Source organism: Emys orbicularis, chromosome 4 (genome assembly GCF_028017835.1).
Source record: "Emys orbicularis isolate rEmyOrb1 chromosome 4, rEmyOrb1.hap1, whole genome shotgun sequence".
In the NCBI taxonomy this organism is placed as follows: domain Eukaryota; kingdom Metazoa; phylum Chordata; order Testudines; family Emydidae; genus Emys; species Emys orbicularis.
In genome coordinates, this window is record NC_088686.1 from 99,494,132 (window position 1) to 100,070,847 (window position 576,716).

Here is a 576,716-nt window from a genome sequence, read left to right on the forward strand (position 1 = left end):
GAATTAGGCTAGGTGTGGATGGAAATCGACGGTAATAGCTCCGGGAGCTATCCCACAGTGCACCACTCTGTTGACGCTCTGGACAGCACTTCGAGCTCGGATGCTCTGACCAGCCACACAGGAAAAGCCCCGGGAAAATTTGAATTCCTTTTCCTGTCTGGGCAGTTTGAATCTCATTTTCTGTTTGGACAGCGTGGAGAGCTCAGCAGCACTGGCAACGATGCAGAGCTCTCCAGCAGAGATGGCCGTGCAATCTAATAGAAAGAGGGCCCCAGCATGGACTGATCGGGAAGTCTTGGATCTCATCGCTGTGTGGGGCGATGAGTCCGTGCTTTCAGAGCTGCGCTCCAAAAGAAGAAATGCAAAGATCTACGAGAAGATCTCTAAAGCCATGGCAGAGAGAGGATACAGCCGGGATGCAACGCAGTGCCGCGTAAAAATCAAGGAGCTGAGACAAGGCTACCAAAAAACCAAAGAGGCAAACCGACGCTCCGGATCCCAGCCCCACACATCACGTTTCTACGAGGCACTGCATTCCATCCTAGGTGCGGCCACCACCACTACCCCACCAGTGACCGTGGACTCCGAGGATGGGATATTGTCCACGGCCGGTTCCTCGTCGGAAATGTTAGCGGACGAGGAAGATGAGGAAGGAGATGAGGAGGACGAGGCAGTCGACAGCGCTTGCACCGCTGATTTCCCCGACAGCCAGGAGCTCTTCATCACCCTTACCGAGATCCCCTACCAACCGTCCACAGCCGTTACCCCGGACACCGAATCAGGGGAAGGATCAAGCAGTGAGTGCTTTAAACATCTAAACATGTAATTTTAACATAACTGGAATATTTATATTGTTAAGAATGGGCTTTTCATTCACTCAGTTAAACATAGAAACTTTTATTTATAACAAAACAGGAATATTAACTGTATTGGCAATTTGGTGTTCATGATTTATTTGGCTTAGTCAACTATTTAGTCCTAACTATGTATAAAAAATCAAATAATGTCCGGATATTCATGATTAGGCCACCACAGGACGCTCCACTCTGTAGTCCCTTATACTGCACTTAAACGAAAAGACGGTCAATGTGCCCGGGAATTGACAGAGAGTCCTCCTGGGATAGCTCAGCATAGCTCTCCTGGAGGTACCGCTCAAGCATGCGCATCAGGTTCCGTGGCAGGGCGATCTTGTTCGGTCCACCGTGGTAACACACGTTCCCACGCCATGAGTCCATTAAGTAGTCCGGGATCATGGCACGGCACAGCATGGTGGCATACGGCCCTGGCCTCTGCATGGTCTCCCGAAGCATTCTTCCCCTCTCGCTCTCCGAGATCCTCATTAGAGTTATATCGCACATGACGCCCTGCTTTAAATTAGGGAGGGGAATGTTAGTATTGGGACTGCTTTACAGCCACGCGGTGGAGGCGGCAGAGGGGCAGCATACAGTGATCTTTCCCGGGGACAGCCGCGAGGTGGTGGGACAGGGGCAGAGCTCATGCTTCCCTGATTGCTGCCAGCAAAGAGTGGCCTTGCATTCAGTGCGAAAGGAGCCCAGTGCTACTATTACATTTTTAAGCTGACACAAGTCTACGGCTTACCATGTTTTCCTGCAACAAAAGTAGAGGTGTCCTGCCACGCTTCTCTGATCGCAACTGCAAGACCCCAGGCACTGAAGGCGAGGGCCGAAAATTCGACCTTGTCCTGAGTGCGCATGTGAAAGGTGCAGTGCATGGTGTTGTTCACAGAGAAAGACTATGTTCTTTGTTAGCCACTTCATTTATCTGTCTCAGGAATTCACTCCCTTTTTCCCATTCCCACAGACACATCTGCGACTGTCTCCCAACCCAGCCTGGCATCACACTCCCAGAGGCTAGCGCAGATTAGGAGAAGGAAGAAGAAGACGCGTGAAGACATGTTTTATGAACTTATGGACTGCTCACGAGAGCAGGCAGCCCAGACGACACAGTGGAGGGAGAACTTGTCACAAATGCACAGAGCAGTCATGGAACGGGAGGAGAGGTGGCGCCAGGAGGACCAGCAGGCTACTCAAACCCTGCTTGGACTAATGAGGGAGCAAACGGAGACGCTCCGGCGCCTAGTGGATGTTCTGCAAGACCGGAGGCAGGAGGACAGAGCCCTGCTGCTGTCTATCTCTAACCGCCCTCCCCCGCCACCAAGTCCCACACCCCCCTCACCAAAAGTCCAAAGAAGGAGGGGCGGCAAGGGCCGTTAAAACTTTCAGTCAGCCCCTGCACACTGCTGCAGCAATGTAAGGCTCTCATTCCACAAAGTTTGAAAAGTCCTTTCCTACCCATCTCACAGAAGCCCACGTCCAAGTTTCCTCCCCCCCCTTTTCATGTGCGGTTCATAATAAAACATCTGTTTCTGTTAAGTACTGTTTCCGAGAGTGTCTTTTAGAGGGGATACTGTCTGAAGGGGGGGGAAGGGGTTTGTTACTTGGACAGGACAGTCACCTTTAGCAGGCTACAGAGGCGGGGGCAGGTCCAGCATCAGGACACATACACAGTGCAGTCACCAGTTACCCTGGTCAGTCTGGGAGGCGGTTTTCATGTTCTGGGGTGCGAGGGGGTTGATCTGTGACTTTGTGGCGGGGGAGGGCAGTTAGAGATCTTATGCCGCGGTCCTTATCCTGGATCACAGAGCCACGCAGCAGGGGGTCTGTTACCCTCCGCCCCCTGCCAGAAAGTCACTTGGCCGACACATACACGCAGTCCCGCCCAGGACTGCTGGCAGGCTCCGTTGAAACAACCAATCCAGCACTGCGGAGCCTGTCAGTCCCGGAGTTTAGAAGCATCATTTGCATCAGAACACTAAACCCGCCCCCCGCCACAGTCTGCGTCCCCGGTTTAAAACATTCCCGCGAAAACAGTAAGAAAGAGAACCTTGTTCATTGACAAAACGGAACAGATTTTATTTGTTGGGAAGGTGGTGAAGGGGGTATGTAACTTGGAAGGATAGTCAACAGTAACTGGGTAAAGAAACGGGGGCAGGTTCAGCATCTGTGTCCACAAAGTAAACAGTCACTGGAGACCCTGCTCAGTCAGGAACCTGGCTTTCAAAGCCTCCCTGATGCACAGCGCGTCCCGCTGGGATCTTCTAATCGCCCGGCTGTCTGGCTGGGCGTACTCAGAAGCCAGGCTATTTGCCTCAACCTCCCACCCCGCCATAAAGGTCTCCCCCTTGCTCTCACACAGATTGTGGAGCACACAGCAAGCAGCTATCACAATGGGGAGATTGGTCTCGCTGAGATCACAGCGAGTGAGTAAGCTTCTCCATCTCCCCTTGAGACGGCCAAAAGCACACTCCACCACCATTCTGCACTTGCTGAGCCGGTAGTTGAAGAGTTCTTTCCCTGAGTCCAGTGCGCCAGTGTAGGGCTTCATGAGCCAGGGCATGAGCGGGTATGCAGGGTCCCCGAGGATGACTGTAGGCATCTCCACATCCCCAACAGTTACTTTGTGGTCCGGGAAGTAAAGACCTTCCTGCAGCCGTCTAAACAGACCAGAGTTCCTGAAAACCCGAGCGTCATGAACCTTGCCAGGCCATCCAACGTTGATATTAGTAAAACGTCCCCGATGGTCCACCAGTGCTTGCAGCACCATGGAAAAGTATCCCTTTCTGTTTATGTACTGGCTGGCCTGGTGGTCCGGTCCCAGGATAGGGATGTGAGTCCCGTCTATAGCCCCACCGCAGTTTGGGAATCCCATCTCGGCAAAGCCATCTATGATGAGCTCCACGTTTCCCAGGGTCACTACCTTTGATAGCAGTAGCTTGACGATTGCCTTGGCTACTTGCATGACAGCAACCCCCACGGTAGACTTGCCCACACCAAAGTGGTTAGCGACGGACTGGTAGCTGTCTGGCGTTGCAAGCTTCCAGAGAGCTATGGCCACTCGCTTCTGGACAGTCAGGGCTGCCCGCATCCAGGTGTCCTTTCGCTTCAGGGCAGGGGACAGCAACTCACACAGTTCGAGGAAAGTCCCCTTCCGCATGCGAAAGTTGCGCAGCCACTGGGATTCATCCCAGACCTGCAGCACTATGCGGTCCCACCAGTCCGTGCTTGTTTCACGGGCCCAGAATCGCCGTTCAACAGTATCCACAAGACCCAGTGACAGCGAGATGTCCTGGGCGCTGGGTCTCATGTTTTCTGAGAGGTCGGAGCTAGTGTCCGACTTCATGCCGTCACGGTGGTGCCGTAGCCTCCTCTCCTGATTTATCTGCAGCTGCCTCTGGTAAAGGTGGATGAGAAGCTGCGATGCGTTGAGAACTGCCACAACTGCAGCGATGGTCGACTTCGTAATATCGATTCCACATAGTCGAATTAACTAAAATCGAAGTACTCTCGTAGTGTAGACATACCCTTTGATACCTTCCCTTCTGTCTCTTATTTTCTTATCAAAATACAGAGTTAACGTTTGCATCTTGCTTGCTTTTGTGAAAAGTGTTGGCAGAACAAAGCTTTCTATGCCAGACCAGCCTTTGGCTTCTCAGACGCTGGAAGGTGGAATTGCCATTTCTTCTTCATACCTATGTATATGAGGGTTGCTTTAAAATCAAGTTGGAATAAAACTTACTAACTATACTTTCCCTCATCCTGGAGGCAATTTGGTTTATAAATGGCATCAATCAGTTAAGTTTTCATTTACCTGAGACAGACTTGAGGGTTTGACCACATCTAACAATAACAAAAATGATCTTTTTCATCAGTTGATTTTTAATCTGAACTGATTGTTGTATATTTTCTTGTTTGTTTTTCATTTAAATTACTGCTTTGTTTATTTAAGTGATGGTCAACGTATCTGGTGCAATAATGTAATATTTTAGAAAGCTCTCATCAGCAACCCAAACAATGTAAAGTCCACAGTACAGTGGAATTATACATTGTAATGGTGCCATTGATGACCATGGAGCTGTCAACCTCCAGAGTGAAAGCTGTGCCTGCAGGAGACAGAACTTGCTCAGTAACTGGCCTGTGACCCTGGAACTCACAGTGGAATGACCATGAATCTCAGCACCTAGAGAGCAAAATGCAAAACTCATTTACTCAGAATAATCCTCCTGCAATTATACCAACAATATAAAATACACAACATGAGTCAGTGAAGTCTAAACATCCTAAGTCCAGTCCCTGCAAACTGGCAGGAAGGAACAGAAAGCAAGGCCAAGACCGATAAAGAGATCTTTACGTGAACGCTTTATAATGTTGTGAGGCATTAAGGTTGCATAGTCAGGAGCACTCCTTAAGAACCTAGACAGAGAGGAAGGAAGCCATAAAGACACCGCAAGATACAAAGAAACATTCTTCTTAAGATCAATAGGTAGAGGAAATCACATGGAAAACTGGGTTAAGAGAGTGAGCCAAGATTTTCAAAAGCAGGGCCGGCTCCAGGCACTAGCGAAGGAAGCAGGTGCCTGGGGCAGCCAATAGAAAGGGGTGGCACTCCGTCCGTTGTTGGGGCGGCAGGTCTGGGTCGGCAGCGGTGGCACTTCAGCGGCAGCTCAATTGGTATGCTTCGGCGGCGGGTCCTTCACTCCCTGTCTTTTTCTTCGGCGGCACTTCAGCGGCAGCTCGATCGGGTTTTATTATTTTTTTTCTCCCCCACAGCTTGGGGTGGCAAAAAAGCTGGAGCCGGCCCTGTTCAAAAGTAACTATTTTTGGGTGCCTCAGATTTTGGTTTCTCAACTTGAGATCTTTTTAAGAAGGCCTCTTACTTAGAGGGCAGGTGCCCTCTGAAAATCAGGCCCATTGAAGGCATCTCAGGTTGGGTACCCAAAAATGGAGGCACCTGGAATCACTATGGGCTGTTATGATTACAAAAAGAGACTGAAACAAAGACCATTAACATGTCCTTTGAATAATGACAGGTTATGTTTCTTACAAAGAACCAGACTTTGAAACCTTTACTCACATTGAGGAGTAGCTATTCACTCAAGATTAACTTCAATTGGACTAGTTGTAAGAGTAACTGCTCACCCATGTGCAAGTGCACAGTGCAGAATATACTGCAGCCTGAAAATAGTAACTAGGTCTGTACATATAAGCAACAAATAACACAGCATAGAAGAGATCATTTGAAAGATCAAAAGATTTGAGACAGAACAAGTTTCTGGAAGGACATATGGGCAAGCTAAAAATAGGCTTGAAATAGATGCATAAGATTGGCAAACATTCAGAGATGGAAAATAGCATATGGAATGACAAAATACTAACACAGAATTTATAGCAACTGTATAAAAGGTGTCTAATGCCTTATGAAGGCTTGATCTGGCAGTGACTGAGAGAAAGCCATACACGCATGTACCCCTGTTAGTTGCACACCTACTTTTGCAGATAAGATTCGATTATAAATTTTAAAGCTGGTCCCTGCTAGCTCAGCTCCCTTTCCTTTGCGTGTAGTATGGTTTTTTAAAAATTGGTTTAAGTGCATTTCAAGACAGAAAATGGCATCTAGGAGGCAAAGATGTTCCAGTTTGCCTTGCTGTCCTCCAGTTTTATACTTGCTACACTTCATGAAGTTCCGTGCATGGTCCTGATTTTCAGTGAAAGTTTGGTACCTTCTGTTTTTTAAACTCTCAGGCTGAGATGGATCCTATGAGCACTAAGCACCCAAATCCATTGAATGCCTATGGGATTTAGGTGCCTAACTCTCTTTGACTCCTTTGAAAATCCCAGCATGGAGCTGTAAGATCCAGTTTTACTGTGTTGGTCCTCTGCTGAGTTTCTGTAACCTCCAGTTTACTCTGATCTGGACAGTGCTTATCTATTGACAGGAAGCCCTAATTTCAGTTTTGACTATTCAGCAGAGCAATGTGGCATCTAATATAAATATATCTTTTAAAATAATTGTTTTGAAGTTGGGGGTCAGATGATAGAAGGAAGAGGAACAAGAAAGGAAGGAGGAGAAACAGGGCATTTGAAAAAGCAGCCATTGGGAGGAACTGATACAACCAAGAACAGGTATGTCACATTCCGGGAAGCAGACAACAATTGGTACATGTTTATACAAACCAGGAATCACAATATCAAAATCTAAAGTTATTCAGGGAGTGTCTCGTAATCCCATTTCACTGAGTTTAGGCTATGATAAATGGAAGATGGTGTCTCACACTACAGTTTTTCTCACTCATTTTCTATCTCAGTGTGGTCCTATCTCTCCAGAATATAAAATACAGTGTTTCTTACTGAGTGCCTTTGGAAATTTGTATCATCTTTTCAAACAAAGGGACCGATTGTGGTTCTGGGGGGGAAAGTGGGAAAAAAATCTATTCAAACTTGATAAAGTTGAAAGCTGTACATTTGTAAAATTGATAGGGTTCTATCTAAAATCCTGAATGAAATAGACGTAATGATGATAAAGTGATAGTTATTAAGTTTTCCACTGAAACCTAGTCAGATAGAAACAATCACATTTTTGCAGAAAGGGTGGAGATGTCGTTGACCAACACACTTTTCAGTACTGGTTGCTTGAAGGTCTGTATTGCCACTAATAAGATTTATCATTCATCAAAGTGCACCATTTAAAAAAAAACCCAAAAAAACGGCTGGTGGAAACACTTCTCAAATCCTGTCCTCTGTTTACACCCTCCCCCATCACTTCAGTCTTGAATTTCTGGTAATAGATGTCAGATGTTAATGGACTTCCTTTCCTTTACAACACACAGTCAACCTGTGGAACTCCTTGCCAGAGGATGTTGTGAAGGCCAAGAATATAACAGGGTTCAAAAAAGAACGAGATAAATTCATGGAGGATAGGTCCATCAATGGCTATTAGCCAGGATGGGCAGGGATGGTGTCCCTAGCCTCAGTTTTGCCAGAAGCTGGAGAGGGGCGACAGAGGATGGATCATTTGATGATTACCTGTTCTGTTCACTCCCTCTGATGCACTTGGCACTGGCCACTGTCGGAAGACAGGATACTGGGCTACATGGACCTTTGGTCTGACCCACTACGGCCGTTCTTATGTTCAGAATACTTTCAGAGAGAAAATGCTACATAAGTGGTGGATATATTTGCTAGGACATGAAAATATATTTCAGCAGCAAGGATGCCTGTGTCTTATTATTAATATAACAAAAACACCTAAAGACCCCCAATTCATATCAGTGCCCATTATACAAACACATAGTAAGAGAAAGTCCCTGCCACAAAGATCTTATGACAAGAGAAATAAAATAGAGGCGCAGAAAGATGAAGAGACTTGCCCAAGGTCACACAGCAGGTCAGTGGCAGAGCTGGAAATAGAAACCAGATCTCGAGTCCTAAATTACAGGTCATGCTGCCTCTTCACTTAATTTAATCACAGGGTGGGATTTTCACAAGCACCTACATGACCTAGGCACACAAATTCCATTGAAAGTCAATGGACTTGTGCTTGTAAACGACTACGGTGCTTTTTAACCCCCCCTCCTTTTAATCTTATCACTTAATCTCTCTGTGCCTCTCTTCTGAAACGAGGATGATAATATTTCCTTTCTTCCACTTCTCCCACCCTTTTTAGTTTTTTCCATATAGGTGGTAAGCTCTTTGGGGCAAGGATTTAGGGCTTGCCTACACTACAAGGGCAACAGCAGCAGTACAGCGGTTGCACTCTAATGCCTGTAGAGTAGACGCAATTTACAGTGACAGAAGGGGTTTTTCCATTGCTGCAGGAACTCTGCTTCCCCAAGCAACAGTAACTAGGTTGACGGAAGCATTCTTCCACTAGTCTAGCTGCATCTACACCAGAGTTTAGGTCAGCATAGCAACATCGATCTAAATGTTTAGTGTAGACCAGGCCTTACTACATGTTTTATACAGTGCTAGCCAAAATGGAGTCCCAAACTTGGTGCTACTGTACTATAAATAAAGAATAACGGTAATAATTACTACCAACTGCAAAATGTTATACACTTTGAAACCTGTGGCTTTATATCATATCAACAAAAAAAGAAAGGTTCATTGGGCAAGAGACTTAAAAAACAAACAAACCCACACCAAAATATTACTATACACACGAATGCAGGTGGTTTTTCTGAACATCTTTGTGCATTACAGTGAGGAACATATGTCTGACCCACTCCTGCACTATCAAAGTTACTGGGAGTTTTAACATTGACTTCCACAAGTGCAGGAGTGGGCAGGAAATGGTTGTTTGCAGCTGAGAAGTTCAGTTTTGGTAGCAAGAGAGTGTTCCCACAGGTTTGTTGGTCACAGTTTATACTAAAGTTCCATTTCTAAGTAGATTATAAAGGGTTAATAAATGATTAATGGATGTTTTACTAAATGGTTAAGCACTTGTTATAGAGTCCAACATGTTAATAGGTTGCTTATAGCCGTGGTTTATAACCACCTATAACACTTTCTATATGCTCATAACTATCCATAACAGATATTACTCACATCTGTAATATGCTTGTAAAGTCTATTGCTCATTTACTAATGCTTTATAAATAGAACCTTAATTTAATTATTTCTTTATACATGTCACTCCTCCCCTTAATGGGATGGTTTCAGGTGAGTTTTACTTTGATTTGTTGAGTTATTTGAATTTAGAAGTCAAGAGGCCAGATTGTGGGGTTAATCTAAAATGCATGGAATGTAGGTTGGGGCACTTCTGTGCGCTTATGCATGCATACATGCATGCAAAGGTCAGAGCAAGTCTAGATGACATGGTGGTTAAAACTTCATTGGCCTATCTGTACTGGTGCTCTCAGAATTGTTACTATACATGGAGCTGAAATAGTGGGCAATATGAAGAAAAATGCTGAGGTAGGCAGAATCTACATCATGGACCACATAGTGCAGTAGATTTACATGATAGAAGCCACAGCAATCTTTTGGGTTAATGATCTGCATTTTATAAAGGTTGAAAATGTGTATTGACTAGGTAGGTTGGTCTGTCTTGCAAACTTTCATGAATTACTGTGATGAGATTTCTTTCTCAACCAAAAAAAACCCCCCAAAAAGAAACATACATTATAGTTTTCACCTCTAGATACCTGGGTTCAAATCCTATTTTATTTCCCAATGAGTTTGGTGGTGACATTCTAGTGACTGATGGACTTTCTCTTAATTAATTAGCCTCTTAGAGTTGGTAGGACAACTCCCACCTTTTCATGTTCTCTGTATATGTATATATATCTCCTTACTATATGTTCCATTCTGTGCATCCGATGAAGTGGTCTGTAGCCCACGAAAGCTTATGCTCAAATAAATTTGTTAGTCTCTAAGGTGCCACAAGTACTCCTGTTCTTTTTGATGGACTTTAGTTTACTTCACAACACCACAGAAACAATTTTTTATAGTTTTACCCCAAATAGCAGGCAGGCTTTTGCTTCAGAAGCTTGGAATCAACCAGGATAATACTTTTCAGTATTGAGCTGGATTGGCAGAATTTAGCACAACACCTATTCACACTGTTACTTTGTTGTCTCTGATAAGTATGCTTAGCTGCTACTGAGCCCTACTGAGCATTAGGCATTTCTACTAATAGGAGGAGAGATACTTATGTTTGGTGGAGATAGCTGCTGCCTCTCTCCCACTTTTATAAGCACCATAAAATTTTCACAGCTTAAAAAAAAAAGCAGTTAAGACAAAACCCTCCACATTTAACTGTGTTGCAGAATTGGAACACACACTGACCGGAGCCAGATCTTTCAGGGTTCAAAGCTCACTCACATGGGTTTGGGTAGTGAGTACTGTTACCTACTGTGCTTTCTGCAATTTCAAGCGCAAACAGGATAACTCTGTTCTCAGATGTGTGGTGCATGAATAAAAAGCACAATAACAGATTTATTTTATGTATACTGCTTACTGCATATTTGAGATTACAGTATGATGCAGAACATCTGTAACTTCTTGCTTTTGTTGGTTGACAACCTTAATGGTATTGAAATCTTTTTAGCATGTTCATAACTGCCTCGCTATTCCGAACCTGAGTCATACTAAGCTTTAATTTTTCACTTGAGTATCAAAGAAAATGACCCAGCAAAAGGTAGCTTTTTAGTACAAATGTCCTTATTTAACACTAATGGGGCAAATTCATTCCTGATGTAACTTCATTGAAACCAATGGAATTAGGCTTGGTGAATTTGGCCTGTTACATATTTCTGATCCATTTGTGGTTTGAGATGGAGAAGAAAGAAGGGAAGTCACACAAAGAACTTGACATTGTGGACTGAGCTAAACGGTGACATTTTTATATAGGTCCCAATCCTGAATTCCTTATGCCTGCATGCAGTCCCATTTCAGTCAATAGTGCTCTGCATGGATGCAGGGGTCTGCCAGCATGAATCCAGGTGCAGCATCTAAGCCACTGTTAGCAAATGATAATGCAGCTCACAAAAAAAAACAGAAGAGAAAAAGGGGAAGTATATTCTCAGGGTGGAAAATTGACTATCTGGATCCAGGGAACCAATAGTTTACAGGCACAACGGGAATTTCTCTGGCTTCACCCCAGAAAACAGATCAACGAGTTTCTAGATGGGCAGATATGTTGGGAGTACCGAGGAATCCCAGACTTGTTTTTTGTCTCAAACAGCTTATTGGCCTCGGCACAATGGGAGCAGAAAAAAATGCAGCTCACTCCTGAGAAAAATCAGAAAGTTTTGCTAAGTTGCACGCTGGGACCTAGCGTGCTCATCTTATCTCAGGGAGAAAAAAGCTCCTAACAAGCCCTGCACTCATCTCTAGACTAACAAACGCGGAGGCAGTGTGGAGGAGAAATTGCCTGTTTCTCGCCCAAACGGCTGTAGCACTGTGGGGGCCCCGAGACACCCCTCCGTATGACTCTGTGTATGTGTGAGAGAGAAGCAGGTGGGCCCCTGGTATAACTCCGCCCCTGCTAGGTCCCTGTTGGTCATAGGGTGATATTAACAAACTCTCCTCCATAGCTGGTTCTTCATTGGAGGGAAGATCTGTCAATCTGAGGCCGTGCAAGCCCGCCTCTCCTGCAAGCTCTTTGCAAAATCTGATTCGGGAGCTGTGGCTGATTGCAATGGGAAGCAGCGTTGGGGAGAACAAAGTTTGCAACACTTGGGCACTTGACTACTCGCTTCCTTCATGCCTATGGGAACGACCGATTCCTAAACAGAACAGCCAGCCGGGCAACTGACACTACTGATGACTTGCTGCTGTTGCAAAGTTTCCGCTATTTTAATGTATTAAAATCCAGGATCCTAAATAACCAGTCCTCCCAGCCCGCTCCCCCTTCTAGGTAGGCGAGAGAGATTTTTATTCTGTGGACTAGCAAACTTCCTGCATGGAAATTTACTGACTTGAGTGGTCTCCGTTTTGGGCTAAGGGGGAGGGAAGGATTTTTTTTTTATCGCACTTTAATTTTATTTCTCTGGATCACAGGATTTTTGGAGCTATATGGAGGGATCTCAGGATGGTTTGCACCAGGAAAACCAAAACTTTAGTGTCCACTTGCGTGATCTTGAGTGGAATGACTAACATCATCTGCCTGCTCTACGTGGGCTGGGTCACCAACTACATTGCCAGTGTCTATGTGAAAGTGCAGGAGCCGATCTCAGAGAAAAAGTTAGAGGAAGACAAAGGGGACACTTTAAGGATTATAGAAAGGCTGGATCACTTGGAAAATGTCATCAAGCAGCACATACAAGGTACCACCTTCCTCCCCTCTTGCTTTCCCTCACTCCCAGCCCGCTCCTCTCCGGGTCCTTCCTTTGCAGCCTTCCCCATCCCTTCCTATTGCATTTTATGTGTTGTGCGGGTGGCAGATTCCGGCTGCCATCGGGGGAGAGATGCCTGCAGCAGCCCAGAAGAATCGGAGGCTTTGTTCAGACTCTTGTGCCGGCAGAAGTTGCCAGCAGCCTCCTCTCGGCTGCCTGGTGAGTGCCGGGGAGCGCAGCGTGCTAGCTGGAGCAGGCGGCGGCGTGGCTGGGATCAGGCTGGTTGCAGCGCTTTGCAGCCCCGGCCGCCCGGCTACGAAGCTTGCTGAGTGGCGACCCTCCCTTGGGGATGATTCCTAGCGGGGCTGACGAGTCTGGGTGAGCCAAGGGCTCCCGGGGGCTGGTTTGTTGACGAAGCCGGCCCCTGCGCTCGGAGAGCTGGTGATCGAGCTGCTAACATTGCTGCCGGCTGCCCCGGAGCCTGGGGGAAAGGCTCCTGCCATGGCTTCCTTAGCGCGGGGCTCTTGTTGGCGTGGCAAAGCCGAGCAGCGGGCAGGAGAATGGGTGTCGGGATGGGGCGAGCTTTGCGGTCCCGTAGCATCTGCTGTGCCAGCGGCGACATCTCCCACGGGGGTTAGGCTGTGTATGTGTTGCAGTAATAAACCTGATCGTCGATGTCTGCAGGAACTCGCCGGGGAAGGAGCGAGGAGGCTCTTGCAGTCTGTGATCAACCCTTATTATTTATTTGTTGTGAATCTTCCCCCGCGCGGGCTGCTCTGAACAGAACGTTGTCACGGGGCTGCGTGTGGGTCTGTGCTCGCGGGTTCCCCGTCGGCTGCTGTGGGAGCCAGCTGGGATTATAGTCGTGTAATGTCTCTTTGATTCGATCTCCGGCCCGGGCCAGGGCGGGTGGGGGCTGTGACATGGTTTCATGGGTAAATTACCAGGCAGTGCTTGAGATCTTGCATTACTTTGTGTATATGTGATCTGTAAGTAATGGCTCCCGCATTATTCTCCTCATCCGTGTGGGAACAAACAGCTACCCTCCTCCCCCATTTATGATTTGTGTATCTCTTTAAATATCCGGCAGGGAGGGGTAAATAAGATCTCTTGCAAGGTGCTGGAGTGGAGCCCTCTTGTATTTCTGTAGCGGCAGCACTGAGGCGTCAGGTCCCAACGTTAGTCTCCTTAGTCTTGTCTATCTACACATGCACAGAGCAAAGCATCTGGTAAATGAGCTCTGCTGCTTTTTCCACCACCGGTGCACAAATCTATTTTGCTTCCAAGTAGTTTTGACCTACAGGACTTGTATGCTGGAAATGTAAACAAACATCATAATAGTTAGGAAAGATGATTAACCACATGGGTGCTTGAGTTCATAATGTGTAGAGGGATTCTCAAGTTTGATCGGGATACTTTAAAGCCCTACTATTTCATGCTGACTTCTGGGTGTACATGTACTATAACATTTTTGAAGAGACAGTATTTTTTTTAAACTCTTGAGTTTGCACTTGTCTCCTTTTCTCAGCAGCATTGTCTTTAACCTGGATAATTTAGTAAAACACAATTTCCTTTGAGAAGGATGAGTGAGGTCAGTTCCTGCCAGCTCTGACTTTCATGCATTCCTCCGGTTTATCTGGATCCCTAAAATTAATTTTTGAAGAGAAATATATTCTTGTCTGAGTGGCAATGGAGTGCGCTACGGGAGCTTTCCATACTAAGGCAGGGTTTTTCAAAAGCACCGTTGAGAGTTAGGTGCCTGAATGTCATGTGAGTTGGATGCCTAACTCCCTTGGACTTCTTTGAAAATACTAGTCTAAATGCCTAATTATCTGTAGAGGTAGTTTTCTTCAAAATATTTTAAAGGAAATATTAGTCTTTTAGATCTGTATCTGCTTGCTAGCTTGGTAACTTGTTCTTTGTCTATGATAGTGAAAGGTACAATAAAATGACCTTTTAAAGGGAGAGGATGAGAGGGATTGTATATGATCTAACGATGTTACTTTCTTTCATAAGCATTTTTGGTTTTTCATTTCCTTAAACACCATTTTAAGAAAACTGAAATCTGCTTCTTTTTTAAAAGTAACCAGGTCCACGGTTTGATAAATGCTAACATTTATTTAAAAAACAGCTAAAATCAAATTTATAGAGATTTGCATTGCTCTTCCTAATGAAGCCAGTTGTTCGGTTAGCAAATCAATAGAACATCACTATCCCTAAATGGGAGTTCAAGTCCAAACCATAGTGATTAGGTTCACAAGGGTGGCTGCTACTGAAGATACAAAATAAATCTTTTTTTTAAATATTTTTTTTGCTCAGTTCTGTGACAATTGGGGATACATCTTTTTTTCCCCATTGACTTCATTGGGCTTTGGTCAGCCTCTGGATCAGCATCAACAAATGATAAATTTGGAATTTATTTCTCTGTATAGGACAGATCATCCTCCATAATGGCTTAAAGTTATCTGTAGTTTGCCACTGAGCTTTTTTTCACTACTTTTGTCTATTGGAGAATATTCTTATGGAAGCTCTGAGTGTCTCCGCTGTTTTTACAAATGTTGACAAGACATGGAATTAGCAAGGGCAATAGAATCCCATTCTTTAGGGTCGTCTCCAGTTGCCAGGAAAGCGATAATGGAAATATATTTTCCACAAGGGAGTTGCCCTGATATTTTATTTTAATTTGTTTCCTGATTGAATGATTTAGTTAGATGGTGCCTGGGAATTCCTTGGGAATATAAATTGCAGCCTTGTAATATTTTACCAAGTAGATTGGAAACAAGAGGGTGGGTGCTTTCAAAGAAAAATAATGTCTTTGAAATAAAGATAGCGTAATAAGCAAATCATTAGTCTGGAGACATTTTGTTTCAATGAGAGAGAGAAAGGGGAGGGGGGAGTTAGATTTAATATTGTGAGAAGGTAAATACTGGGCGAGATCCTGCACTGGTCAAAAATTGAATGAATGGGTCAAATGTGAAAGACAGATATTCACTTACCATGTGGACTTGTTCACCATCAGCCAACACAGCTGTGTATCTACAGTTCTCCAGCAAGTGTTCAGGAGCAACTGCTTGTTATCAACATGGTGGTTATGCACTTTTTTGTTTGGGCTCTAGGAGGTGGTATAAGGATGTCTACCCTGAGTTATATCCGCTCTGCCCACACCACAGGCACATTTTTGCCCAGTATGCAATGATGCAAATTTGGGGTACACAGCAAGCTCACAGCTGACCTGCTTCTACATGGAAAGTTGTACAGATGCATACTCCCATTTCTGCACCTGTGATGTGTAAAAGCCTTTTTGCTCCTGTTCCCATAACGGGCAGCCTGATGGAGGATTGGTCATGTGTGGCTTTGCTGGAGAGACAGAAATGGCACTTTTGTGAGAGGCAGCATGATGTAGGGATTTGAGCTTGAGGCTGCAGGCCATGAACCCCTGGGCTGTATTCCCAGTTCTGCCACTGACTTGTTGACTATCCTTGGGCAAGTCACTTCACCTTTCTGTTGTCTCTGTAAAATGGGACGTACTCACCTACTTTATCTACAGCAGTAGGTCATAAGGATTAAGTAGTTAATGATTGTGTAGCATTTTGAAAAATGTAAAGTGCTAAGTATTATTATTGTCATTATTTCTGCAGTAGAAGGCATATATTGTATACTAGGCTACCCACACTAAGAAGTGTAATTTCCACTTCCTTTACAGTTTGCAGACAAAATAGCATATTGTTTTTTGAGAAAATTTGTGTGTATGTGAAAATGAGGAAGCGACCAGATGGATAGTTTTATGCATAATGCAATCTTTTTTATGGTTAAGAAATGAATGTGGCAAATGTATTTTTTTGTGCCTTGAGCTTTATTACGGGACAATATCCTTTAAAGGGCTAAGGTTAATGAGTATTGTAATGAATACTGTATTAAAAGAAATGTTAGTGGTTCCAGTCTAGAGTTTGCAATTGAAATCAAATGTCTCAATTTACATGAAGACAGTTCATTCTCCCAAGTCTACAAGAAATCTACTACTACCCAAAAAATAATAATCTAATTTTATTAAACTCGGTACAAGAGCAACTTCACAGCACATCGCTCATCTTAATAATGCCTCATCCATTTCCTCTGGCACTAAAAAAGAACTCGCCTAAGTTGCATGCAAACTAAGAAAATCATCTGAGCTGATCTGTTGTTACAATATAAATATCAGATGGGCTGCGATGACAAGAGAAACAGCACTAACAATAATAGTGTTTTCTCCAGTCTACTTTTAAACGTCTTAGATGATGGAGAGCCTAACGTTTCCTTTGGAAAGCTATTCTACAGTCACACAGATCTCACCCAGAACTCTCTTGTGCTTTTTTGCTTTCTGCCCTGACCTGTTTATGCAGTGGCATTTTGTGTTGTTCAAACCTTCCCAACTTCTGTCCCAGAGGTGGCTGCATTTCCGTGTCAAATGAAAAGATCCTTGAATGTAGGAGGTATGAAATGTGCAGTGAAACTTAAAAAAGAAAATGGACAGTGGCAGCTGTGGAATGTGATTCTGGTTTCAAATCTATTTACCAGCCGGTAATTACTCAACCACCTACATGATACTAGGAGGTCAATCCTAGGTGCTTGCATGCTGCTGCATCTGACATTGGTTTCCAACTGCCTCCTCTCTTCTGGAGATGCCATGTTGTGAAGCAGCCGTCACTGTTGTAGACGTAACTCTGATGGAAATATGTTGAGGACAAAGTGGATATGGTGAGTTTCTGACCTGCTTTCTGGAATGAATTACTCCATTCTCTGTGTCTATCCCCCCCCCTTTTATTTTTTTATTTTAAATATATATAGAAGCTGTGAGTCAGCTTCTTCTTTAGGACGTGTGCTGTGCCTAAACTCTGGTGCAGCTAAGTATCCTTTGCAATACATTTTAGCTGAATGGAAACCTCTAGACCATTCCATAAAACCAGGATCACAGGATCTGAAATAATTCTCAGCACCATCATCAAATCCCTCTTAGTTAATTCCCTCAAGCACAAAAGCTACTAACTGTATTTATCACAGTAATTATTCCACTGAAAGTCAAATCAAGGATAAATCTGGGACAAGAAGTACATGTTCTGTTACAAAAGGCCCTATATGTGTAGTCTTTATTCAAGTAAAGTAGCCTGAAGTCAAAGGGACTAATTGTGTGAGGAAGAGCTACTACGGTGTGTTAAGGCTTTGCAGGATAAGTCCCATTAGTTTTCTCATTATTTTTTTCCCCTTAGTCTATGACTGCCTTGCTCGTTCTCGGGTAGTGCATGTCAGTGGAGATTTGTGTGAGTTCAGCTATCATATTTCCCATGCTTTGAAGTGAAAAAGTGGGTGGTATAAAAAAACCCTATTCAAGTGGCTTGAGCTAGAGGAGTGCAGCTCACTAGTATCTGTGTACTCACCAACATCACTATAAGCCCAATATATTCAAGGGACAATATGCAGAAGAGTTAAGAATAAGAAAATTCACTAGGCCTATAAATGCAACTTTATTTTCATTAATCTAAACTTTCTTTATGCTTGTAACATTATCTGTCACCTCCTACTACAGCTGATCCTTCTGCCATGGATTTGTTTTGCAGTGGCTGGAACACAATGACCCAAACTGGACATTTCCTGTTTAGCTTTATTAAAGTACCGTAACTATCTTGGATCCAGGCTTATTACTGCAGATAAGACATTGCCTTTTGTATTATTATTATTATTTATTTATTTGATTTGCTTTTGACAGAACCTGGTTCTCTGATTATTTTAGTTGAAGTAGGTCAGTTCACTGGTAAGGAATTTGCAATGACAATGCTAGTAGAGCAGGAATTCTTTTTTCTAGTTTAAATTACTGAATTTTCTAAAAGTTTTGATGGTAAAAACTTCTTCAGCTAGTTATGTGCGGAAAGGTGTGATTTGTATAGAGCATCCTTTCAGTAGCTGGAAAGGCCACTGCTGTTTGTTGATGGGGAAATGAAATAGACAAAGAATTTGTTGTGAGCTTTTTCTTCAACATCTTTATTTATAGCTCTTAGGGTGAGTTGCAGTATTTGTCTCATTCTTTTGCTACAGGCCACATGTTCAAATCCTGAGACTTCACTGGTTTGTATTGCACAGATTATTGGATTTTGATAGAAAGTGCATGGTTTTTGAATGGGTCTGACAGCGAGTGATGTTGTTGGAAAGACACCAAAATAAACATAAAAAGAACTTACTATGGTAATATACATAAGTGTACTACCCTTGAAGAAAACATGGTTAAACACAACAGTATTATTAAATATTTTGCTAAATGCTTTTCAGTTACATAATAATCTTCATTACAGGCATGTTCAGTTACAAAATGAAATCAATAATAGTCTTTAAAAGGAGCATTTAATGGTCTTCCTGGATCCATGAAGTGTTTGGGAGCAACCAGACTGCATTTTGTTTTTGCCAGAGCTTTTTTCCAAAGTGTGTGTGTATGTGTGTGTGTGTGTGTGTGTGTGCGTGTGTGCACATAGTAAACACATGATGGCTGGATGATGCCTGCTGTATGTTTAGATTGGAGTCCAAGGATGGTCCAGAAAGTTTGAGATAGTAGTTAAACAAGAAATTTGAAATCAGATTAGGATTCTCTCAATCAAACTAACCTATTACTGTTTATGAACCAGATTAGAAAAAAAAAGTAAAGTTAGAGTTAATTTAAACAAACCTTACTTTAACTCCTTAGGGTGAATGCTTTTGGAAGGCACACTTTGTAATGAGGCTGGAAAACTGTTACCATCTCAGAATACTACTCCTTTCCCCCTGATGATATTTATGTTGTAGAGCCCATAATTGCTGAGTACTGGACAACTTCAGGAATTTTTTTTTTTTTTTTAATTAGGGAAGCAGAGGATGGTGGAATAATTACTGCTATTCTTTAAAGTGTCACATCACTCTGCAAAGAGAAACCTGATTCACTCTTGAAAATTCCTCCAATCAAAAACCAAAGGCAGCCTGACAGTAGTGTTCACAAGCTCTGAATGTATACTCAGCTTGGGTAGTAATGACTGGTTATCTTGATGTACGAACAGTAGTTTGAGTTATTTGGAAACAGCAGAAAGAAACTTCATTGGTGTGTGGTCCTATGGTTAGGGTGGAAGATGAGCCAGGAGAACTGGGGTTCTATTCTTGACTCTGCCTCTGTCTCAGTGTATTTGTCTTGGCCAAGTTTCTGAACCGCTCTGTGCCTCAGTTTCCCCTTCTGTGAAATGGGAAACAACATGCGTACCCACCTTTAGGAAATCATCTGAAATCCTTGAATAAAAGGTGCCGTGGAAGTGCAAAGTATCATTACGGAGAGACTAGAGTACTTATGAGCATCCCTGACATATGCATAGGACAGAAGTGAGAATATGCCATTTCTTCAGTAATCAGAAAACAAAAATGGTGGGATGACATAACAGGCAGAAAAACAGAGATGTGACAGGCAAGCCTCCAACACTATCGTATCTGAGGACCTCACGCTGCTTAGTGTATTTATCTTTACAACACCCTGGGGGGTGGGGTAACTGAGGCACAGAGAGACTAAGGGCAAAATTTTCAGAATGATTTAGGTAATTAGGCTCTTAAATCCCATTGACTCATCACTCAGACTTGGCTCCTAAGGGCTAGATTCACAAAGGTATTTAGGTGCCTAAAGATGCAGCCAGACACTCTCATGGTATGAATACACAGCCCATGGCAGCGAGTCTCAGAACCCCACTCGACAGACTCAGGCTCACGGGACTTGTGCTACTATGCTAAAAATAGCTAAGTAGCTGTTACGGCTCGGGCTGGACCTCGGGCTCTGAAGCCTAGGGATAGGGCTGGGCTTCAGAGCTGTAACATTTACACAGCTATTTTTAGCTCAGTAGCATGAGCCTGAGGTTGTCTGCCTGAGCTCTGAGACTTGCTGCCACTTGCTGTGTAGACCGACGTCCCCTCAGTGGGATTTACAAAGCGCCTAGGAAGGTTAGACACCGCTCCCGTTGAGAGTCCATGGTAATTAGATGTCTAATTCAGATTTGTAAATCTCACTAGATGTGTGTTTGCATCTTTAGGCACCTAAATACCTCTGTAAATTTGGCCCAAAGTACCTCAGTCAATTAAAAAAATTTCCCTAGGTCTCTGGCCCAAGGCCACACAAGTCAGTTTGTGGTAGTGCAGGGAATTGAACCCAGATCTTGCAAGTCCTACGCTTTTGCCCTAACCATGGGGCCATCCTTCTGATATCGGAGAGTAGTTTTATGTCACCGTAGCACAGATAAAAAGGAGCATAAAACAATATACCCAGTACACATTCAGTCATTCCTAAACCAACATTGCCGCATTATTGCAAACTCTACAGAGCAGGTATCTACTTTAGAGAAGAGGGTTCCTGCAGGCTAAGCTTGATGTTGACATATATTTTTGCATAGTAGTGTTGGGGGAGTGAGAACACCCCAAAGGAACATTCAGAGTCATAGTTAGCCAGGGCTGAAGGAGTTTATTCTCTCTAAACATGAGTTTAGCGTTCCTGGAAGTTAAGAATATTCACCTCCTCTGCAACAGATTAGACAGGATTTGAACCTACAAGCACTTATTCCCACAGCACATTTCACTACACCGGAAGTATGGAGACTGAAGGCCACTTTGTATCTGCAGGACTGTTGGAGGGAGCCCATTTAGGGCTGAGAGGATAACTTTGTTGCCTACCCTTTGCACCCTTAGCCTCTCTGCTGTGACTGCTAAGAGAAGGGATATGTTTTCTGCTGCGGACACTTGCTCAGCAGAAGGGTCTGTCATCAAGATTATACTAAGAAAAGTTACATAAACTGCATCCTGATAGTATAATCCAGCATTGCCCATGACAGTGCTGAAAGGTAAATAGCAGAGTCCCCCGAGGCAGTGGTTCTCAACCTTTCCAGACTACTGTACCCCTTTCAGGAGTCTGATTTGTCTTGCATATCCCAAGTTGCACCTCACTCAAAAACTACTTGATCACAAAATCAGACATAAAAAGACAAAAGTGTCACAGCACACTATTACTGAAGAATTACCTACTTTCCAATTTTTACCATATAATTCTAAAATAAATCTATTGGAATATAAATATTGTACTTACATTTCAGTGTATAGTATATACAGTAATATAAACAAGTCATTGTATGAAATTTTAGTTTGTACCGACTTCGCAAGCGCTTTTTATATAGCCTATTGTAAAACTAGGCAAATATCTAGATGAATTTATGTACCCCTGAAAGACCTCTGTGTACCCCCAGGGTACAGGTACCCCTGGTTGAGAACCACTGCCCCAAAGACCTGGGACCAGTGCTGCTCAACATATTCATAAATGAGAGAGGGGGTAAACAATGAGGTGGCAAAGTTAGCAGACGATACAAAATTACTCAAGATATTTAAGTCCAAAGAAGACTGCAAAGAGTTACCAGGGGATCTCACAAAACTGGGTGATTGGAAAACAAAATGGCAGATGAAATTCAGTGTTGATAAGTGCAAAGCAATGCACATTAGAAAACCATAATGCCAACTATACATACAAAATGATGGGGTCTTAATTAGCTGTTACCACTCAAGAAAGAGATCTTGGAGTCATCGTGGTTAGTTCTTTGAAAACAGCGGCAGTCAAAAAAGCTAACAATATTAGGACCCATTAGGAAAGGGATAGATAATAAGACAGAAAATATCATAATGCCACTACATAAATTCATGGTACTCCTACCTGTTGAATACTACATGCAGTTCTGGTTGCCCCATCTCAAAAAAGATGTATTAGAATTGGAAAAAGTACAGAGAAAGCAACAAAAATGATTAATGGTATGTAGCAGCTTCCATACGAGGAGAGATTAAAAAGACTGGGACTGTTCACCTTAGAAAAGTGATGACTAAGGGAGGATATAATAGATGTCTATAAAATTATAAATGTTGTGGAAAAGTGAATAAGAAAGTGTTGTTTACCCTTGCATTTAACACAAGAACCAGGGGTCACCCAATGAAATTCATAGGCATCCTGTTTAAAACAAACATAAGGAAGTACTTTTTCATACAATGTGTAATCAGCCTGTGGAATTCATTGCCAGGGGTGTTGAGAAGGCCAAAACTATAACAGGATTCAAATAAGAATTGGATACATTCATGGAGGCGAGGTCCATCAATGGCTTTTAGCCAAGTTGGTAAGGGGTGCAACCTCATGTTCTGGGTGTGTCTAAACCTCTTGCTGTCGGAAATTAGGACTAGCTGACAGGGGAGGGATCGCTTGATAATTGCCCTGTTTTGGTCGTTCCCTCTGAAGCATGTGGCATTGGTCACTGTTGGAAGACAGGATACTGGGCTAGATGAACCATTGGTCTGACCCAATATGGCCGTTCTCATGCATGCCAGTGAGAGGATACCTAAAGAAAACATGGTGATACATAAAAAATCATGGGCCAGATCTTTACCCTGGTGTGGCAGTCACAAAGACAACTTAATTGGCACCCCAAATATTTTCCCATCATGGTTGACACTGGACCAGTGGAGTGGCTTTTTTACCAGCCTTTGGGGCAGTGGCTGTGGTTGAGAGAAAGAGGGCTTAGCCAGGAAGCTGCTATTAGTAGCTGGTGCAATTTAGAGTAGCCTTGAGGCTGTGTTAAATTGTGCCTTAAAACTAGCCCAGAGATTGAGGAATGGTTGCATAAAGGTCATTTACACCTGCGTTATGTGCAATGTGGCTAGAGCCTGGGATTTTGCTTCAGTTCTGGAATACAAGCCCTGGAGATGTTAATAGGTGAACTATTTCTCTGAACTCATACATCAGACCTAATTCTTTAATTTGCCTTTTAAAGACATTAAAATCTCCAATTGATCTCTACACTGGTGTCTTGACCTATCCAAAGCACCATTAAAGTGAAGACTGACTTTCTGGAAGTTTTGTGTGTGTATTTCTGCATCCTCTAACGCACTAACCCTAGTCACTATCCCCTTCATTTGCCTCTCAAACTATCTAGTTTAAAGTTCATCTCTCTTTCACCTACTTGTATCGAAATCCTCATCCAGCCTCCTTTCAGCTCTTTAGATAAAGCACGTAGTGGGTTTGTACTGAGGTCAGTGGTATACTTGTCTGAGGAGGAGTTCGCCATTTTTGTCTGTGCTCTGCTTGGCATTTGTAGTGTAATAACATCTCATTTTCATTTTCCTAGTAGATTTCCTCTCCTGACCTGGCATTCTGTAACAATTAGTGCGCTGAGATGCTTTTTTTTGTCATGTTTTGGGTTTTCTGAGGCCAAGCTAGAAGCTGATTGTGGCCATTGCAGTTCTCCAGCACCACCTCTGGTTAAAGTTTGAAGATGAGTGAAATAGGGAAAAACGTACACTAGTTTTGATAGGGAGATGGGAGCTCCACTTTGCCATTTGGGAGCATCCCTTTTAAATCAAAATAAAAATGTATCTTCCCAAAACAGTGGCGGTTCCCTGCTCTTCCCCTTTCTCTACTGCAACTTTGTTTTTGTTGTTTGTTATTTGATTTACAGTGGCAGCTGCAGGCCCCAAATGAGATCAGGCCCCCATTTTAGTGGGCATTGTACAAATATATAGCAAGAGACAGTCCCTGCCCCGAAGGACTTACAGTCAAAACAGACACGAGACAGAGGGCTGGAGGGGAAACAGAGACACAGAGGTCAGCAGCAGAGCTAAGGAATATAGGAATTGCCAGAGTGGATAAGAGCTGTGGTCCACCTAGTCCAGTATGCTGTCTCTGACAGTGGCCAGCACCAATGAACTGCAATATATTAGTGGATAGAATGCAGTAAATTACCTGGACCCAGTTCTCTGGTGGATTCATGTTCCTTTGACGCTTTTCATCCCAGATGCTTCAGAGGAGGGTGTAAGAACTCTACAGTAGGTAGATGTGGGATAATCTGCCCCCCACATTAGGTCGCATCCTGATCTTTAGTACTTGGAGACTGGCTTAAACCCTGAAGCATGAGGTTTATTATCCCTTCAAAATGTTAATCATTAATAACAAATCTGGATATGCTTGCTAGCCATTTAAATGTCTGATTCCTTTTTAAATCTTACTAAAATGTTTGGTCTCAGTGACATCCTGTGGCATTGAGGTTCACTGTCTAATTTTGCATTGTGTGAAAAATTACTTCCTTTCATTTTGAATTTGCCACCTTTTAATTTTGTTCACTGTGCCTTTGTTATGAAGCAGGGAGAACAGAAGCATCCAATCTACCTTTGCTAGACCATTCATTATTTTATATACTTTTGTCATGTCCCCTCTTCTTAATCTCTTTTCTAAAATAAACAATATCAGTCTCTTCAATCTCTTCATATATGAACTTTTCCAGGCCCCTGGTCATCCTTGTAGCCCTTCTCTGACCCCCTCTAATTGTGCAATATACTTTCTGGGATGGGGTGACCAGAACTGAACACTAGTCTAGATGAGATTGAATCATTTATTGATATATGATTATAACTCATATTTCTTTAGCACATAGGAGCCCTAGTTGTAGACCAGGACCCCATCGTGTTAGGTGCTGTACAAACACAGAACAAAAAGACAGACCCTGCTCCAGGGACTTACAATCTAATTATGAGACAAGAGACAACAGATGGAGAGTACAAGAAAATGCCGATCATGCTGACGAACATTGTCTCAGTGGTTAGTATAATATTTTTCCATATTATTCTCTATTTCATTCCTTATGCGTCTGTGGTCTCATGCCTTCCTGTGCATCCCCGTATAGAATCATTGACGTGTAGGATTTAAGAGACCTCGAGAGGTCATCTAGTCCAGTCCCCTGCACTCAAGGCAGGACTACGTAATAACTAGTGTATTCCTGACAGGTGTTTGTCTAACAACCTCCTCTGATGGAGATTCTACAATGTCCCTGGGCAATTTGTTCCAGTGCTTAACTACCCTGACAGTTAGGAAGTTTTTCTTAATGTCCAACCTACTCCACCCTTGCTGCAATTTAAGCCCATTGCTTCTTGTCCTACGGGTCAACGAGTACAATTTTTCTCCCTCCTCCTTGTAACAACCTTTTATTGTACTTGAAAACTGTTATCATGTTCCCCCCTCAGGCTTCTCTTCTCCTGACTAAAGAAACCCAATTTTTAAATCTTTTTTTATGGGTCATGTTTTCTAGACCTTTAATCATTTTTTGTTGGTCTCCTCTGGACTTTCTCCAGTTTGTCCACATCTTTCCTGAAATGTGGTGCCCAGAACTAGATACAATACTCCAGTTGAGGCCTTATCAGCATGCAGTAGAGTGGAAGAATTACTTCTTGTCTTGCTTACAGCACTCCTGCTAATACATCCCAGATTGATGTTTGCTTTTATTTGCAACAGTGTTACACCATTGACTCTCATTTAGTTTGCAATCCACTGTGACTCCCAGATCCCTTTCTGCAGTACTCCTTCCTTGGCAGTCACTTCCCATTTTGTATGTGTGCAACTGATTGTTCTTTCCTAAGTGGAGTACTTTGCATTTGTCTTTACTGAATTTGATCCTGTTTACTTCAGACCATTTTTCCAGTTTGTCCAGATCATTTTGAATTTTAATCCTGTCCTCCAAAGTACTTGCAACCCCTCCCAGCTTGGTATTGTCTGCCAATGTTCCAAGTGTACTCTCTATGCCATTATCTAAACCATTTATGAAGATATTGAACAGAACTGGATCCAGGATCGATCCCTGTGGGGCCCCACTTGATATGCCCTTCCAGCCTGACTGTGAACCACCGATGATTACTCTCTGGGAATGGTTTTCCGACCAGTTATGCACTCACCTTGTAGTTCCATTTAGTATGTATTTCCCCCATCTGCCACTTCCCCCCATCCACCAGGCTTGTTACCCTGTCAGAGAAGGCTATTAAGTCAATTTGACATGATTTATTTTGACAAATCCATGCGGTTATTTATCACCTTATTATCTTGTAGGTGTTCTCAAATTGATTGATTGATTGCTCCATTATGTTTCTGGGTACTTAGGTTAAACTGACTGGTCTGTAATCCCCAGGTTGTCCTTATTCCCTTTTTTATAGATTTGGCACTATATTTGTCCTCTTTCAGTCCTCTGGAATCTGTCCCATCTTCCATGAGTTTTTGAAGATAATCACTAACGGCTCAGATATCTCCTTAGTCAGCTCCTTGAGTAGTCTAGATTATGGCATGGCATGATGCAGCAGTGGCTGGCTGTTTCCTTCCTGTTTTGGTCTACCATTCCACCTAGCCTCCAACGCCTTCTGGGGTGAGGAGACTTAGCCCTCTGATTAGGTCACATAAAGGCTCGCTCCCAGGGGCCTTTCTGAGTCCAATTACTTCTAGTCCCTGGCAGCACTCCCCAGGTCCCGCCACAGATTGCTGGCTGGGAGCAGACCTGCAGGGCCCCTTGCCTGTAGTGAGGGCTGAAGATCTTCTTTTCCTCTCCATCAGGCACCAGCTGAGCTGAGCTCTCCTTTCTCAAAGCTGGATACCTCTTTTCAGGAGTCGTGGGACGGGGCTGATTGGGCCCCCAGCAGCCCATTAACCCTTTCCTGACTCACGTTAGGTGCTGCCGTCATGGAGTGTACAAATCCCACATCTTGTTTGCTTTTTGACTAGTGCAGTGCGTTGAGCAGAAGTCTTCATTGAGCTGTCTACAGTGACACCCAGGTCCCTTTCCTGAGCTGATACAGTTAATTTATATGTCTACAGTGTCCTCGCCACTGGACCATGCTGCCTGTCTCTTTGAAATAAAACCTTCTGCAAGTGTGTGAGAAAAGTCTTACCTTTAGGTTCCAGAGGTGCAGCCACTGGGGGAATAAGTAGGACAAAATGTTGGGTGGGGGAAGTGCCTCACTTATTTTTTGCCATTTGTTTATATTTCACCCTAAATGGATCTGAACCATTAGTGCAGTTACACTCCTGGCCATCTCCCCCCCCCCAAAAACAAACAAACAAACAAACAAAAACCCCAAACAAACCCCAAAACCATTTTCTGCATGTGGTCGCATCCCTTGGGTTTTCCTCTTACAAAAGCTGTCGCTGGTGATTACAAAAGGAAAGAAAGGAGAAGCGAGATGGGCAGGCTTTGCAATTATTTTCTATAGCATCATGATCACTGATAGATTAACAATCATTGTAAGTTTGACATCCTGGGAGATAAGTATAGTTTTTGTTCTGAGAGCAGAGCTACAGTACCATTCTACTATACTGTAATCAGATTCCAACTAGAAACCTGCTTTATGAATCATCAGACTAAAGCATGCATTACCTGAGCCCAGCTTCATGGTGGATTCACATTCCTTTGAAGCTTTTGATCCCTGCACCGAGTTATGACTTGCCATAGGCTTTGAGAGAATGCTTGGCACGCCCTGCATGAAAAACGGTGTCAGATAAGCTCCTCCAGTACCGCAGACTCAGTGAGTCGGTAACCATATGTTATGGAGTGACATGGCTGTAAAATTCAGGTTCCGAGAACTACCCTTTTCAGGATGATCTGTATTCAGAATTAACAGGTCTCACAGATGAGAGCACAGTATAGCCGCCAATTCCCTTTGTTCTACCTGCTTTTTTGCAGGGATTCTTGTAATTTTACTGTCTGGGCTTCATAAGATCACACAGAGAAAGAACAACATTTCTTATGCTAACAGTCATACTTTCAGCTGTTCATGTGAGGTATGGATAGCTAAACCTATTATTATACTGTAATTCATATGGTCTTTCGGATTTGAAAATGTGACCACTAAAGCAACTATGGGAAAAAAAGCTGGGGGAGTGGGTGGAGGAGAAATAGAAGGAAGCTGAAGGCTCCATGAATATAATATGCTACATGAATATTTTACGTCCTTTTAATGAATATGAAACTATTGTTATCACCGCTAAGGAATGAAAAGAGGCAATAAACTGCCTCTGATTTTCATTCTGGAAGCCTTTCTTTTGCCGGTGCTTTCAAAAGCAGCTTTATACTTTTAATGGATTTGACAAAATATTTACTTGCATTAATTAGAATAACATCTTCTACCTCATCTATCAAGCATGCAAGACTCAAACCCAGTTGATCTAGTTTAATATACACATCTTTCAAAGAACAGAGCAGGAAGGATATCAAAACAGATTATCTAATCTGAAACATGTGTATAGCCTCTAATGAAATCATAAATATTCAGTGTGTGTACAGTCAGAAATTATTAAACAGATATGTAAAGTCAGAAATTATTAAACAGATATGTGTATTCGCACCAAAGCTGTCTCCCGCTCTGTCCTCTCCAGCTGCTATCATCCTGTCATCTTCCCAGCTCCTTCTGGTCGTGGAACAGGCAATATCATCAATGTCATTTGTGACTTTTCAACATGATGTCAGCAGTAAAGCATTATGAGGTCAGTAAATTGAGAGGTAATAGAATGAGACAGAGCGCTTTAAAGCTTGTGTTTAAAAAAATACTATTTTTTCCTGGACTGGAATCTAGGTAATTTTAGAACGAAGTTTGAAACTGTTAAATGCAAAGGGCCAACCTTGGAAGTAGTTGTGAAGTGGTGTAAGTTCTATGGGGTGTGTGAGAGTCTAGCTGAATCTAAGGAAGACGGGCTCTGAAAGAGGTCGAGCAGGAAAAACCGTTAGCATAATTGTATCAGAAGGTGTAAGTTAAGGTAGAGACCTGGTCTATACCTAGTTTTTGTGCTAGTATAGCTATTTTGGTTAGGGGGTATGTTTTTTGTTTTGTTTTAAAGTGGTATAATTATACTGGTACCACCCCTTATATGGGTGCAGTTACAGTGGAATAAACATCTGTATACCACTTCCCCTACAGGAATAGCTATACAGCGGGTCCCCAGTATACATTGGGGTTGTGTTCTTGAAAAGGGCCACGGATAACCAAAATGAATTATACCAGGGACCCACTGGTACAGCAGTGGTGTAGGCAGGAGGGGACACTTGGGTGGGCCTCGGGTGGATGGGCAATGACGGGGGGCGGAGGGGTAGGAGCGATCTGGAGGTCTCTTCCCCCCCCCCCCCTCCAGCCAGCCTTGGGGAGGGGGGGAATAGACGCTCTGGCTAGGGGCTCCTGGAAAAATGTGCGCCCCCGCCCCCCACCCACTCCGCCCCCTACCTGGCGCTTGGGGCTTGCCCCGCTCCACCAGGCGCTCCAGCCAGGGAGCGGGGTCAGGGCGCAGAGTGGCGCTCCTGCCGGGGAGCGGGCTTGGGGGCTTGAAAGCCCCTGTGTCCCAATCCCGCTCCCCAGCTGGAGCGCCGGGTGGGCGGTGTGGGGCAAGTGCTGGGGCGGGAGCAGAGCTTGGACTGGGGGGGCGTGGGCCTGGATGTTAAGTGGGTGGGCCGCAGCCCACCTGTGGCTACCCATATCTGTCGCATATCCGTCCCTCATCAATAGGGGAACGTGTTCTGATTCATGTCGGTCCACATATCCGTCATTTGAAACTGACAGTACAGTACTGCAAACAATGGATATGCGGATCGGGACCGATGTGAATTGGAACACGTTCCCCTATTGATGAGCGACGGATATGCGAAACAACGGATAAGAGGGTGACGTATACTGGAGACCCCCTGTACTGGCAAAAAGCACTTTTATACTATACCACTATAACTTCATCCACACTAGGAAGGTTGTAGCGCTCTCACTATAGCAGGATAGTTAAAGTGGTGTGACTTTTTTGTGTGTAGAGAAGCCCTTACATACACACCCTTCCTCACAAGGCCCTCCCAGTGCCACATAAGGGCTGTGCTGGGGGTGGGCAGGGGAAGGTGGGTGTAATGGCCGTGCAGGGGGTGCATGTGTACTCTCTTCAATAAAGGGTTTCTATGTTGGCCCCAGACAGGCTGGTGTGGGAGGGCAAAAGAAGAGCCATCGGATTGCATTTATGTAGATCCAATGTTAGTTTGTCTATTGCAATCAAACTGCTACACGTTGGCTTTCAAATTGCATTAAGATCTGTTAACAACAACATCTAAGCAGGGACTGGTTCAAAGAGTTTTGGAGCATATTTATATGTTAGCCCACAATGGTAGCAACAAGAAAGGAAGCTTATAGCCTGGGAATGTAGATGATAATAAATTGCCTAGACTGTCACAGAATCAGGTCTTCAGACAGCTGGGAGAATTGTTAGTGCCATCTGTAGTGATTGAGTAACTAACTGAAGGCTAGAGTGGTCCCTGCCTGCTTTCATCTGCAACATGTGGAAACCTGATTCAGAGTGAGTGGCTGTGGTGAAAGTAAGAAACATAGAAGACCAGGGAGTGGGAAGGTCACATTTTCCATGTTTGATTCTGAGAATTAAGCAGGGATATAAAGTTTTTTGTGGTACAGGTCTTAATAGTAAAGTGCTTATCATCCAGCACTGGCCCTCTTGTCATAATTAAAGAAGTTACTGTTTGGGGACAATAATTGTTAAACCCATGAAAGACCAAAAATCTTGCTCGTTATCATGATGCCTGAAAAAGACATAAAAGGAAAGTTAATGCATCAAACAATTCCCCGGCTTCTTGCAATAACAACTTGTCAATATGTTTTTGTCTGCTTGACAATACGTAGGAAATGCTTTTGATTTTTGTAAAATTACATATAATTTCTCAACATTTTTCTTCATTGTATTGATTAAAGCTTTTCTGCCTCACCCAGAGTCATTAAATCACAAACCATCTGCTAAAAACAGATTGGCAACATTTCTAGCAATTAACATTTTAAAAAATCCCAAATTTGAGTCTTAATATATTCCAAAGATTGTTCCTATTTGCGTTCAAAGATGAAGAGGGGAACAAAAGCTTCTGACTCATTCCTGCAAAAGCTGGAACCATGGACTCTCAGTAACGTGTAAAATAGCAGTATTGCCTCTGTCACCTAGAAAAGAATGACTAAGGGAAAAACAGGCAGGTAACAGAGGACACATTGTAGGAGCTTCATTGCAAACTCTGCCACTCTTTGCCAGACATTGACCATGCTCCAGTTGATGTCAGTGAGAGCGTTTCTGCTGATCAACTGAAGTATATGAGCAAGTGTGAAAAATCCACACCCCTGAGTGACGTAGTTAGGCTGATACCCCCTGGTATAGACAGCACTGTATGTCGTGGGAGAGCTTCTCCCATCATCATAGCTTCTGCCTCTCGCAAAGGTGGATTAGCTACTCCAATGGGAGAAGCTTTTCCGTCTGTGCAGTAGCATCTTCGCTAAAGTGTTACAGCAGCCAGTACAGCTGCACCGCTGAAGCGCTGTATGTGTAGATAACCCCTAAGTGTTATTTCTGAGTGCCACTGCATATAGGGGTTGATGGTGCTGTAGCTGTTCATTGTGCAAATGAGCTGTTTGGTTTTATATGGAATTTGTTGAATGCCCCTGTCAGTTAACGCTATGGGCCTAATTCCCCTCTCATTCTTTGGGCTGTATTCTTCTCTGGTGTAAATCAGGAATAACTCAGTTGAAGCTCTTGGATTTACATAGCAGTGAGAGAAGAATCATACCCCATTAGTGGAGGAGTTTCTGTTTACTTTCTTTCCTCAACAAGAAACAAAAAGCTGTGGTCCAGTGCTTTTAAATTTGAGACTTGAGAAAGCCATTAGACTCTACACATTTCCTTTTCTTCTGAAAGATGATCAGTATTCATTCTGAGAAGGGTCATGGGATTATTGACTTCATAAACTTGCTTTTTTAAAAACCCCAGACACTCTCATGTATTGGGTCAAATTTGACTACAGTTTATTTCAAACTTGATGAAATTGATCTTTGCTTCTTCCACCTTGGGCTGAATTGGTCCTTGTAGATAAATTGCTTGAATGAGCCCTGCCTGTTGGAGGATAATTGAGTGAGCTTGGGGAATTTTGCCTGTTCCAGGTGTCTGGGAGTTAGGAGAAAATAACATCTGTTCTCATCAAATGGCAGAGTGGCAAATTACAAATTACAAGTCACTCTTAATAAATTCTGGAGCAGGAATGTTGAATATAGAGTAGTACAGGCATGTCAAAATGAAACCTGTTCTACAAAAGATGCTCATTTTACCAGTTTAAATGTAGTACAGCTGAATTGCTAGGTTCTGGCTCATTATTGTGTCACTTACTGTGACATCCACCATGTTCACAGTTTCTCTTTGTGGCCAAATCTCTTGGTTTGCAGTGATCATGGTAGCCATATACAACACCAAAGAGGGGCTTGGCCAGCTACGTGCCTAAGCATAGGTTTCAGGCACAGGTGGAGGGCAGAGGCATGCTGCAGAGTATTTGCCTTTGCCTGGTAATCCATTTGTTGATACAGTGCTCTTCTTGGTGTCTGTGATGCCTCCATTATCTTGTGTATATGAGGGCATGCTGTTTCTTCCCTTATGCTGTATCTTGAATCCCGCTCTACTACATGTAAAAACATTACAATAAGGAATATTAAATAGACAAATGCGGTGAAGGATTTTCCTTCTTGTGAGCTTGTGCTCATTGCTGCTTTACATCCCTTACACATTATTCATCAGCAAACATCCTCCTTTGGGAGCAGCGGACAAGGACAGGTTGAATCCTAATAGCATAGGGATGAATACTGCTTCCACACAGTCTCTTCCTGTCATTGGTACTCCTGTTGCTGTCTTAAAAGACGAAAGTTGCTACCTGTATGTCATACTGCACAATCTGGATCTTAGCCCCAAAACAATCACTGTTTATGGAAACAGCTACTTGACTCAGCAGGCATGTTCACTAAACAGTTTCTCATGTGGGGAAAAGGGGAGGGAGGCTGTGCAGTTTAAACCCCAAAACACTTGCAGTGCTGGTGGTATTGGAGGCAACAGCCTTCTGCATATACAGGGCCAGATGTTGGTCTCACTTTTGTCCACATAAATTTGGAGTAGCTCACTAAAACTTCAGATAAGTTATTTCACATTTATGCCAGCGTAACTTGAGATCAGAATCTGGCCTGATGACTCAAACTGATCTCATGAGGCCAGGTCATCAGCTGGTGTAAATCAGCTTAGCTCGGTGGACTCCAATGGAGCTTTGCCCGTTTACACCGCCTGATGATCTGGCCCGTAACTTACACCATTATCATCAACACTTTTTCAGTGTATACTGGTTAACATAGGTTACTTTAAAGTTTTTCCTCTACAGTAAGAATAAGATCAACTTTCCTGTGGGGGGTGTGTGTGTGTGTGTGTGTGTGTGTGTGTGACAAATATTCCAAAAACCTGGGCACAGCCTGGTTGTCCAACTTGCTCATGCTCTCTCCTGGACTGGAAAATGTTATTCTCCCAGGGCGAAAGTCACCCCTAGGCAGACGGCCAGCATGACATCTATGCACCAGTTAAGTCCCATTTTAACCCTGTTTTGAGCCCTGAAGGTGGGACTTAATTGGTGCATAGAATTTGTGCTGGCCCTTGCACAATGATGAACGTCATCCTTTCTGAAGAGCTGAAACTGTAACCAGTGCCTGGGATTTTGGCAATACAAGTACTAGTGTTTTTATTTCGTACTATTGCTTTTGATTTGCATTTGAGTCAATATCTCTTTGCTGCCCTTCATTATCCAGTTATCCTTTGTTAAAAAAAAAAAATCACCCCATTCTGATAGATTAAAGAAGCACTCTCATCAAGTGATAAAGGCGGTATGAATGTGTAGCTAAATCATTTTACCCTATCTATCGTCTGTCTGATCTTGTTATCTAAAGCATTAATAAGGCGCCCATCACTGTGATGTCTAGTCTAAAAAAAAATCTACAGTAAATTCTAGATCAGTTTTTGTCTTGGTGATATATGTAAGCTTTCCATTCATTTGCATATTTGGGTTTTTCCACATTTTTTTTCAAAACTTTTATCCCCCTAAACTCACTAAACCTTATTTTCCTTTGTTGTGTTCAGACACCTTTTTTAAAAAAATAATGCAACTGAATCTCCCTGAATCAGGTTATATTAGTAATTATTTTCTCTATCTCTTATTACTGTACAGTTTTGGGGTACGATTCTCCATTGTTCTGTCCTTAGAGAGTCACCTCCCCCCCCCCGACTGACAAAAGTGCCGGTGTGGACAGCACTATGTCAACGGCTGCTCCTTTGGGGTGGTTTAATTGTGCCAACGGGAGAGCTCTCTCCAACCTGCAAAGAATGGCTACACAGGAGATGCCACTGTAAGGTGCATAGTGTAGATGTCGCCTAAGTCATGTTTGAAAGTATGACTTATGCCTAAGTGACTTAGGAGCCTGTTTGAAAATGTTACTCTTAATGTATTGCTGACATTCCCATTCAAACAGGATAGATACCAAAGTTTTACACCATTCACCGCCACCATCTATCTTTAAAACTGCCCCTTTCTTCTAAAGCTCATTTTAATTCTAGAATGAATAAAGGAACAGTAAACAAAATAGCAGATTTAATCATGTAGGTGCTTCTCCCAAGTGACTATAGAATCGTGGAGTCTTTGTTAGGGTTCAGAGTTCTCCAGCTATTCAGCTTAACAGGGACTAGCATCCTAACTGTGGTTTGCACAAGAACAATTGGTTTGGCTTGGCTTGGCTTGGACTGCTTTGCTGTAGAAAGTATCATTGTGATAGACCAGGAAAAATGTCCCTGTTGCACAAGATGGATTTTTTTGGTCAATAGAGTTGCAGGTTATCCACAGTACAGTTAGTATCTGCGCAGTCATACTGTGTGCTTCTTCACTCTGCCTCAGCAGCTACCTGAGCTGTGAGTCAGATGAAAGTGATTCAGTCTCCATGGCAGCTCAGTGCTGTTCTCCTCTGGAGCAGAGACTGACAGTGATGCTAAATATAACTTGTTGCTCTTCTGGGTCCAAATTCATACCTGGTGCTAGCAGAATGTCAGACTTTAATGGAATTGCCATTGGTTTCAGTGGAGTTGGACCTGGTCTGCATTTAGCCCATAGTGTGGAAACCACCAAACTGGGATTGCTCTTGAATCTAGATGTAATGTTTGTCCCAGAATTGAAAGTTCTGCAACAAATGTATTGCTTACACAACTCAATTATTCCTACAAAAAATACTGTACACAAAGGCCAGATCCTCAGCTGGTGTAAATCAGTGTGGCTCTGATGAAATCCGTGGAGTCAGGATCTGGCCTTGATACACTCTACTATACTGGGTTAGTTATGTAATGGCCCATAACATTTCTGCTTTTTTGTGATTATCCATGAACAGCATTGTGTACTAGTCAGTTACTTAGAAGTAGATGCACTACTTAACACTTACCAGTATGAAAAAAGTCTGATGCAGATTCCTGTGAATTTTTGAGACGCTCGTGTACTTCACAAAAAATCCTGTAGAACTAATATTTGTAACAAGTAGCTGCTGCTGCTCTGTGATTCTAATGCAGTGTTTAGGAAGAGCAAATAATTCTTAGTAGAACTTACTCTGCTTAGGACAAGACACTTACTCATGTTCGTTTTACTTAATCATGCCCCAAAGACCTTTCACTGAATGAGCCTCTCAGAAAGGATTCCTGTCTAGAAGGGAGACAAGATTAATTTTCCTAATAAAACTAGAACACCAGGCGTTTGGTATGCAGGCAAAAAAGCGCTGCAGTGCAGTTGAACTGAATTCTGATCACAGGTGGCCCCCAAAATGAGACACATCAGAGTTAGTAGAATTATTATTTATTAATAGGCCCAAATATGTATCTTACTATATAACCTGCCTCCAAATTCTGTTTAGAAGGGCAATTGTTCCTGGTTATCCACTCACTTCTCTTCTAAGGTCCTCCATGGAAATATGGTTTCTCTGTTAAACCCATTAACGTTAATCCATCACTCAAAAGACAGGCACCAGTAATGGAGGAAACCAAAATAAAATGAAACTTCTATGATAAATCTATAAAAAAGCAATACCAAAATCTTCAAGAGAAACTGCTAGTGTGATCTCACAATCCTATTCAAGACCCTAATCACAGGTAACATTACGGGATGTAGCAGTTGTTGTGTTCCATCATCAGTGTGAGTGGAGGAATTGAACATTAAACATAGTCCTCCACCCCAGTAAATCAGTCTTCTGAAATGCCTGCTGTTTTATTTGCAAGGATGGGGCATAAAAATGTGATGAGGTACGGATGGAGAATGGAAGTATCTGAGAAGACATGGGGCAAAGCGCTATTATCCTGCTCCATGCTGTATCCACACTCCACACACTCTGAAAACAGCAAGCACTGGAGAAGGATTTGCTTCTGGCTGGGTATCTGGCATAATAACTGTCAGTTGGATGTGCCTTATCAGAATTAACTGTACACAACCAGATTATTTTTCAGCAGGAAGCAGGGAGAGAATATCTGGATCTAAGGATTTTGGAGAATAAACTACACACACCAGTGTGCTGCTTTTTCTGTAGTCTCTGGATTCAGGAGTGAACAATAGGTTCTAATTAGAGCTAAGTGAAAATTGGAATTTAGTTCTGGCACTCTCAATTCAAATGAAATATTTTGATATTTTCTGATTGAAATACTGAATTTTGGTGCGTTGAACTGACACAAAACATTTCATTTTGAGTCAGCGCAAGATTAAATTGCATCTCTATGGTGCCATGTTGCCTCATGAGAGTTTCAGTTCAGGTGCCTCATTCCTGTATTCTTCCCTGTGGGCTGGGCTCCCTGGCCGGACTACACCTCCCATGATGTAGTCTCCTTCTAACCTGAACTGTATGGTGCACCATGGGGGAGACACCACTACAGATAGCTCACAGGTGAAGTAGTCTGGCCACTGAGCCCAACCAATAGGGAAGAATTGGGGGTATTAGGCATCTGAACTACATCGCCCATGATCCACCTGTAGTCATGTGTCTCTGTATGGCGCACTGAGGTTCAGGTTAAAGAGAGACTACATCATGGGAGATGTAGTCCAGTCAGGGAGCCTGGCCCATATGAGAGAATGGGGGCATGAGACTCCTGAATTAAAGCTTCTGTGAGGCAATGTATCACAGAGGGAAATGTGGTTTAATATTCAACTGACTTGAAACAAAAGTTTTGGGTCAGTGCAACAAATCAAAAGATTTCAATTATTTTTCTCCAGTGGACAATCAAAAAATTTCAAACTACATTTTCTGTTGAAAAATCACTTTTGATGGGAAAATTTCTGACCAGTGTTACCTAATGATGATGCACCTTCCTAATCGGGTAGAACATGCATCTTTGAACAATATGAATCAAATGATGAAGCTTGTAGAAAAAATGTGCACCACAACCCATTTCCCAGTTAATAATTCTATTCCCAAGGCTCTTGTGATAGAGAGAAAAAAGGAAAATATGGTATCCAACTTCCTTTCCTTTTTGGTGTTCTCGCCCTCTGTTGTTGTTGTCTTCAAACTCCACTGTGTTGGTATGCTGTCATTGAAATCAATGTCAGCATTCCTGTTGGAATGGCTGTGGGAGCAGGACTGGACTCAGCATGAGCTATGGTTAGTGAGGAATTCTCAGCAAAGGTAAAAAAAGGTGTCTATTTGCTCCTGGGCAATTATTGCCTTAAAACTGAAGATCTTGGTTCTCTGACATGTTACCCCAGTCTTATGCTGGTGTGACGTCAGTGGCTCCAGTGGAATCATGCTGGAATCAAATTGGTGTAGAGGAAGCAGGCCTGAAATCTCTAGTGCTCCTCCAGGTGTGTGTATGTGTATTGTTTGGGGGTGAACTGTTGAGTCTCTGGTATGGTAGCTAAAAAGCTGAGAATGAAAAGGCACATTAATAAGATGTATGTGGAAACTCCAAGAAACAACATGTGAATGGTTATCCATGCTTCAGAGCCATGACAAAATTCATGACTGGATGCAGTGGATGTGAGAACCTCAGTAGAAATAGATCTTTGTTGAAATCTCCTGGTGTGTTCAGTGGCCTACATAGTATTTTATAAAGCAAGTTGCTTTGCCCTAGAAATGTCAGGGCCTGTTATGCCTTCTTTTGAAAGGGGAGAACAATTTATTCCCATCCTTCGTGAATGTCTCTTTGTGGTGCACAGGGTCCCAAGTTGAGGTCCTGGCAAAGCTTAGGATCCAAGACAGTTATGATAGATAAAAGCTTTAGCATCTGTGCTCATGAACGGTCACCTCTTTCCTCCCTTACATCCCTCTGAGGATATTTCCTTTTGTCCGAGCACGTCCTATTCTGCTGCATGGCAACATTTTCCAGCTGAGGACAGAATTCCTAAATCAGACAGCAGAGTCCTCCATAATAGTTCACACCCTTCTCCCTCAGAACTGAGAGAGTCTCTTCTGTAATGTTCCCAACTTCTCCTAGCCTGTGAGACAAAAGAACATGCTTGGGAATTACACTGGACCGCCTGCAAGCCAAGCCAGTGTGTTACCATTACGTCACTGGGCAGCCACAACCTTGTATTCTCAGTAGAGTATGACAATTCTTAACTTTAAGGCCAGTTTTGTAGGATGTAGAAATATATTGATAGATGTACCTTACACTTCACCTGGGTTTACAACTCTGCCTAGTCAAAAAAGATTTTCCACATTTCAGGCTGAACCTCAATGGTATTTAGAACAGGAATATTACTGATAGCAGATCTGTCGATTCTAGGAAAGGTGAGTGTCTGTCACTTAGTGTCTTCAAGTAGCTGAGGTCTGCTACCTTTCATGTATTAGAGATACATGGTTAACCACCTCCATTACAGATTCCATACATTCAAAGGCCAGAAGGGCCCATTTTGATCATTTAGTCTGACCTGCCGTATCACACAGGCCATAGAACTTCCCCAAAATAATTCCTAGAGCAGATCTTTTAGAAAAAACATTGAATCTTGATTTTAAAATGGTCAGTGATGGAGAATCCATCACAACCCTTGGTAAATTGTTCCAATGGCTAGTTACTCTCACCATTAGATAATCATGGAGTGGTTCTACCAGCGGATAGGAGTGACTTCCTCCCCTCCATCCCCCCACACACTTCATGCTGGCCCAGGTGACATGTTTTGGCTTACAGAGCTCATTAACAGCCCTAAGCAAATACTTCAGTGTTTACTGTTCTAGAAAGAGGCCTGTCAGATCCAATTAGTCCTTTAAATGTATATAGTAAATTGTATTTGTATACTCTGTAATCAGAAGATGCATATTCCAAACAGAATGTTTCTGTGAAACAAAGCACAGGAACTCCATTGTGTTTGGGAACCTTTTACACAGAGCATTAAATATAAATAGGTTTGTGGAATTGCTAAAAGAGCATCAGTAGGGGGGGAAAGGTGCTTCTCATGGTTTTTAAAGTAGTGTTGTCTTTTGTTTTGTCTTTGCTGTGATAATGGAAACTCTGTTGTTTTTCATTAGGAGCCTTGTCCTCACTAGTCCAGATTTATGCCCTTCTCATTTTGTATCAAAACATAAAGTCCTTATTCAGGCAAAATGCTTATTGAACGGGACTTGCCTACGTATGGACTGTGAGAGTGCACATCAGAATTGGGCCCTTAGCAATTTCTTTTCACCACAGGAGATTGAGTGGAGGGTGAATCTGTTTCTCTCACTCTGCTCTGAGTAAGAAGTACTTCCTTACACTACTTAGACAGTAAAAAAGCAGTCAGGATTTGCTGGTAAGGTGGTGCGCTGAGATAAACTTCTGCTGCTAATGGCATTATGGCACAAAATGTTTCTTTTTAAGATGAACCTAGTGATAATTTTTATTCCAGTCTCTTGGATATGCATGTTACTTCTGCTTGCTTGTCCCGCCAAGGCTGATCTGGAGCTAGTGCCAGCATGTCCAATTTAGAAAGAAATGTGGAAAGTCTGACGTTGTCAGCGAGGAAACTCTGACAGTCTCACAACTGCTTGTATTGAAAATTCAGCAACTTTGCATTGCATCTGCATGGTCTCAGATGACAAGCTCAGTATGTTATTTCTGGAGTTGGTCAGCTTTATTGACAACTACCAGCTGTTATAAATGTGATTGCTACTTTGACAGCTATGCTGTTTTGAAAAATATATAATTTATGTAATTTGATAACGTTTGCTGTGTTTTAGCTCTGTGCAGTGGGTAAGTTAGATAAACTGTTGGGTATTTGCTCACACAAAAGCTGCAACATCATTGTAAAGTCTACACTGATATTAATTAAGAATTCTAGGAGCATTGTAATTGGGGGAAGAATTGTTGTTCTTTAGGGTAAGTTGCCATTTATTACATTAAGGTCCACTTTGCTGAGAGGTCCTTGCAAATTGTCAGCTGAAAGGCCACCTTTTTCCTTTGAAATGACTCAGATGCTTTAAAAATAGATCACTCAAAAGCATATAACCTTGGGATTGGGGAGCAAGACAGGCAATTATTATTGTAGTTAAGAGTATTTTATCAAGGGGTGTGAACAAGAGTCCTTTATTGTGATCAGCTAGTCACTGAAACTGCTTACTCAGGGTTGCATGTATAACTTGTAGCAGAGCGATGTCACCACTTACTCCATTAATGTCTTGCTTCAGCAAAGCATGTAGGCACGTGCTTAATGGACTAAGTTCCTGGAGCACATTTTCCTTCTAAATGGATGCTTCAAGCTAGTGACTTCGTTGCTCACGTTATTGCATGCCATGAGCAACAAGCCAAATTCAATGGTCTCAGCTTCTTTGTTCTACAGGTTACATCAGTAATGCTTCTGTACTGTTGAGAGCAAGTGCACCAAATGAAAGCAGTCTAGCCCCTGAGTTCCACTGTGTTTGGGCACTCAGGGAATTAATGAATGGGCATCACTGGAAGGGAAATTAATTAGTAGTACTGCTCATCCTGTACAGTCATTTATCCCTCTCCACACAGAGTCTCTCACTTCTGGATACTCAAGTATAGGCAGCCAGCATCTGTGTGTTTGATTTCCTAACCGAGGAAATGTATGCTTCACTAGATTAACCTCCTGTCACTCTCAATTCCTTACAGAAAATGAAAAGGAAGATTATAAATGAACTATTGCAGCTTCACTTATAACAACTTTGGAAGCAGCAAAAAGACGGTGTGGCCTGGAATGAAGGGCTTCTGGAGCAATAGCCTGAGAACTCGAGTCAACAAATGTTGTAAATGGATTCTGGTGAAATCTTTAGGCAGAGTTTTGCTGTCATAACCATTGAGGAAAAACAAGAGGCATGGAGGCATGGGGAAAAAAATACATTCTTTCCTCTGGTCATCTCTGCAGTCATGCCAAAACCATTCTGTGCTCATCTCCTGATGTGGCAGCAACATCTGCTTTATTGTAATGTAGTTGAACCCTCCGCATATGAGAGACAAAATGTCACACGCTGGCGATTTCATGGCTGCCAAGAACTTTAGTCACCATTCCAGTTAATTGTTTTCAGCCATAGAGGCTATGATGGCTTTGTTTCCACCCAATTAGGTGTGTGGTGTACGTTTCAGATCTTATGCCAAATACAGGAAGGTCTGCTGCCCTTGGGAGTTGACCTGATTGTGTTTCCAGGCTCTGTGCACTATTGATTTCTCATGCACTATTAATTTCTCCTGCTCAGAGCAAATAATTCTCATCAGAGAACACCTCTACAGGTAGAGGGCTACTCGCTCCAGAGAGAAGGGGATTTGCGTTCTCAGTTTGGGAAGGGTTCTATAACTTTTTAAGAGAAATTAGAAGCTACTGTGTTCAAATTCAGCAGCTGCATTCCTTTCCGTTCTTTCATGAAATCCCCAAACATGGTAGGACAGCCTACTTGCTGTAGCCTTCCTGAGTATGAGCTGGTTTTGGAGCATCACTGGAGGCTTTCCAAATCAGCAATCCTTCTTCTTATGTCTCCTGTCTATTTCTGAGCTTATCAGAAGTGTTTGCCCTTTCACAGTAGAGAGGGCCAAAGAAAATATAGATATTCAAGAGGAATCAGATTCTGTCACCCTTTCTCACACTAAATAATACCTTATTCTTCAAGTAATCCCAATGAAATCAGTAGAGCTACTTGCTCAGAAAGGTACAACCCAACACAAATAAGAGTAACAAAATCTGGCCCTTTATTTATTTTAATAGAAATTCCTTCTTCCTGGCTATGTTTAGTCCTACTTAAGCTCTCCCACTGGAATAGATTACAAAGCAACCTTGCTTAAGCTCTTTTCTGCTTTTAATGCTGCCCCGAGAAGATCAAGATTGGATTGCTATAGTTTTCTCCCATATCAATTCATAGTTCTTTCCTTGACTATTTTTCTTGGTCTGGCCTTTGGGCTTTTAATCTTGTTAAAATTTTCTTCATTATTTTGTTTTTCAAGAATGAGAGAATTAGGTGGCTTTACTTGCATGTGTCAATGTATCAACAATGCACTATGTTTCCCTCCCTTTTGCAAGGTTTCAAGTCAACAAGATAAGACTGAAGGTATATAATAACTTATTTTGAGAAAACTGCATTAATTCCCTCATCAAAATTTCTAAGGTAAATTCCAAAACCACTTTTTTGGGTGAAATTGCTGTTATGAAAAAGTTTATTAAGACTGTATATTTTTTATTTCATTGGTGTATTTGCTTATGCAGAAAAAAAACCCCACCCCTTCCAAAGGGCGGGAAGGGGGGAAGAGGGAAAGCAATGAGGCAACAGCATTTATTTGTACACTATGCAGAAAAGCACAGTGCTGCTTTTTGATACTGGAATCTTGCTTTCTTCACAGTAAAACCACCCAACTCTTTTCAGGCAATAACTGGGAAGTTGTCCTTTTTTTGCTTGCAAGGTTTGTAAGTCCATCACAATATTTGCAAAGGCCACAGCGCTTATTATAATGTGCACTCAAGCTGCAGTTTACTTTCAGTAAAAAGTTTCCCTGTTTTGACAGAAGTCTGAGAATTGGTCCAGTTGTTCTTAGCTTGGGAGATGTTTGATGAAGTAGTTTCTGGGCAAGATGACACATACATTTTCTAGTTTCATAGCTTTCCTGTATTAGCTTCATTATGACATCTTGTTGTCCGAGGCAGGTGTTGACTAAGAACTCCAATCAAGACAAGGGATGTGTTTCTGCATTCCCCTGTCATATTGCCTTGTACAGTGAGAAGAGTGAGTGAGATTCTGTGCAGGACATCAGTTTTCCTAAAAAGTCTTGGTTAATGTGCAAAAAGTATCCATGGGGGTGAAATTCACCTTTGTGCAGAGAGTCACCACTCATGTCTTAATATAAGGCTTCAGTTGGAATTAGGGTACGTCTTCACTACCCGCCGGATTGGCGGGTAGCAATCGATCTATCGGGGATCGATTTATTGTGTCTCGTCTAAACACAATAAATCGATCCCCGAATGCTCTCCCTGTCGACTCCGGAACTCCACCAGGGCGAGAGGTGGAAGCGGAGTCGACAGGAGAGCCGCGGCCATCGATCCCGTGCCGTGAGGATGGGAGGTAAGTCGATCTAAGATACGTCGACTTCAGCTACGCTATTCTCATAGCTGAAGTTGCGTATCTTAGATCGATTTCTCCCCCCCCCCCCCAGTGTAGACCAGCCCTAGGTGATGCACAGGTCTTTTGCTGGTCCTCTGCATAGGGGTGAATGTCATCAAGAGTGAATAAACTATATAGTTTGATTTGTTGGTCTTCCCTTGAAGGCTAGGGGATTTAAAAGATAAGGAAAATGATGGACCCTCCAGTGAAAGATGGATTATCCTAACAAATGCATGTCACTTCTTTTTTTTTAGAAGCTTAATTTTTAAAGGATATGCATACTAAAATGTCACATGCTAACGATCGCTCTAACATGTTTTGGCCACTGGTTACAATTAGTTTGGGTCTCACAAATCTTTTAGCTATTCTACTTTGGTTTAAAATAACTGAACTTCCTGCACAGTAACGTTGGCATTGTTTGATTCTAAACGTAACGCTTTGGAGGAATTCTCCCTAGGCATGACCAGTCTTTCTTTTGTAAGACTGAAACCAGCAGAACAATGTTTGAAGTAGGTACTTTTAAAGTGAGACTTCCAAAGATGGAATGAGCGTTCCAAGTGAGCTCTACTACTCAACTAACTGCTCTACTTACCTTTCTTCCTGCTCAGAGATGATGGGAATGCCAGTTCTTTATTCAGTGTAGCATCTGGAAGGGAAAAGAATGCACATCTGTTTACATATTTTGCTTGTAAGTCCTAAGCAGCATAATTTCCGTCCATTTTCTGCGTCATTCCTTCCATGTGAGTGCTATGGACAGTGAATGTCTACGGAGCCTAATCCATTGTAGTCAATAGGGACAGTTTACATGAATAAAGACAATCTTGCCCTCAATCCCAGTCCTTAACTTTAATTATGAAAAGGGCCTAAGGGAGTTAGGCACCCAATTCCACTGAACTTCAAAATCTCAGCCAGTGGCAAAGTCTTCATTGACTTCAGGTTCAGGCTGTAAATTATGTATCAGTCAAGACTTCAGGACCAGGCTCTATATTACATATTAGATAGGAATGTAATTACTTACTGAGTTTCTTTGTAAATTAATTCTATGAATTATACCATATAGCTGTACATGAACTTTTGTTTATTACATGTATAGAGATTAGTTATCCGCTGGAAACACAGGGAAATCTTATACCTTATTGAAATTCTAGGGGGAAACGTCTTTAGAATGTCAGACATTTATCCTTGCTTGAAATAGTAACTTGCAGGGAGGTACATTTTGATATATTCTCTTTGCAGAATCTAAAAATATATTAACACAATGACTCTAGTGCTTTAGTTACATCTCCTCTAATCCACTATTTTACCAGTAATTAATTATATCATTGTAATGAGCTTTGGAGTTGAGATACTTAGACTGCTTAAATAAACGCTTCTTAAACATTAGATTTATGATGTTTTGTGCACATTTGTAGTAATTCACCGATTCGGGACAAGACAATAATACATAAGACAGTGTGAACCAAGTAAGGAAGCAAAATGCTTCCATAACGATTGGCGTTAGTAACTTGTATATTATCAGTCTATAGAACTAAAGCAAATGATTTTTTTGCCATTTGGGAATGTTGAGCAACAAGCCATTATGAGCACAAAAAAGCAATTTATACTAATGCTTCAGTTGTAGCCTTTCCTTCAGGCTGCTGGCTCCATCGGGTATTGGAATATTAAATTGGCTTCATTTACTTTGTGCAGATTTCAATGCAGTCTCACAGAAATGATGCACACTATACATACCATTGGTGCTTGCTGGGTCCTGCATTTTTATTTGAATCCGGGAAGCGTCTCGGTATTGCTTGGTATGTGGAATTTAGATATTTGAGTGTGATGTCTTGCTCTTGGGATTGTGCTTTGCAATCTAAAACAGCTTTCACGTGAAGCAATAACACCTTGACTTTCCACAACCTCATGTTAGAGGGAAGATTGAAAGCAGCTCAGTGGCAGAATATCAAAAGTATCACAATAAAGGGTTAGGGTCACAGCGTAGTGCTAGAGAGATACAAGCCTGGGGTTAAGTTACTGGTCTACTTCAGAAAGAGCAATTAATGCTATAGGGAATTAATAAATGACTAGGAGGCTTCCTATTCTTGAAAGTAAATGTAGAGCATCTGACAGGTGCTGGGTTGACCAGCCGAGGAGGTTGAAGTTCTCCATTTATGCACGTTTCAGATACAAAGTGGAGAGCAGCATTGTAAGTTGCTTTACCCCATATTGTGTACTCTGTGGTTTGCTGCAGTTAGGGCCCAATCCTACTTGCCCCATTATGCTCGTAATTCCATTTAGCCTGATTTTCCATTACCTTGCACCTTCTGTAGTCATTTACACCTGTGCAGAATGAGTACTCGGAATAGTAGCCTTTTGCACCCGCACAAGTGACCACACAAAGTACAAGGCATTGTGGAATCAGGTTCCTTGACTTACAGGTGAGTAAGACAAGCAGGGTTTGGCCATTAGAGGCACCAGGATGCAATTTAAGTGGCTGCCGTTGCTCGTGTTCTATCCTGGATGGAGAACAAGAAAGCTGTATAATCTGAAAACAATTTAATTGAACTTCAGTCTTCAGGGCTACCAATCTGGTGCCTTTCACAAGCACTAATTACTTACTTTTTTAAAAGTGAAAGAGAAACCATTCAATTGTTGCTGGTCAGGAGGAACCCGTAATGCAAAGATTAGGGGATTTAAGGATCTTGAAGGCTTTATCGTAATTTCCAAAACATGTGTTAAGACAATATCTGGGACAAAGAGTTTGAAGTATGAACTGTTTCTGTAGAGACTCAGCCAATGTCAGATAATTGTACTTCTCAGCATAGTTTCTTTTTTCATTTATTTAAATATCAGCATTACTCTTTGGGAATCAAAAGGGCAAATGCTGTTTAACCCAGTACCATATGCTAATATTTTCTTTTTTAAAGGGGGGAAAACAGATGAAAAGGTTAATGTGCAAGAAAGATCAGCTAAAAATAGGCAATAGGCTCCCAATAAAATATTTTAAAATTCCTTTGCCTGCAGCACTCTCTTGAGATAAAGTGAAAAATAAGTTTTCATCTATACTGCTGGGAATACTTTATGCCGGAGTAGGTACATAGGAATCCTACATAAGTAGGACGGTCCATCGGCCTGCCTAATCATCTGGGTTTTTATATTGCACTCATGATTACAATAGTTCATAAGGGCCTCAAACTGGTCACAGCCCCATTGTGCTAGGGACTGGACAAACCTATAGTAAATGACGGTCCTGCCTTCAAGAAATTTACAGTCTGAGAGACAGGAGGAAGGACGGTCCCAGTAGTTAGGGTGCTAGCCTAGGACTCAGAGGCGGGTTCGGTTTCCTGCTTTGCCATTTACTTGGCAAGACTTTCTGTGCTTCATTTCCCCCTTCTGTAAAGTGGGAATAATAGCCCTGCCCTGCCTCACAACGATACTGTGAGGATAAATACACTCAAGAGTGAGGTGCTCAGATACTAGGGTACCCCTCCTGCAGCTGTAGTAAGTGTCTACACTACAGTGCTACAACGGCGTAGCTGCACCTATGTCATTGTAGTGTAGATGTACCCTATGTGCTTTACATGTTTGTTATATTTTATAGTTTATATCTTACATTTCTTCACCCCAAAGCTCCTCCCCTTCCACTTTTTTAATTTCAGCTAACTTTGATTGAAATTTCTTTCAGACTACTTACCTTAGTAATTGGCAAGCTTCAGGGGCAGAGAGTGAAACAAGCCACACTTTTACACAGTCCTGGGTTAGGTGGGCACGTACTTGGAAGCATCTGAGCAAGTTGGGGCTGGTGGGTTGCATGCACTTAACTATGGCCCTGGACCTGCAAAGGCTTATACATATGCTTGCCTTAACACACTGTGACTAGTCACATTGACATCAAGGGGGCAACTCACAGTACATAAACCTTTGCAGGATCAGGGCCTGTGTGTCCAAGAAAGCCCCAGCTTGAATGTGTGCATACACTGCAATAGCATGGATATAGAATGGAGACTTGGAATATCAATGTTTAGTAATCTTCTAAAAAGTACAAGCTATGGTCTTCTCTTCTATTTGTTAGGCACAAGATACTAACTAGGAATGGTTGAACTGTGAGCGAAACTGAAAATTTAATGTGCTAATCCATAAACCGATTTTTAAAAATATTTTTGGATATTATGGACTAAACAAAGTGAATTCCACTGAATTCAAAGTCCTTTGTAAGTATTATATTTGGCCCAGACACAACTAATTGACCAGAGCTTGCCAAAATGAAGCTAAAGGGTTTGTGAGCATGTAGTCCTTGACATCATTATCATAAACTCTGAAGTTGCTACCCAAGGCCCTTTCCACCCAGAACTAGTGCTAAAAGTTTCTATTGCCACAAACATCAAGATAAATACTATACAAGGTATGAATTTAATATGAAGAATTTACTTGGTGATCTTCATGGATGGGAAAGCGAAGGATATTAAAGCAAATCACTAACCTGACTTGTGGAACAAGTGTGATCTATTTGTCTTCCAGAGGCTATTGAACTATAACTAACCACATGGATTTGTTCAATTTGAAAAGGAACCTAAGTTGCATCAAAATAATGAACTGTTGCTTATTTACAGATTAATGGAATCAGTGGGACACAATGGAGCTTTGCTACACCAGTTGAGGATCCTAATCCAGTTAGACTGAAACATGATGGCTAGAGCCAAAATTTGCCTATCCAGTTCCCACTGGAGCCTGGTTTGGGCTGCTTGGTCTGAAACACAGGAGATTTAACAGGTTCTTTTGAAGACCAATTCTGATGTTCAAAAGGAATGGTCAAATGGACCCGTTTAAAAGAAAATTCTTTGACCTGTCTGGGCAGAAGAAATGCAGACTTTCCTGAGCAGCTCCATGAGGAAGAAAGACCTTAATAGATGTTCAGGGAGGAAATGGCTTATTCCGTTTCCTAAGTGTACACTCATAGAAGTAGAAACTGCATCTACCTATGTATTTGTACATCACTTAGCACAATCAGCGCCAAGCATGACTGGGGCCTCCGGGCAGGGTTGTGATATAAATAATTTGTGGGAGGAGATCTGTTTCCCACCCACAGTTGGTGTTTTCCTGTGTAAATCCTGTAGCACTGCCATGCTTTGATGCTCTGAAATTTAAGACCACAAACAGCCACTGTTTATTTCCCAGCAGGAAATTTGCAGGTGCATAGGGCTTTCCAGGAGTTCGCTGTGACAAAGAGTTTTACTAGTGCAGGTCATTAAAGTTGCTAACTAAAATGAAAGACAGTACAAAGATTCATTGGAAAGACTTACAAAAAGCTTTCCCCTCTGACCTTATTGAATCTCTCTCCTCAGACAGACAGTGACCGATGTACTGACCTTGTCTCAGGAGATTTTCAGTAGATTAATGTCTCCACCTTGTCATTTTTTCCCTCCTTCTCCTCTCATCCCTCAGCATCCCCTTCAGTCTCACTTCCTAACAGCAAGTGCACAAAGATATTCATGAATGATAAGCCCTTGAGATTTTTGTCATATTGAGGCCCAAGCAACGATAAGTTATGGGTCTCAAGTCTACAGAAAGTATAATGAATGCCACTTATGGATAAAGAAGAGAAACAGCTGTGGGTGAACCAGTGGCTTCCTTTATTTACTATCCTCCTGATTTCTGGGTGTTGACAGTCACCTCACCTTTGCAGTATTTGGCTTAGGTAATTGTAAAATGCTAACCTGTAACACCTGCCATTTCCTGACACCTGACTTAATTAAACAGCCAGCATTCGTCCATAGGAGGAGGCGCGTCCTTGAGGAGATGTGCTTTATTTTCATATTGCAGCTTTGACAGACTGAAAAATGAAAATCCAGCCCAAACACAATGGGCCCTGGCAGGAAGCTGCTTCTCAGAGGAAATCAATCCAGGCCTGGTGTAATGGAGGTGTTAATATTTTTATGGTATTGATTATTAATAAAGTCAGGGAAGTAAAAGGATAATTACAGTTTGTTTTCATTGGGGATTCAGATTGTTTGTTTGCAAAATGTCACCCCTGGCCTTATTAGCATGTTAGCACTATACCTCTGACAGCTAAGAATGTATCTGCACAAAAATAAAACTTGGGATTTCAATCATGCTCATGATAAAATAAATGCTGCCAGTCTGTCTGTCTATCTTAGGTATTTATAGAGAGCCAATCACTGTAGTGTCCAGGCACAGTAGTGTCTAGGTTTAATATATAAACCTTAGGTTATTATCCAATAACTGCTAAGATGGCTTTGTAATGGAAATATCAAGCTGCTGTCCATTGAATCCCCTCCCCATTCCTTTGTTTGAACAATGTCTGTTAAGGGCCTGATCTTGTGAATTCTCTGAGTAGGGAACTGCTATTGGCTTTAGTAGGAGTTTTGCAACTGTGCAAATTGCAGGATTGGGTTCTTTGTAAGATCTTAGGTCAAAGAACTTGTGTTTATCCCTCTTGTATAGATAAGTTGAAACCGAAAGAAAACCTGAGTGCAAAACACCTTGTACACATTATATCAAAAATCAATAACGCTGATGTTGTTTGAGAAAAGATTAAAATTTTGGTGACTTTCCGCTGTGAGCTCTTCCTGCTGAGTTTGGGATTATCTTTCTTATTCTTTGTACAGGACCTAACTCAGCGGGGCCCAAATCCTGATTGGGGCTGCTAAGCACTATTGTAATACCAATAATCAGAATAATACTAACAAGAAAGTGCTCCCGTGATGTGCCGTGAAACATTTCTGTGGGGGAGAATAAGGCTGTATCAATTACTGTGGGAACTAAGAAAAACGTACCCTGTAAAGCATCGGTATGGTCTCCTGGCTAATGGACAGGATTGGGAGTTAGGAAATCTGGGTTCTGTATTTCTCTGCAATGGGTTTGTTCTGTGACCTGGGGTGAGTGACTTAAATTTGTGCTTCAGTTTCCCATTTATAAAATGGAGACCATAATAGTTACCTATGTGAGAAGGTTGTTCTGAAGCTTAATTTGTTAGTGTTTGTGAAGGTCTCAAGATGGCAAGCTCTGTAGAAATGTAAAGAATTATAGAGTAAGTAGGAAAGTTTTTGAATTCACAGAACAAGTGTTTCATTTGGACCAGAGCTTTCATTCAACATCAGGCCAAGTCAGGAAGTAATTTTAGTGGCTCAGAGGGGGAAAGCATCCTGCTTCTTATCCACTTCCTTTACCCACTGCTGTAAGGGATTTCAAACTGACCAGTGAACAATAGATCATAAGGCACAGGAAAAAGTAGGGTCTGTGAAGATTTAATCCTGGTAATGTAACAATTTATAGTAAGACTAGTGAACAGATAATGCTGAAGCACCGTGAAAAGTGGTGGACAGCAGAGTCTAGCTACTTAAGCAAATTACTTGTAATAGAAGCAGGGATTTTATAACCGTTTTTTGAAGGGAAAACAAAAACAAAAAACAAAAACTGTCTACTGAACCTAATATGCATCTGTCAGATAGCAGCATTAGACTTGCACCTTTTTTATCCATCAGAGACCCAGTTGTAAGCACACAGAAGGGAATTTGCAGTCATTCAAGTACAGTGTAACTGCTGCACCTACCAATCAGTAATTAGCGTACTGTAGTTCTGTCCCCCAGTGTGCTGCATGTCTAGCTGGTTCCCTATGTTCAGGACTATCAAAAGTACAGCACAGGAGAGTGCTATACATCAGAGATGCCTCAGCTGTACCTTCTACTCACTGTTTGTTTCCTCAGACAACAGCACTACCTTCCGTTTGGGGTTCCTAGAATGCTAGTTTGCCTGGCCTTTGCTAATCTAGAGCCTTGTTAGAGTTTCTCCAGTTCTGAAGCCTTTTCCTTCTATCAGTGGTCTTTTCTTGCCATCCCCTTCAACTCTTTTTTGTTCATGTTCTGCAGCATGTCCTTTAGCTTCTGCTCTTTCCTTGTCTAGGTTGTCTACAGTGTGGGGCTATTGTCTGCATCTTTGTTTCAGCATCTCCATCTTGAAAGCAAGGGTCTTCATCTCCTTATGCTTTTCCTTGCACATGAGGCTCATATTCATTTATGTCATCTATGTTAGCGAAGTGCTTTGAGATCTGCAAAAGGGTGGCAGAAGTGCTCAGTGTGATTATTTTCTGTTTATGGTATGTTGAGAGTAGTGAGCATTGCTGGCTGATGTGATTTGGTTGTGTAAAGCAGAGAATCCTTCCCGCTCCTATATAACACATTGGAGTTACGCTACCTTACCTGGCATCTGTGGCTAATTATTGCAGATAATTAAAGAGAAGTGTACAGCAGAATTTCCCTTGAGGATCTCTAGCTGATTCTCTCTACTCCTGAACCTCTTACCCCAGTGCATCCAGCTCCATCTCAGAGTCCCCTTTTTAAATCCCCCTACCTCTGACCATCTCACGATGTGAATTATTTGTACATATCCCTCCTCTACAGTCAGTGAAACACTTTAACAAAATGTTTAGGGAATGACATTGTTAAATCTGAGAAGCATATGGTAAAATATAGTGAACAATGAAACAAGTAAAACTGTGTCACCTATGCTGTGCAGCATTTGTGTGTGAAATTTCTCTTTAATTTGTACAGTTTGGTGCTGAAAGCTTTAAATCCTTTTTGAGGCATTCCTGGTTTGAGTGTGTGTGGGTGGAAAGTCAACACGCTAAACCTTGTAACTTTCCACAAGGACAAAAGCAGCTCTTAAAGTTACAGTCTCTAAAACATTGCAACCTAAAACCATCAGACTTTTATTATACTTTTAATAAATGCTGGCTGCAGCTGCCAATGCTGCCATGGCCTCAGCAAATTTAATTGGGGTGGGGACCCACTGTGGGGAGGTGTTAGTTCTAACAGTCTGTTTCTGAACTTCTGTGTCCTGAAGTTTGAGGAGAAAATTAATCACATGAGTGGTGTTGCCATCAGCCTCCGAAACTGTTTCTGCCATTCCAGCAGAAGGAAAGGTGCCAGATTCTGCAGGAAAAGGGAAAGAAAACCAGGAAAAAATGAAATAATATAGATAAAAATACTTTCACAGCCAGGGTCTTCCACGCAGAGCCTGATACCGTTCTTGTGTGAAAGCCAGGAATGATCAGAACGCTGCTAGCTTTTACAGACTCGCATATCTATAGAAATGTGTCCTTAACTCCACTTCAATTTAAAAAAAAGAACATTGTGTAATTTGACAGTATCCTGTCATCTAGTTTTTAAAAAAAGACCCCACAAGTTTCTTGCCTTCGTTCATATCAACACTGTAAAAAACCACCATTCTTGCTGTTGCTCTTGGTTCCCATTGGACAATGGGCGGAGGGGTGGGAGGCTGAGTCAATTTCTCTTTCTAGTAATTTTTGTAATCTGTGTTCCCTTTCTGGTTCTCATGAACTAACACACTGCTGCAGTACCTTGGTTGCAGAACATTTCCAAAACGTGCTTCGTTGCATTATTTAAGAGAAGAGCGCATAACCATTCTTGGTAGGGATTGACTTCACCAGAATTACGTGTCAAACAGGATTGGGCCCTAGGTTTTGCAAATCCTTTTACAATGAACAAAATTGAAAATCTGGTCTTTGAGGGGCAGAAGAAGGTTAGCTTCGTGACCCACCACTGACCTAATTTGGGAGTTGCATGAATTAGGGTCAGATTGTTGCCTGGCTGTCATGGCCACACAGTTGGTTAAGGTGCCCTCATTTTCTGGCACCAGCTACATAGATCTCAGGGAGGAGATCAACTTCCACAGGGCTGCTCCGTCCTCCCCAGTACCCCTGCGACTGGCCAGGGTAAGCTGTCTTGGGCTCGTGGGGCTAAAAATGCAGTGTAGACATTTGGGCTCCGGCAGGAGCCTGGACTCTTGGACTCTGCAACTGGGAGAAGGTCTCGGAGCTCGGGCTCCAATCCAAGTCCGAACGTCTGCACGGCAATTTTATTAGGATTGCCATCTGTCTAATCACACAAACCCAAACACCCTTCCCCCTTCCCCTGCCCTGCCCCTTCCCCAAGGCCCCGCCCTGCTCACTCCATTCCCTCCCTCTCTGTTGCTTGCTCTCCCCCACCCTCACAATTTCACCGGGCTGGGGCAGGGGGTAGGGGTGCAGGCTCTGGGCTGGGGCCAAGGGGTTTGGAGTGTGTGTGGGGGCTCCAGGCTGAGCCTGGGGCAGGGGTTGGGGTGTGGGAGGGGTTGCGGGGTGCAAGCTCTGGGAGGGGGCTCAGAGGTTGGGGTGTGGGAGGAGGTGAGGGGTGTGGGCTCTAGAAGGGAGTTTGGGTGTTGGAGGGGGCTCAGAGCTAGGGCAGAGGGTTGTAGGGCAGGAGGTTGAGGTGCAGGAGGGGGTGGGGGCTCTGGGAGGGAGTTTGGGTGCTGGAGGGGGCTACGGGATAGGGCAGAGGGTTGGGGGCAGGAGGTTGGGGTACAGGAGGGGGTCAGGGCTCTGGGAGGGAGTTTGGGTACAGGTGGGAGCTCAGGGCTGGGGTTAAGGGTGCAGGCTGCAGTCGGTCAGCACGTGCCTCGGGCAGCTCCCAGTTGGTGGCACAGGGGGGCTAAGGCAGGCTCCCTGCCTGCGCTGGCCCCGTGCTGCTCCCTGCGGCCCCTGGGGGCATTGTGGGGGTCTCTACCCGCTGCCCGTGCCCCGAGTGCCAACTCCGCAGCTCGGAGCCTGCCTTAGCCCCGCTAAGCTGTCCACTGGGAACTGCCCGAGGTAAGCGGGGGCAGGGGGCTCCATGCGCTCCCCCCTCTGTGCGCCGCTTCCGGAAGTGATCAGCATGCCTCTGTCACCCGGGACGGGGGCAGCACAGGCGGCTCCGCGTGCTGCCCCTGCCCTCAGGCACCACCCCTACAGCTCCCATTGGCCACAGTTCCCGGCCAATGGGAACTGTGGAGTCGGCGCATGGGGCATGGGCAGTGCACGGAGACCCCTGTGCCCACCGCCCAGGGACATGCTGGCTGCTTCCGGGAGCGGCGCGGGGCCAGGGCAAGCAGGGCGCCTGCCTTAGCTGCGCAGTGCTGCCGGACTTTTAGTGGGCTAAAATCTCCCAGTTTAGCTTCAGTAGCCTGCGGGAGATGGCACCTGATTCTGGGAGACTCCGGTCGAAACCGGGAGGGTTGGAAACCCTAAATTTTATAGTCCTGCAGTGTGAGTCCTGCAGTGTGAGCCCTAGCCAGCCGTGGGTGTTTTATTGCAGTGTAGACATACCCTCATTGCACTGAAACTACACCCCATAAAGCTAACAAGTCTTCACTATGGAGGAAAGAGCTTTTTATTTTTAAAGGTCAGCAGATGTGTTCTGTGATCTTGTGGGTCAGAGTCTACATTTTAATTAGTGCAAATTGTGCTATGAATCAGAAGTATAATTGTCTCATGGATTCACAGGATCTCTGCTATGTTCCAGCTTTTAAACTGTCTCTTGGAGGAACCCCTTCAGTATGCCAGACCCCTCCCAGGGTTCCCACTCTTCCTTAAGGGTAGGCCACAGGGCCTCAATGCCTCCAACACTGAGCTGCTAAGCTCCAGCACTTCTGCTTCATACGGTGAGCTCTGCCCAGGCAGTCCCAACTGAGAGAGACTCCTGGTCAGAGACTTACACTTCTGAGGGACCATCGTATCTCCTCGAGTATTTGCAGTGACACCAGGCAGCCTTTTCAAAACAGTAGATTTATTAGTCAACTGGAACAGAGCATCGGGAAGGCCTTAGGTTAGCATAGAGAAATAAAGGTTAAAACATAGTCTATTGTGGCCAAGCCAGCATTCCACCCAGCGGAACTGCTGTGGAATCCATTTTGGTGCATCACCTGTCTCCCTGTCACATCCAGGTGAGAGCTGTTGAGCTGTTCCAAAAGCCAACTTTTATTCACAGCCTACCGACCTGGCTGAGTCCACGTGAGAGTGGACAGGAAAATTTAGATTTGCTGATGTTTTCTTGGGTTTTTTTTTTCCTTGGGAGAATCAGAAGGAAATATTTTATTTTGGGTTGAGTTGACCCAAATTTAAACTTTTGGATTTGTTGCACTTAAACTGAAATATGTTGTTTTGCATCATCAACACTAATCTTTGTCTGCCTGAGAGGTAACTTATGGGAGTTGCAGTATGGGGGCCTCATGCCCCCATTGTCCTCTGTGGGCTGGGCTCCCTGTTTGGAATGCAACACCCATAATGCACCACTGTCTTCCTGCTGGTTGAACTGCTGCAGTGCATTATGGGAATCACATAATTGTGGTATAAATGTATCAATATTTCTAATTTGATTTTTGTGTATGGAATTTTCTGATCTGTGAAAGATTTTGATATTTTTGTCTCCATTTGGGATGAAAACAAATGTTGAAATATCAGAACTTCCCATGGGATGGACATTTGTTCTCCCTCCCCGCCCTCCCAGTTCAGCTCCGAACTTACCTAGTGCCATACATCTTCAGAGCACTTTACAAACCTAACTCATCCTTTACTCCTGGGGGAATTCTGCGCCAAAAAATGTAAAGCTCTGCAAAATTCTGCATATTTTATTTGTCAAAATAATACAATATAATCATACCAGTTTCAATTATTTTGGTAATTTATTTAAACTACAATACAGAAAAAAGTCACAATAACTATTCAACGTTTCCTAAACATGTGAAAGTTAAATTACAAACACTTGGGCCTGGTCTACACTACGACTTTAATTCGGATTTAGCTGCTTTAATTCGAATTAACGCTTGACCCGTCCACACAACGAAGCCATTTAATTCGAATTAAGGAGCCCTTTAATTCGATTTCTGTACTCCTCCTCGACGAGAGGAGTAGCGTCAAAATCGGTATTGTTAATCCGAATTAAGGTTAGTGTGGCCGCAATTCGATGTTATTGGCAATTCAATGTTATTGGCTACCCACAATGCAACGCTCTGGAAATCGATGCTACTACGGTAGCTTGGACGCACACCACCGAATTAATGGTGCCTAGTGTGGCCGAATACATTCGAATTTATAAAATCGGTTTCCTAAATTCGAATTATATAAATTCGGATTAATCCCGTAGTGTAGACATACCCTTGGTAACCAATATCCTGCATTCCAGTTACAATCCTGGCTGGCTAGTTTGGGAAGTGCTTGGTTCTGATTGTCCTGATGTTTTATTGACTGCCTGATAAACATTTTATTTGCCCACAAAATCTTTATTTTTTTTAAATGGGTAAGTAAAATTAGATTCTCAGCTGCAATCTAACCCCATTGTGCTACTCTGGCAAAGGAAAAAAGCAAGAAATCACATAGATCTTCCTAGCTGAGGATTCCCTTCCTGCCATTTACAATAAGGCTCCTTTACACCACTCTGGCAATGTAAAGGAGCCTGAAAACTTTTACACGTTTTATGCTCCTGGCAGAATTGACTAAGAATGGGAACAATTAACTAGGAACATTACAACTATGCAGGCAAGCTGCTAGACTTCTGTTCTGCCTCAGGAGACAGAGTCTGCCTCATGCCTATCTCCAAAACCCCCAAAGCCCTACCCCTCCACACCAGTCAAGTGAGAGGGGCAGAGTTTCTCTCCCTGTTTGCAGGCATGTATGCCTAGCCCCGGCCCTGACAATGATTAACATCTCCCCACACACACATGCCCAGTCCCCCCCGCTCCCCGTGGTGATTTACATCTTTGCCGGCTGCACCGGGCGCTCGAACAAATGCACCCGATCTGCCGGGAAGGGATGCGTGTCCCCCGCAGATTTCTTTGATTCCCCATTTTTCTGTGGGGGAAGCAAAGAAATCTGTGGACAATATGAATTTTGTGCCCACGCAGTGGTGCAGAATTCCCCCAGGAGTAATCCTTACACTCCTGTGAAGCTCCTAGGTGGTGTTATCCTTGTTTCCATTTCTAAAAGTTGTTAGAAAACCAGCTCAAGATCAAGGAAGTAGTTGTTGTCAGAGCCAGAGAAGAGCTCCTGAGTATAGCTGGCTGATACTAGGAATTTCTTATTTCCAGGAAATTTTATCACTTAAAGTTCTGGTTTAGCTCTGATGTGGAACAAAACCAAAATTCCAAAACTTTCATTTTGGAAACACCAGCACATGGTGTTTCCAAAACCAAATAGGCTCCCTGAGAGCTGGGCAGCTGCTGACCAAAATCCTCATGATAGGCTTGTCCTGGAGTTATGGACCTTGGAAATTCAGCTGGTAGGAAATTTTTTCCAACAAAGAAGAGTTTCATCGGAAAATGCCAGTTCGTCAACCCATGAAATCTCTTGTGAAAGCATGTCGGCTTTGACGTACTTTTGCTGAACCACAGGCAAATTTCCAACAGACCCAAGGCTTCTGGTTCTCTGCCTCTGGGCTGCTGGAGAGCCCTGACACATGGACTGCCACGGGGCTGGGGATCCCAGGTTTTTAGGGTCGGTGGCTTTGAGGCAACACCGCCATATGAACTGTCTGAGGACAAGAGACTTTGGGCTTCCAGGGTCTGTGTCTCCGGGACAGAGCCAGGAGCTGACCCCCAGTTAAGAGTTGGGGCTTTCAGGACAGCCAGGCTCTTGGTTCCACAACAGGGAGTCTCGAAATGCTGGAGGCCCTAGCGTGGCAAGGCTGCTTGGGAGTCACAGACCCTGGACGCCAGGGCTCTCCGGCCATGTGTAGCTGTGTAGACAGTACTTTGAAGCTGTGGCTTGGGCTGGAGCTTGGACTCAGAGCCCTAAGGCAGGGCTGCCTCAGATCCAGGACCTTGGAAGATCTGTTGTCCAGACCCTGGGGCAGTCTGCATGGAAATTTTGTTGTATCTTAAATGTGTCCGTGAAACACCTTGATTTGACAAATTGGAGTGCCATCAGAAAATTCCTTACCAGTTCTCCTCATGAGATCCTGGCTCCCAAATCTCTTCACTCCACTGAGATCTCACTGACAATATGTAGTTCTTGCTGCCAGAGGGATGAAAAGGTTACATACAAAGAGCTCTCAGACAATAACAGAGGTCTGGAGTAAAACTTTAAAATGTTGTTTGGTTGGATCAAAGGAGATGACATCTTGTCACGTACTCATTAGTTAAGAACTGTATGTGCTAAAGTGTGCAAAAATTGGAAAGACTTAATGGGCTTGCATATAATTACCCGTTGGTTTCACAGATTCGAATGTTTTTTAAAAAAAAGTTGTTGGTATCATTTGGTGAAATATAGTAGAGTACCATCTCCCTTGTAAGGGCACAGCTTGTTAGAAAAGTGCCTGTTAAATTAGCAAAATTTCTGATACTTGCAAATGAGCACATTCATGGGCTAATGAGAGAACCTTGGTCCTGAATTGCTGAATACTGGCTGCTCTGATCCATGATCTCTGTACTCTTCCCAATCCTCTTTTTTATTTTTATTTTTTGGACTCGGATGTGAATTTCAATCATTATGAAACATTTTCTCGACGCTCAGTCACAGCACTCATGGGGATGACTGGGAAATAAAACCTTCAGTATTAAAAAAAGATAGCCGCTCTTGAAATTAAATATTAAAAGCTGCATTAATAAAACAATAAAATAATATTGTAAGTAGAAACTTAATGAAATCTAAGGAAAGAACAGTTTAAGAATCAACAACCATTGTGCAGCCTGTGAAGAGCTCAAGTAATTGAAAGTAAAGAAAAATTATATAAATTCCACTTATTAAATAAGGTAGTGATTGTAATATTAATGAAAATAGTAGAGTAAATCATGCTTGGTTCTAAGTAATTTATTATTCATTTATGCAGAAGTGAATCATAACATAGTTCTCCAAAATAAACTGAAACGCTGAGCTCATTAGTATAAGAAGAGCTTGTTAGATTTTTAACCTGAAGCTTTCCTGTTGGAGTGCCGATCTGTTTACAGTTTACCCTTCCATACTGTCAACAGGGGGAGATAAAAGCAAGATTAGCATATGAGAGACAGCCACTTGGACCTTTCTTGCAAATCTATTTCTGTCTTCACCTGGAAAAACACTTCAGTTCACTGATGGGTTGTACCTGTGAAGACAGTGAGGTCAGCTTGCTGCTTTCATTTTAGTTTGATCTCTCTGATGAACGTGTGTTGAGTGGTTGGTATCTTTTTGAAAGAGGTATTTAGAATTACCAACAACAAGTAATGGTGGCGTACAGTCTCTGCTCTCTGGCCACAATAGGGCTATCTGAATGGAGGCAGGCAGATGTGCGCAGTGCATAGAAAATGTAGGATGTGTTTATATGCCAGCACTCTTGACAGTTCAACTCATGCTGATTTGGAGGCTCCTAAACTAGTTTCCTAATCTCTCCTAATTCTTCCAGCTTGGCTTTTTCCTCCATCTTTCCAGTTGGGGCAACCAATTCCACTGTATGCTATAGAGCCTAGTCTGGACTCCATGATTTATCTTCACCATTTTTTGCTGTTTCTGATAGTGAGTTTGTATCTAGTAGTCACTTGTGTGTGTAGGGTCATTATTGTGTCCCATCCAAATCTCTTTGAAGCCCACTGAATGAAATGGGAGTCTTTCCCTTGAGTTCATTTGGATCAGGCCCATAGTAGCTAGATTTTACCACTAAACGTAGTTCTTCATCTGTTGGTAAAAGGAAAATGGTTTATTTCAGTTCTTTGGTGAAAGTGCTTAATCTGTTGCCTATGGTTTAATAATATTGTTTACCCACAGATCAGATTTATATGCACACTGTCCACCCTGGTGGAGAGGCAGGTCTTTCGGATGAGATGGACATTTTTCAGATCAGATACAAAACCACCATTTATGTTGGGGTGAGTATTTGCCCTGGCAAATAGTCCTATTGAAACTGATGGAATTACTTGCCTAAGAAAGTGCTCACCAGCATGTGATAAGGGGGAGACAGTTAATCCCTAAAGGATCCATGAAACACGTTGTAAGAATTAGGGTGTCAACCCCAACTTTCTGGCTGAATTCTTACTGGGATAATTATATTCTACCTGCATAGATCTCATCCCCAGCAGTTTCAGTTGCAAAAGTGGCTAGATTTCAGTGATGAGTGAGGTGATTGCTGTGTATCATTAAGACATCAGAGTGAGTTTCTATATTTTTTTGATCTTTCAAGACAAAAGGTGGTAAATCAAATGTTAGATGCTATCAATATTTTAGATTTATGAATCTTTAATGAAGATGACCGATGAGGCAAGCATTGTCTTTAAAAGTTTCCTCATCTGCATACAAGGTTTGTGTAAATTCAGCACAATTTCTCTTACTGTAGGTTTTCAGTTTTTCGTTAAACAGTAGTATCTGGGAGAATGAGAAACCTGTGGTATTTAACCTGTCACTGGGTATAAACAGATGTGTCTGTTGGGTATAAACAGATGTGTCTGTAAGGTTGGCTTCTGTAGAAGTTCATACATTTCATGCGAAGGGTCAGTGCAGACAGTTTTTAAAATCTTGGCAGCTTTCCATTACACAACAACTACACATCCACCAAAAAAAAAACAAAAAAACCCCCCACACGCCTCAGACAATGTCAATAAATTTAGGAAAGAAAAGCACCCTCAAAGCAGGATTGCTTGAATGGTTACAGGAAAAACCCTGACAGAGGTGTTTCTGTCCTTGTTCCTGTTAAGTGACTCCTAAAAGACTCAGGTATTGAATATGTAATCCCGTGTACTGTCAGATTGACTGAAGGGACTACTTGGAAAGCTTGGGTAACCTGTTTCACTTCTGGGGTGGCAAAGACTCTTTGGCTTTTGGCAGCAGCAAAGCCAGCTGCGTTATGTCATGCAGCAGAATAATTAGTAGAAAATGCAAATGAGCTCTGTGCATGGAAACTGTTAAATGAATAAACATCTAGCTCCTTAAAAGTGATGTTGAAAACTCAGACAATGTGGAATTGTGTTGTCTCTTAGAGCGGCACTGTCAACTTTAAATCTAATCAATTTATAAGTAAGTTCAGGTAAGACACCTGCCCTTTGACCTGTTTTAGGGACTTCTATGGTCCCCGTTACCACAGTATCCAAGTGCCTCACAGTGCTTAATATAGTTATTCTTACAACACCCCTCTGAAGAGGGATGTGCTATTAGCCCTATTTTACTGATGCGGGAAGTGACACAAATGAAGTAACTTGCCCAGGGTCACATAGGAAGTCTTATGCTAGAGCTGGGAATTGAAGCCAGACTTTCTGATTTTGAGGCTAGCACCCTAATCAGTGAACCGTTCTTCCTTTTTCTGAGCTGCTTGCTCTGGTGGTGGTTTTACCATTGTACTGAAGTGTGCCTTTCTTTCCATTTTGGAAAGCACCCTGCCTTTTTCTGAGCACTGTTGAAGTAGTAACATTTCACACACTCCCAGGAAATGATTAAAACTGGAACATCTTTGAAGAAAATAGCTTCTATTGTCTTTCCTTCAAACACCCAACATCTCTCAAACGTTCTAAAGATATACTGTTGTGCAGCAATGTGTGTAAAGCACATATTTCCACCTGAGATGAGAAATGGTCTCCAGTGAATTTAACAGTGCGAGTTCTTCTGAACTACAATGTTGTGGAACTTCTGCAAATGATTAAAAAACAGTTTTCTATTGTGCAACATAGGTCACTTCTCACTTCAGTTTTCTAATTAATAATTTCGTTCTTTATTTGCAATATGTGGCAGTGAATCTCCACTGATCCAGTACATTGGTCTATTACCATCCTATAATGTGACTCTGTGAGTGAGAAAACAACCTGAAAGTGAAGCAAATTAATAACTGAATGACCAGACTTCTGCTCAAACAAGCTAAACTGCCTCCATATTATGTAAATATTTCCATAGCAACCTATTGTATATTAGTCCTGGCATTGGTAAATGTGTTTTGGATCTGTTTAATGTCATGTCTTAATAGTGCAGTCGTTTGGCTGCTATGACCGAGCTGTGGAAAGCATCTTTAGCAATAGCACAGTGATATTTGCACGTATAGGCATCTGGTTAGGAGTTTATATGATGTGTGTGTTAAACTGTCAACCATTAATGATCAGATTAACCCTGTCTTCTAAAATATTAAACAGATCTTAAAATATAAAAAAAATTTCACTACCATCCACCCTTCTTTCTGATATATTATGTACCAGTGTTTTAAAATCTGTACAGCAGAAGGTATCTCTGTGCTGCAATTAGAAACCCACGGCTGGCCCATGTCAGCTGACTCGGACTTGCGGGTCTTGGGCTAAGAGTCTGTTTAACTGCAGTGTAGATGTTCTGGCTTGGGCTGCAACTGAGCTCTGGGACCTTCCCACCTTGTAGGGTTCTAGAGTCCAGACTCCAGCCTGAACGTGTACACAGCAATTAAACAGCCCCTTAGCCCAGGCCCTGTGACCCCGAGTCAGATGGCACAGGCTAGCCCCAGGTGTCTAATTGCAGGTAGACTCCCCCTTAGATGCTAAGTGGCCTCTGCTCCCATTCAACGTAAATCACTTTCTCAGGGCACTGCGAAAAACAAACAAAACAATGATAGTGTGCTAGGTAGTTTGGAGTACAAATAGAAAGACATGCCCTGAAGAGTTTGCAGTCTAAGGCCTGGTCTGCACTAGGAGGTTATGTTGATATTAGCAGCGTTAAATCGAATTAACCCTGCACCCGTCCACACAACGAAGCTATTTAGTTCGACATAGAGGTCTCTTTAATTCGATTTCTGTACTTCTCCCCGACGAGGGAAGTAGTGCTAAATTCGACATGGCCATGTCGAATTGGGGTAGGTGTGGATGGAATTCGACGCTAATAGCTCCGGGAGCTATCCCACAGTGCACCACTCTGTTGACGCTCTGGACAGCAGTCCGAGCTCGGATGCTCTGACCAGCCACACAGGAAAAGCCCCGGGAAAATTTGAATTCCTTTTCCTGTCTGGCCAGTTTGAATCTCATTTCCTGTTTGGACATTGTGGCGAGCTCAGCAGCACTGGCAACGATGCAGAGCTCTCCAGCAGAGGTGACCATGCAATCTCAGAATAGAAAGAGGGCCCCAGCATGGACTGATCAGGAAGTCTTGGATCTGATCGCTGTGTGGGGCGATGAGTCCGTGCTTTCGGAGCTGCGCTCCAAGAAACGGAATGCGAAGATCTACGAGAAGATCTCAAAAGCCATGACGGAGAGAGGATACAGCCGGGATTCAACGCAGTGCCGCGTGAAAATCAAGGACCTGAGACAAGGCTACCAGAAGACCAAAGAGTCAAACGGGCGCTCCGGATCTCAGCCCCAGACATGCCGTTTCTATGAGGCACTGCATTCCATTCTAGGTGCGGCCGCCACCACTACCCCACCACTGACGGTGGACTCTGAGGATGGGATATTGTCGACGGCCGCTTCCTCGGAGATGTTAGCGGACGGGGAAGATGAGGAAGGAGATGAGGAGGACGAGGCAGTTGACAGCGCTTACAACGCTGATTTCCCCGACAGCCAGGATCTCTTCATCACCCTGACGGAGATCCCCTACCAACCCTCCCCAGGCGTTAACCCGGACCCTGAATCAGGGGAAGGATCAGTCGGTAAGTGTTTTAAACATGTAAACATTTATTTTTAACAGAACAGGAATATTAACAATGGGTTTTTCATGATTAGTTTGCCCTAGGAGCTCTACTTTTTAGTCCTTGCCAGTGCAGCTACTGGAAAATAAGGTCTATATGTCCGGGGATAGAGCTGAAATCCTCATGGGACATCTCCGGGAAGCTCTCCTGGAGGTAATTGGAAAGCCTTTGCATGAGGTTCCTGGGGAGAGCGGCCTTATTGCATCCTCCGTGGTAGGAAACTTTTCCGCGCCAGGCTATCATCAAGTACTCTGGGATCATTGCCTCGCAGAGCATGGCGGCATACGGCCCTGGTTTTTGCTGGCTTTCACGCAGCGTGCGGTCTTTCTCTGTCTCCGAAATCCTCATCAGAGTGATGTCGCTCATGGTGACCTGCTTTGAATTAGGGGAATGTTAGTATTGGGGCTGCTTGCCTGTTCCTTTACATAACTGTAACTGGCGGTTTACAGCCACGCGGTGGAGGCGGGAGAGGGGCAGCACACAGGGATCTTTCCCGGGGACAGCCACGAGGGGGTGGGACAGGGGCAGAGTTCATGCTTGCCGGATTGCCGGCAGCAGGAACTGGCCAACGCTAGGAGCATTGCTTTGAACGTGAAAGGAGGGCACTGCTATAAATTAAGTTTTAAACAGCCAAAAGTCTACGGCTTACCATGTCAGCCTGCTACCCGAATTCCGCTGTCCTGCCCCGCTTGTCTGATCTCCACTGCAAGACCCCAGGCAGTGAATGCGAAGGCCAAAAATTCGACCTTGTCCTGAGTGTGCATGTGATAGGTGCTGTGCATGGTCTTCTTCACAGAGAAAGACTATGTTCATTGTTGACAAAACTGTATCTTTCTGAGGAATTCACTCCCTTTTTCCCATCCCACAGCTGCGAATGTCTTCTGACCTACCCCGGCATCCCCCTCCCAGAGGCTGGTGCAGATTAGGCGGAGAAAGAAAAGGACACGGGACGACATGTTCTCAGAACTTATGGGCTGCTCCCGAGCCGAGGCGGACCAGCAGACCCAGTGGAGGGAGAACATGTCGCAATACCAGCAAGCACACAGCGAACGGGAGGAGAGGTGGCGGCAGGAAGACCAGCAGGCAACTCAAACGCTGCTTGCACTAATGAGGGAGCAAACGGACACGCTCCAGCGCCTTGTGGATGTTCTGCAGGACCGGAGGCAGGAGGACAGAGCCCCTCTGCAGTCTATCTCTAACCGCCCTCCCCCGCCACAAAGTCCCATACCCCCCTCACCCAAAGTCCCAAGAAGGAGGGGCGGCAGGGGCCGTGAAAACTGTCACTCCACCCCTGCAGACTGCTCAAGTACCAGACGGCTCTCATTCCCAAAGTTTTGATAAGTCCTTTCCTTCACTCCAAAAGCACCTCACCCAAGCCCCCGTCCCAGTGTCATCACCTGTGTAGTTGTTAATAAAAAATACGTTTCTGTTAATTACTGTTTCCGTCAGGTTCTTTTAGAGGAGAGTGTCTTTGAAGGGGGGGAAGGAGGTTGGTAATTGGAGAGGACAGTCACCTTTTCCAGGGTACAGACACGGGCGCAGGTTCAGCAGAAGGTGACACACACATTGCAGTCACTAGGCACCCTGGTCAGTCTGGGAGGTGGTTTTCATGTTCTGTGTGTGGGGGGGGGGTTTGTGACTTTGTGGCGGGGGAGGGCGGTTAGAGATCTTATGCAGCGGTCCTTAGCCTGGATCACAGAGCCACACAGCAGGGGATCTGTAACCGTCCTCCCCCGCCACAAAGTCACATAGCCCCCACACACAGAGTCCCGAAAAGGAGGGGTGGCAGGCTCCGTTGAAACAACTAGTCCACCGCTGCGGACCGCTCTAGGAGCAGGAGCCTGTCATTCCTCGAGTTTAGAAGCGTCCTTTCCATCACTACACCAGCTCCCCACCACAGTCTGCGTCCCAGTTTCAACACTTTACCGCGAAATCCGTAATAAAGAAAACGGTGTTAATTAACAAAGTTCCATTTATTTTATTTTTAAACGTGTGTTGGAAGGGGGTGAATGGGGTATGTAACTGCAGAGGATAGTCAACATTAAGTGGGTAAAGAAATGGGGGCAGGTTCAGCTTCTCTTTAAACAAAATAGTCACTGGTCACCCTGCTCACTGAGGAACCTAGCTTTCAAAGCCTCCCGGATGCACAGCGCGTCCCGCTGGGCTCTTCTAATCGCCCGGCTGTCTGGCTGGGCGTAATCAGCAGCCAGGCGATTTGCCTCAACCTCCCACCCCGCCATAAAGGTCTCCCCCTTGCTCTCACAGAGATTGTAGAGCACACAGCAAGCTGCAATAACAATGGGGATATTGGTTTCGCTGAGATCAGAGCGAGTCAGTAAGCTTCTCCATCTCCCCTTGAGACGTCCAAAAGCACACTCCCCCACCATTCTGCACTTGCTCAGCCGGTAGTTGAAGAGTTCTTTTTCAGTGTCCAGGGCACCTGTATAGGGCTTCATGAGCCAGGGCATTAGCGGGTAGGCTGGGTCCCCGAGGATCACTATAGGCATCTCCACATCCCCAAGAGTTATTTTGTGGTCCGGGAAGTAAATACCTTCCTGCAGCCGTCTAAACAGACCTGAGTTCCTGAAAACACGAGCGTCATGAACCTTGCCCGGCCATCCGACGTTGATGTTTGTAAAACGTCCCCTATGGTCCACCAGTGCTTGCAGCACCATTGAAAAGTAGCCCTTTCGGTTAATGTACTGGCTGGCCTGGTGGGCCGGTCCCAGGATAGGGATGTGAGTTCCATCTATAGCCCCACCGCAGTTTGGGAATCCCATCGCGGCGAAGCCATCTATGATGACCTGCACGTTTCCAAGGGTCACTACCTTTGACAGCAGTAGCTCAACGATTGCGTTGGCTACTTGCATCACAGCAACCCCCACGGTAGATTTGCCCACGCCAAAGTGGTTCGCGACTGACCGGTAGCTGTCTGGCGTTGCAAGCTTCCAGAGGGCTATGGCCACTCGCTTCTGGACAGTCAGGGCTGCTCGCATCCGGGTGTCCTTGCGCTTCAGGGCAGGGGACAGCAACTCACAAAGTTCCAGGAAAGTTCCCTTACGCATCCTAAAGTTTCGCAGCCACTGTGATTCATCCCAGACCTGCAGCACTATGCGGTCCCACCAGTCCGTGCTTGTTTCCCGGGCCCAGAATTGCCGTTCCACAGCATCAACATGACCCATTGCCACCATGATGTTCACGGCGCGGGGTCCCGTGCTTTGTGATAGGTCTGTGCCCCTCTCAGACTTAATGTCCTCACCACGCTGCCGTAGCCTCCTCGCCCGATTTCTCAGCATCCGACTCTGAAAAAGGTGGATGATAAGGTGCGAGGTGTTGACAACGGCCATAACTGCAGCGATGGTCGCAGCGGGCTCCATGCTCGCAGTGCTGTGGTGTCCGCGCTGTCACTCACCAGAAAAGCGCGCGAAGTGATTTCCCGCCGGCGCTTTCAGGGAGGGAGGGCGGGAGTGACGGTTTAATGACGACAGTTACCCAAAACCACCCTCGACACATTTTTTGCCCCAGCAGGCATTGGGGGCTTGACCCAGAATTCCAATGGGCAACGGGGACTGCGGGAACTGTGGGATAGCTGCCCACAGTGCACCGCTTCCAATGTCGACGCTTGCCCCGTTAGTGTGGACTCACAAAGTCGAATTACTGTCCTTCGTGTGGATACACATGTTCGACTTTGTAATATCGGTTCCACAAATTCGATTTAAGTAAAATCGAACTACTCTCGTAGTGTAGACATACCCTAAGGCCCCTACCCTGCAACCTGAGCCACGGGGGCAAACCCTCTCTTCAATATGAAGCCTCATTGACTTCAACTGGACACTGGACACTGAGCAGGTATAAGGGACTGCCCACAAGGATCAGATTGAAGGTTTGGGGCCTCGTTTTGAATGCAATTCAACGATTGCGACTAACAAACAGTAGAGACGGATTAGAGTGAGGAAGGACGGGGTTACAACAACCATGCCAGAGGGTGCCCATGGTGTGGTATGGGGAGAAATTACTGGTTGAGCTAGATGTAATTTTTATGTATTTATTTATTGATTTGCCTTTTTGTGGGTGTCAGAAGAAATGAGGCTCAACTCCCTGAATGGGGACAAAGGGTTCTTAGCACCTTGCAGTGCTGTGCACAGTGCCTTGCAGGATTGGGCCCCCATTTAATAACATTGGAGGTTGTTTTTTTTATTTTGTTTTCCACACTTTATTGTTGCACAAGACTCAGGTGTTTGAAATCGATATGGAATCAAGTACGTGTGACATGCATCCTTATTATCGCTCCTTTGACATCAGTCGAGTGACACCAGGGATAAATTTGGTGCTGTTTGGCCTGTGAAAGCCATGGTAGTTGCCCCTTGCATCTGTACTGCTCACCTTTTGTTTCATGTATGTTTGACTAGCATTTATCTATCAATATGATTGATAAACCAGGATACATGCATTGTTGAGGACATGATTTCTAGATGCTAGTTGTGCTGTTCATGCAGGTCAGTAACTCTTCACTGACTACTGGATACAGTTCTAGGTATGATTTGGGTTGCCTGATCTTGCTGGGAGTCAAACTGAGATTGGGGAAGGCAGCAGTCTGTACTTGTCAGATTCTTCATGTGGCTGGTTTGTGAGCTCCAGGTCAAGTCAGCTGCTCCTAGCCCTGTTGGGGATTGGAGTCCAGGGGCATCTTTGAAGAGCTGTCAGTTTAACTGGCAGATGTTTATGCTGCTGGGCCACTATCTGTGTGAAACGCCGAATTCCAGTTTAAATAGCTATGACATCAACAAACCCTTGGGCTAAATATTCGGCGAGTAAATTAAAATAGCATGTTCATTCAAGGCTGCATTATCACAAACGAAAATATAGCCTCTGGAAAGTAGCAGTTTGTTCAGTTTATGGGATCATGCTGTTAACAATCAAGAAGCACCTAGTGGAGGCTCCTTTGAGTTCTAGTTAACCCTCACTTTGGTGTTCATCTAGCATTTATTCAGGAAAGCTTCTGCCACGGAGACCTTGAGATCCTGTTAGAGGTCAAGGTTCTTTGACTTCCATTTACATCACAGGGAGTCAAAGGAGCTCAGTATCTCAGAGGACTGGGCCTTCCCAGAGTTGCTGAAGTTAGACTTAGGTAAGAAAAATCAGGTTCTTCTAGGCTGGAGGGAAATTTTCTTTCCCTAGTTCTCATTGCCCGTGAGTTATTGGGAGATAGGTAAGTGTCTTGAAGGGTCTGCTTGGATTTATTTAGCAGCAGAAGAAGACTTGCCTTAATAAAAATGTTTGATACCTTTAAATCAGGGTCCATGATAGCTAAAGCCAGATTGTATACAATGCTCATTGTACCCACATTACTTTATGGTTGCAAAACAGGTGAACTGACAATGCTCCAGATGCTGTCATTTGAAATGAGGTGCCTGCATCGTAGCCTAGGTGTTGCAAGGCTAGATAGACTAACAAATGATGATACCTGTAGAAGACTGAAATTGCAGTGTGTGACCTACAATAACCAAAAGGCACCAGCTGCAATGGTTTGGCCATGATGCTAGAATGACCCCATACAGACTGCCTAAAATTGTTATCTGTGAAAAAGTGCACGAGACAGGCCATTGACATCCAAGGAGATCGTGGTATAATGCAGTATATAAAACCATCCAGGCAACTCCCTAATGGTTGAATGGCGGCTCTAAACAGACATGGATAGAATCTGCTCATAACTTTGGCCCTGTCCAACCTTGGCATTGGATAAAGGAGATGAAAGATGATTAATTTGCGTCTGATCATCTGTGTCTTTTACCAGTAATGAAACTGTGTCTGCCTGGAATTATAGGGTTTGGGGATTTTTTTTTTTTTTTTGGATCAGTTGAAAACAAGTACAGACATATTTAAAATGGAAACCCAGAACTGTATTCTTCAGAGGGTAATTTTATTCATAGTGCCTTGAGCACATTATTTTTTTGTGTTGGTACTATCTTCACCTACTTATTGTAAGCTGGTGCGTGTGCTTTAAACTGCAGTTTCCAAAGACAGGGACAGTGTTTCTGGGGTGTACACAATGTCAGATAATATTCTTGCTTGCTTTTCAGATTTAGCAGTTGAATTTGATCCCCTTATAAAAGACCATCAAGACTTGGCTTGTCTTTGCACTGAGTCACTGTATAGACCAAGGCTTTGATGTACTTTAGCATAACAATTTTGGTCCATTACTCATCCTGAACATCAGGCCTTCCACTTAACTGAACCCAAAGCTTTTTAAGATTCAAAAAAGCTTTGACAAGGGGCCTCCTACCTCCCCTTACTCTCTCTTCACCTTCATGACCTACTAATATTCCCCTAGCACTCCTGACAAGGGTGGGGTTACCTGCTGAAACATAGAGCCAATCCCACTCTCTCTCCTCTGTTTTCTGAAGATCCATGTGGATCCAACAGGTCAACCAAGAAGGATGGTCCAGTGGCTAGGGTGCTAGACTGGGAGTGGGGAAATCCAGGTTCAATTCTCTGCTGTGCTACGGATTTCTTGGGTGACTTTGGACAAGTCCCTTGGTTTCTCTTTGCCTCAGCTCCCCAGCTGTAAATTCCCTAACTCACAGGGGTGTTGTGAAGATAAATACCCCAATGATCGTAAAGTGCTTAGATACTGTGGTAATGGGGGTCACAGAAGTACCTAAGATAGATATCTGCTGGCTCCTGAAATGCTGAAACACTCAAATCGTGCCCTCTCTGCTGTCAACTGCATCCTCTGTAGCAGATTATGCCTTTCCAACCACAGAAGCCCTAACGCAGCAGAAGACTTCCTTGGCTCTCTCAAGGCAGAGTCTAGATTCATCTTGGGACTGAGTGCTAGAAACTCTAGATTTCTAATCATGCATGTGACCATGTGACGCTGGGCAAATCACTTAACCATTTTGTGACTCAGTTTCCCTCATTCCCCAAAAGAGGACAGTATTAATGACTGAATTCACACAGGTGGCGTGAAATGATTAGCTTGTGTTTGTACAGAGATTTAGGCATATGTTTGGGCCTATCACTGTTTTACAGTAACCTTATTGCTTCATTTTTACTTCGCATTCTCTCCTTTTGTAACAATCTCATTTGCCTTATTTGCAACTGCTCTGCTTTGAGCCAATGGTTTTAACAACTTACTTACTTGAACCCCCATGTCCTCTACCTTATGAGAAGTGTCTTATGTTTCCCAGACAAAAATAATGATGTGGGGTGTAGTGACTAAATAGAAAATTGATGTAGCTAGCATGTGACAGGTGAATCTTTGTAGTTATTAACAGCTTATGCTATGGCCAATAATGACGAGCAAGAGTGGTGATCCATTTATAATTATAAATGTATCAGACGTGAGAATTGGAAAGCGCCTTTTATGTAGAGTACCAGAATTCTCAAGAGATTCATCACAAATGTGCTAATGCATTTTGTGAGAGTAAATGCATTCCCAGAGCAAATTCAGGACTTAAAATAAGGGACACACCAGGCAGCTTTGAGTGCCTGACAGCTATTCAAACGCAACAGAAACTTAAAAGAAAAGGCAATTGCTGTGAGAATTTCTGTGTTCTGACCAGGACTGTCTGTTAGTTATTATCTGCTTTATCTGTAGATTGTCTACACATATTCATCTATCTCTAGCTTATGAAAATACTGCTCATTAATAGGGATGTCGTTAAGCCACAGAACTTCAATATAGATTTCAAATGACCCGAAATTCGGGATGTTTTAGTTCAGCCCATTATAACCAATATTCTGATTCTGCAGCTATGGATGTTGCCACAGAACCCACTTCTTGCTAAAGAGTTGTGCTCCAGAATATCATTTTTCATTAAAAAAAAAAAAATGAAGGCTTGTGGCTCGAAGAAGCCCTTTGAAAACAAATGCAACAGATACGATAGTGTTTCTGGGGAGCAGTGTGAGGTGTCTGCTGGTCTTTGATCTCAGTGGGCTTTCAAGTGAATATGTGGGGACAACATAATTGACTTTAAAATCAGTTATTTTGCAGAAGCAGCTGTGCTAGTTTGTATAATTTAATTTGCTATTTAATTCATTGACCTCCCCTCCCCCATTTTAGAAATTTTAACTCAAATCACAGCAGAATTTCCTATTCGGGCAACCAGATCTCCACCAGGTTCCTGGATTCTGTGGCAGAATTTAGATCCCCTTACCATGGAACACAAAGTCTTGATTAGAGGACAGCTGCCATGTCTCAGTGTCATGCTGTCTTGGACAGTAAATGGTTAATAGGGAAACTGGCTACTCCCTCAGCTTGGGCTGATTGGTAGTCTCACAACTGCGGCAAGGATAAAAGGGCTGCAGATCAGAAGGGTAGGGTGGTTGCTAGGGAGGTTGAGAAGCTATTGAGAATAGGAGCCATCAGCAACAAACTGGTGAGAAACCACTCAACCAGATCCTGTGGAAGAGAGGACCACAGGTGTATAGCTCTAAGGGTATGTCTACACTGCGAAATTAGGTCGAATTTATAGAAGCCGGTTTTATAGAAATCGGTTGTATACAGCCGATTGTGTGTGTCCCCACATAAAATGCTCTAAGTGCTCTAGTCGGCGGACCGCGTCCACAGTACCAAGGCTAACGTCGACTTCCGGAGCGTTGCACTGTGGGTAGCTATCCCACAGTTCCCGCAGTCTCCACCGCCCATTGGAATTCTGGGTTGAGATCCCAATGCCCGAATGATGCAAAACAGTGTCGCGGGGGGTTCTGGGTACATGTCGTCAGGCCCCTCCCCCTCCGTCAGAGCAACGGCAGACAATCGATTCGCGCCTTTTTACCTGGGTTACCTGTGCAGACAACATACCACGGCAAGCATGGAGCCCGCTCAGCTCAGCTCACCGTCACCATATGTCTTCTGGGTGCTGGCAGACGTGGGACTGCATTGCTACACAGCAGCAGCAGCTAACTGCCTTTTGGCGGTAGACGGTGCAGCATGACTGGTAGCCGTGGGGCTGGCAGCCGTAGGGCTGCATTGCACCAGCCTCTTGCCTTTTGGTAGAAGATGGTATATTACGATTGGTATCCATCGTCATCGTACTGCAGTGGCTGTCGATCATGAGCACCTGGGCAGACATGCTCAGTCCTATTGAACTGTCTTGACGATGATGGCTATCAGTCGTAGTATGCTATTTTCTGCCAAGCGCCCAGTATTTTCTGCTAAGCACCCAGGAGAGGCCGAGGGCGATCTGGGTGCTGGCAGACGTGGGGCTGGCAGACGTGGGGCTGCATTGCTACACAGCAGCAGCCCCTTGCCTTTTGGTAGAAGATGGTATATTACGACTGGTATCCATCGTCATCATACTGCAGTGGCTATCAGTCATGCTGCACCGTCGGCTGCCAGCTTAAGATGTAAAAAATAGATTTGTTCTGTATTCATTAGCTTCCCCCTCCCTCCGTGAAATCAACGGCCTGCTAAACCCAGGGTTTTGAGTTCAATCTTTGGGGGTGGGGGGGGTGCATTCTGTGTGACAGTTGTTTGTGTTTCTCCCTGATGCACAGCCACCTTTGTTGATTTTAATTCCCTGTACCTGTACGCCATGTCGTCACTCGCCCCTCCCTCCCTCCCTCCTTCCCCTGGTCCGTCAGATACTAGTTTCGCGCCTTTTTTCAGACCAGGCGCCATAGCTAGCACTGGGATCATGGAGCCCGCTCAGATCACCGCGGCAATTATGAGCACTATGAACACCACGCGCATTGTCCTGGATTATATGCAGAGCCAGGACTTGCCAGAGCAAAACTAGGACCAGCCGAGGAGGCGATTGCAGCGCGGCGACGAGAGTGATGAGGAAATTGACATGGACATAGACCTCTCACAAGGCACAGGCCCCAGCAATGTGGAAATCATGGTGTTACTGGGGCAGGTTCATGCCGTGGAACGCCGATTCTGGGCCCGGGAAACAAGCACAGACTGGTGGGACTGCATCGTGCTGCAGGTGTGGGACGATTCCCAGTGGCTGCGAAACTTTCGCATGCGTAAGGGCACTTTCATGGAACTTTGTGACTTGCTTTCCCCTGCCCTGAAGCGCCAGAATACCAGGATGAGAGCAGCCCTCACAGTTGAGAAGCGAGTGGCGATAGCCCTGTGGAAGCTTGTAACGCCAGACAGCTACCGGTCAGTCGGGAATCAATTTGGAGTGGGCAAATCTACTGTGGGGGCTGCTGTGATCCAAGTTGCCAGGGCAATCAAAGACCTGGTGATATCAAGGGTAGTGACTCTGGGAAACGTGCAGGCCATAGTGGATGGCTTTGCTGCAATGGGATTCCCAAACTGTGGTGGGGCCATAGACTGAACCCATATCCCTATCTTGGCACCGGAGCACCAAGCCACCGAGTACATAAACCGCAAGGGGTACTTTTCAATGCTGCTGCAAGCCCTGGTGGATCACAAGGGACGTTTCACCAACATCAACGTGGGATGGCCGGGAAAGGTACATGATGCTCGCGTCTTCAGGCACTCTGCTCTGTTTCGAAAGCTGGAGGAAGGGACTTTCTTCCCGGACCAGAAAGTAGCCGTTGGGGATGTTGAAATGCCTATCTTGATCCTTGGGGACCCAGCCTACCCCTTTATGCCATGGCTCATGAAGCCGTACACAGGCAGCCTGGACAGGAGTCAGGACCTGTTCAACTATAGGCTGAGCAAGTGCCGAATGGTGGTGGAATGTGCATTTGGACGTTTAAAAGCGCGCTGGCGCAGCTTACTGACTCGCTCAGACCTCAGCGAAAAGAATATCCCCATTGTTATTGCTGCTTGCTGTGCGCTCCACAATATCTGTGAGAGTAAGGGGGAGACATTTATGGCGGGGTGGGAGGTTGAGGCAAATCGCCTGGCCGCTGATTACGCGCAGCCAGACACCAGGGCGGTTAGAGGAGCACAGCAGGGCGCGGTGCACATCAGAGAAGCTTTGAAAACGAGTTTTGTGACTGGCTAGGCTACGGTGTGAAACTTCTGTTTGTTACTCCTTGATGAACCCTCCGCCCCCCCCCACCCGGTTCACTCTACTTCCCTGTAAGCCAACCACCCCACCCTCCCCTCCCCCCCTTCGAGCACCGCTTGCAGAGGCAATAAAGTCATTGTTACTTCACATTCATGCATTCTTTATTAATCCATCACACAACTAGGGGGATAATTGCCAAGGTAGCCCGGGATGGGTGGGGGAGGAGGGAAGGAAAAGGACACACTGCAGTTTAAAACTTTAACTCTTATTGAAGGCCAGCCTTCTGATGCTAGGGCAATCATCTGGGGTGGAGTGACTGGGTGGCCGGAGGCCCCCCCACCGTGTTCTTGGGCATCTGGGTGAGGAGGCTATGGAACTTGGGGAGGAGGGCTGTTGGTTACACAGGGGCTGTAGCGGCGGTCTCTGCTCCTGCTGCCTTTCCTGCAGCTCAACCATACGCTGGAGCATATCAGTTTGATGCTCCAGCAGCCGGAGCATCGACGCTTGCCTTCTGTCTGCAAGCTGACGCCACCTATCATCTTCAGCCCGCAACTTGCTCTGTTCATCCCGCGATTCAGCCCGCCACCTCTCCTCTCATTCATATTGTGCTTTTCTGTAGTCTGACATTGACTGCCTCCACGCATTCCGCTGTGCTCTGTCAGCGTGGGAGGACATCTGGAGTTCCGTGAACATATCATCCCGCGTCCTCCGTTTTCTCTTTCTAATCTTCACTAGCCTCTGTGAAGGAGAAACATTTGCAGCTGGTGGAGGAGAAGGGAGAGGTGGTTAAAAAAGACACATTTTAGAGAACAATGGGTACACTCTTTCACGTTAAATTTTGCTGTTCACATTACACAGCACATGTGCTTTCATTACAAGGTCGCATTTTTCCTCTTATATTGAGGGCCTGCCGGTTTGGTGTGAGAGATCACTCACGCAGTGCCAGGCACCGATTTCGGCTTGCAGGCAGCCATGGTAAGACACAGTCTTTTGGCTTTTTTAACCTTCTTAACATGTGGGAATGGTTTCAAACAGTAGCGCTCTCAATTCCCATACCAAGCACCCGTTGGGTTGGCCATTTAAAATGGGTTTGCAATGTAAAAGGAGGGGCTGCGGTTTCCGGGTTAACATGCAGCACATACCCAACTAACTCCCCTCCCCCCCACACCCAATTCTCTGGGATGATCACTTCACCGCTCCCCCCCACCGCGTGGCTAACAGCAGGGAATATTTCTGTTCAGCAGAGCAGGAACGGGCACCTCTGAATGTCCCCTTAATAAAATCGCCCCATTTCAACCAGGTGACTGTGAATGATATCACTCTCCTGAGGATAACAAAGAGCGATAAGGAATGGATGTTGTCTGCATGCCAGCAAACACCGGGACCATACGCTGCCATGCTTTGTTATGCAATGATTCCAGACTACGTGCTACTGGCCTGGCGTGGTAAAGTGTCCTACCATGGCGGACGGGATAAGGCAGCCCTCCCCAGAAACCTTTTGCAAAGGCTTTGGGAGTACATGAAGGAGAGTTTTCTGGAGATGTCCCTGGAGGATTTCCACTCGATCCCCATACACGTTAACAGACTTTTCCAGTAGCTGTACTGGCCGCGATTGCCAGGGCAAATTAATCATTAATCATTAAACACGCTTGCTTTTAAACCATGTGTAATATTTACAAAGGTACACTCACCAGAGGTCCCTTGTGCGCCCTCAGGGGATGGGAGCACGCCTTGGGTGAGTTCGGGGGTTACTGGTTCCAGGTCCAGGGTGATAAACATATCCTGGCTGTTGGGGAAACCGGTTTCTCCACTTCCTTGCTGCTGTGAGCTATCTACATTATCTCCATCCTCATCTTCCTCGTACCCCGAACCCGCTTCCCTCTGTGTTTCTCCAGTGAGGGAGTCATAGCACACGGTTGGGGTAGTGGTGGCTGCACCCCCTAGAATGGCATGCAGCTCCGCGTAGAAGCGGCATGTTTGCGGCTCTGCTCCGGACCTTCCGTTTGCTTCTCTGGCTTTGTGGTAGGCTTGCCTTAGCTCCTTAATTTTCACGCGGCACTGCTGTGCGTCCCTGTTATGGCCTCTGTCCTTCATGGCCTTGGAGACCTTTTCTAATATTTTGCCATTTCGTTTACTGCTACGGAGTTCAGCTAGCACTGATTCATCTCCCCATATGGCGAGCAGATCCCGTACCTCCCGTTCTGTCCATGCTGGAGCTCTTTTGCGATCCTGGGACTCCATCATGGTTACCTGTGCTGATGAGCTCTGCGTGGTCACCTGTGCTCTCCACGCTGAGCAAACAGGAAATGAAATTCAAACGTTCGCGGGGCTTTTCCTGTCTACCTGGTCAGTGCGTCTGAGTTGAGAGTGCTGTCCAGAGCGGTCACAATGAAGCACTGTGGGATAGCTCCCGGAGGCCAATAACGTCGAATTCCGTCCACACTACCCCAATTCCAACCCCCTAAGGCCGATTTTATCGCTAATCGCTTCGTCGGAGGTGGAGTAAAGAAACCGGTTTAAAGGGCCCTTTAAGTCAAAAGAAAGGGCTTCGTCGTGTGAACATGTCCAGGCTTAATTCGATTTAACGCTGCTAAAGTCGACCTAAACTCATAGTGTAGACCAGGCCTAAGTAACAGCCTGCAAGAGAGACATGGTAGGAAGCAGGCCCGGGAAAGAATAGCGTTAGGAGATATTGGTGCCAACCACTTTATGCAGGGTCCCTGGCCTGGAACCCCGAGGAGTGTGTGGGCCTGGGTTTCCCTACCAAAGTCGTGTGTGTGTGTGTGGGGGGATTATTGAGGCCTTGAACAAGTGAGCCATACTCAAAGAGGCTTTAGACTGTAAGCCCCTCATGTAAAGTGACTGGCCTCCTGGGGTATTGGACTCTTAACACCCTGAGAAGGGAAAGGACTACCGATGACCTGGCCAGAGGACTGAGCTTGTTACAAAGAATCAACAAGCTGACTAGATGTTGATTGATCCACCAAAGAAGGAGGGAAACTGAGGCAGAGTAGCTGTGTTGCTTGGTTTTCCTGCAAGAGGATTCCAGAGGCTGAAGACAACAACCAACACTCAGTCAAGACCTAGGTTTGTATTTTAGACATTAGCAAACTTGACCTTGTTTGGATCAGCCTATCTTTATTCAGGGAGGGGCAGATCTTTGGGAGATTCATTACAGAAGTTATAGTCTCTACTGTATCTGTAGGTCAGGGAGAATGGAGGCTGCCAGATCATACTGAACTGTGGGTGTTAAGGGTCCAAAAGAAAATACATTTGTTTAGTTGCACCCCTCCAGAGGTGTTCAAATGGCTTAAAGCTGAAACACCGGTCAGGCTGTCTGAAGTGACTCACAAACATGGGTGCCAACCTATGGGCAGACTGTCAAGAAGCAGGGCACAAACCCCAAGCTGGCTCTATGTTCTATAATTGGATTTCACCGGTCACCTAACAAGTATGAACTCTACAAGTGCTATAATAGCTTTACTGTGCAGTCACAGACTGTCCCTTGGGCACTCTGGTCTATCTTGCCACCCAGGCAAACTTGCCTTTGTGATAGATAGTCCTTTACACCAGAAAATCACAACAATGTTCAGGTTACTCCCAGTCCCAAAGAACCAGTCACTTACCTCAGGTCAATTGCATGCCCAGATAGTTCACCAAAGACAATGCTTGCAACCAATCCTCAAAAAAACGAAAGATTCATTAAATAAGAAAAAGAAACAAGAAAGTTATTTGCACGGTTAAAGCAGGTAAACACACAAATGAGTTAATCTTAGTTTTCAAAGGTTAATAGAAGCTGCCATAATAAGTAAGCACTATATGTCCTTTAGAGCTAATCCAAGCTAAGCAGCTTGGGGATCCCTTGCTTATGCTTAGAAATATTGCTCTCTCTGAATCCCAAGCAGCATAGTGAGAACAATTTCTCTTTAACAGAAATTTTTATTCCCTTCCTTCAGCATTCAAGCTGTGACTGGATTAGGGCTTGTATACGTATCCTTTTCAATCAACAGTCTTTTGTTCACTGATGTTCCGCTGTAGTTTGACTGGTGTCTATGGGCCTTCTTTTGTTGGGGAGGAGACAACACTGCTTGTGATAAACTAGTATTTCACACTTGGTAATGCTTCTCCCCTGACTCAGGGGGTTTACAATCTTAGCAAATATTTTTCTAGTTAACAGAGTAAACACTTAAATATTATCTTATAACATGGGATATGGATATTATAAGTAAGGATAATACATGCAGCATCCAACAAGCATTTCATAAAGTCTAAACACTTTCTTATAACTCTAATATCTATTTTAACAATTGTGACAAAGTTCCTCCTCTATCTTGGTGGGTCCTGCGCTTATTGGCGGATTTTCTTGCCTCAGAGATTCACCATGTGGGTTGGGGAACAGCCCAGAGACCTTCCCCTCTGGGAGAACCCAAAGTCCAGGTCAATTGGGAGGTTTGGGGGGAACCTGGGCCCACCCTCTACTCCGGGTTCCAGCCCAGGGCCCTGTGGACTGCAGCTGTCTATAGTGCCTCCTGTAACAGCTTCATGACAGCTACAACTCCCTGGGCTACTTCCCCATGGCCACCTCCAAACACCTTCCTTAGTCTCACCACAGGACCTTCCTCCTGGTGTCTGATAACGCTTGTGCTCCTCAGTCCTCCAGCAGCACACCCTCTCACTCTCAGCTCCTTGCGCCTCTTGCTCCCAGCTCCTCACACTCCCACTGCAAACTGAAGTGAGCTCCTTTTTAAAACCCAGGTGCCCTGATTAGCCTGCCTTAATTGATTCTAGCAGCTTCTTCTTAATTGGCTCCAGGTGTCCTAATTAGCCTGCCTGCCTTAACTGGTTCTAGCAGGTTCCTGGTTACTCTAGTGCAGCCCCTTCTCTGGTCACTCAGGGAACAGAAAACTACTCATCCAGTGACCAGTATATTTGCCCTCTACCAGACTCCTGTACCCCACTGGTCTGGGTCTGTCACACAATATAACACACAGGCAAGCCAGACTGGCTTCCAGCTATGCATTTGTCAGTGACGAGTGAAGCCCAGTGGCGTTGGCATGAGGTGGCACCTGGCCTTCCAGTGTCACAATACCACTGTTTCTCTTTTGTTGGTGCTTTTTTTGTAATTAGCCTGATTAAAAACCCTTTATTTGAATTTAAGATAAATGGTCAATTGCTTAATCTTCGATAGCAACTGAAACTAAAAACTCTTCCAAGTCCCATTTCGTAACCATACCATTCCAGGCCACAGTGAAGATGAACTGCCCCAGGACAAATCTGAAAATTAAGGGGCAATTTTCACCGTGAAGTTAGTGGCAATAGCTTCTTTTTAATTCTTGATATCTCTGCATGAACCCAAACTTCACTGCACTTCTGTGCCTTTTTGGAACCTGTGCCCGCAATGTGGGCATGTTTGACCTCCATTGTCTTAGTTCCTTACTAAGGCTAGGAGCTATGGTCATACAGGCAGAAAATAAATCTTTTCAGAGTATCGATAAAGTGTCTCTTGTAACTGTGCTAACTGAACCAGGAGAGGAAGCTGTCATCCTCTGTGTTCTAGTTTATGGAACTATATCCCAAATCCCAGCCTTCACAGTCTGACTTGTATATTACCCAGCATTGATTCCTTCTGAACTTTGCTACATTCTGCAATACTTGATATGACTGAATCTGGTTTTTTTTAGGGCTGTTGATTAATCGCGGTTAACTCACGTGATTAACTCAAAAAATTAATCTTGATTAATCACAGGTTTAATCACACTCAAACAATAGAATACTAATTAAAATTTATTAAATATTTTGGATGTTTTTCTAAATTTTCGAATATATTGATTTCAATTACAAAATAGAATACAAAGTGTGCAGTGCTTACTCTATATTATTTTTATTACAAATATTTACACTGTAAAAATGATAAAAAAAATACTTTTCACTTCACCTCATACATGTACCATAGTGCAATCTCTTTATCGTTAAAGCACAACTTATAAATGTAGATTTTGTTTTTTTGTTACATAACTGCACTCAAAAACAAAACAGTGTAAAACTTCAGAGCCTACAAGTCCACTCAGTCCTGCTTCTTGTTCAGCCAATCCCTAAGAGAAACAAGTCTGTTTACATTTATGGGAGATAATGCTGCCTGCTTCTTATTTACAATGTCACCTGAAAGCGAGAACAGACTTTGCATGGCACTTTTGTAGCCAGCATTGCAAGATATTTACGTGCCAGTTATGCTAAACATTCGTATGCCCCTTCATGCTTTAATCACCATTCCAGAGGACATGCTTCCATGATGATGATGCTCATTAAAAAAATTTGTTAATTAAATTTGTGACTGAACTCCTTGGGGGAGAATTGTATGTCTCCTGTTCTGTGTTTTACTGGCATTCTGCCATATATTTCATGTTACAGCAGTCTTGTATGATGACCCAGCATGTTTTTGTTTTAAGGCCACTTTCACTGCAGATTTGATAAAATGCAAAAAAGGTACCAATGTGAGATTTCTAAAGATAGCTACAGCACTTGACCCAAGTGCATTCCAAAATCTGAGAGGGACGAGGTGTTGAGCAAGCTTTCAGAAGTCTTAAAAGAGCAATACTCCGATGTGGAAACTACAGAATCCAAACCACCAAAAAAAAGAAAATCAGCCTTCTGTTGGTGGCATCTGACCCAGATGATGAAAATGAACATGCGTCGGTCCGCACTGCTTTGGATTGTTATCGAGCAGAACCCATCATCAGCATGGACGCATGTCCACTGGAATGCTGGTTGAAGCATGAAGGGGCTTATGAATCTTTAGCGCATCTGGCATGTAAATATCTTGCAACGCCGGATACAACAGTGCCATGCAAACGCCTGTTCTCACTTTCAGGTGACATTGTAAACAAGAAGCGGGCAGCATTATCTCCTGCAAATGTAAACAAAATTGTTTGTCTGAGCGATTGGCTGAACAAGAAGTAGGACTGAGTGGACTCGTAGGCTCTAAGTTTTACATTGTTTTGTTTTTGAGTGGAATTATTTTTTGTACCTTTGTAAGTTCAACTTTTATGATAAAGAGATTGCACTATTTCCTTTATTTTTACAGTACAAATATTTATAATAGAAATTGAGCACTGTACACTTTGTATTCTGTGTTGTAATCGAAATCAATATATTTGAAAATGTGGAAAAATATCCAAAATATTTATATAAATGCTATTCTATTGTTTAACAGCACTATTAATAGCGATAAATTTTTTTAATCGCTTGACAGCCCTGGTTTTTTTTAAACCCACTTTTACCAGTTTAGTTCCACCCCTGCTTTAGAATTGTTCAGTACCATTTCCACATAGAAGCGTTTACTGAGAGAGAAGGGTAAAAGGACATAATCATATCTATCTTGTCCTGTTGAAGTATTTACAGTTAGGGATAGAATGAGGTGCTACTAAACAAATCAGTGCTAAAACTGATCTAGGTCATTTTATAAATCGCTGGCATAGAAGAAGGATCATACAGCATCACTAATGTATAAAGGGGAGATTGTAGCACCCCGACTCAGTTTGAATAGTACCTTATACTTCAAACGTTCCCACTAAAATCAGTGGGACTACTTGTGGAGTAAGGTATTACTCAGCACAAGTAAGGGAGGAAAAACCTAGCCCTACCAAAATGGGGTCCAGAGAGAATGACTGATGACTAATCCAGTTAAAGTACAGGAATGTATGGTAGCAAGGAATAGATAGAAAAGGAGTGTGTGTATGCGTGTACACAAGGCCATTGAAGTAAATGGAAAGACTTGTACTGAATTTGAAAAGCTTTGAATCAGGCCTTTATTGTATTCTACAGTGCCAGTTCTTCCAGAAACCCACCGAGAAGGACATGATGTAGGGCAGGGGTCCCCAATGCGGTGCCCATTGGTGCCATGGCGCCCGCCAGGGCGTCTAAGTGCGTCCGCGTACTGGCCGGCAGACGAGCATCCGCCGAAATGCCGCCGACAAGCAGCGTCATCCAGAGGCGTCGCTGCCTCTGGATGACGCTGCTTGTCGGCGGCGTTTCGGCGGCGACGCCTATTGACGTTGCCGCTTGTCGGCAGCATTTCGGCGGATGCTCGTTTGCTGCCACGGTCCTCCATGGCTCGTTGTCTGGCGCCCGCCAGACAAAAAAGGTTGGGGACCACTGATGTAGGGAATATCAGTTAAACATCCAACACCCTTAGCTCAGTGCTTCAAACAGCAGAACATGGGAAATTATCTTAGTACCATGTAAGGTATGTCCACACTTTGAGTTGGGGGTCTGATTCCCAGCTCAAGGAGAGATACTTGTGCTAGTTCTCATTCATCTAGGGTGACCAGATGTCCTGATTTTATAGGGGGAATCCTGATTTTTGGGTCTTTTTCTTATATAGTCTCCTATTACCCTCCCACCCCCTGTCCTGATTTTTCACACTTGCTGTCTGGTCACCCTACATCCAGCTAATGCACTAAAACTAGAGTGTAGTTGGGGCAGTTTGAGCAGTTAGCTGCCCTGCGTATGTACCTGTCTGAGATGCTAGATGCACATTTGGAGAGGCTGGCCACTTGCGCCACGGCAGCTACACTCTCTCCGTTTTTTAGTGTTAGCTTTAGCTTGGAATCACACTCCCAGCTGGAAGGGTAGACATTGCCATAGGAACAAATGAGGCTGTGATTGGAACGTTGTGCTCAGGATTGGTCGCCTTATTGTAATAGAGGATGGCAAAGGAGAACAAAACTTTTAATTTTTTTCAATGTTGAAAGCAACTCGGCTCTTTTCTTAATAAATAAATAAATAAAAGCAGATGAAAATGGGACCTCACTGAGAGATCCTTTATTCTAAGGGGAATAGAGGGCAGAGATGTTGCAAAGCAATTTGTGCTAGTGTCAAACACGAGAACTGAGAAGTGTGAAATGAAACTAAGGAAAGATTGGGAATTGAATCAGAATTTCTTTAGCTAGGCAAGCCAGTAATATGGACAGTTACAAAATATTGTCTTTTAAAAGAGAGAGGCACAGGTACAGATATTTGGGCAAGTGGGGGATAAAATATCTAATTCTCAGGATGGAAGTGGGGAGGGAGGGGAACAGGGACGTGCCCCTGTCTGCTGCTGGACCAAGTACAATGTTTATGTCTACTGCATTGCACTGGTACTTGGAAAGCATCAGTGATGAACCATAAAGCAGTAGGATGGTTTAAGAGAGCAGTTTGGATGCTTCAGTTTGTTTGCCCCTTTCCAAGAGTAAGGGGACACGTGATCAGATAAAGTCAGCAAACTTAAAAGAGATAAAAGGAAATAATTTTATTGTTACATTTTATGACTTATGGAACTCGGAGACTTCCTTGAATGCAGGCCTCAGGCCTAGTAGCTCCTGACTGAACTCCGCTCTCAGAGCTGTTTTTCAGTTCATAGGAAGCCCTGATTCTGTTCCAAAAGCGCCAGTTTAATACCATGTTTTCAGGCAGCCCAAATTATTTGAGTGCTGATGAGGTCAGTTGCAAACAGTTTCATGGGGGAAAAAAAAAAGGAAAACGGTTTCCCGGGTTTCAGAATGGAACCATTTTCTTTTTTTTTTAAAGCTTGAAATGTTGTTTTCCCTCTACTTTCCTTTCCCCATTTTGGCAACGAGTGCAATAAATGTCCTGTTTGGGTTTTTTTCCCTCACTGTTTTTGAAATTTACTCAACTTTTAAAAAATTAGATTGAAGAAAGGAAAAATGAGAAAATGGTAACCCCTCCCAGACCCCAGACGTTATTGTATTGCTCTCAGTGGCTAAAATGAACAAAGGGGATAGAAATAAACATCCAAAATTTTGATATTTCAAACTTTTGTTTTAAAAAAACAAAATGAAAACTTCAGTATGAAAAGAAACAAATTTAAATTTATTTTCAAAGTTTCCCATGGAGAGGGGGGTGGGGAAGTTTAATAAAAGGTGGTATTTTGCTATAAAAATTTTAGTTTTAGACAAAATGAAAAATTTGGGCCAGCTCTACTAGTTAGCTCAGGCTTAATCTTGAAGTAAACCATTGTTTTGCCTGAGTACTGACTTCAAGCTTCAGTTCTAGGTCCATTATAACCAATTTATACAGAATATCCTGTAATAACATCCAACCATACTAATGAGAGCTGTGAAATATCTAAATAGCCCTATGCTATTTAACATTTTTATTAATGACCTGAAAGGTATCAGTAGTCACAACTGAGGGTTGTAATAAGACTGCTATTAAATTTACCAAATAAAACTGGTGTGTGCTCAGTAAAACTATAAGCGGCTTTTTTTTAACGTTCATATTCTGTCTTTGCAAACTGGTAATGAACTCATATTTAGCTGTATTTGTTGTTTTTCAGTTATTGAGGGTAGAAAAGGTTAATTGGAAATGTCAAGTTGTTTTTTCCCTTTTACAGTTTGTGATGAAAATCTTTATAGATGTGACAAGTGGGAGCTTGCGTGTTTTTTTTTTTTTTTAAGATCAGTGTCTGTAATATACATACCATGCCACATGATGATTTATGATTAAAAGCATCTAGGAGAATCATAGGGTCACATCAATTTTTTTTTTCTTTTTGAGCAAAATTCAAGTTGGGAGTTCCATGTAAGAACCAGTATCAAGATATCACCTATAGAAACTGAGATGATAAAAAGATCTACTGGGCACCTTGAACAGGTTACTGTTTAGTTATGTTTTAGTGTTGTCAAATTATGGTGTCAGCAAAATATTTGGGAATTCATAGCACTAATCTATAATGAAGGACAAATATTCTTTGTCACGACACATAATGTTCCATTAAGAAGTTTCCCCTAGCGTTATTTTCTTTCATTCCATGCTAAAATGACTATCTTGGATTTTGAGCTATGAAAAGGGTGGTGTGTGCATAATTCCGACAACTTCACAGTCAATATCCAGTCTGTGGTTTAAACCCAGTCAGTCTTTGACAGCCTGGTCAATTCTTGATTTCAGTGTCATTGGACACTGACAGCAACATGTTTGAATTATAATACAAGCCTGCTACTGAACTACATAAACTTGATAGTCTCTCCCCATTGTCCTGACCCTGAGGGTAGAGAAGCTTGGATGTGGAAATCACTTTGCAGTTGTTCACACCACTGGTCTAATGTGATAGTGCAAAAATGTTCCTGAGCTTTCTTTGTCTCTCAATCATTGGACTTAATGTTTGTTTTTCTCTCTTCCTTGGATCTGGCAAGTATGATCTTGTTGCATCGTGATTTGCACCATTGGAGGAGTGTGGTGTGTAGATGATTGGGGGGGGGGGGAGGGAAAGAGAGCCCCTGTGAATACAGGGAATCATTGTTGAATGGGTGTGTTTTTAGTGGCATTCCCCAGGGATTGGTTCTTGGCCCTATGCTATTTAACATTTTTATTAATGACCTGAAAGGAAACAAAACCTCACTGATAAAATTTGCAGATGTCCCCAAAATTGGGGGAGTGATAATGAGGAGGACAGGTCACTGATGCAGAGCAATCTGAATTGTTTGTTAAGATGAGCTCAAGCAAAGAATATATATTTTAATATAGCTAAATGTAAATATATACATCTCAGAACAAAGAACGTAGGCCATGCTTCCAGAATGGGGGACTCTATCCTGAAAATCAGTGACTGTGAAACAGATTTGAGGCTTAAGGTGGATAATCAGATGAACATAAGCTCCCAGTGCAATGCTAGGGCTAAAACGGTTAATGCAGTCTTTGCAAGGGTGAGCAGTAGACTCTTGAGTAAGAGTAGAGAGTCCATTTGGCACTGCTGTAACTGCTGCTGGAATACTGGCAGGACTGGCTCTAGGCACCAGCAAAGCAAGCATGTGCTTGGGGCGGCACAATTCCAGGGGCGGCATTCCGGCCAATTTTTTTTTTTTTTTTTTTGCTTGGGCAGTTGCGCTCTCAGAGCTTGGGGCGGCAAATTTTTTGCTTGGGGCGGCAAAAAACCTAGAGCCGGCCCTGAATACTGAGTACATTTCTGATGTCCATAACTGAAGTAGGATGTCAATAAATTGGAGAGGGTTCAAAAAAGAGTCCCAAGAATGATTAGAAGATTAGAAAAAATGTCTTATAGTGATAGACTCAAAGAACTCAATCTGTTAAAAAAGAGAAGGTTGAGAGGTGACTTGATCACAGTCTAGAAGTACCTTCATGAGGAACAAATGTTGAATAATGGACTCTTCAGTTTAGCAGAGAAAAGTAGAACATGATCCTATGGCTGGAAGTTGAAGATAGTCAGACTGGGAACTAAGGTGTAAATTTGTAACAGTGAGAATAATTAACCATTGGAACAATTTACCAAGAGTTGTGGTGGATTCTCTACCAATGACCACTTTCAAATTAAGATTGGATCTATCTAAAAGATCTGCTCTAGGAATTATTTCGGGGAAATTCTATGGCCTGCATAATACAGGAGCTCCTACTCTAGGATTACAGTGGTCTTTTCTGGCCTGGGAATCTGGGAAGGTAGAGATGGCTAGACCCTTATGAGAAGGTATGACATTATGTAAAGCCTTAGTGTTCTGTCTCCATCTTCTGGCTGGGAGAAGCTATAATATATATGTACAAAATCTCAAAGAAAAAGGAGAGGTAAGGAAACCGGTATTGTAGTCACCCCTCCCCCCCCAGTTAATATTTTTGAATAACAAAAGTGTCTGCTTAAGGGCAGACTGTGTGAACATAAGCAAAGTCTCAAATTTACCTTCCTCCAACCTAAAAATTCTGAATTTTGAAACGGAAGTTGTTGACACTGTTAGCTATACTTCCTTCATATAGTTAACATTTTGCTTCTGGCTCTCATTTTGTGGCCTGAGTCTTAGGACTGAGGCAGGTACTCCCCAGTGCTTAGAGCATGTAATGAGAATTAGAATTTATGGGTTCTGTTCCTAACTCTGCCACTGATTTGGCCTGAGATTCCCAACAGGGCACTTAATCTGTGAAGCTGCAAAATGGGTATATAATCCCTATTGTTTCTCACAGGAATGTAACTAATTAAAATGTTTGTAAAGTGCTTTGTGCTACTCCAAAAAATCTACATTAAATGCCAGGTATCTTCTTTATTATTACACTGGGTATATTTTTGTCAGTAGTTTGACTCTGGAATGCTATGAACTCCGAGAAACTAGCTGTGTAGCAGAAGCTGCTGTGCACATTACAGGGAAAGTACAACTTAGTTATTAGACGTTCCATTGTGTATCATTAGGATAAAGCCTGTTGCAATCTGCCCAATAGAGCACGGGGGAAGTGGAAATCATGGGTCCAAAATATGACTAACGTGAGAAAAAATTTACTTGTTGAAGGCCTACATGTGGTGAACCATACTACTTTGCTAATCAGTATGGATTCAGCTCCCTGCTGCAGTGGTTTTCTGGTACACTGACTGGATCCTTCATTGCTCGGATGCCTGCACTACTGAATTAGACAGTGGACAGATGGTGCCTATTGTGTTTTCCCCTAGGCAGACAAGACAAGCTGTACTGTCAGCTAAACTTCCCCAGACGTTTTAGGCAAGTTACTGCTCAGTAAACATGAAGGTGCAAATTTCGTAGCTGTTCACCAGTCCTGGCAGGCCATATTCACTTCAGGCATTCATCCCAAGCTTTCACCACCATCATGTATGCACCCTTGAAAATGTTTTGCCGAAGGCTTCAGAAATAAATTTCAGCCACCGATTTTGCAGCCTTGAAAGCAGAGCTGTCTCTCTCCCCATATGCAGATGGAAACTGGGGAGAAAAAAAAATAAGCACCCCGTACAAATTTTGCTTTGGTCACCTACTTAAATCATGGGTGACATTTTAAAATAGGTGAGGGATGGTTTTATTCCAGAAATACTATAGGAGTTCAGGATTTGAATGTTTGTATTAAAGCGAACAGCACACTACATTTTTATTAAATAATTTTCTTCATCTGAAGAATCACACAAAGGGCTACACTGGACCAGGGAGGTACAGACCCAAGAAAGGCAGACCTTTGGGAGGCACAATGGCATTCTGACCTTCACAGGTGTGCAGGAGAGCATGCTATTGCTACAGTTCCTCAGGGGTACTTTCTCTTGCTCCCCTGCCCCATTGCAGTGGCTGGCACCCTGGAGGGGGTGCTAGCAGGGAGCAGGTCTTGTCTTTGGCATACAACTGTGTCCAGCTTCTGCACGGGATCCAAGAGGAGTTAGCTTTTTGTGCCCTTTCCAGATCAGGATGAGCACAGCCTGATGCAGAATGATTTACTGTGAGAGACAGAGCCCTCTCCTGGACCTACAAGTATATTGAGTCCATTATTCCTTTAAGGCAGCGGTTCTCAAACTGGGGTCGGGACCCCAAAGTGGGTCAGGACCCTGTTTTAATGGGGTTGCAAAGGCTGTCTTAGACTTGCTGGGGCCTAGGGCTGAAGCCTGAGCCCCACCACCCAGGGCCAAAGCCAAAGCCTGAGGGCTTCAGCCCTGAGTGGCAGGGCTCAGGTTACAGGCCACCTGCCTGGGGCTGAAGCCCTTGGGCTTTGGCCCCCCCCAGGGGTGGTGGGGCTTGGGATTTGGCTTTGGCCCTCCACCCGGGATGGCAGGGCTCGGGCGGGCTCAGGATTCCATCCCCACTCCTGAGGTTATGTAGTAATTTTTGTGGGCAGAAGGGGGTTGTGGTGCAATGAAGAACCCCTGCTTTAAGGGACTAATGTGCACACACCTTGTTACCCAGCCACTTCAACTTGAACACACTGGATTAGATAACACAAGTTTATTAACTACAAAGAAAGACTTTAAGTGAGTACAAGTAATGAGGGATAAAAGTCAGAAATGGTTACAAGAAAATTAAAGCTAAAACACTTACTGGTGCCTAATTTAACAAACTATATTAGATTCAAAGCAAGGTTTTCTCACCACATGCTCTCAGCAGTTTTACTGACCAAACTATTTAGGTGAGGACTGCTCCCCCAGAGGCCAAGGACTGCTTCCTTTGTCTGTTCAGGCACAGTGAATGCGATGGGCAGGGAGATTGAGAGAGAGGGTTGCCTTGGGGTGTTTGTCCCTCCTTTTTATAGTTTCACTCCCACTTTTGAAAAACATTTTCAGCTGAGACCCAGGAGACAGTCTCGATGAGGAAGGCTATTCTCTGCTGTTCTTTTTTAACCTGTTTTGAACTTCCTTTGTTTTCCCTCCTTGATGACTCCGTTTACTGCTTAAATTCAAATTAAGGCAAGCAAACATTCCTTCTTTTGTTTAGGACAGACCTGACTTCTGCCTGGGCAGGTCAGTGGGGTTTGGAACATGTGTTGTTAACATCATACAGGGGAATCTTATAACTTCACATACAATGTTGCCCTGCATTTTATCCTGACAATACTGACCAGCAAATTACTAGTTTTCAAATGATACCTTACAAGGCATATTTTGTACAAAGATTATTACAATAGTGGGTGGGGTGTGAATATAGGGGTGTATTCTGTCACAAATGCACAGGAAGATTTGGGGGTATTCCAATAGAAGGCATTCCCCAGGGGGAAAAAACCATTCATGCTCACTCTTTCAGCTTTGGCATCAAATGTGAATGGGGAGGAAGATGGCTTTGTGTTAAGTCACTGAACTGGGACCCAAGGATTGTGGGTTCAATTCCCTGCTCTATCACAGACTTTTATGTGACTTCATCTCCATTCCCCATCTGTAAAATGGGGATAATAGCACTTCCCTGCTTCACAAAGGTGTTGTGAGGATACATTTATTAAGGTTTGTGAGGCGCTCAGATACTTCTCTGTTGGAGACTATATGCCTATCTAGATAGAAGATATAGCACAAATCAGGGACTTGGAGACGAGTGAAACCCAGAAACTGTATAAAATGTCAACAATAACAGGCAGCTACTCCTCTGTGATTAAGGGAACACTTTTAGGGCCAAATTCAGTGCACATAGGTGTAAATACCCTCAATCTAATGGAGTCGCACCAGTGTACATCAGGACTTAATTTCCCCACCATTCTGGGGGATTTGAGTAGATTAAGAAAGCCAGAATTGGTATTAAATTCCATTTCCTCCACAACCTTCAATGTAAGGAAGGAGAGAGATTGTCTCCAGTATAATTGTCAGAGCACAGTCATTGTTTCTTCATCAACTCTCAGCATAGCAACAAAAATAATAATTAAAATAAGGTAACAGTATTTTATCCATCCGTGTTCTCAGAGTTATTAAATGTAGGGTGTGTTACTATCTTGAATTCTGAACATTTTATAATGGAATCCAAGATTGGCAACAGAAAGAATCCTTTTATTTCCAAAGACTGCCATATGTGAACAGTCATGAAATAATATGACAATACAATGATGACACTGAGTACGTGGTGAGCTGTCTGTAAACTGACTTTTGTCCTTGCCTGCTCATCTTCACTGGGGACAAAACCCATTGTCCTCTTTTCCCTTTAATAATTGGGTCCTGAGTCTGTTTCAAAAGATGTCAAAATTTAAAGCACTTAAAAGAAAAAAACAACCAACCATGAAACCCAGCGTTAACAAGCTGTCAAGAAATCATATGACATTAAAGGGAAACAAGAGTACTATGTGTGAGATTGGGCCTATTATCTGTCAGTGATAGACTCTGGACACTAGAAAAATTCAGTGGACTCCAACTGAAATCACACCTCATGGAGTATGGTGATTCTGCTTGTAGCATTTCTCTAGTTTATAACACACTCATCACTGTGGTATCTCGGTACCTTTGGTAACCTCTTAAATGTATAGTGTAAAATTTCCTCTGCGAGACTTTTAAATCAAAGTGATCAACATTTTATTCAGATTCAATAGCACGGATAATGGACAATAAAAAAATACATATCACTTAATTCTTTTGACTCCAGTAACAGGTGAAATGTCTAATCCACCAGTTGTCATTTTGTTTTGTTCTTCAGCTCAAAGGGCCTTGCCTCACAGTAACTCCAATCCCCCTTTTCTACAGATCTGACCTTTTCTTTTCCATGTCTTGTTTCCAGAGACTCTCTTGATTGGAATGTACTTTTAAATATTAGATCTTTCATCCTGCAGCTATTGCCAGCAGTGACAGCTGAGGACAGCATGCAAACAAGGTGACTCATCTCAGTGTGGCTTTCTTGATCTTCATTGATGTTAAATAAATACTGTCTCCCAGTATTGGCTTATTGGCTGCTGATACAGATTTCCCCTCCCCCCCCCCCCCCCCGCCCCAATGCCTGAAATGTTCTATAAAGAGTTATAGGAGTCAAGAATGAAGGTAAGCAGTACCAATGTAGCCAATGGCTATATAGAATGCGTCAGAAAATATATTCTAATAGACATTTGTCTCTAGTGGTTTGATTTTTACCTTCTGCTGTTTCTACATATTTTATTTATTCAATTCTTTTCATATCAATCTCTTTCTGGAAGAAATAATGAAAATACATTTGCCAGAAAGAAGCCTAGCTAGAAACCTTAACAGGCTCTTTACTCCCCTTGTGAATTTCACTGGAATGAGATTTCACTGCAGGTGAAGAGATAACCTTGTATATGTCTTAAAAAAAATTTCCCTTGGGAGAGCACAAGCTCTTACAGAGGCATGCACACAGAATTTGACTGAGATTTGTTTGCTTAATGCACTTTTACATATCTCATATAAGTGTAAATTAAATTTGACAAGGGATAGCAAGGCAGCTAAATTCAGAAGCCATGTGATTGAGAAGGGAATGGTGTCTGGAGGAAAGTGCTGGTGACATTCTTTAGTTTGCTGTGGGCTGTTAATAACATGCACAGTCATACCTTCCGAGAGGAAACGTGAAAGCTTCATTGCATTGAATGTTTAATTCTGGGGCTGATAGGTTGCAGTGTAGGCTTTGGCATTCAGAGATTCTGTCTTATTGGATTCAGTGCAGTGTTGTGTTCTCCTCTGATCCCAGGTACTAGGAAGTTGGTTTTTATTAAGTACAAGGAGATGGTGAGAGGAGACGATGCTAACTTTTATTCTGTAGGTATCTGAGCTTGAGGAGAGTGGGAATCACAGTTTCAAAGTGCTTTTTCCATCCTTAGAAAAACAGACTTTGCCAGGACATAATGATCCCTAGGATCCCAAATGAGGTAAATGAAAAACTGAATATGGTGATATTGGTTATAGTCATGTAAGATACATTTTGAGCACTGCAGAGTAAGCGTCAGCTCCACAGTGAAAACCATAATTTCTTCCTACTATGGTAAGTCCCTCTTCTCTGCTTAACCTGTGGTAGGACGTTGTGGAAAATAGTTATAGATGGTTGAAATAACGTATGTTTGAGGAGTAAAGAACTAATTTAGACCCTAATCCAGCAAAGCACTTAAACGAGTGGGTCTCAAACTTTTTTACTGGCGACCCCTTTCACACAGCAAGCCTCTGAGTGCGATCCCCCTAATAAATTAAACACACTTTTTAATATATTTAACACCATTATAAATGCTGGAGGCAAGCAGGGTTTGGGGTGGAGGCTGACAGCTCGCGACCGCCCATGTAATAACCTTGTGACCCCCTGAGGGGTCCCGACCCCCAGTTTGAAAACCCCTGATTTAAGCCCATGCTTAACTTTAAGAACCAGTAGTCCTACTGCAGTCAACAGGACTACTCGCATGCTAATGTGCATAAGTGCTTTTCTGGAATGGGGCCTAAGAGAGTGATTGCAAACAGCAGGAATGTTGCTAAGCACCGCTGGTTACTGACTTTTATTTATACAGTAAACTCTCTGGGGCACAGGTGTTATCCTTGTATAAATCTTTAAAGAGCCATGCACACCTAATTAAATTGACACCAATATCAGTGATCACTTTTGAAAATTTTGGGCTGTATTAATACTACATAATTATAATTTTGCTACCTTGAAATCCGTGATCTTGCTTCTAATGAACTTGGTCCTGAGAATACACTGTGCATGGGGCTAAGAGGTACTGTAAGCCAGTGGTTCTCAACCAGAGGTACACAGAGGTCTTCCAGGGGGTAAATACATCAACTCATCTAAATAGTTGCCTAGTTTTACAACAGGCTACATAAAAAGCACTAGCGAAGTCAGTACAAACTAAAATTTCATGCAATGACTTTTATTTATGCTGCTCTATATACTATATGCTGAAATTTAAGTACAATATTTTATATTCCAATTGATTTATTTTATAATTATATGGTAAATGAGCAAGTAAGCAATGTTTCAGTACTAGTGTGCTGTGACACTTTTGTATTTTTATGTCTGATTTTGTAAGCAAGTAGTCTTTAAGTGAGGTGAAACTTGGGCTACACACCACAAATCAGACTCCTGAAAGGGGTTCAGTAGTCTGGAAAGACTGAGAGCCGCTGCCGTAAGCGAAATAGTATAATTCTGTAGGAAAGCATTTAATTCTTTGTAGGTTTCTTATGATAGTGGAGGTATGTAACTGTTCCTTATGCAAGAATTGTTGCCTTGTGCATTTTTAAGACTTGCAGTTCTGCCCCCCTTAGGATGCAAAAAGCCTCATACTTGATCAAACAAGATGGTCTGATTTACGTTCATAGCTTAATTGTTTCTTTTAAAGGAATTATGGCTTAAATGTACACATTTAGGCCCCAATCCTGACTATTCACATGCATAAAATTCTGAGCTTATGTGTAAGGTGCTGAGCATTCTTCTGTGTAGGCAGAGGGGAAACAAGAACAACATGTTGGAATGGGGCTTCAGAGCACCGATGTGCAGCATGCTCCAGGGCCGCCCAGAAGATTCAGGGGGCCTGGAGTCTTCGGCGGCGGGTCCCGGAGCGGAAGGACCCCCCGTCGCCGAATTGCTGCCGAAGACCTGGAGCAGAAGAAGCTCCGGGGGCCCAGGCCCCGCGAGAGTTTTCCAGGGCCTCCGGAGCGAGTGAAGGACCCCGCTCCAGGTGCCCCGAAAACTCTCGTGGGGGCCCCTGCGGGGCCCGGGGCAAATTGCCCCACTTGCCCCACCCCCCCGGGCGGCCCTGGCATGCTCTTAGCTCTCAAACCTTTTGAAGCTTCTTAACCCAACTATTGCACATCTCAGACATTGTTCCTGTCACTGGAGGAGTAATCTTAATGGAGGTGGCAGGGATGTGGGTTCAAAATGAAGATGATTTGCAGTGCTAATTGTGCATCTGGGGAAACTTAGCTGAGAGAGAGACAGGCCAAATATTCATAAGCACATATACTAAATTATGCATTTAATTTTTGCCTGTAGGCAAAATAAGTTGTGATCATGTACAAGTGTTTGTGCTTACAAATAAAGGTTTGTGTGTGTGTGCAATTGCATGGGCATAAATTGGGCATGTAGTAAAGAACACTGTGCAATTTAGCACATGACCTCTTCAAAGTTTGGCCACCATGTCAGCTAGGTTTAGTATTATAAAAATAAAAATGTTTTTTAAATTAAAAATGTCCATTTATGTTTTTTTTTTAATGTCTAGATTTAAAAAACATCTCTGCAGTGCAGCGAACACAGACATGACAGTACTGTGCTTGTTAGCTGAGGAGCGGAATGTGAAACTGAGTGAGGACGAAAAAAAGCTGCTCTGTTTTTAACGCTGCAAGGTGCAAGGAATGAAAAACGTAACTAGCTTCATGCGTTGGGAGAAGTGAGTTAGACTTGTTTCCAGTTAGAATCAGCTCAAGTGCTATTAGGAAGAGAGGTAGGGTAGAGTTTGCTGTTTTTATGTGGCCAGTATCCCATTACCATGCTAAGGTGATTCCTGATGAATTCTTACATGAAGATATGGCAGAATGGTCCTAAAGCATCTTAATTTGAATGAAACTTCATGATGGTGATGCCCTTCTACTTCAAGAGCTTAATCAAGTCTGATGGATAATTATATTTCAGAGAGTTACTCCAAAATTTATCATCTTGGGTCCTTTTGGGGCAACTAGGTTGCCCCATGTCACATGTTAACAGTATGTGGGTCAACATAGTTAGCTCAAAACAGCTTCTTTTCTTTCAACTTCTCCAGCTTGTTGCACTGCTAACACAGATCAGAGAAACTTCCTCCTTGTTATCCAGACCCCTTCCTTCTCTAAATGGCTGGAAGGAGAAAGTCTTTATGAAGTCAAATGACTGTAATAAAAGGTCTGATGTGATTTCAAGATGAGACATTTTCTCTTTTCTAAAGCTACCACGTATAGGTACATTTAGTCACCCTTTCCTGCTGTTCCACTGTCAGTGAAATGGCAGCCATAGTATTTTAGTAAGTAAAAAGTCAGCCAAAAATAATGATTCCACTAAACCAGTGGTTCTCAACTCGTGGGCTGCTTGCGGCCCAATCAGCACACAGCTACTGCCCATGTGACATCCTCAGGGCCATACAGGTTGTGTGTGTGTGTGTGTGTGTGTGTGTGTATATATATATTGTGTGGATGCAGCCCACATAACACACACAGAGCTGCATATGTGGCCCACAATGGTAAATAGGTTGAGAAGCACTGCTCTAAACAAAGGCAGCTTATTAGAGGAAGTACCTTCTAAAAAAAAAAATCCCAGTTTCCCCACACTGCTATGTAGTGATGTAGGACTCACCCCTGCGGCGCCTCCTGCTGGTCGCTTCTGGGAATTAGCTCATTCAGCCTCCAGAGCGCCCTCTGCAGGCCAGTGTCCCCTGCTGCTTGACCCCCCGTGTCCCTCCTGGACCCCGGTGCCCCATTATCTGGGGTGCTGCCCCCTGACAGTAACCCCTTTCTCTCAGGGTTACTCCCCAGGGAACCCCCACCCACCATCCCCACCTCGCCTCAGTATAAGGCCAGTCATCGTCTAGCCCCCGCGCCCAGGGGCAGACTGCAGTATAAGCCACTCATCACCGGCAAGGTTGGGTTTGGACCTGCTGCCTTTGCCTACCCCGGGCGGCCCTCTGCAACCCCCAGTACCCGTTGGCCTTCTGCTAGGCCGCAGCCTGGGGCTCCCCGGCTCTTCTGCCTTTCCCCAGCCCTGCTCCACTCAGGTCCCTGCAGCCAGGTCCATCTCCCTCTACAGCTAGAGAGAGACTGATGAGCTCCTGGCTTTTATAGGGCCAGCTGGGTCTGTTTGGGGCATGGCCACAGCTGAGGTTGCCTCCCCAATCAGCCCAGCCTAAGGCTCCCAGCCCCAGGCTCCCAGCCCCAGCCCTCTCCAAGGGCTGGCTTTTAACCCTTTTCAGGCCAGGAGCGGGTGACCACCCCACTACAGCTACTACCCTGGTTATATAACATCTAAAGAAATAGAGTGGCCATGTTGATAAAAAGTGGGTTGAGGCATACAGAGATGTTACCAAGTATATACTAGAAGAGTTGAGCACTTGTAGGGTGCTTAAAACCTCATGCAAGGTGCTCCGTGCTCTCAGCTTCCATTAAACCCAATAGAAATTGAGGTTGTTGAGCCTCTTGCAGGATCAAGCCCTCACTAAGTCAATAGGACTTGTGCCCAAGAGGGATTGAGTGGGGACACCAGCATTTTATTTAAACAGTACCACTGAACATACTAAAATACAACAGAAACAAAGGGCCAGATTGTAGCCTGGATTACAACACCCACATGGTGTAGCAAGAGGGAGCGAGAATCTCCTTTATACCCCTACTTGGGCTACTCAGACCTTGCCTGGGTGTGGAGGAATATGTGAACATAGTACCTGCTAACTCCCTCCCCAGAGCATGAGGGTGGGGAGTGATGGGGAATGGAAGGGGCCTTGGCTGCACACAGGGGCTTCACTTCAGAAAAAATTGGATGTGATGGGGGAGTTGGCAGGATATAATATAATCATATATAATGTTCTATATGCTGACAAGTTGGGGGATGGTGCAAAAAGTGGAAGACATAATGGAGCGTATAGACCTATGACAAGTCTTGGGGGGGGGGCAAACCAAGGTCTGCGGGGTCAACTACCCCCCCTTGCTCCATAGCAAATAATGACCCTGGTTCAGGGGTGGGAAAGCTACAGCCCGTGGACTGTTTTAAGCTAACCCGTGAACTCCTGCTGAGGAGCGGGGTCTGGGGCTTGCCCTGCTCCAGCTGGGGTGCCGGATCGGGGGCTGCACCATGCGGCTCCCGGAAGCAGCTGTATGGTCCCGCTCCGGCGCTCTAGCAGGGCCAGGGGCCACTCCACGCGTAGGAGCCAGAGAAGGGACATGCCACTGCTTCCAGAATCCGCTTGAGGTAAGCGCAGCTCGGGGCCTGCACCCCTGAGCCTCTCCCCATGCCTCAACCCCCTTCCCCAAGCCCTGATCCCCCTCCTGCTCTGCAGATCCCTCGATCCCAGCCCGGAGCACCCTCCTGCACCCCAAACCTCTCATCCCCAGCCTCACCCCAGAGCCCGCAACCCCAGCCGAAGCCTACACCCCAAACTCCTCATCCCCAGCCCCACCCCAGAGCCCTCACCCCCTCCTGCACCCCAATCCCAATTTTGTGAGCATTCATGGCCCGCCATACAATTTCTATTCCCCAATGTGGCCTTCAGGCCAAAGAGTTTGCCCAACCCTGCCTGGTTCCACTCTCTCTGTTTGCTGGCTAGTGAATCTGAGGAGGTGCAGAGGGCTGGGGGGTGACTTGCTGCTGAGATAGTATAGGTCACAAGAATGTGTGCTGGTGTTGTGAGTTCTATATGTATTTATAGCATATTTTAATCTCTCCCCCCTCTCTTGTAGTTGTGTGTCTTCCTGTTACCCATGGCCATATTCGGGCCTCAGGTGCAAGCATAGCGTTACCACACATTTAAAAGATACAGAACACTCTATGCATCTGAAGAAGTGAGCTGTAGCCCACAAAAGCTTATGCTGAAATAAATTTGTTAGTCTCTAAGGTGCCACAAGTACTCCTGTTCTTTTTTTTAGAACAAAGTGGTTCACTTGCATGTAATTTTTTAAAACCAGATCTCAGATTCAAGACCCCCAGTGATAACATTGGAATAAATAATACCTCTTCCTCTCCCATCTACACACTTTTTTCTTCTCTCATTTAAAAAATTATCTGGATTTTATTTGACGCCTAGCAAGCCCTTTCTTGAAACAAGGGAATATTTGTGTTGGCTCTGGAAAGAGACAGCAGCCTGTATGAAGCACAAGGCAGACCTGATGCTCTGGCCAACTTTCTAATTGCTGAGAAGTTGGTCATTGTCTTTTCTGTATACTTTGCTCTTACGCTGAATGTGTGTAGGTAGGACTGATATATAATATGGCTACATGTAAGTGGTTGTCTAAAACCATCATGGTTTTAGTGGATTAGGGTTATTGCCTGCAGTTTATGGTGAACATCAGCATTCAAGAAGGGTTGTGATGGTTCCCTGACTACAACTGTCATTGTGCATCAGTGCTTTTTATGGAAATATTGCTCACTGTTTGATTCCCTGTGATTGTCTCCTGCTGTTGTTGGGAGTGTCCACCACTTAAAAACTCACTACCACATTTGAATAAAACGAGTACATTTGATTTCTTTGTGTGTACTGAGACTGCACTGTGTAGCATGCCTAATGCCACTGTTTTTCATTCAGATAGTCCATTTAAATGCTGTGTTTCACTAATTTTCTTTTAGTAGAATAACACTGAAAGAAATCGTGTTTCATCTGAAAATAATTGCATCTTTATAATATAGAGCCCTGAAAAATACTACCTTTGAATGGAGCTGTATATGTTTTGATAGTGTACAAGTATGTTATGTTTTAAAGACAGAAAAACTGGCCTAAACTTGCTAAATTTTCATTCTAGAGTGTGATTTCTCTGGGTCAAGGACTGTCTTTGTGTCTTGGTTCAGTGCTTTAGTATAGATACTATGACAACAGCAATAATAATATTTAGTAGAGTGACTAGTGATTTTTGAGCCTTGACGCACTTTTTAACATGCGTGTATCTCAATTGAGTGTCCAACTTGAGACGCATTAAGAAGGCCTGATTTTCAGAGAATGGTGCTCAGCACTTTCTGGAAAATCAGACTTAACCTGGACATCCAAACTGAGACACCCAAAATCAGTAATCACTTTTGAAAATGTATCCAGGCAAGAATGGCACACTTTCATTCTGGTGACCAATATCTGTCTCTTTATACTTTTTTTTTTTAAATTAAAAGCAGTAATAAAGGAAACCAAGCAAGGGAAGGCCTATATTACCATTAACTGTTTATTTTATGTATACTAAGACCATTATTAAACTAATCTTAAACACCAAGAAGTAAGTGGCTCATGTGCTGTGATCAGGAAGGGATTTTCCCTGTAATGAGCAGTAGTGTCCAATTAGTAGCTGCATTATATGGAGTTATTTTCCTTGCTCTTTCTTCTGAAGCATCAAGCATTGGCTGCTGCCAGAATCAGGATACTGTTCTAGAAAGGCCAGTGGTCTGCTGGGACACCATTAGACTCACTGGGGCTCTGCAGAAACTAAGGAGTGGTCCCCCAACCCACTGAAGCTGAAGCCCGAGTGCCACCACCTGGGGCTGAAGTCCAAGCTGCCTGGCATCGCTGCTCACCCTCCCCCCAAATGCTCTTCCATGCCCCCTGGGGACTGGGGCGGGGGGAGAGGGAGGGCAGGCCCACAGTTTGAAAACCCTCTGCTTTAGTGTGGATTGTTTCCACTTTTGGAGATTAAATTACTGTATTGGAGATTAAATTACTGTAATGCTCACATTACATTTACCCCCAGTGACTTTGTAGATATGATGGAACTTAGCTTCGCGGAGCCCCCTGTGGCCCCAGGCAACTGCCCTGCTTGCTACTCCCTAATGCCAGCCCTGGTGGCCTGTTTCTTCACTTCGTGTTTTGTTCAAGAAGCAAACAGGGCCGGCTCTAGGTTTTTTGCCGCCCCAAGCTCCGAGAGTGCAACTGCCCAAGCAAAAAAAAAAAAAAAAAAAAAAGGATGGCCGGAATGCCACCCCTGGAATTGTGCCTGGTCTTGGTAGCAAATCAGGCAATGACCAATTGAGATGGTGGCAGGCTATTCTCTGGTGTTAATGACATAGTGCTGTAAATGTACATAGCACCTTCCCAAAGAAATGACAATGTATTAATACAAAGGGGCCCAGGTTCTGTTTAGGGCACCTGGGTATGTTGTAAAGCAAATACATAAGGTGAGGTCCCTCATGCAAACAGCTTACAATCCAACACAGACAAGACCAAAATGAGATGCATGGAGCTACCACAAGAGAGGATTTGGAGGTGCTTAAGGAACAAAGCATCAAAGGTAAAACTAGCTGTCAACAGTTTCCCTACCTCCAACATCCAGCATCCCTGACACTGTAGAAAATCCAGTCATTATTCAGGATGGCCCCATGCTTGCTTCAGGTGACCAGCTCCTAATAATTTTAAAGCTTGTAAGTGGATTGCTGTTGATTGAAAACATTGATTGTGAGCATCTGTATTCGCCCCAGCAGTACTGATCAGAATGAAGTTGATGCTCTCCTATAAATTGAAGATATTGCAGGCAGGTAGAGAATCCTCTTTCCAGCCTGTGAGTAACAGCAGCACAATATCATCTCAAATGGGAACACTTTGAATGTAAATGTCCTGTCATTATGCATTATGTTGGTATGCAGCATGATGCCCTAGTCACTAGGAATTCATCCGCTGTTCCCCTGGATGTCACACATGCTGCTGGATGTGTTCGGCTGTAATTTATCCCTTATTAATGAACACTAACATTAAAGTGTGTTTCCTATTAAATTTGGCAGTGAAGGCATAAAAAGTAGCACTGAAATTACACTGTGGAGCGGAGCACAGAGAAAGCAGAATAGGAATTCGATTTTGGTGTCAACTGTTGATCAAGTGATGGCATAACACTTGATGTCTACATTCGGAACTGCTACCACAATTGTAATAGCACTACGGGGGTGTTCAAATGAAGGCATTACAATGATACAAAAGGCAACTTGTGTGCACTTACTGACTCACCCTTATAGGCTCTGGCTGGTGGAAACAAATGGTGACCTTTTGGCTTTGCACATCCAGCCATGTCCATTTTGCTTGGTTTTGCGACGAGATCTGTAGAGGCTGGGACAATGTGTTGGGGGGCACTGTCCATTTCTTTTGTGTGTTGGTTTCTTACTGTAGGGTTGATTATTTTTAAACTGGTAACATTTTGCACATTTGCTGTATTGGGCATATGTAACCTGACTCTTGAAAACCAAAGTCAAAACCAAAACCACTCCTTCAAATAAGTTACACACAGCTGCCCCTAACTCACCATGTGCAAAATGCTCGAGAAAACTCCTGGGCATAGTAATGTCTCTTAAATATCAGCCACATTAGAGTCTGTCATAATAGTAAGTTGTCATCTGGGTATCCTAAAAAAAGAAGACCAGAGACAAGGCAATAACAAATGCTAGGTTGCTGGCACTGATTTTTAAGGGACGATATAACTATTGGCCACTGTCAGAAGACAGGATACTGGGCTAGATGGATCTTTGGTCTGACCCAGTATGGCCGTTCTTATGGACTTTGCTATCAGCTACCACTATAAAAATTAGCAGATATTGGAGAGAACGGAGGAAAAACAAAAATGGGAACGCATTGCTGATCATCTGCTAAAATATAATCTTGATTTGAGTAAATAGGAGTCCTTTGTACACAGCCAGTCTCTTTCATTAGCAGCCTGATTCCCTTTTGAGTCCTGGTCTAAAAAGAGAGAGGGGAAAATGCACTACAAATATTGGAACTATTTGTGTCTGAGGAATCTAACTGTGCAGAACAGTATGCAGATGGATTCCTATTAAAAAATAGACCTAATTCCTGGGGTTTTCATGTTAGCAGAATCAATTAAGTGGCAGTAATTTCCCATAGCTAATATCTTTCGATGGTGTAAAAGGAGTAAGTTTACAGAACAAAATGGAGCAGAGATGCCTGGCTGCTTGGTTAGGATGGCTTCTGCTTGTGAAGCCCCCTAAAAACAGAAATTCTACAACCCATGTTCCACAAGGAGTTTAATTCAGCATGTCTTCTGACCTACCTGCAATGACAGGCTTCTGTGGATTCCCTGCTGGATTTTAAAGCTGCTTTCCGTGGCTGAAGAGCTGTAGTACTTCTACCTGCTGTCTGCGGGGCCTTTGGGGTGAAACTCTGGTTGGGCACAGCTGTCGCTGTGAGTGTAAACTGCACCACTCCTCTGCACCTACTAGTTTGAACCAAACCCTTCTTGTTAACGTACCTGCATTATTTGTTGCATAACTCAGGAATTCTTCTTTCATTGAACAAATGAGCAATGATACTCATTAGCACTCATGCCGCTTATCCTGGTTGCTCTGTGGTCATTCAACTCAAGTTGTGCTCTGAGTCCTTTGTTGTTTCTGATGGCAGTTGTGAGCTGATCAGTGACACTTACAGTTCTGCTCTGAGAGAAAGGTGGCCTTGGGCTGTAGATTCTATTTACAGCTCCCATATGAGAGGAACAAGTTCTGCTTTGGACATACCTTGACAATTGCTGAATGGCAGAGAGAGAAGGCTCTTTGATTGCAATGCTCTGCAGAGGGTAGGGCTTAGTTTAATTGATGAAGAACTTAATTACTATGGTAATGATGGAAAGTCAGACCAAAGAAGAAAGGGCCCGATAAAGGAAACCTGCTGAACACTTGATGGTGTGTTGACCGTTTTGGTTTGCAGCCTTGACACAAATAATGAACCTTCATCCAAAGATACCCTGAGCTGAATGTACCTTCAGATACTCATGAAGTATATCTACAGAGTTAATATAGATGCCCATATAACAAAGCACAACCATGATTTTCTCCTCACCTCTGTTTCCCCATTCATTTTAGGATCCAATAAAAATGCTCTCTTATTTTTAAAATGTTCTCTATCCTACTTCATTCATGCACCTTGTCTCTCCCTGTTGCTCTAATACCAGCTTAGCTTCTATGGCCATCTCACTTGGCGATGTGATAGCTGCCTTCTGTGCAGCTCCTGTTTTCTGAAGCTGCTTTCCTGTATCTCCGTTGTTGCTCAGATCTTAGCAGCAAACATGACTCTACTTTTAGGCCTGTACATACACTTAAATCTCTCTCTCACTTTACTAGTTTTATGGTTTCATGTTGTAATTGCTCTTTGAACTCCAGGGTTTTGAGTGTGCAGTTTGCATGCAAGACACAAAATGAGACACTCATCCTGCAGTTTACAACAGGGGCTCCACGTGGCTACAGAAGGCCACCTGCATACTGTAAATTGCAGGATTGTGGCCTAAACTTGTATTATAATACATTAAAACAGTTGCTGCAAACAGTATGCACATTTCTAGTCTTGAGGAAAACCCTGACCGTGGGCAAGATCCTGAGCCAGATCAAGATCCAGAGCCTGTCGGCCAAATTATGGTCCAACTAAATTGGAAATCTCAGTTGGGACCATGACATGGAACCTTAATTCCCACCTGCAAATAAATACCATTGGGCAGCAGAAGCTGCAGCTGCTCAGTGCCTCTCATAGTTTTTAGGTCAATCTGGGTAGTGGGATTTCATGCCGTGCAGTCAAAACCTACTGATTTTTAGTTAAGTTTGCGCAAAAAAGTGTGAAAGATTTAGCAGTTTGTTAAAATAATTAGACTTTGATCCAGTTGTGAAATTAACAAAGAAGCACTGCCTCAAAGTCTTTTTGTTTAGGGCTACTATGTCTTTGGAGCATAGCCCTGTTTGTGATGAGGCTCAGGTAAGGATTGTGATCCCTGGTGTGGCTGGGGAGTAAACGGGGTGTACTGACTTTTGGGGTGCTCTTCACCCTGCACTTTTTGTCCCTAAGTTTCTCTGTGGGGCTCTGTTTTCCAAAGGAGGTTTGGAAAATGGCTTGTGTAGAGAAACTGGACAAGTTGAACTCCCAAGTGTATGTGAGTCAAGATTGAAGGAAACTGGCTATGGGATAAGTGGCAAACTGATGGTAAGGTCATCTGTAAGTTCATCTTTCTGTTGTGTTTCATTGGAAAGAAGGCCTCAGGATGAATGAGAGGAAAGTCCTGCAGACAGACAGGCTGGTGCAGCAGAGGTGCTATAGTTCCTTTCAATTAGCCCATGGGAAGAAGTCCCAGACATCGTTCCCAGACCAAGGAGGCAAGAATTCCTTAAGACTTTGTGGCCTGACTTTTTCTTCCAGTTCTGCTGGCTTGCTGCTCATCATGCCTCTGAGATCTGACCTAATGAGCAACATAACGACCAGATCTGTGGCTGCCAGGGAATAGCTGAGGGATGGCTTTCTGTACTACTGCCCTCAGGCAATATGCTAAGTAGCATGTGTCCTGCTGGGCAGTATCCTGTTCAAACAGTGTTACCCTTTTATAGTTCAAGCTCTGCTTGTTTCGACATGTAGAAAGTTATCAGAAACCAATTCATTGAATTAGGCAGCATGTCTGGCAGTTAGGTCCAATGGCCAGTGGATGGTAATTAGCAGAATAACCCATATGCATTTAGCAACTTTGTATGGTAAAGGGCATGTCACTGTGAAATGCTTCAGGACTCTGTCCTCTATCAGTTGCTTACATCAGTGATCTGAGGACCTCTGGGTGCCCACAGACTATGCCTAAGATTTCCAAAGGGCTCTGCACCTCCATTTGAAATTTTTTAGGGGTCTGCAAATGAAAAAAGATTGCAAACTGCTGGCCTACATTATGGCTTGTATTAAGATTGATGTTAAAGTGAGTGACATAAACTAAGAAATAAATAAACATCAGCTCAGGCAAAAGAAAAACAAAAATACAATTACTGAGGGCCAATAGGGTATTGCCCTGTTTTTTAAAATGACATTGTTTGTAGTGTGGGCCCCTGGAATGTGACGTCTGCTATTCTTTGCATGCTACACGGAGCTCAGCTGGGTTATTCCTCATTCTTGGTCTGACATATGAGGTCAATCTGTGTTAAGTGCAGTGGCAATCATTTGTCTCCCTAAATAGCCATGCACAATAAGAACGAACTCTATGAGGGCGGGTAATGCCAAACAAGAGGAGATATCTGGTCAGGCTCTGCAAAACTGTGAAAACGTTATGACTTTGATCAGTTATGCTAACTCAAGGCCACCACTTCTGGCTGTGCAGGACCTTAATGACCTCTGAATACTGCAAAGACTTTGTGTAAATAATGTGGGAAGGTTAAAGCTTTCCTAAGTGGTGGGGGGGCGGGGAGTGAACTCCCTCTTGTTGGCTGTGTGAGCTCTGGGTTGACTGGAGAAAAGGTGTGCTTGATGCTAATTTCATTTTAAGGTACATTTCAAGTGGGGATGTTATTCACCACAAATAAGTAGGGTGAGTAAATAAGGGAAAATACCCGCTCATTAGAGCAAATTCCCGAGCTTGGCTCATTAGCATGACTCCTGGTGACACTGCTTGTATGAAATACAATTTACAGCTTGTTAAATCCATTAAATCTCACAGAAAAGATACAATTATAAATTTAGAAACTGATAGCAAAATTAGAAAGCAGTTAAAAAAATCTTGTTGTTGCCAGAGTGACCACGATACGCTATTTCTTCTCTTCTACTCACTTTAAAAGTGACTTGCAAAAGGAAGAAAAATGGGTCTTCCTTTTATTCCCCTTCATTTTGTGTGTGCGTGCACATTTTCTGATTGTGTTTTATATTGGAAATGCTAGGAACCCCGTTCTTCCCTGTTCTTGTTGGAGGACTCCTTGGAGGACCAGAAAACTGAGTGGGCCGTGTCTTGGTCTTCAGTTGACAGAAGTGAGCTGTTTGAATCTTCCACAAAGAGTGTTTTTCTCCTAACTGTCACTGCCTGTTGTGTTAACTACAACAAAAGGCCTTACTCTGGGGTACTGCTGACCTGTACACAGCACAGGCCAGGGATGTATGTGTACAAAGTTGGATTAAACCTCACCTTTGCACTCACTGATCTTGGCGCTGACACAGGACAGGGCTGGTTTCCCTGTGCATCGAGTTAGAACTGGCCTCGGGCGGCTCTAACCTACACCTCAATGTGCCAAACCTGCAGTGGAGGGATTGGTGTGGTGCAGGTAGGAATCCTGGCCACAACCCTTTGCTTTGCTGCACCAGCCCCAGGAATGCTGACTGGCAAAAGAGCTGCCATTCTGTCTCTCTTGGACTAGAGGCTCACCCTTACAATGGGATGACCCTCCTTCCAATAGTTATGGCAGTGGTATGGCCAGGTTCCACACGTGGTGCAGCGACAGGAAACCACATTGCTCCTGAGACTGGCCCAAAGGATTTTAAACAGTAGGACCCATAAACTCTTTGGGACAGGGAAAGTATTTTTGTTCTGTTAGTACAGCACGTAGCACAATGAGCCTTGACTTATGACTGGGGTCCCCTAGGCACTACCCTTATACCAATAATAGTAATGTGACTAAGTCTGTCTATCCAATCGAAGGTGCCCATTACGTGGCACCTGAACTCATTTTCTAGCTTTCTTCAGATACAGAAGGTTGATATCTTAAGGCTTTCATTGTTTGCTTCTCTCTCTCTCTCTCTCTCTCTCTCTCTCTCTCTGGATAATTGAGTTTAATATTTCTGACTGCACATCACATTTTTCTCTTTTTGAGTTTCCTTTGTGCTAGATTGTGAGAGAGTGCAAGGGATGGAACATCAGATGGCTTTACACCCTCTCTGAACGGGAGGCTAAAAATGGTTTGGAGCTGTTTTTCTGACATTTGGTGCATGTGTCCCCAGTAGCTAGCAGCTGGGAATGGGAGCCAGCAACCCAACGACAACTTGTTACTGATTAAAACTGAAGATGCTTGAACACAAATCAAACATCTCTGCAGTGTGATTCATTATTTTCAGCAGGTTAACTGAAAATGACACGCCTGGGTTTTCAGCTTTTGAGTTACCATTCTTAGCTTGGACTTATAACCTTGTGTCTCTCTTGCAGTCAGTTATATGTACCAGTGACGTGTTAGAATGATATTGGCACAGCTGGTACGGGTTAGAGAGGAAAGAAAAGACATTTTGTTTGACCTTTTGGCTCTGGTTTTGAATACCATTTCTCTAAATCTAATCACCGTGTACATGAAAGTTTCCTGTTTCCAGAGTGGCTGCTGTGATCTGTTTAAATGTAAGCAGAGGACAAAGACTTTTATTCCCTTTGACTTGATTTATATGTCAAAGCTACAGAGAGGCTGACAATCTTGCCTGTTTTCATTAAGTCAAAAGCTGTAGAAGAAGATATTGCTGTAATTATTGTGGGCATTATTTGATAGGCTATAAAACAGTATTTTATCTCATCATCTAGAAAGATAGACTGTTTCCCATCTTTCATTTCCTTACCTGTCTCTCCATTTTGGTAGTAAATTTTCCTTCCTCCAGCGAATGCTTGACCAACTTTCTGAGTTGGTGAGTTCCAATAGTCAAGTTTAGTTTCTTGTTAAATACATTTGCCTCCGAGACATTAGATGGAGGGGGAACTGAATGAATCTCAGTGCTTGGAGTGGGTTCTCTTTAGTTTTTGTGGCCCATCCTAGTGTTTTACTTGGAGTTCTTTGAATGAAACAAGTAGGCATCCCCACAGGCTGGCTTTGGGCTTGTGTATGCAAGGACACTCCAAAATTAATCCGAATTACCTAAAGATGTGAATTTCAAGTGGATTAGTTAAACTGCATTTCAGAGTAGCAGCCGTGTTAGTCTGTATCCGCAAAAATAACAGGAGTACTTGTGGCACTGTGACGGGTTGGATCACAGAAACCCCCTTGGGAGCCGCCACCCAATGTGCAAAGACTACCCCTGCTTCTGTTTTCCCTGCCAGCTCAGGATTCCAGCACCCCGTCTTGCTGAGCCAGACACTCCAGTCTGCTCTAACAAAGACTCAGGGTCTGAATCACTAGTCCCAAAGCTGCAAGTTTACCCGAAACCAGCTCACAGGAGTGTGCTTGTCTTTAGCACTTAGATGCCCAACTCCCAATGGGGTCTAAACCCAGATAAATCCGTTTTACCCTGCATAAAGTTTATGCAGGGCAAACTCATAAATTGTTCGCCCTCTATAACACTGATAGAGAGATATGCACAGTTGTTTGCTCCCCCAGGTATTAATACATACTCTGAGTAAATTACTAAATAAAAAGTGATTTTATTAAATACAGACAGTAGGATTTAAGTGGTTCAAAGTAGTAACAGACAGAACAAAGTAAGTCACAAGCAAAATAAAATAAAATGCGCAAATCTATGCCTAATCAAACTAAATACAGATAATCTCACCCTCAGAGATGCTTCAGTAAGTTTTTCTCAGACTGGACACCTTCCAGGCCTGGGCACAATTCTTTCCCCTGGTACAGCTTTTGTTCCAGCTTAGGTGTTATCTAGGGGATTCTCCATGATGGCTCCTCTCCCTCTCTCTTCTCTTCCACCCCTTTATATATCTTTTGCATAAGGCGGGAACCCTTTGTCCCTCTGGGTTTCCACCCCCCCTCACTGGAAAAGCACCAGGTTAAAGATGGATTCCAGTTCAGGTGACATGATCACATGTCACTGCAAGACTTCATTACTCACTTGCCAGCACACACATATACAGGGAGACTCAGAGGTAAACAGCCATCTGCAGACAATGGGAGTCATCAAGATTCCAAACCATCATTAATGGCCCACACTTTACATAATTACAATAGGCCCTCAGAGTTACATTTTATATTTCTAGTTTTAGATACAAGAGTGGTACATTTCTACAAATAGGATGATCACACTCAGTAGATTATGAGCTTTGTAATGATACCTTACAAGAGACCTTTTGCACAAAGCATATCCCATTTGCATTATAGTTACTTATTATTAATTTTTTTATAAAACTATCCCAGTTACATTATATTCACTTATTATCATGTTTTTATAAAACCATGTAGACTGCACAACGTCACACCCTCCTCCTGAACTTACTGCCAGAGACTTGGACACTGACCATGGCGGAGGCAGTATACCTAAAATTCGTTTTTGGGCTCCCCTATGGGGCAGACACTCCTGTGTCCCCCAAAAGGGAAAGAGACCCTGATCCAGCTGTAGGCTCACAGCTACCAGCTATGAGGGACCTTTCGCTGGCCAGCAAAATCCCCCCCCTTTCACTCAGGTTGGGTTTGCTTCCAGCTAGAGTCCTTGGGGTTTGTTCCCACCGCAGCAGTCACCAGGACCCCAACTTCCAACTCCAGGATACATGTCTCTGTGCGCCTCTTCCACTCCATTACAGCCAGGTTATGCTTCTGGGTCTTAATTGCTTTGTCTCTTAAGTCCAGGTTGGTGGGCAGCCTTTTCTTTTTCCAGGTCAGCCTTTTCCCAGGCAAATTGTATATCAATTTCCATTTGTCTTCCCTTGAGACCATCACTTGATGAGCTGGGATACCACAGAGAACACCCTCCTGCCAGAACAGGCACCCCTCCCCTCCTGTCTTGCTAGGTTAGACACTCCAGTCAGCTTCAGCACAGACAGAGGTTGGGCCACACCCATCTGCAGTTCACTGAAACTGAGATGCACTTAGCTTAGGGGCTTCTTAGTTAACAGAGACATTCCCAGCGCCCATTGTTCAGTCTTTCTGGGCAATTTCCACCTTGTGTAGTTTTAGCTTCTTTTGATCTTCATTCTTACTTATTTTGCTTCCTTTTCTGTCCCTACTTCCCTTTCCCACAAGTACTCCTGTTATTTAAACTGCATTAAACCCCTGGGTGGGCACTCTCTCATTCAGAATTCAAGTGGCCTTAATTTAGTTTAGTTTAATTCACTTTGGAAAGCGAATTAAACTAAGGGTACGTCTACACTTACCGGAGGGTCCGGCGGCAGGCAATCGATGTTCTGGGATCGATTTATCGCGTCTGGTTTAGACGCGATAAATCGATCCCGGATCGATCCCGGAAGTGCTCGCCGTCGACGTCGGTACTCCAGCTCGGCGAGAGGAGTACGCGGCATCGACGGGGGAGCCTGCCTGCTGCGTCTGGACCCGCGGTAAGTTCGGACTAAGGTACTTCGAATTCAGCTACGTTATTAACGTAGCTGAATTTGCGTACCTTAGTCCGAAGTGGGGGCTTAGTGGGGACCAGGCCTAAGGGTCTGTCTGCTCTTGGAGGTAGGTGGGTGATTCATGCGGCTCTGTGTAGGTGGGTATTTTGGAGCCTCAGCTGCACACCTGGGTCCTAAGGACAGAAAGAGAGAGTGGGTGCAGGCTGGCAAATCCTCTCTAGGGTCTCTGTCTCTGTCTGTCTGTCTCTCTCTGTCTTTTTTTTTTTTTTAAACTACCTTTTAATGAAAGACTCTTCCTGAGTGGTTGGGGTCACAGAACCAGCTCATTTAAAGGGATGCTGTCAGACAGGTTAGGCCCCAATTTATGTTTTGTTTAATAAAGAGACAAAAATTGCTTCCTTTTTAAAGCTCTAAGGTGCCGCTAATAGGGCCGCCGGAAGCACTGGTTGAATTTCCACATCATAACACAATCTTAAAGTCTCTCCACACATTTATTATTTGCAAAGGGTTCCGCTGCATTGATCTCTGGGTTTTTTTTGTTTTTTTGTTTTTAAGACAAGGCCAAGATTTTCCAAAACCGATTGCCTACCGTTAGTCTCCTAAATACATATTTAGGCATCTAAATAAGTGACCTGACTTTCAAAAAGACAACTTTCATTGACCTCCATTTGAGGTCTATCATCTCTTGATGCTACAATTAATTTAGTTAATGATACATATGATGCTTTTATCTTCTCCTTACTCAAACCTCTTTTAGACAAGCTAAATATATCTGCTTCTTTTCATGAACCAAATCAAACTCTGTAATCATTTTGTTACATTTCTTTGTATTCCTCACCAACATACGGACGTTTTTCTAGTATTGAGGTGCCCAGATCTGAGCACAGAATTCCAGGGATGGTTTTACCAGTACAGGTACTGTACTTTCCTTATTTTTGCCCCCTTGCAAATCTTAGATGACTGACTCCTCTGGCTCTGCAAAATTGTATTAAAGCACTTTTAGAAAGCCTGGCTTACGCTGTAAAACAGCAGCACATGAGTATGAGTGGATGCATTGTAATCATTATCACTTTGTGCTGTGTGGTCTGTCTAGTCCACGTATGGTACAGTCTTAACAGTTTTATGGCGATCCCTAAATGGTACTCATTTTATTTTTATTTTAAAAATTGTGTCAAAGTGCTAATGCTTTTCTTTGCTTCTGTCCTTCTTTTCTTAAAAATCTGTTGCTTACATAGGCTCACATTCAGCAAGGCACGTAAGCACATGCTTAACTTTAAGCTTCTTGAAGCCAATGTGGTTTCTTATATGCTTAAAGTTAGTTATATCCTTAAATACTTTGCTAAATTGGAACCCCTATCAACAGCACAGTACAGGAAAGGTGTCTGTCAATGCTGTGATGGAGGAAAAGGTCAAAGGACATAACCTAATTTCACTCCTGTTAAAGGGACATTGCCTAGTAGTGGTGGGTCTTTAAAATGAACCTCCATTAATTGCTGTCTTTATGATTAAATGTACTTACAGATGGAAATTCTGCCATTATGTATTCTCATGCAACACCACTGAAATTAACATGGTTGCACAGCAAATGGTGGCAGAATTTGTCCCTTTGTGTTAAATTGAGAGTTGGTATATGTGCAACTTAGCTGATTTAAATGGAGTTTTCAACTTCTTATACAAGATCAGAATTTGGTCGATGGTGCTTGTGGCGTTTCCTTTTGTAACTGACATAGAACCTGGTCTATTTAGTAAATCTTATGGAATTCAGATATTTTGGTTTAAGTCAAGTACCACAACAAGAGTTAAATCCTTCTCTCACTTGCATCATCACACACACTGAGTAGAATCCTTAAGGCAAATGCCATCAAATGGGCAATCTCCCAAGGTACATTGAATTTTAAGGACTAATAACCTTGGCTATTTCCCCTTAAATGGAATGACATCAGGCTGTGATTCATTCCATTAATGTGAAGTGAGCTTGGGTGCATGCAGGGAGGAAACTATAAAAATGGAAGTGATCAATTGATTTTTCTACCTTGAAAGCAACTTGGATGATAAAAACACCAAAGGCTTTAGTAGATTTTTATTGATATTAATTGTTAGTTCACAAAACACAACACATGGAAGGACCAATAATAGTCTAAGCTCTCTATGGATAGCCATAGCCAACTATCCAGCCCACATTTATCACAATGGTATTTGAGCACCTTCCAAAATTAAATAGTAAACATTAGTTAGTATCCTCATTTATACTATTGAATATTTATAGTATTTACAGATTTAAAAAGTCCACTGGTGTTTTATGACGCTAGGCACCAAATACTAAATTAACTCCTGAAGTTACCAGCACCACAGTCTAGAAGAAGCCATGAGGTTTCCATTATATACGCTGTCTTTTGTGATTTATTTTAGGCACTGATTGATGCAGGAACCCTGCTAATCCTTTTTGCTGTTGATCAGAGTGGGGGTGAGATTTCAATGGGAGCAGAGTTTAGTCAATGGTGAGTGCTTTTTTGATGAGCAAACCACATAAAACCAGAAGCTGTGTTTTCATGCTTGGTAGACCATAGCTGAAGTCTGTTTTTTGTCTTCACTGTGTATTGAACTCCCAGACTGTCCAGACTCGCTACCATTTTGGATATGGGAATTAAAAGGCATCTGTGTTGTCATCGGATGTTTGGCTGCATGTGTTCCCTCTGTGTGCTGTCCCAGCTCTGCACAGGTAGCTGGTACAGCAGACCTTGAGCAGACAGCCCAATGACCACAAGATCCGTTAAGGTACAGAGGCACCCGGCCAGGTTTATTGCCGATAAAGCACGGTCCTAGTATCCCATAGACTCTACAGGACCACTAACACATGTATGCCTGTAACAATGGACCAGTTCATGAACGGTGGGACTTTCCGTTCCCCACTAGGCAAGACAAAGACACCCCCTCTAAGATATCTCTTTATACACCAGTACAAACAAGTTACAAATTGCCCCTCTGATGTGTCCAGGTGCCACTCATTACCTTGTACACGTTGGTTCGATCAAAACATCTCTATCCATCATGCCGTCATTTTGATCTTATCTTTTAAGATGGGTCAGCATGTTCCTATTATCTTTGGGGAATGTGTTTGTATTGAGGTGTTTTGGTATCATCCTTCTGGAATGTGTGTTCTTGTGCCTAGCACTTCTTAGAAATGTGTGTTTTTGCACTATCAGCCCTATTCTTGCCAGATTCTGTGAGCAGGCCCTGCCTCTAGCTTACAGCCTGACTTGGCTTGACTTTGACTCACCGGCGTGGCGCCTCCTACTGGTCATCCTGGGAATGAGCTCTTCCAGCCCAGAGTGCTCTCTGCAGGCCGGTGTCTCGCCTGCCGCTGGCCCCTGTGTCCCTCCCGGACCCCGGTGCCCCTCTACATCAGGGTTCTGCCCCCAGCAGTAACCCACAATCTGGGTCTCTCCCCACCCCCCTTCCCCACCTTGCCTTAGTGGCTACTGCCAGTCACCATCTAGCCTCTGCTCACTGGGGCAGACTGGAGTCTGTAAACCACAACTCATCAGCAAGGGGGTTAGGACCTGTTGCCTTTGCCTATCTCTGGGCTGCCCTTCTGCAGCCCCAGTACCTTTTTTTGGCCTTTTAACTAGGCCTGCATCGTGGGTTTTGCTAGGCTGGAGCTCCCCAGCTCCCTCTGCCCTTCCCCAGCACTGCTGCACCCTAGGTACCCTTCTCAGCTCCCAGACAGTCAGGTCCTTCTCTCTCAAAAAGCTAGAGAGAGAGACTCTCTTCTAGTCTCTGGCCCTCAGCCCTCTTATAGAGCCAGCTGTGGCCTGATTGGGGCGTGGCCCCACCTGTGACTGCTTCCCTCAATCAGCCTAGATTTTCCCCACCCCAGCCCTCTCCCAGGGCTTTTTTAAGCCCTTCAGGGCATGAGCGGGGTGACCACCCGGCTACAGCCTCATACCAGGCCTCTGATACAAGGGCTTATGTTTCAGGCCCTCTTCCTACTACATCTTTTGGCCAGTCCATATAACATCCCAAACTTGTATGTGGCTGCTGAAAAGAATCTCACTTTATTTTTGAGACACCCTGTTACATGTGATTAATCGCGGTGCAAGTTCCCCAGACACTTCCTATAGAAAAGGAAAAGCTACTGGAAGGGAAGTATTTATCAAGAAGTTTCAGGGAGCTCATTTTCTTCCACAACACAGAGGAACTTCGGGTAAAATCAACATTTAAAGGGCAGCCTTGCATTTTAAGGGGCAGGTGTAATTTGTATCTGCAGTTACATTTGTAAACACAGCATTTAAGAAACGTCAGGAAGCTGGAGAAGAGCTCGCTATCACTGCTTGTCTGCTAACAAAACAAGGAGAGAAGTATGCCAGAGGAGCAATATTATGAATTAGTGAGAGTGTTTCTTCATTGGGTATCATTTAAAAACAACACTTTTTGCCCCATAATTTTACTTTACTTTGAATTCCTCATACTTAGAGTGGGAATTGTGGCAATTACAATGGTATGTTTGTTTATTATGTAGGGAGTAACTATTGCTTGTTCTCATGGGCTGTGTGAGAAGTGTGTGTGTGTGTGTGTGGGGGGGGGACAGGGGAGAGGAGGTGCGTGTACATAGGTCCAGTCTCACAAGAAAGCTGTGCTTGTGAGATTTTCAGCCCAGTTTGGCATGTTCAGGAGGTTAGGATAGATCAGGTAGCCTCCTGGGTGTATGAACTGGACCAGATTGAACCAAGAAGTGACTCAATACAGTATTAAGGCATCTCTGCTATGTGCAGAGTTTTGGCCAGTAGCATATTTTAACAACCAGGAATTATACCCAACTTTTAGGAACTGTTGCTGTTGCAGCACTATTCCAGGGGTGACTCTAAAGCAAGTACTAATATCTTTGCCTATGTGCCTTAAGAAGCTTTAGTTCCTTCTCACAGGCAGGGGAAGGCATCATTTATGAGCTATAGTGGCAGGAGTCAGGATTAACAATTGGAAAGCTCCTCTGATAACAAAGAGACTCAGCAATTGGTTTCTGAAATCTTTTTGAACTGGGAGATAATAGTTTGTTTTTCTTTGTAGTTGTGTATATGCCACTGAGCAAAAATCCAGAACAAAGAGGCTACTTGATTCTCATTTAGCATGCCATGGAATGGGAGAAGAGTATAGTGGATAAGAAGGTCAGTAGCTACTATGTTGTTTCTTTTCTACTTCGATTACTTCTGTCTGATCCTTCTCCCATTGAGGATCAAGACTTATTCATTGTTCTGTTACTATTGTATACCATTCTTATCAGGGATGTTTGTAAAACATACTTTATACTGTACGCTTTAGACACACACAATGAAAAATGCAGGAAAACTTTTTCTGGGTATGTTGTATTTTATATATAAGCCTTTTTTGTAGAGCAAAGAAATAGTTACAGGAACATTTTTTCCAAGATAATCAGAATAATGAGCAGTTCTTGTGAAACTGCCAAACACAGAAATAGGCTTTGGAAGATTTAACCGTTTATGGTTAGAGAGTTCCAAGTGGTTTGTGTCACTCTACCCTAGGTATTTTTCACTAACAATAAAAAATGAACATAATGAACAAAGATGACATATGCCATGTTTTCTGCAAGAGCCACCTCTTAAGGGCAGAATCATTTGTGGTAGTGACGCTGGTCTGTGGTTGCCTTCAGTCTTGTATTGAACAATTTTGTACCACAGAATCCTGAGACTGGGGGATCACTGATAGTCCCATGTTCCATAATCAATTAAGCCTTTTCATCTGCAAATGTTTTAACTGCTGCAGCAGTCTGCAATGATCACTTCTAACACTGTAATAATAATGAAGAGCTGCATTTGGCCTTTTAAATACGGAGAAGATAGGATGAATTTGTAGGTTGTTTAGTAACTGTGGACTGGGTAACTTGTTCTAAACTTCAGCTCTTTCCTCGCAGGACTCAAGTATCTTTTTCTAGACTATCTATAATGTATGCATACTCTAGCAGAATTGGTAAAGTGCTATAAAGTGGTAACTCCATGTTTTAAATAACCTCTTCACTCACCTTTTTAAACAGAAAGAGCACACACAACATTTCAGCTGAAAGTCACAATATGCAGACGTCGTGTAAGCACAGAGACAGACATTTGTGAAGTCTGTGTTCCTGACTCTTCAGCTCTGATACACTGCTTCCTTCTGTGATCTTGGGGAAGTCATGTAACCTGTCTGGGTTAGTCTTCCCATTCATTATTATTTATTTGTGAATCCATAAATAAAGATAATGGAGCTTGCTTACTTAAGACATAGGGAGGAATTATATGGTGTGGGTTATGCTGAGAAAAGTGACCTTATAAAAATGGCACCATGGCGTTCCCTATATCTTGTGTCTCAGTGACTTCCAGATCAAATATGTCTAGTTTAGAAGGACAAACGTAGATTTATTGTAATGGTCAGTGCTGTGGACTTCCAGGGATCTATCAGTCTGGGTTCTTTCTGGCTTACACATCACCTATAGTAAATGTACTATAATCAGAATTTAGTTAACAGGTCTGATGATGATGCATCAGCCAGAATAGAAGGCAGTTCAGCTCCCTCTCCAATGCTTGCATTGGTTTTGAATTGCTAACAGGAGTAAAAGGTGATGAGAGTCTGAATAGACACAGAGAACAGGTCTGTTGAATTAAGAGGGTGCCACTTCCACATCAAGATCCTTCAAAGTAGAACTACAATATAAGGACTAACTTTGTCCAGTTTTGTAATGTGCTGTTTCAGTGTTATGTATATCATAGGCCCCAGTCCTGAAAACACTTACACTTGTTCTGGAAAACTTGCCTTTTAGCGAGAGACTCAAGAATAAGGTGCACATGGGGACTGGATAACAATATGAATGTAAGGATTCTCTATCACTTGCAGCCATTAAGTCAAGACTGGATATCTTTTTAAAAGATAAGCTATAGCTCAAACAGAAGTTATGAACTTGATGTAGAAATTACTGGTGGAGATTCTGGGTGTGTTATGCAGGAGATCAAACTCATGATGATCGCTAAATCTAGGGCCTGGTCCCCACTAAGCCCCCACTTCGGACTAAGGTACGCAAATTCAGCTACGTTAATAACGTAGCTGAATTCGAAGTACCTTAGTCCGAACTTACCGCGGGTCCAGACGCGGCAGGCAGGCTCCCCCGTCGATGCCGCGTACTCCTCTCGCCGAGCTGGAGTACCGGCGTCGACGGCGAGCACTTCCGGGATCGATCCGGGATCGATTTATCGCGTCTAAACCAGACGCGATAAATCGATCCCAGAACATCGATTGCCTGCCGCCGGACCCTCCGGTAAGTGTAGACGTACCCTAGGATTCTGTGGGCTTAACTTTACATGCCTGGGTAGACCCATTCAGGTCAAGGGGGCTACTTGTTCTTAACTTTATGCATGCCGTATAATTGTGTGCAAAGTTGAGGCCTTTGGGTGGACAGAATGAAATAGAATATGACTTTAGGTGTTAATGTTAAAACAGTTTAATAGACTAAAGACATTGCTTTTGCTTTTCTCTTACAATAAGAAAACTAGACAAATTGCTACATGTGGTGAATTTAAAATTTGCTTAGTCATCAAAATGGTTCTAGAGTTGTTACTCCTTTAGGCCATAATATTCTTTAAAAGCCAATAGTTTATAAAAGAAAAGCCCTTTAAGCACATTACAGAAGATATAATGTGTATTGAGATGCAAGTCATTGCATCCAGCTGCACATCTTTGTTTTTTCTTTATTGAGCAAAATTAAGCTGGGCTGGAAAGGATGTTAATTATTCGGTGATAGTCTTATTGTCAGGGATCTGAGACTTCGAAAATGAATGTTCATCCAGTCAGAGCAGCAGCAGCAGCTGTTGACAGCACGTCTGAAGTACAATCTTCCAGATCATTTTACTTAGAAACAGATGAATGTATCCCTTTTGCGATATATGCAGGAGATGGAACTTAAAGTAAAAATGAGAATGGAAAACAGAGGCAGCATTGTCTAGAGATGAGAGGGGGGACTTGGGAGCCTATTCTGCCACTGATTTACTGTGTGACCTTGTACAAATCACTTCACCCCCCATTTCTCCATCTGTAAAATTTGAATAATATTTCTGAACTTTTAAAATGCTGGGCTCTTCAGTGTTACATAGGGGCTTTTCTACATGGTGTGTTAGTACTCACCAGCTACAGCGTAAACTCCAGTGCACACCAGTGTGTCACTCAGGTACATACACAACCACTATGGCTTACCTCCTCACACAGGGATTGTTTGTGCTGTGGATACTGTGCCAGCCCTCTCTGCAACTGCAGCCAGGAAGGCAGTCTGGTGCTTCAGGTTTTAATTGTTACCCATTGCAGTACAAGACATTTCAGGGGAATGTGAGGATTATAAGCGCTGATGTGATTAATAACTTGACAAAGACCAGCATCATTAGAAAGTAAGGTTGTGGAATATAATTTTCAGACTTCTCTTTGGTTATTTTATTTTCCTAGGTTTGCTTTTCCATGACCTGCATCTTCTTATCTCTGTTATTGGGGGTAGCAACTGCTATGTTTTCCTTATAGCAGGAAGTTCTGGGCTTACTGGAGGGAGGCATGGATAGAGAGAAAAGCAAGCAGAAGTGGATAACAGACTATGAAGATAAAGTAGGAAGATTCTCTCCCACCCCTGAATCTTTGAAACCGTTGTAGTATTTATGTGAGTTTTGTTCTGTCTTCTTGCTGCATTCCTCCATGTACGTGGAATGTAGAGGTGACACCCCAGGAAAGACAGAGTGTATTAATTGGCTTCATGAACATAAATATAAATTGGACGGTAAGGATCATTAACCAGGTAGTTATGATACCTTTAAACATTTAATTTCCTTTTAACCATTTCCTTTCCATTCTGCACTGTTTAACTGGAGAATTGAACACACTCTCTTTGAGCATAGAGAATTCCAGACAAACGCAAAATCTGTTGCTGAAGTCACATTTATATAGGATAGCCAGGTGAGTGCCGTCTGAGAAATCAGCTTCCCATGAGATGCATAGGTAGAAGCAACAGAAGTAGATCATCAAGCTGTAAGGCACACAGTTAAGCAGCTCAGCCATTCTTATTTCTAGGCTGCCCCAGCTTTTCAAGACTTCCTTTGATTTCAAAGAGCACTGAATCAGACTCTTCGTGTCTGGAAACTAAATGAAAGCATGGCTTTCTTTGGAATCCTGCTGCACACTTCTCAATTCATCACCCAGGTTTATTTGAAACAATCATGATTTCTGCTCTTAGGCCAGGTGTGTAATATCCTACTTAAAGTCCACAAGTGTTAACTTTGTTGCGGCATTTCCCCCATACACCTCCTGCGCTCCTCCATTGGAGCGTCTCTGGACAAGTGATGTCAATTCAATTCTACTTCTCTCCAACTAGACAACTGTGGTCTTTGTGCTGATGTTTCTTCCCGCACAGAGCATATATTGATTTGTGGAGATTCGCTACATAAGTTGCACATGGTCAAATTGGTCTTTGGTCAAAGCACAATTGGCAGCCAGAAACTTCATGAAGTGTCTGTAATGGCTTGCTAGTCACCATAAACTGTACTGCCTGCCCTTTCTGACACACACCCTCCGAACTTCTGCTGGTTTCCGTTTAGATCTCCATCCAAAAAAGGAAATGGAATGGTGTGCTTGGGTACTCCAGATCAATCTGCCACCTTGACTGCACAGAAAGGCAATCAGTATGCAATGAGTCAAGGAGCAGATTCTTTTCGGGGATTACTAGATTGCCTTGTATCCATTTAAGCTGCTTTTTTGACGAGGTGTTCCTATAAATTATTGATTTTTAGACAAAGTACAACCTTAGCCTCTACCCAAGGTTGTACAGAACCTCAGTCTGTTTTGTATTCTAATTCAGTTATCTCTCACTGCAGAACAGAGGAAAGTAGCACTCTCTTTATAACAATCTTGTTCTTGCTCCATTGCAGAGGGCTTGAGAAATGATGGTTGGGGAGATGAAATGTAACACTATATAGAATGGCAAGCTTTAGCTCTTTGTTTTTTCACAAAGACACCAGTCAAGCCACAGCACTGGAGTATGTTCAGGAACTGCTGGCTTAATTTTATAACACAGATCTCCCACTTGCCATTGGTAATAACAACTACATTAAAAAAGTAGAGCACTAAATAGCTAGAAATAACTAGCCCAGTGACTGTCAGCTGGTGTCAATTAGCTTAGTTCCATTGATATAAAAGTATTGATGCCAGTGGAGCTATGCCAATTTACATCAGCTGCAGATCTGACTCAGTGACTTTTACCACAGCCCATTTATGTAAAATATTTATCAGACTCCTGGGCATGGAGGTTCTATAAATATTAATTTAAGAAAGACATCTAGGGAACTCTAAGTGACTGTAAAGGTTTAGGAAATCGTCTCTGTAAACTCTGTACTGTTCCTTCACCCTTAGTATCTTCATTCAGAAATGTGGGGGTTTCTGCTCCTCTCCTGCTCCTGAAAGGTGGCAGTACAAACAATACCATGACCTGAAGATTTTTTTATCAACTCATGCAACTACTCTGTAATGTCCCTTTTCCTCCAGTTCTCTTTCCTGTTCCAGCAGTTTGTGTTTATTTCATTGCTCTCCTGTTAAAGGCAGCAAAACAATTTGGAGAAGTGTCATAGGGTCCACTCGCCACAGCAATGCCTCTTACTGGCCATCATGGGGATTAGCTCTGCCAGCTGGTGCACCCGCTCCTCGTGGTGCCTCTCCTGTCATCATCTCCACCTACAGACCTACCTCAGTCCAAGTACCGCGGAATCCTCTTCATGACTGTGCCCTCTGGCTGTGTCACCATTTGTATTTCCCCACTTCCAGGGTTTGGTATCTGTCAATCGTCCAGCCATTTCCCCAGTGGTGAGTGGGAGGGACCTGGGCTCGCCACTACTCTGAGTCCTGACCGAGGAACCCTGTAGATAGCAGCCTCTTGCTGTGACTCTTTAATGTCTCCCCCAATCTTGCTTCAATTCCCTGGGCCACTTCCCCGTGGCCCCAGCACCTTTTCCCCCCTCTACTCAGGGCATTCAGCCAGCCAGGATCTCCTTCTTGCCCCCCAATCCCTGCCAGCACTGCTCTGTCCCAGGTACTACTCTTCCTGCAGCCTGCTAGGAACACAGTCCTCATTCCTTGGGCTCCCTGTAGCAACTAAGGCCATGTTTACACTACCACTTATGTCGGCAAAACATTTATCGCTTAGGGGTGCGAAAAAAACATGCCCCTGAGTGACATAAGTTTCAGCAGCATAAGTGGTAGTGTGCACAGTGCTGTGTCAGCTGGAGAGCGTCTCTCGCCGACATAGCTACCACCTCTCGTGGAGGTGGTTTTATTATGTCAGCGGGAGAGCTCTCTCCTGTCGGCATAGAGCAGGTACACGAGCGACCTTACAGTGGCGCAGCTGCATCGGTGCTGTAAGCTCGTTAGTGCAGACCTCGCCTGATTGTCTCTGGCCCTGCAGCTCCTTTTATGTGAGCCCACTGGGCCCTGATTGGCTGCTCTGTGCAGCCTCCCTTCAGTTGACTGATTCCTGTGCAGCATCCCTACGGTGCTTGGAGGATTCACCTCCACTGCTCCTTTCTGGAACAGGGCATGGCAGGCCTATGAGGCCTCTATTAACCCTCTCCTTTCTGGTGTGGGGGTGAACACTCCATCACAAGAGGCCCTTGACCAAGGCTTAAATACATGCCAGACAACATTCAAATATTCCCTTGTACCTAGATTTTCCCTACCAAAAACTCAGAGTGTGCTCTTTGTTGCTACACCTTTTTTTTTTGGAGGCCCAGAAATACATGTTATGCCCCTCACGCATAGTTAAAAAAAAAAAAAAAATCACAGGAAAGCCGACATGGTTCTTGAGATGCTTTCTGGCTGGGGATCGTTTCTGTTCTTTGTAAAAGTATTGGCCTCCATCACCTCAGGCAAATGGAGCCCTCAGAGCAGATACTATATGGAGTCTCACAAGCTTGTCTGTATTCCCCAGAAAGATACCATCCCCATCCCCAAAGAAAAGCAGATCAAGTCCATTGTTTCTCCTCTGCTGGACAAAGGGGTAATTAAATCAGTGCCCAGTTCAATGAGATGTCAAAGTGTTTGTTCAATTTACTCCAGAGACTTCAAGAATTCAAGTGGAATTGACCTATCCTGGATTCAAAACATGTAAATCCATTTGAAACCAAGATGCATTTAAAATAGAAAAGTTTAAAATCTTCCCATTCCAGTTGCTGGATGACATTGACGCTGTGTTTCCTTCAATGATCGTGCCTCTTGCAGCCGTTCAGGCACAGTATCCTGAGGGCTCACAGCAATAATGGTGGAAGTCACAGCAGCTCTGTGAAGAGAAAGCATTGCCATCACACCCACCCTCACTTACCACAACCTCCTCCAGGCTCCCCAGCTTCCCTAATCACTGATCATAGAGGATTCCAGGATGAATTTTTGTATCTTAGGGTTTTTGTCTTTGTAATTTTATATTTAATTGCTGCCAAAAATGCCTAAAACCAGGGATTGGCACTTTAATATACATAAAAATAAATCAGTTGTCAGCTTCAGGGAAAATCACCAAAGTAGCCCCTGCTCCAGGGCTGTAACTATCCTGAGAGCCTCACGAAGTGACCACCTCCTTAGCGTCTCTTTATTTTGGAACAAAGGTGAAAAAATGTAACCCAAGCAGAGAGTAATCCCATAAACTGGTTTATGAATAACCTGTCTTCATTGTACCTGTTCACCTTCCCATGTCAGCTCTCACTTCCTGTATCTTCTTGTTAGGTTTCTCCTCAGATTTACTCCCCTTTTCGCCCACCCCACAAACATCTTCCCTGGTTATGAGAACTATTGTTTCAATGGTACAACTATGGGCAGGGCCCCATCCTGAATTCCTTGCAACACCCATACCTCCCAGTGAGAGGTCAGCAGGAGTTTTGCATGTGTGAGAAATGCAGAATCAGGCACTGATCATGCATGCTACTGTCTTCATCTCCAGTGCTTTACAGGACTGGGCTCTTAAATCCCCAAACCAATCTGAGTTTGGCAGAGTCTTTTTCAGAGAATCCTGGATCAGACCCTTTCAGAAAAACACAACTGATTTAGTGCTCGTCTTATTTAAAGTTAAGCACTTTGAAAGAGCAGTATACAGTGCTAATTGCTTTAGTGTGAGTGTTTAATATACTTCTATTGAAGTGGGATGGAAATCCCCATGAACACATACTTTAGGCAAGATTTCCAGGATAGTTACTAGGAAGTACAGCAGTTGTCCTTGGGAAACGTACTCTCTTCTATTCCTCCGCCCCCATTCTTGCTATCTCACTGAGCACTTGTGAAGCAGTCCCTCTCTCTCTCAGAAGGCAGAAGAGTCAATGTTTGTCATCTTATTCACAGCCAGAGTTGTTGATAGGAAGTGAGGTAGTTCATATCTTTTTCTCTTCCTTACCACTGAGGGGTAGATTCTGATCTCCGTTACACTGGTGGAAAATCTGGAGTAATTCAAGTGACATCAACAGTTACTCTGGATAAATACTAGTGTTAGGGAGCCAGATTGTAATGTGATATTAATTATGGGCACATTACATGTTTATTCTGAATCCCAGTCCCCTTCTATGACAGGAGTAATGAAGGATGGAAGTGCTGATGAGATGGTGGATTTAAAAGCAATTGCTATTCCATTTTCCCGCCTTTTTGTCTGTTTTCCCAAACCTGGATTTTTGTGACCGCTCAGTAGGCTTTGAAAGGAAACTTCTCAAGAACTAGTTCTCCTGCTTCTGTTCTAGGGGGTTGATATGTTTGAGGTACCTTTCATGATAACAGCAGGTTAATGCTTAAGACTCAAGATCAGATTGAACGTGTTCCGTGTCAGTTTCAGATCCATCCTCACCTTGTCACACAGACCTTAGTCTGAAGACATTAACTAGTTGGCACGGCAGCCAGATTTCGGTCTTCCTGGGGAGAAGACAGATTCATATCTCAATCATGAAAAGTAAAGCCAGTTTGGAGACTCTCAGCTTTCCTTTTGGAAAAGCAAATTTCCAGCTCTTTTCTTTGCAGAGATCGCTGTGAACATGCAAACCCATTATCCATTTAACGTGACTTGTTCTGTCTACACTAGGTGCAAAGTCCTGTTTAAAACTGCGAGTTAAAAAGTGTTAGACAACCTATTAAAAATGACTATTTACAACCTGTATACACCAGTAAACCCAATTACTTCGTGCTAAGGATAAAGCAATCCAAAGGTGCTGTTAAGATACCTGATCTTGAAACTGTACTAAGACTGAAAAACCTATAATGAGGTAAAGAATTCCCACTTCTGCAACATACAGAATTACTTAAATATATTTATTTCTCAGAAGACAATAAAATAAAGTGAAGGGCCTTCAAAAGAAAGGGCTCTTGGGTTTATTTTGACTAGCAGCGTGCACTTAGCCAGGCTTGACTTCAGTTTGCCTAATGCAGCATGCTGCGAACTCCGCGCTTCCTGGCCTGGTCTGACACTTCCACACTTGCCTGTTTTTTGGAAGGGATTTTTCAAGGAGGTATTTTCAAACTTCTAACCCCAGCTTGGCGCACTCTGCCACCCTTAACTTACTGAAAAAGGATGAGAGTCAAATAGGACTTACAAGCCCCATGGGAGAGCTAACAACTTTACCATTCATTCTAACTGGTTTTTGTTGTCCCTTTCTTCCCCACAGCTTTGTTCGTGTGCTGTCTACTTAGGGCCAAATTGTGGCCTGATGTGCACAGCTATGCAAGGGAGTAAAATGGTGTAATGCTCCCTCCCTCTTTTGGGTAGCACAGGAAGAGGGGAGGAACCTCTATGTAAATACACTGACAAGCTGGGGAAAGTGTGTGTCATCAGGCTAGATCTGGTACAGGGTGTCTCCCCCTCAGAGCAAGGGTGAATCTGAATCACAGTCAGACATCTGGGGCTGCCCCTGACTTGGGGCTCATGGTAACACAACAACTTAGGCTATACAGTCTTTGGGAGAGGATCCCTGTTCCCATCTGTAGCACGGCACAGACTCACCCCTGCGGCGCCTCCTGCTGGTCGTCTCTGGGAATTAGCTCTTCAACCCAGGAGCGCCCTCTGCAGGCCGGTGATCCGCTTGCCATTGGCCTCCCGTGTTCCTCCCAGGACCCCGGTGCCCTTATCTCAGGGTTCTGCCTCCTGCAGTACCCCACAGTCTTACTGAGTTTCCCCACCCCAGGGGAACCCCCACTCTCTATCCCCACGTCGCCTCAGTCGTGGCTATTGCCAGTCTCTGTTTAGCCCCCCGCGCCCTGGGGCGGATTGCAGTCTATCAGCCGATCATCACAGGCAATAAGGGGTTTGGACTGGCTGCCTTTACCCACCCTCCGGCTGCCCCTCTGCAAGCCCAATACCTAGGTGGGCTAGAACTAGGCCCTGCAGCCTGGAGAGTTGCTGGCTTAGGGCTTCCCAGCTCCTAAGGCCTTTCCCCAGCCCTGCCTTCTCTAGGTCCCCTGGGTGAGTTCCCAAGCAGCCAGGCCTGTCTCCCTCTCCAGTCAGAGAGAGACTGCTGCTTCTGGCTTCCCAGGCCTTCTTATAAGGCCCAGTTCCTTAGTTTGGGGCATGGCCCCAGCTGCAGCCACTTCCCCCAATCAGCCAGGGTTTTACCTTGCCCAGCCCCAGCCCTCTGCAGGGCTTTTCGAACCCCTCCATGGCCGGAGCGGGTGCTCACCCCGCTACACCATCTCTGTCTGAGACACTCAGCACATGGTGACACTGTAGAATATTAAATCAGTTCATCCCTACCACACAGGATGGGCTTGAGACTATCACTCAGTGCAGCACTTCATCTTATTAGAGCACAACCCCCTTGCAAGTGCTGCTGCCTCCTGCGCAAAATTTTGCAGAACTTCATCAATGCTTCCAGGGAGGCAACTATAACCATGGCCCTTAGTCGTCCGTTCCACTGCCCCACTGGAAACACACACACACAGCTCAAAAACATGTACTGTTGTAAAATGACTCGGACATGGTATTTGTATGAGCCTCAGATGAACAATTCAGGGCTATAATGGATACCATACACTTCCAGGTGACACCGAAGGTTGAAGAGCAGGGATACTGGTACAGTAAAAAAATAAAAATAAAAAAATTAAAGATTTGTTTTACCCCATGAATACAATGCAATTTAGGAGCCATTTTAGCATGTCAGAGACCCAGATGACTATTGACAGCCCTTCAATATACTCCCTTTTTGTTCTCAAAGAAGAAATCTGCTCTATTCTTTACATAGTGAATAACTATTGTTATGACTGCTGCTGCCTTTTCTGCTGCTGGAGTCCCATTCCTAGGCCTGATCTACACTATGACTTTAATTCGGATTTAGCAGCGTTAAATCGAATTAACCCTGCACCCGTCCACACAACGAAGCCATTTATTTCGAAATAAAGGGCTCTTAAAATCGATTTCTGTACTCCACCCCGACGAGCGGAGTAGTGCCAAAATCGATATTGTCATTTCGAATTAGGGTTAGTGTGGCCGCAATTCGATGGTATTGGCCTCCGGGAACTATCCCACAGTGCACCATTGGACAGCAATCTGAACTCGGATGCACGGGCCAGGTAGACAGGAAAAGCCCCGCGAACATTTGAATTTTATTTCCTGTTTGCCCAGCGTGGATAGCACAGGTGACCACAGATAGCTCATCAGCACAGGTAACCATGCAGGCCGATAATCGAAAAAGAGCATCAGCATGGACCATACGGGAGGTACTGGATCTGATCGCTATATGGGGAGAGGATTCAGTGCTAGCAGAACTTCGTTCGAAAAGACGAAATGCCAAAACTTTTGAAAAAATCTCCAAGGGCATGATGGAGAGAGGCCACAATAGGGACTCAGATCAGTACGGCGTGAAAGTCAAGGAGCTCAGACAAGCCTATCAAAAAACAAAGGAGGCAAACGGTCGCTCCAGGTCAGAGCCGCGGACATGCCGCTTCTACGCCGAGCTGCATGCAGTTCTAGGGGGGGCCGCCACCACTACCCCACCTCTGACCGTTGATTCCGAGGTGGGGGTAATCTCATCAGCTACACCTGAGGATTCTGCGGACGGGGAAGAGGAGGAGGAGGAGGACGAGCTTGCAGAGAGCACCCAGCACTCCGTTCTCCCCAACAGCCAGGATCTTTTTCTCAGCCTGACTGAAGTACCCTCCCAACCCTGTATCCAAGACCATGACCCCATGGAAGGGACCTCAGGTGAGTTTACCTTTTAAAATATAAAACTTGTTTTAAAAGCAAGCGTTTTTTAATGATTACTTTGCCCTGAGGACTTGGGATGCATTCGCGGCCAGTACAGCTACTGGAAAAGTCTGTTAACGTGTCTGGGGATGGAGCGGAAATCCTCCAGAGACATCTCCATGAAGCTCTCCTGGAGGTACTCCAAAAGCCTTGCCACAAGGTTTCTGGGCAGTGCAGCCTTATTTCGTCCTCCATGGTAGGACACTTGACCACGCCATGCTTGCAGCAAGTAATCTGGTATCATTGCATGACAAAGCCTGGCAGCGTATGGTCCCGGTGTTTGCTGGCATTCAAGCAACATCCGTTCTTTATCTCGCTGTGTAATCCTCAGGAGAGTGATATCGCTCATGGTAACCTGGTTGAAATACGGGAATTTAATTAAGGGGACAGAGGTGGCCGTTCCTACTGGGCTGTTTGCCTGTGGCTGAAAAGAAATCCTTCCCTGCAGTTAGCCAAGCGCGGGGTGGTGGGGGGGATGATTGGCCCTGAGCTTTTCGCGTTTGGCTAGCAGGGATCTTCCCTGATACCAGCCACGCGGTGGGGGGAGGGAATAAAGCGATCATCCAGAGAATTGGATGGGGGGGGGGGTTAGTTTGTTTTCTGCTGCTGAAGGTTAACAGGAAAACCGCAGCACTCAACGGGCTTTGCTTGGTATGTGGGAAAGGAGGGCGCAGAAGCTGAAAGACAATGGCTTACCATGGCCGCATGCAAGCCGAGTTCTGTTGCCCGGACCTGCGTCTGTGATCTCTAGCAGCAAAGCCACAGGCACTCAATATTAAGAGGCAAAATGCAACCTTGCACAGAAATCACATGTGCTATGTAATGTGAATAGTGTTGGTCACCGTGAAAGAGTATAAGCATTGTTCTGCAAAATGTATCTTTTTAAAAATTTCTCTCCTTTTTTCCCTCCCTCCAGCAGCTGCAAATTTTTCAAGCCTCCCTCCTCCGTCCCGAAGGCTATCCCAGATAAGGCGTCGGAAAAAGAAGACGCGAGACAAGATGTTCGCGGAAATCATGGAATCCACCCGCAGTGAAAGAGCTCATCTGAATGAGTGGAAGGACACGGTTTCAAAGTATAGGAAAGAAGCCAGTGAATGTGAGGACAGGAGGGACCAACGTGAGGACAGGAGGGACCAACGTGAGGAGAGGAGAGACGCTCGAGATGAGAGGTGGCGGCAGGAAGATCAGAGGAGGCAGGATGCAACGCTGGGGCTGCTGCGTGAGCAAACAGACATGCTCCGGCGTCTGGTGGAGCTTCAGGAACGGCAGCAGGATAACAGAGTGCCGCTACAGCCCCTGTATAACTCCCCTCCCCCCTCACCATGTTCCATAGCCTCCTCACCCAGACGTGTAAGAACGCGGGGGGGGGGAGGCTCCGTACGCCCTCCCATTCCACCCCAGTGGACAGCCCAAGCAAAAGGCTGTCATTTTTTTAACCTTTTTTTAGTAGCCTTTTCCTTCCTGCCGATCCTCCTCCCAAACCCCACCCGGGTTCTCTCCCTCTTTTTATAATCAATTAATAAAGAATAAATGATTTTTAAATGATAGTGACTTTATTTCCTTTGAAAGCAAGCTGGGGGAAGGGGGAGGGTGGGTTCCTTACAAAGAGAGAGTCAATAAAGGGGGCAGGTTTTCATCAAGGAGAAACAAACAGAAATTTCACACTGTAGCCTGGCCAGTCATGAAACTGGTTTTCAAAGCTTCTCTGATGCGCAGCGCTTCCTGGTGTGCTCTTCTAATCGCCCTGGTGTCTGGCTGCGCGTAATCAGCAGCCAGGCAATTTGCCTCAGCCTCCCACCCCGCCATAAAGGTCTCCCCCTTACTTTCACAGAGATTGTGGAGCACACAGCAAGCAGCAATAACAATGGGGATATTGGTTTGGCTGAGGTCTGAGCGAGTCAGTAACGATCGCCAGCGACCTTTTAAACAGCCAAATGCACATTCTACCACCATTCTGCACTTGCTCAGCCTGTAGTTGAACAGCTCCTGACTCCTGTCCAGGCTGCCTGTGTATGGCTTCATGAGCCATGGCATTAAGGGGTAGGCTGGGTCCCCAAGAATAACTATTGGCATTTCAACATCCCCAACGGTTATTTTCTGGTCCGGGAAGTAAGTCCCTTGCTGCAGCCGTTTAAACAGATTAGTGTTCCTGAAGACGCGAGCGTCATGAACCCTTCCCGGCCAGCCCACATTGATGTTGGTGAAACGTCCCTTGTGATCCACAAGTGCTTGCAGCACCATTGAAAAGTACCCCTTGCGGTTTATGTACTGGGTACCCTGGTGCTCCGGTGCCAAGATAGGGATATGGGTTCCATCTATCGCCCCACCACAGTTAGGGAAAGCCATCCACTATGACCTGCACATTTCCAAGAGTCACTACCTTTCGTAGCAGCAGCTCAGTGATTGCTTTGGCTACTTGCATCACAGCAGCCCCCACAGTAGATTTGCCCACTCCAAATTGATTCCCGACTGACCGGTAGCTGTCTGGCATTGCAAGCTTCCACAGGGCTATTGCCACTCGCTTCTCAACTGTGAGGGCTGCTCTCATCTTGGTATTCTGGCGCTTCAGGGCAGGGGAAAGCAAGTCACAAAGTTCCATGAAAGTGCCCTTATGCATGCGAAAGTTTCGCAGCCACTGGGAATCATCCCACACCTGCAACACTATGCGGTCCCACCAGTCTGTGCTTGTTTCCCGGGCCCAGAATCGGCGTTCCACAGATAGAACCTGCCCCATTAACAACATGATCTCCAAAGCACCGGGGCCCGCGGTTTGAGAGAATTCTGTGTCCGTGTCCATGTCCTCATCACTCTTGTCGCTGCGCTGCCGTCGCCGCCTCCTCCTCTCCTCGTTTTTCTGGTCCTGGCTCAGCATAAACTGCACGAGAACGCGCGAGGTGTTTACAATGTTCATGACTGCTGTCTTGAGCTGAGCGGACTCCATGCTTGCCGTGGTATGGAGTCTGCAGTGTTCACCCAGGAAAAAAGGCGCGAAATGTCTGCTGTTGCTTTCATGGAGGGAGGGGTGAGGCTGTACCCAGAATCACCTGCGACAATGTTTTTTGCCCCATCAGGCACTGGGATCTCAACCCAGAATTCCAATGGGCGGGGGAGACTGCGGGAACTATGGGATAGCTATGGGATAACTACCCACAGTGCAACGCTCCAGAAATCGACACTAGCCCCGGTACATGGACGCACACCGCCGAATTAATGTGCTTAGTGTGGCCGCATACATTCGACTTTATACAATCTGTTTCCAAAATTCGAATTATATAAATTTGGATTAATCCCGTAGTGTAGACATACCCCTAGAGAACCGATGAAAACTGAATCACTCAAGATCTGGTATCCATTGGTACAGGTACATAGTGACTGAACAAACTGTCTAGCTCCAGCTGGTGATATGAGTTTTTGCACTTTTCATTTGCCATATTTATCAGAGATGCCCAAGAGAGGGTGTAAGGTGGTCCTCCCCACTGTCACCCTATTGCCTTTCCGTTCCTTGGCATTCTGTTTTCATTTCTGATGGAGAATGACTCCCATTAGCGGAGGCAGTAATTCACTCAGTGTAAGATTTACTTACAGTACAGCTGTGCTGCTTTGATGATACCATCTGCCTTCAGTGGAAAGGAGCCAGCTCCCTGCAGCCAATGCACTGCAGGAGTAGCTTTTCTTAAGACATCCCAACTCTCAAGCCTAGAGTGTGTACACATCATAAAACATGGAGTAAAGTAAACTAGTGAGCTTTTGGAAATCAAGGTCTATATCTACAGTCTGTCATTCTAAAATCTGGATAATTGCATCTAACTGTGGGAGACGCACCAGTTGCAACCAGGCTGGGCAGCTTTAATTCCCCCCCTCTTTGATTAACTACCTAATTTGGCTTTGTAGGGTACAGACAACAAGTCTATCTGGGATTAGCTAGAATAGCATAATTACTAATCTCTCTCTAAATATATCACATTCTTAATTGCAGCAGGTCTTAATTCATATTTGATGGATATTTTCTTGTATTTTTGGTTAACCAAAATGCCATGGGAATGAACATTTTTTTGTGAATTTTGGTGTGAATTTTAGATCTCTGGCCTTTTGTTTTTCTGCCTATGTCAGATTTGTATTACCGGTGCTGTAAAACAAATATATCACACTGGCAGTGCCCTAGACCTTAGTAACCAGATTTGTACAACGTGGGCAAAGTTTTGCTGTTTGTTTACCATTTTCTGGGCAAGGTGAAGCTAATTAACTGAGAACACTTGCTGATTAACTCAGCAGTTTGCCTTATACTGTGATGCGCCACTCAGTAGCAGAGAAATTTTCTTATTACAACCCCATAGTCAATGCCAGTTGGGATCATGCACTATATCTGCTGCAGTGGACATGTTACGAGAGCTATTGATTATTATTATTACTTGTTTTATAGTAGTATGTAGGGGCCCCAAATGGGCCCACGGAGCTCACAATCTAAGCAATGAGAGGAATGAGAAAAGAGGTACACCTCTACCCTGATATAATGCGACCCGATATAACATGAATTCGGATATAACACGGTAAAGCAGCGCTCGGGGGGGGAGGGGGCCTGTGTGCTCCGGCGGATCAAAGCAAGTTCGATATAATGCGGTTTCACCTATAACACGGTAAGGTTTTTTGGCTCCCGAGAACAGTGTTATATGGTGGTAGAGGTGTATCTGGAGTTTAACTGACACCTTACAAAAATAGTTGACTAACAAATGAGAACATAAGCATTGCTGATGACTATGTTAGTGAATGCATCTCCTGTCCGGTGAATGTAGTATTTAAAAAAAAAACTTGAGTAGTCAGACCTGCCCCTCCATGGATAGCTCTCTTGAAATGTGAAAATATTAAAAAATATATATTCAGTTTTTAAGGTGTTCAGTGAAAACTCCTGCCTGTGTTACCGGTTTCATTCTTCATACTCTACTCAAGTCCTAATTTAGTTTACCCAAGATGATCCCTAATTGGGTACCATCAATTACAGTAGAGTTGTTGTGCTGGGTATGTTTACAGTAGATTTGTATGACGAGTAGGAAGCAACAAAAACTCTGCTGAACAAAAATCCTGCTTAATTGCAAAAACACAAGGGACAAAATACTGTTTTTCATGCACAAAATGATGTGCAGCGTCAGCACATTGGCAGCAGTAGCGAATGAGTTATTTAAAATATACATGCTAGTAATAGAGAATAAACTAAGATGTGACATTTGAGCTTCAGAGCTGCTCTTAGATGAAAAAAAAAAAAATAACCACAACATGATGCTTTACAGCTGAAGCATTAGATCCTAATAAGCAAAGTGAGTACAAAATATCTGGAAGAATAAATAAATAGGTCCTCAGGTAACTTTTAAACTGCTAAAAGTATTTGGCTAGCAATACAGTGCATTGTAATAACACAATAGTTACATTATAGTCAACTCCATAGTCAAAGCGTGCAAATAAATGTGTGCTTTATCAGTGGCAGCATTTTATCATTGAACTTAAGTGAGGTGAACAGGAAACTTCCAAAGCCAAATGAGAGTTATGTAATACTAATGTGAGATAGACATTGCATTCTAAACAATGCAGAGACTATTTTGGAAAGTGTTTGGTTTATTGCAAGAAAGGAAATGTATTGAGACCTCCAGGATAGAAGATTCCTTACCCCAGATTTTGGATCGTCTGTGCACAGTGTGTTTACTTGGACTAGGGTGACCAGATGAGAGGAAGAAAATATTGGGACGGGGGGGAGGGGGTCGCACCAAAAAAAAAAAAAAAAAAAAAAAAAGCTGAGGAAGAAAATATCGGGACGGGGGTGAGGGGGGCGCAAAAAATCTCAAACGGCTCTTCTGAGTACCCTCAAGCGGAGCCTGCTGCCCTCCCCTGCCAAATGTCCTAGCCCAGGAGTAGCAAACCTCCCCCTGGGCTGCACAGCTGGAGGTTCTTCGGGGCCACAGGCACTGGCTGGATGCCCAGTTTCCTTCGGCCTCCCCTGCACGTGTCCTAGCAGCTTGGCCCGAGGCCTCTCTCCGTTCTGCCTTCGCCGGCTCAGCCCAGTGCCTGGCCCTCAGGCAGCCCGACGGACCTGTCCCTGCTGCGAAGCGGACACGTGGTTCCCACAGGGCTTCTCCGGGTTCCACCCCCCAGAGCTCCCCGCGATTCACCGCCCCGGGGCTCTGCCGCGGCCTAACGCCCTGGGGAGCCAATGACGTTACCGCGGGGCTCTGCTAGGGCCCTGCGCCGTGCCCGGGAGCCGCCAGAGCCCAGCCGGCCCCGCAGCCCCCCCATGGCACGCAAGGCTCTTGGCAAAGTCCTACGAGTGGGGTGGGGGAACTGGCAGCTCCCCACCGGCCACGACGTCACTTCTGGCCGAGCGGCCAGTAGTAACCCCTTCCGGATCCGGTGGGGGAGGCTGGCTCGTGCCGGCTGAGCAGGAGAGAGGGGGGGAAAAAGAAAGCCGAGTACTGCCGGCGAAGCAAATATCGGGACAAAGTGCGTCCCGACCAAAGATCGGTTGGGACGCGGGACAAACACTTAAATATCGGGACGGTCCCGATTTTATCGGGACGACTGGTCACCCTAACTTGGACATTATAGGAGAGGGCAGGACAGCATTTGGAGCGCAGGATGTATAAATGGAAATGAATTCCATCGGAGAACATGCTCCTTGGGAAGTCAGGCTAATTACTCTACAGATACCAATATCTCTGATTTTGCAGAGGTAATTTAGTGCTTAGTAGTACCACTATTTAGTGCTGTCATTTGTCAATAGGACCATGCAGCTAGGATTATTTGCTCTAAGTCTTATACAGAGTGTCATCTGCATGTAGCATTTGAAAATTTACACCTTATCAATATTGCTCAGGATATGATAATGTAGGGGACATTGCCTGAGAGGAAAATATCATTTTAATTAAACCACCCTAAAGCTTCTATTTAATATATTAAAGTTGGCATTGCTTCTCAGCAAATTCTCCATGGTCATGAGAAATGTTCTGCTTGACCGCTCCTTTGTCTGGACAATGCAGGACTATACTGCAATGTAAAGGGAAATGCAAGACTCCATGGGCATGTTTATTCTTTGTTTTTTAAATCCACTGATATGTGTTCAGGGAATGCAATGTGGTGAAAGTTCCTGGTAACCTCTGTGACAAGCTTTAAACCCCCTTGAAACAACAGATGATGGCAAAGGTTGATACTACAGAAATGACCTAAAAAGGGATGCCTGCAATTTTCATAGTTTTCTTGCAAGTGGAAAATTGCTGTTGAAATAGGCCAGCTGAGCTTGGCTTTTTCTGTATTAATAGATCACTCCTTTTATCAGGGAGTCTTGAGTGGGGCTGATTGTGCTAGAGAGAGTTAAACGTTATGATTATATTTTCTCCCTTTCCCCCCCCCTCACTTGGTGGTTGACATTGCAAACGTTTATTACTGGACTTATTACTAGGTGTGAAGGATAGTTAGCAATATGTCCAGGAGTAAAAATGTGTGGAATTGGACCCTTTCTTAATTTTTGCAGCTGACATACCTTAAAACCAACCAACAGGCCCAATGAGTTTGTTCCTTATAAGGTGACTCCACCAGTGGCAAACTGTAAATGTTGTAAAACCAAAGCCAGGTTTCGACTAGGATTTAATGTTGTGAGGTTAGATCCATTTTTCGAGCTTGATTTTTTAACATCTTCTTGAATTGGCCACTTTAGCATGTTCTAAAGTACAATTGTGTTGTCTTGACTAGATTGTTAGGAGGCTGTTAATCAGATTGAGCTAGGGTAACTTCATCTAACATCACACTTTTAAATCTGGGTCTAGACAAGGCCCAAGTGGCTATCTGCCTTTCCTCCACTAGAGACTGACGGGCACTTCTGTGTCCTGATGAACAGATGTCCAGAATCCTTCCTCGGTTCACCTCACCTCACATCAGCGTGAGGGTGCTTGTAATCTCTGAGGTGATTCAGGGATATTGTTCATGTATATATCTTGACAAATTATGTATTGCTACCACAATAAAAAAGTATCTGGTTTTAAAGGAATGTTATGATTCTACCCATGGTCAAACTCCTTATTGCTTTAATGCAGCCTGTGACATTTGACAGTTCATCCCTTTACCTCCTCCGTCTTTGTTCCATGGGAACTACAGGGCCCACTCTAATGCTCAGTTTTGAACTGAGCAATCAGCCACTCAGTTCAAGATGAAGCATTGCATTCTGGGTCCCATAGTCATTTCAGACCATACCTCTGTTTTAATGATTGCTGCTGGGGTTCCTGACAAGTTGTCAAACGGAGTCTGCTAGGTAAGGATTGGATGCTTCTGTTATATCCATGAATGCAGAAAACAACAATGCATTTAAACAGATGCTTTGTTCCCTCAGGCCAGAAATGAGATCTTTTCATTTTGAAGACACTTCAAGGTAAATAGGCAATTTAAAAAAAAACTAAAATTAAAACTAATGTGGGGAGAAATGGGAGATAAATAGAAGTTTTTCAAAATAGTGGAAATCTCTCATTCAGAGCACGGAGACCAAAAACATTTGCAGCTATTTCTGTCCGTGTGAGCAATGAAGAAACACATCAGTTATCTCAAAAAGGGAGAGGATCAGGCGTTATAAAGTGCTTGTATGGTATTACACTCACTCAGCGTGTGTTTTAAGTAAACCCAGGAAGGAGGGCATCGACAGGTGAAGGAAGTAGTTACAGCAAGTTCACAGTAGGAAATTATTAGGTTCCCTTGTCTATAATTACTTAGATTTTCTCAGTGGTAATGTTCCTGTACAATACATTCTGAATCTGTTTATTTGGATGGAGTCTGACCTACCTTCACTAAGTAGAATTTTTGACTTATTAAAAGTGACAGTATATGAATAAACCAGGAACATTATGATTTTTTTTTTAATTTAAGAGCCTCTTGAAATGCAAATAGCTCAAATCAAAAGAAAAACTCCACGTAGTATGCTCACTTTTTGCCCAGGAGCTCAGCAGCAGGATTTACCACTGCATGTTGATGCAGTATGTTCAGTGGAGAAAGTAATAAAATACAACCCAATACAACGCATCTGTTCTGAAGAAGTCAGAAAACTTAAGAAACCTGGAAATCCTGTAATCAGTTAATAATTGTGCAGGACAGTTCATTAAAATGTGTAAGTAGTTAACTAAATAAAATCTTAATTGAAACTGTCAAAAGTGATCCACGGCAGCATTACAATTTTCTCATTCACACATCATTTCCTATACAATTTAGTTAGATAACAAACACTACTTATTCAGTCTACTCAGCCTATTGGCTGCAAGATATTTTCTCTAGTTTTTTTTTTTTTTTAATGTACTTAAGGTGAAGGAAATTAGTTTGGATGGAAAAAAGATATCAGCATCTTGGCAAGTGTTGTTCTAAATAAAAGTTCAGCTTCCTGACTGCATATTCTCAGAATTACCTCTTGGATCTAGTGGACTTTATTGCATTATGTACCTTCAATATGAAGAGACCTGAATTATACATAGGATTCCTGCAGAAGATACGGGAAAGGCATTGCTGTATCTCACAGGAAGGCCAACTTATTTGAACAGATAGAATGATTACAAATGAATAAGTGGTTAAAAGGATGAATCTCTGCAGCTAGCGAGGATGCTAATCCGTTTATCCAATGTGTGCCAGTCTCCTTCCCGGATTTTTATGTGTACATAGTACATGAGGGTGAGTTTACAGATGTTACTGGCTTGTATTTGGGATGGGTGCATTACTCAGCAGTCCTGAAGTCAAGAGTAAATGACACAAGTCATCCCAAATGAATCTGAATAAAACCCTTATACCACACCATACCATAATGTGTTCATTCTCTCTACACGTGGCCAGCTAGGTTCTCAACTGGTGTAAATCAGTATAGATCTAGCTAAGGATCAGGTCCATATATTTTAAAAGCAACAATTCTCTTTAACGAAATGTTGCTCAAAGAATCACACTTTCCTGGTAATTGAACACAATTGCCCTGCAGGCCTTGTCTCCAAGCACACTTGCATTATAAAGATAAGCTGTTATAAATGTACATTTTCACATCTTTTCTTTTAAAATCCTCTAAATAATAAATATAGTCTCTTGAATATTAAATGAGTTGCTAAATGAACAGAGAGACCTAGGATGCCCTCTGTATGTTAGACATGCAACTAATGTTCTTATCCCATACAGGGCTGCAGACAAGTTCAGCTCCTGATCTGGAATCTTTTGCACGCCTTTGTTCCTGGCTTGCTCTTTGTAGATAGAGTTCACAAGCAGAAACATCCCCCTCTTGACATTTTCCAGGCTGGTATTCAACAAAGTTCGATATTTCGTGGAGTTTTTAATTAAGTGTCCTTTGTTTTAGAGTAGGGTAGTTCTCACGGGATGTATTTTTATTTACTGATTAGCAACAGCCTCGGAACAACTTCACTCATTTTATGCCACAAAAAGGCAGGTGCTACTTCAAAAACAATTCCATACAAATAGTACAGACTAAAATCACTAAATCTCTGGAAACATATTTTCAGCTCTTTTATTATAGGAAGAAACATTTTGGGAGAAAGACCCACCAAATTATTTTCTCCATAAGCATTTTCAGAAGAAATATTTTGGAACCAAAAACATTTGTCTTACAAACTGGGCAACCTTCCAGCAGCATAAGCAGTATACTTTCTTTTGGCTCGATTGTAGAAAGGTGCTGAGAACTCCCGAGGAGGTGTTGAGCTTCTTCAGTTCCCACTGGTACTCAGCTCTTCCCAGGATCAGCCCTATATTAGGTTCCTTGAAAGAGGCAATTGAGAAATGGCAGGTAACTTAGACAGCTCACTTCAGTGTTAGTGGGAAATATTATTACGCCTTTAACCTATTCCAGCCTGACATTAGGGGGCTGGCAACAACTTGCAGGATATTTGAAGGTTTAAAAGACTCTAAAGAAACTGATGGTTGAGTTTTTATGGGTTCCCTGGAAAGAGCCACTCTTTTGATATTCCATTATGTATTAGTTTATATGTGAGGTAACTATTCAGCCTGTTGCTCCGATCACCTCATTGCATATGTTTTTCATATAGTTCTTTTGGCTAACGGAGTTGGATTTTGTCTTGAGTTGCATATGTGCCTTGATGCATTTCTCTGAAAAGTTCGTGATTTTGCTTGAACAAACTGTGTTGATGCTCTGGCTCTATGCATTGGCATTTATATGATTAATCTGAGTCGGATGACTTTCAAGAGCAAGTACATGACAAAACTACTCAGTAACAAAGTGGCTGTATCAGTAGCTTTTCGTCATTGGAAGGCTGTATATCAATTCTGACTTCAGCAGGAAGAGAAAATGGATAGGAATCTTTCTGACTGGAAGCTGGACAATCTCCCAGATGAAGTATTGGCCTGGATTTCCTTTCTTTTCCCTTGGAGATTTAAGTTTACAGAACAATCCTGTGGAAAGAACAGTTCAACACAGTGTGTTTTTTACTTCTTTGTAACATAAGAGGGTTACAGAAGTTGGGGGTTCAAGTGTCCTTTCTGAGGAAAAATGTATAGGATATGAAGAATGCATATCTGAATCCTCGGATGAGGGAGCAGTGCTTGGTGCAGGTGGTGGTGGAGGGGTTAGAGGTGACTGTCTACCAGTGCTCTCCTTCAAACCAGGGAGTACTGAAGGCTCTTGTTGGATCTTGGTTCAGCTTAGGGCTGCTCTAACTTCCTCCAGCTTGTTAAAAGTCCTCGAGGCCATTATGCTAACAGGGACTGCCAGAGTGTAGTATACAGCACCATATCCCGTCTTGCTGTCTACACTGGAGGAGGGCCAGGAAACAGCGGCTGTTATGCTAATGGGCACTGATGAAGTACAACACGGTCTGATCACCTCTGACATGCCCCATGTGCACATGCAGAAGGGTCAATTGCATCTAATTGTCTTAGATTATGTGGTGGTTTTATGATATCGGCCAACAAACAATAGGATATAGATCAGGGGTGGCCAAACTGTGGCTCGTGAGGCCCCAGCCCCCCCATTCTCCGCCTCCCAAGAGCTTAGGACCTCTGCCTTGAAGTGGGGTGGTGGGGTATGGGTTTCTGTCCAGTGGGGAGGAGGGGTCTTGGGCTTCAGACCTGCCGGGCGCATCTGTCAGGCTCAGGTCTTCAGCAGGAGTGGGGCTGAAGTCCCAAGCCCTGGCTCCCAACAGGTGTTCCCCAGCTCTCAAACGTCTCAAGATTGTCATATGCGGCTCAGCAGGCCAGTGAGTTTGGCCACCACGATATAGATCAAAACCACAAAATCGGTTTCATTTGGGAACTAAAGCAAAGTTGATCCTTGCTCTCCTGGGTTGCAAGGCTACCTCACTTAACTTCACTACCAAAACATTAAAAACATAACCTGTGTGTGGTACACAATCCTACAAACTATGCAAAATGTGAATGTGCTTACTGTTTAATTTTTAGGTCTCCTAAGGCCAGGCAGGTGAATGTCCTGCAGTAAATTACATCATTTTAAGCACACTGATGGAATTCTGTTTTAACAGTGGAGCACGTTGGCTTAACAGAAAGAGGAAAAGTTTTGCGTAATGGAATTTTTCCCCTTTCTACAATGATACTTTCCTATTTTATCAAGAGAGGTCAAGCCCCCTGATCGTTTCTTGCCCTGAACCACCACCTCCCACATAACAGCCTCACAGCTCTTTACGGTAGAAACAAGTATGAACTCATTTGTAGCCAGTCCTAGTGGAATCAAAGCTCTTGTGTGCTTTTAAAAGTTGTCTGTCAGACAAACTTGCCACACACATTTAACCATTACATAATTGTGCTGTTTTGGTATCAGCTGAAAAATTCCCTCTCAGGGGTGTTAGCAGTCAGCTGCCCATCATAAACTGTAGAGAAAATTCACATTACTCTTCTTGTAGTTTTACAAGAACTGCTCATCAAAGCCTCTTCAAGAAATCTAGGGAATTCTAAAGAAAGAAATCATCAGAGTCATTTGCCCCAAATAGCCTTTATCAGGGCAAGACAGGATTCATGTGACTTTTTGAAGTTGCCATCGCAATCAATTCACATCTTCTATTTTCCCATTTTTATTCTCTTTCCCGGAGAAGAGAATTCACTAATGTGTTTCACAGTAAAACCTTCTATTTCCCCTTCTGCAAGGGAGATAGAGACGAGTTCTGAAAGTGAGTCATGGAATGTTGGGCCAGAGTGGAGGTTTCCAGCACATTAGGAAGGGTGGGGATTGCAAGCTTCCCTCACTTTATGGAATGGGCATAGGGTGTGGCCCTCTAAACCAAGGAATTATCAGGGATCTGTATGGATCCCTGGAGTCACATGGGTGCTAAGCCATCTCTGCCCTCACAAATACTGCTGTTTGTATAACTTCTGGATACACAATATGGATCTCTAAGAAAAAAAAAATCTACTCTGTCTTTGGGTCTGGTAAGTGTCACCTCTCCTGTATCTAAGGCCTCCTATCCTGCATTCCTCATGGAATTTAGAGATGGGGCCCATGCTATATATGGATGTAAATTGCCTAACTTTGTTTTATTAAAGCTACATACTAGAATATCAGGTCTAAATCCCTTTAAAGGTTGGAAATATTCTAGTCTGGATGCAAATATCACTCAGCTGGACCACCTCTGTAAGACAGATCCAAACCAGAGCACTGGATTTGAATCCTCTCAGATTTTAAGGATATTTTGGTGTGGATCATGACTTCATAGGTTGGATCCATTTCTAAGTAAGGTCTGTGGGAGCACTGGGTGTCCATAATCCCATATCATGGAACATAAATACACAGCTGTCTTCGTACTGTGCCCAAGGTTATACAGGGTTTGGTAAAACAGGTCTCTGGAGGAAAAGTAAGGGAAAAATTCTATTTCTTATTTGGCTGTGTGGAACTGAATCTTTTGGGTACAAATCAAGTGCCAGGTGATCCACAAACTTCAAAGAAAAGCACATGCCTGGAGTTTCCCTAGGTACATAGTTGCTTTTCATTTCTGCTTAATAGCGCTTCAAGATGGCAGCTGTTTATGCATATTGAATAGCACATTTTATACATATCATTCCCCACCCTTCCAGCTTTGGCTGTGCACTTCTCTTTCTATTAATAGAAACAAGGAATGGTTTACTAATGCAGTACCTCTGAAAGGTGCTTACTGTTCATTCAGAGATGGCCTTGGGAGAATATTTCACAACAAATGTATTCATAAAGATCCTTCAACAAGTCTTTCTCCAATGAGGAGAAGAAAATTTCCCTTTGAAAACAGGAAGCTTTTATGTCTGCATATTTAAAACGTTGTTGCTAAACCTGCCTTTAGAGCCAAGGAACATTGTACACAGAAGGACATAAAAGTATGTCACTGTTGGCTTATGTTAGTATACAAGCATGCCCAAGTGACACATCAATTCAGTAAGATGTACTTTGCTTGGAAATCTATCTTATTTAGGCTGTCAGTTTCACTTTTTATGAGGTGATGAGTTGTGCTGAATGCTTTGTTCCCCCCTTGCTATGAGTTATAAAACATTAAATTGTGTCAACTTTTAGATATCTTGTGACTACAAGTGATTGCTGTTTTCTGTGTCACATGGTAGAAGTCATTGCAAGCTAGGCAGGTCAAACAGATTAATGTAATCTGTGTTGATCTGAAACACAACAACACATACTGCAGACCAGTTCCCTTGCTCTCTGATTAAGGATGACCTCCTTTTTAAAAAATGCTCCTGTATTTTCCCTTCTAAAGAGTGTAAAATACCACCAAACACCATATTAATTACCTTCTTTCTAATGCTTTAGCCATTTGGTGCACAGTCTGTTCAAGGAACACGTTAAGAAAATAAACTACTGAGATTCTAAAGGAATCCTTGTTTCAGCCCTGGAATGAGATCTTGTGATAGACTTGTTGCCTAGCTGGCACACATTCCCAAGCCTCTCTCACTTTGAATACTACGCTGCTATGAATGCTTAATAGTGCCTGTCCCACATAAAAACACAACAACAGAAATCAAACTTCTAAATAATATTGAAGGGTCTGAGGTGACACCCCAGAAATGCAATGAAATCCCCTGTTAGAATATATTCCCTATTATTTAGTCTCTTTGGATCCAATAAATCAAGTACTAAGGTTCTGATTTTCATAAATGTATGCAAATGCACACGAATGAGTGTGTAACTTGTTTGTTAAGTGTTGCCTGTGAAAAACAGGTGTTTCCACGCTCTGGTCCAGATTCTCAGCTGGTGTAAATATAGCTCCAAGGGAGCTCTGCTAATTCACAGCAGGTAAGGATCTGGCCCTCCATTTATAGGTGGAGAAACCAAAATTAGCCAGAAACCATATTTCTGTTTCACAGACCCTAATTCCCTGTGGTTAGTATCCTTGTCCTAATATACACAATGCCAAATTTTCCTCTGAGATCTTTGGCCAATTTAAAAACTAGTAACTAACCACCCTAACCTGATCCCATTGATGGGGTGAGAATATGCTGAAGAGAAGCTTTTCTTGCACAGTTATAAACTCCTGACAATGGGTGTAAGCAGTATAATGGAGGTGCTGAAGCTGTTCTAGCACTGATAGAGTTTGGCTGACAAGAAGTAAAAATCCATAGGGAAATATAGAGGTGCCAGGGATTTTAGAAGTATTGTTGGATCTTGAAAAGTTGTCATACATTTATCATATAACTTATATTTATCATATAATAGAAGATTTGATTCAGAATCCTGAGGCAGGTAAACCATTGGGTTACTTATGCTGTTGTGTTCTGCAGGAAAAGAAAAAGAAATGAGACCAGAATATTCCTCCCTTTGCAATAGGATCTATATGGATTTAAAAAAAATTAAGGGATCCATGATTTTAATTCAAAAATACAAATAAGAATTAAATAGGCTATTAGCCTTTTATATTTACTATAAAGATAAATAATCTAAAACAATGAAATACATACTAATAAATGATAGCACTTTGTGACTATTCTCAAATAAGGTTACTTGGTGAGCAGACAGATCAAAAGTGACTGAAATATCCGCTAACAGAAAAAGCTACAATAGTGTATGTACCTTTCTTGATTAAGTGAGTATGAGTCTGTGTAAGTGTGAATGCGGTGTTGTTGTAGCCATGTTGGTCCCAGGATATTAGAGAGACGAGGTAGGTGAGGTGATATCTTTTATTGAACCAAATTCTGTGGGTGAGAGAGACAAACTTTCAAGTTTACACAGAGCTCTTCAGGTCTGGAAAATGTACTCAAGAGTGTCACAGCTAAACACAAGGTGGAACAGATTGTTTAGCATAAGTAGTCAACACATTTCAAGGGCCCATTCAAGGTAAAGTGGCTCTCCAGTCAGGGGGGGAATGGAAGGTGGGGAAGCTTGTTAGTGGGTTACAGATTGTTGTAATAAGCCATAAACCCAGTGTCTCTATTCAGTCCTTGATTTTTAATGTCTAGCAGTATGTGTAAGTATGATACACATCTTAATGGACTTGTGTAAACTTACACCAAAGATAAATTTGGCCCAATCTATTTTACTGTTTTACTAATTCTCAAGCAAATGCCTCTTTCCTATTTTGGTTTACCACTAATCCTGATGCTACAGGTTTCCTTAGCAGACCCATCAGTGAAGACAATGGACTGGATTTCCCCCCACAGAAAGTACTCAAAGCTTACAATAAGCATTTAAGCTATTGGCAGTTGATGTTTGCAGTGCTTTTGTAGCTGTGTTAGTCCCAGGATATTAGAGGCACAAGAGGGCTGTGGTAATATATTTTGTTGAAACAACTTCTGCTGGTGAGAGAGAGACGCTTTCAAGCTACATAGAGCTTGTCTTCAGGCCAATTGATGGCTGAACTGAAAACCTACAAGACAAAACTTTCACATGGCTCACGTAAAACTAGGTGACGACTTCACCTCAGTTCTGCAACAGCAAGGAGCTAAGAATGTTCCAGCGTTCTGCACATTCCAGCTGGGATCATTAGATGTCAGTGAAAAGGAGCCACATTCTTATCATGTTTTAGTTTTGTGTTTTGTTTTCTGTTTTCTTGCCCTTTTTTACTTCCTTCCCCCTTCTTCTTCTTCTTCTTCTTCTTCTTCCATGCTTAGCCATTTTCGGCCCTAGTGATTGTTCGCCATTTGGGCCATTCCTGCGCAACCACAAAGGCTTGATGGCCTGAGAGTCCAACATTGGAACAGACTTGATAAACCATTGTAATGGTCTCCCACAGTATTCTTGCCGCCAAGTTAAAGAAGTATGGGCTGGATGAATGGACTGTAAGGTGGATAGAAAGCTGGCTAGATCGTCGGGCTCAACGGGTAGTGATCAATGGCTCCATGTCTAGTTGGCAGCCGGTTTCAAGCAGAGTGCCCCAAGGGTCAGTCCTGGGGCCGGTTTTGTTTAATATCTTTATTAATGATCTGGAGGATGGTGTGGACTGCACTCTCAGCAAGTTTGCAGATGACACTAAACTGGGAGGCGTGGTAGATACGCTAGAGGGTAGGGATCAGATACAGAGGGACCTAGACAAATTGGAGGATTGGGCCAAAAGAAACCTGATGAGGTTCAACAAGGACAAGTGCAGAGTCCTGCACTTAGGACGGAAGAATCCTATGCACTGCTACAGACTAGGGACCGAATGGCTAGGTAGCAGTTCTGCAGAAAAGGACCTAGGGGTCACAGTGGACGAGAAGCTGGATATGAGTCAACAGTGTGCTCTTGTTGCCAAGAAGGCTAATGGCATTTTGGGCTGTATAAGTAGGGGCATTGCCAGCAGATCGAGGGACGTGATCGTTCCCCTTTATGCGACATTGGTGAGGCCTCATCTGGAGTAGTGTGTCCAGTTTTGGGCCCCACACTACAAGAAGGATGTGGAAATATTGGAAAGAGTCCAGCGGAGGGCAACAAAAATGATTAGGGGTCTGGAGCACATGACTTATGAGGAGAGGCTGAGGGAACTGGGATTGTTTAGTCTCCAGAAGAGAAGAATGAGGGGGGATTTGATAGCTGCTTTCAACTACCTGAGGGGGGGTTCCAAAGAGGATGGAGCTCGGCTGTTCTCAGTGGTGGCAGATGGCAGAACAAGGAGCAATGGTCTCAAGTTGCAGTGGGGGAAGTCTAGGTTGGATATTAGGAAACACTATTTCATTAGGAGGGTGGTGAAGCACTGGAATGCTTTACCTAAGGAGGTGGTGGAATCTCCTTCCTTGGAGGTTTTTAAGGCCCGGCTTGACAAAGCCCTGGCTGGGATGATTTAGTTGGGAATTGGTCCTGCTTTGAGCAGGGGGTTGGACTAGATGACCTCCTGAGGTCCCTTCCAACCCTGATATTCTATGATTCTATGATTCTATGAACTTAAGGATTCCCACCCCTCCAAGAGTCTCTGCACTTCAAATAGATAGATTTTGGAATTAGTAATTAGCAATATACGGAATCATTAACAATATACAACTTCAATGGGGTAATACAGGATGCAATAAAATACCAGTATATCATTAATTTTCAGAGATGGAACTGAACCTAAAACACAAGGCATGGTACTGAATTAAAATCATTATGACATGCTACTAATGATGATGGTGATCATTAACATTACCTCTTGTTCTGAAGAAAAACAAACAGTCATCCCATTTTATTTTTAAATTCTGAAAAAAATAATCTGTAGAACTAACATGAGGGTCATTTTTAATCAGAAATCTTACATGGCAAGGGAAGAAATCTCCTCTGGTCTAACATAAAAATGGAAGTCGTGGAACCAACTAGATTTCAATTGGTGTATACTCGCCCCTAGATAACTGCACTGCTTATTCCATTGATCTCTGTCATGATAGATTTTTATTATACTAAAGCTCAACATTTTCTCAGGAGAGCAGGATATTGGATACGTTAAACAAATTGAAAGGCATCTCTATAACAGTCTACTGTCAGAGCTTCAGCCACATATCTAAGCAGTCCAGATATCACTTTAACTCCATTTATATGCTATCTACAGTAATATATTCAATTGTTGGACTTCATGGTGCATACACAATCCCAAAGGTAGACACTCTATGGAAATCCAGAATTCTTGCAGTTTTTCTAACTTTACAAATTAAATTAAAGACTTTGTAGATTGGATTGATTTTCTGGAATGAACATCTCCTCCCAGAACTAAATAAAAACAAAACTAAACCTTCTTCAGTTCACGTTTCTCTTTTTAAAAAAAATATTTATAGCCTTTTGTGCTTTTGTGCTATAGCTAGTGACTGTGCATGAGTTAGGGCTGGATCCAAAACGTGAATGGCCAACCACTAAAACTTTGTTTCTCCGACTCAGCATAGATCACTCCCAGAATCATCCCATTCATTTCCCCCCATTGTAAATATCACCTTCCCACACATTAGATACCATCTAAACATTTTAGAAGATGTCTCCATGCAACCACTTTGTTATTTTAAAGCTTTCTGAGCTTAATTTATTTCATTAACTCTTAATCAACATTGCTTTAAGGTTAATTTACACCTAGACCCTGTGGTAAAGAGAGAAAAATTCCTCTGAGTAAGGAATCAAAATTAATATCTAGAAACAGTTATAATTGCTTGTAACAGAAGGAACTGATTAACCTGCTGAGGCAATCATAGAAGAAAAATGATGCTGCAACTGCCTCCATTTCACGGGTTGTGGGCTTGATCCCGCATTTCTTTTACACCCCCAACTCCCACAGAAGCAAATGGGAATTTCAGGAGCCCTAGATATCCATGCAGGATCTGGTCCCAGCACTTACAACATGACATTTGATTATGTATTAGGTCTGCACTTCAAAAGCTTTGAAAACACTACTAACGGATAAAGAGGAGCAGGATAAATTCGCTCATGAGGCATGTTAAATAGCAAGCATCTTCCTTCTACCTTGTAGTTATATCACTGCTCTGCACCTGTATACCATCTCAGAAACTGACTTGCCTACGTTAAGATTTTCAAAAGGTGCTGTTCCTCAAAGGAAGGCATCCTCCTTATAAACTGAACAAAACCTCTCTGCTTTTCGTGATAGCAACCAAATGCTGAAGAAATAAAAACTACAATGTACACAAAATGAAAAGACTCTCAGGGCCTCGGATAGCATACATTCCTCCAGTTACCAAGAAAACTGGAATTCCACCTCCTCCAGTGCAAATTAAATCGTAAAAGCTCAGATGCCAGGCCACTAGCAGAAAGGCCTGCAAACTGCAATTTCTAGCTTACTACTGGGTGTCAGGCCGGAAATAGCCAACTGGTTTTTAGTATCAAATCCTACACGTGCAATACAGAATGCATTAACTGTTGTGTTTGAAAATACATTTCCCAGCTTAAACAGTTTAGAAAACTGATACAGGTGTGCTACTCTATATACAGAATTTCTCACTACATTTCCATGACTGGCTTTGTTTCTAAATTTCCATTTTAGTTTAGCTTTGTCTCTGAAAGGTAACAGATTCTAGGAAGCCTTGCCAGTTGTTCTGGTTCTGTCAATAAGACACAGATCCCTGAGGCTTTACAGTAACAGAGCTTCATTCCATATATCTGAGATGTTACAAACAGGGCTGTTGCACTGAATGTTTCCTTAGCTTTTGTCACTGATCTGCCCTCTGACCTGGTGCAGACTAAGGTTCTAGCTGCTGTTCCCTCGTATGGGTGGGAAGCAGTCTCTCGTAACATCCCCTTGTCATGTTTAAGACAGTATGCCTAAGTAACAAAATGTGGTCGTGTAATAAAACTTCATAATACAACTGTGTTCTCTCTCTAGATACTACAAGTGGATGTTGAAGGAGAGTAGGTTGCAGAGATGCCTTGTGCCTGGAGGTTGAGGTTGTGGTGGGCTTGCCTTGTGAGGGGTGGTTTTTTTTGTTTTGTTTTTTGCGCATTTCAAAAGGTGGTAACCCTTATGTAAAAGGATCTCACTATCTGGGTTGCTGCTCAGCTCACCATTGTTCACCTCTACTATACAGTATGTTGCTTTATTTGTCTGCATACTCATGCATAGAGGTTCCTCTTTCCACAGTTTCTACACATAGTGCCATAAGCTGGGCATTTGCCTGCCCCATGCCTTGTACTGCAATCAGTTTTCATTGCGCTTGCCTCATCATTGTATTTACCTAGTGGGGGAGTGGGGCATGTTTACTTCTGATCCCATATTCTGGTTCTGGCAATAAAACACAGAAATCCCTGAGGCTTTACAGTAACAGATCTTTATCCCATATATCTGAGATGTTACAAACAGGGTTGCTGCACTGAATGTTTCCTTAGCTTTTCTCACTCATCTACCCTCTGACCTGGTGCTGACTATTCTACATCCTGTTATACAAGATGTTGCACAGTTCAGGCCCTTGGAGGTTCTAGCTGCCGCTCCCTCTTGTGGGTGGAAAGCTGTCTCCGGTAACACCAATGACTTACCCATCACAGCATCCAATCAAAGGGGATGATTTAAGGCCTGATCCAAAGCTCACCAGCGTTAATAGAAAGATTCATAGAAATTTGAGTACTCACCACTCTCACTGACGGGAATGGCAGCTGTGGGTGTGTGGGAGCTCAGCAATTCCAAAGATCACGCCCACAAAGGTGCAGCAGACAAAGTTCAGTAGTTCTTCCTGGACTTTACGTTTGGCATCCTGCGGACTTCTCAAAGATGAGCCCTAATTTCCTAGTCATGACAAGCAAACTGAGCTGCTTCATGCAAACTAAGCTTTAGTTGCAACTTCACAGTTCATCTGGAAAAATGACTGCCTTGTAATCTAGCACCTCATTCAGTCTTCACTTTATTTCAGTTCAGAAATACATTCCAATGCAAGCAACACCTCTATTGCTTTTAACAAGGCAGAGCTGTAGTGACTGGTTTGATAGCATTTCCTCATCCATTTTATCAATTTACACACTCCTTTTCTCATAGCAATTTCACAGTGGTATGATCAAAGAAATGAATCTCGATCATGCTACCATTATTCAAAGCCACTGCAGCTGCCGTTTTCTTGATGGTAGGGCAATATTTCAATCTTGCAGCCATATCCATGATCACCTGGGAGTCTCTCGTCTGATATGGAGTTCTACCAAAGGAAAATTCAATTGCATATGGTTACATACCAAATGTGTGCTCTGCAGTTTGATATATATCTCTAAACAGAACCAAAGTTAATCTTCTAGGGAGCAGCATCTGGGAAAGAATTAATGAAATTTCACTATTCTTTGTAGAAACTTGCTCAGACTGTCGCCATATCACATGAACGAGGTTGAGCCTAAATCTTAGCTTGCCAGGGGAAACAAAGGAAAAAACGTGTAAGCAAGCTGAAGGATGCTGGTGTACAAGGGGCTTTAGAGAAAACCAAGTTCAAATAAACAGTTTTGCTAGGTTACCTGATGTCCACATACAGTGGAAGCTAAAGCAGACTGATAACCAAAAAGTAGTCTGATCACTCTGTATTCTTCAATTATGCAATGTATTGCAGAGACATAAAAAATGCTCTTTACACAAAAGTTTCCTTTGCGGGATCAGATCCTGCTGTTTCTATTCACTCCCTATTCAGGCAAAACCTGATTAGCTTCAATCAGTAAGAACTGAAGTAGCCCTGGGCTTTTAAATCTTTTAAAATGGAACCGAAAAATCAGTCTCTTTCTCTACATCAGTATAAACACTATAAATGATAGATACTATACAGATATATGCATGTGTTTGTACAGATGAAATCGAAAGGGCAACAAGTGGAAAGTTTTTCAAAAATCTCTGATAAAATAGCTTTTTGCTAGAAACAAAACACTTTCATAGATTTGTTTTCTTTGCTTTTGTCAATTTCTTTAGTTTTTCTATTAAAAATGGAATGAAACAAAAAAAAACCCATTTCTGTCTTGGGGCGTTCCACCCACTTTCTCTCACTTTTTCACTTTGTTCTGCAGAAAAGGTGAGAGAAGTGTTTTAAATATTTTAGAAGTAAGAGAGAAAGTAACACTTTCACTTTTAAAAGTATTTTTCACACTTTTTCAATGGAAAAAGTTAAAAAGTGAGGAGGGGGAGTCACTCATTTTTAACCCCCACCCTTTTTTTTTATGTTTATGGTCGCTTGGGTCTACAGACTACTGGAACTATTATTCCGCAGGCGGCACCTTACACTTTTCGGACATGTCGCAAGGATGCCACAAAATGTTCCAGTGAACACCATTCTCTGGGTGGCTTGTAACATCCAGGATAAAATTCCACCAACCGAGGGGTGGAGGCAGCCCAGAGGCAGACCCCCCCCTAGCTGCAACTCCAAGTGCGATTTGGCCTTCCTGATTTCACTCTTGCCTGCCTGAGCGATATTTTTATACTCCTCCCTGGTCATTTGTCCAATCTTCCACTTCTTGTAAGCTTCTTTATTGCGTTTAAGGTCAGCAAGGATTTCACTGTTAAGCCAAGCTGGTCGCCTGCCATATTTACTATTCTTTCTACACGTCGGGATGGTTTGTTCCTGCAACCACAATAAGGATTCTTTAAAATACAGCCAGCTCTCCTGGACCCCTTTGCCCTTCATGTTATTCTCCCAGTGGATCCTGCCCATCTGTTCCCTGAGGGAGTCAAAGTCTGCTTTTCTGAAGTCCAGGGTCCGTATTCTGCTGCTCTCCTTTCTTCCTTGTGTCAGGATCCTGAACTCGACCATCTCATGGTCACTGCCTCCCAGGTTCCCATCCACTTTTGCTTCCCCTACTAATTCTTCCCTGTTTGTGAGCAGCAGGTCAAGAAAAGCTCTGCCCCTAGTTGGTTCCTCCAGCACTTGCACCAGGAAATTGTCCCCTACACTTTCCAAAAACTTCCTGGATTTTCTGTGCACTGCTGTATTGCTCTCCCAGCAGATATCAGGGTGATTAAAGTCTCCCATGAGAACTAGGGCCTGCGATCTAGCAACTTCTGTTAGTTGCTGGAAGAACGCCTCGTCCACCTCATCCCCCTGGTCTGATGGTCTATAGCAGACTCCGACCACGACATCACCCTTGTTGCTCACACTTCTCAACTTTATCCAGAGACTCTCAGGTTTTTCTGCAGTTTCATACCGGAGCTCTGAGCAGTCATACTCCTCTCTTAGGGTACGTCTATACTTACCTCCGGGTCCGGCGGTAAGCAATTGATCTTCTGGGATCGATTTATCGCGTCTTGTCTAGACGCGATAAATCGATCCCGGATCGATCCCGGAAGTGCTCGCCGTCGACGCCGGTACTCCTGCTCCACGAGAGGAGTACGCGGAGTCGACGGGGGGGCCTGCCTGCCGCGTCTGGACCCGCGGTAAGTTCGAACTAAGGTACTTCGACTTCAGCTACGTTATTAACGTAGCTGAAGTTGTGTATCTTAGTTCGAAGTGGGGGGTTAGTGTGGACCAGGCCTTACATACAATGCAACTCCCCCACCTTTTCTGCCCTGCCTGTCCTTCCTGAACAGTTTATATCCATCCATGACAGTACTCCAGTCATGTGAGTTATCCCACCAAGTCTCTGTTATTCCAATCGCATCATAGTTCCCTGACTGTGCCAGGACTTCCAGTTCTCCCTGCTTGTTTCCCAGGCTTCTTGCATTTGTGTATAGGCACTTAAGATAACTCATCGATCGTCCCTCTTTCTCAGTATGAGACAGGAGTCCTCCCCTCTTGCGCTCTCCTGCTCAAGTTAAATATATTGAATGAATATATGAATGTGAGTAACAAAATTACAACATGGAATGTTGTACTGTCTTCAGATCTCAGATCCCTGGTAGAATATCTTTAAGCTCGCTATAAAAAACAAATAGTATATTATTACCCTTAACAGGTTTACAGAGCTGATTCTGCATTGTCTTGCACCTTATGGAGTCATTTATTTGCATGCAAAGTGTAATTGAAAGGCTTCACATCAGAATTCTCCACTCTTGCACACGGGTGGTAAAGTTGCATCACTTTACACAAGTGTTAACAAATGCTTAAAATGCAAAGCTCTGGAGAATCAGGCATAATGGAGATATACTGCTGTAAAGCTGGTGTAAATGATATCAGAATCTGGTCTCCTGTTATGGTTTCACTTGTTGGGATGTTTGTATAAACCATTAATAGGTGTTTTGTCTTTAGACATAGTACATTCTGCTGATGGATTTCTTGTTAGCAGGACCATTTTTTGTTATTGAACTTCATTCTCCGTTGCCCTACAGTGCATGGAGTTATTTATACCATTGTAACGTGGGGGTAAAATGTTACAAAATTAGAATGCTCTGTTTTATATCCATTGATGTAAATGACTATTATATGTGGTGCAGGACCAAAGAGAATCAGGCCCATAGTTTTCATATACTACAGATTGAGAGTTGCTTTTTAGTGCTTGGGAATCTGGGATAAGAACTTATTTAGCATGTTTAACTGCAGATGACTGTGGTACTCCGCTTTTCCATTGTCCTCTTGGTAGTGTTTTCTTCTTTACACAACTGTATGCATCAAAAATATTCTAAATGGATAACCTCTGCAGATTAGAAGTTGCTAAATGCAATAATAATATAATTGAGTCTGTTTATAAGAGGGGTATGACCTTGAAATGAAATTGTGAAATGAAAGAAAGGTTTACTGCCTATTTAACCGATTTCCAGACCTATCACAGGAAATAGTGATTGTGGATATATACAATACTGATCAAGGCTGGAGCACCCACGAAAAAATAAATTAGCAGGTGCTTAGCCCCCGCCGGCAGCCAAACTCTCTCCCTTTCCCCCAGCCCCTCCCTCCTGCCGTGGATCAGCTGTTCCACGGTGTGCAGGAGGCACTGAGAGGGTTGGGGAGGAGTGGGGGGCAGGACGTGCTCTGGGAAGGGGGCAGAACTAGGTGGGATGGGGTGGGGCTTTGGGGGAAGGGGTGGAGTGGTGGCGGGGCCTGGGGTTGAGCACCCCTGGGGAAAGTTGGAAGCCAGCACCTGTGGGTGCTGGAACTAGGTGTGTGTTGGGAATGCTGTTGCGCCCCCTGGTTTGAAGGGTTTTCCATTATATACAGGGTTTACAGTTTGGTTCAATGGCTCTCAGCATCCTCACTATACAAACTTTTCCAGCACCCCTGAACCTATCTACCTTTATTGCCTCTTCTCGGCTCCTAAAGGAGAGTACAGGATTTTTCTTCTCACCCAGCATAGGGTGTTTGTGGGAGGATGGATGGAGGGATCAGAGAAGAGTTACCACCAGAAGAAAAGAGGGAGCAAAGGTGAGCGGGGAACAGAGGTTGAGAGGCACCTGAGAGAAGGACCTGGGGGAGGGGGAGAGCTGAGAGAAGTAGAGTGGGAACTGAAAGTCAGAGGGAACTATGAGAGTGAGCGACTGTCATGGTGGAGAAAGGTTCTGAGTAAAGAAACAAAGTAAAGAACAAAGAAAGGAATGGAAAATGGAAGGAAACCCCAGTGCATAGAAAAACCCATGTTTGGGGTTCAAATGTAACAAGGTTGAGTGTTAAATGCTTTATCTAACAGGTATTGCTAACACGAAACATTAAAAAAAATCATGAGTCCGACCCCCAAAAAACCCCTAAAATTGTCTAAAAAAACCTCATGCTTTTAAAATAAATAAATGTTTTATTCTTTTTCCTTACCATCTGATTTTTGAACCTTTAAGGCATGGCTACACTTGCAGCTGTAGAGTGCTTTGAGTTAAAACAGCCTTCGTAGAGCACAGTAGGGAAAGCGCTGTAGTCTGTCCACACTGACAGCTGACAGCGCGCTGGCGTGGCTCCATTAGCAGCTCTTGCAATGGCCACAGAGAGCAGTGCATTGTGGTAGCTATCCCAGCATGCAAGTGGCTGCAACGTGCTTTTCAAATGGGGGTGGGGTGGGGTGTGACAGGGAGTGTGTTTTGTGTATGTGGGGGAGAGAGAGTGGGTTTTTGGGGGGCTGAGAGCATGTCAGCATTCTGTCTTGTAAGTTCAGACAGCAGCAGACCTCCTCCTCTTCCCCCCCCCCTCTCTTTCTCTCTCACACACAGCATTCCACAGTAATGGTTGCTTTGTCTCGGAGCAGATAAGCAGCTGGCTGTCAAATGGAGCTTTCAAAGGGCATATCCAAAACAATGACAAGAGTGGCCACTTGACTTAAGGGGATTATGGGACGTTTTTGGAGGCTGATCAGAGCGCAGTAATGCAACACCTCGTTCACACTGATGCTGGGGCACTCCAGGGGGGCACATCAAACGTTATTCTACTCGCCGAGGTGGAGTACCAGGAGTTCTCTAGCCGTGGAGTCAGAGCGCTCTACGTGCCTTGCCAGTGTGGACGGGTAGTGAGCTAGTGCGCCCGGGGCTCCTTTAATGCGCTGTAACTCATAAGTGTAGCCAAGCCCTTAGATTACACCTGGTTCATGTCTTCCAGATTTTCTCTGGAACTAGGGGTCTAGAAACTTGTTTTAAAAATGAAACTGGATCTCAAGAATTCAGAAGCTGGGGCTTTAAGAGACACATCAAATGTTGTGGTACTTGCAATAAAAGTGTGAGTGTTGGTAACACTGGGGATGCTTCACCTTGTTACGCTGCTAGAGGACCTCAGCCTCAAGGAATTAATAAACCCCCACATTTTACTGTTAAGACACAAGCACGTGTAACACCAACAGACCCCGGTCGTCGTTGGGCGGGATCAAACCTGGGATCTCTGGAGCTAAATGCATGAGCCTCTATTGCAGGGATCGTCAACCTTTGGCACATGGCCCGTCAGGGTCAGGACGGTTTGTTTACCTGCAGTGTCTGCAGGTTCGGCCGATCTCAGCTCGTACTGGCTGTGGTTCGCCGTTCCAGGCCAATGAGGGCTGCAGGAAGTGGCGTGGGCCGAGGGATGTGCTGGCCGCCGCTTCCCGCAGCCCCCATTGGCCTGGAACGGTGAAACTGCGGCCAGTGGGAGCGGCGATTGGCCGAACCTGCAGACGCTGCAGGTAAACAAACCAGTCCAGCCCACCTGCGGATTTCCCTGATGGGCCGTGTGCTGAAGGTTGCCAATTCCTGCTCTACTGCATGAGCTAAAAGCCATATGGCTATTGACTCTGGTCTACAGCCTTAGCTATTCATCTCTAAGTGCTCTCAGTGCCACTACATGGGACAAGTATCAGAGGGGTAGCCGAGTTAGTCTGGATCTGTAAAAAGCAACAGAGAGTCCTGTGGCACCTTTAAGACTAACAGATGTATTGGAGCATAAGCTTTCGTGGGTGAATGCCCACTTCATCGGATGCACGTCATGCGTCCGACGAAGTGGGCATTCACCCACGAAAGCTTATGCTCCAATACATCTGTTAGTCTTAAAGGTGCCACAGGACTCTCTGTTGCTTTTTACATGGGACAGAACACCACACCCAGGAGGTGTATGGGTTACACATGCTCCATACATTCTTGGGCCAGCTGGTCTAAGTTGTAATAGCTACATTGATATCAATGGAGCTATGTCTGTCTACAGCAGCTGAAGATCTAGCCCTTGATAGTTTGGGCCTTCCAAAATAGACTCTAGTAAGGTGCTGTAATTTGAATTTTTTTCTGTTTCGTAGCAGATTGTGGAAAGATGAAAGGGGTTTAAAATTCCTGAAAATAGCTATTGGCTGATGCTTTATCATCAAGAGGGACACTGATGTTGTCCTACAATTTTCAAGCTTTCATTTTCTTTAAAAAGTGGCCTCCTTTATTGCTCAATGCTGGCATTTTCAAAGAGCCAAAGGAAGTTAGGTCTGGATCAACCTCTTAAGACCATGAACAACTGGGCATTCATTAGAAGAACTTCCAGGTTGCCCCATTTACTTCAGGGACTGGCCTGGCCAGAATCAGGAAAGCATGAAGATGCACAAGTCCATCCTCCCCATGGTGATAAGCTCAGCTTGGCCCAACCAGAAGCTCCAGCTCTCTATGGCTGCTGTCACATACCGTAATAACTGAGCAATGAGGGAAAATGGGAAAGTTATGTCACATAGGGAGTGGAATGGAGTCACGCATAATTTAACTTCATGTGTTATTAAGGAAGAAGAAACTGCAAAACTTTATGAAAGACACTCAGGAAAGGTGGTTTTAACTTGATTCATCTTGCCAGTGGGAAGGAATGTGTGAAAGCAGTTTGCATCATAATGAGGAGCCAGATATGGAATATATTCCTCTTTCCTGAAAAACCTCGACAGGTATTAAAAGAAAAGGAAGGGGCTCAGTTTAACTGTCAGGCAGAGCACCACAGCGGGACTGCCGATTTATTGAGTGTTAAATGTCAGTATCAATGTAATAAAGATGGTACACAGTAGGTAATAAGCACTTTCCAGATGAGGAACCACTTTCAATAAGTTGTCAACCTGTCTGGTGCTATGAATTATTTAAAAAAAAAAGGGGGGGGGGCAGGAAACATATTCTGAGCTACTTGACTTACAGAAGCTGCAGCAACGCTCCTGAGTCTGCACTACAATACAGAGAGCTGGTGTATTTTGATGACGTACCAGTTTGTGATGGGGTCTGAAATCACATCCTATCTCAAATCTAACACATCACCTTTTTTTTTAAACAAGGGAGGCATTACTTTAGACTCCTTTCTTAAAGCTCAAGTGGACAGAATACGGGGCTAGATCCTGCAGTCTTTACTCAGCACACCCACCTTGTCTGAGGGTTTCTCTAAATTCAGCTGATAATGGCCTCCACGGGCTTCCAAGCAGTGCCCAGCCATGCCCACCACAGCACACCTAGAGGCAGGGGGATGGAGAATTCTTTGCTGCCCTTTTGAGCCACCGGAGTGGTGGAAAGGAGCTATACTGTGGGCCAGGATTTGACTTCGGTGTGGGAGGCTCTTTTGCCCTATGAAAGGGTTAAGCTTTCTTCATCTAAATGTTAAAGATTTCTATATACTAGCTAAAAAGTGTTCTTGGAAGCAAGACAGGTAGTGCTGTGGCAAAATTAGTGGGAGCGGAATCTCGGAATATGCACCTCATTGTGGTATAAATCACAGCATGACCTTTAATGCCACTGTGTGTTGACCCTATCTAGGGATGTATTGTGTTCCAGGACCATCAATCCACTGAAGCATTTGCTTTCAGAGGCAGGAGAAATTGGTATGGAGGATGGAGCTGGCAGATGCCATGGCTGGGTGATGGTCATCATTAAAAGAATCCATTGTAGAGAATCTTGCCAGGTTGTTGCTCCCCATTACCATCTGTGACTGTCAAGTAGCTGAGCCCCAGAGGTTATGTCTACATTGCAATTAAAACCCTGCGGCTGGCCTGGGCCTGCTGACTTGGGCTCATGGGGCTTGGGCTCGCGGAGCTATTTAACTGCAGCATAGACCTTCTTGCTTGGGCTGGAGCCCAGGCTCTAGAGCCCTCTGAGGTGGGAGGATCCCAGAGTTCTGGCTGAGCCCGAATGTCTACACGCGGGTGTCTAATTGCAATGTAAACAACAAGGAGTCTGGTGGCACCTTAAAGACTAACCGATTTATTTGGGCATAAGCTTTCATGGGTAAAAATCTCACTTCTTCGGATGCATATGCATATGAAGTGAGGTTTTTACCCACGAAAGCTTATGCCCAAATAAATCTGTTAGTCTTTAAGGTGCCACCAGACTCCTTGTTGTTTTTGTAGATACAGACTAATATGGCTACCCCCTGATAATTGCAATGTAGACATACCCAGAGTGTGTTTCTGGTAGGTCTAAAAATCCATTTCAAGTTATTCTTCAATTCATAAAATTGGAAAAATACTATTTAATTTATAAATCCCTCTACGCTGCCAGATCATTTTCGCTTTTGGAAACTTTCTGAGTTGAGGGAAGCATGTAGTCTTTTGAAATTTTGAATACTTGATCTTCATAAAACTTTAGAGACAATGCTTAAAAACAAATCAAGGATTGGCAAAATGTAAATATGAGATATAATGGTATTTCTGAAGATTTGTTTCCTAGCACTCAGTGAACTTCTGGATCCTGCATAAAGCTGCTGTAGTATGACTCTTGACAGCTTTGCAAAATCCAGCTGATTGTTATGGAGTGAGATTTTTACACAGGCTGGAGCAACTGAATTATGCTGGGTCCTTTTCCATTTCAGTTTCTGTATCTCATTTAATTTTTCACTCGTTCTGTTTCTAGATTTAGTTTTATAGCATAAATACCAGGAACAAGAAACACTTAAAAAAAAGCCCTCTTCTACAGTATATTAAAGACATTATTTATTTAAAAGAATCTCAGCTCTCATTCCATACTACCTTATCAATGCCAGTACCAAGTGCTAAATATTAATCAGTTTAGCAGCAGCCGTAGGCTAGAGTAATTCCTACATTTTTTTTTATTTAAAGGTGAAGACATTTGTGTGTCTTAAACAATTTTAGGTTGGTTCCCCTGCCCATTCCTGATTTTACATAGAAATACCTGAATAGACTGAGACATATACTGTGCATGGATCATATAACATACATAGATCATGTACAGTATATGCTTTTTTAAAGCTGCTTTAACAAGTAAGTCCTGTGATGATCACACATTTTCTTTTTCCAGGCACTCTATGGGTATCATTTTACCACTAAAGGACAGGGGGCTATGAAACACATTAGAGAAAGATTAAGCTTTCCATTAAAGGAAAAAATATGGTTAGTATTTAACAATTATGAACCACTGAGTTTCTAGATAAAACAGAACATAACTGATGGAATGTTTAGAAGATGAAAATGGGCAGTAAACTGAAGTCAACTTCTGCTGCTGTTTGAACTGTTAAATCAATGTCTAGGGGCTTGTCTACACTACCGCGCGGGGTCGATCTAAGATACGCAACTTCAGCTATGTGAATAGCGTAGCTGAAGTCGACGTACTTAGATCTACTTACCATGGTGTCTTCACTGCGGTAAGTCGACAGCTGATGCTCTCCCGTTGACTCCGCTTGCGCTCCTCGTTCTGGTGGAGTACCGGAGTCAACAGGAGAGCGCTCAGCGGTCGATTTATCGCATCATCTAGACGTGATAAATCAACCCCCGCTGGATGTATGGCTGCCTGCCGATCGGGCGGGTAGTGTAGACAAGCCCTTAGTCTCTCTGCTGTAGGAAATCTTGGATCAACATTGTGCTTTCCTTGCTCCCAGTGGACATCATTAGGAGCACAAATGCGGATGAGCTGTATAGAGTTAGCTAGCCGGTATGTTTGAGGAGAGACTAAGACAGTCTTTCCTGATATGTGATACCGAGAGATAGTGGGACTCTGCTGCTACTCTGGGCATCCCCTAAGATGTAGTCCAAGACAAGACATTGAACTGTGGGGTATTAATAGTGAGCTCTGGTCAAGTTTAGTTTAGTAGGTATGGATGGAAATGCTTTGGTATAGCACTAATCCTTTTTATTTTTTATTTTTTTAAAATAATACAGATATTAGAGAACAAGCTTAGGCCCAATCCTTCAACCCTGATTCCCACAAGCAGAGGAAACAGCTTTTAAAAGTCAAGATCACTCTGTGGTGGCATGCTACTCATGATTTTTATGTCAATTGCTGAGGGACACTAAATCATTGGGGAAAAGCAGGTTATTTCTTTGCAAGGTCATGGGGCTGCTCTCATAAATAGGAACTGTTTGCTGAGTAGTATTGCAGGATCCAATAGTTACCATGGCTAATACTAACCTTCAGAATTGCTGTGATTCCTCAGTTTGGGCCAGACCATCCTCTGGTGGTAAAACTTGCAAGAGGGATGCCTGGGAGTGAAATCTCTTGAGAAGATCTCCTCTTAAAGTAGTGAGGGGAAAGGAGGTTTCCCTGTGACCAGAAAGGACCATTGGGCCCATCTTCACACCTTGCTGATGCCAGAGGATCCATTTGCATTCAGGCCGTCTGCCTCCACTTGTTCTGTTTTCTGGCCACAGAGGACCACAAAAGGAGAACTTTGCAGAAAGGATACTATAATCTGTGGGGGATGATATGTGTGGTCCTGGCCCTGTTATTCCCTTCCCTGATGGGTGCAACTTGAGGTCCAGGCAGGGGGAACAGTGGTATAGAGGAGATGTGAGATCCATGTGAAATGGGACCTCCATGCACAGATCTCAGGGACCATCTGGGTCTGTGAGAGGCCTGACCCGAGTCACACTAAAATCAATGGGAATCTTGTCATTGACTTAAATGGGAGCAGAAGCAAGCCTAAGGGTTCCCTTATCCCAAAGACTGTACTCAGGCTTCAAGTTCCTTTGAAGTTAATGATAGACTCAGTTCACACTGTTATCGTGCAAAGTCCATGGCTCCTGTAACCTTATACAGAAGGGGAACTGTATGTATCTGAATGTGCATAAAAGTCACTAGCTTACAACTGGAATTTTCAAAGGAGCATATTGGTGTTAGGTGCCCGACTCCCATTGAAATTACCAGGGAATTGGGTGCCTATTAGGCTGCTTTGAAAAGCGTCACCTGTTTCTTTTTGTGTGTTCTGTCATGACATATAGTAACATTTTCTGTGCACCATTTAGCCAGTATTTATACCTAGGAAAAGGGAAATCATTTTATTTTCTTGTTCCCAAGTAAGCTCTGTTGTCTTATCTTTTTGCCAAACTTCTCTCCTTGGCCAGTACTTCCTTGGAAGTCATTTGATTAGACGATTTGTTCACTAGTTTATAGCTGGTAATGTTACTAACAGTAGTTGCTATGCAGAAACCTAAGCAGATGACAAAATATGGGCCATTTGGCATCATCTTAGTCACTAGTACTAATAAATGTTAAACTTTTTCTTTTAACTAAGATCAATCAATACAGGGTCCTCTACACGGTGCCCTGACATGCTATGACTACTTCTTATTCAGTACTACCTCTTGTATAGCATGTGTAATGGGGTTTGACGGAATGTTTTAATAAGCAGTGTTGAGTTTTGAGAGCAGTACCCTGAAAGCTTTGTTAATGTGTGGTGACAGGACTTTCTGGCAAGTTGAACAGGTTTGGTATTCTAATTGAATTAGGCCAGCTCTTCCATATGTGACATCCTCACAATTATGACAGCTTCACCCAGGGAAGGAAGATGTGCAAATGGCTGGCTAATGCTTGGGTGTGCACAAGCATGGTAAAGACTCAGGGCTGGTTTGTGTGGTGGATCACCTGACAGACGCAACACAGAAGACATAGTCCGAGAGGCAAAAGTGGCTTTACATTGCCATTGTGCCACCCAGATTCCAGGCTGCTATGGGGGCCAAAATGGGCTCTGGTGTAAGTTAGAGCTTACCCCTGAGGCTGCTTATTGGCTTCAGCCCAAAATCTTCACAGCACTAAGTGCTACAACTATTCCCCCCTCCCATGTCATGCCTATGTGCAAGGGCCTGTGAGAGTGGGAACATTTACTATGGCCCTACACTACTGCAGGGTTGTGGGAATTCTCCTCTGGCACCTTTCAGCTCCTTTACAGGCACTGTATGTCATCAGAATAATGTATAGGACCAGAGCAGGGGCTAGAATCTGTCCCCCACTCTGCAGGTTATACCTTGGTGCTTAGGCAGTCCGCACAGAACCTTCTTTCTTTTTCAGCTAATGCTCAAAATTGAGTATTACTGTTGCAACCAGAGTTGAGTAGGAAAGAACCCTGTAAAGAACAAGTTAGAGATCCAAGGAAACAGTTGCTGTATTTTTCCTTGGAAGAAAGAGAACTCTTCTGAAACAGGCCATTATCTATAGCAGATTCTGTCTGTGGGGCAGAGTATTTGCCCACTCTATTCACTTTGTGCCTCTCAGGATGCACAAAAGGAGTGGAGACTGATATTAAATGCCAAAGCTGGAGTTACCTCCAACTGGGGAGTCCCCAGCAAGTGCAGAGCCAGAGCCAGAAAAGCTTGTCTCTAAACCCCTCTGTCTCTGCAGCCCTCAGCACAAAGGTTATGTCTGTAACCGGCTGCCTACTTTCCCCACCCCACACTGCATCCAGACTATGTATGACACAGCAGAGAATCTGACCTCATATCTCTGTTCACTGCAAACCTTCAGCACTTTTATTTAAATTTGTCAGCAATGTTATGGTGAAAGGCCTGATTCTCCTCCCATTGTACTGCTTTACTCAGGCCCAAATTCTCTTAGGGTTGATGCTTTCTGAGAACATTAAATCATTTCTCTGGCTTCCAGTGTGTTGGGCTATTGAAAAATGTGACTGACTTCTTTTTTCTTGAGAGTCAGGAATGCCTGCATAAGTCAGCAAGATATGCAAGCTTCACACAGAGAAATTAGCCACTAGGAATCAATCCCCAAAATGTTCATGTGTATAAAACACTTTTAAAAATTATTTTTTTAAATAAACCCAGACAAGATGCAATTATTATGGGTGGGACTTTAAAAAACAACAACCCCAAAGCTGTGAATAGACTTGAATTAGGCACCAAATCCAATTAAAATTCTCTTAGACTCCTTTGAAACCTCAGCCTGTAACTTTTATGTCATGCTTTGTTCAAATAGTACGCCAGCATATTTTACAGAATTAATAATTAAAGTTGCAGAGATAAATATTAGCAGAAGGAAAGAGAAACTAAGAAATATAGGAGAAATGTTTCTCATGGAGATTTGAAATACAATGAAAAAATCAAAGAAAATTGAGAAATATAAAAAGGCTAGCCTAGATGGCAAATGTTGCAGAGAAGATTATTGCACAAACAGTGCTGATGTAGTGGACAATCAGGGCCAAAATGAGTGAGGTAAGCTGGAGTAGGTGCACAGAAAGTTTTAAAAACACAGATGGAACTGGAATCTGAAATGAAAGCAGATCCAGCACAATCATACTTCTCAGTATGGGTGAGAAGGCAGATCCCAGCATTCTGATAGACTTCCAATAACAGATGTATGGAAGAAACAAGGGGACCAAAAAACCCCTCACTTACAGTTCTTCAGCTATTTTCATTGAACAAAAAGAAAAAAATACTGTTGCATAAGAAATGCTAATTAATAAGTTGACATGTCAGCACCATCATCAGCTTTTTAGTATCTGAGTCCATAGTTTCACAAGTTGTTTTATGGGCTCTTAAAAAGAAACACATTACACCATCAAACCTAGAAAACATATTTCATTCCTTTTATAGCTCACTGTTAGTTTTGCAAGGTACAGAATAGATGTTTCTTCTCAGTAAATTCTCTGATCATCTCAGGTTTTCTTTTATATTCCAAGTTGGTCTTTGTAAATCTAGGGAAAAAAGATTTGCTGACCTTGCAAATAAATACCCTGCTTTTCCCCAGTGATCTAGTGTGTCTCGGTAATTGACGTAAAAAATCCTAAGTAGTATGCAACCAGAGAGGGATCTTGACTTAAAAGCTGTTTCCTCTGATTGGTTTTATTAGCTAGATTGTCCTGATAAGGAATGAGTTTAATAATATTGACTATTAAGAATGCAAAATAGTTTCTTAATTTGAACAGAGAACTAAATTCTAACCTAAAGTCTCAGTTGATAATTTTCCATTCTTTTCTCTTGAAGTCTTTCCCTTTATGAAGAGTACTATGTGATATTTAATGTTTAGACAGAGAGTGAAGGACTTCAGTTTTTAAAGTTTCATCCAAAGAAAAGCCCCACCCACATACATTAATATGTATTTAGTTTATATCTGCATCAGGAACGCATTTTCCTTCAGACAAGATCCATAAATAGCTCCAGTTGTTTCTATCCTTTGTTACGGAGGATTGTGGTTTTCTTTTTTTTCCTTTCTTTTCTTTTTAAATCTAGGTATCAAAGCTTTCATTAAAGACACAAGGCGATGTCCTAAAGCCTTACAATTCAGTTAAAAAAAATATAAGTTTCCTGAAACCATGAATTTAAATGCCAACACCAGTAGAATTAGCCCTACGTTCTTCTGAAACACTGCAAATAAATATGTATTCAATTCAGGTGCGGTTGCAGCTCATGTACACAAACCTGTGCTAGCTTTACCAGAAATAGTAAAAAAATATATAGTTAAAATAGTTAAAAAAAATATAAGTTTCCTGAAACCATGAATTTAAATGCCAACACCAGTAGAATTAGCCCTACGTTCTTCTGAAACACTGCAAATAAATATGTATTCAATTCAGGTGCGGTTGCAGCTCATGTACACAAACCTGTGCTAGCTTTACCAGAAATAGCATAGCAAAAAATAGCAGTGAAGATGTGGTGGTGCCAGTTTCAATGTGGACTAGCAACCTGAGTAGGTATCCAGAGTCCCAGGTGTTCTTGTACAGTCCACTCCAAAGCCTCTACATTGCTATTTTTTTGCCATACTGGTGTGGGTACATTTACCTGAATTGCAGTCACAGCTTGGATTGCAGTGTGTAGACTCCTTGCAGTTTTCATAAGACTGGAGTTTTGCCCCAGTCTTTCTAAAAATATCTCCTTTCTGTCATGAAGTCCCCTAGGTATCTGCCTACCTACTGTCCTTATCCTAGAAGTGGCTTAATTTCAGTGTTGAAATCATTCCTGCTTCTGCATGGTTTCAGAAGTAGTTTAGGCTCCTTACGATGCATGATGCTATTTAAATGTTGATTAAAGGAATAGTACTAAAAAGATCTCAAAAAACCAAAGACAGGATGTGAAACCAGGACAGAAAACATTTGAGTAAATTTCTTTGCTCATTTCATTTTATTTATTTAGGATCTGTGCTGGCTAGCACAAGAGAACATGCTGTACTTTCCTAGGCTCTGTAGGTAATAATGCATTTTAGATTTGACACCACTGCATAACCCATCACTTAATGTAATGCATTGATAGGGTGAGATCATGGAATCCCATCTAGCGGCTCTAATCACTTTTGACTGTATCTAGCTTGGCTCAGCTGAAAACTGTTCTCTCTAGACCGTATGGTTGTACTTCAACATCAATGAAGTTTTGGATTGAAGGAAAATTTACATCACCAAGTCATTAAACGGCAGTCATACAGTCACTTATAACAATATGTAGAATGTTTCAGAGGGGTAGCCATGTTAGTCTGTATCAGTAAGAACAACGAGGAGTCTTTGTGGCACCTTTGAGACTAAAATTTATTTGGGCATAAACTTTCGTGGGCTATAACCCACTTCATCAGATGCATGGAGTGGAAAAAACAGTGAACAGGTATAAATATACAGCACATGAAAAAATAGGAGTTGCCTTACCAAGTGAGGGGTCAGTGCTAACAAGGCCAATTCAATTAGGGTGGATGTGGCCCATTCCCAATGGTTGACAAGAAGGGGTAAATATCAACAGAGGGGAAATTATTTTTTGTAGTGACCGAGCCACTCCGTCTTTATTCAGGCCTAATTTGATGGTGTCAAGTTTGCAAATTAATTCCAGTTCTGCAGTTTCTCGTTGAAGCCTATTTTTGAAGTTTTTTTTGTTGAAGAATGGTGACTTTTAAGTCGGTCATTGAGTGTTCAGGGAGATTGAAGTGCTCTCCTACTGGTTTTTGAATGTTACAATTCTTGATGTCTGATTGTGTCCATTTATTTGTTTGCATAGAGACTGTCCGGTTTGGTCAATGTACATGGCAGAGGGGCATTGCTGGCACGTGATGGCATATATCACGTTGGTAGATGTGCGGATGAATGAGCCCCTGATGGTGTGGCTGATGTGGTTAGGTCCTATGATGGTGTCCCTTGAATAGATATGCAGACAGAGTTGTCAACGGGGTTTGTTGCAGGGGTTGGTTTTTGGGTTTCTGTTGTGTGGTGTGTAGTTGCTGGTGAGTATTTTCTTCAGGTTTGGGACCTGTCTGTAAGCGAGGACTGGCCTGTCTCCCAAGGTCTATGAGAGTGAGGGATTGTCCTTCAGGATAGGTTGTAGACCCTTGATGATGCGCTGGAGAGGTTTTAGTTGGAGGCTGTAGGTGATGGCTAGTGATGTTCTGTTACTTTCTTTGTTGGGCCTGTGCTGTAGTAGGTGACTTCTGGGTTCAAGCAATATTACTACTTTATTCTGCATCTGAGAGGGAAATCAGATGAAAACTGAGAGCGTGTCAGGAAACTCCGACCCACAGGCAGATGATATACAGAAACTGAGGAACCCCCCTACCATGCATATCTTTACAGCCAACTAGATGTCCTTTTTTCTTTATTGTGGATAGTGACTACATTGAGTTAACTATGAAAAGCACCATGAGAATCTACAAGTGCCTGGCATATTTAGGGCACTGTCTGAAATGTAAATAAGAATATTAATAATAATATTAGCACCAGATACCTAATTCCCTCTCAAGGGAATACTAATTAATATTCAAATATTCTCAATATTTGAAAAGATTAAAAGGAAAAGTGTTTGGTTTTAAATAATGCTCTTAGATTTTAACATTAATTATTACCTAAAGTAGCACAAAATCCTACTTAGGACAGTTGGAAACAGATATCTTAACACTCAGAATGCTGAGAGATGTAGTATTAGTTTTCCATCCTGCTGTTTTAATGAGATTAATTGTATGTTTCCACTCAGCACCTAGAAATAAATGGCTGATGGAAGGTTGGAAGAATAGTATTGTAGAAAATGGATGCTAACAGGCCTCTGAAATATGATGATTACCAGCTATTTGAGATTCAGTGGCTGTAATATGATAATGAGCTATTATATTATGCAGGTAGAAATCATTGAAAGAGAAGTGACATGAAATAGAATTATATGAAAAATAGGACAAGATCTCATTTTGTTATTCTCCTGCCTGTTTCTTATGACAAATATTAAATAGGAAAGTTGAAATTTCCATTTATAAATGGAAATTCTCTGAGGAAGCCAGCGTCAATCTAAAGTGATTAGTTTTATTTGTCAGGAAAGACTAGAAGACAAACAGCTGATCATGTTAGCTAGACCTTGGCTATCAAGCTCAGCATCAGTAAGACAGTGCTATGGATCAGTCAGAGTTGAAACATGACTTTTTTTCTGAAACACTGTTTGTATCATAGTCCCCATCAGTACTGTTTTCTGTTGGTGCATCATAGCACCACTTATGATGTATTACATCTCATTGTAATATAGTCACGTACTCTACATACAATTACTTATTTAATTCCTTTTGTTTCTTGGCGAAAAATAGATTGCTGTGCTGAAATGTCAAACAAAAGCCAATAATAATCTTTCCAATGACCTTTTACCTATATCTCTTACTTCTCCACTTTCAAGGAAACGGTTAATCGATTTTTTGACCTTCCAGTCTTATCTCAAAGGTAACAATATTTTGAGCTATTATTGCTGTTTAAATGATCAATTTTAGGTTAAAATCAGTCAGGGTTGGGTTGGCACCTTGCACTAAACCCTAAATAAGAGGAAGTCAGTAGTTGTACTGCCCCATAAGCAAAGTGGGGACCAAGCAGTGACTTGCAGATCACAGACAATGTGCTCCCTTCTTTCTCCAGGGGAAAAGTAAGCTGTGACAGACATTTTCCTGGCCCAGCTTACTTTCCCCTCCATGTCAGCTCAGTTGTACTAGTTGATGCCAAAGCTCAGCCCAAACCCATCCTTGCCTGCCCACCGCTACTTTCTCTCCAAGATAGTCTGTGCAGAGGCGTGATGGGGCTTCTTACACCACAATACTCCAATGCATGGGAGCGTGTCATGATCTGGCTGTAAACAAACAAACCGACTTTCTGATCTGTGCTGTTAGTGTCATCAATTGCACTCATGTAAAGTTTTAGCCAATGGGATTTTCAGAAGTGCCAAAGTGATTTTGGAACACAAATTCTATTGAAATTCACTTCATTAATCCTAAATCACTTTGCTTTTGAAAAATCCCACCCATCATCCATAACTTCTGAGTCCTTTGTGAAGGTGGATGTGCACTATATGAACCTCTTGTTACAGATGGCAAAAATAAGTCCACGGGGGCCCAATTCACGAATGCTCCACATCTCCTTTACACTGAAATAGAGGAAATATAAAGCACCACAAGAGGAAAAACCCCCAGCACAGGGGAGGGGCAGAGACAGTGTAAGAGTCACCTTGGTCCCTACAGGTCATGTGCTGAACTTTGCACTGGTGCACGATTTAACAGAACCTAGAGACTTGTCCATGCTTATAACACCAGGCTAGGCAAGCAGAGGAGGGAGAAATTGCAATGTGCCTGCCTGTTTTCCAGCAAAACCACTGGCATATTTGGCCTTCCAGCCTTGGAGATGTCTCTTTAACAGAAACAGAGTTGCAGACAGTTGTTAGAGCATTGTAGAGGCATAGATGGTTTACATATCTCTGAGCAAGAAAACAACAAAAGGGGGGGGGGAAGAAACCTGTATGGCTAACTAGAAAAGTAAATTCATTAGGGCTAAAAGATTATCTTTTTAAAATGTGGAAATCCTTGCATGAAACAACATGACTGGATTGGAACACTAAGTAATGTGCAAATCAATAACGAAGGGGTTGATTCTCCACTCCCTTGCACTTGGTGTAGTCAGGCCACCTTTGCAAAATAAGGCTGAGAGATGAGTGTTCTGGCCTGGTAGCCTTTTATACCCACTCTGCCCAAGCTTAAATGGCTACACAAGGTGCAGTGAGGTGGAAAATAGACCCAAACACGTTATTTCCACTCTTTTGTGCAAGTATACATCATTCTATTTGAGGATTAAAATATCCCTGGGAACCCATGCTCTAATGATGTTTGGAAATCTGTTTAATCTCTGTATAAACAAAACAAATACAAAACTACTCATTAGTTAAGTGATGGAAAACAAAGAGTTGTAGTAAACATCTGCTCCCCAGGATATTGAGAAGTTAGAAGTGGGGTGTCCCAGGTTCAGTATTAGAACCAGTATTTCTAAATATTTACTATTGACTTTGAGGTGGAAGGGGACAGCAAATTAGTGAAGATAGTTGGTGACACTAAATTATTGTGCCTAAAGAAAGGAATTTGTGAGAAATGTATGTATTGGATTAACGAGAGGCTTTTTATTGGTTTTATGGGCATTTCTGTGGTGCTTGTCACCATAGTATGTGAGCAGCTCACAGACCTCATTTTAATACCCCTGAGAAGTCGGCTGTATTGTTAGCCTTGTGTGACAGATGGCAAATGAAGGGACACGGAGAGTTAAGTCTGGATTTTCAGTGATTCTGAGTGGTGCAAAACTGCCATAAATGGGAATTGAGGATTATGCTGTTTGGATGGGAGGAGTCCTAAGTGGGTATAAAGTTCCTCCCATCCTGCTTCTCTCCTCTGCTGTAAGGGACTGTTCTTCTTTGAGTGATTGCTCCTGTGTATTCCACAGTAGGTGTGCGTGCTCGCCACATGCACCGGTGCTGGAAGTTTTTCCCTTAGCAGCATCCGTAGTGGGGGAGCACTGCTGCGACCCCTGGAGTGGCGCCGACATATCGCGCTATAAAGGGGGCTGCGTGCTCCCCCCACCCTCAGTTCCTTCTTGCCGCCAGTGAAGGTAGTCGGAACTTGTGCTCCAGCTTTGCTGCAGCAATTCTAGCCTTAGTGGTATCCAGCTTTCCCTGAAGTTACTTGTTGAACTTTTCTCTGTTAGTGCTGGGCTCGGGGCATGCCCCGTGGCCCAGGCTTCAAGTCGTGCGACTCTTGTCGCAATTCTATGCCCAGAAGCGATCCACACACTCAGTGTCTTCGCTGTCTGGGCGAGGCTCACATTAGTGAGAAGTGTAAAATTTGCCGCTCCTTCAAGCCCCCAATAAAGAGGGAGCGTGAGATCCGACTCCGAGCTCTCCTAATGGAGTCGGCGTTGACCCCGGCACCGGCGCGTCGAGCCGACCCCTCGCTGGGCACCTCGTCCTCGGCACGCAGCGAAGTGCCCCAGGCGCGCCGTCCTGATTCTGCGCCCGGTACCGCGTCGTCGGTGCGCAGCAAGGCCCCGTCGACGAGCCGGCACTGCTCCCCTTCTAAGAAGCAAGGGAAGACTCAATGGCGCCGGGAGAAAGATTGGGGGGAGGCTAGACCCGTGTTGGGCAGCCCACGATACCCATCGGGACTGAGACCTCCAACTCGGGTGGAGCGGAGTAGTCCGGTGCCGTCCACGCGCGCCTCGCCAGAGGTGAGAATGCCTTCGACGCCGGAGGCAGCTCAGGCCGCATGTGACATCATGACGCTTCCAGTACCGGGAGCGCCACTCCAGTCGGGCCCCCAATCCTGTGGGAAGCCTTCGCTCAGTGCCCATCGACCCTCTCCGGACGTCTCCGAGGTCGAGATACCGTCCCGAGTTGAAGGGCTGAGCCGCGGACCTCGGCGCGCCTCCACGTTGCGAGCAGGATCGTCTGCGAGTGAGCTTTCCACCTCCACTCCGGCAGACCATAGGGGAGGCACTAAGAGACAGCGCTGCTCCTCTTCGAGCCTTGACCGCAGGGACAGGTCTCATCTTTGTCGGCACCACCATTCCCGCTACGGCACCCGCCGTGGAAGGCGCTACGCCCGGAGCTCATCACGGGAATCCCAGGCACCGAGGCGTCATAGTCTTGGGCGCCGGAGGCACTACAGGGACAGCACCCCCGACTCCTACCTGTCCTCCTCTAGGGGCCAGAGACGTCATGTATGGGACCGCTCCAGCCGTTCGTACGGCACCGTCCGCTCATCCTGGACTTTGGCTTCGGCACGCTGTCGCCCCTCGTCGAGCCACTTGGTGCCGCAGGACCAGCCGGCCCTTCTGGGCCACCTCGCGTCCCAGGGCCAGGCCGTTCCCTGGCAGGGACAGTGGTGCCAGTGGGCACCGTGGCCCCAGGCACCGGCACCGCCGGGACCCCGCTCCGTGGCGGGAGCATCCCAAGCCCAGCCGACGTCGCCGCCTCAGCACCGCGATGAGGCAGTGGGCACCGACCCTCTGGCACCGGGTCAGGACGTTGAGCTTGCGGTACAGCCGGGTGCAGACGACACCGCGGCACCGACCTCCTCGGCGCCGGATGACTCCGTGGTGCTACCACCTCCAGTCTCTCAGGAGGACTTCAAGGCCCACCAGGAGCTACTCAAGAGGGTGGCATCAAACCTCCAGCTCCAGGCCGAGGAGATGGAGGAGCTATCAGACACATTGTTTAATGTCCTGACCTCCTCGACGCCGGGGTGTGTGGCCCTCCCGCTCCATCAGGGGTGGCCAATATTACTACTGGCCTCTGGCAAACCCCGGCATCTCTCTGTCCAATCTCCAAAAGGCCGAATGGAAGTACTTTGTGCCCACAAAGGAGCACGAGTACTTATACTCCCACCCAACTCCGAACTCTCTAGTGGTGGAGTCGGTGAATCACCGAGAGAGGCACGGCCAACCCGCTCCTACCGCTAAGGACAAAGACGCTCGCAGGCTGGATTCCTTTGGGAGAAAAGTTTATTCATCTGCGAGCTTTCAGGCACTCTTGAGCAGATATGATTTTAACCTGTGGGGGTCCCTTGCCAAGTTTGAGCCTGCCCTTCTCGAGAAGGACAGGAAGGAGTTCTGGGCCCTTGTGGATGAGGGTGCGGCGGTGGCTAAAGCGGCGCTCCAGGCGGCCTCCGATGCGGCGGACACGGCCGCTCGTTCGATGGCCGCGGCGATCTCCATGAAAAGGGCGTCCTGGCTTTCGCTCTCTGGCCTATCGGCTGAGTCCCAGTCGATCATGCAGGACCTGCCGTTTGATGGTCGGGCCCTGTTTGCAGATCAAACAGACACGTGTCTGCATGGGATGAAAGACTCCCGTACTACCCTGCAGACGCTGGGCCTGTACGTCCCGCTGGCCAAGGACAAGCCCAGGCCTCACACCTCCGCTCCACAGGCTCGGGGTAGATATGAGCCCCCGCCTAAGAAGCAGCGGGAGCAGAGGCACCAGTCACAACGCCAATCCCGCTCGGCCCCTCGTCCGGGGCCCTCTAAGGCCAGGATGCCAGGGAAGTGGCGTTTTTGACTGGTTGCGGGGGGTCACCGCCAGGTTAACCCCCCCCCCCCAGTTAATAAAATTCAGGTTTGCAAATCGTTTACCTGCCTTCCGTTTGCAATGGTCCCGTATTACTACAGACCGCTGGGTCCTCAACACTATATCCCTGGGGTACAGGTTGCAGTTTGTTTCGCCCCCTCCCAATTGCCCTCCAGCCAGGGAGTCGGCGGAGGACCTGGAACATGCGCTCCTCCTAGGTCAGGAGGTACAGCACCTCCTCTCCCTGGGAGCCATGGAGAGAGTACCTTGGGAATTCCGGGGCAAGGGATTCTATTCCAGGTATTTCCTCAACCCGAAGGCGAAGGGCGGGCTTCGGCCCATCCTCGATCCGCGGAAGCTCAACCAGTTCTTGGTACGCTGCAAATTCCGCATGGTGTCCCTAGCCTCTATTATTCCCTCCCTAGACCCGGGGGATTGGTTTGCAGCGCTGGACCTTCAGGATGCCTACTTCCACATCCACATTTTCGAAGGTCACAGGCACTTCCTCTGTTTCCTGGTGGGTCAGGACCACTACCAGTTTACGGTCCTCCCCTTTGGCCTCTCGACAGCCCCCAGGGTCTTCACCAAATGTATGGCGGTGGTAGCGGCCCACCTCAGGAGGAGAAGGCTGCAGGTCTTTCCTTACCTGGACGATTGGCTGCTCAAGGGCAAGTCCCGGTCCCAGGTGCGGCAGCAAGTATCCCTCTTGCTACGCACCTGCTACGCTCTGGGCCTAGTGGTAAACGAGAAGAAATCCACGTTAGTTCCTGTCCAGCGCATAGAATTCATAGGAGCGCTGCTGGACTCCCAGGCGGCCACGGCCTCCCTTCCAAGGGACAGGTTCAAGGCGCTCAGAGGCCTCATCGCCTCGGTCACGGCCTTCCCGGTAACCGCGGCTCGGATATGCCTTCAAATCCTCGGCCACATGGCAGCATGCACCACAGTGGTGCGACATGCCAGGCTCCAGATGAGGCCCCTCCAATTCTGGTTGGCCTCCCGCTATTCCCAGGCCAGGGACGGCCTAGACAAGGTTGTCACGGTACCGCCGACAGTGGTTGCAGACCTCCAATGGTGGTTCCTCCCGAGCAACGTGCTCCGGGGTATCCCCTTCCGAGACCCCTCTCCCTCACTAGATCTAGTGTCGGATACCTCGGACCTGGGCTGGGGAGCCCACGTGGGGGACGTCAGAACCCAGGGTATGTGGTCACCTGAGGAACTGACCCTGCACATAAATGTCAGGGAACTCAGGGCTGTGCACCTGGCGTTCCTGGCCTTTCGCCAGCACTTGCAAGGGAAGGTGGTCAGAGTCCTCATGGACAACACCACCGCAATGTATTACATCAACAGGCAAGGGGGCACGCGCTCCAGGGCCTTATGCGAGGAAGCCCAACTCCTGTGGGAGTTCTGTATAGCCCACAACATCCTCCTCCGAGCGTTCCACCTACCCGGTGAGAGCAACATGCTCGCGGATCGCCTGAGCAGGGTGTTCTCACAACAACACGAGTGGTCCCTACACAGGGAGGTGGCAGAATGGATTTTCCTTCAGTGGGGCACTCCCCAGGTGGACCTATTCGCCACCGCCCAGAACCGCCTCTGTCCCAGGTTCTGCTCCAGGGTGATAGAAGGCGATGGGGTGATGACGGACGCGTTCCTGCTCGATTGGTCGGGGCCCCTGATGTACGCCTTCCCGCCCTTCCCCCTCATAGGCAAGGTCCTACAGAAGGTGAAGTCAGACGGGGCGAGAATTATCCTGATAGCCCAGGATTGGGCCCGTCAACATTGGTACGGGACCCTACTGCAACTCTTGGCGGCCCCCCCTCGCAGGCTGCCGCTCCGCCTGGACCTCCTCTCCCAGGAGGGAGGTCGTCTCCTCCATCCCAACCTGGCCCCGCTCCACCTGACGGTGTGGCTGCTCCGTGGCTAGATGCGGAGGAGGGGAGGTGTACCGAGGCTGTTAGACGGGTCCTGCTTGAAAGCAGGAAGCCGTCCACTCGGAGGACCTACCTGGGTAAGTGGTATCGGTTCTCCTTATGGGCGAGGGAGAGAGGTTCCTCCCCCGCGTCTGCTCCGCTCCAGCTGGTCCTGGACTACCTCCTGTCCCTTAGGACCCAAGGGCTAGCTCCCTCCTCGATCAGGGTGCACCAGGCGACCATTTCGGCCTTTCACCCTCCAGTGGCGGGACAGTCAGTGTTCTCCCACCACATGACTTCCAGGTTTTTAAAGGGTTTGGACAGAGCGTTCCCTTATGCTAGACCCCCGGTTCCCCCTTGGGACCTGAACCTGGTACTGTCACGCCTCACGGGACCTCCCTTTGAGCCCTAGGCCACTTGTTCCTGGTCCCACTTATCTGAGAAAGCCACCAAAAATGCCACTATCACCTCAGCCTGCAGGGTTTCGGAGCTTAGGGTGCTGACCTCGGAACCCCCGTACACTGTCTTCCATAAGGGGAAAGTGCAGCTTCGCCTGCACCCGGCCTTCCTGCCGAAGGTGGTCTCGGCGTTTCATATGGACCAGGACATCTTCCTGCCTGTCCTGTGTCCTAAGCCCCATTCCTCCATTCGTGAGCAACGACTCCTACACATGCTAGATGTGCGTAGGGCGCTGGCCTTTTACTTAGATCGAACAAGGCCATTCCGGACATCTCCTCAGCTTTTCATTGCTACGGCCGAGCACATGAGAGGGCAACCGGTTTTCACCCAGCGGATTTCCCGCTGGATCACCTCGTGCATACGTACGTGTTATGACCTGGCTGGGGTTCCCCCGCCGCCTATTGTTAAGGCGCATTCAACAAGAGCCCAGGCCTCGTCTGCGGCCTATGTGGCTCATGTCCCTATTCAGGACATCTGCAGGGCTGCTACATGGTCCTCTGTCCATACTTTTGCATCGCACTATGCGATCGTCTCCCAAGCAAGGGACGCCGACGGGTTTGGTAGGGCAGTGCTCCGCCCCGGTAACCCTTAATCTTTATCATTTAGAACTCCTACCCACCTCTGTCAGGTATAGCTTGGAGTAACCTACTGTGGAATAAACAGGAGCAATCACTCGAAGAAGAAAGGACAGTTACCTGTTCCGTAACTGGCGTTCTTCGAGATGTGTTGCTCCTGTCTATTCCACATCCCACCCTCCTTCCCCTCTGTCGGAGTTGTCTGGCAAGAAGGAACTGAGGGTGGGGGGAGCACGCAGCCCCCTTTATAGCGCGATATGTCGGTGCCACTCCAGGGGTTGCAGCGGTGCTCCCCCACTACGGATGCTGCTAAGGGAAAAACTTCCGGCACCGGTGCACGTGGCGAGCACGCACACCTACTGTGGAATAGACAGGAGCAACACATCTCGAAGAACGCCAATTACGGAACAGGTAACTGTCCTTCAGGGACAGAAGGGGCAATTCTCACCAGTGTAATGGTCTCTAGAGCCGCTACAAGGCAGCACAAGTTACAGCTGCTCTTCGGATTCTCTAACTTGTGGCTGAAGCCAGTTTGGCCCATGGAAAAACTCAGATTACCAATGGGTGTAAAGATGATTTAAATCAATCTTTGCTTCCTTCCCTTCAGCTGTGCTGAGCAATGCTGCAGTGCAGAGGAGCGGATTAGAAGCTGAATGTAGCCCTCTGTGTCGAAAGCTGGGCATTAAGATCAGACTATAACAGCGTTTAAAAGAGAACTGGATAAATTCATGGTGGTTAAGTCCATTAATGGCTATTAGCCAGGATGGGTAAGGAATGGTGTCCCTAGCCTCTGTTTGTCAGAGGATGGAGATGGATGGCAAGAGAGAGATCACTTGATCATTGCCTGTTGGTCCACTCCCTCTGGGGCAGCTGGCATTGGCCACTGTCGGTAGACAGGATACTGGGCTAGATGGACCTTTGGTCTGACCCGGCATGGCCGTTCTTATGTTCTTATTTTAAATTAAGATCAGATTTTAAAAAATGACCTAAGTGACTTACCCAAATTTACATTGCACAGCTAGGATTTAACCCTGTTCTCCTGCCTCCCAGCCCGTAACCATAAGGCCATCCTTCCCCAACACGCACTCATTAGACAACACTTCAGTTACTGTCTTTCACAAATAGAAATAAATTGGGAGGTGCAAGTTCCTGTAAGGACAGAAATATAACAAAATGGGAGCTCAGGGCATTTAGAAATCTGGGCAAAAGTGAAAAGCACCATTACACATGCCATTTAAAATTAGACTGGCAGAATACAATGGGAATATATGGTAGTGATTTACTTGTATTGGCAGCATACAGAGATGATGGCCGAATAGATGGAAATCCATATGTCTGTGATTCAGTAACCTAAAGCCATTGATGGATTGGACAGCCCTATGGCAGATGAAACTTGCTTAGATAAGGGGGAGGAAATGAACATTGGCAAAAATAGTGTAAGCTTCTTACATGTAGTGATCACCTCTATACTTGCAAGATCTTTTGAGGATAAATACTTAGAAGAATGGTGATTTCATCAGAGCAATGCTTATCATGCAGCAGCAGTTAAGAACAAATAGAGACGCTCAGGAGAGGATAGAAAGCAATACCATGCCTCATGCTACTCTACGTGGGGAATAATGTGCACAGAGGAGTGGAAACGGTGGAGGTTGCACTTAAATGCCCTGAGTTGCTGGTCTGGTAAAACACTGCTTGGTAGGGTAACCAGATAGCAACTGTGAAAAAATGGGACAGGGGTGGGGGGTAATAGGCGCAATAGGCGCCTATATAAGAAAAGGTCCCCCAAAATGGGACTGTCCCTGTAAAAACGGGACATCTGGTCACCCTACCGCTTGGTGTATGTGAGGACGCTGTAAGGAAAAGACGGCTGTCGCCCATTAGTTTATTTCCCTATCCCTCCATACTGGATCCATATATTTTTTAATTAATGCTACTGCCAGATGGATAATCACAGTGAGGCTACAAGTATTATATAAACTGAGACTTAGCAGGCCCATTTCATTTCTGAAATCTGAAGTTGATGAAGATAGAACTCGCTTTGAGTCACTATTTCTGTCTAAGCATCACCAAGGCATTGTTAATAACTGACAAGCAGGGCAGAGATTTACAATCTAAGGGACTTTGCTAGCCCCTCTGCTGCTGTGTGGTGCTAAGGCAAGGGAGGGCAAACTACTGCCCTTGGACTGAATCCGGCCTGCAGGGTAGCCAGCAGCCCCTGGGGGAGGGGTGGGCAGAGGGCTGCATGCACTGCCCTCGCCTGCAGGCGCTGCCCCCCACAGCTCCCATTGGTTGGGAATGGGGAACTGTGACCAATGGGAGCTTTGGGGGTGGTACCCGCGGGTGAGGGCAGCACATGGCAGAGCTGCCTGCCCCAATCCACTTCTGGGAGTGGCACGGGGCCAGGGCAGGCAGGGAGCCTGCCTTAGCTCAGCTGCGCGTCACTGCCACCCCAGAGCTGCTCGAGGTAAGCGGTGCCAGGCCAGAGCCTGCACCGCAACCCCCTGCCCTGAGTCCCCTGCTGCACCCCTCCTGCACCCCAACCCCTTGCCCTGAGCCCCCTCCTGCACCTCACACCTCCCTGCACCCCAACCCCCTGCCCCAGCCCTACATTCATGGCCCTGCATACAATTTCCCCACCCAGATGTGGCCCTTGGGCCAAAAAGTTTGCCCACCCCTATGCTAAGGGGATGAAAAGAGGAGAAATGGATCTTTGGAATGACTCCAGAATTGCAGGAGGGAAGAAAATGGAACCAACATGGCATTGTGATCCCACAGATCCTGTAAAAGTCTCTCTGCACAAACACCGTACAGTCAAGGCTCTACAATTCTGGTTACTGCAGCACACTGTTCCCTACTCCTGTGGGTGGGTGGTAGGGAGGAGTATTAGGTGGAGAAATGTAGCATGTGAGCAGAGAACCACCACCAACAGTTAGTGAGAGATACTGCTGGCCAGAATAACAGGCCCTCCTTAGCAGCATAGAGCAACAGGAGCTCTAACATTCACGGGGAGGGATTGATGACAAGATTGCATGTGGAGTTTTGGCTCTGCTCAGTTGGAATACCATGCAGCCTGCCCCTGCCTGCTCAGCAGGCCTACAAATCCCTCTCCCCGAGTGCATGAGAGGAAATGCAGTGTGGGGTTTCCCTGGGAGGTTTCTTTGCCTGAGGTTTTTTCTAGAGAAGATAATTAGGATCAAAGTAATCAGCTTTAGCTCAGGCACCAAGGAAACTGCCACCCACCTTCAGTTGTTTTCCATTTACCTCATAATTACTCCTTCACAGAGCCTACAACAGATATTAGAAAAAAAAAAAATCCCACCCACTCCAGTGAGAAACACTGGAGGATCAAAATACCCTAGATTCCATTTTCAAGTAGAAAATTAACCCTCCAGCATCCCCATGAGCTGGGATTTGTTTCTGAAGCCCTTAATTTGTTTCTGAAGCCCAAATTATTTTATTTATTCAGAGTTGTATTTAAGCCTGGAAGTAATAAAATATAAAGACCAGCTTTTGCCCCAGAAGAGAATAACTAATTGGAAAAACTGTTGGAGTCCCCACTCAGCTCTAAGCAAAAGCCATACACTTATAATCAAAAAGTCTCTGGTTTCATTAACAAAAAGGTCATTCCAAGATAACACTACATGAACCCTAAAATTTCTCCCCAGGTTTGGCTGCTTCTAGAATTGCTTCTAAATACCTTCTCTCAGATCCTCTCCTTTCTCAACTGTAACTTCCTCTATGAGATGTCCTCCTCCTCTATTTCAAATAGAGTTAAATTAGCAGTTCCTAGTACCCAGTGATTCAGCAGTAATTAAATTGCAGCTCCTCGCAGATTTCCAACACCTGCTGACACGGTGGAGCAACTGAAGAACTCTGCAACCTTGTTACAACATTCCTCCAGCTAGCAAACTTTAGGGAAGGTAAGGCTAGGATCCACAGAATATAGTTTTCATACATTCTCTCCTTTTTCCTTTTTGTTGTGGTTATTGTTAAAGCCATTGTGTACATTCAAAATGAAACAGTATTAAAATTCTTCTTTTTATATTTTATCAGCATGTTAACTCTAGCTCTTTCTTGCTATCAGTAGTGCCATGACTGTGCTGGTTAAAAGAAAATTGCTGTTTGCTTCTTTGTTATAAGTATTCCATAAAACTAACAAATGTCTGTTTTCGGCACCTGTTAGAAGTTCTCAGTCATTAGAATGACATTTGGTAGCACTGTATCATAATTCTGTTTCTGTTTACAATAACCAGAATCATGGTATTTGAGATACTAGCTCTTCACACCAGTGCATTTAATACATGTGATAGGGTTTGGGACTGATTTTGTTCTCATTTACTGCTGACTTTTTTATTCCAATGGAACTCCACTGAAGTCAAGAGAGACAGTGAAATAAAAGTAGCATAAGTGACAGGAGCATCAGGATATTTATATTCTTGGCAGTACCTTCTAAATTAGATGAGTCAAATTTTGCTCTTGATCATACTAGTATAATTGAAAGCAGCTTTTGTCCTTACAATAGCTCAGTTGGATATTCTGAGCCAGGTCCTCAACTGGTATGAATGAACTCCCCCAATTTACACCTGCTGAGGATCTGGCTCAGGGTGACTAGTTGCTGTATATTTTTATCCATCTAAATCATAGAATTTTTTTAATTACCAGTCTTTAAATTCAAGACTACCTAGATGCAGCACATTGAGAGGGATTAGTCAGAGATCTAGGGCTAATGGTCGTGGTCTCTGAGGTTTAGAAGTGCCTTACAAAAAGAGGTAGGACTAGGCTACTTTGTGGTATTATATTTTGCTGGAAAAATACCAAAGAAGAGTAGAAATACATTAACATTTATCATAATGCCCAAAAGACTTTCCTGTAACAACCACATTAACGCTAAGGTCCATTCAATGCCAGGTGCTTTCTATATTTCTGTTAAACATCCTGCAAAGTTGAGTAATTTGAGTTACACTTAAATTAATGGAGGTAGCCTTCCACAGTATTATCAAGTTGTGATTTTTGTCAGCTTTCGCAAATGAAAGAGGATTGGACCAGCTCTGTGGCTGGTAGAGTACCACTTTTCCTTAGAGATCTTTCTCAGTGTCCCAGCATCCCAGGCTGCTGGAGGTGATGTCTTTTCATAGGACATAAAATCAAGGCTTGATTACTTGTCTTTAAACGTCCCTTCCCATGTCACCCAGATAGTTAACTCTGTTATCCTGGCCCAGATTTCTATGTGAATAATTACATTCTGCTTATCTTCATTATTGTATTCTGCTGTGTACCGCAATATTCTTTTTCACTTCTTGTCTTAAACTGTAGTGTAATGGTGTGCGCTCTTAAAAACCATAGAGGTGCCGTTTAATCGTGAATGAAATGAGCCTTGTATATAGTTTTACATCTGTTTGTAAATTCCTTTGGGATGAATGGTGCAAATTTTTAAAAAATATCAAGAATGGGAAGAGTGGGAAACTACCTGTTACACACGTATTGGTGATGGCTCTATTTGCATCAATCTATTATGTGCTGCTTTTGCTTTACACCAGTGGTTCTCAAACTTTTTTTTTTCCCCACAGACCACTTAAAAATTGCTGAGGGTCTCGGTGGACCACTTAATGATCGTTCCAAATGTTGTTTGTACCGTTAGCTAACTATTGTAAAGCGCTTTGGATAAAAGTGCTATATAAAAAAAACCCTTTAATAATTAACATTCTTTGTTCTACAAATAAAAGCACACAACTCATTTTAATATCAGTAGTCTTACCTTTCTAATGCGATGGATGTGTCCTCTCCCCCCTGCTGCGGCAGCCCCCAAGCTGGGCTGGGAAGGAGGGGGGGTCTCTCCCCCACCACAGCAGCCACAGAGCTGAGGCTGGGAAGGAGGAGGGGTTTCTCTCCGACAGCTGCAGCCCTGGAGCTGGGGAAAGTCATCTCCTTTTTCTCTGGCTGCCGCAGCCCTGCATGTCCCAAATTCCCCCACCCCCTCTTCTCGCCCCACTGCCCCCTATTCCCCTCAAGGCCACCACCTCACCTTACATGTGCATCTTCTGCAGGGTCCAGGCACCTAATTAGTGGAGCCACGCCTGCACAGCTCCACTAATTAGGTGGGTGGCCCTTCATTGTTTTGTGTGCGGCCGCTCAGGCGCGCACCTTAGAGGGAACTATCCACCGACCACCTGAATGGAGCTCGCGGACCACTGGTGGTCTGCGGACCACAGTTTGAGAACCACTGCTTTACACAATGCCCAGTATTAGAAATTGGATATGGGATGTGGGAAAGAACATAGCTGAACCTTCGGACAGATTATTATAGTTTTGTGTTTCAAGTTAGAGGCAAAATAATAGATTACCACTTCAGGAAGATGTTTTTTACTACTTTTGTCTGTGGCCTGGTTTGCAACTTTCTGTTCTTTTCAGTGAAAACTGCTCTTAGCAGTGAAATCATAGTACGTCCTTTGGGAAATCTACAATCCTGCAATGAGTGAGAAATGCAGTTAAACTTTTATTACCATCCAAACTGTCCATTGTATCTTGTGTAATAAATTGAACTTTGCCTGATTGGTTTTTTTTGTTTTTGTTTGTTTTCCTTCCTTGGCAGCAGTTTTAATTTTTCTTGGCTTCTTCCTCGTTCTTTCTCTTGCTTTTTCTTCAGTTTAAAACAAAATCTCTAACTATAAATTTGACCTGTGCCCTAATCTAGCTGTATACTTTTATTAAAAATTTGATGCAATTACGCCATTTTGCTGTGGGTTTTTTTTTAAAAAAGCCTTTGCATGTCTTTAATTTTTTAGTACCCTTGATAACAGCATTTGTTTGTCTTTCATATTGCAGCAGCACCTAACCATGGGGTTTCTAATTCAGCATGTGTTAGTTACAAATCTCTTTTCAAAGATAATGATCTTGTCATTATTACACCCCCCACGATATATTGAACTTTTACATCTTCAAACTGCTTTACAAACATGAAATAATTGATCCTCACAACACTCATTGAAGTAAGTTTTATTACCCCCATTTTCAAAAGTGATCACTGATTATGAGTAAGGCTACGAGTATGTCACGGAGGTCGCGGAAGTCACGGATTCCATGACTTTCAGCAACCTCCGTGACATTGGGGCCCGGCAGCAGCCCTGCTGCTGCGGCAGCAGGTGGCCCCTCGCAGCTCCCAGGCGCTGCGGGCGGCAGCTTCCCAGCCCTGCTGGCCGTGAGGATGCCCTCCTATAGCTCTCTCCCCCCTGCAATTCCCAGCCGTGGGTGGTGGCTGGGGACCCCTCCCTGCAGTTCCCAGCCCTGCAGGGCAGCATGGAGTCTCTCCCAGCTCCTAGCCCCATGGTCAGGAGCCACAGCTCCCTGCCACTGCATGCAGTGGGGCAGGGTGCTGGATCCTCCTCCCTCCCCATTTTGTCACAATATTTTTAGTAAAAGTCAGGGACAGGTCATGGCTTCCATGAATTTTTGTTTATTGCCCGTGACCTGTCCATGACTGACCTGTCCATGACTTTTACTAAAAGTATCTATGACAAAATTGTAGCCTTACTTATGAGTATTAAGGTGTCACTAGCTGATCACTCAAAAACTTAATGTCTCCCAAAATGTCCCCCAAAGCAAAATTGGGCTGTATCTTTTCCATCATAGGACCATAGGGTTAGAAGGGACTGCAAGGGTCCTCTAGTCTAACGCCCTGCCAGGAGGTAGGATTTGTTGTGCCTAAACCATCCAAGACAGATGGCTATCCAGCCTCTTCTTGAAAACCTCCAGTGAAGGAGCTTCCACAACTTCCCTAAGCAGTCTGCTCCATTGTCCTAGTGCTTTTACAGGTAGGAAGGTTTTCCTGAGACTTAATCTAAATCGGCCATGCTGTAGTTTGAACCCATTGCCTCTTGTCCTGCCCTCTGTGGCAAGAGAGAATAATTTTTCTCCATCTTTTTTTATGGCAGCCTTTCAAGTATTTTAAGACCGCTATCATGTCCTGTCCCCCACAATTGCCTCTTTTCCCAACTAAGCATACCCAGTTCTTTCAGCATTTGCTCATATGGTTTGCATTCCATCCCTTTGATCATCTTTGTCACTCGTCTCTGGATCCATTCCAGTTTCTCTACATCCTTTCTAAAACTGGACACAGTACTCCAGTTGTGGCCTAAGCAGTGCCCAGTAGAGTGGTACTATCACCTCCCGTGACTTGCATGCCATGCCTCTGTTAATGCAACCGAAAATTGCATTTGTTTATTTTTGCAACAGCATCACATTGTTGACTCATGTTGAGGTTGTGACCCACCACAACTCCCAGATCCTTCTCAGTAGTGCTGCTGCCAAGCCAAATATCCCCCATTCTGTATTTGTGCATTTGTTTTTTTTTCTTCTAAGTGTAGCACCCTAAATTTGTCTTTGTTGAATTTCATTTTGTTGTCTATAGCCCAGTTCTCCTAAATCCTTATCACGACTGTGAGTGCATACTCAGGACAGACTGTCAAAAGCAAGGCAGACACCCCCAAGCTGGTGGTATGTTCTATAATTTAATTAGATTTCACCAAGACAGTAACAAGTGTGAACTCCTAATGTACTACAGTAGTCTCATAATGGAGTCACAGTCCCCTTAGACTGGAGTGTCTATCTTGCCATCCAGACAAGCTCGACTGTGTGATAGATGGTCAGTTGCATCAAAAATCACAATAGATTCAGGTTACACCCAGTTCCAAGAGACCAGTCGCTCACCCAAGTCAATTTGCATCCTAGATCTAACACCAAAGACAATTCTGGGTAGACAGTTCTATAGTAAATGATCTGGCTAAGAAAAAAAAGAATGAGTTATTGGGAGGGTACATTAGATAAGAATATATGTATGGGTGAGTCACAGTCTATAATTCCAAATGGTAGCAGAGCTGTAGTAATCTTCCAGTTTCACCAAAGTCTCTCAGCGCTACCCAGAGTAACTCTGGGGATCTCAGTCTTCTCGTTTGGTTATTCTGTCCTGTTGGAATCCAAACAGTCCAGAGATGTAGAATTTTTTGTTGTGTCCGTATTTATAACTTCTTCTCACAGAAAACAAGCTGACAGGGTCAATACCCACGTGAGCTCTTTCTTGGATGGAGAGAGGGGATCTCTGATCACCACACACAATGACCATTTGCTTTGAAATGTGCAAAAATTAGCACTTTCCTGTTAAAAGTTCATTGGCATTACACAAGGCTTTTTTCTTGTTTGATGGGCTATTTAGTTACAGGGCTAAATATAATATAAATGTTTGCTATTATATTATAACAGGATATAGACAAATGAAAATGCAAGATCCTGATAGCTTTAATGAAGTTTAAACACCGGATACATTTAACAATCATTTTGATCTATACTAATACACAAGTGAATTGACCTTGCTTCCAGTTATACATTTCTAAGTGTTCAGTGAGGCCTGGATTTTTGGCATGAGCTGCCACCTGGTCTGCCAATGTCAGGCCCAGTTTTTATCTTTATCAGTTAAGCTCCAGTTGTTGATAGCTTAATATCCCCTCTCTTTACCCCTGCAACTCCCACTGAAGTCAATAGGGGATGGCTGTGCATTGCTAAGGACAGAATAGGGTGAGTTCCTGCTTGTTGACTGCGTATCAGGTATCACGTATGCAGATTTCCACTGGTGTTTTGTCTTCTTCACAGTCCAAGTTCGTGTTTTGTTTTGTTAAATATTGTCAGGCTATAAAACTAAAAGACTTGTTTACATTTCCTTTTCCCCTTGTTATTTTCAAAAATAGTTCATTATTATCTTTGCCAGTCTCATTTCTAATTCTTTTATGCTATTAACATAAGCATAGATCTTGTATGACCCAATTCCCTTCTCAGCTTGGGGCGGGGAGGGGACGGAAGGAAGCATTCTTTCAGTGTATCATTGTGTTTTTCATAGCAGAAAAGATGTTTTGTTATGCTTGCGTCTCAATTTTTATTATACAGTAGTTTTCAGCTCCTTAAATTATGCTGTGCTCTCAGCTATAGTATTTTTGTATGTTCAGTGTTTTAAATATGGTATCAGCAGGGCTCAAATTGGGATGGAATATGGCTATATAGAATGTCAGCGCCTCTCCCAAGCTTTCTTAATGTCCTCTAGAATCTCAGATTATTATTTTTTTTTAAAGTACGTTTCCAGCTATTGTGGTTGTGGGGAAAAAACTTGAAAAAATGAACCAAGTTCATGCAGTGATACATAAGAAGGGCCATGCATACTGGGTCAGACCAATGGTCTATCTAGCCCAGTATCCTGTTTTCTGACAATTGCCAATACCGTCAGATGCTTCAGAGGGAATGAACAGAACAGGACAATTATCGAGTGATTCACCGCTGTCAGCCCCTCCCAGCTTCCAGTAGTTAGAGTCTTAGGACAGCCAGAGCATGTGTGCCTGAGTTTGCAGATAGTCTGAAACAGTACCTCTCAGAGGTACAAGTTGCCTCATCCATCTTCTGAGATGTCAGTATTGATATTTGAATGTCAGCATTATGATCTGTTTCAGGGTTCATCAAAATCTGGAAGAATGGAAGGACAAGATCTGAGAGTGTTCATTTTAGCAACGTGAGCGGGTGGGCTTGGGAGATCCCATTACTTGTGTCTTTTCCCCTTAATCAAGAAGGAACCACAAGCCTCAAGGAGCATATAAGCCTCACTAAGGAACCCACAAGTTTATTTGAATCCTGCTGAAGGGGAACTCATCCTGAGAAGCTCAATGGAGCCTAAAAAACATGCATGTTCATATTTTGCATAATCTACTAAGAGTGGTGTCTCATTGTGGCATCTCAAGTGGGTTGAGCTTGGAAGAGTACCATTACCTGTTTCCTCCCCCGTTTGACCCAGGTTAATTCCATTTAATCAACATATTGACCATATGACTTGCCAGTTCTGCATAATCTAAAAAATGTGTATATTGTTATAGCCAATATCTAGAATCTAATGGTTTTTAAAAACAATCAAACTAATTAATATTAATATTAATAATTAATATTAATTAGTTTCTCTGCAATGCATTTTATATCTTTAAAAGGTCATTCCGCTTAATCACCACTTTGAAGTTTACCCATTATGTCACTAGTGGCTGTTTTATTCCATTACCTTTTCAAAGTGCTCTTAGTAGCTAGACTTTGCTGTTTATCATCTTGAATTAACAGTTCCCTAGCAATTGGTTGTCAATGAAGTAGAAGATCTTTGTACCCTTGAAGCTTGTCCTTCTATTGCAAACGTCTCAGTAACTCCAAAGGACTGAGGAATTTAAGCAGGTATTCAACTACTTGTTTTTTTTGCGGTATCAGGATAAATAAGTATTTTTGTTCCGTAGCACCTTTGGAATCACTTACTAACTATGGCAGTACCAGCACTATCTAAACTCAGTCTGTCTGAAGGATTTTCTATATGGTTTGATTTCTCTTTCAACCATAATGTATTTGAAGGATAATAAATAAAAACCTTGCATTTCAAAAGAACCTGTTATGCCAACATTTCACACAGGCACAAGGATTAAATTACTTGAAATACAGCCATCTCTTCGGTGAAGTGAAGCAACTGTTTCACGGTGCACAGGATCACTACACAGCAATTTAGGAAAAGAAGTGAAAAAGCTGTTCTATATCCCATGTCAACTACAAGGGAAATTTTGTTAGGGAAATGGTCATCCTGTTTTAATTCAGTCAGGGCACTGATTGTCTAACATGCCCCCCCCCTTTTTTTTTTTGGTGGGGGGCGAGCCTTGGGATCTTTAATGAGTACAACTGTGAAAGATGGCACTCAATAATACCAAAGCCCCTAGTTTCCATTCTGAGGAAAGAATGTCTACTGAGTCTACAGCATCTACTGAATCTGATTAGGCCATCCTCAGAGGTCTCCAGTTCTTCTAGGGTGAGATTTTTAAAAGCACTCAGTGTTGGTCTAACGCTCAGTGGTAAAACTCTGTATGAGTAGAGAGAGCCTAACACTGAGCAGTTTTTAAAATCCTACCAATATTGACTAAACTTGACTCTGCTCAGGTCCTGCCTATGGGTATATTCCAGTGACTGCCCAAGGTCACATACTGATTGAGCAAAAATCCCAAAACATTGACCCCACCTGCAATACAAACCAAAACAGCGAGGGCCTGGTTCATCACTGTTTTACTCCAGTTTTATACTGGCATAGGTCCAGAGAATTAATACTCCTCTCTAATAATTTTACTGCTTACACATCTGTCCTCAAACTGTAGGTGCTTTAAACTAAATAACACAGTATAAAAATACTGCCAAGCGTACATATTTAATAGTGTTCAGTACCATATTTTTCAGAATGGCAAAGATAATTTTGTAGTTCGAGAGATCACGTGACTTTTAAAATGGAAATTGTCAGCTTTATTTTTGCCAAAGGTAAGCAGTAGTCCCTTGAGTTGTAATTAATTCCCTTGTCTGACTGTTATTTTGGATACTTGTAGCCACAATCAATGTATTGATTATTTTAAGCAAACCTGGGGGCTTTTCTAACAAATAGGTTTCTGAGTGTGATGAAAATTGTTGTCATGGGGATGATTGCTTTGAAAAACCTAATTTATTTTTGTGTTACAGTAATTCATAGTTTATTTAAAAAATGGACATTAGCATGCCTGAAAGTCTGGAACATCAGGCTCTATATTCTTTGAGGTCCTTCTAGTGTTGCTGGCAAATTGGATAATTTACCAGTTGGAGAGAGGTGATTGTTTCCCTTCAAAACATTGAAGGCACAAACCAATGGATCTAGAATGCATTAATAATACTTGATACTTAATAAAGCATCTTTTGTATAATATTAATCTTGATGAGGAAGCTGATTGTATTTAAAAAATGCATATTTCCTTTGATAGTCTCTCTTGTACAAGTTCAGTGCCTCCATACCGTTTCAAGGCCTCCCAGGCTTATAGAACATGTATGGTAACTATGCCAGTAGGGCATAAGGACTTATGGCTAATCTGATACATCTGCTCGCACATGCACCAATGTAGATTTATGGTTGGAAAGGAATTTGATGAATGGTAATGAAAAGATATCTTGTAGAACCAACAGCTGCCTGGATATATAGTGTTTTCAGATCAGAGAGCAGGCTAACGCCAATGTATACCAGAGAAATATATGGATCTCAATAAGGGCTTCTTCTTGTGAGGTGCCGAGCGCTAAACATGTGTAACATGCTACAGGATTTGGCCCCAAGATACCGAATGTTCTACTGGTTTTCTTTCAGCACAGATTAAAAGATACAGAACTAGGTTATTTAGCATGAATAGCAGAGATTTTTCTTGTCACAAATGTCTTTGTACAGTTCATTGTTTTTTCTCTTTTAAGTAATTTATTCAGTTCTAATAATTATAGGATGACAAAAGCAAAATCTATAGGTCAGATCACCTTCAGATTTCTACTGTAACTCTGTTACACAAGCTCATAGCTTTCTCAAGCTCTGTAATTTTGAGATAAGCCTTCCATGCTTAGCACAGAGATAATTATTTTTTTTATTGAATGTTTAAGGAAAATCCATTCAGCCATTTCTGAGATACAGGAAAGTGGGTGCGTGTCAGGGATGCACAGACGATACTTTCAATTTAAATTGAAACACTTTCCACACACCCCCCGCCATCTTCCTAAAGGTTCTGGATTCCTCCCTGGCATAGGATATGTGATGAGCACTCTATGAAGAAGAATCTGTTACACGCTAGAGGCATTATTTAACTAAAAGAGAAACAAAATTATATTGCAAGCCCTGGGGACATAAAACATAGACAATGCATGAGACGATAAGGGGGAGTTGTGGAAAAGAGGTGGCTTAACGGACTAGGGCTTCCTGGTTCTGTGTATGATCCAAAGCTTGGAATAGGCTTATATTTTTTTATTCAGATGCACCTGAAGTCATTCAAAGGAAATTTCAACCCCTGATTTTTTTGGACTGTGATGTTGCTTGACGATCTCAGCACTGTTGAAAATTTAATCCAGACTCAATATCTGCAACCTGAAAACCAAACCTTGTCTCAAACCAGATCCAGATGTTTACTCTGTCTCTTGGGGTTATCTCTACTTTAAAGTGGTTGCCGAAGACACGGTGTAGTAGAAGATCCTTTGTGCAGATTTAACTTTAAAATGCTATGCAAGTTATAAATCCAGGAAAAGACAACTGGTGCAACTCTGCGTATGTAATATTGAGTGCATTTCGTATGAGGGAGAAAATGCAGGATGTTGTTTGGGGAGAAAAATACAGTAATTTCAGTGGTATTTTTATTCAGGTTGCTTCAGAAAACTGATCCATGGAAATATTGTGTTTTATGTCTAGGTGGTTGAAGTATATATTAAGAAGCACTACTACGTAGCTCCAGATTGTCAGTATTCTTAAAACATATTATGGTACGCTCCGTGAAGTTCATTATATCTCATTGGCAGAAGTTTAAGTATAAAGGTCTTAAACCAGTAAGTGACTGCATACATAAATTCTTATTCATTAGATACATATGTTTCCTGCTTTCTAAAATGAATTTTAATATTTTGTATGGCTGGTGTAGGGCATAAAAAGTTATGGCACTTTCAGCAGATCCTTACATTTTGGCATGAGTTTCAATGACTTTTTTTCTGCTGACTTCGTGATGGGGTCTCTTAGTCGCCAATATTATAATTAAGAGACCACCAGATATTTGCAGTAATTAAATTTTGGTTTAAAAATGTGATTTTTAAAAAAGCAGCATCAATCATTGGTTTGCACATTGAGGCAGCAGATAATTTCCTTTGTGTAAAAACAAAGGATGGCCAAACTCATCCCCTAACAGCAACATACAACATCATGTCCATGCTAAAACTAAGGTCAGAGATTGGGCTAGAGGTCACTTCACTTGATGGTGGTTGTCTTTTGATGAATGCAGAAGGTTAAGATAATGCAAATACCAGAAGAAAAAATTAAGCTGCCTGGTCCACCTATTGAATGAACAACTGCACAGAAGGAAAGAAAATTCAACTAAAAAGAGTTTAAAATATGACTATCCACTACCAGTGCTTAGCTGGGTAATATTTTCTCATATCATAGCTCTAGAAATTTAGTATTAACTATTGTAAAAGATTGTATAAATCTTCACTGTAATGCACTATTAGGAAACAACACCCTATAATAACCCTGGCTTGACATGGGTAATTGGACATAAGGGGAGGCCTTATTTCTTGGGAGACCGGATTAGGGAGGTAAATAGATCAGCAGGCCTGAAAAAAGACTCTGTGCTAACTAAGATAAGTAAATAGCTCAGTAAACTAAGAGACACAATGTCTGAACTAGGGACTTGGGAACACCCCAGGAACCATTTGCAAAGGACAAGATAAGTCGGAAACGTAAAGATGAGGTAGAGAGTAAGTTTATGTGGACAGAGCATGCTGTACAGGGATTGGTTCTTACAAAGTTACCCAGCCAATCCCAAAATGTGTGGTGCAGTGTATAGTAAATGCAGTGTGATGTGTAAATGTATATAAAGGAAGAGTTTCTGTGTCACTGTGGATGTGTGTGTTACACGCTATACTCACCTCCTATGTTTGAATCTGATCAACGCAGCGTAGCTTTGCTGTGACCTCTAGTGGTCAACACATTTTGTGTATTCTGTTCAAGCCTCCCCCCTTCCCTCCCCAAGAAACCCAACTACTGTACATTGTTAAGGTTTTGAAGGCCTTCATAGGAAGCAAGATGCCTGCTTTCTACTCCTCTCCCCCCCCATCACACCAAAATCTTATCCACACAGGAAGAAAGCCCGTTATCTTTGGGTGGCTTTCACATTAGGTTTATAGGGTTCCATGCAAAGGGGGGAATCAGAATCCCAAGACCACCCACAACCTATGAACTAACCTAATCCTATCAAAAAAGCAAATTAAATACAGTTCATAGAGGCTTGATGTTACAGTGCCTAACATAGGAAAATACCACAGCTACCACTTTCCCTAGCAGCCTTCCTTGTCCAGATATTTCCCCTCTCTGAAAAGGAGCTGGCTGTTTCTTTTGTAAGTCCCTTGATTGTAAATGAGGTGCAGCGGTGAGTCACGTGACTCAAGCTCCAGTAATATCAAGCTGCCCTCTCGCAACTTCCCTGAGTTGCGCCCACACTTCCCCTGGTACCTTACTCCGTCCTGTCTAATTCAAAGGTGCTTCCCCTCATTATAATGTAACTGGGATGGGGGTGGTCTCCTATCAGTGAGTTTCCCCCTTCGGGGAGCTAAAGGCCTTGTAACATTCGGCAGTGGTTCCTGGTATTGTGAGTTGTGTACCTGATTCCCTGTGCACCAAAATGCGGACGGAAACATGTTAAAGCAGAGAACATATTTCAGGGTGCTGTCTATGCTCCCATTGATACCAGCACTTAACTGTCATTAACATCAATGGCAGTTGACTGTCTGCATCAAGGAAAAAATGGGCTCCTTAACTTTGCAAAGTATGTGCAGTAACTGCTTTCCAAAGAACCTGCATCAGGACTTTTCATGGGCATTTGTAGTGTCACTGCAGCAGGATGCTATAATTGTGATGGTTTGCATTGTGATTTTCTTGAAACAAACCTCAGCTAAAACGGTGAGAATAGGGTGAAGCTTTGCTTCGTCAAAGGCATAGAAGTGAGATGGTAGGACTCTTTCATGAACACAAGGCCAGAAACTTACTGAGGAGCAATTAAGTTCTGAATTGTGGCTTTGCCATGAGCCCTGAATAAGGGGTAGCCAGTGATGCAGACTGTGACTCCAAGAGTCACAACCTGACTTCTGGTTTCCCCGCTTACGCTGCACCAGAAGCATCTGGAGTATGTCCTCCTGGTGGAGCTATGCTGGCTGATGTATTGTGAGGCAGAGCCAAGGGCCCTACATGTTCCCTGCCCACTCCCACCCATAAATGCCAGGGTACTTATCAGCTCTATGGAGGCATTGTAATCCCTCACATTTCTGTGCTGCCACTTAAATTGTGTCATGATTTGGCCCTAAATTTGCAATTTAAAAAAAAAAAAAAAAAGTGCCACTAGCAAGAATGTGAAGGCCTTTAGTCCAGTAAGGTCCATTGGATTCACACTTCATCAAGGCAGATGTCACAGTGGGGTAAGTTAAAATTAATCAACTGGGAAAGCCTGACAGAGGATCACCAGACTTGTTTGGAGCCTCCCTTGGTATGTCTATATAGCAGTGTGGCTGTAGAGGCTCGAGCTAGCCAGTCAAGTACAAACCTGCCCAATCCCCTGGGTACATTCTCAGGTGGCTAGTCTGAGCCGCTGCCACAGCCGTATTGCAATTTTTAGTACACTAACTCCAGCAGAGCTAATGTGTGTCGCTCTACCCATGCTGGGAAGCCACGCTCCTAGCTGCAGTGTAGACATATCCCCAGAGAGAAAGAAGTGGTGTGAAGATATAAATTAACCAGACTATGCAAGGAGCGCTCTCTCTCTCTCTCTCTCTCTCTCCGCTCTCTTTCCAAGTGGAAAGAAGACCCAACCTCTGGAGAAACACGTGTCTAGCTGATATCTCAAAGAGACTGAACTGTGTGTTTAGGGATGGATCATATCTACTGGGCATAGACCAGAGCAAGCATCCAGAGCCACACCATGCCTGCGGGAGCCATCGGGAGGTGTTCCAACTCAAGGGAGGCAGAATATCTTCTTCAGCTGCCTGGGGAATGTGAGAGTGGCATCCTGCTCCTCCCTGCTAGCAAGTCCTGCCCCAGTGCAGAAAGGAAGCAGAATTGTGGGGCAAGATTGCATCCCAGCGGCAATAGGGATGAAGCAGTAACTCTGCTTCCCTGAGGGCAAGAGCTGAATTCCACCTGTCCTATAAATATGTGGAGGAAAGCTCCTTATACCACGCACCCACTCCTCCACACCCACTGAAGGCACGTCTTCACTACCCGCCGGATTGGCGGGTAGCAATCGATCTATTGGGGATCGACTTATCGCGTCTAGTGAAGACGCGATAAAATTGATCCCTGATCACTCTGGCGTCGACTCTGGAAATCCACCGCGGCAGGAGGCGGCAGCGGAGTCGATGGCGGCGCGGCAGCGGTCGACTTGCCGCCGTCCTCACAGCCAGGTAAGTCGACCTAAAATACGCAACTTCAGCTACGCTATTCACGTAGCTGAAGTTGCGTATCTTAGGTTGACCCCCCCGCTGTAGTGTAGACCTAGCCTGAGAGTGAGACATGATCGGCCCCTCCCTGGGTAAAACTCTACTTGTCCTTTCTGAGTCAGCTTTCTACCAGCATTTCTGTAGTCTTTTATTTAGTTCAGTCATACATTTTCTGTATAATTAATTTTATTTTAACATTTTCCCCTTTGAGGTTTGTGCTTGTAAGTAATACCACGTTTCAGTGGACCTGATCCTTGGGGCTCTCTCTGAAGGCGTGTTCTTCAAGCACATGCAAAGGCAGTGGCTCTATTAGTCCCTGTTAAGTAGGAAAAACAGAGGAGGGTTTGAATCTGAGCCCTGGCACTGGAGGGATCACCATTTAATTTAACACAAGCCAGTATATTTTGTACTGCTGTGGTGAAGACTTGAACATCCATTACACTTTTTCAGCTGTGTCACAAGGGTGAGAGCTGAACTGGTTTAAGGGCCAAAGCATGTGGGAAGGAAGACTGTGATGCAGTGGTGTGGCGGCCTCACTGTAATTGAAGAAGAACAATTAGCCCATAACCCATTGGGCTATTTCTAGAACTATACTTAGGTTACTCTGGCAGATCATCTTGATGCAAGCTACAGTTCACTCTCCTTCATGGTTCTGAGCCTTAGGTCTGGTTGAACTGCAGTTGGCATGGGTCCAGAACCTGAATGCGAGTGGAGGCAAAGGTGACTATATAGCACCTTTGTGTTCCCTTGGGATCAGTTGGGGGTTGCTTCAGGTTTAGGACTGCTCTAAATTAGGGCCCTCTAGGCACCATTACACTGCCTGGGGATTGCTGCTGTGCAGGATAGTCCAGCCACATCCCCAACCTGCCCCTTGGCCATATCTGTGTCTAGGGGGAGTGCTGGGTGAAGATGGAATTGCACCTGGCTATGCTGGCTCTCCAGCCCATGGATTCCCCAGCCCCTGGAAATCCTCAGCTTTACGGCTCCATTGCACTGCAGTGGTAGTGCAGAGGAGCCGCAAAGTGGGCCAGGATTTGCCCCCACGCTGGTAAGAAGCTTGTTCTTTGCAAAGACGTACCCAAGGAGGGTAGTTGGATCTTTACAGGAGCTGCCTGCTTTTTATCAATGCCCCACATTTATTAGTTAAAAATGAAAACCCAGCACACCCAGGCGGTGCTTTTACTACCCAAGAAATTAGATTGCTGTTGATGGCTTCCAACAAACTCATGCTGATATTCCCTTTTCAGTCTCTTGTAATGTATTAACTCATCCCATTATTTCACAGTTGAGGGAACCTCATAATATGAACCTCACCATGTGAATTCAAAGAGCTCCTGGATCTTTGTGTCATCAAAATCAGACTCATCTCAGGTTTATTTGTTTTTTTTGTTTTTTTCACAAGGAGGGATCCTTGCAGAGAATTGTTGAGCAGTGGGATTGATTAGCACCATTACTGGGACCAATGGTGTGATTTTTATGAAGGAGATTTTGGTGTTTCCTTCTTCAACTGGGGCTAATATTAAATGCATGCTATTACTAATGATAATAGTACAGCTCCTTGACAGTCTGCTTTTAGTAAAAAAAGAACCTGATCCTGCATTCCTTGCATACCCCATTTTCCCACTGTCTTCAGTGGGATTTCTGGATGTGCAAAGAATCAATATAGACTGAGCCTCTAGAGTATAGTGAACTACCTATTAATTATTTAAAATATTAGGTCAGATTCTGATACCCTTATGTGCATAGTCCTATTTATTTCATTGGCGCTATCTGCAGAGGTAAGAGGCTACTCATGAGCAAGGGGTGGCAGAATCTGGTCCAGAGTTTATACGTAGTTCTTACTCAGGTAAACTACCTTTGAGGTCAGCTTTACTGGGAGTAAGTTTGGGCTTTGGCCTCAGGAATTCGTTGATTTATATTACACCTCTACCCCGATATAATGCGACCCGATATAACACAAATTCTGATATAATGCGGTAAAGCAGTGCTCTGGGGGGGCGGGGCTGCGCATTCCGGAGGATCAAAGCAAGTTCGATATAACGCGGTTTCACCTATAATGCGGTAAGATTTTTTTTGGCTCCCGAGGACAGTGTTATATCGAGGTAGAGGTGTATTATTATATCAAAAAAAAATCTAGTTAGCAGAAGAAAAACTAAATTAATATCAATCCCCTGTCAATGGCGTAGTGACTTTTGTTGGGGAAGGGTTTAGAAGTAAAGCAACCCCTCTGTTGGAAGCACTACCATGCAGTTGTTTGAACTCCATTTTTGTGCCTTTGCTGCCCTCTTCCCCATGGTTTACACTGTATTAACAGCCTTGTAAGCATGGGTGACAGATAATGGAAGCTGGAGGCGGCTTAGCCTTTCCAAACCTTGCACCGCTGGGGGGCGGGCAGTGGCAGATTACCACATGAGCCCATGGGGCCCATGCCCAGGGGACCCAGCCAATTTGGGGCCCTCGGAAAAATCTCTCCCTGCCACAGTGGCACAGAACTTTTCAGGTCTTGGGGCCACAGTGGGGATGGGGTGGGGGGAGGGGTCAGAATTCAGTAAGCAGGGGGAAGAGGCAGTGTGGGGGTGGAATGGGGTTGGAGCTGTGGGCCCTGGCAGGCTGAGAGTGGGAAGCGTGGCCTCAGCCGGAAGAGGCGGGACAGTGGGTTAGCCTCCCCAAGGGGAAGCTTCACCTGCCGCCCATGTTTGTAAGCTACCTGGAACCACTGCCTTTTAGCATTTTGACACAATAGAAACATGGAGGTTGTTCCCAAATTTCAGAAGCCTTGTTTCAGCTGGTGGTGGCTTCATTAGTGAGTTCTGTGTAGAGTGAGCTTTCAGAGCCCGGTGGATTGATTTGAAATCAGTGATGTGTAAATCACCAATTTTAATCAAGATTTAAATCAGCAAGTAGAGTATCTTGATTTAAATCAATTTTAATTGTTTTGCATTTATATATTTTACTTAGTTTCCTAAAGAAAAGTTTCTCATTTGTTGGTAATCATTAAAACATGTAGATTTGCAATGTAATATAGCCTTTACACAAATTTGGTATTTTATTTGCTAACTAGAGGATAAACTACAGCTATACATATTTATTTAAGCTTATATTATTTCATATTAAGTTTTACATTTTTATTTCGATAAAATATGGTGAGTGCATTTCTTATTTACTAGATTAATTTTTTGTTTTTTGTTAAGTTGCATTTGGATGGAAGTTGGAATTCAATTAATGCATAAAAATAGTGTTTTAAAACTGTTTATTAGTTAAATAAAACTACCTTAAATATGCTGGGTACATAAGGGAAAGAAGTTTAACAAATCATGTTTTGCATTTAAAATTAGCTGATTTATTGGACAAAGGAAGTATTATCCATAGGTAGTGAACTGAAAGTGATTGTTTCTGGTCACCATGTCCTTCAAGGTTTTAGCGCTAGTAGATCTTGTCCTCTCACACCTCAGTCAGCTTCAGCAATTGAACTCTACAGCGAACTATGTACACAAACCCAAGGATCACCATGCTTACCTTCACACAGGGGCTGCCCTAGACTAACTACCAGCAACTGGCGCCCTAGGCGAACTATGCAATCGGCGTCCCCAAGGGCAGATCTAGGCTGAGTTTTTTGGTAAACTGGGAAACGTTTTTCCCCTTTTTCCCTTTTAATGTTTTTAAGTGGTTTTTTTTTTTTTTTTTTTAAACAGAGGCTTAATTATTCAGTTTGTCCGTGTGTCCAACCAATGTTTCTGAGATCAGATAAAATAGACACACAAAATTTTCAGAATAGATTTGTACACAACAGCTAAATGATATTTCAGTCCGTTTTCAAATAAAAATGCATTAAAATGTTAATTATAATTTTTATTATTACAAATCCAAACTCATCCATTATGCTATCCTGCTTTAACTGCCATTACCACCACATCCAATATAGAAAGAAATAAGAAAACTCTTCAATTAACTTTAACCTGTATTTACAAAACACTCAGAATAAAATACACTCTGTGCTCTTAAAACATGACTTTTCTTGCTTTAAGTTTTGAAAATTCAGTCACTAGTTCTTTTAGATCCAGTTTTCCAGCTATTTCATGCTCTATTGACATTGTGGCAAGTCCAACAAATCTATCTTGCACCATTGTTATGTTTTTATCAATTTTAACTTTGAGAAGCTCGCTACAGAAACTGGCAAAGTTAAAAAAATGCGTAGAGCTATAAAAATGTTTGGAAAACTGTCTGAGTATATTTTCAAAAACAAACTTCAGTACTTCAGGAGTGGAATATTTCTTAAATTGTCTTGAAAAAGCCTGAAGCTCACTACACAAATCCGTAGCATTAATGTCTTTTGAATTTTCATGAGTCAATGCCGACTCCAGTTTTATACAAAATTCTCTTATCTGTTTTGCTGTTTTCTTTTGCAAGCTGTGGATATCATCTAGAAAGCCAAATACTGACTCTAGCTGCTGCATCTGTTGAAATCTTTCGTCAACCGAGTGAATAGCAGTATCAAGGACTGCAAAGTAGAAATTCACTTTGAACCTTTGTTTTGGGTTCTGAAGGGTGTGTCTCGTCCTTCTTACAAAAACTGCTGTTTCTTTTGCCGAATGCGAACTGGAGCTGGTTCAAATCCTGTTGGAAAGTCTATTTCTTCAGCAAGTTCGAGAGACTCTACCAGTATTCTTTTGAACCCTTCATCACTTCTGAATTCCTCCAGAATAGTTTGCTGCAGTTTTTGAATAGCAGAATGTACGTTCAAGTTCTTTTCCTGAAGCTGCTTACTAGTGAGGTTAATCTCAAAAAGGATATTATACCACAAAATGAGTGAAGTCACAAATTTGAACTTGGAAAGGCCATTTGCAAGAGCTTCTGCATCTGAACGTGCCATATTGCCAGATAATCCAGTAAAGGTAGTATCATCAGAAATTTCAATTAGGGCATCATAAATGTTTCCAAGTTCATAGCGGAGAGGCTTCAAAGCATCAATGCGACTCTCCCATCTTGTCTGACTAAGTGGTTTCACAGTTAGAGAATTCACATGGCGAGTCAGAATCTCCCAATGGCATGTTGAACCTAAGAAAAACACATAAACATTGCACCAGGTTTAAAGAAACTGCTTGTCTCCAAACAGCATCCAGCAGCATCACTGACAACCAAATTTAGAAAATGCGCACTGCAAGGAACGAAAAAGGCCCTGGGATTGATTTCCATCATTCTCCTTTGCACACCATTGTCTTTACCCTTCATATTACTCCCATTATCATAGCCTTGGCCACACAAGTTTTCAACAGATAATGACATTGTTTCACGCTCTTGCAGAATAGTTTGTCATAAATGCTCCAGTCGTCTCCTTCAGTGGTACGAAACCCCAAAAATGTTCCTTTATGAGCACTTCAGCATTATCTTCATCTGTAGACTTTTCCATATCCACAAAACGAATGATTGTAATTTGTTCAACATGACTCATATCTGGCATACAGTCCAGTATTGTTGAAAAGTATTTTGCAGAATGGGCAGCTTCTACAATTTTCTTTTTAATGGCATTTGCTAGGATTTGAATCAGTTCATTCTGCATATTTTTTCCTAAGTAATGAACCTGTGTTTCATATCAGTTATTTTACATAGATGCTCCTTCATGACTGGATCAAACAAAGCTAGGTATTCAACAAAATTTAAAAAGTTTCCTTTACCTGGAGTGTATAATTTTTCATTTCTACCGTGGCCACGGAATGCTAAATTTTGCCCACTGAGAACTCTCACTAAAGCAATCAGATGCTCTAATATTTGTTGTCAATATTATTTTTTCCTTGATCAGATGTAAATTTTCTTTGATAGGTTTTCCTTTTTTCAATCGTAATTCAAGTTCTTTCCAATTTTGAAAACATTCCAAATGTTCTGTACTTCTTTCATGTGAAGAGAGAATTGAAGATATGTTTTTCCAGTCCTTCAAACCATTTTCAGTAAGTGATGTACCAGTTGCTTGATTTCTAAACAACTTGCAGCAAAAGCAAAACAGAGTCCTTCGACACTGAATATTGTAACCAGTTTCAATGAATTTCTTCCCCATTAATGAGTTTCCTCTTTTAATGCTGAGCAGAGAATTTTCTTTTATTTCCATCCTTAGGGAAGGGAAATTCATGAACTTGTTTGGGTCCTTGTTCCACGAGAATTTGCCACACACTGTCATCACATCTGGGCCATGAAGCTGGGTTCCCATACTTTAACTTGTTTGTAACTTCTGTTACCTCTGTTCCCCTAAAAACCAACCCAGGGTCACACTTGTATTAGTTTTATTACAATGCCGCTGTTAGGTCAGATAGAAAAGAGATGGAGCTTATTCATACACGCACACATTCACTGCATTCATACCCTCATGCACCCACACACTTACACAGGCAGAGAGTTACCGGAGACAGCATGGAGGCTGAGAAGCCGAAGCATGGTAGATCTGGTGTGTCTGTCTGTGGTCATGAATCCAGGCTGCTGAGAGGGTCAAGAAGCAGGGGCTTGTGTGCATGCCTTCTTCCTCTTATTTTGGAACTGGGCGGCTCCTGTCACATACACTGAGTTTCCTTTTTGTGTCCGTCACCGAGAAGCATTCCCAGACCAGTTCCTTTCATGCATACCAGGTTCTTCTTTTCTTTACAGTACTTCATGACTGCCTTCTTAGGGCAGATTATATCAGACACTCCTGGCTCCGGGCTCCTCTCTCCTTGCAGTTCCTCTCCGCCCAGTCCCACATACACTCCCTCATTCACACTCTCTCTAAGGGATGGGATATTACAAAGCTTGGAAGTTCATACAAGTGGCAACCTGAAAAGGCCACAGAGCTTGCAAAGGTTACAAAACTTAAAAAGGCTATGCTAACAATAACTGAAGTTACAAAGTCTGCAAAAAGGTTGCAGAACTTAATGATACAAGTTACAGATCTTACAATTGCATTTGAGCGGAGGCTTTACATAACAATTTCCTCATCCTTTCTTTCTTCTATTTCATTTACTTCAATTTCTGCATGTGTCTCTGAAGGTGAATAATTTTCTCCACTTCCATATCATCTGATGCTGTGAGATGCCTTCATCTAGAAGTAATATACCTTCATCGTGATGTTCCAAACTGCTTCCACGCGGATGTGAGCTAACCTCCTCTCCAAGTAAAATTCCTTCATCTGGATGCTGTGAACTGCTTCCATCTTTATTTGGATTAAAGAGAAGATATTTCAGGAAGGATCCCTGCTGTTTTGCTTGGTCCTTTTCCTTCTCAGCCTTTTGTTTACGATACTCAGCTCCTGAGGGTTTTCTTTTTCCTCTTTCTGCCATGGGGCATTTGATTATTGTTATGTACTGTGCTCCCGACTGCAAGCATTATAGCGTTAAGGATGGCTGACACACCCACCACATGGTTGGCAATTTAAACCACATTGCAGCCATCCCAACACGTCTTTTCACTGCTTAAAGGTTCAATGGTTAGTAACATACACTCACTTACCTATTAAAACAGTTAGTTACAGCGTTTACACAGAAACAAAATAACGTTTTCGATGTTATAACCCAACACCGGTTGTTTGGAACGTAATCCCCTTCCTCACAGTTACCCGCTTGGAGTGTGACGTCATCACTTTCATAGTTTATTAAGCGTTAATGCTGTTACTTTTCTTTTATGGACCTTATTTATTACATGTGAACCAGTTATAACAAAGAAAAGTTTGTAATTATACAGTGTGATAATAACGCTAAGGTTTAACGCTTAAAGATACTCACATTTTGGATTTATAATGCTGAAATATGTTGTTCTTTATTCTTTGGCACCAAGAAACACAATTTTCCACAGTATTCGCTCGATTCTTAACCATCTACCTGCGACATGTGTTAAAATGACCGTTTGACATGTATCAACTAGCGATATCTCCGCTCTACATGAATTTCCGGCTGTGCGACCTTGATGTATATTCGAGTTAGGTGTCACTAGCATTGCAGCTCTTGCCGCTGGCGGATGTGTTTCATTGTGGCTGAGTTATTGCTTATCAAAATTGCGGAATGGGTCATCTTGACCCTACATCGCAAATTGAAAAAAAAATCGCTAAAATATTATTTATTTTTGCAGTAAATAAAAGATTTGACATCTTAATAAATTCTCAGAAATATAGAGAAATGAATTATAATTCATATTCCCTCCGTATGCACATGGGAATTAAAATAATGACATCGTTATTTTATTTGTATTTTTTTTCATCTTTTTCATTTGATTTTTTCCCCTCGAATTTGTCGTCCCATTTAACTTGGCACCATAGGCAACCGCCTAGTTCACCTATATGGACGGCTCGCCCCTGCCTTCACAGATCCAGTAACCACTCCATACATATGAAGAATTCTGTTATCTATAGCCAGGCAGTCACATACCACAGAACATGTTCTGAGGAGAAAGTCCAGGATGCACACGTTAACACGCTTAAAACCACCTTCACCAAACAAGGACGCTCCACCAGAGAAGTAGACTGCATCATTTAATGGGCCACCCTGTCAAGGCTCCTTCCCCACTCTGAACTTTAGGGTACAGATGTGGGGGCCTGCATGAAAACTTCTAAGCTTAACTACCAGCTTAGATCTGTTCTGCTGCCACCACTCCCAATGTGCTAATTCCCTTCCCTGGGTAGCCTTGAGAGACTCTTCACCAATTCCCTGGTGAATACAGATCCAAACCCCTTGGATCTTAAAACAAGGAGAAATTAACCATCCCCCATCCTTTCTCCCACCAACTCCTGGTGGATCAAGATCCAACCCCCTTGGATCTAAAAAACAGGGAAAATCAATGAGGTTCTTAAAAAGAAGGCTTTTAATTAAAGAAAAAGGTAAAAATCATCTCTGTAAAATCAGGATGGAAAATAACTTTACAGGGTAATCAAACTTAAAGAGCCCAGAGGACCCCCCTCTAGCCTTAGGTTCAAAGTTACAGCAAACAGAGGTAAACACCCTAGCAAAAGGTACATTTACAAGTTGAGAAAACAAAGATGAAAACTAACATGCCTTGCCCGGCTGTACTTACAAGTTTGAAATATGAGAGACTTGTTTAGAAAGATTTGGAGAGCATGGATTGTGGTCTAGTCCCTCTCAGTCCCAAGAGCGAACTCCCCCCAAAACAAAGAGCAGAAACAAAAGCCTTCCCCCCACCAAGATTTGAAAGTATCTTGTCCCCTTATTGGTCCTTTGGGTCAGGTGACAGCCAGGTTACCTGAGCTTCTTAACCCTTTACAGGTAAAAGGATTTTGGAGTCTCTGGCCAGGAGGGATTTTATAGTATTGTACACAGGAGGGCTGTTACCCTTCCCTTTATAGTTATGACACACCCAAATACCCCAAGAGAACCTGCTTTCAATGTGTGGGGGGGAAAAACCCTCCTATGACTGCATACCCCTACTTGTCACCTACTACCCCACACTGGAATACGCGTGCGGTATCATTAAACAATTAGAACTCATACAGAGTGGGAACCACATCCTGAAAAAAATCTTTCCTTAACTCCCTCTTCTTGCCTTGAAACAACCTGCCAAGTTTGTCATCTGAAGCAAGCTTTCCACAGACCAGGACACAAGTAGCACCAGACCCTGCCGTAATAGCAGATGCAAAATCTGCAGACACATCTCCACTGCTACACTGATCACTGCTCTACTGCCAAAATGCTTCTGAAATAAATGTAGTCAAACTTTACTAATTCTGGGTCACTGAGAATGAAAATGATGCTTAAAATTGTTGATTGGCTCTAGTTTTCAAGATATGCTATTGGGTCAGTATATATGACCCTTGACTTGGGAATGGCGGAGGATAAGTGAGTTATAAAGGGAAGGGATCTCAATTTAAACCAGAAATGACTAAAATACATCTTTGACTGGATCTATGAATAAATCTATGACTGGGTTTGGACAGTACTTGCTTTTTAGGCAAAACAAAGAATGATGCAATCTGAAGCTGGTATTGCATCATACATGATATGAATTGCATCATGTTATTCCTAGAAGTCATGGATGATGCAATCATAACGAAGCTTACATCACTCTGCTGAACAAATTGCCCTATATCAGCTCTAGAAATCATACAGTGTCGTGCTCTCTTATTTGTCAGTGTTTGATTTTGCAAAGGGACACATTTCTGTTTAGCCAAAGTGAGCAGAGATGCCTCGTATTTGTGTGAACAGTGCAGATAACTTCTGCTATGTTTGTGGTGAAGTGACTTTTGCATCACAAAAGCGCAGTATAACCACTATGGTTAAGAAAGCCTATCACCTTTATTTTGGCTGCAAAATTGGAGATCAGGACAAGAGGTGGGCCCCACACATATGCTGCAACACTTGTGCAACAGATCTTCGCCAGTGGTTGAACAGGAAAAGGAAATCTATGCCTTTTGCAGTGCCAATGATTTGGAGAGAGCCAACAGATCATACCGGCAATTGTTACTTCTGCATGGTGCCTCCAGTTGGGAAAGGTGTGTCAAAGAAGAAAAAGTGGACTGTGCATTTTCCAAACATTCCATCAGCTATACGCCCAGTACCCCACGGAGAAGGACTGCCGGTTCCTGATGCACCAGAATCATTCTCACTTGAGTCAGATGAGGAAGAGGAAGAGGATGAAACTTCTGGTCCTGAACCATCAATGTCACAGGACCCACATTTTCTCCCATCCTCCTCCTCTGAACCACACCTCATAACACAAGGTGAACTGAATGACCTTGTCAGGGATTTGGAACTACCCAAGAGTAAGGCAGAGCTGTTGGGCTCCAGACTACAGCAGTGGAATCTCCTGGCAGGTGATGTTAGGGATTCCATGTTCTGTTACCATCCAAAGGATCTTGTCCCATTCTTCTTCATGGAAGGTGATCTTGTAGCCTGCAACAACATTGATGGTGTGATGGCAGCCCTCAACATCGTTCACGATCCAGATGAGTGGAGACTGTTCATTGATTCATCGAAGACGAGTCTTAAAGCTGTTTTACTGCATAATGGCAATGTTTTGCCATCAGTGGCAGCTTTGTGGCGATTTGAAGGTTGTTGCTCTCTTGCTTGGTCTGCAGACTGGATACACAAAATACTGCTGTTTTCTCTGCGAATGGGATAGTCGTGCAAGAGATTCCCACTCCATCAAGAAAGATTGGCCACTCCGACAGTCATTGGAGCCTGGGAGGAAAAGTGTTCAGCATCCACCACTTGTTGAATCAAGGAAGATTTTGTTACCACCCTTACACATCAAACTGGGTCTGATGACGAACTTTGTCAAGGCCATTGACAAAACACAAGCAGCTTTCAAGTACCTCCGTGGAAAATTTCCAAGGTTAAGTGAAGCTAAGATAAAGGAAGGTGTCTTTGTTGATCCTCAGATTCGTGAACTTCTTCGAGATGATGCATTTGACCATGCACTGCGTGGCAAGGAAAAGACGGCATGGAAAGCCTTCCAGTTAGTGGCAATAAATTTTCTCGGCAACAACAAGGCAGACAACTACAGGTTGTTGGTGGAAAACCTCCTCAAGGCATACAAAAGCCTTGGTTGCAACATGTCACTAAAGACACATTTTTTGCACTCTCATCTAGATTTTTTTCCACCGAACTGCGGAACAGTGAGCGACGAGCACGGCGAGCGATTTCACCAGGACATTGCAACAATGGAGAAATGCTATCAGGGCAAATGGAGCCCATCAATGCTTGCAGATTATTGCTGGACAGTGACAAGAGATGCTCCATTTAATGAATACAAAAGACAAGCCAAGAAGCACTGAGTAGACACTGAATAGGACTAAACTATGTACATAATAGTTTTTTGCCTTTTGTTTCATAATAAATTTTATTTATATAACCCTTTTGCTGATTTTTAAAGTGTTACATAAACAGGACAGGTGAAATATTATCATGTAAAGCAACCATAAACACATGAAAAGACCTAGGTTTACAATTTATGATTAAAACTCTACTATCTACACAATATACATAGACATAAAATGTAAAAACTTAAATATCTTAGAAACAGTAGCCAATCAGTTGTTTTAATTGTCATATTTGAATTCAGCACATCAAAATACACAATAAATAGCACATTTTATCTCTGAAGCAGACGACTTCTCAAAAATTGTAGACCAGTGTTAGTGCCCCCCACAACACACCTTTCAAGATCCATGGGTCCTACACATGCCTATGCCAATGGGCTGCATTCATCCAGTGTACTTAACTGCACAATAACAACTTTGTGGGTGAAACGAGACAATCACTATGCTCTCTAATGAACTTGCACAGAAAAATGATAAAAGACAAAAACACCCTATCACCCATGGGTGAACGCTTCTTCTCATAAAATGATCATTCCATATCTGACCTCTCAGTCTTCATCCTGAAAGGAAACCTGCACAACACCTTCAAAAGACGAACCTAGGAGCTTAAATTAATAACTCTGTAGACACTAAAAATCTTGCACTCAGAAAAAGCACTGGATTTATGGCTCATTATAATAATCTGTAACCCGTTAACTCCTCTGCAGTAATAAGACAGAAGAGGGGTAACTGCCCACTTCACCTTAAATGGTCTCTTTCAACATTTATTTACGCCTTATGCTAAACAGTCTCTTCCACCTCGTGTTTAGCTGTGAGGCTGGGAATACTTCACAAGCAGAAGTTGGTCCAATAAAAGATATCTCACTCACCTTATCTCTCTAATATTCTGGGACCAACATAGGTAAAAATACACTGGAAACAAGAGTTTATCTTCATTTCCAAATTTCTGGCTGCTAAAGATAAAAAAAAAATCACTGACTGTAATTACTGACAACTGGCCCAATTATAAAATCACTGACAAATAAGGGCTGATGTTTGATTTCTTTGATGGCAGTCCAGTTAGATTTACATCCTCATTCCACTGAGCTAGGGCAAGTACCTGACTTGTAGACTGTAGTTTAAATCACCACATATTCCTTGTTTTCAATTCTAGACTGAAAATACAAATGGAGCAGGGAAAAGAACATGTGATCAAAGGCTTCTTGCCCAAATACAGGCACCTGTTCCAACATGTGTTTCATTCACAAGGAACGTGCTAGACATGGATTTGTTTAGGTTTGTTAAATAGCCGCCATTCCTCTATACTAGCGGATCCCAAACTGTGGGTCAGGACCCCAAAGTGGGTCAGGACCCCATTTTAATGGGGTCGCCAGGGCTGGCTTAGACTTGTTGGGGTCGGGGGCCAAAACCGAAGACCGAGCCCCGAAGCCTGAGGGCTTCAGCCCTGGGCGTTGGGGCTCAGGTTACAGGCTCCCTGCCTGGGGCTGAAATCTTTGGGCTTTGGCTTCTCTTCCTCTCCCCCCCCCCCACCTGGGGTGGCAGGGCTCAGGCGAGCTCAGGTTTCGATCCCCCCTCTGGGGTCATGTAGTAATTTTTGTCATCAGAAGGGGGTCGCAGTGCAATGAAGTTTGAGAACCTCTGCTCTATACTACCCATCTTTAGCTGAAATACAAATCATCTTGTAGATCCAGAGTTTTCTCTGGCTTACGGTCTTTCCTTTCTTGTTACTGACAGTTATTAAAATCAGCAGTGTAATGTTACAGAGCATGACTTGGAAAGCTGCTCTGACACCATGGAAGGCATTTCCACATTAGCTGACTTTTTTGCTGCACCGCTTATTATTGTTGCTCTTCATTATATCCCTCTGTCAGGGTTCCTTCCCCACTCTGAACTCTAGGGTACAGATGTGGGGACCCGCATGAAAGCCCCCTAAGCTTATTTCTACCAGCTTAGGTTAAAACCTGGTATGCTGCCACCACCAAGTGATTTAACAAGAAACAGGGAAAGGACCACTTGGAGTTCCTCTTCCCCAAAAATATCCCCCCAAGCCCTTACACCCCCTTTCCTGGGGAGGCTTGAGAATAATATCCTAACCAATTGGTTACAAAGTGATCAAAGACCCAAACCTCTGGGGCTTTGGACAATGGAAAAATCAGTCAGGTTCTTAAAAGAAGGATTTTATTAAACAGAAAATGTAAAAATCATCTCTGTAAAATCAGGATGGAAAATAACTTTACAGGGTAATCAGATTCAAGGAGCCCAGAGGAACCCCCGCTAGCCTTAGTTTCAAAGTTACGACAAAACAGGGATAAACCTCCCTCTAGCAAAGGTAAAATTCACAAGTTGAGAAAACAAAGATAAACTAATACGCCTTGCCTGGCTGTTACTCACAAGTTTGAAATATGAGAGACTTGTTCAGAAAGATTTGGAGAACATGTATTGATGTCCGATCCTTCTTAGTCCCGAGAGCGAACACCACCAAAACAAAGAGCACAAACAAAAGCCTTCCCTCCCTCCCTCTCCCAAGATTTGAAAGTATCTTGTCCCCTTATTGGTCCTTTGGGTCAAGTGTCCGCCAGGTTACCTGAGCTTCTTAACCCTTTACAGGTAAAAGGATTTTGGTGCCTCTGGCCAGGAGGGATTTTATAGTATTCTCTTTATAGTTATGACACCCTCATTTGTTAGTTTTTAACCTATAGGGGGCAATGTCTCACATCAAGTATCTTGTTTAATTCTCTGGCTTAGGTGCCTTCTCAGCCTTATTACTTCATCTCTTTATCCTGGGGATGCTGCCTTCTCCCCCTTGATCTTCCTGTTTGATTGGCAATCCAGTTTATGGCAATCCTTCTTCCGGAGCAAGGGTGAACTGTACATGAGGCTGGGCAAAAATGGATGTTCTCAATATGCAATAATCAAATGGATGCTTCTCATCATTAAGGCTAAGATTTTTGTCGTGGTTATTTTTAGTAAAAGTCACGAGCGACAAACAAAAATTCATGGAGCTATGACTTTTACTAAAAATAACCATACAAGCCACAGCAGAGGCAACAAGAGGCGCACAGCCCCAGCTGCAGTCCCCACTGTGGGCCAAGGACACACAGCCCTGGCGAAGACCCCCTCCACAGGGCTGTGTGGGGAGCATAGCCCCAGCTCCAGCCATGGCTTCAGCTGCTGATAGCAAAAGCTGAAGAAGTCACGGAGGTCCGGTAAAGTCACGGAATCCGTGACTGCCGTGACTAAATTGTAGCCTTAATCATCATGTGCCTAGGAAAGCTCATTTGGGGAGAAGAACAAAATGACCCCAGTCTACTTCTGTATTTAATTGTTTTACTTTCATTCTTCTCAGCAGCAGCCTGAAAGGAGATGAAATTCTGAAACTGTGCTTTCAGTTGTATATGTGGTCTTGCTAGCCCGTCATACAGTGATATTACCTTTGCTTTTAATTAATTACTGTAGCTTTGCAACATCACCCCATAATCCCAATTCTTATTAGTGACCTTTCTGCTGCAAATTTTACACATTTCCTCTGTTGACTCTTAACTTCAAGAACTTGTTGTGCTATTTTTAGGAACAGCATTTGTAATAATTAAAAAACCCAGCTTCTGTATGATGAGAATTCAAAGTGAAATAGTATTTCTTATGGAGAAATAATGAAAAACATGTCAACAGCGAGAACCAATTTAGCATAAATAATAAACTGGGGGAAAGTGATACATCGTACAGCTTAAGCAAATAAATAATTTACAGAAAAGAATTACTAGTGGTGGCAACATTATTATGCCAGATGATGCAGCACAGAAGATAATAGAGCACATGCGGTATTCCTAGTTGTGAAGTTATGAGCTCAGTTATTCTATTTCTTTTTCAAGGCTGTCTCAACAATTCTTCTATCAGCCAAGCAATTGTCAACCATAACTGCATATTGAATGAGAGACCATTTTCTTTTAATTTGTTTTAAAATCCTAGAAGGTTAAAGCCTTCTGTGGGCAGATCAGGGTGCAACACAGACAACAAGATTCCAAGTAAAACTTTCAAAAGTGCCTTAGTCCCATTGAAAATCAATGGGACTTAGGCTTCTAAGGGCTTGTCTACACTTAACACTGCAGTGGTACAGCTGCGCTACTGTAGCGCTTCAGTGAAGACACTACCTATGCCAAGAAGCAGTACCTAGGTCGGTGGGAGGATTCTCCCATCGACTTAGTACTGTCTACACCAGGAGTTAGGTTGGTTTAACTACGTTGCTTAGGGGTGTGGATTTTCTGGTGTAAACCAGGCCTAAGTCTAGGGTGACCAGATGTCCCGATTTTATAAGGACAGTCCTGATATTTGGGGCTTTTTTCTTATATAGGCTCCTATTATCCCCCCACCCCCGTCCCGATTTTTCACACTTGCTATCTGGTCACCCTACCTAAGTCACTGAGGTGCTTCTGAAAATTTTACCCTGTATCTGCATTCCTGCCAATATGCATCAACCCTTTCAGTGGTGCTTCCTCCATAAAAGTGTGAAGGTAGGTTAGTTCTTATACTCAGGCTAGGTCTACACTACAGCGGGGGGTCGACCTAAGATACGCAACTTCAGCTACGTGAATAGCGTAGCTGAAGTGGCGTATTTTAGGTCGACTTACCTGGCTGTGAGGACGGCGGCAAGTCGATCGCTGCCGCGCCGCCGTCGACTCCGCTACCGCCTCTTGCCGTGGTGGATTTCCGGAGTCGATGGTAGAGCCATCAGGGATCGATTTTATCGCATCTTCACTAGACACGGTAAGTCGATCCCCGATAGACCGATTGCTACCCGCCGATCCGGTGGGTAGTGAAGACGTGCCCTAAGTCTGCTAAGGCTGCTTATAATTGTGCCAGTTGTCAGTGATTACACTCATCCATTAGCAAATTGAGGCCACCAACATATTCCCCACCAATGTGGGCCAAACTTGAAGCAGTAGCTGAAGTTGTGATCATTCTCAGAAAATAGAAACCCAGCCTGGTTGGAGTGGATCAGTGCTTGCATGGGAAATATACAAGGAATGTGTAGTTGCAGCACAAAATTATACTGGGGACTAAGCAGTAGGCTTTCTACCTTTCTGAGTCAGTAGTAAACTACTGCCTTCCATATTAGATGGCAGTGTGCTGCTGAGGTTAGCGTCTTTCAGATGAAGTGTAAAAGTGAAGTCTGCTCCAGTGGGTCAGAAAAATCCGCTGGCACAGTTTTGGGCATGTTTCAACTTGGATAATTGCGTTTTGCTTACCATCCCTAAATGCTTACTCTAATTGCAATCAGTTACAATATTCTTTGCTTCCTTCTTAAATAGTCCCTAACATTCTTGTGTGGTGTTAACTGATTGCCCTGTTCCTTCCCAGAGGTGGTTAGATTTCAGTAGTGGGCAAAGCCACTCCTAAATATAGTTTGTAAGATCAGTTATTAACTATTATTTAAATGATACCATAAACATGCACAGATCTTTCCAGACAAATAAGTCAGTGGGTGAAATTACTGCCCTATTCTAAAAAACCTTACCGTCTAAGTTATTGTATGTTTTTTTTGAGCACCCAGTTGAGCTTGTCTGTCTGTCTGCACTGGTGGAAGCACTCTCCCATCTTTTGTGTAGACATACCCTGAGTGAGCATGTTTTTGAGGGGGGGAGGGCTGGGACAGTACAGAAGAATTATGTGAAGGGACTACACATACCCATGTACGTCACAGAGAAATTCTTTGTGGTAACTCTCAACAGTGAGGTTTTGGGGAGTAGAGAGGTGGCTAGTGGGTTGATGACTATGCAGGTACGCTGGCTAATTTCTGTGTGGAAAGGTGTAGAGAGAAGAAACACAGCAGCCTCTTCCAGAACAAAGCTGTAGATGGAAATTCCATCATCTCGATCGCTGTAGCGTACATCTGTGCAAAGCCCATTTATCTGGCTTTACACAGTGATGTATTTGTCTGTAACTTCAGGGAAAAGCTACATGCACTCACACTCACATTCCTGCCACATCAATGCAATATTTCCTCTCCCTGTTAGAATAGAGAGAAACCCCTTGTATCACCTGGTTCGTTAAAACCTGGGAACTGTGCGGCAAATCAAGAGAGGAATCCCATCCTGTTTGTTGTTTGTTGAGAATTCCAGCTCACAGGCCATAACTACAACCTGGGGCCCAGTTTACTAAAAATAACTACGAATTAGTTATGCGGAATTGAAAGCTACTAAAAGAACATTAACCTTACTAGGATAATAGCAAGCCATATGTTTAAAAAAAAAAAAACCCCAAATAAAACCACTTCAAAGGATATTTATCAAGGACTGTATGGGAGTTTCATTGATTCAAGTAGCTTCTATACCTTTTAATAAGTTTTGGCTTTATTTGACAACAAAGCTATTAAGAAATGTAGGGTTGTGGGTTTTTTTTTTTTTTTGTAGTACTAAGAAGAAGTAGATGCTGGCTCTTGCTGATACCTTCTGACCACAAGTGTCCCTGTAATGTGCCATGCAGTCAGCTAAAGTCAGACTGAGAAGAGATGGGGAGAATATTGCCAGATACAGCATAATGAACAATACAGCTGGGAGGCTGAATTTCTGTCTTTGGAGCTGCAGTTAAGGAGGTTAGAAGTAGTAGTAGTGAAATTCAGTATGGAGGCTAGCTACGGATCTAATAACCATCGCCCAGAAAGCAGCACAGGATAAAAACATAGCAAGTCAATAGTTAGTTACAAAATGGATGCGGTTCTTCAGATGGATGCTCCAGCATGTGATCAGACCCAGGCAAGATCGTGTGTGGCTATCAGGCCTCCTTGCCTCAGTAACAGAGCTGGATATTGTCCAACTAATATAGCTATGCTATTTCTAAGATGCCTATCACCACAGTAGCTAAATGCTAACATGACAAGCTGCCAATGACTCTGCAATGGCTAAGAATCCTCATTCCCCTTTTACAGGGTATAGGAAAGTTCAAGCAGATCAGGCCTACATTAATATATAGTCATCTGTAGCAAATGTTCTGCATAGGACCCCTTCCCACCAGAAACATATAAGAGACAACGAACTGATGTATCTCCCTGACTGATATCTGAGCAGAGATGTGTGCCTAAATTAATACCTCTTCTGGCAGTATACATTTATTGTTTCACTTCTAGGCCTTCGCTTCCCAGGGCCATTTCAGCAACTTCAGAAGTAGTAACCGTTTATATTTTGAAGAATGAGAATTGAGTATAAGATTTAGGGCCAAATTCTGTCCTCAAAGACATAGATCAGTGCAACTCACATTAAATAAACAAAATGCATTAAAGTAGTCATTTATTTATTACTAGGGACTACTTTAAGTCCTCTTTTTGTTATTATTCCCAGAGAGTACTTATCAGTGGTTCACAGTCATGCTGGAAGGGCATAACAAGTGGGGTCCTGCACGGATCAGTTCTGGGTCAGGTTCTGTTCAATATCTTCATAAATGATTTAGATAATGGCATAGAGAGTACACTTATTAAGTTTGTGGACGATACCACGCTGGGAAGGGTTGCAAGTGCTTTGGAGGATAGGAGTATAATTCAAAATGATCTGGACAAACTGGAGAAATGGTCTGAAGTAAATAGGATGAAATTCAATAAGAACAAATGCAAAGTGTTCCTTCCTAGGTGGAGTAATCAGTTGCACACATACAAAATGGGAAATGATTGCCTACAAAGGTGTACTGCAGAAAGGGATCTGGGGGTCATAGTGGACCACAAGTTAAATATGAGTCAACAGTGTAACACTGTCGTAAAAAGAGCAAACATCATTCTGGGATGTATTAGCAGGAGTGCTGTAAGCAAGACACAAGAAGTAATTCCTCCGCTTTACTCCGCGCTGATTAGACCTCAACTGGAGTATTGTGTCCAGTTCTGGGTGCCACATTTCAGGAAAGATGTGGACAAATTGGAGAAAGACCAGAGAAGAGCAACAAAAATGATTAAAGGTCTAGAAAATACGACCTATGAGGGAAGATTGAAAAAAATGGGTTTGTTTAGTCTGGAAAAGAAAAAATGGGTTTGTTTAGTCTGTTATGTCTCCTCTCCATCTTCTCAAGCACTTAAAAGGTTGTTACAAGGAAGAGGGAGAAAAATTGTTGTTCTTAACCTCTGAGGATAGGACAAGAAGCAGTGGGCTTAAATTGAAGCAAGGGAGGTTTAGGTTGGACATTAGGAAAAACTTCCTAACTGTCAGGGTAGTTAAGCACTGGAATAAATTGTCTAGGGAGGTTATGGAATCTCCATCATTGGGGATTTTTAAGAGTAGGTTAGACAAACACCTGTCAGGGATGGTCTAGATAATACTTAGTCCTGCCATGAGTGCAGAGGACTGGACTAGTTGACCTCTCAAGGCCCCTTTCATAGACTCATAGACTCATAGACTTTAAGGTCAGAAGGGACCAATATGGTCATCTAGTCTGACCTCCCGCATGATGCAGGCCACAAAAGCTGACCCACCCACAACAGAATCTTCCAGCCTGCGACCCCTGCCCTATGCTGCGGAGGAAGGCGAAAAACCTCCAGGGCCTCTGCCAATCTACCCTGGAGGAAAATTCCTTCCCGACCCCAAATATGGCGATCAGCAGAACCCCGAGCATACAGGCCAGATTCTACAGCCGGACCCTCATTTTACCCGCGATGGCACGTTAATGCCTAATTGACTAAAATCACGTTATCCCTTCAAACCATTCCCTCCATAAACTTATCAAGCCTAATCTTGAAGCCAGAAAGGTCTTTCGCCCCCACCGTTTCCCTCGGAAGGCTGTTCCAAAATTTCACCCCTCTGACGGTTAGAAACCTTCTTCTAATTTCAAGCCTAAACTTCCCCACGGCCAGTTTATATCCATTCGTTCTCGTGTCCACATTACTACTGAGCTGAAATAATTCCTCTCCCTCCTTGGTATTAATCCCTTTGATATATTTAAAGAGAGCAATCATATCTCCCCTCAGCCTTCTTTTGGTTAGGCTAAACAAACCGAGCTCCTCGAGTCTCCTTTCATAGGAAAGGTTTTCCATTCCTCGGATCATCCTAGTGGCCCTTCTCTGTACCCGTTCCAGTTTGAGTTCATCCTTTTTAAACATAGGAGACCAGAACTGCACACAGTACTCCAAATGAGGTCTCACCAGCGCCTTGTATAACGGAAGCAGCACCTCCCTGTCCCTACTAGAAATACCTCGCCTAACGCATCCCAAAATCGCATTAGCTTTTTTCACAGCCACATCACATTGCCGACTCATAGTCATCCTGCGATCAACCAGGACTCCGAGGTCCTTCTCCTCCTCCGTCACTTCCAACCTATGCGTCCCTAACTTATAACTAAAATTTTTATTAGTCATCCCTAAATGCATCACCTTACACTTCTCACTATTAAATCTCATCCTATTATTGTTACTCCAATTTACAAGGTCATCCAAGTCTCCCTGCAGAATATCCCGATCCTTCTCCGAATTGGCAATACCTCCCAACTTTGTGTCATCCGCAAACTTTATCAGCCCACTCCTACATTCGGTTCCGAGGTCAGTAACGAATAGATTGAATAAAATCGGACCCCAAACCGAACCTTGAGGAACCCCACTGGTGACCTCCGTCCAACCCGACAGTTCACCTTTCAGTACTACCCGCTGCAGTCTCCCCTTTAACCAGTTCTTTATCCACCTCTGGAATTTCATATCGATCCCCATCTTTTCCAGTTTAACCAATAATTCCTCGTGCGGCACAGTATCAAACGCTTTACTAAAATCGAGGTAAATTAGATCCACCGCATTTCCTTTATCTAGAAGGTCTGTTACTTTCTCAAAGAAGGAGATCAAGTTGGTTTGGCACGATCTGCCTTTCGTAAACCCATGTTGTAATTTGTCCCAATTGCCATTCACCTCAAGGTCCTTAACTACTTGTTCCTTCAAAATTTTTTCCAAGACCTTGCATACTACAGAAGTTAAACTAACAGGCCTGTAGTTACCCGGGTCACTTTTTTTCCCCTTCTTAAAAATAGGAACCACATTAGCTATTTTCCAGTCCATCGGTACCACCCCCGAGTTTACAGATTTATTAAAAATTATCGCCAAGGGGCTTGCAATTTCTTTCAGTTCTATGATTCTATTATCTGAGTACTTTCAGCCAAATAAAGGGAGACAAATTCTGCCATTAGAAATTCATGATCAAGTCAAATTGAATTCAATAACCAATGAATTTTTTACTAGCATTATTATGTTTCCTATTATACTCAGTGAAATGAAGTGGTCACTCAGTGTATGAAAAACGGTCAAGTGATTTGTGAGAGTTTTGAAAACTCTTTGTTTTTATCTTCAGATCTATCCAGTAGCTCAAGAGTCTTGGTCCTAACTTGTTGATTGCTGAATGCTGCTTGAATTAAGAAATAGCAAGAGATTAGTGAATCTCTTCAAGAAATACTTTTTCGGCAATGTTAGCTGAAATTCAGTGGCTGCTGAGTGTGAATGTGAGGACAGTATTTGGTTACTTGGGATAAAGCTGTATGGAAAAGGAACTTTATGGTAGCTACAAGTCTATGCATGTGCATCTGTCTATTACCCCAAATCTCATCCTTGTCATTACAACTTCTTTATTGGGGGCTACTTTTTTGACTTGCAAGAAATGTTTAGACTAGATCATATATCAGTCAGCCATACACTGGAAGTATAATAATTGAATATAAACTTCGAAACCTTCAGAGACAATATGTCCGAGTTGGAGAAATCCAGATTAGCACAACCTTTTTCTTTAAATGTCAGGATGGGGGAGGAGGAGGGAAGTCAGTCTTGATGTATAACTTCAGAAATGTCAACTTCTTACAGTGTGAATTGTTCATATTTGCTTTTCACCTTTTGAAGACTAACCCACTGTATTCTCAGTGGAATTTTCTGTCTTGAATGTGTTGATTAAGGTATCTGTACAAAGATTAGAAGAATGTGATACTCCTGTAGGTCAGGATGTTAGTTTTCTAACAGATAAAAAACAATTGTCAAAATATTTGCTGAGTTTCCCAACTTGGAGGCAGACCTCCATTGCTGATCTTCTTATTAGTCTGTTTAGGGGGAGGAGGGATGTGGAAGAGGACAGGAGCAGTAGGCATGGAGAAGGCTACATAATGTCCTGCCTCTAAATAGGAGAATCTGGGTAAAGGGATGCACAACATTTCACCTCTTCACAAAGTTTTAAGACTGGTCTGTGGCCAATAGTGAGGCAGACTTCTTACCACGTGAATACTGTTTTGCTGTATGCTTGTGAATGAGCTGTTAAATTCAGTCCAATTCCAATGCACAGGAAGATGTCCAGGTCACAAAAATCCATCCCCAAAGTAACTGGCAATAATTGTCTGCAGCAGAGGTAGGAGTCTGGAAAGTGAAGTACTCTCTCAGTTTTAGAGATGGTCAAGTTGGAGGCACATGAACAAGACAATGTGGGAGACGCTTGACTTGATATTGTTTGTCTGGTACATGACCCTTGGGTAAATGTAATACTTCAGCCTACAGAGCTATGTATCTAATGCCTTTCACCAATGCAAAATTTACATCATGCCAATTTCTGCCCTTAACTGTCAGCTTAACATTTATCTGAGTGCAGGATTTGGCCCTTAAAATAGGTCTTTTCAAGTTGCTATTGGAATTTTTAAAAGCAGATTCATGTTTACCTTACTTTTCTTAGTTGTCTTCCTACCTCTTTCATGATTTTTCATTCCTGCCTTTTTTGCTGTCATAACCCTGCAGCTCTGTTATCTTTTAGTTCTGAACATTAAAATGTAATGGGCATTTTGAGAATGCAAAGCCATAACATTTTGTCTATTAGCTGAGAGAGTATTGAAAACCTTTGTGTTGATATCCATGGCTAAGGAGACACCAAGCACTAGAGAAATAGCTTTGCCACATGAATAAGAAAATAGCAAATCTCTTTATTTAGTGTCCATGAATGTGAGGGTTTCCTAAACTGCATAAATTCTGGTCTAGATCTCCTCTCTCATTTGCTAGTTAAGACTCTGATTCACCAAATAACTTAAGCATGTGCTTAAAGTTAAGCATGTACTGAAGTATTTTCCTGAATCAAGGTGTATGTGCATGGTCCTGAGAAGTGCTGAGCCTCATCAGTTCCCATTAACCTGTGAGAAGAATTCTGTGGACTCAACAGGCCTTAGTATGTGAGGTATCCTCATGCAAGTAGTCCTTTTATGGTTAATGGGGTTATTTGTATGAGTAGAAACTACTTGTGGGGATCAGGGAGTTGTGGTCAAGAAACAACTGCCTGTTGCTATGATTCTTGGACTGGTAGTTAAAAAATTAACCTGCCTGTCTCAAATTAGCAGGTTCTTCAGGTGACGCTCTTTGTTAAGCTGAATTAGTTGATCTTTCCTAATGAAATGCCATTGCAAGTCATATTTGATCATGCGATCTGTATCCTGTTCTGACATCACCTTGATCTATTGGTAGCAGGCCTGTCAGAGCCGTTTTCTTGTTTGACTGAGGGCTAAGCATGTTTTTCATCCTTGAAGTGAAATGGAGCTGATCTTAGCACTCAAACAGTAACACAGTGCCATGACAGATTAAGAAACGCTACATATTTACTGAGATTGGAAGCTAATGCAAGTAACCAGCCCTTCATTAGTCTCTTGTCAGAGTTGTCAGGGAAAAAAGAAGGGCTTCTCACAGGAAGCTAACATCTTAATCTTCTCAATTTATGTTAAAAAAGATAAAAGGATGGGCTTCCTGACACACGTCGGGAGTTATGATCCCAGGTGGTCATTTTACACAAGCTGTTTCTCTTTGTACATTTCCATCTTGCTGGCTGAAGTTGTCTTTTGGATCTGTAGGTGATTGTGTAGGAGTTGAGCGTGACACTGTACTATCTCTGGAGACAGCGCTGATGAATCTACTGCACAACAGAAACATCAGAAAACTCCATTAAAATCTTCTGGAAAGATACTTTCTGACTTGCATTAATGAAGAGCTATGATTTGCGAATGCAGCTGTATTAAAAAATGAGATATTGTTATTTAGCTGGGTACTTGTTAATGTCTCCAGGGAGGCTGTTCATAAACTATATGGACTTCCAGAAAAATGAAGACCTTTTTCGGTGCCCTTTTCTTTTGTGAATCAATAATTAACTACGACAAATCAAGGGCTCATGAGGTACTGCGTCCTTCATTCATACTATGTTTAATAGAATAGGAAAATATTTAAGCATGGTTTTCAGGTTAGAATTTTAGCTGTGTATGGCCCCTGAGAATAGAGGTGTAACACTGACTGGAGTTACCAGATAGTCTTACAAGTTCTGTTTAACAGACTGTATGGGCAGTTAGATCTTGGGAAGAAATGCTGTGTTGTTAATTACGATGCAGTTCTTTTTAGATGCCAAGCATATCACCAATAAAATGTTGGTTCCCCCTTTCCGAATCTCTCTTACTGGAATAGTTTTTAGGTGCACAGATGCTGCCACACAGGACAAAAATATTATATGGTGACAAAAATATTATTTGGTGAACGTCCTGGAATGCAAAGGTTGAGTGGCTGAAGAAAGTTGTAGGCTGCAGTAAACTGAAACCATATGCTCTATGCAGAGTTTTGTTTTCTGAGCAAATAAAGTTGCATTCCTAAGATAATGCCTCTCACACTGCTCTGAAAATGACTAGTTGCTTGTTTTGAATTAAAAATCTAAAAATCTATCTTTTTTTTGTTTTGTTTTATAGAAGCTCCACCAAAGCTGGAAGAAAATCCTGCAGAAGCTTTCACTGACTCATCCCTCTTTGCTCACTGGGGCCAGGACCTCAGTCCTGAAAACCGACGCATTGCCCTTAAACAATTCCAGTATTATGGCTACAATGCTTACTTGAGTGATCGCCTACCATTGGATAGGCCACTACCTGACCTGAGGCCTAATGAGTAAGTGCTTTCAATTGAACTTTAGTATTAACTGTACCTGAAATGTCGATAGTTAGGAGAATTCCCAAGTTCTACAGCAAGCCCACACTTTTAAACTGGAAATGTTATGAAACATTATGTCATTACAGTGCTGGTGCACGGGTTACCCAGAATGAATTGAAGGAGGGGCTTTATGAAGTAAGTGTAGACTGAGATTTTCATAAGTGCCCAAGGAAGTTATGTGCCGAACTCCCATTGGCAGTGCCTAACTCCCTTAAGTCCTCTTGAAAATCCTAGCTGTAACTTAGGGCTGGTCTACACTGGGTGGGGGATCGATCCAAGATACGCAATTTCAGCTACGCGAATAGCGTAGCTGAAGTCGAAGTATCTTGGATTGAATTACCTGGGGTCCAGACGGCGCGGGATCGATGGCCGCGGCTCCCCCGTCGACTGCGCTACCGCCGCTCGCTCTGGTGGAGTTCCGGAGTCGACGGTGAGCGTGTTCGGGGATCGATATATCGCGTCTTAACGAGACGCGATGTATCAATCCCGGATAAATCGATTGCTACCCGCCGATACGGCGGGTAGTGAAGACATACCCTTACACTGCACAGCTGGTCAGCGAGCTCTGTTGTTTAGCCCGATCTATCAGAGAAGAATCTGCTTATTTTTTTGTGTTAACCTGCAGTTCATTCAGAAGCTATGGTCAGTACAGCAAATGAATCAGAATTACTGGAAGTTAGTAGAACCCAGATGGTGATAGCCCAACGGTGCGAAGACCACCTGGAATTATGCAGAGTGCATGTTGGAATGGTCTGCTCAAAGCTGGGAAGTCCAGAGCTGGCTGGTACAGATCAGAAAGCAGACAAGGCTGGCCGGCTCAGGTAGCACACACAGGCTATGCATCTCTTGGGTAGCCTCTCATGGCAGAACGCCTGTGGAGCCCCAGGTGGAGTTTAGAACTGCTGTTCTCTGGGGGAGGTACCATGCGTTTACCAGCGTTGACTAAGTTGCTTCCGTGCTAAGTAACCAATTGTTTCCTCACCCCTGCCAGGGTGCATGGGGCCCAGTGGCTGCACAAATGTTCCTTTACTGCTCTGGTAATGCATCTTGGGCCTATTCTGGTGGGACCACCGATAGAGGTGGTAGAGTCAAGTCTCCTTATCCACTCAGTCCTTGGCAGGTCGTCTTACACTAGAAACAAAAGTGCCAAGTTTCTGATGTGAACTCTTGTCCACTGGAAACTGGATGGAGAGAAATTGATATCTCACAATCCACCCAAACAGATATTACAGTAATCACTACTGGCTGGTACAAACCAGGATTAGGTTTGCACCAGTGATCTAGACATGAACGGCTTTGTATCTCATTACCAACCCATTAAGTGATCCAGTTGACTTCTTATTCAGATCTTTAAACCACATGTTTTAACAAGTAAAACAAGTAAACAGAAATTGTACCATATACTAGATAAAGTAATAAGGAAAAAAAAAATGACCCAGAATCAGTTAAAAGGTTTGATCACAGCACCAATCCAGAATTTAGATATTACAAATGTATATCTGAGATCTGATGCAGTGCCAACATAAAAGATATCGAGCCCTGTGCAATTATTTTTGCATTCTAGTTTTAATCCATTAGCAGTATCTTTATGAACAATCTGTTTCTTTTTTAATTGTAAATTAATTTAGAAAAAAATAAATCTTCTAGGACTAACAAGACGTTCTTGTCAGAATAGAAGCACGTCTGTGCTTTTTTTTTTTTCTTATGAAATGATGCTCCTCAAGGATTTCAATTTAATTTTTTAAAACTCTAAATATAAAAAATTAAAAAGTCAGAGAGCATGAACATTACTATGTCTGAGAGAAAATTATTACGGTGGGGATTTTTAAAGAAATCCCAGTTAAAAGGAATTGTGTTTGTAATTTCCATGAAAGTTTTGATCTTTAGGTAACTCTGCACAGTCAAAATTTAAGATATGCTTCTCGATCCATGACTACAAAATAATGAATGGTCCAAAGAAGATGGGATGCATAGATGTTTCTGATCTTTCTCCTAATACAAGAACAAGGGAATATTCAATTAAATGTGGCAAATTCAATACTGATGAAAGGAAATATGTTTTCAGGCAATGTACAAGTAGTTTTTGGAACTTACTGCCACAAGATATAATTGAGGCCAAGAACATAACAGGATTCCAAAACAGAATTGGACATTTTATATAGATAACAAAAATATCCAGAGTTATAATAGCCAATATTTATAAGAGACTTTTGGAAGGGATCTAAAGTCTCATAGAAGTGTAGGACAGAAAAGGACCTCATTAGGTCATCTAGTCCAGTCCCCTGCACTCAAGGCAGGACTAAGTAATAACTAGACCATTCTTGACAGGTATTTGCTTGGCATAAACCAACCTTTAACTATTATAGGTTAGGAGGGATCTGTCTCTGGAAATGTGTTACCCATAATCACCCACTGCAGCATTTTTTGCACCTTCCTCTAAAGGAGATGATATTGGCCACTGTCAGAGACTGGGTACTGGACAAGATGGAGCACTGGTCTATTCCGCTTTATTAGTATGTTTCTGCATAGTTAGTACCATTAAATAAATCAACACGTACTACGCAGTGGTATTTTAGGCCAGTATTTATTTCAGATACTGAGAATAAAAAATACTAGAAAAAATGCTGTAAATTTAATTACCATAGGTGGCAAGGTTGAATTTTTTTAATGGCATGCCCCTGTGGCTGCCTTACAGTGTCTAGCATACGATAGATCAAATACCATACACGTTTGAAAAATTCATTTTTGAAACAGTAAATTATACATTTTTGAAACAGTAAAAATAGTTACTCTTCTCTGAAGAGAAAATATACATCCACTTTATATAGTCCAAGCTTGCCTCCATCTATGTTTTGGCTTTGCTGGTAACTGAAATAACCATCAGACATAAACTTCTGTCTAGGTTTTCTTCTCAAACTATGCTCTTCTTACATTCTTACAAGACCTCCCTGTACCAGACCCTAACTTAATCAGGTACTTCAACTCCTTTTGTAACATGCTAGTATGACTCTCTGCTCTTTCATACAGGGTTTGAACAGTTGATGTAGGATGACTCAAGAGAGGAGCTCCTCTGCATCTATCTGTAGGGTCATAGAGACAGCAACTCTGTTGAACATGTTAGGCACATATCATATACATGATTTTGAGAAGCAGTCTTACGTTTTATAGGCTCAGTTTTCGCCTACATTTAAATGTATAACCACGTAGGGCAGTTAGAGGTCTAAGTTGCAATGATTTGGGCTGCAATTAGTTGTGCTCACAAAACTGAGGCTAGATTTTGTGAACCAAAGATGTTTAAACATGGAAAAAATGGGCCAATCCTGGGGTCCTTATTTCTTTAGGCAAAATTGATCAATTTTAATGGGAGAGAATGATTGTACAAATAAAGTCGAGCAGAGAATATAGCAATTGCCATACCTCAAAGTAGGTTTTAAGTGCGACTTATATTGAACATGGCCTTGTGCTCAGCCTCTGTATAGGAGAGAATTTCACCTGTTGAAACTGCTCGCTTTCCTTTGGGGTATGCATCTCTTACTATGTGTTTCTAAAGAGGTAGCACAGTGGGGCCCCAAGCCTAGTTGAGAACTGTAGGCGCTATTGTAATACAAATGATGATAATTGTGCTAACGTCTATGGAATATTCAACCCTCCTGAAATGATGATAACATATTGGAGTAGTTCCCTGCTGTGTACCTCCTTATCTACAGTACTTACCACACAGCATAAGCAATACTGTGGGGATTCTGTCGCATCTTTCTCTCCCAGTACTTCCCGATAGTTATTTTCTGTTGCTGGAATCTCAGTGATGAGCTGTTTACTTCTCGGCCTCCCACCCCCAGTCCCCATCTGTCAGCCAGCACTGCGTCTATATTTGGCAGAAAATACCATTGGCAACAGCTAACTACTAGCTCTAGTGGGCTTGGAACCATTTTGAAGAAAGCAGTGCCAGCCTCACTCTAGGCAGGAATGGGATAACACATTGGTTTAGCTGCAGCTCTGCTGTGCTTATTGTTTTAAGTAGGGCAGGCAGCGCATATGAAGCTTGCTGTGTGTAAAACATTGAACAAGAAAGATATTGTTGAAAGTTAGGTTATTAAGGAATCCCAGAGCTGTGCACCAAGTCTTCTTTTGACCAGATGCAGAATTATGCTTCTACTATGCTGGTTGGGAACATTTTGTTGTTGCCTGATCCCTGAAGCACATCTGTGAAACAAAGATAACACTGTTCTTCTTTGCTTATGGAGGGGTGAGAGGTGGGGAATGGAGGTAAAAGGTGCAGAGTGGACCCCCAGTGGAGGAACTGTTCTGCAGAATTTCTTTTATGAGGCATACGTGGAATGAAAGAATCGGCCAATGGGTGACTACAGTCAGTGAAGCGTTTTCTGCATTGAAAAATGCTGCATTTTCGTGAAAATCAGAGGCAGGACAACTGGAGGGAGGAAAAAATGTGTATTTTCTCTTTTTGCAGGGGTTGCTAAATGTACAACAGTGTTTGGCTTGCAGAAGGATCACCTCTTTTCCCAGCTGACTGGAAGTGTGCAGCAGGGATGTTCTCTTTGCTTTGTAGGGAAAAGGTTTTGATTGCATATTAAAAACCTGGTGTTTAGAAAACTCAGCTATTCCACATTAAGTAATAAGTTAAAGCTAGGCTTGTGCTTAACAATCATGATAAATCAGAATCTTAAGGTTTGATCCTGCTCATTCAAGTCAGTGGTAAAAGTCTGATTGCTTTGAATGGGAGCAGGATCCGGCCCATAGAAACAATCATAAACTAGGAGCCGATTGAGCAGATTGCATAGCCAAGGAATTTAAATATGTCCGCAGAGACAAGGGAAACATCCATTAAATTCATGTTTTGTGATGCTTTAGCGTCATATGCTTGTTCGTCATATGCTTATGTTATTATTCCCAGTGTTGGTCAGCATTACGGTAGTACATAGAGTCCTGGAGATGACATTGGGAGACTTGAACCCAGGAGCTTCTGCCAATTTCATTTGCAAAAAGTAAATGACCTCTGTGTCATCCCAAATTATAAGAGAACAGGAGATGTTACTTCTGAGATAGGAAGCAGGTAGTCTGTGTGTGTGTTCTGATCTGTTTTGAAGATCAGTCTCCTTTGGCATAGGAAGAGGGGAAATACATACAGAACCTCACTTATCCATAGCTGGATAAAGAGTGGTCAGCCCTTAAATACAAAAATAAAATAAAATAAAAAAAAACAGAAAAGAAAAATCCAGGCATTGGACTCCGCTCTACTTTATACTTGAAAACCTAGCAGATGGTACAGAACTGCCAGTCAGAAGAATGCAACAATGGTTCAGTTGTGGCTTCAGGTACATTGTCTTTACTGGGAGCTACAGCCATGTGAGGTACACTTGTGTGGAGGTACATACGTGGTGGTCATATATGAGTTCCTCACAAGCGCTGATGGATTCAGCCTCATACCTCATCGTGAAGTAGGTTATTATCCACTTTCTATAGCTAGGGAAACCGAGGTACAGAGAAGTTAAATGACTTTCCTAAAGTGTCACAGAGAGTCAGGGGGAGAATCAGGAATCTCCTGATTTCCAGTTCAGTGCCTCACCACTAAAATCATCCTTTCTCTCTAAGTGTATGTCTATGCTGCGATTAGACACCTGCAGCTGCCTCATGCCAGGTGATTCGGGCTGCGGGGCTGTCTAATTGTGGTGTAGACATTCCAGCTTAGGCTGTGCTCTGGGACCTTCCCACCTCTCAGGATCAGAATTGTTGCCCTGAGGAATAATAAAGGTGGGGAAAAAAGATCATGTATTAGTCCTGTTAAAATTTCAAATAAAATATTTCATTAATTTTTTATGGAAAATTTCTAAATGAAAATGTTCATTTTGATTCATTAGAAATTATTTAAAATGTGTTTTGAATTAAAAAAAACTATCATTGTTCAAAAATTGAAAAGTTTTCATTTTCAGTTTTTGGATTTTGTGGTCTGCCCCCTTTCTCTCTTTTTCTAACTTTCTTCCCTTTTTTCACATAGGAAAAAGTGGGAGAGCAAGTGGTTTCCCCCCTCTCTGTAACCTTTTCCTATTGGCAAAAACCTTGGAAAAAAGTAAAAATGTGAGAATGTGGGGGAGAGAACATCTTCTCACTTTTACTTTTTCCCCCAATTAGAAAGATGTGAATGACTGTGAAACAAATTTTTAAAAAATGAGATTCGCATTTTCTCACGCTTATAAGAAACTGTTTTCACACTTTTCTAGCTGGAAAAGTAAAACAAAGTGTGAGTGGTTTTCCCTCACTGATGCAGACTTTTTTTAAAAAGAGTTTTAAAATAGAAAAATAATTAGGGGAAAAATAGAACAAAATAATTAAAGAATAATCCATCACTTTCTCAAACATTTTTTTCACTGAAAAAGCTTTGAAAGAATTAAGAAAAGGTGAAACTGGGTAAACCCAGTTTCTCTCAGCTTCCCCTTTCTTTTTTTTTTTTTACACTGGAGAAAAAAGGAAAAACTTGAGAAAGGAGTTGAACAAGAGCCCAATTTTCCCCATGTTCAGAAACAGAACTGAAACGAACAAACAAAAAAGCAATTAAAAACTTAACTGACATTTTTGTTTTGTTTTTTGGGTTTAAAATTTACCATCAAAATTTGAAAAATTTAGTAGAAAATGATATTTTCCCCATGAAAACTTGTGGGTGATTAAAGAAGTGATCTAAGGAATTGTAGCAAAGGTAAAAGACAGCGCGAAAACTTCAGGAGAGGCCATTGAGTTTTATGTAATTTACAGAACTATAGAAGGTGAGACACCAACCCATAGGACTTTCCACCGTTTTCCTCACTTCATCTGCTTCTTATGTGTTGTTCAGTGATGCTCTGCCAAGGATGATAGATAGACCTTCCTTTTGTGCTCTTAGCTCTGTTTCCAAAGTCCATTACTATTTTTTAGAATGTTTCAATGCTTTAAAACAAACAAACAAATGTAACTTCCCATCACTTATAAGAAACCATTGTGAGGTGTGATTGGAAGGTAAACTAATAAAGAAATGTTTCAGAGTAGCAGCCGTGTTAGTCTGTATCCGCAAAAAGAACAGGAGTACTTGTGGCACCTTAGGCTTGGTCTACACTTACCCCCCAAGTCGAAGTAAGGTACGCAAATTCAGCTACGTGAATAACGTAGCTGAATTCGACATACCTTACTTCGAACTTACCGCGGTTCAGACGCGGTCCACACGCGGCAGGCAGGCTCCCCCGTCGACTCCGCGGTACTCCTCTCGTCTAGCTGGAGTACCGCAGTCGACGGCGAGCACTTCCTGGTTTGATTTATCGCGTCCACACCAGACGCGATAAATCGAACCCGGAACTTCGATCCCCAGCCGCCGAACTAGCGCGGCAGTGTAGACATACCCTTAGAGACTAACAAATTTATTAGAGCATAAGCTTTCGTGGGCTACAGCCCACGGCATCCGAAGAAGTGGGCTGTAGCCCATGAAAGCTTATGCTCTAATAAAGAAATAAATTTCAGTTTAAAACTTCTGATTATTATAAACATCAGAGGGAAGGAGTACTCTGTGATAGTAATAAATATTAAAAATACATTGACGTTGTTCCTCTGTTAATGAATTAGTCATTACATAGATCATCATCATCATAGCATAATGTATTCTGTTCTGAAAGGATTTTTCTGTATGTTACATTCACCAATAGACATCTTAGCTGAGGACATGCCTGGGAACAATATTTGACCCTCAGAAGTCCTTGAAGTGCTACACTCTTTAGAAAAAGCTTGGAAAGCTTTAATGTTTTTGCCTGTACACCAGTTAGTTATTTTCAGTCAGGAACAGATTTAAAAGCCTCCTTATGAACATACAGTATTAAATATGCGGAGCAAACTCACTAGAGGAGAGATTACTGTGCTTTCTTGTTTCTGTGCTTATTGCAAAGAGTATTTTGAATATACATCTTACATTATCTTACATCAAATTTCTATGACGTTTCACCCACTTGCATCATCAATGAATGAATTTGTCCCTAGTCCTTTACCTACAGTATAACCACACTTCTGAGTTTGGTAGGGATCTGTGGTAGAATGCCAGAAGACAAGAGATAAAAGGTAGTGCAAACATAATGACAACATAGCAAACTAAGTAAGATATATATTATTTGTCAAGATATATCAATTGCTTTTCTGGATTCTACAATCTAGGCAAGGTATCATGTATTGAGAGAGAGTGCCAGAATCACATTCCCAGCTGTTGTATAAGTTCAGAAGAAAACAGAAAATATCCTGGAAGTTGAAAGCCAAATTCATTGGTAATATAAATGGTGGCCAGAGATGCTGGGTAAAAGATCGCCGGAAAATAAGTAAAGTGGTATCGTAATACAACTTGCCCCAAACTGGCATGCAATAAGTTTGCAAAATGGATGTACCTTACTCTTCTGGAGGCTTAAAATGGAGTGAAAAAGGAGCATCCAGTAGTGGCAGAAGATGTATATTCAAAATACTCTTTGCAATAAGCACAGAAACAAGAAAGCACAGTAATCTCTCCTCTAGTAAGTTTGCTCCGCATATTTAATACTGTATGTTCATAAGGAGACTTTTAAATCTGTTCCTGACAGAAAATAACTAACTGGTGTACAGGAAAAGCAACTAACTGGAGTGTGGGCCCCAAAATACCAGAGTTATTTCCTGTTGTAAACCTAAGGAATAACTGCAATGGTTCTAACGGTTGGAAATGTTGTGTTTCAACAGTGACCGCTGCACTCCCACTTACTCCAATTTTCTGAACACCTTAGACCCAACATAGTCCTTACACCAACATTACCTCACAGCTTAGTCTGGCCTGCAGACTTCTGGCGCTGCCATTTGCTTACACCAGGCCCAAATCTGCATGCTTATGCCAGGCCAGTTTGTTTGCTTAAACCAGGTCTAAATCTGGCCAAGAATCCACTGTTTGATAAATTTGTCCCAATATTTTATTATCGGGTACTCTTACTCATACGGAGTAGCACTTTATTTCACATATAGTCTGTGTCAAGTCAATGGACTATTTGCAGCAAGTAAGAGTATCTGTGTCTGGCCCTCAATGACTAACGAGTTATTTAAGGCAGAAATTCTATGACTAAATACTGTTCAGAATTCCTCAGTCTGGTCAAATATTTAGTGTTTATTTTTTGCTTGAGTATTTTCTTGGTCTTCTTTACTCTACTCCTGCAACTACCCTTGGTTCATTTCCCCCCCGCCCCTTCTTGTGTTGCTGACTGGCTCAGTGTCACCTGCATGCAGACTTTGTTGGTTTCAGCAATTGGTGGTGTGCACTGGTTCAATGAACACCTTATATCATTTCTATTTTTGCTTTAGTTTTTTGTATCTGCCTACCCCATTCCCTGTAGAAATAGCTGCTCCAAAAAAATGTTTTTGACTGGCAGCACAGAGCTGCAGTCTCCAGGGTGTTGCATTATACAGGGTGAGTAATGGATTGTACCCCAGGTTAAGTTTATTCAGGTGCATTTTGATTCTTGACCTTGCCCATCATCTCCTTTGACTGAGAGGCAGATTTTTACTTCAACAATACCAGACAGGTTTCAGAGTGGTAGCTGTGTTAGACTGTATCAGCAAAAACAATGAGGAGTCCTTGTGGCACTTTAGAGACTAACAAATTTATTTGGGCATAAGCTTTCGTGGGCTAAAACTCACTTCATCAGATGCATGGAGTGGAACATACAGTAGGGAGGTATAAATACACAGTATATGAAAAGATGGGAGTTGCCTTACCAAATGGGGGGTCAGTGCTAACGAGCCAATTAAATTTAAGTTGGAAATAGGCAATTCTCAGCAGTTGACAAGGAGTGGAAATCACTGTGGTAATGTTAATGAGGCCAGTGTAAACAAGGCGGCCCATTTCAAACAGTTGACAAGAAAGTGTGAGTATTTACCAAGGGGAAATTTGTTTTTGTAAAAACAACTAGGAGTACTTGTGGCACCTTAGAGACTAACAAATTGATTTAGTTTCTGTAATGACCCATCCACTCCCAGTCTCTATTCAGGCCTAATTTGATGGTGTCCAGTTTGCAAATTAATTCCCGTTCTGTGGTTTCTCATTGGAGTCTGTTTTTGAAGTTTTTTTTGTTGAAGAACTGCCACTTTTAAATCTGTTATTGAGTGACCAGGGAGGTTGAAGTGTTCTCCTACTGGTTTTTGAATGTTATAATTCCTGATGTCAGATTTGTGTCCATTTATTCTTTTGCGTAGAGACTGTCCGGTTTGGCCAATGTACATGGCAGAGGGGCATTGCTGGCACATGGCATATATCACATTGATAGATGTGCAGGTGAACGAGTCCCTGATGGTGTGGCTGATGTGGTTAGGTCCTATGATGGTGTTCCTTGAATAGATATGCGGACGTAGTTGGCACCAGGGTTTGTTGCAGGGTTTGGTTCCTGGGTTAGTGTTTTTGTTGTGTGGTGTGTAGTTGCTGGTGAGTGTATGTTTCAGGTTGTGGGGCTGTCTGTAAGCGAGGACTGGCCTGTCTCCCAAGGTCTGTGAGAGTGAGGTATCGTCCTTCAGGATAGGTTGTAGATCCTTGATGATGCGCTGGAGAGGTTTTAGTTGGGGGCTGAAGGTGACGGCTAGTGGCGTTCTGTTACTTTCTTTGTTGGGCCTGTCTTGTAGTAGGTGACTTCTGGGTACCCTTCTGGCTCTGTCAATCTGTTTCTTCACTTCACCAGGTGGGTATTGTAGTTTTAAGAACGCTTGATGGAGATCCTGTAGGTGTTTGTCTCTGACTGGGATCCCCGGCGCTCCGGCGGCAATTTAAAGGGCCTGGGGCCCTGCTGCAGTAACGGCGGCTGGGAGCCCCTGGCCCTTTAAGTCACCGCCGGAGCCCTGCCGCCGCTACCCCAGGGCTCCAGCAGCAGGGCTCAGGCGGCGATTTAAAGGGCCGGGGGCTCTGGCCACCACTACCGCCCGGGCCCTTTAAATCTCTGCCGGCTCTGACAGTGGGGCTCGGGTGGAGATTTAAAGGGCCTGGGGCAGTAGTGGCAACCAGAGCCCTGGGCCCTTTAAATCACCGCCTGAGCCCTGCTGCCGGAGCCCTGGGGTGGCGGCGGCAGCCGGGAGCCCCGCAGTTCCTTCGGCAATTTAAAGGGCCCGGGGTCTGCTGCAGTAGCGGCGGCTGGGAGTCCCTGGCCCTTTAAATCACCGCCCGAGCCCCCAGCCACCGCTGCTACCCTAGGGCTCTGGCAGCAGGGCTTAGGCGGCGATTTAAAGGGCCCAGGGCTCCACTGCGATAGTGGTGGCCGGGAGCCCCGGGCCCTTTAAATGGCCCCCAAGACCAGCAGCTGGAGCCCAGGGCCCTTTAAATCCCATGGCTCGAAAGGTCCCGCCCCTTCCGTTTGAGGCCACGCCCCCTCCAGTTGAGGCCCTGCTCATGGCTCCGGCATACCGTTAAATCCTTTAAGTTACTTTAAGTTACTTTCACCCCTGAATCTTTCCCAAGATTTGAAAACTGTTCTGGTTCAGTCTGTGATTTGCATCATTTCTTATTTTATCAGAAACAGTTCACCCTTCCATTTGGTCATCATAGAGATTCACCACTCCTGAACAGGGGCATATAGACAACTTTTTTTTATTTGGGAAGGCTAGAGTTAAAAAGTAATAAAATAATAGCTGTTTAATATTGCTTCCAGGGGTAGTTTTTGTACCATAACTACATTTGTCCTCTTTTAATCAAGTGAGATAAATTAATTTCTATTCCAGACATAGTGTTTCCTTTATTTATGAACATAATCCCTACATTTTGGGAGGCCTAAAGCCATCCACAGCTCTCTCTTTCTCCCCACCCCACCCCATTGTCTGCACCCATGCTGAATTTTATCTCATTACTACTAATATGCCATATATCATCCTGTAGAAAAGCACTGTTCCTGAGGCAGTGAGATCCAGTGGCTAGAACACAGAACAGGGACACTGATTTTACTGTGACTGAGTGAAGTTCATTACCACTATGTACATGCCCTGGCTGGATAGATTTTTTTTATGGGCAAAGATTTTGAAGAATCATCATCATGTATCCTTCCCCCTGCTTACAAGTCTGCTGCCAATAGAACGTTAGAAGTTTCTGTAAATTTCTGATAACCATGGCAACAGTTACATTAGCTTTATTAGCCTTATGTAATTTAGCAGACGTGGCCACTGGAGATTATTTTTCAGACTCCAACATAAATGATACTGGTTGTCATAACGATAAATAATATCTAGGATTTTACATTTTAAAAACACTGAACAGTAACTACTGAGGGTATGTCTACACTGCAATTAAAAACCCGCAGCTGGCTTGTGCCAGCTGACTCAGGCTTGTGGGGCTTGGGCTGCAAGGCTGTTTAATTGTAGTATAGACACCTGGGCTTGGGGACCCTGTGATGTGGAGGGTCCCAGAGCTCAGGCTGCAGCCCAAGTTCAGACGACTACAATGCAATTAAATAGCTTCTTATCCCAAGCCCCGTGAGCCCGAGTCAGCTGGCACAGGCCAGCCATGAGTATCTAACTGCAGTGTAGACATACCCTCTATACTCAGCTCTGCCCCTGTGAGAAGGGTTACTGGCGTTAGCCCCACTTTCCAAATAGGGAATACGGACCACAGGCAGGTTAAGTGTCTTGTCCAGGGCCACAGAGTAAGTCAGAGACAGAGTTAGCATAAGAATTCAGGAGTTCTTACTTGCTATGTTGTGATCACTCTGTTCTTAGAGCTTATTGGACCCAAGGTTTTGAGCCATGTCATATCCTTCCATACATATGCTCCTCAATGTACATTTTAACAACCTCCACCCCTTTTACTTGGTGGTTCATAGCTAGAATTATGCTGTGTTTCATACTGAATAAAATTCCCCCAAGAAAGGATAGTGATAGATGTGCAAGTGTATAAATGCCTTGTGTCCTGGATATTTAGGTCGAAATCCAGTTTGTAAGTGAAATAAGTAGGTCATTCTTTCTTTCTTTCTCTCTCTCTCTCTCTCTCTCGGACATGAATGCCCAATGTAAACAAGAAAATATGTTTCCCTTCTATATTAAGGGAAGAGGATTCCTGCTGGAAGTGAAAACCACTCATGGGCCACACAATGGAAAAAAAATCCATGAACTCCTCTTAAGATGCCAGAATACATCAGTGATGGGAAAAGAATTAATGCAAAAGGGACGGGAGGGATTAGAAACAATTGGGCCCTGATTCTCCATTCCCTGCATGCTTTCTAATCACTTACACCAGGACAAAATGAATGTCTAATGCTACTGAGTCACGATGGCATTCGGTTTGCACGTACTTTAAATTGATGTGAACGTCTGTCCAAGGTGCTAGGCAATGGAGAATCAGCCCCAGTGAGATTAATTTGAAAATGTGTAAACAAATTTAGCCAGGAAAAAATAAGCCCCAGCCCTCTATCTCTTATGGGAGAGAGAAAAGTGGGAAGCAGGAATTCAGTATGGATACAGTAACTCCTCACTTAAAGTCGTCCTGGTTAACGTTGTTACATTGCTGATCAGTTAGGGAACATGCTCGTTTAAAGTTATGCAATGCTCCGTTTGGCAGCTGCCTGCTTTGTCCACTGCTTGCAGGAAGAGCAGCCCGTTGCAGCTAGCTGGTGGGGGCTTGGAACCAGGGTGGACCGGCAGCCCCCCTATCAGCTGCCCGCTCCCCTAAGTTCCCTGTGCAGCAGTTGCCCAGCAGGCTAGCAATTGCAGCTATCCCTCCCCCCCACTGCCATGTGCGGCTCCTGCCCTCTGCCTTGGAGCTGCTCCCCGAGACTCCTGCTTGCTGTGCGGGGGTGTGTGTGGGGGCGCTAATGTCAGGGTGTCCCCCTCCCCCCTGCTCCTGCACCCCGCTTACCCCATTTTCCATAGAGCAGGGGGACATGAGTTTGTACATGAGTTTATGAAAGGGCTGCAACATTTATTTATTTATTTAAATTTAATTTAGGTGGTTTAATGGATGAACAAATTGTAATCTTCGACAAAGCTGTATTTTCAGTGACAGGTTTCAGAGTAGCAGCCGTGTTAGTCTGTATCCACAAAAAGAACAGGAGTACTTGTGGCACCTTAGACACTAACAAATTTATTTGAGCATAAGCTTTCGTGGACTACAGCCCACTTCATCGGATGCATAGTTTCACAAACGGGCAATAAGTCCTTAATCCAACTGGCACTGGAGAGAAAAAGTCACTATTGATTAAGGCTTTATTTTTAAACTCGTTTTCAGCACTTTTGTATTGGCTTGGAAAATATTCTTCACCAAATCAAACTGTTCTTTGTCTATTAAGCAATGCCTTTTGCTATATTTTGTTGGTGCTGTTTCTTCATAATTTCTCTCTCTGTGCTACAGTATCACTGGTGGTGATGACAGCTAGAATGTGCACAGCTCAGAGTGTTGTACATTGACTCCCACAGCTACACAGCAGAAAGGAAAATCACTGTACCTTTTGGTTTGTTATGCCATGATGATGTGTTTGTATGTCTCTGTCTATATGTTGGAGACACTGACATAGTAGATAAAACAAAAGCATCTTCCTAGGCTGACACTGATAATTATTTTAGTATATGCAAGCTGTTGGCCTGTTTACAGCGTACTTCATTTGGGGCCTAATTTTCAAACAGACTGACTTCCACTCTGTTACATCAACGAAATAGATAGGTATACATTGGTGAAACTGAGATCAGAATCTGGTCAGCAATTTTACCTCTGATTACTTTTTCTGTTACTGAGAGGGCTGCAAACTCCAGTGAGCACTACATTTTTTGTTCTAGGGCAAGCTTATACGTGTGTGTGTGTGTGTGTGTGTGTGTGTGGTGGTGGTGGTGGGGGTGTTGTATGTAGTGAGGACTGTGTAGGTGTGTCTTCTCCCCAGTATCACACACTTGTCCCTGTTCCCACCATTTGCTCTGCAGCAGCAGCACTGGGAACCCTAACAGGAGTCCCCTTGGCTAGGAGTTTCAGGCCCCTGCCGGCTGTTCCCAGGAAGCTCCTGGGCCACAGCTCCCTCCCTGGCTGCCTCTCCGCAGCAGCAATTGCTGTGTCACTGGAAACCATTGGGGGGAGGGGGAAAGTGCACAGTGCTTTGGCCCCATCAGGACTGGGTGAGCATGCAGGGGTGAAAGTAGAAATAGGGACTTACTGGTACGGGGCTGGGTTGGGGCCAGCTCTGGCCCCTGGAAGGGGCGGGGCCTCAGGCGGAAGGGGTGGGGATGGGGTCAGAGCCAGCCCCAGCCCACCCTGTACCGGTAAGTGCCCTCCCTGTACCCCGCTGGGGTAGCAGTGGAAGCCGGGGACTCCGGCAGCAGTTTAAAGGGCCCAGGGCTCGGCCACCGCTACCGTCCCGGGCCCTTTAAACCTCTGCCGGAGCCTCCAGCTGCCGCTGCTACCCCAGGGCTCCGGCAGCGGGGCTCTGGGGGCTATTTAAAGGGCCCAGGACTCCCCTGCTTCTACCGCCCCGGCTCGTTAAATAGCCCCCGGAGCCCTGGGGTAGCGGCGGTGGGGCTCCGGCGGCTATTTAAAGGGCCCAGGGCAGTAGAGGCAGCAGGAGCCCCGGCCCTTTAAATAACCCCCGGAGCCTCACTGCCGCTGCCCCAGGGCTCCAGCAGCGGGGCTCTGGCGGCAATTTAAAGGGCCTGGGGTTCCAGCCGCTGCTGGTAGCCCCAGGCCCTTTAAATTGCCGCCTGGGGAAGCCGGTACGCCGTACTGGGGCGTACCGGCTTACTTTCACCTCTGTGAGCATGTCTCTGAGACTGGAAGCGCTTTCATTCCCCCCACAGCGAGGAGGTTGGGGTCACACATGCCCTGGGCTTGGCCAAGCAGTGAGCACAGCAGGTTCTTAAAGGAGCACATGATGGCATCACAGAGGAGAAGTGAATGACATGGTTTCTGACCTGTGTCATATGCTCAAGATTGCTGCGCAGCCACACAGTTTTACAGGGAACGTTGCTGGTCAGTAGCTTCTAAATATGTCCATGCAATTTTGTGCATGTAGTTCTGTGGAGTCTATTATTTGTGTACACTACTGATAGTGTGTATAGAATTACACATGCAATCGAGTGTGTGTGCACATGTGTGGAATTGCACATACTTAAGTACTCAGCAACTTGCAGGACTGGATCCCTATGAGGTGGCGTACATAAAAACAACCAAAACCAATGGTAATTACGGGTCCTTGGCACCTGAAAGGATCAGGCATGTAATTAGATGTTGAGCTGATCCCCTGCTAAAAATGTGACCTGTGATTTTCAAAGTACAGTGAAATTCTGTTATAAGGATCAGTGTGACTAAAATTGTCTTTCAGTCATTTCCTCAGAAAGATCATGGCATATAGAGTCATAAAACCGACATCTTTCCAAATCAGAAGCTCATGGAAACAAATTATCAAGCTTTGGAGGATAGAGCAACTACCAAGCATTCAGTGGTGAGGTAGTTCAGTCAAGTGGTACAGTAATTGACTATAAGTGACACTCCACATTTTTTTTTTTTTTTATCTGCAGTGGAGTGATACTCAAAAAGGTGTGACATTCTTTCAGGCCTTTTGGAAACATCAAAGAAAATCAAAGACTACATTTCAATCTGATCCTTACAATTGAAAGTCCTGTTATGAGTAGAAGGAAGGGGCAAACACATCAGCAGAAATAGGAACTGGCTTATGGAAAGTAAGATTTGATCTGTAGCCAAAAGATCACACTGCAAGTAGAGATCAGTAAATCTAAATACCACTGTAACTGCTACTTTCTTGTACTGATGCATAAGAACTAATGGTGGTGGATGCTGTATGAACTTGTTTTTGGTGTAACTATTAGAGATGGGTGAACCAGTTTGCCTCTTCTGGACCTGGACATATTTTATAAAAACATATTTTTCATTTTTGCCTGCCTATGAGATTTCTTTTTGTCATGGGGGGAGGGGAGAAATATCAAAATATTAAGAGAATCGCTGTTCTTATGATTTCCAGCCCAGTTCAGTCTCAAGAGGCCGAGAGAATCATCTGAAGTTTAGGTCACAGGCAGTTTTGGGAAATCTCCCACCAGCGATCGCAATATCAGTGTAGACACAGCTATAATGAACTCAGAAACTTACAGCAGTTTATATTTATTGTATTTTATTTTCAGGTGCAGAAACCTCACATTTCCCAACAGCCTTCCTGAGGTCAGCGTTGTTTTCATATTTGTTAATGAAGCACTCTCAGTGATTCTGCGCTCCATTCATTCTGCCATTGACCGGACTCCTCCTCACCTGCTCAAAGAAATTGTCTTAGTGGATGATAACAGTAATAATGGTAAGGGCTCTCTTTAAAACACAGTTTTTTTCATAGAGACTGGATAGTGTATGACTATATAAACACAAATTTCCCTTAGATTTTGGATCACAGACATCCTGTTAGAATTTCAGATGGTATGTTTGAGAAATGCCAGAGTATTTCTCTATTCTCCTCTCCCCCCTCCCCCCCGCGTAGCCTTAGACCCTTCTCCTGGGACAAGTTTTGCCTTCAAATGGGCACAACTACTTGACACTGAAGTCCGTGAGAACAGAGGCGGAGAACAGAACATCATTCCCTATGTTTAATGTGCTCAGTAGAGCCCTGTTAGTTAGAACAATAGGGACGGGAGACATTGGAAAGGATTTTAATGTTTCGTAGCAGTCTGCTCTGCTCCCAGGCATTCTCTTCCTCCAGTCTCTGGGCCCAGAAGCCTGCTCCCTTTTTGCTCCCTGTGCCCCTCTAGTTTTCAGTTGCGTGCTCTGTCTCTTTCCTGTAAAGCCTATCTTTTTCTTCCTACACATCTGTCTCTGTTCCTTGGCTGCTCTCCACCAGGTTGCTAACTCTTTGTTCCTCCTGACTGCTCATAGGCTCTGACTGCCAATCCCAATCTCATTGTTTGCTGCTCACCTAGTTCATGTTTCACGTGGACTTTCCAACCCTCAGGCTGAGGAGCAGGCCAGTTAATTTCCGACATGCTTAGTGCTTTCCTTAGATGATTTTCAGTGGGGCCATGCTGGGCGTTACTTACATATTTCATCCTCTGGAACCATCGCAGATGAAATTTTAAATGAGCAGCCCGTGGGACATTTAACTTTCTGAAAGGTTGGGCTCTGCTGGGAGTTAATTTCAAACTCATAAAATTTAAGTGGGATCAAAATGCATTCTGCTGAAGGGGAATGCCAAATGAAGGGCTTCTGTTCCATCCCTAGCCTCGTTACAGCTATTACATGACTCCCTGTTCCTGCATGCTGGGATCTACTACTGAATCGCTGATGTGCGTTGGATTTGTATAGAACAAAGACACAGTAGCAGGCAAAGTAAATAAACTCCTCTCCCACGGCTGAAACTCTCCTTCTTTTTCTCCTCTTTTCTTGACAGACAGAATAAAAAAAATCAAATCCCAGCTCCAAAAACACAGGCACATAAAACAACTGGATTTATGCTGTTAGCACCATGGCTGTACAAGGGTGTTTAAGTCTGATTCCAGCCCCAGTGAATTACGCTGCATTTAGAGTCAACCATGTCTGACTTAGCTTTTCTTAAAACACCTAATCATAGAGCAGTGTGGGCGAGATGTATGCAGAATTTATGCGGTGGTGTTCTTGGTTTAGGGCATGATGCGGGATGTAGCAGTGCAATGGAGTGATCAAAAATCACATATAATAAAAAAACAAACTATGAGAGAACTAAATAAAAGAAGTTTAGTGATCCAGAAACCACTTGTGAACTGGTGCAGGCTGTTTGGCTTGTTTATGCATTTCATTATGTAGAGCTTGGATGTTGCCTGGCACATGGCTGTATTGAGACATTTCCATCAGTCTGTAACTTTTTTTCTTTCTACTTCCTGCTGTTGTCCATTTGGTTGGGGGGTGGGGTGGGGGCTGAATTGAGAATCAGCAATAAAGTTGAGTGCAGCGTATGTCAGTAGACTTGAATTCTGAAACATCCCTATAGAAATTCAGCACTGAAGCTTTCATGCAAGGCTTAATAATATGATGCCAAAAGTACATGGGAGAACTTGGTTTGGTGGTACTGCTGTAACACAAGAGGTCTGGATTCAAAAGTACTCTGGGATCATCCTTTCCAAAGCCTGGAATACCAAAGGCAGGTCATGGAGGAAGTTAAGCATTTGGGTTTAGCAGGGTGTAAAGGCTAATTAGGGCTTGATCCCGATCCTGTTGAAGTCAATTACAAAGCTCCTATTGACATCAAGTTGGGAGTAATATCAGGCCCTTCCTACATGAATGTTTCATAACAGCTCATCATTACAGTTGCATAGGAAGGGACCCCTTCTACTCCTCTGGTTGGAAACTATTGCAGTCTATTATATGGGGTTGCCTAGAGGGAGGTAGTTTTGGTTCAATGAGAAGAAGATTATCCCTAAGAATTGAAGGGATAGGAAATCGCTGCAACCCCTTAAGCACTAGTCTTTTAGGAGATCCCATTCACACTCCCCTCATTCTGTTTTAGCACCCATTATGTACTATGTTATGTTTGGTCTGTGTCTTTATTAGTTTATAAACAGTCCTGAGGACAGGGATCATATTTCCTTAATATATGTTGGAGGTGGCCCCGAGCTGCAAATTTGAATCCAGATCTGATTCAGAACATTCCCAATTTGGAGATTTTTGGATCCAAGAAACTCAGCTGTATAGATTTGCCCAGTGCTGAGGCCCTCCAGTACATAATAATACCAATGGTTTTGGTACCACTCCACCATTGTTGCCAGTAAAAGAGAAATATATTTGACTTTTCTATTCAAGTTTCCATGGTGTTGGAAACAAAGGTAATAAAATATGGACAGTCACCTGTCAGACTTGTGTAATCCTCATGGGATTTATCACTGTTCAAGAGCACTGCCTGTATGTCTCTGTAGAGCCAAGGGGGACCCTATAAATCAGGCTAATTTGCAGCAATGACTCCTAAAGAAAATCTGCCCCAATGGCTTCTGATTGGGCTCTTGTTCCAAACTCAGTGTTCCACTGTGATACTCTTCCCAGGACACCCAGAACAATAAGCCACCATGTTACCATTTTGGCTCCGCAAGGGAGAGCTGTGCTGAGGCCTAAACTGTGTGTTGGCTCCCTGCCACACCAATCTGTGTGCCACACCAGCAAAGTCCTCAAGACTCTGCCAGTATCAACTGTCCTTGCAGGTAACAATCCGTGAACCCCAATTTCTGAGTTCCTCAGAGACTGAACTCTGCACTATCCAGTCTCTCTCACTGGACGCTCATAGAAGTTACGTATCAGAGGGGTAGCCTCAGCACTGTGGTCTGTGCAGTATGTAGATAGCAATGGATTTTTCACCTTCAGTCCATTTGGTATGATGTCCATCCGTTTGCATTTGGAAAGGAAGATGATATCTGTCTGTATTTGTGCAAGTTTCTTCATGAGGTTGATAGATTTCCATTCCATACGGCTAAATGCAGTGCCTTGCATGGTGTCAAGTATCAGAGGGGTAGCCGTGTTAGTCTGAATCTGTAAAAAGCAACAGAGGGTCCTGTGGCAACTTTAAGACTAACAGAAGTATTGGGAGCATAAGCTTTCGTGGGTAAGAACCTCACTTCTTCAGATGCAAGTAATGGAAATCTCCAGAGGCAGGTATAAATCAGTATGGAGATAACGAGGTTAGTTCAATCAGGGAGGGTGAGGTGCTCTGCTAGCAGTTGAGGTGTGAACACCAAGGGAGGAGAAACTGCTTCTGTAGTTGGATAGCCATTCACAGTCTTTGTTTAATCCTGATCTGATGGTGTCAAATTTGCAAATGAACTGGAGCTCAGCAGTTTCTCTTTGGAGTCTGGTCCTGAAGTTTTTTTGCTGTAAGATGGCTACCTTTACATCTGCTATTGTGTGGCCAGGGAGGTTGAAGTGTTCTCCTACAGGTTTTTGTATATTGCCATTCCTGATATCTGACTTGTGTCCATTTATCCTCTTGCGTAGTGACTGTCCAGTTTGGCCAATGTACATAGCAGAGGGGCATTGCTGGCATATGATGGCATATATAACATTGGTGGACATGCAGGTGAATGAGCCGGTGATGTTGTAGCTGATCTGGTTAGGTCCTGTGATGGTGTTGCTGGTGTAGATATGTGGGCAGAGTTGGCATCGATGTTTGTTGCATGGGTTGGTTCCTGAGTTAGAGTTGTTATGGTGCGGTGCGTGGTTGCTGGTGAGAATATGCTTAAGGTTGGCGGGTTGTCTGTGGGCGAGGACTGGCCTGCCTCCCAAGGTCTGTGAAAGTGAGGGATCATTGTCCAGGATGGGTTGTAGATCACTGATGATGCGTTGGAGAGGTTTAAGCTGAGGACTGTAGGTGATGGCCAGTGGAGTTCTGTTGGTTTCTTTTTGGGGCCTGTCTTGTAGCAGGAGGCTTCTGGGTACATGTCTGGCTCTGTTGATTTGTTTCTTTATTTCCTTGTGTGGGTATCGTAGTTTTGAGAATGCTTGGTGAAGATCTTGTAGGTGTTGGTCTCTGTCAGAGGGGTTGGAGCAGATGCGATTGTACCTCAGTGCTTGGCTGTAGACGATGGATCGTGTGGTGTGTCTGGGGTGGAAGCTGGAGGCATGAAGGTAGGCATAGCGGTCGGTGGGTTTTCGGTATAGGGTGGTGTTAACGTGGCCATCGCTTATTTGTACGGTGGTGTCTAGGAAGTGGACCTCCCGTGTAGATTGGTCCAGGCTGAGGTTGATGGTGGGGTGGAAGCTGTTGAAATCATGGTGGAATTCTTCCAGGGTCTCCTTCCCATGGGTCCAGATGATGAAGATGTCATCAATGTAGCGTAGGTAGAGAAGGGGCGTGAGTGGACGAGAGCTGAGGAAGCGTTGTTCCAGGTCAGCCATAAAAATGTTGGCATATTGTGGGACCATGCGGGTGCCCATAGCGGTGCCACTGGTCTGGAGGTATATATTGTCACCAAATTTGAAATAATTGTGCGTGAGGATAAAGTCACAGAGCTCAGCAATAAGTTGTGCTGTGTCATCATCAGGGATACTGTTCCTGACAGCTTGTATTCCATCTGTGTGTGGGATGTTTGTGTAGAGAGCCTCTACATCCATGGTGGCTAGGATGGTGTTTTCTGGGAGGTCACCAATGCATTGTAGTTTTCTCAGGAAATCTGTGGTGTCACGGAGATAGCTGGGAGTGCTGGTGGCGTAGGGTCTGAGTAGGGAGTCCACATATCCAGACAGTCCTTCAGTGAGAGTGCCAATGCCCGAGATGATGGGGCGTCCAGGATTTCCAGGTTTGTGGATCTTGGGTAGTAGATAGAATAACCCCGGTCGGGGCTCTAAGGGTATGTTGATTTGTTCCTGTGTTAGTGTAGGGAGTGTCCTGAGTAGATGGTGCAGTTTCTTAGTGTATTCCTCAGTGGGATCTGAGGAAAGTGGCCTGTAGAATTTGGTATTGGAGAGTTGTCTGGCAGCCTCCTTCTGGTAGTCAGACCTGTTCATGATGACAACAGCACCTCCTTTATCAGCCTCTTTGATGATAATGTCAGGGTGGTTTCTGAGGCTGTGGATGGCATTGCGTTCTGCACGACTTAGGTTATGAGGCAAGCGATGTTGTTTTTCCACAATTTCTGCCTGTGCACGTCGGCGGAAGCATTCTATGTATAGGTCCAGACTGTCATTTCGACCCTCAGGAGGAGTCCATGTGGAGTTCTTCTTCCTGTGTTGTTGGTGGGAGGGTATCTGTGTATCAGTGCGCTGTTCAGTGTTATCTTGAAAGTATTCTTTGAGTCGGAGGCGGCGAAAGTAGGCTTCCAGATCACCGCAGAACTGTATCATGTTCGTGGGGGTGCTGGGGCAAAAAGAGAGTCCCCGAGATAGGACAGACTCTTCTGCTGGGTTGAGTGTGTAGCTGGATAAATTGACGATATTGCTGGGTGGGTTAGGGGTACCCCTGTTGTGGCCCCATGTGGCAGGTAGGATTTTAGACACCTTACGGTCCTTTTTCCTTTGTAGAGAGGTGAAGTGTGTAATGTAGATCTCCTGTCTTATTTTAGTAAAGTCCATTTGTGTGGAGGGTTGGTTATTTATGAAAGTCTCCAGGTAGGAGAGCTCTTTCTTGATGTTTTTCTGTTTGCTGTATAGGATGCTGATCAGGTGGTTCCTCAGTTTCTTTGATAGTGTATGGCATAATCTCTCACTGTGGTCTGTGCAGTATGTAGATAGCAATGGATTTTTCACCTTCAGTCCATTTGGTATGATGTCCATCCGTTTGCATTTGGAAAGGAAGATGAAGTTACGTTTGCTTCCTCCAGAGAGACAGTGCACACATCATCCTGACATGTTAGCTGAGGACTCACTCTTTACCCGTGATTCTCAAACTTTGTGTATTCGTGACCCCTTTCACCCAGTAACCCTCTGAACACGACCCCCTTTCTTATAGATTAAAAATGGGGGTGGGGGGGAATTTAATTTTAATTTAACAGGGGCTCAGGCACGGGGCTGACCGCTTACAACCCCCAGGTAATAACCTTGTGACCCCCAGTTTGAGAAACCCTGCTCTTTAATATAACAACACTGACATGGTTTATAGTAAAACTACAAAAAAAATTTACTATTAAAGAGGAGAGATTTACGTGATAACTAAGTAAGAGAAAAAGAGACAGTACGATTATAAACAAAACAAAAATAACATGATTTCGAATGACTAAAACATAATTCTATTAAGCTATGTCTTTGCCTGAACAGCGTTCTCACTTACATCAAGTTAACAACATCTCCAGCCCTTCCTGGTAGGAGGATCCAACGCTATAGATCAAAAGAGGAGACACCCTACAAGGGGAGACAGGTTGGCTGGTCTCACCTTCCTCTGAAGTACATAGTCCCCAGACAGGAGAATGGAGACTGTGAGTGGATGTGAGTGACTTTCTGACATGGCTTAGAGTAGGTGTCTCCCTTACAGAGAGCCCCCTTGGCTCCTGGAAAATCTCCAACCCATGCTGCTTTTTTTCACCTGACCTCTTGCTCCATCTCTAGAGTCCATTGCCTGCAGCATTGGGCCACATTGTCCACAAGCCGGCTAGAATTCTCTGTACTTCAGACTGAATCTTGCTTTCTAACCCATAATGTATTTGGGCATGGGGATCCGTTCAGTGGATGTGTATAAGGACGGTTGGATTATGGGGTTGTGCGTTATCAGTTTAGTTTTTTACATTTTTATTTCCAGTTTTCTTTGTTAGTTTACATCAGCTGTTCAGGCTGGGCTTCCCAGCTTTTGTCATTTAGTGTCTACTTGTGCTTGTGTTACTGGGAGATTGTGAGCATTGCTGCCAGTAAGATAAGTGAGTTACTCTGGATTTCCCTGCAAAGTTTCCTGGGGAGACAAGAACCTGCAATTGTGGTCTGAAGACTTTCCCTAAACATAGGCACCACACACATGCCCAGAACTGACTCCAGAATGTCAGTCTTTCAGTGACATTACCACTGTAAGAGTCACAGGAGCCAGGGCTGGAGATGTTACAGCAGTAGAGTTGACATTGACTAAAATAGAGAAAGTATAGGGAGACCAGACAGGATGCAAATAAATAAATTCATACATTACTGAATGTCCTTCACTGCCTGGATTCATCTGCAGTAAAGGATTTAAATCAATGCAGCTCTGTCAATTTATACTAGCTCAGGACTGGGCCCATGGTATGTTCCTGGTTTTTAAAATCTGAGATGGAATTCTGGTCTTCTTTTCACACTGGGCCAAATGCTGGCCGTATTTAAGTTGATAGCAAAAACTCATTTATTTCCCAGAATTTCCCTTGCTATGACTTTCAGGAAATAGCCTTGTTAATTGTAAAGAAAAAGCAGCAGAGGAAGTGGTCTATTTTTTATTCTATTAGGCTGATTTCGGAAACACAGTGTGAGATTATGTCAATATGTTAATGTGTATGTCCAGCTTCTTTATGTTTATCTTGAGCAACATACGCTACGGTAGTTTTTTCATGCACTTCAGGGTACGTCAAGCAAATTGTCTCTGACTTTTGATAAACCTCAGTGCAGTTCTTCAAGTTCCCCATTATGCTTAAGTTGACCTCAGTTTATCTTTTTGTGAAGACTTCGCCTCTTTTAAACAAATATTTGAAGTTAGCAATCTGTGAAAATGCCACCGTGTCTGTAGTATAGACGTGAAGAAGAGCTCTGTGTGGCTCGAATGCTTGTTTCTCTCACCAGCAGAAGTTAGTCCAATAACAAATATTACCTCACCCACCTTCTATTTCTAAAATGCCACTGTGTTATTTTTAAAGCAGAAAAATACATGTCACGGATCCCAAAATTCTGGTTTAATAAAGCAGGTTGCAGTGTTTTATGTAAACACTTTGTGTCAACTCTTCCTTGTGGAAATTTCATAAACATAATATTAAAATGTGAAATGTTTCATCCACTGTGCTATAAGGTAATTCTTTGTTAAAATAAAATTTTAATTAAACTGACAGAAAGCATTTCAACCCTTGTGTATGTACTTTATAATAAGCACATGTCAAAAAACAAACTCAGCCTGTGCTGCTGATTACAGAGAAATTGTGCCAGATTCTGATCTCAGTTACATTGGTGTAAATGTGGAGTAATTCCATTGATCTTAGTGGATTTACAGTGGTGTTAGTGAAATCAAAATCGACTCTGCTTTCTCTAAAGCATGCTGTTTGCATTTCAGAGGTAATTTGTAGATTAAATTAGAATTTGGCAAAAATATAATTTACACAGTTTTGACTTGAAAACTGGCCCAGTTCTCCCGCTGCACCAAAGGTCTGTGCAATGTAGCTGGAGGGGAGGGGGGAAGAAAAGGTGGTCTTAAAACACCTTTATGCTTCCTCAGTCCCTGGGACTGCTGCTGCTCAAGTATAATTTTAGAGCAGCCATTCTACAACTGGGGCTTGCTGGAATGCAATGTGCTTTGCCCACACGTTCCTCTCCTGTTTTGGTGGTGGTGGTGGGATAAAGATCTTCTATGCCAATAGAATCCCTACTAGCTATTTAAGCAAGCTTTCCAGTCCCTTGCAGCACAGCAGGGCCAGGGTCTGACCCACTGCATGTAACACTGTGTGATATTTTTCATCTGATGTGCACTGTACATAAGAAGCTCATTGTTGGCCAGATTGTGCCCTTCTGTTCGGTGAGTGCAGGTGGGTGGGTGCTTTCACACGTCTAAAATTTGTAGAGCAAAATTTTACATTAAAGCGATAATTATCCTGCCATATGGCCACTTTCCGTATTGCAGTTCATAATTAACATTGCAGCAGGCTCACGTTTCATAAGGGCTCTCTTTTTCTTTGAATCATCACTTATGAATAAAATGTCCTAATGCGTGCAGTTTAACAATTCGCGGTCTTTGCTCTGAGAAGTCTGTGAACACGGCGATTGAATTGCAGTAATAATGTTTGGTATGGTATGCTAATTTTATGACTTGCGTTGTCAAAGAGAATTAGTACAGAATAGAAGAAAGTGGATCGTATGCAACTATATCTCCTTTAAGAGATCTGTGACATAGTCCTCAGAATGCTGAATAAAGGGTTTTTTAGAAAGCGTTTAGCTGCCTACAGTTCCATTAGAAACTTGCACTTCTCTCTTGGGGTTGTTTATCTGTAACAGATACATGGAAAGAGAAAATTGGGTGAATTATTATCCTAGCACTGCTGATAAGGGTAGATCAGACTTTTGAGGTTCACCTATTTTAAACATGTTAACATGATTTAAAGACATTTTGTCTGCCCAGTGCAGATCAAGCAAAACTGTTAGATTGGTTTACAAGGTCATTAATAGTCATATCCCAGGAAAACCTATTCTTCTTAACAGAATTCCAGGTTTATTTTGCATTTGTAAGTACAGTACTGTCAGGCCACGAAAATTATGAGATTGACTTAAGAATTATGAGAGTTTAAAAAGTAATAAATTTTAGATTCTTTTTTCTTTGCCTGCTAGTTTTTGAACCTTTAGGTTGCACTCAGGTCATATTTTCTAGCTTTCCTCTGCAACCATGAGAGTTAGTTTCTAACTTTTTATTTTTTGAATGAAAACTGATTTTCATTACTTCAGGAGCTTTAAGAAAAACACCAAATATCATGTCCTTTTTTTTTTTTTTTTTTAATTATTGAGAGTTGGCAGCATAAGAGAGCAGAATAGTTTGGCTAAGGAACTGGATCTTTACCTGAACCAGCCCAAACTGAATCCTTTGACTCTGTTCTCATTGGCAGTAAAACTCTGAGCTGAATCATTTAAAAAAACACAACAAAACTTCATGCTAGTATGACTTAGTATGGTTTGCTAGGCTTGTGTAAAGTAGATTCAGGCTCTTCATTTATTTGGTTTTTAAAGGACTGGGTTTTGCAATGTCAAACAGAAATAGTATAGAATGGAGACATATGAAATTGCAGTAATGCTAGGAATTGTATTCTGGTTAGGGTGAGATCCTACTCCGATTGAAGTCCGTAAGAATTCAGCACTGATTTCAATGGGATCCAGTATTAAATTTGAGTTGAGATAAACTGTTTGTAAAATGGTTGTATTTGACTTACATTGGCCAGGCAAACTGTGTTTAAGGTGCCACGGGACTCTTTGTCGCGGTTCATAGACTAACAGACGTATTGGAGCATAAGCTTTCGTGGGTGAATACTCACTTCATCAGATGCATGCAAGTGAGTGTTCACCCACGAAAGCTCATGCCCCAATACGTCTGTTAGTCTATAAGGTGCCACAGGACTTTTTGTCGCTTTTTACAGATCCAGACTAACACGGCTATCCCTCTGATACTTGTGTTTAAACAGTGTTAATATGTTGTTTTCAACCAGGTTCTGTTAGTACTAGGGCAGGTTGAAAATTTTCTAACTCTTTTTCAATAGAAAATTGGATTTTAAACTAAACACAGTTATTCATGAAAAGGGCATACTTTTTATGGAAAAATTTGACTTTTTTCATTAAAAAAAAAAGCAGTTTTCAGATTGGCCAAAAAGCAACAGTATTTGAAAATGATGCCATGTTGAAAATGAATGATGCCATGTTGAAAATGAAGTTTGGGTGCCTCCTGCCACCATTTTCCTCTGTGGGCCCAGCTCCCCATCTGTACTATATCTCCCGTGATGCACCAGGGCAACTCAGCAGCAGGGGAGACTGTGGTGCATTATGGGACATATAGTCTGGCCTAGGAGCCTGGCCCAGAGTGGAAAATGAGGCCAGGAGACCGACAAACTTCAAATCCCACCAAGGCACCATGGCAGCATTTCCAAATCAAATTTTTTAGTTTTCATTTGAAAGTTTGGGTTTTGGCCAAAAACTTTGGCCTTTTGATTTTTGTCTGAAAAGTTGAAATTTTCTTCAGGGAAGAAAAATTTTGTGAACAACTCTAGTTAATACAGTTAAACAATGCAAATGGGACTTTTGAGGTTCATCCATTGCTATCTATATTCAAATTCGAATTCACCTATTCCTTACTTGGATAAATCTCCCATTGCCTTAAATGGAGATTTTCCTTAAATAAGAAGGGGGAAAGGGGATTCTTCCTCCTACTATGCCCCCGAATGTTGCTATAGCATTGCGCAGGGTCCATAAAAGCTAGTGAGCCAGCCAGACTAGCATTCCTCTGGTGCAGGCATTGTGTAAGACCGCCTATGCCATCTAATGCCGTGTCCCTTGCAATCTCCAGTGCTAGGAGCATGTTAGGCATGGGGCTCTGGGCAGGAGCGGGTGGAGGCCTTAGCATTCAGTACCATGAGGGACTCCGAGCAGCTCTTATTTGTGCAATTCCTCAGATGCAGCCTAGACAGGGATGCAGTAATTTAGAGCATCTCTCTGAGCGGTCTAAATTGTGCCTGAGTCCATTTTGGCCCTCACAGCAGCTGGGAATAGGAGGGCACAAAAGATACTTTAAAACGGCCTTAGCCATCCCTCCTAAACACACATACTTCCCCTGGGCTGTAATTTTTATGCACACAGCAGAAACTTTCACCCAAACTGAGTAAAACTGAATAAGCACCTTTAGGATTTGTCTCATTATTGCTATTAGTTTTTCTCTAGCAAGAAGCAAAACTAACAACTGTTTTCTCTACTTTAGTCCTGGATGGATGTAATATGTGCAGAGGCATGTAAAAATAGAGGAAAAATCAAACTACAGGTATTTTCAAACCTGTTCCATTTTCAATTTTGGGTAACGGTTTATATATGGTAAAAGTAGCTTCTTACTTCTTCATCCTGGGTTCACTCATCCCTCTACACAAAGGTCTTGATTCTGACTCAAGTTTTACTCACTGCTGACACAGGCAAACTATTAATGAAGCCAGTAGAGATTTGCGTGAATGAGGATGGAGTAAGGACCTCAGTCAGAATTTGGGTCTAAAAGTATTAAAAGAAGTAAGGGGCTCAGTCTCTTGTATTTTTAGATTACTCCTTTAGGTTAGGGTGCCCAACCTACAGCCCACAAGCTGTACATGGCACACCAGAGTATTTTATAAGGTCTGTGGCCTGCTTCAACACAATATATTACTGGCTGATTCATTAACATTTTGTCATCGTGTTTACATTATTTTAGTTTTCACAAGTGAGGGGAGGGATAGCTCAGTAGTTTGAGCATTGGCCTGCTAAACCCAGGTTTGTGAGTTCAATCCTTGAGGGGGCCATTTAGGGAACTGGGGTAAAAAAAAAAACTGTCTGGGGATTGGTCCTGCTTTGAGCAGGGGATTGGACCTGAGGTCCCTTCCAACCCTGATAGGGTTACCATATTTCCACAATCAAAAAAGAGGACACTGGGGGGGGGGGGGAGCCCCACTCCCTCCCACTTCCCACCCCCTGACTGCCCCCCTCAGAACCTCCAACCCCCCCCCCCCCCGCTTCTTGTCCCCTGACTGCCCCCTCCTGAGAACTGCCCCCCTAGGACCCTGACTGTCCTGACCCTTATCCACTCGCATGGGTGGCAGGTTTGTAGAAATTTTGGTGGTGCCCAGAACCCGCCCCCCCCACCTACCTAAGGCTCTGGGAGGGGGTTGGGTGGGGGGAGGAGGTCTGGGGTACAGGTCCTGGGCTGGGGATTAGGGTGCAGGAGGGGTGCAGGGATAGAGTTTGGGTGCTGGGTGCAGGCTCTGGGCTGGGGCAGGGGGTTGGTGTGCAGGAGGGGGTGAGGGGTGCAGGCTCTGGGATGGAGTTTGGGGGTGGGAGGGGGTGCAGGGGTGAGGGCTGTGGGTCTGAGGATGTGGGGTTCATGATGCAGGAGGGGGCTCAGGGATGGAGCAGGGGGATGAGGGTTGGAGCTGAGGATGAGGGGTTCATGATGCAGGAGGGGGCTCAGGGCTGGGGCAGAGGATTAGAGTGCGGGGGGATGAGGGCTGGGGATGAGGGGTTTGGGGCGTTGGAGAGGCTCAGGGCTAGGGTGGAAAGGCAGGGTAAGGGCAGCCTGCCTTGCCATTAGTGAATGGGGGGCACTAGGACCCTGGGGCCGCAGACAGCAGTTGCTGCCGGGAGGGCGTAGGAATGTGGGCAGCACAAGCAGGCACGGGAGAAGCGGGGGGACCCGCGGAGGGGGGGTGGCAGGTGGAGGCCGGGGACCCATCCAACCCTCCCCCTGCTCCCTGACTGCCCCCCGGGACTCCCCTTACCATGCCCATGCCGGTCAGATGCTGGCTCCACGTGTAGGCAAAACACGCTGCCAGTGGGGCTGTTTGTGTGGTTACACCGGGCTGCAGGCAGCAGGGGGGAGCAGGGGAGGGGCTCTGGCTGCTGGAGGCCAATGGGAGCGGTTCAATCAGGCCCAGCTGCCCAATCAGCCGCGCCGCACTCTGCATGAAAGGGAGGGAGGGGAGGGGAGGGAAGGGAAGGGGAGAGGAGGGGAGGGGGAAAAATCCCAGACCTTTTAACCTTGTTACCAATTCCTACCGGACGGCTATTTAAAGATGCAAAAGCCGGACATGTCCGGGGAAATATGGACGGATGGTAACCCTAAACCCTGATATTCTATGATTCTAAGTGTGTGCATTCTATCTAAATACATATGAAACAAGCTGAGCTTAAAATATAAATCAGTACACGTGACTTTAAACCTTATTAAAATATGTAGAATCTATTTGCCCCACACAAGGTTGTGCTGATGTTTATGTGGCCCTTCCGTGTAAAACGCTTGGGCACCAGTGTTTTAGGTGATACGGGAATGTCAAATTAACCCCTTTCCTCCCTTGATGGGCACCTTCTGAGCAGACTGTGGTTAAATGCACTATATAGGTACCAGATTCTTCAATGTTAAAAAGCTTATTGTTTTTCCTTTTGCTGCTCTTATACAGCCAAATTATTTTTTTCACATGTGTAAATAAATATTTTCTGTGGAAAACTGTGGTTTGCTTAAATATTAGCGTTTTGCAGTAAGACAAACAAGTGAATAAACTATGGCTACCCTGAAGCAAGTGTTCTATCATCCCTGGCCAGCTGTGTCCCCTGTGTGATGAGTGAAGTGAAGTGTATCCTGGCACATGTGCTGACCACTGCAGATGCTTCTTCAAACACATGACAGACAAAAAACCAGAAACAAACCCTAAACCAGTGACCATCTGCTTCAGCAAACAGGGTTAGACAGAAGAGCTGGCCAAATAACTTGGCACAGAGCACGGCAGCCAAGGATCACTCTCAAACAACCCGGGAAAACCAGCCCGTCAGCATATTGACTCAGGATGAGGCCTCTTATTCTGTGGAGAGAGGAGCTCAAGTGTCAAAGCTTTTGTTCGCGGCCATGCGGCAGTAAAGCTGGGAAGTGTCTGCTCAGTCCTCTTTCTGGCTGGTTGGTAGGGTATTGCATGAAGTTTCTGCTGCAAAGGAAGAGGATTGGGATTACCAGCAGGGCTGGCTATGGCAGCCTAGAATAATGGGTGAGTGAAACTCTGCTTCCATGTCTGAAGATAAGGCGAGAGAGAGAGAGAGTGAAAACAGGTGTAGTGTAACAAGAAGAGGTAAACGTTACAGCAGAAAAGAGAGGGAGGCTGTTGAGGAATGTGGTTATCTGTCCTACCATCCCGTATCCATCCTTCCTCCTTTGCATCTTTTCAGCCATCATTCTTCTCCATCCACACTTTTGCTTCTCTCATCGTCACCTTCCTTCCTTCTTACTCATCCATCCATGCTTCCTGTATCTTGTCTTTTAATTCATCCATTTACTTCCCTCTCCTCATTCTGTACCTACCTCCGTCTTTCATGCCCCTGTCTTCATCCCATGTACGACTTCCTTATTAACTCCTCACTTCCGTCTGTCTCCCTGAGTCATGCACTCCATTCCCCATGGTCCTAGCCTCCCTTGTCTGCACCTCCTTCTCTCGCCCACCCTCATCTACGCTCTCAGTATCTTCTCCCTTCAACTTTGGCCACCTTATTCACCCATTCTATTTTTTTCTCATTTCTCTACCTCATCTACCTTCTTCCTTTCCTTTGCCCCACTCTACCCACTCATCCATCCCTCCTCCTGCATATTTTTCTCCAGTCATCATTCAACTCCTCCCCGCCTTTACCCTCATTAGTTAATTTCACTTCCCATCTCCCTCACCCATCCCTACATTCTCCCTTTCCCCTCCTCTATCGCAATCTTACATGACCAGCCTTCATTCATTCTCCCTTCCCCCATTGTCTCAGACCTACGCTCCTTTCCTCCACCCCTGTTACTGACTCGTCCCTTCCTCATCCACCTCCTCGCTTCCTTCGACCTTCCTTTCCTCTCACCCACATTTGCCTTCCCTTCTTACTGTCATATAGTCTTCCTTTTTCTTTCTTTTCTTCCATCTCCCTTTTCTCTCCCCCCGTCTTTCTCCTTAGCCTTGTCTTCCATTTTCCTACCCTTTCTTTTACTATCCATTCCTTCATCTACACCCACCCCAATACGTAGATCAGTGGTTCTCAACCTTTTTCAGACCATCACCCCATGTTACAACAGAAGAATACTTTGGAGCTTCTTCACATCTAGCCATAAACAAGTGGAGGGTGATTGCAAACCTTGTTGGGGTGTGACACCCAAACTGAGAACCTATGTCTTAGATCTCTCTGAGACTGATATAATTATGTGATCATCCACAAAGATCTGATAACCAGTCTTAAAATGGATAATGGATTAAATCATCAGACACTTCACGCTGTTACAGAATTTTTACCTTGTTATCAAGTTACCTTGCTTGTGTATGTTACCTATTCCCAGGAGGAAACCGTTCTATAAACTAAAGTTCCCCACAAGGACCACAGCATTTTATAATGCTGCAGACCAATAAACACCCTTTTGCAGACATGGAATTCAGTACAGATAGAATCCAGATGAGAGTAGTTTTTTCCATCATTTCAGTCTAAATGTAGGCAGAGTGCAGTTGGAGTTATTTTTTGTAACTATAAACCTTATCACCACACAGTGCTTTTAGTTTTGTTTGTTTTATAATAAGACAGGGCCATTGCCATTAAACTCTGCTTTAAGGTGATTGCATTAACGGTATATCTGATTTAAGTGTAGAGGAACTCATTTCAGTGTCACCCCAGCAATATCATCATGCTGAACTTAATACTAAGGGAAGGTAAATAAGCATAGCAGCTTGAGTCTGTGTACTTCACTAATACAGAGGTTACAGTGGAAAATAGGAATTTAGGAGTGTAATTTCAGCCTCCGTTTTTCCTGAATGAAAGTGAAAGCAATCTAGGTAGTAATTCTTCCCCATGATTTTGCATTAGAGTGAATATCAATTTGTACTATCAAGGCTGAGCAAAACAGGCCCAATCCACAATTTTACTGCACCCCTCTTAGTCATGCACACTATTTGTGTAGTGCAGAGGTTCTCAAACTTGGGGAGGGCCCTCCTGGTGTGGCACGGAATGTATTCAGGGCAGGGGGGGAGAGCGGCATGAGACGCTTTAGGGAGAAAAAAGCCTTACTGCGAACATTTTACCCACAGCAATGAATAACTAGCAAAGCTGATTCCTCCAGACATATCAGGTCCTCAGATGGCGCTGTGCATTTGTCTCTAGAGGGCGCTGTGCATTTTGATGGATTTCTGTTAAGCTTGCATAGCATTATACAAAGTCGTTGCCATCTGTAAGTTAATCCGTTTTCTTCAATGCAATGTGCACATTTAATTGTAAGCATGGATGACAGTCGCAATTTTTTTACAATGGGTTGTTGGCTTATTCATGCAATAGAAAAAAAGAAGAAGCCAAAATTGATTCAAGTGAAGTGCCGCCACCACAGGAGGGGTAGGGGCGTAAACTACTACAGACACAAAGAAGGGGGGGCGCGATCAAATAAGTTTGAGAACCACTGGTGTAGTGTATGCACAGTGGGTTTAAACATTACCAAATCAGAATGGTCATGGTTTACACCCACTTTGCACTCACTGCGCACTGGTGTGCATGACTGTGCAAAGTGTAGACTATTGGCTAGTCAGGTCCACAGTTTGGTTTTGTGCCCCAACACAGTGAGTGGTTTCATAGTGATTAAATACAGAGAGTGCTTACCCAGCTCTAACATTTGAGGGGGAGAGGGATATGCGGGTGGCTACTTCTCAGCCTGATGGTTGTAAAAGGAAAAAAATTGAGGGGAAAAAATTGAAGCATACCATTGCTTTTAGGAGGCAATCTGAGCACTGTGTTTACTGATAATTTGTGGGTTAGGAACTGTTGTATCCTAGATTGATCATCAGCACACACTCAGCTACTGAGAATCTGAGATTGAGGTAGTGAAGTGGCACTTCTGTAGCTGTTCAAAAGACTTAGTGACAGCACATCAGCTTATTCATTGTGGGTGAAATCTACTTCCCTAGTTTTCAGCCTTGTCTTCACTGGGGAATAAAAGGTTAGCCAACTCATGTTGGCTAACTTGAGGTAAAATCTTAGTGATTACAAGGCAGTTTGTAGTTTTCAAACAAGTTATTGGTTCAAGTTTTGAGAGATCTGGTGGTGAGTAGGAGAGATAAAATCCCCCCCCCCTTCACAACTCCCAGCCCATGGCAAAAGTATGGGGCTGGATTACAGACCCCCTGTAACAGATAGACTGAGTAGAAGCTGAAGTCCTGCCACACCATTTGAGCAGATCCCATGGCTATCCTTTTTGATGTTCTAAGCTGCTGCTGGAATGGACAGTGTGAACAGTCTTTAAAGGAAAACAGGACCTTGGACTGTGCGCCTGTAATGAACTGATAGCTGATGGAGGGTGTAGAGCCAGCTGTGTGCAGGGGAGGGGGACAGATGCTGGGCACTGAGGGCTAGAGCCGAGCCAGCTGTGTGCTGGGGGAAGGGTCAGGAGCCAGCTGTGTGCAGGGAGGGGGAGAGGCACTGTGGATGCTGCTGAGAGGTTAAGCCAAGCCCAGACCTGTGTGGGAAGGGGAGAAGCTGGCGGTGAGTCTCACAGCATTCAGCCCTTAGACTCTTTTCTGCACCCTGGGGAGGAGTCAGGTGTCTCTTGGCAGAAATCTGGGGTGGGGCAAATGATCCCGCCCACCCTCTGATCAGTGATTCTGGAATGAAGAGCCATTTCATGAAAAACAGTGGCAATTTCTGGAAAACATTGTCCCTGCTCATGAACAAATTGAATAGGACTCTGAGGTTTCACACTTCTTTGAAAATCAGGAACAGATTCTTTCAATGGTGGCTATAGTCTAGCAAACTCCTTAAAGTAATGCTTCTTCCTGACAGCAACACTCCTGTCTTGCCTTGTGCTGGTAGCTGTTTTTTTTCATCAAAGTGTTTCTTTCTCTGGGGCACTGTGACATCTGGATGAGGATGTTTGCCATGACAGCTGAGAAAAAGATTGAAGGCTGGTTGTCATCAGTGTACTAATGATATTGGAGCCCAAGGACAATACATATGAAGTCTTTGCAGGACAATGAGCAATTGCCCATCACTAGTCTGGATCTTTTGGAAAGAATGATTGAGGCCAGTTCAGAGCTACTTTGCAACCCCCTACCAGGTCATATTAATATGGTTTGGGAGCATTTTGAGGCCAGTAATTTTGAAAGCTTGCTGTTAGATTCAGAAGGATAAACAGATCAGTTTGATCTCCGTTCACAGCCATGAGGAAATCATCCACTAGTGCTACCAAAGCTATGTGCCCGGTGGTCTTCACTGAATTTCACTAGCAGTGATGGGTAAGGGTCCGACTCCTGTGGTATCCTGGATGTTCCTCAAGGCATCTAGAGCACCAAAATCTGTTCAGGACTGTGAGGTGGCCCTGCTTTTTTTTCTAGGTTTGTTATCCTAGGGAACCAAGAAACTGTTTCTATATAGCTGATTTCTTTTTAATTTTTTTTAATCAGTGAAGAGACATATGTAGAGATTTCACAACTGGTGGGACTTGTGCTAAAAGATTTCAATAATGTGAATTGTTGCAAGGATGAATTGGCCTATTTAAAAAGCAATGGAAAAGTATTTTTCTCTGCTTCATTCAGGAAATGTGATATATGCAAGAGTTTGTCTGAGGAAAAAGAAATCTTTAGTGGTAGAAGGACACATAAGATTTAATGGGCTCCTCTTTATAGCAAGTGAGGAATACATCAGATGAAACTTAAATTAATTTTCCTTTATCTTCTCATCCTTTCCTGAGTACATTTATCTTCAAAAGAGGAGGAAGAGGAAAGATGAATTTCAGAGAATTAATTCTGAGTTTGCAGTTCCCATCTGTGAAAAAGCTGCTAAAAATTCAAATAATTCAACTTTAGGACTCATCCAGATACCATTACCTTAGGGAGGAGCACAAGGTGTGACAGGGGCTTGGTATATTCAAGAGTTCGAGGAGGTTTAAATACTTCTGCAAGGGGTCAGGACAAGTTAACAAAAAGCATTTTTGAATTAGTCACTGCTTCACTGGATGAATATATGAAGTCCATATTTCAAAGAAAATGCAGACTCTACAATGGCTGGCAAAGGGCAAATACAAGCCTGGAAGTAGACAGGTCAAATAATGTTTGTGGAGCCAAAAGTTCCATGAATTTTGTCATTTCTTCTGGTTCACTAATAATTCACGAACCAGGCTTGGTACTTGCAAGGTCTATTTGGAATTTAACATTTGAAAGCAGTTACCAGATATTTCAGAAGAATGAGCTTTGGGTTATGGGTTGTTTGTGAATTGCTTACAAACTGTTGATTTCAGTTTTTCCCTGTTGATTATTTGCGGTGTGTCATTGATCATATAGTATTGTTTCTGCTCCCGGATTAGTTAAAAGAAATGTCCTAACAAATACTGAATAGCACACTTCCAGCAAAAGTTTGGGCAACTTTCAGGTTATGCAGACATTTTCATTAATTCCTACTGGTAACTGAATATTCATGAAGAATGAACAGTGTGATACCATGAATACAATAATGCATATATTTGTATACATATGTTTAAAACCCTGTGGAACTGAAATGAAACGTAGATGTGCATATTAGAATATATATTCATGAGTTTGAAATTAAAACAGTAAAAGCTAAAGAGTTGGAGGCTGGGCTTTGGGGAGTGCAACATTGTTCCCCTTCAGCCTCACTGAGCTTAAGTGGAAAAGGTATTCTCTTGTGGTAAAGCCTCCTCAAAGGATTTATGAGGCTGGCCATGACAAGGGCAGTCCTTGGTAGCACAGCTCAGGGGAGCCCTGCTTCTGGAGACTAAGCAGGGGACCACCAAGGACTAGAGCTAGTGTGGAGGCACAGGTTTCTGCATACTAATGGCTCTGGCCTTCTGAGGATACCCCATAATTTCCACAGATGCCTAGGTAACTCATGTTTTGGAGTGGGTCCTGTGACCTATTCCGGGGAGTTGGGAGGCAAGTCTTGAACCCCTGATGGAATGATAGGGCAGGAATTCTGAGTGGAGAGTGCTTTGGAGACTTATTTCTCGTAAACTCTCACTGTGGGGTGGTCACTGTGGCATATCATGATGAGATGCTCTTGAGATTTGGCGTTTGTTTAAAACAAGTGACCTTACATATTCAATACCACTCATACTGCAGCAAAGAAGAATAAATGATGCTCCAAAGCCTCAAATGTTTGTGAGACCAGTTGAAGGGTAATTCACTTTCTCTCAGATCATGGGAGATTTGTCTGCAATCCAATGTTATATACTCCAATTATTGATATGAACTTCTGCAGAATTCTGATGAGTGCCAAATAATAAGGCAACATGAATAATTGTTTTCATCTGTATGTAGAGAATATCTTGCTGGGATTACAAAGTATTATCAGTTCTCTCAAGATTGCTTACTGCCAGCTGTTGTGTTGTTCCTTTGCTCTTAAACAGCACAGTCCTTTGGCCCCGTGCCTACCTAATCATTGTTTAATGCTTAGAAAGATGCAATCTTACATTTGAGGCAGTCTTTTCAGGCAGTAAAAAATACCAACCGATTTGCATGCGGTTGGAATAATTGGAAAAATAGAAAAGCAGAAGAAAATGATGTGCAAACAGCATTGTGCTTTATGAAGCTGAAAAAATACCATATACCTAATCGAATTACAACGAAGACTTAGGAAGCTTAAAGATGTTTATACAGCAAAGCACATGGTCTGTCAGTTTCACATACTGTAGAGTGATTATAGTTCCTACCTTCTTCTCCTGCTTTCTCGCCTGGCAAATATGCACAACACTGTAAGTGGAAAGAAACAGATCTTCTAAAATTAAAAACAAATTGACAAAATCTTCTGCCAGTAAATAGTTTTAAGATGGTAAAAATGATTTTTAATCCTCACTAAAATAAATGTCTGGTGTACTGATGTCAGTCTCATGAAGAAGATCCTGCAACCCTTTATGGAAATAGTTCCATCGAAACCAATGAGATAGTAGCTAGGTGCCTAACTCACATTGGCTTATGCTAATATTCATTGTGACATGAACAGCAATTTTTAGAGATTCAAGGTTTAGTATATTGGCTTTTCTAAAATCACATTGGGCTGAAACTTGAGATACAGTAGAACTTCAGAGTTATGAACACCAGAGTTACAAACTGACCAGTCAATCACTTGGAACCGGAAGTATACAGTCAGGCAGCAGCAGAGACCAAAAAGAAAAAAAATACAGTACAGTATTGTGTTTAAACGTAAACTACTAAAAAAAATCAAGGGAAAGCAACATTTTTCTTCTGCATAGTAAAGTTTCAAAGCTGTATAAGTCAATGTTCAGTTGTAAACTTTTGAAAGAACAACCATAACGTTTTGTTCAGAGTTATGAACATTTCAGAGTTACGAACAATCTCCATTCCCGAGGCATTTGTAACTCTGAGGTTCTACTGTATAAGTTGTCACACAAGCCAGTCCCAATGTTAAATAGTTTGAAATTGTTCCTAATCGAGTCTGGCAGAGGAGTCTGTGACTGGCACACTTCTGCCCAAGGCCAATTCTTGGCTGAAGTTTCAGCCCTTTGGGCTACTTTCAGTCTGCTCTGATCTGGCATAGGAGCCCTGCAGGGGCAGTAGCAGGGTCAAGGGAGTGCAAAACTGATTATCTATTCTGTGCAGATTAGCCACATTCCAGGCTCTAGCCCAGTGGGAGTCAAGAGTGCCAAGCACCTTTCAGAATCAGGCCCAGTGGTATTTCAAAATATATGAAAATAAACCTCAGGAAGGATAAGTTAACAAAATGGTTTGTTAAGCTAAACGTCATTTCATGGTCATAAAGGAAGCAGACTGCGGCCTGGTCTACACTAACCCCCAAATTCGAACTAAGGTACGCAACTTCAGCTACGTGAATAACGTAGCTGAAGTCGACATACCTTAGTTCGAACTTACCGCGGTTCAGACGCGGTCCACACGCAGCAGGCAGGCTCCCCGTCGACTCCGCGGTACTCCTCTCGCCGAGCTGGAGTACCGCAGTCGACGGCGAGCGCTTCCGGGATCGATATATCGCGTCCAGACCAGACGCGATAAATCGAACCCGGAAGTTTGATTGCCAGCTGTCGAACTACCGTGGTAGTGTAGACCTGGCCTGAGAGAGCGACTTGAGATATGATTTAGTTACAGTAAAAAGGAAAGATGACCTAATCAGTGAGAGGCTTTCTTTTTAATGGAAAGTACTCTGGAATAATATGCCCATTTCATCAGAATGTATCAAACCAAGCTTCATCAGCTGCAGATTACTGCACAATAGCGCAATCATACTTAGAATGTTGGTCAAGATGAAAAAAGTTGGAGGAATTATTCAGTGGAATTACAGGAAGGATTTGGTAGTTCATTTGACTATAAAAATGTTCAGTGTGTGGAACATTTTGGTTTAAGAATTGGGATGCTTAGAGGAGTATTGAAACATAAGCTCTCGGTTTTCCCTAACATATATTGAGTTCTAACATAAAGATGTGGATTTCACTGCATTTAGTAATGTTAAATTTTGGAGGCTTCATTTATACCACTGTAAATCTGGAGTAACTCCAGTGAAATAAATGGAGTTGCGCTGAGGTGGCTGGCTCTAAAGGCTTGTCTACGCGGCGCCGGCAGCACATGTCAGAGGAATGTGATTTGTAAAGTGCACTAATGTGCTGCACTTTAACTGCCCTGTGTAGACCATGCTGCCGTACTCTAAAAGATGCCTACTTTGCATTAACATAGTCCAGTTTGAAATGTGACTATATCAACATGAACTAGGTATCTTTTACACTACGTCTGCACTGGATCCTAGGGGTGTGATTCTACTGATCATGTACACATATTCATGCTTGCTCATCAAGCTAGCATGGGTATAAATAGCAGTGTAGTTACAGTATCCTGGGTAGTGTCAGCAGAGGCACGGCTTAGCCAGGCCAAGTACATATGCACCAGTTTCAGGTGGGTTTGTACTTGGCATGGCTCAGTCATGACTCTGCTGACAGTGCCTGTGCTACCATGACTACAATGTTATTTATACTCACGGTAGCTTGACAGGACCTAGTGGGAGCATGTGTACGTGATCAGGAGAATCACAGTCAGAGCTTGTAGTGTAGACGTAGCCATAGAGAGCACCAGCAGAGTCTACATGAGGTGGTTAGAGTGCAACACGTTAGAGCGCTATGCTAAGGTGTAGCATAGTCCGAGTGTACAAGGGAAAGATGGTCCAGGAGTTAGGATAGTAACCTTGAACTTGGGAGATCTGGGTTCATGTCTCTGTTCCGCTACAGACTTCCTGTATGACCTTGGGTGAATTGCTTAGCCTTTGGGTATCTCATCTCTAAAAAGGGGATCATCGTGCATCCCTGCTTCACAGAGGTGTTATAAGAATAAACACATAAAAGATTGTGTAGTGCTCAGATACTACAATAGTAGGGACTTGTGATGGGGTGGACTAAGCCCAGAGGCCCCTTGCTGGAGGCCTCAGTGTCCTACCACACCCATCCCAGGAGAGGAACAGAAGAGGCGTCCTCCAAGCAGCCTAGAGTGGCTGTAGGGAGCAGTCAATCAGGGCTTAGAAAGGTCATATAAAAGGAGCTGCAGAGACACAATTGGCTGGTTGCTAGAGCTAGAGGAGTGCAGATGGTGCTCCTAGATGGCCATAGGGAACTGCAGCACCACGAACAGCTCAGTGCTGGCAGGGACTAGGGAAGGGAGGAAGAGCTCCTGGCTGGCTGCTGGGCCTGAACTTAGATGAGCCCTGAGGTAAGGGTGAAGCTTTGGCGAAGGCTGGGGCTGCAGAGAAGTGGCCCAGGGAACTGAAAGCAGTGTAGTTAAAGGGACACGGCAGCATGTGGCTGCTATTCTTAGGGTCCCTGGGCTGGGACTTGGAGTAGTGGGCAGGCCTGGGTCCTCCCCTAGGCCACGGGAGAACTGGTCTACAATCGGACAGCAATAAACCCCCAGAAGGGGAACTGAACTACTTAGTAGCCCAGCTGGAGAGCTGGGGCAAGAATGGACCAAGAGAGCGAAACCATTGCCTCCCGGGAGGAAGCCCAGGGGGTATGGCCCAATACCAGGGCTGGGACTATTTAAAGACCGCAGAAACACCCGACCAGAAGGGGGTGCTTGCGAGAGGTGGGTGCCATGCTGTTACAGGACCATCTAAGTATCTAAGGTTCACCCCCTTGAAGTGCCAGCAGCACCAGTGTCACTAGGATTCCCATCAGTTATTCTCAAGGAGCACATGTTCTGGCTTGTGCTAATCATTGTACAGAAGCAGGTAGCATCCCATGCCTCCCTCTCATCTTTATGCTCAGGAAGCCAGAATCTTACCTGTAGCATGTGTAATAATGCTGGAATTGTGATGAGGATCTAAGAGATTTATTGTTCATGCCGTGACATTTTCCTAGTGTAGGGGTACCAGATGTCCCGATTTTATAGCGACAGTCCCAATATTTGGGGATTTTTATTATATAGGCGCCTGTTACCCTTTACTCCTGTCCCGATTTTCATACTTGCTACTATCCTAGTGGGGCCCAATTGTAAACTTATTAGTTAAGCAAAACTATTGATCAGTTGGCTGGTTTTATATGGCCACTAAAGAACCAGGCACTCTACTGCTAGTGGGGCACATGTATTTGCATGTGCCTGGCAACAGGTACTGATCAGATAGCTATACAATATATGTACATTTTTAGGGTTACGATCAAGGATTGACTGTGGTGAGGAGAGGAAATTCTGTGGTACACTCTATCCTCAATCTAAACTCCTTTTACTTGAGTTGCCAAAACAAAACACCAGAAGGAGAGCTGTTCCCAACGGATTGTGCAGGTTTTTTTAAAGTGATCATCCCTCTTCTTTCTTGTGTGGTTTAATAAACAGTGAAATGGATATCCGTGTTGACATTGAAATTATCATCATTAGGTTTCAGAATCAACTTGCTGTTGAGATGAATGGGTCAGTTCACACTTCTTAATCCTGTTGTTTCATACTGTCTGTAGACTCAGGCAGACATTACTACATCCACTATAATTTGGTTCATAACCTGAAAGTTTTAGGTTTTCAATCATCGGGGCTCCTCAGGGAGCTGGGTTATCTCATGCTCCTCATAAGTCCACAGGTCTAGAGCGGGGTTATGCTTTGGGTCAGCTGTAGCCCTCAGTCAGCTTCTCCCCCAGCTGGCCCCTTTCTACTCAGTCCTTTCACCTCTGAGCTTGGAGAGGTTAGCAGGCAGAAGCAGTGTTGCCGCTGCTGTTGTCATCATCTCTGGGAGTTCCTCTCTGCAGTTGAGTCCTGATGGTTTTTATCAGTCCCAGGTGCTTGTTGGTCAATTAACTGCTGACATGAGCTCATTCCTTTAAAATTTGCTCCTCGTGGGTAGGCTGGGCCATGATTCCTCTGAAAGGGGCCAGCAACCCCCAACACCTATCTTGCTCAGAGAAACCCTCACATTAAATACTTCCAGCTCTGAGGAGAAGCAGGACCTTCCAACCTCTGAGGTGAATTGGGTGTTTTAAACTAATAGAGGAAGTGGCATCCATTCCCTGCTGAGATGGAGAGCACTGAATAGTCTCAATCTGTTTCATGGACCAGCAGTGAGGAGATGTTATGGGTGGCAAAAGGCACTTCTCTTTAGCAGATCTATGGCTGTGCAATTGGTGAAGGGATAGAGGTCCACTGGTGGCCTTGGAAGGGGAACTGATCTTCAAAATGATCAAGAAGGAATGGATTGTGGAGCCAGAGATTCTCAGACGGAGCAAGGAGGAAGAATACAGTTTGATAGCAAAAGAGGAGGCTTTACACAGGAAGGGAAGAAGTCAGATTTCAAGTGATACAAATTACAGATAAGGAAACAGACAAAAAAGACATTAGAGAGAGAGATGCTGAGAGTTTGGGATTTTGTACACCAAGGATTGTGTGGATTCTCCAGCACTGGCCATTTTAAAATTAGGATTGGATTTTATTTTTTTTAAAGATATCCTCTAGTTCAAAAGGATTTGTTTCAGAGAAGTTCTCTGACCTGTGTTACACAGGAGGTCAGATTAGATTGATCACAGTGGTCCCTTCTGGCTGTGGAATCTATGAATTTCTTCCCCCTCTGGTTTCACTGCTGGATAAAGAGACCCGAGTGACCTCCCTGTTCCAATCCCAGTTTTGTCTGATGATGAATCACTAGCCTAGATGATTTGTGGCAAGATCAGGCTGGTTCATCTCTTGCTGAGTCAGTACAGATCTAACACACACACACACTCCTCACTGCACCCCACCAGCCAAAACCATGGGGCCTTAATCGATCATTTTTGTAGCTTGTGCCAAAGAATAGTTCTAATCATAGAATATCAGGGTTGTTAATGAGTTAGGCCCTGGCTCAGCAAGGTCCTTAAACGCATGATAAGCATTAAGTATGTGAATAGTTCCAAGTTAGGCACGTGCTTAAGCACTTTGTTGAATTGGGGGGATAGTCTGTAAACAGAGAGATACAGCGATGATTCTTCCTGCGACAGTTTTCTCAAAGTTGTATACTAGCCTTAGTAACCGTAAAGGTGCTAGAGATCATGAAGTGGCCATTTTCTCAACAACAAAAGGGGTGGGGGTGGGGGAGGGATAAAAAAGAGCCTTTTTATCCACTGAAGGAGAGAGTTTTGAAGCTGAAAGGAACAGTTCTGCTATGTGATTTATATATCAGTGCGTTATTTAAATTGTCCTGGGCTAGTAGTAAGGTGCATTAAGTACCAAATTACATAAACCTAAAATCACAGCATAATGCTGTAAAGAGGCCTGAGGGACCTAGAGAAGAATGAGCATGAACATTGGAATAGTCTGTTTGATGATCAAATCCCTGATTAAAAACACCTCCTAGAATCAAATGGCCTCCAGAGAAGAGAGAGAGAGAGAGTGAATCCTAATGTAGTGTACGTGCTACTTTAAATGATTATTTGCTTCCTGAAAGAGCCAGTGTGCAATTATATCACCAAAAAATCTTTCCGGAGAAAGAGAAGCTTGGGAATGTTCTATTTTCCCCACTTGTGCATTGTGCAGTACGTCAGCCTATCACTTCAATTAATTACTATATTTTTGTGCCTGTTTATTTTAGAGCAAACGGGCTATATATTCTTGTTAACTTACTGATGTCAGACAGGACTGTGAAAGTAAGTGAGAGCTGTCACTTGTCTGTGGCTAGATAAAAACCTCACTGTAAAGAGTTTTAATTTTTTTCAAAATTGCTGAATATAGCAAAAACTATCACAGGGCTGATTCTTCTCTTTCTTACACTATTTTTACACTATTGTCATTCCATTGGTTTCAACAGAGTTACAGCTGATTCACACTGATACGAGATGGGAATTGAACCCTATTTCAAGAACTACAGCATATCAAACTTTATTTAGTCCTTTATATATAAATACATTAAAGACTTGCTGGAAAACCTTGAATAACCTTCTAGTTCGAAATAATCCTGCTCATAGTATAATGTTGCTTAAGAACACATATTATAGTTATGTTTGAAGAACAATTTTTGTGAGAAATCCCCTCTTTTCACTTGCTAATAACTGTCTGAAGAAAATCCTATTTTGGGCTGGAAATTTCCATGTTTGTGGGTTTTTTTTTTTTTTTTTTTTTTTGCGAAGTCCAAATATTTGGAAAATCTGAGCAAAATAACTTCAGCTGTTTTTAATAGGGCTGATCAATATTTTTCTGAGAGAATTTTTTTTTCAATTGAAAAGTGGTGTTTTGACTGACATTTTTCACAGAAAGTGTCTGGTTTCCTTGAAATTTTTCAAATTGTGGTCAGAAAACTGAACATTTTTGGACCCAAGTGGGAATTTTTTTCAGTGTTCAGCCAGAATTTTTGACAGTTTTTGGATGGAAATTTTTAAGTTGGTGAGAGAGAGACAAGCTTTTGAGCTTATACAGAACTGTTCTGTGTCTCTCACCAACAGAAGTAGGTCCAATAAAAGATAATGTCTCATCCATCTTGTCTATTTAAAAATAATAATAATAATAATAATAATAATTTTCTGGGACGGGGGGGATAGTCCATTTTCTGAGTAGTGCTAACATTTTCACCACTACAGAGGTGAAAAAGACAAACGTTATCTGTCTTTAAAAAATTGCCAGTTTTTATTATGCACATAACTCTAAAGTGACTGAAGTTTGAAGCTTGTAGCTCGGCATGTACTTGTGATGTTATAACAAGGATTATGACTTTGCATGGAGAATGAGTAACAGTAGCTGATGAATTAGTCAGAGTCACAGAAGGCGCCACCAGATCTGACCGCCTGTATATCACAGGCCACTAAATGCCACCCCTGCACCAAACCCAACTACCAGAATTAGACTAAAGTATTACAGCCCTCAAAGCTGTGTCACACAGGCAAAGAACAGGAGAGACCATGGCACACCAATGCTCAAGGCTCCTGCAATGGCAGGAAATTGGTTTGGTGAGATGCACCCACCTGATGGTCATAGCAAATGACTCCTGTGCCCCATGCTTGAGAGGAAGGCAAATTAGTGAGGAATCATAATCCCGTTTCATGGCAAACATCCTTAGTAATCAAGAACGAGGGAAGTGAATAAGGGATTAGATATACAGAGAAGATGAGCAGATTGTTTTCTATCTAGAATGCTTTTCAAAGTCCTTTAGAAGTCTCACTTGATGCTGCTTGCACCATTACAAGCCCATGCTTGGGTTCCTTGGTTTTGTATAAGATGACAGTGATTAAACAGTGGGAATAAATGTGAAGCAATAGCCCAGTTTGCCAAGCAGCATCCAACCACATTTGTTCAGCATGTGTCAAGCTGCAAACCATTCAGATGCTTGCGCTAGGGAGATGTGAGACCCATCTATTGTACCAGATTCTGCTCTAAGATATTGAAGTGACTGGGAGTTGTACAGTTGTACACATGCAAGTGAAAGTGTGATTTGGTCCTGAGACTGTAAAACTGGCTTAACGGGGAGTGCAAAGGTTAATTTTCTTTAAAGGATGGAAGCCTTTAGAAGGCTGAGACAAGTCTACAATCAAACTGCTTTAGCTCCAACACAACAGGTAACTTTAGGGACTGATAGAGAAACTACGTAGAGCAAGAGAGAAATGGAGAACTGAAGACTAAAAGGCCACATAGTTAGGATATGTAAAACACTGAGAAGTCGATCTTCAGTGTTTAACTTCAAGATTAACTTCACGTGCACAAGTTCAAGGAGGTTGGGTCAATATCACTTGCAGAGGTCACTCACGAAATGGAAACAAAAAGGTGCAAAGCGTTTTTAGTGCTGAATTTCTCCAAGCGTGGAACACAGGTTTCTTGTATCTCTTTGATTCCATGCAAAAGGGCTTGGTAGGGATCAGAGATCTTGAGATCATCAGTATCTTCTGTACAAATGCACTTACATGCCTCTTTCTAGTCACTGAACTTTTGAAAAGGATAACTAATGAGTGAACATTGTGAGGATGAACTGCACAGTCCTTGCCTTCTTTTCCTGCTGATCTTTCCTTCAGGGGGTTTAAACATCAGGCGTATTATTCACCCATGGGGAGAGAGCCCATACAGAACATTTTCTTTCTGGATCTAAGGCTCTCAGGAAGCCTGGTCTTCTCAAACACCTCTGCTCTCCTGGGTGACTTACCCCCTCTGGAATTCTACCTTTGGTGGGTGTGATTCGTTTAATCCAAAGATAAGATATTTCTCGTGTGTATGCAATCTGAAATAGATGAGCAAATGGTTCTGGAAAACTGCACATGGAAGATGGGTTTTGAATCAAATAAGTTCCAAGTCACACTGCAAAGTCTCTTAATTATAATAGACAGTTATGGGGATATCTTGGGCCAGAATTGCTGTTGGCTTAACTCCACTGATATCAGTGGAATTACAGCAGTAGGGAAGTTGGCCCCTGTTATCTCTGGACTGGGCAGTTAATTTGGTTCTGTTATAATTTAAAAAAAACAGTGGGAGAGGGGGTTGTCAAATTAAAAATCCCATTCCTATCTGAAAAATATAGACACAAGTAACACATAAGATCAGTATAACTGAAAGTGCTAAGAGAAAAAAGAGAACTTTTCTCTTTGTTTTGTTTTGTTTTGCATTTTAATTACCTTGAACATTTGACAGAACTTCCCTCACAGTTTTCTCCATATAGTCAATTACCTTGTCAATCTTTCCTTTGCTAAAAACACCTTTACCAACAGGAACAGGGAAGAAAATTTTTTATAATTTAAAAAGATTTTTTAAAAACACATGCTATTTAAAGGTTAGGAACTCATTGCTATGATATGTCAAGGGTGAAATTCTGTTTCCATTGAAGTCCCTAGCAAAACTCCCATTGACTTCAGTGGGCTGGGATTTCACTTCAAGGGTGTAGTAAGATTCAAAAAAGGATTCAACATTGTTATGGGTTAATGAGAAAACCCATGTTAATTTAGGGCTTGTCTACATGCCCATAGTGTAGAGCACTACGGGTATCTGAGTTGCAGTGCATAATAAAGTATTATGCTGTAACTGCCCTGTGTAGAATCTGCTAGCATGAACTAAAAGGTACCTAGTTCATGTTAATGTAGTCCTGGTTGACTAGCAGCAAATTATTACCTTCCTCCCTGGGAAGGAGGAGGAAATGGGGGAGGAATTGTGACGCAGAGTGCATCACTAGTTGCAATGCATCTCAGGATATCAGAACTGCTCCTGAGATGGTATAGCTATGCACTATTCTTTGCTCAGGACTGTGCCTAACGTCAGAATCCATCCTTGCTGATTTGGCTGCACTTCTGCTAATAAGCTTGTTTACTACTTCACTGTTCACAGAAAGGAAGCCCAAAAGGTCTACGCCCTTAAAATGCAAACAGCTGCTTAAACAGAGGGCCAGATTCTGCCTTCATTACTCGTATTGAGCAGTATCTTACTGTCATGACTCCACAGGTTTTGAACTTGGACCTGTGTGGTTCCCAGTCAGCGGTTCACTACCAACCAACCAGCTGGAGAGACTATGAAACCTGAAGCTACATCAGTAAGGCTTCCCTGTGGCCCTGATTGAAGGAACACTGGAACCTCTGATTGGCTTCAGGGCTTCATATTTAAACCTAAAGAGAGAGACAAGAAGGCCAGGCAACTGGGTAAATTCCCGGGTGGCTGCTACATTGGGCTCTGTTTTCTCTGCTTTCGTGCCTGACTTCTGAGCCCGGCTTTCCTGACTTGTCCCTGGATCCTACTCTCCTGACTTGTTCCTGGTTCCTGACTTTCTGCCTTGTTCCTGAGCTCTGACCCTTGGGTTGACTAGCAGTTATGGCTCTGCCTCTTGGCTCTGACCCTTGGCTTGATTCCTAACTCCGATTCCTTCTGTGACCACTAGGTCTGATGACCCAAGCCCCAGTCATGACACTTGCTACATGAACAGCAGGAGGCTACTCAAGAGAAATACTCCCTGACTAATGTATTTCTTAGCTGCAGAATCTGGCCCCAAATGTTTCATAATCTGTGCCCATTTGTGAATGATTGTGGACCAGATTCTGCCACATGTTATTCTGTGACTAGTTCCATTGAAATCAATGGGACTGGAATACTCATGGGGTAAGGTCCCACTCAACAGAAGACTATGACATTGTGTGAGCAAAATATGGGCCAAATACTGATGGCCTTACATTACCCTTCATTTAGGGCTTGTCTACGCCAACACTTAGTTCGTGGGGTATAAATCTACCCCAGACTAACCTGCTGTTCACTAAGTATCTGTGTGGACCCTGCTACCATGCGCTAACAATTCCCTAGTTTCTAGTTCAAAGAGCACTCTTGTTCATGTAGACAAATCATTTGTCCCATTAGTTTAAATGAGTTTTTGGTATGAATGAGGGCATCAGAATCTGGCCTTTGGTGAACACGCAGAGCAGATGTTGACTACAAATGTACATGCACATACGCAGGAAAAATGTTCTCTGGACTCATTTTTCATCTAAGTACTGTAAAAACCTGCCTTGCAAATTTACTAGCCCAACCACAAAATCTGCTCACTTTAGCTCCTTTATCATGATGATTGAGGATAATGAAAACAACGTAATAATTTTTACACATGAAATGGGAAAAAATCACTTCAAATAAGTATGTGAATAGAATTTTGTAAGGCTGCTATAGTCAGTAGGCTTCATACTTAGTTAGCTGATTCTAGCAGATTTTAATTTCCATTGCCTATAAAGTATAGCTTTCCCTGAATTAGCTGTGTACATTGCTGGATTTGAGATGTTTGATTTTTTTCTTTTTCTTTTACATGTCACTTAATTTTGAGATGTAAGAGATTTCCCCTCTCCGTTGGGATTAATTATTTTGTTAATTGTTAACGTAAACCCCCTTTTTCTTCTACTCCTGCCATTTTTACTATACAAAATGTTTTCCTCTATAACTAGTATCTTGCTTTTTGTACAAATAGATTTGGCAGTCAGCAAAACTGGACAATTTTCTACGTTCTTCATGAAAAGCTGGTTTTAAATGTTACTGATGGATGTCTAGCACTGAACGCCAGCTATCGGTCTTGCCAGGTTGTTAAAGCTATCACCCCCCTGCAAGCCGTTGGTGTGACTACTCGGTGTTGCCCTGTGGAGGAGGCCACATTTTTCAGTGGACTTCTATTCAAAAACAGATATTCTAGCTTGGCAATGAGAGAGAATGCAATCTGTCATTCAGTTCTTCTGTATCTAAGGAGGATAATGAAGTGCCAACCCCAAATGTTTGTTTGCCGCAATTAATTTTCTTTTCTGAATTACATTTGCATTTATGAATATAAAGTAAGTGGTGGTGGTGGTGAAATCCCAGTGGGCTTGAGATTTACCAACAGAAAGTGTTCTGTCTGAATCAAGAGCCATGGAACTTGTACTGAACTTTTGTAGCAGTGTTATGTCTAGAGGTTGACTAGTGAAGGAATTACAACTTCTGCTTGAGACTCTGACAACTGACTAACCTAGGGCAAGTCACTTAACTTCAAATTTTCAAATGCAAGTGTCTACCAGTGTACCTATACTGCAATCAGCAGTGTGATTGTGGCGTGGCTAAGCATACGCACACTAGCTTTAATGTAGCTAACACAGCTAAAAATAGCAGTGAAGATGGTGGCACTGGCTAGCAACCCAGGGTCCCCAGCCCACGCTGAAGTCCATGTAGCTGCATCTTCACTGCCATTATTAGCCATGCTAGCTAGATTAAAGCTAGTGAGCTGCAATAACACCTCTGATTGCAGTGAGACACACCCTAAATTTTGGTCTCTAAATCTTAAGTATCCTGATTTTCAGAGGTGCTGAACAAACTCCGCTTCTCTTGAAGTTAAGTATGAACATTTTGGCCTTAACCTTTATGTGCCTCATTTTTTCCACCTGTGAAGATATAATATTTACTTCACAGAGCGGATGTGCGGTTTAATTAATCAATGTTTGTAAAGCTCCATGCAATCCTTGGATGAAAGAGCTATAAAGTGTCATGTATAGACGTCATTGACACAATATGATTAGCCAATCAGCATGCAGATTTTCAGTGAGTGGCTTTCTTGCTTTGATAGTTGCTGAGATTTACAAAAAATTTCCAGTGACAATTCTTCTATCCAAACCTAGGGCAGCTTCTTTCCCCACCTTACCATAAGGTCCTGCAGATAATGGGGGCTGATGCTAGTGATGTGATGAAATGGCAGAATTAGAGAAAACTACGGCATCCTGGATTCTGTGATGTGGTAACTGTTGGTAAATTATTGACCTTTAAAAACGAAGGAAATCCATAAGAACTTACAGACCGCAGCTAAACTTTGACTTATAGAATATGATCACTAGGTCTGTGTTGCTCTGTTTTAAAAGAATCCGAGGCCACTGTATTCCCGTTTTCTTCTTTATCAATCAGAACCTGCACACTGATCGTTCCCAAAGTCGGTTATCTGGCTGTTGCTGTTGAATGGAACAGATTCAGCTTGATTGATATTTATTAACTCATGCACAGTAGGTTAACAGTGGAAAGCTGAAAATAGCTTATAACTTTATTTGGTCCCTGACATACTGCACTGAATAAACATTAGTGAAATATGGACACATTACTAGTACAGGAAAATGCTTGTGTACTTCAGTGTGTCACTGTTGACAAAGCTGTGCATTCAGCTGAATGATCCAGTCTCTAGTCTTTTGCTGCAGGCTTGCCTTGCAAGGTGTTAGAAAAGAGTGACAGCAAACTGCAAAATGTCTGGGTAATTATAAGATAAGTGTAATGTTGCAAGGAACTGGTGGGGACACTGCCCCCTACTGGATGGAATAAGAACATTTCAGCTGTGGCATAGGCTGTATGCTGCTAGCAGCTAAAGGAGTTTATTCTTTAGCTCAAATGATAGGGATGTGTACTTTTGGAGCTGGAGGATATAAATACTTTACCCACTGTTAGTAAAGTTATGGATTTCCATGGCATACAACACAGAAATAATCATGAAGTTGTGCATTTGCTACAATTTAAAATACACCTCTACCCCGATACAATGTGACCCGATATAACACGAATTATGATATAACATGGTAAAGCAGTGCTGGGGGGGGGGGGGCTGCGCACTCCGGCGGATCAAAGCAAGTTCGATATAACGCGGTTTCACTTATAATGCGGGAAGATTTTTTTGGCTCCAGAGGACAGCGTTATATCGAGGTAGAAGTATATTTAAAATCGAATCAGAGCAAACATTTTGTTTTGTCATTGCTTAATCTTAAGCTGAAGCAGTTTGGTAAGGGTTAAGGACTTTCCTGAAGGGAGATGAAGAGAAGAGGAAATGAAAGCATGGTGGGGCACAGTGTCTATGGGTGTTTTGATTAGAAATCCCCATTTTATGTGGTGATGTTTTATCTGTTCAGACATAATAACTGTGGCTTTACATTATGGTCTCTAGAGTTGTAGAGTTAGAGACGTTTGAGCAATTCAGTTATTATTTTAATGTATATGTATCATATAGGAGCAATAGTTGTAGCATAAGAGTCCCTGGGATAAGGACATGAGCTTTCAGGGCTTAACCCTGCACTCATTGACATAAAAAATAGAATTCCTATTCACTTTAATGGTGCAGGATCAGGACTTAAGTATCTAATTATTTTTTTAATATAGCCAAGTACTTAAGCACATGCCTCATTTTAAACATGTGAGTTGTCCCAGTTAAATCAATGGGACTGCTCATGTGCTTTAATGAGGCACCATGCTTAAATGCCTTACTGAATCAGGGCCTATTTTAATAGGGACCACCGTTTTCTCAATAAAACGGCATAAAGAGAGAACTCTTTCCTCATAAAAGAATCCTAAATATCTGATTATTGAAGCCCTGTTTTTTGGTGACATACTGCAGTTGGATCTGTTTGCCATACAGAAAGCTGGTTTTTATTTTCTGCACTGAAAAAATAGCATTTGAAAAATAAATTTTTTGAAAATATTGATGAAAATAATATGCTAGCCTGCGCTGTATGTGTGTATACACGCACAAAATTTATATCCTTTTGCAGATAGCTGAGGACATCACATCATCAAAATCATTCATTCTAATATGTTCTGTCTGGTTTGACTTCTTTAAGCCAAATTTTGCCTTCAGACAAGCACATGCAACGACCATTGACTTCAATGGACATTTTGAATGCTTATCTATGGGCAAAATGTGTTCCCTTGGAAACAGTTCGTCCTTTATGCTTTTCAGTTCAGACTGACAGAATTTGCAGTAGCATTTTTCATACTCAGTGTGTCCCATTTTACTTTTCCTACTAAAGGTATCTGTTTTACTGAACCAGAATTTAGGTGCTGCTAGTGTTTGTTCAATGATTATGTAGGCATCCGTTACACATTCAATAGTAACGTGTACATAAGAAACATGCCTTAGACACAATAAACTCTTCCACTGAAAGAGAAGGTATTTTTAATATATTAATGACCTCAAGATATCAGTTTCTCTGACATCTAGTAAAGAGGGCCCTAAATGCTGATTAATACTGAGAACTTCCAAAGGGCTTATGTGATTTGGGTGCCTAATTACCTTAGGACCCTTTGAAAATAACAACCTAAATCTTAGGCCAAAGATTTTAAAACCTGGGTGCCTAGGGCTAGTCACCTAAAACCGTATTTAGACTCCTAAATAGAAGTCATCGGACTTTCAAAGGTTATGAGCAAACCCAGCTTCTAGGTATTTAGAACCTGTGAAAATCAAACCACTTCTATTTAGGTGCCTAAATATAGATTAGGAGCATAGCTTTGGGCATCAGATGTAAAAATCTTGACCTTGAACTACAGCACAGCTCACTGCCTCACAAAAAGTGAATTAGCTCCCTAGACGAAACTCCATTTTGTCTGTGATCATTTAAGTATATGATTATTGAAATCCTGTTTTTTGGTGACACATTGCAGTTGGACCTGGCTGGCGCACAGAAATATTCAAGGGGTAAATGATATGCATCCTAATTCTTTCATTGTACTCCTACCATCTGGTTCATGTTGTTAGTTATTCCGTGGGCTGCTTGTTGATTTTATCACGAGATAGGCATGTATCAAAAGAAATTAATCCATTATCTCCAAAGCAGATGTCAAATTTTGTAACATCAATAAGAGTGATTGACAGTGACTGGAAGTTTGGCGTAAGGCTTGTATCAGTGCAAAATAATAATAATAAAAAAATCTTGACTAAAATATGCTTGCGTGTGGCCACATCCTCAAAGCAGTTAAAATGTGTCCAGCTGAGCCTTACTAATTTGTACTTTTGTTAATTCAGAAACCCAGTAGTTCTCTCAAAAACTTAGTGCTGCCATCCCAATTCTCAGGAAGGATGGCATATCAGAGGGCCAACCCTTCAGCCCGCCTCTAAGTCAATGGCAGTGGGATCAACCCCAGAGTAAGGTCTCACATTACTAAGACTTCATTATGTTTGCAGAATATACAAGAAAACATTGACTAGTGAATTATGAAATATTACCATAAAAAATTAAAAGTAGACTGCACTTGCCAAATAAATGGATAAAAGACATCCAGTGAGTTACATTTAGGGCCCCAGGTTCTGAAGGCCATCAGCTATTCTTGACTTCATTGGAAGCTAAAGGCAGTCAGCACCTCGCAGGATTGTTGAGTACTTTGTAGTCTTGGGCCTCACACTTGCTAATTTGCAAATTCCATTAATCCGTTGTGACAGTCCTTAGGGTACCCAGGACTGAGAGTCACCTTGTTACCCCCTGCCTGCAGCATGAGAAAGACTTATTTGTGCTTTAATTAATTAATGGAGATATCCTATCTCCTAGAACTGGAAGGGACCTTGAAAGGTCATCAAGTCCAGCCCCCTGCCTTCACTAGCAGGACCATGTACTGATTTTGCCCCAGATCCCTAAGTGGCCCCCTCAAGGATTGAACTCACAACCCTGGGTTTAGCAGGCCAATGCTCAAACCACTGAGTGTCAGTGCCTTGTTAGCCAACCAAGCACTTTCCCCTGGGCTATGTCAGCTTTTACTTTGCTTTGCAGGTTAACAAGTGTACCCCACTCCCCAACTCCCTTTGAAGCATTTCCCGGTAGTGTCCAGACCCTTATCCACTAAACACTCTCAAAAATACCAGGTCTGCTGTCCCTGGGGGAAACAGCGTACACACCAGTTTGTATGATCAGCACCTTGCGTCATATCACAACACTGATTTATAGTGAAAACAACAATACGTTTATTACCAAAGATTCAAGAGATAGTGAGTAAGGCTAATGGAAACAAAAGATTTTATATAAAACAAAATCATAACACGCTTTCTGGAGACTAAATACTTAACAGGCTAACCTCCCATCTGAAGAAGTTTACCTCACCCCCCCAAAGTCCTTGGCAGTGTTTCAGCTAAGGCTGGTTGTGATGCCGTTTCCATGAATGTAAACGCAATGCCCGTATACTTCCTAGGTTCAGGATGAGAGGGTGCCGCCTTTGTTCCCAAGATATAGTCCAGCAAATCTTTGAAGTGTATCTCCCACTGTGTTTCTATAGCTGTTAGATCCTTTCTGAAATTGTATAATCCTTCATCTGCATTCATTTTAGACAGATGATGGGAGACCCATTGTGAATGAGACAATACTTAATTTACGTTTCAACCCAGAGACAGGTGAATAAACCTCATCTGACAGATAATCTGTTTGTCAACTCTGCCTTGATACAGATTTCAAAACACATTTTCAGTGTGTGTGTATGCATACATACCGGTACATTTCACAACTATATGAATGTCCAGAATGACCCCCAGCTTTTACCTCAGACCTCACATGACATTCTTTGTTGAACCAGAATGTACATACTGGAATCAGGACATTCCTGAGAGTCCTTCCCAGTTGACACTGAGAATTCCTGGGTCACATCTGCACTGATACATACTATAGTATGGACATTTTGGAAATTCAAATAGTCTCATAGTGTGTTGTAGTGAAATTCTACTTTACATACAAAAAGAAGGGGCAATCACTGGAATTCTCAAGAGGCAGAGGGCATGGGGAAGGAAAGGCTGCGTAAGCAACATACTAGGGTGCAATTGCTGATGATTTGTTCAATGTACCATTTCAAGCAAGGGTGATCAATGAGTTCTAAGAAAAAAAATAGAGGGAAGGAGGACAATAGTAATAATGTATATTTGTTAAGTATAAACATTATGCCTAAGGCTGTACAAGAGATAAATACAGACACGGTTTCACTTTCAAAGGCATTGAGCACCCCCACACACCAGCCCCGAAAGTATTAACTGTGCTTTACAGGCTGAGGAAGCCCCGCCCCTCAGGCTCTTCTGGGCATGCTCAGCCTGCAGGTGGAGTATAAAAGGAAGCAGGCTGCTGAAGGGAGAGGACACAGACTGCAGGCTCTCCCCAGGGAGCGGCTGCAGGCCCTGACCCCAGGAGCAAGGCACACAGAGGCCCAGACGGACTCCAGACTGCCTGACAAGCCCCGGGAAGAGACCGCGCCAGTGGGAGCTGGGCCATTGGAAGACCCCCAGAGACCCAGGGGAAACATGGAACTTCACCGAGGGAGAAAGGGGAGGAAGCAGCTTAGGGGACTTAGAGTCTCCTCCAGTGAGTGAAAGGGGGAACCGATCAGCATATTTCGGGAGGATCCCTGCTGACTCGGTGGTGAGCACCCCCACCACCGCCAGAGCCCTGGGCTGGGACTCGAAGGAGCAGGGAGGGCCCGAGTCCCCCTTCACTGGGCGCTACACACCCCCAACGGGCCAATAGGCCACGCAGCCCTACAGGGTGGGCTACCCTATTGGCTCCGGCCATTAGGCCGTGCTGCCCAAGCTGAAGGGCTGTTTATTGACTGTGGCCATTAGGCCATACTGCCCTGAGTGAAAGGGCTGTTTACTGACTCTGGCCAGTGGGCCATACTGCCCTGAGAGGAAGGGCCGCTTACAGAATCCAGCCACTAGGCCATACTACCAATTTTGTAGTCAGGGTCACAAACGTAGGACCTGACAAACTGCTATTCAGTTCTTTTTCCCTTCTTCACCCCATATGTGATCCGGTCCCCGTGACGGGGTGTACCTATCCCGTGACAGTGCTCAACACCTCTGAAAATGAGGCCAGTTCCATGCCTCAGGAAAGTACAGTCTGAAGGGAAGATAAAGGCCTGACAAGAAGACACTTGGGAGACTCATTTGGCATGTTGGTTTTATATGTAGGTGGAAATGATGATGGCATTATACTGGCATAGGGAATGTTTTTAGGACTTGCAGCAGTAATTGCTTTTCACAAGAGATTTAAATGAAGAGGCAGTGGAAGCTAAGAGCACTGGGATATTATAAGATCGGTCAGCTGCCTTGGATGCAGTTGACCTGGAGATGTTGACAACTCATTTGCAAACCACACCAGGGATGGATGGAGCTACTGTTCAGTGGCTTTGGTCTTACCTTGCTAAGTGTTGTCAAAGCATGGTGTTGAGCTTCCTCCCTGAGGATGCTCTCTTGCGGGGTTCAGCAGGGTCCCACCTTGATGTAGGCCTGGCTTGACATGGTTAATTGGACATGGGTGAGGCCTCATGTCTTGGGGGACAGGATTGGGGAAGTAAATGGATCTATGGAAATAGGATGCCAGTACTAGCTGAAATGGGGGGAATAGCCAGGGAACCATTTACAATTGACAAGAGAACAATGGATTAGATAAGCCTGGATTGTAAAATGAGGTAAAGAGTAAATCGTGCATCGACAGAGCGTGCTGTACAGGAATTGGTTCCTACAAAGTGATTGAGCCAATCTCAAAATATGATGTAATGTATAGCTACTTCTGGTCATGGGGGCTGGAGTAATTAAGCCAATGGGAGAGTCTGACGTTTTGTACCTCGTGGGAACACCCTACATCCCCATGATCATCCTTATAATATGATTGTGTGGTATCTAATGCAAAGTTTGTCAAGTTGGGTGTCTTCTGAAGGCTCATGATGTATTGAGCATGATGTATTGTTATGGTAATGTTATAGGTTGTAATTTCATATATATAGTTATGAGGCTGAAAATGTGTCCTCATGGCTTAAAAGAAGCCCAAGCAAAAACTCCCCAAGAGCAGAGGGGCAGTTCACACCTCATCAGGTCATGTATGGGACAAGCCCAGCCCAGCCTCACAGGAACAAAGGACACTGGCCTAGGCAACAACAAAGGATCTGTTGAACTCTCGAGTGAGTCACCTCCCTTCCTTTGGTCAGTTTGGGACTGTGATGAGGTAATGTTCACCTGACTCTGAAGGGGGGGGGGGGGGGCGGGCAAAGCCCAGAGGGAAGAAAGAACATGATAAAAGAGAGAGACGTTTGCCATGGTTTTCCTCTCTCTTCCACTTCCATCTACAGCCATCACCACCAAACGACTGAAGCGCTGATCCAAGGGGAGAGCCTGGCTGAAGGGCACCCAGCCAGTCTGTGGTCAGAAGCATCTAAGTTTGTAAGGGCACTGAAAGTGTTAAGATCAGCTTAGAATGCGTTTTGTTTTTATTTCATTTGACCAAATCCGAGTTGTTATGCTTAGATTTTAAGTGACTATAAGTCAATCTTAGTAGTTAATAAATCTGTTTGTTTGTCCTCCCTGAAGCAGTGCGTTTGGTTTGAAGTGTGTCAGAGACTCCCCTTGGGATAACAAGCCTGGTACATATCAATTTCTTTGTTAAATTGACAAACTCATATAAGCTTGTAGCGTCCAGCAGGCATAACTGGACACTGCAAGACAGAGGTTCCTAGGGTTGTGTCTGGGACCGGAGATATTAGCTAGTGTCGTTCAGTTGCACAATCCAAGGAGCAGCTTACATGCTACTAGATAGGCTGTGCATGAAAAACCCAGGAGTGGGGGTTCTCACAGCAGAGCAGGGTAAGGCTGGCTTCCAGAGTCAAGGATTGGAGCAGATCATCGGTCCAGATAACACCAGAGGGGAACGTGTCGGAGAGCTTTCTCCATTCGGCTTAGAGCGGCTACATTAGAGAGCTTACAGCGGCGCAGCTGCATCAATGCCGCTCTAAGCTCTCTCAGGTAGCCATAGCCTTAGTAATCAAACAAATTATGCAAAAGGAAGGTCAGGTGGTGACCACCACTGTCATCTTTACAGTCCTTCTGAAGGAAATGGGCCCTTTCCAGTAAATGTCTGTAAATAATCAATTGTGCTGGCTGCTGCAGATACAAAGACCAGCTGATTTAAATGGTTTAACTATCAACAAATTAGTTAAAATCACTAAAGGAAATAGGAATTTCTGTGTGGCAAATGCACTACTAAAAATGTAACCTGGGCACAAAAAAGGAAGGTAATAAATTGAAGTGCTAAGTTAAAGAAAAAAAAATATAAAACAGCAGCTAAAACTGCCTGTCAAAACAAGTTAAGTGTAACAGTAATCTTACTAAAGTCTCAAATAGCTAAAATACAAATAAATAAAGTATAAATAGTGGTAGAATAAAACATTGGTAAAATACAGCAATTATCAAAGCCCAGGCCAAAAAAAGTTATCTTGCCTGTTAATTTAAAAAAAGTATTCAAAGCTTAAATATAAAAAATTCAGTTTAAAAATGTAAAAAACTGAAATATGTCATCTGCTCATAACTTTCCAGTTTACAAAAGGAAACTTCAGGAGTGCAAAACTTTTTTAGGAAAAAAGAAAGTTCAAAGTCTCACTGGCAGGGCTAAGCCAAGCAAGTTCAAAGTATTTATTTGGTTTTTCATAATAAGCTGTTCACAACATACAAGGGACCACAACATTTTAAAAAACCTCTATTTTAAAAAATGTAAAATATATGTGTAAAATAAATTCCACTAAAAATCCATCTGACTCTTTCATTGAGTTGCAAAGCTGACACAGGGCAGCAGCCAACGTCTCCTGGCATCCTTAACTTTGCTAGTTAAGTCTTCAGAGGTGTCAATGCTTTTACAGAGCTGAATTTTTAAAAAATTAAGTCACAAATGTTGTTAATAAATAAAAATAAAAGCTAATACATAAATAAAGCAAAATAGTATAAAAAACCCAACCTAAATCCCTGTTTCAGTAATAACCTTTTTGTCTTTTTAGCTGCATTTTAATATATGTATTAAATTAATACTGCTAATATAATATAAAAATCATTAAATTATAAAAACATGCATTTCTATTAAACATCCATTGTATACAGTAAAAAAAATTTTTTTTTTTTTAAAGTGAATAAAACATGCTAATTAACTAAAATCCTAGAGAGGCTCCAAAAAGAGCCACAGTAATTTCCCGCCCCCCAGATATCTGTGTGCTTTAAAAGCAAAAACCAACTCAGCACCAATAAAATAAAATAAAAATCAGTAAATTATAAAAGATAAAGCCCAGCCACCAAAATCCTATTAAAAATGCCATCCAAATTCTGTTTTCTTTTAACAAGTTATTAATTATAAATTAAGAGATGCAATAGCAATTCAAAAATATAACAAAACATTAAACCATTAAAATCATATCCAAAAGTTCTAATTAACTAGAACATAAGATAAATATTACTAAAAACCCCCAAACTATATAATAAAATTTTAGAAAGAAAAATAAAATGTCCTAAAGTAAAAACAAATCAAAATACTTTAAAATTAAAACCTATTAAAATATTGTATAGAATATTCAATTTATTTATGTATCAGTGTTACTAAATTTTACCAATCTGCAGTTGCCTAAAGAAGAGGTCTCTGGGAAACCCAAACGCTTGTCAGCCCTTTTTTTGTAACATGTATATGAGGCTGTTGGGAGGTAACTTGCATAAAGGTGTCTAAATATGGATTTAGGACTCTAACTTTACAAACACGTTTTAAATTTTGGTCATTGAGCCTCACTTATGGTTCATATGGGCATCATTAATGGTTTACCTGTGCTGTGTTTTACCTACTTGACGGATTCAACAGGATATTAACAAGAAAAACATGTTTTTATTAAAATTCTATACAAAAACCCCTTTTTTGCAAGATGATTGCAGCATCTCAGTTGTAATTGCTTCACACAAATGCAGCCAATTAACACCTCCGACATTTATTTTGTAGCTATTGAGAAAACGCATTCATTTGGAAAAAGAAAAGAACTAACTACCGTTAATTAAGATGACTGCCACGGTGGAAAATAACAGATTACCCGGTCTGAAGTTTTATATCAAAGGGCTTTCATGAAGCATAGAAAATTGCGATATACAGGCAAGGTGGAAAGTTAATGCCTTGGGTCAGTATAGAATTTAATCGTGGAATTTCATCATGAATTCTCACAATTCAGGAGACTCTCTTGGAGGTGTTAAAGACTTACATTCAACAAGACTGACAATAATACAATCATGAAAAATGTGGATGTATATTCATTGCAAATCAAAATCCAATCCAAAGAAATCCAGCTCAACCCTGTATCTGTGCAAAAGTCATTACTCACAGTAAAAGGTCAAATGTTATGTTGGAAGAATTGGGTGGGAAGCTCTCAGATCTCTCTGAGGTGAATTTTGATAAATTTTGCAGTGTTGCAGATCACATCAGGATTATATAAGAGCATGCACTGGCCAGATTTAGTTGTAAGGTTGTAAGGTTCTGCCTTAAAAAGATCTTTGGAACAGAACTTCATGCTCCAAAGCATCAGTTTTGTGAGAGAGATCAATTTCTGTTGGAAAAGATTCCAGAAGTCCCTATAATGATGGAATTAAAACTAGGGTTGTCAATTAATCACAGTTAACTCAAAGTGATTAACTCAAAAGAATTAATCGCACTTAGAACAGTAGAATACCAATTGAAATTTAATAAATATTTTTGGATGTTTTTCTACATTTTCAATATTGATTTCAATTACAACACAGAATACAAAGTGCACAGTGCTCACTTTATATTATTATTTTTGATTACAAATATATGCACTGTGAAAATGATTAAATAGTATTTTTCAATTCACCTCATACAAGTACTGAAGTGCAATTTCTTTATCATGAAAGTGTAACTTACAAATGCAGATTTTTTTTTTTTTGGTTACATAACTGCACTCAAAAACAAAACTGCGTAAAACTTTTGAGCCTACAAGTCCACTCAGTCCTACTTCTTACTCTGCCAATCGCTAAGACAAACAAGTTTGTTTACATTGACAGGAGATACTGCTGCCTGCTTCTTGTTTACAATGTCACCTGAAAGTGAGAATAGGCGTTCGCATGGCACTGTTGTAGCCGGCGTTGCAAGGTACTTGCTTCCATGCTGATGATGCTCGTTAAAAAAATGTGTCAATTAAATTTGTGACTGAACTCCTTTGGGGGAGAATTGTATGTCTCCTGCTCTCCTTTACCCGCATTCTGCATAATTTCATGTTATAGCAGTCTTGGATGATGACCCAGTACATGTCCATTTTAAGAACACTTTCACAGCAGATTTGACAAAACGCAAAGAAGGTACTAATGTGAGATTCCTACAAATAGCTACATCACTTGACCCAAGGTTTAAGAATCTGAATCTGAAGTGCCATCCAAAATCTGAGAGGGACGAGGTGTGGCACATGCTTTTAGAAGTCTTAAAAGAGCAACACACTGATGCAGAAACTACAGAACCCAAACCACCAAAAAAGAAAATCAACCTTCTGCTGGTGGTATCTGACTTGGATGATAATGAATATGCGTCAGTCTGCACTGCTCTGAATCGTTATCAAGCAGAACCCATCATGGAAGCATGTCCTGTGGAATGGTGGTTGAAGCATGAAGGGACATATGAATCTTTAGTGCATCTGGCACGTAAATATCTTGCAACGCCAGCTACAACAGGACTGAGTGGACTTGTAGGCTAAAATTTTACATTATTTTATTTTTGAATGCAGGTTTTTTTGTACATAATTCTACATTTGTAAGTTCAACTTTCATGATAAAGAGATTGCACTACAGTACTTGTATGAGATGAATTGAAAAATACATTTGTTTTTTATGTGCAAATATTTGTAATAAAAAATAAATATAAAGTGAGTACTGTACACTTTGTAATTGAAATGAAAATATTTGAAAATATAGTAAACATACAAAAATATTTAAAATAAATGGTATTCTATTGTTGTTTAACAGTGCAATTAATTGCGATTAATTTTTTTAATCACTTGACAGCCCTAATTAAAACTTTACTGAATTTGTTCAGAAAGTAATCAAATTTAAAAAAAACTGCAGGAAAAGGTAAAAGACACAAGAGATGATGGTTTTAGAAATACTTAGGTTAAAACCTTTACTGGAACATCTCTTCCTGGGGCAAAAATATCATAAAATGTAATGTATCATCTAAATATTAACCAAGAAAAAACACATTTTGAAAAGAAGATCCTGCTGGCCTTGTGATTGTTTTTGCACAACATTCTATTAGGAAAACACAAACTAAGTGCACAGGGTCAAATTCTGGCCTTGTTGACGCTATGCACCCATGCTACTCCACAGTGGGGTTTCTTGGAATATTAGTGACTGCGAGATGTGGCCTGCAGTTTTATTTTAAGTCCATTTTATGTAAGTCTACTGTAGCCTCTCATGCAAAAGGCAGCTTCTCCACCAGCTCCTACTAACATGTCCAGTTATTGGTGTTTCTCTGATTCAGAGAAAAGACTGTCTCCTTCCGAATCTCAAACAACCCTTCCTGAAGTGCCCTGCCCTGCAGGTTTTTCCTTATGGGTCTCCCATCTAGCACTGACCAGTCCTATTGCTGCGGACAAGATCATAACCTGAACTAGTAAAACTGACCTCTTTTGTGAGATTTGAGGAGAGAGCATATCTCACTCATGACTTGAGCATAGTAGCTTCTGGTTTGTAAAGAACTGGCCAGTAGCACCCTAGGAGCTTGATTCTCCTCTCATTTATATAATTTACACCAGTGTAAATCAGAAGTAACTACTGAAGTCAGTGGAATTCCATAGGATAACACCAGTGTGAGAGGAGAATCAGCCCTCAGTAGCCTTAGAAAAACATTGCCAACTGGGCCTTTTTGTGTATTATGCAAGTGAGCAGCAGGCATTCTAAGGTAATCTGAATAGATAGATTAGCATACTTAGTTTTAAAATAAATTATACTCAAAATTAAGCACCATTTAAGCAAATCTTTCACAGATTGCAGTGGGATGTTAATAGCAATGCTGCTTCTTTAATCATAATCAGAAAGGTATGATGGATTCTAGCTTCAGATCAGTGTCTAGTAGTGTATTACAATTTCTGGTTGCCTTCATGCATCCAAGCTCTAGTAACATCCTTGGGTTGAATTTATTTTAATTATTAAATCAACCACTGTATTAAAAATGGTTCTTAGTTATACAGACGCTGATACACACTGCTGCGTCCCAGACATATTTCATATATAAAATCAAAATTGAACCATGACTGTGGAACATGAACAACAATTGTAAAATGATCTAAAAAGAAGCAAAGGAATTGATCTGTTGGTAAATATGTTGGGTAATGGTGGTTAGTACCTGCTGAGAAATTTCCCAATATATCTGAATTAGGGACTTGGAATAATTTATTCTGAGCAAAGTTACTTGTTCTGAGCAAACTGATTTGTTTCTTTCATCTCAAGTTATCTGGTCTTAGAGGTGTGTGTGTTTGTAATTCTCTTAAGATCCTGAGTTTAGCGATTTTTAGGATGTGATATGAGGCACATTGAGTTCAGGCCACATCTTGGGACACCTACATAAAGCTTGAGCAACTGAGTCCTCTATAGGGGAATATCCATGGAAGTAAAAGGTGGCGGAATTATTACTTCTCCAAGCATGAGAAACACCCTAGTAGCAGCTAAATCCTGCCCCCTACCCTCTGCAGGATATTTTAGATAGCAATGCTGGTATGCATCCACTGTCCTTTGGCCTGCCCCCAATATCCTGATCCCTGTATTTCCTAGGAAAGAGCCTACAGAATACCACTCACACTACTGGGTGATGCACAGGGAAGTCCCACTCCGGGTATGTCTACACTTCGAGCTGGGGCTGTACTTCCCAGCTTGACGAGACATATCCACACTCGCTCTGACTGAGCTAGCACGCTAAAATTAGAGTGTACTCTCAGTGATGCAAGTGACAGGACGGGCTCACTGGGATGAATGCTTTCCTAGTGTCTGACAGGTTCATACTTGGAGTGGCCAGCCCTTCCCTCTTCTTTGTGCTGCCACAGCTACGCTCTATTTTTAGCATACTAACTTGATTGCAGCCAGTACATGTACGTCTCCTTGAGCTGGGAGCTGCACTTCCAGCCCAAAATATGGACATGCTCTCGGTCGGGGGCCTGCCCCCATGTCTGCACACAGCAGTTCTGCTTCATTTAGGACCTTTCATACCTGCAGGGAATGCGGGCAGGATTTGGCCTTCCTGGCTTTTTAAACAAATATGGGCCTATAGTAAGAGGTGCCTCTCATCAGTGGATGGAGGGAGTAGAAACTGTTTGTTTGCAACAGTTTGTTTTAATGTATTAAGAGGTGTCTAGATATCACAGTGATAGCACCATACACATTTAATTTAATTTAATTACTGTTTTAATTAGATCTGGAGAAACATTTTAGTTTTTTTCTTGGGGCCAGAGTGTGGCCTGACCTGCGCTGGTCACCTGGGATCACGCGTAACAGTGCGCAGAGAAGAGCAGCCTCTGGGGTTGCTGTTTCCAGTGAAGGTGGGTGGGAGTGGGCAAGATGTACTGTAAGGAGCAATCTTCTAGGAAGGGAGATATGTTGGACTGGTAGGTTTTCTGTAGATCTGCTTTCTGTAGATCCACAGTGGTACATACTGAACAGCACCTGTGAAGCGATGGAGGATGCTGATCATGTAGCAAGCTGGAATGTGTTGTGTTGGGGAAAAGTCAGCCTCACATCAGACCTGTTCTCTAATTTGTATTGTTGATCCTTCCAAGCAGACAATCCTGGAGTCCTTATTCTTTCTAGTCAAACAAAATGCATGTTGACTACAGTGAATGTTTTACCTGAGTAAGGCCTACTACTGGTTTGGTCCTTAGTGAGACACTTCAAATAAGAGAAGCTACCCCAAAAAAATTATTTAGAGAGGTTGTTTAAAAAGATAAATTCTGTAACCTAAATGGCATAACAGATAAAGTGCCTGAGTGTATAGGTTTAAATTCATGACTTGTGCTGTGTAAGATTGACAGCTGAATTTTCAGAGGGCTTTCCTCCTCTGGGACTTTGAAGGACCACACAGTGGATGTTCACCTCTGGTTGCTCAAGAAGTGGTGTGGTAAAACAGGCCAAGCATGCTACTCCTCCTTGTTCCTTTCAGGGATGCCAGCGCTGATGGTGATGCTACCATAACATAGTGCCGGGAGTGGGGGATTGTCACTCTTTTTTTCCCTGTGTATGTCCAGGGCCAGATACAGCTTGGTCCTAAAGGTGTGTATTAAATTGCATTTAGGGCTGGATGTCTACCAAGTTCTGCCAAGATGAAAAAGTGTGGATGAAATCCTGGCTCCACTGAACTCAGTTGCAAAATTCCATTGACTTCAGTGAGGGTAGGGCTTTACCGCATGGCCTGGTCTGAACTTAAACGTTTTGCTGACATAGCTGTCAGGTTAGGAGTGTGTAGAAAAAAATAAAAATCACACCCCAGTGACATAGGTACTGTGACAGGTTCCCCCTCGGATGCCACCTGGAACTGGGGTGCCACTGAGCCCCCCCCAACCCACCAGCCTGGGCTCCCTCTCACACTGTGCTGCTGTGACAAGTTGCAAAGCTCTCCAAGCTTTCTCTTTCACCAGCATTCATACAGGTAGGGACACACCCCGTGGCAGAACTTACAGGCTGCTGTGATCAGCTCTGCATGGGGAGGCTACAGCTAAGGAACTGCCCAGCTGCTCAAGAGCACCCCTCCCCCTCTGGAGTGTAAACCCAAAATTATACTGTCTTGCGCTGCACAGAAATCTGTACAGCGTAAACTCATGAAATTTGCCCCTTCCCTCACTGTGGAGAGGAAATATTCAACAGCTTTTTGCCCCAAGTTATAACTCCCACACACTAGTTTGTGATAAAGCAAAAGCAAATTTATTAACTACAAAAGTATAGATTTTAAGTGATAAGTGATAGCAAACCGATCAAAGCAGATTATTTAGTAAATAAACAAATGGGCAAACTCAGTTACCACAGTTCCTGGGGTAATCCTTGTGCCTGTGTGCATTTCCTCAAATAAGCCGTTAACGTTGTTTGACTTTCTTACTGTTGTACCTGCAAGGCTGCTTGTGGGTGTTTTCAACCTTACAACATGTTTCAGTAGCACATACGTAGCCAAACTTCATAACGTTACATATGATGATAGCACATACAATCCAATGAGATATTAATGTCTAGCAGATTAAGACTTTTAGAATGATACCTCAGAAAGCATACTTTGTACAAAACATATCCTAATTACATGACAGTGGTGAATATTGGGGTGCCAGGGTGTCACAGGTACGTTGACAAAATCCCCAGTCGATACAGTTATATTGACCTTTTGCCAGTATACCTTATTTCATTTGAGGGAAGTTGTGTAAGATTTTGCCAGTATTACCGGCTTCCCGGCTTGGAAGATTTGCCAGCATAGCTATGCCAGTTAGGGGAGTGATTTTATTTTTATAGTGTAAACAAGGCCTGTGGGTTTTTTTTCCCATTGCTGTAGCTGTAACTTATGATAACATGGTTACAGAGATCACTCTTTACGCTGGGCTAGCCCTAGACCAAATGGCACCCCAGGCGAGGAGCATCTTCGGCGCCCCCTCCTCTAGGTGTGAAACTTCTGAATATCTCATTTTTTATTTCATATGTAGCCCATTTCACAACTTTGATGCACAATTGGCATGCCCTGTCATATAAGATGATAAATTTGCACGCTAGGATCTGTAAAGCTGTATGTATTCATGCCATATAGAAGCAAATTTTTAAAAAATTGGTTTCCTCTAAGCTTATAGAAACCTTTTTAAATTTTAAGAATAAATGAAATGTACTAACCAAGAAATTGAACTGTGCACCAACATTGGGTGGACCAGTATTAAATAGTGTTACAGTAGGTGACAGCCTTCGAATGTTAATCCTAGTCCTTTAGTTCAAAAGGTTGCTTTTCTTGCCTTTCCCTTTTGTCACTAACAACAAAAACAGCACCCCGCCCGGCGTCCCCCGAGCCTGGCACCTCAGGCAGTCATGTGGGTTGCCTGTCCCTAAATCTGGCCCAGCTTCTATGGGCTGAAATGCAGCTATACCTTTTAAAGGACAAGAGAGCAGAATATCATGCACCATGCGCTCACCGTGACTCATATAGAATATCTGTGGCAAAGTCTGGGATACGCCCACTTAAATAATGGCTTTGGGAATAAATGCCTCAGATGGAGATGGAACATTTTGGATCCCATATGTAAGATTTGACTGATACAAGATGACACATTCAAAAGCAGGACATTTGGCAACCCTAATTTTGAATGACGTCAGAAATGCACCATAGACTGATAAATTTGTTACTTGGATCCAGATTGAGGTCCCAACAGGATGGAATGCCGTATTGCTGCCCTTGTCCTTGAGACTTTCTCACGATATTATCAGGCATGCTGAGGGCCACTGTGGTCCAAATCAAACATTCTTGTTCCTAAAGGAGAGTTGACTTTCAGGTTCATGATGAAGTTGTCACATGTGCAATGTTTGTAAGTTTGAGTTGTGATTGCCCATATAGTTTCACATTTTCAAAAGAACCTAAGCCCCATTTAAAAACACTAAAATAAAAAACTATCTATAAAATCATCGATGATTCTTTAATAGTGAATGCATGTCCTGATACCTGGCTATTCCTTGTTTTCTCTAGCATAATTTTTATGCTAACACTATGCAAACTCTGTTGAAATCAATGTGAGTCTTTCTGTTGACCTTTGAGGGCTTTGGACCTGGTCCAGATAGCATATATTCACGACTATCTCTGAACCACGTACTTCTAGGACCATGTTTGTTTGCACCACTTTCCACAAATAATGTCGTAGGCTTTGAAGCGACGCCAATAAATAAATAGCCTTATTTGGACTAGAGTATTCGGCATTTTTATTGGCAGTTTCCCTTTTTCTTTAGGAATCCATTACTGTAATATGGATTACCTAAATGTTTTTGGCACCCAGAAGATTTGATCAAGTTCACTGTATAGAAAGCACCTTGTGGGATCCCCATGGTTACAGAAGTAAAGAGAATCTATAATGTGTTCTTTATACTGTATTTTTCTAAATGTATATAGACTGTTCGAGCCTTTAGTTCCCTTTGAATAGAGATTTTCCGTGTAGTTGCTATGTGTAAGCCCTACGATAGATTAGAACTAAATACTGTTTTTAAAACATAGATTACTGGAATCAGTTGGTGCTAGATTGCATTTCTCAAGCACTCTACTTTCTCTTTAACATTTAAAGGTTGCTTCACAAACCAATCCAGTAAACATCAAGTGAAGGAATTACAGACTCTGTCAGATTGTTGGCAGTAGTTCTTCCACCAGTGTGTGTTCATTGGGTCAGGTTTTTTATACTTACTTTTACTTCTCCTTTAATGCCTTTCCTAAAAAATGTACAGTTACAAAGGTAGTAATAACATAAACTGACAGATGGTGTGTATATCCTCCTCCACTTTTATTTTTAAAAAAATCATAGTATTCAGCAGTAGTGGACCCTAGACTATAGTTTGCGACAGGTGCGGGGCTATTAGTACAGAATGCAGCAGTATTTTCAGTAAGGATTTGATTATCTGTGCCGAACCCTGAATTTTTAAAATAACCTTTTTTGAAATCTGAAATGTAAAATTACCTTTTCCCATGGTATTTTACTTCCACATCTGTGTCAGGAACCATGTATCATTTAAATTGCCTAAGGTATGTCTGCCTACCAGATCACTAATACAGGCCCACACAGCAGCACTGGAATTGGTGATGTCTAGAAAGCCTATACAAGGAGATTGTCTTCAATTTATGAAGAGCTGTGATACATGTTATCTTACAGAGAACCACTGTTTTGAAATAAGGTTATTTGTTGGGGGATGGCAGGCCTTTGTTCTTCTGATGTCAAAATCACAGGTGATCTCAGAACACCCTTTGCTTCTGTGACTTGTGGAGATATGAAAGGCGGCTCCAGGCAGGTAAAGAGGATTCAGTACAATGCCAACAAGACCTACTCATGAGTCAGGTGGAACAAACACTGCCTCAGGCACAATGTCCCCGGGAATGCCTGAGGCGTGAGGGCAAAAGCAGCCCGTTACACCCTTTGAAAGGAGCAACATGTACTTCCCTATAGTCTGGCTCAACTCTGTTGGGCAAGTCGAAGAAGGGGTGTATGGACATTTCTTATTCCTCCATTTGGGGAGGTTAGTGCTGCTCTCAGCACTAAACTAGTGAAGATCTTTACTGTGGGTGAAATCCTCAGCTTGTGTAAAATGGCATTAGTTCCATTTATTTCAGTAGAGCTATGCCTTTTTATACCACCTGATAATCTGAACTATTGCACACAGAAGCTGTGACTGTAAAGGTTTATTATACTGTCTAGTTCCTTTGCGTTCACAATGGGTGTAATTCACCTCCATGCAGAGGGCTAAGATGTTAGTGGGACGTAAGTGATGCCTAGGCCTTCTGCACTAGTGTAAATTTTATCCTATTAGAGCACAAGATTCAGCAGTACCAGTAAGTAGAGTGCATATTCTGCATCTGCATGACAGCATGGAATTCTGAGGCTACATTCTGTGACTCATTGTAGTCTGTTACCAATATAAGTTAGTTGTCTTGTAGTAATGGACGAAAAGGACTATGTTGCTATTTAGTATTTGAGGCCTATTGAAAGCTTAATTCTTTGCATCATGTTGGTAATTTCCCATAAGTATCTTATCTATTACCAGATAATACCAGGTTATTAAATATGCAAGCACAACAGGTCTACTTTATCTGTTTGTGTATTGTTGCCCTCTTTTACGAACAATTTTAATACACGCGTACAATGTAAATTACACTCCTAGCCCATTTTATAAAATTTTCTCATTTGGAATTATCTGCTCTTGGTACAGAGATGAGAGGTGATCACTGAAGCATGGTGAAAAAGATAAGGGGCCAGGGGTAGGAGAGAAGAGAAGAAAGAATATCAGGCATAGTAGACTTTCACTGAGCTGCATACCAAATAGGTGGTGTAATCCAAGATACAAGTGTGGGAGATAAACAGCCTGTCTTGCATGCCTAGTTTTTGCCATGAATTCAGGTTGCAAGTCAGGTTCTTTGCATCCCTGACTCTCTGAGGGAAAGAAATTTCTTCTGCAGCAAAGGGTAAAGCTGGGCTTTTTTTTTATTCACCAGAAGAGAAGCAGATTCTTTTGCATGTTCTGATTCTTAGAAAAGACTATGACATTTCCAATGAAAATGTACCTCTTCCACCTCAAACAGTCTCCAAAGTCTTTGAACTGCAAGTAATTTGATTTACCCTAGATAAACAAATCAGTTGGTGCTAATTCTGCCTTCAGATACTACTGTAGCCAGTGAGACTGCTTTGGGTGAGAGGCAGTCCAGTTCGGTGAATAGAGCACTCACTGTAGTTGGAATCAGGAGACCTGGTTCTAGACTCCTGTCCCTGTCAGGTCACTCCTTTTGTGCCTGTTTCTCCCATCACACTATTTGTCATGTCTATTTAGATTGTAAACTCTTTGGAGCAAGGACTGTATTTCACTATGTATTTTCACATTGCCTGCTCACTGAGGCCCTGAGCAAAATTGGAGCCTCTAAATACTATCATAATATAAATAATGGGTATAACACATGGCAATGTTTTGCCTCATTGTATATACCATTGTTTAATCCACTATTGTTGCCATTGTATTACAATTTTGAATGTTTCCATGTTAGAGTATAGCTTCCTTTGCTTTCACAATGGTCGAAATTCACCTCTGTGCAGAGGGCTAAGATTTAAGAAGGATGTAAGCAGTGCCTAGGCCCCCTGCACTGACATAAATTTCATCCTATTAGAACACAGGGATCAGCAGTACCTGCAGGTAAAGAGCATTTCTGCTTCTACTGTACCAATGTCATGGAACGTGACTTTCGGCCCTTTTTAGTAAAATTTAATATTATTACAAACTGTTACAGGTACCTTAGCAAGAGTTTTTAAAAAAATCAGTAAAATGTATATGTCTAGGCAAAGCAGAAGTGTCAGGTTTTACAAATGTAATTGTTTTAAGAGATGCAAGGATGCATTTAAGCACTTGAAACTGGAATACATTAAAGTATTAAAGTTATTGTAAATTAAGCTTAATTGCTTGTTCTTTACATGATTTCTCTAGCAATATTTCATTATTTACGACAACACTGCCTCTATCAAAAGCTTAAAATTAGACTTCAAGACTAAGGGCCATATCCTCAGCTGGTGTAGATTCACATTAGCTCTGTTTATGGCAGTTTCCACCAGCTGAGAGTCTGGCCCTGTTATCTTTCCACTATATTTTCGTACTATGGAGACTGTTAGAAGCAACCAACCCTCTAAATATCTTTATGCAGATTTGAATTCTCAAATGAATTCAAGTGCAAAATTGTTGAAGTAGAGGAGTCAGATTTTTATGGGCACGTTCACCCAAATTGCACGTGGCTGCATGGAAGCGCTCTATATTATGTGCTGATATATTCCTTTCTAATACCGAATCAGCTTGGCAATGGAAAGGAATATGAGAGGGAATGAGTTCAGTCTACATTTTACCAGCAATTAGATGTACAGCAATGGGGATATACTTACTTTCTGCCTCAGAGCCAGGTTTTGACAAGCCATTTGGGTGGGTGTGAGGGGACAGTGCACAAGAGCCTCCTCTATTTTGCATGGCCCTGCAAGAGGCTTTCACCAGTGTGCCTGAAAGGAGGCAGAGAGGAGGCAGGTTCATAGCTCTGATCCCCCATGGGCCAACCTGAAGAGCAGGCCCGTCACAAAATTTGAGCTGCTGCAACATCCTAGTGCAGAGGTGGGCAAACTTTTTGGCCTGAGGGCCACATCTGGGTATGGAAATTGTATGGTGGGCCATGAATGCTCACAAAATTGGGGGTTGGGGTGCGGGAGGGGGTGAGGGCTCTGGCTGGGGGTGCGGGCCAGAAAATGAGGAGTTCAGTGTGTGGGCTGGGGCAGGGGTTTTGAGGTGCGGGTAGGGAGTGAGGGCTCCGGCTGGGGGTGTGAGATCTGGGATGCAGGAGGGTGGGACCTAGGGGTTTGGAGGGTGGGAGGGGGGTCAGGGCTGGGGCAGGGGGTTGGGGCGCTGGAGGGGGTCAGGGGTGCAGGCTTCGGGCAGCGCTTACCTCAAGCAGCTCCCGGAAGCAGCAGCATGTCCCTCCTCTGGCTCCTATGTGGAGGCGCAGCTAGGCGGCTCTACTCGCTGCCTATCTGCAGGCACTGCCCCTGCAGCTCCCATTGGCCGTGGTTGCCGGCCAATGGGAGCTGTGGAGGTGGCGCTTGGGTTGGGGGCAGTGTGCAGAGCCCCTGGCTGCCCCTACACGTAGGAGCTGGAGGGGGGACATGCTGCTGCTTCCGGGAACCATGCAGAACCATGGCACACGTGGAGTTGGGCAAGCCCCAGATCCACTCCCTGGCAGGAGCTCAAGGGCCAGATTAACATGTCTGAAGGGCCGGATGTGGCCCCCGAGCCGTAGTTTGCCCACCCCTGTCCTAGTGGATGTAGGTGTATTACAAGGAACTGTCCCAAGTCACAGGTGCCGTAGGGCCCCCCCCCCTTAAACTTTAACAACCTGTGAACCCCTTTCATGAAAATGTCAAGTCTCGCGAACCCCCTCCTAAAAATGAATATTTCCAGGGATTTTCTCCTTTACCTGAGTATAAATTATAAAAGCAGTGATCTTGGAAATACACAATTTGTTTTTATGACATGCTTATTACATACTATTTATTATTAATTATTATTTATCATTACAGTATTTTTATTACATTTTGAAAACGGCAACACTCTTCCAAGATCTCACTTTCGTAACTTGTATCACTTTGAATAAGCCTGTTATAAGACAAGGCTCCTATGTTTCATCAAGGAGTATCAAATGTGAAACAGCAGGAAGGTATTTAAGAAGTGAACTCAAAGAGTTCCTCCTACACAAGCATTCAGGTCTTGAGCAGTCCAGGCAAACTATGCACGTTACAACAAAGCTTAAATTTGTTCTTCATAATAATTTTAAAAACAACACTAGCTGCCTATTTCATTTTAAAAACAGCAAAAAATATCCACCTCCCTTTCCTTTTCTTATAAGGAGTCTTGAAGTTTAAATCTCCTCAGTGTGATAGATATGCTTGCTTTGATCTGCTTAGCTCTTGGAAGTTTAGGTGCTCTGGGCTGCTGGTCCCATGCTGCCTGAGGTCCCTAGGGACAGCTCTGTCTGCCATTAGGGAATTTTTTCCAGAGAACCCCCGGTAACATTTCGTGAATCCCCAGGGATTCACGAACCCCAGTTTGGGAACCACTGTTGTAATATAATCCCAATTAATCTCTGTGGGATTGAAGGTAGGGATGGTGTGCCTCCCCTGGCTCCACCCACACCTTGCCTCCAGCCTGCCCAGTCTTCTGAGTGCCCCACATGGAGTCTTAAAAGGGGGAGAGCATGTGCATGAGCTATTCCTGTCTTGCACCTTGCAAAGCTGGAATGGAGAGATCCCTGCAGGGATAATCCTTGAAGTTTAGGGTTTTTTTTTTTTTAATGTGCATAGAGACATTTCAGAATAAAATATAAATTACTCCTTATACATCTGCTCTGACTAGCAATGTCCTACTCCAGCATAGACGCTACATACCTCTCTGCCTCCTTTAACTATGCAGAGTTCACTGCGGCTTGCAAGTGCTGCACCGGCAGTATTCCCCTGTCCATGTGTGTGTTGTTAGCTCTGTCTAACCATGAAGACTCATTCAGTTTAGCCAAATGGAGTTCTTATTTCAGATATTCCATGTTGAAAGACAAGCACATCTGTCTTTATAAGCTATTTGTTTCCATAAAGAGAAACAGAATCTTCTGTATATTGAAAAAGACACATTAACTCGTTCCCATTGTTTTCCCTGTGGCGGCAGAAGGCAGTGAAGCGCAATAATTAATGAAGAAGGGTGTTTTGGATTTATTATTCATGTAATTTGCATTAAATGAAAAAATATGGGTTGAAAAATGTGCTGGTGAAGGTCATTGGTAGCATCACTTTGAAACAATAATTGTTTATAGGGCTAGAATCCTTTCTTCCCGTCCAGTTGGGTACAGTGCTCTGAAAATGTCAAATGCAATTGAATACAAAGCCGCCTTGTAAAATTTAGTGTTAGGCAGGTTAGGACTGCATGAGAAATCGGATACTGAATATCCCACTAGGGCGTATTTATGTTCCATAGAAAACGTTGATTTAAGTGATTTCCTTGGTTTAAATGTCCCAGGCTGCTGTGCCCTTCATCAGAGTTGAGATGCTACATTCCTGACAAGAAATTCTTTTCATTTTGGGAAAGAAAGGTGAATCTTAGCAGGTTTAGCAAGGATCCCAGTCTACCAATCAAGGGAAAATTGCATCCGGCCATCTTTCTGGGTGCAAAGCCCCCACTGAACGTTTTATTTAAATAACAATGGCAGGAAAAGGCCTGAGGGCAAAATGCTGTCCTGTCTTTTGTGGATGCTCCACAGGATATGCAGGAGCATGGCTGCATATGGGCCAAGTATTTCTGTGAGTATTAGGGGCTGATCTCTCCCCATCGAAGTCTGTGGCAAAATTCCCAGTTGTGTAGGATCAGGCTCTAGATTGGAATTCTTGCTAATGACCCAAGAAGAATTCCTCCATTAGGAGAATGTATAATATGCTAGTTGGTGGGGCACAACTGGGCTCCCCCCTGTGCACCTTTCCCTCCATTCACATTCAAGAGCAGCTGTGAGGTAGAGTGCACATAGGGTTGCCAACCTTTTGATTGCAGAAAACTGAACACCCTTGCCCTGCCCCCAGGCCCTTCCCCTTCCTGGAGACCCTGCCTTCTGTTCACTCCATCCCCCCTCCTTCTGTTGCTCCCCCCCACACACACTCTCGCTCATTTTCACCGGGCTGGGGTAGGGGGTTGAGGTGCGGGCTCTGGGATGGAGCCAGGAATGAGGGTTTGGGGCTGCAGGAGGGGGCTCTGGGACAGGGGTGGGGCCGGGGATCAAGGGTTTGGGGTGCGGGAGGGGGCTCAGGGTTGGGGCAGGAGGTTGGGGCGTGGAAGGGGATGCGGACTCTGGGTGGCGCTTACCTCAGGAGCCTCCCGGAAGTGGCCGGTGTGTCCCTCTGACTCCTAGGCGTAGGGGCGGCCAGGGGGCTCTGCGTGCTGGCGCCATCCACAGTTGCCACCCCCACAGCTCCCATTGGCTGCAGTGGGCAAGGGCAGCACGCGGAGCCCCTGTGACTGCCCTGGGCCTAGGAACCGGAAGGACATGTCAGCCGCTTCCGGGAGCCACATAGAGCCCGACGCTGTGGCCAACTGGACTTTAGGTGGCCCAGTCAGCTGTGCTGACCAGAGCCACCAGGATCCCTTTTCGACTGGGTGTTCTGGTCGAAAACCGGACGCCTGGCAACCCTAGGGTTACCATATTTAAAAAATAAAAAAAGAGGACACTCCACGGGGCCCTGGCCCCTCCCCTTTCCCACCCCCGGCCCTGCCCCAACTCCACCCCTTCCCCGCCCCTTCCCCAAAGTCCCCGCCCTAACTCCGCCCCCTCCCCTAAGCTCCCCGCATTCCCCCTCCCAGCCACGCGAAAAGGGCTGCCCAAGCGCTACCGGCTTCACGGTTTGCCGGGCAGCCCCCAGATCCTGCGCCCCCGGCCGGCGCTTCCCCAGCGCAGCTGGAGCCCGGGAGGGGAAGCGCCCAGCCGGGGGCGCAGGGTCTGGAGGCTGCCCGGCAAACCGTGAAGCCGGTAGCGCTCGGGCTTTGGGCAGCCCCCATGCCTCCGGACCCTGCGCCCCCGGCCGGGCACTTCCCCTCCCGGGCTCCGGTGGCTGCTGTGCTCCCTGAACTCCTGGGCTCTGTAAGCGCCGAGCTGTCCGAGTGATACCGGCTTCGGGCAGCCCTCATGTCTCTGGACCCTGCGCCCCCCGGAGCCCGGGAGGGGAAATGCCCGGCCCAGGGCGCAGGGTCCAGAGGATGGGGGCTGCCCGAAGCCGGTAGCGCTCGGGCAGCTCGGCGCTTACAGAGCCCAGGAGTCAGGGAGCACAGCAGCCCCCTGGCGCCCGCTCTAAGGTAAGCCAGGGAGTATTTTTCCCGGACATGTTCGGCTTTTTGGAAATTCCTCCCGGACGGGGGTTTGATTACCAAAAAGCCGGACGTGTCTGGGAAAAACCGGACGTATGGTAACCCTAGGCAACCCTAAGTGCACACTACTCCTTTTGGGAGCAGCAATAATGTGGTGTAAGGGTCCTGTTGCCTTCAGGCTTCTGCAAACCATCTTGCCCTCCGTTGGCAGGGCTACTTAAAGACACTGCTCCACTGCTGTTCCTTTTCCACCTGCTCCCACAGCAAACCTCACTGCAGTTTTTCCCAAAGTATTTAAGATAAATTATTGTTGGAGAATAGTAACAATAGAAGCAATATAAGGTAGCACCCAAAACTTTCTGCTGGCTGGAAAAGGAAGGAGTCTGAGTAAACAATGACTCTGCCAAGGGTATTGATTTTCAAGTCTTTGCCTTTGTGTGCAATGTTTCTCAGCATCTGCTTTCCCAATGTGTATTTTACACCGCCACTCTATAGTGAGGCTATGAACATCCTCCTCTCTCCACCCCCCACCCCCCTGCATTGTTGCAGCAAGTATAACTTCCTGCTTTTGCAAAGTTAGGTACAGATATTTGCAATCAAAAAAGAGCTTTGATCTTAAGAGTTTTGATATCCACTCTTCACAATATTACACTATAGGAACAAGGAACTCTCTCATCCTACTATAATAAAGGTAGTAGTATCTCAATAACGCAAATGCTTTCTTTTGAATTTAAACCAGTGGAGGCGGTGGTTGGTTTGATAGTTGAGTGCTTGTTACAGTTGTTTGAATGTTACAGAGGGGAGCAATGAGTATATGCTCTTGTTTTACACAAGCACAATAAGAATCCTAACTATGTCTTTTCCTGCTTTTCAGTTGTTTTTTTTAAAAAAGATTTCTACAAGAAGGGTCTGTAGCAAATCTAATTTAAAGCAGAATGGTATTGTGTATGTAATGTATATAATGATCTGTAGTCCTGATTCAATGACATGCAGTCCTGGGTCATATTTTAGGAATGACATGATCTATCTAATCTGGAAATTTTCTGGAATATAATGAGCTCATCTCCCTTATCAGTAATTAGTCAACTAGCAAATGATCTAAACTGATCTCCAGTCTCATGTGTCTCCAGTATACTGTTCAGAGATCATTAATGGGAAAGCACTGGAGGAGGAGATCACTTCCACTCTTGATGAGTCTCAGTGTGAATGTAAACATGTATTAATGACCTGTTTTTCCTCATAAAAACATAAGAACGGCCATATTGGGTCAGACCAGTCCATCTAGTCCAGCACTCTGTCTTCCAACAGTTGCCAAAGCCAGACGAGTCAGAGGGAATGAATGGAACAGGCAATCATTGAGTGATCCAGCCCCTTGTCCAGTCCCAGATTCTGGCAGTTAGAGGCTGTAGACACCCAGAGTATGGGGTTACATCCCTGACCATCTTGGCTAATAGCCATTGATGGACCTATGCTTCATGAACTTATCTAGTTTGGGTTTTTTTGTTTTTGTTTTTTTTGTTTGTTTGTTTTTGAGCCCTGTTACAGTTTTGGCGTTCACAACATCCCCTGGTAACAAAGTCAGCAGGTTGATTGTGTATTGTATGAAGAAATACTTCCTTTTGTTTGTTTTAAACCTGCTGCCTATTAATTATTTCAGTGGGTGACCCTTATTCTTTAGTTATGAGAAGGAGTAAATAATACTTTTATTTACTTTCTCCACACCAGTCATGATTTTATAGACCTCTATCATATTCCCTCTTAGTTGTCTCTTTTCCAAGCTGAAAAGTCCCAATCTTTTTAATCTCTCCTAATATGGGAGTTGTTCCATACCCTTAATATTTTTTGTTGCCCTTTGTATCTTTTTTCCAATTCTAAAACATTTTTCTAAATGGGGTGACCAGAACTGCATGCAGTATTCAAGATGTGGGCGTACCATTGATTTACATAGCGGCATTATGATGTTTACTGTCTTATTTTCTATCCCTTTCCTAACATTTTTTGACTGCAGCTGCACATTGAGAGGATGTTTTCCCACTAGAACTTTCTCTTGTGTTCCAGCTATCAATGTATTTGAATAATTACAGACTTACATTTTCATTCATACAATGCTCAAAGGGTTTGGTTTTGATTTGGAGTGCAGTGCCCAGTGTGTGCAAAGTGACAAGTCGCTGCTAACCTAGTAGTAGGGTGTGAAATCCCGCCTGCTCCTTAGCTTTATTTTGGCGGGCTGTTTTTTAGCTGCTTTGGCAGTTAGTTTAAACAGACAAATTAACATTACACTGTGAAACAAGTTTAGTGATGAGGAATCCAGACATATATTATATATGTAGTCAAAATAATACTTTAATGCAAGAGAGATGTTGCAGAGAATTACTGCTAGAAGCAGTATCATTTCATCTTTATAAAAATATAATAGAGGCAAAAAATAAGACACCGACGGGAGCTCTTTTTATTATTTATTTATTTATTTTGTATTACTGTTGTGCTGCAGGGTATTGGTGGCTGCCAGCAAGTGTGTTTGATCTGTGGGCAGGCAGAGACCTCATTGAAGCTGACCAGTGTGTTAGCCACCATTCATTCATGCTAACTGAGAGAGCAATTAAATACTCCTTTGTTTAGTGATAGCTGAAACAATAGTAGCCACCCCAACTCAAGGTCCCTGGAAGGCCTAACAGGAACTAACTCAGACTGGTGGAGCTGTGTGTGTCTGTGTATATCAGTATCAGAAAGGGAAGAGAAAACAAGTGAAGCAGTTGGTAGCATGGCCCTGAGATGGAGCAGAGACAGAGCTCCTTGGGGTACAGGATGGGCTGGAAAGCAGGCTTGGATTTCTGGACACGGAAACTGCTTGCTGCTGTTTGTTCCTACTGTGTTCAGGGAAGCAGAACTTTGTGGATATTCTTTGTAAATAAACTACATAGCACCAAAGAAATAAGTAACTTGTATTCAGAATTTCTCCCCCTAAAGGAAACAACCTGGCAAGGCCCCAAATATTTGCTAACTACTCAGGTCAAGGGGCAACATTATGATAGGACCCAGAGGCCCTAAATTCATGATCCCATTGTGTTAGGCACTGTACAGAAACATAGTAAAAGACAGTTCCTGTCCCAAAGAGCTTACAATCTAAATAGACTAGAAAGATAAAAGAAGTATTTGTTATCCTCATTTTATAGATGGGGAGCTGAGACACAGACGTGTTAAATGACTTGCCCAGGGTCTCACAGAAAATATGTGGCGGAGTTATGGTTTGACCCTGATCTTCTGAGTCCTGGTCCAGTACCTTAACCATAAGACCATCATTCTTCTCTTTCCTTTTACTCCAAAGATGCTGCTGTGTTTGTACATTGGTTAGGACAATAGGCCCTGATTACCACTGGGGACTCTGAGCACTACCACGTAAAAATAATAATAATGAGAACGAGTGCATTTTAACTGTACACTTTCATTCCACGTATTGCATTGTCGCATGCACTCATCTTTGAGCCAGAGCTGCAGTAATTATTGGTTAAAAAGGAATAATCTTTTAATTAGGAAATGATTCTTTTCTCTTGTGATCACTATTCTTGCTTTGTTGTGCTGAGCAAGGAGGAGAAATTGCAGAACCTTTCGAGCAGAGAAAGAAAGGTGTTGTCAGAGCAAAGAGAAAGCTGCACATGTGGGGGAAGCACAATAGTTAATTTTTTCTGTTCTCCTCCCCTTCCTCCTTGAAACACTGGTTTAAAAAAAAAAAGTTCATGGGAAATAATTAGGTTTTCTTTGCAGACATATTTTTCAAAAATGAAGTTTACATACTGTAACTACTACCTCGTTCATTACTGCAATAACATACTTGCTTATGCAAGCAATTGTGAATATAGCCCTTTATATGATGTTTTATGTGCTAACACTTCATTTTATGGCACGTTAATTAATGTTCAATGGCAAATGAGGTTTTGGTGATAGTACCGTGCGCTTAACTGTTGTACACTCTTCTTCTCTATGTGTTTTATGCTTCTGTTTACACTCCTACCTTTTTGTTTGTCTTGTCTATTTAGAGCTTGACTACACAGGCAAGTTTTACCAGCTACACTGGTATAATTATACCACTCTAGATAAACCAATATAGTCGTGCCTGTATAGCTCTCCCTGTGGATGCTCTTATTGCACTATAGGAGAGGCTTTTTTCAGTTTAGTTTAAACCCCTGCCAAAGCGATGTGAGCTAAACCAAAAAAACCACCCCTCTTTTACTGGAATAGGATGACCAGATGTCCCGATTTTATAGGGATAGTCCCAATATTTGGGGCTTTTTCTTATATAGGCACCTATTACCCCTCACCCCCTGTCCCGATTTTTCACATTTTCTATCTGGTCACCCTATACTGAAAGAAGAATGTCTACAGGGCGGTTACAATGGTATAACTGTGGAGATTTAAATTCACATCTTAGCTGATACTGCAGTAACTTTCCTGAGTCGACAAGCCCTGAGATCAGGGGTGGGCAAACATTTTGGCCTGAGGGCCACATCTGGGTATAGAAATTGTATGGCGGGCCATGAATGCTCATGAAATTGGGGGTTGCGGTGTGGGGTGGGAGGTGAGGGCTCCGGCTGCGGGAGTGGGCTGGGGATGAAGGATTTGGGATGCAGGAGGGTTCTCTGGGCTGGGACCAAGGGATTTGTAGGGCGGGAGGGGGATCAGGGCTGGGGCGGAGGGTTGGGGCGCAGGGGTGGGGTGGGGAAGCGCAGGGGTGCAGGCTCCGGGCATCGCTTACCTCAAGCAGCTCCTGGAAGCAGTGGCATGTCCCCCGCTCTGGCTCCTATGCAGCGACACGGCCAGGCGGTTCTGCACTCCACCCCGTCCGCAGGTGCCACCCCCACAGCCCCCGGAAGCAGCAGCATGTCCTCCTCCAGCTCCTATGCAGAGGCGCAGTCCTGGCCAGGTGGAGCTGCGTGCCACCCTGTCCACAGTTGCCGCCCCTGCAGCTCCCATTGGCTGCGGTTCCCGGCCAGTGGGAGCTGTGGGGGGCAGTGCTTGGGGCAGGGAGAGTGTGCAGAGCCCCCTGGCTGCTCCTACTCATAGGAGCTGGAGGGGGGACACGCCACAGCTTCCGGGAGCTGCACAGCAAGCCCCCAACCCTGCTCCCCAGCTGGAGCGCCGGACCGGGGCAAGCCCCTGACCCCACACCCCGGCGGGAGCTCGAGGGCCGGATTAAAAGTTCTAATGGTCCATGGGCCGTAGTTTGCCTACCCCTGCTTTAGATTGTAAGCCATTTGGGGCAGGGACTGTCTCTAAATATGTATATGTACAGTGCCTAGCAGAGTGAGGCCTAAATTTTTGTCTGGGCTCCTAGGCAATAATAATATCTCTAACGTAATAAACCCTAAATAGGTTTTACTGAATGTAATAAACCCTAAATAGGTTTTACTGAATTGTGAATGTAAGAGGAAAGTGTGACAGATCCTCACACCAGTGCACAAGACCTATGCAACATTTAAGCCATATTTTGAGGCTCAGATGGTGCATTGTAGAGCCCTGCCCGGGACTGTTTTTAGAGCTCTGCAGAGGGATTGGGATCCCGCAGGACCCACTGCCGTAATAGTTGGAGCAGGATACAAAAATAGTCTGGCACAGGGCTCTAGTGCATAGACTTTGTACTGGCCCTCCATGTAAGGGTGAATCTCACACCATGTTCATATCTTTATTAGATATACTGTGTGGCCAAATTCTGACCCTACTGGTGCAGGCAGGGGGAGCAGAGAGGCTGCATGGTGCATTCTGTACTGCAGGAATGATGCTGGTGAGGGCAGGACCCCACAAGGCAGTGGGCGGGGTGACATGCTGTGGAAATGCACTGTGCTGTTCCTCTCTTCTTGTGAGTCCCTGACTTTTGACGGTGGAGAATGACAGTATAAATGTTAGTCACCGGGGGCTTGGTCATGTCCTCTAATCTCAGGCCATGCCCAACAGACTAGCTGGCCCACTTCAGTGCAAGAGAGTTTTGGTGTGTGCTGTTTTCACTGTGGAAGACGTTTCTTACCACCCTCCCTTATCTCTTGTGCTTCAGAGGGCAAGATTTAGCCCTCGTTGATGTTTTTCCTAACATATACTGATGGATAAATAGATTTTTTTATTGTTCTTACTCTTCATTATTTCCCTATGTACAGAAGAACTCAAGGAGAAACTAAAAGAGTATGTTGACGAGGTGAATATGCGGAAGCCTGGATTCATCAAGGTGGTCCGACACAGCAAGCAAGAGGGGCTGATCCGGTCTCGAGTTAGCGGATGGAGAGCTGCCACAGCACCAGTCGTTGCGCTCTTTGATGCTCATGTGGAATTCAACGTGGGATGGTATGTATCTTGTTGCTGCTTGCAATTATTTGTAAATTATGGCATGATATTTATCCAGCATATAAGGAGATGAAGTTATATGCCGATCTTTTGACACAGATTTAAATACAGAGATAATTATGAAAAGTTTATTGTTCCTAATATGCAACATAGTCATATAATCAAGCTTCTGTTTTTTAGAATTAGGTTGTTGTCTGCTGTAGTGGTTATTCCAGTAAATGCATGTTACTAAATTAGACAAGTAGAGCAAATTAAAGATTTATTGCCTCTGGTTAAAATTTGTATCAAATTTATATATGCACAGTAAATTACTGTTCTCTTCCATTTTCATTTGATTTTTGTCAATAGCTAGTGCACAGATGATAAATAATCACTTAAGCATGGAGAAGCTCAGTAGAACAGGTCAGACGTGTAACAAACTTGGTCCTGATTTTTTGTATGCAAAATTAAGGGGGTAATGCAAATTTTTTATATGATTTAGGGCCAGATTCTGTGGTTTTCTGAGCTGATCCAATGAAATGCTGTGGCCTCTCAGTACTTCCCAGGATAATTCCATGTATTGTTCATCTGAACATACAATATTCTTTACATTTCTTTCACCATTGCATTTAACTATACTTTTTTAAAGAATGTTTTAAAAGCTTACAATAGTTATAAATGTCAGAAGAGCCCTGGGAAAAGTTTTGTTGTTAGCATATTATAATTAACAGTATAAGAAAAGCAGACAGAGGCCCCAATTCAGCAAGATATTTAAGCATGTGTAACTTTAAGTATTCAAATAGTTCCACTGAAGCCAATGCACTCATTCGCCTGCATATCTGCTAAAGTATCTTGCTCAATTGGGCCCTGAGCCAGTTAAGCCTCCAGTCTAAACCAGTGTTTTGGGATCACCCCATTATTAATTGCTCAGGGCATAGCAACTGCAGTTTGGATGGCCAGGTGTGGGGGGAGTGGGGGGGGAAAGGGAGGGCTTGGCTGGAGCTGGGAGAGATATGGAAACATCCCACGTTTAACCCAGTTCATGTGCACTGAATGTATAAACATTTTTCATTTTCAGCAAAGGAATAACAAATGACACAGACTGCCAAGCTCAACCCTCATTTCTAAGAGACTTGTGCTGTTTATATTTAACTGCCAGCAGCTGGCTTTACAAGATACAAAAAAATTACATAACCATGTCTTGGATCTATCTCAGATGTGCTCCTGGTGTTACAGTGGTCTCCTTAACGAATCATTTTAATTAGAATCTACATTGCATAAAACATGTCTGGGCAAAGGAGGATAGCTGATTCAGAGATTAGGAGTGGGATACCCAAGCCTTTCACTTTTAGGTCATTGATTCCAATTCAGTCCATGTTGATCGTGACCAAAAGTTGTTAGCATCTGAAGCTGTTCAGTGGCCTCTGTGAAATTAGTTGGTGGTTTTAGCCTGATTCCTAGTCAGGAGTGACCACGTCAGAGAATTATTGTCACAACTCGCTCTGACATTTTTGTGGATGGACTTTAAATGACTTGGATGGTGCTGTCCAGAGATCAAGGGTAGAGTATCCTTGGGGCTGCACTACTTTTTCATACTTACAGGTGGCCCAGCAGGTCACAGCTGAGGCTTATTGAGAGGGCGGGTAATGGGGGGGAAGAGAGGACCTTCAGTGGCTGGTCTGTTACTACTGCACCTCTCCTGAGCATTTAACTATGCAGTTGTCCAACTTCTGTTTAGTTTCACGGTTACTTTTGTTTAAAAAGATGGTCTCTTTAAAAGGAAAAGAGCTTTTGTCCCTGGGATACTTCAATTATTAACTTCGATCTTCTTGATGTCCTTGATCATAGAGATGGCCTGGAGACATCCTCTTTATGTGGTAGCAAGGATGTAAATGGTAACTGATAAGAAAGGTCTAATTCCTTCTATCAGCAGACTAGAAAGGAATAATATCCAGTGCATGCTAGATTTAAAGTTACACTATATACTTCGGGCCAAATCCTGCAGCCTCACTCAGTAAAACCCACACTTCCGTCAATGGGAGTTTTGCGTGAGTAACAACTGCAGAGCATGCCTTTCAGATAATGTAAAATATAGGCTCTGGCTGGCATTAGGGTTTTGCTTCTGTTGAAACAATCTCAGTATTTGTTCCATTAGGGCTGAACCAGTACTCACGAGGATAAAGGAAAACAGAAAAAGGGTCATTTCTCCATCGTTTGATAACATCAAATATGATAATTTTGAAATAGAGGAATACCCCCTATCTGCGCAGGGGTTTGACTGGGAACTGTGGTGTCGATATCTGAATCCTCCAAAATCATGGTGGAAGCTGGAAAACTCAACTGCTCCGATAAGGTAACATGCAGCTGTGACACGGGTTTGGGACTTGTGGGAAGCGCTCAGTTATATGTAACAAATAACAAAGGGCTGGCTACATGCACTTTATTTTAACAAGGACCAAGGGGGCTGCTTATCAAACAGACCAATGGTTAAATTAGAATAAATGTTCTCACTCTTCTCTGCCACTTTTACCATTGCTCCCTCAGATAACCACAAAAAAGTTGTACAGTCTCATGTACTTCATTTTTATATAGCAAGTCAGAGCAAATATAAAAAAGCAAAAGAGAAGACTTGATGCTTGATTCGGTGTTGCCATCTACAAATGTCTTGTCTGCTAATTTAATGGTAATGATCCAGAAAGACAATGCAGTTTACAAATGTATTGCAAAAAGGTATAACTGTCAGAGTGATGAATTAATATCTGATTATTACATTTGTGGTTATATCACATAGTTGTACTACTATGTGTTATAATCGCACACAAATCTGGCCCATATATGTGGGAGCAAGGAGTGTGTGAAAACCCCTATTTTTGTATGACCTAGCTCTGTACCTGCCTATTCTATCTAGAGAACTGTTAGTCTGGTGCGGAAGAGGACCCCTGTCTACTCTATGATACCAAGGGTAGCATTGTCTCTTGTAAATAAGATTGATGACCTCCAAGCAGATCTCCATAGATCCTAGTTCTTCTTTCTATGCAAATCCCAAGGAGCTCACTGTAACCTCCCCTCTGGTTTCCCAAAGGCTTTTGCAGAAAGAGAGGAGGTGGTTGAGACTGAAGTACAAAAATTGTACCTTTGGAAGTGCTGGGGTGGGGCTTCAGTAGGTGTCTCTTGCATTCACCCACACAGTCAACCTGAGAGCTATCTTTGGAGCTGTCAGATGGAATTGTTGGCTGAGAGCTGCATTGACCCACTCCATATCTGTAGCCATCACTTGTTAGGAAGGTGAGAGGATGTCCTTAAACAGGACTAGGTGTCAGGAGATCTGGATATGAATGCTAGCTCAGCCATAGACTTTTATTTAAGGTGGGGATAACAATATCCACCTCATAGGGATATGAGGAAGGTTAATTAAAGTTGGTAAAGGGCTTGATAACCTCTGGAAGGCCCTGTAGCAGTAAACATTATTATTTTTAATATCTTCTTGTTGACTTTTTGAAATAAAATAGTTGCAGTTCAGAACAAAGAACTGGTCCTGATTGTGCACTTCACCCAATAATTATGTGATTCCTGATGGACAGGGGTTAGATTTCACTTTACAGGGATGAGCATTTAGATTTGATCCTTGCAAAATCCTTAAATGGGAATGAGAGCTGGCCCTTGTCCTGGAATATTGTTTATTTTTGAGATACATTGTACAAAAGTGTCACGTAATAATAAATTAAGTTCAGCGTGTGGCTAGATAGCTTTACTAAGACCATTCCCCAGTAACCAACACGTTATTACTTCAGGCAGTGTTGAAAGGAAACATAGTGAATATACAACAGAATTAAAACAAAGTCAAAGGGATTCTTTGCTTCAAAAAAACATTCAGAAACCTTCCTATTCTGTGATAAACTCAGCACTATTTTTTTTTAGATGGTATAAGGGCGTCTCATATTTTCCTCATTACTAAATACATCAGAAATATTTTCTCATTATGCTGAAGTGGTGCAGTAATAGTGTAGGATAACACCACACAAATATCTAAATCTGTACAAGGAGAGAATTTTAAGTTTTGTGATTAAGCAATCTTATAATCACATGAAAAGCAGATGTCTACATTTAACACAGCTTGATTGTTCTCTTCCTGATAAATGCAGGATGATTTACCCTATATTCTTGAATTGCCCTGTGTCCTTTCATTAATATCCTGTTGTTCCCAGTGCTCCATCTGCTCACACTATGACAAAAATGACATTTTTGTTTTTGTCAGCATGCAAGGTAAGCTAAAAACACTGTAAAAGGTAGATTCATTACTCTACATTCGACTTCCCTCATAGAGAGAAATTTATACTCTGTATGGTCAAATCTTCACCACTTTAAAGGTGGTTCAGTCGTTGTAAGACTGAGTGTCTCAGGATTTTGAAGGAATAGGAAATTAATATCAGTAGGACTGGGTGACTCAAGAGTTTGATCAATCGTACCTATGGAGACTCTCACCTGTAGTCCACAGATTCAGATTTGTCCCTGATTAGCAGTGGTTGAAAGACATTAATATTTTACAACATTTCAGTGAAAGGAGTGAGTTATCTCATACCCACTTCTTGTGTCCATATTACAAAAGCCACCAAAAAAGGCCCAGACTCAAGAAAGCATCCATATATTCACTAAGGGCTCTTAAGCAGATAGTTAATTTAAGCTTAAAGTTCAGCACGCACTTAAATGCTTTCCTGACCAGGGGATGGACTTAAGCATGTGGTTAAGTGCTTTCCTTCATCAAGGGCAAAATTTGCACTAATTGGTACCCTTGTTGCATTGAGAACCCAAGAGCTGAGTTGCAACAGAGACTGCAACCCTCTTCCGACTACAGCTGGTCTCTTCAAAACAGAGCTTGGACACATGGGCAAAACATTGCAGGGGAGCATCACTCTTGTTGCTCATCCTGTACTGAGGGCTTCAGTTTTCAGCATTGTCAGTTTGGCACCTTTCACCAGCACTCAATTTGGTTTAAAATACAAATAGCACAATAAGACAAAATTGGCCAAATCCATCTTGGGTGTAACTCCATTGCAGTCCATGGTCTTACACCCAGTATGGCCCAGTGACACTAACTACAATCTCAGAGGGGTAACCGTGTTAGTCTGAATCTGTAAAAAGCAACAGAGGGTCCTGTGGCACCTTTAAGACTGACAGAAGTATTGGGAGCATAAGCTTTTGTGGGTAAGAACCTCACTTCTTCAGATGCAAGAATGGATTTGGCCAATTTTGTCTTATTGTGCTATTTGTATTTTAAACCAAATTGAGTGCTGGTGAAAGGTGCCAAACTGACAATGCTGAAAACTGAAGCCCTCAGTACAGGATGAGCAACAAGAGTGATGCTCCCCTGCAATGTTTTGCCCATGTGTCCAAGCTCTGTTTTGAAGAGACCAGCTGTAGTCGGAAGAGGGTTGCAGTCTCTGTTGCCACTCAGCTCTTGGGTTCTCAATGCAACAAGGGTACCAATTAGTGCAAATTTTGCCCTTGATGAAGGAAAGCACTTAACCACATGCTTAAGTCCATCCCCTGGTTAGGAAAGCATTTAAGTGAGGTTCTTGCATCTGAAGAAGTGAGGTTCTTACCCATGAAAGCTTATGCTCCCAATACTTCTGTTAGTCTTAAAGGTGCCACAGGTCCCTCTGTTGCTAACTACAATCTGTTTGAGTGACAATAAAAAAGGAAGAAGCTTACTTGCTTTCTAACTTTTATTTTTTTTTGTTCTGTTGTATTCATGCAGAAGCCCTGCACTGATTGGATGCTTCATAGTAGACAGGGAGTACTTCCAAGAGATTGGCTTACTAGATGAAGGCATGGAGGTCTATGGAGGAGAGAATGTGGAGCTTGGGATCAGGGTAAGGAAATGTAACAAACAACAAGCACTGATGATTTGTTCTTATAAAATGTGACTTGCCCCATATCATAGGCGAAGAAGCAGACAAAGGATAGTAGAGGTAGTATGTGAAGGAGCTATATAACTGCTGTCTGTCTGTGTGTTCATGTAATGTACCAAGCCAGCCATAGAATCCTACACCTATGGGTTGTGTACGGGAGGGACGGGATGAAAAGCAGAGGCTCCCTTGTGAACAATGTAGTTGGGGAGGGGAGGATACAAACATGATGTCGTTATTTCACACAGCTGGTAGTGGTAGCTGTTATGATGAAGCTTGGAGAAAACTTCTTTGCCCCACTTATAATGCAATCACCTATAGGGAGGGGAGCTTCTCAAAGATCTAATGGGGAAGGTTCTCCTAGATTCATCTGTTTATTTAAATTGGGGAGCTCACTTTGGAGATAGCGTATTTGCCCTATTGTTTCATCTGTCTCCCCTCTGCCTTTGCTGAGGATTTAAGATATTCACAGAGTACTGAGTTTGCATAATTGCTCATATTTTCTTCTTTCGTCATACACTGTTCATTTATTTACCATTTGCAATACTCTGTGTGATTTGTGTATCTCATTCTGCCTCCCCTCATGAATAAATACCATCCTGAAAATGCAACATTGCTCAATTTAAGAGATTCTCTCAGATTTTGATACAAATGAAAGACCGATTCTGAGTTACATAGTTGGAGAAATGAAAAAGAAGTCTGATTTGCGTTACATAATTAGATTTACAATCTCTGCTACTGAAATGTGAGTTGAACATATAGAAGTTTGTGTTTTGTGGCTGTCAAGTCTCTAGAATAAAGATGTACACTAGCATAAAGACAAGGATGAATTTCTGTAAATAATGAGAAAATATCTTCAGGTAATGCGTTCAGACTGAGACATACTACAAAGCCACTCATTTTCCACCTCTGCCTTTCTGAAAATCTTTTCCTCCCACTTGTCAGAGAGAGAGCCTTATTGCAACAGAAGGGAAGGCAAGGCCCTTGCCAAGAAATGTTACCCCACACTGGCAGGGAGTGCTAGAGGAGAGATGTGAGCATCTGCCTTTGATAAAACCAGTCTCTGCACGGTTAAGGAGAGGGAGCCTGAGTCCTTTCCTAGAGCCAGATTTCTCAGCTTGATGTTGCTTGCTGAGTTTTAAAATTAGAACACTGATTTTTAACTGAATGAGTTATTTGTTTTTATGAGAGGGCAAAGAGTTTGATCAATTGTTCCTATGGGACTTTGATGATAATTTGTGTGACAGAATGTGGCCCCAATGCTCTCAAGTAATGTACTAGCCTGTCCGGACTGTTTAGTCATTGTGGATGTTAACTGCTGAAAATCACTTTGATAGACAGGGCTAGACAGATGCACAACACCCCCACCTCGCCATAACTGAAATTTTAGCATATACTAGATTATTGGAATAAGACCCAACAGTGCTCTAATTTCTTGATATCTATTCTTCTGTCTCCAGGGAAGTGAAGCCTGACCTAAATAAAACACTTTCATCTTTGACATACCACAATGTGCAAGGTAGCAGAATGTATATTGCTTCATCTAGCTCTATTCTGACTCTGATCTGAGTTCCCAGCTGCATCAAAACATCTGTAAGACAGATAGCTCAGCCGTTTATTAATGACTCTCCTCACTATGCTCATCATAACCCAGATAATACTAGGATTAATATACATTTAAAATGCAATATTAGTTCTGCTAGGAATGTAATATTCTTTCTGCAGATGGTAGACTTTGCAAATGTGCCTCTTCACTTAATCCACTGCTCCTGGTACAGACCTGAGGCCATGTGCTGCCTCCTGGCAAAATGCAGGTGCCTACAAAAAATGCTGTTGTCAGAATATTGTGGAAAATCATGTAATTTAGTTGCAGTCCCTAGCTCTACAGACTGTAGTGTTACTCCACAAAGCTGCCTTTAATTTTCGTTAGATAGAGGCATGCTGAAAACTATGGTCAGAGAAGGATTTAGGTCCAGATGGTCTTTCTCTGCTGGCTAACTACATTTTCTTGTCTCTGCAGCACCAGAGAGTAATTTCAAGACTTCCTGGGTTGCTTTTAACTGCAGGGCCTAAAATGAATCACTTAATACAGGCTGTAATTGTTCAACAGAAACATCAGCAGTTTGCATTTTATAGTTACAGTATCAGTACAATAAATAACATTTGTATTTTAAAATTATAACCTCCACACCAGGATGCAGATTGCTTCCTCTGCTTCATCTTTCATCTGTACTTTCCTTTTTAGCAGCATATGGCTTAATCCCATCTCCTGACATGTGGCGCTCTTTACTATGTAGCCTTGGAGAATCAGCTACCAAGCATGCCTGAGTAAACCCAGTAGCTGGCTTTCCAAGTTACGAGGTATTGTGTGCCATGTATCATACAATATGATGGAGCTCATTAGCCAGCCAACTTCCTGAGCTTACTCTATGGCTTACCATAGCCAGGAAGTTGTGAGTAAAATAAATACACAGTGGCCTGTTCCTATTCTGCATGCTGTAATGTGTTCACACAGTGAACAGATGGAATGCCAAGCAACATTCCTTCCTTCCTTCCTCTAGGAAGTCTCTGTGTGCTGTAAGCCTGCATGACTCTACAGGCTCACCTGCCTGCAGTAATGCTTGGTTACTGGAACAGGATTGCCGTCTTCTCCCTGGTAACGTCTTATAAATGTGGAGAGTTCAATGTTACAGGGTGCTAGGTTATGAGGGTACAATGTGGATGCACAGAAGACAGCACTAATGAGACTCCCCTCCTCCCTCCACCCCCCCCCCCCCGCCCATTCCACAGAGAAGATTGCCATGGTGGGTCTCTGCAGCTCCTTGTGGAAGGAGGACTGTGAGTAGATCAAAGCAAGTACTGTGACCAGCATATCCATGTGCTGTATGTATGTGCTGAGCCAAAGCCCTGTTTAGTGGGGAATCCGCAAGCCATGTCTGCTACATTTCCCCATGCCCTGTGTTAGCAGCCATGGCTGGTTCAAACTGAAAATTTTCTCTCTCAGCTCTGTGTCATTTCCATGTGGAACAAAGTCCTCTTATACTCGCCAGGATTAGTCTGTAACGGGCAAATCTTGCCCTTTCCTCTGCAGCCTTGAAGTGCCCTGCTCACAGCAGAATGGGTACGAATGAGTCCTAAGTCAGGGTCCTAACCAAAAGAGGAACCTTTCTCTCATCTATTCACATTACTTGGGCCACTTGAGACCAAGAAAACGCACAAACCACTTGGAGTTGTATCCAAAGCATTCATTGCTGGTAATGCCTGGATCAGCCATAGAAAGCGGGAGCAGTTATTTTCACATTGCAGTATGTTATAAGATTTGGGGATTATTCTGTCAGGATCTTGTAAAAATTCTCTCTCTCTTCTCAACTCCGTTCATCTCTGAGTTGAGGTAATATTTTATCAGTAGATTTTTTGCCCCCTCATCTATGACTTTGTAATAATATGTGTAAAATATTAAACATCTATTATCAAATAAATATTAATAGAATTCAGTTGCCTTAGGGCTAGATGCCTATGAGTGCAAAGTATGAATACATTCATAATATAGGAAACAAAGTCATATTTTTTCCCTGACAGCAAAACATTTTCTTACAAAGCTCAGTACTTGCCTCATAACAAAAAAATCAAGCTCACTAAGGCTAGATGAGGAGAGCTGGTGAGCACCTTGTCAGAGGGGCTGGATCCCATCGATGGGGTACCTCTCAGGATCACATCCTTAGACTCTGTGTAGGATAAGCCTGGCTCCTTCAGAGGTCTCTCATGCTTTATCAGTCCCCCTAAAGTTACCGTGCCATCCCAAGCTGTTTCCTGTTGAGATGTAATCACTTGCACTCTCCAGATTCTGTTACAGTTTCAAGACAAGGTTTCCATCATTTGTGACTCTCTGCTCTCATAATATAATAACATAGGGTTTAATCATGCCTTTAAGGCATTGGCTCATGTTCTGGGGTCAGTGCAGCATCAGGCTGCCCAAGCAGAAGTTCAAGGAGGCACCATGCCCCAGTGAGTATCCATAAGAGATTTTGTGCTTCCCCACCCCAGCTGGTGCAGAATATGGGTGCGGAGCCATGGCCCCTTGCCTTCCCTTGTAGGTTTGGGGCATCTATTGCTGATCACAGTATTAGCCATGAGATGTCCTTGTGATCAGGGAAGCCCATGGATGACCATTGTGACCAGCCTGTTTTAAAGGTTTGGAAGGCCAGTGTAATACTTCCTTTTTGTAGGGCCTAATCCAATTCCCACTAAAGTCAATACAAGCCTTTCCACTGATGTCAGGCCCATATAGATAATTTTTCATCTGAGGAGCTCAGAGTAGTTTACAAACATTACTGAAGCTTTCCAACAGCCTATTAAGGTTATATTGGACGCACTTCTATAGATGCATAATCTGAGGTTCAGAGAGATTGAATGATTTACCCAAGGTCACAGACAGTGGCAGTGGCAGGGGCAGGAATATAACCCCAGGCTCTAGCTTCAAAAAGTAATGATGTATATTATCAGGACTGTGTTCTGGATGATGTATTCACATTCCTAGGGATAAAATGTCCCAATTAAACAAGAGAGAGAAAATTCTATTTAAAAGACAAAAGCTCCTTAATGAAAAAATGAAACATGTTTGCAGGGTCTTTTCCCAGTAAAAGAGCCTTACATGGTAATATCCTTAACTTCTGTTTATTAACCTTTACCAAACCAGAACATACACAATCAGTATACAATGCTCACCACTCCTGAGCATGCAGGCGATCTTCCCCCTCCTGGCCAGGCAAGGTTCAGGTCATCTGGAGCTCTTTTGCTGCACTCCATGTTCGTGCAGAGTATTCTGGTAGCTTTAATCTTGAGCTGTGCTGTGTCCTGTAGGTGAGTTCTTCTTCCATTTCTTCTTGGACCCCAATTTTTATAGTGAAACTTGAGTCCTGCCTATTTGTATGTTAGCCAGTTATTTTTATGAAACAATTCTTTAACCAATCCTGACATATTGCGAAACACTTCTTTAACCAGTTATACCCCACCACCTTAGTTGGTTCTAACTTTGCAAAATTAGTTATGCAACAGACAGAACCAATTAAAGAATCAGACGGGAACCATACAGATATATACAGACGCAAACCCACACTTATGGAAAAAATTTCGTAAGTTCCGTAAGCGGGGTTTGTTTGTTTTTTCCCCCGAGGGTTTTTTTTTTTTTTTGGCGTAATTGTCGGGTATACGTCCGCAACTTATGCAAAATTTGACTTACACAAGGCGTTCCGCCTTGCATAAGTCGGGGAGCGTCTGTAGTAGGGAAATAGAGGCCATAAAGGCAATACAATAGAGACGTATAGATTTCACAATCACAACTGTTGATAAGTGGTTTCTTGCCAGACAGAATGCTATCAAACAAAGTTTTCTTTGAACATCTTAAAATCTGTTTCATTGTCTGGTGATGATGGGTACTATTAGGACAGGAGCAGCTTCTTAACAGCTTGATATTAAATTGTTTTGGTGCAATTTAGATGGAACATGACACTCTGCAACTTAGCTCATGGCTGCTGTTTAATAGAGAAGAAGGCCTCAGACCTTACAGGGAGGATATCCCAGTCTCCATCTGTCTATCTATTCCTAGTGTTTGTCACCTGAAATCTCTTTTCGATAGTGTGGCCTCATAACTGTTTCTTCTTTGAAAGGACACCTCTGTCTCTCTTGCTTTCTTTTGTTGTGCTCTACAAATACTCTCTAAGGGCAGTTCAGAATCAGTGCAGGAAATAATTTTCAGTGCTACAGTTCTCCTGACTGGTTAAACGATGCTTATCTTTTCAGAAACCTCTGGAAAGTTTGTGGTGTTAGTAACCTGGAACGTTTGGAGACATATTTAGCATATCATTTTATATGCCAATTGTATGACATACAGATATATAATTGCACTATATATGGTATGTATATATAGTATTCTTCTTTTCAGATTATAAAAATGAACGTATTATGGCTTCTAGGAGCAGAACAGAAAATAAGTATAAATTCACAAATGCACATTGACCATTTTAGCACATTCATAAATAAAGATAAAAAGTTCTTCAACCATACACACAAAATCTCTCCTCAAAATACCCCTTTGGGAAAATAAGGAATGAATAGACAGGCCTTGCAAATTACTCTGTGTGTGTGTGTGTGTGTATGTATTATATACTATATATAATATACATTACATTCAGTATTTAAAATAAATGAACATCTGTTTTGATAGGGTATATCTAAGGTTATCATCTCCCAAACATTTGAAAGCTGAGTTCTCTTCAGTCCCCATTACACACACCACACACTTTGTCACTGTCACTTGGTGTGGTTTTACAATCATGTATTTTTTATTTGATTTTAGTAATTCATGAAAGACCCACATAGACTGCAGCAAAACTGACTACACACACAACACTGTCAAATGCACAAAATAACTGGAGGGGGAAAAACAGAGAAAATTACACTTCTCTAATGTCTTTGTTATAGTAACCTGAGGTGTTACTTGTAATAGCGTGAGGTAAAATGATTTTCAGGTAGAAATGTAATTCTATTTTTTTTTTTTTAGTATATTGGTTTCTCCTTAATTTCAGCTGTTAAAAGTTAACTGAACATGACATTTTTACATTCATGCCAGTTTTGTGAGTGGAAAAGTAGTCATTTCTTGTCAGCATGGTTTCTTGAAGCAAGAAACAGTTTTGTTAACTAACTTTAAATCATGTGAGAGAAAGTTGAGAAACTGACAAAAATTGGGGATCTTGTGAAAAGTGTTTGATACTTTTTAAAGCAAACGTTTTTGCAAAAAATCATGAAAATTGTTTAGTTTTGCAGCATGAGTTCAGCCAGAACTAGTGATCTATGTGACTTCGGTGGCTTTGTATATAATTGATATTGTGATCTTGATATAGGCAAAAATCATCTCTAAAATGCTATTGGTTTAGGAAACTACTTCAGTGTGTTGATGTACTAAAGGCCAACAGTACCAGAGACTAGTATTCTCTATTTTAAGGGCTGTCATTTCTATACGATTATCATTTCACCACAAGAAATGATTCTCTTGAAAACGAAAGAAAGAACTTGCCTCCAAATTGTCATGCCTCCAGTTGTGTCAGTCATGACATCTGCAGCAGTTTGCTCTCCATGGCTTGTTCTATTTTTGTGTCAAGCCTCCAGTGGAATAATTATTTTTCCCCTGTTTAGCCCATGAATGCCTCAGCAGGTATCCCGCAGCTACAGCACATATAATTATACATACAGACAACATTACCAGTTTGCCAGTGAATCATTTTTACACTATTTCTGGGGAGAGAACGTGTTATTCAAAGCTCCCACAGGAAAGCCGATGATTGATGTAACACCGGCAGATATGTGGTGTAGCATCCCTTTAACATACATTAAAGAGCAAGAAGTATTTTAGATTTCCAGTAGAGGTGCTTTTTGCATTGCCTGCACCTGTGTGGTCCCATGTTTCTAAATGGACAATAATGTTAACATCTTGATGCACCAACAAAGGAAATTACTGCTGGCAATGATAAGGAGAGAAATAACACAGCTGAAGTCAACACACCTACTCACAAATCAGTGGTTACAGGAGAGAGACAAATTAATTAGTGGCTTATCATAAGATAGCACAAAGTTTAATACCTTAAGGGCAGCTAAAAGTGGCACTGTAACCTCTGGTATCATAGTATCTCATATATTGTTGGTACAGACCCTTCACTTTACTGAACTTTTGACTGGGTCCCTTGACGTAGCGCAAGATCTATCATTAATGCAAGACTTTCTGACGCTGGCATAGGGCATCAGGGACTGGAAAGGAGTCTTAAAAAAATTGCATGAAAAATGAACAGTCACAATATCTTGTCACACAAACGTTAAACCTCTGGTAATTTGCATTGGTTATACACTTTGTTTCCCACCCCCCTTTCAGGGTAAAAGATGATTTCTTCTGCTTCCTATTTATGGCATAAATTTGGCAATGGAGTGACATAAGTATCAATTATTTCACTGCGCCTAGCAGCGAGATGGATACATTTGAGAAACAACCAAGTGAAGCTTTATGCCTTCAGTGACCCTGGAAGCATGTTATCTCCTAGTAACACAAGCCTTGGAGTGGCTTACTGCAATTATAAAACAGCATCCCAACATACAGAGTTTAACAATACATTGTAAAAGTTTTACGGTTCGTGAAGATAAGTACAAAATTAATCCCTGCAGAACAAAACAATTTAAAAAGTACATAATGAAGCAATTAGCTAAAAGGGAGAGGAAAACACTGACAATTTAATATGGAAAGATTCTTTACATGTATTACTTTTTCCATGAGGGCATTGTACAAAGGCATAATTAATGTGAAGCGAGGCCTGTAAGGCAATTAATGAAGACTTCAGAAGTAAAATTTAAGGAATAATTTACATTTTAAAAATTGAGGGCCAACTCTAGTTAGGTTGAAGCCTTCCATTTTTCTTTTAAAAAAAATCTTTTAGCTTTCCCTTTTGTCTTTTTCTGGGTCTATTGCAGCTTACCCTTAGAATTTTCAGCTTGGGTGTGAGAGCAGTTACTGTCAGAAATACGTGTCAAACTTGGTCCAAAATAGAAGGGAAGGCTCCAGGACAGAGAGAAGTGGGAATAGTCTCCCAAGAAACCACATCACTTGGGTCATTTCATACTAAGGGAAAGTCCTGTGATGGCAAGGGAATGGATTAACTAATCTAAATGATCTTTTCCACCTCTAAATTCTCTGATCTGATTTCTGTGAATGCTGCTTCGAGCTGCCACTAACACAGAATAAAGACAGTTTCACGTCAATGCAAAGTTTCTTGTTAATTTCTGCTTGCTGTAATAAATACCAAGGTCTTGATTCTTTGTAAGGTTCTGCTCTGTACACAAATGTAAGCATGTGGGCAAACTAAGAACATATCCTACATTAACTCTGTAATTCCCAGCCTTTCCTATAGCGCATATATCCTGAATCACCACCTGAATGAACTCACCTCACACCACCCAAGACAATGTGTTTAGATCTACTCTTTGGGCAGACTCCTTCTAAAGGAGGCTGTTATTGAAAGAACCTAACTGAGTTGCTGTTTAAAGGTTTGTCTTCAAGTATCAGCATGGTGTGCAAATCTCGACCTGGGCTCTCTGCAAGCCTTGCATGGAATATGGCATGAGCCAAATCCTACAGAAGTTAAGTCCTCAGTCAAAATGCTGTGATTTCAATGGAAGTTTTGTCTGAACAACAGTTTGACCCAATGAAAAATGGTTACTAATAGATTTACAGAGATCTTTCCCTAAAACACTGCAACCAAAAAGCAGTCAAAGCCCATTGGGGAATCAATGGAAGTAGGTGTACTGATTTCAGTGGGCTTTGGATCAGGCCTTTAAAGCCTACCCCTTTCCACAGTCAGCTGTTAGAATACTGAAAGAAAAATATGGAACCAAGAAATCACAGAACTACCATCATCAAACGTGGCAAAATCCATCGCTCCATCACTTTCATTTGGGTTGCATCCCATTCACCTATCTGTATGTGGTCTGTTTACATTGGAAGGGGCTGAGATCTTTTCTTCATACTTGTCTATAAAGTACCAAGCTCACTGTTGGCAATTTATAAATAATTAACAACAATGACAAAATAACCTTAGGTGAAACATAAGTGTCCACAATCTACAAGTATTTTATATGGTAAATTGTTCCAAACTGTCAGTGTTTCCCCCCCCCCCCACTCTGAACTCTGGGGTACAGATGTGGGGACCCGCATGAAAGACCCCCTAAGCTTATTTCTATCAGCTTAGGTTAAAAACTTCCCCAGGGCACAAATTCTTCCTTGTCCTTGGACGGTATCGCTGCCACCACCAAGTGAGTTAGACAAAGATTCAGGAAAAGGACCACTTAGAGTTCCTGTTTCCCCAAAATATCCCCCCAAGCCCCTTCACCCCCTTTCCTGGGGAGGCTTGAGAATAATATACCAACCAAATAAGAAAACAAGGTGAGCACAGTCGAGACCCTTGGGTTTTTAGGACACTAAAAACCAATCAGGTTCTTAAAAGCAGAGCTTTATTATAAAGAAAAAAGTAAAAGCAGCACCTCTGTAAAATCAGGATGGAAGGTAATTTTACAGGGTAATAAGATTTAAAACACGGAGGATTCCCCTCTAGGCAAAACTTCAAAGTTACAAAAAACAGGAATAAACCTCCCTCTTAGCATAGGGAAAATTCACAAGCTAAAACAAAATATAATCTAACGCATTTCCTTGCTATTACTTACAATTTTTGTAATCTTGGATGCTTATTTCAGGTAGGGTTTTAGGAGATGGTTTTTCCTGCCCTGGTCCCTCTCTGTCCCGGAGAGAACAACAAAGAGAGCACAAACAAAACCTCCTCCCACAGATTTGAAAGTATCTTCTTCCCTCATTGGTCCTTTTGGTCAGATGCCAACCAGGTTATTTGAGCTTCTTAACCCCTTACAGGTAAAGGAGGGATTTTGTGCTATTCTTACCTGTATGTTTATGACACAAACATTCATCTTGAAGATAATTGACTCTATGTTGGGACCCACAAAAATAATGAAATCACATTGGCTGGGGTTTTTTTCTGCAGGATGTTTGTTAAAATACAAAGAACGCTTTCTCTTCTGCAGACTTCACAGAGACTAGAAAATACTTTAGCTTTTTGAAAGGTCCTAACAAACTATTTAATTATTAAAGAGCCTTGTCTGGAGTCCAAATATAATATTTGTCGCAAACAAGGCTATTTTGGTTTTCTAAGAGACTCTATGACGAGTATGAATTCAGCGACTATGGTACATGCTAATGAACTGCTTAGTGTCATGCAGAATTTGGTTTTGATTAGATTAAGCTACAGCAACATGAAAGGAACACTCAGTGATTAAAGAGATGAAAAAAGAAACATTTTTAATGAACAAGTGGTGCATCTTCATATGTCAAAGTATAAATTAAATATTCTAAAAGGGATGAGCTTCAATGCAGTAGCTGATTTGATTGAATGTTTGTGAATTCAAACACATTTAAATGCACTTGAATGGAATTTATCCAAGGACAGAGATTTACAAATACTTAAAATTAGTAGAAATATGGACCTTTTTATTCTGAGGAAGGTTTTCTAGCTCTCGAAATGGAAATTCCATTTTTTTTATGTTTAAAAAGTGCTGTTTGTAATCCCTTCCCCTTAGCTGTTCTTATGACACCTGCATCTAACAGAATAGGGACCAGATTCACCAAAGCCAACTTGAGGGTGTATCCATTATCCATCCCTGTGCCAGACTTTCAAAAGAGAGATTCCATCTGTTGTTACTACCTCAGTCCTCGCAGCATTTTTGATTAGGGAAGGGGTTCAGAGCAGCTATATATTATGGTTAGGCTACCGCTGGATCATTCTGAGAGGATCCCTTGTATCAGTGCATAAACAGTCATGGCCATGCCCCTTCCATGGCCAGGACTGTCCAATTTTGGGCTACCGTATCACCTTGATGGAGTGGAGGTTGCCTCTGATTTCTGGTTCTGCAATTTTTCTCTCTCCCCAGCGAGTTTTCTAAGTTTTACTCCTTCTTGTATCACTAGTGAAGAAAGCCCTATATCTAGACATTTTAATGGTTTACACACAGTGGTGTGAAATCATTAGTGAGTAAAGCTCTTTCTAGGCCCTAGAACCAAGAGACAAATCTCAGACAATAGTATATATTGTAATCTTAAATGCAAATTGGAGGTAAAGCCTCCAGAAAGTTTCATGATTAAATCACTCCGTTCGGCTGTGTTTTTGTTTAATTGAAAATGTTAATTTATTAATTCAGTAAAAAGTGTATGTTGTGGGGATCAAATTCAGGTTTTGGACTACAAAAAGCCACATGGGGAACTGTGTGGTACAACTGTGGGGCTCTGATCCTTACTTCCCCAGACACATGGATGTTGAACTTCTCAAACTCTCCACATGTGGAGCCATGGAGAGCCATTCCTGACTCTTCCTAAGGAGTTAGCAGGGTGTGACGTGTAGTTTTACACAGATCTGATCATCCAGCAGCCATGACACATGCTTTCTTCCCTGGAGTTCCACACCCTGTTGGCAAAGGAAATTTGCCGAGGCATCTGTTTGAGCATGAGGACCTAAAGCTGGATGGACTACGGGCTCAGGATCCTACTAGTAGTCTTTTGTGCCTTTGATGACAGATGTTGCTGAATTAACTCTGGCCCTGGTAGGGTGGATGGAACTGTTTTAATATTCTCATCTGTTCTTCGTTAAGTGCCGACAGTGTACTCAGCACTGCATAAGTCATAAGGGCAGAGGCCAAACCTGGCCTAGTATTAGCAGTACCATATTTACTGGCAGGAATTCGTGTTTGTGGGCCTTGAGGAAGAAGTGAGTTTTAAAATGGCCCTCTTCATTCCTTGCAGAGTGTGTAGTGTTTGGGAATGGCTAAGGCTTGGAGTCCCACAGGGTCCAATCTGGTTGATCTTTTTGTTCAGTGTGAAGTTCCTGGGAGGGGAGACTAGGAGGCATGTTTTTCGCTGATAATCATCTGTGAGTCTCCTGTTCACCTGACCAAGTCAGAAACTTTCCCTGACTTCCCCAATATCTGTCTGAGTCTGTGACCTCTATGAAAGCCAGTGTGTTTAAGTTTAATCCAGAGTTGTTGCTGAGAGGCAGGTGAAAGCATTTTTAAGAACAGGTAAAGCCTTTGATTGCTCCTTCAACCGATGGCTTCTGCATGTCTGTTGTCTAGGAGGTTTTCAAACTTGGGGGCTTAGTAGATTCATTTCTGCTCTTGGATTCCCAGACAGTAGCAATGGACCAAAGTGCCTCCTTTCATCTGCACCAGACTGAGAGATTAGTGCCCATTTCTTTTGGATGCAAATATTATTTCCATGGAAGTTCATGCCTTTGTCTCTTACTGCCTCCCACTCTATAGGGCTATCCTGTAAGACTAGTCTGCAGTTTCAGTTAGTGCAAAGTGTGAGCAAACACATGTGCTAAGCTGGGATGGTATGGAGGCTGGGGATAGGTTGTTTTCAGTAGCTGGATCTCACCTCTCTAACTTGCATGTATATCTGAATACAGTAGAGTGACATGTAGGACCATCTTTCTGAGATGATACTTGAGAAGATGCCTACTGCAGACTTTGGAATCTTTTTCACCAATGCAGTGTTGTGACTGGGATTGAATCATAGAATCATAGACTTTAAGGTCAGAAGGGACCATTATGATTGTCTAATCTGACCACCTGCACAACGCAGGCCACAGAATCTCACCCACCCACTCCTGTATCAAACCCCTAACCTATGTCTGAGCTATTGAAGTCCTCAAATCATGGTTTAAAGACTTCAAGGTGCAGAGAATCCACCAGCAAGTGACCCGTGCCCCACGCTGTAGAAGAAGGCGAAAAATCCCCAGGGCCTCTGCCAATCTGCTCTGGAGGAAAATTCCTTCCCGACCCCAAATATGGCGATCAGCTAAACCCTGAGCATGTGGGCAAGACTCACCAGCCAGACACCCAGAAAGAATTCTCCTAAGTAACTCAGATCCCACCCCATTTAACATCCCATCACAGGCCATTGGGCATATTTACCGCTAATAGTCAAAGACCAATTAATTGCCAAAATTAGGCTATCCCATCATACCATCCCCTCCATAAACTTATCAAGCTAAGTCTTGAAGCCAGATATGTCTTTTGCCTCCACTGCTCCCCTTGGAAGGCTGTTCCAGAACTTCACTCCTCTGATGGTTAGAAACCTTCGTCTAATTTCAAGTCTAAACTTCCTGATGGCCAGTTTATATCCATTTTTTCTTGTGTCCACATTGGTACTGAGCTTAAATAATTCCTCTCCCTCCCTGGTATTTATCCCTCTGATATATTTATAGAGAGCAATCATATCTCCCCTCAGCCTTCTTTTGGTTAGGCTAAACAAGCCAAGCTCTGAGTCTCCTTTCATAAGACAGGTTTTCCATTCCTCGGATCATCCTAGTAGCCCTTCTCTGTACCTGTTCCAGTTTGAATTCATCCTTCTTAAACATGGGAGACCAGAACTGCACACAGTATTCCAGATGAGGTCTCACCAGTGCCTTGTATAACGGTACTAACACCTCCTTATCTCTACTGGAAATACCTTGCCTGATGCATCCCAAGACCACATTAGCTTTTTTTCATGGCCATATCACATTGGCGGCTCATAGTCATCCTGTGATCAACCAATACTCCGAGGTCCTTCTCCTCCTGTTACTTCCAGCTGATGCGTCCCTAGCTTATAACAAAAATTCTTGATATTAATCCCAAAATGCATGACCTTGCACTTTTCACTATTAAATTTCATCTCTCTTCCTTTCAGCCTCGCTTAGTTGGTGGCAGTGGCAGGTTGAAAAATACATGTTTCCTGTGTGAGAAGATGTTGCGTGGTACCATTCTAGCCTGTCTTCACACGAGTGCACACACATGTAGGGCCACAAGGATGGGTGCCTTGTAAATGTACTATTAATAATAATATTTTTTAAAAATGCTGTGATGTGGAGTGTCTCTCTGTCCCCACATGGCTATTAGTTTCTTTACTGATAATAAACTGCAGATTTTGTAAACAAGATTGAACCCTCCCTTTTTTCATAGACCAGTTTCCTTCAGTTGATATTCTTACCGCATCTTCCACTACGGCCATGTATTTTTCTTAGGTTAGATTACAACCTCAGCTGATCTTAGCCCTCTGAAGAAAATGCTTTCTGCTTCACAGGCATTCAAAATCTCCCAGACACTATTAGTATACCTGACATCACTTTGAAATTCTTCCAAGACAGAGCATTCTGCCACCTAGCCATAGCTGTGAAGAAACCTTTCAAAAGGGGGAATCCTCTAAGTACTTCTTGAGGTTATTCTGATTGCTTGAACTTCCTCAGGGAGCCATGCCAAGAGCAAGGATTTGTTTCAAAGGTTCTCCTTGCAAAGGAACATTCAGAAGACTTTGTACTGAAGGCGGGTTTGGGTTATTTTTAAAGGATAACCCCTATGTTAGATTTTTAACAAAACATTTTTGGGCAGTGAATCTGCAATATTGGAATCCTTAAATAACTCTTCTAAAGCAAACAGCAGAGGGGAAACACCCAGCAATAACAGGGCCTTCAACAAAAGCCTTTAAATGATATCCCCTTCCATCCTGCTGAAGACATGAAAATACTTTTAGGGGCTGATCCGTCCTGTCCAGATGAAAACCTACAGGAGTCCCCTACAGGCAAAGCCCCCATGAGATAGCTTTGCAACAGGTCTCTTTGCAAAACAGAGTACAGTAGAACCTCAGAGTTATGAACACCTTGGTAATGGAGGTTGTTCGTAACTGAACAAAACATTATGGTTTTATGGTTCTTTCACAAGGTTACAGCTGAACAGTGACTTAATACAGCTTTGAAACTTTACTATGCAGAAGAAAAATCCTGCTTTTAACCATCTTAATTTAAATGAAACAAACACAGAAACAGTTTCCTTATCTTGTCAAATTTTATTAAAACTTTATTTTTTTAGTAGTTTATATTTAACAGTACTGTCCAATATTGGCTTTTTTTTTTTTTTTTTTGGTCTCCGTTGCTGCCTGATTGCATACTTCCAATTCCAAATGAGGTGTGCAGGGTACTGGTCAGTTCGTAACTCTGGTGTTTGTAACTCTGAGGTTCTACAGTATTAGGCATTGTTGTTTATCACTTGATTGCAGTAGCAGTCTGTATTCTTCTGTAGACCTGGTAGCTTCAAAAGTGTGTACATACATGTAGAAATTGCATACGGAATCCTTTATCACATTATACATAGTGTCCTGCTGCGAGTGATCCCCCAGAAAACTAGCAATTTCTAGCTCTTGCCACCATATATAAAGAGTCTGCCTCACCAACAGTAAATGGTGTTCTGCTTCCTTTAAACCATAGTTGTTGGAGTATCTTCAAGTATCTTCCCTTCCACTTACATAAGAAGGCTTTTAAATGAACATTGCTGATCACCTGTCCTTGCCATGTAAACATATAGGACCTCATCTGTGGCCCTGTTCTGGCTGCTTTCCCAGCCATTCCTGTGGTGCAATGCAGCCCTAAAGCTGGTTTGACGGCTACTTGAGAATTTCCCCTTTTATAGGGCTACCCATAGGGGTTATAGGAGCCAATACAAGGGGTATGTCCTGGAAAAAGGGAGGATGGCTGAACAAGCCGTATACCTCAGTAATTCCTGACTACGTGAACACACCCTTTGGGACCATAGGTATCCAGTGTAAGAGAGAGCAGTTCTGAGTAGTCCAGGACATCTTAGATCTTTAAGCCACTTTTGCCCTCCCTACCCCAGTCAGTTTTTTGCACTGATCACCTTTCATACAGATTGGAGGATCTGGCCCATAGGCCCAAGCAGTCAGGTATGCTGGTCAAATCAGGAGAGTTACGAATATGGCTGTGAGCACAAATGGGTGCAATTTTCATGTTTTGACTTGTTGATGATTTTTTTTTCTTTAATCTCCTCTGTTGTTCATAGTCCATATTTGAATAATAGATAGCCCTGAGGTCCTGACCACTCTTAGGAACAAATCCTGTTTTATCTGAAATAATGCCATTGACTTTAGCCCTTTATAGATCTACTACTCACAAACTAAGGTACCACTCAAGATGAATAAGTCTGGCAAATGTGGCTCCAAGGTCACAGTTTTCTTGTGGCAGACCCAGGAATAGAACCCAGATCTCCCAATTCTATTCCTTAACCACAAGAACTGCCTCCTTCCTGTGCTCATCACCAACCAGAAATAGACCCTTGATTTGATGGCAAAGCCTGTTTAATTAAACAATTGTTTGTTCTTTCTCTCTCCCTTTCCTTATTGTGTATCTAATGACCCACCAGCCTATGTTTTTAGCAGGGATTGAACCATGGACCTGCAACTCCAAAGCACAAGCCTCTACTTGAGCTAAAGAAGTAAATCCCCTAGCTGGTAGTTGGAGTAATCTCTTATCTTCTTATTCAGACCAGCCACTGGCGGGTGACAGACACACATTGTGCTTGTATAATGACATGTAATTTCAGGGGGTTACACAGAATGTGGCAGAAAGTTATGTGCTTCTATTTATAACTGTAGATACTTGTATAATAGTATGTATAATTCCATTGTTCCCTTCTTGGAGTCTCTTTGAGCTGAGGTACAGATGCAGTATAAGCAGAGCATAACAAATAATAATACTTTGCATTTCTGTGGGAGTTCTACCGTGTATTGCAAGGAGACGTAGGATTGTTCCCTTTACAGTTTTCATTCAGGGATCTCAGAAGACATTATAAATATTTAGGACCAAATCCTGGACTCCTTGAACTCACTACTGGTTTTGCCATGGATTTCAGTGGGATTAGGAATTGGCCCTTGCAAATAGCCTCCCAACTTCCCTGTGAGGTGGGTCTGTGAGAAGAAAGTTACCTTTCTTCTGACCAAAAAGCTGCTAAGTTCAGAGGTGTTAGTGCAGCCAGTCTCTCCTATGGGTCTGTTGGCTTTGTGCCACAGATCTGCACTTCTATAACCAGGTTGTTTTAGAACAAATTCTGAAGGCCACAAGTAAAATGGATAATGTGGGAAGCCAACATAACAAAGGGCAAAGAAATTCTGGGTGGCGGTATTGGGCCAACTTGTGAGTTCCCTATTTCAGCTGTAATAAATCAGGAAAAGCCAAATACTGCACCATCTGTTGCAGAGCTGCTCAGACAGTTTTATACTTGTAATTGTGGCCTGTTTAGAATTTACTGGCCAGCAAAACTCTAATCCCAGTCAAAATGCTTATTCTTTTGGGCTTGAATTTTCAAAGAAGTTTAAGGGAGTTAGACATGGACATTCCATTGAAATTCCATGGGAATTGAGTGCCTAACTCCCTTAGGCTCCTTTGAAAATCACAGCCTTGGCGGCCACCTTGCATTTTTGTTTTGGTGACAGGCCCCTCCATGGGTGTGCAATGAAAGGGTTAGGACACAAGGACTCTATTTACACCTTGATAATTCATGCAATAGTGTCCGTTCACTAAAACTTAGTGAGCTCTTCTGAGTGCCCTCATTGCTCCCAGCTAGCACCCCTGGGGCACAGGCCATTCTAATGGAGAGTAAGAAAGTGGTTGGATCACGACCTGGCCCCTATACCAGCCAGAAGAGCTAACCAGCTGAATGGGGGAGTTTGTGCTACATCCCCTCAGTGAGTGAAGGAGCCAGGGCGCACACCCTTTGTGCCTCTGGGTGCTCTGTGAATTTGTGCCTCCTGCTCAGGCAGCGTGCTTGTATGCTGCTCCCAATACAGGACTGTGGCTAATAGTCCTGTAGAGACTGTATAACTTGATGTAGGAGCCCTAGATATTCAAATCATGTTTGTTTCTCACTTCTTTAGTACAAGAATTGGTAACTGAGTGGCATAGTTTCACCTTGATACATAGATGCTATAAAGGCACATTGTCAGCCACATCTGAACCTATTTTTGTTATATGCTAATCACATTTTCATGGATTCCAGGAGACTTTCGTTATAAATAATTAGGTTTGGTTTAGAATCTGCTTTGCACAACTATCCCATTTTGTCAGCATCTGTATTGACAGCTCCTACTTAACATTAAGATTTTAAGTGAATTCATGCTTCTTGCAGCAGTGTAATTAATTAGTCTTCACAAATAGAACAAAGACTGACGGTGTGTAAGAAAGAAAGGGAGGACTTATAGGTTTGATTAATTGGAGTTTACTGGGAGACTGGGTAATTGTTGTTTACAAACCATATTATAATATTTGTTATGCGCGCGTGTGTGTGTGTGTGTGTGTGTGTGTGTGTGTGTGTTAAAATTAGAGGAGACAGAGCCTAAAATTTCTGATCCAGGTTCAAACTCCCCTGAAGCTCAGCCTACTATAGAAATGAAGTTTTTTTCCCCAGCCTATTACAGAGCTGGAGTTTCGATCTGACTTTGAGTTTCCCCAAAATTTGGAAAAAAGAACAGGAGTACTTGTGGCACTTTAGAGACTAACAAATTTATTTGGGCATAAGCTTTCATGGGCTAAAACCCACTTCATCGGATACATGCAGTGGAAAATACAGTAGGAAGATATATATACACAGAGAACATGAAAAAATGGGTGTTGCCATACCAACTCTAACGAGACTAATCAATTAAGGTGGGCTATTATCAGCAGGAGAAAAAAAACTTTTGTAGTGATAATCTGGATGGCCCATTTCAAACAGTTGACAAGAAGGTGTGAGTAACAGTAGGGGAAAAATTAGCAGGGGGAAATAGTTTTTACTTTGTGTAATGACCCATAAACTCCCAGTCTTTATTCAAGCCTAATTTAATGGTGTCCAGTTTGCAAATTAATTCCAGTTCTGCAGTTTCTCTTTGGAGTCTGTTTTTGAAGTTTTTGAAGAAATTGCAACTTTTAGGTCTGTAACCTAAACTCCAGAGTGACCAGGAAGGTTGAAGTGTTCTCCGACTGGTTTTTGAATGTTATCATTCTTGATGTCTGATTTGTGTCCATTTATTCTTTTGCGTAGAGACTGTCCGGTTTGGCCAATGTACATGGCAGAGGGGCATTGCTGGCACATGATGGCATATATCGCATTGGTAGATGTGCAGGTGAACGAGCCTCTGATGGTGTGGCTGATGTGATTAGGTCCTATGATAGTGTCCCTTGAATAGATATGTGGACAGAGTTGGCAACGGGCTTTGTTGCAAGAATAGGTTCCTGGATTCGTGTTTTTGTTGTGTGGTGTGTGGTTACTGGTGAGTATTTGCTTCAGGTTGGGGGGCTGTCTGTAAGTGAGGCCAAACCGGACAGTCTCTACACAAAAGAATAAATGGACACAAATCAGACGTCAAGAATCTTTCTTAGAAAAGGCAGTTGAGCTATTTAGAATTGTATTTTTCAGAAACTAATATTTCTTGGTAGCTTTTAAAGCTGGATTGCCTACTTTATATTATGTTTAGAAATACATAACCTGAAAATAACATTTTTGTCCTCTTATTTATTTATTCTCATGCCAGAACAATTACCTGGTTCCTGTTAAATATTCATGGTGATCTTCACAGTTTTTCACTGGGATTGGTTATATTTATTCCCTCTTACAGGATTCCAAGTTCTTGAGGCAAAGATGTGCAAAAGTCTTTTAAGCTGCTTTCTCATTTGATTGTACCATGGGATCATGGGGTGGCTCATCATCCAGTGAGCTGAAACAACGAAGTTGTATCTCTCGTCCCAGCATATGTTGAACGTAATTAGGCGCCAGTCCAGAAAAGGCTTTGTAAACATTCTGAATCCATGCCACATTCCTTCAGTCTCAGAAGCTGCCAAGTGCCTAAATGCTGTATTCAATCCAGTTGCTTAAATATATAAAATGAATGGCTGAACTAAGTGTCTTCCTGGTAGAATATATGCATATAGGTTGGACAGACTTGGAGAGGTTCAGTTTTCAGTTCCAGAACCTGATGTTCTGCCAACCCACCTTCCCTACTCACTAGGGACAGGACTCAAGGGAGACCAGAGTGTGAACTCTTCTGGGCTAGCCTCATCGGGAAGGAGCCATCCTTCCTCTCTTCTTGCCCTATAGGGAGGGGGTGCCAAAGGCCAGGGATTTCCAGTAGTGGTGTTACAACTTGATGGTGTCCATGTCATAACGCAAGCACTGGCACATCCCAATGAAACTCTGTTTCTGCCAAAGAGATCTCACAAACATTTGGGTTCAGTTCAGCAGACTCAAATGGGGCTAGTTCCAGCACATTTGGGTTTCTGCCTGAAGAGCATTCACTACGCCATTATGTCTCTTGTATTGAATTTGATGCCTTGATTCTATTACGTTATAATAAGGTGTAGCTATATCGTCCCCCTGCAAAACAAACAAAGAGCTAAGGATCAAGTGGATTTCCTCAGACACACTAAACACTTAAAAGCAAGGAAATCATAAGCCAAGATAACACTCACAACCAGCAATACCACTTTCTAAGTATTAGCCCATCACTGTTGTGATACTCAATACCAACACACACTTTAATAGAAACATCAAGCTAATGTGATAAATGGATTGGCTATCATTTGCAAGGTATGAAACTTGTGGATAGGTCATTCTCAGTAGTGAACCCTGGTTTTTGAATTCACTCTCAAAAGAAATACATCTTACTGCTATCTGGGCTGTGTTTAAAGCAAGATGTAAGATACATCTATTTTCCATGCCTCTTGGAATCTGGATTTTCTGGGATCTTCTGACATGCAATTCAGTGGCTTGGTTTTCCCACTGCTAAGGTTATCTAGTTCTGAGCAGTGAGGTATGCGTATGAAGGGGTACATATGACCTCTCTGAGGGAAAAGTTTGCAGTTATATATATATATATATCTTGTACAGTGTACCCAGATACTGCTGGGATCAGTGGTCAGCACACTGGCCTAGGGTGTAGGAGACCTGGGTGTAATTTCCTGCTCCACCATGGACTTCCTCTGTGACCTTGGGCAAGTCACTTATCCCTTCTTTGCATCAGTTCCCATTTATAAAGATTGCAAAGTGCTTTGTGAGCTACTGATAAATGCTAAATAAGTATTTTTTTTTTGTTTTTTTGTTTTTTACTACTACTATGAGGCTGGACGCATTGGCTAAGGAAAGATGTCTCTGGAAGTAACTGCTTAGATGATACTATAAAAATTGTCAAAGGAGTATCAGCTTTGTTCTAAGATAATTTTTGGACAGCCCAATATATGTTGGTTGTGTTTCTCCTTAACATCAGTATTATGTCTAAAACCAAAAGAGTTTCAGTGTATCTATTGAAAACGATAAGACACTGCATTACTCTATAGTGGGCTCAGTTTACTGACTTCAACTAGTACTGTATATTTTTTCTAGGTATGGCAATGTGGAGGTAGTGTTGAGGTGCTGCCTTGCTCCAGGATTGCCCATATTGAAAGAGCCCATAAGCCGTACACAGAAGACCTCACTGCTCATGTCCGAAGGAATGCACTAAGAGTGGCCGAAGTCTGGATGGATGAATTTAAAAGCCATGTTTACATGGCATGGAATATACCCCAAGAGGTAGGTTGCAAAGATCACCGGCATGCTCGGATAGCCTTAGCTCTGGGCCCAAAATATGAGCTCTAGTTTAGGACTACGTTTAGCCACCCTTATTCATACGGAGTAGCACCTTACTCTGTGAGCAATTCCATTGTCTGCAGGTTATTTAAAAATGACTTTCTTGCTGTGTTACTTTTTTCTTGTTCATTGTTGACCCTGCAAGACTCTTTGAAGTTAGTACCTGCAGGAATGCCAGAGATGAAGCTTATATGCAGTGGTATTGTAGCCATGTTGGTCCCAGGTTATTAGAGAGACAAGGTGGGTGAGGTAATATCTTTTATTGATCCAACTTCTGTTGGAGAGAGAGACAAGCTTTCAAGCTTACATGGAGCTGCTCTTCAGCTTCAAATTCATGTGTCTATCTCATTGACTGGTACACTTTTTACCTATGTTAGAGTGAAGCCCTGTCATACAATATGGGAGTATTAAATTTTTTCATAGATTCATAGATTCTAGGACTGGAAGGGACCTCGAGAGGTCATCGAGTCCAGTCCCCTGCCCGCATGGCAGGACCAAATACTGTCTAGACCATCCCTGATAGACATTTATCTAACCTACTCTTAAATATCTCCAGAGATGGAGATTCTACCAGTCTGGCTGGAAGGGTGTCTCTTTCTTTTTCCTACTCACCTAGTAGGGCTGGAAATCCCCTTACAGAACAAGTGGCATTTCATGGTTCTAGGTCTCTATATGGAAATCCTATTCCTACTTACGTTACCGCGAGTAACACTTACTGTTTAAAAAAAAAAAAAAAAGGCAAACAGCAGCCGCAGCACTGGAAGCCAAAATTATTAAAAGCAGAATCTTGATTTTATAGCTATGCTACATAGCCTTTAATGCGCGCGCGTGTGTGTGTGTGTGTGTGTGTGTGTGTGTGTCAAAGTCCTCACTACATGCTGTGCTGTTTATATTTACTAAAGAAACAATAAAGAAAAGGGTTTAAAAATGTTAGAAATTGAATATAAATTATATTATTTATTATTAGGTCAATTAGTTCATCCCCTTGAAAATACAGACTACAGACACACTCCCATACTGATTTGTAGAAATACATCATGGGCCAGATGCTTATTCACATGAGTGATCTTTGCTCAGATGAGTAATCTGACCCCATGTTACAACCAAATTCTGTTCTCAGTTCTACTCGTGTAAATATGGTTATAACTTCCTAGAATTTATTGAAGTTATTCTGGATTTACCCTAGCATAACCGAGAGCAGAATTTGGCCTCTCATTTTAGTTTTGATTCCTTTAAATGAATCTATTTGCTTTGCAGTTGCAGCTCCCTCCAGCTGTCTCTTGCTAAAGAATATAGCACAAAACAAATAAATGAACTCAAGCAATTTATTTAATTTAATTTTTTTTCTAATAAAAGATCTCTCACAAATCTCTTTCCGAACAATTTTGCAGCTGCAGTGAAACTGGTATAATTTGTCCTGTTACTATTTTTCGTGCTAAAAGTAAAATGATGTACTTTGCCTAAGTTAGTTTCACCACACCGGGGGGGAAAAAGTAATTGTAGCTAGAAAAAGACAGTTTTTTTCCCAGTTCAGTAATGGGAGTCTCTCTCGTGGAGCTACTCAGAAGGTTAGAGGTCCTAAATATCTGACTGGGTCAAGGGGGTTTGGTTTGATTGCTGTTGATAATGTGCTTGCACTTATGAGCAGAAGATCTCGGGAGGGAAGGAGTGGGAAGATATAATGCCATTACCAGAAGAAAATAAATCACATTAGCTAAAACTAGTATAAAATGAAAATGCTTTACATCAAAGCAAAATTTCCTCCGGAAATTGGGTGATGGTGGGAGGAGGGGGAAGGCAGTAACTGGCATGGAAGCAACAGCCACATCTTCATTGTATCCCTTAAGTTCCCATTTTCTTTCTCTTAAGACTCCCTAGTAATGCACGTGCTGAGTAATTCCACAGTGGCAAACAAAAGGGCAAAGAAGATCGGACCCAGTAGAATGTTAGATGACAATGGTGTCATCTATGGTTCATATGTGTAACATGCTACTGTGGCAATGAATGAGAAAGTGAAGCCTGCTATAGGCAGCACAACAGACCCCTGGAGGTGACAGGCATTTTTATTTATAAGGGTTTCTCCTCTGCACAGAGTGGCAATGACCAAGAGGAATATGAGGGGAAGGGTGGTCTGGTGGTTAAGACTCAGGACCAGGGCTCAGCTGATTAGAGTTCAAATCCCAGTTTGGCCACAAATTTTCAGTAAAACCTTGGCCAGGCCATTTAATTTCTCTGTGCTTCAGTTCCCCATATGTAAAAGGGGATAAAACACCTTTCTTTCTCCTACCCTTGGGGGCAGGGACTCTCTCTTATAATGTACCTAGCATGTCTCTAGGTGCCACAGTAGTATAATAATGGTATCTTCAAGGTAGGAGATGTTCTAGTTTTCATATGGTTAAAAATCCATGAAACCTGAGCCTGGCAGTGATTTGGTATTAGCTGCAAAAGTGTCAGAGGAGATAAGGGCCCTCAATGAGCTAACAGAAAATCCCTCTAACAGTGAGGAACTATCTTCTTGTATAGATGTGCCAGGCTGGGCCCTGCTCCTCCAACGTCCCAATCCTGGCATAGGGGACATATTGGGAGCAGGCAGGGTGCATGGTGGAGTTTGGCTCCATTGTGGCAATCTGTCACTGGCTTAGAGTCCATTAGGGATCCCAAACCAAATGAGTCCTTTAAAGTCACCTGGCAGCAGCTTGATGTTTCACTGGGGTCAGAGCTGGCCTCAAGAATCAGGAAGCTGGCTCCGTCTCCCTGGCACTTCCAATCTGCTACACTAAACTTTGCTCATTGCCCAAGAGAATAGACTTAAGTGAGGAAAAACCCCAGTGGGAGTAAAGAACCCAATGAAATCACCATCTGATCTTTTACCAGTATTGTTGGTGAGGGGAACAGGAAGATATGGTACAGGCTTACACCCATCGGCACATACCAAATCAGTCTGAAAAGGAAACCAACATCATTAGTGTGGGAGGTTTTTTCTCTCTATCGAAAGGGCAGGAGTTATGCAATCTGCTGTTTCTACAGAAAAAGTGTCAGAGAAGAGAGAAAGAACATCTATTTTTTGAGTTGCTTTAAGAAGCAACTCAAAAAATAACCTTGACACAGTATGTGGAACATCCGTGCTACAGATTACCAGGAGTGTCATAGGGCACAGAGCTAAAGGGATGAAGAGCAAGGAAAGTATGGGACTGATTATGTCAAAGTCCTATATCCGACTGAGTGGCATTAGCTCCATTGCACCTTGCTTCATCCTAAGATTCCATTAAGGGTGGAATATAAACTATGGACACTCTTTCAGCCATAGCTAGTTTCAGGAAGGGACAAAATAAGATAATGTAGATGCACAAAGTGGGTGTGTGGAAGAAAAGTCAAATTGGCTGGTCAGATATTGTTGATTAAACATTTGTACAAGTGCAACAGTAATTATGTGTTTGGACAGAAATGAAACATCCGTGCAAAATAGAGGGATTGGAACCATTATAGTGGACTTTTTTGTTCACCTGTATCAGCCAGGGCTTTTCATGCAGTATGCTGTTCCAAAGTAGCAAATACCCAGTAGAACCTACTTTTTCATGGAATAATTCCCAGAGCTGCAGAGAGCTCCTCAATCAAATGTGTCCAAAGATTTCAGAGCATCAAAGGCCAAAAGGAGGGAGCTTGTCTCATTTGGCAGGAAGAAGTGGCTACTATCTTGGGATCTTTGTATTTGAGGCACTGAAAACTTTACTCAGGCACTCAGATACCATGATGAGGAGTGTAGCATAAAATACCCAGCTAAACAGACTCAATAAGCATTTTAAAATGGAAACAAAACTTCGGAAGTGCCAAGTGAAGGGATCGCTCCGAAGAAGTCATCCTCTGAGCTAGCAAATGAAACAGAAATATGTTAAAAATGGGGTAGGTAGGAGGAGCTTGTGAGATTAGGGATCTGTGGGTTCATAGAATTGCTAACAGAATGAGATTGTCACCTCTGGGCTACTTTTTAACATAATGACTAGTCAGTAGTGGGTGAAGGTCATTTCAGCCTGTGTGTTCTATAGTAGTAGCTAGTAAATCTCAACATTTACCAATAGTTATTTGGGTTGTTGTCATGGGTTTCCTGTAAAGAGGGGAAATACAGAAGATCTGAGAATCAGGCTGTGGTAACCAATGGGAAATTATGACTTGTTATGGTAACAACTATATGTAAATAAATTGATATTCTGGTGATTAGTGATTAGTCCTTCACACCCCACACAGGGTTTTTTTCTTGTTTTCACAAGTTCATCTCACCATCAGCTCAGAACTGGCTCTCCAGTCTTATGGGGCCTCAGTGGGCCAAAGACCTTCCAACCCTTCCCTAAGGACCAGGGGTCCTGCCTGTTGGGTGGATCAGAAAGAAGGCCTTGAGTCAGTTTTAACTCAGGCTGTTTAACTAAAAATCCACCCTTTGTCTCACAGAGTGATAGAATTTAAGGCCAGAAGGAACCACTAGATCACATAGTCTGACCTCCTGTATAGCACAGGCCACCAACACCACCCAGCACCTGTAATGAGACTGCAGTTTTACAGCCCATAAGAGACTAGACTGTTATGTGCCAGAGTAGGAGGAAGCAAGGAACACCAGTGCCTGAGACCCCCTCATTGACAGGGAAATGATTAAGTTTCTGAGACCCAGATAGTCCTGCCAAGTGACCTACACCCGCCTGCTGCAGAGGAAGGTGACTGCATGTTGTTGGTCCCTGGAGAATCCAGTTTGAACCAGTATATGTGAGCCTCTCTCCAAGAGGTGGTATCTCTCTGGAAGTTTTACAGCCTGAGTGAATTTACCTAACCACTCCCGACTGCTCCTGTGGTCGCCCTCCCCCAGGGAATTTCGGACAGTTCCCTCAATAGTATATAAACATTTCCCTTTGTAATGCAATGAACTCCTAAGATACTGAAACATAATTCAAAAAGGTTTAACTTAATTCAGTAAGGTTTGTCCAGGATATTGTCATATCTGTCACACATGGTTGCTCCATGTTAAAGTTAACACACGTTGGTGGGGGGAAGCATGAGGAAACATGCATCGCCACTAGCTAAGTGGCAGGACCTTAATCTCTAGGTATTCTCAGTCCAACATATTTCACAATGTGTTTATCTGGCCAGTTTAACACATTGCTCCTTCATCACCATCTTCTGTCTCTCTCTCTGCCTCCGTATCTCCATATGTAAAATGGAGCGAAGGATAGTGACCTCCTGTGTAAACTGCTTTGAGATCTACTAATGAGAAGCCCTGCAGCAGAGCTAGGTGGTATTATTATTAACTATCAATCTGCTCTATCTCTGTCTTGCCTGCAGCTTTTTCCCATGCCTCCAGTGACATTCAGTTCTCAGCTTCCACTACATACAAGCTGGCCTCTGCTATACCCAAACCAGTGTACTGTGTGCAAGCTGGTTTCCTTTCCAGTTGCATGTCAGGATCCGGTTGCACCTTTCCGGGGACCTGGCTCCTTAGAGAGCTCTTCAGTCTGAGGAGCAATAAGCACTGCAGCATACTGTGTTGCATGAGAAAGGAATGGGGATGTACTGGAACCCAGTAGAAGGGCAGCTGAGCATCACTTACACATTGTAAATTCACAGAGCTCAGGGTAGATAAAGGAGTCATCCGAGGCCACAGGGATAGTGGGTAGGCACAAAGGCAGATGTCAAGAGGGAACCAGAGACCTAGAAAGAGAGAGAGAGCTGTAATCTGACAAGGAGGAAATGGATTGGCTGAGAGGAGCATCCATAGTTTTGGAAATTCAGAAAAGCATTCAAATACAAGCTCCAAATACCCTCTGTAGTAGTGACCTATTGTGTATAGGAGGCTTTTGCTGGTAAGATTCAGACTGACTTGTAAGATATTGAGTGCTTGAGCTGAAGCCTCAGGGGCACCTGATACTCTAGCCCAGCGGTTCTCAACCCGCGGGCCGCATGCAGCCCAATTAGCACACTGCTGCGGCCCAGCTCAGCTGTGTTCTAAAGGGCGGCCCATGGGCCGGGGTCCCACCAGGTGAGAACCACTGATCTAGCCAGTCATATTCCTGACCAGGAGAAAAAGATCAATTTGTTAATTAAGAGGCAGTTTTATATAAGGATAGATGAATGATTTCTGCCAGGCATAGTTTGAGTTGCACCTATTTGCATCAGGCCTGAATTTAGTGCAAGGTATTTTTAATAGACTTTGCCAGTGTGGAAGCCAAATTTACTTTAGTGCCAGTCAGGAAATGCCTGCATTGTAAAATATTCTTGCTCCAGATAGTGTTAATTACATAGACATTCTGTGATGCAAAGAGCAGCCTGTGCTTCAGACCATAAAATCAGGCTCCTATAAAGCTATCCTTTTGATATACCAATGAAAGAGAATTCAGCATTTCCTAACATCATTTTAAAATCCTGATGTCAGCAGACAATGAAGACACTTTGGGCATTTATGACTCAGGCAAGGCCTGCTGTTTAATCAAATAGATTGTAAGATTTCTCTCTAAAGTTTATTTATAATAAGTTTTGTTCTGTTATATTGAGCTGTATGCGAGAACATAATTTACAGTAAAATGTCTCATTTTCCTTCCTGTCAGAAAGTGGCCATGAATTTGCATTTAGATCCCTCTCTAAAAATCTCTGTTGCGTGATTTTAAAGGGATAAATTATTGAGCTCCACTTACAGGATTTTTATGAAACTCATGTTTCATGGACTCCACAAAATTGTGTCACACCAGCCGAGGGTTAGCCATAAAAGTAAAAGATAATAAAAGGAGGGGAAGGAGAAATTCTGTAAATGCTTTTAACAAAAACATCAACTGAGATTTTAATGGCAGTATAAAATAGGTTGGCTGAGATTTCAAAAAGGTGAGCAGGAATTCTAATCTTCACAATGGAACAACAAAGCCAGATTTCAGAAATAGGCAGAAAAAGGAATACATTAATAAATAGGCCACAGTTGAATATCAGCAATCAGGTTGTTTCCTGGGCAACTTGCTACCTTATTCCAATTATTTCTGGATCTGAAAACTGCCTGAAAATCTAAAAGGGCTAGAGAATTACAGTGGCATTGACTAAAGTCCGAATCCAAAACTCAGATAAGTCAATGGGATTCTTTCCATGGACCACAGTGGGGTTTGAATGAGGCCCTAAGAATATGAACTATGTTTATAATACTATGGTACACATCCTGTTTAAACAGAGGATTTATGAAACATCCATTGACATCAGAATCACTTTACAGCAGTGTTGTTGATCCAGTGGAGAGATCAACTCTTGTGTTACTGTTCCTCACTAGAGTAGGCATGGCAGTAGAGAGACAGTTTTATACTAGGAAGAATTGCTTTTATGTCACTGATACGTTTTCTGTTTTTCTGACCCTTTTATGTGCGCAGGATTCTGGAATTGACATTGGTGATATTTCTGAGAGGAAGGCCCTGAGGAAAAAACTGCAATGCAAGACCTTTAGGTGGTACCTTGTCAGTGTGTATCCAGAAATGAGAATGTACTCAGACACTATCGCCTATGGGGTGGTAAGGATCCTGTTTACCTCGATCATTAAAAAAAGAATAATAGTGGAAGTAATTCATGCAGATAATGCGTGGTTCCAGATAAGAGCCAGATCAAACTGGGAGTCACTAGTTAAATAGATGGATTGACTGGTTAGTTGACAAAGACTGTTGTGCTACAATACTTCATGAAAATATATTCCTGTGTATTATCTTCTTTGCCTGCTCTTTTCACAGATTTTGTTAAAGTGAAAGATTTCTGGGGTATAATTTATTAGATGCTACAGAGCTGTTGGCTGGAAACTATGGTGAATACATGTAGTTTGTGTGAATTCACTCAGTGCACTTAGTTTTACACATATAAGCACCTTAATATAATATCAAAATCATGTATCTAGAGGTTCATACAGACATGTATGCACCTAAGGATTATTATCATAATTGCATACTATTTATGTTACAATAGCCTCTACAGGCCACAGTTGAAATCCGGGCCTGATTATGCTAGGCCAGCGTACTAAAACATAGTAAGAAACAGTACCTGCCCCAAACAGTACCTGCCTCCAACCTAAATGGAGAAAACAGACAATGAATAGTAGGGGAAATGAGCGCAGAGAGGTAAAGTGATTTTCCCATGGGCACAAAGCAGGTTAGTGACATAACCAGAAACAGAACCCCTATCCCGACTCCTAGTCCAGTGCCTCATCCATTAGCCTGCACTGCCTTTTGTGAATGAAAGTAATCTCTTTGCACTCAGGTCCCACTTCAGAAGCCTAAGTAGGATATTTCACCAATAAGTGCAGATCGTCAATGCAAGATGTGGAGGAAGACACCCCTGCTTGAAAACTGGGTTCTCTGAGTTCTGCAGTTTGACTGTGTGGTTCTGTGGAGATCTAGTAGGATCCAGGGTTGCAAGGTGTCCAGTTTTTGACCGGAATGCCTGGTCGAAAAGGGACCCTGGCAGCTCTGGTCAGCCCACACTCCAAATCCCTTGGCCCCAGCCTGGAGCCCACTCCTGCACTCCAAACCCCTCATCCCAGAGCCCACACCCCCAGCCCAGAGCCCTCCCACATCCCAACCCCCTGCCTCAACCTTGACTGTGTGGTTCTGTGGAGATCTAGTAGGATCCAGGGTTGCAAGGTGTCCAGTTTTTGACCGGAATGCCTGGTCGAAAAGGGACCCTGGCAGCTCTGGTCAGCACTGCCGACCGGGACGTTAAAAGTCCGGGTGGCGGTGCTGCAGGGCTAAGGAAGGCTAGTCTCTACCTGTCCTGGCTCCGCGCTGCGCCCTGGAAGCAGCCAGCAGGTCCAGCTCCTAAGTGGGGGGGGGCACAGGGCTCCACATGCTGCCCCCCGCCCTGAGCACTGGCTCCGCACTCCCATTGGCTGGGAGCCGCAGCCAGTGGGAGCTGGGGGGGGGGGGCGGTGCCTGCGGGAGAGCGCAGCGTGCAGAGCCTCCTGCCCCCCCCCCCACCTAGGAGCCGGACCTGTGCCGCTGACCGGGAGCTACCTGAGGTAAGCCCACATCCCCAGCCCAGAGTCCCCGCCCCAAACCCCTCATCCTCAGCCTCACCCCAGAGCCCGCACCCCCTCCCACACCCCAACCCCCTGCCTCGATCTGCAGCCCCTGCCCACACTCCGAATCCCTTGGCCCCAGCCTGGAGCCCACTCCTGCACTCCAAACCCCTCATCCCAGAGCCCACACCCCCAGCCCAGAGCCCTCCCACATCCCAACCCCCTGCCTCAACCTGAAGTCCCCTCCTGCATTCCGAATCCCTTGACCCCACCCGCCCACCCTGGAGCCCATTCCTGCACCCCAAACCCTTCATTCCCAGTCACACTTCCAGCCGGAGCCCTCACCCCCTCCTGCACCCCAACTCCCTGCCCCAGCCAGGAGTCCCCTCCCGCATCTTGAACTCCTCATTTCTGCCCCCAGTTAGGGCCCTCACCCCCTCCTACAAACAAACACACACACACACACACCCCGCCCCAGTGAAAGTGAGTGAGGGTGGGGGAGAGCGAGCCACCGAGGAAGGGGGGATGTAGTGAAGGGGGGGGGTGCCTCGGGGAAGGGGCGGGGCTAGGGTGTTCGGTTTTGTGCAATTAGAAAGTTGGCAACCCTAGTAGGATCCTGTAGGACAGTAGCATATTTTAGCAAATGGAATGGCTCTGTACTTGAAAGGTATTTTATAATTATTTGACTGCTTTGGATGGTCAATTGAAATTATAGTGCTGGCTTTTCATGGAAGTCAAATAGAGAATAATCCATCCAAAAAGTAGTAAGGCAAAGTTCTTTTAAAAATAATAAGGATTGTAGAAAACTGTTAAAGGCAGGGCCAAATTCAATCTCCTCGATGTGAGGAGATTGACTTCACTGGAATTGTGCTCAGTTATACTAGAACTGAATTTGGCCCAGATTCTTTTAAGGATAGATTAGGCTTCCTAGTAAATGGGCGCATATTTCTCCTGCCAGGCATAGAAGCCTGGAGCATTTTTGATCACAGATATAAATAGTAAATGAGTGGAAAAGAAAACACACAGGTGGAATAACTGAGTTACTTGACACATCCTTCTTGGACTAATTCAACATTTATTTGACAGGCACAGATGAAAAGCACAGAACAGGCCTCTTAAGATTTTGACTCTCCTGAGCCTGTCTCAGCATCCACAGAAGGATGCTGACAATACCAAATAAGCTTGGTATACAGCAAGAGTGAGTGTTCATACATCACACTGTTACGTGATGCAGAACCAAAGAGCCCAATATATAAGTCCTCAGGGCACCTCTGGTCAATAGGTACATATTATGAGTGTGCCACAACAAGGGACATGATATAATCTATTGACTGCAGCACGTCAGTACATTAATGGCCTCATAATTTAGCTGGGAGCTGTGGTGGGAAGTCTTATTCCACTAACTGAAAAATGCCTGAAAATAATGGACCATATGACAAAGCATCTCTAGAGTTACAGAGGCTTGCAAGAGACATTGCATTAGGAAATAAAAACACACTGTCACCTGATCTTCATAGAGGGAGTGGTATTTGGTTCCCTCGTCTGTTCTTTCTTCATTTCTTCTTTTCCACTTGTTTGCTAAGCTTGTAATGAAGGAAGAAGTGCCATGGAAATGCAAATCAGCTGCTAATTCAGATTTTAAATATTGAAGTGCTTACCTGCTCGGATCACTGCTCCGCACTTATCAAAGATATCTGATTTTCTTTGTTTTTGTGTGGGGGGGTGGTGGTGGAAATTTTGTTGTCAGTAATGAAAAAAATTAACAAAAATGCGACATTATTACAAAAGGAAATCCGAATCAATACCTTTTTTCATTATTTGATCAGCTGGAGACTCAGATGTTGCCAGGCTCCACAGTAAGATTGTAAATTAGGCTGTGTGTGCACTTGAAAACTAAGCAGTGTGTGATAGAACTGGATTAAGTGCAATTGGTCAGGTGTGCACGCTAACCATATGAAGTCTTGTGCTTTTGCCCTGCATCCATACTAATGTTGTTCTAAACCATCTCATTTGAAATATCCTCTGAGTACCTATCCCACAGCTCACAGAAGCAGTGGATTCTGAGAGATTTCAAAAGGCCACCAATGCACTTTGGGACAGTAGTGTGTAGACTCATTGAACTGTGTCATCTAGTTCATATCCACACTGGCACTAAAAAGGAGAGAAGGCCTATAGCAGAAATGAGGACAGAAAGAGTGAAGTAAGTCGAGAAGATGGCAGAGGTTTATTCATTCAAACAGTGTAAGAAACATAACAAGAATAGTGATGATCTTGAATCGAGAGAGGAAGGTGCAAGTAACAGTAGTGACAATGGAATAAAATGGCAGCACTATGTCATTAATGTCAATAATAATGAAAGGAAGGACGGTTTTATGGTTAAGGCACTCAGGAAATCTGAATGTAATTCTCAGCTCAGCCACAGATTATCTGTGTGACACTGGGCAAGTTACTCATCTCTCTATGCTACAGTTTTCTATCTGTAACATGTGGATAATACTTTTTCTCCCACACTTACTGTATCTCTGTAAACTCTTCAGGGCACAGACTGTCTCATCATGTGTATGTGCATATGCATTGACTAGCACAATGGGGCTCTGATCTCAGATGAGGCCATTGCTGAAATGTTAATAATAATAATGTCCCCTGAGCTGTCCCTGTTGTGGTGCAACTCTGCATCACACTAGCTTTAGGCAATATGCCCAATTCGGCCCAATGTGTCAACAGAACAAACAACAGCAAAGGATTAGGTTAATTGTGGTTAAGTAATTTAGATGAAGTGCTACAGGTACATAAAATTACTCCACTGGAAATGTGTATAAAACAAACTAAATGATAGTTAAATATTTCACCTAGTTGCTTTTCTATGTTGTTCTGAGATTAATAGTTTGTCTATACAGTATATTGAGACTTTGGTTCCTTTCATAAGATATGTGCTCCTTCTAGAAGGCGTGGCCCCTTTGAATCCCATGCATATAAATTATACATAAAATCCTGTGGTACCTAAATTCTCACTTACTCATTTCATTCTCAATCCCAGAGGCTCAAGGTATTCAGAAGTCCTTCAGAATGTAAATTTCTTATGAATTTGAAGAGCCTTTCATCTTTATTGGGAGGGAAAGCTCTTTCAGAAACTGAGTGGTGCGCTCTGAGATAAATTGCTCAATAAATCCTTCATTCTTTGTAGCAATGTGGGTTGTGAGTCAATGGAGCTATGCCAGTCTACACCAGCTGAGGACCTGGCCCATTGATGCTATTGGGACTGCTTGTGGGACAAGGTACAGCATTAGTAATGGTATCAGAATCTGGCATTATGTTTTAGTCCATTTGGGACTGATGCTAGGTGGTTCTGGGCACTTTTAGGGAGTTTTGAGGGCCCTCAACTCCCATTGATATAATGGAAACTGAGTAAGAAGTTCAGGATTTAATCTACAAACAACAAGAGAATACAGCATATAAATGTACAATTGTACTATTAAACATGAAATATAAAGGGCACCGCACCATGGAAAGGTCACAAATTGTCATTGTCCTTTCCAGGTTCTGATGACATTACAAATCATTTTGCTTTTTTTCTGTCTCAGAGGTCACCAATTCCCTGCTGTCAATATCTCTTTATGGCATATCGTCCACTGACAGCTGTAACATATTCCCTGTCAGCCTGATCCTATAACAACTCTGCACACAGAAACATCTGTGACTTCAGTGGGAATTTCATGTGTTGATTGGCTGTCGGATTGGACTCTAAATGGAAAACACAGAGGCTGGCGTATCCAGAAAGGCTCAGTAGCCATAGATTTTCAGAAAAGCAATGAGAGTTGTTGAGTGCTGACCACTTTTGAAAATCTGTCCTTAAGTAGGTGCTAAAATGGTGAGCTATTTGGAAAAAATCTGGTGACACTTGTGAATGCCTTTTGAAAGTGTGGTCCTTAGAGGGATAAATTCTGCCCTGGCTCATGCCGTGTGTTGAAGTTAGTAGGGTTCTGCTATGTTTAAGTCAGGGAAGAATTTGTTTTCTCTTCAAATGCACTCTTAACCTCACACAGACAAGTGTCTTTATTATGAATATTTCCTTCTCTCAGGTAAATATGATTTTCTTGCAAAGAAATGGAAATGATTGAATATAGTCCATTCTAACACATATTTGGTTTCTTTTTTTCTGTGTCTATTCTAGCTGCAGAATTCCCTGAAAAGTGATTTGTGCCTTGATCAGGGGCCAGACACAGAAAATATTCCAATCATGTATATCTGCCATGGAATGACACCACAGGTTAGTATGACTAATGATCTCATATATGGCTGCTGCTTTTAGTAGGCTGTGTAGGAGGAACCATATTGTAACCATCAATGTTTTTTCCTGCTACAGTACCTCCTTAGGCTGTTTGTTAGAGATTTTTATAGAAAATTGGAACATTACTTGTGCCATAATGTCGAGAATCACTTGTGTATTAATTAGTGCTTTGACAAGGAAGCTTATTTATTCATTTTGGAAGACTATAAGCAACAAGAGGCATGAATTAGTGCTACATTTACCAGGAATTGTTGGCATAAGCTTTTGTTATTGATCTCTTTTAACTGTGTCCCTGATATGAATGCAACAGTAAGCTCTAAAGAAGATGTATTTAAAGCAAAATTTTCTCTTTTGAGCTGCTGTATTTACGGTCTTTGTTCCGGGAATTAGAAAGGTACAACACCCTACTTCAAACTGCATTACAGACATGTACAAAAATAAATTAATACCCACAAAAGCCCTTTATTCCAAGCCCTTTTTACATTCCCTAATACATGCTCATTTTGTTCAGAATGGGTCAAAGACTCAAATAATCAAGGCCCTTGCATTTACTTTGTGACGGGTTAGATCACAGAAACCCCCTTGGGGGAGCTGCCACCCAATGTGCCAAGACTAATTCTACCCCTGCTTTCCCTGCCAGCTCAGGACTCCAGCACCCTGTCTTGCTGAGCCAGACACTCCCGTCTGCTCCAACAAAGACCCAGGGTCCGAATTACTTGCCCCAAAGCTGCAGGTTTACCTGAAAGCAGCTAACAGAAGTGTTTCTGTCTTTAACACTCAGATGCCCAACTCCCAATGGAGTCTAAACCCAAATAAATCAGTTTTACCCTGTATAAAGCTTATGCAGGGTAAACTCATAAATTGTTCGCCCTCTATAACACTGATAGAGAGATATGCACGGCTGTTTGCTCCCCCAGGTATTAATACGTACTCTGAGTTAATTAATAAGTAAAAAGTGATTTTATTAAATACAGAAAGTAGGATTTACGTGGTTCCAAGTAGTAAAAGACAGAACAAAGTAAGTCACCAAGCAAAATAAAATAAAATGCGCAAATCTATGTCTAATAAAACTGAATACAGATAAGATCCTCACCAGTTCCAGAATGCTCCCTTTTACAGACTAATCTCCTTTTAGCCTGGGTCCAGCAATCACTCACACCCCTTGCACACTGTCCTTTGTTCCAGTTTCTTTCAAGTATCCTGGGGGGTGGAGAGGCTCTCTCTTTAGCCAGCTGAAGACAAAATGGAGGGGTCTCCCACGGGCTTAAATAGACTTTCTCCTGTGGGTGGAGACCCCCCGCCTCTCTCCTATGCAAATTCCAGCTCCAAGATGGAGTTCTGGAGTCACCTGGGCAAGTCACATGTCCATGCATGACTCACAGTTTCTTATCAGGTAGCAGCCATGGGTCACATGCTACCTTGAACGTCCTCAAGTAGACTTCTTATGTGGTTTGGAGCCTTCCAAGATTCATTATTCTTTAAGTGTTTCTTGACTAGGTACTTAATTTCAACATTCCTTTCTCCAGGAACTGACCAAATGCTCTATTAAGGTTATTTAGCAATCAAGCCAGTACACAGCCAATATTCATAACTTTGAATACAAAAATGATACAGTGATCCAGATAGGATTAATAGATTCAGTAAATAAATATATGGAGATATACCTATATCTCTTAGAACTGGAAGGGACCCTGAGGGTCATCAAGTCCAGCCCCCTACCTTCACTAGCAGGACCAAGTACTGATTTTTGCCCTAGATCCCTAAGTGGCCCCCTCAAGGATTGAACTCATAACTCTGGGTTTAGCAGGCCAATGCTCAAACCACTGAGCTATCCGTCCCCCAGATAGATCATAACCTTTATATAGGATATGTTACATAGCATATGTAGCATCGATAGATTCAATAGATCATATTCCAGTTATGTCATATTCCCATAAAGCATTATGGGGTACAGCGTCACATACATAAACTGTTGGATTTAATAACTGACAAACAAGAGTTTGAGCATATAGCCTCTTCTTAAGTTACTAACAATCTGGACACATGTGAAAGCATTCTCATGCAACTACTGAAACTACCACCTGCGTGGTCCAGAACTTGCCTGTCAGAAACAGACAGTGCAAAGTAGTTGATATTGGAAGATCACTTAAACAAAAATTGATAGAAGGAAAATAGTCATATTTTGATTGCACATTGTAAAGTAAAATACCCCTGCATTTTAGAATTCATGAGGGTGATTGAAAGCATTTACTCCCTCCCTTTCCTAGTGCGTAGTAATAATCAGTAGAAAATTTTGCTCTGATTGTTCTTTTTATGCAAGCATTGTACAAAAGGACCTTGATACTCTTCATTTATATAAATGTGTGGGATGTGGTGCTGTTCATGGAACCATCAATTACTTGATTTGATTACACGGCAAAGGAGGATCATAACACTAGCTAGCTAAGACATAAACAAGTGCACACCGAAAAGGTAACATTGACCTTCCATCTATGGGTAACTTACTCAGTTGGAAATTTAAGCCTGATGAAATTGTTGGTGTTGGTTATATAATACCTTGCAAAGTGATGTGTTCTGCATTTTCAGCTGTGCACTGATTTCCTTTACTGAGAGCTTTTAATATTGATCACTAGAGGGATCATGCTTGAGTAAATTATGAATGATGAAGAGAAAAATATCGGAGAGTCCCATTTATCACATGCACCCACTGCATAGACTGCAGCTTATTTTTCACATAAGTATGCTGATAACTAGTGTTTTGCCTCCAGGAGCTTTTTAAGCTGGTCCTCATTGTTAGCCAAGTAACTACCTACCTTCGGTGTAAATCACAAGTTTGCTGGAGTCATTATTCTTCACCTTCTGGGAAGGTGCCATAATTCTCTTCTGGCATATCATCTGTGATAGCCGTCTACATACACTGTTGTAAATTAAAATTGGAAATTTTAATTATAGTTAAGAGGCCAAAAAAAAAAAAAAGCCCCCTTAATTAGCACCATTCAGCATTCACTGTACAGTGAACTATTTTCGAATGTCAGTCAAATTTCTGCATAAATGAGTTACTGGTAACAAAAATATGGGGATGGGGGAGAGAGAAAGAGGAATTCTCTTGATGGGAGCATGCTTCTTTCATAATTACAGTGTTAATTGCATCTCCTCACCCATTAACATGATTTCAGGGTTTTTTTTAAAGCTATGACGCTATCTGACTCTGCCTGGGATTAGAAAATGAGTGAGATCTCTCTTTAAAGAGGAACTTGCTGTTTCCCCATTAAGGAACATGTACTTGGCCCAATTGTGTGCCACTACTGTAGCATAAAGGATCCATAAATTTGACTGAATAGGCATCTGGAAGATTTCCTCTGTGTAGAGGGAATCCCCATATTTATGGCATAGACCCAAGCCTCTTCCCAGCAACTGGCACACAGGGAGTGGTTTGTTCAAGGTCCCTTTGCATAGTCTGGCAGCTCACACTTGTGGCCATGGACCTAACACTTAGTGTTAAGTTTGTTGAAGAAGAAAAAAATAGTTGGAAAGCAGTAACACTGTTTAGTGAGGAATACTGGCCCAGTCCTGAACCCCCTACTCATGTGAGCAGTCCCAGTGAGACTAATCAGTGGGACTTGTAGCAGGGGTCAGGACTACTGGTGTGAATAGGAGTTACAGTATGAGTCCTTGTGCTAGAAAAATCCCATACTCTTCATGTCTGAGGTCTATTCATTTCTTAGGCGACCTCTACACCACCAGCATGGGTAGCAGCAACAGAAGCATGGCTTGGGCCTGCTGAATACTCAGCACCACTAAGCCGTGACTCTGCTGCCACTGCCTGTGCTACTGCAGCTACCCTGCTGTTTATACTCACGCAAGCTTGATGAGAACTAACACAGGTATGCATACACAAGCAGGGGAATCACACCCCAGCTCATAGTGTAGACGCAGCCTGAGAGTCGTTTTGGCTCTTCCAAGACCATTCTAGTATTACGGAGAGGAGGTAATGTGCAAGAAATTGTGTGGTTTAAACAATGTTCTACCCTGGCATGTGATGCAATATTTTCAACTTCCTTAATCCTTTCCCTGTTTTAGAAATTGGTTTCTTCCTTCTTAAACTGGTGCAAAGTGCTCACTAGAGATGAACCTTTCATTTTCCTTATAGGACCATATGCGTGTCAAAGTGCACAGATATGCTGACTAGAGAGCTTCTTATAGCTGATTACCACAAGGCCAATGCATGTATCCTACCAGGAGAAGAGTCACAGTAAATAAATAAATAAAATGTGCATAAGCACACTCCAGAAAAATCATTATAGGGTAATAGCATAAGATGCACTGGACCAAGAGAAGAATTCAGGGCTTGTCATGCATTTCAATACTTTGGTTTTCACACAGCATTCATATATTTGATAGATTTAATTGCAAATAAATCAGGGGTGGAATGCATTTTAATAAAGAATGTTTTTGTGGACTTAAATAAAACCCTTAGAAATATGTATGAGGATGAATTCCTATGACCCTAAAAAACAAGTTAAAAATGGAAAAGACCCATTAGGTCATTAGCCCCTCTGCTTGACAATTCAGGATTTTTCCCTAAGCTACTAGTATTTGTTCCTAATACTTTCTCCATTCTAGTTTTAAACATTCCAAGCCAAAGAGCTTCCTCTATTTCCCTCGGGGGACTATTCTACAGCCTAACACATCTCACTGTCAGGGAGTTTTCCCTGATATGCAGCTTAAATTTTCCTTTCTTCTCATTCCTTCTAGCTATATCCTCTTTTTCCATCATGAATAATTTCTTGCTCTGTGCTAACCCCTTTCAAATAATTGAAGACTCTGATCTAGTTCCCCTTTTACTCATCACTTAGTCAAGCTATTTGGCATCAGCTCTTGAAATTGCATAGCTGTGGAATGTGTAAATAGCTACTCTTTTCTTTTAGCATGATTCACACACATGGGATGATTGAACTCTTTGAAAAGGGAATTGTGAAGTTAAAATATAAGATTGCATAGCACTGTCTTGTGGCCAGTGGCAAGTATGTCAAACATCCCTTTGTAACTAATAATGCTTTCAAAGTGCCAAAGAACTGCCCTGAAACCGCATAATGGAATAGCCAGAGATTGTCTCACTGCACAAAACAACAGCTGTTTTTAAGAGGCATTAGAATTAATAATGAGTGAGCCTAAAATGTTTGAGGTTAACCAAACTTTCACCAACTCCCTTCACATGATTGCTGTACTACTAATAAAGAATTAATATGTATTATAAGCTCTTCCATACAAGAATCTCAAAGTACTTGAATGAATGAATGAATAAATCAGTAAATATGCCTGTGTGTATATTATTGTCACCATTATACAGATAGGAAAACTGAAGCACAATTTTTCTGTGATCACACAGTGAGGCAGTGGTGGAATGGAGAATAGAATCCAGAGAATCTTGACTCTTAGTCCCCTGTTCCGTCCACTAACAAGAGCTACCTACCTATGAAGGACCTATCCTCCCATCTAGTATTAAATAACACATCACTTTTCTCTACATAGTCAGGCCAACATGACCATCTCCACGCAATTTCCACTACATGTGACCCATATCTTGTCTTCTATTATTCAACCTTTGCAACTGGCCAGTTGTCATTTGTCCCAGCCTCTAGCTCTCTCCATCCCATCATGACTCCTAGTCTTTGCTTCTTGTCTTTATTTTCAGCTTAGTATTTTGAGGCCAAATTCTCTGTTGGTGTAAATTGCCATAGCTCCATTAAGTTCAACAGAGCTGCACTAATTTACAGCAGCAGAGAATTTGGCTTGTAATTGTTTTGGAAAATAGAAACAATGGAGAAAAGGAGAAAAAATGCACACTTGCATATGCAGACCAGGATATGGTACAATGAAGAGAGGGGGGAAATTGGCTTTTTACCTACATATATTATTTAAATGCACGTTTAAAGTTGTCATAAACTTTCTGAGTGGGTGTGGGAGTTGGTGTGTACTTTACACAACACAAAATACTCAGTAACCTCTTATTCTTTTCAATCAATGTAATTATTCATTGGACGCCAGATGAAAATGCTCCATTCTGTTATGTTTGGAAGCATAAATCCTACCCAGTTTGTTCTTCCTAACAATGGAATGTATCCAGAGGCAAAGAGCCTTTTCAGCTTTGTAAAATAATGTTGTGGATATAATCCAAGTATCTATAAATATTTATGTTCCCACCAATTTGCTCCTTTGAATATTAATAAAGTCATAGTCCTAGTTGGACTCCTCCAACTCTACATTCATTTTTTCTACACCGTGGGGCTTCATAAGTTCCCAGAATGCAGGATGAAATAAAGGCACCAAGATGCAGCAGAGAGGTGACTGGATGCTGCAATGCATCTTGAATGGAAGGAGGACTTAGAAGCCAGAGATAAGGGAGACTGAGGCAAGGAGGAATGAGAGAAAGTTGACCAGTCAAACAGAAGAGAGAAAGATGCTAGTTTGGGGCCACACAACATTTTAAAACCCATAGGCGCGAGTTTCAGAGGTTGGGTCTACAGAGTTGGGCTCGCAGGGCTCATGCTTTGGCTCCAAAAGCAGCAATATAAAACATTGCAGCTCAGACTGGAGTTTAGGCCCTAAAGTCCAGGGGAGAGGGTAGGCTTCAGAGCCCAAGCTCCAGCCCCAGTTGCAATATCTACCCGGCTGTTTTTTAGCACCATAGCATGAGCGCCATAAGCCCGACTCTGTAGACCTGAGCTCTGAGACGCGCTGCAGTGGGTTTAAAATAGAGTCCAGATACACACTGAAGTGCCAGATCCTCAGCTGGGGTAAATTGGTGTAGCTCTATTCTAGCCCAAAGAGTTTGAGAGAGAAGAAGTAGAACTAACTTGATCACGTCACTGCTCCTTGATCCTGCCTACGCTACACCATGGCAGGGTGTCAGGATTGGATGGATGTCACTTCCAGAGAGAGGAGTAAACAAGGAATAGAAATAAAAAGAAAAATAGTGACTGAAAACCCTCAGCAATAAGGGGATGGTTTGTTTTTGCATAGTCCACGCCCTCCACTTCCACCCCACCAGAACAGGAAGGGCTGACAAGGATTTTACACATCTTGATTACATTCACAGTTAGCCCCTCCTTGGGCTTTTCAATATTAACATGTGCTAGAAGTTAATTTAAAATAAAACAATGGTCATTATGCAGGAATTGTGCGTCTGCACGGAGGTGTTCTGGAAGGCATTCTACCTGGAACTTGTGCTGACTACATTAGAGCTGATCAAATAATGAAAATGATTTCATTCACAATTTTGTAGAAGTTTTAAATTTTTCTATGAAAAATGAAAATTTTCATTTTTTTTTCAAATTTCATTTTGTTTCCTTTAGAATTTTTTTAAATAAAAAAATCAAAAGCTTCATTGAAATCTTATCTGCTTTCATTAAACATTTTGATGAAAAATATTTTGGGTCTAAATATTTTAAACTGCTCTAATCTAAGTCACTTCCAAGTCATCAAGAATAAAGCGCTTACCTCCATTGCACCCACTGCTAATAATAATAATAAATAATAATAATTAATGGAGATATCCCATCTCCTAGAACTGGAAGGGACCTTGAAAGGTCATCGAGTCCAGCCCCCTGCCTTCACTAGCAGGACCAAGTACTGATTTTGCCCCAGATCCCCAAGTGGCCCCCTCAAGGATTGAACTCACAACCCTAGGTTTAGCAGGCCAATGCTCAAACCACTGAGCTATCCCTCCCCCCAAGCAACAAGTTGCTACCTTTGTATGCAACTTGTTCCTGCCAGCACAATTGCACAACCTGGGAGAAAGGTCTGTTTTAAGTGAACTAGCATAGGCTTTTAAAGAAAGGTCTGGGTTTGGTTCCAGTTGGAGGAAAGACTGAAGTTTAAGACCGTGCTTCTTCATAAGAATCAATAAGCTGACCCACTGGATAGAATTAGAGATGGGCCCTAACAGCAATATTCAGATCCCAATTTTAAACTTCTGGGCTTTTCACATCCAGGATTTTGGTTTGACCTATTCTAGAGATAGGCCCAGTTGAAAAATTGGGATCTAGAGCTTATGTTCTGATTATGCTCTTCTTTCTACCTCAATCCTCCAATGGATGATTGGATGTGGCGCTTTGTTTTGGGCTCGTCTCTAAAACACTCAGATCCTTTCAAGAGTCATGGTATCATCTAGCGAGTGCAGCAAATTGCCAACCAAGCAATTCATGGATAATCATTTTAACTGTTTTCTTAATGAGGTTAGGGGAACAATACAGGAACAATTAATTATGAATCTGTTTGTTTTCTTTTCCAAGTGTAACTTCTAGAATGGCTATTGCCAAGCTCTTTTTGGATACTGTTGAAAATATTCTCATCTCTGTAAATTGTCGCTTCCAAGCAGTATAAATCCTTAAGTAGCTCATCCTCTCCAGGTCCTGTTGTTGGAACATGCTGCTTTCCGGTCATCAGCCCCTTTCATGTCTGTCTTCAGCTAGATCTCCAAAATCAACACTATCTTCATTACTCTTGTCAGTACAGGGACTTGCCATATGTGGAAATGAATCCCTAGTCTTGGCAACAAGAATAACATCACTAGCATACCTGAGCTTGCAGCATCTGCTTCTATCATTTCTAATCCTGTTCTGTATCCATCACTAGTCCTGGGAAGTTACGCAGTTTGTATGAAGCAGGGATAAAGCAGGTGTTCCAGGCCTCTTTAGTGCCTATGTGCCCAAGAGCCTGGGAGGGACCATTTTTAATAGGTGACCACATACATATCATTCCATCAGTGCGCTCTCTAGTGCTGAGCAGCCTGAACTCCCCCAGCCACTGAAACAGCTGCTTTCCCATTCAATTGCTAAGTGATAGTGGAAGTCATGTTCCTCTTTTTGCTTCAGAATAGCTGAGAGGCTAAGCAAGGATGGCCCAGCTCCTCTTCTCTCTCCTCTGGCTGTTTTGTTCATAGCCCAAGTGGACAGAGTATAAAAACTTATGGGGGGGGGGGGGGGTGAGGAAAAGGGGAACAGCCTGTGGTGGGGGGAGATGGAAGCGGTATTGAGGGAGATGGAGTGGGAAAGAAAAATGAAAGCTAGGAAGGGGGAAATGAGAGAAAAACAGAGAACATTCAGAACAGAAGCTCCATATGTGCCTTTTAATTGTTCTAGCATGCAAGAGTGATGGTACAGTGATTCAATTAAAGCCTGATCTTATTCCCATTTAAATCAATGACAAAACCATACTTCAGTAGCACAGGGCAGGACCGCCCAGAGGGAGGGGCAAGTGGGGCAATTTGCCCCAGGCCTCGGGCCCCACAGGTGCCCCCATGAGAGTTTTTCGGGGCCCCTGGAGCGGGGTCCTTCAGTCGCTCTGGGAGGCCCGGAAAACTCTCGTGGGGCCCGGGCCCCCGGAGCTTCTTCCGCTCCGGGTCTTCAGCGGCAATTGGGCGGCGGGGGGTCCTTCCGCTCCAGGACCTGCCGCCAAAGTGCCCTGAAGACCCGCGGCGGGGGGTCCTTCCGCCCTGGGATCCGCCGCCGAAGTGCCGGGTCTTTGGCGGCAATTCGGCGGTGGGGGGCCCCAGGCCTCCTGAATCCTCTGGGCGGCCCTGGCACAGGGTCAGGCCCTAAAAGAAAAGTTCGTTTGCAGTAGAAAGGCCCAGTTGTGTGTGTAAAACATAGTTCTTTTTTGTAGTCTCAGTAAACGCATGCTCCTGGCCTGGTTGCACTAACTTGCTTTCTCTGTAAACCTCCTGAGACTGAGTGTCTGCTCAGTTTTTCCATGACCTTGCCCATGTTCTAATCTTTCCAAGGAAGACTAATTACAGTACTTTATGTACATGAGAGCATGCCACTGAATGCTAATTTGAAGAGCCTTTTTGGTAAGGTATGGAATACCGTATTACTAGCATTACTAGCACTAGTTTTATTAAAGTGAGATTCTCCCCTGAAAAGTGCTTGTGATTTTTTTGGGGGGGGAAGTCATTGTGGGGGTTCCATGTTTTCTGTCTTCAATAACTTCCAACTCATTTGTGTCTCAATGTGTAATCAACTAGCCCAGGAAACTCACCTGGCAATCTGAGTCACCAGGGCTGTTAGTCACCTTGTTACCACTTGCTTCTAGTGCAAAGCTGGGTGTTAGCTCCTGAACACACCAGCCTGTGTGCCACTCAAGCACTCTCCTTTAGGGTACACCACCACTGTCTTTGCCTTGCTGGTTGAGAACAGATGCACCCAAGCCTCTGCATCCCTTTAAAATATCCTCTAGTGGTATCGAGCCTATGATCACTGGATATCCACAGAAATCCTACATCCTCTGTTTCCAAAGGAACAGTTTAAAACCATTCACCAGTTTTACCTTAGACTCCTTGTCTGGCAGAGATTGTCTCAAGATTTGCTACTGTTGAGTGACCTAGAGAACATATTTTTTAGTATAGATACCTAACTCCTCACATATTTTCTTCACTTACATCTCACAATGGTCATAGTGACCAATGTGACACAGGCTTTCATTAGAGAGCTTGGTGAACTCCTGTAGTCTTGTATACCCCAGTGTCCTCTGCCAGTTGGCATCCAGAGGTTCTTGAGTCACATAGTGTAAAAGAATTAGGGATTGAGGAGGTTAATTTGAAGACCGGTGGAGCTGAGAGTTGGATGTGGCCTGCAGACTCCTTATTACTAGTAAAGAAACACAAGCAGGAAAGAGCAGTTTGCCTTTCAAATCCCTGGGTGAGTTTACGGGACTGGTGGTTAGAAAAAACAGACTAGATCCTCATCTGGTGTAAATCAGCATAGCTTCATTCAAGTTAGTGGTGTGAAGCTATGCCAACAAGTGGAGCTATGCCAATTTACACCAGATGAGGATCAGGTCCAACATGTTTAATTTTGCAAACTGAGTAAAGTTGGTGGAATACAGCAAAGATAGTGTTTGCAAACACTCACTTAAATCCCAAAGAGCTGATTGGTTGGATCATGTTTATTCCCCTTTTAATTTGCTATTCATGGAAATTCAGGCAAAAATGGTTTTTGTTCACATCAATACTTGAGGAATGGTTGTGCTTAATGCATATACTTGTATTCATGTGTGAACAAAAATATTTATCTGTGAACAAGAATGTTCACCATTCAAAAATTCTGTCATCCAACTAAAAATAGAAATACCATGTGACTTATGTGATCAGTCACACATACAAATGACAAATAATGACTGGTGCAAGTAAACAGTTTGTAAACAACTGTAAAGGTTGAAAGTTGTTCACATAAAGTGTTCATCAAACAATTATGTAGAGCAATAATTAGACAAAAATTGAAATCCTTAGCCAACAGACTGGCAAACAGAAAGAAGTGCTACATTTGTCAGATAATTTATTTTCAATGAATAATTCAGGCAGCTCTAAAACAGCAAATTTGATCTGAGGTTATTGAGAGACAATAAACATATAACCCCCACAATGGTGTTTTCATGGAACCTTACTTTTAATAGGTTTATTGTGTTATTAAATATTTGCTTTAAATACCTGATTCTAATGAATTCACATTGTTTAACAATCTTTGTGCAAAGGCACTGGGAAGTATTGTCATGGACGTTGGTATGATGAGTGGTGGAGAAGAATCATGTTTACTAGGAAGCAAACAGAGATGCTAACCTCAGCAAAGGCAGCTTTTCTTTCTATGTGCAGTGCTTAAACTGAGAAGCATTGCATACCAGTTTACATGGATTGAGAGGCCCATTTTGTACATTACTAATACATGAATTGTAATTGTGTCCTTCGTTTCAGTTCAGACCTTTCATAGTACCTTTCAGTGAGTATCAAAATGTGGAAATACTAAACTAAGCTGAACACACAACTCATTCTCACTGGGATTCTTTCCTTTGCTGCCCACAGAATGCCAGGGTATTGCTGACAGGGCAAGATTTAGAGGCAGAGAATTACTAATATTTAAGAAAAGCCTATAGCTTTGATGATTTAGACCAATGGCTGACTTATAGAAGAACATGCATTCCTTTCTCCTCTATCTGAAAAATTGAGTGCCTGTAAATTTCATTAGCACAAGGGTAATAAAGAGCACCTTGTGGGAAACAACACTGATATATATTTTTAGAAATCATGAGGTTTCTTGTGGTTCAGAAATAGGACCAAGTTCCTAACACAACACTCGGCTTCAAGACAAAGCCTGTAAGCATTACAAACCTACATCATGTGAGGAATTTTCCTAACAGAGGGCCTGCTTCTGCTACCTCTGAAGTTAACACTTGTTTTGCCACTGATTTCAGTGGGAGTAAAACCTGGTTGAAGATCATATGAAAACCTGCAGATCTGTGTTAAAGACTAACCTTCAAATGTTCAGGATTGAAGTATCAGCTCCCTAGTATCAGCTGCCTAGTAAAGCTTCTCAGAGAGAATTTTCTAAGGAATTATGTAAGGCACAACAGCTGGATTCATAGCTGTCAGTCACCTGTGAACTAAGAGCTGATGTTTATGAAAGGCGTTGACTGTTTTCTAGGAAAATGATAGACATTTTCGTCATTTGCACATGAGACTGATTGGTCACACACAGACCCTGTGCAATATCCTTTCTCTTGAGCATGGTGTTACACATTGTTTTGAATAAATAAGCACAGCCCAACTTTTTAATTGTGAGAATTCTGCCCAAAATAATGTGCAGAAGACAGAGCAACTTTATAACAACTGTCAGTGCTACATCGCTGTGAAAATGAGTTTCAAATTGTAAATTGAAATGTGTGTGTGACTGGTTCCATGCTCTTAAGAGATGTCAAAACCTAGAGAGTGAGTTGTTGGCAAACATATGATTTATTACTATTTTTATTTTATTTATGAAGTTACATAGTTCCCTCAATATACAGACTGCTTTACAGTACTAAAAAATTAACCAGTCCCTGTTCCAAAGAACATATGGTCTCAAGGCACAATGAGTACTGAAACATTACAATACAGAGAAAGCAAAGGCCACTGCGTGGCCATTATAGCTGGAATGCTTCATGTAATGAAAAGGATTTCAGCAGTTCATTAAAGAGGACAGGAAGAGAGTTTGGCACAGGCATTGACTGGGAGTCTGCTCCAAGTGCATGTAAGTTCTTTGATGCAAGGACTGTTTCTTACTATGGGGTTTTTTACGGTGCCTAACAAAATGGACAATAATATAAATAATAATAATAACAATTGGTATGATGCCAAATCCTCAGCTGGTGAAAATCAGCTTAGCTCCATGGACTTCAAAGGACTAATGCAGATTTACACCAGCTAAGGATCCAGTCCCTAGATTCTGGAGTAGACAAAGAAGACAAAGAACACTGATAAGAGAGAAGCATGAGCCAAGTATAGGGAGCAGGTGGGTGTACATTGTAGGCAGAAATGAATTTTAAATCACTGTAGGCTCTGCACTGTAGCTGTCAAGCTGGAAAAAAAGAAGGTAAAATCTCTGCAAAAGCTTTTACTGAATGGAGCCTTAAAATAGCAAATAGCTAAAATAATATGATTAATTCGTTATGCCATCAGGTTTTGGTATCTTATTATGATCCCCTATATCATTTCTTAATTATCCAGTGTGAGGGATGGCATGCAGTTTTGTAATTATGGTTAGTTTAAATAGTTTCTCTTTTACTGTGACTTTGAGTTCTTTGTTTATATATTCATTTTACCTGAGCAAATTGGAGGGCATATCTGGAAAGCTTTTTGATTCATTATAATAAATATATAACAAATGAAAGAAAGGGGAAGTTGATTGTAATGAATATAAATCTGAAGGTAGGAATTGTAGAAAATTGATAAGGGAAGCAGAGAGAGACAAGGAGAAATCTATGGCCTGCTGAGTTAAGTACAATAAGGAGGAGGTTTTAAAATGTATTAGGAACAAAAAGAATCCTGACAATGGTACTGGACCATTACTAGATGGAAATAGTAAAATTATCACTAGTAATGCAAAAAAGGCAGAAGTGTTCAATCAATATTTCTGTTCTGCATTTGTGGGTAAAACAGATGATATTGTTTCAGCATGTGGTGATGAAAACTCTCTTTCCATTCCACTGGTATCTCTGGAGGATGTTAAGCTACTAAAGTTAGATATTTTAGAATCAGCATGGCCGGATAACTTGCATCCAAGAGTTTTAAGGAGCTAGCTAGACTGTTAATGTTTATTTTCAATAAGTCTTGGAGCACTAGGGGAAGTTCCTGAGGACCGAAAGAAAGCCAATATTGTGCCAATTTTTAAAAGGGTAAATGAGATGACCTGAGTAATTATAGGCCTGTCATCCTGACATGGATCCTAGGCAAGATACTGGGATGACTGATACAAGACTTGATTAATCAAGAAATAAAGGCAAATCAACATGGATTTATGGAAAATAAATCCTGTCAAACTAACATATATTATTTGAATGAGATTACAAGTTTGGTTGATAAAGGTAATAGTGCTGATGTAATATAGTTAGACTTCTCTAAGGTGCTTGACTTAGTACCACATGATATTTTGATTAAAAAATTAGAATGATATAACATTAACATGGCACACAGTAAATGGATTAAAAACTGGATAACTGATAGGTCACAAAATGTAATTGTAAATGGGGAATCATCATCAAGTGAATGTCTCTCCAGTAGGGTCAGTTCTTGGCCTTATGCTATTTAACATTCTTATCCATGACCTAGAAGAAGACATAAAATCATCACTAATGAAGGTTGCAGATGACATGAAAATTGGGGGAGTGGTAAATAATGAAGAGGACAGGTCACAGATTCAGAGCAATCTGGAATGCTTGGTAAACTGGACACAAGAAAACTATGTGCTTTTTAATATGGCTAAATGTAAATGTATACATCTGGGAGCAAAGAACATAGGCCATACGTATAGAATGGGGGGATTCCATCCTGGGAAGCAGTGACTTTGAAAAAGATATGGGGGTTGTGATGGATAATCAGCTGAACGTGAGCTCCTCGTGCAACACTGTGGCCAAAAGAGCTAATATGATCCTGGGATGCATAAACGGGAATCTAAAGAGGTTATTTTATCTCTGTATTTGGTACTGGTGCGACTGTTGCTAGAATACGTTGTCCAGTTCTGGTGCCCACAATTCAAGAAGGATGTTGATAAATTGGGGAGGGTTCAGAGAAGAGCCATGATAATAAATAAAAGACTAGAAAACATGTCTTATAGTGATAGACTCAAAGAGCTCAATATGTTTGGAGTGACTTGATTACAGTCTACAATGATCTACATGGGGAACAAATATTTAATATTGAGCTCTTCCATCTAGCAGAGGAAGTTACAACATAATCCAATGGCTGGAAGTTGAAGCTAGACAAATTTAGACTGGAAATAAAGCACAACATTTTAACAGTGCATGTAATTAACCATTGGAACTACTTACCAAGAGTCCTGGTAGATTTTTCCATCATTGACAACTTTTAAATCAAGATTGGATATTTTTCTAAAAGATATGCTCTAGGAATTATTTTGGGGGGAGTTCTTTGGCTTGTGTTATGCAGTAGGTAAGACTAGCATCTAGGTAATATAATCAGATGTAAAGACATCTGACCTAGACCTTGTAGTGGATCAACATGGAAAAGACTATAATAATCATGTGTTTGATCTCTCATAGTATGTTACTTCGCTGCAGCATTTTTTGAAGCTGTTTTCTTCTTTACACTTGATTTTATAACAAAAACAGATTGAGCCTTGTGCTGAAGTCCATACTGTAACTCAGGCAAAGACCTTAGTGACAAGGTGAGGAATGCAAGATTATTGATCCTGCTGTGGTTTTATCTGATCAGCAATTCTGGGGCCAAGTGAGCTCTCTCTGGAATCTCTTCCCAAGGGATTGGCTGGGTTCAAGACATTTAATGTTGTTATTGTTTATTGCCACTGGTTCTCAAAGAAATGTACCCAACATGAGGTTTTTGGGTGTGTCTCTGGTGGGTGTGTCCACTTCACCTCAATCCCGCTGTGACGTTACACCCTATAGTCTCCATAGAAATATGGTTATGATATTAATATGACATAACTAAGATATACTTTATGCAAGGTGGCTCACGTAAGATATCATTGGAAAGGTTATGATTTACTGAATGTGATTATCCAATTAGTATGCATGTATCATTTCTGTATCTGAAGTTAGTAATATTGACTCTGTAACAATTACAACTGTGTGTGTACTTGGGGAAACGCGGACCAGAAAGTAAGCAATCAGCCTTAATGGGCCATTAGAAAAAGACAATGAGTCTTTGAAGATGTGGATCTCCCATCTGCCTGGAGTTCCTTCCTGTGGACATTACAAATGAACCTGGTTACATAGTTGCTTTGACACTGCAAGGTCAAGTGATAAGATCATCTGATACAAAATACCACCTTGGACACTGCTGCTGCTTTTCCTCTGTAGGGGGATGGGGATCAAACAAAGGTTTCCTGCCTTAGGTAAATCCTTTTTAAGGCTGGGGAGGGGGTTAATCTTGATACTCCTCCATTGTCTACCCAAGAAGAAAGACTGCTGAAAGTACCTGAGGGGAAAGGCAGGGATGTGTCCAGACTGAGACAGAGGTCGAGTCTATAAGAAGAAATAACTGGAACTCTAAGCCACAGAAACTCAGCAACTTGCTTAAAACAACATTTAGGGTGAGAAATTATTTCTTGAAACCAATCTCTTTAAGATTTTAAGCTTAGTATGCATGTTTTGTTTTATTCGCTTAGTAATCTGCTTTGTTCTGTTTGCTGTCCCTTATAATCACTTAAAATCTGCCGTTTATAGTTAATAAATTTGTTTTGTTTATTATTAAACCCAGTTTGCCCAATTTCTAATGGAGAGGGAGGGCAAGAAGTTGTGTATATCTCTCTTCACATTGAGGGAGAGGGCGAATTTTTATGAGCTTGCACTGTGCAGATCTTTCTATACAGCACAAGACCATATACCTTTGGGTCTGCACTCCAAGGGAGGTGGGCACCTGAGTGCTGGGGCAAGTCCCTTAATATGAGTTTTCTAAGAGCTGATCTCAGTGTCTGTCTTTCTGCAGCTGGGTGTGGCCCTGCCTGTGTGTGTGCTAGAGGAGGCTTAAGAGCCTGGCTCAGCAAGACAGGGTCAAGGAGGCCCAGGCTGGTGGAACAGGCAGGCTCAGTGGTACATCAGGTCGCACCTTAAAGGGGGGCAACCCGTCACACCCAGTGCTCACCTCTCATAATGCAAGGTGCCAAATCACATCAACCTTCTTTGGGCAATTTGCCCCTCAAAATATGTCAATGCTGCTCCTTGCTCAGCCACAGGAGTTGATGTGGAATGACATGAAGCACATCTCTCTGGGGGCTGCATGTGCTTACTCTGGTGTTGTTTTGGAGCTGGTCTTTTTGGACCAAGGACAGGTTTTGTAGCTTCATAGGCAGAGGTGGGCAAACAACGGCCCGCAGACCACATCTGGCCTGCGGGACTGTGCTACCCAGTCCCTGAGCTCCTGGCCCAGGAGGCTAGCCCCCGGCCCTTTCCCTGCTGTTCCCTCTCCCCCGCAGCCTCAGCTCGCTGCGCGCGGCGGGGCTGCGAGCTCTTGCCGGGCAGCACAGCTGCAGAGCCACGGCCTGACCCAGTGCTCTGTGCTGCGCGGTGGCGTGGCTGTCTCCAGCCGGGCGGTGCGGCTGCCTGTCCTGGTGCTCTGGCAGCGCTACAGCCGTGCTGCCCAGCCAGCGGCGCTACAGGCAGCGCGGTAAGGGAGCAGGGGGGGTTGGATAGAGGGCCGGGGAGGTCAGGGGGTGGGGGTGTGGATAGGGGTTGGGGTGGTCAGAGGGCAGGGAACTGGGGGGCAGAATGGGGGCAGTCAGGAAGGAGGGGGGTTGAATAGGGTGGCGGGGGCAGTCGGGGGCAGGGGTTCTGGGGAAGGTCAGGGAGAAGGGGTGGTTGGATGGGGCAGGGGTCCTGGGGGGGCAGTCAGGAATGAAAGGAGGGGTTGGATGGGGCAGTCAGGGGTGGGGGTGGTCTGGGGGCGGTCGGGGACAGGGAAGGGTGGATGGGGCAGGAATCCCGGGGGGGCCGTTGGGGCGAGAAGCAGGGGGGGTCGGATAGGGGGCGGGGGCGGGGACCGGGCCACGCCTGGCTGTTTGGGGAGGCACAGCCTCCCCTAACCAGCCCTCCATACAATTTCAGAAACCCGATGTGGCCCTCAGGCCAAAAAGTTTGCCTGCCCCTGTTCACAGGTATATATGATGGAGCCAAAAATAATATCCATTGTCCACAGCATATAGATTGACATGGGAGTGAGAGGCTAGGGGTTTTGAATGGAACTTGGGACTTCCTAGTAGCAGGGCTAAGTGCTATCTTGGCTCTTCAGTTTGTCTTAGGAACTGTATCAAACACAGGAGTTAGACATTATTAATTCACAGTGTAAAGGGACTTAAATTCAAAAAAGCATAAACAAAGAACCCTTCTCCTAGCTTCTGACATATTAGAGCAGGTCATTTTCTCTGTTCTGCTCCACCGAGAACATAAGCTATAAAACTGTATTATTCTGGATCAGAGGAACTCTATTCACCCCTCAGTTCTGAAATAATTGATTGGAAACTATTTGTTTGTTTGTTTTCCGTGGTTGAAAATATGTGGTGGTGTGATATTATGCATGCCTGTGACAGCAGAAGAACTGATCATTTTGAACTGAAACTCAGTTACTAGTGAGATAAAATAGTTGAAAAACAGTCATTTGTTCTTAGAGAGGGACATTGATTTTCTCATTTGGGGATGTACAATATTTATGTATTATTTATTTCAACAGACTCCAATTTACTTCCTTTAGAAGGCAGTTCTGCTGCGGAACTTCCACTTAGTTTAGTGAATAGGGTGAATCATGGATTTTAAAACACACTTAAAAATTTGTCTATATGCCTAAGAGTGATGGAGATAGAAAATACTATCACAGGCTATTTGCTGCAACCAATAACCTGACAAAGGCTATATTAGGACTTCTGACATTCAGGTTCCAGGAGCTAATATGAAGCTTAAGAGCAAGAATTCAAAGGTTAGTTTTCTCAGAAGTGCTGTCAATGTTTAGGACCAGAAGAAGGCAGATAAGGAACTTGAATACAGGACTGAAAACTTGAGGCAAATAAGAGCTTGTCTACACTGCCACTTACAGCGCTGAGACTTTCCTCACTCAGGGGTGTGAAAAAACAATTGCCTCCCTTTTTATAGATATGGAAACTAGAGCAGAGATAGGAAGTGACTTGGGCAAGGTCACACAGAATGTCTGTTAAAAAGAGCCAGGAACAAAACCTTAGTTTTGTGATGCCCCATAATGTGTCATACCCACAAGATTGTCCTTTTTTCTAAAAGAAAGGGAGACCTAGGTGTAAGGAGAAAAGGCTAGAGGGGATGGTTTAAGCCAGTAGCAATACTTAATTGTCTCCAGTACGAGAAACTGCGGTAATGTCACATCTGTCTTAAGAAGTGATTGGAAGAAAAGCTGGAAATATATATAAAATAACCTTGACCTTACTAAATGGGAAAATATTGCAAATTCTGATCAGAATTAACAGTAAAGGGCACTTAGGAAAAGATATTGTTTGGTTTAAAGATTTTCAGTGAGAAAGATTTTGCCTAGTAAAGCAGATTTTTTTGTAGAAATAATAGAAACTTGAAATGGGAAACAGTATGGTAAAGGAAGCAAACTATCTGAGTGAATAAAGAAGTACCTTGGAGACCACAGACAGAATACCAGTGAGTGAAAACAAATCAGGAAAAATCCTTTGGGCAAATGGCACTTTCATTGTCCTGCTTAAAACTCTGTGAAGTGTTATATAACAAGCAGGCCTGCATTTTTCCAAGTAGAAGAGCATTAAAAATATGACATACTTAGGTAATATTATTGTGCATTACAGAAGTTCTTCTCAATTTTTTTTAAATTTTTTTCCTCCTTGAAATTTTGTACAGTATATTCCCGTTTAAATTGTTGTGGGCCTGGTCACATTATGATTGCCTTACATATTTTTTCTGTACTGAATTGCATGAACTTCTAACCTAGCTACTTCATCTTGAATTTGGTTGCCTTTATATTATAAATTAGCTAACTGACAGTGCGGCATCAACATTTTTGTCACTTTCTGTATGTTCCATTATTAATATTATGAATGTTACATGCAAGAAAATATTAATGCATCACTAAAGTTGCACAATTCACATTAATAGAAATCAAGAACTGAACTGAAAAAGTAAGGATTCATGCAAGATTTACTTGCCCATGCTTATACGTTAAGTATTTTTCCTTCTGTTTTTTCTTGTTAATTGTGTAGTTTTACAGATTTCTGTTGCATTGTTAAATGTATAGCATAATATATATAGGATTCATAACATGAACAAGTTCAAATTGCTGTTGAATCCCGATATCTGCATTTTCTTACCTTGCACATTTTAGGAATGGGTGTTTCAAACATAATCAGCTTTGAACTAACTGACTCTATTGAAGTCAGTGGTATAACTCTCAGTAATTTCTATGGGATGAAAATTAGGCCAACACCAAGCATTTAAGAAACTCCCACCCTAAGCGTGAAACTTTAATGTTGGTTTAACATTTTTTTCCATTTAAATTCCTTGGGTGTTTTAAAGAAAAACAGAGGTTTTTGAATACCTCCTAGCTGAATAAGTTGGGGAGCAGTAAATTTTTAAGTTTTCTGCCTCTGTCGTCTGACTGGAGATGGTTCTGTTCAAGACTTTTAGTCAACACAGCTGAGGCTGACACCATAAGCAGCAGCAAAAGATTATGATAACTGGATGTCAGAGAAACCAGTTTTAGGGCTAGTTTCATATTGTACATACCCAAAACTGGTCCTGAAAACCAACCCATCTGCTATTCTTATAATTTCTTCTTCGTGTGCCAGCCTCAGTCCTTAGTAACTAAACTGTGATGGCCATTTGCTTCAAGATTTTTACCCCCTATTTATATTCATTAAATATATTTTGCCCAGAAGTAAATAATGCTAAAATAAGTTTCATTAAAAATGTAATCAAAACAAACAAGCTGTTTCTGAGCATGAGCAATGTATATCAATTTAAAATTACCAGAGCATTTCAGGGTTCTTATACAGTGCTTAATTTGGAAGAGCTTAGAGGTGCTGACTGGATATTATACAGCAATTCAATGCTGTTCTCATCTAGATATTCAGAATGCATATATGCTTGTCAGGCATTCTTTTCTGTTTGATTTAGAGTATGGCTTATTGTGTCAGTAGTTTTGGCCTAATAAGGATTTCAGCATGTTAAAACTTTGAAATACTCAAAAACTTGAAGGTAAAATATGTTGAGCTCCGAGATGATAAGGCTGACACATGATTTCGGACTCAAACTCTCTGCTTTTCAGACTGAACACTAAGCTGATTAAGGTGACACTTCCTTACATACAGGGTTTGGGTTAGGTTTGTAGATTTTCATTAATCTGTTAAATATAGCCAGTGATGTGTTATCAACAGGCACTAAGCCAGGGCCGGCTCTAACTTTTTTGCTGCCCCAAGCAGCAAAAAAAAGCGCCGCCCCCTGAGCCCCCCAGCGCCGCGCCTGCGCCGCCCCCTGCCGAGCGCCGCGCCACCGGAGCGCCCCCCCCCCACGGAATGCCGCGCTCCGCCCGCCGCCCCTTACCAGGTGCCGCCCCAAGCATGTGCTTGGTTGCCTGGTGCCTGGAGCCAGCCCTGCACTAAGCAGACCCAAAGAAATTCTGCTGTTGTGATTTCAAAGCTTTGCAAGCTTGGCTGATGTCTAGTCTAATCCTGATCTGGGAACCAAAGTTCTCCCACTCTGAGCTGCCACTCAGGCATTTGGCAGATCATCTCCGCATGGAGCAGCCAGTGACATTTCCTCACAATGTGAATTAGCATACTGAGGAGTAATGGGGGGCATTGCCACAAAGGGACAGAACATACTTGGAGGCAAAGTGGTAACACACCCATCATCCATTAAGTGAAATTTATGGTTTTCACGTATATCTATCAGCCATTATGCTAACAGGGTTACAAAGATTCTCAGTGCTTGAAGCTAGCTGTAGTTTTATCATGCAGAGATGGATGTGACTTGGATGGATGATTGAGTGACTTGGATGGGTGATTGAGTGGTTAGGGCTGTAGCCTAGGACTTAAAAGACTTGGGTTGAAGTCTGTACTCTGCCACAGACTTCCTGTGTGACCTGGGACAAGTCACTTAGCAGCTCTATGTCTTGGTTCCCCAACTGTAAAATGGAGATAATAGCACTTTGCTAACTCACAGGGCTGGATAAATACACGAAAAGATTGTGAGGCACTCAGATACTACAGTGATGCAAAAGTTCAATAGATAGATAGACTTGGAGCAGAAATACCTAAAATATGCAATGTGGGCTTACATTCAGCTATCCTTTACACAATCCATAATCACTGGTGACTAGGAAACAGAATGTAGGCATAATAGGCTTTTTTTTTTCTCCGTGTGTGGAAGGAATTGGTTTATGCCACTCAAAAGGACATTTTTTTGTTGGCCAGGCATGGTTACATCTCTTAGTCCTTGTCTACACTAGAACAGTTTATTGTTGCCGACATCTTTGCAATCCCTAAGCTGCCAGTTACGTCCACACACAAAAGTGCAGGATGTGACCAACTGGTGAGGAGGCATAGTTCTACCAGAGGGACAAAAATAAAGATATGATGGACACCATGATCTATTTTATTTTTTTGTTTTTTTATGTCATGCATATTACCATGATTTCTTGAGTGCCTGGAAAGGGTCTAAAAGTTTTTGATAGAGGCCCAATAACTTCCCATACTGAGGCAACACACCTACTATACATTAATGCTGGAGGCACTAATCTAACACTTAGCTGAATGAACATTATAATGAAGTTTCCACTTTCCTATGGTTCTCTTTCTTCGCAAGATGCCCTATGGAATAGGTCAAAATAAGCTTCATGGCTCATCTGATTTTCATCTAAATAACATTTAGTGTCAATAACCTGAGGGATGGATTGTTATGTTGTAGACAAGCCTTTCCTTGGCTTAGAGTGAAAATACTTTTAATTAAAACCCATTAGAGAACTAAAATAGCAGTTCTGGGCATGTGCTGCATGTAGCAATTTAAAACTATCCAAGCATTTCACATTTTTGATAAGTGCATTAATTTGAAATATATCAGAATTGTAGGCCTGCATATTATGCAGCAATTACTAGAGTTAGCCATATTTTAAAGATTTCTCCTCTCTTTCCAATTTGGCATTTTAATTTGCAGTTTTCAAGCCCAATAGTTGCTTACAGTATAAATTTAGCATAAAACCAACAGAGTTATTGGAATGCATATATTGCTCTTGGAGATTGATATTGCAGTAGCCATGCTTTGGTTGTCAGTTTAAACATTCTGTTGACTGATGTGATATTATTTCATTTGTTACTTTATCAAATGTTAAAGTCCTGAAGGTCAGATTTTTGTTTCTCAAACTCTTGACAGTGTGACTCTTGTCAGTGGTGCTGTAGCTTGAGTATAATACAGGAGGCAAAGGGCCTACTTTATAAATCTTTTAATTTTTATTATGTCATTCTATTAATTGAAGTCATCCACTGGCTCATTTAGAATTCATGGACCAAATTCAACCCCACTGAAAACAAATGCAACTCCCATTGTTGTCAACTGGAGCTGTGCTAGTTTGTCAGCATTCATTCAAATTCTGATCAGCAGTTCAATTTGAACTAGTTTCTGTCCTTTATTTTTCACCAATTCCAAGGCAGTTTTTATTCACACGAATGTTTGGGGAATGATTTTTTTTTCTTCACACAGATACCTGTATGTGCATGCAAATAAAAGTATTTTCCTATTTATAAAACGTCAGTCATCCAGTCATGGAGTAGAAACAGTATCACACAACAATCATGCACCACAAAAAGCCAAAATGATTAGAGCATAAGCAACCCATAGGTTCAAATTTCCTCATATGAACTATTCACTGAATACTAATGAATAACTTTGCAGAAGTCAGGTCTGATTTGCAAATTGAAGAAAGAGCTACATTTGTCAGACAATTTATTTGCAAGGCGTATTCCAAATAGCCCTTAGCAAGGGCTGAATTCAGTCCATGGCTCCAATTGATTGAACAGTAACTACGGTGCAATATTACCTTTGCAGGGGGAAAAAAAGAGCGCTTTAATCTCGCAGTGAAAGGGACCATAAAACCAGTGGCTGGAAGTTATGGATTCTCCATTTCTTGAAGAGAGGAAGGATAACCTGCTGATCAGGGTGCTAGCCTGAGAGTTGGGAGACCCAAGTTCAATTCTCTGTTCCATCACAGACTTCCTGTGTGGCTTTGGACAAGTTACTTAGTCTGTCTGTGCCTCAGTTCCTTATCTATAAAATGGGATTATAGCACTTCCCTACTTCACAGAGGTTGTGAGGACAAATACATTAAAGACTGTGAGATACTCCAATACCGCAGAAATGGGGGTATGATAAACTGGGCCTTTCTCTGAGATCACACCCAGGCAGTTTGAGTCTCTTTCCTTCTAAAATCCTTTCCCTCCTTGGGAACCTAACTCCATGTTTTCAGGTGTGAGAGTCTTCTACCTGAGGGGGCATTTGGTCTCTTGAGTTTCCTATTAAGGTCTGGTTTGTTTATGGCAGTCTGGCACAGCTGGACCTAGGTCAGGATTTGTCTTTGACTCCTGCTCCATGATGATCAGCTTGTCCTGGGTCTACGTCCTTTTGAGCAGTGGATGCTTGTCAACTGTTTCTTTCTCGGCAGCTTTATGGCAAGAGTCAGCTATTTCTGAGGCATAGCCACTCTCCTCCTAGTTGCTTCCCCTTCCTGTGACAAGCTCTCCTTTTTTAGCTTGTGTCCTCCAGCTGGCTCTGCAGGTGTGCCTATTTAGTACCAGTTGAGCCCAGAGGAGCTCGTTGGTCTTCTGATTGGGGTGGAGGAGTGCCCCATCACAGGAAACCAGGAGCGATGAAAGCTCCCTAAAAGTGGGGGGGCCATAAAAATCCAAACCTTCCATGCCGCCCCTTCCTTCCTTCCACACACACACCCCCTTGTACTGCCTCTTCCCCCGAGGCCCCACACCACCTCTTCCCCCCAAGACGCCATTCCCCAGCCATTCCCCCACCCCTTGCTTGCCCTTACAGCTGGTCAACAGTGGAAGGGCATAACCCTCCCACTTTTTAAAAGTGATGCTGCATGGCCCCCTGCCTCTCCCTGTTCTTTCACCCCTGCAGGAAACTCTGTAAGTACCTAAGCGAAAAGTCTCCAACTAAAGACTGGATGCCTTTCTGGAAGATATGCTTTAGTCAAACCCAAGTTAATTAACCCAATACAGGAGTAACTGGGTAAAATTCTATGGCCGGTGTCATATGGGACGTCAGACTTGATGATCCAGTTGTCCCTTCTGGCCTACTAATCTATTAACTAAATTACAATCATTTTGGATTTGTCTAATTTTGATTGCATTTATGGTACATATAAATGAGATAAATTGTTAATATTTAAGAAGAATGTTTTGGATTTTTTATTTTACTTCACCATTTAAACCAGTAGGAATTTTTTTTATTCTGTTATAAATTACTCAAATTTCCACTTCTTTCCAGTATTACAATAAACAAACAGCACTATGATAAGTTTTGCATGACAGGTATCAGTTGGATCCATAGAAGCTTACAGCAGTCCAATGAAAAAGCTGATAAATGCATTTAAGTCATGCAGATGTTGCTACAATATTAACCGTCTATTTGTTCAGCAGGGAACAGTACTGATTGCAAGCTATGTTGCTGTTACAGTGCTGAAGATGTAAAGATTTGATTCAGTATGCATTTCACATGATGTATTCTTAGCACTTCCAAACTCTGCACTTAGCTTAGTAAATTGTGAGGTTTTCATGACTTTTTTGTTAACACCTACTGATTTGGGAGAAAAAAATAGAACAACATATCAACACACAGGCTTTGCTAAAATAGAATAAAGGTTTTTGCTTAAACTGAGCAAAATCAAGGCAATTTACGGTGTTAAAACTGAAATGTCATCTGGATCCTGGTGCATTGTGTTTAGTTATGGCAGAGGCCCCTGAACAGAGGGACATGCAAAGAAAGCTCCCTTCGAACTTGTCTACATGGTGCATTTGTGTGCACCAGCTGGAGTGTACATTCTAGTGCACACCAGCGTGTTGCACGCTGCCATGTGGACCATGCTGGCACACAATAAAAGTTCCTTAGGGTGTGTTGCTGTAGTCCTGTTTCAAACATCAGTATGCACTAGGGAACTCTTAGCAGGGTTGGCACAGCATGGTGTAATTAAGAATATGTCTTTGGTATAGTATTAAAACTGTATGAAATGTATTTTCAGGACATGTTATAACTTTGCAGATACTGACCACCTTCAGTCTGTCATTGGCACACAGCTTCAAATGGTTTTTTGTTGGAGTCACTGGAGTGTACAGAGCAAAAATGCCCTTGAAATGCTCAGATTGCAACTCGTATCCCTGCCTACACACTGCTGTGTCACAGTGCCGGTGGTGCTGCGTCCCACCACTTTCTTGCACCATTTAAGTGGCATCATTTACACCATTCATCAAATTGCGCACTCTTCCATCACTAATCCTGACTTTGGCCCCGTGGTGCTTTTGAAGATGCTTTTGTAGTTAAATCTGCTTTTTCCCAGATTGGCTTGTGTTAAATTTGTTTTTAATTCAATGGGATTATTCATGTGAGAGAGAATTACTTTGTGAAGAAGGATAGGTTTCGAGAATCGTGACCGTAGTGAGTACTCAAGGCGAATTCAAATAACTTGAGAGGATTGTCAAGTGAGATGGATATCACTTTGCCAGATGGATGACATACACGGACAGGACACTGAAGGAGTTGTTAAACTCCTAGTTCCAGGGAAGTCCACATGGAACACCCATTAATTATCTGCTTGTCATAGAATGCACACTTTAGGCTCCCAAGTGGCATTTTTGTAGGTCATATACAAGCCAGTTTCCAAATAAAGCTGAATCTGACCACTACGGATTCCATTTATGACTGAACATAAATCATGTGAAGGGAAATTCCCATCTGAGAAATATAGTCTGGGATGATTATACTGTAGTAACAGCCACAAGTAAAAAAATAAGAATAGATCGTCTTTCATTCAGACAAGAGGCAGAGTTGATCTTTGGTTCTTTTTGAGTTCCTTGACTCCTTACAAACCTTTTGGTCTAAAAATAAATAAATATTTTTATCAATTGAGCCATATCCAACACTATCTCTTGTTATTCTTCCATTTCCCCCGACTTTTTACTATCCCATTGTGTGCATTTTGGGCAGGAGAATGTTTTGCAGTATAATGCAATAGACTGTTTAGTCAGATCATAACTCTCATTCTCTCTACTTTATGTTGCTCTGACAGCACAAAGCAGGTGGAAATACTCCCTAACATCCAGTTGGGGATTCCCTTGCATAGTGAAAGTTTTGAGTGGTGTTGAGACAGCATAACCAGCTCTATGCCATCCCCTACCCGCTAACCCCAGAATAGTGGGGTCAGGGACATAGCTAGAGTGTGGCTGCACACCAGTGGTCTCCTGATGGACAAGCACCTTCTTGGCTGAGGCTTCTCTAAGTTGCCCCAGGGGCTAAACAAATCCACAGCCAGTGTAAAGGTGTCAAAAAGCCACCTGTGCCTAGCGCCCCCCTCCCCCCCCCCCCCCCCCCGCAGCTGGGCTATACAGAGCTTTACAGAATAAAATCAGCTAACTCTGAATGACTGTTATCATCTCCACAGGTTAAATGCAGAGTTAGTGGCACTAATGTTCCTGCTACCCATAGACAGCCTGTTTCAAAGTTTTTAAGCAAATGGGATAACACATAAAACACTTTCATCTTTAGGATGGATCAGCCAGCTACTTTGCATTTAGATAAAGAGAATCTTAAGGAACCTAAAGACTGAGAGTAAAAGAGGAGCTTTGACTAATTGGGGTTTTATAGACAATGGTGCAAGGACTTAATCAAACACCCACTGAAATCAATGGAAAGATTCCCGTTGACTTCACTAGGCTGTGAACCAGGTCCTAAATCCCCATAGTTACTCCAGTGAAGTCAATTGATGTATTCTGATGGAAGTATGTTACGAATATGGTCCCTACATTGCTGTGGAAAACATGGGGTTGATCTGTAATAGTTTTAGGAATATGTGATCTATTAAGATAGTCAATGTATAGCAGCATTGGGTTGATGGAATGTGTGGATGTATTGGTTCAGTTTAATGGTGGGCTGTTGGGGAAACAAGCAAGATGTCAGCACAATAGCCTAGATAAGGAACAACACCTTGAAAGAAAATAGGTGAGCTATCAGCATGTGAGGATTCAATTTCTAGGCTCCAACAGAAGCTGCACAACTGTTGTTGAGGCTGGGAGCCTAGAGATCAGAAGGACATTACATGGTTAAAAGGACCCCTCTTCTCCCCCCCCCACCCCCCGAGAAAGGGAGGGTGAATTTTCAGCAGATGTTTGAGGGGAGACTTTGATGGAGAGACGTTGGGAGAGGCAGAAGCTGTAGCAGGCCAGTCTGCGCCTCCCATACTGGGGGCGGGGGGGATATAACTGGGTGAAGTGTAACCCTACTTAAACTTGCAGGGGGGAGATAAGTTGAGGTAAGATAAGAGCTGTATAGGCGTTTATTTTTTAACTCTTTTTTTCTAATTGCTGGGTACCTTTGGGTGAATAAATAACATGTTTATTTTGAAGAAGCTGTTTTGAGTCACTTTAATCAGCCACTGATCACAGGCTCCAAGAGGGAAGTTTTTTGCTGGTGCCAAATATAGCTGAACCTGTCATGTTCACATGTTTTGAAAAAAGAGGGCCTGCATCTCAGGAAACCAGTCTGAGTGGGTGTACCATGGGGTTCCACCTATAGAAGGGCAAAGATAGCACAAGCTGTCACCTGAGGAGTGCACTCAAGAGGGATGGCAAAGGAGTGTAAGGCACCACTCACCCTGTAACCGTAAAAAGTGCAATCTTCAAATCCATACATATGGTAACTGGAAGCAAATGCAGTGACCAGAATACTGGTGTAATATGCTTATTTTGGTCCATGCTTTAGATCAGTGATACTCAGACCTCAGTGGTTCAGGAGCCAAATTAGTGATTCGTGATCAACATTACCCGAAAGAGCTACAGTAGTGTGGAATTCATTGTTTCATTTACTATAATATTATATATTCATATTTAAACAGTATGACAGGAAATATTAAGTGTATACTCAGAGCTTTGTGTAGCTTGAAAGCTTCTCTCTCTCACTAACAGAAGTTTGTCCAGTAAAACATATTACCTCATCCCCTGTCTCTTTCCAGATATGGATTGCACAAACTGGGTTATGTTATAAACAAGAAATCAGTTTATTAACCACAAAAGACAGATTTTGAGTGATTATAAGGGATAGCAAACAGAACAAAGCAGATTACTAAGCAAATAAAACAAAACACTCAAACTAAGCTTGATTCACTAAAGAAACAGGTTACAAAATGTAATTTCACACCCTAAATGTTGAATTAGGCAGGATGCAGAGTTTCTGTAGCTTACAGTTCCAGTTATCTCTTCTTACAGAGTGGACACCTGTCTCAGTCTGGACTCACCCCTGCCTTTCCCCTCATGTACTTTCAGCAGTCTTTCTTCTTAGGTAGGCAATGGAGGAGAGTCCAGATTAACCCCCTCCCCAGCCTTAAAAAGGATTTACCTAAGGCGGGAAACCTTTGTTTGATCCCCATCCCCCTACAGAGGAAAAGTACTAGCAGTGTCCAAGGTGGTATTTTGTATCAGGTGACATCACCTGACCTTGTGATGTCAATGTAGCATCCCAGGAAACTCCTCAGGAAGGTGGGAGATTAGTATCTTCAGAGTTCTATTGTCCTTCTTAAATGACTCATTCAGGATGATTGCCTACTGTCTGGTGGGCGTTCCCCTAAGTACACACACAGTTGTAATTGTTACATAGTCAATATTCCAAACTTCAGATCACAGGCGCCAACTTCTTCTGGCGTCGGTGTGTGCTCGACCCCTCTCTGCCCCCGGGCCTGCCCCGACTCCACCCCCTGCCCCGCCCCCTCCCGTCCCCATTCCAACCCCTTCCCCAAAGTCTCCGCCCCCTCCCTGCCCCTATTCCAAACCCTTCCCCAAATCCCCACCTCTTCCCCACCTCCTCCCCTGAGCGCACCACGTTCAGTCTCCTCCCCCCTCCCTCCTGGAGCTTGCTACAGCTGTTTGGCGGCAGCAAGCCCTGGGAGGTAGGCAGAGGAGTGGAGACGCGGAGCGCTCAGGGGAGGAGGCAGAGGAGAAGGTGAGGTGAGGCAGGGCAGGGAGCTTCGCTGCCAGTGGGTGCAGAGCACCCACTAATTTTTCCCTGTGGGTGCTCCAGCCCTGGAGCACCCACGGAGTCGGCGCCCATGCTTCAGATACAGAAATAATACATGCATACAAATTGGATAATCACATTCAGTAAATCAGAACCTTTCCAATGATACCTTACATGAGCCATTTTGCATAAAGTATATCTTAGTTATGCCATATTCATATCATAACCATATTTCTATGAAGACTATGGGGTGTAACGTCACACCTGTGTTAGGCCCCAGTCAGTCCACAAGCCAGAAGCTGGTCTGCTGACTCTCAGAGCAGGTATATAAACCTCTCAAAACAAATAGCCACTCAGTCTGTTCAATGTTGCTTCATGAGCTGGAACTCTTCTCTGCCTGATGGTGGTGACAGACTCCTCAGGCCTCAGCCTGTTCCAGTTCTGCTCTTGCTCCTGTTTTGTCCCTAGGTCTGCTCCAGACTAACTCACAGCCATACTCTTGCCTTGTTCCAACTCTCATCTTGACTCCTGATTCCAGCTCTGACTCTTGGCTCTAACCTCTAGGCCCAACTGCCACCACTTGAACCATGAGGCATAACTGCCACTAATCCAGCCAATAGGCCTGACCATCCTTGCCTCGGTTTCTGACAACACACGGTTCTCGTGCTTCCTGACTGCTCATCTTCTTTTATTGCTGGCCTTCGTTCACAAGGTTTTTCTTTCTCTTACTTTTCCTTTAGTGGCCACCAGCATGAAATGAAAACAAAATCTCCAAGACCAAATCTTAAAGGACTAAATTCTGCTTTCTTTACACATGCAAAATGCCAGGATTGGGTCCATTTTTTGGGCTCAGTATCCCTCAGACATTCAAGCACTAGCTGTCACCTGCTTCTTCCCCATCCACCTCCAAAATTCAGCTTTGAACGAGCTCCTGCTGCAGTGATCAGCTGTTTTCAGCCATCCCATTGGCTTCTGTATGTGGACCTGATCCAGTTCCCAATTAAATGATTTAGTTGGGGTTGGTCCTGCTTTGAGCAGGGGGTTGGACTAGATGACCTCCTGAGGTCCCTTCCAACCCTGATATTCTATGAAAGGACACTGATGACTTAAGTGGGTGCTGGATCAGGCCCTGGGATCATCTGGAATTTCCTGAAAGCTCAGTGGTACAATATTTAACTCTTTAGGTTTCCTCTTCATTGTGAGTCTGATAAATGAAAGACACTGAGTAAGCAGTCAGTCTCTGACAACCCATGGTTCCGCTTGTGACAACTACAACAGTTCCATTTTAAAGGAAGACACAGAGAGAAGCCAACTCTGTAATTTAGAAGAGGAAGAAAAATGCGGTTCCGTTCTTAACATTCATCCCAGGATTGGAGTGGAACAAGCAGCTCGGTGAATGAAACTCTTGACATTTTATTCCAGTCTGCATCTACCCTGAGAGATGGTTTAGTGTTATTAATGTGGTTTGAAAGTTAAATTTAGCTCTGAGAATGCTCTTTTGTCTGTTTGCTATGTTTAATTCATGAATCTACTTATGTCATGATTCAGCCCCACACATCTTATACGGCACAGAGGAATGTGCTCATAGAAAAATGTTTTTCCCCCACATAACAATCTCACTATAAGCAGAAGTTTGCTGTAGGAGAAACCCTCCCATATGCTAATAGACCACAGAAGGCTCACAACAGAATGGAGCTGCTGTGGTTCTCATGCAGAGGGTGGCCAGGCTGCAGAAAAGCCACACGGAAGACCCTGTATGTGTTATAGGACTAATATCTGCAATTACCTTTGCCATTGGAGTGCCAAGAGGACTGTGGGAGAGGACAGCTGGTGATTCAGTGAATTACGTTAATGGACTGGCTATGAGCCCTGCTGGGGTGACGGGGGGTATGCACCAGGCTACTGTCACTTTTACAGTTTCTGGACTGTGGACTGGATTGTGACATACATTGGCTCTCTGAACCTTCGGGCATAGGAGTAAGCAGGGCCACTCACCCACTTACTCCCTGGAGCAGGTGGGTGGGCAAGGGTGAAGAATGTGGAGAGCCTACGCTCCACATCCTCTACTCCGGCGAGCACGGATGAGCTACTGAAGGGAAAGGGAATTAGAATTCACCACTGATACAGGCCAGCAGGAAATTATTGAACTCTTGGAGGAAGAGGGAGAGTAGGGAGGGAATCATTGATCCCTGAGCCACAGTTCTTTCCCTGGGATATTCCTGGGTGGATCAAGCTACATGCCACCCCGTACTTTGTCCTAGAGACAATCTAGCCCTGTAATATTGTCGATGGAGTGGTCAAGCTGTGGGTGTTGTGTGGCCCATAAAGTACTGAAAGATCTATAGGATTCATGCAACTAATATGCATTATTCTAAGCAGTGAGGCAGGAGTTTTGCTTCTTCCACTCTTTATAGCTGTATCTTGCAAAAGCCTTTACAAAATCATCTGTTCTATCTCCTGAAGCTGGCAAAAATCAACAAAGGCCGGAAAGGACCTGAGGATTTTTTTAAAATCTGTGATCTAATCTGCCTTTTGTAATAAAGGCTGCTCATTATCAGAGCTCAGTGTGATACCTCAGCAGCTTGTAGCATCGCCTAGCCATTTCAGCTATCATTTACGGGTTCATTTGTTGTACTGGAAGATCATGTAAACAATCAGCTTCTAGGGTTATTGATTTTATTTTGCTGTCTCCTGCCCCCCATGGAGCAATTACTCTAAAAACTTGACCCTCTCTTACCTGGCCGAGCGAGAGAGAGAGAGAGGCAGTTAGGGTTGCCAATACTGTATTTAAAAAATAAGGGACTCTTTTCTTAGTACCCCGGCTCCACCCCTTCTCCTGATATTATTAGCATTATCATAATTATTATTAATAATAACAAGCAGCACTCACCTACATTTGCCAGGGGTATTTCTTGATGCTTTTTGCAGCACTCAGCAACTCCCGACCATGAACACAGATGAAAAAATAAGCCATGTCCCTTGTAATAAGGGACTGTTGGCAACCCTACTAGTAGAGCAGTGTGGCTTTGCACATTACAGTATTTACGGCTTCATAACATGTGTGTCAGGGGACATACTGTGAGGCAGGTACTTGCTATTCAGTGGTAGAGGGAATGAAGTTCACTAAACAAAATACAATAAACCTCTCAACTCAGTTTGGACATTTGAATCAACATTATCCTACCTGTGCTCAATTGTCATAAAAATGATTTGTAATTCATTTATAGTGTTGTTTTTTTTCACTCCAGAAGGTCATTTGAATGTCTCCTAAGAATAGCTAAATAAATGATTGATTTCATAATAGTTTGGTGGGTGGGGTTTCTTCTGATATGTCTTTCTGTTGCAGTATTTTTTTTTAAAAAAAAGGATTAAACTGTACTGCTTAAAAATACATTAATCAGTAGAAATTTGAAGGTGAGTGGCTCATTTTTCATTATTTCCCTCTGTCCTCTTCTGAGGAGAATAGAAATGGAATGAAGGAGAAGCGCTTGGGGCGTGGATATTCCAGCTTGAGACATGTTATATATATATTTGGCTGAGCTTTCACGAACCTGGCAATTTATTCATGAGCACAGCCAAGATCAATGGTACAGTTTGTTGCATGAGGTCTTAGTACACAGGCACTTCATTTATATTCTGGATGCTGTCACTTCTTGTAGCTCAAGTGTTCAGAGGGAAACTTCTTGAAGGCATTCTGTAGGCAGAGAAAGTAACAGTTATGGGAAAATTTTGTGTGTGCCTGTGTGTGTATAATAAAAACATACATTTATTTTTGTTCAAATCCATATGGTTCTATGACTGTCTTTTGTAGCGCCAAAGAAACGTATTTTAAAGATACAACCAGGGCTGGTAAAATTTTATGGACTGCTGGCAGTCACTACATGTTGTTAGTGATTGATAGTAAAGTTTAACAAACCACTTAAACAAATAGACGGTAGTGCTTGAAATATTTCTATAGCTGTGCCATATTTTCCCTATGGAATGTTGTATGTGGGGATCAGCATAAACTTGATGTTCTCCATTTTTAAAAAAAAATCAGAACTTCCTCTATTAGTTGCACAGGTTTAGCATGGTTTGAGCAAGTGGGCAAATACTATAGATGTGCTAGAATAGGAATACCATCAGGCAACAGAAAACTCAGCAATTACCCCTTGCTTTATAGGGGGGTTGGATTCTCCACGATTGCCCCCATTCCACCCCACCTCATCCACAGGGCAACCCACTCAAAGACCCTAATTTATCAAAGCACTTAAACATGGGCTGAAAGTGAAGCATGGGAACAATCCTGGCCCCATTGAAATCAGTGGAAGATTTTCAATTGACATCAGCAGGGCCAAGATTTTGGTTCATGTGCTTAAGTGCTTTGCTGAACGGAGGTGAAAGAGAACCAGATATAAATCCAGCTGAAGCCCATCAGTGGTAGACCAGAACTGATCTTCAGTAATACCACGGGATGCTTTCTCCCCAATAGGCTGAGTATTCTATGACTACAGCTACATTATGAGCGGGGGTGTGATTCCCAGCTGGAGTAGACATTCTTGTGCTATCTCAGATGAGAGCTAACACAAGTATGTCTATGGGAGACGGGGATCACACACCCAGCTTGTAGGGTAGATGTAGCCTATCTCACCAATGTTTCAAGCCCCTGCAGGTTTGGGACTGAACTTGGATCCTTCATGTCCTATTTGCTACTTTGTCACCATATTGACATAAATATTCCTCGTCTTTTGCTTTTATTTTTGAACCTGTTGCATCATATTATTAATATTAGGCTTCCTTTGTCCTCAGTAACTTCCCCAAACCATGATTCATATTGAGAGCTAAGCCAATAGAGTAACTTGAAATGTGTGTTTGTTTAGTTTTTGGTTGGAGGGGATACTACCTTACACAATGTTTCCCTAATATGTTGCAAGTTCATATACCTCTAAGGTTATGCTAGATATTTATCATGAAAAAGCACATGTATAATAAAGGCACTGGTACTGAAATGTAAATGAAGCAGCTACCTTGGTGGTGATTTATGTTCTACTGGATAGGGAACTCCTTCTCAGTTATATAAGACACCCTTTATATGTGCATCAGAAGTATCAAGAACAGTGCCAGCAAGAAAACTTCACTGAAGTAACATTTTAAGCGCTTGAGGCACTGTATATAAAAGGAGATTTGACTTTATGGTTGCAGGCAAACTCAGCTGCAAAAGGACAAGTCAGCTACATGATGAACAACAAGAGTGCGGGTGCCCTTAGTTCTTCCTCTTCTTTCTGTCATTAGCATAGTGCTGTGTATAATTTTACCAGTTGTATTCAAGATGACTCCTGTTAATCCCTGAGATGCTGCTGTAAAGGGAGCTTGATTGTGGTAAATCATTTAATTCCCTAAGGAAACCATAGTGTTGCCATCAGTTGTCAGGAAGGATATTGTTTATTGACTTCTGGGAAGCACTGACAGTATTTTAAAACACTAAAAGCATGGTTGCAATAATTTAGTTCATTTGCAATAGGCAACGCCGGCTGTTAAGCACAACATATCTTTGTGTATATAGAACTATAGTTACACAACATATATGAGGGCACAATTATTTCTGGGTGAAATCCTGGGGCAATTTCACCCTCAACAATGTCTACCACATAGTAGTTTATGTTAAACTGGGAAAACACTTAAAATGTATTCAGTGAGCAGCTCAAGTAACAGAGCCAAATATACTTGGAAACACAGCACTGGAAAACTGCCTATAAAGAAATCCACAATAAACCTGCAAAGAATAACACTAGGATGGAGTTTCTCAGGGTATGTCTACACTACGAGAGTACTTCGATTTTAGTTAATTCGACTATGTGGAATCGATATTACAAAGTCGAACGTGTGTGTCCACACTAAGGACAGTAATTCGACTTTGTGAGACTTTGTGAGTCCACACTAACGGGGAAAGCGTCGACATTGGAAGCGGTGCACTGTGGGCAGCTATCCCACAGTTCCCGCAGTCCCCGCTGCCCATTGGAATTCTGGGTCGAGCCCCAAATGCCTTCTGGGTAAAAAAATGTGTCGAGGGTGCTTTTGGGCGCCTGTCGTCATCCGTCCGTCACTCACGCCCTCCCTCCCTCCCTCCCTGAAAGCGCCGGCGGGAAATCAGTTCGCGCGCTTTTCTGATTACTGACAGCGCGGACGCCACAGCAGTGCGAGCATGGATCCCGCTGCGACCATCGCTGCAGTTGTGGCAGTTCTCAACGCATCGCAGCTTCTCCTCCACCTGTACCAGAGGCAGCTGCAGATCAATCATGAGAGGAGGCTATGGCACCACCGTGACGGCATGAAGTCGGACGCTAGCTCCGACCTCTCAGAGAACATGAGACCCAGCGCCCAGGACATCTCGCTGTCACTGGGTCTTGTGGATACTGTTGAACGGCGATTCTGGGCCCGTGAAACAAGCACGGACTGGTGGGACCGCATAGTGCTGCAGGTCTGGGAGGAATCCCAGTGGCTGCGCAACTTTCGCATGCGGAAGGGGACTTTCCTCGAACTGTGTGAGTTGCTGTCCCCTGCCCTGAAGCGAAAGGACACCCGGATGCGGGCAGCCCTGACTGTCCAGAAGCGAGTGGCCATAGCCCTCTGGAAGCTCGCAACGCCAGACAGCTACCGGTCTGTCGCTAACCACTTTGGTGTGGGCAAGTCTACCGTGGGGGTTGCTGTCATGCAAGTAGCCAAGGCAATCGTCAAGCTACTGCTATCTATGGTAGTGACCCTGGGAAACGTGGAGCTCATCATAGATGGCTTTGCCGAGCTGGGATTCCCAAACTGCGGTGGGGCTATAGATGGTACTCACATCCCTATCCTGGGACCGGACCACCAGGCCAGCCAGTACATCAACCGAAAGGGATACTTTTCCATGGTGCTGCAAGCACTGGTGGACCATCGGGGACGTTTTACTAATATCAACGTTGGATGGCCTGGCAAGGTTCATGACGCTCGGGTTTTCAGGAACTCTGGTCTGTTTAGACGGCTGCAGGAAGGTCTTTACTTCCCGGACCACAAAGTAACTGTTGGGGATGTGGAGATGCCTACAGTCATCCTCGGGGACCCTGCATACCCGCTAATGCCCTGGCTCATGAAGCCCTACACTGGCGCACTGGACTCAGGGAAAGAACTATTCAACTACCGGCTCAGCAAGTGCAGAATGGTGGTGGAGTGTGCTTTTGGCCGTCTCAAGGGGAGATGGAGAAGCCTACTCACCCGCTGTGATCTCAGCGAGACCAATATCCCCATTGTGATAGCTGCTTGCTGTGTGCTCCACAATTTGTGTGAGAGCAAGGGGGAGACCTTTATGTCGGGGTGGGAGGTTGAGGCAAATAGCCTGGCTTCTGATTACGTCCAGCCAGACAGCCGGGCGATTAGAAGATCCCAGCGGGATGCGCTGTGCATCAGGGAGGCTTTGAAAGCCAGGTTCCTGACTGAGCAGGGTCTCCAGTGACTGTTTACTTTGTGGACACAGATGCTGAACCTGCCCCCGTTTCTTTACCCAGTTACTGTTGACTATCCTTCCAAGTTACATACCCCCTTCCCCACCTTCCCAACAAATAAAATCTGTTCCGTTTTGTTAATGAACAAGGTTCTCTTTCTTACTGTTTTCGCGGGAATGTTTTAAACCGGGGACGCAGACTGTGGCGGGGGGCGGGTTTAGTGTTTTGATGCAAATGATGCTTCTAAACTCCGGGAATGACAGGCTCCGCAGTGCTGGATTGGTTGTTTCAACGCAGCCTGCCAGCAGTCCTGGGCGGGACTGCGTGTATGTGTCGGCCAAGTGACTTTCTGGCAGGGGGCGGAGGGTAACAGACCCCCTGCTGCGTGGCTCTGTGATCCAGGATAAGGACCGCGGCATAAGATCTCTAACTGCCCTCCCCCGCCACAAAGTCACAGATCAACCCCCTCGCACCCCAGAACATGAAAACCGCCTCCCAGACTGACCAGGGTACCTGGTTTCTGTACTGTGTATGTGTCCTGATGCTGGACCTGCCCCCACCTCTGTAGCCTGCTAGAGGTGACTGTCCTGTCCAAGTAACAAACCCCTTCCCCCCCTTCAGACAGTATCCCCTCTAAAAGACACTCTCGGAAACAGTACTTAACAGAAACAGATGTTTTATTATGAACCGCACATGAAAAGGGGGGGGAGGAAACTTGGACGTGGGCTAGTGTGAGATGGGTAGGAAAGGACTTTTCAAACTTTGGAACGAGAGCCTTCTATTGCTGCAGCAGTGTGCAGGGGCCGACTGAAATTTTTAACGGCCCTTGCCGCCCCTCCTTCTTTGGACTTTTGGTGAGGGGGGGGGGGGACTTGGTGGCGGGGGAGGGCGGTTAGAGATAGACAGCAGCAGGGCTCTGTCCTCCTGCCTCCGGTCTTGCAGAACATCCACTAGACGCCGGAGCGTCTCCGTTTGCTCCCTCATTAGTCCAAGCAGGGTTTGAGTAGCCTGCTGGTCCTCCTGGCGCCACCTCTCCTCCCGTTCCATGACTGCTCTGTGCATTTGTGACAAGTTCTCCCTCCACTGTGTCGTCTGGGCTGCCTGCTCTCGTGAGCAGTCCATAAGTTCATAAAACATGTCTTCACGCGTCTTCCTCTTCCTTCTCCTAATCTGCGCTAGCCTCTGGGAGTGTGATGCCAGGCTGGGTTGGGAGACACTCGCAGATGTGTCTGTGGGAATGGGAAAAAGGGAGTAAATTCCTGAGACAGATAAATGAAGTTGCTAACAAAGAACATAGTCTTTCTCTGTGAACAACACCATGCAATGGACCTTTCACATGCGCACTCAGGACAAGGTCGAATTTTCGGCCCTCGCCTTCAGTGCCTGGGGTCCTGCAGTTGCGATCAGAGAAGCGTGGCAGGACACCTCTACTTCTGTTGCAGGAAAACATGGTAAGCCGTAGACTTGTGGCAGCTTAAAAATGTAATAGTAGCACTGGGCTCCTTTCGCACTGAATGCAAGGCCACTCTCTGCTGGCAGCAATCAGGGAAGCATGAGCTCTGCCCCTGTCCCACCACCTCGCGGCTGTCCCCGGGAAAGATCCCTGTATGCTGCCCCTCTGCCGCCTCCACCGCGTGGCTGTAAAGCAGTCCCAAAACTAACATTCCCCTCCCTAATTTAAAGCAGGGCGTCATGTGTGATATTACACTGATGAGGATCTCGGAGACCGAGAGGGGAAGGATGCTTCGGGAGACCATGCAGAGGCCAGGGCCGTATGCCACCATGCTGTGCCGTGCCATGATCCCGGACTACCTAATGGACTCATGGCGTGGGAACGTGTGTTACCACGGGGGACCGAACAAGATCGCCCTGCCGCGGAACCTCATGCGCATGCTTGAGCGGTACCTCCAGGAGAGCTATGCCGAGCTATCCCAGGAGGACTCTCTGTCCATTCCCGGGCACATTGACCGTCTTTTCATTTAAGTGCAGCATAAGGGACTACAGAGTGGAGCGTCCTGTGGTGGCCTAATCATGAATATCCGGACATTATTTGATTTTCTATACATAGTTAGGAGTAAATAGTTGACTAAGCCAACTAAATCATGAACAACAAATTGCTAATATAGTTAATATTCCTGTTTTGTTATAAATAAAAGTTTCTATGTTTAAATGAGTGACTGAAAAGCCCATTCTTAACAATATAAATATTCCAGTTATGTTAAAATTAAATGTTTAGATGTTTAAAGCACTCACTGCTTGATCCTTCCCCTGATTCGGTGTCCGGGGTAAGGGCTGTGGACGGTTGGTAGGGGATCTCGGTAAGGGTGATGAAGAGCTCCTGGCTGTCGGGAAAATCAGCGGTGCAAGCGCTGTCGACTGCCTCGTCCTCCTCATCTCCTTCCTCATCTTCCCCGTCACCTAACATTTCCGAGGAGGAACCGGCCATGGACAATATCCCATCCTCGGAGTCCACGGTCACTGGTGGGGTAGTGGTGGTGGCCGCACCTAGGATGGAATGCAGTGCCTCGTAGAAACGTGATGTGTGGGGCTGGGATCCGGAGCGTCGGTTTGCCTCTTTGTTTTTTTGGTAGCCTTGTCTCAGCTCCTTGATTTTCACGCGGCACTGCGTTGCATCCCGGCTGTATCCTCTCTCTGCCATGGCTTTAGAGATCTTCTCGTAGATCTTTGCATTCCTTCTTTTGGAGCGCAGCTCTGAAAGCACGGACTCATCGCCCCACACAGCGATGAGATCCAAGACTTCCCGATCAGTCCATGCTGGGGCCCTCTTTCTATTAGATTGCACGGCCATCTCTGCTGGAGAGCTCTGCATCGTTGCCAGTGCTGCTGAGCTCTCCACGCTGTCCAAACAGAAAATGAGATTCAAACTGCCCAGACAGGAAAAGGAATTCAAATTTTCCCGGGGCTTTTCCTGTGTGGCTGGTCAGAGCATCCGAGCTCGGACTGCTGTCCAGAGCGTCAACAGAGTGGTGCACTGTGGGATAGCTCCTGGAGCTATTACCGTCGATTTCCATCCACACCTAGCCTAATTCGATATTGCCATTTCGAATTTAGCGCTACTCCTCTCGTTTTCGAGGAGTACAGAAGTCGAATTTAAAAGAGCTCTATGTCGAACTAAATAGCTTCGTGGTGTGGACGGGTGCAGGGTTAATTCGATGTAACGGCGCTAAATTCGATATAAACTCCTAGTGTAGACCAGGCCTCAGATGGTAACAGTGTAAAGTGCACTTTGCAGTAGCACATCCCCTGAAGCCGTCCTGCAACTGACTGAAACTGAAATAAACTTAGGCTTGGTCTACACTTACCCCCCAAGTCGAAGTAAGGTACGCAAATTCAGCTACGTGAATAACGTAGCTGAATTCGACATACCTTACTTCGAACTTACCGCGGTTCAGACGCGGTCCACACGCGGCAGGCAGGCTCCCCCGTCGACTCCGCGGTACTCCTCTCGTCTAGCTGGAGTACCGCAGTCGACGGCGAGCACTTCCTGGTTCGATTTATCGCGTCCACACCAGACGCGATAAATCGAACCCGGAACTTCGATCCCCAGCCGCCGAACTAGCGCGGCAGTGTAGACATACCCTTAGTTTCAGATACACCTTATATCTTTGAGTTTGTCCTTTACACCTTTCCTTGTAAATGAGCTTGGGAAAGTTCTGTTGTTATAGTCACACAACCTTTGGCATTTATTATGAAGTCCTTGTCTCCAGCAATTAAGGTGTTTCACTAACCCCCTAGGGATATATAATAATACTGCATATTTCTAGTGTCTATCATCTCAAAGGACCCCAAAGTGCTTTCCTAGCATTAATTAGGCAAGCGTCATAATACTCCTCTGAAATATATACTGAATGTATTGTTATAGCCATTTTACTGTTGTGCAAATTGAGGCACAGAGAGGTGTGTATCATGGGGGAGGCTATTGTTTACCTCAACTTTCTAACACCTGTTAAAACTACAACTGCTTTATCTTCACTAGGATTTTACCTAGTGAAGATAACATGACAAAGTCAGTAGGAGATCTGGGAATAGGACCCAGAAATCCCGACTCCCATCCCACTGATCTAACCACCCTGCTTATGGGCCATGCTTGGCAGTATCTTGGAGGCACAGTAGGTTAATTAGGAGTGAAAGCTAGTATTTTGTGATAGTACTTGGCAGGGATGTTAATTTATCACAACTTGTGGCTGGTTTCCAGTGCAGTTAAAAGGCTAAAAGGAATGTTTCCCAGAAATAAGACCTGGAATTTTGCTGATGAGTGTTGTTCTCAGGGGATAGGGGAAGACCTTGTGGCCTTCATGGGCTGAGTGGCCCCCTTTAATAACCTCTGTTCCCTTTGTGGCCTGGTGGCGATAGAACTCAGAAGCATGAGCTGAGTCCTGGGGTAACTGAATCCATTGTAGGAGAGTCTAACCTGAGTTATGGGTTATATGGTAGGAGCCCTGTAACCCCGGCTCCTTCCATGTTAAGTTTAATACTGTTGAGGCCTGGGGCTTAAAATCCATCCCCATCTCCATGCTCTGCCTTGTCCACATTAAGTTTGCATGACAGTTGCTTGCAACTTTCCTCAGTGTTTCAGTCCCTCATAATTATAAACACTAAAATTATTCAAATCTACCAAAAACTTAAATCAGAAAATAAATTACAATAGAAAAGGTTAATTTGCTGTTCAAAATGGTATATTTTTTGACTCAGAAACCTATCACCATGTCTTTTGATAAAGACACTTCTTACTTTAATTTACGCATGTCTTTGGTTATTCGTTAATTCTATAGATCCTAATTTCCCTGGAGTGAGGGCTACAGAAATTGGCATCACAAGTAAGTAGACAAAGAGAGTGATTGCCTGATTTTATTTTAAGTTACACAGATGCAGCCAGTCTGAATGAGAGCAGCAATTTGGCCCTGAGTGATCTTTTTTTCATTCTTGAAAGCTAAGATAGAATATTAGAGTAGGCAAAAGCAGTGGCAGCTAAAGGGGGAATCAAGAACAGAACTAAAGGAACTATAAGGCAGTAGTGGCTGCTCTAAATTGGCCTTCAAAGGTCTGGCGTTCATTTCCTGTTTTTATTTTTCCTTAGAAATACTGTTTTTGTGAATATTTTACTGGGTTTTGGCCTTTATTTACAGGAATGCAGCCTGAAAGGTTAATTAGACCACAAAAGAAAATTGATAATTGATCATTCTGGTAGGATAGCTAGATAGAATCCCCCCAAAAACCAACAACCATCTCTAGGGAGTCATGGTAAACTGGTTACCAGTTGTTTTCCTACAGCATTTGTAATTCAGGAAGATCTAGGATGTTCTCTGGCCATCCTTAGTACACTAGCTTTGTCAACCGATGAGTAAACCACTGGAGCAGCTATGCCAACTTACACCAGCTGAGTATAGACCTCAATGTGTTTAACTTTTATCACTGGATTTTCACAGAAAAATGATTTTTGACCCCTCTAAATGGGTTTTTTGGTTAAGGGAGAAATCTCTGAACCTTCCTATAATTTTTAATCTGTATTCCCAGCCTTATGCCTCACCAGGAGTAAATCATGAGGGATAATCTTAGGACCATTTGTGACCAGGGTAGTATTACACATGCATATGTGGAGTAGTTTGCTTAAAATATGAGGATCATTGTGTATTCAAGAAAATAAAGAGAATAAACTGGAAAGAATGAGAGCATCCATTAGACTCGCCCAGTAAGGAGGAGAGCCAGGCTAGCTCAGGAATATATTTCAATGTATGTGAGGTTACAGCTTTGCATTGATTACAGTGAACTAATTGTGCCTAAAAAGAGTGATCATGTTGTGACGCTGGCAGACCAAGTACCAGTTCTGTCCAAGGCCTACAAGTCAGCTGAGAACTGATGAAACTCACAGCTGGAAGCCAGGCCAATTCACTTATCTATTAGTATAGATCAAAGTGATTTTTAAATATATAAGAATGTGTTTGGTGTTTAAAATTCATGAAAACTAATTGGATGCTGCATGCATTGTTTCCACTTATCTGTATCCCGTTATAATGTAATAGCAAACATTTACATTGTATTTACCCCTGTAACTAAATAATCCTTCAAACAAGATAGAAGCCTTGTGTAATGCAAATGAAGAACTTTAACAGGAAAGTGTTAATTCTTGTGCATTTCAAAGCAAATATGATGATTGGATATAAGAGATTCTAAATGCATTCCTCTCTCTCCATCCTCAAAGAAAGAGCTCACATGGGTAGTGATCCTGTTAGCTTGTTTTTGGTGAGAAGAAGCTATAAGTATGGACACAAGAAAAAGTTCTTCATCACTGGACTGTTTGCATTCCAACAGGGCAGAACAACCAAACAAGAAGACAGAGATCCCCAGAGTTACTCTGGCTAACCCTGAGAGATTTTGGGGAAACTGGCAGATTACTACATCTCTGCTACCATTTGGAATTATAGACCATGACTCATCTGTACATATATTTTTTTACCCGCTTTAAGCTCTCAATAACTCTCATTCCTCCTTCTTTGCCAATAAACCTTTAGTTAGTTTACTACAGAATTGGCTACCAGCATTATTGTTGGTGTGAAATATAGGATGCAAATTGAGCTGGGTGAGTGACTGGGCTCTTGGGACTGGGTGTAACCGGAATCTGTTGTGATTTTTGGTGTAAGTGACCATTTATCACTTGGGCCCTACCAAATTCACGGCCATGAAAAACGCGTCATGGACCATGAAATCTGGTTTCCCCCTGTGAAATCTGGTCTTGTGTGTGCTTTTTACCCTATACTATACAGATTTCACAGGGGAGACCAGCATTTCTCAAATTGGGGGTCCTATCCAAAACGGAGTTGCGGGGGGGATTGCAAGGTTATTTGAGGGGGGGGGTCACAGTATTGCCACCCTTACTTCTGCACTGCTTGCAGAGCTGGGTGGCTGGAGAGTGGCATGTGTTGGCCAGGCACCCAGCTCTGAAGGCAGCGCCCCGCCAGCAGCAGTGCAGAAGTAAGGGTGGCAATACCATACCATGCAACCCTTACTTCTGCGCTGCTGCCTTCAGAGCTGGGCGACCGGAGAGTGGCAGCTGCTGACTGAGGGCCCAGCTCTGCAGGAAGCAGTGCAGAAGTAAGGGTGGCAATACCATACCATGCCATCCTTACTTCTGTGCTGCTGCTGGCAGTAATTCTGCCTACAGAGCTGGGCTCCCCAGTTAAGTTATCGTTCTCCAGCTGCCCAGCTCTTAAGGCAACGCCACTGCCAGCAGAAGTGCAGAAGTAAGAGTAACAGTACCGTAACCCCTCCCCCACACACACACACACTAACCTTGTGACCTCCCCCCACAACTCCTTTTTGCGTCAGGACCCCTTCAATTACAACACTGAAATTTCAGATTTAAATAGCTGAAATCATGAAATTGACAATTTTAAAAATCCTATTGCTGTGAAATTGACGAAATTGGACCATGAATTTGGTAGGACCCTATTTATCACAGTCCAGCTTGCCTGGGTTGCAAGATAGACTGGAGAGTGTAAGGGGACTGTCTGTGACTCCTTGGTAAGACTGTTACAGTGATCCAGGAGTTCACATTTGTTACTGGTTTGGTGAAATCTAATTATAGAACACACCACCAGTCTGGGCTGGCTGTCCTGTTTTTGACAGTTTGCTCTGAGGTAGGCACTCACGGTCATGAGCCACTCCAGACAGCGTGACACCCGTTTTGTATGAATGATTGGACTTGTAGAAATAGCACTTTCTGGTGGATGCTTTTGCACAGTGATTTGTTGATATGAGGTTTCAGCAAGGAAAACACCATTGGATGGAGAAGGTTCAGAGAAGCACCACAAGGAGGATTAAAGGATTGGAATATATGCCTTATCAAGGAGCTCAATCGGCTTATTTTCACATAGAGAAAGTTAAGGGGTGACATAGTCACAGTGTAGAAGTACCTACATGGGGAATAGAAATTTGATGAGGTGGGCTCTTTACTCTAGCAGACAAAGGTATAACAAGATCCAGTGGCTAGACAAATTCAGACCAGAAATAAGATGCAGTTTTTTCACAGTGGAGATAATTACCCATTGGAACAATTTACCAAGGGTTGTGGTGGCTTTTCTATCACTGGAACTTCTTAAATCAAGATTGGATTTTTTTCCCCCTAAAAGATATGCGCCAGTTCAAACAGAAGAATTCAGGAAGTCTTATTACCTGTGTTATACAGGAGGACAGAATAGAACATCACAATGGTTCCTTCTAGCCTTATGATCTATGAATCAGTATACATATGAAAACTTCACTTGATTTTTATACTAATGAGCTACTCTTTCATCCCTTTGGAGATAATTTTCTCAGCAGGACAGGTATGTTCACTCACTCAAATGTGATTAAGGGTGGGATCCATGAAGGGACTTAAGTATTGCAAAGCTGAGTGGCAACTAACTCTTGGGCATCTAGAAAATCACAGGAATAACACTGTGATCCACAAAGCCTGAGTTAGGGGCCTAGGCTCTCTATACAATGAAAGGAGAGATATAGGTGCCTTAGAATGCAATCCACAAAAGCCAGCATGCTAGCTGCAGTGCTGCCTAACTAGCCAATGGGAGGTGCCAACAAGAGGGGTGTGTGCTAAGACCTGCCCCTCGCACGGAGATAGGTGCCTTTCTGCAGATTGGATTTAGGCATCTATCTTGGCTTGTGATTCATAAATGGGAACCTGCCGCCTGGAGTCAGATAGCTTAGGTGCTTACCTCGTTCCACAGAAAATGGATGGAGGAGGAGGTGGTGGTGGTGGCCATTTTATACACTTTAGTGGAGTGGATAGAGAATTCACCTAGGATGTGGGAGATCCAGGTTTAATTCTCCTCTCACTCCCAGAGGGGGGAAAAGGATTTGAACAGGTGTCTCCCATCTCTCAGGAGAGTGCTCTAACCACCAAGCTATAGGATACTCTGATGTAGATTTCGCTCAATCTCTCTGTTGAAGCTGTTCCATTGTGGATAATTAATGAGAGTGACTGGAGTAAGGGGACTGGACCTGAGGTCTCCCACTTCCCAGGTGGATTCCCGAACCACTGGACTAGTGTCATTCCTTCTCTTTCCCACCCTGGCCCAAGGAATGTTCCACTGTGGATAAATATGTGAGGTTTGTGGATCACAGTGGTGCTATGTACAGAGACTTTAGGGGCTTATATCAGCACTTTAGGCACCTATGGTGCTTCATGAATTGCACCCTAAGTGACAAGGGACACTGAAATAAACAGTGTGCCTACTGCAAGTAGCCAAGCAACTGATAAGGGAAACCACAGAACCCAAGGTCTTCTATAAAGATCAGAAAGGTGCATCGGGTAAATTGTGGAGTATCTGTTACATTTCAAACTTTTTATTGTTTTAGGGAGAATTAACATGTTTAAAAATACAGTTAAAATAATATTAAATTTAAAATTCAAGCTATTTAGGTGAAATCCTGAGGGATTTACTCTGATTTTACCCAAGTCCTTTAACTCTCAGTTAATCTCCCATTGAAATCACCTAGGCTCCAGCCAGGCTTGGATGGCCTTTTGGAGAGTAGCAGCCAGGAGTTGGTTAGCCACTTAAAATTCATTTCCAGCTACCAATTTCTGCCAGTAAATTTATTAAAACTTAATCAAGGTTGGACTTACTAGACCCCAGTTCAAGAATAGACTAGTGGAGTAGTGCTCTCAAATGAACCTGCATAATTGTGTTATTCCAGGTTTATGCTAGTGTAATGTCATTGATTTAAGTGAAGCAAAAACAGCATAAAATTGCAGTAAAGCTATGGTGAATCATGCCCATTGTCTCACTTTCTTCTGTTGTTGTAAGACAAGCAGGATAGAAATCATGCACCATTGTTGGTGAATATAATGTTCATTCATTACAAATGCACAGCCACATACCAGCCTCCAATGAGCTTTCATCTGGGAAAGCTGCCATAAGCATTAGGAATAGCTTTCAGCCTAAACATCGGTGTATTCTGTTTTAAACTTTCAGTGGGGAGCCGGCAATTCATCTTTCAGATAATCATCCTGTGTTAAGTTGGACATCTTACTGTAACATTTTGCTGCATGACAAACCAGCTCCAATGAATTATTTACAAAGTTTGGCAACCATCTTCAGCCAGCAAAGTCTTTATCAGCTCAAATGGCTTTTCAAGGTTTATTATTAACATTGGGATAAATCTTGGTCCCATTGAAATCAATGGAATTTCACCACTGACTTTAGTGGGATAAAGATTGACATGGCCTTTCAGGATGACGTTCTCTCCTGGATAGAAATTCTGCATCATTCTCAGGTAGATATGTATAAGAAACATGTACTTCACTAAGCTCAGCTGCCCAGCCATTGCCAGAAAAGATTAAACTAAACCTTGTCAGATTAATCAAAACACAAGGTGGGAGTGGAAATCTGCTAGGTTCCTGTGGATCTCAGCAGCAAATTATCCCAACTCTAACCTCTTGTAAAATAACTCTAATTTTCTCCTGATTAGCCACGCTGCTAAGGCACAGAATTCTCTCCAAGATCTGCTGCTCTTCCTCTTAGCTATGTCCACTTTCTGCTCTCTGCACTCACACATGCTGTGGACATATACTTGCTATTTAATGCCAGCAACTAGATGCAAGAAGAACTCTTAGGTAGATTGCTGTCTCCACAGTCAGATGAATTGGAATTCAGTGGGCTTGCAAGGATATAACTGAAGACAGGACTTGGCCCCTCGTGGATATTCAGAATAGAGAATAGGTAGACGTCAGCAAAAGGGCCATTTGTTACCATTTTAATAATTAATACATAGAACACCCCAGGACTCTGGGTATGAACTCTCCTTCCCTGAGCTTATGCTAAGTGGGGAGTGAGTCCTTGCATCCCAAGGAGGTGAGGAAGGATGTGAGCTGGTCCAACCCATTTACGTGCTAAAGCTTTAACCCGCTCCTTTTATTCTGGATCTTCTTTGTGCAAGAGGAATTTGAAAAGTTAGACTGAATAATAATAGAGTAGGCTGCCCCTGTGTTTTAATGGTAATATGATATTCTGAATGTTCATGATGGCCTTCGCGTCAGATTCCATCTTGAAAGAAGGTGAAACTTGGGTGATCAAAAAAGAAAGAATCACCAGTAACAAACTTGCCTGAGATTTGGAATACAGGGTGGGAAAGTGCTAGTGCACCAGGTTTTCTTCATAGTTTAATAATCACCACCCACAGGAAAAAGAATTGTAAAGAGTTCTTAGAGGAACCTGAGCAATGCCCTTCTCCACCTCCCAGCCATTCATAGCCTTTGTTCATTTTAAAGTTCTTTTAGAAAAAGGGCCAGCGCTCCCAAACATCCAATGACTAGCTTTTCCCCTAGTGAAGAATCAGGGAGAGATCTGTATTATGTTTTATGAATATTATATGTACTTCAGTTTACCTGTTTGATATTGTTCTGTCTGACTAAGTGGAGTTAAACGAAAAGGAGCTGTTAGGAAGAGCAAGCAAAGGAAACAATGGCCAGCAATAAGACACCTCTGGGTAAACAACTTGATGGCAGTTAATTGGGAAACTACATAGCTAGTTTGCCAAGGCTTAGATCAAAAGGATACTAGACAGTTAAAACCTCTCGCTGTAGAGAGGGAGGGATGTTCACTGAGAGCAGACAGGCTGAGACACAGGCTCACAGGATGAATCTGGGCATGTCTACACTGCAATTAAAAACCTGTGGCTGGCCCAGGCCAGCTGACTCAGGCTGGCTGGGTGTGTGTGCGGGTTGGGGGGGAGAAGGGGGAGGGGAGAGACTCAGGCTAAGGGGCTGTTTAATTGCACTGTTGATGCTTGGGCTGAGGGTCCTAGAGCCCAGGCTCTAGCCTGAGCCCAAATGTCTACACTGCAAACAGCCCCTGAGCCCGAGTCAGCTGACAGGGGCCAACTGTGGGTTTTTCATTGCAGAGTGGACATACCCTGGGGCAGCTAAGTTTGCCCAACCTTTGAGGGAAATGATGAGCATTAGGTATGACTCAGGCTGTTCTCTGATTGTTGTGTACCTTTAGGTGAACAAACAATATGTTTGTTTGAAGAAGCTGTGTTGAGTCACTTTAGTCAGTCCCTGGTCACAGGCTCCCAGAGGGAAGTTTCTTGCAGGTGCCAAATACAGTTGGGCCTGTTGTGCTTACACAGTTGCAAACAGCAGGGCTGCAACCCCAAGATCCAGTCTGAGGGTACGTCTATACTTACCTCCGGGTTCGGCAGTAAGCAATCGATCTTCTGGGATCGATTTATCGCGTCTTGTCTAGACGCGATAAATCGATCCCGGAAGTGCTCGCCGTCGACGCCGGTACTCCTGCTCTGCGAGAGGAGTACGCGGAGTCGACGGGGGAGCCTGCCTGCCATGTGTGGACCCACGGTAAGTACCTTGTAGTTCGAACTAAGGTACTTCGACTTCAGCTACGTTATTCAGTTCGAACTGGGGGGGTTAGTGTGGACCAGCCCTGAAAGTGGGTGAACCATGGGGTTCCACCTAGGTGAAGGAAACAAAGCATGTTGCCTGAGAATGCACTCAAAAGGGACTGCAAAGGGGTCTCAGGCCCTGCTCGCTCTCGGACCATGACACCCCTCCCCACACAGACTTCCTTGGGTGATTCCTGTGTGAATAGTAAAGCTTTCCCAAGTAGATTTAACTGACAGTAGTCCTGGATTCTCGCAATTCCACCTGCATGGTATGTTTAATGGAACGGCATTGATTTCCTGAACAAAAGACACTCCCTCACTGTAGTACAAATGGAATTTGAAGAGCTCATAGCTGTACTTATATTTCATTCAATATGGTTAGTATTTTAAGAGAAACAGCAGTGCCGTGTGTTAGAGTAATGAAAATCTCTTAAGCGTAAGCAGTGCCGTGTGTTAGAGTAATGAAAATCTCTTAAGCTGTGGAATATGGAGTTGTTTTTTGTCATCTGCTTGTGTGCCAACATCAGACTAAGACACGTGCCCTCGGAAATTCAATGGCACTTTGGTGCACTTTGGTGTGGTGGTGATGTGAGAATTCTGTTATTGCTTTTCACTAATGCTCTAGTATGATGAGTAAAGACATTCTGTGCTAGATCCTCAGTTGGTGTAATTCAGAGTACAGTAACTCCAGTGAGTTCAGTGCCACTATCCCAATTTATACTAGCTGAGAATCTGACCCCTTATCTTTATTGTGCTTATACAACATTGCCTACTGTGACATTTGCCGTGACATAGGAATCTTAGGAAATGAAATGTCCTGGCTGTGACGTTGCACTCTATATGATTTTATGAAAATATGCTAATGAGAGTGAATATAATGTAACTGGAATATGCTTCATGCAAAAGGTCTCTTGTAAGGTATCATTACAAATCTTATAATCTACTGAGTGTGGTCATCCTATTTGTATGTACGTATCATTCTTGTATCTGAAACTAGAAATATGAAATATAACTCTGAGGGCCTATTGTAATTATGCAAAGTGTGGGCCATTAATGGTGGTTTGGAATTTTGATGGCTCCCATTAACCAGGACAATTGACTGTAGATGGTTCTGTTTACTTGTAAGTCTTCCTGTATACCTGTGTGCTGGCAAGTGGGTAATGAAATCTTACAGTGACATGTGATCATGTCACCTGAACTGAAATCCATCTTTAACCTGGTTTCCATTTAGAAGGAGGGGTGGGAACCCAGAGAGGGACAAAGGATTCCCGCCTTGTGCAAAAGATATATAAGGGGGTGAAACAGAGCAAAGGAGGCTGCAGTCATGAGAAATCACCTACCTACCACCTGAGCTGGAACAAGGACTGTATCAGGGGAAAGGATTGTGCCCAGACTAGGAAGGCGTCCAGTCTATGATAGAAGCTTATTGAAACATCTCTGAGGGTGAGATTTTACCTGTATTCAGTTTTCTTACTGTATTAGGCTTAGACTTACGTCTTCTATTTTACTTGGTAATTCACTTTGTTCTGTCTGTTATTACTTGGAACCACTTAAATCTACTTTTTGTATTTAATAAAATCACTTTTAGTTATTAATTAATCCAGAGTATGTATTAATACCTTGGGGCGGGGTGGGCAAACAGCTGTGCATATCTCTCTATCAGTGTTATAGAGGGTGAACAATCTATGAGTTTATCCTGTATAAGCTTTATACAGGGTAAAATGGATTTATTGGGGGTTTGGACCCCATTGGGAGTTGGTACCTGAGTGTTGGAGACAGGAACACTTCTTAAGCTGTTTTCAGTTAAGCCTGCAGCTTTTGGAGGCCGTGGTTCAGACCTGGGTCTGTGTTTGTAGCAGGCTAGCGTGTCTGGCTCAAACCAAGCAGGGCTCTGAAGTCCCAAGCTGCCAGGGAAAACAGGCTCAGAGGTAGTCTCAGCACATCAGGTGGCAGTTCCCAGGGGCGTTTCTGTGATCCAATCTGTCACACTGGCATTTCCTAACTATGGGTCAAAGTTTTAAAAGTACTTAAGTCCTACTTTCAATGGGCAGTTAGTCTGTTAACTGCATATGTCACTTTTGACAATGGGATTTAGGTTCCTAAATCACTTAGATGCTTTTGAAAATTCTACAATCTGCCTTTAGGTTACAAGCCGAAAACGTAGTATGGTAATATCATAGAAACATATGTGCCAGTAAATTGTATTTCACCTGAACGAGCTGCAGTGCTTTAAACAAAAGTGACTCAGTAGTCTGTCTTGTGCTCAAGTGGAATGCATTGTAGCTGTCGTGCTTATTGATGCTTGTGAAAAGCATCCACTTGAAGAAGAGAAGCGATCCAGTATAATAAGTGTTGCTATGAACATTCGTTTTGTTATATTATATTTTGTGAGACAATAGAAGCACTGTTTTAACCTGCAAGATTTCATTTTGTCTGCAGTTTAATTTCAAACAACCAGTAAAACAATAACAAAATAAAAATCTAACAAGCAAAAAAGCAAACTATAAATTAGTTGAGACAGTTGTTGTAATTCAGTTCAGGCCTCTCCTAAAGCCTAATCCAAAATTCAGGTTTTGTTCCCCATCTCTTTTAAAGAGTTCTCATAACCAATATTTCTGAAGAAGAAAAAAATCAGGCAAACAGACTTAAATGAATGGCTTTTATGTTTATTGCCCTTTTAAAATGGGTAATAATAGCAATTAAACATTATCTTCTTCCTATCTGAGAATGTTTATGGAAGGGCAACCAGGATTTAGCTATTAGCAATTTTAAATCCGAGAATGTTAGATAAGTGGAAGGAATTTGTCAGCAGTGCCAGTATTTACCTTATCTGTCTATTTCATCTAGCCAGCTGTGTGTCTGTCTTCTTTCAGGGGTACCCATCACTGTGGTATATAGGTGCAGGTATTTTTTCATACAGAGGTATTAAGAAAAACATCTTGCCCAAGGGCAACACAAACCCATAGTTTCTGTATCTTTCCATTAATAAAAAATGCTGTACAGGCTATGAGCAGTTGTTGGTTTTCCACTGGAGAAGTTACACTGGAGTCAGATTGTCAGGTGGTACTTGATGTGTTCAATACTCAAACAAAAAGAAACTGGCATCAAGGCAACTAGCAGATCAGCATCAGAAAAGTTTAAATACGACTGGAATCTTTGCTGCATCTCAGTCTGCATATCTTGGGTCTTACCCCGAGTGATATTCAGAAGCTGAAAGGTGCATCTGCTAGAGCTGGTCTGGCTAAGCTGTGGAAACAGTAACTTTTTATGGAAATGAATTGGTTTCAATTAAAATTTCATCAAGAAGGTTTCTCAGGTCCAGGATGGAATAGTTCAGTGATTAGGGTACTCACCTGGGATGTGGGAGATCCAGGCTCAGGTTCCTTCTCTGCCTAATTTTGGACCTGAATCTTGGTCTCCCACATCCCAGGTGAGTACATTAACTACTCGCCTAATGGTTATTCTGTGGTGGTCTCTTTCTTTCTTGAAACCTCAACAAATTTTGTAAAATGGAATTCATGTTTTTTGTCCAACCCAAGTCTCTACAAGTTCCACTATAGCTTAGATCACAAAATTTAACAACTCTTTTGTGCCCCTTTGTTAAACTGGTTTACACCGGGTTGAAAAGTGGAATGATATCAGCATATGGGGGCAGCTGTCTGAGGCTATGTCAACACCCTGTTAGCTCATCTTTATTAAAGATACATACATATACTTCTTGTCCATACGTCTAGGAACAAAGACTGTAGGGCATACATACAAGATGGGGGACTCTATTCTGGGAAGCAGTAACTCTGAAAAAGATTTGGGGGTTACAGCGGATAATCACCTGAACAAGGAGCTCCCTGTGTGATGCTGTGAGGCCAAAAGGGCTAATGATATCGAGTAGGAGTTGAGAGGTTATTTTTACCTCTGTATTTGGTACTGGTGCAACCACTGCTGGAATACGGTGTCTAGTCCTGGTGTCCACAATTCAAGAAGGATGCTGATAAATTGGAGAAGGTTCAACAAAGAGCCATGAAAATAATTAAAAGGCTGGAAAACATGCCTTATAGTGATAGACTCAAAAGAGCTCAATCTATTTAGCTTAACCAAGAGAAGTTTAAGGAGTAACTTGATCACAATCTATAAATACCTACACAGGGAACAGATATTTGATAACAGGCTCTTTGATCTAGCAGAGAAAGGTTTAACAAGATTGAATGGCTGGAAACTGAACTAGCCAATTCAGCCTGGAAATAATGTGTAAATTTTTAACAGTGAGATTAATTAACATTGGATCAATTTACCAAGCGTTATGGTAGAGTCTTCCTCATTGACAATTTTTAAATCAAGATTGGATTTTTTTTAAAGATATGCTGTAGTTCAAAAGGGATTATTTTGAGGATGTTCTATGGCCTGTGTTATACAGGAGGTCAGATTAGATGATCACAGTGTTCCCTTCTGGGCTTGGAATCTGTATCTGTAGAGCTTTGCCAACAGCCAGTTCCAGGTTCAATTACTGAGTATTCTAACCAGGAGGATCATTCTACTCCTATCCAGAGACCTATGAGGCCTAATTTATTACTGGTATAATATACTGGTATATATTTGGTATTCCCAAATGGTCTTCGCAGTTTTACACTGTGAATTTGTCCCTCTTCAAGTAGTGAGAAGGGGTGATTGGTGTGAGTCCTCAAGCTGTTCTAAGTAATGCTTGGGAGACCTGACCAATAAAGAGGGCTTTGGAATGAGGGTGCGCACACAATGGTTTAAAGTCCCCTTTGCGTGCACAAATCACTTTAGCTGTGCAGTGCAGCCCTCAGCTGTAGCCAAGGATCTAGACCTATGTGTTTAAGTGACTTATTGTAGCTTTTAAAAAAAATTACTTATCCATATTTTTCTCTTTTGTCTTGTTAACATTGGTGACAACATACTGAATAATGATATTAACAAATAGCTTCCTATCAGTAGCAATCGCAAAAGACGACTAGCACTTTCTTCCCCTTCCGCCTGTAATGAGTTTGGATAATAGGCATTAGGGCCATAAAGAAATGCTGGACCATAAAAGGCTATATGGCCTAACAATCCTTTTTAAAGATTATCTCAATCCTGCCTTCCTGCTTTATCAATGAATCCTTCAATCCTCTCCATAAAAGTGTCTGGCTACTTCTTAAACTCGTCTACAATATTTGCCGCACTGGTCTGTCTGGGAAGCTTATGTTTATTGCTCTTCTAATGCATCAGTTTTAATCATAGCAATCTTCATTTTGCCCAATCTTAATTTCCTAATTTATGGATCTTTCTCTTTTTGTGAACTCTTCAGCAGTATTTATAGTTTGTCATTCACTTTCAGTCACCCTGTTCAGAAATTTGAATTAATCTGCTAAATCATTTCACTCTTCTCTTCTCCTGTGAAAATGAGACTGACCTTTTCAATCTTTCTCTGTAGCAAAGATTCTTAACACCTGGAATCACCCTGGTTCAGCCAGTTAAGGTTTCTCTCCAGTATCCTTGATATGGAAAAAAAGGAATCAAAACTAAACAGAGGGCCAAATCATTGGTTGGTGTAAATCAACATAACTTCATTGACTTCGATGGAACTATGCCGATTTGCATCAACTGAGGATCTGACCCAGAAATGCTAGGTGAGGGCAAGCAGTATGCCTTGCACACAAACAAGAAGAAAGGTTTGTATTTTATCCCTGTGTTGATTCATCCCAATATCCTGCCTGCCTTTTATACGCTGGTATAATGTATTCAAAGAATTTTCTACAATAAGCCCCCAAATCCATTCCCAGGTCTGTATGGTTCGTGGCCTTTCTGTTTAATTTGTACTCTGTTCTTTTTGTAATTAATATTTGATTTGATTTTTACAACAAAGCACACACTGTACATACAAAACAAGCTATCAATGTTATATATAACATCAATAATAAATAGATATCAAGATACAGTACCTTCGAGCCCTGGGAACAGGCACATTTTCAAACCACACAGTACATAAAGTCCAGCTCCCCCCTTTTCTAGGATTTAGCTTTACTAATTAACAACAGTAAGACAACATAAATGTCAGTTTAGCTCTTCTGCCCAGGCAGGGCTACTCGGAGAGCCTCTCCCTACAGACTTTTTCTTGCCCTTATACTTCTCAATTTTAACACTTTCCCCACTATATAAAGGGGGGTAAAGAATTAATAGAGCCAAAGATAAGAGCAATTTTATCCTTTTCCATAATGCTGTCAAGGCAAAGGTCCAGTCTCCTTAAAAATAATTCTTAATTGGGGCTTTCACAGAACAATCCCAAATTGTGGATTTATATCGCCTTGCCAACATTTGATATAATTTTATACCTTTGCGAGGGAGCACCATAGAACCTCTGCCATCCATTTTTCACTTTCCCCTCCTTTCTCTGGGGAAACAAACAAAACAAACACACCACTCTCATTTTTAGTGGGCAAAATGAATAGGCTAGATAATAAACATTCTCTTGACTGTTTGGACAGCAGAAAAATCATTAGGGTTTGTGAGATCAATGCTCTGCTGGGAATCCAGAGCAAAGGATTCAGCCCTGTATGTATATATTCAGTAAATTGAACATGTACATTGCATTTTGGGGAGCTGCCCCAAATGTACTAATTTTCATTTATCTGCACTAAGCTTCATTTTTTATTTACTGTCTTAGTCACATAAAAGATCCAGATCCCTCTGAACTCAATTGTATTATTCCTCTCCTCCCTCCCCCGTCTCCCAAATCTGCATCTTGCTTTATCCTCAGATTAGATATTCTAATAAAAAATGATGGCAGTTCCCAAACCGACCCCACTTCCTGCTGGAAAATTTACCACTTATAGCAACTTGCTGTTTCTGAGCCCAAATCTGCACGGCCAGAGAAAAATGTCATCAGCAAATGCTTTGTAATATTCACATAACCCCCTATTCACCAGGTACCTGGCAATTATAGATAGTTTAAAACTACCTTTACATATATTACACTACTTCCTACATATAAAATGATTTACAAGCCAACAGGGGACAAGATGATAGTTCAGATCTCGTCAATGTATTAACTCTTGCTGTTATTAGCTTTGACAGAAATAGCTCCTCCATCTTCAGGCCATGAGTCTTGTTTTGTGCTTTCTCTTGCAGAATGTTTATTACACAAGTAATCAGCAGATCCATGTGGGTGTTCTGAGTCCCACTATTGATGATGATGACAACAGATGCCTGGTGGATGTGAACAGCAGGCCCAGGCTCATTGAATGCAATTATGCCAAAGCCAAGAGGATGAAGCTTTACTGGCAATTTACTCAGGTAATTCTTCCTGAAAACACATTTCAGAAGGTTCAAAAGGGATCAGCTTTGTTTCTGTACCTGAAACATTAATACTCTGTTTTCTAGCAGAACTGAATTGGGTGTATGCTTGGTTTCTGTACAGCATGCCAGGGAGCCATACTTGTATCTGATCCTGATAGCCGATATCTCAGGCAGTTATAAGGCTCTTGGGTGGTATTCTTCAAAGTTTATTAAACATAATTTACTGCACCGCGCAGCAATCCTCACCTGTCAAAAAAGTAATAGCAGCATATCAAATTCCAGACATTGGCAGGGTGCCCTCCTTGAGCAGCCTATCACATTTGGAGGGTTCCCTTTCCAAAATCCACCACACAAGGAGCCATAGAATGTGGGCTGTGAAGCGGTGCTCCCCAGCAGCTCTCTCTGTGTGTCACTGTGCAGTGGAGATTTTTGGGGCTCCCTTCTCATCAAGGATCTTCTGCAGAGAACTGCCCTCTACAAAAACAGCTTACTGAGGCTTTCCCCAGGACTCAGTATTGGCCCTCAGAACCTAGGGTGAGATTTAGCCCTGTGCAGGGCGGCCAGTGCAAGGCCTGTGCGTCACTTAAGTCCCACCAAGGGCCTGTTTGGAGAACTCAAGTGGTGCATAGACCTGTGTGCTGGCCTTCTGCATCAGGGTGAATTTCACCCTAAGTGCATAACCTCAGCTATGACTCCTGGTCTCTTCTGGTCCACTTCATGTGGATTTGCAGAGCATTTTTGCTGCCTGCACATTCGTTTTATCTTACGTTTAACCTGCTATTGAAGCTTCAGTAATAACTGCAGTAGAAATGTCCTGAAGTTAACTGGAGTGACTACAATTAGTGCAGTGCTCATTTGGACTTTATGGTCACTATTATCATATATTAATGATTTTTTATTATAATTAATAGGAAGCCATGATTGTTGTTTTTAAAGGAATAAACATGATTGTTGCCACTCGAGTGGCAGTCCTCAAAAGCCTAGGCTGGCAGGAAAGTGGTATCATAGCCTTCATTTACAAGGTCCTTACTGTTGTGCATTTAAGTTTGACCTGTAACATAATATTTAACAATATTTTAAAATGAATATAAGAACATAAGAGCTATCATACTGGATCTGTCCATCTTGTCCAGTATCCTGTCCCTGCCAGTGGCCAGTACCAAAGCATATGGGGGAGTGTACAGAACAGGGAAAATATGGAATGATCCATCCCTGTCTTCTACTTCCGGCTTCTAGTAAGAGGTTTAAAGTCACCCTGAGCATGGAATTGTGTCTCTGACCCTCTTGGCTAACAGCCACTGATGGTTCTATCCTCTGGTTCTTTTTGGAACCCAGTTGTACTTTTGGCCTTCACAACATCCCCTGGCAAGGAGTTCCACAAGTTAGCTGTGTGTTGTGTGAAAAAGTACTTTTTGTTTGTTTTTAACTTGCTGCCTATCAATTTATCCTGGTGACCCCTGGGTTTTGTATTCTGTGAAAGGGTAAGATTTCTCTATTCACTTTTTCCATGCCGTTCATGATTTTACAGACCTCTATCACATCCTTCTGAGTCATCTCTTTACTGAGCTGAGCAGTCCTAATATTTTTAATCTCTCCTAGTATGAAAGCCGTTGATTAGCTTCTCTGAACTGCTTCCAGTTCCACTATGTCTTTTTTTGAGATGGAGCAACCAGAACTGAACACAGTATTCAAGGTCTGGGTGCACCATGGATTTAAATAATGGCATTATGATATTTTCTGTCTTATTTTCTATCCCTTTCCTAATAGTTCCTAATATACTGTTAGCCTTTTTTATCACTGTTGTGTATTAAGCATAAGTTTTCAGAGAACTATCCATGGTGACTCCAAGATCTCTTTCTTGGGTTTTAATAACTAATTTAGAACCTAACATTGTATATGTATAGTTGGGATTATTTTTTCCAGTGTGCATTACTTTACATTTACCAGTGCTGAATTTCATCTGCCATCTTGTTGTCTAGTCACCCAGTTCTGTAAGATCTCACTGTAACTCCTCATCTGCAAATTTTTCCAGTTCACTAACGAATATGTTGAACAGCACAGATCCTTGGGGGACCCCACTGTTTACCTTTCTCCATTGTGAAAACTGACCATTTATTCCTACACTTTTTCTGTCTTTCAACCAGTTACTGATTCATGAGAGGATCTTCCCTCTTATCCCATGGCTACTTAGTTTCCTTAAGGGCCTTTGGTGATGTACCTTGTCAAAGGCTTTCTGAAAATCCAAGTATACTTTATCGACTGGATCACCCTTATCCACATGCTTTTGGACACTCTCAGAGAATTCTAATAGATCAATGAGGCATGACTTCCCTTTACAAAAGCCATGTTGACTCTTCCTCAAAAAATTGTATTTATGTATGTATCTGATAATTCTGTTCTTTTCTATAGTTTTTAACAATTTGCTTTGTAATGAAGTTAGGCTCAGGATCTATTCTGGAGTCCTTTTTAAAAATCAGTGTTACATTAGCTATCTTCCAGTCATCTCGTTCAGAGGTTGATTTTAGTTATAGGTTTTGTACTACGGTTAGTAATTCTGAAATGTCATATTTGAGTTCCTTTTGAACTCTTGGGTGAATACCATCTGATCCTGGTGACTTATTACAGTTGTTATCAATTTGTTCTAAAACCTCTTCTATTGACACATCAGTTTGAGACAGTACTTCAGATTTATTGCCCAAAATGAATAGCTGTGATGCAGGAATCTCCCTCACATTCTCTGCAGTGAATATGATGCAAAGAATTCATCTAGCTTCTCTGCAATGGCCATGTCTTCCTTGAATGCTCTTTCAACACCTTTGTTGTCTGGTGGACCCACTGCCTGTTTGGCAGGCTTCCTGCTCCAGATGTACTTTAACAAATGTTTTACTGTTAGTTTTTGCGTCTTTAGCAAGTTGCGTCTCAAATTGTTTGTTGGCCTGCCATATTATACTTTTACATTTTACTTGCTAGAGTTTATGCTGCTTCATATTTTTCCTCAGTAGGATTTGACTTCCAAATTTTCAAGAATGCCTTTTTGCCTCTGAAGCCTCCATTATGCTGTTGCAAAAAAAAGCAAATGCAATTTTAGGGGTTGCATTAACAGAGGCATAGCATGCAAGTCATGGGAGGTGATAGTACTGCTCTACTCAGCGTTGGTTAGGCCTCAGCTGGAGTACTGTGTCCAGTTTTGGTCACCGATGTAGAGAAACTGGGAAGGATCCAGAGGTGAGCGACAAAGATGATCAAAGAGATGGAATGCAAGCCATATGAGCAAAGGCTGAAGGAACTGGCAGAGGCGGATATACAGTAAAACACAGGGTGACCTGGCACGGGGCCCCCCAATGACAGGGTGCCCCAGGGCTGGGCAGCTGTGGGGGCAGAAGCTTGATCCTGCTGGCTCCTGGGGCTCCTGCTGCAGGCTTCGCACCCACCAGCAGCCAAGCTCCCCCCTTCCCCGCCTCCTCCCCCGAGCATGCTGGGTTCCCACCCCTCCTCCACCCTCCCAGCACTTCCCCCGCCGCCAAACAGCTGTTTGCCGGCGCTCAGGTCACTCCGGGAGGGGGAGGAGCAGGGGCCGCAGTGCGCTCAGGGGAGGAGGAGGAGAAGAGGCGGGGGCAGGGCCTTGGGGAAGGAGGTGGAATCGGGGCAGGGGTGGGGTGGGGCAGGGAGCCGCTCAGGGCAGGGGGCTGGGAGCACCCCCACAACCCCAGCCCACACCCCCAGCCCCCTGCCCTGACTCCTGCACCCCCTCACTCATCCCAGTCCCCTGCCCTCCCTGAGTCCCCTGTGTGACCCCACACACATTCCCACCTGCACCCCTCGCACCAAATGGAAGCTGCCCCAGGTAAGTGCTCCACACCCCAACCTCCTGCCCCAACCCTGAGCCCCCTCCTGCATCCTAACTCCCTCCCGGACCCTGCACCCTCAGCCCTGACTCCTACACCCCTCACGCACCCCCTTCACGCACCCCCATCCCCCTGCCCTGACTCCTGCACCCCCTCACACACTCCCAGCCCCCCATGCCCTGACTCCTGCACCTCCTCACACACCCTCAACCCTGACTCCTGCACCCCCTCACTCACCCCAGTCCCCTGCCCTCCCTGAGTCCCCTGTGTGACCCCACACACATCCCCACCTGCACCCCTCACACCAAATGGGCGCTTCCCTTGGTAAGCGCTCCACACCCCAACCCCCTGACGCAGCCCTGAGCCCCCTCCCACACCCTAACTCCTGGCCAGACCCTGCACCCCAACCCCCAGCCCGCTCCTGCACCCTAACTTCCTCCCAGACCCTGCATCCCCAACCCTGAGCCCAGATCCCGCACCCCAGCGTTTTTTTACCTTCTTTTTTATAAAGCGCTCTTATCCAAAGCGCTTTACAATAGTTAGCTAACGGTACAACCAATATTTGGAAAGATCATTAAGTGGTCCGCCGAGACCCTCAGCGATTTTCAAGTGGTCTGTGGAAAAATAAGTTAGACTACAAAAACAATTAAGGTACCTCACTTTATTTTCATTTACTTGCTATTACTTATAGGAGGAGGATGAATGAAAAACGGGGGCAGGGGGGAGATAAGAGAATGTTCTTTTTCTTGGCTGGGTCCCAAGGAGGGGCCCCAAAAATGAAGCTGAGCACAGGGCCCCACTGACTCTAAATCCACCACTGGGAACTGGGTATGTTTAGTTTTGAAAAGAGGAGATTGAGGAGGGACATGATAGCAGTCTTCAAATACTTGAAAGGATTCCATAAAAAAGATGGAGAAAGGTTGTTCTTTCTTGCCACAGAGGGCAGGACAAGAGGCAGTGAGTTCAAACTACAGCATACCAGATTTAAACTAAAGCTCAGGAAAAAATCCCTAACTTTAAGAACAGTAGGACAATGGAATAGACTGCCTAGGGAGGTTGCAGAAGCTCCCTCATTGGAGGTTTTCAAAAGGACGCTGAATAGCCATGTGTCTTGGATGGTCTAGACACAACAAATCCTGCATCTTGGCAGGGGGTTAGACTGGATGACCCTTGCGGTCCCTTCTAACCCTATGATTCTATCATACTATGATTACTCTGCTGTTTAGCCATAGTGGCATTCTTCTGGTCTTCTTACTGTCTTTTTTTATTTAGGGGTATATATTTAGTCTTAGCCTCTATTACGGTGTTTTTAAGTAGCCTTCATGCTGCTTGCAGGCATTTTAACATTGTGACTGCTCTTGTTAATTTCAGTCTACCTAGCATCATCATTCTTGTGTAGTTCCCCTTTTTACAGTTAAATGTAATGGTGGTGGGTTGTTGGTTTTTTTGGTATTTTCCCCCTTATAAAGATGCTAAATTTAATTATATGATGGTCCTATTACTGAATAGTTCAGCTGTAGTTACCTATTGGACCAGAAACTGTTTTCCACTTAGAACTAAATTAAGTGCCTTTCCCCTTGTGGGATCCAGGACTAGCTGCTCCAAGAAATGGTTATTAATGGTATCTAGACATTTTTTCTCTGCATCATGCCATAAGATTACATTTATCCAGTCAATTTGAGGATAGTTGAAGTCACCCATTATTATTCCATTTTTTGATTTTTGTAGCCACTCTAACCTCTCTTAGCATTTCACAGTCACTCTCACCATCCTGGGCAGATAGTCCGTAGTACATTCCTACTGCTTTCCTCTTATTATGCAAGCATGAAATTTCTATCCCTGGAGATTCTGTTGTACAGTTTGATTCTTTTAAGATTTTCACCTTATTTGACTCTGCTTTTTTTTAACATATATTGCCACTCTCCCACCAGCATGACTTACTCTGTCATTCCTATCAGGGGCGGCTCTATGTTTTTTGCCGCCCCAAGCACAGCAGTCAGGCAGCCTTCGGCGGCACGCCTGCGGGCGGTCTGCGGTCACGCGGATTCAGCAGCGTTTCTGTGGGTGATCTGCTGGTCTCGCGGCTTCAGCGTACCCGCCGCCGAATTGCTGCCGAAACTGCGGGACCGGCGGACCTCCTGCAGGCACGCCGCTGAAGGCCGCCTGACTACCGCCCTCACAGCGACCGGCAGGCCGCCCCCCGCGGTTTGCCGCCCCAGGCACGCGCTTGCTGCGCTGGTGCCTGGAGCCTCCCCTGATTCCTATATGTTTTGTACCCTGGTATTACATTGTCCAATTGATTATCCTCATTCTACCAAGCTTCAGGAGGCTTTCCATTGTAGTGTTCTGCTTTCTTAGTTTTGGGACATTCTTTTAATAGGTTGTAGTAACAGATTTATTCAAACTCTGTTTAAAAAAACAGTAATGTTACTGATTAACATCCAACTGTATGGTCTTTGATCCAGATGACCTGACCCTTTGGTGCCAAAGAATCCATCGCCTCTGCTCCAAAAAACTGATGAATTTGGTATGATTGATTTATATATGTTAGAATTGATTTTCTGGCCCCATATGTTTGCTGTTAGAGTAAAAAGTGCTGAATTAATAGTTTTAATTAACCCTCCTCTCCACACCCTCAACAATGCAGAACAAAACATAAACTTCAAAAATCTCTTAATCACTTTGTTAGGAATTTGTGTCTTCTTTTCCCTTCTATATTTCCATTCTGTAGTGGAAGCACAGTACTGTGCTGTAAATATTCCAAGGAGTCCAGTGTTAATTCCCACAACCTAACTTCCTCTGAAGAGAAGGGGGGAACCACTTTTTTGTCTCTTTATGATAAATTAAGAAGCAAAGGGAATAATTAAAGGCATGCTGTTCAGAAAGGATTGTTTTGTTAGTACCCAGAGTGATTAAAGAGTTGTAGTTTCTGCACACATAATGTGATGCAAAGTAGGTTTTGCATGCTGTAAGCTACAAGAAAACTAATGAGAGTAATCAAGGATTGCCAAGATAAATTGATGCATTGTGTTCTAGTTGCTCACATTTAATCTGGTAAAATGAGTACACTTCTTTAAACACTTTGGAAGCTGTCTTAAAAATCTGAAAAGCATTGTTATTTCTTCTACTACATTTTGAAAGCTCCTGCCTTTACTCTTTTTGTGTTACACAGTGATCAGGACTACTGCACAGGGACTGTAGGTGTTGATGTTCATGTAGCACTTTTAGATCTGGAGCTGTTCAAATATTAATTATTTTTAAATGTAGTTTTTGGCTTTTGACCATAGGATTTCATAGCCCCACCTAAAGACTGCAAGCACATGCTCACACTTCTGTAGGTTCTGAGACATGGCAATGATCCTCACAGGGAACTCTGATAATGCAGGTCATAAAAAATGGGAGGGGGAAGAATTGCCTCATGAAGGAAATGGGTTTTGCAAACTTATAGGAGGACAGACAGGTTGAACTGGATTTCCCCGAATAGTGCAAAACTAATGCACGTGTCCTGGGTTCCAGGCCTATGTCTTGGAATTGAAATGAGGAAACATATATAACTTCCTGCAAAACACACCTTACATTTTCAGAGGCAAAATCCTCATCCATAGTACAGGAAGGACATCAGAGTGCATCTTCAGTCTTACCACTACATTTTAAGTTTCTGTGAAAATTGATAGGCTCACGTGGATAAAACTGCAACTTTTTGAAAAAGTACCAGTTAGATAGCATTCCCCATTTTCTCCATTTGCAGTTAGTGGGATGATTTCATTATGTTAGTTTAATGATGGAAAATGTAGTTAATAATAATAATTATTATTATTATTTTATTTAAATAATACAACAAAATTAAAAGATAAATTTCATACTCCGCTAACAGTGACCTACCTGAATCCTGTGAGACCATTCTAGGACTATTCACATGCTTAATGTTAAACATGTATGTAAGTCTTTTCAGGATTAGGGCCTATGTGTGGAAATCAAACTTAACTTCCTATCTGTTTAATTGAGTTTTATTTAGTTAACTTTTGTCTCATGCAAACTCCCCACCCAAAGTTGCCCATCCAAAGTGCTTGACATCCCATTAAGACCCTTGACATGCCATTTAGAAACACAAGAACATAGGAAGTGCAAAGTAAATCAATCAAAGCAGCTGCGTTTCTTCCTACCACACATCATTTGATCTCCAATTATGTGACTAATATGGCTTAAAACTCTCTGTTGCTCTTTTCCAGTACACAGAAATGTTGCCCTCAATTGCCTCAGCATTCCATCAAAAGCCCACTCAAAGAGATGGCCTTTGTAATATGCCTGGAAGATCAACAAATTTGGGCTATTTCAGCCCTGAGGGGCAGATCATTACAAAGGAAAGGGGCCTTTATGGAAAATTGTCTACAAGCAACCTCCTTCCTTTTATAACAAGGGGATTGAGCTCATTTATTTCCCGCACTATTATTTTAATGCACTGTAGAGTATGAAGAAGTAGTAAAGGCAGGGCAAATAGAAATCCAGCAATGATTAGTCTTTCATTTAGAAGGGAAGATGCAGAAATTAATTCTCCATCCCAAACTGCAATAATATTTGAAATCAAGAAAACAATGAACTGGATGTCACAGGGAACTGGTTCTAGAACATGGAGTCATTTGCATCTAACCAGAAATAGGCCCAAATCAAAGCCATGTATCCAAACACAGGCGGAAACATTGAGTGGTTTGAGATCCAAAGCTGATTCCGTATCCTCATTTTTCAAATGGTTGCTATCTTTATCATGGGCTAAAGCAGAACCCTGGATCCTCCAAACAGTCCTGAATTAAGAGTGTTAAGATGTGGATCTGAATGTGGTGACTTGAACGCATCTCTTCTTCTAGGTACTGGTGTGAATTAGACCCAGGTTAGTGCATAGTTGATGTTGTTTCTTAGTATATGATAGCTGTCCTGTGGCGATCTCAACAGAAAAGTTGCTCTACCCTCTCATTCTGAGGAGGTCCTACCAGGTCAGGTTTAAGACACATTGAAGGCACAGCTTGGGGAAGGTTACACTGCCATTGGCTATGCCTCATTTCTCCTGTGGACAACTAGAGGGCTTCATTTTCCAGGGCTATTTTATTCTGTTCTGTTCCATATAGGTTATTATACCACACATCAGTGTTGTATCTGAGCGCTTTCCCATAGTTCATTACATAAGGTGAACGGACATCTGTCATATATTGTTGTTTTCTCATCCTCTCCCCATGGAGAGAAGCATGTGCAGTGGAGTGTCTTGGTTTGGTAGGGTTTTCAGGGGGCTGTTTGTTTTTTGTTGTGTTTTAGTGTACCAGTTGCTATGTCCACCTCTACCCTGATATAATGCTGTCCTCGGGAGCCAAAAAATCTTACCGCGTTATAGGTGAAACCACGTTATAGCGAACTTGCTTTGATCTGCCGGAGCGCGCAGCCCCCCCCCCCCCCCCCCCGGAGCGCTGCTTTACGTGTTATATCCAAATTCGTGTTATATCGGGTCGCGTTATATCGAGGTAGAGGGGTATTTATGTTAGAGAAGGCAAGATCAAAGAAATGTGCCTGGCACTTGGAGTGGAAGATGATGGGGTTTGTGATGTTCTTTAGCTCCTGGAGGAGTTGATTTCCCAGTCTTGCACTGCCCCTGAGAAAGTTCTGTCAATCTGGCCTCTTTCATGAGCAATCAAATTTCTAAGAAAATAAGGGATAAAAGGAGTGATCAAGAAGAAATTATAGTAACATGTACAGATGTATCAACTTTCACAAGTGTAGGTAGTATAAAGAGTAAGTTAATTTTTATTATACAGTATTAATTTTCTATTAATATGTGTATTGGGAAGTTTCAGATTTAGTTGGAACGTAAGAGTTTCAAATTATTCAGTGTCAAGAAATTCTCCGAAGGTGATTTTTATTGTTAACATAATAATGCATTAATATTTTTAAACACGTGACTGAGATTTTCAAAAGCGCCTAGTGATTTTTGGGTGCCGCAATTTTCAACACACTTTAAGGAACCTGATTCTCAGGAAGTGATGAGCATCATACACCCTCTGGAATTGTGACCTGTTTAAGGTGTCTTGTTTTTGGCACTCAACAAGTAAGGCACCCCAAATCACTAGTCACTTTTGAAAATCTTGGCCCATGATATGTCCACAGAACAGTACTTCAATATATTCATTTTTAAAATGTAATTTATGATGGCTTTGTTATCAACCAAATTATTATCTCAATTAGAAGGATGTAATTAGTGGATTTAGTGAAGTCAGTGGAGTTATTCTGGTTTTACACGAATGTAACTGATAGCAAAATTGCTCCCTCTGCCTCTCCATAGAAAGTCTGCTACCAGATTTTATTCTGGTTAAGTCTGTGTACCAAATATTCAAAAGTTGCCTCTAAATGTAGGCAAAACCTTTTGACTTCTCATCATCGCATAGATGCTACGTATCTTAAATATACAGTATGGGCCTCACAAATGTAAAGGGTTGAGCCTGAATCTTGTCTGTCTCACCCCAGTGTAAATCAGGAGTCACTCCACTGAATTGACTTAGATTGGTATAGAACTGATGTGATAGGAAAATCTGCCCCTCTGTGTCTGAAAATCATTTTAACATGTGGTGCTATATGTGAAAAGTGATTGGATATAAACATTTGGAAAATTGGTGTGGGGCTTTTTTTGTTTTATTTTTGTTGCAAGATAGAAGTTCCTGGAGCACTCAAGACATTCAGACTCTTATATGATGGGTATTTAATCATGATCCAGCTGATCTGACCCTCAGCTGATTTCCATACTAGTCTACAGCTTTATAAATGTGCTAAATGCAGTGTGAGCTGATGAAGTGTAGGCTTCAGTGACACTCCTGCTCCCAAGGCTTCTTTGAGTGTTTATATCTGTAATTATGTCAAATTATGTAAATTAACACTGGAAAGACTCACTCAAGTGCATAATGTTCACTAAGTTTATTGCTCAGAGTGTCTGTCAGGTGTTCTTCTAATCTAGGCAAATACTTTTTTGGAAGCACTGCTGTCTTGAACTGAAATAGTTGTTGTAACTGTGCTGGGTCCAAGATATGAGAGAGATGAAGTAGGTGAGGGAATATCTTTTATTGGACCAACACCTTTATTGGACTCAGCCACCTTGTGTCTCTCACTGAAAGAGGTGAGCTGCCGGCAGACTTTTAAATACGTATTGTCACTTTTCACTTAATCAGAAATAAACAGGGCCTTCTAGTGATTTCTGCAAATGGTAGGGAGTGGGAGAACAGAGACAAGAATAATCATGTAGCCAAAGTGGAATCAACTTTATTAAACCATTATTTTAAACAAGATATCTACTAAGGGCAGCCTGTCCTGGCAGCAGTGAACAAAGGGGAAGGCTATATAGCATCAAGCTGTCACCGATGACCTTCCTTTTCAATACTCAAATCCAAAGTATTCTAATATTGCCCAGGCCTAATTAGCTTGGATTATCACAGCCCTTCCAATGCCTAACCAAGGTCAGAGCCCCATTCAGACCACTGCATGAGGCAACCAACAGCTCATACAATGCTCAGGAGTCATGCAAATCTTACCACCTTCTTCAGTGAAGGAGGACTAATCCCCATTATAACTAGTTGTTGTCCACCATTAGTTTGCAGATGATACCAAATGGGGAGGGGTTGCAAGTGCTTTGGAGGATAGGATTATAATTCAAAATGATCTGGACAAACTGGAGAAATGGTCTCAAGTAAATAGGATGAAATTCAATAAGGATAAATGCAAAGTACTCCATTTAGGAAGGAACAATCAGTTGCACACATACAAAATGGGAAATGCCTGCCTAGGAAGGAGTACTGTGGAAAGGGATCTGGGTGGACCACGAGCTAAATATAAGTCATCAGTGTAACACTTGCAAAAAAAGCAAAAATCATTCTGGGATGTATTAGCAGAAGTGTTGTAAGCAAGACATGAGAACTAATTCTTCCGCTCTACTCCGAGCTGATTAGGCCTCAACTGGAGTATTGTGTCCAGTTCTGGGTGCCACATTTCAGGAAAGATGTGGACAAATTGGAGAAAGTCCAGATAAGAGCAACAAAAAATGATTAAAGGTCTAGAAAACATGGGGTTTGTTTAGTCTGGAAAAGAGAAGATTGAGAGGGAATATAACAGTTTTCATAAAAGGTTGTTACAAGGAGGAGGGAGAAAAATTGTTCTTCTTAACCTCTGAGAATAGGACAAGAAGCAATGGGCTTAAATTGCAGGAAGGGTGGTTTAGGTTGGACATTAGGAAAAACTTCCTGTCAGAGTGGTTAAGCACTGAAATAAATTGCCTAGGGAGGTTGTGGAATCTCCATCATTGGAGATTTTTAAGAGCAGGTTAGACAAACACCTGTCAGGGATGGTCTAGATCAGGGGTGGGCAAACTTTTTGGCCTGAGGGCCACGTCGGGTTTCCGAAATTGTATGGAGGGCTGGTTAGGGGAGGTTGTGCTTCCCCAAACAGCCAGGCATGGCCCGGCCCCAGCCCCCTGTCCGACCCTCCCTGCTTCTCGCCCCCTGATGCCCCCCCCAGGACCCCTGCCCCAACCGCCCCTCCCTGTCCCCTGACCGCCCCCAGACCCCCCGCCCCTGACTGCCCCCTGCTGCCCCATCCAACCCCTCCTCTCATTCCTGACTGCCCCCCCAGGACCCCTGCCCCATCCAACCACCCCTTCTCCCTGATCACCCCCGGAACCCCTGCCACTGACTGCCCCCTGCTGCCCCATCCAACCCCCCCTCCTTCCTGACTGCTCCCCCGGGACCCCTGCCCCCATTCAACCCCCCTCTTCCCTGCCCTCAGACTGCCCCGACCCCTATCCACTCCCCCGCCCCCTGACCACCACCCCTGAACTCCCCTGCCCTCTATCCAACACCCCCTGCTCTGTGCCCCCTTACTGCGCTGCCTGGAGCACCGGTGGTTGGCGACGCTACAGCCGCACCATCCAGAGCACCAGGACAGGCAGCCGTGCCACCCGCTGGAGCCAGCCACGCCACCACGCAGCACAGAGCACTGGGTCAGGCTGCGGCTCTGCAAGAGCCCTGCCACTCAGAGCATTGCGCCGGCGTCACAGTGAGCTGAGGCTGCAGGGGAGGGGGAACAGCGGGGGAGAGGCTGGGTAGCCTCCCGGGCCAGGAGCTCAGGGGCTGGGCAGGAGGGTCCCACAGGCCGGACGTGGCCAGCAGGCCGTAATTTGCCCACCTCTAGTCTAGATAATACTCAGTCCTGCCATGAGTGCAGGGGACCGGAGTAGATGACCTCTCGAAGTCCCTTCCAGTCCTGATTCTGTGATTATCACACCATTGTGCATGGTGCCAGACTGACGACTGTGTAGACAGTCAATTAGATGATTCTTGGAGATACCCTCTGTAACTGATTCATTTGACATGAAAAGTGTTGGGGGAGCTTCATGTTGCCCCAGCCTTCTGCAGCAGAAATGAAGCCTGTTCTTTGCATATTCTTTCCCAAAGTCTTGTGCAAGACTCTTTCAGCTCATCGGTGGCTTAGTAGAGCCAGCACTACATCTTAGTACTGCTGATAAACAAGGGATGTATTTAAGGGTGTGTGTGTATGTGTATATATATATATGCTTATATGTTTAAAGGACCCTTTTTAAAGCTTCTTAATTAGTAGGTTTCAGCTTTCCTTATTCTGAAACTAAAATGAAAAACCAAATCCTTCAGGAATTGAAAAGAGAAACACTTCCCATCATTTAAAATGAAATAAAACCAATAAATAAGAACAACTTGTCTGAAGAGAGAAATCAAATTCCTCCATATATAAAGGCCATAAAGAGGCCATGCCATACTGTTACTTCTGCCCTTCCAGCTTCTCTATTTTAGGCAGGACCAGTGCCTGGTGCCAGTCTCGGGAGGGGTGTTAGGAGGAGGCACAGCTAACACCATGTTAGCACCGGGAGCACTAATAGAGCAGTGACAGGATTGTGGAAGCTGCCATGTTTTAATTCTCACCTTTATTCAACCTCCCTGAATTGTTCTGTTAGGACCCAATCTCCTATTGAAGTCAGTGGGATTTTTTCCATTGGCTTCAATGGGTTTTGCATCAGGCCCTGGGAGATAACTTTAGGGTGGGGTGGGGTGGGGTTCCTGTTGAGTTCAGTGGGCTGTTTGAGTGCAGCTGAAAGCAGGATTTACCCTTCTGAAGTGACACCACATGCTATATCTGAGTTATTTATTCAGTGCGTGCAGGAGCAGCATTTCACGCAGCTATTGATTCCAACTTGAAAGCTTTCTAAAAGCATTATGGAAATATGTACTGTTCAGGTGAGCATTCCCACATGCTCCTGGATACATTATGCTGAACAAACCCTCTCACGTATGTCCCTCTTTTTTAATGCACATTCTAAACACCAGAATAGCTTTTATTGTAAATTATTCATTACTTTCTCAACCTCCAATGAGACTTCCCAAGTTCCTTGCGTTCAGACACACCCGTGGACAGTTTTATATGGCAAGTGGACACCCTCCCTGTGGGTGAAATTCACCTCTGCACAGAGGCTCCATGCATCACTTAAGCTCCCACCACTTATGGCTGAAAGAAATTAAGGGCTGGTCTACACTACACAGTTAGGTCAACTTAAAATAGTTTGTGAACCTAATTATGTCAGCGTCTACAGTACAGCAGGAGCTGTGAAATTGACAAGAAAGCCCCTGGAGAGCTGGGCGGCTGGACCCTGCTCCCGGCTGGGGTGAGAAGCCCGGGGGTCTTCCCCCGACTCCCAGCTGGGAGCTGAGCTTCAGACCCCGCTCCCAACTGGGAACCAGGCCAGAAGCCGGGGTGGCTTTGGACTTGACTCCCAGCTGGGAGCCGGGGTGAGAAACCCAAGCAGCCCCCCACCTGCTTCCTGCTGAGAGCCAGGCAGGGAGCAGGGGGTGGTTGGCCAGAAGAGCAGCTGGACCCTGCTTCCCGGTGGTGAGAAGCCCCAGGCAGCTTCCCCCTGTCCCTGGGGAACATGGCACACAGGGGTGGGGGGAGCCTGCTGGGAGCCCAGGAGCCTGTGAGGCAGCCAGGCTCCTGGCAGGGAGTTGCCAGCAGGCTCTCAGCTCCCCACACTGCCCCTCTTAGGTGAGTGGAAATGCTCCTGGTGAGGATGCTCTGCACCGACCCAAGGAGGGTAGTGTGAATATGCACCACCGCAGTAATTACTACTAGTATTGGTCGACTTAGGTTTGTAATGTAGACATACCCTTAGAAAGTGTGCTGTGGAAACAAACGGACATTTGTGCAGAGGGCGCATAGAGGTCATATGACAAACTCCTTGCAACTCTCTCTCCTTCCCCCTGGCCAGGTGCTCTAGCAGCACCCAAGGACTAGGAGAGAAAGCGGGGCGCTGGTGCTGCTGCTACACTAAGTAGAAAGCGACAAAGAGTCCTGTGGCACCTTATAGACTAACAGATGTATTGGAGCATAACCTTTCATGGGTGAATACCCACTTCCTCAGATGCTTTTTACAGATCCAGACTAACACGGCTACCCCTCTGATACTTTACACTAAGTAGTAATCCCTCAGCCACAGCACTCTATCCCTATACCCAATGGTGTCTGTCCACCCAGCCCAGAATCCAAAAAGCTGTTTATGGGAGTGTGTGGGACCCCCAGGCCCTCACCCACCTATAAGGGCAGGATGCCCTCCTCCTCCCACCCCAAAAGCCAGGGATAGACCAGCTAAGCAAGACCTCCAGCAGTCCGGGGAACTTGCCAGCCTCAAGAACTAAGAAAGACCCATTCCCCAAATAATTACTGAGCTCACCACCGGGGAAGGTACCTGCTCCCACTCAGTCAATCCTCCTACAGCCAGCCAGAAAGGGCAGGTCAACCTGCCTATCAGCACAGATACTGCTGTGAGAAATAGTTGCCAGAAAGGGGATCTACCTAGAGGTGCCTAGTGGGGAGTCGAGAGGTACTTGGACCGAGGTTGAGGATGAAAGGGTTGCTGGATTTGGGAGGGGGCAAGTATGAAACAGTATTTTGCAGGAGGGGAGGGGTAAGGGATTAATGCATTGGGGGTGGGGGAATGGAGGAGGTATTTAACTCAAGGAATATCTGTGAATTGCCAACTGAGGGTTGAGCATTTTTGAAGGCGTTCCATGTTGACATTTTGACAGCAGCACATCAGGTTCTATTGTTATCTTTGCTCTGTCAGCATAGGTGAGATCAGAGGGCAGGAAGAGCCCCTACCTGGTAAGATCAACACTTGGCGCTAGCATCAGAAGGGGAGGGGCTGGGCAGCGCACATGGTATCTAGATGTTGGTATCTAGAGTTAATGTCACAGCACTGTTCCATGCATGTGCACAGTGTGGCATCCATCCTACCCATCTATGGTGTTCGTTCCGACCATGGGAATACTGTGAATCTTGTCACTTCTTTTGGAGAAGTGAGATGAGGTCCAAACACTACCATCAGCACTGTTAAGAGCAAGCAATGTTAAATTAAAGCCATTGTAAAATACTGCAGCAGTTAAGTGAGCAGGCAAATGAAGTTCCCTTCTTAAATATTTTAGCATTTTTCACCATGTTTCTCTATAGCTAATAATTGTTCCCTCGGAAAGTGCTGCCAGAGTGAAATACTATTGTTCTCGCCCTGCTTTAACACTACAATGAAAAGATAGAGTTGTTAGAGGAAGCAGAGGGTTGGAGTTTATATTCTATATCTTTCCCATGGCTATATTTTGCATAGCTGGAGTTTATTGTAATGAAATGCTTTGTTCCTCAGGTGCAAAAAAAAGATATAGCATGGAAACTAGTGCATACTAATAAATAACGATTAAGGCTTATGCATTCTCTAGCTATAGATTGAATTTTGCAGCTATAGTAGATTTCATCAGAGGAAAACTAATATTACTGTGCTGTACAGTGTAGTCCATCTGAGTGGAAAGGGATTTGCTGGGTGTAGCGTTTTGGGATTATTCCCTATATTTAAAATCTCAGCAGTTGGTAATCTTACTTTACTGAAACTACCACTGCAGCACTTTGATCATTGCCTCTCATGTTTAAGACTTTATGTGACTAATATTTAGAATAAATAATCCCTTTCCACTGAGAAGAAGAAAACATAGCAGAATGTAATAGGAGTCTGATTAAGGAAGAACATGACCCCCTTGACCTTGGCAGAGATGCACAGGAAGCTTTGTGAGCAATCAATATTAAGCTTTTTAAGAAAATAACTTCACAAGTTGTTGCTATTCTCATGTAACTTCAGTGGTAGTTTTTTGTTTGGTTTGGTTTGGTTTTGAAAGCCCTCCGTGTTTTATAAGCACATCAGAATTCTGTCATTTCCTGATTGAATGCTTTGATATGCACTGTGCTTTATTGAAACGCTCTGTCTGGCGGTTAGCGTTGCTGCTTTGGGGCATGATTGTGTGGGCACAAAGTTCTTTCTCACAGCAAGCTTTCCAGACTTTAAAGAAAATAACTAAGTATTGAATTATCTTTTGTGCTGTCTTGGGAGCAAAGCTGTACACAAAATCTGCTAACAAATGCAACTGTCACATGCTTAATTCCCCAAGTACCACACTGGGAATTTACGGGAGGGGAGAGGAAATTACTCATGCTCTTTGGTTGATACGATGTAATGAGTATACGTATATTCTATTTAAATAAGAAGTATTCTGTTTGGTTAGGTCCTGTCTCTTTTAATGGCTAGAATAGACTTAAAAAAATTAGGACGCATTCATACCGCACTGCTGCTACAGATTTACTCTTTTTTGTAAAACTGTGCTTATGAGTATCGGGGGTAGCCGTGTTAGTCTGGATCTGTAAAAAGCAACAAAGAGTCCTGTGGCACCTTAAAGACTAACAGATGTATTGGAGCATAAGCTTTCGTGGGTGAATGCCCACTTCGTCAGACGCATGTAATGTAGTGCTTATGAGGTACCCTTATTCACTGATCCTTATGTGGCTAAAGCCCACATTGCTACTACTCCAGCCTATGAGCTGGAACAGTAACCTCAGCTCCTGCATTTCACTTCCCTGAGGTGTTAAGGCCACTGCATCCATGTGAACACAGATCATGAAGCCACAAGAATGATATGATCACTGATCTTGAGGCCCCATCCTATATAGCTGGAAGGAGAAGGAACAGTGTCTATACTGGAGTGGGGAAAAAATCTGTGCTGCGTGGAGAGGATCTCTCCACCAGCCCCTGGAGCTCTGTTACTGGGCTTAAATTCATTCTTACGTGGGTGAATTTCACCATTCTTATCCCAGACTGTTGTGAAGTGTTGCTGTGCACTGCTAAACAGTTGCCTGTTTCTATCTGAGAACCATTTTGCTACTGGGTGGAGTAATTCCTGTGCAGTATGTACTGTATGTAAGTAGGGTTACCATATTTCAACAATCAAAAAAGAGGGGAGGGGAGCCCCACCCAAGCCCCGCCCTGCCCCCATCCACTCCCTCCCACTTCCCGCCCTCTGACTGCCCCCTCAGAACCCCCACCCCCCTGCTCCTTGTCCCCTGACTGCCCCCTCCTGGGACCCCTGCCCCTAACTGCCCCCCAGGACCCCACCCCCTACCTAAGCCTCCCTGCTCCTTGTCCCCTGACTGCCCCCTCCTGAGACTCCCCCCCACCCTAACTGCCCCCCTAGAACCCTACCCCCTACCTGTCCCCTGGCTGCCCCAACCCTTATCCACACACCCCGCCCCCAGACACACCCCCAGGACTCCCACGCCCCATCCAACCACTCCCCGCCCCCTGACAGGACCCCCAGACTCCCGACCCATCCAACCCTCCCCCTGCTCCCTCACTGACCCCCCGGGACTCCCCTTACCATGCCCATGCCAGTCAGATGCTGGCTGCACGTGGAGGCAAAACACGCTGCTGAGCGCGCAGCCCCTCCCCTGCAGAGTGCCGAGGCAGCAGGGGGGGGGGAGCAGGGGAGGGGCTCTGGCTGCTGGAGGCCAATGGGAGCAGCTCAATCAGGCCCAGGCGCCCAATCAGCCACGCCACACTCTGCATGGGGAGGAAGGGAAGGGGAGGGAAATCCTGGACCTTTTAACCTTATTACCAATTCTTCCCGGACGGCTATTTAAAGACGAAAAAGCCGGACATGTCTGGAGAAATACGGACGGATGGTAACCCTAATGTAGGTCCAAATCCTGCCCTGGAATGCCTGCACATGATTTCAGTGGAGCTGAGTACAGCATGCATCTGGGGGAAGAATTTGCCCTGTAACTTGCAGGACTTTTTGGATCTTTCAGAATAAAAGTCCCTTGATATATTATTGTATTATTACTTGTTAAGAATTTGGATTTATACTGTCCCTTTAACTCAAAAGGATCCCACACTCTCAAAATCTATGTAGGGAATGGGATCATATCATCATCTGCTGCTGATGTGAAATACAGCAGCTACATAACTACACTCAGCAACATTGAACAACTGCTCAGGTCAGGAAGGGAAGGAGAATACTGCATTCATTTGAAACTGCAGGAGGAGTATAGACAGGCAGAATGTAATTACCCAAAGTGGAATTCGGCCAACTGATACCTGCAAAAAGGCTGAGGTTTTTGTTTTTGTTTTTAATGACTGCAAATGGCCAGGACTCTAGTTTTAAATCTCAACCACAAGACAGCTCCTCCAGAACCACGAGTGCCCCCGGACATCATTGATTTAGGTGGAAAGAGTGCTGCCTGCTGAATCATCACCACCTCTTTCTGCTGCCCCTAGCTGTTCTTTGCCTGTCTCTGATCCAAATACTAACCCAGATATCTTTGGAACTAATAGGATCATTGCAGTAGCTGTTCTAGTTGGAGGCCAAGAAATTTTACCCACTGAACTACTTGCAGATGAGAAAGTGGTATTTAATGACACTCTCATCTTAACTGAGTGTATGCTTCCCCTTAGTGTGTGTGCCACTCAAACAATATTCCTTTTACATAGAATATTTGACGTTAAAAATACGTAGCTTAAAGTATTTGCAATTTCAGTCTTCTTAGCATATGTCTAATTAAGTAGCTTTGATCGCTTCTTTGACAAGTTGTACTAAAGTGAATTACTTAAAAATATTTGTAAATCGTCACGTGTTCAGAATCCCTACTCTATGGATTCTTCACTTCACACATCTCCGTATGAAAATATGAATGTGTGCAATATTTTTGCTTAATGAAAAAAATCAATATTTATGGTAAGTGGCCTGAAATTTATGCAGTTCCTGTTTGGTAAAAACTCTTCATGGTGGCAACCAAATGACATCTTAAATAATTTAAGTCTTGTACTTGGAGTAATTTTCTAGTAACAGGTTTTAATTTTCACAAAATTACATGCTGAACTTACCATCTAGAAAGTTCTTGTGCGAATGCTGCAGTAAAAAGCGCTTTTAGTGGGTACATTTCAAGTCGTTTCCAGCATTTCACATTATGCAGCATTTATTCTCCTGAGGACTGTGTTTAAGCTCCAAAGATACTCATGTTGAATTAATTTAAAAGGAATTCAGTGCATTCCTCTGCTTTTTCTACAAAGCAGATATTCTATTTGCATATTTTAGCATATAATTTTCTGTACCACTTTTATTTTTACAAAGAAAATATGTGTTCTAACCTCATGATTCTCTTAATTTTTGATAGACTAACTCTGATTTTCTGAGGTCCAGATAGGATCACTCTGAAATCACATATGAAAAACTTTTTAATGAGGGTAAGGTGTTGTGTGCTGTAGAAGATGGGAATTGTCATTAAGTAGGTCTGTTTCTAGTGGGATCCTGCAGGGTTTGGTTATCTGCCCTATGCTATTTATCAATGACCTGGAAGAAAGCATAAAATCATCACTGATAAAAGTTTGCAGATGACACAAAAGTTGGGGGAGTGGTAAATAGTGAAGAGGACAGGTCACTGATTCAGAGCAATCTAGATCGCTTGGTAAACTGGATGAAAGCAAATAATATGCATTTTAATATGGCTAAATGTAAATGCATACATCTGGGAACAAAGAATGTAGGCCACACTTACAGGGAAGTAGTGATTCTGAAAAAGATTTAGGGGTAGGGTTGCCAACCTTCTAGGAATTAAAGATTAATCTTTAATTAAAGATTGTCATGTGATGAAACCTCCAGGAATACATCCAACCAAAAATTGGTAACCCTATTTTGAGGGGAAGGGATGGATAATGAGCTCCCCCTGTGACCCTGTGGCCAAAAGAGCTAATGCAATCCTAGGGTGCATAAACAAGGGAATCTAGAGTAGTAGTAGACAAGTTATTTTACCTCTTTATTTGGGACTGGTGCGACAACTGTTGGAATACTGTGTCCAGTTCCGGAGACCACAGTTCAAGAAGGATGTGGATAAATGGCAGTGGGTTCAGAGAAGAGCCATGAGAATGATTAGAAAACATGCCTTATAGTGATAGACTCAAAGAGCTCGATCTATTTCACTGAACAAAGAGCCGGTCAAGGGATGTCTTGATTACAATCTATAAATATCCACGTGAGGAACACATATTTCATAATGGGCTCTTCAGTCTAGCAGAGAAAGGTAGAACAAGATCCAATGGCTGGAGGTTGAAGCTAGACAAATTCAGACCGGAAATAAGGTGTACATTTTGAACAGTGAGAATAACCATTGGAACAATTTACCAAGAGTCATGGTGGATTCTCAATCATTTATAATTTTAAAATCAAGATTAGATGTTTTTCTAAAAGATATGCTCTAGGAACTATTTTGGGGAAGTTCTATGGCCTATATGATATAGGAGGTCAGACTACATGATCACAGTGTTCTCTTCTGGCCTTAGAATCTATGAAGTTAAGAGCCATAACTTGATGGCTTTATTTAACATACCGATTTATAACACTTAGCCAACTCCAGTGGATAGGGCCCTGGTCTGGGATTCAGAAGGCCTAGATTCTATTCTTGGTGTGTCTGTTGACTTGCTGTGTGACTTGAACAAGTCACCTTTGTGCCCCCGTTTCCTCATCTTCAAAATGAAGATACTGCCTACCCATTTTTTCAAGCACTTTGAGATCTGTGGATGGACAGCACTATTTAAGTGGCAATTATTATTATTAAGTATTCTGACCTCCCAAACAAAATCAGAGCTAAATCCTACTTCCGTTAAAGTTAGTGAAGGTTTTGACACTGACTTCAGTCAAAGCAGGATTGACCTATAATGTATAACCAAGGTTTGACAAGTGAATGTGTCACAGCCTCATTTTAACCCAACAGTACTTTAGAATACAGGTTAAATTAAATCCTGGACTCTACAGACAGTTCAGGTGAGATTAAAGGATAATATATACTGTAGCGACACAGTGACACAGAGAGTGAGGGATCATTTTCCAGGATAGGTTGTAGATCGTGTAGCAACACAGAATTTCCTTTACAAAAACAAGGAGTCTGGTAGCACCTTAAAGACTAACAGATTTATTTGGGCATAAGCTTTCGTGGGTAAAACCTCACTTCTTCAGATGCATAGAGTGAAAGTTACAGATGCAGGCATTATATACTGACACATGGAGAGCAGGGAGTTACTTCGCAAGTGGAGAACCAGTGTTGACAGGTCTGTACTGGGCTATCTTGATTATCACTTCAAAAGTTTTTTTTCTCTTACTTAATTGGCCTCTCAGACTTGGTAAGACAACTCCCACCTGTTCATGCTCTCTGTATGTGTGTATATATATCTCCTCAATATATGTTTCACTCTATATGCATCCGAAGAAGTGGGTTGTAGCCCACGAAAGCTTATGCTCTAATAAATTTGTTAGTCTCTAGGTGCCACAAGTACTCCTGTTATTTTTAGTGTTGACAGGGCCAATTCAATCAGGGTGGATGTAGTCCACTCCCAATAATAGATGAGGAGGTGTCAATTCCAGGAGAGGAAAAGCTGCTTCTGTAATGAGCCAGCCACTCCCAGTCCCTATTCAAACCCAGATTAATGGTGTTAAATTTGCCAATGAATTTTAGTTCTGCTGTTTCTCTTTGAAGTCTGTTTCTGAAGTTTTTTTGTTCAATGATAGTGACTTTTTAATCTGTAATAGAATGACCAGGGAGATTGAAGTGTTCACTTACTGGCTTTTGTATGTTACCATTCCTGATGTCCGATTTGTGTCCATTTATTCTTTTGCGGAGGGACTGTCCGGTTTGGCCAATGTACATGGCAGAGGGGCATTGCTGGCACATGATGGCATATATAACATTAGTAGATGTGCAGGTGAATGAGCCCTTGATGGTGTGGCTGATGTGGTTGGGTCCTCTGATGGTGTCGCCAGAGTAGATATGGGGACAGAGTAGGCAACGAGGTTTGCTACAGGGCTTGGTTCCTGGGTTGGTGTTTCTGTGATGTGGTGTGTAGTTGCTGGTGAGTATTTGCTTCAGGTTGGGGGGTTGTCTTTAAGCGAGGACTGGCCAGCCTCCCAAGGTCTGTGAGAGTGAGGGATCATTTTCCAAGATAGGTTGTAGATCATGTAGCAACACAGGATTTCCTTTAACAAATCAGACAATTGTGTCCTGCCTCTGACAGTGGCCAATATATAACATATCAGAGAAAAGTGGAAATTCCCATAATTCGTTTAGTACATTGTACTAGGTTTACATTGAGATTAGGAGAAAATTCCTTTCCTTACATTATTGCCGTTCAGTGTATAGTTTTCTATGATGATTGTAAACAAAAGTTTGGGATTTTTGACCATGATATCTAATTATCCTAAAGCACTTAGTGTACTTGCCCACGCTAGAGTGCACAGCTGGTCTGTGGTGTTGGTCTAAATCCTCATCCTTTTTGTTCAGATGGCATCAATTTGTATCTTTGTCTGTAGGAACTGGTTTGTTATCAGCATATATGACATTGCAAATAGATCATTTTCTGGGTTAAAATGAGTCATATTACTTATGCAGACCTTATATCAAACATTCAGATTGGAAGATGCAGACTAATTAAATCTAACAAAGAAAGGAAAAACAAATCTTGAAAAACGGTGTTTTTCCAGTGGAGCTAGAAAGATATTTCTAGTAAGTCTCACAAAGAAGTAGAAATACACCTCTACCCCAATATAATGCGACTCGATATAACACGAATTCAGATATAACGCGGTAAAGCAGCACTCTAGGGGGGCAGGGCTGCACGCTCCAGCAGATCAAAGCAAGTTCAATATAACGCGGTTTCACCTATAATGTGGTAAGATTTTTTGGCTCCCGAGGACAGCGTTATATCGGGGTAGAGGTGTATTTTTTCTACTCATAACAACTGCATCTTGGGAGTATTTTTGAGAGGTCTTGCCATTTTATAAAGTAATGAGCATGTTCTGTAAGGCAAGGAAAGGACTTGTAACTTGTTTGGATTTTTTTTTAAAATAGTGTTAAAACAAGAAGTGCTTGTTTTTTGTCAGACTGGTGAAGACCAATTAGTCACTCACCAGAAGCAGGATGGTTGAAATATCTCATTTTTGGAAACTCTAGACTTTTCATGTCACTATAGATTCTTTACAGTAGTTTTCTTCATATGTATTGGTATGTCAGTATTTTGATCATCTCGAGAATAGGCTAGTACTGTGCCTTTTGCTCTTCGCCTACAGCTAGCTGCATGCTGTGAGAGGTTTACATGAAAGCCCCAATCCTGCATTCTCTGCTCACCCAACCCTGGCCACAGTAAGAGTTTTGGGTGGGCCAGGAATGCAGGAAAAGACTGAGGTGGGAACCCCCATAAATGCACGATCTACTATAAAACCAAACTCTGCCCAAAGCCAAAACCTAGGAGCACGAGATTCACCACACCATGGATCAGATCCATAATTTATCTTGTCTGGCATCCTGCCTCTAGCAGTGCAATGGCTGATGTTTCAGGGGGATCTGGAGCCCATCGGTAAACAGCTGTGCATTGTAATCCCATGGGAGGAAATTCCCTTCTTCAACCTTGAGACCCTCGTGTACACACCACAAAACAGACAGTTCCCTACGCCCCCCCCTACCTTATAGCCTAAGGAAACAATGATAGAGATAGCGAAGCATGATGCAAGAACTTAAACAGACAAGTTACAGAACGGACACACACAAAACGAACAGGCGTCAGGCAAATGAGTCTAACCTTAAAAGGTTCGGATCACAGCGCGTTCTCACCTGAACCCAGAGCCCATGGGCAGCTCCTCACTGAAGCCCAAATAGAGACAAGGGTCTCTTACCTGGCGCCTGGGATCGGTGTGGGAGCGGTCCACGGTCCTCCGGTCCGGTGGGACGTCGAGTGATCCCGGACGAGCCCCCAAATTGTTGTGGTCAAAGACCCCCACGCAGTCATTTTAGTTCAAAGACTCAAGCCTGAGGCCAGTTTATTGACATACATACCAGTACACTGGGGTGCAGTCCGAAGACTGACACCCCGAGCAGCAGCTCGCAGGCTGCTTTATTTCGTCAAACCGCAAGCAAAGTACAAACAATAGTCATGAGTTAAGAAATTAGGGTTGGGGTTAGTCCCTCCCCCAAACCGCAAGTTAAGAAAGTAGGGTCGGGGTCAGTCCCCCCCCTCCCCCCGTACCTTCCTTATTAATTTTCCGAGAAGTGGTTTTCCCCAGGGGTGGTACTTGGCACCAGTTTGGGTACATTTCTCAAGACACGTTATTTTCCGGGGTCTTTTGGTTAAAGATTAGGGGGGGGTTCCATGGGACGCCTAAAGAGGATCTATGATTGGCTATTTTTGCAGATAGCTGGAATCACGGAGTGGGTCACAGATCATTCAAAGGATACGCTGCATGAGTCAGTTTGCATTTAGCTTCACACAAGCGGTTATTATATTTCATCAGCCATGAACATATTTCATTAGTACTGCTGCTGGGGCTTTTTATTCTTTCCCCCCTACCCCCTCCTCTGGACATGACACTTGACCGAGTTTGGCAGAAAACTGTGTTTTTTAGTCTAGTTCAGGCCCTGGCCTGGGCCCTGCTTTGTGTAAGGGTAGTTAGCATAACAGATCTTTGTTGGAGGGTTTATTTTGGGGCCTTCAGATTCACATCTCTGGCTATCAAAAAGAAGGCCCCCCCCCTCTATTTCCCCACAGTTGTAACATACATGGATGTAATGCTGTCAAAAAATGCAGTCCAATTCACCATACCTAACAGGTTCATTCATATAACAAAGGCTAAAACATGTTATTCAGAACACCACCTATGGTCAGAAGCTAGATGCTAGTCATTACCAAGTACACAGGGGAGACCTGGATTTGTCTTGGACACTATCTCTTGCTATTGAGACTACTAGGATGGGGGTAGAGCCTAGCTTTTGTAGAGGGTATACTTAAGAAAATCAGCAGCTAAGTGGCTGCCAAAAAGAAAAAGTTACTTACATTGTAATCTTTGGTTTGAATATGATTGCCAGGTCTATATTTGGGTAGAAGCTCCTCAATGAAAACTCAAGGCTGCTATCGGAAGTGGTGCTGGTAACTCACTAATCATTCTTCCCTTTAAATCAATACAGAACAAATTATAAGGGTAGAGTGTACTGTTGTCGGTGTTTTTTATAACTTGTCAAACAGAGTTCCTGTCCACTACTGATCTAATGAAGGCAAATGACACCTTTTGAAAAAGAGTGTCTCGTTGATCTGGGTGATCATTGATCTGGGTGATTTCCAATTTGGATAATTTCTCCCATCCTAGACTTCCAATGCAGTTACGTGTTTTTTCACCATTTCCTGTAGTCAAATGCTCCTTTTTCTGTGAGCTCTTAAAGAGCTTCTGGGTCGGATTTACAAAGGTATTTAGGCACCTAACTGTAAAATCAATAAACTGAAATAAATGGGAATTAGGTGCCAAATACCTTGGTGAATCTTACCATTTTTGTTTTCCCCATAGGTAGGATGTCTTTCAGTGGTGGGTTGAATTGATTCCATTATGGGTTGGGTATATCCTGTATTACTGCTATGAAATAACAGTGCGTTGTAATCCTCTGGGATAAAGTTTGCTACATCAATCCAAGATATTATTGTTAGAGTTAGCCATACATTCGGTTTTCAGTTTCTTTGTCTTTTCTCTATTTAATTTGATTTCTATTCTAATTAAGTTCTCTGTATGCTATTGCATTTCTCCTGCCAGGTTTAATTATCTTTATTTAAATACTTTAATTAACAGTATTGTGTATTTCCAGATCCTGTAGCTTTAAGTATTACACAAATAATTTAAATGGCTGTGTTCAGAACCTAGACTATTCTGCATGCACATAAAATAATGGATTAAACAAAACAGTAAATGAATGCGCACCCAATTTGTTTTTAAAACAGCTTTTGAATGTGCTAATACAACTATATCATCTGACTTATCGCAATTGTTAAAGTACAGATACTGCATCAGTATAAACATACAGGATGGTATAATAATGAGAAGTCAGTAAAAATCATATTTCCAAATAGTAATTCAAATTGCAGTGATGGAATGGTGTCTTTTTTAAAATGGAATGTAGGAAGAGTATAACAATTGCTGAAATGATGTCTACTCAGGGCCGGCTCTAGGCACCAGCCCTCCAAGCACGTGCTTGGGGCGGCACTTTCTAAGAGGCGGCACTCCGGCCCCCCTTTTTTATTTTTATTTTTTATTGTTTTGCTTGGGGCGGCATTGCCGGGAGCCGGCCCTGGCCCAGCCACTCGCCCTGCCAGCACGAGCTGGGATCCGCGCCCCCTGCCCAGCCCAGCCCGGCGGCGCCCTGTACAGCGCTGCCCTGGGGAGACTCGGCGCGGCAGCGGCAGCGGCAGCAGGACCCCATCTCCCTCCCTGCATCCCGGGCGCCGCTTCCCTCCCCTCCCCCCCCGAGCCCCTCTCGCGGCCGCTGCAGCCCGGGCTGCGGCGGTGGCTAGAGGGGCTCCCGGAGTGTGTGAGGAACGGGGGGGGAGGGGAAGGGAAGCGGCGCCCGGGATGCAGGGAGGGAGATGGGGTCCTGCTGCCGCTGCCGCGCCGAGTCTTCCCTTCCCTTCCCCCCCGCCGCTCCTCACACACTCTGGGAGCCCCTCTAGCCACCGCCGCAGCCCGGGCTGCAGCGGCCGCGAGAGGGGCTCCCAGAGTGTGTGAGGAGCGCGGAGGGAGAGAAGCGGCGCCCCCTGGAGCCGAGCCCGGGCTGCAGTGGAGGCGAGAGGGGCTCCCAGAGTCAGAGCCGCCCGGGGGGGGGGGCAAGTGGGGCAATTTGCCCCAGGCCCCGGGTATGTCCATGGCTCCCCCCGCCTCCGTCGTCCCCCATCCCCCGGCATCTCAGCCGGTAAGGGGGCGGGGCTGCAAGCTGCGGCCCAGCGGCGGGAACTCAGGCCCCGCTGGAGACACCAGGCGGCTGCAGCGATGTTTGGGAGAGGGGTAAGCGGCATGGTAAGGGGCCAGGGCACCCCCGACCCCATCCCCCACAACCCTGACCCCCAGCTCCGAGCCCAGCCCCTCTGAGCCGGGCACCCCCGACCCCATCCCGCACAGACCTGACCCCCAGCTCCGAGCCTAGCCCCTTTGAGCCGGGCACCCCCCGAGCCCATCCTCCCCACAGCCCTGACCCCCAGCTCCGAGCCCAGCCCCTCTAAGCTGGGCACCCCCCGACCCCATCCCCCACAACCCTGACCCCCAGCTCCGAGCCCAGCCCCTCTGAGCCGGACACCCCCCAACCCCATCCCCCCCCCCACAGCCCTGACCCCCAGCGCCGAGCCCAGCCCCTCTGAGCCGGGTACCCCCCAACCCAGAGCCCAGCTCCCCACCCAGCCCTGGGCAACAGCAGCACCACCCCCAGGCAGCGACAGCCCATTGGCACCAACCATCACCCAGCAACAGCCCATTATGTAATTGCAAATGTATACATACCATTAAAGCATTTAATGTTTTTAAATAATGTATTTAGTGTATTTTCAAATTATTACAAATTAATTTTTGAATCTATTTCACTAGTTATTTTTTACATTTCCAAATACATGTTCCTATAGTATTGCAACTTTTTTTTATGGAATGGGCCCCCAAAATTGCTTTGCCCCAGGCCCCCTGAATTCTCTGGACAGCCCTGCCCAGAGTGTGTGAGGAGCCAGGGAGGGAGGGAAGTGGCGTCCCCTGGAGCCAAGCCCGGGCTGCGGCGGCAGCGAGAGGGGTTCCCGGGGTGTGTGAAGAGGTGAGCGGCCGGCTGGGCTCGTCGGTGCTGAGCAGGTAGCCCCACAGCCAGAGATCCTCGCCTTCCCGCCCGCCGGGGCAGGGCCAGGGCACGGTGAGGCTGAAGAGCAGCAGGTCCGTGGGGCTCTCCAGGTCCTCGGCTGCCAGCATGTCAGGGGTGAGGGCGGTGAGCACAAACTGATCCACCTTGGCCACCAGCAGCGCCGCGAAGCCCAGGGAGGGTGCCGTGTTCTCCGCGCTGCCCCGAAGCCGCACTGCCACCTGGAAGTACTCCCACTCCGCGCCGCCCAGCAGCTCCACCCGCATGGGGACAGAGTCGCGGCTGGGCCAGGGCTCGGCCGCCGTGTGCTGGTAGCGGATCCCACGTTTGGGGGGGAGCCCAGTGCTGGGGTGGCAAGGGGTGCAGGGGGGGAAGAGAGAGCCCGGTGCTGGGGCGGCAGGGGGTGCGGGTGGGGGGGGCACTGGAGGGCTGGGGGGCAGCCAAAAATTTTTTTGCTTGGGGCGGCAAAAAACCTAGAGCCGGCCCTGTGTCTACTTAGACTATGTGGGCAAATGAAATACAGGCTGCCTTATCATGAACCTTGGCTGGCATAGTAGAGCCCCAAATTTAGTTTAGTCCATTTCTAACAGGTACTGTGGGCCAGATTTATCCATTTTGTAGCTCCAATGAAGTCAGTGCTGTTATACCAGCGATTAATGTAGCTCAGGATCAGAAAATAGTTAACACTTGCATTCAGAAACAGAGCCTGATAAAGAGACCCCATTTACCTGCCTATCTATAAATACCAAGTTTGTGTAGTTGGTTAGACCCTAAGAACATAAGAATGGCCATACTGGGCCAGACCAGTTGGCCCATCTAGCCCAGTATCCTATCTTCCGACAGTGGCCAGTGCCAGAGGTTTCAGAAGGAGTGAGCAGAACAGGACAATTTATCAAGTGATCCCATCCCTTGTTGTCTAGTCCCAGCTTCTAGCAGTCAGAGGATTGGGGACACCCAGAACATGGGGTTGCATCCCTGACTACCTTGGCTACTAGCCATTGATGGACCTATCCTTCATGAACTTATCTAGTTCTTTTTTGAACCCAGTTATACTTTTGGCCTTTACAGCATCTCCTGGCAACAAGTTTCACAGCTTGACTGTGCATTATGGGATGAAGTACTTCCTTATGGTTGTTTTGAAACTGCTGCCTATTAATTTTATGTGGTGATCCTAATTTGTGTGTTACGTGAAGGAGTAAATAACACACCATTCATGATTTTATAAACCTCTATCATACATACACCCCTAGTGTCCCTTTTCCAACCTGAACAGTCTCAGTCTTTTAATCTCTCCTCATATGGAGGCTGTTCCATATCCCTAATCATTTTTGTTGCCCTTCTCTGTACTTTCCCAATTCTAATATATCTTTCTTGAGATGGGGTGACAAGAACTGCATGCAGTATTCAAGGTGTGGGCACACCATGGATTTATATAGTGGCACTGATATTTTCTGTCGTCTTATCTTTCTCATGGTTCCAACATTCTATTAGCTTTTTTGACTGCTGCTGCACATTGAGCAGATGTTTTCAGAGAACTATTTACGATGACTCCAAGATCTCTTTCTTGAGTGGTAACAGATAATTTAGATCCCATCATTTTGTATGTAGAGTTGGGATTATGTTTTCCAATGTGCAGTACTTTACATCTATCAACATTGAATTTCATCTGCCAATTTGCTGACCAGTCACCAAGTTCTGTGAGGTCCCTTTGTAACCCTTTGCAATCTGCTTTGGACTTAACTATCCTGAGTAATTTTGTATCATCTGCAATTTTTGCCACCTCACTGTTTACCCCTTTTTCCAGATCGTTTATGAATATGTTGAACAGCACTGGTTCCAATACAGATCCCTGGGGGACACCACTATTTACCTCTCTCCATTCTAAAAACCCACCATTTATTTCTATCCTTTGTTTCCTGTCTTTTACTGATCCATGACAGGACCTTCCCTCTTATCCCTGACTACCTACTTTGCTTCAGTGAGGGACCTTGTCATGGGCTTTCTGAAAGTCCAAGTACACTGTATCTACTGGACCAATCTTGTCCAAGTTTGTTGATCCTCAGAGGGTTCTAATAGATTGGTGAGGCATGATTTTCTTTTACAAAACTATGTTGACTCTTTCCCAGCATATCATGTTCATCTACATGTCTGATAATTTTGTTTTTTATTATAATTTCAACCAGTTTGCTGGTATTGAAGTGAGGCTTTACTAGCCTGTAATTGCCAGGATCACCTCTGAAGCCTTTTAAAAAAATCAGCACATATTGCTATCTGCCAGTCATCTGGTACAGAGACGGATTTAAGCGACAGGTTACATACCACAGGTAGTAGTTCTGCAATTTTATATCTGAGTTCTTTCAGAACTCTAGGGTGAATATCATCTGGTCCTTTTTAATTAATAAATTTGTTCCAAAACCTCCTCTACTGCCACCTCAATCTGAGACAGCTCCTCAGATTTGTCACCTAAAAAGAATGGTTCAGGTATGGGAATCTCACTCATGTCCTCTTCAGTAAAGACTAATGCAAAGAATTCACTTAGCTTCTCTGCAATGGCCTTATCTTGCTTAAGTGATCCTTTGGCACCTCGATCATCCAGTGGCCCCACAGCTTGTTTGCCAGGCTTCTTGCTTCTGATGTACTTTTAAAAGAATTGCTGCTAGTTTTTCTGTCTTTTGCAAGTTTCTCTGAAAGTTCTTTTTTTGGCCTGCCTAATTACACTGGACTGGCCATAGTTTATGTTCCTTTATAGTTTCCTTAGTAGGATTTAACTTCCAATTTTTAACGGGTGTCTTTTTGTCTCTAACCACCTCTTTTAGCCTGTTATTTAGCCACAGTGGCACTTTTTTGATCTCCCACTGTTTTTATTATTTGGGGTATACAGATAGTTTGAGCCTCTATTATGGTGTTTTTATTTAGTTTCCATGAGGCTTGCAGGCATTTCACTTTTGTGATTGTACCTATTAATTTCCATTTAACTAGCGTTCTCATTTTTGTGTAGTTCCCTTTTTTAAAGTTAAATATTACTGTGGTGTGGTTTTTTGGTATGCCCCCCACCACCACCACCACACACACAAGGATGTTAAATTTAATTACATTGTGGTTGCTATTAAGTGGTTCAGTTATATTCACCTCTTGGACCAAATCCTGTGAACCACTTAGGACTAAATCAAGAATTATCTCTCCCCTTGTGGATTCCAGGACTAGCTGCTCCAAAAAGCAATCATTAATGGTGGCTAGAAAATGTATCTCTGCATCCCATTGTGAGATGCCATGTTCCCTGTCAAAATAAGGATAGTTGAAAATCCCCATTATTATTATGTTTTCTGTGTGTGTGGCCTCTCTAGTCTCTCTGAGCATTTCACAATCATCCCCACCATCCTGGTCAGTAGTATATTCCTACTGCTATATTCTTATTATTCAAGTACAGTAACTCCTCACTTAAAGTCGTCCCGGTTAACATGTTATGTTACTGATCAATTAGGGAACATGCTCGTTTAAAGTTGTGCAATGCTCCCTTCTAACGTCGTTTGGCAGCCGTCTGCTTTGTCTACTGCTTGCAGGAAGAGCAGCCCGTTGCAGCTAGCTGGTGGGGGCTTGGAACCAGGGTGGACCGGCAGCCCCCCATCAGCTCCCCGCTCCCCCAAGTTCCCTGTGCAGCAGCTGCCTGCAGTTCAGCTGTCCGTCCCCCCACTGCCATGTGCTGCTCCCAGGGCCGGCTCCAGGGTTTTGGCCGTCCCAAGCAGCCCCCCCCCCCCCCAAAAAAAGCCGCGATCGCGATCTGCGGCGGCAATTCGGCGGGAGGTCCTTCGCTCCGAGCGGGAGTGAGGGACCGTCCGCCGAATTGCTGCCGAATAGCTGGACGTGCCGCCCCTCTCCGGAGCGGCCGCCCCAAGCACCTGCTTGCTAGGCTGGTGCCTGGAGCCGGCCCTGGCTGCTCCTGCCCTCTGCCTTGGAGCTGCTCCCCGAGACTCCTGCTTGCTGTGCGGGGGGGAGGGAAGGAAGAGGGGGGCTAATGTCAGGGTGTCCCCCTCCCCCCCCACTCCTGCACCCCGCTTACCCCATCTTCCATAGTGCAGGAGGGACACACCAGGGCTCAGGACAGAGAGAGCTTGGAGCAGCTGCAGTCTCAGCAAGCTGATCTAATTAACAAGGCAGTGTACTTAAAGGGGAAATGTGCATATCTCTCTCTCTCACACCCTCCATTCCTGCTGCCTTGTAGAGTGAGAGAGTTAACCCTTGAGGGCTCAGCCAATTGCTAGTTCATCATTTAGCAGTAAGGGAAATATCCCACCCTCTGACTCCTCCACCTCAACCTAGCTTCACAATCATCATCACTGTGTACCAGTATTAAATTGTTTGTTTAAAACTTATACTGTGTGTGTGTGTGTATATATATTTTTTTTTCACCAGACAAAAGACTATATTATATATATATATATATATATATATAATATAGTCTTTTGTCTGGTGAAAAAAATTTCCCTGGAACCTAACCCCCTCATTTACATTAATTCTTATGTGGAAATTGGATTCGCTTAACATCGTTTTGCTTAAAGTCGCATTTTTCAGGAACATAATTATAACATTAAGGGAGGACTTACTGTATGGAATTTCTATCCATAAAGATTCTATGATACTGTTTGATTCATTGAAGATTTTTTGAAATCTTTCACATATAGTGCCACTCGCATACCCTCATCTAGCTAAATACAGAACATGCATATGAAATATTACGTGCATTACTAATGGGAGTGAAATGTATCTTAATTACTAATACCACTAAAATCAATACTGAGGGATTAAGCACTTTCATGGAGAGTGGCAATTTAATCAAACGCTTTATGGAGGAAATTTGTTGTTCACATGAATTACAATTCATTGTAAAAGTTTGTGTCCAAGGACTCTAGACTATTTCTCAAAGGAATAATTTAAAACTTAGGCTTAATTTGCTCTACTGCTAGTAGAGCTCCTGTTAACTGCTAGACCAAAGAATTGGCAACCCTGGTTAGTTGATTTAGACTTAAGAAGGACTTGAACCAAAAACTGGATCCTAATACCTCAGAATTTTGGCAACCTTTGAAATGTGAATCCAAACTTGGCAACTGGACAAATTGTTGTTAATGAGCTGAACCAAAGTTCTAAATCCAAATACTCCTCACCTTTGGGTTATTAGAAATCTGGATCTGAATTCAGCTCTATGTTAGACTAAAGCTAGCTGCCTTGTTTAGCTGCAGTTCATTGCTATAATGAGGCAGACAGCATCATTACAGCAACAAACTGTAGCTGAACAAGGCAAATAGCTTTTTCCAAAGCTATAGCATTAGAAATGGAGGTTTGTGCTTACTGCACCATCAAAATAAATGGCAGTTTTGCAGTTTAATTCAGTGACAGCAGGATTGAGCTCTAAATGTCTCACTGACTAATCAGCATCAGTGGTAGTAGCCACTTTTGAAATTGGTAAAAGTTTAGTATTTATATTCCATGAGAATGAACCCATGAATGTGTGGGACATAAGTAATGTCCCTGTAGAATCAGAAGGTACTGCAGGTTTCTGTAGATGAACATGACCAACAGGAATCAGAATCTGGAATAACCTGTTGCCTGTAGTCACAATAAAAAAAAAAGTATTGCTTTTTAAAGGTAATCGGCTAAAACGATGTTGTCAACTCAACCAAAGAGTTATTCCCTATATGTGTCACTGTTATGTCCTCATCTCAGCAATCTCTGTAGTGAAGGCCATCTTCAGTAAGTGGTTCACAGAGATCCAGATAATCCAGTATTTGCTCTAATTTAAAATGAAGCTGCTTCATCCCATGCGCACATCAGTTTTGTGTTCCAATTTGGCAAAAATCTGACCCGTTGAGATTTATTTGCTCCAGTGCTCACAGAAAGTGAATTATAAACTCGCATGCTTCAGCTAGATAGAGGTGATATATTTTATACACCTCAGATTGTCAGGTTTTCCCACAATCTTTGCCCATGCTTTGGTACAGAGGCAATTAAACAAATCAAAGATCTGATAACACGCATCAAAGCTGGGACCGCACCTGCAAATATTTTGGGTCATTGACTCTGGTGATAACAGAAAATTACAAACCAGTAAATGCTTGAATTCTGTGTAGCATATGTTTCCTGGGATGGGACTACCGAAGGCAGCTGGAGACAGGGTTTGTAGGATCTCTTCCCAGAACCCTGGAACAGACACCATTAAGAAAGCTAAATATTGGACTGTACCCTTCTCAACTAGAACCATATATGCACATGTAATTTGTTTTTTGTGTTTTTGTAAAAGAGATGAGGGAAAATAACATTCAAACTCTTCACCCAGCTAGTAAATCTTACCATAACAAATTTTTCAAGGAACAATGGGCCTGATTTTCAGAGATGCTGTGAATCTGCACCTTTCATTTACTGCAGGTTAACAGAAACCTGCATTCTCCTGCAAAAGCCTTCAATTAGGGCCCAGTTTTGCAAGGATCACTATTCCATGTGTGGCTTCTCCCTCCACCAGCCCAACTCCCATGACAAACATACTGAGGGAGGTTGAGTCCCATAAAAAAAAACACCCCACATCCATGATCAAACAACAAATCAAAGGAGCAATTTTAGATAAATTCAGCAAAGGCACTTACATTTAAATGTAATTAATTATCAGCACCCTGGACTCTAGCATTCACTCAGCAAGGCTGAACCATGTGTGACTGTAAATTGGTGTGCAGCAAGCTATTGTACATTGCTTTTTGATTACTGAGAGCCAGTTTCTAAAAGCCTTACTCTTGTTGGGTAGCACTGACTCGCAAGAGTAGCCCCACCCAGCACAATGGGACTTCCTCTGTGAGTTGGTGCTACTCACTGCGTGTGGGGTTTGCAGAGTATATAAAATGATTCTCTCAGATATCACAACACAAGTCTCACACTAAAGAAAAGCTAAAAAAGAAACCTATTGTGTACAAATGGCATACAGTAAATGCAAACTCTAAAGGATGACTGTATATTACAGCTAGTGGTTCTCAACCTGGGGTACATGTACCCCTGGGGGTTCGCAGAGGTCTTCTAGGGGGTACATCAACTCATTTAGGTGTTTGCCTAGTTTTACACCAGGCTACATAAAAAGCACTAGCGAAGTCAGTACAAACTAAAATTTCATACATACAATGACTTGTTTATACTGCTCTATATACTGTACATTGACATATAAGTACAATATTTATATTCCAGTTGATTTATTTTATAATTATATGGTGAAGGTAAGCATTTTTTTCAGTAACAGAGTACTGTGACACTGTTGTATTTTTATGTCTGATTTTGTAAGCAAGTCGTTTTTAAGTGAGGTGAAACTTGGGGGTACACAAGACAAATCAGACTCCTGAAGGGGGCACAGTAGTCTGGAAAGGTTGAGAGCCGCTGTTCTAACAGGTGGTGCTGAGTGTGCTCAACTCCTGATGAAGATTGTGATGGGAGGGGAGAATGTGGACAGAACCTGGCAGAAATATATTTATGTGAGTTTTAAACTATGTAAAAGGTACCCAAAGGCTACAGTAATGCGTACACGATAACTGCTTTAATAAAGTATCAGAGGGGTAGCCGTGTTAGTCTGGATCTGTAAAAAGCGACAAAGAGTCCTGTGGCACCTTATAGACTAACAGACGTATTGGAGCATAAGCTTTCATGGGTGAATACTCACTTTGTCAGATGCATGTAGTGGAAATTTCCAAAGGCAGGTATAAATATGCAGGCAAGAATCAGTCTAGAGATAACGAGGTTAGTTCAATCAGGGAGGATGAGGCCCTCTTCTAGCAGTTGAGGTGTGAACACCAAGGGAGGAGAAACTGCTTTTGTAGTTGGCTAGCCATTCACAGTCTTTGTTTAATCCTGAGCTGATGGTGTCAAATTTGCAAATGAACTGAAGCTCAGCAGTTTCTCTTTGAAGTCTGGTCCTGAAGTTTTTTTTGCTGCAGGATGGCTACCTTTAAATCTGCTATTGTGTGTCCAGGGAGATAGAAGTGTTCTCCTACAGGTTTTTGTATATTGCCATTCCTAATATCTGACTTGTGTCCATTTATCCTTTTACGTAGGGACTGTCCAATTTGGCCGATGTACATAGCAGAGGGGCATTGCTGGCACATGATGGCGTATATTACATTGGTGGACATGCAGGTGAATGAACCGGTGATGTTGTGGCTGATCTGGTTAAGTCTTGATGTTGTTGCTGGTGTAGATATGTGGGCAGAGTTGGCATCGAGGTTTGTTGCATGGATTGGTTCCTGAGTTAGAGTTACTATGGTGCGGTGTGTGGTTGCTGGTGAGCATATGTTTAAGGTTGGCGGGTTGTCTGTGGGTGAGGACTGGCCTGCCTCCCAAGGCCTGTGAAAGTGAGGGATCGTGGTCAAGGATGGGTTGTAGATCACTGATGATGCATTGGAGAGGTTTTAGCTGAGGACTGTAGGTGAGGGCCAGTGGAGTTCTGTTGGTCCTTTCTTGGGCTTGTCTTGCAGCAGGAGGCTTCTGGGTACATTTCTGGCTCTGTTGATTTGTTTCCTTATTTCCTGTGCGGGTATCGTAGTTTTGAGAATGCTTGGTGAAGATCTTGTAGGTGTTGGCCTCTGTCTGAGGGGTTGGAGCAAATGCGGTTTTACCTCAGCAGTTGTCTATAGACGATGGATCGTGTGGTGTGTCCGGGATGGAATCTGGAGGCATGAAGGTAGGCACGGCGGTCGGTGGGTTTTCGGTATAGGGTGGTGGTAATGTGACTGTCACTTATTTGTACTGTGGTGTCTAGGAAGTGGACCTCCCGTGTAGATTGGTCCAAGCTGACGTTGATGGTGGGGTGGAAGCTGTTGAAATCGTGGTGGAATTCTTCCAGAGTCTCCTTTCCATGGGTCCAGATGATGAAGATGTCATCAATGTAGCGTAGGTAGAGAAGGGGCGTGAGTGGATGAAAGCTGAGGAAGCGTTGTTCCAGGTCAGCCATAAAAACGTTGGCATTTTGTGGGGCTATGCGGATGCCCATAGCGGTGCCACTGGTCTGGAGGTATATATTGTCACCAAATTTGAAATAATTGTGCGTGAAGATAAAGTCACAGAGCTCAGCAACCAGTTGTGCTGTGGCATCATCAGGGATACAATATACAAAAACCTGTAGGAGAACACTTCAATCTCTCTGGACACACAATAGCAGATTTAAAGGTAGCCATCCTGCAGCAAAAAAAACTTCAGGACCAGACTTCAAAGAGAAACTGCTGAGCTTCAGTTCATTTGCAAATTTGACACCATCAGCTCAGGATTAAACAAAGACTGTGAATGGCTAGCCAACTACAAAAGCAGTTTCTCCTCCCTTGGTGTTCACACCTCAACTGCTAGAAGAGGGCCTCATCCTCCCTGATTGAACTAACCTCGTTATCTCTAGACTGATTCTTGCCTGCATATTTATACCTGCCTCTGGAAATTTCCACTACATGCATCTGACAAAGTGAGTATTCACCCATGAAAGCTTATGCTCCAATACGTCTGTTAGTCTATAAGGTGCCACAGGACTCTTTGTTGCTTTAATAAAGGCATTGATAATAAACAAAAAGAGAGTAATCCATTCTTTTTAGAAACAATCTCTTTTCCCAATCAGCTCTGATGTAAAATTTGACCTACACTTAAGTGCCATTGGAGAGAAAAAGGCTAGGGAGCCCTGCTTGATATGTTGCACAGCACTCAGCAGTTACTAGTAAATATCACCCTTATGGGTAGTACTGGAGCTTGCTGTCTAAAACATAAAAAATACACTGAAGTGGTGGCTAATATGAGGGAATTGAGCTGTTCCAGACAGCACAGAAGCTTTTAGCGAGATGAGTTTTTCTACAAAATAGAAACATGAAGGTTCAAGTCTTGTTAGAAACAAAACAGCTCTGCTTCTGAGCCCTGGGGCATGTATGCAGAGAACAATGGCTTAATCTCTCAGAGGGGCAGCAACCACACAGGTCTGGCCCTATTGAGCAGGAATATGGAAGAAAACTACTCTGAAGCACAATAGGGGCAAGAGCAGGCTTTTTCTTAACTAAAGTGCCCTAGTGAAATAATCTAATTGATTTTTGTATATGTCTAAAGAGATGGCTTGCTCGAGAGGTCAGTGTATTGTCTTAATGGTAGTGACAATGCACATACCATATGGTGCAAGGCCTAGAATAGACCGAGCTGTATAATTCATAAAAAAAATTAACTAAATAACTCTCATTGCTTTTCAGCATGAGGACACGCTGAAAAGCAATGAGAGAGAAGGAAGCCAAACCCAGGTCCTAGTAGCAAATGTATTTCAAAGTCAGATCACTACTGAATGACTTTTGCAGTCTGTCCGCTTCATTACTGTTTGGAACACGAAAGCCAAATGCAAACAAAGGTGCCATTTTATTATATTCCATAGGAAGTTTACAACAACAACAAAAAAGCTATGAAAAAAATGTAACAGTCATGGCTCCACAAAAGATTGCATTACAGCAAACGGTGCAGTCTCCACCTGAAGGAGGACAAATTGTCTGCCTAAGTTCAATATACATTTCAGCCTGCAACTGCCCCTCCAGCACTCATGTCCCCAATTCAGAGGCAAAAACTCCAGAGCCCAAGCTAATAGTTCCTTATTTTCACGTGTAAAAAAAAAAAAAGTGCTACGGTGCTCGAGGCTGGGGAGAGTTACTGCAGAGGAAGACGACAGACTTTCTGTCCAATTGCTTAGAATTGGAATAAAGATAATTTGAGGGCAAGAGGCAGCTGAAAGGGGAATAGAAATAGTTGGGGAATCAATAAATCCAGGCTTCACTGTGTGAATAAAAACATAATGAAAATGGTAGGGTTGAGGCCTGATGCTCCACCAAGATGCTGAGCATCTTTTTTTGGGGGGGGAGGGAGGGCTCTCGACTCCCAGTGGCAGCATTAGGCCTTTTGACGACTGAGAGCATATGCCTACAAAGCGGATTTCAGGTTTCAGAAGCACACTAGTAGCATAGAGCCCTCATTGCTGAATTAACTCTGTATTTCAATTCATACATGTTGTTATGCTCAATAGCTATTGGAATGTGAACTAAAGCAGCGTTCTGATTTATTTTATTATTTAGGTGTACCTCGAGTCAAGTCAGTCATTTTTCACTAACGCATTCATGATTTTCATCTGTAATCCACACACTGGTGACGTGGCATTAAAGCACAGCTGTCCCTGTGAAATCTGTCCTTTCAGAAGCTGTTCATGTGGGTTTTCTATGCACAAACCTGAGTTCCATGCTCATTTAACATACATAACGAACACCCTGTAATGCAGTGGCTCTCAACCTTTCCAGATTACTTGTACCCCTTTGAGGATTCTGATTTGTCTTGCATATCCCCACGTTTCACCTCACTTAAAAACTAATTGCTTACAAAAATCAGACATAAAAATACAAAAGTGTCACAGCACACTATTACTGGAAAATTGCTTACTTTCTCATTTTTACCATATAATTATAAAATAAATCAATTGGAATCTAAATATTGTACTTATATCTCAGTGTGTAGTATGTAGACCAATAAGTCACTGTATGAAATTTTAGTTTGTACAGACTTCGCTAGTGCTTTTATGTAGCCTTTGTAAAATTAGGCAAATATCTAGATGAGCTGATATACCCCCAGAAAACCTCTGCATACTCCTGGTTGGGAACCACTGCATTAGGAGGCACTCAGGCCCAGATTCTCAAAGGTATTTAGGCATCCAACTCCCATGGAAAATCTGAGCTTCAGTGCCCTGAAGGATTGGACCCCTTAAGACTAAATCATTTCATGCATCCTTTTTATTTGTATTGTAACGTCCGCTCTTATCTTAGACGTTGAAGATAGTGAGCTTCCCCTTGTCAGAATAGGCCCACTTTTTTAATGTGAAAATGGCCGTTTAATTGAAACCCTTCATGAAGGGCCTGATCCAAACCCCATTACACTCAATAGAAAGATTCTTGTTGATTTCATTCAGCTTTGGATTGGGGCCAAAGTGACAATTGGGGTGGGAGAGAGGAGCAAATGGCACGAAATTAAATTTGGACCAATTGCGTGTGCTGTTTCATACAACCAAAGTTATGAATTTCAAACAGTTGTAGTGCTAAGAGAGGTCTAATCTCCCAGGGGACAGCCACATGGAACTGCCATTATTACGATTAATGGGAATCACACTTGTGCAGCAGTGGAGGCATATTAAGGCTGAATGCCAAGCACAGCAAACAGTGAGAATTGAATCTGAAATTCCCATCTAAACCTTTCAGAAAGGATTTATGGGAGCCCCTGATTTGAATTTTGTAGATTATACTACAAATGGTCTCCCTTATTCAAGCCTAACCACATTTAAACTTCAGAGCTGTCAAACCTAATTATGTACCTTATTTGCCTCTCCCAAGAAAAAGGTTTTAACTGACGTTCATTTCTCAGAAAAAAAAAAGTGCTTATTCTGTATGACTGGAGTGAGCAGCAGTTATATGGACACACCCCGGCACCTGCCTGAATGGTGTGGAGTCTTGTTCCAAATGGCATATGTTATTGCTGAACAGCCTTCCCTGGGTAACACACCTCAGCATTTCTATCACATTTCTGTTAAAATCCTTGAGGTTATTATGGTGGACATCTGTGGTACATCTGAAGTGAGGTTCTTACCCACGAAAGCTTATGCTCCCAATACTTCTGTTAGTCTTAAAGGTGCCACAGGACCCTCTGTTGATCTGTGGTACTGCAACTTTATAACGTGAAGCCCAACACAGGCTTCAGCAAAATGAATGAGAAAAAACAAAATGTGAGTTTTAAAAAAAATAATCATACTAGATTTTTGTCCTCTATTGTAAACAAATACTTGACATGTCTAGGAGCAGTTTCTGTACCTTAGCTGCATTAACCTGGGGCTGTTGGCTTACACTCCAATCTTTGATTTTCAGACACCACCACTGGAAGCTAGCCTGCGTGCATGAGAGAAACTTTTTCTTCAGGTCACTGTGCTAATTACCCTGTAAACCTTGGAAGAATGGCATTAATACATCACAATTATCATTGTTAAACCAAGGAGAGGAACAAATTGCACCCAGAATTGAAGGAAAACTAGTAATTTGTCATCTATCTACAATTAATCCCCTGGTGACTCTAACCCTAGCGATTTGGGGTCTGATCCTGCTCCCAGGGAAGTCAAAGAGAGCAGAATTAGGCCTTTAATTTGGAATATACAGGCTGCAAACTGAATACAGAACTGACACTGCACGTAAACTACATGTGATTAATTATGATGTCAATAGATAGCCTAGGCATCATTTATAAATAACATTCTAGACCTGGAGATCTGTCAAGTACGGGGTCAGTTCGTTGGCTCTGTTAGAGCAGCTAGATGCTGCTCCAGTAGCACAAAGGAGCGATGAAGCCCGAACAGGGAGGGCCTGGGTAGTACAGATCCGTCTTGCTGGCTCTCCAGCATCCAGTTTAAGCGGAATGGCCAGACTGCTGCTGTATTCCCTCCCCAGCTACTGGAACAGACGCCTTGGGGCTGCTCTAAGGGCTATGGCTTCACTGACACTTTACAGCGCTGCAACTTTCTCGCTCAGGGGTGTGAAAAAACACCCCCCTGAGCACTGCAAGTTTCAGCGCTGTAAAGTGCCAGTGTAGACAGTGCACCAGCCCTAAAAGCTATCCCCCTCATGGAAGTGGGTTTTTTATAGCACTGGGAGAGCTCTCTCCCAGCACTATGCTGCGACTACACAGCCACGTTAAAGCGCTTTAACGTTGCTAGTGAAGGCGTGCCCGGAATTGCATCAAGGGCTGAACTAGCCCCTGGCTCGCCCCAGGATTAAGGATCCATAAAGGTGGTGTAAAGCCACCTTCTCTCCCCAATCTAACACTACAGTGCACCCCAGTCTGGCCTCTTCCACAGTAAATAACCATTCAAAGATGGACTTTTGATTGCTAGCCTAACATGAAATATCACACATTAAAGACTTGGCATTAATCAAAACTGGTTTTCCTTTTTTTTTTTTCCAAGGGAGGTCCAATCCAGAACAGAAAATCCAAGCGTTGCCTGGAGTTACAGGAAAACAGTGACAATGAATTTGGATTTCAGCTGGTCCTTCAGAAATGCACTGGCCAACGCTGGTCTATAACAAATGTCCTGAAAAGCTTGTCATCATAACTGATTCTAAGAAACTCTTAATTCAGTCCTTTTGCTACTGTGTAGCAAATGTTGCAATGTTGCCTGCTGTACTGTATCTTTTCTTTCCCTCCTCTCCCCCTCCCCCTTTGATTCTTTTTTGCGAGTGTGTGGAAATCAGGTTTGTGGGCTGAAAATACGGACTTTTTTCATAATGACATTTTCATGGCATTTATAGAGATGCTGAATGACAGGTGATGGTAGGCTATCCTAAAATATTTTGCAAATGTAAATAGGGAACAAATGGAGAATATTTATAACTCTGACAATAAAATTTTATTGATTTAAAAAAAAAACAGTTCCACTGCCTCTGTCTCTTTTGGGGATCACTGTGAAAACAAGTCAGTCTGAAGGTTTTCATTGGTTAGGGCCTCATCCTGGCAAGAGGCTGAGCACCTCCAACTCCAAGGATGAAATCCTGGCCCCACTGAAGTCAATGGGCGCTTTGCCAGTGGGGCTGGGATTTCACCCCTAATGACTTATCGAGAGTGACGGATTCTCAGTGCCACACTGGATCCGATCCTGCCAAGGTCACAGGGGGATGCAGTAGGCCCCATCCAGTGGTTATGAAGCAAGTAAAGCTGGGTTCTTATGAAATCGACTTTACAAAACCAAAAAGCAGCCTTACATCAAAGTGTTCATTTTAATTTAAAAGTCAGTATATGATACTTTTGCACTGCAACAGGGTGGCGGGGAAGGAGACATGTTGTTCTGTATTCAAAATGTACATCACTACTAAGGTGACACCAGTATCATAAACATTAATGATTATGGCTTATGGTTTCTCTGGGTAAATGAAATAATGGCTGGAGACTTATGGGATTACTTATAAACTGGACTGCGAGTCAAACAGTTTGTATCCACCAAAACGACGAGGAGTCCGGTGGCATCTTAAAGACTAACCGATTTATTTTGGTAAAAACCCCACTTCTTCAGATGCATGGAGTGAAAATTACAGATGTAGGCATTATTGCACATGAAGAGAAGGGGGTTACCTTACAAAAAAATGCCAGTTGCTTTCTACTTCCCCACTAACTGCTGGTTTTATCAATTGGTTTTTGATAAACGTGCTGCTCTCTGGCTAACCTGTCCTTCCAGAAAATGTCTCCCCCCAAAAGGTGTGAATTTGCCTTTTTCTTACTGCATGCACACTAAATGACGTGTGAAGTGTACTTCAGCCTGTAGCACTTGGGCAGTCACATCAGTGTTGTGTGGGGGAGGCAGAGGAGAGGGCTATTTGTTGGCATTAGTTGGGAACTCACTGAGTGATCACTGATTTTTGTTTCCTTTTGGTTTTATATAGAGGTGAATTACCTCTCCTTTATTATTCTATTTGCTCCCTTTTTATTATATTGTTTGCTACTTTAAGTGGCAATCAGAACCTCTCCTGAAGATTATAATGTGCCAAACTGCCTCCTACAGACTGACTTCACATTCAGAGCCACACTATTCTTAGTATCATTGTTCTTAATAGCTGTTTAATAAGTCTCAGCAGTTTAATTATGTAAGAGTATCTCTCTGCTAAATATAGTTACCACACAGTGGTGGCTAGGCATGCAGCAGAATCTTTCATCTAAGTACGGGGACAGGTGAAGGTACCACTGATATCTATGATAACAATCGGTGAAAGTTGACTATACCGCCTATATTCTGTGGGCCAAGTTCTGAGGTCCTTAGGCTTTCTTCGGACAACTAACTGAAGTTTCCAGATCACAGGCCCTGGTACTAATGGGGGGACTTCAATCACCCTGACACCTGCTGGGAGAGCAATACAGGAATGCACAGACAATCCAGGAAGTTTTTGGAGAGTGTTGGGGACAACTTCCTGGTACAAGTGCTGGAGCAACTAACTAGGGGCCGTGCTCCTCTTGACCTGCTGCTTACAAACAGGGAGGAATTGGTAGGGGAAGTAGAAGTGGGTGGCAACCTAGGCAGCAGTGACCATGAGATGGTTGAGTTCAGGAGCCTCACAAAAGGAAGAAAGGAGAGAAGCAAAATACGGACCCTGGACTTCAGAAAAGCGGACTTAGACTCCCTTAGGGAACTGATGGGCAGGATCCCCTGGGAAGCTAATATGAGGGGGCAAGGAGTCCAGGAGAGCTGGCTGTATTTTAAAGAAGCCTTATTGAGGGCGCAGGAACAAACCATCCCGAAGTGCAGAAAGAATAGCAAATATGGCAGGCGACCAGCTTGGCTTAACAGTGAGCATAAACTAAAAAAGGAAGCTTACAAGAAGTGGAAATTTGGACAGATGACAGGAGGAGTATAAAAATATTGCTAGAGCATGCAGGGGTGTAATCAGGGAGGCCAAGGCACAATTGAAGTTGCAGCTAGCAAGGGATGTGAAGGGTAACAAGAAGGGTTTCTACAGGTATGTTAGCAACAAGATGAAGGTCAGGGAAAGTGTGGGACCCTTACTGAATGGGGGAGGCAACATAGTGACAGATGATGTGGAAAAAGCTGAAGTACTCAATACTTTTTTTGCCTCGGTCTTCACAGACAAGGTCAGCTCCCAGACTGCTGTACTGGTCAACACAGTATGGAGAGGACGTGAGAAGCCCTCAGCGGTGAAAGAACAGGTTAAGGACTGTTTAGAAAAGCTGGATGTGCACAAGTCCATGGGTCCAGATCTAATGCATCCAAGGGTGCTGAGGGAGTTGGCTGATGTGATTGCAGAGCCATTGGCCATTATCTTTGAAAATTCGTGGCAATCAGGGGAGGTCCCGGATGATTGGAAAAAAAGGCAAATATAGTGCCCATATTTAAAAAAGGGAAGAAAGAGAACCCGGGGAACTACAGACCAGTCAGCCTCACTTCAGTCCCCGGCAAAATCATGGAGCAGGTCCTTAAAGAATCCATTTTGAAGTACGTGGAGGAGAGGAAGGTGATCAGGAACAATCAACATGGATTCACAAAGGGCAAGTCATGCCTGACCAACCTGATTGCCTTCTATGATGAGATAACTGGCTCTGTGGATATGGGGAAAGCAGTGGATGTGATATATCTTGACTTTAGTAAAGCTTTTGATACGGTCTCCCACAGTATTCTTGCCAGCAAGTTAAAAAAGTATGGATTGGATGAATGGACTATAAGGTTGATAGAAAGCTGGCTAGATCGTCGGGCTCAACAGGTGATGATCAATGGCTCGATATCTAGTTGGCAGCCGGTATCAAGCAGAGTGCCCCAGGGGTTGGTCCCGTGGCTGGTTTTGTTCAACATCTTTATCAATGATCTGGATGATGGGATTAATTGCACCCTCAGCAAATTTGCAGATGACACTAAGATGGGGGGAGAGGTAGATACGCTGGAGGGTAGGAATAGGGTCCAGAGTGACCTAGACAAATTGGAGGATTGGGCCAAAAGAAATCTGATGAGGTTCAACAAGGACAAGGACAGAGTCCTGCACTTAGGAAGGAAGAATCCCATGCATCGCTACAGGCTGCGGACTGACTGGCTAAGCAGCAGTTCTGCAGAAAAGGACCTGGGGATTACAGTGGACGAGAAGCTGAATATAAGTCAGCAGTGTGCCCTCATTGCCAAGAAGGCCAAGAAGGCTGTATTAGTAGGAGCATTGCTAGCAGATCGAGAGAAGTGATTATTCCCCTCTATTTGACACTGGTGAGGCCACACCTGGAGTATTGTGTCCAGTTTTGGTCCCCACACTACAGAAGGGATGTGGACAAATTGGAGAGAGTCCAGCGGAGGGCAACGTAAATGATTAGGGGGCTGGGGCACATGACTTACAAGGAGAGGCTGAGGGAACTGGGGTTATTTAGTCTGCAGAAAAGAAGAGTGAGGGGGGATTTGATAGCAGCCTTCAACTATCTGAAGAGGGGTTCCAAAGAGGATGGAGCTAGGCTGTTCTCAGTGTTGGCAGATGACAGAACAAGAAGCAATGGTCTCAAGTTGAAGTGGGGGAAGTCTAGGCTGGATATTAGGAAACACTATTTCACTAGGAAGGTGGTGAAGCACTGGAATGCGTTACCTAGGGAGGTGGTGGAATCTCCATCCTTAGAGATTTTTAAGGCCTGGCCTGACAAAGCCTTGGCTGGGATGATTTAGTTGGTGTTGGCCCTGCTTTGAGCAGGGGATTGGTCTAGATGACCTCCTGAGGTCTCTTCCAACCCTAATATTCTATTATTCTAATTCTATGATTCTATGAAAACTTCAATTTAAGTCAGTGGATATTTGCCTGAGTAAAGCCTGATGCAAGACACAAGAAATTATCTGCCCCTGAATAAAACTTCTTTTCCCTTTACATGGCTGCAAGCTTATTTAGCTTAATATTATCCTGTGGGCACGAATCAAGCAAAATTCCTTGTGGAATAGCTACAAGTTTCACACAATTAAGGACGACTGCAGAAGGATTTAGCCCCTCGTCAATGAATTCCTAACACCATATTTTAATGCAAAATGCTGCATCCTTAAAGCAAAAGCTGCAAAAGTCAGTGTGTTTAGAAACATTTGCCTGTTCAAGCAAATCTCCTCCTGCAAACGGACCTCCTGCAACACACATTTGACTAAATGCCCTGGCTTCAGCTAGCAACCTTCTCCCCCAACTTCCTCTGTCCCAAAATCCTAAACGATACCTGCTGCAGAGGATAGATTCAGTCCAATAGGTTGAAAATAAGCCCTAAAGTGGTACATGTATTTGTGGAATCAGCTAGGAGGTTAGGGGAATATGGATAATGATTTTCTGTTAAACAGGAGAATGGGGTAGGTGACCAGGCAGCAAGTGTGAAAAATCGGGATGAGGGTGGGGGGGTAAGAGGAGCCTATATATGAAAAAGTCCCAAAATCAGGACTGTCCCTATAAAATTGGGACATCTGGTCACCCTAGATTGGGGAAGCCTACATCATCCGCTAAATAGAGCTATGATTCGGGAGAAGACATCCTTATTTTCCAAGGTATTTAAGTTATTATCACTCCTCGTCAACAGAAAGCAGCTTGAACGCCACACTGTATGGCACTGGAACAAGCTGAGTAAACATCACACCTGTCTATCAATGTGAAGAGAGAGGTTCTGAATTGAGTCAGGGACTCACCGCAGGTTTGTCAGCATTTTCTGAACCTGCCCCAGAGGTGCAAGTGTGGATTTCTGAAAGGATACATTATTATCAACAGCAGCTGACTAACCTGTCTCTTGTTGGTCATGTACAAATTAATGAAACCTCCTGGAGGCCAGACAGATGTTGAGGAAACTGTTCCTGTTCAGTGGGAGAATGATACTCAACTGGAACACAATCATATAACACAAAATAAGCGTCTCCAGCCTGGCAGAAATGCTAAGCATATCATACGGTACAATACAGTCCATTCACTAGGGATGCAACGGGAAAGGGAAAAACGGATTTTGCTTTTCTCTTACACTCATAGACATAATTGTCCTTTACAACAGCTACTTTGTGGGGGGTTTTATGAGCACTATTATGGTTTGAAGGGCGAGAGATGGTGAGAACTTGGCAAAAGTAGAAAGGAGAGAGAAGAACTACAATCTGTTTTATTTCATACCAGTTTAAATGGCTCTCCACACAGTATGGGCAATTTCTTTAACTGAACCAGTCCACACAAGACCTTAGTCTGAATCCTAACCACACTGCAACCACTATGTTCAGAGCCCAGAGAAAACACTTAGCAGATCCAAGTGTTTCATCTCCCCCAGCAGTAAACAAGTCAAATTCTGTTGTGCAGCCACTACTCCCCCTGAAATTAATTCTGCTCTCATCTGCATGGCTGCAGGGCCTATTGATTCCCATAGGACTTGTATCTGTGGGACTGAGAGCAGAATTTGGCCCAAGATCTCCAAAATTGAACATATACCAGGCTAACCTCATCCATCCAGGGAAAGAGCGCGGTAGTTAATGGGGTTATACCAAGATCAAATTTAGATCTCGCAATATTTTAAAAAAAATTATATATCTAGGCTTGAAACTGCACTTTTTAATGTAATGGTTTAAGCTTTATTTTAAAATTTAAAAAAAGCCTGCACATGCCCCATAGGGTATGTTTTACTTTTTGTCAAACACTTACATATTTTAATATACTGGCTTATAGGAAAGGAGCAACAGCATTATTAGTCTTTACTTGTATTATGGTAGCACTCATAACCCCAGCCAGATTGGGGCCCCCACTGTGCTAGGTGCTCTCCACACCTAGGCAGACATGGTCCCTGTCCTGAGGGCAGGGCCGGCCCACAACATTTTGGCACCTGAGGCGTGGAGCTCAAATGACGCCCCCATGTCCCCTCACTTGGGCCAAAACTTTGAAAGGTCTCAATTCTGCCTTCTTCCTGTTCTACTCCTCTCATGGTACTGCTCTGCTACCTACCCCAATAAAGAAGAACTAACAACTTAAAATGCCTTGTTCAAAAATTGTAAGTAACACTTAACTTTCAAACGCCTGAACAGCAAATGTAACTTTTCTTGTCTGCCTAGTAAACACTGGCATTTTTATCTGTTTGAATAATCAAAGTGGTGATTTCTGTGCCTTCTTGGGTGCAAAGATTTGAACTGCTTCCTGAAGGTCCACAGTCTGGGCCAGCTCATGCTCTATTGAGATGGTTGCAAAGCTGACCAGCCTCTCCTGTATCATTATGGAGCATAGATGTGTTTTTATTAACTTCAGCTTGGAGAAGCTGCTGTCACGGAGTTCCCGGGCGATGCTTTGGAACTGCTTCCCACAAAGCCAGTCAGGACTTTGGGGAGCCTCCTCTTCCTTGGAGCAGACTGTTTTCAGGGCAAGAAGCTTACATGGCTTCACCTTCCTGGTCTCTCCTTGGAGCATTTAGCATATGCCCCTCCGTGCGCTTCCCACAGCGAGGCTGCCTAGGCGGGGTCCTGGAAAAGCCAGAGGGTCCTGCACCCCCGCTTTGCAGTCAGACGTGACTTTTAGCCAGCCAGTAAAACAGAGGTTTATTAGATGACAGGAACACGGTCTAAAACAGAGCTTGTAGGTACAGCGAACGGGACCCCTCAGCCGGGTTCATTTTGGGGCCCAGCGAGCCAGACAACCCCATTTGCACTCACTCCACGTCCCCAGCCAGCCCCTCCTTTCTGGCCTTTGTCTCTTTCCCGGGCCAGGAGGTCACCTGATCTCTTTGTTCACCTTTAGCTATTCCCTTGCAAGGGAGGAAGGGCCCTGGCCATTTGTTGCTAGGAGACAGACTGTTGGCCATTTATGCACGCTGGAGACTTAAGAAATGCATAGGGGAAACTGAGGCACCCACACAGTATTTAGAGGAACCATTAAGAACAGTTCCACTTTGTCACATCTCTCCCCCCTTCGAGACTGAACTGAGCGAGGTCACTTTAGCTGGTGACCTGGGGAAGTTGGAACCTACCAACGTTTCCATGGATGCCCCATTATCTCTCCCATTTCTTGGTGGGAGTTACACCAGGCCCTTCCATAGGTTTGTTGTGCTTGATGGCGTTTGCAGGCTGCATGTGGGAAGGTTTATTCAGCCTGTGCCCTTTTGCCACCCCCACTACCCATGGGGTTTAAACTGGGATTGGGTTTTTTCCCAGCGCTCCAGTTTGGAGGGCTGCAATTCGGGCTTTCTTGGTTAAGAGCCCCTATTTTGACCTTGGCCACCCTCTGAACAGGTGTTTCTGTTCCCAGCAGCTTGGCATCAGCCGCTTGCATTTGATGCCACCAGGTCGGAGGAGAGTGGTCAGTATACACAGTAAAGTGACGCCCAAAATGATACAGCTGCAGCTTTTTAAGGGCCTGCACCATGGCCAGGCTTTTTTTTTTTTTTTTTTTTTGAGGCCGCATAGTTCTGCTCCCGGGGCAGCAGTTTTTTGCTTAGGTCCCCGATGGGGTGTTTTCCCCCCTTAGCATCGGCTTGCATTAGCACCGTGCCCAGCCCTGCGTTTGAGGCCTCGGTGAACACTGAAAAAGGCTTGGCAAAGTCTGGGTTTACCAGATTTACCAGGCCCTGGATTAGAGCCTCCTTCAGTATACAGAGAGCCCTCTGGCACTGCTCGGTCCAGACCACCTTGTCTGGCTTACCCCTTTCACATAGCTCAGGGATGGGGGCAGCTAGGGGGCTAACGTGAGGTACAAACCTCCGGTAGCACCCCACCATCCTGATAAAGGCCTGGACTTGTTTTTTTGGTTTGGGGAATGGGCCAATTTCTGATTATTTTCACCTTGCACTTCTTGGCTTTTACTGTCAGTCCTGCCTTCTTGAGGCAGCCCAGCACCCTCTTCACCTGGGACACCTGTTCCTCCCAGGTCTGACTAAAGACACACATGTCATTGATGTACGTCAGGGCTAAGTTTTCCATTCCCCTTAGCTTGTCTAGAATTTTCCCAGGCCTAGGCATGGGGTAGGCATCGGACACGGTGATGGCTTTAAGCTTCCGATAGTCCCCACAGAACCAGATTATCCCGTCTTTCTTGGGGACCAGCCCCACGGGTGAGGCCCGTGGGCTGTTGAACGGCTGGATTACATTTAAAGCCAGCATGTCCTTGACCTTTCTCTTTAGGTTCTGGGCTGCTTTCCCAGTGACTCTGAAAGGGGAACACCTGATGGGGAGATTGGCTCCCACCTTAGGGAAGAGATTCACCAGGGGGTCTTCCCCCCCTTTTTTTTTTCAATCCTCCCTTTCCAGGTTCAGGGGTTCCCTTACTCTCCTTCCATACAGCAGCTCGAAAGGGAAGAACCCTGTGGATTCCTGGGACACCCCCAGTTCCCCCCCTGATTCCCCTTGGGGAGCCCATTCCTGGTAGAGGAATCCCTTCTCCCACAGGACTCTGTCCCTGCAGCCTTCCCCAAGGGGGTTTGCAGCAGTGTGGCCAACAAGTTCCCTCAGCTTTTTCAAGGAGGGATCCTTCCGCAGCTTGGTCTGGAATTTAACTGCTGGGGAAGGGAGTGGGACCTGCTTCCTCTTGCTGGCTGGGCCTGGGGTCACAGCCCCCCTGAGCCCTGTTCCTGGTAGCTTCCTCCCTGCTGTGTAATCACTTCCCAGCAGCACATCTGGACCAGGCAAACCTGGTTGGCAGCAGACCTGCCCTGCCTGTGTCCCCCCCCCACTCAGCTGGGATCAGCTTCCACCATGCTCAGCGCTGCCTTTGCTGTCCCAGTGGGGGCAGGTAGGGAGCTCTTTGCTCTGGTTACAGCATCAGAGCCAGTGTGAGCCCCGTCTCCAGTGTGCAGGGGGGTGGGGAGCATTTCTTCGACACACTCAGCCCCAGGGGTCTGGTTACAGGCAGGCAGGTATTCTGAGCCCAGCAGCCCCTCCCTCCTGCCAGCCAGGTCATTTGCATTTTCACTGACCATTTCCATCTTAGCCAATTGGTTTCCTGGATTTAAATTCAAATCCTTGGCCGTTACAGGAGCAGAGCCTGGATCCTGTCCCACAAAGACACAGTTACCCCTCAACAGGACCTCACAGCCGATATCCTGGAGAACCCCAACTACCAGCCAGCCTGACCCCTCCTGTGTCTGCACAGGGATCTGGGCCATAGGCAGGGCGAGGACCTTTATCCCGAGGACCTTTACGCAGGTTACACAGCCCCTCAGCATTGGCGGCTGCACCACCCGGGGCCTGACAACAGTTCTCTCTGTCTCGCAACCCCAGGCATGTCTCCCCATTGACCCCCACCTTCTGCTCCCACTGGGGGTCCGAGTAGGGTTACCATATTTCAATAGTGCAAAAAGAGGACACTCCATGGGACCCCGCCCCTGCCCTAACTCTGCCCCTTCCCCGCCCCGGCCCCGCCCCAACCCCGCCCCTTCCCCACCCCAACTCCACCCCCTCCCCTGAGCACCCCACATTCCCCCTCCTCCCTCCCGCCCCCCGGCTGCTGCTGCGCTGAGGAAGTTGCTTCGGCCCCTGCCGCGGTGGAGAGTGGCGGGAGCCGGGAAAGTTGGAGCCCGGGGAGGAGGCGGTCCCCTTACCATGCCTCCCTATTTTCCCGGACATGTTCGGCTTTTTGGAAATTCCTCCCGGACGGGGATTTGAGGACCAAAAAGCCGGACATGTCTGGGAAAATCTGGACGTATGGTAACCCTACTTCTGACACTCACCTCTCCCTCCACTGGAGGGACTCCCCTGTCCATACCTGTCCCAGGGCCTTCCTTTAAAGGGGCATCCCCATATCAGCGGGGTCTACTTGGAAAAGATAATATTTACTCCCTTGTGTGGCTGAGCTGGGCTGTGACAATCCAACCCATCATGAGTACTGTGAGAAATGGGGCACAATACTAACCAAGGCAGTGTCATTTCAGGGACTGTATGGGCCTCGAAGTTCAAACAAACAAGCTATATAAAGTCATTTTCTTTACTGGGAAATCAAATGGAAGTTTTTCTAGAAGGGTATTTTTAGAAATCTCAGTATAATGACAAATTTCAAGCTCAGTTAAATAACTTTTTTGTGAAATGATGCAGAGCACAATTAGTACAGAGACATGAATAGTGAGAGATCCAACCTGGTTTGCCTGATATTGTGTAAAAATGTGTGTAACTTTGATATAGAAGGCCTTGCCAAACTAATTATCGAAGCATATGCAACCATCATTGTAGACAGTGACTTGTTTATACTGCTCTGTATACTATACCAGTGTTTCTCAATCTGGGAGTCGTGATTTATTTGATAATTTATATGGTAAAAATGAGAAAATAAGCAATTTTTCAGTAATACTGTGCTGTGATACTTGTATTTTTATGTCTGATTTTGTAAGCAAGTAGTTTTTTAAGTGAGGGGTACTCAAGACAAATCAGCCTCCTGAAGGAGGTACAGTAGTCTGGAAACATTGACAATCACTGCTCTAATTGACCTGGATCAAGAATGTCTTTGTTTTACTTTCTATTTCTATAGTAAGGCTATTGGGATCTCAGCATTAAAATACAGTCTCAGAAGGATTTTTTGAATCATGTTTTTAAGAAATTTCATAAATGGACCACTGCACTTCCCCCAAATTAATGAGTCTGATGTTTCATTTTTTAAGACCAAAGGTCCCTGCATCTTCCAAGTATTAGAGTGAGTTGTTTTCCAGAAACCCAAAGATGGAAGTTCATTAGCAATCTATTTGTGTGTAATACATTTTATAGTAACAAATAAAAAGGAAGTCACAACTGATCTAGTCAAATTTGCTTCCTGCCCTCTAGTCAGGGACATATCTCCCTGCTGTCAACAGTTCTCTCCGGAAACAGCAAAAGAAAGATCCCAGATCAATCTATGAAACTGAAAAAGGTATTCCCAGAAACACTGAGAAAATGAATGCCAAGGGCTTTTGTTACACTTTACCAGGGAGATCAGGAGTGAATGCACCAAACCGAAAACTCACTGCTGTGGAAATAAACACTCAGGGCTAGACTCTGCTTAGAGACAGCAGAATCTGCTACCATTTGCTGCTCTGAGGTGTACAGTGCCTCACAGAGCTGGGGAAAGGAGGCAAGACCGTGGCTGGCAGTGCAGGAGAGAGTAAGGTGCATCGCTGGCCTCCCCTCTGCGCTGCTATGGGGCCGAGCACCCCCCTCGCCGGGCCCCCCAGGTGGGGGGAGAGGTGACACCCCCACGTGCCCCAGGCCGGGCTGAGCCACGGTGGGGTCCCTGTCCCTTTAAGAGCGGGGCTGGGCTGAGCCCAGCCGAGCCGGCGGGGGGTGGCTCCGCTCCCCGCTGCAGGCTGATGCCGGAGCCTGGGCTGAGAGCCAGGCTCGTCTCCTGCACCAGCTCTGGGGGGGGCTTTGCTGCGGCTCCCCCAGTCCCCCCCGGGCCGAGCCGCCACACGGTAGGGGCGGGTTGCATGAGGCAGGGCAGGACCCGGTGGGGCCGAGGGCTGAACAGGCCCGGCAGGGCGGTGCGGGGGCTGCTGGAGGGGGAAGCTGGGGAAGGGGTGGCATGGCCTCAACCCCCTGGGGCTGCCTGCCCCGCGGAGGAGGCAGAGGGGTGCAAGCCGCAGCAGGACCCCAAACCCCCGGGGAAGGGGATCTGGGGCCAGCCCAGGGAGGCAGGAGCAGCCCCGGGGGTGCTGGGCGCGTGCAGGGCAGAGCCCCGGGAGAGCCCCAGCCCCGCGGCGGGCAGTGCTGCAGAGGAGGAGCCCCAGGCAGGGGGAGCCGGGCCGCCCGCGCCCACCGCTCGCGGCCGCTCCATGCTGCTCCCAGTACCGCTTTCAGCCGGCACGGCTGCCCTGTCAGCCGCTTTTGGGTCTTTAGATAGCGGTCCGGGGGAAATCCCGGACATTTTTAGCTTTTGACAAATTCCCCCCGGACGGCTATTTAAAGACCCAAAAGCCGGACATGTCTGGGGAAACCCGGACGTATGGTAACCCTAGGTCCGAGGAGCCTGAGCCCAGGAGACTTCATGCAGACATATAGGCCGGGGCCAGGAGTGGGAGCCTGTCCACCACCCCACCGATCTGGCTGACAGTGTTTATGGCCTTGGGACCCAGCAAGGGAGCTAGATACCGGGGCTTTTCCGCAGGGTCCCCCTGGTTCAAATTACCCGCCTGCTTGAAGGCCGTGTGGTGGGCATCCACATCACCTCCCTCCTTAACCAGGGGCAGCAATTTAGTGTTGAGGTTCCCTGCGGAACTGGCAGCTTGGGGTCTATCCCCACTCACCCCTGGGAAGCCCCTTATGCCTCTCCACTCCACCATCGCCAGTCCATGCTGCTGTTGCTTTTCCTGCAGCTTTTCCTCAGGCTCTTGCTTTTTCTCATGGTCCTCTCGCTCTCTCAGACTTAGCTCCAATTTCATCCGTCTTCGACCCCCTGATGGGGAACCCGATTGTGAAGACCCTCGTCCAGTTGGGGACCAGACTCTTGGGGATGCCTGGCTACCCCTCCAGCTGCTCCCAGATCCTCTTGTAGCCCCATTTGGGTCAGGAATCTGCTCCTTAGAGCGGTCCTTGTCCTCCAGCTGCATGATTAACTGGGCCTTGGTGAACTTTCCAATGCGTAACCCTCTCTTTTTGCACAGGATTACAATGTCCTTCTTAAGGAGATGGTGATAGGCCATCACTCCGCTGTTCCCAACTTGCTTTGGACTCAGAAGCCCGTGTGCTTTCAGCTTCCCCATGGTTTCCAGGAAGAACCCCTAGTGTGCCAGCCCTTCTTGTGGTTACCACCTCTCTGCCAGGGTTGAGCTGCAGACTTCTCCACCCCTGGGACCGCTCGCTGCAATTCCCAGGGGAACCCTGTTACTGCAAAAGTCCTTCTCTCTCCCAGGGTCGAGCGGCAGGCTCCTCCGCCCCAAGACTGCTCGCTGCAGTCCTCAGGGGGACCCTGTTACTCCAACAGTCCTTCTTGCTGGTCACACACTCCCAGGGGTTAATCGTCCCCTGAAACTGTCCCTTTTTCAGCCTTCAGCATGCCTGGTCCTTATTATTCCCCCTTTGTTTTACTGCTCCCCAGTTACTTACTGCAAGAAGCACCATTCACGGGGTGCAGTACATCCCACCTCTGCCACCAGTTGTCATGGAGTTCCCGGGCGATGCTTTGGAACTGCTTCCCACAAAGCCAGTCAGGACTTTGGGGAGCCTCCTCTCCCTTGGAGCAGACTGTTTTCAGGGCAAGAAGCTTACACGGCTTCACCTTTCTGGGTCTCTCCTTGGAGCATTTAGCATATGACCCTCCGTGTGCTTCCCACAGTGAGTCTGCCCAGGCAGGGTGCTGGGGACGCCAGAGGGTCCTGCACCCCCGCTTTGCAGTCAGACGTGACTTTTAGCCAGCCAGTAAAACAGAGGTTTATTAGATGACAGGAACACGGTCTAAAACAGAGCTTGTAGGTACAGCGAACGGGACCCCTCAGCCGGGTTCATTTTGGGGCCCAGTGAGCCAGACAACCCCATTTGCACTCATTTCACGTCCCCAGCCAGCCCCAATCCCCCTCCACCCCTCCTTTCTGGCCTTTGTCTCTTTCCCGGGCCAGGAGGTCACCTGATCTCTTTGTTCACCTTTAGCTATTCCCTTGCAAGGGAGGAAGGGCCCTGGCCATTTGTTGCTAGGAGACAGATTTTTGGCCATTTATGCACACTGGAGACTTAAGAAATGCATAGGGGAAACCGAGGCACCCACACAATATTTAGAGGAACCATTAAGAACAGTTCCACTTTGTCACATCTGCGTTCTCCCCTGGCAACTGTTACAGGAAGTATTAGAAGTATGAGCAGAGCAACAAAAGCATTTGGAAAGAGGGTGGTCATCGTATTTGTGCACATATATTCCAGAACAGCCCTTGGAGTTGATCCTGCTGAAATGTATCTTGAAAGAGCTTTCAGTTCATCACCTAAATCACTTGCATCAATATCGCGCATGTCATCGTGTGTCAACACTGTCTCTAGTGCCCTGCATCGCTGGTGTAGGTCTTCTTCAGGTATAGTGAGGAGTTTTGGAATATCGTACCACATCCCAAATATACTGCTGTGTTTCTTGAGCTGCATGAAACGTGCTTCAACTGACTGTATTGCACAATCTAGCACCAGGTTAAAGAATTCAACTTTGAATTGTTGTTTGGGGTCTCTTATGGGATTATCCCGTGCCTCGTAATCAAAATGTCTTCTTTGGTGACTCTTGTATTCTTGAATGGATGGGAAAATAGCTTCAGTGTGAAGTTCCTCTGCCAACTTCTGTGCACTCTTCAAAACATTTTGAAATCCCTCATCTGACCGGTAAGACTGTAGGTATGACTTTGCTTTGTCCAGTTGTTCCAATGCTCCAGATATATCAAGGTCAACACCTTGGAGTCTCTTGCTTACAACATTTATTTCAAACAGTATGTCATGCCACAACACTAAACCACACAGAAATGTGAAGTTATGTATGTTTCTGGTGAATCCATTTCCCTCTGCCATTGTTCTCCCACAAACAGTTCCTGTCATAACATTATCCTCCATAATGACAACTATGGCATCATCTATCTTCCCAATTTGGTGTTTGATAGGCTTTATTGCCTCCACTCAACTTTCCCATTGTGTGGCACTCAGTGGTTTCAGTGTCAGAGGGGATGTTCCCAGATGTTGCTTCAAAATTTGCCATTGATGAATTGATGCAGAAAAAAATACATGGATGCTTTGAATTACATTAAAAAATTCAGCAGCCTCACTAGAAGCTGATGCTGCATCACTGACCACCAAGTTCAATGGATGAGAACTGTGTGGGACAAAAAAAACTCAAGGGTTTAACTCTCGGATCCGTGTCCGCATTCCTCTGTTCTTTCCTCTCATGTTGGCACCATTATCGTAGCCCTGACCTCTCATGTCAGCGATCACAATTCCCGTATCTTCCAGCTTTTTAAGAAGCACATTTGTCATACCAGCTCCTGGAGTATCATCAATGTGAATACATTCTAGAAAATGCTCGCTGACAGTCACCATTGCAGGGACATTTTCACTAGGTTCTGTTGTTGTTACAAAACGCACCATTAAAGTCATTTGTTCCGTATGGCTGATGTCAGGTGTGCAGTCCAGAATAACAGAGTAATATCTTGCTGACTTCAGATCTGCCACAATCTTCTGTTTGTCTTTTGTTGCCAGTAACTGTATGATCTCATTTTCAATTGTTTTTCCAAGGTAATGGTGGGTGTTCATTTCTTGGGTGGTGACTCTGCTTAGATGCTCCTGGAGTACAGCATCAAACTCAGCCATCAGCTCCACAATTTTAAGGAAGTTTAAGTAAGTTTGGCACATACAGCTGATCTGAAGTGCCACGCAGTGCTAGGTTTTGGGTAGCAAGCATTCTCACAATGGCAATGAGCCTTTTCAGAACATTTTGCCAGTGCAATCTTCTCTTGATGCTGATCATCTATGGTGGCCTTTAACCTTAGTCTCATTTCAAACTCTTTCCACCTATGGAATGCTCTCTGGTGATTTGCTGCCTTCTCATGGCATGCCAGATTTCTAGCCAGATTTTTCCAGTCCTTTGTTCCTGTAGAACCCAATGTGGCTGGAACATTAGACTGGAAGAGTTTGCAACAAAAACAGTATGCAGCATTCTGGACTTTTGGGTACATAAGCCATGGCCTCTCCACTTTGTACCATTGGGGATTTCACGCCAGTAACATGTTGGATGGAAACTTCTATTTTCATTGTCTTTGGGGAACATGACGTTTTTCACTTGCTGTGGCCCATGCAGTACAAGGAAGTCCCTCAGGCTACTGCTCAAGTGGGTCCACAGTCCTGGACCATCTAGACTTAAGGAACTAAACTCAGCAGCAGCTGTTTCTTGCACCTTCACCACACTCTTCTCTGATCTACACTTTTCTTCAGGAATGTGCATGGTTACATCCATTTGAGATGGAGATATGGATGCTGCAGTAGCTGCCAGGTCACCTGCACTCTGACTAACTTCAAGATCAGGCATCTCCTCACCACTCACATCCTCACTGGGGCCGGAAGGCTCATCGTGAACATTTGTGTCTATGTATCTCAGGAGAGCTCCTTCCTGCTTAGATAGAAAAGCTTCCTTTGCTTTCTTTCTTTTTCTGAATGCTGCCCCAGAGGGGCGTTTTCTTCTTTCACTCATGACTGCTGTTTTGTGCCAGCTATAGTGGCTCTCAACACTCAATTGAAGGGGACAAATAAGCAGGCTGGTAGCAGGGCCTGAGTGAGGAAAGATATCAGCGTCTTAAGGGCCTAACTGGCTCCTACTACTTCAGTTGACTGCCTGTTCTCCTCAAGTGGGTTCAGGAAGCAGCAGGAAACAGGAAGCTCCCTGAGAAGCTGGTGTTAATCAGTCCAGGCCCCTGGGGGTGCTAGAGAGGTACATAAAAGGCTCCTCCTCCTCTCTCTCCCTGCAGCTCCTGCTGCTTTCTGTTATTCCCTCTCACCTTTTCTCCTGCCTGCCTGTTATGTCTCTTGTGCCCTCCTTCCTCCAGCACAGCACTCCACCATCTCTGTGCATCTAGAGCAGAGAGAATACATATGCACCAGCAGCAGACACAATTTTCTACATTCTGGGTCCTAGTGGTGCCTCTCCCCCCAGTCTGGCACCTGAGGCGGCCGCCTCAGTTCGCCTCATGGTAAGGCCAGCCCTGCCTGAGGCACTTACAACAAAATTGTATTGAGGTGAATAATAACCACACCTTTATACACAACACCCACAATACCTTTGCCTACTCCTGATACTAACAAATTATTTTTCCTCCAGGCCACGTTCTACAAATAGGCCTGGATTCAGTAAAACACTTAAGCCTGTACTTCGCTTTAGTGGTTTGGGGCACAATGAGGTTTTAGTCCATGACTAGAGCTCCTATGCAATAGAATAATACAAATAAATAGTAATGACCAAAAAAAACCATCAAATAGCAAATAGATAATGGGGCTACTTATGTACTTAAAGTTAAACACATTCCTAAATACTTTGCTGAATCAGGCCCTTTAGGCCATCAGAACAACAACAGATTTTCTTCCATGAGCATATTTTCTTGGGAGAGACACAGAACAGGATTAGGATAACTACAGTGTATAGGATAACTACAGTGTATCCTCTGCTAGACACAGGCATTAACTCTAAATCACAGACATCTCTTTATGATACTTTTAGATTTTAATTACACAGAGGGCTGGTGATGGGTAAAGCATTTCCTTCCGGATAGCTACTAAACAATACATGTATTTAAGACATATGGAAGAAAAATTACACCCTTTGCTGTGTTACAGAACATCGCCGAGTCGTCTGCCTCAGTAGACTCAGACATCCCTAAAATTGCCTTTATCAAGATGAACAGACACACACACACACACACACACACAAATTACTACATTAAAACAGTTATGGGAGTACAACTGACACACCACAAAGTATCTGTGAACCAGTTAAAATTCATCCCTCCTTTGCTTACCCGCCAAGTCATGAATTTACAGAACTACGGAAATCAAAAATAGAAAAAACCAGTGAGTTCAGCTTGTTCCTCTCCTTGCCAGTGCAGAATTGCTTCCCATAGCATTTTGAGTGCTTTGTCTAGTCTAGTGTCAAATAACACAAGTGATGGTGCTTCCACCAATCCACTGGGACGATCATTCCATATAACACATCTGACTCTTAGGAAATTTAACCAAAATTGTCTTTTACTGAGGTAGTTGTTGTTTTGTTTTTAACCATTGCTCCTAGTCATAAGTTGTCGAAACAATTCCTGCTCTTCCTTTGTGCTTATTCCTCTTCAGGAACTTGTAGACAGTTAACGTTAGCCCCCAACCTGCTTTGCCTCAATTAGCATTCCACCATATTATACATATTAGGCCATCACTTACAGTTTGTTTTCAAGGCTAAATAATTTTTGTGAGAGACAGACAGAGTGAGTGTGAAAAAGCTGAGCAAATGGCCCATTGAGGGGTGGAGGAGCAGCTGAGCCTAGGTTACATTACTTCCACCTCTCTTGCCACTCCAGGTGTCCCCTCATGATATCTCTGTTTGGTGCTGGGGGTGTGGCTACAAGAGATTAGCCATTTGTTATTACATCATCATTCCCCTCCAGACATACAGGGAAATGGGCCTGGGGATTAATGCTGACCACGTCAGCATGACTTTTTGAGGGAAACCTCTTCACATCCTTTAGGCGAAGGCTGAATGGTGCTGGCCAATGTTGGTGATCCTATGGTAGTGTGGGTCGAGCTGATCTCCATTCAGTTAGCATGGAGTATCCTATCCTCTGTGCAAATGCCTAGCGCTCCAAAGATGCACAAGAACTGCAGAATTTCATCACAAATATGGAACCATTCGTGGGCTTGGAGTGCCAGCTCCCTACTTGTGTGCATGCACACACATACCCTAAGGGGATCACTCCCAGGACAAAACTCTGCAATTTGGCCTGAACTAGCCCTTCCATGGATTTTCTCCACCAAAGTGATATCTGGTCCTCAATCCTTACTTTGGCAAATTCCCGCTAACTCCCACTGTTTCTTCTGAGTTCTCTCCTATTTGTCATCATCTTCCTGGGACTGAGTTGCTCAGAATGCATCCTCCTACCTCAGGGGTGAGCAAACTATGGCCCAGGGGGCGCATCCGGTCCTTCAGACGTGTTAATCTGGCCCTCGAGTTCCTGCCAGGGAGCAGAGTCCGGGGCTTGCCCCACTCCATGTGTGCTGTGGCTCCGCGCGGCTCCCGGAAGCAGCAGCATGTCCCCCGTCCAGCTCCTATGTGTAGGAGCAGCCAGGGGCCTCCGCATGCTGCCCCCAACCTAAGCACCGCCCCTCCAACTCCCATTGGCCAGTAACCATGGCCAATGGGAGCTGCAGGGGCGGTACCTGCGGACAGGCAGTGTGTAGAGCCACCTGGCCGCGCCTCCATGTAGGAGTGAGAGGGGGGACATGCTGCTGCTTCCAGGAGCTGCCTGAGGTAAGCGCTGCCCGGAGCCTGCACCCCAACCCCCCGCCCCAGCCCTGACCCCCCTCCCGCCCTCCAAACCCCTCAGTCTCACCCTCCTGCACCCCAGAGCCCCACACCCAGTCAGAGCCCTCACCCACCACTTGCACCTCAACCCCCTGCCCCAGCCCTGAGCCCCCTCCTGCACACTGAACTCCTCATTTCTGGCCTCATCCCAGAGCCCCCCCCCCCCCCTCCAGCCCCCAATTTCGTGAGCATTCATGGCCTGACATACAATTTCCATACCCAGATGTGGCCCTCATGCCAAAAAGTTTGCCCACCCCTGCCCTACCTAGTACTGGTGTTAGTGTTGCCATCCATAGTTAAGGGAGAAGCAAAGAATTCTGAAATCATATTTTGGCAAGTCAAAAGTCTACTAATTCATCTTTAAGGAATTTAAGTCATCATTAACCCCTTGACACGAGGATTCTGGATTTCCAGTGCCAATTATATTACCTCCTGTGCCTGGGCAGAAAAGGGGTTCTCATTCAACACATCACCTTTCATCTGAACTTCTTCAGATAAACTGGCACAATGATCAAGAGCAACGTTGTTCAAGCTGTAATAAACCCAATAGATGTCACATGTCATTTTGGACTGGATTGAGCCAACTACTCCAGAGATATACAGAAAATGAAATGTCAGGATCTCAAAAGGTGTTTTGTAATAGAATGTGCTAGGAATATATATAACACAAACAAAAGCTTTGTTTACTGACTGTTAAGGTTGCATCAGGATACACCTCATCCAGCCAATACCGTAAACACATGGAAATACGGAGTTAAAAAGGGAAAGACTTAATTCCTTTTCACCTTTATAATGCTGTCAATAATGCACTCCAACACTCCACATCACCATCAGATGCCAAAAAGCAATGCAGATCTGCCTCAAATTCGCACTCTAATGCAAAGCCTTAATGGTGATGTCAGCAAGGAAAAGGCTGAATAACATCCCAAATGCATGCCACACGTGACCATCAGATAGGGTCGAAAAAGACTTGGATAAGTTCATGGAGGCTAGGCCGTTAGCCAGCATGGTCAGGGATGCAACCCCATGCTCTGGGTGTCCCTAAACTACTGCTTGCTAGAAGCTCGGCCTGGATGACAGGGGCTGGATCACTCAAATTGCCCTGTTCCGTTCTCTCCCCCTGAAGCACCTGACACTGGCCACTTTTGGAGGCAGGATACTGGGCTAGATGGACCACTAGCCCAGATGACTAGATGACTCAGTGTGGCTGTGCTTATGTAGAAATCAACTGTAGCACAGGAGGCTGGCACTAAGATTCTGCATTATAATGTTTTTTTTCCTCAGGATTTGCTCAATACTGTCTCACGTGTTGTCCCGCCCCCCCCCCCCCCACACACACACACACACCCTTTTATCACTAAGATACATAAAAGTGTGTGGAACAATACTTGGAAGGGTGTCTCACAGCCATTTGGAAATAGCAATGGAATGTATTTACTGACAAATTAATTTTACATTGTGAGCTACAAGTGACAGCAATTTTTTCTGCATTTAGACTCATTATGCAAGATCTCACACAGAATTTACTAGGATAAAGCATCTGAAGAGCTCTTTTCTTGCCATAAGAATACAGTTTTTCCATTGTAATATGTGTTTTTATTTCCACTGAATAATCTTCAGTTGAAGAGAGCATGATAGGACAGAACTTCCTAATTGAAGACGAAAAGTCACACAGACACAGTGAAAGGTGCCAAATTACCAGCCCAGCACACAGGGGCCAGATTCTCAGCCAGCTTGCAAGGGGAAGGATGGTCATGATGTTAAGGCACCAGACTGGAGCTCAGAAGATGATGGCTCCATTCCCATCCCTGAACCACATTTCCTGCTTCACCTTCAGCAAGGTCAAAAATCGGTCAGTGCCCCAGTTCCCCATCAGCAGAATGAGGTTAGGTGCAATGATTTTACAGAAGCATGAGGATTGTTGGCAACATTTGCATATGTATGCAAATCACCGACTGAGGCAGAAACCAGATATGCACAGATCAAAAAGGAGCTTTTAGGAATATTGTTTGCCTGTGAGAGATTCAATCAATATATTTATGGACAGACAGTGGAAATTGAAATGGACCAAAAGCTCCTGATGGTGTTATTTAGTAAACTGCTAAATGACTGTACCTTAAGGATTCAAAGCATGATAATAAAGCTACAAAGGTATGATTTCGTTGTGACCTATATGCCCGGTAAACTCACGTTAACTGCAGCTGCACTTTCCAGCATAGTGGCTCCCATGAAACTAGGGAAAACTTTAGAGTGAGCGATGCAAGCCTAGGTAGATTTGATTGCAAAGTCAATTCCCATAGTTAACAGGAAGCTGCAAGAAAGAAGAGAGAAAATGGAGAAAGATGAATTATTGGGAATCCTTAAAGAAGTGATAATTAAAGGGTGGCCTGTCCAAGTAGAAGAGACTATTGGAGCTGCAGACATGAACTTACTGTGATAGATGGGGTGATTTTCAAGGGCAGAAAGGTTGTAATTCCAATGAGCCTCTGAAAAGAAATGCTACAGAAGATCCACGAGGGTCATTTAGGAATTAAGAAGTGCTAACAACGAGCATGAGCGGTGCTGTATTGGCCGTGGATCAATCACGACATTGCTAATGTGGTAGGAAACTGCTTTTCCTGCTTGAAATACAAGCCATGCCAACAAGCAGAGCCACTGAGACCTCATCCTGTTCCACAAAAGCCTTATGAAAAGGTCGGCAGTGACTTATTTACCTGACCATCAAAGCATTAATTAATAGTCACCGAATATTATTCTCTGTATCCAGAAATGTGCACACTGCACAGTACTAATAGTAAGTCAGTGATAGCCGGCATAAAGGGAATCTTCTCAAGACATGGAATTCCAGATGAAGTCTTTGGCAATAATGGGCCACAATTTTTCAGTGTAGATTTTAGGAAATTTGCCATAGATTGGGATTTTCATCACAAAACATCAAGTCCAAATTACCCCTAATCAAATGTGGAAAGGTCCATACAATCAGTAAAGACCCTTATGAAAAAGACTTTTGACAGTGGGGGGATTTGTATAAAGCTTTATTGGTTTACCCAAGTACACCTCTGGAGAATGGCTTTTTTCCAGTTTAGCTGTTAATGGGAAGAAAGACCAGATCTAATTTGCCAATTACTGATAACTTGCTGAAATCTCATAACAATGAAACCATATGGAAGATGAAAGAAAATCAGAAGTGGAAGCAGAAATATTATTTTGACAAAAGGGCCCATGATCTCCCATCTCTTAACCCAGGTGTTAGAGGTGTGATTCCTTGAGCACATTCTAATATTTGGGCAAAAGAGGTACCGTTAAAGAACAGCTGCATCCAAGGTATTATGTAATCCAGACAGACCAGGGGAACACATTTCGATGTAATCAAAGGGATTTACGAGTAATCTCAGAAAGTCCCAACACATTGACAGTAGATGTGGACTCTGGCATTTCCCAGCTGACTGATCCTTTATCAACGCACAGAGGAGAAACTGTCAAGGAACAAGAGAACAACTCAGACGTTAAGATAAGAGAATCCAGCAGCCTGTGTCTTTTAAATCAGCTTTTAAAGGCCCCAATCTTATGAAACTCAACACTATCCGCAGTGTCAAAAGAGAACTTGCATGACAACATAGCTATTAGTCCTAGGCAAGAACTTTTAATTTCCTGTAAAACAAGAAAGCAGATGTAACTCCTGTCTCTGAAGTGTCCATTCTATGGTAGTGATTCTCAGACTGGAAGTGAATGTACCTTGCTGATTGCACATTAACAAAAGAACACTGCTCATTTTGATCTAAAATGAACCTCAAAAACCATGCGCCTTCCTTCAACTCCTTGTTAAGAAGATACACCAGGGCTGTCCATTGAAACCTGTGCATTTCAAGTGTAACAACTAATTGCAATTCCAAAACTGGACTCCATGTCATTTTATTAATGGCTATGTAATTTCAGTCCCAAAATTGATCTGGCTTGAAAGATAGCATTTAGTTTTGAGCCTGTAGTCTTTAACTGACAGCTTTGAGCCTAGAATCAAACACAGATGCATTAAATAAATAAATACATAAATAAAACAATGCAGATATGCTGCTACTGCTACCACCACTTCCACACACTCTCAGATGTGCCACATCCCAAAGTCTCAGGGTGCAAAATCTACTGCAGCAAGTCAAAAGTGATGTCTATGTTGCGCTTCCATCAATCCTAAACCTTTATAAAATACAGGCTCTGGATTTCAATTAATTTAGACCAAAGCAGTCATCTTATGTGACCCTTTCATCCCCACCTAACTCATCAAAATTAAAAATGGTATGGAAAATACTTTGAACTTAAACAATAACTAAGGAAACCACTTGACATTCAGGGCTACCCCCAAAGCAACCAGAACCAGTCACAGCTTGAGATACAAGCAGGACCTGCTCCACCAAGGGAACTAGGACTAATGGCCTCCTCTCTTCCTAGCATGGAGAACACAGCAGTGGAGAGGTGTCACCACAGCCTCCTAACATCTTCATTCACTCAGTTGTGAAACTTAGACTCTGGTGTTTTTGTTCTTAGTGCTGTATTGCTGTTGATCATTGGAACCTTTTTCCAACCCTGTCAGCTGCACAGTCTTGCTCACTGTCACTACCCCAGGTTTCCTATAACCTGTTTGGATATCTGCTGCCACTATCAAGCCTCACACTTGGAAATTTCACCTCAGGGCATCCCTCTTTGTGCTCCTTTTTTTTTTTTACAAGGACTCTGTCCCCAGGAGCAGGGCTCCCCGGTAGGTGTTCTTTAAAAGCTGCTGCAGAGATTCCCCATTCACCACAATTCCACTCCAGACCGAATTAACAACAACTTGCTGCCTGCTCTCGAAATGCTTCTAGTTTAAAAGACATAATATGGCAATATCAAAAAAAGACCAGTATGCTTCTGTGCGGTACCCTGAATAGTCAATTTCAACTGCTCAAATGGCAGCTTTTTGCGTGTAGCTTTCCACAAAGCCTAAACGCTGCTAAAGAATTCCCAGACTCAGAGCTGAATATATTATGGTGAACTCATATTGTAAGATGGCTGGAAATATTTGCAACAGAATTGTGAAACTATTCAATATTCTGAGCAGATGCCTACCAGTTGCAAGGGGACACATCCTGGCTAATTCACGTTGGCATAGCTCTATTGACTTCAGTAGTGCTATGTCAATTTATAGCAGCTGAGGAACTGACCTAAGCCCCGTAAAAAAACAAATAAAAAAAACCCCAACCAATGAAACAAAACCCACCCCCAAACTTGCATGTTTTTCCAGAATTCCATAAACACCTGTATATGAGTTGGAGTAACATTTAGCTCCCACATATGCACTGTTAACCTAAGCAAAAAAATGATCCTATTAGCTAAACTGGCAGTGAAAGAATGTATTCTACTGAAATGGAAACTCAAGACAACATGTTCACTAGGATTATTATTCTCATGGGGACAACAACCTTCCAAAGTAGATCTTTCACTAACTGTACCTAATCAGATCTGACAGCCATTTCAAGACATCTAGTTTGATTGGGGAGATGCAGAAGGTCTTCCCTATTCAACAACCATGGCCAATCCCCCTGCTGCTTACTGTCCTTTAAAGTGTGGCATCTATATTTGTATCTTCTCACTTCACATGTGGCTACACATCAGAAAATCAGTAATGATTTTAAATTCTATGTTAATATCTCTCTCTCACTCTCCAGACTCCAAGACGACACAAATCTCAGATTAATCCTATTTTGATCTTAATCCTATATTGAGCTTTCCAACATGTATTTTGTACGGCTGGATGCAACTCTTTGAGTCCTCCTGAATAAAGATATTTGTACACTTCATGCAGAAGTGATCATATGTGCTATTTTTATTTTTATGTATGTTAAAAAGTCAAAAACTGAAAAAAATTAAAACAAAAAAGGAAAAGGAAACATTATCAGCTCCCTAATCTTCCCTTTATTAGCATAAATATACAGCAGTTTTTGATAGGGACACTCCAGATGATGCCTCCGGGTTTAAATAGTTTATATTTAAACCCTGTACTGCTCTTTGGTATGACTATCTATATGGTCTCACAATCAATAAATGCCATCTAGCATGGCAGATTTAAATGACTCAGGTTTTTAAGACTGATGCTTTTAGGTATTAAACCCTTGACTGAAGTTTCCTGGGTGATATTAAATCACAGAGCTTTATTCACCTGAAAAGATCTGTGGCCTTCTGAGCTGCATATAAGCTCACGGAAGTCAAGAAGGTTTGCAGATCTGGTTTCAGATTTATTCATTCAGGCTTTGGATGGGGTGCAGAAGCTCTTAGTTGCTGTTTGGAAAAGTGTTTTAATACCCTTGGATGAAAGACACTAGGTAGGTATTAATTCATTAATTAATTAGGTCCAGATTGAGTAATGCATGTTGATTTCAATAGGATTAATTGCAGAGTAAGGTGCTACACAAGGGAAGCAAGGACATCAAAATCGGGTCCTTAATCCAGTCATATGATCTTGGGGTGGGCCCATGCCTTTCTATTTGCTCTGTAAAAAGTGCCTGGCATAGCTATAAACAATGTAAAAACAACTGCTAATTTGTATTATTACTGTGTGGCTAGTCAAAAGTAACTGATTCTTTGATAAGTCTCTCCTCCCACTTTCCATAACTCTATCAGATATCCAGGTCCTGATTCACCCTTTGGATTGTGTCGGCTGCTTGGTCTCTCATGGATGGGGCTGCAGCAGGGAAAGCTGCCTGTAACCTTCCCTTGTGCCTGAGGGCCTGAAGCCAGCTACTGGTGCTCCAGAAGTGGGTGGCACTGGCTAAGGTGGGAATGTAGCCATGATAGGGCCCTGGGACATGTTACTAATTCAGATCATTCCTCAGGCAGCCTTCACTGGCAGGATTCTTACAGAGTCCCAGATGCAACTAAAGCTGCTGTCCCCCATTTGATCCCACATCAAGGTGCCATTGAACTCTCTGTTCTCCAATTCCCTCGCCCCTTTCCAGAGAATTTACGCAGCTGTCATACTGGCATCAGTCAAACGTCTGTCTCACACAGTCTGTGGTGTTCCTCCCATCAGAGCAACACCAGCTTATATTTAACAATTATATTATTTTTATTCCCGCATTACATAACACAGATCACAGCCTGCTTGAAATTACAGCCTGCCACTGCCTGATCAGCCCCCTGCAGTCTAGAGCCCCACATTCTACAATGGAAGCTGACCTATGCCTCCATTTTCTTTCACAACAGTGACTGCTTTTCTACATACTGTCCAACTTTTTCACTATGCCAGAGAAGTGAATACACACATCTCCAACATATGACAGTATTATGACATCTCTGGCTTCCTTGATGTTATCTGAGGGTTCTACTTATTTAGCTATGGCTGGTCCTAAAAAGCAAAGAAAGGAAATGGTAATACACTATGAAGAGAAAAGGAAATTGTGATCACAGACTAGGCTCAAATATAGAGAGCCAATTTCTTTCCCTCCATTACACCCAGGTAACCCCCTTGGCTTTAGTTGGATTGCATAAGCTACTGAGGGCAGAAACTGGTCCTTAACTCTCAAAAACCCTGGATCTTATAAATGTAGACATTATACAGAAGACAGGGCCGGCTCTGGCTTTTTGGCCGCCCCAAGCAAAAAAAAACAAAAAAACGGGGCAGCCAGAAATGCAAAGCAAAAAAGAAAAAAACCTGCGGCGCGGCCGTAGCGCGGGTGCAGGGGGACTGGCGGGGGGGAGGGGAGGGAAAGAGGGAGGGAGACAGAGAGGGAAGGGAAGGAAGAGGACTGCCCTGCAGGGCGCTCTGGTTCTCCGCGCCGCTGCCCCCTACAGGGCGGCCGGAGCGGAACAAAAAAAAAAAAAAAAAACGGCCGTGCCGCCCTAGGATTGGGCAGAATGCCGCCTCGAACAATCTGCCGCCCCAAGCACCAGCTTGCTCAGCTGGTGCCTGGAGCCGGCCCTGACAGAAGAGCTACTTACCTGATCAAAAAGACAGAAAAAATTAGCTGGCTTGTGGGATGTGGAAGGAGAGAAAATAAACTGCAATAGTCATTATTTCTACCATCTTTATGAGGAGTGATAAGCCTATGGATTCATCTCTGAATAGGTGTCCACCACTTTTATAGCTATGCAGAGACAAGTCTTCAGAGTCATAGCGGGCAAAGAAATACTTTCTTCTGTTGACATAATTTCTGATCCTTGAGAGGCCACAGATGAAGAGGAAGAGGCAAGATGTAACCTTGGAATGTCTCAGGATTTGCCCTACCATCTGTTCAGGGGGACCAGTACTAAATAGAGAGAGAAAACCCGATCAGAAGGTTAGACATAAGACTGCAAAGAGGACAGAGAAGAAGCATTAAGACAGCAAGAGGAATAAGAGCCAGTGAACCTCCACTTTTCTAAAGCTGGGTTATTGTCTGACCTAATGGCAGCACAAATTCACATGCAATATATTCATATATCTGTTCAATATTCATAATCAGTGAATTTGACTTTCTGCCTTCCAGTCACCCAATTATTAACACCTGACAATGGAACTAGGCATTTGTTGCAATGTGGATGTTCTCATGGGCTGTGCCAACACATTTCATCTTACAACTGTCAAGTGTTTAACTCAGAAATAGTATTTGTGTTATGCTGGCTTTTAAACCTGAGTAGAAATCCCTCAGGCACTGTGTATGCTAGCAGTCCCATGTGAAACAGCAATAGTATTCTTTATTGATTTATAGAGCTCCTTTCCCACCTATCAATGTGCTGACAATATACTACAAAAATAATATAGACCAAAAGATAACCATAAAAACAATCAAGTGAAACTAAAAATAGCTACAGGAAGGGAATGGTTTGACTCAAACTTGAAGCAAAAAAAGGAAAATAAGAGTGGCCATACTGGGTCAGACCAATGGTCCAGCTAGCCCTGTAGCCTGTCTTCCAACAGTGGCCAATACCAGGTGTTTCAGAGGGAATTAATAGAACAGGCAATCATAAAGTGATCCATTCCCTATCATCCAGTCCCAGCTTCTGGCAATCAGGGTCTAGAGACAACCAGAGCATGCGGTTGCATCCCTGACCATCTTGGCTAATAGCCATTAATGGACCCATGAACTTATCTAATTCTTTTTTTAACTCCTTTTTGGCCTTCACAACATCCCCTGGCAATGAGTTCCACAGGTTGACTGTGCATTGTGTAAAGAAATACTTCCTTTTGTTTGTTTTAAACTTGCTGCCTATTAATTTCATTGGGTGACCCCTGGTTTTGTGTTATGTAAAGGAGTAAATAACTCTTCCTTGTTAATTTTTTCAATAGCATTTACGATTTTATAGACCTCTTATCATGTTCCCTCTTAGGCCTGGTCTACACTACGACTTTAATTCGGATTTAGCTGCCTTAATTCGAATTAACGCTTGACCCGTCCACACAACGAAGCCATTTAATTCGAATTAAAGAGCCCTTTAATTCGATTTCTGTACTCCTCCTCGACGAGAGGAGTAGCGTCAAAATCGGTATTGTTAATCCGAATTAAGGTTAGTGTGGCCGCAATTCGATGTTATTGGCCTCCAGGAGCTATCCCACAGTGCACCATTGTGACCGCTCTGGACAGCAATGTGAACTCGCATGCACTGGCCAGGTGGACAGGAAAAGCCCCGGGAACATTTGTATTTCATTTCCTGTTTGCACAGCGTGGAGAGCACAGGTGACCACAGAGAGCTCATCAGCACAGGTAACCATGCAGGCTGATAATCGAAAAAGAGCACCAGCATGGACCGTACAGGAGGTACTGGATTCTCTATATGGGGAGAGGATTCAGTGCTAGCAGAACTGCGTTCGAAAAGACGAAATGCCAAAACTTTTGAAAAAATTTCCAAGGGCATGATGGAGAGAGGCCACAATAGGGACTCAGATCAGTGCCGCGTGAAAGTCAAGGAGCTCAGACAAGCCTATCAAAAAGCAAAGGAGGCAAACGGTCGCTCCGGGTCAGAGCCGCGGACATGCCGCTTCTACGCCGAGCTAAATGCATTTCTAGGGGGGGCCGCCACCACTACCCCACCTCTGACTGTGGATTCCGAGATGGGGATAATCTCATCAGGTACACCTGATGATTCCGTGGAAGGGGAAGAGGAGGAGGAGGAGGACGAGCTGGCAGAGAGCACCCAGCTCTCCGTTCTCCCCAACAGCCAGGATCTGTTTCTCACCCTGACTGAAGTACCCTCCCAAGCCTCCAAAGCCAGTACCCAAGACCATGACCCCATGGAAGGGACCTCAGGTGAGTTTACCTTTTAAAATATAAAACATGGTTTAAAAGCAAGCATTTTTAATGATTAATTTGCCCTGAGCACTTGGGATGCATTCGCAGCCAGTACAGCTACTGGAAAAGTCTGTTAACATGTCTGGGGATGGAGTGGAAATCCTCCAGGGACATCTCCATGAAGCTCTCCTGGAGGTAGTCCAAAAGCCTTGCCACAAGGTTTCTGGGCAGTGCAGCCTTATTCCGTCCTCCATGGTAGGACACTTGACCACGCCATGCTAGTAGCAAGTAATCTGGTATCATTGCCTGACAGAGCCTGGCAGCATATGGTCCCGGTGTTTTCTGGCATTCAAGCAACATCCGTTCTTTATCTTGCTGTGTAATCCTCAGGAGAGTGATATCGCTCAGGGTAACCTGGTTGAAATAAGGGAATTTAATTAAGGGGACAGAGGTGGCCGTTCCTACTGGGCTGTTTGCCTGTGGCTGAAAAGAAATCCTTCCCTGCATTTAGCCAAGTGCAAAGGGGGGGGGAGGATTGGCCCAGAGCTTTTCGCGTTTTGCTAGCAGGGATCTTCCATGATACCAGCCACTTGGTGGGGGGAGGGAGAAAGCACTCATCCCAGAGAATTCATGGCGGGTTGGGGGGGGGTGTTAGTTTGGTTCCTGCAGGGATCTTCCCTGATACCAGCCACGCGGTGGGGGGAGGGAGAAAGCACTCATCCCAGAGAATTCATGGCGGGTGTGTGTGTGGGGGGTGTTAGTTTGGTTCCTGCAGGGATCTTCCCTGATACCAGCCACACGGTGGGGGGAGGGAGAAAGCACTCATCCCAGAGAATTCATGGCGGGGGAGGTGTTAGTTTGGTTCCTGCAGGGATCTTCCCTGATACCAGCCACGCGGTGGGGGGAGGGAGAAAGCACTCATCCCAGAGAATTCATGGCGGGGGGGGGGGTGTTAGTTTGGTTCCTGCAGGGATCTTCCCTGATACCAGCCACGCGGTGGGGGGAGGGAGAAAGCACTCATCCCAGAGAATTCATGGCGGGGGGTGGTGGTGGTGTTAGTTTGGTTCCTGCAGGGATCTTCCCTGATACCAGCCACGCGGTGGGGGGAGGGAGAAAGCACTCATCCCAGATAATTCATGGCGGGTGTGTGTGTGGGGGGTGTTAGTTTGGTTCCTGCAGGGATCTTCCCTGATACCAGCCACGCGGTGGGGGGAGGGAGAAAGCACTCATCCCAGAGAATTCATGGCGGGGGGTGGGGTGGTGGTGTTAGTTTGGTTCCTGCAGGGATCTTCTCTGATACCAGCCACGCGGTGGGGGGAGGGAGAAAGCACTCATCCCAGATAATTCATGGCGGGGGGGTGGTGGTGTTAGTTTGGTTCCTGCAGGGATCTTCCCTGATACCAGCCACGCGGTGGGGGGAGGGAGAAAGCACTCATCCCAGAGAATTGGATGGTGGGGGGGGTGTTAACCTTCAGCAGCAGAAAACAAGCTAACAGGAAAACTGCAGCACAACGGGCTTTGCTTGGTATGTGGGAAAGCAGGGCGCAGAAGCCTAAAGACAGTGGCTTACCATGGCAGCATGCAAGCTGAATTCTGTTGCCCGGACCTGCGTCTGTGATCTCTAGCAGCAAAGCCACAGGCACTCAATATTAAGAGGCAAAATGCGACCTTGCACAGAAATCACATGTGCTATGTAATGTGAATAGTATTTGTCACCGTGAAAGAGTATAAGCATTGTTCTGAAAAATGTATCTTTTAAAAAAATTCTCTCCTTTTTTCACTCCCTCCAGCAGCTGCAAATGTTTCAAGCCTCCCTCCTCCTTCCCGAAGGCTATCCCAGATAAGGCGTCGTAAAAAAAAGACGAGAGAAGAGATGTTTGCCGAAATCATGCAATCCACCAGGAGTGAAAGAGCTCATCTGAATGAGTGGAAGGAGATGGTTTGCAAGTATAGGAAAGAAGCCAGTGACCGTGAGGACAGGAGGGACCAACGTGAGGACATGAGGGACCAACGTGAGGACAGAAGGGACCAACGTGAGGAGAGGAGAGACGCTCGAGATGAGAGGTGGCGGCAGGAAGATCAGAGGAGTCGGGATGCAACGCTGGGGCTGCTGCGTGAGCAAACAGACATGCTCCGGCGTCTGGTGGAGCTTCAGGAACGGCTGCTGGAGAACAGAGTGCCGCTACAGCCCCTGTATAACCCCCCTACCTCCTCACCATGTTCCATAGCCTCCTCACCCAGACGTGTAAGAACACGGGGGGGGGGGGGGAGGCTCCGTACACCCTCCCATTCCACCCCAGTGGACAGCCCAAGCAAAAGGCTGCCATTTTTTTAACCTTTTTTTAGTGGGCTTTTCCTTCCCGCTGATCCTCCTCCCAAACCCCACTCAGGTTCTCTCCCTCTTTTTATAATCAATTAATAAAGAATAAATGATTTTTAAACAATGGTGACTTTATTTCCTTTGAAAGCAAGCTGGGGGAAGGGGGAGGGTGGGTTCTTTACAGAGAATGAGTCAATAAAGGGGGCGGGTTTTCAGGAAGGATAAACAAACAGAAATTTCACACTGTAGCCTGGCCAGTCATGAAACTGGTTTTCAAAGCTTCCCTAATGCGCAGCGCTTCCTGGTGTGCTCTTCTAATCGCCCTGGTGTCTGGCTGCGAGTAATCAGCAGCCAGGCGATTTGCCTCAGCCTCCCACCCTGCCATAAAGGTCTCCCCCTTGCTCTCACAGAGATTGTGAAGCACACAGCAAGCAGTAATAACAATGGGGATATTGGTTTGGCTGAGGTCTGAGCGAGTCAGTAAGGATCGCCAGCGACCTTTTAAACGGCCAAATGCACATTCTACCACCATTCTGCACTTGCTCAGCCTGTAGTTGAACAACTCCTGACTCCTGTCCAGGCTGCCTGTGTATGGCTTCATGAGCCATGGCATTAAGGGGTAGGCTGGGTCCCCAAGAATAACAATTGGCATTTCAACATCCCCAACGGTTATTTTCTGGTCCGGAAAGTAAGTCCCTTGCTGCAGCCGTTTAAACAGATTGGTGTTCCTGAAGACGCGAGCGTCATGAACCCTTCCCGGCCAGCCCACATGGATGTTGGTGAAACGTCCCTTGTGATCCACAAGTGCTTGCAGCACCATTGAAAAGTACCCCTTGCGGTTTATGTACTGGGTACCCTGGTGCTCCGGTGCCAAGATAGGAATATGGGTTCCATCTATCGCCCCACCACAGTTAGGGAATCTCATTGCAGCAAAGCCATCCACTATGACCTGCACATTTCCCAGAGTCACTACCTTTCGTAGCAGCACCTCCGTGATTGCTTTGGCTACTTGCATCACAGCAGCCCCCACAGTAGATTTGCCCACTCCAAATTGATTCCCGACTGACCGGTAGCTGTCTGGCGTTGCAAGCTTCCACAGGGCTATCGCCACTCGCTTCTCAACTGTGAGGGCTGCTCTCATCTTGGTATTCTGGCGCTTCAGGGCAGGGGAAAGCAAGTCACAAAGTTCCATGAAAGTGCCCTTACGCATGCGAAAGTTTCTCAGCCACTGGGAATCGTCCCACACCTGCAGCACTATGCGGTCCCACCAGTCTGTGCTTGTTTCCCGGGCCCAGAATCGGCGTTCCAAGCCTATAACCTGGCCCATTAACATCATAATCTCCAAAGCACCGGGGCCCGCGGTCTGAGAGAATTCTGTGTCCGTGTCCATGTCCTCATCATGCTTGTCGCTGCGCTGCAGTCGCCGCCTCCTCCTCCTCGCCTCTTTTTTCTGGTCCTGGGTAAGCATAAACTCCACGAGAAGGCGCGAGGTGTTTACAATGTTCATGACTGCGTTCTGGAGCACAACGGGATCCATGCTTGCTGCGGAATGGAGTCTGCAGAGTTCACTCAGGAAAAAAGGCGCGAAATGGTTGTCTGCCGTTGCTTTCAGGGAGGGAGGGGGAGGCTGTACCCAGAACCACCTGCGACAATGTTTTTTGCCCCATCATGCACTGGGGTCTCAACCCAGAATTCCAAGGGGGGTGGAGACTGCGGGAACTATGGGATAGCTATGGGAAAGCTACCCACAATGCAACGCTCTGGAAATCGATGCTACTACGGTAGCTTGGACGCACACCACCGAATTAATGGTGCCTAGTGTGGCCGAATACAGTCGAATTTATAAAATCGGTTTCCTAAATTCGAATTATATAAATTCGGATTAATCCCGTAGTGTAGACATACCCTTAGTCTCTTTTCCAAACTGAAAAGTCCCCGTCTTTTTAATCTCTCATCATACAAAAGCTGTTCCTTACCCTTAATCATTTGTGTTGCCCTTCTCTGTATCTTTTCCAATTCTAATACATCTTTTTGAGATGGGGTGACCAGAACAACATGCAGTATTCAAGTTTGGACAAACCATGGATTTATATAGAGGCATTATGATATTTTCTGTCTTATTATCTATCCCTTTCCTAATGGTCCCTAACATTCGGTTAGCTTTTTTTTTTCTTTTCTTTTTTTTAACTGCTACAGCATGTTGAGTGGATGTTTAGAGAGAACAATCCACAATGACTCCAATTTCTCTTTCTTGAGCAATAACAGCTAATTTAGATCCCATAATTTTGTATGTAAAAGTGGGATTGCATTTTCAATGTACTCTACTTTACATCTATCAACTTTGAATTTCATCTGTCAATTTGCTGACCAGTCACCCAGTTCTGTGAGGTCCCTTTTGTAACCCTTCACAGTCTGCTTTGGATTTAACTATCTTGAGTAATTTTGTATCATCTGCAAATTTTGCCATCTCACTGTTTACCCCTTTTTCCAGATCATTTATGAATATGTTGAACAGCACTGGTTCCAGTATAGATCCATGGAGGACATGACTATTTACCTCTCTCCATTCTGAAAACTGACCTTTTATTTCTACCCTTTGTTTCCTGTCTTTTACTGATCCATGAGAGGACCTTCCCTCTTACCCATGACTACCTATTGTGTTAATAAGCCTTCAGTGAGGGACCTTGTCAAAGGCTTTCTGAAAGTCCAAGTACATTATATCCACTGGATCAACCTTGTCCACATTTGTTGCTCCCTCAAAGAATTCTAATAGATTGGTGAGGCATGATTTCCACTTACAAAAACCATGTTAACTCTTCCCCAACAAATTGTGTTCATCTATGTGTCAGATAATTCTGTTCTTTACTATAGTTTCAACCAATTTGCCTGGTACTGAAGTTAGGCTTACTGGCCTGTAATTGCCAGGATCACCTCTGGAGCCTTTTTAAAAAATTGGTGTCACATTATATATATTCCAGTCATCTGGTACAGAAGCTGATTTAAATGATAGGTTACGTACCACAGTTATGCAACGGTGTATAAATTGCAAGCAGAGGCATAAACACACAAACCTAGTTTCACAAATAGTAGGTGTAACACATATCCTTAAGAAAGTATACACAGAGTGAATATCAGCATAGCCTCTGAGAATGCCTATCTTAGTCATAAACAAGCACTAGTGTGGGCCACAGTTCATATGTGATTATTACTGGATGTCTGTCTTGAAGCTCCACAAATCTAGTCTCTCAATAAAGGATAAATGCTATATTCTTTTTCAAACGAGAAGCCACAGAGTTTTGGCTATCATCAATCAACATTAACATCAGGAGCCTTCTCAGAAACCCACACTGCTGGTTTCCAAATTTTGGATGAGAAGAGCCACAGAAAATGATGGATTTTTAAAGTGGATCTGGTGGGAGAAAGGAAAGGGTGTTTGGATCCCAAATTACTTAAGAGCGAATTGCAAAGGTTTTTGTAATATAAAGAAATATATTTGAAATAAACCATGTTTAATATGATATAAGCTCTTAGGCAGACCCAGAAGTAGACCTTCGGTAGATCTTTAGAGTTTTTGGTAGATCTACAGTTACCAATATATTTCTGTTTGAATGCAAAATATGTGTCTCATATATTACAACATTAATTCTACATCTACACTTTCATACTCCTCCCTTCATTTATCTGCTAAATCCCAATTGACTCACACTTTTATATAAAGGATACATTTATAAGTAGTTTATAAAGGGTTAATAGAAGCTTTAATAAATGGTTCATCAATTGTTACAGAATTCAATAGGTTGCTTATAACCCTGATAACACCTTTTAGTGACATTCTTATAACAAGTATTACCCATGTCTGTAACATACCCATAACATCTATAAATAATGTATTAACACTTCAGAACGTTACGTAGATGTACCTTTCCTATAAAGCGTGACCCGGGAATCTGTTTTTTCCCCATACAGCAAAACCATCACAAACAAACAGTTTGCAGAGCCTCATCACCAGGGTCTTAATTCTTTTTAATGTCATTGACCATTGATACCTGACCTATTTAGGTTCCTGCAGTTGCCACTCACAGTTAAATACCCACAGGCACAGTCCTTAGAAGGTCGACAGTATAGTTAAGCTGGCTGTGCTATATTTCTTCTCCTCATCACTTCCCTTTACTATTTCTTCCCACTATGGGAGCTTAGGGGCTTAGAAATAATATTTTTTCCACATCCAAGGTTCACTTGTATGCAGCTCCTTGGGCACCAAACACCTGCCCAGCCTTTTTTCAAGTTTTGAGTTGGATGTTGGGAAATCAAAGAAGCTGCATGAAAATGATTGACTGGGGTGGACTAATTTTTTTCTCAGCAGCATTGCCATAGTGTAGAAGACAAAAAACAAAGACCTAATGCGCGTGCGAGAGAGAGAGAGAGAAAATGTCCTTATTCTTGCACAGCCCCATCCTCCTGCTCTTTCAATCAACTGTAGTATTAACTATAACTTTAAATAAAAGATGCATGGCCAGATTGTAGCTGTGCAAGAGTATTGAGAGGATACAAGGACCACAACGGAAGCCCCAGTGTTCTTCTGAGAGCAGGACTATTCCCTGTAGAGATCCCTGTGGTACGAGCCACCCCAAAGGGGGACATGAAGAAAGCAGATCTATTCACCTGCTCCCACCCCCCGGAACATTTAAATTGGCCAGTGGTGCTCACGGAACATGGGGGGATAGCACGCTGCACTCTAAAGGATGGTGCTATTGAGGACATGCCATACCTTTGTGTGGGGGACCTCCAGGAGGCGCTATGTCCACCTGACTTATAGTGATTCTCAAAGTTCCTCCTAAGGCAGTGTGGCTCTGCAATGTCTCCATTGTTGGCCTCTCTATAATCGGACTCATCCATTTAGTGCCAGATCTCCATAAGGATGTGCACACAAAAAACAACTGTATATCATACAAACAGCGCCTTCATTTAGCATGTTCCATGGAGCTTCAGGGCAGCACTCATGCCAAGTGACCAGCTTACACGCCAATTCCTAGCTGTGACATTCATGGGCAAATAGTAATGAGTTCAGAAACCAATTGTGTGCAGTCCCACTTCAAAAGACTGTTAGGAGCTACTCTTAGAGGCATCATATGAATTTAGGAAACAGGAGGCTAGTATCCCAACCTGCAGAGAGAAATGGCCAACTTATTTGCACAAAGGAAAATAAGCAATGAGAGAAGTGAAACAGAAGAGAAGCCTGGACAAACACCACAAGTTTGCTAGGTATGAATCAGGTGCCTACAGCGGATAGGAGAGAAAGTGATTCAGAGAGATAGGTTCGGAAAGTGAACCTATGAGGGGCGGCTATTGTAATGATGAACACAGTATAAATAAATTGGATTGACTGACTGACTGGCTTGGAGTGTCCAACAAAGCAGAGTCATGCAATTCCAGCAATGCACAAGCTCATTATTGCCTGAGATTTCTAGCCACAAACGCCATCGAGACAATAACTGGAGACACTACTGGAATCAGCCATTCAGCTACTTCCCAAGATGCCTGCATGCTTCATTGTTGTCATTAGCTAATTAATCCAGTGCTAGTGTTCATGTGTCTTAAATTGTTGCCACTCTTGGGTTGAGAACCAAGCTGTTTGCTACATGTCTATCCTTGTGCAAATATCCTTTCTGCTGCACTCCTGGCTATTGGGGCCTGTATATAACTCAGTGCGTACATGACTAGGTATACACTCACTTTCAGTTTGACTTGGTGGGCACTGAGGGTTTGGAAAATAGTGCCCTGATCCTGAATGCATACCTGTATGTGGTTACATTGCATGCACATGCAATCTTCACTGTCCCTTCTACATCATTGGCAGCTTAAAAAAATCTTTAGTTTTGGTTCTATTTCTGATTTTCTGTCACAGGTGTGAAGCTGCAATTCTCATCAGAGGCAAACTGAGCTGGATCAGAAGGACGTACTGAACTGGAAGAAGTGGTTTCTTTAACCAAGGAGGAGGTCTCTTAAGAATGGCTTCCAATTTTGTGTGGGTAGCCTTCATTGCTTCCCTCTGTACTGCACTATAAAATGCTCTCACTATGGGAGATTTGTTTAAAGCGATCAACAGAGGGGTTCAGATGAGGATCAAGGTTTTTAAATGAACAAACATTTTAGTTGTATATTAACAGCTACTCTACCAGTGACACCAACAATAGTTACAGCACCCGATCCAAAAACACATAGGTAGGTTCAAATACATTTTGTCCTCATTAATTAGGCATGCTGAGGTTTCATTTAATGCTTTATTTCACAGATACTTTAACTGCAGTGCAGCTTCTTCTCTATTACCATTTCTTTGGATTGAGATTATGATACTTGTTTAATCTACCTACATGAATCTGTAACAAGAACACAGACTGTTAATCAGCTGTGAGGAACGTACCAGATTTAATGTATTAGTTTCTATCTCCATAGATAGAACAGACCATGGTTTCTAATTTTGGCATCCAGGGCCTAACCCAGGGCCTGAATGGATCCCATTGCCTTCAGTGAGCATGGGATCACACCTCTGGTTCTTCGTTACAAGAACTAAACTTCTATCTGTGTAGTTTTGTTTTCCCCATTACTGCAGCATGTGTTAAGTATTAATGAATACTTTCACAGTGTTGTGAAAATAAATTATCCCCATTTTACAGGTGGGGAACAGAGGCACAGAGAAATTAAGTGATTTGCCCAAGATCACATTGGAAATATGTAGCAAACTGAATCCAGATCTGCTGACGCCAAGTCCAGTACTTTAGCCACAAGACCATCCTTCACCTTCTAGAGAAGAATAATGCTAAAGCACATTACCAGTGTCATCATTTTGCCAGCTGACAATCTGGTCTCTCTCTCAGATTAGTCATTTATATATATAAAAGGTTGAACAGATCTCTAGCAAAAATCTATTTTATTTATTTATTTGACAATAAAAGCACAGCAGAGACTCAGATAAAGAGACCACAATAGTTGTCCTAACAACAGCTTGTAAGTATTTTTGTTACCATACACACAATGTCTGTCTTGTCCACAGAGTATCAATGTCTTCTTTTAGGTTTGGCTAAGTAAAGGTTTGCTTCATAAAAGCGCAAAGTTCTTCAGCTGAGACTCCTGAGCATATATTTTAAATCTGTACAAATAGTTTAAGGAAGATGCCTGTCTCAGTTCAGAACAATAACAGTCCTAATTAATACCTTAAGCTTGGATGCTATGCTTCCCCTGCTCCCACACACCGAGAAACACAGAGGAAATGTTCAAAACATGGAATTCAAAAGCTACCAAGATGAAAATAATAGAGGTCAACTTGGTAGCAAAAATCAACCAACCAAAACAACCCCCCCCAAATCAAAATAAAAAACAAAATAACCCCCCCTTCCATTTCATAGGTACCTTGAGTCTGTTCTTATCACACATAGTTTCAATGGTCTATCATTGAGCTCAGAAATATTTCCCTGTCTCCCAGCCCATAAGATCTGAACAAACAGATGATTTAGGTAGTTTCATTTTCAAGGGTCATTGTTTGCAATTCGTTTTTGTTTTCCAACAGCCTGTTTCTATAGCAGCTGATTTGGTTTGAAATAGTTGTTACACTACTGTCCTGACAATGGCATGTTTCAGTCTCAGGCTGCAGTGATGTGGCCCTGGGAGGCGATATACCCTCAATGATACAACCTAAAAAGGCTGCATACATTAGCACAACACGATCCAAGCTCAGAATGGAGTCAATTGTAACTGCTCGTGGCAAAGTTCCAAGTAGAAATAGGTGGATATATGGATCCCCACGTCAGATTCTAGGCACTGCAGATTAGGGAATATCAAGAAGCTGGTCACCTGTCCCCCAGGCATAGATTACAGTAGCCTTAAGGGCTGCTCTGTTGTGCACCAGTTGGCAATGGATCCCTGAGAGGCTATCCACCAGCTAGGGGTAGTCAGAGTATATTGTGCTCCGGTCACACATCCTCTCCATCCGACAACCTCCCATGCCAGGAAGCTTGAGAAGGAGCCAGCTATGCTACTTTGTGCCTACTGGGGACTCAACAAGGAACCCCCAGCAAATGATTTGTGGCCAGCCCACACTCCTTTTGTGCCCGAGTGATGCAAAGGGAACTGAATGGAGTAGAGACTCTGCCCCCTGAAGTGGAACTCCCTGCAATGGGAACAGGGCTGGCTCCAGGCACCAGCTTACCAAGCAGGTGCTTGGGGCAGCCACTTCGGAGAGGGGCGGTACGTCCAGATATTCGGCGGCAATTCGGCGGATGGTCCCTCACTCCGGCTCGGAGCGAAGGACCTCCCGCCGAATTGCTGCCGCAGATCGCGATCGCGGCTTTTTTTTGTTTGTTTGTTTGTTTGGCTGCTTGGGGCGGCCAAAACCCTGGAGCCGGTCCTGAATGGGGACATGGAATGGCGGCTTGGTGCACAGTGGGTTTCACAGATTTTTAAAGCCAGAACAGGCCATTAGACTATCCAGTCTGACCTCTAGAATAACAAAAGTTGTAAAATTTCAACCAGCCACGGTGTTGCAGTGACTGGCATTACATGCAGGCAGTGGATATAAATATCCGCTTTGAAACATCTACAAAATACTCTTTACAGTGCTGTGTTTGGAACTGACTTATGTTCAGCAGAGGTGATTCTGCAAAGTGTTGTAAAAACATAACATGTTTGCCCAAAGCTAGTCTCTGGGAATACTGGCTAGCACATGCCTGGCTGGATATTATTAATCCTTGCAGGGTCCGAAATGCAAGGACTTAGGAATTGTGCTCCTAAGGCTACCCACTTGGCAGGAAGTACGTTAGCTCTAACAGATTAGAAAATGCTGCTTATCCAGTCTGCTACTTCAGTCTGTTCTGCTTTCTCACACCGATCTCAGAAGGGCTTTAACATTTTCCCGCTTAGCTATTAGATGGACCCTAGCCACTAGTTACACACAGCACGGCTCTGACTTTCACATCTGTTATTAATAATGAGTAGCACCATACACTACACAGAAAACCATTCTGACAGTTTATTAATTTAGGGCAACCTTGAGCTCCTTATGCACACAGGCAGTGTCACTGACTGCATTGTGACTCCTTGTGACTAGAAGAGCAGCTGGATTCATTTCTTATTTTCCTTTATAGCATCTTTGGCAAACATGATGCTCCAATTCAGCATCAGCTGCCCAGAGAATGAAAAGAGATGTTCACTGGTGGAAATGACCCTAATGAATTACTCCAGAGAGCTGTTTGAAGAGAGATATATCTAATGCTAAATGTTAGTAATCACAATTCACAGAGAAGCATTTGTAAAGTCCACTTGATGCAGTGAATGATTAATATAATTAATCCAATGTGTATGCATTATATGACTCAACAGACCCTTCCTTTCTGCCAGCAGCCTAAGTAATGGGCACTGGTGGCCTGATACTGAATTCCTTGCTCTGCTTATACTCAGTCCTTACTCCTTACCCAAAACTCTCAATGACTTGCTAGATTAATTATACCCAAACTCTCTGAATCAAGTGCACTTTACAGATGCTTTCTTGTGAACTGTGATTACAAAATATTTAACATTATCTGCTTTCAACTATTTATCTGAAGTGAAGCATTGGGATCAATTAAACCAATGTGAACGCATTTCATTCCATGGGCATTCGTTGTTGAATTAGAGCAATGTATTCAGCCAAAAAAAGGCTAAACTCTGCTTGCCTTATACACTCATTATAGTCCACTGGACTTGAGGATTTAGTCCCTAATACAGATAGATCATGCTAAGATCTTTAACTGAGCGCTATAGCTATTCACAATAAATTATCTCTCATAATTGATGTTTTTTAATTGCCTATTAGTTTGGATAAAGTAGTAAATTCCAGAGAAATGGTGAATGTAATTTTTATGGCATTATATTGAAGAGTTTACATTCACCACAGAATAAAGAAGAGGCCACATAGCAATGGATTTTTACCTGTGAGTCAAATGATTTTATGGAAGCAATTAGCCAGAAGAAAAAAAAAAAAGCTCTTTGTCCTCGTGCCAAAGTTGAGCCTCAGCTGATACAGAGCAAGTATTATATATGGTTTCCAAAGACCTTTGGAAGAGTTTGTCTAAGGAGATCTCCCAGTTTAAGTTTCAGATAGAATCTGTTTTAAACCCAGTATTTTGATTGTGTCTTCAGGGTTTCTCATACAGACCTGGTTGAAATATTATTTGAAACATTTTTTTGCAGTTAAAATGCCTTTTCCCATCAAAATGGAAATTTCAATAGTAAGTGTCCATTTTCAACTACATTTTTCAGGTTTCATTGAAAACTGAATACCAATTTTTTTCAGTTTTTGGTAATTCAAAATGTCAGGTTTGGGCTTAAAGTTTTCAGACTTTTGAGGGAAACCTGAAAACTTTTGAAGACACATATTGATGAAAATTTTCATTCTCGTGAGATATTTTGACAAAAACAAGAAATTTCCTGACTAGCTCTATCATCACCATTCTTGGATGAAGATTACATATGCAGGATAGCAACTAAACTCAGCATTTTCTGTTTGGGAACTAATGTTGTTCTTTCTGTGTTTTAAATGAAGCTGCAACCTGGAGGGTTTTTGTTTAATTTATTGACAACCTCAACTTATATGGGGCCTGAGTTTGCACTCCTTATCCTGTTCAATCAACCGTTTACCTCAGTAGGATTTTGTCCAGAGTAAGTAATGCAGGATCAAGAAGACTGTAGTTTTTATCCACTGTGTGGTGGGTGGGCTTTCTGGTGCTCCCTGGAGCCACTTGTTAAAATGCCACCACCAAACTGGAGGAAGCTTGTAGGTGGTTTCCCTGGCTAAGATGGGGTTCTCATGCACCCACAATAATAAAGATTCTGCAAGCTAAATTAGGCAGTTTGGGCCAGATTTTTAGCAGTATTTTAGGGCCTAAAAATGAAAATAGGTGCCTAGTGGGATTTTCAAAAGCACCTAGGTGCCTAATACCCATTCAGATCAATGGGAGTTAGGCTTGAGGGCACTTGCTCTCTGCAAACCCACACGTCTCAGATACAGAGTTTTATCACAGGCTAAGGAGAGAGTATTTCATGAGAGCTACTTTTTGGAATATTGGCAGCACATCACTGTTATCACACCAAAACATCTGTTCATCAACAATATTGCTATTCTGTGAATAATGTTGCTAGTTAAATGCTACTATTGAGCCTGCAGATGGAGTACTGTACTAGAATTGTGTGAAGTTCTCATATTTTCCTTTCACAAAATATAATTTTGGCCCAGGAGAAATATTTGGCCAAATTCTGATCCTTGTGATACCGTTATGTGAATTCTGAGCATTTTAATGAATTTTTCTCAGCTTTTGAAGAATGGCCTTCAATTTCATAAAATGTTTACCAGTTTTGTGAAAATTCCAAATTTTTGTCAAACAAAATTATTGGCTATAGTCATTTTCACCAGCATAGCCAACATTTTAGATGTCTATCTTTGGATGTACAGATAATGAACAAATGACTCCAGATTATCAAGTCATTACCTTCACTTCCATTAAGATGCTTGGCTTGGTTTCACCTTCCAGGATTCCTAGCACATCGATAGCAGAATGCTTTACCTCATCACATCCTTCCTATACATCACACAAGAGAGACTGTCATGAACATCAGATCATCAACAGTCTATCTAAGACTGGCATGTCTAGCTCAGATCTTTCATGATACCACTGAGCTTTGGTAAAACCATGTCAGAGCACATCCTGGGACATGCCATTAAATGAATAACAAATAGATATATGGCAGAGAGGGGATCTGTACTGCGCCTGTGGTGCTGAGAGTGTACAACGAAACATTGTCAAGAATTCTCCATTGACTCATAACAATATGTTGTATTTATGTAGCCCAAGGGTCTCACAGATTAATTAAACCTCTTTTGGGATATACAATCTTACTATACCCATTTGGCAGATAGACAGACTGAAGCAGAGAAAAGTTAAGTGATTTTCCCCACGTCCCCATGGAATAGTGAGTCAGGGTGGGATCTATGAAGGGACTTATGCACAGCATTGCAACACCTCATGGCACCTGTTAGGCACCTAGAAAAATCACAGGAATACCCTTCATCTGCCAAACTGAGTTAGGGATCTAGGCTCCCTAAACAATGAATGGAGAACGATAGGGGCCTAAGAATGCCATCCACAAAACCCAACACACTAGGTAGGGAGCTGCCTAAACTAACCAATAGGAGATGCCAATGAGACAGATGTGTCTTAAGCTCAACGCCTCTCATGGAGATAGGCGCCTAAGTCCGGTCACAGGGAGGTGCCTAGCTCTGCTTAGTGATCCATGAATGGGAACCTGCCACCTGGAGTCAGGCAGCTTAGGTGCCTAAGCTGTTTCTTGTGGGAATGAGTCAGGCTCCTATCTTGCTCCACACAAAATCTGAGACCTATGCACCTAAGGGTTTGTCTACACTTGAAACACTACAGAGGTGCTGCTGTAGTGCTTCAATGTAGACACTACCTATGTGGGAGGGGTTTGCCTATTGGTGTAGGTAATCCACCTCCCCGAGAAGAGGTAGCTAGGTCCATGGAAGGCTTCTTCCGTCGACCCAGCGCGGTCTACACTAGGGGTTAGGTCAGTTTAACTACTCTTCTGAGGTGGTGTGGATTTTTCACACCACTGAACGATGTAGCTGGGTCACCCTATGCTTTCAGTGTAGGCCTGCCCTTAGTCTGGAGTTTAGCTACCTGAGTACCTTTGTGGATCCTACCCTCAATGGCAGAGTCCATAATAACCATAGGGAAGATTTTAAAACGCACAGCAGCAGCGTTAGGCACCTAACTGCTATTTGTGCCTTTGAATCTCTCTGCCAATAATGATTACCACTTTCTCCATATCATGCTTCAAAGTGCTGCACAAATAATTTATTAACCCTTACAATACCCCAGAGAGGCAGGCAAGTAACTACTTTACATTAATCTTACAGATGGGTAAAATGAGACACAGAGAAGTTAAGTGACTAGTTCAAACCACTCAGCAAGTTAACAGCTGATCCTGGATTAAAAAAAAAAAAAAATCAGGAGCCCCTGGCTGAGTGACTTGCAAGTTCATGCTCTAATTCCTTAACATTCCCAAACAGCTGTTTGGTATTGAGATTCATCTACATGAGGAAAGCCATAAGCTCATTCTTAGTTGTAAAATGAACTGATGACTGACAAATGTGACATCTGAATACTCAACTGTACATACCCTTTATATACAGTATATATAAAATTATTCGTAAGCGAAAAGGTAAAAGTATCAGACTAAAGAAAGCAGCTGTTATCTGCTATTGCACTTACACTGTATCACATTCGTGTTGTTCACTGCTGGGGGTATGACTGACCAATACACAGCAGTAAAGTTTGGTATTTTCCTCTTTGAGAATTTACAAACATGGAAGATCTACAGAGTACAGTAACTTCTCACTTAACGTTGTAGTTATGCTCCTGAAAAATGCAACTTTAAGCGAAACGATGTTAAGTGAATCCAATTTCCCCATAAGAATTAATGTAAATGAGGGGGTTAGATTCCAGGGAATTTTTTTTCACCAGACAAAAGACTATATTATATATATATATACACACACACACACACACACACACACACAGTATAAGTTTTAAACAAACAATTTAATACTGGTACACAGTGATGATGATTGTGAAGCTTGGTTGAGGTGGAGGAGTCAGAGGGTGGGATATTTCCCTTACTGCTAAATGATGAACTAGCAATTGGCTGAGCCCTCAAGGGTTAACTCTCACACTCTACAAGGCAGCAGGAATGGAGGGAGGGGAGAGAGCATCGCAGACAGAGACACACACCGTGTGTTTGAGAGGGAGATGTGCATTTCCCCTTTAAGTACGCTGACCCTTCTCTTAAGTACACTGCCTTGTTAATTAGATCAGCTTGCTGAGACCGCAGCTGCTGCCAGCAAGCTCCCTCCGTCCTGATGTCCCCCCTGCTCTATGGAAGATGGGGTAAGCAGGGTGCAGGAGCAGGGAGAAGGGGGACCCCCTGACATTAGCCCCCCCTCTTCTTTCCCTCCCCCCCCCCCCCCCCGCACAGCAAGCAGGAGTCTCGGGGAGCAGCTCCAAGGCAGAGGGCAGGAGCAGCACATGGCAGTGGGGGGAGGGACAGCTGAACTGCAGGCAATTGCTAGCCTGCTGGGCAACTGCTGCACAGGGAACTTAGGGGAGCAGGGAGCTGATGGGGGGCTGCCAGTCCACCCTGTTTCCAAGCCCCCACCAGCTAGCTGCAACGGGCTGCTCTTCCTGCAAGCAGTGGACAAAGCAGACGGCTGCCAAACGACGTTAGAAGGGAGCATTGCACAACTTTAAATGAGCATGTTCCCTAATTGATCAGCAATGTAACAATGAAACGACATTAACCAGGATGACTTTAAGTGAGGAGTTACTGTATCGTAAACTTGCAAGTGACACTAAAAATAAACTTGGGGGAAAAAGCAGCAGCTGATTTCTCATCCTTGTCACATCAGGAGGCAGCTGCAATTTTAGAGTAAAAGCTTATAAAATCATAGGGAAAAAATCACAAAGTTATGTGGTGGACTATTTCTTGTACAGCACTTTAGATTTTTCCCATCCTAGAATAAGCAGTACTGTAGATTAAAGCAATTATGATGATTGCATGAGGACAGTGTAGGAACTTGGCCTGGATTTATTGTAGCCAGCCAGAAGTCTGCCTGATGTTCATCTAGTACATTCACTGCATTACAAATTAGTGCTATTTTGACTCATGGCAACTGAATGTAATTGATTCCACATCCCGCTTTGGTGGGGATAGAAGGGGAAGCACTAGTAGGCATAGTACCAAGAAATCCAGTACACCAGAAAGCTATGGTACCTTTTAGTTGATAGCAACTGTGTTACCCATTTTACTTCCTACTTTGAGGGAGCTAGATGCAATGGAGAGATAATTATAAATAATAAATAGTATTGCGGTAGCACTCACAAGGTGTTAGGTGACCACTCCAGCTCTAAAGGATTTGCAACGTGAAAGATGAAAGAAAGGAATACAACATGCAAGCAGAGCGAAGGGTAATTGTTGGCGCAGGTAGTTCCACTTTGTGTGTATGGGTGTGACTATCCCAATCTGTGCTGCTACATAGCTATTGTCAGCTGCCTCATTTCTTATAGGTGTTAAGTGAGTAGACGGATTTTGGTGATGACAGTTTTGTGGATTGATGTATCAGCTTCGGAAGGACAGTTCATGTGTTTGGAAGAAAGGAAGGGTGACAGATATGGAAAATCAATTAGGCAAAATAGTTAAGATACACTTACCAAAACTGCAGGATCAACCAACTTGATTTCACATAGGACTAGTACAGTAATAGCTAATAACACCAGTCAACCAATCAAACACAAGAGAATCTAGAAGTTTAGCACATGAGCCTTCACCTTCACAGACCTGGGTTCAAATTCAGAGCCCTACCTAGCATTAAAATAGACTGTGTGGCTCAGAGACTATCTGCATGATCAAGGGCAATTTTGCTCAGAGCAAACCCTTTGATGAAAATAGAATATACACTTGATGAAATAGGAGGACAGGTATGAAGAAAGAGAGAGACAATAGATTAACTATAATTAAAATTCTCCTAAATCTGGAGGGCAGAGCAGGAACAGGGGATTGGGGAAAGAGAGCTAGGTGTGAAAGGAAAGAAACTTTATTACTAATTCAAACATTCTTTTTCCTATTTATAAGCTAGTATTGGTCATATGATGTTTCACCGAGAAGATGACAAGGTTCCAGATACTCAACTGATGTAAAATGATGTAGCTGGGTGAAAGCCAGTAAAGCCATATGATTTATGCCAGTTAAAGATCTGGCCTGAGGTTCCTACACCAGAATGTGTAGGACAAAATAAAGTGACAAAATACAAAAGGTGGGTGGGGGAGAAAGAGTTGCAAGGTAAAAGTAAAGTGATGGAGCACCTACACCGGCAAACATCTAAGGTATAAGGAAACAAGGTGGGTGAAGTAATATATTTTATTGGACCAACTTCTGTTGGGGAAAAAGACAAGCTTTTGAGCTTACACAGAGGTCTTCTTCAGGTCTGGGAAAGATACTCAGAGTGCCACAGTTAAATACAAGGTCGAATATATTGTTTAGCATAAGTAGTTAACATATATTATAAGGCAGTAGTTCTCAACATTTCCAGAATACTGTAATCCTTTCAGGAGTCTGATTTGTCTTGTGTACCCCCAAGCTTCACCTCACTTAAAAATGACTTGCTTACAAAATCAGACATAAAAAATACAAAAGTGTCACAGCACACTAGTACTGAAATATTGTTTACTTTCTCATTTTTACAATATAATTATAAATTGATTAGAATAGCAATATTGTACTTACATGTTAGTGTATAGTAAATAGAGCAGGATAAACTAGTCGTATGAAATTTTAGTTTGCACTGACTTCACTAGTGCTTTTTACGTAGCTTATGTAAAACTAGGCAAATACCTAGATGAGTTGATGTACCCCCTGGAAGACCTCTACGTACCCCTGGTTGAGAACCACTGTTCTAAGGTACTATTCACAGGTTGGTCCTGATCTGTGGGGAGCTTGCTTCTGATGATGAGCTTGGTGAGGTTGGGGAGTTGTTTGAAGGCCAGAAGAGGGGGCTTGGAAAACATTTCCTTCAAGATGTGGTCCCCATCAAGTATGGGTTGTAACAGTTTAATGATATACCGTATGGGTTCCAGGGTAGGGTGGTAGGTGACAACTACGTGCGCAGTTGGAGGAGGATTTTTCCTGTATTGGAGCAGGTTCTCTTTGCGGTATTTGGGTGACCTATTACGTGATGTGATCTACTTCTCTGGTGGAGTGTCCTTGTTTGGTGAAGGTGGTTTTAAGTGTGTTAAGGTGTGTATCCCAGACTTTCTCCTTAGAGCACATTTTGTGGTATCTCAGGATGTGGCTGTAGATAACAGATTTTTTTGGTGTATTTGGGGTGGCTACAGTATATCTGAAAGTAACTGTGGGTTTCTTGTATATAGTTTTCTGTAGGGTTCCATTGTTGAAGCTTATTTTGGTGTCCAGGAAGTTGATGCTGGTGCAGGAATGTTCTAGGGAGAGTTATATCATTGGTTTTGTGGCACATTTGTCCAGAAATTCTTCCACAAGATGGTCCATGAAAAGGTTGGCCCATTGGGGAGCCATCCTAGTACCCATGGTTGTTCCCATGTATTGGCAAAGCATCTGTTGTTGAATGTAAAATTGTTATGAGTGAGGATGAAATAAATAAGTCATAAGGACAAAGGTGGATGATTAGGGAAAGAAAACTGAGAAAGAAGCAAGTTTGAGGCATGAGTCACAGGAGAAGAATGAGGTTGGTTGATGTTCTGAAGCAGGGAGAGACTGTTGTGGGTATAGGGGCATCCTAAAAAGGGCTCAGACATGCAAATAGGAAAAGGCTATAATAAAAGATTTAGGGACAAAATCTGATCCATGCTACAGCCCCTTTGTGCCATTCTAATAGCTCAAAGGGGTCATAAACCATAAATGGGTAACCTCAGTATTCCCCCAACAGGGGGAGATACCTGGCTGGCATGCTGGCTGCATACCACCCCTGGCATAGAAAACATAGTGGGAGGGGGGAAAGAAGGCATGGTCAGAGTGACACATGCTCTGGTGATTCTTGTTTGGTGTAATAGCCCCTAAATATGTATCTTAATACATCATTGTTTCTAAAAAAAGAGTTATGTCATTAAATAGCCTAGATATGCAAAATGGCTCAGTTATCATTGCTGTTGCAACCAGAATTGTTTTACTCTTAACAGTGCTACCTTAATGTTGCATGAACATCCTAAATAATAAACCACGCTCAGCATGCCACAGAGTGATACGGTAGATTCTAATTAAGCAATAATAACAGTAACATTTCACTTGTCACATCTGTGTTCCAGGAAACTAGATTTGTTCTAGTTAATGTGAACCTTTTCTGCAACCATCCCATGATGGTTACCTTTTAGAACCAGGAAAGCAGAGCTTTTATTAAACAGATGGTATAATGTACCATCCTTATATCTGAGGCAATAACAGAAGATTTAGTTAGATTTTTCTGTAATACCCACACACACACCATTTTTATGACATAGGAGAGGTTGAATGATCAATACTATGATTATTTGTGTGGGGTTTTCTCTTTCATTTATGTTTCAAAGAGCACTGCTGGTTCAGAACACAGTCAGAGCGCAGTGCCGTGACCCTGTTTTCGTGCACCTAAATCTAAACTTGGATCCCAGTACTAATAAGAAATTACAGAGATGAAATAGTTTCTGGTCTTTATTTTTCATGTTCTCTGCTATTGTCTGTCGCACGAAGGCAAAGAGGTAGAATCTACAAGCACTGCACATCCACATTTATTATGCTGTTTTGCACTGCCAGACAACAGCTACAGGATAGGAATTTCACATTAGGAGCACATACAGATGTGGCTATGGGCTTCAGATTCTCTTTTGTTTGAGGTCTGACTAGCCCTCAGGCTTTGGATGGTGTCTTTTCTTGATCTCTTTCCACCCCCCACCATTTCCCAGCTTGGTCTCATATAGGCAGAAGATCTTCACTCCCAGCCTGTTCAAGTTTTTGTCTGAAAAACCTCCCACAATGGTGCTTTCCTCCAGCTGGTAAGAATGACAAGCAGGCTTTTTTTGTCATAGGAATGATAAACCAAATACTAGAGAACAGGAGCAGGAGACGTGGGTTGAGTTACTTCACCTATCTGTGCCTCAGTTTCCATGTCTGTTAAACTGAGATGAAAATACCTCTCTACCCTGCTGACAAATTTATTCATTAATATTTCTAAAGAGTTTGTGAAATGATCACCATCTTGATTACCTGTAGGGATTAAACTGGGGACCTCCGGAGCTAAAAGCGTGAGTCTCTACAGCTTGAGTGAGGACCACGTCCTACAGCTAGATGGTGTAACAAACTCATATTCAACTCATTCCCAAAGCCTATAGAACAGCACAACATGCAGCTCTTTTGCTTCTAAAATGGTCTACTACCTTTAAGGGTACATATGTGAGTGACGCCTGCGGATGGGTAGGGATGGAGTATATGGATATTGAATACATACAGTATCAGTTAAATGCTTTCATTTTTTATTCTCTTTAATTGGTTTGGGTTGATGGCAATCTCCCCTACGGAATTAGCTCTTTAGCTTCTGCTGAGTGCTTGTGGCAAAGTACCTCCATCTCCTCAGCAGGCTCAGTCCTTTTTAGCCTTGGAGACCCAGGCTTGGGCAAAGCAAAACCCTGTAGGTAGCACAGGGGCTGGCTATTCCTTCCCTCAGTCAGTCCCTTGTGCTTGTTTGTCTTCCCTTCTAGGAACAGAGTGCGGCCTTCCTTGCTGGAAGGGTTCAGAGCCTTGCTGCTCCTAACTTACTGGCAGCTTCCCTGGTTCTCTCACTCTCTCTCCCCCCCCCCCCCCCCCACGCCGGGGAGGGTTTAAAAAGGTCCCAAGCAGTTGGAGCCAGCTGAACCTAATTAGTTCCCTAGTAACCCCTTGCCCAGCTGAACCTTATTTCCCCATGGTTCTTTCTCTTCAGTGGCTTGGGAGAGGCCTTTTTAACCCCCTGGGACTGATTACTACCCCTCCCCCCTTTGTAGCTGTTTGTCCTGGGTTTGCCACAGTGCTCCATTCCCAAGTAGCATAATCTCCAGGTTATCACCGCTAATGGCTTCTTCTAAGCATCCTTTTCATGTGCAAAATTACAATTTATTCTCTCTATCTGCAAAATCTAAATTCTTAAAATAATTCCGGTTATCAGCAGTTGTCAGGCTGACTCAGTCTGTTCAAAGTTGGGCTATCTGGGATTTACAAGTACATTTTTACAGAGAAATTATTTACTCTGGCTGACTTCTTTCATGGTGGGAAATGGGAATCTTATTCATAATTAGAGCTATTGATCATTGAACTACAACTTTTCCACAGTGAGCTGGGGTAATACATGGAAACTTAACAAGCTCCCTAGAGTCACAAGGTAGCCAAGGTTTTTATTCTGAAGAACTCTGGTTAGCAGAGCTGAACTATGAAGACCTTGCTTTTTCAACCGACTGTATGCTTAACTATTAATACAAATGTCAATAATGTGAATACAACAGTAAACCTATAAAACACTAAAATCCTCCAAAGGAGAGTGTATTTATAAATTGCAGGCATGGTATGGGACAGGTGCTAACTGCTTTTGATGAGATTTTGCATCAGCCCACCATAGTTCAAACTACTGTTTACCATCAGGGAAAAGAACATACTGTCAACTTGAAATCTAGTCATTTAAAAAGAGAGAGAGAGAGAGAGAGAATTAGAAGTAGTTTTGAGTACAGCACCTGACCATGAGTTTCCCTGTCGATTTCTGTAATTTTACATTCATATTTTCCTACTTTAAAAAATAGTTTCTCTCTTCCATGTTGCCATGTAAAAGAACCACACAAACGAGAGGGGAAACTGATTAAATATCTGACTGTAGAGGGGAAACACTGATTGTACAGAAAAGCATTGTCAAATGCACAAAGTATTTTTTCTCTACTGCCATTCAGTTATAGGAATCATAAATGTGACTTGCCCATCTGCTAGGTAGGATATTTTCAGACAGCAATATGATTTTTTTTGGATATGTGTCCATATCCTTTTAATGTCTCTAATGCATCAAGTCACTCTAGACCTGGTAACTTTCAGAATGTGGACAAATGACTGACAAAGACTGGTGGGGGCGGGGGTGGGGGGTGAACTTTCATCAAGATCTCATCATTGTAAAATACCACTAAAATAGCAACAACAACAAAACAAAAAAATTAAAGTGAAATTTTAAGTCTGTCAAACAATTCTTCCTGGGACGAAAACAGCCTGTTATTTCTTTGCCCTATCTCCCATCTCTGCCAAATTGTCTCATCCACCTGTAATGTCTTGCCATTTACAGTGTAAGTTCTTCAGGGCAGGGACTAGAATTTACTAACCAATTTTACATTGCCTAGCACAGGGAGCCCTGACCTCGTTGAGGCCTCTAGGTGCAATTGCAATACAAATGTTAAAAATACAGTACATAATAATAAATATTTCCAGCGATTCACTATGTTTTGCTGATAAAAAGAACTGGAAAACTAGTCTTGTCAAAGGTCAGCCAGCAGGGAGAGATGAATCATTCATGGAACAAAGGTACAAAGGAAAATCATGACTTTAAGGCCTTTGTTCTGTTTCTTTCTTCTACTTAGATAGATCAAAGCAGCTAGAAACCTGCCAGAAAGGCACTGCTAGGGATTCCCTGATGAAGGGGAATCCCAGGTAAGATGACGCTGAGGCAGGTTCCACATCACCTGGTCTTCTCCCTCCCTCTCCCCTTGGCATAGAAGGTGTTCCAAGGTAGGAGTACATGTGGGTACATAGCTCAGAGAGACCCAGGAATCTGGCACTTCCTATATGGCTCTGTGAGGATTGACATGAATTGCTGAGAGCAGGGAGACGGAACAGAAGCAGAATGTGCTGAATTAAAACCACCTTAAGCCATTCTTCCAGTGGTTACTCAGGCAAAAAAAATCCCACCAAAATCAATGGAAGTTTTGCTTAAGTAATAGCTGTGGGACTGGGCCTTACAACAGTTGAGAAAAAGGACTGACCTACTGAATCTGTATCAAAGAGACAATGTCGGGAAGGCTGTGTTAAATGTTCACATCCCCTGACTGAAAGGGGGCATAGAGGAACATCCCAGAACTGCAGTGCAACATGTTGGGAAAGCCTATTGCCCCAGGAACAGAGACAGCTTTTCTGTAGCTGAATATTTCTTTGCAAACAGAAATATTGAAGTCTAAGAATAAATCCTAAGGGGTCTCAAGGAGATATATTAGCCTGTCTTGTTAACATATAGGAAACTGTTGCAAACAGATCCTTTCAGGGTGTAAGCCAAGAAAAAAAAGTCTGATTTAAAATTTCATGCAAATACTAGCAACAGCAAGGTTGAGAAATTAAGCACTCAGAAGTCAGAAAACTGAAAGAATTATTAAGGTTTCTTCTGAAATGTCAACTCTGCCACATTACATATATGGTAGAGAGACTAAATAATGTAAGGAATAATACACTAAGGGCCTGATTCTGCCAACCCTTGTTTGTATGAGCAACCCTTAATTACTTGAGTAGTTCCACTGAAGTCAAGAGGAATACCCATATGAGTAATGATGCTCACATGAGCATGGTTTGTAGAGATGCTTTGCTCAAGCTACAAAGTTCAAATATGGACCTGGATCCAAACTTGGTGGATGTTTAGGGCTATTTGGGACAGGCCCATTATAGAGATACTGGAGAGGCCAGCTGTGAGATTTGAAAATTGGACAGATCCAAAATTCCAGGGGGGTGTCCAGAACCAATGTTCTGGTCTGGGTCTATCTCTAACAATAAGATAAACAGGAATATAAAATACTACACATGTGCTGCACGGCAGAACTGTTTCCAAGGAAAGCTCAAGACACAAAGAAGTCATAGGGCCAGATCCTTAACTGGTGTAATTGTCACAGCTCCATTGAATTCCATGGATCTACAATGATTTTTAGACAAGTTGAGGAACTGGCCTACAGAATTAGTGGGGTTTTGTAATCATATCTTTACCATTACTTATAAGATTAGGTTACATTAAACATGGAAATGCTAAGAACATGTGAAGAAACTCATACTAAGAAGAAGAAACAACATATGAAAATTATTAATTTACAAACTATTTTCACACACCTACAACTCACCTTATACTCGGTTTCCTACCCACAATATCAGAAATCTCGTTTTGTAGGCACAAGTAACCTTGTACCCTAATGAACATATACACTTCTACATAATCATAAGTTCTAGTACCAGAATTATCTAAATGTGTACAAAAATATCTGGTCCAAATTCTCACCTGGTGTAAATCAGTGAAGCCCCATAGAAGTATGTGGAACTATGCTGATTTACACCAGCTGGCCTCTTTAGCTAATTACACTGCTCTACAGCCAAAATGCTTCTGAAATAAATGTAGTCAAACTTTACTAATTCTGGGTCACTGAGAACGAAAATGATGCTTAAAATTGTTGATTGGCTCTAGTTTTCAAGATATGCTATTGGGTCAGTATATACGACCCTTGACTTGGGAATGGCGGAGGATAAGTGAGTTATAAAGGGAAGGGATCTCAATTTAAACCAGAAATGACTAAAATACATCTTTGACTGGATCTATGAATAAATCTATGACTGGATTTGGACAGTACTTGCTTTTTAGGCAAAACAATGAATGATGCAATCTGAAGCTGGTATTGCGTCAAATGTTATACCAATAGAATAAAAACCAGCAGGATCTTATTAAGAGGGATAAGGCAAAGATGCCACATTTATTGTGATAACAATTTGATTTATGACCAATAACTAATATCTTAATCCTTATACACACACATTATACCTAATACCTATACACACACACACACATTCACACACATCCATCAGATGTTTTGCAGCTGCTGCATAGTTACCAGTCCTGCTTGAGTCTGTGGCTTGAGTTTGCAGCTTGGGTTCGTAGCTTGTGGCGGCTAACTGGCCAGGAAAGCCGGGCACAAGGACGAGCTGGGTCTCTGTTGGGCATGCACCGATGCCCTTCCATGTTGGCAGCAGAACCAGAGACTCCAAGTCCTCAGTCTTGAGAGTCCATTCTTATAGGATTTTAATTCCTATGTTAGTCTATGGGAGCTGTTTCATCCTGCTATTGCTGACTCAATCAGCAGATGGCACATTCCTGTCCAAAGTGGCACATTCCTGGTGGCTCCACACTGTCCAAAGTTTGTGTTTCTCATCCTTCCAGGTGATGGGGTGGATCCCAGTTTACCCTCCAGGGGTTTTCTGGTCATCCACTTGACACATTCTTCGGCCGATGGATACTTCCTTTCTAGGCTGGCACCTCCCTAACCATCCATGTATATCAAGCATTCATCAGCATACATTCCATACCTTAACCATATTTTAATTTACTGTCTCCACCACTTTTGGGGTGTGTGCTAATTCATTTGAGACTCCCGGCCCTTTAATCACAGAGGGTGGGGGGTCTGTCCTAGGAGCCGTTGAATGAAGTGAAAGTCACTTAACAGCTTATAGTGTTTGTTTACATTGTATCAATTACTTCAAGAACAAAGTCAGTTAACTTGTTTGTAAGTTTTACATAGTAGTAAAGTATCTTTCACAGGATAGATATACTCAATGGTTTCTTCAGACAGTAGCTTACAAGTTTTAACAGAAGACCCAAGAGATTTTTGTACTTGGTGAAACTGTTGGATTTTAAAGTGTGGGGGCCAAATTATGAGGGGGTCACTGTCTCTTGGGGGAATCACTGTTAGTACCTTCTTTAATATCCCTACACATACATGATATGAATTGCATCATGTTATTCCTAGAAGTCATGGATGATGCAATCATAACGAAGCTTACATCACTCTGCTGAACAAATTGCCCTATATCAGCTCTAGAAATCATACAGTGTCGTGCTCTCTTATTTGTCAGTGTTTGATTTTGCAAAGGGACATATTTCTGTTTAGCCAAAGTGAGCAGAGATGCCTCGTACTTGTGTGAACAGTGCAGATAACTTCTGCTATGTTTGTGGTGAAGTGACTTCTGCATCACAAAAGCGCAGTATAACCACTATGGTTAAGAAAGCCTATCACCTTTATTTTGGCTGCAAAATTGGAGATCAGGACAAGAGGTGGGCTGCAACACTTGTGCAACAAATCTTCACCAGTGGTTGAACAGGAAAAGGAAATCTATGCCTTTTGCAGTGCCATTGATTTGGAGAGAGCCTACAGATCATACCAGCAATTGTTACTTCTGCATGGTGCCTCCAGTTGGGAAAAGTGTGTCAAAGAAGAAAAAGTGGACTGTGCATTATCCAAACATTCCATCAGCTATACGCCCAGTACCCCACGGAGAAGGACTGCCGGTTCCTGATGCACCAGAATCATTCTCACTTGAGTCAGACGAGGAAGAGGAAGAGGATGAAACTTCTGGTCCTGAACCATCAATGTCACAGGACCCACATTTTCTCCCATCCTCCTCCTCTGAACCACAAAGGAAGGTGTCTTTGTTGGTCCTCAGATTCGTGAACTTCTTCGAGATGATGCATTTGACCATGCACTGTGTGGCAAGGAAAAGACGGCATGGAAAGCCTTCCAGTTAGTGGCAATAAATTTTCTCGGAAACAACAAGGCAGACAACTACAGGTTGTTGGTGGAAAACCTCCTCAAGGCATACAAAAGCCTTGGTTGCAACATGTCACTAAAGATACATTTTTTGCACTCTCATCTAGATTTTTTTCCACCGAACTGCGGAGCAGTGAGTGACGAGCACGGTGAGCGATTTCACCAGGACATTGCAAAAATGGAGAAACGCTATCAGGGCAAATGGAGCCCATCAATGCTTGCAGACTATTGCTGGACAGTGACAAGAGATGCTCCATTTAATGAATACAAGAGACAAGCCAAGAAGCGCCGAGTAGACACTGAATAGGAATAAACTATGTACATAATAGTTTTTTGCCTTTTGTTTCATAATAAATTTTATTTATATAACCCTTTTGCTGATTTTTAAAGTGTTACATAAACAGGACAGGTGAAATATTATCATGTAAAGCAACCATAAACACATGAAAAGACCTAGGTTTACAATTTATGATTAAAACTCTACTATCTACACAATATACATAGACATAAAATGTAAAAACTTAAATATCTTAGAAACAGTAGCCAATCAGTTGTTTTAATTGTCATATTTGAATCCAGCACATCAAAATACATAATAAATAGCACATTTTATCTCTGAAGCAGACGACTTCTCAAAAATTGTAGACCAGTGTTATTTATGACTAATGGTATGTTTTATAAACTTCATCTGCCATCCCATCTCACTGAAAAGCCTATTTGTAATATAACGTGATCTGAAATCATGCCAGAACCTCAGCTGGTGTAAATCAACCGGCTCCTTTGAAGTAAGTAAAGATTCATGGATTTACACCAGCTGGGAGACTGGCCCAATATGTTTAAGGGGCATATCACTTTGGTATCTAAATACCAGTCAGGAGAGAATAGAGTAAGAACTTGATAGGCCTAAAGGCCTGATCTGAAGATCATTGATGTCAATGGAAAGTCTTCCATTGATTTCAATGGGCTTTAGATTAGGCAAAAAATTACTCAGTAACTTCAATAGATTAAAGTGTGATAAAAATCTGTTCATTTAGAGCTCAACCCTGGTATCTCCAGATAAGTATCGAATTCAATAGGCCTATTCATGTAAAGATTGAAGGTCTGGGCCTTCAATGTGGTCTTTCTCCTTACAGTTTGACTCCGTTTGTATCAGCCAGGAGCAAATAGTTTAAATTGCAGGGTGGTTTTTTTTGTTTTGTTTTGTTTTTTTAAATTCTTTTGCCCTATGATTTATATTTTGATTTTTTTAGGGCTGTCAAATTATTTTAAAAAATTAATCACAATTAATCAGTTTTAACTGCACTGTTAAACAATAATAGAATACCATTTATTTAAATATTTTTGGCTGTTTTCTACATTTTCCAAAATATATTGATTTCAATTACAGCACAGAATACCAAGCGTACAGTGCTCACTTTATATTATTTCTGATTACAAAATATTTACACTGTAAAAAAGATAAATAAAAGAAACAGTATTTTCCAGTTTACCTCATACCAGTACTGTAGTGCCATCTCTTTATCATGAAAGTGCAACTTACAAATGTAGAATTATTGTTTTTACATAACTGCACTCAAAAATAAAACAATGTAAAACTTTAGAGCCTACAAATCCAAAGGTGCTGGAACTAAGGGTGCTACCACACCCCCTGGCTTGAAGTAGATTCCATTATATATAGGGTTTACCATTTGGTTCAATGGCTGTCAGCACCCACATCATAAAAATTGTTCCAGCACCTCTGTACAAATCCATTCAGTCCTACTTCTTGTTCAGCCAATCGCTAAGAGAAATAAGTTTGTTTACATTTACGGGAGATAATGCTGCCCTCTTCTTATTTACAATGTCACCTGAGAGTGAGAACAGGCATTCGCATGGCACTTTTGTAGCCGGTGTTGTCAGGTATTTACATGCCACATATGCTAAACATTTGTATGCCCCTTCGTGCTTCGGTCACCATTCCAGAGGACATGCTTCCGTGCTAATGATGGGTTCTGCTCAATAACGATCCAAAACTGTGCAGACTGACACACATTCATTTTCATCATCTGAGTCAGATGCCACCAACAGAAGGTTGATTTTCTTTTTTGATAGTTCAGGTTCTGTAGTTTTGTGACAGATTTTTGTTACCAATCTGCCTGGAGCGTCAGGTGATCAGGCTGACGCCGCAGGATTGTTTGGGGGAGGAGAGGACATAACACACCAAGTGTTTAAATTTTAAAGCTTTATTAATAAAATAATAAAATAACAGCAGAGAGTGCTTGGAACGCTCCGACGATACTCAGGGGAAGAAAAAAAGCGTTAATGCTCCAAGCTCTAACCCACTTTCATACTCACACACGCACGACCCAGACTGGCCAAGTCTGGGTGTAACATTAGAAGAAGGGGGGGTGGGGAAGGTGGACGGGAGTGCTGTCCTGGGCCCAGGTCGTCCAAGAATCTGCGGTGTTCTCCGAATTGTTCCAGCTCTCAGGAGGGTTTTAAGTCCTGGGCTCCTTTGGGGGTGTTCCATTCCACGGTACTCTTTGTGCCAGTCCAAACTGGCTTTCTGTGGCCTTCTCGGCTGCCCAAAACACACCAGCTCTGGAGAATTTGTTTTCCCTTCTGTTGGCCTTCACCGTCGCTGCCTCATTCGCTCTGTTTTCACTGCTATCTTTGCAGCTCTGCTCCACTTAGTTCTCCTCTTCTCATGATTGGGCAGCTGTAGGTTTCTTGTCTGTAGATTTCTCGTCGAGCCCATGACCTTGGGCCGGGGCCAATGTCTTATCTTCACATGGAGCTAGCTAAAGTGCCGAGTTAACCCGTTCTCTGCTTTTTTCTATCTCCCCCCACCCCCCTTGGCCTCTCATACTCCTGCAAAGGAATCTTCCATTCCCCACTCTCACACCTTTGACCCTCCCCAAAATGCTTTGCGATGCTTGCAACAGCATTAGCCACATACAATGCTGATCTGCCTTCCCCGGGAACTCCCTGAGGGAGGGGGCCATTTGGGGTGTGACAGTTTCTGCATCAGAGTCTTGCTCTTTTATGGTTTCTGATAGCATGTTCCACACCTCGTCCCTCTCAGATTTTGAAAGGCATTTCAGGTTCTTAAACCTTGGGTCGAGTGCTGTAACTATCATTAGAAACCTCACAGTGGTATGTTCTTTATGTTTTGTCTAATCTGCAGTGAAAGTGTTCTTAAATCGAACAACATGTGTTGGATTGGCATTCGAGATGGCTATAACATGAAATATAGGGCAGAATGCGGGTAAAACCACAGAGCAGAAGACATACAATTCTCTCCCATGGAGTTCAGTCACAAATTTAATTAATGTATTATTTTTTAAATGAGCATCATCAGCATGGAAGCATGTCCTCTGGAATGGTGGTGAAGCATGAAGTGGCATACGAATGTTTAGCATATCTGGCATGTAAATATCTTCCAATGCCGGCTATAAAAGTGCCATGCGAACACCGTTTCTTACTTCAGAGGACATTGTAAATAAGAAGCAGGCAGCATTATCTCCTGTAAATGTAAACAAACTTATTTCTCTTAGCGAGTGACTGAACAAGAAGTAGGACTGAGTGAACTTGTAGGATCAAAACTTTTAAATTGTTTTGTTTTTGAGTGTAGTTATGTAACAAAAACAAAACAACATTTGCAAGTTGCACTTTCACAATAAAGAGGTTGCACTACAGTCCTTTGAAATTGAAAAGGTGAATTGAAAAATACTATTTCTTTTATTTTTTTACAGTGCAAATATCTGTATTAAAAATAATAATATAAAGTGAGCACTGTACACTTTGTATTCTGTGTTGTCACTGAAATCAATATATTTGAAAATGTAGAAAAACATCCAAAAATATTTATAATACATTTAAATTGGTATTCTATTATTGTTTAACAGTGCAATTAAAACTGCGATTAATTTTTTAATCAAGTTAATTTGTTTTGAGTTAATCACTTGAGTTAACTGTGATTTATTGACAGCCCTATTTTTTCCCTTCACCTTACATTTCTAAGTGCTAATGAGCTAAAAATACTGCAGAACTCCACATGCGAATTTCAGAGTTCATGGGCATTCATTTGAATTTTTGTAGCTGAGAAAACTGAGTTTAAAGGATAAAAGATAAGTCTTAGAGCCAGGCGTCCCAGTGGTAACCAACTAATAAAACCCTTCACTTCCATTTCTGAAGCAACTACAGGAAACTGCTGTTGAAAAGCTAGTTTTTCTATTTATGGCCATCAACTGGGAATGAAAGCTCCTCTGGCATTTTCCCCCCTCCTGTGCTGTCTTAAACATAAATACTAGTGATTGTTTTTTTTTAAAGTGAAGTTTCACATATGGAAGATTTGGGCAGGACACAAATGTATGATGAACTCACCAGCATTAACAGCTCCGTGAAGACTATTTTATTTATGAAGGAAGATAACCAGATTTTTCCCCGCTTTGAAAAACATTTACAACGCCACTATATAGATTACAGCTCTGCAGCATGAAATAAACTTCTCTCCACCAAAGAATGAAATTTTGGCACAACAATTTATGCCTTTTCTTGTTAGCAAAGTTATCCAAAGTAGAAAAATGCAAGGATAATTGACGTTAAGGCCTAAATTCAAACAAACCTCTTTATAGATGAATAGTTGTGCTGCTCTGAGAAAAACATTATCATACACGTTAGCTTTACCTAGGAGGGATATTTTGCAAAATGTCAGGGCTATGTATGTTTTAAGCACAGTGTTAATTAGACCTTCTGAAAACAGGTTAGAAGACATGGAGGTTAGGGCTGGGATTTGGGTGCCTAACTTCCTTAGGTCCTTTTGAAAATCTCAGCCTAAAATGCTGTTTACTGGTCCCAAATGTTGCTGGCAGTAGCAAAGCACTAGCAATGGCAGGAAATGTGTGCAAAATTTCCCTAGCATAGACAAAGCTATTGACAGATATTTAAATATAGTCTCAATCACTGTGTGTTCTTCTGAGTGTAAATGATGGGGCCAGATTCTGCTCCCCTTCACATGGGTGTAATTTTCTGGAGTAACCGATTCTCATCAGTTTATTCCTAGTATAATGTCATTAAACTAGCATAATTGCAATAGCTCCAAAGTGAAAGGGCAATACTATAGCCTCAGGTCTAATTATGTTTTGGAAGCAGACTGTTGATATTAGAATATTTTAAGAGCTCAATTGTTAAAATGGGGGCCTACTTCCGGAGGGTTATATTTTTCTGGATGCTCACTTTTGGGCACCTTACTTTTTAGGTGCATTCCATTCCATGGCCTTTGGTGCTAAAAAATTAGGTTCACCATAGTAGAGGCCAATAGAGACATCTTTGACAATTTATTCTTTGGGGCCAAACCCAACAGTCATTATGTGGAGGCAAAACTCCATTGTAGTAAGATTCTGAGTGTGAAGCTGAAATGACTACATCATTTTCTAATGACTTTTTTCATTGCACTTTGAACAGAATGGACATTGGCATGGCAGAATGATGTGGTATTTAGAAACAAATGGGCTCAACAATCATGGTCAAGTTTTGATCTCAGTTTTCCATATGATTCTCTGAATGACTTCAATGGGAGTTGTGTATGTGAATGCAATGGAAGAATCTAGCCCTCTGAATACCCTCTGTACTTCAAGCCTGAGGGAAAAAACACCAGCAACAAAATCTGATTGGTTAATATGAAGTCTTTGTTTTGCCAGTAGAATTGAATGGACTTGATTTCTTTTACCAAAGCAGTAATTGAAAGTTGTGTCTAGAGTATATTTGGTAACGTGAGTTTATTCCAGACACATCTATTTTCCCAAGTTTCTCATGGGTTTATTAGTCTATATTCCATTTAGACACAAAAAAATATGATAGGGGTGATTTCAAGTAAATTGCAACATTTATAATTTACGTGTTTTACGGCTAATCCTCTGAAATGAATTCTTTAGTCTAGATTTAAAAGTATGATGGTGAAGTAGAGGATAAAATAAAAGCTTGTTGTCCCAGCATGAAGCAATTTGTCAAATATGATACACTGACAGGAGACCTGCAGAGGGAATTGTCAAAATTCCCTGAACTTTAGAAATGTGCTCTGCATACCTCAACTTGCCAAACTAAGAATTTCTTTAAAGTGAAAGAGGAAAAAAAAAGTTGCTGGACATACCTTAGCTTCCTGTTATTATTTCTATTGTGGTCGTACCTTGAGCTCCCAGGCTGGGGATCAGGGCTTCATTATGCTAGGTGCAGTACATAGATATAGTAATAAGACAGTCCCTCCCCTAATATGCATCTGCACATATGATGAGAAAACAGCAGGTGGATAAAATTAAAAAACTGGGGAGTGAGGACAAGGTGAAACTGTCCTGATTACTGAATAAATAGATGTGTCAGCCTGGCTACTGGGGTCTTTTAACACATGTTGCTAAAGTTGTGGTGACATTGGCAATTTCCTTTGCAGGTTCAGCTTGAGTAGGTGTGTAAATATCAAGAGAGTCACTGTTCATCTCACATGTGTTGTGCTATGGGTAGCAAAGGCTGGCAGCATATCCATGCTTGATTATTTTCACAATGCTAGCCAGCCTCTGCAATGAGTGCTGGAGTGATTATTCTATCCTAGCAACAGGCACTAGCAGAGTATGCAGCAGCACTATACCAGCTGGTCTCACAGCACAAGAGCAAGCACATTGAGGGCTGCCTGGAGGAGGGGGCAGAAGAAGGGAGGCAGTGCCAACAAGTCTAAACCAGCCAGAACAGGAAATATTCATGGTGGGTGACAGAGCCAGCACAGGGCTGAGGCATCACTTAAATTCTGCTTATTCCCAGAGGGCTCAATAGGAGGAATCAGGTGCTCAGCACTCTAGAAAATCAGGCCATTTATTTAGGTGCCAAAATATGGATTAAGGGGCCTAACTTCATGCCCTGTTTTTGAAACTCTTGGCTGCTGTTCTTACAGCAAAAGCTACATTAAACCTTACCCTGACTTCACATGTTTATTTCAAGGCATGTTTAACTCCCATGAAGTAAAGATGAAAAAGAGCGAGAGAAAGAAAAGGTAAAAGAAAAATGAAAGAATGAAAAATGAAGGAAGGAAAAAGTAAGAAAGAAAAGATATATGGAACTAAGGGGGAGAGAAGAGTCATTCGCTGAATCTCCTTTATATACATTCAAGCTCATTTGTTCTGCACTGTATTGTCTTGTTAACAAGGGCAGTAGACTTGCATTCTGACCTACAGTTTCTTGACCATTAGAGTGCACAGTGAAATTAGATCAGAGGTACTTGAATATTATAAATAGACTTTGCCATTTTAAGTAGAATCAGTTAAAACAACCACTTAATATTCTGTAGCTATGCCTATCTACAGCAGCAGTAAATCTGGCCCACTGTGTTTAAAATTACCTAATAGCAGGAGTAATTTGTTGGAAAAGTAGAGGGAGAAAAATCCCACAGGTCCCATAAGTCTCCAACATGCAAGTAGAGCACCTACTGGAACTGCAATATTGTTAATCTTTCTTTTCCAAGATAGTTCACAGTGAGTGTCTCCATCTGCAGCTGTTTGAAAACCTAGAGTTCCTACAACTGGATTCTCACTCTGGAAAAAAAGGTAAGTGTATACAGTAGAAAGCTTGGTTCATTGTTGAAGCTGGCTTTAATGACCGTGGCTTAAAAATAGAAGCTTCAGTTTCAGATTTATTTAAATCTTTGATTGAAAAACTAATATTGCTGAAAGAAGCTAGTTTTAGGGAACAGGATGGTGGGTCTGAATTCTCAGCAACCCTTTTCTAAGGAATCTGAACACTAGAGAAAAGTGATACATATCAAGACAAAGTATCCATGTGTGACGGAGCTCATGCAGTAAGATTCGTCCTGCATTAAGGACCTTCATAACATTATTGGGAAATAGAAGGATGCCAGACCATGGTTAAATAAACATTTCCTCCACTTAATTAATCTAGAACAGAACCATTCATCACAGACTCTGCAAGGTCCCTTCAACCTTTCCTTTTCCAGGAATCTTTTTGCACTTTGATAGCATTACTATTGTTTCCAAGTCCCAGTCTCAGCTTTCTGTTTGACTCCATGGCCCTCTCTCGATACACCTATAAATCACAGGCTAAAAATGGCCTTTTATCCTTTACAAAACATAGCTCCCCTCTAGAGCTGTTTGAAGCTTCATAATATAGAGATATTGATTCACATACAGATATCCCCCAGGCTTGAGTACTGTACCTTTCTCTAGATCAGCCTTCCTTTAGCTTTTGTCTTGTGATTACAGCATGTTCAAAATACTACTGCTGGACTAATCACAGTCAGAATGGATGGACTAATCACATATGAAGGTTTCACACCACTTTCTTGCTATGCAGTCTTCTATTTTAAGATTCCCCAGCTGGTATAAATTGGCATAGCTCCATGACCTGACCCCTAGTTTTTGGGGTTAGATTCTGATATCCTAAATCCCATAGATCAACACCTTAATCCATAAATGGTCCCATTGATTTCAAGTAAGGAATAACATACGATTCCACATGGTAAGAGTATCAGAATCTGCTATTAATGTTTTTCTCTTGGGTTTTGGGGTGAAGGAGGAGAGCTCCACTGTGCTAAATTAATGAGATTTATTTTTTTTAAAATAACTTGATCTAGGGAGATATTGTTGTATAGCTTCTGCCATACAACATTCATGAAGTCTATTAATTTTGAATTAGAATGTTCTGACCCATGAGTACTCAAGTTTGGCTAGGTGGATCTTCAGGAATACAGCACCCCCTTTCCAGGAACTGAATGGATATTCTCTTCATGCTTTTGAAATCTTGATCCTTCCCCACTGGGAATTCTCTAGATCATTAGCCACTTCAAACAATACTTATGATTTCTAATCAAGTACAAAACTGTGAGTTTAGTTTTCAATATGTATAGATACCAATCTGTGTAATATTTAGATGCATCTCATTGAATTTTACACTATATATTTATGGCATAACATGGAAATAAAGGTTACTCTTAAACACTGTATGTGTTTTTGAGTAAAGTCTTTTATGCAGGAGAAAATTGTGGTTTAAATGGAGTGCCTTTTGTAGTTCCAAAAGAAAAACTGAGACTTGAACTGAACTCTTACCAGAATTGCAATGAAGTTATTCAGTAGCAAACAAAACACCCACCATTGTTTGTAGGGCTGTCGATTAATCGCAGTTAACTCACAAAAATGAATCGTGATTAATCGCACTGTTAAACAATAGAATACAAATTGAAATTTATTAAATATTTTTGAGGTTTTTCTACATTTTCAAATGTATCTGTTTTAATTACAACATAGAATACAAAGTATACAGTGCTCACTTTATATTATTTTTGATTACAAATATTTGCACTGTAAAAATGATAAAAAAAGAAATAGTATTTTTCAATTCACGTCATACAAGTACTGTAGTGCAATCTCTTTATCATGAAAGTTGAACTTACAAATATATATATTTTTTGTTACATAACTGCACTCATTTATGGGAGATAATGCTGCCCACTTCTTAATTACAATGTTACCTGAAAGTGAGAACAGGCATTCGCATGGCACTGTTGTAGCTGGCGTCACAAGATATTTATGTGCCAGATGCACTAAAGATTCATATGCTTCTTCATGCTTCCATGCTGATGACACTTGTTAAAAAAATAATGCGTTAATTAAATTTATGACTGAACTCCTTGGGGGAGAACTATATGTCTCCTGCTCTGTTTTACCCACATTCTGCCATATATTTCATGTTATAGCAGTCTCGGATGATGACCCAGCACATGTTGTTCATTTTAAGAATACTTTCACTGCAAATTTGACAAAATGCAAAGAAGGTACCAATGTGAAATTTCTAAAGATAGCTACAGCACTCGACCAAAGGTTTAAGAATCTGAAGTGCCTTCCAAAATCTGAGAGGGACGAGGTGTGGAGCATGCTTTCAGAGTCTTATAAGAGCAACACTCCGATGCGGAAACTACGGAACCTGAACCACCAAAAAAAAAAATCAACCTTCTGCTGGTGGCATCTGACTCAGATGATGAAATGAACATGCGTCAGTCCACACTGCTTTGGATCATTATTGAGCAGAACCCATCATCAGCATGGATGCACGTCCTCTGGAATGGTGGTTGAATCATCAAGGGACATATGAATCTTTAGCGCATCTGGCATGTAAATATCTTGCGACATCGGCTACAACAGTGCCATGCAAATGCCTGTTCTCACTTTCAGGTGACATTGTAAACAAGAAGTGGGCAGCATTATCTTCTGAAAATGTAAACAAACTTGTTTGTCTGAGCGATTGGCTGAACAAGAAGTAGGACTGAGTGGACTTGTAGGCTCTAAAGTTTTACATTGTTTTATTTTTGAATGTAGTTTTTTTGTACACAATTCTACATTTGTAAGTTCAACTTTCATGATAAAGAGATTGCACTACAGTACTTGTATTAGGTGCATTGAAAAACACTATTTCTTTTGTTTTTTACAGTGCAAATATTTGTAATAAAATAAATAAAGTGAGCACTGTACACTTTGTATTCTGTGTTGTAATTGAAATCAATATATTTGAAAATGTAGAAAACATCCAAAAATATTTACATAAATGGTATTCTATTATTGTTTAATTGCACAATTAATTTTTTAATCGCTTGACAGCCCTAAATGTTCGCATTTATAGACTCAACAATGAATGGCTTTCAAATGAAGCCGTCTAAAAATAATTCATATACCAGTGACTGCAATTCTTTTACTCGATGCTCTTGTTACTACTGTTGCTGGAGAAATCCAAGGGAAAGCCCCTGCCTCTACATCCTCTAATGCTGTGGCAATATCTCGAGAAAATTTTGGTGGTGGGCACAACTTTTTGTACAGAAACTGAGTTTCATTATTTCAAAGCTATCATAAAAGTAGATGCCCTTCTACTATGTATTGAAGAATTAGTAAATATTCTGACTCTGCTAAAGCCAGTACATTTCTTTGCCCAGGCCTCAGGATTATCTCATCTTTCTCCACAGCATATGTATGGTGAAATCTTGGTCCCAATGTCAATGGCAAAATCCCTGTTGACTTCAGGACAGTTTCACCCTTAGTGGCCCACTATATTAGACAACAAATCCTGCAGGTTGGCAGGGGGTTAGATTAGATGGCCCTTGTGGTCCCTTCTAATCCTATGGTTCTATGATTCTATGAAAAGTGAGGTCCCTACTGCTGTTGAAAAATCTCTTTCATAGTGCTGGATCCCTCTTTCAATAGAATAGGCTTCCTTTGACTTCATTGGGTCTTGGGGTTCTCTTCCCCCTAAAATAGACAAGTCTGTATTAATACAGTTGGAATATATAGATCTATATATATGCCTGGCTATAGTCATCCTCCATGAGTAGTAGTCACCATCTGGCTATGTGTCAAATCTGACCAAGTCTATGAAACTTATAATTCTTTAGAAAAACTCTCATCTAACTGAAAAATGTGTTTCCATATGAGGAGTAGAAGAAGGGTGTGGACCTGCTAGAGATGCAAGAACATGTTTGTGCTAAACAGAAAGGGGTAGCAATGAGAGGTGAAGTAGGGCCAGGAAATAGGGCTGTGCAGGTGTCCCTGCCCCTTCCTGCACCCAAACCCCTCATCCCTGCCCCCTCCCAAAGCCCGCACCCCCATCCCAGACCCTGTACTCCCTCCCACATCCCAACCCCCCTACCTCAGCCCAGAGCCCCCTCCCACACTCTGAACCCCTTGGTCCCACCTCCCAGCCTGTACCCCAAACCCCTCATTATGGCCCCAACCCAGAGCCCGCACCCCCAGTTGGAGCCCTCTCCCCCTCCCACATTCCAAGCCCCTGCCCCAGCCCAGTGAAAATGAGCAAGTGAGTGAGGGACAGATGGAGGGGGGATGGAGTGATCAGGGGTGGGGCCTTAGGGAAGGGGTAGGGCAGGGGGCCAGGCAAGGGTGTTCGGTTTTCTGCAATTAGAAAGTTGGCAACCGCACCAGGAAACCTATGTGATTCTGAAAGTAGCGGCAGGAGCAGCTTCTCCATTTGTCAGAAATGATTAGTGTAGACACAGGTTTGTGTAGGAAGACAAAGAGAGATGAGATCCAGAAAAGGAGAGAGAAATAAACAGTATGGCCAATGCCAGCAGTCAAAAAAAATAAAATAAATTCTACCGAAAAAAGTCATGAGATTATTTATAAAACAATTTCATTATTTTAACCCAATAAATGTTGGCTTTTTTAAAATTTGTATTCTGGTTTCATAGTCTTTAGGGTTCATCCAGTTCACATATTCAAGCATTCCTCTTCAATCACAATGGCCAACAACTTAACTTTTTTCCACATAAAATCTGAGATTCTCATGCCATCTTATGATTCCAGCAGTTGGGCATTTAAGAAACCTACCAGTATTGTAAGACGCAAGAATATGAAGAGAGTTGGCAAAACTGGATGTGATGCATGGGGGGGAGGGGGGGGGGAGGGGACTGAAGACAAGGGCCCTGAGATCTCACTCTCATTTCTCACAACTTCATTGGAAGTAACTTGTGTCGTGAGAGGGGAGAATAGGGCCCACGAAGAGCTGGAGAGAACACATTGACAAAGAAACCTAAAGAAAGGGGCAGGACCCAAAGAGCATTTACCCTGTCAGAGCTCAGAGGCTGAGAACGTTTTAATTTTCGTTATTTTTATGCTGTTTGAAAATGTGGAATTGAGCTTAAAAAAATGGCATAGAGTAAATTCCTCTTAAGCTTTTTGGTACATAACCCACAGAAACGAAGTACTTCATAGAAACTTTCCGACACCCACAGTCCTAGTGCCAGCATTTACATTTTAAAATGATGTGCCCTATTTTGATTCATTCTTGAGGTTGACCTTCCTAAAATGACCAAGCTGATATTGTGATTAATGAGCCAATTATTTTCATCTGAGACATGGCACAAAACAAATAGCCTATTCTCCTTCAATTTACTGTTTTAATAAACAAATCACATCCTCTACTCTTTATTGCTGTTCTTAAGTGAAAGTTGATGAATCTCTTGCATGCTTCATTCCCAAAATCATTAGGATATGAGCAGGCCAAGTTTGAAAGATAGGATTTTATTTACCTTTGGTGTTAACAACAAACACACACAGGTAGCACTTGGGGATGAAGGCTCAGAGACTACAGTGATGGAAGTACATAGACAGGCAGACAATCACTCATGAAGGTGGACACCAGACATACGATGCTGTAGCCCAGGAAGGTATCAGTTTTCTATTGGTATTTTCTTGACTTGTACAGTCATGGTTGTAGTTTATTCCAAGAGGAAGACTGAAATTATATTGTATTGGTGGAGGACTTAAAGGCACAATAACATTAAAAGAATCTTTACAAAACTCTAGGCATAATTAATTCTAAATCATGTTACTGGACTTTGCAAGATTATTTCCCTCCCTCCCCCACTGTATCCCCTGACAGTCACGTAAGTTTCCAGAAAGGGGAAGAAAAATGTGGGAAAAGCTCTCTTCTTCTGAGGAGTGGAAAAGAAAAGTAAACAAATATGCTGGAATGACTGCATGGAAAATGTGCTACATTATACCCTTGGGAGGGAGGATTAGTAGCAATGATGCAGACTGGACAGAGGCCTTGGTTTCGAAACCACTAAGGACCTGTGTTCCCATGCAGCTTGGAAGCATGCGTGTAGAGTGTTTGTGCCCTCCCCATTCAACACTGGTGTCTCTGATACCAACAGCAGTATGGGCAGTAGGGTGTTCCGTGCAGCAGCAAAGAACAGAATAAAATATGTAGGCACTTGCTGGGGGAGAATGTTGCAATGAGTTTTTGGTTCAGAAGCGCTTGACTCCGCATCTGCCTCCTCACACACCCACAAACGTCTGAATGTGTAGTTGCCCCTCGGAGGCTGATGGGGAATATGCAAAGCAAACACTACACCGCTCCTTTCATGTTTCTCAGTTTACTTTGGCTAGTGCTTCCAGGTGTTTCTGTGCTCCATGTGTTGTCTCCATGGCAGAGGGGAGAGAAGAGCATCCAGCTTGGTGTTTAGGAAATGGAGGCATCCCATGAATAGTTAGGATGGGTCTGATCTTCAGAGGTGCTAAGTTACATAGCTCCAACTGAAGTTGATGGGGGCTGTTGGTTCTCAGCACTCCTGAAGATCAGATTGTGTGTGTTTTCTTAAGCCCAAAAGAGGTGTGCTTTCTGCTTCACAGGTTGTATGTAAAGGCAAGAGACCTGTACTGCCAGTATTCTGGAAAAAGGCATACTGAGCATATTAACAATACTACTTTGAGTGCCAGGTCCTCAGTGGGTGAAAACCAGAGCAGCTCCACTGTAATCAAAGGAGCTATGGTGATTTAACCCAGTTGAGGTTTTAGCCTAGTATTTCTGCAGCACCTTTCTATTAGAAGATCTCAAAGTGTTTTACCAACAACAGTGAACTGATCACCAAGATACCTCTGCAAGGCAGTGAATTATCTGTCTTACAGATATTGGGAGTGGGGGGAAATGAGGCACTGACTAGGAAAGTAATTGCCCAAGGTCGCTCATCAAGTCTCCCACAAAGCAAGGAATATAAGAGTCAGATCAGACACCCACTCCCATGCCTCAATCTCAGAAATATCCTTCCTCCCTGAATCTTTGTTAGTTCAAGTTATAAATGATGTGTTTGTGAGGGTACGTGTGTTGTCTTCCTTTGACACAAATTCCAAAACAAGTTCTATTTTAGACAAACACTAGTGGCTCATTTACAGGTAGAAATACAAAGTCGGTACAGACCAAATGGGGAATTGCTCCAAGCACAAATGTAAACCTAACTTTATCCCATGTGTTCTGGTCACCAGCACAGGACTTGGCCTTGCATCATCAGGACTGTCAGACAATACCTTTCTGCCTAGAGAAATGTAATATTGTTTATATAGTTCTCTATGGAAAATCTGAAGCCCCAAATACAAAAGGGTTCTTATAAAAGGAGATTTATTCCAAACTTCACTTTTTGTCACAAGATGCTTTTACTGTGAAGTTACTAGGATTTTATTTTATTTTTAAAAATCATTTTAGAAAAAGATTAAGGTAGTTAAATATATATATTTTTAATGTTAGGATTTTTTTTAAGGGACCAATATCTTCATGCTGTGCTTGTCTCCATATTATAGATATATGGTTCTTGCACTTTATAGAACATCTTTCATCTGTAGTTTGCTAACCAATAGTACAAACTATAAAGAACCCTGATTTTACAAAGGTATATGGAGACACATCGATAATAAGGACCAGTTTATGTAGTTGCTAAACTCTCCTGCAGAGATCCTAATAGAAAAATCACTTTTCTACCAAAGCTTCTTCTCCATTTTCTTATTCAGTACATTGAGACTATTGCAGGAATCCAGTTTTCTTTTGGTATTTAAGGGTTTGATTAAACTCTCATTGAAGCCAATGGAAATCTTTCCATTGATTTCAATGTGAGTTTGATCAAGGATTAACTCAATCATTTTTTTCAAGCTCATTTAATTGTCTCCATTTTGTTGGTGTTGTTTTTAATGCATTGTCTGATCAGGTATCAAATGCTCTGATCCAATATGAACGAAAGATGTGCATGACCTTGTATTCAATAGCTGTTTATGCCCCATTATCCATTAAATAAGGAGAACTGTAGAATGGATTGATTGCTAGTGCTGGTGGCACAGGCATTTTTCATTTAAATATTTAACTGTGAAGAGGGATAACCTTCTTTGTCTGAGAATGTTCTGAAAACAGCCAGCGGGGTTCAGCTTTAAAGTAACGCATGGAACTAGCATTTTTTTTCTGCTTTCAGTGATCAGTCTGTGTAACTCCAGCTGCAAAGTGAGTATTTTAAATAACAACTTGAAGCGGTCTTAAGCAGAAATTGTAGCCTTTCCACAAAGTAGTTAACCTATTGTATAGTGTCTGAAGAGTAAGTGTGAACAGAGTTATTGTGAGTGGGTATATCCATAAAATCTACAATATTCACTTTTCCAAGAAATTATTCCTTTGAATAATAAAGAGAGCAGGTTGAAAGTTTTCCGTCTGAAAAAAAAAAATCTATTTGGTCAAAACTGAAACTTCGTGTGGGAATATGTTGATTTTAACCAAATTTCATTAAGAAGAATATTGAGAAAAAAGTGGTAAGGTGTATTTTAATATTTCCAGAATGCAAAGTTTCCATTTTTTTTTAGAAATGACATTTTTGGTTTAAAATGTCTTTATTATAAACAATTCAATTAAACATGTCAAAATAAAAAAAAATGTTTCAATTGATCCAAAACTCCATTTTTTCAAAAAATTCATCGTGGGAAATTTCAAAATTTTGTTGCAATTCAGACTGTTTCTTTTCCTGCAAATAGCAGAACTTCACACAAAATGGAAATTCCAGTTTTTGCACAGCTCTGTAAACATTTTATTTAAAATGACTGGACTTGACTGAACAGTGACTTGACCAAAAAAGAGGCAATGTCAATTGACACTTTGGCACTGGCAGTTGAAGTACATCTGTTCCTTTGCAAGTGATGCTGATCTGGGAAACTGACTCTCAGCGTGAAGGGATTATTCATAGAATCATAGAGTTTAAGGTCAGAAGGGAAAATTGGATTATCTAGTCTGACCTCCTGAATATCACAGACCATTACATTTAGTTACCCCTGTACTAAGCTCAATTTGTGTTTGGCGAAAGCATATCTTCCAGAAAAGGTATCCAATCCAGTTTTGATTTGAAGAGTTTAAAGGATCATGACATAACAGCAATGTTCGCTGTTGGATCAAATTTAGACAAGTTTGTTGTCACTAAAAGAAAACTAAGAACTGATATCCCCAGAGAAATGTATGATAAACGATGACCCTCCCATCCCCGCTTTTTTTTTTTTTTTTTTGGTAGAAGCAATGATCAATTCAGAAGGAATTGCTAAAGGAAATAAGATAGGCTATTTCAGATTTCAAACCACATAAAAGGTTCCTGCACCCCTCTTCTGCTTGCACTGCATAGCACTATTCACTTCTCGATGGTCTTCTCAAGTAATGTTAAACTATGGGTTTGGCTCCTGCTTCCACTGAAGATAATGGAAGTAGGTTATTGAATTAAATAGGCCCAATTCACAGTTGCCTGTTGGTCACTGTCCACTAGAACCAGAGTGAAGTGGGCATATGGGAGCACAGGAAATTCTCTGGGAGAGGGTGAGCTCTCAGCAAAGGGCTTTTAGGAAGAATGTTGTCAAGAGTCCAAAGCACATTAGCCAGTCCTTGTCCGTGCCTAGCTGTTTCTCCTTTAGATCGTCTCTGGGATAATGTTTCCTCAGATGCAAACATGACCATATCTACTTTTATCATAGTTGAAGAAGCACTTCCACTGACTCACTATGTCCTATATCCTGTCTCTGCCTGTTTCCACTTCTGCAAAATGGGATCAGTAACTTATTGGTGCTTATAAACCACCTTCCACCCAAGGATTGTAATTTACAAGCAAGGGGCCTGATTTACTTCCACCAGCTCAAGCAGGCTGAAGTGTAATTTGGACAGTTATTCTTCGGGGATTATTCACCCCTTGCTGAGGTCTAGCAGTGGTCACAACGCCACTCTACCTGGGTTCCACTGGGAAAGGGCAGCTTTAAAATACAAGGAAGCCCAATCACTGGAGAGAGAGTCGGAACATCTCCTTGGTGCTCTTCCCCCCCCCTCTGCAATTCTGCCCACTTCTAAGTCAGCCCTTTGATTGAGTATGGTTGCCTGCACTATCTGTCCTAAAACAGACTCAGGAAGATGGGGAAAGGAAGCTTGCATCTGTTCCTGGCTGATGGTCACAGAGCCTGGAAAATATTAACTATTACAAAGCTTTTAGATGATAATTGCATTTTTGATTGTGCTTTTTCATCCTTAAGAGGTTAATGCACTATTCCTGGAAGAATATATTATTGAAAGAGCCTGCATCTTACTGGAAGAGTCTTATTTATCTGTGCTAAGATGGCTCTGCTAGCACTCCCATCTATTAGTGAAGACTACATAATCCTTAAGTAAGGTCTCCCTACAGACATTTAGGAACCTTCACTAGAGAATTTTGTTTTAGTTGGCTTTTAGCATTGATTGCTAACAGGCTAAACAAGTTTTCTTCTTTTGATGTCTTTGTGCACTGGTGTATCAACATCTTCCTAGATCAGAGTTCAAGAGGAAAAAATATCCATCTGGGTAGGGAATGACACAAGGGAAGACTCTCAAAGGGTGTATTAATGCTAGGAATTTACCGTCCATTCCACGTACAGAAGGGATCACCATTGGGCCATTCAGACTCTTAAATCTGGATGTGTTTGAAACAGGATCTACAGAATGTTCACATAAGAAAAAACCCACTAGCACGATACAAGTGTAATTTACATTTGATCTTCAGTTGTACTGCAGATCTATTATTTTTCCTGATACACTGCAGAAGCCTCATATAAATCTGTAACTTGACATAAAAAACAAAAAACGCTAACAAAAAAATACAACTCCACCCAAACCAATCACCCTATGCTTTGGCTCAAGGAAGCAAGAAAACAAAACATTCTGAACTTCATTTGGAATTGTCTAGGGTGTTACTTGTGCCTAAAATGAACATTGTAACCTTGAAGGGAAAAATACATTGTTTTAGGTCAATGCAAGAGAAATCCTGCCACTTGTCCCAACACCAGTTAAAAATCTATGAACTGCTAATAGGTTTGGAATTTGTACCATTTGCCTAGTCTTTTTCAGTTTTGGAATTAGCCAGTAGTGCATGTCTCAAGGCTTCGGGTACAACGGATCTTTCTTGATACAGGGTAAAATTTTCAAAAGTGACTTTGAAAATTTGGGCATCGAGAGACTGACACCCAAGTCCCATTTTCAAAGTGAAATGCCAAGAGAAATGCCACAAGTGAAAGATGATCCTGTCTCTGAAAATGGATACCAGCACTTGCTTCAGGGAAAGGTGCAAGACACCCTCCGCTGGCAGTTATGGAATAGCCTGTCCACAGGACAAAGTCCTTCCTCATCCTGTTAAGTAAGGAGCAGGCTTACTCTGAAGCATGAGGGTCTATATCTATTCTGAAACTTAAATTGCTATTAAAAATGGGACTTGGTGCTTTTGAAAATTTACCCATAATCTTGAAAAAAAAATTCAGAGCCATTTTAGGAGCTGTAACAATATTTTAAAGTGCTAACACTTGAAACCCTTCTCTTCTTTCCACGGGCATCCCATGAAAGATAAAACCTGAGTTCTAGGGTGCACATATATCTTCACTATAAAACTGTGAGGTTTTATTTTTTGTATCTGGCCTCTTTAAATTTCTAGCTCTCTCTCATTTTGTTCTCAGGCTTTTTGCTATAACACACACACACACACACACACACACACACACACACACACACACACACACACACACACACACACACACACACACACACACACACAGCTTTCCAGTGGAGTCTTTACTCATGCTCTGTCTTGTTTGTTGCTTCATCATTTATACTGAAAGGCTCTGTTACTCTTTGTGCATATAGAAACGTAAGCATCCTGGTGACAAGGATGGAATTGTGAAACACAGAGAACGTGAAAGAGGTAAAATCTCCATGAGTACAGGAGGAGTGTGTGAGAGAGAACGCAAATCAGATTAGAAGCAAGCCTGAGAATAAACTGCTGCTGTGCACTGCACACAGGGAGGGAACTAAAAATTTAAAAGGCATCGTGTGAATAAATAAAAGATGTCAGTTTCATAACTTCAAATTCCTCCCTTCTTCTGTTTTGAGCAAATACAGGGCTGTTCTGCTCTGTTATACTATTTCAGAGTAGGAAGAGGAAATTCCATGTTTTCAATAAGGTAACTAGGCAATGTAATGCTTACCACAGATTACACAAGGCTGATTTTAGCACCTTTAAAGAAAAGGCCTCTAATATATAGAGACAAAGACAGGCTGTGTCTGCAGCTCATTCACGTACAGTACACCACCACCACCAAGTCTGCTGCCTGCACTTGCTACCCTTGCCTTGCTCTGTTGCCTCTGCTCCCTCTCAGAGGATGAAGTAAGAGATGAGGACTAGATATGTACATTAAAAGAAGGAAAATCAATTTCCGTTTCCAGCACACAGGAGCACTGGTGCATAAGGTCCCCAAACATTGGCAGCTGCTTGGTAACTGTAAAGTTTTGAAAGATTTCCCCTACCCCACCCCCAAGAGGGAAAAAACCCTTATGGGTTCTGAACAAGATCTTGGACTGAATCACTGCCTTGTTATTCTGCAAGTGGGAAAAGCAGGAACTAAGGCATACACAGACGGTTGGATTATGACCACAACTGGTATGTTTGTGCAGCTGTTTGAAAAAAGAAAAAAAAAGCCCTATCCTTTAAGATACATAATTAATTTCAGCTAACTTTTAGCATGATTATTTCATCTCTTCCTTCTTATGAGACTGGCTCATTGCCATCTGGAATTATCATCCGATATGTTAAAGGACATTCATGGCAGCTAGGACTTCCCAAGGGTTCCAGCTATATGCTCAGCGCTTCAGAAATCTCCTGCTTGCTTGCTTTCTGAATCGATGCACTTTGATCCATCATGCCAGTTACTTTTTTCCTCCTCACCCTTTTCATCTTTCATCCCTCCCTTGCCAAATTTGCAGCATAACAAGTGTGAAGACTAACCAGTTGGGTAGTACACAGAGGATTGTTTTTCTAACTAAATTTCAGATACAGATAAAATCAACCACCACCCACTATGGTATTTCTCCGGTCAGACCTTTGTTTAAAAACAAAAACCCCAAAACCAACTAAACAAACAAAAAAAAAAAATCCTCAAACCCCACAACTATACACAAGATAGTTTGAATTCAAAGGAAGCTTCACATTTACTTGGGACAGGGCATTTCCTCTATTTGGGCAGACTATGGCTATCACAGACCACCTGACTTAACTTGCCAGGCAATTTTCCATACACACCAAGCAGACAAGTTAAGCTGCATACTTATGTGTGCTTCCTGGACAATGATGGGGTGGAAAGTCTTTGTAGGTGGCTGGTTGGCTGGAATCCTATTTGTTCCATTATTTTAATGTTACTGAAATGAGTTTAAGGGCAGACGGGACCACCAGATCCTCTAGCCTGACCTCCTGTATATCACAGGCCACCAATACCAAACAGCACCCACACACGGAACCCAACAACTGAAATGAGACCACCAAAGCATTACAGCCCACAGAAGACTAAACTATTATGTGCCACAGGCAGAAAACAGGAGGGACTGAGGTGCACAAATGCTCAAGGCCTGTGCAGTGTAGGGAATTGATCAAGATATACTCAGATGGTCTTACTGAGTGACCTGCACCCATATTGTGGAGGAAGGTGAAAAAAGCCACAAGGTCACTGCCAATCTGACCTGAGGAAAAATTCCATCCTGACACCACATATGGCAATTGTATTGTTAATGATATGTTAGGGCAGTGGCTCTCAACCATTCCAGACTACTGTACCCCTTTCAGGAGTCTGATTTGTCTTGCATACCCCAAGTTTCACCTCACTTAAAAACTACTTGCTTACAAAATCAGACATAAAAATACAAAAATTGTCACAGCCTACTATTACTGAAAAATTGCTTAGTTGCTCATTTACCATATAATTATAAAATAAATTAATTGGAATATAAATATTGTACTTACATTTCAGTGTAGTATATAGAGCAGTATAAAAAAGTCATTTTATGAACTTTTACTTTGTACTGACTTCGCTAGTGCTTTTCATGTAGCCTGTTGTAAAGCCTAGGCAAATATCTAGCTGAGTTGATGTACCCCCTGGAAGACCTCTGAATACCCCCAGAGGTACACATACTCCTGGTTGAGAACCACTGAGTTAGGGCACCTAGAGTCTTGAGCTTTGGTCCAAATACATCAAATGTATTGAGGAAATGGCACAATCTTATAGAAGCTAAGTTTTAAGGCTAAAAGGGACCACTGTGATCATGTGTAGTGACCTCATGCATAACACAGACCAAAGTTCTGAGTGTCAGGCAGATGCCTTGGAATTGAAATATCCTGTTAGCCTCCTAGGGAATTTGTAAGGGAAGTCATTCCTACCCTAATTGTCTTTCAGTGATTATGTGATGGTCACCCCTTAGCTGACACTCTAGGGATGGAACTGGGGACTTCCAGACCTAAAGGTATGAGCTGCTATACCTTGCGCTAAAGCTCAGGACTGCAACAACTCATATCCTCTGTGGATCAGCCCAGAGGGGTACCCTGTAACATACCCAACTAGGTTACAAGACCTATGATAAACACAAAATGTGCCAGGCCTTGGCCAGGTCTTAGGACAGGAAGCATCTAAGTGTACTCTGCTCCCCACCAGAATGCAGCTGTTGGAAGAGTCAGCACAGGTCAACAGTGAGCAGGGACGGGCTCTTAATTTCCACTCATTTTATAAGGAAGATTTCTCTCCCTCCCCTTTAAAAATGTATAAATGATAAAGGAGAAAAGCTAGCAAGTTATGTAATTACAAAGGATCTACAGCATCACAGACACGGACTTCATTGCCTTCGAGTACAAGGGCTGTCCAGCAATGTTGCAATATTGACAAGTTGTAACCCCCTACATTACTGGAGTTGGCAGCTTTGCGATACTGTCAGAATTTAAAACGTGTGCATTTCCCTCTTACAGATGACAGTCCTGTCAGAATCTTTAATCAAAGTGTAGCGCTTATAATCCTAAGAGGGCTTCAGAACCAGGAACTGGGAGAAGATTATTGATAATCAGTTTAAACTATTTTGTTTGGTTTGATTTCCTCTACCCCGAAGCACTACAGAACAGTCATAGCACAGATAAAGTTAATTACATGCAAAGGTAAAATGTGATGGCCATGGTAAACCACATTGTTATGACTCTCCTTCAGTCGTGCCTGGATTGAGTCCTCTTCAGAGTTCAATAAATGCCGCAACTGGTCAGCTAACCATTGCAGAGCCATCCCTTCCCAGGAAGTTTGCCTGCCACTGCTATGGGCTTCAAACCTATGTGAGCCAGCTCACAGCGATAGACTGAAACTCTGATCTCTGAATGTCCGTCCTTCCACTTATCACAGTGGATCATAATGCTACCTTCTAGACTGCCCTCTCAACCCTTTTCTGAGCTTGCTTTCACTGAGCTGCTGTTAGCCCAAAAATGCACAGTCTCTAATGAAAGCTTTCCAAGACCTGACATGAAATACCTATGTTTATTTAAGACAACATTTTGACTGTAGCCTACAGGCATTTTGATATAGAAAGCAATTACTTGGGAGAGTAATAAATCAGAAAAGTTACTTCTGACCTACATTTGACTCCAGTGCTGGTGACTCCAGTACTATGACAGAAAGAATCACTGCTATTTTTCTGCTAAACAATCTACTTGGTTTATAAACTATAAATATTTGCTTAGAATAGGTATTAGTTAGTTTGCTAACTGTAAAGCATTAAATCTTGCCGGAATAGCTGGCCCTCCTAATTCACTATAAAAGTTACAGGAGCATTATGGTGTTAGTCAGAGAGACAAAGTTGGTTGAGCAAGCCCTTTCAGACCTACAGTCCTGAAAATATTTGGGTGTATGCCTCCATTTCCCCAGGAGACTCTTATTCAGCTATTAATCTGCAACTTCTCTTGTGCTGATTGCAGAAGAATGTTGCTGAACTTCCTGAAGTCTGGAATTGTTGCAACTGTGAGACGGGAAGTGATAAGGTCACATTCATAACATAAAAGCCACACATTGAAACAAGTCGGTAGGTCACATACACCAATATTTTGTCTCCAATAGCAGACTATACTAGATGCTTCAGAGGAAGGCAAAACCCCTTCATAAGGCACCTGAACAATTGTGCAATGCTATCCTGTGGGAGTGGGATGAATTTCTTCCTGAGCCAACTCAATGGGTGCATGAAGAGTGACAGTCCCTGTAATTTTTATCTTAATGTCTTTGCAGATTCTATTCTTATCATGTGTCAAATCCTTTTCTAAATTTTATTAAACAATTTGCCTCATTAAAATCTTGTGTCAGTGAGTTCCACAGGTTAATTATAAGTTGTTTCCACAAGTATTTCTTTTTATCCATTGCAAGCTTTTAACTGGATTGAGTGACCTCTTGTCCTTGAATTGGGAGGGGCAGGTAGAGTGAAAAGGAGAGGCTAGTTGGCCTTCTCTATCCCATTTATCAATGGCTGCATCCCAGCTCCTTGGGAAAATTAGCCTCAGAAATGACAATTCCCTGGCTGTGAGGGGAGCATTCACAGCAATTTGTACAATGCACAGGCTGCTGATCCAGAGAAAGGAAATGGAAGACACTTCACATGCACAATAAAGATGGATACTTTCCTGAGACAAGTGAACAGTTACAGCTGTCTAACCTTACCCAGCAGGAAAAATGTGTAGTCATTAGGGGCAATGTATAAAGTGATGCATTGATTTTGGTTTGCAGGACATGGCAAATTCATTGATTTACAAGAAAATGTATATCTAAGCAATGGTAAAACTTAACTGCTGTGTGGGGCAGCTGTTCTTCATACCAGAGATTAGAGATGAGCTCAAGCTGCAGACTTTGTATCTGGGATTTATCATAAGAACGGCCGTACTGGGTCAGACCAAAGGTCCATCTAGCCCAGTATCCTGTCTACCAACAGTGGCCAATGCCAGGTGCCCCAGAGGGAGTGAACCGAACAGGCAATGATCAAGTGATCTCTCTCCTGCCATCCATCTCCACCCTCTGACAAACAGAGTCTAGGGACACCATTCCTTACCCATCCTGGCTAATAGCCATTAATGGACTTAACCTCCATGAATGTATCCAGTTCTCTTTTATACACTGTTATAGTCCTAGCCTTCACAACCTCCTCAGGTAAGGAGTTCCACAAGTTGACTGTGCGCTGTGTGAAGAAGAACTTCCTTTTGTTTGTTTTAAACCTGCTGCCTATTAATTTCATTTGGTGACCCCTAGTTCTTGTATTATGGGAATAAGTAAATAACTTTTCCTTATCTACTTTCTCCACATCACTCATGATTTTATATACCTCGATCATATCCCCCTTAGTCTCCTCTTTTCCAAGCTGAAAAGTCCTAGCCTCTTTAACCTTTCCTCATATGGGACCCGTTCCAAACCCCTAATCATTTTAGTTGCCCTTCTCTGAACATTTTCTAGTGCCCATATATCTTTTTTGAGATGAGGAGACCACATCTGTATGCAGTATTCAAGATGTGGGCATACCATCGATTTACATAAGGGCAATGATATTCTCCATCTTATTCTCTGTCCCCTTTTTAATGATTCCTAACATCCTGTTTGCTTTTTTGACCGCCTCTGCACACTGCGTGGACGTCTTCAGAGAACTATCCACGATGACTCCAAGATCTTTTTCCTGATTTGTTGTAGCTAATTTAGCCCCTATCATATTGTATGTATAGTTGGGGTTATTTTTTCCAATGTGCATTACTTTACATTTATCCACATTAAATTTCATTTGCCATTTTGTTGCCCAATCACTTAGTTTTGTGAGATCTTTTTGAAGTTCTTCACAGTCTGCTTTGGTCTTAACTATCTTGAGCAGTTTAGTGTCATCTGCAAACTTTGCCACCTCACTTTTTACCCCTTTCTCCAGATCATTTATGAATAAGTTGAATAGGATTGGTCCTAGGACTGACCCTTGGGGAACACCACTAGTTACCCCTCTCCATTCTGAGAATTTACCATTAATTCCTACCCTTTGGTCCCTGTCTTTTAACCAGTTCTCAGTCCATGAAAGGACCTTCCCTTTTATCCCATGACAACTTGTCCAGTGTTTTAGGATGATCTGAGCTGGATCTAGATCACATTTTGTGGCTTGAGCCGGTTTCCAGTCTAAATCTAGTAGGAGGAACTATTACTCAATACTGTACTTATGAAGACATTGAACTACGGATTTTGAGTAAAGGTTTCTGAGATCAGAATTTAATCTTGCTTTTAAAACAGAGATTGAATACCCATCAAAACTGGGCAACCTTTTCCAAAATAGATGAAGCGTTACTAGCTCATATATATGGTCAGTGTAGGGCAACACTTTATCTGCCCTCACTTATTGTAAGAGTCTGTGCATAATTTTTATTATTTTCTCTATTGTTTTACCAAACCAGTTTCTGACATCATTACGATAGGAAGCATCAGAGCAGTCTGGCACAAGGTGCAAAACTGTTATTTAGTCTAATAATTGAATTTGATGCTGTGAGGCGAAAGCAGTTTTGTGTAAGCTAAACACATGCAGCATTGGTGTTGCTAGCTCATGTTTCTTCACTGATACTATCCTCTGTATGTACTTCTGCCAGTCTCATTTTAACCTGTTTGCATAGTACCATGATTCTAAAAATCTCATCAGCAAATGACATCTAAAACAGTACTTAATCAGAATTATTTTATCATGTGAACGTGTACTCTTTCTCCTCTCCCCACCATGTTACACTTCTAGGTTTATATTCTTAAAGAATCTCTCTACACTGTGACACCTGCTTTTGCTGAGTGCATGCTGCCATGTGACCCAAGGCAGAGCTTCAAAGCCACAGAAACTACTTAGGCACCAAGCAGTTTCCCTATTATGGTGTACCGTAGTATTGCAATAATTGAAAGTCAGCTTAGCTGGAGATACGCTTTACTAGAAAGTAATGACCCAAATGATAGCAAAGATTAAGCAACTCAACACTGTTCCACATCCCAAAGCTACCTAAAAACTTCAGCAGGGGACATGCTGATCTATTGTCATTTGGATACGATGCATACCAAAAGAGATCACAGATAGAGAGGAGGAGAGTATTTCATCCATCTTTAGGTGCTTTAGAAACTACATCATCTTCAACCAGAAATGTGACTCAGTCTCAGGAAATATTACTCCCAAATTCAGTGAAGAGCACAATGCACTCAGTAGCTCCTGAGTTGCTGCCCACTTAGCAGCAGCTATGCTTATCAGGCTAACAGCTTGTACTTACTGTCACAACAAAAACCACGTGCTTAAGAGAGCTAAAGCGCTATTAGTTGTTTCAACTGGAATTAGAAAGATAAAGATGTGCAAATGACGCCTCAAAAAATGCCTCAAGAATTCACAGAAAAGAATCTGGTGATTCATTCTCCAACAAGGCCATCACTTGGCTACTTCCCAGGGGAACAACGGCCCTTCTTATATTTTACCATGCCAATTTGGCTACTTCGCAAGCAGTTTGTACAATGTCAAATGGTACTGCATGTTGGGGCTAAATGCAGAGAACGTGCTCAAAGTGAACAACACGGAGGATGGCTTTTCCAGTTGGAGATGATCAATGTATTTCTTTGAGGATTCGGAGACATTAGCATAGCTGCTCATCCAGGGACTGATCCAAACCCCACCAAAGCCAATCGTTTCACTTTGGCCCAGGCTCATTGTGAGATATGAATACATACTGAAATTCAGGGCAAAGATGAAAAGTTACATCCTTTGAAGAGGGAGATAATGGTATCTCTGTGTTGTAACTGTAAATAGTGACTTTAAGGTCACTCACTGCATATAGGTTATAATCTTCTTTTCCCTTTGATACACAAAGTTACATCCTGTCTCACTGTATTATGTATATGTAACTCTTCTGCCAGGTTCCAATGGTAGCAACAAGGAGTGGGTCAATCTGTCTAAAGGTCCTATGATCCAAGCACCTATCCAAAGCGGTGCTTTTATTTCTGGCTCCAGGGAATTAAAATAAAACATCCCTGCTCTCCTTTTCAGGCAGTTGTTCCTCCTGCCTTGCAAGTACTTGTGTTCCATGTTCCCAGATGATTGCCAAGTATATACTTTTTATACAAGGGGAAAAGAAGAAAAACAGTAAATCAAAACACAAAAAAACCATTAGATATATTTGCTTGTAGGGAATTGAGCAACCCCAATCAATACATCAGAAGTATGGCCAATCTCCAGTCCCAGATAATAGTGTCCACCTTATTATTATTTGTATTATTGTAGCACCTAAGAACACCAGTAATACCTGTGCAACATTAATTCACCCCCACTTGTATGTGTGCATGTATTAGGATAGTCTTTAATTACATGATCACATACTATTTTTTCCAAAGGATCCCCTGCTTCATTCAGTGCGTGGGATGAAGAGTGCTCACGTAATGAGCAACTATTCAAGGTTTTGTTTTATCTTCATTGCTCACTGTGGGGCCCCTTTCTGCCATACCAACTATGCTCCAACTTATGTGAAGTTGCAGAGTGCGGGCTGCACAGGGAGACATTTACACCCCCTGGTGTGCAGCCCAGGGCAGTGGTGCAAATGGGTGAGGATGACCCATAATTATGTGGCTCCAGTAGCCCGGTCTAGGACACTCACGCAGCCTGTGCAAGGCTTTAACTGAATTAGTGTAGCTTACTCCCTATTGGTCATTGCCCACCAGAGACCGCCCATTCTGGCCACATAAAAACCTCAGTGAGTGCCAGTCACTATGTGCTCAACACAACAGCTGCCTGGATCCTCACCCACTATAAGTGCTGTGTTGTGTACTCGGAACAGAACAACTCTTCTTCAGCTGAACTTGAGTCTGTTGTGAGTGTTCTTTTTCCATGACCGTTTGACCAGACCACTGACTAATGCATCACACACCTTCAGGATTTCTACCAGGGAATGGGAAACGATAGCCTATGTGTGGTTGATAAGTTGAACCTGATACAAAGTTTCCAGGACCAAGTGGCACACCTACTGGTACAGAATACTGCTCTCCAGGCAGTCAGGCACAAAACTCTCAACCTCCAGGACCCTCAGGTCCTGTTGCCAGATAAAATTTTATGACAACAGTTGTAAATGATCTTAGTTTATGTTGTGGTGGGTCTGACCACATTGTGCCTACCTGTTCTTTGGAATTCAAACCTAAAATAAACTTGAGAAACTCCAACGTCCAGTCCCATTAAGGAGTCAGGGCTAGATGCAGCAACTGACCAAAATTCAAACGCCTAGCACCCCTCTAGTGGCACTACGTATTCTCCCTACCTTGAGGTAAAACCATCTGCACCTTCAAGTTTCACACTGCTTTCCCCACCCCACTATGCCTGATGCTAGCCCTCTGGATGGTACACTTGTTGATTCCAGTGCTTCCAGTAATTTCAAAGTTTGCGAAGATGCTTAGGGTCCCAATTCAACATAACATCCAGGAGAAGGTTTGAGTCCATTGATGGCACCCTGCTTTCCTTGGGCCCAGTTACCCAGGGGACTGCCCTTCTTTAAATCATTATTCAAGATCACCATGAAATTCTCAAGTTAGTCAAGTTGATCATTAGTCAAATTGCTGCATTTTCCGATTGTTCTTGGTGTTGCTCATTTATGCTGCATAAACCCCACATTTTGTTAGGGGTGCAAGTGGTGCACATTCCAAGTCAATTTGGTGTCAACAGTCATGCCTCTTGGGACTGAGTACAAAAACCCAGAAGTTGATGCAGATAGGTCTATTGCACATTGTTCCCAGCCTGTGCTAGCGAACACAGATCTGATGCTTCAGACACCTCTGATGTGCATAATTATGGTAACAACTAAGGTTCTCCAAACCAATGCCCATTCAATCTGTGTCATGAGAATAGTTAAGCCTGAAAATCCCAATCCAATCCTACTGGTCCCAGCAAAATACGAGCTCTAGAGGACATATTCAATAAAAGGAACACTCACATTCTACCCCCTCATTGACCTTGATTGTCACATTGATCTCCAACCAGGAGCCAAGATCCCATCTGGGTGAATCTCTGCCTTATTGGAACCAGAGGTCAATGCTGTTCATGAATACCTCCAAGAAAATCTTACAAAAAATTTCATCTGTCAGTCAACCTCCCCAGCTAGTGCCCCCATCCTATTTGTCAGAAAGAAAGATGGCTTGCTACCTCTGTGTGTCAATTATTGAGCCTTGAATAGAGCCACCATTAGAAATGACAAATTGCTTATTAAGGGCATTTGACAGACTGCACTCCACGAGGGTGTTCACCAAGCTTGACCTTTGCAGTGCTTATAATATGGTTCAGATTCATGAAGGTGATGAATGGAAGACAGTATTCCAGACTCAGTAAGGCCATTTTGAGTTTCTGGTACTGCCTTTCAGCCTTTCAAATGTCCCAGCCACTTTTCAGCATTTCATTAATGGCATTTTTACAGACACTTTAGATCAATTCATGGTGATCTACTGGAATGATGATATTCTTATTCTCTTGGGAAAACCAACTCCTCCATGACTAGCATGTTTGCCTAGTACTGGAACATCTCCGTGAGCATGAGTTATATGCAAAATTATAAAAATGCAAATTTAACCAGTCATCCATGGAATTTCTAGGTTATATAGTCTTCCCCAGTGGCATCAGCATGGACCCTAGAAAAATATCTGGGATCAGAACTTGAGCAACCCAAAGAAATACATGCGAAGTTCAAAGTTGCCTTGGATTTGCAAATTTTTACCAATGCTTTACTAAGGATTTTTCACGACTGGTGTCCCCTATAACTGCATTGCTCTGGAAGAATGCCCAATTTTCCTGAACACAGGAAGCTCAATCTATCTTTGACCACTTAAAGGAGGAATTTATGTCAGTGCCTATTGTGATGCACCTAGATCTGGTGATACCTTTTCTAGATGAGGCAGATGCATCCAGTGTGGCAATCAGAGCTGTACTATCACAATTACATGGATCCTAGAATCTACTCCCCATCCATGTGTATTCTACTCATGTAAACTCACACCCACAGACCAGAGTTACAGGATCTGCAATAAAGAACTACTTGCCACTAGCTGCCTTTGAAGAATGGCCCAACCAGCTCATAGCTGCCTGATTTCCAGTCCAGGTTTTAGAGATCACAAAAATGTGGAATATCTGTGTGCTGCAAAATCCCTAAACCAATGTCAAATCCCCTGGTCTTTATTCTTCTCCAGCTTTAACATCATTTTGATTACCATCCAGGCATCCAGAACAGCAAGCCTGATGCACACTCTCATAAGGGGGAAAATATGTAGGAAAAAAAATCTTAAGAATAATTCTACAGTCCTCCAACCTTGTAATTTTGCCATTGCCATAGTACATAGGGATTTGCTGCTCCTCATCCAGTCCTTGTTATTTAGTGACCCATTTGCTGAGGAAGTCATATTGTCTCAGAATGCAATCCATGACCAGCCTCCTAACCCTGACTTCCTGATCAGAGATGGGATCCTTTATTTTAAGGGACATATTTATGTTCCACAAGGTCAACCCAGATCTTGTAATACTTAAGCTTTGTCATGAGTCTCCTCTGGCTGGACACTTTGGCCACCTTAAAACAAGTAAACTAGCTTCTCCAAAATTTTGGTGGCTGAAGATACAGCCCTACATCAAAGTCATATGTTGACTCCTGTGATGTTTGCTCTCGAACAAAGACCCAGCATTTGAAACCCTTCAGGACCTCATGCCTCTATCAACTCACAGCCCTAGTCACCCTGGATTTTTATTGTTGACTTACCCAGCTTGGAGGGCAATACAACCATCTTAGTCATCATCAATCACCTTACAAAAATGTTGCTTTTATCCCATGTCCCAGAGTCCCCACAGCTAAGAAGACAGCCTAGCTGTTTTTCACTCATGTCTTCAAACTCCATGGGCTACCATCTAGCCTCATCACTGACCTGGGCCCATAATTCATTTCTTATTTGTGGCAAGAACATCAGTTGTTGAACATTGAGCTACACTCTCCCTCTGTCTACCATTCCTCAGAGTGATGAGCAGACCAAATGGGTTAAACCAAATCCTTGAACAATACCTTAGTTGTTTCATCAGGACAACTAGGTCTCAGTCTTTCCTTTCACTGAATTTGCCCATGCCTCTGACCAGGTCTCAACCCATCACAGACACTTTTAGGCCAACTATGGATTCCATCTGCAGTTCCATCAATCCTTACTGAAGGTGTCTCATGTCACTACAGCCACCAACTCAGGCCAGCATGTGTACCATGTCCAAAAGGACCTGAGCAAACACCTCCCCTCAGCCAAAAGTGTCTACAATATTGTATGGATCAACACCGATAGGATGCCCCTTGTTTTGTTGTTGGCGATTTATAGTTATCACAGAACCTCGCCTTCACAAACTAGATCAGTAGCTGGGTCTATTTAAAATTAACCAGCAAATGAACCCAGTCAAGGTCAAACTGCTCCTGCTCAGTTCCATGAGAGTGCATCTGGTCTTCCACACTTTGCTGTTAAAGCTATATATGGAGAATCTCTTTCCTGGATAAGTGAAGACTCCACCTCTGCCAATTATCATCCAGGGGTATCAAGGATTTCTTGACTCTAAACTAGTCTGCAGCAAATGGAGGTACCTTGTGAACTGGGAGGTTAATGGGCCAACTGACCAGTTGTGAAAGCCTGCCAGTCACATCCACGCACTTAATTAGATTAGGTATTTTCACCAAGTCTACCCTGCCAAGCCCAGACCACAGGTGCCTGGAAGGCACCCTTGAGGAGAGGGTAAATGTAAGGAAATCATGCTGCCTATGTAGGATTTGTAATTGAATTAGTATAGTTTACCACCTATAGGTCATTGCCCACCAGAAGCCACCCATGCAGCTATACAAGAACTTAGTGAGTGCCAGTCAGTGTCTGCTCAATGCAATGGCTACCTGGCTTCTCAGCTGCTAAGGGCTGTGTTGTGTTTTCAGAATAAATTTCATCTGAACTTGAGTTTGTTGTGAGTGTTATCTTGTTCCTCTACACCCTGCTATCCCACCACAAGCAGTATGGAGGTGCTGGGAACATCATCCCAGCCCATAGGTTGCAATAGTAGCTGCTGGGAGATGTAATGCAAGCCTACACGTGCCTGCACCTGGGTTTGGGGGTGAACAAGGTTGTCATGGAGCAGGAGCTTTTGGTTAATGAGTTTTCTTGTACTGGCGCAATCTCTTGCCAGAGGGATTTTTGAGAGGACTGGAAGTCAAGGCAGCAGTGTGGACTTCAGGGTGCCAGTTACAAGTCTCATAGCCACATTTAGTTAGATATCGACAAGGTCCACATACAAAATTCTTCCCCAAAGAGGTGTGCAGTACTTGGATGTGGAATGAACTAAAGCCAGTGTTGCCATTCAGAGCACTTGAGCATCACAACCCCAGCTAGAACCGGCAAGCTTTTGGATGAAATGGATGGGACTTCATTTTATAGCTCACCTGCTTTGGGAGTTGTTGATGACAGGTAAGGCTGCAATCAAGAGTGACTCCTCGGTAGTGGGAGTTAGAATCATAGGTAATTGCCTTGCCACACAGATGTTTACATTCAGCATCCTTCACCACCATTTTTGATAGATTGGGTTTGAGCCACTGACAGATCAGCATTAAGGGTGTCTTCCACTTCCTGGAGTGTTGCAGCCTGTATTGTTAGTGCCAGGTCATCTGCACAATGAACTTGCAGCATGTCATTTCAGACACATCACTTGTATACACGTTAAAAAGGAATGGTGCTAGTACTGATCCCCAAGGGAGGCCATTGTGCGGACTCCACTTTTTGCTAGCCTGACTTCTGAGATGGACACAATGTTCTTTCTGAAAGAATTGACCTAATGAGTCAAAAGTCTGGTCGTATTGAAGTGGGTTGGATAGTTTTAGCTGTAGCCCCTTTTGCCAAGTTGATAAAAGCTGCAGCTGTTTTAAGCTTCTGCTGGAAGCCAGCCTCAATATATGTGTAGTCAGTGCAAGCACTTGGTCACAGTAGCTTCACCCTGTCCTGAAAACTGCCTGTTCCAAGGGGACTGCAGTCTTCAGGATAGGGATCAGCCTCATCAGGACCTCCCACTCCAGTAATTCGTAAATTGTACAGATACGCTGGTGGCTTTTGCGTCATTGGGTAGCCTTCCAGGTTTTAAAATGGCAGACTTTTGAGAGTCTCCAAGCTGTTGGGACTTTGCTAGTACAGATGATTTCTGTGAATAGAGCTGTCATCCAGCCACACCCTCTCAGCTGGTTATATTTAAGGAAGTCTGAAAGAATGCCATCAATGGCAGCTGCTTTTCCTGCTTTGGAAGCAGAGGACAGAGTCTATCATGACTCTGGTGAAGGATTGACAGAGACTTGGCAAGGGGGCATTTCATATACAAGATTCCTTAAGTACAGTTTTCACCTCTCTTTTCATTTGAATTTCTTAGGAGGAGGCTGGAAGTGCTGTTAGCGGTGACTTGTGGTGTTTGTGTGTATGATGGTGCCACTCTACCTAGATGCCACAGAACGGCTCATGCATTACAGTCTGACTATGTGAAGTCTGTAGCCTCCACTGTCGCTATCTATTGTCATCTTGTAGAGCCCAATGATTCCAGGAGAGCAGTGGCTAAGTCTAGGTCACCTGTAGCTTCCTAAGGAGCATTTTGCTCTCTGGGCTCCAGCATGGCATAAAGAAGCTCCTATAAATCATGGGAGACATTCTTCTTTGCAACTTTAATAATAAGCTTTGTGAAGCTGTCAGCATTTTGAGGCTTTTGTAGTATGCTATTCATGGTTTGCTTTTTTAATAGCATCAGAGAAACCCAGCTAATCCACCAATCTCAGGTTCCAGCATAGAACTGGTATGCTGATAATGACCGCAAGTTTGAGGCCAATGTGTACCACCACTGGGTTGTGCAGGAAGAGGGCCCAGGATAGTTTGAGATACAATGAGTGTGATATATGGTTTTGTCTCTAGAGACGCCAACAGAAGTCAGGTATGTATTCTTTCTTCCATTGGGCTGAGCAGAAGATACCCTTTTGTTTTGCAGTGAACATCAAATACCGATCCTTTGACAATATCCACTCAGCGAACTGTTCACCTGCAACATTGTTTGTTGATGAGTCCCATGCGGTATGCTGGCTGTTAAAATTGCCAGATGGGTGTTGTGATTTTGTTAGGGCTGGTAAGGGCCACTGGTGGTTGGGTGGCTCATATGCATCTACTATCAGCTCACCAACCTGGATACCAATCACAACACCATTGTGCATTGCTGACAGTGCTTTGGCTACGTCTTTTAGTTTTGGCCTGGTGTAAGTGGCTATTCCATATTTTGGTTAGAGAGAAGATGAATCCTGGCATATTGAGGCGTGCTGAGTCTTCTTCTGAAAGGTGGTTTCTTGCAGCACCAGGATATGATGATGTTGCCTATCATCAGCCCTGATGATGATATCAGCTTCAAATGAGGAAAGCCCTCAACATTAAGTTGTCATAGACAAATCAATGGGCCTATTAGTTAGTTAGTGTGGCTTTGAAAAGAGCCTTTCTTGGAAAAGTTACTATTTTGACCAGGAGGTTGATGAATGATCTTCAGTCTCGAAAGCAGTTGCATTAGTTCATATACAAAGATTAGAGTGTACTTAACAGGGAAAGCCACGTGAAGGTTGCCACTATCCCAGACAGTATTAAGGAGACCTGATGAAAATAAACTTGCTTAATATGATAGTGTGACACTCGGTACCTCAGGGGAACACCCTGCACCCTCACGTTCATCCATATAATATGATTGTGTGGTGTGCAAAGTTTGTCATGTCGGGTGTCTTTGGAAGGCTCATGATACACTGAGCATTGTTATTATAGTAATGTTATAGGTTGTAATTTCATGTATATAGTTAGGAGGCTGAAACTGTGCCCTCATGGCTTAAAACAAGCCCAGACAAAAACTCTCCAGGAGCAGAGGCCCAGGCAAATCTCTCCAGGAGCAGAGGTTCAGTTCACACCTCATCAGGGCATGTATGGGACAAACCCAGCCCAGCCTCACAGGAACAAAGGACACTGGCAGCAACAAAGGATCTGTTGGACTCTCGAGTGAGTCAGTCTGGGACTACGATGAGGTAATGCTTACCAGACTCTGAAGGGTGGGGGCAAAGCCAAGAGGGAAGAAAGGACATAATAAAAGGGAGAGATGTTTTCCATGCTCTCTCTCTCTTCCACCTACATCTACAGACACCACCACCAAGCGACTGAAGCGCTGATCAAAGGGGAGAGCCTGGCTGAAAGGCAACCAGCCAGCCTGTGGTGAGAAGCATCTATGTTTGTAAGGGCACTGAAAGTGTTAAGATCAGCTTAGAATGCGTTTTGCTTTTATTTCATTTGACCAAATCTGACTTATTGTGCTTTGACTTATAATCACTTACAATCTATCTTTTGTAGTTAATAAATTTGTTTGTTTATTCTACCTGAAGCAGTGTGTTTGGTTTGAAGCATGTCTGAGACTCCCCTTTGGATAACAAGTCTGGTACATATCAATTTCTTTGTTAAATTGATGAACTCATATAAGCTTTCAGCATCCAGTGGGCATAACTGGACACTGCAAGATGGAGGTTCCTAGGATTGCGTCTGGGACCGGAGATATTGGGTAGTGTCATTCGGTTGCACAATCCAAGTAGTGGCTGGCCAAAAGTGCTCACTCACGTAGCTGGGAGCAGCTTACATGCTAGAGGCTGTGTGTGAACAGCTCAGGAGTGGGGGTTCTCACAGCAGAGCAGGGTAAGGCTGGCTCCCAGAGTCAAGGATTGGAGTGACCTAGCAGATCACTGGTTCAGATAACACCAGGGGAACGTCACAGACAGGTGCGGCTGCTTGCTTGTTTATTTCTTCTTCTTAAGTGTAGGGCTTGACTTTTATTAATTACTTAAAACTAAATCTCCGTTTGTAGCCTGCAATATGCAGCACCAAATCCCTTTGCAGTTTGGTTTGGTCTTCATTTTTGTTTACTATACCCTCCAGTTATGGAGCAGTCTACAAATTTTATCGCAGCTGAATTTACATTGCACAGTATGTAGGGACATGTTAGGTTTTTATTGGTTGTTTCAATTGGCAGATTAAAATTATGAATGGAAATTCTACGAAAGCCCAGATCTGGGCTTGAAGTAGCAGGAAACATCTCTGCATGAAATTGGACAGATACAGTATTTCACCTAAGAACTCCACTCACAGCAATGTAAGAACTATTGCCTTAGGGACTGACCTAAAGCTCACTTAAATGAGTGGAAAGACTCCCATTGACTTCACTGAATTTTGGATTAATTAGACTCTTTAAAATTTGTATCAAGTTAGGGAAAATATTTTATCTAAAAATCCATTACATTTTTTAAAATTTGTCACAGCTTGGGTCATCTCAGTATAGTGGTATCTAACCTCACAATATGCAGGATTAAGCACCTGTTACCACAGTAGCAAGAGATTAGTGCAGGTCAGAGAGGAAAAAAAAGAACAATACTATATATGTAGAAAAAGAGGTGGGGGGGAAGAAACACAGATCCGAGAATAAGAGATATAAACTTAGAATAAGGAGGGGAGTGTATTTCTTAATTTAAGAGTTAAACAAACTGATAATCTATTTGTGCTAGTTCCCCATCCCCTCCAAACATGAGAAATAGTTAATACTTATGTCATTACAGCAGCATAACTGAGAAGGGACTACTCATTATTTATAACCATACATAGGCAGCTAGTTGCTAGGGGCACTGTTGTGAGTATAGATATAATTTGATTCCTTTTTGCTTAATTTGTACCTGATGTTTTGGAGGCCGAGCAGTAAAGTGTAATTAAATACGTAACACGACAGAGGCTGAGAGTGAAAGTGAAATGTAAATGTTTAGGAGTGTTCAGAGTCTTTCCATTTATCTATAAAAGCTTCATACGGCTGCTTGAGTCACTGAATTGGTGAGGGGCAGTGGACATGGTGCAGGAGTGAGTCAGAAGACTTGGCTTCTGTACTGACTAAAGGATGGTAAATACAGGCACACACATAGGTACAACATCTTTTTTCCTTTATGCTGCTTTTCCTGTTGATGGTCCTGGCGGCCACATGGAGAGTAAGAAGGACCAGGCCTCCCTTTCCTCCACAACAGGTTCCAGCTCCTTCTGGGATATTCCTCAGTGGTCCCAGGCCAGCTGGGAGATATAATCCCTCCAGCGTGTCCTGGGTTGGCCTCAGGGCATCCGCCCAGTGGGACGTTCCTGGTAGAGTGTGACCGGAGTCCCAGGGAGCCTCACTGAGGTCACTCAATTAGGGTGAACTGCAAAGAAGGGGGCAGACAATCCCCAAAGCTGGTGGATATTCCAATACTTAGATTTACCAAGCCGCTCAAAACAGCTTCTATAACACTTTATTGATTACCCAGAAGCCAACAACACAGTTCCCTTAAAGTAACCCAGCCTTAGGCCTCCACCCTGACACCCAAGTCAAATATGATGAGGATTACTGAAAATCTTATTCATCATATAAAAAAGTTCTACCAATAACCAAAATATCGGACACATTACCTCCCAGGTTAATGAATATTTCAGATCTTACCCAAATACACGCTTACAGCCTATTCTTATGAACTAAAATTTATTTAAAAAGAGAGTGAGTATTGGTTAAAAGATCAATATACATACACACATGAGCACAGTTGTGAGTTCAGATTCATAGTAGAAATGGTGACCTTTGTAGTTGCAAAGAGTTCTTTCAGAATTAGTCCATAGGTTATAGTCCAATGTCCATATTCAGGGTGATCCAGGTAGGACTGGAGAGCTCAGCCTTAAGACTTAAGCTTCCTCTGCATGAAGCATCAAGCAGATCCGAGATAAAAAGGATCAGGACCCAAGGGGTTTTTATACAGTTCCAGGCCTTCTCTGGACAGGTCGGAGTCCTTAGGCGAACAATAGGCAATCATGCAGACTTTGAAGTAGACCTATTTCCTAAGCATCCCCGGTAATTAGCTACACGGATTAACATAAAGCAATTTCCTATTTTCCATTCATCATTCGCAGGTGATTTGCTATACATTTCAAAGAGAGATGCATACAGTGATATCACTATTTACAGTTCATTTAAATGTTAATATTTCCTTTTGATCTCTGAATTAACAGAATACAGCATAGACAGGGGCTGCTCAATTACATTGTTAACCTCTAACAATATATATGTAAACACACAAAAACACAAACATTATTTGCCAATATGTCCCTAAAGGTTGAATCTGGGCTAATTAGCCTGCAAGCTGCTTAACCCTTTCTGGCCATGCATCACATTTTGTATAAGATTCGTTGCAATTATATAACAGTGATAGCAACCATGATTTCCATGATTATACTCTAATCAGATAACATCACAGTTTCCAGCTCCTCCTGGGATATTCCTCAGTGTTCCCATGCCAGCTGGGAGATATAATCCCTCCAGTGTGTCCTGGGTCGGCCTCTGGGCCTCCGCCCAGTGGGACGTGCTTGGTAGTTCCAAAGGAAGCCTACCAGGGGCATCCTTATCAGGTGCCCGAACCACTTCAGCTGGCTCCTTTTGATCCGGAGGAGTAGTGGCTCTACTCCAAGGCTCTCCCAAATAGCAGAGCCCCTCGCCCTGTCTCAGAGAGTAAGCCCAGCCACTCTGCAGAGAAACCTCATTTCCGCTACTTGTACCTGCACAATCTCGTCCTTTTGGTCATTACCCAAAGGACATGATCATAGGTGAGGATAGGGACATAAATTGACCTGTAAACCAAGACCTTTGTCCAAGAATTCAGCTCCCGCTTCACCACCACGGATCGGTACAGTGCCTGCATCACCGCCACCGCTGCACTAATCCGCCAGTCAGTCTCCCACTCACGCTTACCATCACTCATGAACAAGATTCCTAGATACTTGAACTCTTCCACTAAGGGCAGCTGCTCTCCTCTCACCTGGGGAGAAGAGTCCACTTTCTTCCAGGAGAGGACAGTGACCTCCGATTTGGTACAATACTCCAATTAGCAGAGCTGCAGAAACTAACAGCTCATGCAACAGACTATCAGCAGTGCTCAAGTTACAAGAATACGAAGGATGTAGAAAGACACTATTACAGGTTCAGTATCCCATTCTGTCAGTCTATTACTTAACAGTTCTGTATTTTAGTTTCTCCATCTGTAAAATAAGGATAGTAATAGTTATGCCCCTTGAGACCTCTGGAAGAGCCCTAAGTAAGAGCTAAGTATTAATTTACTCTTTCTGTTCCATTTTAGTACACTGCAGGTTGGCTAGTGTTCCCCAACCTCCTCAGATATCCTTCATCTGACCATCCCACAGGGCAACACACATTATAATTTTTAATTGCAAACAAAAAGTTCTGAAATGACTTTACTGAAGGGTAAAGTCAAATGGAAATGAAGTCCAAGTGTACAGAACTAGGAATATTGTATAAGCACATTTGGTAGCTTCACAGTAAGTAGCATGCACTTAAAATCAAATGAAGTGGGAATTCAAACAAATGTAACAAACAATTCAACGTGATATGTAATCCAGTGAGAGCACAGTCTTCACTAACATATGGAAATACCAGTGGAGGACATGTTGTGTAATGCAGGGAATATTAATACCCAGTCCAAAGTAGAGAAAGGAGTCGTCATGGAACAGGAAAAGCTGAAGTTTTTCTGAACATATAATTATTATTAAAAAGTAGTACATTCATGCTGAGAGTGTGCTTCAAAACACACTTGAAATATAAATGTTTTTCACTTTCACATGTATCGCATACATTTATTTAAATTTATGTATCTCAGTTCTTATTGGATGCCCAGCACACTAACATCTGAGTGAATTTATCGTAACATCCCAACTATGTTTTTTAAAATTGGTCTAGTTTCTATATCCCTCTGTAGCGAGGCGGTGGGATACCCCACAGCCCCGCTGAGGGCCGAACCTCCCCTAACACCAACGTGGGCAGAGCCACTGGGTCCTGCGCCCGCCCCTCAGAGGTCACGGCGCAGACCCGGAAAAATAAAAGCCCGCCTGCAGAGCTCAGTTGAGAACCAGCCGCCGGAGAGACCAGACGTCTGTGACCGAGCTCCCAGTTGGGAGACGGCAGCAGGCCGCGGCCGGCCTGAGGTCACACCGGGCCAGCCGAGCCTGCCCCTTTCCAGCTACCCCGGGGAGGAGCCGAGCCTGCCCTTCGCTACCTACCCGGAGGAACCGGTGCTGTTAGAGACCGCTGAGGACACTAGCACGACCCAGGTACCCTACGAGGGGGAGTGTGGAAGTAGCCCGGGGGCAGCCGACCCCAGTCTGGCTGCAGCACTGCCAGAGCCTATGTCGGTGTGTTGCGGCCAGGATCCCCACTGACAGCAGCAACTTTCCACCACTGCTAGGGCCCTGGGCTGGGACGCAGTGGAGTGGGAGGGCCTGCATCCCCCCTGCCACCCACTCCTTGGGTGGCAGACTCCCCCTTTTTCCTGGCCTGGAGAGGCTACGACCTCTTGCTTATTGACTCAGCCCCTGCTGAAGGGCCTGAGTCCCTGACCGTTTGGTTGCTGCCCCGCCCTGACCTAGGGCCTGGGCTGCTATTGGACTATTGACTCAGCTCCTGCTTAAGGCCTGAGTCCCGGACTGTTTGGTTGCTGCCCTGCCCTAACTGAGGGCCTGGGCATCTGTATAGAACTATTGGCTCAGCCCCGGCCTAAAGGGCCTGAGCCCCTAACAGTGTGTTTGCTGTCCCACACTACCGCAGGGCCAGGACTGACGCGAATTAGAGCAAGGCAGTGGGATACCCCACAGCCCCGCTGAGGGACGAACCTCGGCCGAGCCCCATTACACCCTCTTTAAACTATCAAATATAAAACCTGCCAATTATCTTGTGGATAACTGAAGAATAATCATTTATCTGGCTACAGTAAAAGCTGTGTTGTCCGGCACTTCACCAACCAGAAAGCTCTATAAATCAGCATTTCTGATCTTCATTGAAAGTCCAGTTTATAGTCCGGTTGGCGTGGGGCCAGCAAGCTCCCCACCTAGCTCCACATGGCTTTCCAGAAGCAGCAATATGTCTCTGCTGCTCCTAGGCGGAGGCACAGCTAAGCAGCTCTGCATGCTGCCTCCGCCCAAGCGTTGGCTCTGCAGCTCCCATTGGCCGGGAATCACGGCCAGTGGGAGCTGCGGGGGCGGAGCCTGTGGGTGGAGGCAGCATGCAGAGACACCTAGCTGCGCCTCTGTCTAGGAGTAGCAGAGACATGCCGCTGCTTGCGGGGAGCTGCCCGAGGTGAGTCCCACACCTCCTGCCGCATCCCAAACCCCAGCCCTGAGTCCCCTCCCACACCCAAACTCCCGCCCACATAGTTAACCAGAATTTTTGACTTACCGGCACCACCCATTCCCCCAATATGCCAGATAACAAAGCTTTTACTGTATTTGAATAGCAATTGTATCAGTATTAAGGAGCAAAGAGTCCTGTGGCACCTTATAGACTAACAGACGTATAGGAGCATGAGCTTTCGTGGGTGAATACCCACTTCTTCGGATGCATGAAAGTTCATGCTCCTATACGTCTGTTAGTCTATAAGGTGCCACAGGACTCTTTGCTGCTTTTACAGATCCAGACTAACACGGCTACCGCTTTGATACTTGAGTATTAAGGAGATACTTTTCATATTATCCAGCTTTTTCCACCCTCCAGCAGTCTCAGAGCATAGTTAACAACACAAGGCTAGACATAATGGCTGCTTGTTTGGCTCAGCTGAAGTTTATGAAAATGGACATTGACAGGTCTATGAAAGTTGGAATCACCACAAAGACATAATAGGCAGCAATTGTTTTCAAAAAGCCACAGACTATTTTACAGGATGGGGAAGGTTTGTGTGTGTCACTTACATTTTTAAGTTTAGAAATTTGTGGTTCCAATCACACATGTCCCTTTTCCCTGGATTTCAGAAAGGTGGAGGGAGAGGGCTCTCCAGATTTGGGGAGCTGGAGCTCTATGATTTCAGGGTCAGCTCCAAACCTCAAAGGAGCCTCTTTTTCAAGCCCAAAAAGGTGGAAAACCCCCACAAAGTCACTTTTGTGAGATTTCAACTTGCTACATCTCCCTCATAAGCCCTTTATGCCCCTCACTGTGTCCTCTTTGGGCCACGCACGGAGAGCAGGGAGTGGCCATTTTAACTGAAGGCAGCTTGGCTTCAGTCATACTAAAAAATTATGACAAACAGCAGCCATCTTTATTAGGGGAAGCCTTACTCCTCCCACCCTTTCTTAACTACTCATTCTCTATTTCTTCTCCCTGACACAACTCTCTTCATGTCCTTCCTCACCTCCCATTTTTTTCGCTTCCCTCCCTTTATCCAAGTATCAAGATGGCCATGGGATTACTTCTCAGAGCACTTATCAGTCAGGCAATGTGTCTCTCTTAGGAGTAAGCAGGTGTCTAGGGCCACTGCTAACAGCAGAAGAACTGGCCAGGCCTGACTCTGCTGTGCTGTCATGCTCATGTCATGGTTCTTGCCACACACTGTTCTACACCAGAAATTCAAAATCCAGTCTTGTAGACTCAGTCTCAGGAGTAGCTCTCGTGTAACTGGACTCATTGACTTCAGTGGGGGCTAGTCTTGTAACTAAGCGCTACCTGCGTGAGTAAAGTTTGTAGGGTTAGAGCTAGAACCAATGAGGGGGGTGGGAGAGATTGAAGTTTATTTTCATGTTGAAAAAAATACAAAACACTGCTATGTCAAAATAAAAGTGTTTTCAGAAACATCAGTTTTGATGAAATTTTCATCAAAAAGGCTTCTCAGGTCCAGTATAGTATTGCTGGTCAAAATGAGAGAGAAACCCCAACTACTGGACTATAGTGTCTCTCTCTCTCTCATGGTGTAGATTTCCAGAGGTCTAATTTTTGTTCCAATGCAGAATAAAAAATTCTGAAACCTTGAAAAGTTTTACAAAACTGAATTGCTGTTTCCAACCAGCCTTACTTGGAGCCTTGCTTAGCAGCCTAGATCTATTCATTACTCCCCTAAATATTCTTGATGGAAAAGCCAGAAGTTTAATACTGTCTTCAGCATTTCCCCCTGTTCCCCCCCCCCCCCGCCATCTTTGCCCTGACTACTTGCCTCTAAGACCTGCGGCTGCTGATAGTGAAAGCCTGATTTGCTCGCCCTGCATGTGTTATCAAATTAGAAAAACAGTGGGGCGGTAGAGCTGGCTGTAGCCAATACAAAAATGACCCGGTGGCAGGCGGTACTAATATCTAAAAAGAACGGAGATAGTTAAATCTAGATGTCATTTAAAAATGAGTGTGATAAACCGGGACTGTGACTAGTGTGCTTATAGCAAAACTCACCCTGCAAATCTTTACAAGTGACCAAGACACTGCAACATGAACATGATCTAAAAACTAAAAAAAGAGGAAGGGGGGGCAAAAAAAGAAAGTTTTATTCTCTTTTTATGCTTTCACATCAGACAGCACCAATCCCCTAGCTGCTTGGAGCAAAATTTCAGATGTTGCTTTTTCACAGCTTTCTGATAGACTCTCAATGGGAAACTTACAGTAAAGTCAGCTTCCAGCACCTGCATTGTCAATCAAACTAAAGAGAAAGACCCTTCACTTCCCTCTTTGTTGCTCTTTAGCTTAATTACTCATCAGACATTCCCACAAGGGGTTAAGAGGAGCATAGGCTTCTATTAATGGTAATTCACAGCACTCAGCTCTTTGACATGAAAGTCAAGAACAACTCTTGGGGGAAAAAATAATCAAGGACAAAGGATTCAAATCAGGCAAATCTCTCTGAAACTGGGGCTAATAAAGGCACTGAAAAAGCTCTGACTTCAAGTGGTTTTTATTTTTTAAAAGAACATTTTAAAAGATAGTTCACTTAAAATATGACAGCATGTTCGGCTTTTCAAAACCCAGTCCTCCATGAAAAATGACATTGGAATGTTCAAGGGATTGAGAGTATTTTTGTCATTGAATTAGGGACATTATCGGTCTTAAAAATTGTGGAGAGCAGTATTTTGACTATACTTGTATCTATCTTCTGCATTTTTAATGCATCCTAGCCGGTAATATCTAGTCACATCATAGTAAAAACTCCCAAAATTACTAATGTTATTGTTGACAGATTCAATGGAGATACATCAAGGACTGAATTAACAGAGACAGAACTGCCTGATTGCTGCTAAAGATATGCCTTCTGACACTGGGGTATTGGTGAGGCAGTGAGGGGAAGGCTTGCAATCCTGCTGTTCCTATATTAAGAATAAGTGAAGGACTTATCACTTAGCTATCAATCCAGCACTAAAATAATAATAAACCACACCAAAGCAGGCGCCTCCATAGGCTTTAACTTTACCATCTTTGTATAGATTAAAAGGCGGTGGGATACCCCACAGCCCCGCTGAGGGACGAACCTCGGCCGAGCCCCATTACACCCTCTTTAAACTACACTGGTCTACAATTTTTGAGAAGTCGTCTGCTTCAGAGATAAAATGTGCTATTTATTATGTATTTTGATGTGCTGAATTCAAATATGACAATTAAAACAACTGATTGGCTACTGTTTCTAAGATATTTAAGTTTTTACATTTTATGTCTATGTATATCGTGTAGATAGTAGAGTTTTAATCATAAATTGTAAACCTAGGTCTTTTCATGTGTTTATGGTTGCTTTACATGATAATATTTCATCTGTCCTGTTCATGTAACACTTTAAAAATCAGCAAAAGGGTTATATAAATAAAATTTATTATGAAACAAAAGTCAAAAAACTATTATGTACATAGTTTGGTCCTATTCAGTGTCTACTCGGTGCTTCTTGGCTTGTCTCTTGTATTCACTAAATGGAGCATCTCTTGTCACTGTCCAGCAATAGTCTGCAAGCATTGATGGGCTCCATTTGCCCTGATAGCGTTTCTCCATTGTTGCAATGTCCTGGTGAAATCGCTCGCCGTGCTCGTCGCTCACTGCTCCGCAGTTCAGTGGAAAAAAATCTAGATGAGAGTGCAAAAAATGTATCTTTAGTGACATGTTGCAACCAAGGCTTTTGTATGCCTTGAGGAGGTTTTCCACCAACAACCTGTAGTTGTCTGCCTTGTTGTTTCCGAGAAAATTTATTGCCACTAACTGGAAGGCTTTCCATGCCGTCTTTTCCTTGCCACGCAGTGCATGGTCAAATGCATCATCTCAAAGAAGTTCACGAATCTGAGGACCAACAAAGACACTTTCCTTTATCTTAGCTTCACTTAACCTTGGAAATTTTCCACGGAGGTACTTGAAAGCTGCTTGTGTTTTGTCAATGGCCTTGACAAAGTTCTTCATCAGACCCAGCTTGATGTGTAAGGGTGGTAACAAAATCTTCCTTGATTCAACAAGTGGTGGATGCTGAACACTTTTCCTCCCAGGCTCCAATGACTGTCGGAGTGGCCAGTCTTTCTTGATGTAGTGGGAATCTCTTGCACGACTATCCCATTCGCAGAGAAAACAGCAGTACTTTGTGTATCCAGTCTGCAGACCAAGCAAGAGAGCAACAACCTTCAAATCGCCACAAAGCTGCCACTGATGTTGGTCATAGTTTATGCACCTCAAAAGTTGTTTCATGTTGTCATAGGTTTCCTTCATATGGACTGCATGACCAACTGGAATTGATGGCAAAACATTGCCATTATGCAGTAAAACAGCTTTAAGACTCGTCTTCGATGAATCAATGAACAGTCTCCACTCATCTGGATCGTGAACGATGTTGAGGGCTGCCATCACACCATCGATGTTGTTGCAGGCTACAAGATCACCTTCCATGAAGAAGAATGGGACAAGATCCTTTTGACGGTCACGGAACATGGAAACCCTAACATCACCTGCCAGGAGATTCCACTGCTGTAGTCTGGAGCCCAACAGCTCTGCCTTACTCTTGCGTAGTTCCAAAGCCCTGACAAGGTCATTCAGTTCACCTTGTGTTATGAGGTGTGGTTCAGAGGAGGAGGATGGGAGAAAATGTGGGTCCTGTGACATTGATGGTTCAGGACCAGAAGTTTCATCCTCTTCCTCTTCCTCATCTGACTCAAGTGAGAATGATTCTGGTGCATCAGGAACCGGCAGTCCTTCTCCGTGGGGTACTGGGCGTATAGCTGATGGAATGTTTGGATAATCCACAGTCCACTTTTTCTTCTTTGACACACCTTTCCCAACTGGAGGCACCATGCAGAAGTAACAATTGCTGGTCTGATCTGTTGGCTCTCTCCAAATCATTGGCACGGCAAAAGGCATAGATTTCCTTTTCCTGTTCAACCACTGGCGAAGATTTGTTGCACAAGTGTTGCAGCAGCATATGTGTGGGGCCCACCTCTTGTCCTGATCTCCAATTTTGCAGCCAAAATAAAGGTGATAGGCTTTCTTAACCATAGTGGTTATACTGCGCTTTTGTGATGCAAAAGTCACTTCACCACAAACATAGCAGAAGTTATCTGCACTGTTCACACAAGTACGAGGCATCTCTGCTCACTTTGGCTAAACAGAAATGTGTCCCTTTGCAAAATCAAACACTGACAAATAAGAGAGCACGACACTGTATGATTTCTAGAGCTGATATAGGGCAATTTGTTCAGCAGAGTGATGTAAGCTCCGTTATGATTGCATCATCCATGACTTCTAGGAATAACATGATGCAATTCATATCATGTATGATGCAATACCAGCTTCAGATTGCATCATTCATTGTTTTGCCTACAAAGCAAGTACTGTCCAAACCCAGTCATAGATTTATTCATAGATCCAGTCAAAGATGTATTTTAGTCATTTCTGGTTTAAATTGAGATCCCTTCCCTTTATAACTCACTTATCCTCCGCCATTCCCAAGTCAAGGGTCGTATATACTGACCCAATAGCATATCTTGAAAACTAGAGCCAATCAACAATTTTAAGCATGATTTTCATTCTCAGTGACCCAGAATTAGTAAAGTTTGACTACATTTATTTCAGAAGCATTTTGGCTGTAGAGCAGTGCTATCAAATATAAAACCTGCCAATTATCTTGTGGATAACTGAAGAATAATCATTTATCTGGCTACAGTAAAAGCTGTGTTGTCCGGCACTTTACCAACCAGAAAGCTCTATAAATCAGCATTTCTGATCTTCATTGAAAGTCCAGTTTATAGTCCGGTTGGCGTGGGGCCAGCAAGCTCTGTGCCCTTTCTACACAAGGCTTGAAATGTGTTAGCTAGCCTGTGTTGACTCATATGCCGGAAAACATGAGTGATACCTTATTCCGCAAATAGTCCTACTGAAGTCAGTGATGTTACTCCCTATGAGTAAGGGTGCCAGAATCTGGCCCACTGAATTGAGAGGAAGTTTTGCTATTGAGTCACTGGTAGCAGGATCAAGCCCCTAAGTTCTTATGCCCCCCTCTGAAATAATAAACCTCTTCTGATCTGATAATGTCTATTAGCAGTCATCTGTGAGGTCACAGACAGAGGATAAGGGCTCCAGGTGAAGGATAAGTAAAAAGAGCACATGAATTCAGAAACACATCCTGTTTTTATGCAGATCTCCCTAGCAATAGAAAAAGCAAAAAGAGAAACACAAATAAATCAAACCAGATGACAGGCTGTTTAAGCAGAATGGGTCTGGAAATAGAAGGCTTTTCAAAAGGTTTCCATGAGGCATCAAAAGATCTTTAAACACAGATCAAGCAACCTTGCCAGTACTTCTCCGTGTCAAACATTTTACTTATTCTGCAGATTCTAGATAGAAACACTGGCAGGAATTATAGCTTTGACTGTCATTTTTGGTCTTAAATTTGGTTCATATGTATTTCAGAAAATTGTGTGTCACTTAATTTGTGGCAGTGTCTGATTTAAAGATGCATCATCAGCACTATATCAAAGCAGCACAAGACAGCAATCAATCTGCATCTTCAGTTTCAATAAAAGGATTTTTATTACATCTGCCTTGCCCATCTTATGCCTTCCTACAATGTTTACTAATGCATATCCTTACGCTCAAACAGTTCCAAAAATAGCAGATCATTTAGCCAATATTTTAACAAATAATATTCTGCTAAAGCTCACTCATTTTGTGATTTTTGGCATTAAAAAGTCTCTTTCAAAGATCAACTCCCTGGATAGTAGTCCACCGTAAATTAGGGTTCACAGTAAAAATATAAAAATAAGGGAGGAGCTCTAAAATTGATGCTAGTGTTGGGAAAATAAGTATTTGCAGACAAAATGAGGGAACAAAACGGATATTTGTATCCAGATGGTACTTCATGCAAGGTTATTCAGGAAACAAACATTCATATTCCTTGTGCACCCACTGCAAATACAAATATTAGTCTGTGTGTCCCCCAGACACCTCTCTTTCCTGTGCCAGCTGTACCTCTGCTACTGGGCCATTGAATATTTTTCCTCCCAGAGACTTCTGGCACCTCCCCTGGTCTTTGGATATAGGGTATTTGGCCACCATGTTTATTTTCTTCCCAAAAGATCACAAGGAAAGGTGTGGAGGATGAAATGTTGAACTCCCTGTTTTGGAGGCCAAGGGAAAGAGGCCTACCTAAAGGATATTTGGTCCCCAATACTTGGAAGTCAGCAACCTGATGCCACTAGAGATATTTCCTTCACTACCCTGGAAACAGTGGTAAGGGAATTCCTAGATCTCTCTCCTCTTCCACCAGTCTCCAGAGAAGTGAAGCAATAGCTAGCCTTCCCTCTCCACTCCCCATGAAGGACCCACCCAGCAGAGGGCTGCTGCACTGAGAGATTCTTTCTTCCTAGTGTAAAGGTTAGTGTTGAAGGTTAAGTTTTAGGGTGGAAGGATGTTTTATATCCTCACCATCACCAGACAGATATTAGGTCTGCAGTTGCTCACCCAGGCTAGTATGGAGGTCATATGTGTGGGAGCGGACTACAGTGTATATGCAAATGGCTGAAGGATCTGCTGCTACACGTTTTTCCACCCCTCCTCACAGGGAAGTGTTAAAGCTGAGAGGATTGCTACAGCCTCAGGACTGCAATAGCATCTACAACACAAAACCGCAGCCATACACAGCATTGAGGAGAGAGGTGTTCTTCCAGACATAAGGAGATACCCAGTGCATAGCTTGTTATTTGGGCCAGGCATGGGATTGAAGGATTTGAGCCTAAGCATCCTCTTGTTAATAATTCTTTAAACCCATTTCTTACAAAAATTTGTCACCAGTCATTTCTCTGCTCAAATTTGCACTGGAACTGTTGCCCAGCTCCTTATAGGCTTTGTAAGTGACGTGTTCATTTATAAAATCCCATGAATAAGTAACAATAAAAGCACAATATAGAGAAAAATGTAAGATGCAAAGAATCCAAACTTTGTCAAAGTTCAAGAGGGTATTTGGCCCATTTCTGCCAGGGAGCAAATCAGAACTGAATGGAGATTTGTTGTTCTCGCCTCTCACATTGTATACCATTTTGTGACATGTGGAAACATGCTGCCTCTCAGGGAAGAGGGTAATGAGGCCAGGAGGTAAATCCACTGACAAAAAGCCATCTTGAGATAGGGCTTTCACTTCACAAAAAAGTAGCACATCACAAATTAGTGCAGCAATGAAGTTGCCCCTTGTTTTCAGATTATGGGACAAGGTAAAATGAGGCGCTGATCACTTTTCACTATGCCTTTCTAAATTTTCAATACCTCAAACTCCCTTTCCTTACTCATCCAGGCTAAGTAATCCTAATATTTCCAATCTCTCCATATTTATCCATACCCATCATATGCCTATGTCTGTATCATTATCTTGGTACCATTTTCATTCCCAACTATATACCACATAATGCTAAATTCATTTATTATGCTCTCATATATTATGCCTGCTGACAAATCAGCTAGGAAGTCCATTCAAAATCATTTGAGGAATTAATATTTCCTTTTGGGCTTTTGGGATGAACTGGTTGTAGAAAATGCTGGTGCTTCTCAGTTAACGTGGATTTTAATTGATTTATATTTATATTATATTAATTGATATTGATTTATAAATTTTAACACCAAAAATGACTATTGTGATCATCTAGTCTGGCCTCCTACATAACAGACTACAGAATTTCACCCAGTGTTTCTTGCATCCAACCAGCAGTTATGAGCTGAACTGGAGCATTTCTTTTAAGAAGATATGCTTTTCTAACCACTGAGAGCAAAGGAATGAAGAAAGATCAAGAAGGTCATGATGATACTTAGTCTGGAGTGAGTTACTGACTCAAATGGCCTTGGGCAAGTCACTCTGTCTCCTTTTAAGTTCAGTCAGTTGAGCCAGAGGACTCGGTATTAAGCAGGTCCTCACTGGACCATAAAGTGCAAATAAAGGTAATTGAGAATGTAAAACAAAACATGTTGGCATATTTTCCAAGGAATCGGGGATTAATATAACTGTTCACTCTACCTGCTTCCAGATCCTGTGATAATGAGAATGAATAGAGGAAATCCCCTCAGAAAAAAAATAAATCCCACATGTCCTTATCAAGGGGAAACAAACAAAGTCACAAGAGATGTTATCATCAGAGCTTGCTTTCCTTCTCAGAGAAAACTTTCATTTCTATTCAGTAACATCATGTTATCCGGAATGCCTTGTAAGTAGTACATAAACTGTAACAATTCAACAAGGAGGCCCCAAGTGATTAGTCATGTTCTTTGTTTTAGAAAACAAATGCCCAGTTTAGTAGAAATGTTTCATATTCACAAGGAGAATGACAAAGATTTCAGCACAGGAGTTAATCTCAAATTTTCAAACTTAAAGTATGATCCCACAAGATTTTTCTGCAAGAAAAGCTTTGAATGGATACACTGAGATTGTTGTGAATTAGAAAGGATTCCCGAAGTGAATCTGACATTTGAGAATTTTAATTAAAAAAAAACAACAACAACTGTGAATCTGGAGGAACAGACATTTTCTGTGTGGGCTCCATCGAAGATTAATAAATGTTCTATATTAAAATGATTTAAAGCCAGTTCTTTTCACATTTCCTATAAAAATGAGAGTCTAGTTTCTAATCTAGGAGGAGGAAGCCATTAAACACTTAATTGTAATTTTCCAAGCAAAGGCACAGGAAACCTCCTTTGTTATTGAATTATTAAAGTTATATGCACCTGCTTCTAACAGCTTCACAAGCAAGAATTTCAGCTCTGTTCTAAAATGGAATCTCAGGCAAAAAAGATTAGGAGAAAAAAAATCAGTATGTAGCTGTATGCTTATTAAAGAGTTTTGCTGTAGGGTTATGTGACGGGGTTGGGACTCACCACCTGGCGCCTCCTACTGGTTGCTCCGGGAATTAGCTCAGTCCAGTGGAGCACCCCCTCCTGGTGGTGTCCCGTCCGTCATCTCGCCCTTGGTTGGCGTGTCTGGACCCGCGTTGCTCCCAAGCTCGCGGCATCCACTTCAAGCCACTGCCCTCCAGCAGTGCCCCTTAGTCCATCCTCGCCCCCTTCCGGGGGGGGGGGGGGGGGAATCAATCAGCTGCCTCTCTGCGTCCTGGCCGATGTGGCCAACTGCACTCTCAAAGTCACTCCCCTCTTGGCAGGGGATTGGTGCAGCTCAAGATGGCCGCTCCGTTGGCCGGGTGCAAGGCAAGGGGGAAAAAGGGGGAAGGGCCAGGCCCGCCCACTACTCTGGGTCCCAACCCAGGGACCCTCTAGTGGCAGCCGTCCTGCCCTCCTTCTCTCCCTCCGTCTGTCCACGTCCCTGGGCCGCTTCCCCTTCGGCCCCTCGCACCGGCTAGGCCCTTCCCTTCAGGGCCTGCAGCCTGACAGACTCCAGGCTGGAGTTACCCTCTGCTCCCGCAGGCCTGCCCAGCACTGTGCTGTCCCGAGTGCTAGTCTCCCAGCCTGGAGACAGATCTTTCCCTGTCTAAGGCCTGGGACAGACCGCCTGCTCCTGTCCTGAGCAGCCTTCTTATAGGGCTGAGCCTGGCACTGATTGGCTCCCTCCAATCTGGGCCCTGATTGGCTCCCTGTCTGTGCAGGCCCACTAGCCTGCTGCAGCCCAAATTCAGGGAGTGGGGCAGCCGCCCCACTACAGGTTACAAACCTTGAAAGGACAGCTTACAGACTGTGATTGGAATATTAGCCCTAGTATTTTTTTTCTGGTCCATTTTGTCAGTGACATTAGGCCCATTCTTGTGCTATTTGCTCAGAAAGCTTCCAATGACTTCCTGGGAATTTAGCCTGAGCAAAAGTACCAAAGCAGGTGCATCGTATGAATATTCAATTGTATAGCTGTGCATTAAATGATGCAAGGGCTTCTGTCTCACATTACCCGGCAGGGAATAGTGCTGCTGTCTCACAAATCTTAACATGATGGAATTTTAGTTGCTTACTTTTTCCTTTATATGAAAAAAAAAAAAAAAAGATGGGAAGTTTCATACAACAAAAGCTACTTTAGCTGATCCTTTAGGCTGCAAAGTGAAGCACTCAGAAGTCAGGAAATGACAAAGTTAAGACTCCTTGTACAACCTTAACCCTGCCTCACTGTGAGTATGCATCAAGATACAGCCTTTCATTATATGAGAACATGCTGATTTTTCCCTACAGGTTCCCCACCTCATTCAATTCACACACTGGACAAAGTGAGGCGAAGTTATGTAACGCATTGGCCAGGGGTTCACTTAATCTCTCTGTGTCTCTGTTCTGCATCTGTAAAATGAGGGTGATAATGCTACTCAGTATTAAAGGTGTGTTGTACAGCTAAATTTACTAGTGTTTGTGAGGCACTCAGATACTGTGCTGAGTGCCACAAAGACAGCTATAAAGAAAACAATTCATTATTCAGTGCAGGGCTTGGATGGCGTGTGGTAAGTGAGACATGGGGCTATATACTAAATTATGTGAAAAAAATTATTGAACAGTTGCCTCATTCAGTGAGCACTGACTATCTTCTGCACCAAATGAGGCAAGGGTCCTGCAGAAGAAAATAGCATGTGATGACAGTTAAAGGCTGTATTGAAATGCACATTATAAGGGGGCTGAGTTAAGGTTACCTGCGCAACTTAACTGTGTAATTTCCTGATTTTTGAAATCTTTACTTTGTAACTTTAGTATTCTTTCAATTTAGATCTTTTGCTTGGAAAATTTATTATTATATAAATATAAGAGAGAGAGACACACACCCACCCACTTAACATTTGTGAATACATACACACACACACACACACACACAGCGACAGATTCTGGCTGTCCCTGAGAGGATGTGCAAGGTGGGTAGAGAAGACAAGTGGCCTTTTACATATTTTGCCTCACACAAGGGCCAGCCAACACTGGGCTGAGCTGCACAAGTTCTGCTCTAGGTTAGTGTCACTCGTCATAAGCTTTCCAAAAGGGAGAGTTGGCTCTGTCACACTCCACACCAATTAATGGCGATGAACTGATGCAGGAGGAAGTACATGCTGCAACTCTCACTCCAGCCCATGCTCCCTCACTGCTAACCAGAATTCACGGATAGACTCCCACTGCTACCCAACGACAACTCCTCCTTCCACTGCTCTCCTCCTGTGGGCTCTGATTTAAATCCACAGTCTTCATTAAAAGAACAAGACAAACAAATTATAATGTCCAGTACAGTCAATGGAAAACACATTATGCTGCGCATCTTTGCCCTTTCAGATGCTGTTCATTTGGATTCGCTGATGATTACGCTTACCTGAGAATATTGAAGCTGTAATCAAGAGGCTGTAAATGGCCAACAAATGAAATTACAGAACATGGGGAAAGGTCAGGGTAGTACAGGATACTATTACCCTCCATGTAATAGAGGACCATTAACCTTCAGGTGCCTCATTTGTGAGAAAGCTTGTAGCAAGAGTGAATGGTCCAATATAAATTCAGTAAGGGGAAGTAGTGAAACAATCTACTCTGACTCATATTTTAGCACTCAACCCTGCACGTTGCCCTGAAGTCAGTGGGGCTCTGTATGGTCCACCTACACAGATCCATTTGCCCTTTGGATGTAACCTTATCCAGCAACAGTAAGACAGGCATAATCTGGGTTGATAGGTTATATTTCCTTTATTATTGAAGGAAGGTGCATTTTATCACATTGCCACATAGAGATAATTTGATACTTTACTTGATTTCCATGTGTCAGTCAAGTTTTACAAATAAAGCATTTTTTCGGAAAACTAATGGTTAGTTGTGTGATACACAGAGAGCTATAGAATGTAGCTGAGTAACTAGAGGTTCATTTATTATCCTACATGGGTAGAGACAAGGGCTAAGCAAGAGTCTATGTGAGTTGCTGCTCTGAGAAGAGTAAGACACAATGGTTTGTTGCAACTAAGGTTCTAGCTCGCACCTGTGTTTACTTTCTCTGGACAAATTAAACAATGTGTAGAAAAGGAACACAAGAGCACTAAGGAGAATTATGATGGTTTAATATTAATTAATTTTGACCACCACAAAACACGCTAGACATCCCCCTGCCCAGGAAAACATAAAATCTAGATTCAGCATGACACAAGTGAGGTTCAAAAAGAGACCGTGAGGGCAGGTGGAAGGGAGGAGAAGGCTCCTCTGCCCCATTAGATAGCCCAATGCTTTTGTATCAGCCCCATCCAATCAGGGCTGCTGAGCCCATATATTCACAAAGCCTTTGTTTTGGCACCATCCCAGCAAACTAGAGGTGCCAAACCAGAGAAAAAAAAGTCTGGGCCTATTCACAAACCCAGAAATGTTGAGTCAATGTGACAAAGGCCAGTCCCTTGACATGAACTCAGCCAACTAGAATTGCTGAGCCAGTAATCTCAGAAGCCTGTGTTTTGACATGAGCTCAGTCGCCATAGTTTACAGGCTAATGACCTCACAGAAACCTGCAGTTTAACATCAGAGCAGCAAGATAAAGCCAGTGAACCTATGCTGTCAGAGAGTCCTTGTCCTTTGACGGCAAACTAGCAAGCTAGAAGTATCAGGCCTGGGGATTCACAGAAGTTTAGGCCTTCACATAAGCCCAGTAAGCCGAAAGGTATTGAGTAAATGACTTCAGAGGCATATATTTTAACATAGTCCGAGATAACTAGACAGGCTACGATGGTAATTTCACAAATGTCTGTGGACTTTGTTTCAGACCAACAAGAAAAAGGTGCCAGTCAAGAGACCTGACAGAAGCCAGTGCCTTAGCAGCATCTGAGCAAAGGAGTGTTGGAGCCAGTCTTGCAAACCACATCTGGTGAGCTAGGGGTACCATAGAAGCCTGTGCCTTTCCATAAATCCAGGGTCAGTGAGCTCACAAATGCTCATTCCTTGGCCGCACATTTTATGCTATGGATTTGATTGACATATCCTGAATGTCAAACCCATTTCACCACACCAGAACTGCTTAGCTTTACCACTCAATTGAATGTATTGGTTGAGCAGATAAAAACTGATAGATCTTTGAAGTCCTTTTGGCACTGAACAAAGTAAACACTTTCAGGTTTCTAATCTAACATATCACCCCAACACTCGCCACTCAAAAAATGTGAGGTTGGAGGGCCTAACTTTTTTAGTATGGGCAAACATGTTGAGGATCTTTGTTCCATACCAATTTCCACTTTATTCATCTCACAGAAGCAATTCTCCATTGTGGCATTTGAGAAGGGGAATGCTGAGAATATGAATTACAATGAAAACATTTGGATAGCTCCCACTGGAGGAGGCAGAGACCTCTGACAACATTTCATTTGGCACAACTTTCTAAGCTTTGGTCCCTTATGAAACTTAAAAAGAGATTTCTATTCACACAGAGTACAATCCAGGCTACTCTCTAGCAACTATTTATTTAATTGCTTATTAACAAGAATTGTGTCATTGCCATTACATTCAAGTTATACTTCCTCTTAACAGAGCCCTTGGATCAAGAATTATGGCTCCATTGAATAATCGTACAGCTGAAATCTGTCCCAAGAGCAATTCTACAGGTTAATTATATTAGTGTTTCAGGGACTCAACTTCCTTTTCCTCCACCCCTATTTGCCACATTCATAAGAGCCCAACACTGTTCTATGTGAGAATCTTACCAAGCTGTAACACTTCCTTCAAAGGACCCCCATGCCTCCTTCCGCAGGGCACTTGTGATGCTTTCAGAGCCAGCCTTTGGGCTCTGCAAAGCTTGGACTTTAGCCATTCTCATTCATAGTAATTAGAAACTTAAAGGACATTTCAGTTTTCATATTTAAAAAGAGTAATGGCTGGGTTTTCACAGATGCCTAAAACCTACAGCTCTTACTGAAGTTAATGGGAGTTGCAAGTGCTGGACAGGTTATCTGTGGGGACTGAACCAAGGACCGAGGCTCTAAAAGCATAGCTTTTAGACTCTCCTGTTTGAGCTAAAGGGCTAAACCACCTAGAATGATAGTGGTACACTCATAGGGCTTGTCTACATGGTGGTATGCTTTGCAGAGAGCTCTAACTTGCTGCACTTTAACTGCCCCATGTAGACCCTGTTGTAATCTAAGAGGTACCATAGTCCTGTAACAGGCTGAACAAGTCACACTCCTCTAAAGTGCTTTACTGTGCTGTCTAGACAAGCCCCTAAACATTTCTATGTGGTAGCCCATGAGTTTTTAAGCCCATTTCCTCACACAGATATTTCCTTCCCTCCCCCCAAGACTCAGAGTTTGGACCTGATCCCACTCCTGTTGAACAGACAACTAGAGATGGGCAAGCCTCAACAGTTCAGAAGTTTGGATGCTTATTTGAACCTATTCGGTCTCGAGATTGGGCACTTTTTCAACATTTCTAATACGTCCTGGCTTTCACCAGGATGTAAAGACCATGACCATAGCCTCGAATGTGAAATTTTCACACTTTGGTTGTGGTTCCACTTTGTGACAAATCAACCCCTCTTTTGTTTTTTTGGAGTGAGATTAAAAGTGAGATTGACCACCATACCTTGGCTCACCTCACCAAAGCTCTAGTAGGAACATATTTGACTCTACTCCCTTGCATTTTGACCCAAGTGGTTAACAAACCATGCAGGTGGTCATGAGAAACCCCCCGACAAGTCAAATCTAAAATGGAGAAAAACCTCTTTCCCTCTCTTTTAAAGTCACCTTGGCCATGGCAGACTTGACCCATAAACAAGTCACTGGTTCTCACTGAAACCAATGCGCAAGAGTGAAAAGCAGCAAAATTAACCCAAAAAAAAACTCCAGAAAAGGTTCCTCCCTTGTTTATCTCACATTTCCCTACTTTCAAATTTATTGCACCATAAAGGCACCAATGCAGAAGCAGCAATATAGAACGTGACATGGTTTTATCCATATATCAAATTTTACATGGCTTAAACTCTACATCTCTGCCATAATTACTGCAGTAGTGTTTCCTTCCTTTTAAATTAATTGTTCAACCAAGAAGTGGTACTCTTAAATTAAACCTGAATAAAAATACTGCATCAGAGTGCCAATGTTAAGGGCCATATTGTGACCAGTAGTTGGGCAATGGAAAGGGTTCCAGGATCTTTCCCCTACTTGAACCCCACCTCTCTAGGAACTGGTCATAACCACAGTCCTTAAAGAGCTAGGCACAAGGACTGAACAGAGCTAGCAATGTTAGAAACCCGAGCTGCCCGAAAGAAGGTAGCAAAGACATGACTCACTAACAGAATGTTTACAGAGGAGAGTACATGCTGCACTCCCTTAAAGGGAATATGATCAGCTGGGCTTCTATATGCATCAAGGAACTTCAGGAGATATTCTACCTGCTTGAGACATGTCTCCTGGAGCTTCCTACTGGGGTGATGCAACGGACCTCTCATGAGATGGGCCAGTGCTTTAATGCTCTGTAGTAGAACTCTAAGGCACATGCACTTGGCCAGAAATACTGGAATAGACCTTCAGGAGCTTACCAATTTGTAAAAAAAAAAAAAAATGTAAAGAAATAACGTGGAAGTCATCTGCTTGTGGTAATATTCTGTCAGAGTTGTTTTTGTGTGTGTGCCACAGATGGCCAGGATTTCAAAAATTTTATATGATGGCCAATTTGCCCAATATTTACAGGTTTGTGTGTTGTTTCAGCATAATTTTATTTTCTAGATATCATGAATAATGGTGGTAATGACTGAGTTTGAGCAACAACATTCTGTCATCTACTGCCCTAAAACTCAGAACTACAAAGGATCTGTCAGCGGGGGGAAAAAACCAACCCCCCCCCAAAACAACAACAACCCCCAAACACCCAGTTAAATACAGGAGAAAATGAATATTTATCAAAGTCACTAATCTAAATGTTGCCTCTGCTCTTGCCATATCATTGTCTCCTTCCACCTCCTGTGTGAGAATGTTCGGTCTTCTCAGTAATAACATAATAGGGTTTTACCCGGGGGAAGGCAGAAACACACAGCCAGCAGCTACCAGTTGCGTAATGGCTACTCTAGGGCTGTTGCTGGCTGCTTGGCAATACCCCATGTAAGGGTCAAACCAAGGCAGGCATGCTGGGAGAAAGTTTTTATAACCAAATGACCCTGCACTACGGCGAGTATATAGGGACATGCAAGGTGCGTCTTGAGTTGGGGCTCTGGGAGTGTGTATCATTACATCATCTTCTGTTTCTATGTTTTCCTTTGTCCTCTTGTTTTCCCCACTCTTGTTTACTTATTTTCTTTTTCTGTTTTCTACTTCTAGGTATCTCTTGACTATATGATTTCAACACACACTTGTTCGTGGCTACGGAAGACCCACATACAGTGGATCGATGTAGCGTTGCACTGTTGCTTCACTAGATTCCTGGAGCCCACACAGGATCTGCAGACTGTGCACAGCAGGGTCCAGCTCCATGTACATCCCAGCAGAGTTGGAAGGTGGAGGGAGCAGGGATGGAGTTATCTGCTGCTGTGTGGAGCCACTGGCTGTTGACCTCTGCAGAACAGGAAAGCGGCAGCAGCTGGGGCAGCCTCAAGTCTGCACTGATCACTGCAGAAGACTCCTTTCCCTCTCCCCAGAGTTTTCCCCTGAACCAAAATTTTCATCTTGGGTAAGCTTCATGGAATGAGGAAAGGTCCTCTGAAAGGATCTTTTTGCAAACTAGAGCAGACTGGTTATTCAGCCCATTCCACCCATCCTCTCTCTCTGTATTATATCCCCCTCCCCGACATGATTTATTATGTCTTCAACACCAGTTGAGATCCCACTCATGACTTATTATATCTTTAAATTCTCTACACCTGATGTCATGTTACCTCTCTCTTCCCTCCCTTCAGGCTGCAGGTTCTCTGGGTTTGCAATTTGCATTGGTAGTCTTGGCTGAAGTATTCTGATAGCCCAAGCATTGTAGAGGTATATCTTCACTTAAAACAGAAGTGTGTTCTTAACTCAGGTTAGCTAACCTCTGGCTTAACCCGAGGTAGCTAACGTGGGCTGGCCAACTTGAGTTCACACACCTTGTTTTGCAATGAAGACATATCCTTACAGATGTATGGGGCAGATTTTTTCTTGTTTCCAGAGCTGGAGGTGCTGGGGCACCTGCACTACACCTCCCCTCCTCCCCCTCCCCATTCCCCACACCCGCTTTTGTTGATTCTGCAGAAAAATGCCCTTCTGGTTTGGATGACAGTTTCTGGAAGCAATTGCTAGGAGATGACTTACTAGTACAGCAAATTATTGTTTTATATGCACATTTAGCAGATTTTATGACAAATGGGGGAAAATAATAGGAAGGTCTTCTTGCCAGAGCAGAACATCAGACACTGCACCTCTGTGGGGAACATAATGCAAGATTCTGTTCTTACTCATATCTTATACAACACAGATAAATGTAAATTTACATTTTGGGGCCTATTAAAATAGACACTCAAAATAAAATCATTTAATACACAAAGTTCTCTACTGGTGCTACTAATACCATCCTAGATCTAACAAACAGTTTTAAAATGTAATTCTTTTCACAAGCTATTGATTAACCTACAGTTTACTTAATCTGGACCAGTGGCTCTCCACCTTTCCAGACTACTGTACCCCTTTCAAGAATCTGATTTGTTTCGAGTACCCCCACGTTTCACCTCACTTAAAAATATTTGCTTACAAAATCAGACATAAAAATACAGAAATGACAGCACACTAATTATAAAATAAATCAACTGGAATATAAATATTGTACTTACATTTCAGTGTGTAGTATATAGAGCAGTATAAACAAGTCATTATATGAACTTTTAGTTTGTACTGACTTTGCTAGTGCTTTTTATGTTGCTTGTTGTAAAACTAGGCAAATATTTAGATGAGTTGGTACCCCCAGAAGACCTCTGTATACCCCAAGAGGTACGCATACTTCTGGTTGAGAACCACCGATATGGACAATGAAGCTAGGCTAATCAGTTTCACTTTCCGGTTCTCATACACTAGCAAGATGCCTATGAGTTTGGATAGCATTGCTTTGACGTTTTTAAGTTTAAAAAGGAAATTTCTTTTGCAATAAGGGTTTGTAAGCTCCTCCTTTTTTGTGCTTTTTAGGCCTATACTAAACTGATGATAATCCAAAAAATTTTTTTTTTTAAATGTCCATGTTATGTTACTGATTATAATCCTGAACTATTTTAAACAATGTTGTTGTTTTTTAAAAAAAAACCCCTCTCACTTTCTATATATCTTTACTGTCACAATGTCTTTTTTCAGAAATTTACTTCAAATACCTCTGCGTGATTTGGAATGAAAATTAAAGAGTAAAATTAAAAATATCTTGTAAATGGAAACAGTGATGTGTGAGAGATGTTGCTTAGGCTCCAATTCAGCAAACACCTATGCACATGAGGAACTTTAATGGAATGACTAATGAGAGTAAAGTCACTAAGGTATGTAAGTGTTTTTGCAGGATCAGGCCCCACATTTATACTGTTCCAATATTGGCCTAATTTTCTGTGTGGCACAAACTCAAAAGACAACATTGGACTATGACACTGTAATTAACTACCAGCCTGAAAAGAGACAAAGCACCTCTTGGCTGACAAAATGACCAAATTATGATCCACTGGGGTGGATGTAGTATGCATGGATGATCTAGATTTCGTGGGATGTAAGGCAAAGGCAAGATTAATGTGTAACATTATTTAGATAGACATATGCTGTTTGTCACTGTAAGACAGATCAATGATTTTAAAAAAATGAAACAGTCTCTCTCTTTCATGATTTTTATCAGAATCTCAAGCAATATATCAGATCCAGGTGAGAGACAAAGATAAAAAGCAATTAAATGTAGGCTTGAAAGGGTTATAGAGCAAGCTTCTAGTGACTATTTTGAATCCTAGTGAAGCAGGAACTTTGAGGAAAAGAGGAAAAAAAATGAATGAAGAGAACTGTTAAAAATCTACCAACCCAATTGATTTGGGAAAGTGCAATCAGAACCAACAATATAGCTCTCTGAAACATACCTACTGGATGACTAATAGTCAACAAGTGATGACAGGACAAATTCTACTATATTTTTATAATAAACTTATTCATTTTCACCCAGGGGACAGAGCTGAACTAATACTTAAGTGGTGCCCAGATCTCGTGTTGGTCTTCTGCACAGGAGGGAATTGCACCCTTTCAGAATAATTTTCTTTAACATTTGCAGATTCTAACCTATATCCGTATGAGAGAGACTCAGGGACTAAGATTTTCAAAAATAGGTCCCTGTAGTTAGGCTCCCTAAATCCACATGAAGTCAGTGGCCAGGATTTTCAGATGCCACTAATGATTTCTGAGTGCTGAGCTCCCACCTTCTGACAACCAGCCCCCTTTAAGGAGTCACGCCAACTAAGAGGCACTCAAAATCACCAGTCAGCTTTGAAAATCTTGGCCCGTGGAAGCTGATGGATACACAGCACTTGAAAATCAGGCCACTTATTATGATGGCATAGGAGCCTGACTTTAGGCCCCCATGCTTTGAAAGGCTTGGCCAAAGTTTTTCCTGTAATTTGCAGAAAAAGTGTTCCAAGAATGGCACAGCATGTTACTCTTCCATGTGGATTCTTCTTTTGAAATGATGCTAAGCCAAACTCTTCCCTTTGGTATGTACACTCACATATATTGGTCCCTTGTTTTCCCTAAGCAGCACGTGGCCCTTAGAACAATCTCCTTGTGTGTCAGAATGGCATCCGTTCTAATTGATTCAAAAGTAATTTTTTAAAATATAGTAACCTAGTCATTCACCCCATTTGAATGTAATTTAAATATGGATTTTATTTCCTGTTCACTGATTTAGCTAATTTTGATCATTCAAATCCATGGTCACCAAAGCAAAGCAGCATGCGGCAATGAACAAAACACACTTCAGATGCCTCTGGTCTTGACAATAATCCCTAAATTGCACAATGCCCAAACAATTTCAAACTTTTCAAAGCAGCAGAGCACACAAAGACTCATACTAATGCAGAGGAGTAACATGGCAGGGTGGCTGGAAAGACATGCAAAGGATCCCCCTCAAAACCAAAAAACAAAACCAAGAATATGAAATGGAAAAAAATAATACTTTGCATAAAGGCTGCCCTCAACAGCAATAATCTGAGATGGCGACCAGTTATGTGTATCAGTAGCTCAATTCCTGAATGAAGGGCCTGCATCACATCTCAGGTTTTTGCATTGTATCAGGCCCTGAAAGAAAGGCAGGCAAGGCAGTGGCCCAGGAAGGAGATTTGCATTTATATTGCAGGTTGCATGCCACACGTATACCATTCTACAAAAGTGTAGCAATGAAAAGTGTCCATTGTGAGAGTAACTACTAAACTGGCATGCAGCCAGGCATCACTAGGTGGCTCCCTGAATACATGGGGTGGATAGCATTGCAGAGTCAAGTCACAGGTAATGTGTTGATTTCTGCAGCTCTATTCAGCTTTTCTGACTGTTCCACATTTGTGGACCTTTGACAGCTATTTAAGACCATGCCTGTTTGTTAAAAGCCACAATGAGAGCACTTACTATAATACCAGTCTGCAGTGCCAATCATGTGCTAGGGGCCGCCAAATGAAATTAATGGGCAGCAGGTTTAAAACAAATAAAAGGAAGTTCTTCGTCACACAGCACACAGTCAACTTGTGGAACTCCTTGCCTGAGGAGGTTGTGAAGGCTAGGACTATAACAGGGTTTAAAAGAGAACTAGATAAATTCATGGAGGTTAAGTCCATTAATGGCTATTAGCCAGGATGGGTAAGGAATGGTGTCTCTAGCCTCTGTTTGTCAGAGGGTGGTGATGGACGGCAGGAGAGAGATCACTTGATCATTACCTGCTAGGGATTGAACCTAACAGGTAACAGGTAGACAGGATACTGGGCTGGATGGACCTTTGGTCTGAGCCAGTATGGCCATTCTTATGTTCTTATGCTAATTAGCTTTTTGTTTGGCTAATATTACTGCTTTATATGCAAGATTCCCATCATACTGTCCTTTGTCACCTGGTCGTTCTAGGTTGCATATTTGTGGGTGCCTTGGTTTAGCCTAACTCCCTTCCAGCCTACTGACCCAGCCAATGCAGTTGTTGGAGAGCTTCTCATTTTCCTTGAAAATTTCTTTCTCGATTATAAACTCCTTGTGACAGGACTGCTTTTGTGTCTTTTGTATAGCACTAAGCTGATTATTATTTATGAAAGTGTCAACACTTGTGCATGTTACGTAGAAATTCAGCCTCGGAGTCAGCAGACAAGAGTCCATTGGTTACAGCTGAGTTGTATCAGAGCTAAAATTTGGTACCTGATGTTCTTGGCTGTACTATGTAGCCTGGAGCTAGCTAGCTGCCTGCACTGCCTTTTTTACCTGGAGATTAGTTTTTGACTTACTTTACACTTTGCCTGTGAAGAATCTCTCCACTGCTGTATTCAAGAGTCACCCCTGTGCAAGTGTCTCGATTCTTTCAAGGTAGTAAGTGTTTTCCAAACTGGACAAATATATAATACATTGTATAGACTTGCTGCACATTCTGCCTTAAAAACCAGCATTGTCTTATAAGCTATATTTAGAATTTTTAAAAGTACATCGTTCTTTTTTCTTCTGTAATTAAAAAGACACTTCAATGAAGAGTCCTTTGCCTCAGTGTCACGCCACAAAATTGCCCATAAAAACCAAGAGGAACCATGATTGTATTGTGACTTTAGTAGATTGTTTAAATAAGTAAAGCTTTACTGTCTATGAAGTATCATCCAGCCAGCATTGCCTTTTATTTTTGCTTTTCAAGATAAAACGTACCACATGTACTCTTGAAAGTAGCAAACAATTTGCAAAAAAATATGAATCTGCCATAACTTCATTTAAATGATGTACCATTAGCATTTCTAAGAAACTGCTTAAAGACTTAAGATTTTCTAAGTGTTTTTACAATATTTTGACATTTTGTGGCCACGTCATCCCTGTATTATACATTCTGACAAATGAAGACTTTTGCAACATTTATGTGGGTTTTCAAAATAATCTACAATATTGGTGAGTGAGGACTATATAGTGGCTTGCTATAAATGGCTGTAGTAAATAAGTTTCAGATGTAGGAAAAGCATTCAGACTAAAATTCAGTTAATATTGTTTCTAACTGTACCAGTCCTCTTCAAAGAGGATGCATCTTTAAGGTCAAGCTAGCCCATAATTTGAGCTCTATTTTTTATGGTCTAATGTGTTCACCATAATCATAGTCCACATTAATTTGGAGTAAGAAAACATTCCATGGAGTGAACTTGGATAAAAGTGATGGATGGAAGGCAGATAAGCCCATCTGTGAGGGAGCATAGAAGGTGAAATCCAATTCCTGGCCTCACTTGAGGCTAGGATAGCCTTCCATAGACTCCAGTGGGCCAGGATTTCACTCCTAGAATACAGTATTTCTATTGTCTGATGAGAAATTTTATTTCACTAGGTTGCAAATTGTAAGAGCAACCTTACCATTTACTGTCAACAGTGGACCAGATCTTATGATCCTTACTCAAAGGGAATTGTGCTTGAGTAAGGACTGAATAGAAGTGGATTAAGGATCAAGATTTTGTCTGGATAGCATTTTTATTTTTAAGTGGCACACATTGGCTACAGCTCCTCTCACTAACAAAGTTAATGCAATTAAAATACAAAACAGAGTAAAATTGAAGGAAGCCGCAAAGCCAGACACATAATGTAAACTCCTCTATTACTCTGGCTTTTGCCTGAGCATGGGTGGGTTGTGGGGATCATTTCAAGTCTCTTCCCTACCTTTATGTCTGTATGCTAGTCTAGAACTCCAGTCCTGTATGATAGAAACTGTATGGTAGATATAAAGCAGAATAATCATGGCTATTTATTTTGACAAGAGAAACTATGTTTCCCAGTTATCTTGTTTCAGATCAGAAAAGGAGCAAATGCTTATAAAGAATAATTCCTTGCCTTCTCTCTTTCACCTCCCTGAAGCTTTTTCTGACCCACCATGGAGCTTTTAGAAGGGCAGAGGGAAAGAGAGTATGGTGCACATATCTGTGTAGCTGTTGTAATTTTAATTTTCATGCAAGTTTATCTTGAGCCTCATGATATCTTGTGTTTTACTTAATGCCCCAGTTTCTGGAATCCTGATGTGTGGGAATTTCAACTTTTATTTAAAAGAAATACTGACTAACCCACGTGCATTGTAGAGAAAAGCTTGAAAAATGTGATTTGAGTACATCCTAAAGGCTCAGAAACCAGAGGGCAAATAAAAAGAAACCCAATTTTATTAGGTTTCAGAATCTAATGATATTTTTAGGCCTGACCCATACTTTTTGAATGCCAAGGCAGTACAGAAATTTTGTTTCGTCGTACTGCACTTTTATAATATTTTGGACTCAGCTGTTTGCAGAGGCACCAGCCGTGTCATAAAACAGAGTTGAAGTGGCATGTTCTAGGGGAGGTACTCAGAGGGCTCTCTCCTGGAGACATTAATGTTCTTTCTTGGTTTGTTGTTGCCTTTTTAGAAGTGTGCTGTAGAATACAGTTGGATGAAACCAATAGGGTTCTGTAAAAATGTAATATCAAGTAACTTCTATGGAACACTAAAATCTATACAATGAAGTTGAGAATTTTCTTTCCACAGTGATTTCAACCATTCTATAGAATTCTGTATCAGAGATATAGTTATCTAAAAACAAATTTATACAGAAAGTATGAGTTTACTGTTAGCACAGAGAAAACATAACAAAAGAGGTTTTATTTTAGTACAGTGATATATCTCCTATTTGTTACATGGAAAATGTGTTATTTTTCCTTTATCACTGTAGAACAGTTTTGGGGACAATACATTTATATTCAGATAGGAGTATCTTATTTTTAGCTATATGAACACAATTTTAATTATATGATTCTTTCAGTCCTTGTGGTCACCTACAGTACCTTGCTCTCTCAAAGATTCACATTTTAATCAGAAAGGGTGTAACAGTTTTTATCCCTCTAATTAAGATACAAGATTGGAAACAAATTAATTTGTCCATAACCCAGGGGTGGGCAATAATTTCCGCAGGGAGGCCACTCCACGAATTTTGGTAAGTTGCCACAGGCTGCACATTTCTACTATATTAATGGAGGGAGTGTGGGGTCTGGGAGGGAGTTTGGGTGCAGGAGGAAGCTCTGGGCTGGTGCAGAGTGTTGGGGGTGCAGCAGAGGGTGAGGGGTGTTGGCCTAAGATTCATAGAAGCCACCTAAGCTAGCCAGTAAGAAATGCCAAGGAAAGGGGTGGGACCTAAGCCCCTCCTCTCAAATGGGAGTTTGGTGCAGGTGGGGGGTTCTGGCTGGGGCAGGGGTGTAGGAGGAGGTGTGAGGTGCAGGCTCTGGCCGGGAGGCGCTTACCATGGGCAGTTCCCAGCCAGCAGCACAGTGGGGTGCTCAGGCAGGCTGCCTGCATGCCGTGGCCCACGCCGCTCCCGGAAACAGCTGGCTGCTGCTGGCATGTCTCTATGCGCCCCTTGGGGTGAGGGGTGCAGCGGGTCTCTGTGCACTGCCCACGCCCGTAAGCACCAGTTTCCAGCCAATGGGAGCTGTGAGGACGGTGCTGGGGCCAGCGCACAGAGACCCACTGCACACCCCCCTCCCAGCCCGCCAGGGGCGCACAGAGATATGCCAGCAGCAGCCAGCCACCTCCAGGACTTTTAGCAGCTCGGAGATTGCGAGGGGGCAGCCAAAGAGCCTGGCGGGCCAGACAGACATGTTAGATGGGCCGGATCTGGCCCACAGGCTGTATTTTGCCCACTTCTGCCCTAGCCTCTGTCTTCCACAAGCTGGGAATGGGCGATGGGATGGATCACTTGATGATTACCTCTTCTGTTCATTCCTTCTGAGGCACCTGGCATTGGCCACTGTCAGAAGACAGGATACTGGGCTAGATGGACCTTTGGTCTGACCCAGTATGGCCGTTCTTATGTTCATGTTCCATCAATTAAGATTAATTTTAAAAATACTCCATTACTTCAGTCTTATGGAGGATAGATTCTTGCATAACCTTTGTTTTTATTTAAGTCAATTTAGAAAATGCATGTCTAGATGATGCCATTATAAATTTAACTTATTGTTTTTAAAATTCCTTTTAAAAATGTTATTGAAAGCAATCCACACAGCCTGTTTATGACAAATTTTGAAAGCATAGGCCAAAATATTCAAATTCGGGAGCCTAACATTAGACACCCAAACCCCCTTATAGAAAGTTTCACATTTAAATCAGCAGAACTACTGGACAGTTGGTAAAATCTTTGCAGGATCAAACCCTTAGGCCTGGTGCACAGATTTGTGTTGCTTTCAGTGGACTTTGGATCAAGCCCCTCAAGAAAAGTGTCCTGGTTTTAGAGCAGGGACTGGAACCTCAGTCTCCCAGGAAAGTGTGCTAATCACTGAGCTATTTATTCTCACTCTCTCTGGCCCAATGAGTATTTAAGAAGGTGAGAGAGAGTGGTGTTCAAGTCCCTGCTCTAAATCAGGCAGAGTGGGGAGTTGAACCTGGGTGTCCCACATCCCAGGTGAGTGCTGGGATATTGGGTAAAAGGAAGATGCCTCCTCTTTTCTTGTGGGGGAGTAAGGAAGGTCTGACCTGGCTTTGGCACTTCACTCCAGGAGAGGCTTCACCTCTGAGTGGAGCTAGATGTGTGTCTCCAGCCCAGAGTTTGGCAATTAAGTCCATTTGAGAGGAGGGGCTTAGGTCCCACCCCTTTCCTTGGCATTTCCTACTGGCTAGCTTAGGTGGCTTCCCACTTCGCATGCTGACTTCTATGAATCTTAGGCACCTAACTCTCCTCATACATTGTATAGTGAGTGTGGGTGACTAATTCAGGGCTGTACTCCACTGGGCAGCAGGGTACCCTAGAGTTAGGTGTTGCAAGTGAGCCTAAGTTCCCTTTGTCGATCTAACCCTAGTTCTCCCAGTACATATTCAACTGTTGTGTGACTAATGCTATTTTGCTGTTTCGTTTTGCTTTCATGACTCGTTTACTTTGGTATGATAAATGATGTCTGATGTTAGATTTTTCTTGAACATAGCAACAATGACAATCAACTGCAAGACTGAGAAATTACTAGAGCTTCCAGACTTGGAATAACCTATTTAGTGAGTTATTTCTATGCACTGCTCTATAAGTTATTTGTAAATAAGCCATGAATATTATGATATATTATAGAGATGCTCATATTTGATGTACTGATCTAAATCAAAGTCTGACTATAATCTATCTTGTTGGGGAAGATGTGGCATGCATGCAAAATAATAGACTGATAGGGCTTAGGGCTTAAGAACAATTGGAGGCCTCAATGGCCTCTATATCCAGGATCTATGGAGAGGATAGCCCGAGTGGGACTGTAGGGTAAAAGAGTAAACATTCTCAGTAGGCCCACAGCTGGGGAATTCCCTTACCACTTTCAGTCTGCAATAGAAAGCACATCTGTTACAGCCTTCATACGACTCCTCTGAGGACTGACCTGGCAACATTTCCCTTGAGATAAGACAAAATCTCCTACTTGGACAGACTTATGCTCCATCTGGCAATAATTCATATTAGCCATAGATTGAAGAATATGAAATTAACAAAATATTCTCTCTAATTTTAAAACTAATTGAAACGGACTCACTTACTGAATGAACTAAACTAGGGAACGCACATACACTAGGGAAGGGGAAAATGCTAGTTTAGGCTGAGACACTAGGAGCTATTTATATGTTGATTGAGTCAGCCCCAATAAAGGAAAACCATTGTGTGGACAGAGAAGGATTACTGCATATGCAAGAGTCAAGGGCCCAGGAAACTTATTTGCCTAGGAAAACATGAGTGACATTGTACAAATCCATGCAGTGCCATCACATAAGTGCTGAACAGCTCCATGCTGCCCATAAACACATTCAGCATTTGGTGTACAGAAAGGGACTTTCCCCAAAGAGAGGACACCTATGAGAACATTGTGGTAGCTCTGCTAATTTCCGGAATCTTTCCTAGTTGGCCTGATGATGAGCAAACTTGTTGTTGCTGTTCAACAGCTGTAGGGAACAGAATAAATACCATTTCACAGATTTTTGTGGTGTAACAAAAGCCCTTGATGCAGTCAGTCCCCCTGCATTTTGAAGTTCTTTGAAAATACAGATGCTCAACTCAGTGCTGGCATTATCTTATAACTCCATGATGACAGGCATATTTAGGTTAACAGGGCACAAGCAGGACAGCATCCCTATGCAATGCAGCACTTAAGCATGTGCTTATGTCCCATTAATTTAAAGGACTCAGGTACATAAAATTAAGCATGGGCTTGAGTGCTTTCTCAAATTGGGATTCTTGACCACTTATCTGCATGCTGTCACTAGGGTTCCTGCCCCAGGGTACTCACTAGGTCCTGGGCTGGGCCCCAGCACTCAGTTGGGCCTCTGTTCTGTGACATCTAGATTTCCCCATTTATTTCCCATCATAAGATGCTCATCCCTCTAGCTAAGCCCCAAACAGTCTGCCCCTCCTGGGCTTGTCCATGAACAGAAACAGAAGAATTAATACAAATTAATTGTCCCGCAACTGCGGTAAAGGTCTGTTCCTTCAAACAGCCCTTGTCAAGTGTGGCCCCCAACTAAGTTCACAGGCAAATATAGAGAAGTATTCCCCTCAAAAGGTGAGTCAGCATCGGGCCCTTCCTTCTTGCAGGGAGGGGCTACCAGGCATCAGCCATCCAAAGAGCTCCTGCCAACAGTCAGCCCTTTGTCCAAGAAGTCTCCTCCCTGGTCTGTCACCAAGCGTGCCAAGCTTCCCCATTTTAAGCGTCAGACCTGGAGGGAGGAATCTCACAGGTGTGGCAGGGGAGGGCCATTTAAGGCCACATCAGCTTATTAGCCTGGCAAACCACATAGTCAAACTCAAATACTTCTTCACAGTGGAATCTAGGAGAGCATTCACTGCAGCAGTGTCATCCAGTTCTTACCATCAGATCCAGATCTGAACCACATCCCCCAAAGCTGTAGGCTTTAAATGAAAACAGCTGAAGAAGTGCTCCTGTCTCTAGCACCCAGACACCCAGTTCCCAAAGGGATCCAAACCCCTAATAAATCTGTTTCACTCTGTATAAAGGTTATATAGGGTAAACTCATAAATTGTTTGCCCTCTATAACACTGATAGAGCGGTAAGCACAGCTGTTTGCTCCCCCAGGTATTAATTACTTGCTCTGGGTTAATTAATAAGTAAAAAGTGATTTTATTAAATATAACAACAAGTAGGATTTAAGTGGTTCCAAGTAGTAACCGACAAAAACAAAGTAAATTACCAAACAAAATAAAACAAAAATACAAAAGTCTAAGCCTAATACAGTATGAAACTAAATGCAGGTAAATCTCACCCTCAGAGATGTTCCAATAAGCTTCTTTCACATACTAGACTCCTTCCTAGTCTAGGTCCAGCAATCACTCATACCTCCTTAGTTACTGTCCTTTGTTCCAGTTTATTTCAGGCATCTCTTTGGGGTGGAGAGGCTATAGCTGAGCCAGCTGAAGATAAACTGGAGGGGTTTCCATGGCCTTTTATATTCTGTCTTGTGAGCGGAAATCCCTTTGTTCTCCTGTGGAAAATCACAGCAACAAGAGGGAGTCTGTAGCCACCTGGGCAAGTCACATGTCTATGGATGATTCAGCTTTTTGCAGGCCAACGCCATTGTTTACATGTTAGTTTGAATGTTCCCAGGAAAGCTCAGATGTGGATTGGCGTCTCCCAAAGTCCATTGCTATAGTTAAGTACTCCCAATTACTTGAATAACCTCATGTTGACCAAATCTGCCTTATGTGCTTCCTACAGCAAACACTTTAAATACAAGCATAGAGCCAAATCTCATAACTTCATATATAAAAATGATACATGCATACAAATAGGATGAATATATTCAGTAGATCATAATCTTTGCAAAGATATGTTACAGGGCATATCTAGCATAAAACAGAATCCAGTTATGTCATATTTACACTCATAAGCATATTTCTATAAAGCATTATGGGGTGCAACGTCACAAGAGCGACATGTTTTTCAGTGTATAGCAGCTTCTCCTCCTTGAACTGAGAGAATACAAACTCACCAAGGGCTAAAGAGAATGATAAAAGCATCTTTTAACCTCACAAAACTCCCTTTGATCTTTTCAACCAGATAATTGGTAATAATTGCCCGTGAGTACAGAAGAAATGAATTTAAAGAAAGTGTTTCAACATTTATTTACCAATGCTAGTCTCCCACATAGCTGTATGTGCTTTTTAAGTTACTGAACCTTCCTGGACTCTGCAGTGTTGTCCTCCTGCTCTTGTACAGGCCACCACCTCTCAGGACTTTTTCCCTGAAGGTTTGGCTCCAGATTCAACAGTCCTTCCCCCTGGCGTAAGGGTATTCTGTATCACCTTTTCCCAGTGGCCACAAGTAAAACCAGGCCTTCCCTCTACTCTGGGTTGCAGTCCAAGGATTCTGGGGCAAGCTGCTAAGGGCTGCTCCCTTGAACTCTTCACTACCTCTCTGGATTTCTTCCTATCATAGCCTGCTTTCCTCCAGGCCCTTTCCCTCAGTCCCTCCCTGGGCTTACTATACATCTGCCTCTCTCTAGGCCCTCCCTTCCTTCCTTCCTTCACTTGCTAGTAGCCAGAGGGGGACTACAGAGCTCTTCCTGGATTGTCCTACAATCACCTTTGTGTGTGGGCTTCCTCCTTTGATGCTCACTATGCAGCTTCCCCCCCACCCGGGCTTCATCTTTACCTAGGCTCAGCCCACCCTTCAGATGACTTAATTGAGCTAGCTAGCTCCAGTTAACCCTTTTAGTGCCAGCGGATATATAACCCATTACAGACCCATAACATCGATGCCATATTGATAGACTGAAGAGGGAGCGCCTACCATTCTGCACATATGTTTGTATGTGACTTTTTGTAACATGATTTGATTAAAAGTACAGTCCAACATTTTCAATTCTGGGTGCCTAAGCTTAGGCAGCTAGGCTTTAATTCAGCATGCCACTTCAGCAGCACTATTCACCTTCTCAGAAGTGGATTAAGGTTTACTGGGGCCCTGGGCTGGAGCAAGTGGGAGGCTCTCGGAGTGGGAACCGAGGCCCCACCCCCATTCCACCCCTTCCACCTGCAGCACTGCCCACAGCCCTATCCTGTTTGGCCCCTTCCCCCACAGCCCCACCCCTGTTCCACACAGCCCTGCCCCATTCGGCCCCTTCCCCCACAGCCCCACTCACTCCTTTCCATCTGCAGCTCTGAGACTGGAAAAGCTCTGTGTCTTCTCCCCAGCCCCCCAGGGCCACCACAGGGAGCGAGAGCTCCTCCAGCCCCGGGGGGCACAGCCCGGGGAGATTTTTCTGGGGCCCTAAATTGGCCAGGGTCTCTGGGCATGGGCCCTGTGCAGTAATCTGCCTGTGCACCTCCTAAGTCTCAGTAGGTGTTTAAGTACTTTGCTGAATCAGGCCCTGTCAAAGAGAGTGACTCCCCAGCCAGCATCCCACACTTGATTGGGAGTGGCATAGCAGGTTCTCCTTTGGCATCACCAGCCACCCCTGCCCTGCAGAGGTCTGATTGTTCTTGTGAGTCTTTAGTCTTGCTCATCACGAGTGAGCAGGACTCGGTTTTGGGGGGGGGGGGGGGGGGCAATTCATTTTACAATAGTGTTTAAAATCTCTCCCTGGTGAGGTGAAGGGTATTTGAATCACACATTCCATCTCCCACGTTCAAACTGTTGCAGCTCCTGGTGCCTGCTTGGGCCTTGCAGTGAAAATGAGCGAGTGAGCAAGGTGGGGTGGGGTGGAAGAGCGACCGATAGAGGGAGGTGGGGCCTCAGGGAAGGGGGCAAGGCAAGGCTGTTTAGTTTTCTGGAATTAGAAAGTTGGCAACCTTAGAAGGATTAGGGGGACTTGAACCAAAAGGATTTCCACAGCCCCGGTGAGTACCTTAGCCACGGGGCTAAAGGTTTTAAGGGAAATCCTCCTTCTCTCCACTGGGCTGTTTTGTGTAGATCTAGGCAGACTCTGAGCATACTTAGCTGAGTGGGCCCTGAACATGAGTTAGGCAGAGGGCTGCCTATCATCCTCTGGTTCACAGATTGCTAGCAAAGAGAGGTGTTTAAGTCCAGGCTGCAGGAGGCACCTATCTCTGGGAGAGAGTGGGGCTTAAGACACTGCACTCTCAACAGCTCCTGGTGGCAAGCTAAGGGGGTAAGCCACCCTGCCCAATAGCTTTGTGGACAACCTTTTACGGTGCCTCTCTCTCCCCATGCATTTTACAGGGAGCCAAGGAGCCTAACTCACAGCCTAACCCTGTGGATCACAGTGTTCCTGGATTTTCTAGGCACCTAAAATTTAGGTGCCATGACCCTCAGTATTGTGACACCTAAGTCCCTTTGTGGATCTGGGCCTAAATTCATATTTAATCACTCAAGTAAGTGGCTTGATTTTCAAAAGTTCTGAGTGCCATTTGCTTCAATGGGAGCTGCAGGTGCTCAGCAACCCTGAAAAAAACCAAGCCACTAAGTTAGGTGCCCAGTATGGATTTAGGTGCCTGACTTTAGGCACTCATGTTTGAAAATGGTTAACCAGATGCTTTT

General features: G+C 43.2%; 1 protein-coding gene across 2 annotated transcripts; it reads left to right on the forward strand.

The window, feature by feature from the left end:
- The first annotated feature begins 12,390 nt into the window (after positions 1-12,390).
- GALNT18 (polypeptide N-acetylgalactosaminyltransferase 18) lies at positions 12,391-445,005 on the forward strand. 2 transcript variants are annotated; one of them, XM_065403832.1, is made up of 11 exons: positions 12,391-12,625; positions 219,320-219,512; positions 236,667-236,833; positions 303,045-303,228; positions 305,363-305,560; positions 308,963-309,077; positions 330,945-331,130; positions 338,570-338,707; positions 344,369-344,464; positions 401,743-401,907; positions 444,859-445,005. In XM_065403832.1, the coding sequence occupies exons 1-11, from the start codon at positions 12,391-12,393 to the stop codon at positions 445,003-445,005; spliced, it is 1,824 nt and encodes a 607-aa protein (XP_065259904.1). The 2 variants fall into 2 exon arrangements, with proteins under 2 accessions (XP_065259904.1, XP_065259905.1); XM_065403833.1 differs by lacking the exon at positions 330,945-331,130.
- Positions 445,006-576,716: the final 131,711 nt, after the last annotated feature.

Bases quoted from the DNA above. Each gene is read 5' to 3' on its own strand.
- GALNT18 (XM_065403832.1), top strand. From the start codon at position 12,391: ATGGTTTGCACCAGGAAAACCAAAACTTTAGTGTCCACTTGCGTGATC. The intron at 219,513-236,666 runs GTAAGTGCTTTC...TTTTATTTTCAG, and splicing joins CCTGACCTGAGGCCTAATGA to GTGCAGAAACCTCACATTTC. The intron at 303,229-305,362 runs GTATGTATCTTG...TTGTTCCATTAG, and splicing joins GTGGAATTCAACGTGGGATG to GGCTGAACCAGTACTCACGA.